Here is a 576,716-nt window from a genome sequence, read left to right on the forward strand (position 1 = left end):
TGTCTGGTTTTGATATCAGAGCAATACTTGAGAGGTGGCTCTTCCTGTTATTTTTGGGAAGACGTTGTGTAAAATTGGTGTTAATTCTTCTTTGAACATTTCATATAATTCTCCAGTGAAAAAAATCTGGGCCTAAAGATTCCTGGGAGCTCTTTAATTACACAAATTCAATCTCTTTAATGGTTGTAGGACTATTCAGATTACCTATTTCATCTTGGTAGAGTTTTGTAGGCTTGTGGATTTTGAGGAGTTGGTCCATTTCTTGTACACTGAATTTATGAGCATGTAGTTATTTGCAGTATTCTCTTATCCCTTTAATAGCTGCAGAATCAGTAGTGCCATCCCCTGTTTCATTTCTGATTTTGGTAATTTGTGTTTTCTCTTTTTATTTGTGTCAGTCTTGCTAGAGTTTTGCCAATTTTATTGACTTTTTTCTGAAGAACCAGCTTTTATTTCATTGATTTTTTCCCCATTGTTTTTCTGTTTTCAATTCCACTGATTGCTCCTTCCATCTTTATTTCCTTCTGTCTTCTTGGTTTGGGTTTATTTTGCTCTTCTTTTTCTTGCTTCTTGAGGTAGGTATGTAGACTACTGGTTTGAGATTTTTCCTCTCTTTCTAATGTAAGTATTTGGTGCTATACATTTCCTTGTCTGCTTTTGCTGCATGCTGCACATTTCAACATACCATATTCTCATTTTCACTCAGTTCAATATATATATATATATATATATATATATATATATATATACACACACACACATATATATGTATTTAAATTTCCTTTTTGATTTGTTTTTAATTTTTTTAATGTTTTCTGAACCAGGGATTATTTAGAAGTATGCTTTGTAGTCCCAAGTGTTTGGAGATTCTACTCTTTATTTTGTCGACTTCTGGTTTGATTCCATTATTGCCAAGAACATAATCTGTAATGACTTCAGTTCTTTTACATTTGTTTTTAATTAATTCATTCATTTTTTGTTTTTTTTTTAAGTAGGTTTCACACCCAGCATGGAGCCCAATGTGGGGTTCAAACTCGTGACCCTGAGATCAAGACCTGACCTGAGATCAAGACTTGGATGCTTCACCGACTGAGCCAACCTGGCACCCCAGTTCTTTTACATTTCTTAATGTTTGTTTTATAACCTAGAATACAGCCTGCCTTGGCCAATGTTCCACAAGTTATTTTAAAAGAATATGTATTCTTCTGTCATTGGATGAAGTGTTTTATAAATGTCAATTAGATCCTCTCAGTTAATGTTGCTGTTGAGAGCTTCTATAACTTTGCTGAATTTGTCTCGTTGTTCTGTCAATTGCTGAGAGAAGATGTTGAACTCTGCAACTTTAATTGCAGATCTATTTTTCCTGCAGCACTCTGTGTTTGCTTCCTGTATTTTGAAGCTTTGTTGTTGGTGCATTCACATTTAGGATTGCTATGTTTCTTGGTGAATTGATCCTTTTACCATTATGTGATGTCCCTCCTTGTCCTTAGTAATTTTCTTTGCTCTGAAGTCTCCTTTGTCTGATACGAATATAATCACTTCTGTTTTTTGAAAAATTAATGTTTACATGATGCATCTTTTTTTCATTCTTTTACTTTCTTTTTTAATTTTTTAATTTTTTTAGAAAAAGAGAGAGTACACGAGCAGGGGAGAGAGGCTGAGGGGGAGAGAGAGAGAGACAGAGACAGAGAGACAGAGAGAATCTTAAGCAGGTTCCACACTCAGCACAGAGTATAATGTGGTGCTCGATCCCATGACCTTGGGATCATGACCTGAGCCGAAATCAAGAGATGGATGCTCAACTGACCGAGTCCCCCAGGCACCCATGTTAGGAGATTCTTTTTTTTTTTTTTAATGTTTATTTATTTATTTTTGAGAGACAGAGAGAGAGAGAGACAGAGACAGAGAGACAGAGAGCATGAGCTCAAGTGAATGAGCAGGGTAGGGGCAGAGAGAGAGGGAGACAGAGAATCCCAAGCAGGCTCTATGCTGTCAGCACAGAGCCCGATGCAGGGCTCAAACTCACAAACCATGAGATCATGACCTGATCTCACAAACCATAAGATCATGACCTGAGCTGAAATCAAGAGTTGGTCACTTAACCGACTGAGCTACCCAGGCGCCCCAGAAGACTCTTAATCCCGTTTCCATCTTCTACTTTAGCAGGCAGTACCTTGTTTAGGTTTAGTACTTTTGTTTGGGTATACCTCTGTGGGTTGTGGTTCCAGTGACAGTTTAGTTTTCCAACCCCTATTTTGGTCTGCTTCATTTTTCTGTTGTCCCTGGGGCTTCTGCTTAATCACCACGGGGGCTGTCTGCAGGGGCAGAAGGTGCTTCCCTGAGCTGCTAGCTTTTTGCTGGGTGATCTTCTGGGGGAGGGGAAGGTTGTTGAAGCCCCTGGGCCTGGGTTTCCTTATGCCCCTTGGGTGGAGGGTAGGGAGATACAGGGCTTTGTTCCTGCTACTGCTGCAGGCAAACAAGCTGCCTGTGGGTGTGCCAGTTCTGGAATGGGGATTGAGATCGCCCAGGGCTTTGTGGCTATAAGCAGACTGGACCGCCTTCTGGGACTTTGGCTGTGGAGCCAGGCTTAGGTCCTCCTAGTAGGTCTCCAGTCCATGTGTGTGAATGTGTGTGTGTGTGTGTGTGTGTGTGTGTGTGTGTGACCATTGGTTTGGTGGTTTTGGGCTGCAGGCTTCTTTGGCATCCAGTCTAGGGATGTACAGAAGATAAAAGGAAAACTGAAGAGGCATGATAACTAGACTTATCATGGTGACCATTTTGTAGTGTATATAAGATGTCAAATCACTATGTTATACACCTGAAACTAATATTATTTTGTATGTCAACCATGCTTCAATAAAAAATACATTCTCGGGGCACATGTCTGGCTTAGTCAGAGGAGCATGAGACTCTTGATGTTGAGGTCATGAGTTTGAGCCCCATATTGGGTGTACAAATTACTTACATAAATAAACAAAATAATATATATATATGTGTGTATATATATATATATATATATTCTTTCATACCAGCAAAAGAAAGAGGAGGAGGAGGAGCAGGAGGTAGAGAAGGAGAAGGAGAAAGAAAACTGAAGAAAGTCACCACATTATTGTTCCTCAAGTCCTGAAGTTCCTAGCTAGTCCACCTTCTTTCCTGTTTTCAGAAGACTTTCATCATTGTCTGTTGAATCATTTCTAGGGTAGTGGTAATGGAAGGAGAGGAACAGGTGAAAGTGAGTCAATATCATCACATTCTGGAACCAGAAGTCCCCTAGTGTAGTTTTGAAATACATTTCTTTTAGTATGAGTGATTCTGAGTATCTTCTGATAAGTTTTTCTTTAAAAAATATTTTTAAAAATCTTTATTAATTTTTGAGAGAAAGGGAGAAAGCATGAACAAAGGAAGGGCAGACAGAGGGAGACACAGAACTCGAAGCAGGCTGTAGGCTCTGAGCTGTCAACATAGAGCCTGACGTGGGGCTAGAACTCATGAAAGATCATGACCTGAGCTGAAGTCGGATGTTTAACCAACTGAGCCATCCAGGCACCCCATATCTTCTAAGTTTTAAAGCCATTTTAATTTTTTTTTTATGTATTTCATTTTGATATTATTTGTTGATACTATTTCCTCCATTCATATAGTTGCTGTGTTTGAGGTATTGATTTGTAAGAGTTGTTTTCAATATTCACTAGGAGTTGCAGATATGTTCCCCAGCTTATTGTTTATCGTCTGATTTTTCCTTGTTTTTAAGTTTATTTTTATTTATTTTGAAGAGAGTGAGCATGAGTGGGGGAGGGGCAGAGAGAGAGAGGGAGAGAGAGAATCCCAAGCAGGCTCTGAGCTCATAGCTGGATCTCCAGAACCTTGAGATCATGACCTGAGCCGAAATCAAGAGTTGGACTCTTAACCGGCTGAGCCACCCAGATGCCCTATGATTTTGCCTTTTTAATGATATTTTTTTGCCATACAGCTTTAAAAAAATGTAGATGAGGGGCGCCTGGGTGGAGCCTACTTCAAATTCTGTGTCTCCTTCTCTCTCTGCCCCTCCCCCACTTGCACTCTGTCTCTCTCTCTCTCAAAAATAATAAACATTTTTAAAAAACGTTTAAAAATGTAGTTGAATGAATGTATCAGTCTCTTCCATAGTTTCTGGGTTTTGTGTCATTCTTGGGAAGGTCTCCTGATGTCAATATTTTCTTTTGAAATCCTCTCATTTTCTTCTAGTACTTTTATAGTTTCATTTTTTAAATTTTTAAATCTTTGCTCTATTTGGAATTCACTTTGGTGTAAAGTGTGAGGTAGTGTATCTAGTTGTCCCAAGGCATTTATTGAATAGTCCACCACTTCCTGTCTACTTTGAAATGCTGTCTTCAAAAAAATTGTGGTAAAAAGCATACGGCATAAAATTCATCATATTAACCTTTTTAAACTTTATTTTTTAATGTTTATTTATTTATTTTTGAGAGAGAGAGAGAGAGAGAGAGAACACATGTAGAGGAGGGGCAGAGAAAGAGAGGGGGACACAAAATCCGAAGCAGGCTCCAGGCTCTGACCTGAAAGCAAGCAGCGAGCGCGATGTGGGACTTGAACTCACGAACTATGAGACCATGACCTGAGCTAAGTTGGATGCTCAACTGACTGAGTCACCCAGGTGCCCCCATATTAACCCTTTTTAAATGTATAGTTCAGTAGTGTTAAGTTATTCACATTGTTGTGCAATAGATTTCTAGAACTTTCTTACCGTGCAAAAATGAAACTCATTGAACAACAACTCCCCATTGAAATGCTACCTTTTTATCATAGACTAATTTCCTGTCTTTGTCACTTCTTGCCTCAACCACTGTAACAGCCTTCTAGCATCACCATAATCCCAATCTGTCATGCACACTACAGCCTGATTCATTTTCCTCATGCCAGCTCTGACCACAACACTCCTTTATTCAAAACCTCCACAAGCCCTTCCTGATACTGCAATTGAAATTAAGCCCCCGTTACACTCTTTTATAGTGCCAGTACCTTTTCTTCCTGTAATGTCTCATGGTTTGTAATTTTAATTATCTGTGTGATTATTTGACTGTTGTCTATCTCCTTGCTAAACTTCAAGCTTCATGAGAGCAAGGGCAATGTGCTGGCCATGTATTCCCAGGGCTCAGGGTGCTCCTGGTCCCCAGTAGGGAGTCAGTCCCAGTTTGTGGAATGATAGCTTTCCCCTTGCCTCTGGAATAAGGTAGAAACAATTGCAAGATCTGATACTAACTTACCTTCTCTCATCCCTCTGACCTTCAAGGAAGTCAAATTGGACTTCTTGCTCTTCCTGAAAGAGCCTTAGGCTTTTTAATGCTTGGTTCTGGTTTACACCAAGTTTTGATTTTATCTTTTTATTTGTTTGTGCTCCAATTGCTCCCTGTGCCTGAAGGCCATGCCCCTGCCCCCTCCCCCCACCCCCCCACCCCATCCCCTGCCAGCATTACTACCTTATGGAAATCCAATTCATCCTTCAAGACTATGGCTGTCTCCACCACTAGACTGTGAGTTCCTTGACAGCAGAGAAAAAGTTCCCCTAATTTGTCCTTAGGGAGCAACACAGCTGCTGGTCCCAGGAGGTGTTCATAGCCACACATCTCTTTCCGCTCCTTGTGACTGGACAGTGTTCCTTATTTGTGGGCATCTGGGAACCTTGCTTCCTGGCCTCCCAGGGCAAGACTTAGAGCTGGCTTCAGGAATCTTCTGGTAACCTAATAAATGTGTCTTGTTGTGTTGTGAAAGGCCTAAATATGAAATGGTGGAGCAGGGGGAGAGGCTTCCCTGCCTTTCAGTACTGTGCCCTTGACATTCCCTCACTTGTCCCCCTTCTCCAGCAATAAACAATTACTGCCCCTCCCCCTACCGCATCCTTCCCCTCCTCACCTGAGGAGGCCCCTGGCCCTCCCTAAAGGATGCTCCCTGCCTCTTCCTCCCTGCAAGCCCTTTGGAGAGGAGGCTGTTTAGTTGGCCACACTTCTGGCCTCCTGCCACTGGGAAACAGGATTGTCATGTTCAAGTTCCTATTGTCCCTCCTCCACCATGCCTGCTCTAGGGACTCCCTGGCCATTCCCTGCCACTGCGTGCTTCCCAACTGCACCCCTGTTACCTCCAGGATCCAAGGCAGCCCCTTCCTCTCACAGAGGCACTGGCCCTCTGGCTTGGGCTTCTCTCCACCCCAAGGGCTGCTGGCATCCTGGAGGCTCAAGAGCTCACAGAGGTCAGGGGTAGCAAGCTGGGGACCATGTGCTGGATCCAGATGGCTAACCTATTTTGTTTGGTCAGAATCATGTTTTTAAAGGCTCCGGCTGGGGAAGGACCTCAAATCCTCCAGACTTTTAGGGGCTAGATTCCCTCCACATCCTGCTGTTCTGCTTTAGAGCTCATTCCTGAGCCCACCCCTGCCCTAGAGCTGTCCAGATTCTGAAATACACCTGCTGACCACAACTTCCCTCCTTCCCCTTTGCTTCCTGCTTCCTCCAATCTTGTTCTGTTCTTCTCTGCACACGGACCTCCAGCCCTCAATCCCACCCTGCTCTCCCAGGCTTCTGTTCTCTCTTTGTTTTCCTTCCCCTGCCTCACCAGTTCCCCCAGAACCCCACGTCTTTCTGTTGGAAGCCTTAGATGAATCTAGCCATCCATCTTCAGTGGGATCATCCTAAAAAGCAAAGTTGGGGGGCGCCTGGGTGGCTCAGTCGGTTAAGTGTCCGACTTCGGCTCAGGTCATGATCTCGTGGTTCATGAGTTCAAGCCCCGCGTCGGGCTCTGTGCTGACAGCTTGGAGCCTGGAGCCTGCAGCCTGCTTCTGATTCTGTGTCTCCCTCTCTCTCTGACTCTCCCCCCCATTCATGCTCTGTCTCTCTCTGTCTCAAAAATAAATAAACGTTAAAAAAAATTTAAAAAAAGCAAAGTTGGCTACTTCTTTGCTTTCCTACAAACTTTGAGATTCTTCACCAGCCACAGGGCTAGTGGTACTAAGAATAAAGACACACTCCTCACCTGACCTTTCAGAAGGCCCCGTGTGCTCTGCCTGTTGCAAACCTCCTCTGCATTGTCTCCTCCCAAACTCATACCAGCCCTGTGACTCTACATGCTGAACTTTTTTTTTTAATTAAAAAAAAATTTTTTTAATGTTTATTTTTGGGAGAAAGAGAGACAGAGCATGAGCGGGGGAGGGGCAGAGGGACACACAGAATCTAAAGCAGGCTACAGGCTCCAAGCTGTCAGCAGAGAGCCCAATGCGGGGTTCCAACCCACGAACTGTGAAATCATGACCTGAACCAAAGTTGGACGCCTGCCTAACTGACTGAGCCACCCAGGCACCCCTACATGCTGAACTTCTTAGCCATCGCAGCCCCTTTCAGGAACCTATACCTGCACAACAGCTTTCCCCCACTCATTCTTCCCTTGGCTCACATTAGTCTTTAATTTATTTTTGAAAGAGCGTGAGCAGGGGAGGGGCAGAGAGAGGGAGACAGAGTATCCGAAGTGGGCTCTGTGCTGACAGCAGAGAGCCCGGTGTGGGGCTCCGACTCATAAACTGAGATCATGACCTGAGCTGATGCCTGATGCTCAACGAACTGAACCACTCGGGTGCCCCAACCTTAGTCTTATTTTAAAACCCAACGGTTTCTAAGGGTAGATATGTCTTTGTGTAAAGGCACTGAACAAGGCCAGTGAGATTATACCATGAATAGATAAACAGCTGCTACCTCTAAGGAGAGCAGGAGGTGATCGGGATTGAGGGAGAGAGTTGGTCAAAGGGTACTTTAGCCTTATGGGTAAAGTTTCTACTTTTCACAGGGAGATTATACTATGTATTTATTGCTTGTGAGATATACAAAGAAACAAATGAGGCAGTTCAATACCAGGAAGCCTTCCCTAGACTTCCCAGGCAGATGGAGCTGTTTCCTTTTCTGGGATCAAATAGCATTTTCCTTGTGTTCTAGGAAGTAACTGTGTTGTACTTTGTTGGTGCCTTTCTCCTTCTGGGTGGTGAACATCCTTGAAGGTAGTAACTTTAATTCATGCTCCCAGTGCCCAGCAGAGTGTGTGGCCCACAGCAGGTGCTCAGGGAGTGCTGAACCCAATGCATTGCCTCAGTCAGTGGGAAGCGCTTTGAAAGCACTTGCATGGGATAGGTCTGACCTTAGTCCTGAGAAAGATTGTTAAAATATCCAAGGAAGAACGTCTCCGGGAATCTGAAATATGGGTAGGAGTCTCTGGGCTCTTGGACTGGATCAACATGAGGATGGGGCTGGCATCCCCAAGGCCAGGATCCAATTCAGTTCTAGTCTTGTCACGTGGCATGCTTCTGAAGCCACTTCCTCTTCGGCAGTTAATCTAAGAGCAAGGGCTATATCCCCAAACGCTGAACTTCTCAGGCCCAGCCCTAATCTGTATCTCTAAGGTGAATGGGTCAGCCTAAAGAAACAGGCCAGGAGGCCTGGAGTTAGGAGGACATGCACACCAGTGAGTGTCCCACACTTGGAGGGAGACTTGAAGTCACCTAGAATCCCAGATTGTAATCATGGGAGTCTGCTACTTTCACAATTTTCCAGAGAAATCTTATCTCCCAGGCCATAAAATGCTTCTTAGGCCCTATCTATTGCCCATAGGCAAGAGGGCAAAAGGGTGGCCTTAATGGGTCAAGATTGGGGCCTAGAGAGTGGGTAGGGTGGCTTTTAGAGTTGTAAGGTGGGTACCATGTGGCCAGAACAACACTTCTGACTTGGATGTGCAAGTGGTAAGGAGGCTGTGGATGGGTCTGAATTAGTCTAACATCTAAGAACGTCCCCAGCCAGCCCCTGTATTCAACCTTTTTTTTTTTTTTTAAAGTTTCTTTATTTTGAAAGAGGGAGAGAGCATAAAATCTGGGGAGAGGCAGAGTAGGAGAGACAGAATCTCAAGCAGGCTCCATGCCATCAGCGTACAGCCCGATGCAGGGCTCGAACTCATAAACCCTGAGATCATGACCTGGGTCAAGATCAAGAGTTGGATGCTTAACCAACTGTGTCACCCAGGCACACCCCCTGTATTCAACCTTGAATAGGACAGCCTTCCTGGGGTCTTAGGACAATGAGGCTAGGTCCTTGGGCTCCTGGAGGGATAAGGGCAGTGGCAGTGGCTGGAGGCATTTGGTGAGCAGCCCCCTCTGAGCCTCCCCCTTCCTCCCAGCTATTCACCCACCACCCCACCATGAATTGCTAAAAGGAACATCTGATCGCACTACAGGCCTTTAGACCTCAATGAGGAAAACTGTCAGCCAGATCATCTCTTTGTAAGTAACTTTTATTTTTATTTACAACAGAATCGGTGGCTTCGTTCCTCCATCTTTAGGGACAGTTGGCATCAGCAGCCAGATGGAAAGTCCGCCGTGAAGTCAAACTCATTCTGCCCCAGCCACAGCTCTGGCAGCTCATTGGCCCGGTCCAGTCCCAGTTCCACCACCAGCGACATCAGCACCTCCTCATCCACTGGGTCCGAGTCGATGATAGCAGGGCTCTGGGCACCAGTAGAAGGAGAGAGTGACCCCGCCCCTCCCGCCTGAGCTGCAAAGCCCCAGTTTTGTAGGGGCCCTGCCTCCCCAGGTTGGCCCGGAGTAGCGGCAGCCATCCCATGATACTGGCTATTGAGTTTCTGCAGCTGCATACTGGCCAGCAGATGAGGGGCAGGGTGCAGGTTGAAGGGTGGGGGTTTAGTGGGAGGGGTGGCGGTAGGAGAGCCTATTGGAGATGGAGATCCTGAGGAACTAGTGGGAGCCCCACTGGCCTTGGTTCCATTCGAGGCTACCCCAGGGTAGTGCAGAATGGCCACTGCTTTGCGGTCTTTCACTCCCAGGTTAGAGTAGGTCAGAGAGCTCATCTCTTGGTTGGCATCCTAGAAGAGAAAGAAAGGCACAGCATGGTAGCCCTGTTAATGGTTCTGCCAGCACCATTCATCAGGCTCAGAAAGCCCCTATGTGCACTTCCTTTGGGGCTAGTGGTGGGGCAGGAAGAAGGAGGCCCCATGGAAGGTTAGGCTTCCAGCTCCAATATCCTTTTACTACCATGGTTCTGAGCGCTGAGCTCAGACCCAAGTCCTCCGTGCTGGGCACCCACCATCCTAAGTGGGTTCATGGCTTTCATCTGTCTCTCCCTGACCCTTCCTTCACTTCACCATTTTTTTTTTTCACTTCACCATTCTGAAAAGGGCATCTCATTGGCTCTCTTCTCAGCCTCACAGCAATCTTTGCAATGGAGTGGACTTATGACCCTCTATTTCTCTGTTCCCTTTATCTGCCATCTTCCAACACCTTGGTGGGTTCAATTTGACCACATTTAGGCAGCAGCTATTCTCAGCCTCCCCAAAGAAATCGCTGCCATTTCTTTCCTCTCTGCTACAGGACACTAGACACCATGCATAGGAGGGCCTATCACCAGGCCCAGATCAGTTTGTCTTTCCATGCTTCAGGGTCTCCATCTGCAAAATGGCACCAGTTACCTCCTTTGCAGGTGAGGTGCCACCCTTGACATCAAGTGCAGGCCTCGACATGGTTGGCATTTCAGAGCCTTGGCAGAAGTTGGATAAACTGGTGGGAGATGATGCTGCCAGCTGGAACTTTTGTGCTGTATGTGAGGGAAAAGAGAGGATAAGGACAAAGTCTTCGTTGACCAAGAAAGCACTAGCAAAGTCCTAAGCAGGGCAACTCCACACAGCTACAAGGCAAGGATGGCACCGGGGTTAGACCCAAGACCAGAAACCACCTGAGCACAGGGAGGAGATCAAGCTAGAACATTGGCCCGAGACAGGAAAGGTGCTTGATTTAGCCATATGCTGCCCAGGCAGCAAGCTACCCACATCACCAAGAGGGGGGGAGGGGCACACGTTATTGTTTCCTCACACAAGTGACTTCAGGGCCCCAAGTATGTGTGTGAGGTGCACAGCTTCTGATTCTGAGGACAGGAATGTCCCTGAGCAAGTAGCACACTTTCTCAGTGGGCCACTGGTGTCCAAGGCTGGAGACCTGAGACCTCCACCAGGATTGGGAAAGAGGGGAAAGAGTCAGGGCAAGGAAGACCTGGAAAGCTGGCTGCTTTGGCCCAGGGAAGGAATACGTCCCCAAAGCTAACATCATGGGGTTCCAAAGCCCTGCCTTGGGCACGGGTCTGAGAGAACCTGGGCTGATCAGGGTGGTCAGGGGACGCTAAGGCAGCCAGAGAGCAGCTAGAAATGTCTCGATTTTCTCCATGTCTCCAAGACAACCCTGGCAGCACTGGACTTTCCCAGGATATCTGCTCTGAGCCCAGCCACACCCATCTGCAGGGACTGGTGGGAATGACTCTTCCTGGAGAGAAACTGAGGCACTGAGATGCAATGGCTTTCCCATTAGGTAGCTGTGGTTCTGGGAGCAGGATCTAATATTCCTCTACCCACATGCCTCACCTGACCACTGGCCAAGTCATCATACCTGAAATGACTCAAATGGCTCCTGAAGAAATGATTTCCTAGCTCAAGTGCCAAAGGATTAAGGGGATGAGGGGAAAAGAATGCCCCCAAACCAGAAAATAAAAAAAATCTCTGGAAAATCTCAAGTTTTCTTCCTAGAAGCTTGTTTTTTTTTTAATCCCTATATATTCTAGCCTTCATGATGACTTAGAGATGTCGAATTTCCTATTTACAAATATCTCATAGCTCAAAGATTCTTCAGGACCTTAAAAAGTATCTCTAATCTTTCCAACAAGGTTTGAATTCTCCATACCTCTCTCTCTCCAGTGGTCATTAGAAATCTGTTCAGATACTTCTAGAAAGTGACCGCTTACTGCCTGTCTTTATCATCACCACTTACTTATCAGGGAAGGAGGCAAGAAAAATAGAGAAAGGAAGAAGGGGGAAGGAGAAAACATGAGAAAATCAGCTTCTGGGTTTGCCACTGCTGCTTGATTGGAGCCCTGTTTCTTCTCTGAGGCAACAAGTGAATATTTCAAGCCAGCGATCACAAGACAAGGAATCTAATCCATGTCATCTTCAAGAGCCCAGTACCTTTGGTATCAAGCAATTTCATATCCAAAGAAAAAATGTCTGGGGGGGGGGGGGGCTTGACCATCTTTCCCCGTTCCTATCCAGCCTCCCTCCCTTATGCTGCTAGGCACCGGAACGCACCAAAAGAAAACACAACATTAACAACAACAAGAAACAGGAGAGAGAAAAAAGGAGTAGGGGCTGGGGGAAGAACGAGAGAAAAAAAAGTATCTCTGTTTTGATATCAGTTCTTGGGAAGACCATTTTACCATGTCTCCCCCTTCAGGCTGGGAGCTCCCCTAGGCGGGACCCTGTTTCCATTCAGATCTGTGGCCTCCCATCACCGCCACCTCTCCACCCGCCCTGGGTCTAGGCTCAGTAGGCGCTCAGTAAGTGTTATTGAATCCGTCTGAAGAGGCAATACTATTTCGATCGGAATGCGGGCCCCTGCTTCCCCCAGTTTCTGTCCCCACTCTGCCACCCAGTCCATTCGAAGGCAAAACTTGGCAGCGCGGAAACGTCCCAGGCTGCTCTCCAAGCTGCGGGCTGACCACTGCGAAACCTCTGCAAGAGGCGGCTGGATAACCCGAAGCAACAAGTGCCTCCTCGCCCGCCGGTGTCGCGGGCCCCAGCCACCAGTTCCCAGTCCCGCCTCCCTCCCTTCTCTACGGATCTTCCCTTGGGCCGCCAGCCCCCTCCCGCCTCGATGGGGGGGGGAAGGTAAAGGAAGAAGAGAGAAGGGAGAGGCAGGTAGGGGGCCGAGTCTTTGACCTGTTGGGGGACCAAAAGTTAAAATGGCACCAACCGGATGGCTCCATCTCGATTGCTATTTTCTCACTCAGGAGAAATTTAAAAATCCAAACAGTACTGCGGCTTGGCTTGGACGTGCTCTAACCAGACCAGTCAGTTTCGCCACCTGAAAACTAAAGGCCCGTTGTTTGCGGACAGCTCGGCTGCCCTCCCCGCCGCATCCCAGGTAGAGCTGCGGGAGTTGGGGGCGGCTGGGAGCATCCCTGCGCGGTGGGCGCGAGCACCCAGGCCACCAGGGCCCCGAGCGTCGGCTCCTGCAAGTGCGCTATCACGAACCGATAGTAGAGACTGGATAGGCGGGCGGGGAGAAGCGCGGGGTCTTGGGCTCCGCAGCGAGTTTGGGTCCCCGCGGTGTTTCCGCGCGCGGGGGCGCACTCGGCGCCGGCAGCCACTCCCGCGCCTCATCAACACTTACTGAGCGCCCGCTGAGTACCCGACGCGGCCGCAGGCTGAGCCTACCCCCTAGCCAAGCCGCCTGTAATCAGTGTTATAAGCCGGCTGCCAGAAGAGTGAGAGAGGCTCGGAGAGGTTCGGTAACTTGCCCAAGGTCACAGCGCTAGAAAGTGGCGGAACCGGGATTCGCAGCCAGGGCGGTCTGACTCCAAGTCCGACGCTCGGTGAGGCAGGGACTCAGTGCGCGGCCCGGCCCAGCCGCCCTCGTTTATAGGGAGAGGGGTGTGTGCGCGGGTGTGCGTGGGTGTGTGGGCGTGCGTGTGGGGGGAGAGTAAAGGTCGGCTGGGCAGAAGAGGCAAGTTGCCCAAATTCGCTAACTTCCATCCCGCAATTCCGCTGAACTCGTCCCCCAAAAAGCCCCTCTCGTCTCCAGTCCCCGAAGGAAACCTGAGCTTTGTGCAGCCCCACAGCCGGAGCGTCCAGATGCGGTCTGGGCGATTAGCAAAGTCGGTGGAAGCCAAGCTGGAGAAAGCGCGGACGCGGGGAGAAAAGGTGCTGCGGTCTCCCCGAGAGAAGCGGGCGCCCGGCCCGGCTGGCGGAAGGCGGGCGCGCCGGCGAGCGAACAGGCTCGCTGGTGGGCAGGCGGCGGCCCCTCCGCCCCCAGCAGAACAGCTTTCAAACAGAAAACAAGTCCCCCAGAGGACCCCGGCCCACCCGGCCGCCGCCCGCTCCCCACACCCGCTCTGCTGGAGTCCCTGGCCCCACCGACCAGCCCAGCGCCCTGCCCGGCGGCCCGGCTTACCTCTGCGACGCCGCCTGCCCTGGAGAGAGGGAAGCGCGGAGCCCGGTGAGCCGCGGGCGAAGCGGCGGAGCCCCCAGCCCCTGGCACGCACGCCGCCACCGCCGCCGCGAGACGGTTGCGCTCAGTGCCACCCGACCCCGGGGCGCCTGGGTAAAGCCCGCGCCGCCGCGCCGCCGCGCCGCCGCCGCACCGCACAGTGCCGCGCCAAGGAGCCCCGGCCCGCACCCGTGCCCGCCCGTCCGCCCGCCCGCAGCTTCGGCGCCTGACTCCGGGGCGGTGGCGGTGGCGGCGGCGGCCTCCGCCGTCCCTTCCCGGCGCGGGGGACCCGGGTCTCAAGCCCCCATTGCCGCCCGGATAGCCCTGACGCACACGCAAACGGCAGCAGGCTGGACTCGGCTAGGAATCCCAGGAAGGACAGACCCTTTCCCCCCCCTTTTTTTCACCCCCCCCCCCAATTTCCACGTCTTTATAACCGGCTTAGGGCATTATTAGCACATGTCCTGGCTCGTGGGCGAGTTGGTGGCAAAATCTGAACTGGATACTCACTGAGGGCCAGAGCGGGTGCTGTGCCTTCCTCAGCCCTCTTCCTCCTCTCCGGGAACGACCCCTCGCAGGCAGGCTGCGGGCGGGCAGCCGGGCGGAGCGAGCCTCCTCTTGTTAGCTCAGCGGTGCCCCTTCTGCAGCTGTGCCGCTGGGAACATTTTATAGCGGCTGCTGGCGTGTGTGGCCCTTTAAAGGCGCTCAAGCTGGTGCAGTCACCGCGGATCGTGTGAAAGCGAAGGGCCGGCTGGGGAACGGAGTCCTAGCGGCCCCGCGGGTCGGACAGCGCCGGGGACCACCCGCGGTTCCCGGGGTGCAGCCGGCGGGCCCAGGCCATGGGCACCCTCAGCTTTGAGCCCCAGGCCGACGCCTGCGCCTGTAAAGCTGGGGGTGGCCCGTGCCCGGGACATGGTCTCTCCCCACCGCCCTGCATGGACTTGCCCAATAAATTCCACTTAGCAATTTCGCTGAGGCTAGGGAGAGCTGTTAGTGTCTGTTTTTTGACCTAAATCTAGCGGGTGGCCAGAGCGGGCTTCAGGACGTTGGGGGGGGGGGGGGAAGAGAGGTATGGCCTAGGGAATGGCCGGGGAGAGGGGGACAGGGCTCCTGCTGGCCGGGCAGTATTTTGAGTTTTCTGCAGGGCTTTCTCCGAGCCTCTTTGCCCCCTCTGGGCCGCACCATCTTGTTGAAGGGCTGAGGCTGGGAGTCGCTTTCCCCTTAAAGTCCCCGGATTCCGGACAGAGCCTCATGGAGGGCCTATCCGGCAGCGGCGGCTTCCCTCGAAGGCCTGAGAGGGAGTTGGGTTCTAGGGATTCTCTCTTGTGGTTAGCCCCCGGCGGAAGGAGGCTGGCGGGATGCGATGCGTATATATGCTTGCCTATCCGGATCGTGGGGCCAGGTGCACCTCAGGAAGCCCGCCGCAGAAAAGCCAAGAACTGGCAGCCGTGTCCGAAGAGCTTGCCCCGGAGCTTGAGGGGATCCCTTCTGCCTTCCCATGATGCCAGGTTATTTTATTACGATTATATAATCATTTCCATCTAGCAGGAATAACATTTTGCATTTAGAGCACATATTTCTCAGGTTGGGATACTATCTTACAAATGTTTAAGGGAAACATTCATGTTTCCTTCATGTTCATGTTCCTTGTGGCCAGCAAGCTCCCATCTCACCTCTTACGGGAAGGCCACGGATTTTCCCTCTACTAAACTCTCTTTTTTGGCCCCTTTCAGCAGCTGTTCATTTTACACTGTTTATAAAACATGCTCTTTTCTTAAAAAGTCCTGATGTTAAGAGAAAAGAGGTGAGGGAATGTCATGAAGTCATTTTCACTACGTATGTGTTCCATCTTCTTAATTGGATTTGAAGACCTAAAGGTCTTTTTCTTTTTTCTTTTCATTTTTTTCTTTCTTCCTTCCTTCCCTTACCTTCCACACACTTTTCCCTAAGTGCCCTGCATTTGCTCTTTGAACAAAGTTCTGTTTGTTGACGGACTAGCCGGCTTACTGACTTAAGGATGGGGAGCAAACAGAGGGACGGATCAAGGCCCTTCCTTAACACCTGGAGGAAGCGAAGGGCGTGCTCTGGACTCCAGCTAACCCCCTTCCCCAGCCCCAAAAGCTGCCTTGCGCAGCTCTGTTCTTCCCTCTCCCTGCCTCAACATAAACCCCAGGAACGTTACACCCACACACCATTTCTCACTTTGCCCAAAGATCGTTGGGTCATGTCCACTTTGCTTCCTCTAAAAGGCGGGATCTGTCGGAACCCAGAAACCCTACAGAGTTTGCCTGTGAAATACATCCGCAAGCCATCTTGGTGTTTGCCTGAGGTGAGCGACCCCAGGGTTTGGAATTGTGTTTTGCTGATTGGACCTCCGACATACCCTCCCCCTCCGCTCCCTCTGGGCAGCGGGTCTGGAAACAGCGGCAGCAGCGCCGCTGCAGGCTCCGGATCCGGGAGGTGTTGGATCCGCCCTCCATCTATTGGATGGCTCCCAGGCCAATTGTTAGAAAGAGGCATATGTTCATCTCGGCTTCAGGAGTGTCTCCGGAGCAGTTGCTCAACAGCCAGCCCCCTCCCCCATCCGGACCATTGAAGGGCAGAAAAAGGAGCGCCCTCCGCCACAATTCTCTGTGCCCACTTGCTGGAGAGTGTCTCCCAGCTGGTGGCTTCCTGTCATCTTCGCTGTCCGTCCACCTCCTGGGGAGCAGAAAAGAGAGGGGCTTCAAGCACTCAGTGGTGGAGCACAAAAGCCACCTCTTTCCTTTTGGGGGAGATAGGAAAGGAGGTTAGTTGCAGAGGCAGGGAGAGCAAAGGAGACATTTGCATCTATCTGCAAATTTGCCCCCCCCCCCCATCACAGACTTCCCAGTCGGCTCCAGCCCAGCTCAGAGCTCTCCACCGAACTCTTATCTCCAACTTGGCAACTAGATCCCGAGCTCTGGGAAGCAAGGAGAGGACAAGGATGGTTACCCAGCAAAAACTTTCTGTGTGCCAGCATTGGCCTAGCATGTTCCCATCCATCATCTCATTTAATTCCCACGACAGCCCTGTGTGAGGTAGGGTTTACCAAAGGTGAAACTGGGACCCAGAGATATGACCAAGTTAACACAGCCAGGGGGCCGGGTGTTTGAATCTGGGTCAGGCTGACTGCAGAGTCCTTACCCTCACCCTTAACACCTCACTGCCTGCGAGGATAAGGTGGCCTTCTAGACTGGTGGTGGAGAGTACATGTTCCGGGGTCAGTCCACTTGGGTTTAAATTCCCACACTGCCATTTACTAGCTGTATGATCTTAGGCCAAGTGGTTTCATTCTTTGGGCCTCGGTTTTCCTGGCTGTTAAATGGGGATCTTAATGGTAGCAACTCTGTGGGTTTGTTGCAAGGACAAGCTTAGCCTGGTTGGTGCCTGGTGTGTAGTTAAGTGGTCAACAAATGTTGTCATTGTGCCTTCTGATTCTTTTCCTTTTGCCTCTTAGCCCTGTCTCAGCTCATACACTTCAGGTTCAATAAAACTGACTGATTAATTTAAAAACAAGGCTGAGAGGGGATGAAGGAGGTCTATAAACTCAGGAAGGGGAGGGAGAAGAAAACACAGATTTGTTCTCAAAATCCCATCCCCCAGAACCAAAGGCTGTCTGAGCTATATGACAGGAGTAAATTAGGGACCAATAAAAGGTGACCACTTTTTAGAGGACTGCTGGAGGCCATACAGTGGTCTCCAGAAACATGATGCATATGTGTGTAGGAAATTTTAAAAGCACATCTTTGTTCATGAATGTTTGGAGGAGAATTGTTTACAATAGTGAAAAAATTAAAAGTAATCTAAATGTCCATGGTAAGGACATACCCTCAATACCCTGACACCAAAAAATTAAAAATTAAAAATCCTGATTTCTGAAACTCTTTTATTCATGGGAAAATGTTCATAACAAAATATTAAATAAAAAAATGCTGGGTACAAAGTTGCATAAATATGATGCCAAGCTGCAAAGAACACAAAGAGTAGAAAATTGAATACTGTGTTTCCAACCATGTATGAATATGGGTAATGAAGCAATGGTCAGGAAAACACCAAACCAACAACAGGGTCAGTAGGGTGGTAGGATTATGGCTGGTCTTTTCTCTTTTTTTCCATGTTATGCAATATGATGATTTTTTATATTAAATATGAATTTATAGTTAATGAACTGCATAAATGGTATGCTCCCACTTTTGTTAAAATTATATGTGCATAGGGGCGCCTAGGTGACTCAGTCAGTTAAGTGGTCAAGCATCCAACTTCGGCTCAGGTCATGATCTCGCAGTCTGTTGAGTTCGAGCCCCGAGCTCTGTGCTGTTAGTGCAGAGTCCACTTTGGCCTCTGTCTCCCTCGCTTTCTGCTTTTCCGCTGCTTGTTCTCTCTCTTTCAAAAATAAATAAGCATTAAAAAATTTTATGTGCATAAAAAAATTGGAAGTAGATACACCAAAATGTTAATGGAGATTATGACTGAGTAATGGAATATGGGTGATATGGTTCTTTTCCTTTTTAAAATTTTTCTGCAATGATGATTATGTTATTTTCTTACAATTAAAACAGATTCATAATTTGAAAATTGCATAATCAGTACAATCCCACTATGTTAACAGTATGTATGTTAGTTGAAAGAAATGGGAAGGAAATATATTAAAATATATTAGTTTTTATATTAGTGGTAAAGGATTATGGGTAATTTCCATCTTTTCTTGATTTTTCTGTAGTACAGTTTTATTACTTTTATATTTTCAATAAAAGTGATACCTAACAAATGGTATAGACAGTAGGATCCCACATTTGTTAAAAATATAGATATATGTGCTTAGAATAAATAATAGACTACTCTAAAATGTTATCTCTGGGTGGTGTGGTTATGGGTGATTTTTGTTTTCTCCTTTGTATATTACGTCTTCATTTTCCAATTTTGTTACAGTCATCACGTATTATCTTTTAATTATGAAAAACATAAAAGGCAGTTCAGTACTGAATCCTTTATGGAAATGAAGGGCGTGTCTGGGATTTATTTAAAAATATTCCAGTGGGGCTGGGAGTAAGGTGGGTGGGGATCTAAATAAAATAAGATGATAATCGTTGAAGATGGTGCATGGGCCTTCCCTGCAATGTTTACTTGTGTATGTTTGAAAAGTTCCATCAATATATTTTTAAACATGTATTTATTTATTTTGAGAGAGAGACTGTGAGTGGGAGACAGAGAGAGAGAGAGAGAGAAAGAATTCCAGGCAGACTCTGCACTGTTTGCAAAGAGTGCAGTGCAGGGCTTGAACTCATGAACCGTGAGATTACAACCTGAGCTGGAAATCAAGAGGTGCCCCTCCATCGGTATTTTTTACAAAAGCATTTTCACATACATTAGCTCTTTGAACCTTATGCCAGCTCTGTGGAATCACTTGCCCTGGGTCACACAACTGGGAAGTGAGAGTGGGCTTGACCTGGAGCCCCTCATTCCGAGCCTAGGTCTTGTCGCTGCATCCCAGTTGCTTCTTCTTTTTCATAATGAAAAATAATTAACATTTTGTCTGGTTCTCTAAATGTCATAATTGTTCCCTGCACAGAATTTGGAAATAACAGAAAAACACTAGGAGGAAAACATAATAACCTAACCACATCATAGTTAACCCTTTGGTGTCTGGCCATGCAGACTCTATCTCTGTTGCCTCCTTACTCCAGAGGTGATGAGTGGGGCCAACATCTTCACAGTAAGAGTGGTGAGTTATTCACTCCAATGGGCTAGTGAGTGAATCTGGGCCCTTCAGGTGTGGGGTCTCAGGAAATGCTGAGTCCTTGCCACTCCCCTCCTATTCTTCTCTCCTGCTCCCTTCAGATTCTGCAGTCTGGGTGCAGTTCTTTCCTATGTCCTTCTTCCCCCATACGATCTCAAGAAGTAGAAGTCCAGTTGGAGAAGTCTGGGTGGCCCTTCTCCCCTTACTCCATCTGGAACCCCTATCCAGGAGCTCCCACAGGACCCTGATAGTCTGCAACCACACTGCATGCCATTGTGCCTCCATTTCCCCATCTGGAAGATGCTAGTGAGAATAGCAGACTGGTCGGCCTCTGCCAGGGAGTGATGAGCTAACGTCTGTAGTGCTTTCCAGCCCCTCAGAGCAAGGTGCTGGGAGCCTCCCCAGCTCTGCTCGCCTTCCTGCCTGCATGCCTGCCTGCCTGCCGCTGCCAGCCTGAGTGAGTGCCTGGGCCTGGCCGCCCCTTGGAGGGAGTGGCCACATTCCTCTGCCCCAGGCCAGCGGGCTTGGACAGGCACTAACTTCTGCTCCTGTGTTACAAGAAAGGAAGAGGAGGAGGACTGAAGAGAAGAGAAGATGAAGAAGAAGAGGAGGAACAAAATTAGTAATGGGGAAACGGCTTTGAGAAACCTAAAACTGAGAACAGCAGAGTGATAACAGGATGTCCTTGGGCACTCCAATCAGCTTTGTAGGTTGTAGCCTTCGTTAGCTGTTTATATGGGGGGGGGGTGTGGAATTTTGAAAAGGGCCAAGAATTGGGTCCAGATGAATTGATTCCCTACTTGATTTCCTGTTATTTATACATAATGGGAAAACCACAAATATACAAACAAGTGTGGCCACCCAGCCTGTCATATCCTTGGGGACTGTCTTCACAGTTCTGCACCCACTCTGGCCTTTGAGGATGTCATTTTTTTTTAATGCATATTTGTTTTTGAGAGAGAGAGAGCACAAACAGGACAGGGGTAGAGAGAGAGGGAGACACAGAATCCAAAGCAGGCTCCAGGCTCCGAGCTGTCAGCACAGAGCCTGATATGGGACTTGAACCCAGATCATGACCTGAGCTGAAGTCGGATGCTAAATTGACTAAGCCACCCAGGCGCTCCTGGGGATGTCCTTCTAGTCTATACCTCTCCTAGTATTGAACTTCACAAGAACCCTAGGAAATCGACACTAACATCCCCACTTTATAGAGAATGGCATCGAGGCACAGAGAAATGAAATAAAAGCCCAGGATCACAGAGCTGGGATTCACAGCCAGGTCCAACTCACTCTTAAGACCAAAGTCTTCCCATCAGGCTACCTGCTCCACTGTTATCTGTGTCTATGCTTTTCTTTCCTCTAGAATGGATCCTCTGCCACCCCCATTGCAATAAATGATCAATGTGGGTAGCCAGGATGTATGCATGGATCAGGTTGGCGGAGAGACCCAGAGCAGGGAGCCCAGTTTAGGTGCTGTGGCAGGAAATCTCCAGGGATGAGGTTCAGGGTGCTAGAGGGCTGCAGCCTGGGAACAGCAAAGACAACTGTGAAAAACAGTACCTGTGGAAGAGCACAGGTTCAAAGGCAGGGAGGCAGAGAGGCGCTGGTGAAGGGGAGAGAGAGAAGCAGTCAGGCCTGCCAGGCCCTGGGCTATTTGGGTGTCACCAGTGAAGCTAGAGGCCTTGGGAAGGTGTGAAGCTTTGTGGGGAAAAAGAAACCCTGCTTTAAGCATGTTTAGTTTAAGCTTGTTGGCAGAACATCCAAGTGGAAATAGTTTGCACACAGCCAGGAATATAGGACTGGAAAGGGTGTGAGGTTGTGTCAAAAAGAGCAATCGGCAGAATGACTTTCAGCCAAACCGTGGGGAACTTGCCCCTGCCTCCCTCCACTGGCACAGAGAGGGGCTCTCTCCTCAGGGGCCTGGGACACTGGTTTTTCACCACAGCTCTCCCTTCCTGTCCCCTCCATGGCCCCTCCAGCCCAGCACAATCATGGATACATGCTTCAAATCCCTAAAGGGCAGTGTGAGGGGATCTCAGTCCATAAATTCCCCCACACCAGGGAGTGACAGGGGCCTCATGTCACTTTGCTAAATACATTTTGCCTAGGCCTTAAGCATGCCAGGCCTTCCCTAGTCTCACTTCAGCTTGTAGAACACAAGCCTTTGGGGTCTTGTTTGCTCTCCCCTTTCTGCTGCCCACCACTCAGGCTAGTGGGGTCTCTTGGCTTACTTCATCCTTAAAAAGGTGAGGCCATTTTAGTCTGGCCCTGCTGCCTGCGTCATCAGACTGAAAGTGCTTCCCTTACCTGAGCCCTGAGGTGATGTAGTGGACCCTCGGCCCCCCAATCTCATCTTTACGCCTGGAGGATTTCCTGTAGTCCCCTCTCTTGGGCTCTGGGCCCTCCCCTCCCAACCTCCCAATCCCATTGCATCAGAGACTTCAAACTTCCACTCATCATCCATCCATGGACCTCAGTTTTGCTCCAACCAGAGCCCCCACTGCCATGGAGAAATCTCCCAGCTTGAACAACTAGCCCTATTGTCTCTCTTGGCCCTTAACTCTGGGTCTGGGGTTAGCTCAAACAAATATGACCGTGTGAATGTGGTTAGGATTCATTTTGCATGTATAACCTGGGGGCCTGAAAATATTTCCTCAGGTCCCCACAGCCACAGCCACTTGTCCTTCGGGGGGCATCGATCAGAGCTGGAGATGGATGGCGGATCAGAGTACCTCAGGGGCTTGGGGTGCAGATTCTGCTGCCAGCCATGAAGAGAGGCCCACAGGCCCAGTTACCCAAGATCTGTCTCCTGACTTGACACAGAGACAGGGCCCGTCAACTAACACACACAGTCTCCTCGTGCTGATCACAGAAAGACACCGCCTCTGGTTGGACTAATTAGAAACAGGTGCTACTCCCTCTGGGCTTCACACAACCCTCACCCCAGGGCACATGGTTTGCAAGAGGAACGCAAGCAAGCTGAATTTCAGGTGTCCCTGTTCAGGGTACAACCCAGCACGAGAATACTTGGAGGCCCTACAAAGAGATGAGTGTACTTCACCAGGGGGTTTGGGTTCCTGCAGCCCAGTGCTCCTAAGAACACCGCCTCAGGGGACGTTTAGCTTTAGTCCTATTAGCTCTGACGAAAAACATCAAGGGTAAGCGCCTGGGTGGCTCAGACGGTTAAGCGTCTGACTCCTGATTTCGGCTCAGGTTATGACCCTCACGGTTTGTGGGTCTGAACCCCGCGTCTGGCTCTTTGCTGACAGCCCAGAGCCTGCTTGGGATTCTCTGTTTCCCTCTTTCTCTGCCCCTCCCCCTGAAATAAATAAATAAACAGTGTTAAAAATTGTTTATTTATTTTTGACAGAGAGAGAGTGTGTGTGTGAGCGGGGAAGGGGCAGAGAGAGCGAGAGACACAGAATCTGAAGCAGGCTCTGGGCTGTCAGCACAAAGCCCCACATGGGGCTTGAACTCACGGACCGGGAGATGATGACCTGAGCCAGATGCCCAACTGACTAGGTCACCCAGGTGCCCCAAAACATTAAGGAAAAAAAAAACATTGATGGTAGTATTTTCTGAATGCTTATTAGGTGACAGACCCTCACAGTTCTTAGTGGTCCACACTTCTCTCAACGAATCCACACAACAAGCTGAGGTGTTAGGTGAGTACTATTATTACCTCATTCCTATTTTACTGATAGGGAAATTGAGGTACTGATATATCCCATAGCTTGCTAACATTCCACACCCTGTATGTTTTGGGCTGAGGATTCAAACAAGGCAGACTGGCCCCAGACAGTCTGCTGTTGACCACTGGGCCTCACTGCCTCCTAAGTAACACCCATTGGGACCTCCCCCTTCTAGTTCATCCAAGCCTTCCCCATGCATGAGCAAGGTTGATTCTCAAACCTCTCTACCCCTCATGTGAGGTTGTTGCTATTATCAATTCCATTTAACAGATGTAGGAAGGAGGCTCAGAGAGGCAACCTAGCAAGCGAGGATGCTGGGATTGGAATCCCTTACTACCTGTTTCTATCTCCCTTTCTTGCTCGCTAGCCAACCACCCCCTCCCCCATCCTGCCCAGTTTCTTGCCTTTCCTCAAAACAATGTCAGAGCTGGTGGAAATCACATCCGAACCTCTCACTGTTACAGAGGTGCGAGCTAGCACTGTATAGTTACCTGGTTAGAATCTGGGGAAAAGAGAGGCTGAGGAGAAAGAAATGTATTCAATGGAGGGAGAAGGAAAGAATGAATGAGAGCGAGGGAAAGAGCTAGAGAGCGTGAGAGTGAGGGCCTGGGAAGAAAACAAGGCAAGGAAAAGAAATCAAATGAGAAAGAAAAAAAGCCCAAAGTGGGGTGAAGGCATAAGTGACCGGCCATCTGGAAGCAGCACAGAGCTTGGCGGGGACATGTGTTTGTGAAGCAGGGGAGCTAGATGGACAGGTGCGAGGGCCCAGCTGCTGCCAGACAAGAACCCTCTGGGCCCAGCGCCCAACCAGAAAGAAGGCAAGTCCCCTGTAAGAGACTCCTCCAGGGGGCTTTTGGCTGAGGGAATGGAAGGGAGCTGCCCTTCCCTGGGGGCAGGGCAGGGCCTCAGCAGCCCAGGGGCTTGCCTCTGAAGAGCTCTTGAGGGGGGAGGTGGCTGCGGGGAGGAAGATTCCCACAGCCTTTCTGCACTTTTCACGCATTTTCTTCAAACGTCTCCCGAGTGTTACCTTTGGAGTCTCAAATACGGGTGATTCCCTACCATATTTGAATCCCAGGCTGCCTGACGCCATCTTTGCCTGGCCTGAGGGGATGAGTAAATGCTAATGCGTGCTGCCTTCAGCCGGAACCCTGTAGAGCTAGGTTGGGAGGAGGAAATGGCCGCCCAGACCCGACTGCTCCTCTTCCCCTCCAACTGAAGGTATGGCCTACTGTGATGTTGAGAACATGGGTCTCTGCCATCAGATTGACCTTGATTCAAGTCCCAAGGCTGTCACTTCCTAGCTGTGTGACCTTGGGCAAGTGACTTTAGCTCATCGGGCCTCAGTTTCCTCGGATGTGAAGTGGGGAAAATGAGGATACCTACCTCATGAGGCTGTGCCAGGGTTGAATGAGATAATGTCTGTGGCTGTAAACTCTCAAGTGCTGTACACATGTGAATAATTACTCTTCCCTGATCTCTGTTCCCTGCTGCTTGGGGGATAGAGTCAGCCTTCCAATCTGAGTCCAGTTCCAAGCCTGACTTCACCTCCTTGGCCCTGTTTTCCTCGTTGTCACATACGACTGTGTGGGAAGTCAGGCCTCCTGACCCACCAGGGTGGGCTCAGGGCTGGCTGTGATTCCTCTGCTGTTGTTCTTCCAGGCCACAAATGTGCGCTGAACCCCAGCTTGGCTCTGTTCTGGTCATCGAGGCCTCAGATGGAATGAAGGTGCCCCTTTAGCCCTCAAGGAGATCCCAATGTAGTGGGGAAGATAGAAAAGCAGACTTTAACAAGATCAAGTGGGAGATAGGAGGAGGTGATGTCTGAGCTGAGAGCCAGTATTCACCAGGTGTTGGGGACAGTACATGCAAAGGATTGATGAGTACCAGGAGAACAGCACGGATGGGCTTGGTGAGGTCATAGGAGCCACACTGGGTGCCACGTGAAGAAATTCAGCCTTGATATTATGCTCACTGGAAGTGACATGGGAAAATATACATGGTAGAGTGTGTTACTCATTTGAGGCTCATTGCCTCCACCTTCTCCATCCACTTTCTACCCTACCAGCAAGAAATCAAGCTGAGCGCTAAGCTTTGGGGAGAGATACCAGTCCTCTCTCCAGAGCTCAGCCAAATAAGGCACCCTGTCCTCTGTCACCCCCACCCCACTTCCCAAGCTCAGTAATGACACCTCTGTCCACCCAGTTACTCAGGTCAAAAACCTTGCCTTCATCTTTTCTTTCTCTCACTTCATGTCCTACTACTCAGCAAATTCTGTTAGTTCTCTTTATTTTTTAATTTTTTTTAATGTTTATTTATTTACTTTTAAGAGAGAGACCGAGAGAGACAGAGAGGGAGAGAGACACAGAATCTGAAGCAGGCTCCAGGCTCTGAGCTGTCAGCACAGAGCCTGATGTGGGGCTCAAACCCACGAACCACAACATCATGACCTGAGCTGAAGTCAGACACTTAACCTACTGAGCCACCCGGGCGCCCTCTAAGTATTTTATTCTTTTGGGTGTTATTGTAAATAGAATTGTTTTCTTAATTTCCTTTTCAGATTGTTCACTGATAAAGAAACACAGCTGAGTTTTGTTTGTTAACCTTGTACCCTGTAATTTTGCTGAATTTGTCTATTAGCTCTAGTAGTTTTCTTTGTTTGTTTTGCAGCATTTTTAAAAATATTTTTTTAATGTTTATTTATTTTTGAGAGAAAGCGAGTGAGCACAAGCAGAGAAAGGGCAGAGAGAGGTGGTAGCAGAAGATTCGAAGCAGGCTCTGCGCTGACAGCAGAGAGCCCAACGCAGGCCTCGAACTCCTGAGCCATGAGATCATGATCTGAGCCGAAGTCGGATGCTCAACTGACTGAGCCACCCGGTCAGCCCTGTTATGGCAGTGTTTTTATTTGTAAGGAAAAATGAGAAAATTCTGAATATTCAGCATTAGGGGACAGGTTAAACAAATTTTGTAGCCATCTATATAATGTGAATACTTCAAGGGATTAGATGTGCCATACTTTTTGGTATGTCTTAGATATGCCATAATAAAAGATGAACAAGGTAGTTCATTATAGATTGATATGGAAAGTTGCCCAGGGAATATAAAGAAGTGAGAAAAATCAGGTTACCAAACAGTATGGTTTCATTCATATAACAGTCAAATGATCATATACGTTCCCAGCTTCACAGGGACAGGGATTATTGCCTGTTTTGTCCACAGATATGGTACATAATGTGTGCTCAATAAATATTTATGGAATAAATGACAAAAACTCTGGAAAGATACACACCAAACGCTAATCGTGGTTATTGCTGAGACATAGGGTTATGAAGGAACCGTTATCTATATTGTTTGAATCTTTTTACCTCAAAAGATATATTGCAGAAAATTTTCCATTAAACACACACATACATACACACACACACACACACACACACACACACACAACACTCCATTCTCTCTCTCACTAAGCAAATGATAAGAAGAAAGGCTCTGTGGGCCAAGGGAGTCTTCAGGACTCCATCTGAGGTAAACAGGCTTCTCATAGATAGCCACTTTGGAACAGGGTTTCAGGCAGCTTATTTCTCTTGTCCTAGCAGCTAGGGTGTTCTTTTTAAAATGCAAATCTGATCAGGCCACTCTAGGTTAAAACTCTCTGGTGGCTCCCTTACCTGCAGGATCAAGTCCAGTGTCCTCCACCTGGCACAGGAGGCCCTTTATGACCTGGCTTCTGCTATTTTACTATCTCTCACTCACTAATATGGATCTCAACTTTTGATTATAGACATTTAAAAACACACACAAGCAGAGAGAATAGTATATTCAACCTCCATGTGTCCATTAAATCAACTTCAACAATTATCAACATTTTTCAAATTTTGTTTTATTTATCTCCACCCACCACTAACTGCTATACCACATACATTTCCCCCTTTGTAGTATTTTAAAATACACCCCAGATGTATTATTTCACCTGTAAATGCTAGACTATGTTTCTTTAACAGATGAGGACTTAAATAAATATATAACTACGGTGCTCTTACCGTACTTAACAATATCATCAATAATTTCTTCTTTTAAAGTTTATTTATTTATTTTGAGATAGAGAGAGACCGAGTGGGAGGGGGGCAGAGAGAAAGGGTGAGAGATAGAATCCCCAGCAGGCTCCCCACTGTCAGCGCGCAGCCTGATGTGGGGCTTGAACTCATGAACTGCGAGATCATGACCTGAACTGATGTCAAACACTTAACTGGCTGAGCCACCCAGATACCCCATCAATAATTTCTTTTTAACATGGCCATTATCTTTCAAAAATAAGCTTTAAGAGCTGGGGTGCCTGGGGGAGTTCAGTCAGTTAAGTGTCTGACTCTTGGTTTTCGGCTCAGGTCATGATCTCATGGTTTGTGAGTTCGAGCCCTGCAGTGGGCTCCGTGCTGACAGTGCAGAGCCTGCTCGGGATTCTTTCCCTCTCTCTCTGCCCCTCCTCTGCTTGTTCTTTCTGTCTCTCTCTCTCAAAAATAAATAAACTTAAAAAATTAAAAATATCTTTACTACTGGGGCACCTGGGTGGCTCAGTCAGTTAAGAGTCCAACTCTTGTTCTCAGCTCAGGTCTTGATCTCAGGGTCGTGAGTTCAAGCTCCACATAGGGCTCTGCACTGGGTGTGAAGCCTACTTTAAAAAAATCGTTATTATTGAAATACAGTTGACATACAATGTTATATTCGTTCAGGTGTATAACACGGTAATATGACAATTCTATATATTACTCAGTGCTCACAATAAGTGTAGTCACCATCTGTCAGCATACAATATTATTACAATATCACTGACAATATTCCCTATGCTGTACTCTTCATCTCTGAGACTTATTTATTTTATAACTGGAAGTATGTGTCTCTTAACCCCCTTTACCTATTTTGCCCATCCTCACCCCCTTCCCTTCTGGCAACCACCAGTTTGTTCTCTGTATCTATGAGACCATTTCTGTTTTTTTGTTTGTCTGTTTAGATCCCACATAGAAGGGAAATCATATGGTATTTGTCCTTCTCTGATTTATTTCACTCAACATAATACCTTCTGTGTCCATACAGGTTGTGGCAAATGGCAAGATCTCATTCTTTTTTTTTTTTTTTTGCCAGAGTAATGTTCCATTGCATGTATATATACCACATCTTTATCCATGCATTTATCAATGAACGTTTTGGGTTGCTTCCATAGCTTTGCTATTATGAATAATGCTGCAATAAACATAGGAGTGCATATATCTTTTCAAATTAGTGTTTTCATTGTCTTTGGGTAAATACCCAGAAGTGGAATTACTGGATCCTATAGTATTTCTAGTTTTAATTTTTTAAATGTTTATTTATTTATTTTTGAGAGAGAGAGAGAGAGAGAGAGAGGAGGGGCAGAGAGGAAGCAGGCTCCACTCTGGCAGCACAGAGCCCAGCACGGGTGGAGGGGCATCTCACAAACCTTGAGATCATGACCTGAGCCGAAATCAAGAGTTGGACGCTCTAAGCGTCCGACTTCAGCCAGGTCACGATCTCGCAGTCCGTGAGTTCGAGCCCCGCGTCAGGCTCTGGGCTGATGGCTCAGAGCCTGGAGCCTATTTCCGATTCTGTGTCTCCCTCTCTCTCTGCCCCTCCCCCGTTCATGCTCTCTCTCTGTCCCAAAAATAAATAAACGTTGAAAAAAAAAATTAAAAAAAAAAGAGTTGGACGCTCAACCGACCGAGTCATCCAGGAGCCTCTATTTTTAATTTTTTGAGGAGCCTGCATACTGTTTTCCACAGTGGTTGCACCAATTTACATTCCCACCAACAGTGCATGAGGATTCCCTTTTCTTTATATCTTCCCCAACACTTGTTATTTTTTGTCTTTTTGATACTGGCCATTTTGACTGTTCTGAGGTGATAGCTCATTGTGGTTTTGATTTACGAATAATTTCTTGAAAAATTTTGTATTATGTTTATTTTTGAGAGGAAGAGATAGAGCATGAATGGGGGAGGGGCAGAGAAAGAGGGAGACACAGAATCCAAAGCAGGCTCCAGGCTCTGAGCTGTCAGTGCAGAGCCTGATGCAGGGCTTGAACTCACAGACTGTGATATCATGACCTGAGATGAAGTTGGACACTCAACTGACTGAGCCACCCAGGTGCCCCGATTTATGGGCAATTTCTTTACAACACCTAGTCCATGTCCAAATTTCTCCTATTGCCTTAAAGATACCTTTTTATGGTTGGTTTTCTTGAATACTGTCTAATATTCTGTGTTCTGACAACACTCAAGTGCTTGTGGCCTCCCTAAATTTTATGTCTTTGCCTGGAATGCTTGTCCCTCCCCTTCCCCCCACCCTGCCCCTACGCCTGGCCGTAGATCCGCTTGAGTGTCATCCCGTTTGTGGCCTTCATGATTGTCACAATGTAGATTGCTTTTCTCTCCTCTGTCTCATAATACTGAGGATATGACACTGCTTTATCTTAGTACATTGTTCCACCATTCCATAGGTATATATTGGGAATTACCATGGTACCATGCCAGGCACTGGGGATACAGCAGTGAAACTGTCAAAGTTCCCACCCTCTTAGTGCATGTGAGTAGGAATAAATAAAAAATGAATAAGATAATGCTAAATGGTATAAAAATAGGGTTTTTTTGGGGCTTTTTTTTGTTTGTTTGGAATAGAGAGGGCGGCGAGGCCACAATAGATGAGGTGGCCGGTGTATTTTACTGAGGCAGTGATATGTGGCTAAGAACTGAATGAGAGGGAACCAATCTGGGGAAGATCTGGGCATTCCAGGCAGAAGGACCAGCATTTGCAGAGACCCTGAGGGAGGTGGCCCTGTCTTGAAAGGCTCTATTTACATCCATCTTTACCTCTGCATCTGTAGATTTCATCCTTTTGGGGAATCATAGAACGCCGTCCCCCACCCAGTGTTGAGAATCTGAAAATTAGCTATGGATCCTTGCCCCAGAAGAATGTGCAAATGCGCAGCCACACAAATTTGCATCCTATTTCTCTAATTCTTGAAGCCAGGGAACTTCAGAAAGATTTCCTGCCCTGACTGGGTTCACATTAAGGACAGAAACAGTGTCTACTACTGATATCTAAAACGCTCTGTACAATGTTCATTATCTCTTTGATCCCTGGGAACCTCCCCTTGAGGTAGGTAACAGATATGATCCCTTTTTGATAGGTGAGGAGAGAAGGCTCAGGGACAGTGAGTTACTTGGCCAATGTCACAAAGCTAGTGAGTGACAGGAGGGGATTTAAACCCAAGTACTGTGTGTATAATTGCATGCATACTAAGGCACTGCTGGTCATCTTGGGGCCCAGCTCTGAGCAGGAGGTTTGGAGACTTGTCCCAAGAGCAAAGGCTGGGGGAGGAGAAGCTGCTGGAGCTTTCTGTGTAGGGGCTTAGAGATGTCAAAACCCACTCTGTCTAATGGCTGTTTGCTTTCCTTCTTTCCCTTCCTTCTCCTTGTCCTCTTCTTCTTCCTCCTTCTTCCATTTTTGTTGAATGACAATATTTGATTTTCTTATAAAGAAGCCTTTCTGCCTTAGAAAGAGTCTTTTAAATATAGAATTGGAAATATACTGCTCTCTCTGTCACAGCTCACAATGAATACAGCAGAGGCAGATCCACCTCCCCCCAATCCCAAAGGGAAACTGGCTTGGGATTTTTCCGTTGGCTTTTGAAAAAAATTATTTATTTACTTTTTTTGGACCAGGTAATGCATTCACAGGGTTCAGAAATCAAAAGTTACAAAAAGGAACACAGTACAAGTCTCTCTCATTCCCCTGCCACCTGCCACCTGGTTTCCCTGCCTAGAGGCAACTGAGGTGCCCCAGTTTCTTGTGTATCTTTCCAAAGATGTTTTATGCAAATATAAGCATACCCATTATATATACATATCTTTTTTAATGGTTATTTTCTTAACCCTTGAGTTGCAGACAGACTATAGTCTTCCGTCTCTGGCTCTCTCGCCCCTGAGTGCCTCAGGAATAGTGGAGGCCTGCTGAGATCCTGGTAGCACCGGGTTTTCCTCAGTTTCCAGGCCCATTTTCATGGCAGCCTTCCCCCTCCCCCGTCCCAACTGCACACAACTCTTTAGACTCTTTTCAAAGTCGTATTTGTGATAATTCATCAAGCACTCATGATAGTCTATGAAATGTAAGAATCATTTGTCCCACTTTATGGGTAGGGAAACAGACCCAGAAGGGTCGAGTAACTTGCTGAAAAGCACACAACTAATGTCCTTATGTGCTGAGGGCCTGGGAGCAGTGTGGCTTGGTCCAGCTTGGACTTTGGAAGCAATAAGAAAGTTGTTTACTCCGAAGTCACAGTTTAAAAATATTTCAGTGGCACTAGGTGTGGAGCAGTGGAAAAAGTAAGGAAAGTTGCAGTTTCAGCTGGGTTTGCTTCCTGCCTCTGCCCCTTGCAACTGGGCAAGTTCCTTCACAGTTTGTAGCCTCAGTTTGCTAATCTATAAAGTGGGGATTATAATACCCACCCAGCAGGGTGGAGAGTGACATATTATAAAAGAAAGTGATTTGTAAAGTGGGGCATATTCCAATGCTTGCTTTGCATTATTATTATGGTTATTATGGCTGGTCCTTGCAAGCACAAAGGTAGCTGTTTCCTGAAGCCGGGGCAGGCTCACACTGGGTATGAAGTTGCCCCGCCCTCAAGCCAACAAATCTAAAAAAGACCCGCTCTGGCCTAGTGATTTGTAAATCAGGAGCCCTCCACCTGGACCAATCTTTCTTTCTAGCTCAGAACCTCCTGGGTGGTTAGAACTGCCCCAGGGTCTGAGCACAAACTATTCCTCAGTGGGTGTCTTGAATTTACTTTGATCTGGAACTTCCCGTACAGATCGGTTCTTTTTTTTTTTTTTTTTTTAAGTTGATTTTCCCAATTACAAAACTAGAATGTGCTTACTGGAGAAAATCTGGAAAATATTGAAAAGTAGAAGGAACAAAAATTAAACCATCCCTACACATTCCTCCTTCAAAGAAGCCTACTTCGGTTGATATTTTGGTGTATTTCCTTTTAGTCTTTTTTACCCGCAGGCACTTATGATAATTCTTAGCAAAACAATTTTTTTTTACAAATTTATTGAGGTATAACTGTTATACCAAAAGCTGCACATATTTAATGTGTACAGTTTGATGACTTTAGACTGTGTGGAGCAACTCTTAATCTGTCTTGCTGATTCCAATTCTGTGTCTCCCTCTCTCTCTGCCCCTCCCCCGTTCATGCTCTGTCTCTCTCTGTCCCAAAAATAAATAAACGTTGAAAAAAAAAATTAAAAAAAAAAAAAAAAAAAAGGGGCGCCTGGGTGGCGCAGTTGGTTAAGCGTCCGACTTCAGCCAGGTCACGATCTCGCGGTCCGGGAGTTCGAACCCCGCGTCAGGCTCTGGGCTGATGGCTCGGAGCCTGGAGCCTGTTTCCAATTCTGTGTCTCCCTCTCTCTCTGCCCCTCCCCCGTTCATGCTCTGTCTCTCTCTGTCCCAAAAATAAATAAACGTTGAAAAAAAAAATTAAAAAAAAAAAATCTGTCTTGCTGATTTTGTGAATGCTGTGTCCACCTTTGGGTATTTCAATTTTAATTTTTAAAAACTTGAAATTATTCCGGGGTGCCTGGGTGGCTCAGTCGCTTAAGTGTCTGACTTTGGCTCAGGTCATGATCTTGTGGTTCAAGAGTTTGAGCCATGCATCTGGCTCTGCGCTGACAGTGCAGAGCCTGCTTGGGATTGTCTCTCTCCCACTCTGTCTCTGCTCTTCCCCCCACCCCCGCCTTTCTCTCAAAATAAATAATAAACTTAAAAAAACAGTCAACTTATTTTTAAAAAGTTAAAACTATTCCTAGTTTTATCTATGGGATTATTTTTAGCCTAGTTTTAAAAAAGATTTTTTAAATGTTTATTTTTGAGAGAGAGAGAGAAGCGCGTACACGCAAGTGGGGGAGGGGCAGAGAGAGAGAGGGAGACACAGAATCCGAAGTGGACTCCAGGCTCCGAGCTGTCAGCACAGTTCCCATGGGGCTTGAACTCATGAACCATAAGTTCATGACCTGAGCCCAAGTCGGATGCTTAACCTACTGAGCCACCCAGATGCCCTCAGTTTAATTTTTTTTATTTAAAAAAATTTTTAATGTTTACTCTTGAGAGAGACAGAGACAGAGTGTGAGCAGGGGTGGGGCAAAGAGAGAGGGAGACACAGAATCCAAAGCAGGCTTCAGGCTCTGAGCTGCCAGCACAGAGCTAGACATGGGGCTTGAACCCGCGAACAGCGAGATCATGACCTGAGCCAAAGTCAGACACTTAACCGAGCCACCCAGGTGCCCCCTTAGCTTAATTTTTTAAATAGATTTTATTTTTAAGTAATCTCTACACCCAACATGGGGCTGGAACTCACAACCTTGAGATCAAGAGTTGCATGCTCCACCGACTGAGCCAGCCAGGTACTCTAGCCTAACATTTTCAACAAGAACCAAATAAAAAGGAATCCTGAAGGCCATTGAGGTGGTGCACTGTCAGGAACAAGCCTGGCCTCTGGGATGTCCAGCAGCGGGTCAGTGCTACAGCTTGCTTTGGTGCTGTTGGTCAGAGGTCGGGCTAAGACAGCAGTAGTTAGTTAAGGTGAAAAGAAGGTGGCATTGGCCGTCCAGTGGAAAAAAGTTCCTTTTCATTCAGGTCTGTTCTCCTTGAAAGGAAAATGGATCACTAGCATTTACCACTTTACCAGGTGGTTACCTCTTAGGGATGAGGCCTTCACAGGAATTTGGGTGATGGCTTTGGACGTGGATTGCTGGGATAGAGGACTCCCCCCCCCACACCCCCACTCCCGCAACCGGATTAAGCAAGCCTTTGAGACAACAAACCTTGCTGGGTGGTCTCTTGTAGGCTTGGAATTCAGACTTCCCATTTTACCTTCCTTGGCCTCCCCCACCCCAACTGCCTCATTCAGTGCCTCCACCCTCTTATTTTTTTTTTAATCCCCCTTCTTTTGGGTATAAGTAAAACTGCCCTTAAGCTGAGCATGTATAATTAGAATAGTGGGCATTTGGAGTGACTGGTATTCCTAGCCAACCAGGCGCCCCAATGTTGTTTAATAAAAGCTTGGCTATTCCCATCCTGGATACGGTCAAGGCTTTTTCCACTCCCTTCTGTGGAATGCCCATCCCCCTCTCTGAGGCCTGGAGAAATACAACTCACCCTAAGAGGCCTGGCTCAAATATCACCCCCTTTAAAATGCTCCGTGATGCTGTCCTGGCTGGGCGAGTGGCTCTTTCCTCAACACTCCTACACCTCTGGATTCATGCTGGTAGCAGAGCGGAAATATGTCGGGATCTGGTTCTTTCCCTCCTCCTTTGCCCAGTCTGGGAGTTCCTAGATGGCCAGGATGGGGCTGCATTCTTGTCTCCTATCCTAATCCCAGGAGTGGAAAGAGCTTCATAAATACTTGGTGAATCAAATCATGAAATCATGATATTTTGCTGTCCCTTCTGCTTTAGCACTCTCTCTCTCTCTCTCTCTCTGTTATTCCCCATCCACATTTTGCCACCTTCACTCCCTCCCACCCCCAGATTACAGTAAAAATTGTATCCCATTGCAATCAAGTGTACTGATTATCTACATTTGACAGGCAAGTATCCTCACTATCCATCAAAATGCGCTTCCTTAGATCTGTGAGCCTTCTACCCTTCCCATCCCTAAAGGGCTCCCAGGGAGGGGAATAGCTCCTCCCCATAGGGCCAGCAGCGGGACCTCTCCCTGGTTGCTGTGCTCGTCTTCTCTGGAGTCCTGGATGAGCCCCTGGCACAGGACAGCTTGGACCTTCTGTCCCCAGGACTTAGAGGGGACACACCAGTTCCTCAGGGAGGGGTCAGGGATCCCGCACTCAGAGTCAGCTTCCCAGACTGGGCCAGAACAAAACCTGGAAGCATCAGGGTTAGTCTTGATACTTCGGTGAGAGGAAATGTCCAGAACTGTGTGCACTGTCAGGAGCACTTTACAAGAGGATGATGGGACAAAGAGGTAGGTTTTCAAAGATTTTATTAAAAAACAAAATAGATCCATAATCCTAAAAACAACACAGGTAGATTTCTCCCCACTTCCCATTCTGTCGACCCGTCCCCCTCCCCTAAAGACTCCATCTGGAAGGTACTGAAGCCCAAACCCTGCCTCTTGGTTCTCCCCACCCCGCAAACCTGTGACCCAAGCTCCACACTTTCCTCCAGCCTCTGATGTCTCCTTTAAGAAAATAAAAATACTCCCTCCCCACTCGCTTAAAAATAATTTTCAAAGATTAAAAATGGCATTTGTGTGTTTTTAAAAAATAAACACTTTAAATGCTGGAAATCTCTCTCTTCCCCTAGGCCTAGTTGAGGCCTCTGGGGTGCTTGCCTGCCTCACCCCAGGAGGCCAGCTGCCACATGGTGCCCCTTGGAAATTTTCAGGAAGTAATTTCTTCCAAATTTCCCCTGCAGTCACAAATTCCACACACTGCTCGCATAAACACGCTGTCTTCATTACAGGCACTGTTCCTCAGCTCTGGAAACCTGATCTTTTTTTGTCAACTAGACCACATGCTTCAGATTCCCTGCAAACAGGAGAGAAAACAAAATTCAGGTAACATACATGAATTATACCTCGATAAAGCTTTTTTTTTTTTTTTTTTTTTTTTTTTTTTTTTTTAAAGCATTTGCACTGGGGACTTGTTCTCTTGCTGCTGCTGGGAACACAGGGACCCTGACATATGAACAAGCCCAGGCTAGCCTCCTGGATGGTGAGAGACACATGGTTCAGTTACCCTCACAACCACCAGTTACCCACCAGACAAGTGAGTGAGGCCTTTGGCAGCCAGCTGACTGCAGTGTTGGGTGAACCCCGCCAAAACCAGCAGAAGAACCGCCCAGCTGAGCCCAGCCCAATTGCCAATCTACAGAGTCATGGGCTAAACAGATGATTAAGACACACACACACACACACACACACACACACAAATTCAGGCAACTATTCAGAATTCACTCTTCACTAACTGCATCAAATCTTCCCCCACTCTCAACATTTCTTCCTGACTTAGCAGGCCACAACACTTCTAGCAGTTTCTCTTGTGATGACCCATGAAATATGAATTGGGAGCTTCCCCCCTCCCCTGCACTCAGGCCTAAGAGTCTTTTAGGGATAAGTGAGCACTTGAAATCCTATAGGACTGAGCTCCAGGAATGAAAAATTTGCTCACTTGGTCTCTCCACAGCTTTCTTCTTGCCCCACTTCCCCAAACACTGGGCTCCAGACACTACTGACAGCTTCTCCTCTGAAACAGGAAGAATGCCCCATGAAGACAGGTACCTGGGCTGTCTTACATTTAAAAATTTTTTTTAAATGTTTATTTTTTTTTGAGAGAGAGAGACAGAGTCAGAGTGTGAGCAGGGGAGGGGCAGAGAGGGAGAGGGAGACACAGAATCCAAAGCAGGTTCCAGGCTCCAAGCTGTCAGCTGGGGCTCGAACTCATGAGCTGTGAGATCATGACATGAGCTGAAGTCAACACTTAACTGACCAAGCCATCCAGGCACCCCTGTCTTACTGTCTTTTTAAGTTTATTTATTCATTTTGAGAGAGAGGGAGGGAGACAGAGAGATAGGGAGAGAGAGCTCTCATGTTGTCAGCACAGAGCCCAACACAGAGCTTTATACCATGAACCATGAGATCACGACCTGAGCTGCAATCAAGACTCAGAAGCTTAACCAACTGAGCCACCCAGGCACCCTTGGGCTGTCTTACTTTTGATTGATCTCTAAAGTCTAGCACAGTGCCTCACACACAGCAGGTGCTCAACAAATGGCTGAGTAAATTGAGGTAGGAATGAAAGAAAAAACAAATCAGCACCCACTTGCCTATCTAGATTTATGTATGTATGTATGTATGTATGTATGTATGTATTTTGAAATCTCTACATCCAACGCAGGGCTCAAACTCACAACCCTGAGATCAAGAGTTGCATGCTCTTCTGGCTGAGCTAGCCAGGCACCCTCTAGTTTTATTTTTAACTTAACATACAAGAAAATTGATTTGTATGGATAGTTCTATGATTTTTAACACATGTATAGATTTATGACACAGAATAGTCCCATTACCCTCTAAAATTCCCTAAGCTATCCCTTGGCAGTCACATCCTCTCCTTCCTCTCTTACCACCTGGCAATCACTGATCTATTCTCCATCACTATGTGTTGTCTTTTTCAGAATGTCATTTAAATGGAATAAAAACACAGTGTAGGGACACCTGGGTGGCTCAGGCAGTTAAACGTCCAACACAGGTCTGGTCATAATCTCGCGGTCCTTGAGTTTGAGCCCCGCATTGGGTTCTGCACTGACAGCTCAGAGCCTGGAGCCTGCTTCGGATTCTGTGTCTCTCTCTCTCTCTGCCCACCCCCCCCCACTTGTGCTCTCTCTCTCTCTGTCTGAAAAATAAACATTAAAAAATTAAAAAAACCACAGTGTATAACCTTTTATGATTGGCTTCTTTCATGCCACACACTTCCTTTGTGTGTCATGCAAACTTTTAGGTGTATCAACAACTTATTCCTTTTTGGGGGAGTACTTAACTTTTTAATTTTTCAATTATTATAGATTTATAGGAAGTTGAAAAAAATACCAAGAGGTACCTTTCAATAAGTTTCTTCAAGTGGCAACATTTTTCATAATGATTATTTAAATATCAAACCCAGGAAATTGATATTGGTACAATTCACAGACCACATTCAGATTTTACCAGTTTTACATGCACACATTTGTGTGTGTGTGTGTGTGTGTGTTTGTAAATGTACAGTTCTCTGCAGTTTTATCACATGTAGATTTGTGTAATCCCCACCACAAGAAGATACAGAATGTTATCCCATCACCACAAGGATTCCCCTCATGGTACCTTGTTACAGTAACTCCCCCCTAATCTCTAACCTCTAACGATCAATCTGGTCTCCAGTTGTATAATTTTGTATATGACCTTTTGAGACTGGCTTTCTTTCATAAATTTTTTTAAAAATATGTATTTATTTTTGAGAGAGAGAGAGAGAGACAAAGCATGAGTGGTAGAGGGGCAGACAGAGAGGGAAACACAGATCCAAAGCAGACTCCAGGCTCCGAGCTGTCAGCACAGAGCCCGATGTGGGGCTCAAACTCATGAACCGTGAGATCATGACCTGAGCCAAAGTTGGACGTTTAACTGAGCCACCCAGGTGCCCCCGAGATTAGCTGTCTTTGCTCAGCATATGGCCCTTATAATCCATTCAAGTTGTATGTTACGTTTGTTCCTTTTTACCGCAGAGTAGGATTCCATGGTCTGGATGCACCAGAGTGTGCATCAGCCATTGAAGGGCATCTGCATTGTTTCCAATGTGGGGCTATTACACATAAAGCTGCTATGGACATCCATGTAGAAATTTTTGTGACCATAGTTTTCATTTCTCTGGGATAAATGCCCAAGAGAGCAATTGCTGTATCATATGGTAGTTGCATACTTGGTTTGATAAGAAACTGTCAAACTGTTTTCTAGAGTGGTCATACCATTGTGCATTTCCACCAGCAATGTATAAGGGATCTAGTTTCTCAGCATTTTTGTCAGCATTTGGTGGTTTCACCAGTTTTTATTTTGGCCATTCCTATATGTGTGTAGAGATCTTTTACTGTGGTCTCAATTTGCATTTTCCTAATGGTGAATGATGTTGAACATCTTTTCATGTGCTTATTTGTGGTCTGTATATCCCCTTCATGTCTTTTGCTGATTGGATTTTTTTTTTTTTACTGTTGAGTTTGGAGAGTTCTTTATATATTCTAGATACACATCTGTTGTTAGGTGCACGATTTGAAAATATTTTATCTCAATATGTAACTTGTCTTTTTTTTCTCTTAACTGTTGCAAAACAAAATTTAATTTTTTGGATCACAGTTTTGGTGTTTTAAACCCTTAGGGCTCATCATCTCTGGATAATCTTTGATTCTTCATCTCTTGGTTCAAGCCTCCTCCACATCTAATGATTTGCCAAGCCTAATCTCAAGATGCCTCTCAACTTTGTCCTCCCCTTCCTTTTTTAAATGTTTATTTATTTATTTTGATCCAGAGAGAACTAGAGGGAGCAAGTGGGGGAGGGGCAGAGAGAGGGAGAGAGAGGGAATCCCAACCAGGTTCTGTGCTGTCAGCCCAGAGTCCGACACTGGGTTCAAACTCATGGACCACTTGATCATGTCCTGAGCCCAAGTCGGATGCTTAACCAACTGAACCAACCAGACGCTCCTCCCCACCTCCATCTTCTCCTTTCTATTCCACCCTCCCCAACTTAGTCACATATCTCATCACTCAGGTCACTGCAATAGTCTCTTAACTGCTGCTCCTGCCTCTGGAGCTGTCCCGCACACCATTGGTAGCTGTGTTCACATGCCTTCTCTGCTCCAAAAATCCTTCAACAGCTCCTCACTACCTATAAATGAAGTCCAACCCCTTAGCTTAAATTTGCCCCATCCATACTTTCCCATCTCCATGTGGGCCTTTGCTTGTATTGTTGCTTCTTCTGAGGAAAACCTATAGGGGATCCTGATGCTGAAGCTAGGGGTCCTTGCATCTGTAAGTGTAGCCAGAGCTTGATGACTGAGTGAATGCACAGAGAAACAAAATTTCATGTCTGAGTACTCCAACAACACATCTTCACAGAAAGGAAAGGTAGGTGCTGTATTCTCTGCTGTTCTGTCTCACTCTCCAGTTACATTTGGAGGCAATTAAGAAAAACAACAGAAATAATTTCCACCAAAAGTTGATGATGAGCAATATTGAGTTTGGGTAACAATAAAAATGTAAGCTTAAATAATGCCCATTGTTTCCCCCCTACATCTAGCTTTTCCAGCAGTGGGTGGCAGCCTGAGAAAATTCTAAAGGCCAGCATGGTCTAGGGCCTGGGAAGACAGAGTACAGACCAGAGGAGGCAAATGTAAATGCTTATAGAGGTCAAGGATGTACTGTATGTGAGTAAAGCATATTTAGGGCAAGACATATGGAGCCTTCTTGATCCTTTGTTCTTTTTCTTACTTTCAATCATGACCTGAATAGAAGGAATAGTTCCCTCTTTTCTTACTTCTATTACAAAAGAAAACAAAAGCAAAACAGCATATGTGAGATGATAAATGGAAATTCACACTTGGCGTATGGTAGGAGATGCAACAGGGAATGGTGGGGTTTGTGGCAAAGAGGAAGGTACATTTTCACAAAAGAGGCAGCTGCTACCCAGTCTCACATTTACTACTGAGCAGGAAGTTGGTCCTAGTGTGCCCAGATCTATTTTCCAAGAGAGATTAAAACTTCACACTTTTAAAAAGTATATTTATTTTGAGAGAGAAAGAGAAGGAGAGGGACAGAGACAGAGAGGGAGAGAGAATCCCAAGCAGGCTCTATGCAGTCAGCACAGAGCCCGATGTGGGGCTCGAATTCATGAACTGCGAGATCATAACCTGAGCTAAAATCAAGAGTTGGATGATTAAAAAAAAAAAAAAAAAAAAAAAAGGATGCCTGGGTGGCTCAGTCAGTTAAGCCTCCAACCTTGGCTCAGGTCATAATCTCACGGTTTGCGGGTTCAAGCCCTGCATCAGGCTCTGTGTTGACAGTTGAAGCCTGGAGCTTGCTTTGGATTCTGTGTCTCCCTCTGTCCCTGCCTCTCTCTTGCTCATGCTCTGTCTCTCTCTCCTTCTCAAAAATAAAATAAAAACATTAAAAAAGAAGAATTGGATGCTTAACTGACTGAGCCAACTAGGTGCTCCAGAAATTCACATTTTTATGTAAAGTTTCTGCAGTGTTAAATATGGAAAATTGATTTACACTTAAAAAATTTTTTAAATGTTTATTTATTATGGAGAGACAGAGAGAGACAGAGCATGAGCATGGGAGGGGCAGAGAGAGGGGGAGACACAGAATCTGAAGCAGGCTCCAGATTCTGAGCTGTCAGCACAGAGCCCGACGCGGGGCTGGAACTCATAAATCACCAGATCATGACCTGAACCAAAGTCAGAGGCTTAACCAAGTGAGCCACCCAGGTGCCCCAATTTTCAATTTTTAAGATATCAATATGTGAGGCCAAATAAAACAACTTTGGAGGCAAGATGTGGCTCATAGGCTCCCAGTTTGTGATGTTTGGATTATCTCTGTGACAATTCTGGACTCCAACTACAACACCCCATTTTACCCTCAAATATCTCGGTTTGGACAACAAAGTATATGATCATTCCACCTCTGATGTAGAAGAAGGAGGACTGAAGCAGGACTCAGGAGGCCTGGGTTCTATCAATTCATCGATCAACTGACTCATTTGTTCATGCATTTATTCAATAAACATTTATGGAGTATGTATTCTTTGCCAGGCACTAGGTGCTAGTGAGCACTTTCTTTAGTCTTTTTTTTTTTTTTAATTAGTAGACTTTATTTTTAGGGCAGTTTTAGGTTTACAGAAAAACTGAGCAAGTACCAAGAATACTCATATCCTCCTGCCTCTTGCCTCCCCTAGCAGTTTCCCCTATTATCAACATTTTGCATTAGCGTGGTACATTTGTTATAATTGAGGAATGAATATTAACACATTATTATCAAGTAAAATCCATACTTTACGTTAAGGTTCACTCTCGTTGTATAATTCTATGAGTTTTGACAAGTGTATGTTATTTATTTATTTATTTATTTGAGAGAGAGACAGAGAATTCAAGTGGAGGAGGGACACAGAGAGAGAGACACACAGAATCTAAAGCAGGCTCCAGGCTCTGAGCTGTCAGCACAGAGCCTGACACGGGGCTTAAACCCATGAACCACAAGATCATGACCTGAGCCAAAGTCAGACACTTAAGTGTATAACGTTATGTATCCACCATTACAGTATCACACAGAATAGCTTCACTGCCCTGAAAATCCTGTGCTGCATCTATTCATCTGTCCCTTCCTTTCCCCAAAGCCCTGGCACCCACTGACCTTTCTACTGTCTGTAGTTTTGCCTGTTTGAGAATGTCATATGGTTGAAACCATACAGTGTGTAACCTTTACAGACTGTCTTCCTTCACTCAGCAATTGCATTTAAGTTTCCTTCACATCTTTTTTGTAGCTTGAGAGTTCATTTGTTTTTAACACTGGCAAACATTCCATTGTCTGGCTATACCATAATTGTTTATCCATTTATCTACAGAGGGACATCTTCGTTGCTCCCAAGTTTTGGCAATTATGAATAAAGCAATTATAAATATTTATATGCAGGTTTTTGGTTGGACATGAGTTTCCAACTTATTTGAGTAACTAGCAAGGAGTGTGACTGCTAGATCGTATGTTAGAACTTTGGGAGAGGGGCGCCTGGGTGGCTTAGTCGGTTAAGCGTCTGATTCTTGGGTTCAGCTCAGATCATGATCTCACAGTTTGTGGGTTCGAGCTTCGTGTTGGGCTCTGTGCTGACAGTGCAGAGCCTGCTTGGGACTCTCTCCCTCTCTCTGCCCCTCCCCCCTCAAAATAAGTAAATAACTTAAAAAAACCTTTGGAAGAAACTGCCAGTTGTCTTCCAAAGTGGCTGTACCATTTTGCATTCCCACCAGCAATGAATGAGAGTTGCTGTTTTTCCACATCCTCATCAGTGTTTGGTGCTGTCAGTGTTTTGGGTTTTAGGTCTTCTAATAGGCATGTAGTGGTATCTCATTGTTTTAATTTGCAATTCCTTAGTGACATGATACTGAGCATATTTTCATACTCTTACTTGCCATTTGTCTATTTTCTTTGGTGAGGTGTCTGTTAAAGTCTTTGGCCCATTTGTTAATTGAGTTATTGTTTTCTTTTTTAAACAAATGTTTATTTAGAGAGAGAGAGAGAGAGAGAGAGAGGGAGGGGCAGAGATAGAGAGAGAGAGAGGGAGAGAGAGAATCTCAAGCAGGCTCTGTGCCCTCAGTGCAGAGCCCGATGTTGGGCTTGAACTCATGAACTGTGAGATCATGACCTGAACCAGAACCAAGAGAGTTGGATGCTTAAATGACTGAGTCACCTAGGCACCCTGGGTTATTGTTTTCTTATTGTTGAGTTTTAAGAGTTCTTTGTATATTTTGTATACCCATCCTTTATTAGATATGCATTTTGCAAATTTTTATTTGGCTTGTCTTTTTATTCTTGTATTCTTTACTTTTTAAAATATAGAGTAGCATGGTCCAATAGAACTTCCTGTTATGATTAAACTGTTCTATAGCTATGTCGCCCAAGATGGTAGCACTAGTTACATGCAGCTATTGAGAGGTTGGAATATGGCTAATGCAAGTGAGGAGGTGAATTTTAAATTTTATTTAATTTTAATTAACTTCAATTTAAATGGCCATGTGTGGCAAGTGGTGACTATATTGGACAGTGCAGACATGGAACAGTTCCTTGGGCTTTTTTTTCTCTGTGACATTGACTAGGGGTCATCTGTATTTCCTCCTTCATTTACAACCTCCCTTTCAATCCATTAGTGAGTCCTGTCAATTCTACCTCCACAATAGGTTCCAAATCCACCCACTTCTGTCCATCCTTCACTGCTCTAACTTTACTCCAAACCACTATCACCTCGTGCATGGACAACCCTAATAGTCTCAAAATTGGTCTCTCTGCTTCCATCTTTGTTCCCTACAGCCTATTTTCTATATAGCAGCTAGAATGTTTTGTTAAAACTTAGGTCAGACCACATCACTTCTATGTTCAAAATCTTCTATGGCTTCTAATCACACTTGGAATAAAATCCAAACTACTTAGCTGCCAAGCCCTGAAGGTTCTGGTGGCTATCTCCTGTCTCCTACCACCACCCTCTTACTTACTCTGTTCTAGCCACATAGGGCTTCTTTGTGTTGCTAGAACACACGAGTCATTTTTCCCCCTTAGGGTTTTCCCCTTCTTTGCATTTGCTGTTCCTTCTGCCTGGAATGTTCTGTCCCTGGATTGTCCCATTTCTGACTCTTCTCATGATTTAGGTCTCAATTCAAAAGTTATCTCTGGAGTGCCTGGGTGGTTCAGTTGGTTGAGCGGGTGACTCTTGATCTCACGGTTCATGAGTTCAAGCCCCACATCAGGCTCTGCACTGACAGTGTGGAGCCTGCTTGGAATTCTCTGTCTCCCTCTCTCTCAGTCCCTCCACCACTTGTGCACTCTTTCTCTCTCTCTCTTGAAATAAAAGTTATCTCTGAGAGGCCTTGTGAATGCCAATCTATGTGGCCACCCCCACCCTGTCACTATTTTCTGTCACATTATTGTGTTTAGTTTTCTTCAATGCACTTAGCACACTGAAAACATCTTGTGTGTTTATTTGACTATGTCTGTATCCACTCACAAGCTCTATGAGGGCAGAACCCTTGTCTGTCTTGTTCATCACTCTACTTTTAGCACCCTCAACACTTCCTGGCACATAATAGGTGCCCAAAAATATTCATTGAAGAAATGGACATCTGTAGATCTATAGGGCAGCTGATAAAGCACTTTCCTATTCAGCTCACAGAGGCTTAAAGTTTGGTCATTGCTCTTAGCCTCTTATAAATTTTGTTGGGGAGAGCCAACATATGCTTACAAAAGGAGCATCCATGCCACCAGGCCAAGTGGCAAATGACTTCTGAAGAAAATCAGTGTTATAGCAGTTTGGAGGAATGCTGGGGTGATCCCAGAGTACTTGGAGGCCGAGTGGCACCACAGAGGAACACAGAAGTAAATTTAGGACTGTTGAAAAGTGTTTCCCAAACTTCCATGATATGGGTACCTCTTTCAGGTATGTTGTCATATCACTACCTGTATTGATAGTGACAATATTTTTCTTTATATCAGCTCACTTTAGAACTTTTAATACCTATTTGGGCCTCATCTATACTAAGTAGTAGTAGTAATCATCATCATCATCAACAGACTTGATGTGTTTAGTACATTTTAAAACATACATTAGGGGCACCTGGCTGGTTCAGTTGGTTAAGTGTCCGACTTCGGCTCAGGTCATGATCTCTTGGTTGACCAGTTTGAGCCCTGAGTTGGGCTCTGTGCTGACAGCTCAGAGCCTGGAGCCTGTTTTGGATTCTGTGTCTCCCTCTCTCTGCCCCTCCCCTGATCATGCTCTGTCTCATTCTCTCTCAAAAATAAACATTAAAAATACATTAAAATTAATATAGTTATTAAAATGGAAAATATCTTTGTGTCACCTCAAATTTTCTCTCATACAGAGGTATGTGAGGCACATTTTGGGAAAAGTCACTGTAGGGATTGCTCTTGGACAGCTGGTGCCCAGGCTGTTCTGCCTCTAGTATCTGAGAATAGTGGATAGTACCCCACCCACCCCCTGCCATCCAGCTCCCTCAACCCAATTTTGTCCCCGTCTCTGTCCATTCATTTCACAAATCTTTACTGTTGTCTACAATGGGCTAGACCCTGTGCTGGGTGCTGAGGTCACAGAGGAGAACGAAAAATAGTTCTTGCCCTCAAGAAGTTCTCTGTCCAGTGAGGAAGGCACTTTTGGAGGCAAACACATCCTAGTCCATAACAAGGCAATAAAATACCAGTCTGTACAGAGTGCTTAGGGCATATAAAGAAAGGGTGTGGAAGGCTTCACAGAGGAGGCAGCACCTTTAAGGGCAAGGAGGAGAGAATGTTCCAGACATACATAAAGGCAACTTCAAAGTTTTTGTGGCCAGAACACAGGATGAGGGTCAGGGAAGGCGGGCAATGAGGTTGAAGGGATGGTCTGAGGCCAGATCACCAAGGACCTAGAAGGCTTTGGCCTTACCCTAGAAGCTATGGGGAGCCTCTGAATGATTTTAAGATGGGGAGGAGGCCCATCTAGCACGGTCTAGGGCTAGAGGAAGTTTTCCAGCTGCTACCCTCCTAATCATGCTTGAGGGTCTCACACTCTACCTAGGAACAATGGCAGAACAGGAGACTTCTACGAAGCCTTGGGCATGTGCTGATATGGATGGCTGATTTAATTTAAGCTCTTAATTATCAACTGTATTGCTTGCCTTGGAATGTAGATCCCTCCTGTCATCAGGAAGCCTTTCAATGACAATTAAGTATAACCACCAATTACCACTTGTCAGCCTCTGACCTGAATTAGAACCTGAGGCTGTGGATTAATCCCACCAAGCTTCTGGTCTTAGCTTGCAAGGGACTACTGCAGTCTCAAACAGAATTGAAGTAATTTCTAAAATAGCTTATGATTCATTTTTTCTCCCCTCCTGTGCCTAAATCTGCTGGCTCCATGTGGAGGGATAGGCACAAGTAACTGTAGAGGTGACATCACAGGAGTGGGCTGCTTGTCTGCTAGCCAGCCTGTAGAGCTTGGCCTGGAGTGCTTTATCTGCTGGGCTGGGCAATGCCTTCCAGCCGTTTTGGAGTCGCAGCTCCAGGTTCCTTGGTCCATGTGCTTTCTCCATATTTCTTTTTCAGACAAAAATTCTGGGCTGGGAAATCCAGGATAATGGGAATAGCAGTGGCAGGAAGAATAACACAGCCTTACATCTGTATAATGCTTCAGAGTTGTGAAATTCATTTGCTCCGTTTTGCTCCACCCAAACACCAGTGGGAAATGGAAGTTGGGGTTTTAGGCCTGAACTGGGGATAAACTTTTTTCTTGCACAAAGGAGCTAAATGCTAACATTCCCTGTTCACCTCAATGCACATCATGATTAGGCCTCAGATGCCACCAGAAGGTCAGAGAGACTCCTTTCAGCATCTAGGTGCTTCCTGTAAGATAAATTTTCCAGCACAAATTGCCTGGCAGGCACAATGTATTAACTATGCCATCCTGATTGAGCCAGCAAGTAGTGCCAGTCTCAGCACTGCCAACTCCTCCTGTAGACCACGGTTTACAGTCCCAATGGTCCCAAAGACCTTTACTGGAGCCAAAGGCATGGCTGCTAACTGTGGAGCCCTGAAGGTAGGGTGTGTCACGAACATCTGGAAGTGCCAACAGCTGCCAGAGCAGCTCAAGGGTCTGTGAAAGGAAAAAACTGCAATCTGAGTCACATTAGCCACCACTGTGGATCCTGAGGTGAAGGGCCACCGAGCCCAGCCATGAACAGCTGAAGAGTAGGGTGGATGGATTCTTTCCTTGGAGGAGCCATAAAAATAGTTCTGCATTGATCTCATGCTTGCTGTGTGACGTTCCAACACCCGGTCCCAGCATAGCTTGCTGTCCCCAGTGCTCTGTTGCTACAGTCAGCATGAGAAGTCTCCCAGCCCAGCTTTCCTCCCCTGATTTCCCCAGCATCATGGTTGCCAGGCTGGAAACCAAAGGGGTGTCATACTCTTGCTGGCCTTTATGTGTTTTAGAATAGATCTTCATGTACTGCACATGAGCATGTGTGTGTGGAGGGGAGGGCGTAAGGGGGTGGGGGGATGACCATGGTAGCAGTGAGCCACAGATGCTCATCAGTATTGAAGAGTGGCAGGTAATCCTGCTGTTGTTGCTGGACCTGCCGCTGCCTCCACTGCGCAAATTCAGAAAGACCCAGTGCAAGACCATAGGAGCTGGTCAGTGCCATGAAAACGTCATCTTTGTAAACCAAGATGCCGTACTCAGGCAATTCTGCTGGAAATCTTGGCAGGGTATAAAAGTCACCCTTTTGAAAGTTGAATCTGTAAACTTATAATGTGGAAAGCGACTGCCAGAACAGAACATCATCACCTCCAAAGCAGAGAGGCCTCCCAGAACTTGTTTTCCAGCTCACGGGGGATATGTGTGCCTATGAAAATAGACTAAGGATCACTGCCTCAGCCTGTTTTAGAGATGTGAATAAAAATCTTGGCTTGGGACTGCCTTCTTTCTGGTTGACTGATTTTTCAATTGATTTGTATTTATTAGCTAATGAAATTAAAGTTGTAAAAATGATAACAGAAACACAATAAATCTCCCCCACAACTGGCTGTTTCTATGTCACTATGGTACATTTCTCATTTTGATTACTTCAAAGTCTATTATTTTGTTCTCAATTATTCTGTTTTTCTGGCACTGGAGAAAATCAATTTGTTTTATTTTCTCTTATTCATGCACTCAATTATGCTCTTCGGGCACATTTAATCACTTTGATGTTTTCATTTTATGGCCCGTCTCTAGGCACTTCAGCTGCATTGCTGCCAACGGGCAAGCAGGACTAATTTGCATGTCACAATAGACTTGAAATTCTAACTCAATTTCGAAATCTTTATGAAATCTCCCTCCAAAATATGCTTGCAGCTGCATAGAGGCAGAAGGATGTGGGTAAACCAGAAGCCTATAAAGATGCTTCTCTTTCTTAAAACACTGAGAGCTCCTTTGGTGGCCTGACTGTAGCTTGCAGATGTCCCTGCCCAGGTATAGCAGAGGAGTCCAGAGGATGGGATGTCTGTAGAGCTTGCCCTGGAACTTTGTGGTGAGAGTCCTGCAAAGACTGTCCCTCAGCATCAAGGCCATGGAGGCTGGGCCTGTTTACTCTGGCATAAAATGCCTATTGGCACTGCTGGATTTGGCAGCTATGCTAAAGACAGTACCTGAATCTCAGTTGGTTAAAGGGCCTCCAGGTAGATTGAGGGAATTGTCAACAGTAAAGCATTCCAGAACTCTGAGTGTTTTACCTTATTTTCTCTAATAAGTTCTTTTTTTAAAATAGAAAAATGCAGTTTACTTTATTCTTTTACTGTTTCAAGTTTTTATTTAAATTCTAGTTAGTTAACATATAGTGTAATATTAGTTTCATGAGTAAAACTTAGTGGTTCATCACTTACATACAATACCCAGTGCTCATCACAAGTGCCCTCCTCAATCCCTATCACCGGTTTAACCCATCCCCCTTCCTCCCCTTCAGCAACCCTCAGCTAGTTCTTAATAGTTAAGAGCCTCCTCTCTAATAAATTCTGACCTCTCTTTTGTCCCCTGATTATTTTATTTCTTAAAAATTTATTTTAGAGAGGGGTGCCTGGGTGGCTCAGTTCGTTGAGCCTCTGACTTTGGCACAGGTCATGATCTCACAGCTCATGAGTTCAAGCCCTGCATTTGGTCTGTGCTGACAGCTCAGAGCCTGGAGCCTGCTTCAGATTCTGTGTCTCCCCCTTTCTCTCAGCCCCTTCCCTCCTGGTGCTCTGTCTCTCTTTCTCAAAATAAATAAACATTAAAAAAATAAAAAAAATATTTTAGTAGACAGCATGAGTGGGGGAGAGGGGACAGAGGGAAAGAGAGAATCTCAAGCAGGCTACACCTCAGCATGAAGCCCAATGTGGGGCTCGATCCCATGACCTTGGGATCATGACCTGAGCCTAAATCAAGATTTGGATGCTCATCTGACTGAGCCACCCAGGCGTCCTGTCTCTTGATTATTTTAGAGCTAAAAGCTGGAGGGGAATAAGTGATATAATTGCTTTAGGCATGTACTTTGGGAAAACAGAAAAAAAATTAAACACATTAAAGGCCTCCACTTATTCTTCAAAATTCCTTGGTTTGTTATATATAACAACAGCAACTCCCACCAGGAAGAAGGAAAATTCCATATTTTCTCTTTTAAAAGTTGGGCATGACCTTCAGTTTCTTAAGTGGAATTCCAGCTCCCTCACTTGCTCTAAACTTGCATAAACTAATCAATCTTCCTAAGCCTTGGTTCTCTCATCTGTTAAATGGAGCTAATAACATTATCTACCTCAGAGACAGATTTGTTTCCCAAACTTCAATGCTGTCAAGAAATTTGTCATATTTACATACCACTTATGTGGAAACCTATTTTATACCAACTTTTTAAAAAATCTTAACTTTATCCTAAGTGATATCTGTGAAATCACCAGAGTTTAATGTGATAGTTATATTTCTTTCCAATACACATTAAAACATATACTATTGACCCTTGAATAACACTGGTTTGAAGAGCTTTGGTCCAATTATACATGGATTTTTTACAGTACAATACTGTAAATGTATTTCCTCTTTCTTTTTTCAAATGTTTATTTTTGAGGGGGGGAGGGGCAGAGAGACCAAGGGAGACAGAGACTCCCAAGCAGGCTCTGTGCTGTCAGTGCAGAGCCCAATGTAGGGCTCGATCTCATGAACCTTGAGACCATGACCTGAGCCAAAGTTGGATGCTTAACTGACTGAGCCATCTAGGCACTCCTGTATTTATTCTTTCTCATGAATTTTATAATAACATTTTCTCTTCTCTACCTTACTTTATTGTAAGAATATAAAAACACTAATTCAAAGGGATAAATGCACCTCTATGTTTATAGCAGCATTATTTACAATAGCCAAGATATGGAAGAAGCCCAAGCATCCAACAATTGATGAATGGATAAAAAAAGATGTGGTATACACACACACACACACACACACACACACACACACACTGGAATACTATTCAGCCAAAAAAAGAATGAAATCTTGCCATTTGCAACAACATGGATAAATCTGGAGAGTATAATGCTAAGAAAAATAAGTCAGAGAAAGACAAATATAATTTCAAGTATGATTTCATCATATGTGGAATTTAAGAAACAAAACAAATGAGCAAAGGGAAAAGAAGACACACAGAGAGAAATCTAGAAATAGACTCTTAATTATAGAGAACAAACTGATGGTTATCAGAGGGGAGGTGGGTGGGGGCTGGGTTAAATAGGTGATGGGGATTAAGGAGTGCATTTGTGATGAGCACCAGGTGATGTATGAAAGTGTTGAATCACTATATTGTATACCTGAAACTAATATAATACTGTATGTTAACTAATGGGAATTAAAATAAAAACTTAAAAACAGGAAAAAATACAGTATACAATCTATATACAAAATATATGTTAATCGACTATGTTTCAGTAAGTTTTCTGGTCAATAGTAGGCTATTAGTAGTTACATTTTTGGGGATTCAAAAGCTATATGCATTCATGCTCACCCAGGGACACCAAAAACCAAACAAAGACAAAAATTAAAAAAACCAAGACAAACAAAAGTTATATGTAGATGTTTTTCAAGTATGTAGGGGGTAGGTGCCCCTAACTGTCACATTGTTTAAGGGTCAACTGTACACCAGATCCATTCCTGCCATAGGGTCTTTGGTCTTGCTCTTTTCTTCATCTAGAATGTTTTTCACCCCAATTTTTGCAAAGCTCCTTACCTTACTACATTAAGCTCTATTCCCAAATGTCACTTCCTCAGCGAGGCCTTTACTGACCACCTATCTAAAATAGCACCCCATTGAAATTTATCAGTAACCAACATTAAATATTTATTCATTTGCTTATTGTCTATCTTCCCCACTAGAATGTAAGCTCCATGATGGGCAAGACCTTTACGTGTCCTATTATTTTTTTAAATTAAAAATTTTTTTTTAAACATTTATTATTGAGAGACAGAGAGACACAGAGCGCAAGCAGGGGAGGGGTAGAGAGAGGGGGAGACACAGAATCTGAAGTAGGCTCCAGGCTCTGAGCTGTCAGCATAGAGCCCGACGCGGGGCTCCAACTCACAAACTGCAAGATGATAACCTGAGCCGAAGTTGGTCACCCAACCAACTGAGCCACCCAGGTGCCCCTACCTGTCCTACTATTTACATCTCTATCACCGGTGCCCAGAATAGTGCTTGGCACATATTAACACCAAATACATATTTGTTACATGTATGAAACATTGAAATAAAAAATTAGCTTAACAGTTACCAGGCTCCTCTTCTATCCCAGAATAGTGTCAGAGAAGGTAGAGTGGAAAGCCAGAACTTTTATCTCAATGGCAAGGAGGCCCACTCATTGTCATCATTAGAGACTACATGGGGAGCAGTAATGAAGTGCTATTCCCATTCCTAGCCAGGATGGTATCAGTGGAGTTCTAATGGGGAGCCTGAATTTCCACTCCTTTCTAGCAGATGAGATGCCCCACCTCTCCCTAGGCTGTCAATGGCAGCTGAGTGGGGAACCTAGATTTTTATCCCCACCTGGAAGTAATGGAGTGGTGCCCCCCCCCCTTCTCTGCAAGCATGATGTTATTGGAAGCCTGCTAAAACAGAAGATTTAAATAAGATGCAGATTTCATAAAAAGATCTAAAAATTTCAGGATACAATAGAAAATCACTCGTACCAAGAAACAGGAAACTATCAACTTGAATGGGAAAAAGACAATTAATGGATGCCAACACAGAGATGACATAGATGTTGGAAATACCTGACAATGAGTTTAAAGGGGTCATCATAAAAATACTTCACTGAGCAATTATGAACTTGCTTGAAAAAAAATGAAAGAATAAGTCTCAGCAAAGAAATAGAAGAAATAAAGAAAAACGAAATGGAAATTTTACAACTAAAAAATACAATAAGTGAAAGAAAAAACCCAACAGATGGGCTCCACAGCACAGTGGAGAGAAGTGGGAGAGGAAAATCAGTAAATTGGAATACAGAACAATAGAAATTAACCAATTTGAATAAAAGACAAAAAATAGTCTGAGAAAATGAGAACCTCAGGGATCATGTGGAACTATGATAAAAGATCTAATATTCATGTCACCAAAGTTCCAGAGGGCAAGGAGAAAGAGAATGGGACTGAAAAAGAATTTGGAGAAATAATAGCTAATGATTCCCCAAATTTGGCAAAAGATATAAACCTACAGATTCAAGAATCTGACTGAACCCCAAACTGGATAAATACAAAGAGATCCACACCAAGACCCATCATAATCAAATTCCTGAAAAGTTAAAAAAAAAAAAAAAGAATGTAAAGCAGCAAAACAGAAACAAAGCCTTACTATAAGGGAAAGATATTCACATGACAGTGGTTTTCTCATCAAAATCCATGGAGGCCCGAAGGAGGTGGTAAAATATGTTTCAGGTGGTGCAAGAAAGTAACTGTCAATCCAGAATTCTAGATCCATGAAAACATTTTTTTTCAGGAATGAAGGGGAAATAAAAATATTCTCAGAGGAAGGAAAACTAAGAGCACTTGTTGCCATCACACCTACCCTAACAGAATAGCTAAAGGAAGGTTTTGAAATGAAAAGGTCATGATAAAAGAAGGTATCTTGGAACATCAGGAAGGAAGAAAGAACAATGGAAAGAGTAAAAATATGAATAAACACAATAGATTTTTCTCATCTTCAGTTTTCTAAATTATGTTTGATGATTGAAACAAAAATTATAACACTGATGCAGTTCTAAATGTATGTAGAAGAAATATTTAAGACAATTATGTTATAAAGAGGAGAGGGGAAAGGACTTAAAGTAGGTAAGGTTTCTACACTTCACTCAAACTGGTAAAATATTGATACCAGTGGATTGTGGTAAATTATGTATATATAATATATACCCAGAGTGACTACTAAAAAGCCTACACAGAGAGATACAATCAAAACCACTAAAGATGAATCAAAATGAAATTTGAACAAAGGTATAAATTTACCAACAGTAAAGGAGGAAGAATAAAATAGACAGTGAACAGAAGGAACAAAGAGAAACAAAAAATAAAATGGTAGATTTAATCCCTAACATATCAAAATTACACTGAATATAAATGATCTAAATACATTAGTTATGGGGCTCCTGGGTGGCTCAGTTGGTTGAGCATCTGACTCTTGATTTCAGCTCAGGTCATGATCGTAGGGTTGTGGTATTAAGCCCCATGTCAGGCTCCACACTGAGCATGGAGCTTGCTTAAGATTAATTCTCTATGGGGTGCCTGGGTGGCTCAGTCAGTTAAGCATCCAACTCTTGGTTTTGGCTCAGGTCATGATGTTGTAATTCATGAGTTCGAGCCCTACATTGGGTTCTGTGCTGACAACGCAGAGCCTGCTTGGGATTCTCTCTCTCCTTCTCTCTCTGCCCCTCCTCCACTCTCTCTCGTTCTCAAAATAAACTTAAAAAAAAAGATTCTTTCTCTTTCTCTCTCTGTCCTCCTCTCCCCCACTCGTGCTCTCTCTAAGAAAATAAAATAAATACATTAGTTAAAAGACAAAGATTGGCAGAGTGGCTAAAAAAGTGATCCAACTACATGCTATCTATAAGAAACTCACTTTTAATATGATATTAGCAGGTTGAAAGTAAAAGGATAGAAAAAGATATGCCATGCAAACATTAATCAAAAGAAATCAGGAGTGGCTATATTTAAATCAGATAAAGTAAAATTGAAAGCAAAGAAAATTACCATGGACAGAAAGGGATATTACATAATGGTGAAAAGGTCAATCTACCAAGAAGATATAGCAATGGAAATGTGTATGTATCAAACAACAGAGCTTCAGAATAAATGAAGCAAAAGCTGATAGAGCTTAAGGAGAAATAGATTCACAATTAGAATTGGAGACTTAACATCCCTCTCTCAGCAACTGATAATAGAACAAGACAGATAATGACCAAGGATATAGAAAAACTCAATAATGCTATCAGCCAATAGGATCTAACCAACATTGATAGAACATTCCATCAAACAGCAACAGAATACATATTTTTTCTAGCACTTATAGAACATATACCAAAATGGATCATATACTGGGCCATAAAACAAACCTCAACAAGTTGAAAAAAAATTGAAATTATATAGCACATATTTTCTGACCACAATGGTATCAAGGTAGAAATGAAAAACTTCCTGAAAAGGAAATCTCCAGGCCCAGATGGTCTCACTGGAGAAGTCTACTAAAAAGGAGAATTGATATGAATTCTACCCTATCTCTTGCAGAAAATGGAAGAGGAAGGAATATTCCCAAATTCACCTCATAAGGCATTATTGGCCTGATACTGAAAGCAGATGATGACAGCACAAAAAAAAGAAAACAATAGGCTAATATCTCTCATGAATATAGAAACAAAATCCTCAAGAAAATATTAACAAATAGAATTCAGCAATGTATATAAAAATTGTACACCATGATCAAGTAGAGTTTATTTTGGATATACAATCTGGTTCAAAATTTGAAGATCAGGGGCGACTGGCTGGCTCAGTCAATAGAGCACATGACTCTCTATTTTGGGATTGCAATTTCAAGCCTCATGTTGGGCATGAAGACTACTTTATTTATTTATTTATTTTTAAATTTTTAATGTTTATTTATTTTTGAGAGAGACAGAGACAAAGGGTGAGTGGGGGAGGGGCAGAGAATGACAGGGAGACAGAGAAACCGAAGCAGGCTCCAGGCTCTGAGCTGCCAGCACAGAGCCTGACATGGGGCTTGAACTCACAAACTGTGAGATCATGCCCTGAGCCAAAGTTGGATGCTTAACCGATTGAGCCACTCAGGTGCCCCATACTTTAAAAACAAAACAGAACAAAAACCCCCACAAAATTTGAAGATCAATCAGGGTAATCTACCATATTAAAAGGCTAAAGAAGAAAAATTACATATATATCAGTATTAGTATCAACTGATGCAGAAGCTGCATTTAACACCCATTCATAGCAAAGACTCTCATGAAACCAGGAATATGAAGGGTTACTGCCTCAACTTAATAAGAAAGATCTATGAAAACCTACAGCTAACATACTCTTAGTGGTGAAAGAGTGAGTATTTTTCCTTTAAGTTCAGGAACAAGGCAAGGGTGTCTGCTCTCACCATTTTTATTTAACATAATATTGGAAGTCTAAGCCAGTGCAATCAGTCAAGAAAAGGCAACAAAAAGCATACAGATCAGAAATGAAGAAATAAAACTGTTTCTATTTGTAGATGAGTGGTGATCTATGTAGAAAATCCTAAGAATCCTCAAGAAACAGAACTAATAAATGAGTTCAGCAAGGTCACAGGATATAAATGCAATATACAAAAATTGTATTTCTATATAGTAACTATTAACAGATGGAAAACAAAATAAATACAATAATTCAAGGGGCACCTGGGTGGCTCAGTCAGTTGGGCATCCGACTTCAGCTCAGGTCATGATCTTGTGGTTCATGGGTTCGAGCCCCGCATCAGGCTCTGCTGACAGCTCAGAGCCTGAGCCTGCTTCAGATTCTGTGTCTCCCTCTCTCTCTGCCCCTCCCTGCTCATGCTCTCTCTCTCTCAAAAAATAAATAAATTTTAAGAAAATTTTAAAAAATACAATAACTCAAAAAGAGAAAAACTAACGTATAAAACCTGTTTAGAATCTGTATGCTGAAAATTATAAAATGCTGAAGAAGGAATTAAAAAAAGACCTAAATAAATGGGGAGACAAACCATGTTTATGGATTGGAAAACTCAATACAATAAAGATGTCAATTCTCCCCAAATTGATATACTTGTTCAACATGATTCCTAACAAAATCACATCAAGATATTTTGTAGACATAGACAAGATTATTCTAAAGCATATATAGAAAGCAAAGAAACTAGTATAAGCTAAAACAATTTTGAAAAGGAAGAAAGAGGAATCACTCTACCTGATTTAAGGTGTATTTATTTACTTTTTAAAAGTTAATTTATTTTGAGAAAGAAGCAAGAGAGAGGAGGAGAGAGGAGTAGAGAGAGAGAGAAAGAGAGGGAATCCCAAGCATGCTCCACACTGTCAGTGCAGAATCAGATGCGGGGCTCAAACTCATGAACTGTGAAATCATGACCTGAGCTGAAATCAAAGTCAGATGCTTAACCGACTGAGCCACACAGGCACCCCTGATTTAAGGTTTATTATATAGTATACTAATCAAGACTATGAGGAGGAATAAACACATAGATCAATGGAGCAGAAGAGAGAAGTCAGAAAGACTGAGACTGAGACAGCTGCTTTGGAGTGAATGAGAATTTTGGAAAGGAACATGGTCCTAGGAAGCTATCTGGATTTTATACCCTTCTACTAGACAGAAGAGGCTTTACAGCATGAGTCAAGGGAAAATCTGCTTCCTTGAGCAGACAGATGGAAGCACCCTAGAATTACTAGAGGTACCTAAAAAAGGAAATAGTACCTGAGCCATGTAAAATGCTCACTCTCTAGTCCCTATCTTTCCAGCAATGTGAGCAATGTGCAGGTGCAGTGACCAGATTTTGTAAACCAAAAATTGGGATATAAGGTCTGATAAAACATTATTATTATTATTATTATTATTATTATTATTATTTAAAAATTCAAACATGTATTAATTCTTTTCTGAATAAAAAAGCAACACATGCTCAAGGTAGAAATTTTGAAAAATACAGAAAAAGAATTAAGAACAAGTAAAAAATACCCACAATTCCAATCCTACCAACCAAAGTAACTACTGTTAGCATTTTTGTTATATTTCCTTCTGACGTTTCTCTGTGCATATCCACATACTCACTCACATATACATTATGTATATTTACAAAACTGAGACTATTTGGTATTAACTCATTTTGTATCCTGTTTTTTTTACACTTAATATTGTTTTGAGAATAATCTTGTGCCATCAAATTATCTTTAAAAATTTCTTTTTAGTTGGCTGCAACAAATCTTCCATGTAGATGTATTTGGGACATTGTATTATACCTCAACTTCAAAATATCAAAACAGAACACATCAAGTATATGTTTCTGTAAAACTATCCCCCCTCCTCCAACAGCTCCCCATCCAAGCTGATATCCAAATGGAAACCTCAGAATCATTTTTACTTCCTCCTCTCTTTTTGATTCCCTATACATGACCTATTTCTAAGTGTTGTTGGTACTCTCTTCCAAACAACCCTTGGGTATTCTGGGAGGAATAGGATAGGGAATATCCTACTACCACTGTTCTGGTCCACTCTCTTGCAGGCTCACTCTTAGAATGATTCATCCAAATATCACGATTCATCCAAATATCACTGCATCATGTTATGTCCTAATCTTGGAACCTAGAATGGCTCCCACTTTATTGTATCCAGTATGGACTCCTCAGCCAGAAATTCAAGGGAAGTTGCAATCTGCTCCTGGATCCCACCTATTCAAGTTTCCCTCACTTATGAACACTTCCCCATTATCAATTAAAATCCTCCAAGCCTTTTGAAAGCAGTCTCCCTTAGGTTTTACTCCCCCACTTCTACATAGTATCAGCCTTATTATATCCTGATCTGTCTAAAGGTGTTAGTTTTGTCTCCTTCTCTAGAGTTCTTAGCTGTTTAATAGAGGCAGAGACCATGTTTTAAACTTCTCTTATACCTCTCATGGCACTAAGAACATGGGAGGTTACAAAAAATATCCATTGATTGATTTAGTTTGGCTCTGAAGTGGAGACACAATAATACTTCTTAAAATTAAGCTGGTTCAGAACCTGACTTTGGTAGACATTGCAGGGTGGAAAGGGTTCACTAGGGTCAACTGAAAAAAGCAGACAGGGTATGATGAGTAGACTTGAACAATACTGATAAGAGGCAGATGGCACTAGGTCTGGATTCAACTCCAGAGGTCACTACTTACTTGTTATGTGACTATGGGCATGTTACATGGTGTCTTTGGACACAAGTTTCCTACCTCATGAGGTAATTGTGAAGATTAAATGAGATCATATATGTAAAGAATCCAGCACATGGTGTCACACAGTTGAATTTCAATAATGGTAGTTCTTGCTTCCTGTATATATAGGTATTTTGAGTCTTAATAAGTAATCTGCCAAGGGTTTTCATGGTTTTTTAAAAGCTGTTTAAGTTACTGTAACCAAAGTTACAAAGATACAAAGTTAACTTTGGTTACAATAACTTAAACAGGAGGCTTACAGCCTCCATTTTTATTTTAGAATTTATAACATTTTAAGCATGATATATTTTTAAAAACTTTTATCATTATCTATTTTTAAAGTAATCTCTAAACCCAATATGGGGCTTGAACTCACAAACCTGAGATTAAGAGTTGCATGCTCTATTGACTGAGCCAGCTTGGTACCCTGATATTTTTATAACTTATCTTTCTGTTTAACAACAACAGTAACAACAAACCTTTCCAATTCTATCACTCTTTAGTACCTATCACTCTTTAGTACAACAAGACAAGAACCTGGGCAATGGGGAAGAACCACAGTGGGCTAGAGAGGAATAAAGAGGGGACAGGGGATGACAAGAGGAGATAAGGGATGGACATCACAGAAACCCTCACCTGAAGTCATGCAAATTGGCTCAAGGTATCCTCCACAATCCTGCTCCAAATCCTTCTAAGAAGCCTGAAAGCAAATGGTCAGTCTGTCTTGGGACCAACCCTGACTTTCAGCTTATTCTTATGGCTTCTCAGGAAGCAAGAGAAGGTGTGGAAATAAGCTGAGTTTCCATGGTGTAGAGTCCCACCAGGCAGGAGAACCGTTTCAGCAATTCCTTGGAGCTTCAGCAGGCCTTGGACATATCCAGATCTGATGCCCCAATTGCTAGTCCCTAGAAGAATGTCAATCCCAGACTTCAAACTGCCAGAGGAGGTGCTGCTTACACTCAGTACAATGGTGTTCCTGAGAACATTACCAGTAGATGTGCAAAGGGCCTCATTTTGGGGCCATGGAACTGTAAATAGCAGAGTGAGGCTAGTGAACACAACACACTTCAGGTAGTAGGAGCTAGATGGGTTGGCTTCTTCCACCTTTTGTCCTTCACTTTTACTTCTCTATTCAGTTCAGAATGGAGTAAAAAGATTCAATAATAGTATGGTAGGGTGATGGGAGCATGGCAGGGACAGGGGGTTAGAGAAGGCTGAAAGGCCTGTGTCAGAGGCCAGAATTTCAAGTGTTGCCCTTAGCTGATTTCCGAGGAGACATCAGATTTCAGGTGTTTTGGATCAGCCACATGGAAGGTGCCAGATATGCAGTGAAGGGTAGGAAGGGTTTACTAGGGGTAATTGGAAAAAGCAGGGGTAGGTGTGGTTAAAAAAATAGGAATGGAAAAATGAGGTATGACAAATAGACTTAGCAGGGCAACACTGCAAAGAGATGAGGGGCAGTGGAAAGGACAAAAAGCCTGACTCTAAAGCCCCAATTCAAAGAGACTGGTCTACCACCTATTAGCACACTGTGTGTGGCACATAGAACTTGCTTAGTAATTGCTTGCTGAATGAACGAACAAATGTGACCTTGGCCAAGTTACATATCCTCTCTGAGCCTTAGTTTCCTCATCTGTAAAATAAGTAGTAGTTATTGTTCTTTTATTTCACCTATGTTGTCTCTCCCCTACATCCACATCAGTTGGCTGATCCATCTTCCCAACCCTGCACTGTAGAGGATGCTAACTAAGCCTCCTTCATTAAGGATCAGAAAAGGCAGATGTGCACAAGGCCTTCTCTTTCTTCTTGTGTCTTCCCCCTCCTTCTCCTCCTCCTTACCTCCTGGCCCTATTTGTCTTCTTTTCTATTCCAGGAAAACTTGGGGCACAGTCTGGGAACTCAGAGCAAGTGAGTTATAACCTCCAGTTACAATGCCAGCACATACTCACACATGTGCAACTCACTCTCCCTCTGTACTCCTCCACAGAAGGTTGGGTCTGGGCTGCAATAAGAAGCTTGTGGCTCCCTAGGGACCTTTACTTGATTCAAATGTTATCCATACCAGGGACTAGAAAACTCTACCCTTGTTTCCTCATGTAGAGCCAGGTGGGCTTGGGGAGCTAGCTACCCATGGGGATTGATCACATCAGCACTAGTCCAACTCTATAAGGTTCATTGTGAGCCAATTCCTCTGGAGTACATCAACCAGAGGAAAGTCAAACAAGTTTGAGAACATGAAGATGGTGTGAGGATAATTTTACAGTAGTGGGCATGAGCTAGGCTGAGCGATCCACACTTCCTTGTGAACACTGACACATATCTTTGAGATTTACTGGCATGAGAAGAGCAATTTGTTAGAGCAAAACATAGCTTTTTCCTGTATGAAGCTAACAGCTTGAATTGACTCTCCAAGGTTTTATTTTTGTCTGTTTTTTCCCTCTTGGAAAGACTAATGGACAGTAAAGATGGGATAAGGTGAATTCTAAATTTGCCTGTCCCTCCAGTCAACTTGTGGAATATAGAATACATCTCTATAAGATGAGCCTTCCCAAGTTTGATCTTCAGTAGGCCAAATATCCCATCTTTTGTGCTTCCAAGGGATGTGGTGAGAAAGAGAAAAAACCCCAAGCTCAAAGGCTGAACAAATTCAATGAGACATGCTGGCTAAACTCCCTCCCATAGAGTGGAGCTTAATCCATCCACTCCATCATTGCCATCCCATCTTCCCAAATCAATCCATGCTTCCCCGCTCCTTTGTTTTTAATATGGGGGAAGGAGGGCAAGAGACACAGTGAGAAATGGCCAGCCTTGATGAGGTTTTTATATGCAAGAACAAATGACAGTCATGTAGGCAGGTTCAGGAAAATCTTTCAGAATGTAGAAAATTCAGCAGCTTTTCCACACTGACCATTGTCATGGCAACACACTCACTATCTGATGGCAGCATGCGTCTGGAGGGGCATGGTCTCAGTATAGCAGGTTAGCCTGGCCATTTTTAGCAACATTTAGACTTCTTTCTAGCCTCATTTCTTCTAGGTTTAGCTGAATTTCTTTTTGGTCCTGGACTTGTGTGCTCTGCTCATTTGCATGGCTAGAACACAAGATTTTGTCAATATGAAAGAGATAGCTAAATGGAAAATCTGAGCATTCCTAGTATTCTATAGCCACTCTACTTGCTGTCCTCCCTCCCTGGCTCTTCCCCACCCACTCTCAGCCATTTAATTTATTTTCTTCTCATCAATTCTTTCCTGTACACAGTATTACTTCCCCCCTCAACAACTATGACTCATCTACCAACCCCTGCACTCTCATCATATTCTTTTTGTTGTGTTTCTATTTTCTCATTTTTAACATACAGCATCCTAGGATCTTAAGAATGGAAGAAACCTTAACAATAATCCAGTATAATCAATGCAGGAGCCCTTGTATTATATGACAACCAAGTGACAGTCTAGTCTCTACTTGTATGTCTCTGCCAACAGAGACCTCATTCCTTTTTGGATGGCCTGCTCCACTTTGGACACCGCTAAATGTTAGAAAATTCTTCCTTCTATTGAATAAGAATTTGCCTTTTTATAATATCTACCCATGGGCCCTAGCTCTGTGCTCTGTGACTACATAACCTCTGTCTATGCCCTCTGCACTGTGACAGCCTTTCAGAGATATGAGGTAAAGACCACATCCCCCTGGGTCTTCTTTTTTCCAAAAGCCTCAGCTCCTCTAACCAGACCTCTTGGACCCTGGTCTATAGTCCTTTCCCCATACCAACTGACCAGCAGCATGCTCCTATTTGTCTGGAGCTCTTTTAAAGTGAGGTTGATATTGCATCAACATCTCTGGAGGCCACCTTGTCCTGATGACTCACACTAACTGCGTTGACTAAAATCCCTAGCTCTTTCAGACAAAATGCTGCTGAGCAACATCTTCCCATCTTGTATGTGTCCAATGCTTCTGAGGACCTAATTCCTGGTCCATACATTTTTGCCCAGTTTAATTTTATTGTGCTATAATCAGAATATTGCTTTAACCTGTTAGGATCTTTTAAAAATCTTGACTTACATGTAACTTACATGTCCTCTAAGATTTTCTATTATTTTTCCCCAACCCTCAAACTAATCTTTTATCTCAAGTCTTTAAAAAATTTATTGCTCTTTTGGGTTTCTTACCTTTCCTAGTTCTCTTCCCTTTGAATTACCTTCCTTATGTCTTCTCTCGCTTGTCATTTCCATTTCCTCAATAGCAAGATGTCACCACTCTGGAGATATGTGTCTGGGTACGTGTGTAGGAAAGCATGAGGGCATACAGATATCTGCACATACGTAGGTGTGAACAAGAAGCTGCAGAGGCTTTAGTTTCTCTGTTTCTATTGCTTTGTCTGTGCTCTACCAGGATTTAAAGCCTGGATGGGGGGAAAATGGCAAGGTTGAAGGAAGAGGGGTAAGAGAAGTTGGTCCAGGATCAGTCCCAAAGGAAACAGGAAAGTTGTCCTGGGTCTGTGAGGGGCAGCAGGAAACTAGGGTGGGAGCACTAGTGTTAATGAAGACTGCAGCATAGTGAGAAGGACTGGAAAAGGGCCAGGAATAGAAAGAGTTTAAAAGCCTTAAAGATTGTACAAAGGGAGGAGGATTTGGTTAGGAAGTGAGGGCTTGTGGGGTCGGTACCCACTGAGAGGTTGGAGGGAGGTGGCTTGAAACTATAGGATCAAGAGAAGGCTGAGGGCTATTAGACACCCCAGAGAGGCAATAAGCATTGCTGTGAGCGTTATCTTAGAAGTTTATGACTTGTGAGCTTAGAAAATTTTATCTGGCCAAAGGAGCCTGGGACGTGGAGTCCCTGCCTAAGGACTTGGCTGTTGTCACAGCCTGGGCTCTACTAGAGGATGGGGCCTTAATATAACCCTCAGCAAAGACTCCTAGGACATAATGTGTTCCCTCAAACTAACTCTGGCACAGAACAGCCTCCCTTTCATGCTGGATTCTATTCCAACGAGGGAGTCAAAGGTAGGAGGACTGCTGCTGTCTTGGTCGTTATATGAATAAACATGGGGACGTCACTCTCTGAGATGGTCAATATGATACTCTTAGCCTCTTAACTCTGCAAATAATTAGGATCCAAAAGATATGCACACATATATACAAATTCAATTAAACAGGAAAATGGGTGCCAAAACAACTTTACAGTATTGTAGATAAAGTGAATTGAGTTGTGGAGTAGCACCTGGGGTTTGGTGGGGGGGGGGGGCTCTACTGGAAAGCTAAGGGCAGCATCCCCAAACAGCTAGTGGATAGTGTGATCAAGAGTATAACAACCTGATGACTGCCATTTCCCTCTGTCCAGAAGTCAGAATAATTGTAGGCCAGCCTAAAGGAAGGGCAAGATAGGGAAGCAGCCCCATCTTCAGTGCTTTGGGTAAGACTGGGGAGCCCACCCTCAGGGCACCAGAATCCTGACTATCCACTGTGGCCCCATAGTCTCTCAAGGCCATCTTGGATCAAGGAACTACACTGGAATATGATGTCTTTGAGCCCCTCCTCCCCCTACCCCCAAGTCTGAGTTGACTTGAACTTCCCTCATCTTAAGAGAATTTTACTGTTGCTCTTTTAAAAGGAAAAGGGTTCCAGGGCATACTTTAGAACTAGTTTTCCACTGGAGGTACCTAAAGATAAACCTTTTGTCTCCCTGAAGGTGACATTAGCTGGCCAAATGACAATCCCAATCAGAGTGGCCAGTGTGGAATTCCAGCTACAAGCTATCAGGCCAAGAAGTTTCCCTTCTAAGTCAGTGAAATGATTAGCCACCAAAAGACAAATGGTATTTGGGGAAGCTCCCACTGATGGGCCACCACAGGCTGGGTGGAATGAGGAGGGCAGGACTCGAGGGGTGGTGCTCACCTTTGATGTAGTTGAGGATTTGCTGAACTCGGTGGGGCTCATTGCGGTCTGGCCGGCAGCTTGGCGTGATTTCCAACACATAATCAGGACCATATGCTGTGAAAAACTGTAAGGAAAAGGGAAAGGCCAAAAAACAAACTAAACCACAGAAAACCTCAAAACCAAACCACATACACACAGAACAATCAAAAGAAAGCCACCACTGTCCATTAGGCAAAGGAGGCCCAGGTGGGCCAGGCAAGATGATACAGCAGGAAGCCTTGTCCTGGTGGTACCATTCCTCTTGTTCAAAACCTCCAGTGACAGTTCACTGCTAAATTATTTAGCTTGCTGTTGAAGGTTCTCTCTGCTCAGGTCCCAGCTTCTCTCTCTAGCTTTAGCTCTCACTGCCCCCTGTTCTCTAGCCACACTGGCCTGCTCTGGGCTCTCCCAAATCACATCATGCTTTGTTCTGCAACCCCCCCCCCACCCCCACCCCCGCTTAGGATCTTTGCCATTGATCTTTGTTAGGGCTGCAAAGGCCCTCCCTCAATTCCTGCTGCCTGTGAAAAACCTCCCTATGCTTTCAGGCACAGCTCAAATGTCACCTCCTTCACAAAGCTGTCCCTTAATTTCCACCAACCTGCAGCGTGTTCTTTTGGTACCTTTCTTATGGCCCGTGTTCAACAAATACTACATGCCTACATATTATATGTGGGTCACTATGCTGGCTGCTGTTGAGACTATGAAGATGGGCAAGACCTCCTCTGGGATCCTCTAGGCGTTCATAAACCCATTCTGCATTAGATAGAGATTTTTCAGCAGTGATCTGACCTCCCTGCACTGGATTGTCAGTTCCTTGAAGGCAGGCAGCACCTATGTCTTATTCACCTCTTTGATCCTCAGACTATGGCAGCTGTCTGTTAACTTTGGTTGATTTGAATTCCCTGACCCAGGAATGTCAAGTAAGCCTAGTTTCTCCAGTTTTTCTTTCTCTATAGTAGAGTTTATTTGTTTTTAAATTCAGGGAATCAAAAGAAAGGTTTTTGGATTCTATTTCTAGCTCACTAGATGGTTCCTTGTGACCTTTGGTAAGTCACAATATCTGATTCAGCTTCTCTATTAGGGCCCGCTTGGGGAAAAACACTCCACGACAAAGGGAATCATTCAATTGGGATAAGTTTTTGAATGGGAAGTATGCACAACTACTATTTTTGTTTAGTTTTTAACAGAAATAGTATTTGTGCATACTTTCTGGAGAGAGAGCATATGGTTCTTAACATTACGTGCTTTCAATAGTGATATTGTTAGGTGGTAAGTAAAACAGGGACATTCAAATTCCATGGAAAAAATGGCAGAGAGGGCATGAAAAAAAGGATCTGGATATATGTTATGAATTTGATGTCATTCAGAGAACCCAAGGTTATTGTCATTGCCATCAAATTATCCTTATTTTTTTTTTAATTTTTTTTTTTTTCCAACGTTTATTTATTTTTGGGACAGAGAGAGACAGAGCATGAACGGGGGAGGGGCAGAGAGAGAGGGAGACACAGAATCGGAAACAGGCTCCAGGCTCTGAGCCATCAGCCCAGAGCCCGACGCGGGGCTCGAACTCACGGACCGCGAGATCGTGACCTGGCTGAAGTCGGACGCTTAACCGACTGCGCCACCCAGGCGCCCCTTTTTTTTTTTTTTTTAATTTTTTTTTTTTCCAACGTTTATTTATTTTTGGGACAGAGAGAGACAGAGCATGAACGGGGGAGGGGCAGAGAGAGAGGGAGACACAGAATCGGAAACAGGCTCCAGGCTCTGAGCCATCAGCCCAGAGCAAATTATCCTTATTAAGAGTCTGGATGTATATCTGGCACCATGGGAGAAGTTGTGGAATGATCTCTAAGGGTTCTAACAGCATCTTTGTGGAATCCATGGGAGTAATTTAATTGGCAGATGGCTTTTGCACATCCATGATGGAAAACTCTATACATTGAATTAAAAGAAAAATGCCCAAGACTGCCCCAATGCTTATTATAATGCTTTTTTTTTTTAATGGACTGACATAGAAAGGAAAGAGGGGCCTTGTTCTTTCCTGATGGAGTCATTGCTGTCTGATGTCTGAAGCCCTGTGTTCTGGAGATAGGAGAAGCCTTGAGTGGAGATCATCTTTATCAAACCCATATATGGAAGAGACAAGAGGGGTTACCTGGGAAATATATCTAGAAACTAACCACCATTATGATAAAAAAAAAACTTGAGAGGTTTGTATTTTTAGCTGATGATAGCCCCTCAGTCCAAGCTCAAGGATCTTGTGGGCTTGGCTCTGGAAGAGAAGGCTTCAAACAGGTGTTGCCCTCTCCTTAGGCGACCTCTTTTCCTCCAGAGGGTGTCAAGTAGTACACTCATTTCACAGGTATGGGAAGATGGGTTTAGAGAGAGCAATAGAAGAAAGGCAGCTGCAATGAAGTAGATACTCTGGGAGAGGACTGAAACCCCTAGCATCAAAGTGCTAAACAAATCAGAGGCAGGGTGCCTCACGGAGGTATAGGAGGAGAGAATGTTCTGCCTCCATCTAAGAAGATAACACTGATGATCCTCTGCCAGCAAGATAGAGCTGCCAGTTTAGGGTTATTTGGAACATGTTCTCATTGTGAATATCTACTATATTGTTACCCATATTCTCCTGCTTCAGTTCCCTCTTTGCCCAAGAGCACACAGTTGTAACATGGTCAGCTGGTGCCAGAACTTACTTGTAATGTAACAGAACTCAGTTTGATTGGGATTGTGTCTCTTGATCTGGCTGCATTAGCACCTGGCTTTAACTAACCCATGAATAACCTATTCTTTGCTGAAGCAAGCTGGCTATAGGTAACGACCAAGTCTGGGTTCCCAGACATCTCTCCACCTTTGCCAATGAAATATTATTCCCAGGTTCTGCTTATCTGTTTGGCTAGGGGACAGAGATGATTTAGGAATGTCCCTGTTTTATGATCCAGTTTGACATGACAGCTGGCTGGTCCCAGCCTTGGGGAGGCACTGTTTGGGGCCAAAGGAAGTAACAGGCATTGGGAAGTCAGCAGCTGTATCTAAGGCAAAGGTGTTGCTCTATTCCCCTCTCTGGCTCTCTCATGGCATTTCTCTGTTTCTGTGTTATGTTATGCATTTATTTTGGCACTTGTTAACTTTTTCTACTAGACTCTGCAAAGGCAGAAACTCCTGTCACATACTCTGCAGAACTGTGGAACTGAGATCAAATCATCAAAGGTTCTTCTTAAACCTTTATTTTAAAGTTATGTTGAATGAAATTCATTCACAAAAGATTTAGCTTGCTTTTCAGTTAATTCTGTGGAATAATGCAAAGAGCCAACTCATAGCATTAACAGCTTTTCTGGACTCTTGAGGAAGCATGGTGAGGTGGAAAGAGCACTGGCTTTAGAGTCGAACAGAGATGCATGTTATATCAGGATTCAGTCATGTACCTCAGGCAAGCTGCTTAATCTCTCTTTTGTTATTGCTACCAGAAGATGATAATAAATGCAGACCTGGGTGGATTATTAGAAACCACTGAGATAGTATAAACAAAAGGGCCTAGCATAGGGCCCAGAACATAGTAGGACTTCAGTAAATGTGAATTCCCTTCTCCTGGGGCAAGAGGCCCTTGCCTAAACGGTGCCTCACCCATACCCTGGGGGATGTTGGGCCACACACTTGGGGCTGCTGTGTAGAAAGAATTGTTCCTCCTGCTAGACAAAACCCAGCAGCCCCAATGTCCTCTCCACTTGCTTAAACCATTAGCTCCGCCCAGGGCCTGTGGAGAAACTGACTTCTCTCACAGTTTCCTGCCCTATGCTCCTGCCACTTGTTACTTACTGGAGAGGTGGAAAGGAAATCTGATCACATAAGGCAAAGGAGATATTGGGGTGGAGGGATTTGGCCAGCACTAGAAATAGCTCGGGGCCCCACCCTGAAACTGCCCTCTAACCCTGAAGAGGAAAGGAAATGGGCAAGCAGCAATCCTATTCCCAGACAGGTGGAGTGGGGATGAAAGAGGCCAGCTGGCCTTCCAGTCAAAACGTTGGCTTTGATCTCAGCAAAGGAAGGAGGGAGGTGCTAACCCTTCTCCACCCCTTCCCCTTTTCCCTCAGCACTCCTTTTGATTTCTGGGTTTTGGTTTATACATTTTTGAGGGGAACATAGTAGTGGGAAGGAAGCAAATGGGAAGTATGAAGTGGTGCTGAGGGATGGGAACTGAAGGTAATGGTGACTTTAGGGGACTTGGTCCCTTCTGGACCCAACAGTCAATGAATAAAGAAATGAAAATAGCTCAGTTCTCATTCAGGTCAGCCCAGATCAAGGCACCTTTCTTGATCATTTCTCTCCAGCTCTTGCTCATACAATGTGAACAGTATACACTTAGATATTCAGTCGAGAAGATATTCAGAAGTCTTAAATTTGGTTTTATTCCTTCATAATCCAATTTGCTCACAGGAAACCAAGCCACAAAACTGGAGCAGCCAATTCTTTTATCTGTCCCTCAGTATTTATTAAGTGCTTACTATGTGCCCGACTAGGTTAGTTCGTGGATTACAAAGAGAGTAAGACATGTTTAGTAGGAAGAATTATTATAGTATAGTGTGATGAGAGGTGCAATAATAATACTAAAGATAAAAGTAATAAAACCATTTATTAAAGGCTTATTATATGTCAGGCATCTAAAGTATCTCAGCACTTTTTATGGATTGACTTAGTTCTCACAACCAACCCACATGGAGATACTATTAATTATTTCCACTTTAAGATGAAGATTTGGGGGCACTTGGGTGGCTCAGTCAGTTGAACATCCGACTTTAGCTCAGGTTGTGATCTCATGGTTGTTGAGTTCGAGCCCCACATCAGGTTCTCTGCTATCAGAGCAGAGCCTGCTTTGGATCCTCTGTCACCCTCTCTCTCTGCCCCTCCCACACTTGCATGTTCTCTCTCTCAAAAATAAATAAACATTAAAAAAAGTGAAGATTTGAAGTGTAGAATAGTCAGATAACTTGACAGAGGTCACACAGCACATGTAGAGCTGAGATTTGAACCCAGGTCATTCTGGAGATCAGCACTACTTACTGGAGCCTCTAAATTACCTCAGAAACATTGAAATTCCTTTGATATGGCTCAAGGGTAGGGCATAAGGAGAAATAGGACATGAGGCTGAAGAGGCAGGCATGAATTTTATAGTAGGCGCTGCCCACTCCCCACATTCAGGCATTTGGTCTTATTCCAGACTAGAAGGTTCATGAGGGCAGAACATTGTTTTGCTCTCTGCTGTATTATCAGTTCCCAAGACAGTGCTTGCACCTAGTAGGTTGGTAAGTAACTGTGGGATAAGGAAATGAAAACTTGGGGGAGCTTATAAATGAGGGAATGGACAGGTCAGCTGTGTCCTTTATTTTTCTTTTTTTAACATTTATTTATTTTTGAGAAAGAGAGAGAGAGAACATGCAAGTGGGGCAGGGGCAAAGAGAGAGGGAGACAGAGGATCCAAACAAGCTCTGTGTTGTCAGTGCAGAGCCAATGTGGGGCTCAAACTCACGAACTGTGAGATAATGACTGGAGCCAAAGTCAGACGCTTAACAGGCTCCCAAGCTATGTCCTTTAGAAGACTCATTGGCTACAGCATGGAGAATGGAACAGCATTTGACGGGAGGAATGCAAGTAGGGAGACCAGTGAGAAATCTGGTGGTAGAACCATGATGAGTGGTATCTGGGCCTGAATCATAACAGCTGTGGGAGGAATGGAGAGATTGAAAGGCTGAAAAGACATCATCAATAGTTCTAAACAATTTATTGGATGTGGGAAGTAAGGAAGAAGAGAGAGTCAAAGATTTCTGACCATGTGGGAGGTGCATTAAGGAGATGAAGAATACAGGCAGAGGACAAGGGCTCATGGTAAGGTGTGTGTGTGTGTGTGTGTGTGTGTGTGTGTGTGTGTGGCGGGAGTTGAGTGGGAAGAATTTTGAGGGTTAGGATCCTGATGCTGTAGTGCTCTGGTATTTAGGAGAGGGGTTGGGCCTAAAGTACAGGATGTAAGATTTGGGAGTTGTCGGTGACATAGAAGAATTGGATGAGGATTGCCAAGGAACTGCTTTGCTGGCAGGGGAGGCTTACTACAGAGTAAGAAGGGAAGAGAGGGAAGGAAAGCATCATGGAGAACAGTCAATACTTTAGAGGTGGACAGAGGGAGTGCATACAGTTCTGGTGACAACTTGAGATATTACAGAGAGATTAGGTAAAAGGAGGGCAGTCTTCTGATTTGTCCACGGGAAGGAGACGTTTGCTTATAGCCAAGTCAGTGAAGGGTGTGGACAAGGCCTAACTGGAGTAGACTGAAGAATCGGATGGGAGGAAGTGCAGATGAGAATGATGGTACAAATATACTTTTTAAGAGTTTGACCCAGGGGTGGGGTTCGGGTAGGTGGGTGATTTAAGATGGGAGGGTCTTAGGTATATTTAAAGGCTGAGGGGAAGGGTCTATAGGATGGGAGTCAGACACAGCCTGATGGGGATTTAGAGTTAGTTATGTTTGTCTTTCTGACTCCAGAGTTCCACAAAGGGAAGAATACTGTTTTATTCATATTTATATTACCTACAGCTCCTAGCTTAGGGCCTAGAAAATAATAGGTGCTCAATTCATGTTTGTTAAATGAAGGAACTAAAATGTGTTTCAAATTCTAAGATTTGCATCCAATAGAGAGAATTAGCATCTTGAAAGACAGGGTGATTGTAAACAAGCAGGAATGGGGCGGAGTGGGAGGTAGTCAGTAGAGGTAAGAGAATGCTGGACAAATCTGAGACCAGCAAGTACTATAAGTTAGATAAGTTGGTAAGGGAGAGAATGGGAGGCCTTGAGTCCCAGGTTGAGGAGACAGGACTTGATGTGACAGGCACTGGGGCAGCTTCAGGATTAGATCTGTGTCTTATGGAACCTGGGAGCAAGCATAAAAAGGCTAGGTGACCAGTGTGGGGGCTTTTGCAATAGTTCAAGGGGGAGATAACAAAGGCAATTGCTATGGAGATGGAGAAGATGGGAAAGATACATTGTAAAGCTAGACTCACCAGGACTTTGGTAATTGATTGGCTGCAGAGGAAAGGAGAGAAGGGAGAAGTCAAAGTTGACCCCTAGGTTTTGACTCTGGCTAAGTGGGGAGAATTGCTATGTCACTGACAGAGCTGGGGTAAATTAGCAGGAAGAGCGAGTCTGGCTAAGGGAAGCTGATGGACTTGGGTTTAGTTGGGTTTGAGATTACAGTAGAGAATCTGGGTCACTATGTCTAACAGGCTTCTGAACATGTGATGATAGTCTATGGAAGTAATGTCATGGCTGAAGACTAAGGTGGTAGTGGGTAAAAAGATCCATTGAATAGGCAGAACAAGCAGCCAGAGAGGAAGAAAGAGAACAGTAAAGTGAAATCTCACAGCTGTAGGGATGAGATTCAGCATGAGGAAGATGCTTAAAAGAATATATTTGCCATGCTGGCAATATGCTCTTGTGGCTAAACTAGTATTCTTCTCTCCTAGTCAGTAGGGGATATAATGATACTGCTTCTAGCCAGCCCTCTTTTCATAATACTCCAAGTAGCTCTCAAATTTTTTATTGTTAACTCAAGTGTTTCTTAAAAATTAGACTCAATTCCACCAGGGTAAGTCCAAGGTTAGTGCCAATCTCTCTTACAGATCCTTGAGACTTTACTCTGCCTTCACCTGCGGAGGTTGAGCTCATGATTGTGATGTGGGCCCTAACCAGGAAGAGCATTTCTTGTCCTGAATTACTCTGTGAACGGAACTCGTCACAACCAGAATGACATAGCACCAGTGTCTTGTATGATGCTTCTCAGCCTTTCCTATATCACCAATTAGTCCATCAAAGAACCTTGGCCACACCATGATGGAAACAAAAAAGCTCTCCTTTCCTGAGAAAAAAAAACAAAACATTTCTGTTTACAGGAAATTCAGTTATTATATATATCATTTATGGTACATTTTAAGAACATAAAATTGCGGTGGTATTATTAGGAGTAAATTTTATTGCCATAGCTTTACAACACAAACACACAAAAATAAAAATCCCATCAGTTGTTGGACCAAACTGGCAGGAAGCAGCATATCAAAGGCAATTGCTTACAGGCAGGGGAATGGAGAATTAGAAGTGTCCAGAGCATCACTGAGAGGTCAGGAAGATATGGCTATTGGAGAGAAGATGTTACATGTGGAGGTGGACATGAGGATGGAAACCAAGCATCCCATCTAGATTATATCTGTATCCCACCTGCGGTACTCATGTTATCTCTTGAACACAGTCAGTATTTAAGAACTCTCATGGTGGGGTGCCTGGGTGGCTCAGTTGGTTGGGCGTCAGGCTTCAGCTCAGGTCATGATCTCACCGTCCTTGAGTTTGGGCCCCGTGTCGGACTCTGTGCTGACAGCTCAGAGCCTGAATCCTGCTTCGGATTCTGTGTCTCCCTCTCTCTCCGCCCCTCCCCAACTCACGCTCTGTCTCACTCTATCAAAAAATGAATAAACTTAAAAAAAAAAAAAAAGAACTCTCATGGTAAGACTCACATAACACTGCAAAGAAATGTTTGAATGAATGAATAGTCCATGGAAATAGTTTTATTATTCAGATGTTTAAATGGCATTTTAACTACTGGTATAGAAAAAAGTTTATTGGGGCTCCTGGGTGGCTCAGTCGGTTCAGCGTCCGACTTCAGCTCAGGTCGTGATCTCGCGGTCTGTGGGTTCGAGCCCCGTGTCGGGCTCTGTGCTGACAGTCCAGAGCCTGGAGCCTGTTTCAGATTCTGTGCCTCCCTCTCTCTGACCCTCCCCCATTCATGCTCTGTCTCTCTCTGTCTCAAAAATAAATAAAGGTTAAAAAATTTTTTTTCAAAAAAAAAAAAAAAAAGAAAAAAGTTTATTAAGCAAAATAATCAGGTAACCTGGGGAATGTTAGCTTATTTGAACACCAATTATATTTAAGCAAAGAATATGTCCAGTATTAACTAGTCTTATTTCATTAACTAAACTTAGAGGCTTCAGGAATACATAAATATGGCCCTTTAGTATATTGTGTATTCAGTGAGGTCAATCCACAGTAATTTGTGTGTGTGTACTACCTGTGTATGTGTGTGTGTGCATGTGTGTTCTATTAGTGCTGAGTGACAGATTTGAACTTTAACCCATAGCTTTGGACTTTCAGCCCAGTGGGATTTCCATTATACCATGAAGTAATCAGCATAGTTAGAGAGATTTCTGGAGTATTACGGGATGAGCCCTAAATCTTTGTTCCACAATTTACTAGCTGTATGACCTTAGGCAAGTTATGTGACTGTTGTGTCTTGGTTTTCTTATTTGTAAAATGGGGATAATAACAGAATGTGCCTTATAGAGTTGTTGTGACAATGCATTGATTCATGTAAGGCACTTAGAACAGTGCTTAGAGCATAGTAAATGCTCAGTAAATATTATTAAATGCTAGATGATATCATCATCATCATTATTATTATTGTGATTTATCAGCTGTACAAAGAAACAGGAGTTCTGCATGTAATGGGCAGTAGTAAAACTGGATTTCTTTTTTTAAGATGTATTTTCTTTTTTAAAAAAATTTTCAATATATGAAATTTATTGTCAAATTGGTTTCCATACAACACCCAGTGCTCATCCCAAAAGATGCCCTCTTCAATACCCATCAAGATGTATGTTCTTTAAAAATTTTTCTTTAAAAAAATTTTTTTTGAATGTTTATTTGTTTTGGAAAGACAGAACACAAGCAGGGGAGGGGCAGAGAGAGGGAGACACAGAATCTGAAGCAGGGTCCAGGCTCTGAGCTCTCAGCACAGAGCCTGACACGTGGCTCAAACCGATGAACTATGAGATCATGACCTGAGCCGAAGTCAGGCACCCAACTGACTGAGCCATCCAGGCGCCCCTAAATTTTTTTTTAATGTTTATTTATTTTGGAGAGAGAGAGAGAGAGAGAGACAGAGAGAGAGAGAACAGAGTGTGAGCAGGGGAGGGGCAGAGAGAGGGACATGGGGCTCGAACTCACGAACTATGAGATCACGCCCTGAGCCTAAGTCAGACACTTAACCAACTGAGCCACCCAGGTACCCTATGGATTTCTTCACAAATGCCCATTGAGAATGAATGAGGGTAAGTTCCAAAGAGCTTTATCCACAAACCCTATAGCCAGAAAGATGGCAGAGAGATCAAGAAAAGAAGGATCCAAATGAAAAGGATTAAAAAATGGAAGAGGGGCACCTGGGTGGCTCAGTTGGTTAGGCAACTGACTTCGGCTCAGGTCATGGTCTCACATTCATGAGTTTGAGCCCCGCACCGGGCTCTGTGCGGACAGCTCAGAGCCTGGAGCCTGCTTCAGATTCTGTTTCCCTCTCCCTCTGCCCCTCCCCCACTCACACTCTGTCTCTCTCTCTCTCTCAAAAATAAATAAATATTTAAAAAATATTAAAAAAATGGCAGAAAGGAGGAGGGAATGAGAAATTGGAAGTGGTGGGAGAGAGAGGCAGGGGGACAGAGGTTACAGAAGGAAGAAGAGATAAATATGGAGTACATTGGTGAGGGAAGGAAGGAAGTTCAGAGGAGGTGGCAGAAGGGACAAGGACAGGGTGGCTGCCACTTCACTAGGGGTCTCCCTGCAGGCTTCGGTTTTCCTTCAGGTGTGGTTTCAGGGGTTTAGAGGAAAGATCCTGGCCAAGATTAATACCTTCCTCACATCACTGCTGATCCTTAAATTTCCATTATTAGAGAGAACTCCTCCTTCATATTCATAAATATGTGCAGGGCCAACTTTGGTTATACCACATGTCTCTGTTAATCAAATGAATATTTTGGAAACAAGCCCACACATGAAGCTTTTTTTTTTTTTTTTACATCAACTTTTCCTTAAGCCAAAGGTGGGAATAGAAGATGGTAGAGTACAGTGATATTGCTTTACCTGGCTTGTACTAAGTACTAATCTTGGAAATGGATTCTACTAGAGGATTAGTAAGTGCTGCCTTGGCTTGACCTTTTTTTTTTAATTTGAGAGAGAGAGAGAGAGAGAAGACCAGAGGGAGAGGGAGAGAGAATCTTAAGCAGGCTTCTTGATCATGACCTGAGTGGAAATCAAGAGTCAGATGCTCAACCAATGAAGCCACCCAGGCGCCTCTTGGCTTGATCTTTATACTACTCCAAGCAACTGCTCTCTATTCCTTTACTACCGAACTTCTTAATATTTCTCTTTTCTGCACCATCTTGACTGTTTCCTTTCTCAGACACTGTAACCTACTGCTGTCTGTGTTCTTATTCATATGCCATGTCCACTGAACTTTTTCCTAGGATGACAAAGAGATTTCAGCTTATTGGCAACTCTGATTAGTAGTAGCTGCTTGGGGTACTGTATTGGGAAGGATTCTGAGGCTGTGTCTAGGTTCATCAGGAAAATGTGCCATGATCAGTTTGTCATGTAACTCATGGGGGTACATGGTATCAGGGTGGGAGCTGGGGAGATGTAGTCATATGTGCCTATTATTTGCCATGCCTGCTCTAGGACACCAAGAGTGACCTCCTCATTGCCAGCCTATTGTCTTTTCAGTTATTACTCATTCTATTTGATCTCTCTCCAGCACATGTCATCAACTATCCCCTATTTTGGGGCATTATCTTCTCTCTCATCACCACCTCTCTCCCTGTTCCTTCTCAGTCTCCTTCCCTGGGTCATCTTCCTTCATGTGCCTCTCAAAGGTAGGTGCTGTGGGTTGTGCTCTCAGCTTTTTTTCCCCTCTCTCTGCAAGAGTTCACACTCTCTGCTGTTGTTTTAATCACTTATAAGCAGAGATCCTACATCTCTGGGTCCAGTGTTTATCCCCAGCCTCTGGCTTGCATTGATAACTGTCTGCTGAACATTTCTACCCAGAAAGCTTGAATTCTTGGTACGTTATGCTTAATGTGTTCCAAGTGGAGCAAATTCAGTATAAGTCTTTCCAAAGAGAACATTCATCTTCTCTTTTTGTTCACTCAGCACCATAGGTGAGTCCCCTCATACAATAAGCTCCTCAGCAAAGGTTTGAACTTATGACCCTGAATGGGTCAGTGTGCTTGTGCTTTGTTTAGAAGCACTGGATTTTGTGCTTTCAAAATACCTGAAATGATACGGGATTCAGATATAGAGATTAGGGGATGTCTTTGAGATATTCTCATTGTTTGATGAGTAATGGCTTTTTTCCTTCTCCATTTGTTAGATGAAAAAAAAAAAACCAGATATCTAACCAGGTATAAGAAGACAGAGTCTGGCATTCTTTCTCAGGGGACAGCTGGATAGCAAGCAATATGTTTTGGGTATTATTTGAAAACACTCACTGGTTATCTGCTGGGGTAGGATGCAGAGGGGGAGGTGCTGGGAGACAATGATGAAGCAGACAATCCCTGGCCTTGAGGAGCTTACAGCCTAGTACAGAAGGCAGACAGCTACAGGAATAACTACAATAAGATGAATGTTAGAGGTGAATCATTTCTCTAGAGCTATGGTAACTCAAGCGGGAATTCTTAATTCTGAGTGTGGGGGATGGGTAATGGATAAGACTCCATGGAGGATAGGGGAAGTGACTGAATTGGCCTTGAAGGATAAGTAAGATTTAAATAGGAAGGGAGAGAAGGTAAGAAAGGCAGAAGAAGCAGAATGAAGATAATGAAGATATATTTTAGACAAGTCATCACAAATTAATTTATGAGAAAGAACAGAGTACTGGGTCATAACTAGCACCAGCACAGCTCTGTAAGCAACTTTGCTGTTTTCTGTGTACAGCACATCCTTTATTTGTCATGAACAATGATAGACTGATGGGCTTGGCAGAGTCAGAGGAAAGGTCATGATGGTCTTGACAGTACATCAGAGTAGGATTTATCTCTGATATATCCATCAGAGTGGTTGCTTGGGGGCAAATCAGGGTTGTATTTGCTTAGAACCTGTTGATTCATTTGTTCCCTCATTCACTTGACACCATCTCCTGACCATTCCTGCATGCCAGGTTCTGGGCACAAAGTGATGAATGAAACTCAGACCCTGCCCTCAAGGAGTAGATGGGGAGACAGCTGTGTAAACACTAATTCTAATGCTCTGTGGTAAGTGCCATAATAGACATGCAGGCAAGGAGCTCTTAGAGACCAGACAGTAGACAAAGCAAAGCAGTGCTCTCTGAATCAGCCTCTAACTGATTTCTCTGTCTCCCTGCCCTCCTTGGGTTTTCTGTAAGAAATTGATTTGATCATGTCATTCCCCTTGCCTAAAAACCATGGTTGGCTCCCCAATGACTGTAGGACCAAGTCCAAACTCTAAAGCAGGACACATAAAGGCCTTTACAGTCTGGCCCAACCAACTTCTCCAGTCTTATCTCATACCATGGTCCGGGCTATGGCCCCTACACTGTAGCCACACTGAACTGTAGTGTCTCTTCCCACCTCCCCACTCCTCATTATCTGGTTGACTCTTCTGCAATCCTTGAGCCCCTGCTAAATGTTGCTTCTCTGTTGTACTGTCCCCAACTCCCCCAGATGGAATAAGTTTCTCCTCTGCATTCCCACAGCTCACTCTTAACCTCTCTGTTCTAGCGCGTATCACATTATAGAGTAATTGTTTGTTTCTATGCTTTTCTGCCTCTCTAGGCAGTGTTCTCCTCAAGGTTGGGAACTGGGCCTTACTCTTTTCTTCATCCTTGAGATGTGCTATGGGTCTGGTACATAGTAGGTGCTCCATACATCTCTGCTGTGTGAATGAATGACTCTGACATGTGGCCACTTGGGCCCAGTCGTTGTCAGCAGCTGGCATTACTTAACTTGAGAGATGCATAAAAAATGAAGGGCAGCCAGAGTAGTTGAAAAACAGGCAGCTCTAGTGACATCATGAAAAATACAAAACTGGAGAAGTTTGAGACAATGCTTCCACTCAGCTTTTAACAAATGACTTTCCCTTCTGAGTAGCCCCTTTTTGTCTCCCTCTCATTCACTTTCAAAAACTCAGTCATTGAAATGATTCTAATTATTCATGGTCAGTGGCATATCCAGGAAACACTTAGTTTACAAGCAATTAAAATACACTAAAATAGATTTATGCAGGTTGAACCTGATCCTGCTGGTAAGAAGGGGGTAAATGACTTACATCTTGGAGGTATATTTGCTTCCTGAGGTTACTCTTTATCACTCTTTATCTACTATGGTAGTTTGGTGCTAACATGGCAAACATCCAGAGGCGAGTGTGCTGTGAACAGTGCAAGGAGCCTATAGACTGTGTGGTTAACTACATCTAGCTGTCCTGTGAATGAGTAAGCTGCCTCTACTCACATCTACCCCATTGTGGAGGAAAGGCTGTCTCAGCAGTAGTTAACTCTGGGCAGTAGGAAAGATCCCAGCACTGTTATTGGAGGCTTGGTTTCCAATAAGATTGGAAACACTTGGAATCACTTAACCCCTCACGGCTCAGTCTCCACATTGGTAAAATGGGGACATAAATCTCCAGTCTACCAACTTTAAAGGGTTGTTTATGAGGAGCAATGGAAGAAATTTTGTGAAAAGTTCTAGAGGCTAGACAAATGGAGGGGGTTTCACTTTTATTACAAAAACTCTAACTTGTGGTTGTTGGGTCCCTTCAATGCTCTAGATGTGGCTAATGCTCTTCAGCAGATTAGTAAAGATATACTCTGGTTCGTCCCCTAAGAGTTTATTTAAGAGTTCACACAAGGACAATTCATTACCTTGCCATACTCAGACTAATGGTGTTTTTTAAAGTTTATTTATTTTTAGTAATCTCTACACCCAACGTGGGGCTTGAACCCACAACCCCAAGACCAAGAGTCACACACTCTTCCACCTGAGCCAGCCAGGTGCCCCAAACCAACAGTGTTTTAATCTCCCTCTAATGAAGATGGCAGTCAGCAGTGAAACAAACAGACCATTTGGTTGAAGAACAGAAATGGGGCAGCAAAGGCCTAGCACATGGAGTCCAGGTGTCCTCAGAGATTTTGTGCCATCCCTCCCCACAGCAGGCCCTGCTTCCCTGGGTTTGACTGTAGGGAAAAACGGCCCCCTTTTGCTCTCCGAGAAACCTAGAACATATAGTTAAACTATTCAGCAGGCCAATGTGATTGGTGCAAACTTTAAAATGAACAAACTGAAATGGCATATTTCAGCACCAGCTTTTAAGCTAAATGCAAAGGAGCTGCAAAAAAGCCAAAAGTCTGCCACAAAAGTGGGGCAGGGAAGCAAAGGTCATGGCAAATCAGTAAACTAGAGTGATGGTCCACCTGGAAGTCTGACTTTAAATTGTTAAGCCCTCGAGATACATTAGTGGAAAGTCATTTACCTTACATCTGCAAGGGTCCTGGGTTCCTTCATGCTCTGTTGCACCTCCCTGTCTTTCTGTTTACTGTTCTTTTTGTAGACACTGCCTGGCCCTCCCTTCTCAGCCTAGACCATTTCTACTCATGTTTCGAGACCCAGCTCAAATGTAACATCTTTGAAGTCTTTGCTGACTTCCCAAAGGTGAAGTTCCTTGTTCCCTCCTTTGTGCCTCCACAAGGCCTTTTACAGCCCCCCCCGGCCCACTCCAGCATATTTGTTTATGTGTCCTTTTTCTACATTAAGGCTGTGAGTGCGGCTCTCAGGAACAAGAAGCACATAGTAGCTTTACTTAGCACAGAGCAGGGCACAAAGATGGCTCTCATTCAAGGCTGGCTGAACAAATGAGCATTTGAGCATACATGCACTGAATTCATTTACTGGATCTGCACAGGACCCCACAGGAATGCTCATTAGGCAATGATTTGATATGGTATACATGCTTCTTCCATACTGGTTTACCTGATTAGCGATTGCCTTGGAGTTGGCAAGCAGCAAGAAACCTGCTGGCAGGGACAGCCTGACAATGTACCAGTGCCTGGGAGGCCTCCTGGTACAGGCTATCAGCTTGGTTCCCACAGCCTGCAAATGTGAGCTAGAAAAGTGCTGCTCTCCACCTGCAGCCCTCCACTCTTATGTGCTTCCTTCTCAGGAAGTTGCCTAGCAGCATCATTTCGTACATTTGAAGAATTGAAAACTCACCCATCAGCACAGAGAGGAATGCCTATCGGACAGAGGTTGACCTGGCCTTGGCTTCTACAGAAGCTCTGGCTCAGTAGCCATGGCCTCTGGTTCTTCTGGTTTTGCTAATGGTGAGCTCGATGACTTTGGACATATCGGCTTATCTCACATTCCTTATCCCCCAAATGGGGAGAATAATGAAGATGTTGCATGCATTGAGTCAATAAGAAGCTTGACTGAGAGGCTTGTGGACAGGCAAAGCAGCAGCTGATGCTGGCAGAGCCTGCAGAGTTTTGTTGTTTTGGTTGTTTCTGTTTGTAAGTGTGAATCATTCTGCTTCAAGCCCAGATGTGCAGACCATGGAGAGGAAAGAGGAAGGACAGGTGAGCACCTCTGGCCCAGGCTGCAGCGGAACCAGTGCACACAGAAGAGGAAAGGATGGGATGGGAGGAGAGGGGATGGGATAGGAGGGGACAGGATGGAACTGGATGAGATGTTCAGCTGCTGGCTTGCTGACAGCTGGTCTCCTGCTCCCTGGTAGGGACCAGGAGCAACAAGCTCTGATGGCTATGTGTACTGGAGCAGCTTTGTATGGAAATCAAATAAAACTAATGATAAAGTCAATGTGACACATCTTTAATGATACACATAATGATTATTGTGCTGTTATTGTAATTAGGCATAATGGTAAGCAGCTTCCAGGAATGACTATAATTATGATTCCTTTTACACAGCTGAACCAAATATTTCTGAGGTCAGTCAGGATGGGGGTGGGGAGTGGGGGTGTCTGGACAAGAGAGAAGAAAGCTAGTTGCAAGGCATTTCTCTGATTCACCTTTTTCTCCCCTCCCCATCCCACTCTGAGGTTACAGTCCCTATACACCTTATTGGGGAACAAAGATCTGATGAGGGCTTTAGATGGCTAGTCCCTTCCTCTAGCCAGGGATAGGCCATCCTGAAGCTCCTAGTGTTAGGAAATCTGGGATGCTCAGAGGGGCTTTGGGCTGATTAGTCCTCACTTTTCTATGAGGCCTGAAATTCTACCAAGTGGCCTTAAACCTAAAAAGTATATGCCTAATGTGTGGACCATGTATGGATCCTTATTTGAACAAATCCATGTAGAAAGTATTTTTGAGACAACTGGGTGAAATTCAACAGTGACTGGTATCAGACGATATTAAGGAATTACTAATTTTGTTGAGTTTGATATTGGCATTATAGTTATGTTAAGAAAATGTTCTCATCTGTTGGAGAAACATATTGAAATATTTACAGGCCAGCAATTGTGGAATAGTATGGTACCAGGGATTTGCTTGAAAATACTTCAAGAAAAAGTGGGGGAATAGAAGAAATAAGAATGGCAGAATGTTGATAATTGTTGAAGCTGGGTGATAGGTATGGGGTGGGGGTTCATTATACTCTTCTCTCTGCTGTGTATATGTTTGAATGTTCCCATAACAAAATGTTAAAAAAAAGTAGTATACTCTAGACTGCTCTGGCAAGGATTCATGCATTAGTGAAAATTAGTTTGATCATGCTAACAACACACAGCAGATACAGCAGGTGCAGGCAACTATCAGGAATGAGATTTTGGACAGGCAGAGCCAGGAGAGCAAGCAGATCTATGTTGGAACATGGGCCACTGTCAGGGAGTATGAAGTTCTGGAAGGGGTGGAGAAATATGTGCAAGGGAATAGGGAATTTGATTGGTTAGAGGACAGTCTGAAAGTTCTGGGAGAGAAGGCAGGAAGTGAAAGAAGAGGGGATACAGTGTAATAGGTGTTCATGTCCGTGTGTTAGGTCCTGTAACTTGTCTGTAAGCTCCTGGGAGTTGGGCCTGTATCTTAGTGCTCTTTGTCTTCCCTTCAGCTCCTAGGACATTAGTTTATTTATTTTATTTCACTCATTCATTTATTTAAGAATGTTTATTGGGTGCCTACTATAGCCAGACAATACAAATGTGTGCATATGATAGGCAAAGGAGATAGAGCAGTGAACAAAACAAAGCCCTTGACCTCAGGGAGCTCACATTCCAGTGGGAAGAGACAGTAAATCAGCAACAAGGATATATGTCAGATGGTGATAAATGTTTCAAAGAAAAATAATGTAGAGTAAGTTGGATCGGGAATGCTAGGTAGGTAGTTGCTCAGGACCAAACTCGCATGTTACTTAGGCCCTTGTAAGCTTTTCCAGGTTTCCCTGCAGCCTGACTTTTAGTCATGTTGGACCCTATCCCTGGGTTTCACCAAGAGCTCCTGGGCCCTTCAGACTGTATATATACTTTATCCTCATTCTGGACTTAACTGTCCCCTCCTACACCTGGTTAATCCACATTCTTCTCTAGGTACCAGTTCCTTCAGGAATCTTTCGGAGGTCCTTCCTTCCCATATCCACATTATCCTCTGTGTCTTCTCTACTTCCACATTACCCTTGCATGAATTACTACTGCAGTACTTTCCATCTGGATTATAATTCTCTTCCTGACTAGACTTTGAGATCTTTGAGGATAGAGAGTATGTCTTTTTTTTTTTTTTCAACGTTTTTTATTTTTTTTTATTTTTGGGACAGAGAGAGACAGAGCATGAACGGGGGACGGGCAGAGAGAGAGGGAGACACAGAATCGGAAACAGGCTCCAGGCTCCGAGCCTGACGCGGGGCTCGAACCCACGGACCGCGAGATCGTGACCTGGCTGAAGTCGGACGCTTAACCGACTGCGCCACCCAGGCGCCCCGAGAGTATGTCTTTTTATATCCATATAGCACAGGGCTTAGAACACAGTAGGGATCATTACATGCTTAATGAATAATTGAATGGGTGGGTGGATAAAAGAATGAATATGCTCCATAGCAGAACATCGGAGACTTGGGAAGCATCTTTACCTTAAATCAAATGCTGGGGAAGGAGAGGTGCTAGTGTGTGCTCAGACACCATAGGGAGAAGTGGAATCAGTATACTTGGATATGTATTGAACTCAATGATGATGATGATGATGATGATGATGATGATGATGATGCAGGGATTGTGCAGGGATTCCTTTCAGGGATTGTGGAGCCCGACCACCTGGGTTTTAATTTTGGCTTTACCATTTGATAGCTGTGTGGTTTGGGGCAGGTTACTTACACTACCTGTGCCTCAGTTTTCTTACCTGGAAAATGGAGATGATGACAACACTATGTTTTAAAATGAGATAAAGTTCTGCAAAGCACTTAGAATAGTACCTGGCATACAGTAAGAGGTACATAAGGGTTTGCTATTATTATTTATGGCTGTGAGCCAGTGACTGTGCTAAATGATTATTTCACCACAAGCCAGTGCTAGGCCCTAGGGAAAGAATGCTATCATGGAGTTTATATTTGATCTAACCTTATTCTCACACAATGTAAGGGAGGTCCTGTACATATCTGCATTATAGAAAGAAGAAAAGTGAGGCTTAAAGCTGTTAAGTAACTTGTCCAAGATCACAGAGCTCATGGTTGAATATTAGGATTCTATCTCTGATCTGTATGACTAAAAACCATTGCCTTAGACCAGGGATTGGCAAATGATGGCCTACAGCCAAAATCTGTAGGCTATAATTCACCTTGAGGCTATAATTCACCTTTTTAGAATACACATTTCAGATATTCACAAGTAGTCTATTTACAACATTGTGCAACCATCACCACTAATTCTAGAATGTTTTTATCACTCCTGAAAAAATTTCCATACCCATTAAGCATTCATTTCTCCTTCCCCTAGTCCCTAGCAACCACTAATCTGTCTGTATGGATTTATCTGTTCTGGCCATTTAATATAAATGGAATCATATAGGGACACCCTAGGTGGCTCAGTCGGTTAGGTGTCTGACTCTTGATCTCAGCTCAGGTCTTGATCTCAGGGTCATGAGTTTGAGCCCTGCTTTGGACTCTGCACTGGGTGTGGAGCCTACTTAAAAACAAAATAAATGGAATCATATAATATGTAGTCTTTTGTATCTGGCTTCTTTCACTTAACATGATGTTTTCAGGATTCATCCATGTTGTAGCATGTGTCAGTACTTTGTTCCTTTTTATGGCTGAATAATATTCCATGGTTTAGATATACCACATTTTATTCATCCATTCAGCAGTTGATAAACATTGGGGCTCTTTCTACTTTTTGGCTATTACAAATAATGCTGCTATGATATTTTATGTATAAGTTTTTGTATAAACATACATGGTTACATCTCTAAAAGTAAAATTTCTGGGTCATTTGGTAACTTTAACTTTTTGAAGAACTGCCAGGCCGTTTTCCAAAGAGGCTACACCATTTGACATTCCCACCAGTAACAAATGAGGGTTCCAATTTCTCCACATCCTTGCTAACACTTGCTATTGTCTTTTTGCTTATAGTTATCCTAGTAAAAGTGGCATCTCATAGTAGTTCTGATTTGCATTTCTTTAGTGACTAGTGATGTTGAACATTTCCTCATTTGTTTATTGGCCATTTGTATGTCTTCTTTGCAAAAATGTTGATTCACATACTTTCACCCATTTTTAATTTGGGTTACTTTGTTTTTTGAGTATTGAGTTGTAAGAGTTTTTAAAATGTATTCTGGATACAAGTCTTATCAGATATATGATTTTCAACTATTTTCTCTCCTCTGGTGGGTTATTTTTTCACTTTCTTGATAATGTTCTTAGAAGCACAGAATTATTTAATTTTGATGAAGTCCAATATATCTATTTTTTTCTTGTGGTAAGAGTACAATTTATCTGTTTTTTTTTTCTTTGGTAGCTTGGGCATTTGGTGTCATATTGAAGAAATGAATTCAAGGTTATAAAGATTTACACCTACATTTCTTCTGAGAGTATTGTAGTTCTGGCTTTCACATTTAGGTCTTTACCCCATTTTGACTTAATTTTTTGAATATGATGTGAGGCAAGGGTCCAACTTCATTCTTTTGCATGTGGATATTCAGTTGCCCCAGCAGCATTTGTTGTAAAGACTAATCTTTTCTCATTGAATTGTCTTGGTACTCGTGTCAAAAATCAATTGGCCATAGATGTATGGGTTTATTTTGGGACACACATTTCTACTCCATTAATCTATATGTCTCTCTGTAGGCCGGCACCACTGTCTTGACTATTGCAAGTTTTGAAAATCAACTCTCCAACTTTGTTCTTATTTTTGGTTAGGATTGTTTTAGATATTCTGGGTTTCTTGCATTTCCATATGAATTTTAGGATCAGTTTGTTAGTTTCTCAAAAAAGAAACTACCTGGGATTTTGATAGGGATTATGTTGAATTGGTAGATCAATTCAGGTGCATTGCTATCTTAAGAATATTAAGTCTTCCAGTCCATAAACACAAGATATCTTTCTATACAACGGTGTCCTGTAGTTTTCAGTGTACAAGTCTTGCACTTCTTCTGTTTGATTTATTTATAAGTATTTCATTCTTTTTGATGCTATTGGAATATGAATTGTTTTATTTTTTTCAGTTTGCTTGCTTATTTATTTATTTATTTATTTGAGAGAGCTAGAGAGCAAGCAGGAAAGGGGCAGAGAGAGAGAGAGAAGGAGACAGAGAATCTCAAGCCTGTGCTGACAGCACAGAGCCTGATGTGGGGCTTGAACTCACAAATCACGAGATTGTGACATGAGCTAAATGAAGAGTCAGATGCTTAACCAACTGAGCCACCCAGGTGCCCCATGAATTGTTTTCTTAATTCCATTTTTGAATTGTTCATTGCTAATCTATGAAGATACAATTGATTTTTGTACATTGATCTTGTATCCAGTAAATTTGCTGGACTCATTTTTATAACGTGTTTTTAAAATGTTTATTTTGAGAGAGAGATAGAGAGAACAAGTACAGGAGGGGCAGAGAGAAAGGAAGACAGAATCCCTCTGACAGTGCAGAGCCTGATGCAGGGCTTGAAACTACCAACCATGAAATCATGACCTGAGCTGAAATCAAGAGCCAGAAGCTTAACCAACTGAGCCCAGGTGCCCCATCTGAACTCATTTTTTAAAAAACACATAATTAAAAAAATTTTTTTAATGTTTATTCATTTTTGAAAGACAGAGAGAGACAGAGCACAAGCAGGAGTGGGGTGGGGAGAGAGGGGGACACAGACTCTGAAGCAGGCTCCAGGCTCTAAGCTGTCAGCGCAGAGCCTGACGTGGGGCTTGAACTCACAAACCACGAGATCATGACCTGAGCTGAAGTTGGATGCTCAACTGACTGAGCCACCCAGGCGCCCCAAAAAACACATAATTTTTAAGAGCAGTTTTAGTTTCACAGCAAAAGTGAGAGGAAGGTACAGAGATTTCCCATGTACCCTTTGCCTCCACACATACACAGCTTCCCTCATTGTCATCATCCCCTAACAGAGTTGTACATATGTTATAACTGATAAGACCTACATTGTTATCACCTAGTATCCATAGTTTACTGTAGGGTTCACATTCTACAGGTTTGGACAAGTGTAACATGACATATATTCATCATTATAGTATCATACAGAGTATTTTCACTGCCCTAAAAATCCTCTGTGCTCTGCCTATTCATTTCTCCCCCATCCTCAACTCCTGATGTTTTTATGGTCTCCATAGTTTTTCCTTTTCCAGAATGTCATATAGTTGGAATCATACAGTATGTAGCCATTTTAGACTGCTTCTTTCACTTGGTAATATACATTTAAGGTTCCTCCAAGTCTTTTCATGATTTGATAGCTCATTTCTTTTTGTACTGAATAATATTCCATTGTCTGGATGTACCACAGTTTTTTTATCCATTCATCTACTGAAAGACATCTTGGTTGCTTCCAAGTTTTGGCAATTATGAATAAAACTGCTCTAGACATCTGTGCACAGGTTTCTGTGTGGACATAAGTTTTCAATTCCTTTTGGTAAATGCCAAGGAGTTTTGTAAGAAACTGTCAAACTGTCTTCCAAAGTGGCTGTACCATTTTACATTCCCACCAGCAATGAATGAAATTTCCTGTTGCTCCACACCCTCTCTAGCATTTGGTGTTGTCAGTGTTCTGGATTTTGGGATGTATTTTTGGCTCCAATAAATTTTTTTGTGTGTGGATACCTTAGGATTTTCTATATAAAAAAATAATATAATCTGCAAATAGCAGCAGCTTTACTTTTTTCTTTCACATATGGATGCCTTTTATTTCTTTTTCCCCAATTGCCCTGGCTATAACCTCTAGAACATTGAATAGAAGTAGCAAGAGTGGACATCCTTGTCTTGTTCCTTATCTTAGGAGGAAAGTTTTCCATCTTTCACCATTAAGTATGATATTAGATGTAGATTTTTAAGATACCTTTTATCAGGTTGAAGAAGTTCCTTTTTATTTCTAATTTGAGTGTTTTTTTTATGATGAAAGGGTCTAAGATTTTGTCAAATGATTTTTGTGTGTGTCCACTGAGGTTATCACAGATTTTTAAAAGATTTATTCTATAGATATGTTATATTTCATTATTTAATTTTCAGATGTGACAACTTTGCATTTCTGGAATAAATTATACTTGGTCATGATATATGATCCTTTTTATATGTTGCTGGATTTGGTTTGTTAGTATTTTGTTGAGGGTTTTTATGTCTATATTCATAAGAGATATTGTTCTGTAGTTTTCTTTCCTTGTGGTATTTTTGTTAATTTGGTATCAGGGTGATACTGGCCTCATAGAATGCATTGGGAAGTGTTACCTCCTCTTCCATTTTTTTTAAATGAAGGATTGGTGCTAAGTCCTTAAATCCTTTGTAAAATTAACCAGTAAAACCATATGTACCTGGAGTTTTTCTTTGTGTGATTAAAAACTCTCTTTTATTTGTTATAGGTCTATTCAGGTTTCCTATTTTTTTCTTGAGTTAGTTTCTGTGGTATGTGACTTTCTAGGAATATGTCCATCACACCTAGGTTATATAATTTGTTGTCATACAGTTGTTCACAGTATTCTCTCATCCTGCTTTTTATTTCTGTAAATTTTGTAGTCCCCATGCTCATTTCTGATTTTAATAATTTGAGTCTTCTCTATTTTTTCTTGGTCAGTCTACCAAATATTTGTCAATTTGGTTGAACTTTTCAAAGAATCTACTTTCAGTTTATTTGTTATTTTTATGTTTTATTTATTTTTGAGAGACAGACAGAATGCAAGCAGGGGAGGGGCAGAGAGAGAGGGAGGCACAGAATCTGAAGCAGGCTCCAGGCTCCGAGCTGTGAGCACAGAGTCGGATGTGGGGCTTGAACCCAAGAATTGTGAGATCGTGACCTGAGCTAAAGGTGGATGCTCAACCGACTGAGCCACCCAGGTGCCCCTATTGATTTCTTTTTTTAAAAAAATGATTATTTATTTTTGAGAAAGAGAGAGGTAGAGAAAGAGAGCAGGGCATGGACAGAGAGAGAAAAAGAGAGAGAGAATCTCACACAGGCTCTGCACTGTTAGATATGAAGCTTGAACTCATGAACCGTGAGATTGTGACCTGAGCTGAAATCAAGAGTCCAATGCTTAACTGATTGAGCCACCGAGGTGCCTCTTTTTATTGATTTATAATTTCATTCCTTTCCATCTAATTTCATTCCAAAGTACTTTGTATGATTTCAACCCTTTTAAATTTATTGAGACTTATTTTGTGGTCTAACATATGTTCTGTCCTGGAAAATGTTCCATGTGCACTTCTGTATTCTGCTGTTGTTGGGTGATGTGTTCTATATGTGCCTGTTAGGTCCAGTTGGTTTAGTGTTGTTCAAGTATTTGATTTCCTTGTTGATCCTTTGTTTAGTTGTTTCTAGTTGTTTTGTCTAGTTGAAAATGGAGTATTGATGTCTCCAACTATTATTGCTGAATCATTTGTTGCTTCCTTTAATCCTTCAGTTTTTACTTCATTATTTTGGGGCTCTGCTATTAGGGGCATATATATATTTATAATTGTTACATTTTCCTGATGCCTGAGACTTTTGCCATCATAAACTGTCCTTTATTGTCTTTAGTAACAATTTTTGTTTTATAATCCATTTAGTCTAATATTAGTATGGCCACTCAGCTGTCTTTAGTTATTGTGTGCATGATGTATCTTTGACCATCTTCTTACTTTCAACCTGTGTGTAACTTTGATGTGTTTCTCTTATCAACAATATATAGTTAGATAATGTTTTATAAATCCATCTTGCCAATCTCTGACTTCATTGAACTGGTTAATTCACTTACATTTAATGCAGTTACTGCTAAGGCATGGTTTATGCATGCCATTGCTATTTGTTTTCTACGTTTTATGCTTTTTTGTTTCTCTATTCTTCCATTACTGTCTTCTTTTTAAAATTAAATACATATCTTCTAGTGTGCCATTTTAATTTTCCTGTTGTTATTTTTTTTTTTTTTTTAATTTTTTTTTTTTCAACGTTTATTTATTTTTGGGACAGAGAGAGACAGAGCATGAACGGGGGACGGGCAGAGAGAGAGGGAGACACAGAATCGGAAACAGGCTCCAGGCTCTGAGCCATCAGCCCAGAGCCCGACGCGGGGCTCGAACTCACGGACCGCGAGATTGCGACCTGGCTGAAGTCGGACGCCCAACCGACTGCGCCACCCAGGCGCCCCTCCTGTTGTTATTTTAAATAGATTAAATGTATTATATATAAGTGTGTGTGTGTGTGTGTGTGTGTGTGTGTGAGTGTGCTGTTTTTTCTTAGTGTTTGACCTGGGGATTACAATTAACATCCTAACTTTTAATAATCTAGTTTGATTTAATACCAACTTAATTTCAGTATTATATAAATACTTTTCTATTATACCATTCCATTCTCACACTGCTCCTTTATGCTATTATTATCATATAAATGACATCTTTATATATTGTGTACTCATTAAAAGCAGATTTATAATTATTGCTATACACAGTTGCTTTTAAAATCATATAAGAGAAAAAGTTACAAATAAAAATACATTGTACTTTTATATTTACCTATGTGGTGATTTTTACTGGTGGTCTTTATTTTCCATATAGATTCAAATTACTGTCTGGTGTCTTTTCATTTCAGCCTTCAGGATTCCTGTTAATATTTCTTATAGGGCAGATTTGGTATTTTGTGTAGCATTAAATTCTCTCAGTGTTTATCTGTGGAACGTCTTAATTTCCCCATCATTTAAAATTTTTAAATGTTTATTTATTTATTTTTAGAGAGACAGAGCACAAACAGGGGAGGGGCAGAGAGAGAGAGGTAGGGAGAATCCCAAGCAGGCTCCACACTGTCGTCAGTGCAGAGCCTGATGTGGGGCTTGATCCTGTGAACCACGAGATCATGACCTGAACTGAAATCAAGAGCTGGATGCTTAACCAACTGAGCCACCCAGGTGCCCCTCCCCTTCATTTGTGATGAATAGTTTTGCCAGATATAGAATTCTTGTTGATGGCTTTTTTTTTCTTTTAGTACTTTGAATATCTGGCCTCCATGATTTTTCATCAGAAGTTAGCTGTTAATCATATTGAGGACTCCTTGTACATGATGAGTTTTCTTTTGCTGCTTTCAAGTTCTCTCTTTGTCTTTTGGCAGTTTATGATGTATTTCAGAGTGGATATCTCTGAGCTTAGTCTACTTCATATTTGTTGAGCTTCTTGGGTGCATCGATTAACATCTTTGGAAGTTTTGGGCCATTATTTCTTCAAATATTTCTCCTTTCCTTCTGGGATTCCTATTATTTATATGTTAGTATACTTGATAGTGCCAAACCAGTCTCTGAAGTTCTGTTCATTTTTATTTATTATTTTTATTTTCAGCTCCTCAGACTGGATAATATCAATTGACCTGATTTCAAGTTTACTGATTCTGTCTTCTGCCTGCTCAAATCTGCTGAGCAACTCTAGTGAATCTTTCATTTCATTTATTGCACTTTTCAACTTCAGAATTTGTATTTGTATTTGTGTTTTATTTTATAATTTTTGTCTATTGATATTCTTTGGTGAGAAACTGTTCTCATATTGTTCTCATATTTTTGTACAAATTTAAAATAGCTGATTGGGCTGCCCGGGTGGCTCAATCGGTTGGGCGTCCGACTTTGGCTCAGGTCATGATCTCGCAGTTCGTGAGTTCAGGCCCCGTGTCGGGCTCTGTGCTGACGTCTCAGAACCTGGAGCCTGTGTCTCCCTCTCTCTCCCTGACCCTCCCCCATTCATGCTCTGTCTCTCTATGTCTCAAAAATAAATAAATGTTAAAAAAAAAATAGCTGATTTAAAGTCCTTGTCTAGTAAGTCCAACATGTAGACATTCTTGGGTCCAGTTTATGTTGAGTAATGTTATCCAGTGTATTGACCATACTTTCTTATTTCTTTATATATCTTTTAAATTTTGTTGAAAAGTAGACATTTAACTCTGGAAATCAGATTCTCTCCCTGCCCAGGGCTTGTGGTTGTTGCTGGTTGTATTTATTTGTTTAATGACTTTTCCAAATTAATTCTATAAAGTTTGTATTCTTTGTAATGTGTGGCCACTGAAATCTCCACTTGCTTAACTTAATATTCAGCCAATGGTTGGACAGAGATGTTCTGAAATGCCTGCAAGTCTCCCAGTCTTTGCCAAGAGGTTCTGTGTGCATGTTGGAGGCACACCCTCAACATTTAGCCAGACAGTGCATCACTCTGTCTTAGCACTTCACTTGTGCAGAGCTTGAAGGTCAGCCAGAGGCCTTTCTCAGGTCTTTTCTGAGCACGCACACATCCCTAGCATACACACAGTTCTGTGCATGCGTGTGCCCCCCTAGATTCCCAGGAATATGGTGAAGCCTTTCAAAGCCCGTATGGACATCTCGTTCCCTAGCTTTTTCTAAGCCTTTTGGTTAGCCTAATGTTTTCCCAAACTGTTATCTACTGTCTCATACAGCTATGCAGTTAATCAGTCATTTGCATCTAATTGTTTTTGGCAAATGCCTCAGGGAAAAAGTTTTTCACACCAAATAAGCTCTTGAGTCAGGTCTAATGAAAAAAGTCTTGCGAGGGGTGTCTTCTAGGGAACAACCAGACAGGTCAAATAATTCTCTGGGAATGAGGCTTTGAAGGAGCTCCAACACTGTTCAGCTCCCTCTGGTGGCTGCTAGGCCTCTCTGGTTTTCACCATTATTGTGGGCTGTTGGTTTTCATGGCTACCACCTCTACCTGTTTTTGTAAATAAAGTTTTATTGTAATCCAGCCACACTTATTTATTTATGTATTGTCTGTGGCTGCTTTTGTGCTCACAATGGTAGAGGTAAAAAGTAGGACAGGGGACTTATGGCCTGAAAAGTCCAAAATATTTAGTATTTGGTCCTTCACTTAAGTTTTCAACACCTACTCTAGACTAGTGCCGATTAGTAGAAATATAATGTGAGCCATATATGTGATTGAAAATATTTTGAGTAGCCACATTAAAAAGTAAAGAGAAGCAGGTGAATTTAATTTTAAGAATATATTTTTAACCCACTATATTCAAAATATTATCATGTTAACATATAACCAATATAAAACCATTAATGGGATATTTTACATGTTTTAATTAAGTCTTTGAAATCTGATGTCTATTTTATACTTATAGCACATCTCAACTTGGACCGGCACATTCCATGTGCTAGTGGTTACCATATTGAGCAACATAGTTCTAGATCCTTGTTATTCAAAGTGTAGTTCCTGGACCAGCAACGTTGTATCACCTGGAAGCTTACAAGAAAGGCACAATCTCTGGTTCCACCCTGGATTTACTGAATCAGAATTTGAATTTAACAGGCCCTAGGTAATTCACATGCATATTGAAGTTTGAGAAGTAAAGCTCTATACCACTTTGCTATTTTACCTTTCTTTGGGATAAAGGCCCAGTGTACATAAGGTATTCTTCTAATATAAAATATAAGCCTCTGGTTAACTTGTCATTCTGTTCACTAGATCATAGTTGAATTGTCTGAAAATCAGTCAAGTAAAGTGACTGTGTGCCAGACACTACAGTGTCTAGGCACTGTGGGATTTGCTATACGGAAAAGGACATGCTTCCTGCTTTCAGGGAACCTACAACTGCCAAAGGATGCCTGAAGAATAATACTCTACACAAGAAGTCCAGTCTTCCTCCCCACTAAATCCTCTCAATAACTTCTCCACCTCAAATGTAAATGTGGCAACTAGGCACTGGATTGCTCAAGCAGGCATTCAACTCAAGAGGTTCATGGGACAGAAACAAAACAGTTTCACTCCATTTGAAATTGGCTCACAGTAATGGTCTGAAGCAAACACTCAGCCTTTAGGACATGAACTCAATGGGTTCTTCTGGAAGGGTAGAAACCCTGTGTTTGTATAACAGGAAAGTTATAACATTCATTATGCTCAGATTCAGGAACTGTGCACCCAAGTCAAGAGAAACTGACAGTCTGATTTCCAGGTTCCAGTGACTTACAATAGGAATTCCTATTTAAAGCAAAGAAAATAAGAAATGAGGAAGTGCCAGTCCTTGTTTCTCTGTGTAGGTGTTGACAAGCTATTAAATCATTAGGTTGTCCTTTGCCAGAAGCAGCAGAATAAATCTTGGAAGTTGACAAATGGTCAGCAGCTCTGTGTGTGCCTGCACACTCAGAAGCACACACAAAGGGCACACTGTTTCCCTTGGTTTATCTCCTGGCTGTGTAAATATTTCATCTGAAATTTGGATTGGACTCTGAGCTAGTTTCCCACCAAGCTGATGGTTTTTTAATCTGCTTTCATCAGCCTACAATAAACTGTCCAACCTGTCTGCACAGTGCAGTGTAGTACCCTGCCCACTGGCAAACAGAACAAATGGAACCAGGAGATCCCCGACATACTTTTCTCAGATGTCTGAAGATGAGGAATTGCACCCAAGCTCTGCCCAAGCCAGAAATATAAGCTATGAGGCACTTGCCTCATCCCATTATACCAGCACCCATGAGACCTTCTCAGACTAGACCACTGCCAGTAGGAGGTCACAACACATAACTTGGGCCTGCCATCCTATTAAGACAGATCTTTGGCTCAGCATAATTTTGTCACTGCCAAAGATGAGGATGGCTGTAATCTCATTCATCCTGGGTTGTATTCATGCTGGCTTCCTTTCAGTTTCAGATGAATTCCTTTAGTTGTCCAAAATGTAGGAAATACTGCGATGACTTAAACCACAAATTACTGGCTCAGAAAGCTCCTATACGGTAATAAAAAGCAAAAAAAAAAAAATACTGATATATGCTGCAATGTGATGACCGTTGAAAACATTACGCTAAGTGGAAGAAGCCAGTGATAAAAGACCACATACTGTAGAATTCCATTCATATGAAATATCCAGAACAGGCAAATCTATAGAAATAGAAAATAGATTAGTTGTCACCAGGGTTGAGGGGGGAGAGGAATGGAGACTGACTGCTACTGGGTATGGGATTTCTTCTAGAGGGGGATGAAAATGTTCTGGAATTAGTGGCAATGATTGCACAACTTTGTGAATATACTAAATACCTGAGTTGCACACTTCAAATGGGAGATTTTTATGGTATGAGAATTATATATTGATAAAACTGTTTCCAAAAAATTGAGGGTCATTCAATGTTCCCTTCCCTGCTCCCTGCCAAAAGCTCCTAAATATCAATTTAGGAGAGAATCAGCTTTGCTATTTTGTATTCTACTTATAGGAGAAAAAAGCAAAAGAAAGGCATGCAAAACTGGTACTAGGAAAGTTATAGGCTCAGAATACTAGTGCTATAGTCTTCTACCATTCACTCATCCATCCAGCCATTCAATCATTCATTGAAAGTCTGCTACATACTGGGCATTGAGGATAGATAAAACACGAATAAACCCTGCCCTTTCTATTAGGAGCTTATGATAATAATTTTCTTTTTTTTTAAATTTTTGGTGTTTATTTTTGAGACAGAGAGAGACAGAACATGAGAGGGGGAGGGGCAGAGAGGGAGGGAGACACAGAATTTGAAGCAGGCTCCAGGCTCTGAGCTGTCAGCACAGAACCTGACACGGGGCTTGAACTCACAAACTGTGAGATCATGACCTGAGCCAAAGTCAGATGCTTAACCGACTGAGCCACCAGGTGCCCCGATAATAATTTTCTTAACATGGATGCTGAGGTACTCTATTCATGAATTGCCTTTTGAATAATCAAAATGTATAATATGCTAATTATGTTACTGTTATTCATATTCCACTTTTTTTGAAATTGGGGATTCATGGATGATACCTTCTTTAATTTTCAATACCTGAAGTGTAAACTATACTAGATAATTTATAGTAATAGTAAAGCAAAATATTTAAAAAGCAAGGAAGGATGCAAACTTCCTATTTCCCCAAGATGTTGTAAGCAAGACTTACTTAATGAATAACCAAACCACAAAGGCGACAGCATGTATTTTAAGGTTTCTTCCTTTAAAAGGAATTGCTTTGGGGTGCCTGGGTGGCTCAGTCAGTTAAGCAGCCAACTTCAGCTCAGGTCATGATCTCAGAGTTTGTGGGTTTGAGCTCCATGTCCAGCTCTGTGCTGACAGTTCAGAGCCTGGAGCCTGCTTTGGATTCTGTCTCTCATTCTCTCTGACCTGCCTCCGTTTCTGCTGTCTCTCTCTTTCTCTCTCTCAAAAATAAACAAACATAAAAAAAACTATAAAAGGAATTGCTTTTGTGAACCCATAGGATTTATTAAGAGGTCATCTTTTCCTTTTTATCTCAATGTAAATGAAGATGTATATCTACTGGTAGTACTTCCAGTGTTAGTGTGGTGAAAGCTGATTCAAAGGAACCCAATGGTTCATTTCTTCAGGCAGTGTGTTGTACGGAGAAATAACATTTGATCTTTGGAGTCAGGCAGGCCTGGGTTCAAATTCTAGCTCACACTTTAAATTCAGGGCTTTATCATCTCTTTCTTAGCAGCTTCTGAATTGTTCTTCCTATCTCTCAAAATCATCCTTTGTGCAGCAGCCCTTGTAAAATCTCAAAAACACAAATTAGATTGGGGCGCCTAGGTGGTTCAGTCAGTTAAGTGTCCAACTCTTGATTTCAGCTCAGGTCATGATTTCATGGTTTGTGGGACTGAGCTCCAAGTCAGGCCCCATGATGAGTGTGGAGCCTGCTTAGGATTCTCTCTCTTCCTCTCCCTCTGCCTCTCCCCCACTCTCTCTCTCTCTCTCAAAATAAGTAAATAAACATTAAAACATTAAAAAATTCAAGTTGGGTGTTCTCACTCCCTTACTGTAAATGCTTTAGTAACACTACATCTTTGATTGGAGGGTCTGAGCTCCTTAGCATGACTCATAAAACACTGGCTCCATAGCTTGGCCCTATCACACCTTTTTAGCCACGTCTCTTACCATTCTCCCCCTTACATTTTACACATAATTGTAGTTGCAGGCACACACACACACACACACACACACCCCTCTACTGAGGCTGTTATGCCTTTCTAGAACCACTTTCCATCCTCCTATGTCTGAATACCTTTGAATCAGGTTTGCACTGGGGGTGGGACAGCAGCATAGCTGATGTTGTACCGGCTCTCCAGCCAGATGCCCTCATCTCGCTTCTTTCCCTTAACTTTGGAAGTTAGAATAAAGGCAGTTGAGGAGATACTGACAATAACTGTAAAAAGCCCACTAAATTCTAGCATAAGCTACTTTAAAAGTATCTTATTTAAAAAATCTGAGTAAGTGCTCGCTTTGGCAGCACATATACTAAAAAATCTGAGTAAATAATAGATGCATACAATATGAAATTCCAAAGGTAGAAAAGGATATTTAGTAAAAGAATAAATCTGACATGCCCTAGACACCGTGTTCCCTTAGCAGAGTTTTCCTGACTCTTTCAAGAGGTAGACTGCTTACATAAGCATAAAACTACAATTTAACACAGTACGGTAACATACTGTGCAGTGTTTTGTACTTGCTCTTTTCATTTAACCATATTATCTTGCAGATCCTTCCACAGGGTACTATATTTAACAAATCCTCTGCTGGTAAGCATTTAGATTGTTTCTAAACTTTTATAAAGCTACTTTTTAAGACCTCTTTCACTATTCTTGGAGTGAACCTGCTCACCAGAAGGGAAATTCTTTTTTTAATCTCAATTCCTTTATATTTTGTTTCATTAAAAAAATCAATTGACTGTGATTTTGTTTTCTCATTACAAAGGTAATATATTTCATTTTTAGAAAATTTGAAAGATATAAAAAAACACACAAAAAGATCACTCAGATTTCTAACACTAGCTAACATTTTGATGAACGTTCTTCTAGTATTTTTTTCTATTCACATATCTATACTTTACAAAAGGTCTACTATCATATTTGAGGGGGAAATATGTGATAAAATATAGTAAAAAAAGAATTATAGCTTACTATGTTTTAGTAACTAAAACACCTTAAAAGCCTTATTGCATTTAATGTACACAACAACATTAATAGGTATATGCTGTTCTCATTTTCCAGATAGGGAAACCAAGGCACAAAGAATTGCTCAGAGTCACACAGCTTAGGAAGTAATAGAGCTGGGATTTGAGCCTATATCTATTGGGCCCCAGGTCATGCTTTTACTCACTGTGCTCACTGCCTCTGCCAGACTGCAATGTCTAGAAAAATTGAAAATGGATAAACCCTATGACCCGGAAATTACATTTGCAGCTCTGCTCTACAGAAACGTGCACATGTGCCAAAGGAGACAAGTATAAAAATGTTCACTCCAACAGACTGAATTCAGTCGCAAAAAATCCAGACTGATCCAAATGTCCATACAGATATGAATGGATAAATAAAACAGGATATCTACAAGAGATATTACAGAGCAGTTAAATGGACTGAAGTAGATCTATATGGATAGATCTCAAAAACATTGAATGAAAAAAGCAGGTTGCAAAATATGAACATTATGATACCATTTGTGTAGATAAATAAAAAAAAAAACAAACCTAAGCTACTCACTTCCCTTCCCCATACCAAGTCTTATTTCTGATTACTGTGAACATGGGCTGGAAAGATACACATCAAATTCATGACAATGGATGCCTTTAGGGAGTCAGGAGCAGAATAGTACTGAGGATGAGGGTCACAGAATAGTCAACTTATCTATAATAATTTATTTATTTTTTTATAATAATTTATTTTTTTTTTAAAATTTTTTTTTTCAACGTTTATTTATTTTTGGGACAGAGAGAGACAGAGCCTGAACGGGGGAGGGACAGAGAGAGAGGGAGACACAGAATCGGAAACAGGCTCCAGGCTCTGAGCCATCAGCCCAGAGCCTGACGCGGGGCTCGAACTCACAGACCGCGAGATCGTGACCTGGCTGAAGTCGGACGCTTAACCGACTGCGCCACCCAGGCGCCCCAATATAATAATTTATTTTTAAGAAAAGACATAAAGCTAAGATAAAATCTTAACCAATTTTAATTTTGAATAGTGGGAACATGTACATTTGTGATATTCTTCTCTGCTACCATACTGTATTTAGCAAATAATATTGGCTAATGTTTACTGAGCACTTACTATGTACCAGGTACAGTTCTAAATGTTTCACACTGGTTGATTCATTGAATCCTTACAAACACCCTGTGAAGAGTATTAGCTCCATTTTACAGATGAGGAAATTGAAGCAGAGAGGTTAAATAACTTCCTGGGGTCATACAATTAGTAAGTGGTGGGTGTATCTGGCTTCAGGAAATGTGCTTTTACCCTATATCACCTTTACCCTTATAAAATTTTTCAAAAACCAAACAAAACAGCACAAAACCAAGCTCCTAAATGTTGAAGAAATGCAAAGTCGGGGAATGAACACAACTGTGCCATTGTTACCCTGCTGCCACTTTTTCTTTGTATTGCTGTATTAATCTGGGGGTCATGGTGAAGGCTACTCTGGAGCTGAGCTAGTGCTAGCTAAAAGTAAAACAGCAGGGACCTCGCTCTCTCTTGAGGGAATCAAAACCAAAACTCCACTCCCCCTCAAAAACAAAGCTAAACAAAACAAAATATCAGGCAGAGCAAAATGAGATAGGCCCAGTTGGGGGCATTGCAGGGCACACACTCAATTTGAGCTTGTGTGCAAACTGGAATTTGCAGGAGTTAGCTAAGCCTAGTTCCTAGACTACAAAAGGTTGGGCAGGGAGGAGCTGACAGCCAAGTAGGTAGAAAAATGAGACTGGGAGAAAAGAGGGTAACCCTTTGCTTCTTTCTAAGGTAGAAGTAAACAGGTATCTGGTGCTTGAGGAGTGGGGTAGTAGGATAAAAGGGAAGGATGGGGGGGGGATATTTCTGTAGTTCTTTTCCTGCTGTAGCCTTTGGTTTTAGTAGAGTAATTCGCCACCCCGCAGCCCCCAACTCCCTGAGGTCATCATCAAAGCAGCTCCCAGGCTCCAAGTAAGTAATAGACAATAAAACAGTGGGGTGGAAAGAGATGAAGACTGCCCTGCTGGAAAGAGAGTCTGAAGAGCAATAGCCAATTGTTTGAGCAGCAGAAAAACATTGGGAGGCTATGCAGTGCAATGATGAAGAACTTAGATTCCAGAGCCAGCCTGCCTGGATTTCAATCCTGGTTCTGCCACTTATTTATTCTGCTAACTTTGGCAAGCCATCTGTGAAATGGGGATAATAATTGAACTTTTGAAGAGATCATTGTTGAGCATCTAAAGCACTCAGAGCAGTGTCGGACACATAGTAATCACTCTATGAGTGTTTGCCATTATTATTTATCATTATATCTGAGTACCTACTTGTTTCCAGGCACTGTGGTAGGAATTGGGAATGGAGAGAAGTATCAAGCATGGCTTTTGCCCTTGCATTTAATTTAGTTGGGGAAACAGATGAGGAAGAGAATTACAATGCAGTATGATAAGGTCTCAGATAATTCTATGTGTCAGGTACTATAGGATCTTAGAAAAAGAAGCAATTAACTATGGAGGGGAGGGATGGTGAGGGAGAACTTCACAGACAGATGACATGCGAATTGGAGCTTGAAGGAAGAGTAGGATTTCATCAGGCAGCCATGTGGGAGGAAGGACATCTTGGTAGAAGGAATAACTTGGTCAAAGGCATGGCTAGAACCATGGTTCAAGAGGTAGGGAAGGTATAGTGAGAAAAATAGATTAGGGTCCAATCTAGGAGGATCCTGTGTACTCTGTTAAGAATTTTAGACTTGTAAGCTTTGGAAGGTTGTGTGTGTGTGTGTGTGTGTGTGTGTGTGTATTTGAAGCAGGAGCAGCATGATTAAAGTTGCATTGCTCAAAAATAACTGATATGAAGGATGGATTATGGATGGAACAACTGGAGGGAGGGAAACCAGTTGAGCTGCACTCATGGCCCCATCCCGAACCCCCACCTCCTCCTCCAGTGTTCCCTTTATCAATCAACAATTCACCCAGTTGCTCAAGAAAGAACTTTGAGGTCCTCCATGACACTTCCCTCTTTTTCACCCCTACATGTAATCTATCAATAAGCCTTGTTGGTTCTACCTCCAAGATGCATTTGAAATCTAGATTACCACAACAGCCTCTTAACTGGTCACTCTATTACCACTGGACTACTTTTCTCCAATCTATTGTCTACACAAATGCCAGAGTGATTAAACACACACACACACACACACACACACACACACACGTTAAGGACTGAACTGTGTCTCCCTTAAATTCATGTGTTAAATCCCTAACCCCCAATGTGACTATATTTAGAATAAAGAAGTAATTAAGGTTAAATGAGGTCATAAGGGTAGAGCTCTCATCCCATAGGATTAGTGTCCCTATAAGAAGAGACATCTGAGCTTGCTTGCATACTGTCTCTCTCTTCCTCTTTTTTTCCCCCGTGCACATGTACTGAGGAAAGGCTATCTGAGGACACAGCAAGAAAGTGGCTGTCTATAAGCTAGGAAGAGAGGACTTTTCTAGAAACTGACTCTGCTGGACCTTGATCCGGGACAACTGGCCTCCAGAACTGGGAGGAAATAAATTCTCTCGTTTAAGCCACCCAGTCTGTGAAATTTTGTTATGACAGCCAGAACAGACTAATATACACACACGTGCACATGCACACATGCACACACACACACACACACACACACACAAACACACACACATCACACACATACCTGATTGTGGTTTTCCCTTGCTTAAAACCCTTTAATAGTTGCCTGTTACTTGGTGCGTGCAAGTCTACATCCTTGCCATGGCCTACAGGGTCCTGTAATAACTGGCTTCATGACTACCTCACCTCCTATCTCTAGATTTTCCAGCTCTGGCCTTACAGTCTCCTCTGCAGTTCTTCAAAGGAGTACTGCTTTATTCTCACAAGGGGCCTTCACACAGGGTGCTTCCTCAACCAGGAAAGCTCTTCTTCCAGGCTCTCTGCCTAGTGGCCTCCACTTGGCCTTCAGAGCTCAACATTAATTCCACTGCAGTCTTCCTGATGCTTCCCCAGATCAGGGCACCTTTCCATATCATATACTTTCAACTTCCTCTACTACTACTTGGTAGCACTCATCTTGGTTGTATTCAAATAATTAATTTGGTCATTGAATTGCTTAATGCTGTCCCCTGACTAAAATGTAAGCACTTAAGTGCAGGATTCATGTCAGCCTTTTAACTATTGAATTCTTGAGTGTGTGCAACAGAGTAAGCACACACTACTTGTATGAATGAATGAGTGAATGAGTCTATTGCAATGGTCCAGGCAAGAGCTGATGTAGGTATAAATCAAAGCAGTGACACTATGGTGACTAGAATACAAGTTATAACTTGTTTCCCCCCCAAAAGCTTTAATGACTATATTATGCACTACGTATTTTATTTTTTTAATTTATTTTTAAAAAATGTTTATTTTTGAGAGGCAGGGAGGGAAGGGCACAGAGAGAGGGGGGCAGAAGATCCGAAGTGCATTCCGTGCTGACTACAGAGAGCCAAATGCAGGGCTTGAACTCACAAACCATGAGATCATGGCCTGAGCTGAAGTTGGATGCCCAAACCACTTGAGCCATCCAGGCGCCCCTGTATTATGTATTTTAAAATGTTAGTAGTGTCAGCAAAAAAATTTAATTAAGGAAAGAAAAGTCATCTTCTTATGGCCATTACATGAGAAGTTAGACAGTGCTATGGACTGAATTGTGTCCTCCCTCAAATTCATATGTCTAACCTGTCGTGTGACTGTACTTGGAGATGGGGTCTTTGGAAGATAATAAGGTTTATATGATGAGGTCAGGAAGGTGAGGTCCTCATGATGGGATTAGTAATGTTATAAGAAGAAACATCAGAGAGCTTGCTCACTCTCTCTCTGTCTCCCTTTCATGTGAGGACAGAGAGAGAAGGCAGCTCTATACTAGCCAGGAAGAAAGCTTTCACCAGAAACTGATCATGCTGACATCTTGATCTTAGACTTGTAGCCTCCAGAACTGTGAGAAAATAAATTTCTGTTGTTTAAGCTAACCAGTTTATGGTATTTTGTTATGGAAGCCCAAGATGACTAATACATTTAGTTTTGGCTACAGATTATGCCTTGTTTATGTACTGTCTTGTGTAATTTTTTCTAATTGTTTTTTTGGGTATAGCTTCTGCCTCCCCACTAGGCTAAAAGTTCCTAGAAGTCATAGATCATGCCCTTTAAATCATCGGAAGCACCTAGGATCAAATAGGGCACATAGTGGTAGTCAGTAAATTCTTATAGAAGGAACTGATACAACTGATCATGGACCATGCTGGGTGCTCATAGCTACAAAGGATATTGAGACTCTAGAATTGGTGTCAGCATTGTCACAGATGTCCTAAGTGTCTCTAGACAAACTAGGATATTTCCTTCTTTCTATCCATTTGTTTCTCCAGATGTGGTGTTTCTTCCCTCCCTGATGGAGTTTTGGTGAGTGTTAAATATAATCCAGTATTTTCAGAACATTTGTTAGGAAGAAGAAAGACTAGGTTTTTGAGTCAGAAAGACCTAGGTTCAAAATATAGCCTTGTCACTTACTAATGCTGACTGGAGCACTGACCTTGTGCGAGGTGCTTCATACACATTGACTGATTCAATCTTCACAGCCACCCTGCAAAGTGCATATGAGGATCACTGTTTTAGGAATGAGAAAATAGAGCTTCTGAGACACTGGGTAAATTAACCAAGGTCCCACTGATAGAAGAATTCCAAACTGTTTTGCTCAAAGTCCATGTTCTCTCTATCATGCTACAGGCTCCAAAAGAGGATAAAGGTTAACATCTAGAAAGAATAAGTTCTAATGGATTTCACAAGACTCCATTCATCAGGGCCAAAGTTCTTGCCTTTCTTTGGGGAAACAGAAAGCTGCCATCCTAATATTTAAGCAATGTAAGGGCAGTTTGAATCAGATTTTCCAAAGGGACCATGACCTCAAAGAGATTATAAACCATTTTACTAGGTTGAGGGTACAATGGGGGCTGTCTTCTTTACTTCTGTATTCTTAGAACCTGCCACTGTGCCTGGCTCTAAGAGGCAGTCAATAATTATTTGTAAAAAGAATTTACTCAGTGAAATGCAGGGGCTGAAAGATAGTACATTCTGTGGCTGGGTGTGGTGGACTTTATTTATTTATTTATTTATTTATTTATCTATTTATGTATTAAAAAATTTAAAAAATGTTTATTTTTGAGAGAGAGAGAGAGAGACAAAGAGACAGAGAGACAGAGTGTGAATGGGGGAGGGGCAGAGAGAGGGAGACACAGAATCTGAAGCAGGCTCCAGGCTCTGAGCTGTCAACAAAGAGCCCTATGCGGGGCTCACGCTCACAATAGGGAGATGGTGACCTGAGCTGAAGTTGGACGTTTAACTGACTGAGCCACCCAGGCGCCCCTCTTGTGGCCTTTAGAAAGGTATAGCTATAGAGTTTAGGCCTGAAAGAGCCAGTCATGTAGCTGCCACAGTTTGGAACTGAAGAAGTTTATTTCTGATACATTTTAGATTCACAATGAAACAAGATTCCCTGGTGGGAATTTTCCCAAAGACTGGATCCAAAAATGCAATGGAAGGGTTACAAGTGTCCTTGCATATGATTTGCAAATGGTTTATGTCTACCTACATTCTCTGTCATCTATTCCGTAGTGATATTCAAGGCAAAATTTTTTTTACTGCCCCAAAGGTTATTGCATAATTTATAAAAATAGTAAAAATTTATCTTTTCTTTCTTAAAACAACAACAAAAAAAGAATAGGCAATACCATGTCATGCTGTCAAGGCCGTTCAATGCAGACTCTATTATTATTGCCATATAAAGTGTTTGATCAATCATATTTAGGTTCTACTATAAAAATAAAAATGTGAGGTGTACCCATCTATATTAGCCAGTATCACTAAAGTTCCCAGGACACCAACCCCTATTTCATCAACATGGGGACTATCCTGTTCAAATGGCACTTTTTAAAAATTTCAATTATATAGAGGCTTTCAGAGTAGAAACCAGTGTTACTGAGGATTTAAAGCAAGGGCAGTTGTCCTTCCTTGTAAACACAATTAAGGTCCAGTGGCAGAGACATACTTCTTGAGAGTAGAGGAAGCTGGGGTGACAGAGAGCAGAACTGTGAACATTCATTTCTAAGTCATAGGCAGAAGTTTTGCTTTGTAAGCTGATCCTTGATAGAGTAGTAATTTATAAATGGAAAGAGATATGGGATTCATCATTCAGCAGGCATTTATTGAGAGCCTGCTATGTGCAAGACACCAGATAAGCATCACAGCTTAATAAGGAGAACTTTCAAATCTATCAGGTCTCTTATCATCATTGCCTTAAAATATCATGTCCTATATTTTAAAATGGCAATGTAATCATGAGAGAAAAATCCAAACTCAACATTAGGACAACTTATATTTGTTCTCTCAAGTGATAGTAAGAAGAGCTTTCCAACATGCTTTAATGAGCTTTTGCAAATGCTGTTCCCTCTGCTTGGAATTCTCTTTCCTTCTATCCTGTCTGCCTGGTGAAATCTTACCCATCCTTTAGGATACAGCTCAAATATCATCTCCTTTGTGAGCCTTTCTGATGCCCTTCTGAGAGAATTAATCATTCATTTCCCTACACTCACAAAGCTCTTCACAAGAAACCTTTAGTCTCACACCCAATTGCAATTTTTTCTTTCTCACACTTTACTCTGAGCTCTATAAGTCAGGAAACACCTCTGATTCATCTTGGTATCCCCAGCTATCTATTATCTATCTATCTATCTATCTATCTATCTATCTATCTATATAGCAGTAGTCAGTAAATTATTAGTGAAATTCCTTGACCACTTCAAAAAATAGATCTAGTAACATGTTACAGAGAATGTTATAGAAACCTAACAAGGCTTTGTACACAGAATGTGCTTAATGAAGGTTTGCTGACTTTGTAGTAAAAATGGCACTTCTCTTAGGTAAAGACTATAGATAGCAATTCTTGCTAGCCCCTTCATGGCATCAGCCCTACACAGACAGACATCCTTGTGATGTTTCAGGCACTGAATGGTACACGTGCCCAAAACCATCACCCCAACTGGCTTGCCAGAGGGCATAAAATGTCTCATTATTAGCCACTTCTTGGGGTTAAGGCATTTGTTACAGAAGTACTCTAAAGACAGGAAAAATACATCAGAAGCCACCAAAAATACTGCACCATTCATGCCTCTCTCCTTCCAACCACAATCTGTTGTCTAGAGAGAATTCAGAACACATGAACAGGTCCTTAAAAAAGTCAATATCGATGTTTCCGATTCTGTGTCTCCCTCTCTCTCTGCCCCTCCCCCATTCATGCTCTGTCTCTCTCTGTCCCAAAAATAAATAAAAAAAACGTTGAAAAAAAAATTAAAAAAAAAAGTCAATATCGAGCACAATTTAGATTGTATCTTATAATTATAGTAGACAATCCCTGTCAGCTCAGAGTTACAAATTTTGGTGTTTGCAAAGTCTTGTGAAGCACAAATCTAAAGAAGGTAAAAAGATGGGTGAACGTTAGCATTTGCTTTGTATCAAAGCACTAAAAAATTATAAACTTTGGCTTTTAATCATAGGCATTTGCAGAATCCTACTATCTTTTTCTGGTTGCCAGACAGAAAAATTCTTTTTCTGTTCTGAAAAGGGATGTGTAGAAGAAAACCTATTTTGTACCTTGAAGGTTCTACATTCATGGGAAATACACCTATCTCATACACTTTCAGTATGGAATCACCAAATACTTTTTTTTTGGCCAATGCAGGTACAGAATGGTCATTTACTCCCTTGTTAGCTGGAAACCAGTTAGATATAAACACAAGATTCCCTAAGCATTCTAGTTAAGAGTAATTGAGATGATCCTTCCCTAATTTTCAAAATCAGGATTTTTTTTGACTCATCAATTACTTAGGGAGTTTTTATTCAGTGTCAGTTTAACAAATTAGATAGAAGGTCAAAGCTAAAATCTGTTGAACAAGCTGGAACAAATAAGACCAGTCTTACTTTCAAATCATTGTTAGTGCTATTTGAACAGTAAAACAATCAAGAGTCCAGAGATAAGCAAAGTTCCTCAGCACAACCCTCTTCTATCCTGTTAGCTTGGAGAGGGATGGGTGAAAGAAGAACAATGCCAACACAAATGGAATTGTACAGTGAAGAAAGAAAAGGAGGGCCAGAACAGTGGGTAAAAAGTTAACTTACTTCACTTAGACCACCATATTAAAACCAGATGTGTCGAAAATGTTGGATGAGAAAAACTGTTGTTCCTGATAGCATGAACAAACCCTTTGTACTCTCCTTCCAAGATAGTATCATTACAGGGTGCAAGAAGTGTCATTTTGTTTCATTTCACATGTAGCACATTCTCAACAAGTTGAACCGTTTCTAATCGTATGTAATTAGATAGGTTTTGCTACGTCCCTCAGTTGAAGGATTTTATGAGCTGCCTTGTTCTGTCTCCCTTTGGGGACAGTTTCTTTGGGGTTGGAAACTATCACTTGCTAACATTTCTTCCCTTCTGGCACCTGTCAGCTGGATGGGCTCTGGGAAAAGGAGAATGGGGAGGGAAGGAGTGCAAAGTTCCTTCTACCCTATCCCCTGGTATTAGAGCCATCTTTGTCTCTACGTAGGGATTACTCTGTTCTGGAAAGTGCTATTAAGTACACCCTCAAAATAAGCAATGGGCATATGGATGAATGGGAAGATGAAGCTCTTGTTTTTTCATTTAATTTATCACAAATTTCAAATTGTTTTGTTTATTAAAAGTAGAGCCTGGGTGAGGTGCTAGCCAGAGATGGATGTCCTTTAACACAGTCCAAGGATGCAAAGTGGATGTGGTTTGGCTCTTTGATCTTGCTGTCCAGTCACTCTGGGCAGAGCCCACCACTGTATGCAGTGGCTATGGCACAACTGCCTTCTCCTCATTTCAGGGCAGAGTCATGAGGAGTCATGAGATATTTGACACCTCAATCAAAGTCTACATAAACACGAGGGCTTTTACTTCAATGCAGAGTATGCAATAATAGTATGTTGAAATTTAGAGTTTTTCCTTCAAAAAGTCTTTAAAGCTATCCCCTGTACACAAAAACTTTCTTAGGGTCATTCCTTGACCATTCTGTGATGTCTTTGTGAGGTTGCTGACTGGCAAATGCACTTCATGTGTAGACTGGGGAATCCAAAATTAAGGCCGATTTATGCTTCCATTCTTTGGGACTTGTGCATGATTGATTATATGTAGTGCCTAACCTCTCATCACAAAATTCTGTGGTTTTTATCCAATAATGAGAAAAGACAACTGAAGGAGTGCGGTATACAACAAAAATGGATGAGTGACAGGGCCACCTGACATCCCCTAGTACTTTACAGTTTATAAATTGCTTTCAGAGTGGTTCTTTCATGGATAGGCAGTGTACACTCCTATTTCACCAAAGCAACTGGACTGCAGAAATAAGAGCCAGGGTGCTGGCACAGTCATGGAGGCCCTGGATTTCTCACGCTGGGGGTGGGGCAGTGTGTGGGTAAGCACTTTGCCTTCCAGGAATAGTACTTCTCTGCGACTCTTCTGTAGACTGATTGGAACAGAGATTAAGTTTAGGGTTCTCTTCGCATTCCATTTAGCAGTTTGCTCATGCTTTCACTGCAGATCAGGCTCAAGAATTCCTCTGCCAGCTGAGAATCTGAATGTTGCTTTGGCTGTAAGACAGTATCTTATTTATTCACATAAATCCCCTTCTCTTCTTGTCCCTGATTATTTTCATCCTAAAATGGAAAGGGGGGCAAATTATGTGGGCATTTGGGGACTGGACTGCAGCTACCTTTGGCAATCTTTGTTAATCTTTGAGATTCTCACCAGCATTGACTAAACAACAGTGACTCACCCAGAGTAACACATAGTCTCTCTTTCCTTTAGGAAAGCAGATCCTGAAAAGTGCTGCTAAGAAAAACAAAATAAAAAAAAAACCCTATAGTTCAAGGGAAAGAAAATGTGCTAAGAGCAAAATATTGCTTTAAACAAGCCTAGAAGACTTCGAAGAAGGAGAGGGTGACCGTCTGCAAGTGATGAGAAGGTGGCTTGTATATTTTGCATTTCCTTTCCAGTTCCAAATTTGAGACTTAAACATCTATTGGCCAAAGGAAGTTATGACAGGAGGAAGTTAGGTTGCCTTAGCCCCAACTCACAGCTTGAAACTTCCCAGGAGCTCAGAGAGCTTTGCAGCTCAGCACCCCTGGCCAGAGGGGTGGAAGGGAGACCAATAGTGGGAAGGAATAAAAGTGAGAAGCAGCTGGCACATGCACTGCCAGGCCCTCCACTCATTGTAGCCAGCTGTATAGACAGCTGTCTCTTTAATTTAACCCTTGGTCTATTTATCCCAAATGACAAAGCTCATTTTACTTACGTAAGCCTCTTTTGGTAGAGATAGTGGTTGTTTAAGGCAGAAAAAGATGTAGAGGTAGTAAGGGAGGTTATGTGGGGACAACTTGACAAAAACATTTTTTCCCCATGAAAACATGCACACGAGGCAGGAAGGCTAAGGAGGGCTGTGTACAAAGAGATATAAACCTCTGTAATCAAAGGCAGTCTGGAGGAGGGAGGACAGGCTCTACAGGCTTGGGGACAGTTTTGCTTCTACTTCTATTTATAGTCTCAAGGCTAATTGTGTAAATAGGAGTTTCTTAGTCAAGAATGGCCATTTGTACATGCACGTGGGTTCGTTTTTCCACACTACTAAGAGCCAAATCAGCAATACTTTCAGCAACTCTGATCGATAGAGAGGAGCTTAATTATTCACCAACCTGAAGACTAGGAGGGTAGCTATGCACACTGTTTTCCCCTCAGGTGGACTTACAGTTGCAGTCTTTGAGTGTTTAGACTGGCAGCAACTGTAAAGTACATTCTAGTTAAACCCTGAAGAGGACTGGGGAGGAATTTGAATCTGGAGAAGGGAAGTGAATTGCCTAGGGTCACATGAGTTCATGAAGATGCCATTAGAAAGCAACCTGGTCTCTCTTTCACTGGCCCTGTTTTCTGTCCACCCTCCAACTTCCCCACTTCAGAGACCCCCAAATGTACCTGATGTGGCTAAGTCTGTGTTTTTCTCCTGGCTATTTCAGTTGCTATTCCATGACAATGTTGGCAGACTCAGTGACTAAGCACACTCTTGATCATAAGAGAGGGAGTGCTTATTCCCATACTCCTGACCGAATGGAGGAAAAGCCATACTGACATTTGCATCCCGCCTTTGGCTCCATGGCTTGCAGGATGAGAAGATCAGGGAGAACAAAGTTAACACTGTGGCTGTGAACAGATGCAGCTGTTCACAAGAGAGTCTTTCTCTCTATTACAGGTTCTAGACCAAAAGTTTCAGAGGGAGAGAATTCTTCTCTATTCTTCATTTAAAGCATGATGCAGTTGATGCATACAAAATGCTTAATATATAGAAATTGTATTTGTATGCAATTTCCACATGAAGAATATTTAATATATAAGTCATGAAACATAATAATGGAATAAACACCCTGTGAACCCACCATCCATCTCAACAGAATATTACCTAGTCCCATTGCAGATCCCTGAATACTTCTTTCTGGCCCACCACCCCATCTTTCCCCAGAGATACCCACTATCATGAACTTCCAAAAGTCACTCCCTTGCATTTCTTCGTAGTCTTCCTTTTTTTTTTTTTTTTAAAGTTTATTTATTTTGAAAGAGAGAGACAGCATAAGTAGGTTAGGGGCAGAGAGAAGGAGCGACAGAATCCCAAGCAGACTCCACGAGATCAGCATAGAGCCTGATGCAGGGCTTGAACCCACAAACTGAGATCATGACCTGAGCCAAGATTAAGACTCAGTTGCTTAACCGACTGAACCACCCAGGTGTCCTTTCTAGTCTTCCTACATATACAAGTAACTCTAAACAGTATACTCTTTAATTTTGTTTGGTTTTGAACTCTAAATATTGGTATCACACTCAACTTTTCTGCAATTTTGCTTTTATTCAAAATTGTCTCTAAGAACCTTTCATGTTATCTGCGGCAGTAGTTCACTCATTTTCACTGGTGTCTAGTATTTCATTCTACCACAACAAAGACATACTGCTATTAATGAACATCTGTTGTTTTCTAAGGTTTTTTGTTTTGTTTTTGCTATTCTTATCAACATGGCTATAAACTTTCTTTATAATACACTTGCCCAAGTTTCTCCAAGGCCTATTTCTAGGAGTGGAACCAATGAGTTGTAAAATATACACATGTACAAATTTGTTAGATAATGCCACAACTCACTTCTAAAATAAACTGCTTGGAGCCTAGCTCCTCACAATCCCCAGTAAAGAGTTTTGTGATCAAATAAGTTCAAGAAATTCAGATATTGTATTCTCTCCTTGAATAAATTTAGGAATATGTGAAGAAATTTGCATTTGAAAAACTTTGAGAATTCCAGCAGTCAGAAACCATGTAACATTGTTTGACTCAGTCTTTCTGAATTTTATTTGACCTTGAAATGTTATACTATTAAAATGCTGAGAGGCATACTTTGGGCATCAATTCTTTATTTTTTTTTTTATTTTTTTTTAAAAAATTTTTTTTTTCAACATTTATTTATTTTTTGGGACAGAGAGAGACAGAGCATGAATGGGGCAGGGGCAGAGAGAGAGAGAGACACAGAATCGGAAACAGACTCCAGGCTCTGAGCCATCAGCCCAGAGCCTGACGCGGGGCTCGAACTCACGGACCGCAAGATCGTGACCTGGCTGAAGTCGGACGCTTAACCGACTGTGCCACCCAGGCGCCCCTGGGCATCAATTCTTTAAATACTTTCTAAAATTCTGTTGTTCTGAGTTTTATGAATATTTACATTTCACCACTGAGTTGATGGCAATATTAAAAAATTGATATTTTTAGTTAATATAGCACTAATTTGATGTTTTACCACTTTAATTTCACTCTCTCATGTACTGAATATCTTCTATCTCAGAAATGAATGTGAATAGCATTGAAGCAATAAACAAACTCTGGTCTTCAACAACAAAAATAACGAAAGATAATGCCACAACTGTTTCCCAAATTGGTTGCCAAACATACACTCCTGCCAGAAGTATAAGTGTTCCACATCCTCACTAACACTTAGTATTGTTTATGTTATTTTTTCAATCTGGTGGATTAAAATGGACTTTTGTTTTGGTTTTCTTTGGGTCATCCATTGTGGTTTTAATTTGCATTTCCTTGATTACTAATGAGGTGAACATCTTTTCTGAATGATTTCCTCTTCTGTGAAAGCCTTGTTCTTATCTTTTGTCCATCTTTCTCCTGGATTTTTTTTCTATGTATTGGTATTTAAAGTTTATATATTTCAAATATTAGTGCATTGCCAGTTATATGAGTGCTATTTGTGTAGCTCTACTTTGTGTCTTGTCTTTTCACCTTATGATTTATTGGTAAACAGAGGCACTTCATTTTAATGTAATTAAATGTATTACTCTTTTCCTTTAAGGTTGGTGTTTTTTACATTTCTTTACAGAAGTTCTTCCCTATCCCAAGATCACAGAGAAATTTTCCTATAGCAGTGTTTCTTTGTGAGTGGGGAGGTTACTGGCGTATGGGGCAGGACAATTATTCTTTATGGGAAGCTGGCTCTCACATTGCAGGGCGCTTAGCATCTCTGAACCCTGGGTGCTAAATGCCTTTAGTATTTGGCATCATTTCCATCATCATAACAACCCCAAACACTCCTATACATTTTCAAATGTTCCCTGAATGGAGGTACTGCCAGCTGAGAACCCTCAAGCTATATTTTCTTATAAAAGTTTAAAGTATGTAATACACTCAGAATTGATTTTTGTGTTTGATGTAAGGTGGGAATCTAATTTTATTATTTCTTTGTGGATAACCATTTTCCTCAACGTCAGTTATTAAATAGTTAACCCTTTCCCCATTGATCTGTGATGCTACCTGTCCTACATTAAATATCCAAATAGGTATAGGTCTATTTTTGAGTTTTCTATTCTGTTCTCTTCCTATTTTCAAACCTCTGTCCTAATACTACACTCTTTTAAGTACTACAGCTGTATTAGAAATCTTAATATCCAACAGAATCAGTTTTTCTACTTTGCTGCTCTTCAAGAATGCCTTGGCTTTTCTTTGCACTGCCGTATAAATTTTAGAACCAGATTGTCAAATTCCATGAAAAATCCTGTTGGGATTTTGACTGGAGTCACACTGACTATGGTTGATTCAGGGACAAAGGATATCTTTATAATAATGAGTAGCTGTATCTGTGAAGAGGACACAGCTCTGCATATCAATACTTTTATAATTTCCTCCATAAAGGATCTCTGGCACATCTTTTATTAGGTTTTCTTCATAGACTACTTATATTTTTAGTGCTACAGTATCTTTTTAAAAATTGCATTTTTGGTTCTTGTTGTTGGCATATCGAAATGAGACTTATCTTTCTACATTTTCTCTGAAATGTACTCCAATCAGACTTTTCCACTTAGCTCCATCAAAACTGCTCTTGGCAAGGTCACCAATAACTGCACGGTTGCTAAATTCAATGGTCAAATCTCAGTCCTCATCTCCCTCGGTTTCTCACCAGCATATGACACAGTTGATCACTACTTCCTCCTTAAAACACTTTCTTCACTTTGCTTCCAGGACAACACACACTTTTGAATTTCTTCTTACCTCACTGGTTATTCTGTCTTCTATGCTTGTTCTTTCTCATTTCCCCAACACTTCATACACACACACACACACACACACGAATGACTGATGTACACGTACACACACACACACACACACACAGACACACACACACAAATAAGATATACATATTCCTTTGACCTACTTCAATTCAACATGTCCAAACTGAACTCTAACTCATTACCTGAAACTGTGCCTCCCACAGTCTTCTCTATCTCAGTTGCTCACTCCCATTATTAAGTTGCTCAGAGCAAAATCTTCGAGTCCTTGCTTTCTCTCACACCACTCACAATATGTCAGGAAATCCTTCTCATTCTACCTTCAAAATATATATTCATTTCACATCTCATAATCTACATTGATACCACACTAGTGCAAGCCATCATTATTTTTTTAATAAAAACAGCTTTATTGAGATATAATCTACATACCATATAATTCACCCATTCAATGCCTTTTGGTATATTCACAGGGTTTTGTGACCATTGCTACTAATTTTATATTTTTGTTCCCCCTAAAGAAACTAGCATTCATTAGCAGTCACTCTTCATCCCTCACGTCATGTTGCCTTAGGCAAACACTAACTTACTTTTTGTCTTTTTTTATTAAAAAATTTTTTTTAACGTTTATTCATTTTTGAGAGACAGAGAGAGACAGAGTATGAGCGGGGAAGGGGCAGAGAGAGAGGGAGATACAGAATCTGAAGCAGGCTCCAGGCTCTGAGCTGTCAGCACAGAGCCTGACACGGGTCTCGAACTCACGAATTGCGAGATCATGACCTGAGCCAGAGTCGGACTCTCAACTGACTGAGCCACCCAGATGCCCCTCTTTTTGTCTTTACAGATTTGTCTATTCTGAACATTTCACATGGAGTCATATAATCTGTGGTCTTTACTTCAAGTACTTTATTCATCTTTATTGTGAAATAATATTACACTGTACGGATAGACATTTTATTTATACATGGATCAGTTGATGGACATTTGGGCTGTTTCCACTTTTTGACTAATATGAATTAGGCTGCTACAAACATTTGTGTACAATTTTTGTGTGTGTGTGGACATAGGATTTCATTGGGTATATACCTAGAAATAGAATTGTTGAGTCATAGGTAACTTTATGTTTAATCTTTTCAGGAACTACCAGCATGTTTTCCAAAGCAGCTGCACCATTTTACATTCCCACTGGTAGTGTATGGGCTCCATTTCTTCACATCTTTGTTACCACTTGTTATTATCTGTCATTTTTACTGTTGCCATCCTAGTGGGAATGAAGTGGTCTCTTATTGTGGTTTGGATTTGCAGTTCTATAAGGACTAATGTTGTTGAACATCTTTTCATGTCCTTGCTGGTCATTTGTATATCTTTTTGTATCTTCTTATCTGAATCCTTTGCCTATTTTTAAATTGACTTATTTGTCTTTTACTATTGAGTTGTAGGAGTTTTTGTTTTTTATATATTCTAGATGCATGTCCTATGTCAGATATATGATTCGCAAATATTTTCTCCCATTCTAGGAGTTGTCTTCCCATTTACTTGAAGATATCACTTGTAGCAGAGAAAAATTTTAATTTTTGATGAGGCCCAATTTATCTATTTTTTCTTTTGTTGCTTATGTTTTGGTATTGTATCTAAGAAACTATTGCCTAATACAAGGTCATGAAGATTTACACCAATGTTTTCTTCTAAGAGTTTTATAGTTTTAACTCTTGCATTTAGATCTTTGACACATTTGGAATTGTTTTTTTACATGTGATGTGAGGTAGAAGTCCAACTTCATTCTTTTGCATGTGGATAACCAGTGGTCTCAACACCATTTCTGTAATTTCTGAAAAGACTATTTTTTCCTGCACTGAGTTGTGTTGGCAATCTTGTCAAAAATCAATTGACCATAAATATGAAGGTTTATTTATGGACTCTCCATTTTATTCCATTGATCCATATCTATCCTTATGCCACTACTGCACTGTTTTGATTACTTCAGCTTTCAGTTTTGAAATCTGAAATCATTACCTCATAAAATTGTTAGGAAATGTTTCTTCTTTTTTATTTTTTGCAAGAGTTTGAAAGGATTGCTCTTGATTTTTCTTTAAACGTTTGGTAGAATTCACCAGTGAAACCATTTGGTCCTGAACCTTTCTTTGGTAGGAGGTTTTTGATTACTAATCCAATCTGTTTAATTGTTATAAATCTATGCAGATTTTCTATTTCTTCAGTTTGGTTGTTTGTGCCTTCTAGGAATTTTCCCATTTCATGTAGGTTATGTGATTTGTTGGCATATAATTATTCATACCATTCCTCTTATAGTTACCAACATTTTTTCTTGTGATGAGGACTTTTAAGATCTACTGTCTTAGAAACTTTCAAATATGTAATACAGTATTAACTATAGTCTCCATGCTGTAAATTACATCTCCATGACTTAGGCATTTATGTTATAATTGGAAATTTGTAACTTTGGATCCCCTGCACCAATTTTGCTCACCCTCCTCCTCCTTTGGCAACCAACAATCTGTTCTCTGAGTTTTTTTTTTTTTAAGATTTCATGTATAAGTGAGATCAAATGGTATTTGTCTTCCTCTGACTTATTTCACTTAGTATAATGCCCTCAAGATCCATCCATATTGTTGCAAATGGCAAGATTTCATTCTTTTTAATGGATGAATAGTATTTCAGCATATGCACATGCATGAGTGTATGTGTATGTGTGGAAACAACCTAATTGTCCATTGATGGATGAATGTATAAAGAATATGTGATACATATGTTCAATTTAGTGTATTCATTTTCTTTGGATAAATACTGAGAAGACTACCCATGAATTGCTGGGTCAAATCATAGTTCTATTTTTAAAAAAAATTTTTGTTAACATTTATTCATTTTTGAGAGAGGCAGAGCATGAATGGGGGAAGGGCAGAGAGAGAGAGAGAGAGGAGACACAGAAACTGAAGCAGGCTCTAGGCTCTGAGCTGTCAGCACAGAGCCCGATGTGGTACTCGAACCCACAAACTGTGAGATCATGACCTGAGCCAAAGGCGGACACTTAACCAACTGAGCCACCCAGGCACCCCATCAAATTGTAGTTCTATTTTTAATTTGAGAAACATCCATGTTGTTTTCCAAAGTGTTTGCATCAATTTCCATTTCCACCAAGAGTGCACAAGGGTTTCCTTTTCTCCACATTGTCTCCAACACTTGTTATTTCTTGTCTTTTTGATAATAGACATTCTGACAGATATGAGGTGGTATTTCATTGTGGTTTTGATTTGCATTTACCTGATAATTAGTAATGTTGAGTACCTTTTTTGTACCTATTGGCCATGTGTATGTCTTCTTTGGAAAAATGTCTATTCAGATTCTCTGCCTATTTTTGAATCAAAAAAATTTTTTTTGCTATTGAATTATGATCCCTTTTATTTCTGTAAAATCTGCTTTCATTTCTGAATTTAGTATAGTAATTTGATCTTGTCTCTTTTCCCCTAGTCCATGTACCTAAAGGTTTGTCAACTTTGTCAATATTTTCATAAAACAACTTCTGGTTTCATTGATTTTCTCTATTTTTCCCAATTCCCTATTTCATTTACTACCTCTTTAGTCTTTTTGTTATTTATTTATTATTTATTTTTAATTTTATTATTAATTATTATTATTTTTTAGGTAGGCTTTATGCCCAGTGTGAATACCCATGCAGAGCTTGAACTCACAACCCTGAGATCAAGACCTGAGCTGAGAACAAGAGTTGGATGCTTAACCATCTGAGCCACCCAGGTGCCCATCTAGTCTTTTTAATATCCTTTCTTCTGCTTGATTTGGGTTTAGTTTGCTCTTTTTTGGGTTTTATAAGGTGAAAGGTTAGGTTGTTGGCTTGAGATCTTTCTTTTTAACATAAAGGTTTATAGCTACAAATTTCCCTCTGAGCACTGCTTTAGCTGCATCCCAGAAGTTTTGGTCTGTTGATTCTTCATTTTCACTCATCTCAGAGTATTTTCTAATTTCTCTTGTAATTTCTTCTTTGACCCGTTGGTTTTTTAGGTTTGTTAATGTTAGTATTCTTTAATTTCCACATATTTGTGAATTTCCAAATTTCCTTCTGTTATTGATTTCTACTTTCATTCCATTGTGGTCAGAAAACAAACCTTGTAGAATTTTGTTCCTTCTAGGCTTTATGACCTAGCTTATGGTCTATTCCAGAGACTAATCCATGTACACATGAGAAGAATGTGTATTCTTCTATTTTTCAGTGGAGTGGTATTAGATGCATGTCAGGTCTAGTTTAGTGTTGTTGAAGTCTTTTATTTCCTTTATCTTTTCCTAGTTATTCTATCCATAATTGAAACTGAATATGGGATTCTCAAATTATTATTGTTTGTCTATTTCTCCCTTCCACTCTATACAAGTACTACTTCATGCATTCTGGGGTTTTGTTAGGTGCATATGTGTTTATAATTGTATCTTCCTGACAGATTGAACTTTTCATCATTATGAAATGTTCTTCATCTCTAGTAATTTTTTGTTATAAAGTCTGTTTTTTGATGTTAGTTTCACCACTCCAGCTTTTATATGGTGGTTGTTTGCATGGTGTATCATTTTCCATCCTTTTATTTTCAAACATTTTGTATCTTTGAGTGAAAGGTGTGCTTCCTGCAGAGAGCATATTGTTGGATCTTGTCTGTTTTTAATTCAGTCTGATAATATCTGTCTTTTGACTGAATGTTTAATTCACTCACATTTAGTATTATTGATATGTTTGAATTTACATTGCCATTTTGCTTTTGTTTTCTATGTCACATGTCTTTTTGGTTTTTGCTATCTTCCTCTGTATGGGTAAGTATTTTCTTATGTAAACTTTTGCTTCCTTTCATGATTTTTAAATTCTTTATTTTTGCATTATTTTCTTAGTGGTTTCTCTAAGGGCTTATAATATATATCTTATTAGAATATACCTCAGATTTATACTTAGTTCCAGTGAAATAAAGACATTTTATTTTATCTTTTTTGAAATATAGACATTTTAAGTAGCTTCATTGCCTCCCCCTCTTTTTAATATTTTCATTATGCATACATATATATCTGTATATGTTACAAATCCAACAATATACTGTTGTAATTATTACTGTATATAATTTTGTCTTTTAAAAAGGCTGATAGAAGAAAGGAAAACAAATATATATTTTAAGTGTTTATTAATATTCTTATTTACTCTTCTGGTTCTTTTCATTTCTTCCTGTGGATCTAAGTAACTATCTAGTGTCATTTTCTTATTCCAACACAGCTTTGTTCCCATCCTCTTCCTTTATGCTGTTATTGTCAAATATATTTCTGTATATTATAATCCCCACACTTTTATGCAATTGCTTTTTAAATCAGTCAAGAGAGGAAAGGAGAAGAAACATGCAATTATACTGTCTTTTCTAATTACCCACATAATTACTTTTGCCACCTTTCGTTGTTTTTCATATGGATTCACATTACTGTTTGACATCACTTGCTTCTATCCTAAAGAATTTCACTAGTATTTCTTTTAAGAAAGGTATGCTAGCAATGAATTCTCTCATTTGTTGTTTTTCTTCCATTTGGGAATGTCTTTATTTCACCTTTATTATTGCTAGATATATAATTCTTGGTGGTTTTTGAAAAAATTTCAACAGTTTGACTTCCTGCTTCCTTGCCTCCATTGTTCCTCAAAGGAAGTCAGTTATTAACCTTATTGGGGTTCCCTTGTATGTGATGAGTCTTTTTTTTCTCTTCCTGCTTTCATATTTTCTCTTTGTCTTTCAACACTTTACTGTGATGGCTCTGGATATGATCTCTTTGTCTTAGAATTATTTGAGTTTCTTGGGTATGTAGATTGATGTTTTCATCAAATTTGAGAGGTTTTCATCAATTATTTCTTTGAATATCTTTTTCTGTCCTTTTTGTGCTCTCTTCTCTTTCTAGTACTACTATTGTATGTTGATGCACTCACTTATATCCCCCATTTCTCTGAGGGTCTGTTCATCTTCATTTTTTTCTCTGTTTTTCAGATTACATAATTTCTATTGATATATCTTCAAGTTCACTGATTCATTCTTCTGCCAACTCAAATCTACTGTAGACTTCCTTCTAGCAAAATTTTCATTTGTTATACTCTTCAACTCCAGAGTATTCATTTGGTTCTCTTCTTTTTTTATAACTTCCATCTCTTTATTGATAACCTATATTTGTTGAAACATTGTCATCCTTTATTTCCTTCCTTTATTTCTTTAAGCATGGTTACCTTTAGTGCTTCAAACATACTTATAAGAACTGCTTTGAAATCTTTGTCTGCTAAGTGCACTGCCTGAACCTCTTCAAAGAGCATTTTTATTGCTTGTCTTTTTTTTTTTTTTATCTGTGTATGGGTCACATTTTCCTGTTTTTTTTCATGTCTTGTAATTTTTTTGTTGAAACCTGGACATTTGAGATAACATACAGTAGGAACTCTGGGATACAGATTCCCCACTTTGCCCTAGGAGTGGTGGTTGTTAATTGATTAGTTATTTGTTTAATAACTTGTGTGAACTTTGTGAAGTTTATCCTCCCTGCAGTGTGAAGATTCTGATGTGTGTGCTCAGATTTTCCTTCTTGTTTTTATCTTTTAGCCTGACTACCCTGGGTTGGCACAAGCTACTATTGCCAAGGTTGTGCTTAAGCCTCATAAACTAGTTAGATTTTTAACCATTGGATCTTTGTGATTTGGAGGCTGCCATCACAGTTCAGGGAGTTTATATTTTTTGCCCCCTGTTTAACCAGGGGCTACCAGAATAAAAATTGAAGTTCTTAAAGTAGTCTACATGGCCTAACACTATCTGACTCCCTGTTAAATCTCTGACCTCATCAATATGCCCTTGTGTGGTTTTGGTATTAAGGTTATACCAGTCCCATAGAATGAGCTTGGAAATGCTCCTTTTTTTCTACTCTGTGGAATAATTTTCGTAATATTGGAATTATTTCTTTTTTGAATATTTGATAAAACCATCTAGACTTAGTAGTTCTCCTTGTGGGAATACTTTAATCACTGGCTGAATTTATTTAATGGTTATATAACCACTCATGTATTCTATTTCTTTTTTAATCAGTTTTGGTAGTTAATTTTTTCTAGTTATTTGTTCATTTGGTCTACATTTTAAAAATTGTTGACATGAAGTGGCTCAAATTATTTGCTTGCTAAAGTTTTAAACTACTACATATGTAAGAATGTCACCCTTTTCTAATAATGTTTATGTGGACCTTATTTTTCTTTTTTCCTTGATCAATATTTCCTTAGGTTTGTCAATTTATTTATCTTTTAAAATAACTAATTCCTGGTTTTGATAATCTTTTCTACATTGTTTTCTATCTGTTTTGAAAAGTTTATTTATTTATTTTGAGAGAGGGAGAGGAGAGAGAGAGAGAGCACATCCATGAGCAGGGGAGAGTCAGAGAGAGAGGGAGAGAGCCTGTCAGTAAGGAGCCTGACATGGGGCTCAATCCCATGAACCATGAGATCATGACCTGAGCCAAAATCAAGAGTCAGATGCTTAACTGACTGAGCCACCCAGGTGCCCCTACATTGTTTTCTATCTTAATACATTTTTCTTTTGTGTCTACGCTTTCCTTTCTTCTGCTTTCTTTGGATTTATTCTGTTGTTCTTTATTGAATTTCTTAAGTTGAATGCTAAGCTCATTAGCTTTCAGCCTTTCTTCTTTTTTAATATATGCACTTAAGGCTATAAACATTATTCTAACCACTACTTTAGGTGCAATGTATAAGCTCATTTTGAAATATTTTCTACTTCCCACTGAGATTTCTTCTTTGACCCAAAGGATTATATAAAAATGTGTTTTTAAATTTCCAAAACTGTATTTTAAGGAAGAACTTTATATTTAAATTTATTTATATTGCCTTATTTTGTGCCATGGGTTCCACTTTTGCTGTGTTTTTTTTCCCTGTTTGAATTAACTGATTTTTTTCCTCAGTCCATTTTTCCACTTCTATTAGAAAGATATTCATTCTTTTTCTATTCTTTTAGTGGCTACCCTTGAAATTAAAACATGTTTAATTCAATAAAATCTAGAGTTAAGATATTCACTCTCTTTGCAAGGAGACCCTTAGAATGCTTTGATTCTCATCTTCAACAACATGACTTCCTATTGTGAAGGCTTTAACTTCTGTGTTTTTTGTCTTCTTTTAATCCCACAAATTATAAATTACTAATATTACCCTATATGTTTCACTTTTTTCTTTCTACTTAAAATTTCTTCTTGTATCTCAGAACTTCTTTTTGAATAATTTTCCTTGTTTAGTAACAAATGGTGATAAACTCTTTCAAAATTATATATTAAAATGTTTTCATGTTGCCTTTCTCCTCCAAAGATAGTTTCACAGAATATATGATTCTAAGATAAAAATTATTTTCTCTAAGCACTTTCAACATTATATTTTAACTTGGCTTTCATTGTTGCTATTAGTATAATTGTTGTTCTTTTGTACATGATTGATCTTTTCTTTCTAGTAAGTTTTAATTTTATCTTTGTCTCTGCTGTTCTTCAGTCAATTCTGATGCATGTAAATATAATTTTCTTTTTGCTTATCCTGCTTGGAATTTCTTAGTCTTCTTGAACCTACAGATTGTTGTTTTTTGAAAATTCTGGAAAGTTTTCAGATATGATTTATTTGAAAATTTCTCCTTCCGTTTATATTATTTCCTTTTAGAATTCTAAAGAGGTTAATGTTGGACCTTCTAGCTCTACCTTCTGTATTTCTTAACCACGAATATTTTCCATCTCTTTGTATCTCTGTGCTATATTCTGTGATTTCTTCAGATCCATTTTCCAATTTCCTAATTTCTCTTCAACTGATGCATAGCCTTCATTGAGGTTTCTAAAGTCAATTATATTTTTCATTTCTATGTATTATATTTTGTTATTTTTCAAACCTAGCTGGTTATTTTTTATAGTCTCTTGCTCTTTGCTCTTTTATTTCTTTAAATGTGTTTAACATATGTATTTTATATTCTGTATATAGTTTCAATATCTAAAATCTGTGTGGGTCTGGTTATGTTTTATCTTTTTTTCCCTTTTGATTTCTCCTCACTGGTAGTTGATTTTTTTGTGTAAATTGTGACTCAATTGTGAAGTGGTGGTTGTCAGAACTCTCTGTCGGATTTCCATGAGGCCTGGGAGTAAGGGTATTTTCTCCCATGAAAGATTTTCATTTGATTTTTCTTGGTGCTTGAGGTATCACAGACTTAGGTCCACTTTAAATTAAAAATTTTGGCTTGTGGCTTTTTAGACTATTCATATGGTATATATTTAGGCTCCAAACTCAGGTGCCACAGAACCTCAGGAAGGTATGTTTTTATTTTTAATTCCACCCAAGGCTAATACTTAGATAAAAAACTTTCCTTATAGTCTATTCCTTCCCTCCATCACTAGACCTGTACTGGCAAATCACTAGCCATATGTAACTATTAAATCCAAATTAACTGAAATAAAATAAAAATTCAGTTCCTCAGTTTCACTAGCCACATTTCAATTGCTCAATAATCACATATGGCTAGTGGCTGCTGCATTGGACAGTGCATATATAGGACATTTCTATCATCAGAGGAAGTTTTAGTGAATAGTGGTGCTCTAGAACATTTTGATTTACATATGCTCCCAGGGTATGTGGTGGCTTCAGAGCTAGGTTACATCCTTGAATAAACTCTTGTCAATCTGTATTTTTATTCTGTATGCTCTCAAAGATGTCCATGTCCTAATCTCTCTAACCTGTGAATATGTTACCTTACATGGCAAATGGATTTTGTAGACATGATTCAGTTAAGTATCTTGAGATGGGGAGATTATTCTAGATTTTTTGGTGAGATCAATATTATCACAAGTGCCTTCATAAGGAAAATAAGAAAGCAGAAAAGACAAAGTTAGCGAGGTCATGGGGTGACAGAGGCAGAGGTTGGAGTGATCCACTTTGAAGATGGAGGGAGACACAAGCCAAGAAAGGAAGAAGGCCTCTAGAACCTAGAAAAGGCAAGGAAGCATATTCTTCTCTAGAACCTCCAGAAGGAATGTAGTCCTGTGACACATTTTAGATTTCTGACCTCCAGAACTGTAAAAGAATAGATTTGTGTTGCTTGAAACCATTAACTTCATGGTAATTTGTTCCAATAGCCATAAGAGACTGAAACAAAGTATGAAAGGGGCCAGTTAAGAAAGGCTTTGTTTTAATATATCAGAAACATGTGGTTGCCTTATGGCACTAAGTTATCAGTCTTACATCTCCTCATTTCCCCTTCCTATATATCTATTTGGCTCTAAGGGCACCAGGCTCATGGCAAACAAATTTTAAGGAGAGAATGATATAGGAACTTATACTCTCATTCATTTATTCAATAAATATAAATATATATTGAGCAGTTATCATGCTGTAAGCACTGTTGTAGGTATATGAAATATATTAATGCATAAGGAAGAAAAATCTCTGTCCTCAAGAAGCTTACTTTATAGAGGAGGGACAGAATTGACGAACAATAAACATAATAAAGAAGTAAATTACACAGTATGCTAGCAGATGATTAATGCCACAGGTTTAAAAACAATTAGAAAAGGGGTGATTGTGAGTGGCCAGGGAGAGGGGATGAGCAGTTGTAGTATTAAATACGGTTGTCAGGGTAAGTCTCATTGAAAAAGTGGCAATTGAGCAAAGACTTGAAGGTGAGGGAGTTTGTCATGTAAACATCTGGGGGAAAAGCATTCTAAGCAGAGGGAACATTCAGTGCAAAATATTGAAGTGGGAGTGTTCCTGGTACCTTCCAAGAACAGCAAGTAGACCAGTGTGGTAGAAAACAGAGTAGTAGGAAATGAGGTCAGAGAAGTTATAGAGTCCAGATAATGTAGGGCCTTATAGGCCACTGCAAGGACTTAAGCTTGACATTGAGAATGACCTCTGAATTTTTTGGGTAGACAACTATACAATGAGCATAACTCTCAGAATACATAGGAAGAGATATAGCTGTTAGAGAATGAACACATTTCTAGATGCTCTGAGTGGCAAGCTGACTTGGTTCTGAGGACCACACTTTTTATATCCACTAGTTTCCTAGACTTTTCTATTTGTATATTGGTGACTCACACTCAAGTTGCTCTAAAATAAACTCATGATCTTCAGTCCTAAATCCTTTTCTCCTCTTCTGTTCCCTGTCCTAGTTAATGCTATCCCACTATGGGGCTCGAACCCATGAACTATGAGATCATGACCTGAGCCGAAGTCAGACACAGCCACCCCACATCATCTTTTAAAAATGTCAGTTAGAGGGGTGCCTGGGTGGCTCAGTTGGCTGGGCATCCGACATTGGCTCAGGTCATGATCTCATGGTTCGTGGGTTCAAGCCCCACGTCGAGCTCTGTGCTGACAGTCCAGAGCCTGAGCCTGCTTTGGATTCTGTGTCTTCCTCTCTCCCTGCCCCTCCCCTGCTCATGCTCTGTCTGTCTCTCTCTCTCTCTCTCTCTCAAAAATAAATAAACATTAAAAAAATTAAAAATGTCAGTTAGATTATGTTACTACTTTGCTTAAAAATTCTTTGGCTCCCACTGCATTTAGAGTCATATCACACTACTTAACCCACCTATAAGATTCCCAAATGGAGTGGCTCCCACCTGCCTCTCCGACATCATCCTACCTTGCTCTCCCCTGACTCAATACACTTCAGTTACATGACTTTGCCCTGGAATGCAGCTCTTTGTCTGGTAGGGTTCTTCACATCTTTGGTACTTTAGACCTAGATTTGATCCCCTCAGAGAGGTCAGCCCTGATCTCTGTATCATTTGTTTATTTTCTTCTTAGTACTTATCACAATCTGTAATTATTTTATTATTTGTTTACTATTGATCTCCTAGGAGATTACAGATTCTAAATGGTAGGGCTGTTCTGTCTACTTTACTATTGAATTTCCAGTGTCTTGCACAAAGTGAGAAGTCAATGAACATTTGTGAGTGAATGAATGAAAAGGATGATGGAAGCAGAGTTCAGCAAAAAAGAAGTAGTGAAGAAAAAAAAGAGGAAAAGAGATTTTGAAAAGAGTTCCATTGAATTTTGAGAATAGCATATTGAGATTTACCCTGCTTGTAGTATAAACTATTAAAAGGAATTGGAGACAGGAGACAGGGTGCAGGCACCAAATCATGGAGAATCACAGAAATGGGGCTAATGGAATTTTCAATTCGCCAGAAATTTGTTGAGCACTTACTATGTGCCAGGCTCTATGCTGGGTACCCACTATTAAGGATACGAAGGTGAGTAAATGTATAGGTCAAGAATTTATATCTAAGAAACCAGAAATAAGACAGAAGGAATGCAAATGATGATGACAGAAAATTTAATCAAAGGGCTCTGGGGGCTCATAAGAAGGGGCTCAGAGGCTTCAAGGAGTTACTGTGACACTGAAGTCTGCAAGTTCCAGTCCACAGTGTAATAAGAGCACATATACTACCTTCTGCTCTTCCCCACAAAATACTTCTTTTTTTTTAATGACATGGACTTTTATTTATCTTTTTTAAAGTTTAACCGTTTATTTTGAGAGTGTGCATGCATGTAGGGGAAGGGCAGAGAGAGAGGGAGAGAGAGAGAAACCCAAGGAGGCTCCACACCACCAGCGCAGACCCCAATAAGGGGCTCGAACTGACGAACTGTGAGATCATGACATGAGCTGAAACCAAGAGCAGATGCTTCACCCACTGAGCCACCCAGGCACCACCCCCACCCCAAATACTTCTTAAAAGTAGGATAAAAAGCAAAATATTTAAAAAATTTTAAATGTTTATTCATTTTTGCGAGAGACAGAGTGTGAGCTGGGGAGGGGCAGAGAGACAGAGAGACACAGAATCTGAAGCAGGCTCCAGGCTCTAAGCTGTCAGCACAGAGCCCGACACTGGGCTTGAACCCATAAACCATGAGATCATAACCTGAGCTGAAGTCGGATGTTTAACTGACTGAGCCACCCAGGCACCCCAAAAGCAAAACATTTTTAAGGATAACTTTTGAGGCACCGTGTTAGAGAATAAACAACTAGGTGCTATAGTTTTGGCCCTGATACTCACTATTTGTGACATTGTGGACAATTTGCTCATTTCTTTTTATAAATTATTACTGAGAACCTACTATGTATCAGGCTCTTTGCTAGGCACTTTCATATGTCCTATTTTAGTGAATTATTTACCTTTTCTAAGCTTCAGGTTTTTCACCTCCCTTTAAACTTTGGCAGGCCAGATTTCTGGTTCTCAAACAATTGGTGTTGGGTACAGACCTGTAGATATTTCTTCTTGCCTGCAGGTAGCACCCACAATTTACACTACACTAATGGGCTGGATTTTGGTAATATTACCAAAGACAATAGAGTGTGCTTTGGCTATTTATGAGATAGGGAAAATGGATGAATAAGCTTAAGAAGTGAAGCATAAGTGTCTTTGTGGCACTGTTAGATTGAACAAATTTTGAAGTGGTGACCATTGGGGACTGTCTGCCACAGTAATCCAATTGTATATTGGGAAATGGAGATGTTAAATTGCCAAAAAATGACCACCCTAAAATGTTACTAATGTTAAGATAAATTGTAATGTGGGAAACTGTAATATGACTATCTTGAGCTAATGTTATAAAGACAGATGCTTTAGATGACTGGCAAAGTGAGATGGGTGGAGAAGAGAAAATCTACCTGTGCATTTCCAGGCAGATGCATGACCATGGAGAGGGCTGTCTATTTCTGAACAATGGATTATTTGCTTTTGTAGACAGAACTGTTCCTTGTATGAAGGAGGGAAATTTCTCAGGTATATAGTTTTGATTAAAAAAAATCTGGAGAACACCCAATCATTTTTTGTTCTAATTTGTGTTTACCAAGCAGCTTTCTGGTCTACAGCTGGTTTCTTGACTGGAATGACCTACCAGCCAGGAGGACCTTACGCAGATGATGAAAGCCTTGCCTTGCCTAATATACTGCTCATTATAAATGACCACCTTGAAGTCTGCTTTATAAATCAGTCTCTGTGGTTTTGGCTGCATGGATTTTTCCCCCAGAGACTCATCATCCCAGGGTGGGACTGACAATAGGAGTGAAATGTGAAGTGGCAAAACTACAGAGCAGACTGGCCAGAGTATATTCAGGTGCTATTCTCCTATGTGGTCTGGCCTAAAGCAGTCAGTGACTTCACCTATTACATTATAGGAATAATAATCTCTTATATTTATTCAGTGCTTTTCACTTTCAAAGCACTTTCTTATATATTATCTAATTTTATCATTTTATCTATTATACCTTCTTTAGCTCATACTGCTTGTAAAAACACATTTGTAGAACTGTGGCAAAGACACCAAAAGAAACAATAATACTGTTAATACCTTGTGGGGAAAAAAGCCTGTCTATGATGGGATCTTGGCAAAATAAATCAAATTAAAGAAATAAATGTAGCCAAAGTCTAGCCTACAGTAAGGTGACACAGAAATTTGGAGATTGGCTTAGGATGACTCTGAGAGTGAAAGAACACAAAGACATTGGTTGTAGATGTGTTACTGATGGAGACTTGTGAAATATCCAACTGTACTCAAGGTAATCAGGGCATATCTGCAGGATCAGAATGCATTCAAAGGAAGTTGCAACTTAATCAGCTTTACTATAAACTATATGAAGAGTAATGTGTTACAAAAAGGTGGTATATGAGTTATTTGAAAGAGGAATCTGATAGTAAAGATAGGTTACCGTTTGTCCAGCAGTCCCCATGACTCACTATACAGAGTGGGGAGAGGAATGGAAGAAAGAAGTGTGTGCATTGTGCAGTGGCTGCAAAGCAGAGGGTAAGACCACCCATATGACAGACAGACATATTATGGTCCCTAAGGATATACACTCAATTATATAGTCCTCTATTTACAGCCTTTACCATTCCACTTCCTTCATTCTGATTCCATGTTTATCAAATAAACTTTTGACTTACTAATTCAGTTTCCTAGGTCCCTTGATCCTGGGAAATAAATGCCCTTAGAATAGATGACTCTTGTGGTTACCGGGCAGGTATATTTTCCACTGTAAATTAATATAATTGCAATATATTTTACATGTCTCTTCCCAATTTTTTTTTTATTTTGAAAACTTTCAGATCTATGGAAAAGTTACAAAAGCTATACAACAAATTTCCACTTCTTCTTAGACTAAACCTACCAATTTTCTGATGGATGTCTACTGCTCTAGCACTATTTATTGAAAAGGCTGTGTTTCCTCCATTGAATTGCTTTTGGACCTTAATCAAAAATCAGTTTGTGTGGGTCTATTTTTGGGATCTCTATTCTGTTCTTTTGATGTGTCTATTGCTTTGCCAATACCACACAGTCTTGATTACTGTAGCTTTATATTAAGTCTTTAAATTGGTAGAGTGATTCTTCCCACTTTATCCTTCTTCTGCAAAATTGTTTTAGTTATTCTAGTTCCTTTGTTTTTCTATATAAATTTTATAATAATCTTGTCTGTGTCTTCAAAAAACATGATAGAATTTTGATAGGACTTATATTAACCCTGTACATAAAGTTGGCTTCATAGAATGGGTTGGAAAATGTTCCATCTTATTCAATTATCTGAAAAAGATTGATAAGGATTAGTGTTAATTCTTCCAATGTTTTGTAGAATTCATCAGTAAAGCCATCTTGTCCTGCAGTTTTCTTTGTTGGGAGCTTTTTCATTACTAATTTAATTTCTTTACTTGTAACAGGTTTCCTGAGATGTTTTATTTCTTCTTGAGTCAGCGTAGGTAATTTGTTTCTTACTAAGAATTCGTCCATGTCATCTAGGCTATCCAGTTTGTTAGCATATAATTTTTAATTGTATTTTCTTATAATCGTCTTTATCTCTGTAAGGTTGGTAGTCCCCACTTCCATTCCTGATTTTAGTTATTTCCATCTTATCTTTTTTTTTTCTTTATCAGTCTAGCAAAAGACTTGTCAATTTTGTTGCTGCTTTCAAAGAAACTACTTTTGTTTTTGTGGATTCTCTGTATTGTTTTTCTATCTTACATTTCCTTTAATCTTTGTTCTAAGCTTTATTATTTCCTTCCTTCTGCCAGGTTTGGATTTAGTTATCTCTTTCTAGTTCCTCAAGGTGTAAACGTAGGTTATTAATTTGAGATCTTTCTTCTTTTCAATGTAGGCATTTACAGGTACAAAATTTCCTTTGATTATGGCTCTTGCTGCATCTCATAAGTTTTGGTATGTTGCATTTTCAATTTCATTCTTCACAAAGTATTTTCTTTTTTTAAATTTTTTTTTTCAATGTTTTTATTTATTTTTGGGACAGAGAGAGACAGAGCATGAATGGGGGAGGGGCAGAGAGAGAGGGAGACACAGAATCGAAACAGGCTCCAGGCTCCGAGCCATCCGCCCAGAGCCTGACGCGGGGCTCGAACTCACGGACCGCGAGATCGTGACCTGGCTGAAGTCGGACGCCTAACCGACTGCGCCACCCAGGCGCCCCCACAAAGTATTTTCTAATGTGCATTGTGTTTTCTTCTTTGGTCCATTGGTTGTTTTAAGTATGTGTTGCTTAATTTCTACATATTTTTGAACTTGTTTACTTTTTCTTCTGTTTTTGTGTTCTAGCTTTACTTCATTGTGGCTGGAGAAGACAGTATGTATAATTTCAATCTTTTTAAATTTATTAAAACTTGTTTTGTGTCATAACATGTGGCCTATGTTGGGGAATATTTAATGTGTCCTTGAAAATAATGTGCGTTCTGCTGTTGCTGAGGGGAATTGTTCTATATATATATGTTTGGTATAATTGGTTTAAAATGCTGTTCAAGTTCCCTATTTCCTTATTGCTCTTATGTCTAGATGTTCTATTCATTTTCAAAAGTGGTGTATTGGAAGTCTCCAACTATTATGGTACAACTATCTATTTCTCTTCTCAATTGTGTAAATGTTTGCATTCTATATTTTGGGGCTCTGTCGTATGGTTCACAAAGGTTTATAATTGTTATATCTTCCTGATGAATGGATCCTATTATCAATATATAATATATTTCTTTGTCTCATGTAATAGCTTTGACTTAACATCTATTTTGTCTGGTATTAGAATAGCTACCTCAGCTCTTTTTGGTTAACATTTGTATGAAAAATTTCCCCCCATTCTTTCACTTTCAACCTACTTGTGTCTTTAGATCTAACGTGAGTTTCTCATAGATAGCATATAGTTGGACGATGTTTCTTTTTCAAATTCACTCTGTGAAATCTCTGCTTTTTGGTTGGAGACTTTAATCCCTTTACATTTAATGTGTTTACTAATAAGGAAGGATTTCTTCCATTTTGTTATTTGTTTTCTGTTTGTCTTATACCTATTTTGTCTCTCATTTCCTCCATTACTGGTTTCTTCTATAATTGATAGTTGTAGTGAAACTTTTGATTACCTTCTAATTTTCATTTAAAAAGGACATTTATTTTATAATTACCATGGGGATTACATTTAACATTTAAATTCAATACACTTTAATTTAAATAGATACCAACTTAACTTCAATAGCTTATAAAAACTCTGCTATTATTCAGTTCTGTCCCCTTCCTTATGTTGTTATTGTCATAATTTACATCTTTATATATTGTGTATTCAGTAACATGGATTTGTAGGTATTTTCTATGGATTTTCTTTTAAGTCATGTAGGAAATAAAGAATGGAGTTATAAACCAAAAATATATTAATACTTTAATAGCCTTTATAATTGCCCATGTAGTTCCCTTTATTAGAGATCTTTATTTCTTTACATAACTGCAAGTTACTGTCTAGTGTCCTTTCATTTCAATCTGAAGGACTTCTTTTATCATTTCTTCTAGGGCAGCTCTAGTGGTAATGAACTTGCTCAACTGTTGTTTAGCAACACTGAGAATGTCTTAATTCCTTCCTCAATTTTGATGGAGAGTTTTGCCAAATATAGAGTTCTTGGTTGGTAGTTTTTTTTTTTCTTTCAGTGCTTTAAATATGTCATCCAAGTGTCTTCCAACTTCCATGGTCTCTGGTGAGAAATCAGCTTTAATCTTATTGAAGATCCTTTGTATGTGACTAGTTGCTTCTCTCTTGCTGCTTTCAAGATTCTCTCTTTGTCTTTGTCTTTCAACTTTGATTATAATGACTCTTGTTCAAGCTCTATTTGCATTATCCTACTTGGAGTTCACTGAGATTCTTGGATGTGTACATAATGTCTTTCATCAAATTTGGGAAGTTTTCAGCCATTATTTTTTCAAATATTTTTTCTGATTCTTTCTCTCTTCTCCAGGACTCCCTTAATATATATGTTGGCCCACTTGTCCCTTAGGTTCTGTTTGCTTTTCTTTATTTATTTCTTTTTCTTTCTGTCCCTTGAACTGGATGATTTCAATTGTCCTATCTTCAACTTGACTGATTCTGTCTTGTGCCTGAAGCTTCTACTGAATTGCTAGTGCAGAGATTTCCTTGAATTCCATGAGTTTAAAAGATAGAACAACTGGGGCGCCTGGATGGCTCAGTCGGTTAAGCGTCCGACTTCAGCTCGGGTCGTGATCTCACAGTCTGTGAGTTCGAGCCCCGTGTCAGGCTCTGTGCTGACAGCTCAGAGCCTGGAGCCTACTTCCCATTCTGTGTCTCCCTGTCTCTCTGCCCCTCCCCTGTTCATGCTCTGTCTCTCTCTGTCTCAAAAATAAATAAAAACATCAAAAATTAAAAAAAAAAGATAGAACAACAAACAAAACACCCCTTCCAGTCTTTAATGTTCTCTCAGGTCTTTCCTGAGCATGCTACCTGCCCTAAGAATATTTCCATACACTCACGTGCTATTGATGGACTTAATTTTCAAAAGAAACACTCCTTGGTTTTTCCTCCCAGGCCTCAGATTGTCTATTGTATATTCCAACTGCAATCTTTTCTCTCAGGCATCTATGGGCTGTTCATCTACCTTAAGATGTTTTCAAGCAGTGCCAGCCACTTTTTTGGCCTGGTTGCGTTCCATGTTAGGGCAACAGAGATAAGTGCCTGGTGTTTGTCACTCAGGTAGCCCCTAACAGATTAGAATAGATCTACACAGTAATTTTCAAATAAGGTCTGCTGTATTCCCTCTGGAATACATGGAGCCATATTCCAGGGTCCCACATGAGGAACATGGGCTATTGTTTTCAAGACTTCTGCCCAGCCAGGGTGGGAGTGGAACAAGGGCAAATAAAAACGTCAGGAAGCTTTCCTACCACTAAAAGAAAATTAGGTATCTTTTTACTTGTAACACAAGCTGTTCTTTTCCCTTTAATAGTTTATCATAGTGGGCATTGCATATGAACTAGGATTACATGGTACACACTTAGATTTGACCCTGAACTTTTATTTGATTTGTATTTTGATTGAAGTAGTTTAATAACATGCACATAATTTACAAAGTCAAACATTACCTAAGTCTTATGATGACAAACAGCAATTGTGTACCTTATCCCTCCCCATTTCCAATTTCCACTCCCCAGAAACAACCACTTTTCATTCTTTTAGCTTCTCCTAGTATTTTACTCAATATGTTCAAATAACACAAGAAAGTTGCTAATTATTTTTCAACTTTTGATATGTTCTACTGGCTTCCTTTTATGGAGGATCAGGATTCAGTCCTACTATTATATTCTGCATTCATCTATACACATTTCACCTTGCCTCATACTCCCAATTTAATTATCCTAGAATTTTTGGCTGAATTAATTTTCAATATTTAAATTATGGTGACAACAAATACTGTTACAGCTGAGCCATGTACTATAGTATGACTACTTTTTCTTCCTTGGGAATTTTTTCCTGTAATTAACAATTACCTCACCTTAGATATTTTGCTTAGCTTTTTATGTACTCATCACTAATGTGTATCTATTTCTATGTACTTATCCCTAACTCATGTCACACTCTGACAAAATTGTAATATTCCTCTCAGTACTGTCAACCACACCAGGCAATTCGTAAATCCCATTTTCTCCTCAAAGCCTTTCCCTTGGAGACTACCAATCTGGACTTTTTGATTTCTAGGCCTTCTGCACAGTTGTTATCTGGGAGTTTCCCTTCACTATCTCTGCTGTTCTTTCCTGCATTGGATCCTGTCTCCTGGATCATACATCTTCCTTTTTCCAGATTTATTGCCTTCACTTTCTCGGGCACTTAATCTAAGATTCCTGACCTTGCATGTCTGAAAATGTTTATATTCTGTCCTTGCAATTGGTAGTTTGGCTGGGTGTAGAATTCAAGGTTGAGAATAATTTTCTCTTTAGAGTGTTAAAGGCATTGGTCCAGTATCTTCAAGCTTTCAGTATTGTTGACATGTCCAAAGCCATTCTGATTTCTGAAAGTTTTTTAAAGTTTATTTATTTATTTGGGGGGGGGAGAGAAAAAGAGAGAGAGAGAGGCAGAGAGAGAGGTAAAGAGAGAATCTCAAGCAGGCTGTGTGCTGTCAATGTGGAGCCTGATGCAGGGCTCAAACTCACAAACTATGAGATCATTGACCTGAGCTGAAATCAAGAGTCAGATGCTTAATTGACTGAATCACCCAGGCACTCCTGATTTCTGAAATTTTTAATGTAACATGAAATTTTTCTCCTTGGAAGCTCTTGCCTTTAGGATAGTTTCTTTTCCCTCTTTGTTCTAAAGTTTTATGCCATGTCTTGAGATCTTTCTTCCTTCATGGTGGTAGGCAACCAGTGAACCTTTTCTGTCTAGAAAGTTGTGTCCTTAGGTTTAGGGAGTTTTTAAAATTACTTCTTTGATAATTTCCTTCTTTCTCTTAGGAATTATTCTTTTGGATGTTGGACCTCATGGATTGATTCTCTAATTTTCTTACTCTTCTCTTTTCTATTTCCCATATTCCTACCTTCTGATTTTTTAAGAGATTTATTCAACCATTTCTTCCAAATCCTTGCTGAAACCATATTTTGTTGTTGTTGTTGTTGTTTTACCATTTTTTTTTTTTTTTTTTTTTTTTTTTTTTCAACGTTTTTTATTTATTTTGGGACAGAGAGAGACAGAGCATGAATGGGGGAGGGGCAGAGAGAGAGGGAGACACAGAATCGGAAACAGGCTCCAGGCTCCGAGCCATCAGCCCAGAGCCTGACGCGGGGCTCGAACTCACGGACCGCGAGATCGTGACCTGGCTGAAGTCGGACGCTTAACCGACTGCGCCACCCAGGCGCCCCTGTTGTTTTACCATTTTAACCATCTATAATTGTTGAGTTCAATGGCATTAAGTACATTCACAATACTGTACAATCATCACCACCAGGCATTTCCACAGCTTTTTTCATCATCTTAAACAGAAGCTACATATCTATGAAACACTAACTCCCCATTTCTTCCAACCCTAGCCCCAAGTAACTTCTAGCCTACTAGAAGGCTAGTATTTGTCTGTTTGTATTTTTACATACCTATTATAAGTGGAATCATATAGTGTTTTCCATTTTGAGTCTGCCTTATTTCACTTAGTATAATGTTTTTAAGGTTCATCTGTGTTATAGTGTGTATTAGAATTTCATTCCTTTTTAAGGCTGAGTAAAATTCTATTGTGTGCATATACCATAGTTTGTTTACTCATTCATCTTTGATGGATATTTATTTTCACCTTTTGGATTTTTTGAATAATGCTGTAATAACATTGATATTTGCTTTCACTTCTTTTGCATATATACTTAGAAGTGGAATTGCTGGATCATATGGTAATTCTGTTTATTTTTGAGAGGAACTGTAAAGCTGTTTTCCATAGCAGATGTACAACTTTACATTCACACCAGCAATGGACAAGAGTTCCAATTACTCCATATCCTCACCAACACTTGTTATTTCCCATTAAAAAAAATATCAGCCATCTTAATGGGTATAAAGAGGTAACTCACTGTGGTTTCTTATCATTTTTAAGTTGACTTTTCTTTGATCTGGCATTTGCTTTGTTGCTGTGAATTTTGACCATTTTCTAGGGTTTTGATAAAGTTTGTTTCTGACAGTTTCTGTTTGTTTCTTTATGTTTCTGTGGGGGTGATGGTACCTTGAGGTTGCCTACTTCATCATTTTTAATATGATCTATGTTGGTATATTTTCCATGAGTGCTTGAAAAGAAGTGTACTCTGTTGTTATTAGGTAGAATGTTCTATAAATGTCAATTAGAGCCTCTTGGCTGATGGTAGCCTTGAGTTCTTCTTTATCTTTCCTGATTTTCTGTCTAGTTAGGAACAGATAAAATTAATATCTTCCTCCCAATGAGGATCAGAGAACTTAAGGTAACTTAAGAAAGGATGTAAGCAGGGGTTTTCATGAATTTCCAAGTCTGATGTCTGATGTCTGATGTCTGATGAATTTCCAATTTTCAGTCTGCCTTTACTGCTTCATCTCCCACCATTCCCACAGATGCCCTACAGACGTAGTGAACTATTTATATTTCCCCAAGACCATGTGTTCTTTAACTCCTCTGTAGCTTTGTACATGCAATCACTTGTCCTGAAATGTCCTTTCCCTTGAGTACCTTTAAAGATCCAGCTCAAATATTCCTCCCATGTGAAGCTTTCACTGATCACCTAAAGAAATTTGAATATATCTTTCTTTGGAGGCTAATTTACCATGAAGCTAATCATAAATCTTGAAAGCCCCTCACTTGGACAGCCACTTTCCAAGGTCCTGGGAAGGGCCCTAACATTATTTTTACAAGGTTATGTTTTTTCTAATTTGAAAAGTAAGATATTTAACCACATCTGATTAATATTTTTTTCCTCCATCAGACTTCCCTTTTGTGTTGGGTGGCACTGGGGTAGCCAAGAGGAAGTTGAGTTGTAGATAGATTTAGGGTGGGATTAGTGGGATGTATTTATGTGGTTTGCAGTAACTTATGTGTATAGTTAATGTATTGCTAATGGTATAGAAATGGCTTCAGGAAAGCTCCTGTAGCCCAATGTCCTGACTCACCCAGCATCTTTACACAAAAGTGACAGAGACAGAGGTAGTATTATGATGTGAGTGTATCCTATAGTGCCCAGTCTTCAACATATTGGGTAGTAGAGGAGAAACGACGTTTGAAATGTACAAAGTCCAAAGTTAGTCTTTGGAAAATTCTTGTAATCATCACATTTAAATTTTAAGTGGAGAATTCTTTAATGATGCCTAGTCAAAATGAAAGTTTTCTCCTTTCAAAAATATAGTCACTACATCGTATACAACTATAAATGAACTGTAATATTTTTCCTTTTTCATGAAAATTGTACAAGATAGAATTTATCATATTTCCTGCTTTTGAAGGATCCAAATCTTCTAGCAGTATTACAGAGGGTACAGCTGTGTGTACAGTCATATGATTTATGCATTGCATCTGCTATGGACTGAATCGTGTTCTCCTCTCACTCACAAATTCATCTGCTGAAGCCCTAACTCCAAGTGTGACTGTATTTGGATGAGGCCTTTAGGAGGTAATTAAAGTTAAACGAGGTCATGAATGTGGGGCCCCAATCCAGTTGGATTGGTGGCTTTATAAGAAGCAGAAGAGAGATCTTTTTCTTTCTCTCTCATTTCCCATGTACACTCAGAGGAAAGGCCATGAAAGACTCTCACCAGAAACCAAAACCTGCTGGACCTTGATCTGGGACTTCCAGCCTCCATAACTGTGGGAAATAAATTTCTGTTGTTTAAACCACCCATTCTATGCTATTTTGTTATGGCAGCCTGAGCACATTAATACACCATCTATTAGTAATAAAAAACAAATTTTGATCAAGCATGCTAAAGTAATGATTGAATTATCTTTCTATTGAAAATAACATTACAGGGGTGCCTGGGTGGCTCAGTCGGTTAAGCGTCCGACTTCAGCTCGGGTCACGATCTCGCGGTCCGTGAGTTCGAGCCCCGCGTCAGGCTCTGGGCTGATGGCTCAGAGCCTGGAGCCTGCTTCCGATTCTGTGTCTCCCTGTCTCTCTGCCCCTCCCCCATTCATGCTCTGTCTCTCTCTGTCCCCAAAATAAATAAACATTAAAAAAAAATTTTAGAAAATAACATTACAAAGTACATGTAGCTACAAAAAACGTGGGAAAGAAGTACTACAGTTGCATCACACATTCAATTAATACAACATAAGTTAGAATGTTTTTGGATTTTGTGATGTTTGTAGTGTCTTTAAAAAATTTTTAAGTTGTTGTAGTTTCTTTTCTCATTCTAAATATTCACTTGTACCTAATGTTATGTTCTGTTTCTTAAATAGTGCCCCCCCCAAACTGTGTACTTCAGACCTACAAAACCTGGATCCACCATTGCCCTCTATAATAGGATTTAAACCAATGTTTCTATGTCTGTGGCCCCCTTTAGATTGTGAATCTTTCTAGAGCAGCAACTGGGTTTCATTTTTGCTTTTCTAACGCTTGGAAGAATGCTGACACATAGTAGTAATTTAATAAATGGTTGTTGGTTGAATAAAGAATCGACAAATGGATAGAAAGAATAGAGAATGTATGCTAATTAGTTGAGGAAGTGTGTAGTCTGGAAGATTAGCTTGGAGAATTTGAGAGAATGAACATGGAGACAAGAGGGAAATAGTCAAAGTGGCCAAAAAATGCTAGCTCCTGTTTATAGATTATGATTAATCTTCTAATCTAAAGTTACTCCAGGAATTGAGAAGGGCTGCCAACTAACACAATGAATGTTAAAAAAAAAAAGTAATCCTCTAGTTTCAAAATGGGGGTAACAGGGATCTATTCTCTTGCCCAAGTATCTTTGTAGATTTTCCTTTATTCCCCTCTACCACTCACTCACTAGTTGTGTGACCTTGCACCAACCAGTTAACCTCTTTGAGACACAGTTTTCTCTTCTATAAATGTAGATAAATACCTCACAAGGTTGTTGTGAGGGTTGAAAGAAAGAAGGCCTGTGAAACATCTAACACAGTATCTGGCATATAGTAGGTCCCTCATAACTGTTAGTTTCCTTCTTTTCTGCTTTTTCTCAGTGAGGTCTGTTAATTGCCTTTAAAGAAGCAGCATCTCTTGGGGTACCTCGTGGCTTAGTCGGTTAAGCATCTGACTCTTTTTTTTAATTAATTAATTTTTTAAATTTAAATACAAGTTAGTTAACATATAGTGTAATAATGGTTTTAGGAGTAGAATTTAGTGACTCATCACTTACATATAACACCCAGTGCTCATCCCAACAAGTGCCCTCCTTAATGCCCCTTTGCCCATTTAGCCTATCCCCCCACCCAACACCCCTCCAACAACCCTCAGTTTGTTTTATGTATTTAAGAGTCTCTTATGATTTGTCCCTCTCTGTTTTTATCTTACTTTTCCTTTCCTTCCCCTATGTTCATCTGTTTTCTTTCTTAAATTCCACATATGAGTGAAATCATATATTTATCTTTCTCTGACTGACTTATTTTGCTTAGTTAGCATGATACTCTCTAGTTACATCCACATTGTTGCAAATGGCAAGATTTCATTCTTTTTGATTGCTGAGTAATATTTCATTGTCTATATACACCACATCTTCTTTATCTATTTGTCATTCTATGGACGTTTAGGCTCTTTCCATACTTTGGCTATTGTTAATAGCACTGCTATAAACCTTGGGGTGCATGTGCCCCTTGGGATCAGCATTTTTGTATCCTTTGGATAAATACTTAGTAGTGCAATTGCTGGGTCAAAGGGTAGCTTTATTTTTAATTTTTTGAAGAATCTCCATACTGTTTTCCAGAGTGGCTGCATTCCCACTAGCAGTACAAAAGTGTTCCCTTTTCGCCACATCCTTGTCAATATCTGTTGTTTCCTGAGTTCTTAATTTTAGCCATTCTGGCAGGTGTGAGGTGGTATCTCATTGTGGTTTTGATTTGCTAAGCGTCTGACTCTTGATTTTGGCTCAAGTCATGATCTCATGGGAGACTGAGCCCGGGGTTGGGCTCATGCTGACTGTGTGAAGCCTGCTTGGGGTTCTCTCTCCCTCTGCCCCTCCCCCCACTCACACTCTCTCTCAAAATAAATAAATAAATAAACTTTAAAAAAAAAAGCAGAGTCTTCATCTTATTGGGCCCTCACTGTCTATTATACTCCTCTAAAGAGAAACTGTTTTCTTTGCCACCTTGGAAGAAACTCCTTACAGGGATACTCTTCTCCCTTAGAAATTTTTCCTGGTTATATATGTATAAAAAAGTCCTAAAGTTTACAAGGCCAATGTGTGATCTAGCAGGAAATGTAGACATCTTTCACGTTAACAGTAAAAGGACAAGGAGTCTGGTTCCAATTTGTGCAGACATTTTGTTACCTTGGCATGTGCTTAGAGTAGAAGCAGGAAAGCAGCAATTAACTAAAGGTGTCTACAATGCAGAGTAGACACCTTTAATTAATTCCTCTGATTTTATTAAACGGTGCAATTTGAAGAGTTACTGGGCATAAAGCAGCTGGAAGAATTCCCAGTGCTTGGGTCTACCCCCTACTATGTTCCTAGGTGGGCCAGGCAGAGAAGCTAGCTCCATATCACTGCTAGCAAGCCTCCTTTCAGAAGGTCTGCTTCATGGAGGTGCATGCCAGTAAGAAGTAACTGTGGGATAGTATCCCAGAAAGGGGGAGTCACTGGCTGCAAAGGTTAGGAGACAGCGCAATGCAGCCAAATGTTTTGGATCCATTAAGCCAGCACAGCTGTTGTGTGTGCTGCCAATTCTATTCAGAAGTGGGCAAAATTCAGGTTGGAAATTTACTTCATATAGTGTGCATGTAAGTAGACTGGAGCAAAAGAAGATTAGAATGGGCAATAGGGCTTCATGTAGTAACTAGTTAAGAACTGAAGGGGAAAGCAAGTGAGAAGAGGTTTGCTGCTCCTTGTCATAGTCCTCTCCTGTTGCTGCAGCAATTAGCACCCCCTTTGTCCATGTGCAGAGGGGAGGGTTTGGAAGGTCTTTATTCCTGTTGTTTCCATTTTACTAACAGTTGACAGGTCCATCAGTTATAGTAATTAGCTTCTTAAATTGGTTGTGAACATGTTAAGGAAATATTCTTGGTTTATAAGAACTAAGAAAAATTGCATATAGGGATGCCTTGGTGGCTCAGTCAGTTGAGTGTTTGACTCTTGATTTTAGCTCAGGTCATGATCCCAAGGTTGTGGGATCGAGCTCTGCATCAGGCTCTGCACTGAACATGGAGCCTGCTTTAGGATTCTCTCTTTCTCTCTCCCTCTGCCCCTCTCCCCTGCTCATGCTCTCTCTCAAATAAAAAAATGCATATAGAGTGTGATTTCCAGAAATTGACTTCTTTTCTCTTTTTAGATGTAAATTATCTATTTTTATCATTTTTATATTCCTCTCATTTTAGAGAAAGGGCTATTTTGTATCCTATCCATGAGTAAATTCCTAATGTGGGCTCCAGATTTTAGCTTCTCTGGAACCTTGAACTCTTGATCACTTCCTTTCCTCTCAGTCACCTTAAATATCTCTCGCTTCTTTACATACTACTTTTAAGTTAACAGACCTGCACAGGTCATTTCCTTGAATAAACAGCTTCTTTTGAACCTCTTGCCCCTTGGAATATGGTCTAGGAAAATAAAAGCAAATGACTCTGTGCTGCTCCCCCTTTAAAGTGTCATCTCCCAATTTCCTGATACTTTCTTTCAAACAACATTATAACTAAAAATTGAGTTTGTGAACTGCTTTGTAGGGAAGCCTTCCCTCACTCCATCAGGCACTATTAGTCACACCTTCACTGTGTTCCCATAGCACTGTCTTCATACTGTTCGTATTGTACATGGTAACTGGAACTGTAATTTATTGGTTTACATTGTATTGTTATTTACCTCTTTGTATTTATGTCACTTCTGCTAAACCATGAGTCCCTAAAAGGAAGTGAAGTGACCTTTATCTTGATATCCCCAGAAAAGAATGTTTCATAATTGGTGCTCAATACATGCTGAGTGGGAGAAAAAGGGGCTGACAATTATTAAACTATGTCCATGTGCCAGTTTTTCTGAGATATGTGTCATTATACTTACTTTACACATAAGGAAACTGAAGTTTCCAGATTTCAAGGAGTTTGTCTAAAGGCATGTAGCTATTCAATATTGGACTATAATTCAAATTCCAGTCTGACTGATTATAAAATCTATGCCCTTTCAACCATGCTGCCTGCAAGATCTTATATTTGGAGTCAAAATTCTGGCCCCACCAGTTCTCTTGTGCTTTCATCCCACTCTGTTTTCTTACTTCATGGAGACACCCCAGTGCCCTGATCCCTACTTTCTCCTTGTTTGTCTGATTCCTTTTGGCCTCACATCCAGCCTAGAACATATTATTATACACTTGAATCCTCTTTCAACATCACCTTCAACCTTTGTCTTTTTGCCTCATCTGTCTGGGATAATCACCATTCCAAATCAACCTCTGCTATTTGCCTTCTCTGTTCTGTCACCATCAAAGGAAACTATCACTGGATAGACTGGTATCACCAATCCATGGTTTTGAATTTCAGATCCACTTTCCAAGCTTCTTCATTATCCTTTTACTCGTCTCTGGTCAGCTCCTTCTCCTATTCTCAATTACTGTTCCAATATTTACCATTTTCCCCAATCCCACTATTGACCTTTCATCCCCTTACTCTTAGACATTTAGGACAATTTCAAGTTTTTCTCTATCATAAAAAAAAGCTGAGGTGAGCATCCTTATACATATTTCTACTTTGCTTCAGAGTTTTTCTTAAACACCAAGCTTCTTGAAAGATTTAGCTGTGCCTATTGCTGTCATTTTCTTTACCTTAGATTTACCACTCAGCCTACTATTGTTTCACCTCTGCCCCTTTACACTGTATTGAAATTCCTCTTATCAAGGTCACCAAAGCTTCTATTTTGCCAAATCTAGTTCATATGTATAAGTCCTTAGCTTATTGGATCTCTCAGTTGCATCTGACACATCTCAGAATTCTCTCCATCTTTTAAACTTTCAACTTTGGTTTGCATGATCCTACTCTGATTTTCTTCCTATAAGTATTAGCTAATGCTTACTATGTGTTTATCAGGCACTATTCTAAGGGTTTTACATGCATTGCATGTATATTTAATCGTTAAACAACTGAGGCTTAGAGAAGTAGCTTGCCCAAAGTCATATAGCTGTTAAGTGGCAGAGCCTGGACGATATAAAATCACACAGACTGGGTCTAGAGTCCATGATTTTAATTTGTGTTATACTGCTTATCCTTAACATACTATTAGTCTTCTTTGTGAGCTCATTTTTGCTGGTCCCTTATACCAAGATTCTTGGTTTAAGGGAACTTAAATTCTCCAAGATTCCCCCAATGGCCCTATGGTCTCCTTACACATTCTCCATGGGTAATCTCATTTACTTTCATAGAGTTTTAACCACATGCTCATAATACTCACATCTATATCCAGTTATGACTTATCCCCTGGACTTCAAACTTGTATCCAACGGCATCATGGTCAAATATACTTGGGTGTTCCATAGGCACCTAGTACTCAATGTAAAAAATGGTTCAGTTATAATCCTCTTCCTCCTCTATTCATTGTACACTAATATCATCTAGTCATCCAAACCAGAAAACATGATGACCTTCTAGATTTCTCCTTCTCCTTTACCTTCAGAATACAATTAATCACCAAGCTGTGCTAATTCTGTCTCCTAAAAATTTCTTAAATATTTCCTTTGCCTCCATCCCTACTTCAAACTCTCTTCACTTGTTTGATGTATTGTAACAGTCTCCAGCCTGGTCTCTCTCAAATTTATCATGATCCATCTCATGAAAACATAGATCTGACCATTCACTGCCATTCCATGACTCAGTACTGTCAACAGGTACATTCTCAGTTCTTTAGCATGACACTTACAACTTTCTGTGGTTAAAAGCACTGGCTCTGGAGTTAAATTGCTTAGTTTGAATCTCAGCTCTGACAGTGTGCAACTTTGAACAAGCTCCTTCTGTTTTAGTTTCCATATTTGCATTATAATTATGAGGATTACATGAAATATCCATGTGAGGTACTTAGAACACTGCCTGGCATATAATAGGTGCTCAATAATTATTAACCCTTGCCAATATTTTGTATCTAGTCTCATCTCCTTCCATTTCCTGCCTTATGGTTTATGTTCTAGTAATATTGCCTTGTTTAAAGTTTATGTTCTATTAATTTTCATTGTTTATAATTCTCTAAAGGATCATGCTATTTCATGGCTGTGTGCCTTCCCTTTGCTGTTTCCTCAATCCCCTATACTTTCACACATTTATATGTCTGGCTAATATTCAGGTCAGTCTTTGGCTTTGACATCATCTTCAGGATACCTTCCATGACTCCCACATTCCTGCCCCAATCAGACTAACTGGCTCTCTTCTGTGACTTTATATACTCTGTGCATGCCTCTAACTTAGCACTCAATGGAGCCAATTGAAGTGGTCTGTTTTGTTTCTGTATATTTTGCTGGGTTGTAAGCTCTTTGTACAAAGGGACATGTCTTCTACTTCCTTGTATCCTCAGAACACAGCATCATACCCAGTATACAATAGTTGCTTAATAAATCTTTGTTGAACTGAATTGATTCTTTTTTCATTGAATAACTAGGTAGGTACCCACATTTGTGGCTCACCTGACTGGGAAAAGAATGTCTCTCTTTCTCTTTTACCAAGCTGGTCTTTCCCATTTCAATAAATCCCACTACTATCCACCTAAATGTTTGATTCAGAAACCTTGAGATTCTTCCATTCCCCTCACTTTCTACATCTAATTCATTAGTGTATTTTGTCAATTCTATCTATAAAATATGTCATTCTTTCTTTTTAAATTTTATTTTAATTCCAGTGTAGTTAACATACAATGTTATATTAGTTTCGGGTATACGATATAGCAATTCAACAATTCCATATATTACTCAGTGCTCATCAAGGTACATTTAGTCTTAATCCCTTTCACATGTTTCAACTATCCCCCCCATCCACCACACCTCTGGTAACCCTCTGATCTCTGTAGTTAAGAGTCTGTTTTTTGGTTCCTGTCTCTCTTTTTTCCCTTTGTTAATATATTTGGTTTATTTTTTCTTAATGTTTATTTATATGAGAGAGATAGTGGGGGTGGAAAGGGCAGAGAAAGAGGAGAGAGAGAGAGAATTCCAAGCAGGCTCTGCATTGTCAGTGTAGATTCCGATGCAGGACTCAATCTCACGAACTATGAGATCATGACCTGAGCTGAAATCAAGAGTTGGATGCTTAACTGACTAAGCCACCCAGGCACCAGTTTGTTTTGTTTCTTAAATTCCACATATGGGGGCACCTGTGTGGCTCAGTCGGTTGAGCATCCAACTTCAGCTCAGTTCATGATCTCACCGTTCATGAGTCCGAGCCCTGCGTTGGGCTCTCTGCTGACAGCTCAGAGCCTGGAGCCCTCTTCAGATTCTGTGTCTTCCTCTCTCTCTGTCCCTCCCTTGCTCATATTCTGTCTCTCTCTCTCTCTCTCTCAAAAATAAATATAAAAACATTAAAAAAATTTTAAGTTCCACATGAGTGAAATCATATGGTATTTGTCTTTCTCTGACTAGCTTATTTCATTTAGTATTATATAATCCAGATCATCAATGTCATTGAAAATGGCAAGATTTCATCCTTTTTAATGGCTGAATAATATTCCGTTTTTTGCTCATTTTTAATTGGATGTGTGTGTGTGTGTGTGTGTGTGTGTGTGTGTGTTGAGTTATAAAAGCTCATTATATATTTTGGATACTAACCCTTTATTGGATAGGTCATTTGCAAATATCTTCTCCCATTCTGTAGGTTGTCTTTTAGTTTTGTTGGTTGTTTCCTGGTCTCACATTCAGATCCTTAATCCATTTTGAGTTTGTTTTTGAGTATGGTGTAAGAAAGTGGTCCAGTTTCATTCTTTTGCATGTAGCTTTCCAGTTTTCCCAGCACCATTTGTTGAAGAGACTGTCTTTTTCCCATTGCATGTTCTTGCTTCCTTCATTAAAGATTAATTGGCCATATAATCGTGGGTTTATTTCTGAGCTTTCTATTTTGTTCCATTGACCTGTGTGTCTATTTTTGTGCCAGTAACACATTGTTTTGATTACTACAATTTTGTAATCTAATTTGACGTCTAGAATTGTGATAGCTCCAGTTTTATTTTTTCTTTTTCAAGACTCTTTTGGCTATTCAGGGTCTTTTGTGTTTCCATACAAATTTATGATTGTTTGTTTTAGCTCTGTGAAAAATGCTGTTGGTATTTTGATAGGGATCACATTAAATTTGTAGATTGATTTGGATAGTATAGATATTTTAACATTATATGTTCTTCCAACCTATGTGTATGAAATGTCTTTCCATTTCTTTGTGTCATCTGCAATTTCTTTCATCAATGTTTAATTTTCAGAGTATAGGTCTTCACCTCTTTGGTTAAGTTTATTCCTAGATATTTTATTATTTTTGGTGCAATTGTAAATGTGACTGTTTTCTTAATTTATCTTTCTGCTCCTTCATTATTAGTATAAGGAAATGAAACCAATTTCTGTACATTGATTTTGTATCTTGTGACCTAACTGAATTCATTTATCAGTCCTAGTAGTTTTTTGGTGGAATCTTTACTGTTTTCTAAAATATGTCATTCTATCATTTCCACTGCACCACTATCATCTCTCAACTGTCATCAACCTTAGGGGCGCTTGGGTGGCTCATTCGGTTGGGTGTCCGACTTTGGTTCAGGTCATGACCTCACAGTTGGTGAGTTTGAGCTCTGCATTGGGCTCTGTGCTGACAGCTCAGAGCCTGGAGCCTGCTTCGGATTCTGTGTCTCTCTCTCTCACTGCCCCTCCCGTGCTCCCGCTCTGTCTCTCCCTCAAGAAAATAAAATAAACATTAAAAAAATTTTTTTTAAATTCAACTGTCATCAACCTCCATTCTGCCATACTTCCATTATTGCCACCTCCCCACTCCACACAACAGTTAGAGTAGTTTTAAAACATATATCAAATCACAGTACCCCTCCTGGTTAAAAGCCTTCAGTAGCTTCCCACTCTATTAAGAATGAGTACCAACTTCTTGCCATGGCCTACAGGGCCCTGTAGAGTCTGGTCCCTGCCTATTCCATCTTATAACCCTAATCCTTTAGTGACTAGCATTAGTTATAGTGACTTCTTTCAGTACCCAGAACACACCAAACTCTTTCTTACCTCATGGTCTTTGCATATGGCTGCCTATTCTGCCTCAGACACTTGCCCTCTAGTTGTTTTATTTTTAACCTGGCTGGCTTTTTCTCATCCTTCAAGTTTAGCCTTAAATGTCACATCTTCAGAGAGGCCTCTGCTAGTGTGTACATCCATTTTTCTCTATCTCTGCACTCTTTGTGCTTCCATCATGGTACTTATCACAATTTATAATGATTTTCACTTATGTTTTACTTGTTCTGTGGTTTGTTTTCCTCACTGGATTGCACATTCCATGATGCAGGGACCATAGCTACACTGCTCACCACTATAGCCTCAGCACCTGGCACAATGTCTGGCACATTGTTAGCATTCAGTAAATATTCCCTGAATGACTTAATGACTTGATAAGTCAATCATTCAATTACTAAAGCAGGGGAGGGGCATATAAACTTTCTTATATGGTTGGTCTCTTAGGTAAGAAAAACTGTAACTTTAGCTAGAAACGTAATTGTTGAGATGAATCACCTTGCCCAATACAGTTGAGAATTATTGTAGGAGAGCTTAATCAAGCAAGAAAAAGATATACTTTTAAAAGTCTGGTTCTTAGTCCCTTTATGCTTGTGAGTGACTCAGGAACGACAAATATAATTACTACAAACCAGTGGCTCTCAATAAGGGAAGATTTTGCCTCACCCTCAGGGGACATTCAGCAATGTCTGGGTACATTCTTGGTTGTCAAACTGTGCAGGGAGTGTGCTACTGGCATCTAGTGAGTAGAGGGAAGGAATGCTGCTCAGCATCCTGTGAATGCACAGGATTCCCAGTCTCCCCATAACAATTAATTATATACCACAAGAAAAGTCAATAATGCCAATACTAAAACAAAAACAAAAGAGAAACAGGACTATCATCTAACTTTGTGAAACATAATACAATGGCCAAATGTAGGTGTTAGTGTTCTATAGGATTTGTAAAACTTAATAATTGAAGCCATTAATAAGCTCTTTTTTTCTAAGATTTATTTCTGTTCTTTAGAACATATTTTTGTTTTTTTGTTTATTTCAAAGAATCTATCCATTGATGGACTTTAGGAAATTGCTGAATGTTCTAAACTTGTATCTAAAATTGTGTAATTGTAAGCATTTATCTAGAAGGAGGGAGCATCAGGGGTCCATTACCACCCAAAAGATTAAAAAGCCACTGGTATGGAGAGACCTTTGTGTTGTGTGGATTATATTTTAAAAAGTCATGTTTTGCAGAATATATGTTCTGCAAAATGCTTAAAAGGGCTTAAAAATATGGGTGCCCTTTAGGGCTACCTTAGGAGGCAGGCAAGTGTGGTGGAAGTTCAGTTTGGTTTCTTTCTAGTAGTAGGGACAATACAGGTTTCACTGGGCTGTTTGGAGACCATGTGAGGTAATTTATATAAGCCCTAGTAAAGTGTTAGGCACAGAGCAGATGCTCAAAAAATGTTATTTTTCTTCCCTCTCAGAAGGGAATTGTGAGGATTAAATAAAGTAATTCTTTGAAAACTAAATGAAATAATGCATGTAGCTTGTTGTCTGGTAAGTAGTACATGTTTAATAAATTGTTACTTTCCTTCCATGTTTTCTTTATGCCCAAATCCTGGGTGTTATCATTGAAAGTAGAGAAAAAGTATAAGCCCAGAAATATGAAAATTTTGAGAGTCAGTCTTGGCTCTGCTATTTTACTAGCTGATCCTGGTCAAGTTATTTTCTGAGTCTTACTTTTCTCATTGGTAAGTGATAGAATAATGCATACCTCTCAGAATTGCTAAGAGACATAAATGAGATAATATATATATAAAGGATATAACATGGATATGCTTACATGGGATATAATTGGTGCTTAATAAGTGTTAAGTTCTTTTCTCATTCAAACAGTTCTTAAATCCTACCTCTGTCAAGCCTTTCTGCAACAGGAGGATCATTTGCTGAATGTCTGGTACAATGACCTTATCTAAATATAAAACTCAAATGTAAAATTTCTAGCACTCATCTAATTATACTCATACTTGTTCATATAAAATGATAATATTTCATTTTGATATGTTTTCAGCATTTTTCTTCCCTGAGCTCTCTGTGTCAGCAAGGGCTATTAGGCTAAATCTGCATAGCATCCAATACAGCAGCACCGTGTACATTTTTAAAAAATGTGTTAGGCACTTATTAGGGATCATATTCTCAGTATTGAAGGACTAAGAAGAAACAGGTCCTTGGCTGTGGGTTTTACCAGTGTTTCTGACATTAACAATAATAATGCCTAAAATTTTATTTAAATTAGTATTATTTGTTTACTACATATTAGTAATATATTTAAATATATTACTTATATGTTCCAGTCACTGTACTAAGCATTTTGTGTAGACAAATACATTTAATCTTCACAATAATCCCTATTTTATAGGTGATGGACCTGAGGGACAGACTGGTAAAATAATTTTCTCAACTTGTCTAATATATATTGGTACTATGATCATTCCCTGGAGCTGGTCTATGAAAACAGGTCTCTCTGATAAATATATTCATTTAATTTTTATATTTTAATTTCAACAATTTATTTACATTTTAAAGTAAGTTATACATACATGGTAAAAACTTGAAGAGTTATACAATGAAAAGTAAATCCTGACTTCTGGATTCTGGTAATGATAGAATAGCTTATATCAGAATAACCATCATGATAAACTGAAGGTATTAGAGAGCACCCCCCAAACAGGCAGAAACTAGAGGGAATTCAACCCTTGAAAGAAAGGAACTACACTGGGTTGGAGTCACAGTTTTTATATTTTATGTGATGTGTGGTAGAGCTCAGGCAGATAGCTACAGGGTTATTAGCCTGAGGATTCAGAGCACAGAGTTCAGGGTTGCCAGAGTTTCATAAAACAAGACCCAAAATCTCCAGGTTCAAATAAAAACCCACTCATCATACAAAGAATCAGGAAAATCTCAACTTGAATGAGAAAAGACAATCAACAGATGTTAACACCAAAATGACATATATGTTAGAATTATCAACAAGGATTTTAAGGCAGCCAATATAAAATGTTTCAAGAAGCAATTACAGGCATGCTAGAAACACAATAAAAAATAGAAAGTATCAACCATGAAATAGAAAACATGAAGAATGGAAATTTTAGAACTGAAATATACAATAATCAAAATAAAAAAACTTACTGGATGGGCTTAACAAAAATATGGAGATAACAAAGAAAAGCATCAGTGAATATGAAAACAGAGCAATAGATCACCCAGTCTAAACAACATAGAGAAAACAGAGTAAAAAAACAATAAACAGAGACTTAGGGTCCTGTAGGACAAGAACAAAATGTCAAACATTTGTGTCATCAGAATATCAAAAGAAGATAAAGATGACATTTAAAAAATATTCAAAGAAATAATGGCTAAAACTTCCCCAAATTTGGTGAAAGAATAATCCTACATAATCAAGAGGCTGAATGAAACCTAAACAGAATAACACCCCCCCCAATCCATTCCTCCAAGACATATCATAATTAAGTATCTGAAACATAAGGAGAAAAAACAAAAATAAAAACTGTGAAAGCAGGTAGAGAGAAATAAGGCATCACTTTACATTCTCACCTCTATGGAAATAATGATTCAAATGAAAATGAATTTCTCATCAGAAACCACAGAGGCCAGAAGGAAAAGGCACATTTTTAAGTGCTGAAAAAAACCCCTTATATCCCAAAATTCTATAGCCAGTGAACATAGCATTAAGTAGTGAAAGAGAAATCAAGCCATTCTCAGATGAAGGAAAACAAAGAGAATTTGTCTTCATCAACTCTACCCTAAAAGAATGGCCAAAGGAAATTCTGCAAACAGAAAGGAAATGAAAAAACAATAAATCTTAAAGCATTAAGAAGGAAGAAAGTACAACACAAATTATAAAAATATGGCTAAATACAGCACATTTTCCTTCTCCACCTAAAATTTGAAAATTATGTTTGATGGTTGAAACAAAAACTATAACAATTTCTGTTGTGGTTTTCAATGTATATAGGGTAAAATTTTAAAATATTTTATTAGAGAGGAAGGTAAAGGGACATAAAGTCAGGTAAGTTTGCTATAGTTTACTCAAAGTGGCAAAATGTTGATATGTGTGTGTGTGTGTGTGTGTGTGTGTGTGTATATATATATATATATATATATATATACCTATATATAAAAAATATATATTTTAATACCTAAAGCAACTACTAGAAAATCTATACAAAGTGATATACTCAAAAACACTATAGATAAATTAAAATGGAATTTAAAAAAGAATGTCCAAGTAATCCAGAGGAAGGCAGGAGGGAAAAACAGAATAAAAAATAAATGATAAAATGGCATACTTAAGTCTTAATATATCAATAACTACATGAAAGGCAAATGATCTAAACACACCAATTAAAAAAGATTGATAGAATGGGTGAAGAAAAAACATGACTCTATTTTGTCTATAAGAAAGTCACTTCAACTATAATGATATAGAGAAATTGAAATAAAAATGATAGAAAAAGATGTAATATGTAAATGGTAATAAAAAAGCACGAGTGGCAGTTTCATAAAAAAGAAAACCTATACCTATAATATGATCCAGCAATTGCATTCCTGGTATTGATCCCAGACACATGAAAACTTACATCCACAAAAACTGTACACAAATGTTTAATTTTAATAGTCCCAAATTGGAAACAACCCAAATGTTCTTAAGTGGATAAATGGTTAAACAAACTATGGTACTTCTATACTGTAGAATACTATTCAGCAATAAAAAGGTTTAACTGACTGAGCCACCCAGGCACCCCTTACAGCAATAAAAAGGAATAAAGTATTGAGGCATTGGACAACTTGGACAGCTATCAAGGGAATTATCCTAAGTATAAAAAAGCCAATCTCAAAAGGTTACATATTGCATGATTCCATTTATACCACATACTCTAAATGAAAAAAAATATATAGACATGAAGAACAGAGTAGTGGCTTCCATAGATTAGGGAGTTAAGGGAAGGGAAGGCAGCTATGGTTATAAAAGAGTAGCACAAGGGAGGTCTTTGTGGTAACGGAACAGTTCTGTATCCTGACTGTGGTAGTGGTTACAACAATTTATACATGTGATAAAATTTCATAGAACTAAATATACACACACATACACACAAAAATTAGTGTGTGTAAAATAGATGAAATCTGAATAAGGCCTGTGGATTATGCCAATGTCAATTTCCTAGTTTTGATATTTTACTATACTTATATAAGAGAAGATATTACTATTGGGGGAAACTGAATGAAGGGTACATGAGACTTCTTGGTACTATCTTTACAATTGTGGATCTAAAACTATTTCAGAATGAAGAAGTTTAAAAAATAATTGGATGGAATGGGATAAAAGATTAATTTGAATGGCTAATAGCAGACTAAATACTAAAGAAGAAAGGATTAGTAAACTTGAAGATAGATCAGTGGAAATTAAAAAAATTGAAGCATAGAGGACAAAATATTGGAAAAAAAAGACAAGCACTTCAGTGACTTACAGGACAGTATCAATCAATCTTTTTTTTAAGTTTATTTATTTTGAGAGATAGAAAGCAAGGAAGGGGCAGAGAGAGAGAGAAAGAGAGAGAGAGAGAGAGAGAGAGAGAGAGAGAGAGAGAGAGGGAGAGAGAGAGAGAATCCTAAGTAGGCTCCACACTGACAGTGCAGAGCCTGATGTTGGGCTCAGACCCATGACCTGAGCCAAAACCAAGAGTTGGTTGCCCAACTGACTGAGCCACCCACGTGCACCTGGTATCAATCAATCTAATACATGTTAACAGGAGTTCCAGAAAGATAGGAGAGATGGAAATAGGGCAAAAAATGAGTCAAGAAATACCAGCCAAGAATTTTCCAAATTACATCCCAAACTGGAACCCACAGATCAAGGAACTCAGGAAATCCCAAGTAGGATAAACACAAAAAAGTACACTGGGGCACATCATGGTCAATGGTCTGAAAAGCAAAGATAAATATATAAATGCAGCCAGAGAAAAAAGACATAGTATACCCAGAGAAACAATGATAAAAACAAGACTGACTTTCCATTAAAAAAAATGGAGCCAGAAAAATAAATGTCCATCTAGAATTTTATATCCAGCAAAAATATTTTTCAAAAATGAAGGCAGAAAAAAATTGGAAGCAGATAAGTAAAAGGGTTCTGCATCTGGGTATGAGGGGAAAGAGGATATGAAGTTATTTTCTCTTTAGAAACAACTAGAATATTTACCAAATATAGGAATTTTTTTTAAAGACATTGGACAATATGCAGCACAATATAGTAATCTGAGAGAAAAGAAATACAAATAAGGTGATCCCTATGATTACCTCAGTTTTCTGCCAGGAGGTAATCCCTGGACTGTGATGCAGTGGTGGGGGATCCAAACAGAGTCTAACAATCTCTGAGGAGATCAGACAGAGATTGGAATTCCTAAAGGTGGTTAGAAATTGTGGTGGTGGAGGTAAGCCATAAAAAGCGTACTAGAGGGGCACCTGGGTGGCTCAGTCAGTTAAGCATCTGCCTTCGGCTCAGGTCATAATCTCACAGCTCATGAGTTTCAGCCCCGTATCAGTCTTTGTGCTGATAGCTTAGAGCCTGGAGCCTGCTTCAGATTCTGTGTCTCCCTCTCTCTGCCCCTCTCCTGCTCACGTGCTCTCTCTCTCTCTCTCTGTCTCTGTCTCTTAGAAGTACGAACATTAAAAAAATTTAAAAAAAGTGTACTGGAAATATGCATAGAGGTCCCCTTGAGTCTTTTGATGAATACAAATCTGAATATGGATAGAGCAAAACCTCATAAAGAATCTAGAAAAAATTTCCAGGGAAGTAATTACTAAGAAGTTGTAAGAGAAACACTCCCTAAAGTTCACATAAGGTCAAAGTGGAGAGACCTCAATGAATAAAGGGGGCATCAGTAGGGACTTGAGAGAAGCAGTTCCTTCAAAATGGGCTAAATTAGCTCTAGTGTAAAGGTTACTCAAGGTCTACTCTAAGTGAGCTTTTAAAAACAAACCTCAAAAGGATCAAATTGATCCACAATAACTTGTCTATCAAAAAAAGTACAATCCTCTAAATAAATACAAAAGAAAAATCCAGCACTCAACAATGTAAAATTCACAATGTTGGATATACAATTTAAAATTTTAAACATACAAGAAAGCAGGAAAATACAATCTATATCCTGGAGAAAAATTAGTCAACAGGAAGAGACTCAGAAATTACAGAGATAAGGGAATTAGTAGACAAGGACCTTAAAACAGCTATTTATAAATATGCTCCATATGTTCAAGGATGTAAAGAAAATATGAACACAGTGAAGACAGAAATGGACAATTTTTTTCCTGGTCATATTTTTTTTAAAGATTTTATTATTTGGAAGGTTTTTTATTTGTAATAGAAGTTCTAGAAATGAAAAATACAATATTTGAAAAGAAAATTCACTGGATGGGATTAATAGCAATTATATACCGCAGAAGAAAAGATCAATAAACTTGAAGGCAAAGCAAGAGAAACTCTTCAATATGAATCACAGAAATAAAAGACAAAAAAGGGGTCTCTTGCGGTGCCTCGGTGGGTCAGTTGGTTAAGTGTCCGACTTTGGCTCAGGACATGATCTCATGATTCATGAGTTTGAGACCTGCATCAGGCTGGTGCTGACAGTGCAGAGTCAGCTTAGGATTCTCTGTCTCCCCCTCTCTGTGCCCCTCCTCCACTCATGTTCTCTTGCTCTCTCTCTCTCTCACAGAAATAAATAAAAAAAGGGGGGGGGGGTCTTAGTGACCTGTGGGACAATACAATAGGTCTAACATAGGTCTAACTGGAGTCTCAGTAGTAGAGGAGAAAAAGAAAGGACAGAAAAGAAATAATGGCTGAAGTATTTCTAAATTTGATAAAAGCTACAAACCCTCAGATCCCAGAAGCTTTGGGTTCCAAAGAGGATAAACACACACACACGCACAGAAACCACACCAGGGCAAACTATAACCAAGATGCTGAAAACTAGTCACAAAGAGAAATGGTAAAAGCAGCCAGAGGGAAAAAATGCAGGTATTATACAAAGGAACAAAGAGAAGAATGATTACAGAGTTCTCATGAAGAAATATGCCAACATAGACATAATGTATTGATATCTTTAAAGTTCTGAAAGAAACAATTATCAACCTAGAACTTTATATCTTAAAATAGAGAAATATCTTTAAAAATGTCTTTAAAAATTAAGACAAACTAGACTTTTCAAACAAATCAGAGAAAATCTGTTGCAAACAGACCTACATTTTAATACAAAATTAGCTGAAGTTCTTGGGGAAAATGTAACTTTTACCAGATGGAAACCTGGATCTACACAAAGGATTGAAAAATGCTGGGAAGGATAAATACATGGGTAAATGTAAAAAAATTTTCGAGGTGCCTCGGTGGTTAAGAGTCCAACTCTTGATTTTGGCTCAGGTCATGATCTCATGGTTTGTGGGATTGAGCCCTGCATGGATCTGTGCTGTCAGCACAGAGCCTACTTTGGATTCTATTTCTCTCTCTCTCTGTGCCTCTCTTCTCCTCTCCTCTCTCTCTCTGTAAATGAATGAATGAATGAATGAATGAATAAATAAATAAATTTTTCTTACTTATCTTTTAATTTCTTTAAATGATAATTTAGGGCCACATTGGGAGCAGCATGTCCAGTGGTGGCTGCATATGTGCTGACTGCAAAGGAGTGCCACTAAAGCCCATGGAGGAATGAGGGAGGCTGTCAGCCTGGTGGCAGAGTAATAAGTGGAGCAACACAGTCCAGTCAAAAGGTGGCACAGCTCAGGTCGGGGCACTGGGTGTATGGTCCAAAGCTGCTCATATCTGGGGCATTCTAGTCTGAGCACTGTGTCCTGTGGCTGGTATGAGTAGCTATCTAGCCTCCCTGCACCCCCTGATGGGGCCCATACAACAGGCTCCCCTACTTTGAGACTTCTTGCCTGGTCAGGCTCTTGATCTTCTCTTCCATCCCTTCATTTGTTTTTCAGCTCTTTGCTCTGAAGTGCTGGCACCATGACCAGTTCCTGTACTCCCTAAACACAAGAGGGACATGGAAAAAGTATCCTTAGCTATACCTTCTATAATCTCTATAACTTTTTGTATTGTTTAGTAAATCATTATTTTGAAATCCCAGAATTTTGCTTCCACTTAGATAGAAACATAAGAATATGGATTGTTGGCTTAATAAAATGAGATTAGAAGGCTTGCTGTCTCAAACCAGAGCTGTAACATCTATGTTTAAAGAAGCTGAAAAAGATGAAACTGAAGTATCAGGGAGGGCTTTGACTCATGGTAGGAAGACATTGACTTCAAAGACATGGTTAAATTGTAAGCAAAGAATGAAATTATGATTAAAATTACCTTTATATATGTAATTAATTTACCTTATAGTGTCTTACGCATGGAACATTTTCATATAATTTCAGAATAATTTGCTACTTAAGTTGTGGCATCATTTTTAGATCATTTATTCATAAAGGGAAAGAAATGGGATATTTTAAGTGTAGACATGATGAGCTTATTAAAAATCAAAAGTTGTTAACAGTTTTTCAAACTAGAATAAGTCACTGAAGCATCTTATGCACAAGCAATCAGACTACATAGACTGGGGCAATGCACATAATAGTTTAGAGATCAATAAAGCTTTGAATAGTTGACATTGCTCAATGCCTACTGAATGAAAAGTTAGTAAAATAACCATAGTAATGCCTCTTTTCAATGGCACGGTAACTTGTTTATTTAAACATTTAGCTCTAAACATGAAGACTTAATCATTATCTTATTCGCATAATTATACTTCACTTTACAGACAAGTTTACAAATGTGGCTGGACTTGTTTGGCTTGCAGTCACGTGGCATCAGCAGTGACTAGTCTTTGAAGAAGTCTTTTTCTTTGTGCATGGTTGACAACAAACACAAGTGGTACTGAAATATTAAAGTGCTGAACAACTTGTTTGAATCTCATGGTTTCTCCTGGAGCAACTTTGTTTATATTTGCATGGAGGTACAAAAGCAATAGTAGGTAAAACTGCAGCTACCATGATATAAATTAAGGCAGTAGAACCAAAGTATACCAATAGTTACTGTATTCTTTATACTGCCATGTAATCACATTAAAAAAATCAATTTCAGTTAAGAATGTCCTTGGTGAAGCACTAAAAATTATTAAATCTTGATCCTGGATTTAATATTCTGTGTCACAAAATAGGAGGTACAAAAAAGGTGCTTCTGTTATAAACTACACTATTGTGGTTGTATTGAGAATAACATATCTGTAATTAAGTCGTGGCTTAACTAGCCACTTTTCATGGAATACCATTTTTACTTGGGAGAACAACTGATAGAAAAACCATCATTAAATACTTGGGTATTTGGCAGATACTTCTCAAAAATGAAGTGAGCCTTTAGGATAAACAATGGACATAATTTTTTGCCAATAATGGTATTTACATTTTTGAGTGAAAATTAAAATTTTGGAAAACTTCATTTTGCCATTGTAAGCTTAACAGCTTCGCCAAACTTAAGCTTTGTTTCAATGAGATTAGTGCTGATATTAATGTAATTTTTGACAGTGCAAAAAATGTTTCAGCATTTGAAATATTCACATAATTTAGTGAACCAATATTTTCCAAATAGTCGATATGTACAAGATGGGCCAAATACCTATTCAAAGTACAAGATGACAAATGAATTTTAATGTAACAGTATATAAAAATTCACTGATACGGTTTCAGATTCCACACAGCATTAACCTTTAAGAAACTACCATTTGTAGACTTTTTGTGTAGTAGCAAAGAATATCCACAATTATCTGTAAAGGTTATTGAAATACTCTTCCCTCTTCCAACTACATATCTATGTGAAGGTGGATTTTCTTCATATACTTTAAGAAAAACAACATAACACATTGTAGAAGCTGGTATGAGAGATAACCTGTCATTTATTAAGCCAGACATTATAGAGATATGCAAAAATATATAGCAATGACATTCTTTTCATGAAATATTTTTGACTTGGAAAGTAGAGTTATTTTTAATTTTTTTTAACATTTATTTATTTTTGAGATAGAGAGAGACAGAGCATGAATGGGGGAGGGTCAGAGAGAGGGAGACACAGAATCCGAAACAGGCTCCAGGCTCTGAGCTGTCAGCACAGAGCCCGATGCGTGGCCCGAACTCACTGACCGCGAGATCATGACCTGAGCCGAAGTCGGCCGCCTGACCAACTGAGCCACCCAGGCGCCCCAGAAAGTAGAGTTATTTTTAAAAAATCATAACATGTTATCTGTGCTAATGTATACTGGGTTTATTTTTCTTATTTTAAATAATAAATGTTTAAAATTCTTTTTAAATATATTGACTGTTTAAAGCAAGACAATAACAATGTATCGTGGGTTTATAACACCTGCAAATGTAAAATATATGACTACAGTAGCACAAGGGAAGGAAAAGAGAAAAATGGAAGAACATTGTAATAAGGGTGCTATATTATACATTAAATAGTGTAATACTATTTGAAGGTAGAATATGATAAGTTAGAAATGTATACTGTAAACCCCTGAGCAACCATGAAATATCAAAACAAACAGTTATAGATAATAGACAAATAATGGACACGAATGGAACCTTAAAAATACTCATTTAATTGAAAAAGGCAAGAAAATAGAAACAGGGAATAGATGGGAAAATAGAAAACAAATAGGAAGATGGACTTAAATATAAACATATAAATAATTTATGCAAACATAAGTGGTGTAGGCACTCTAGCCAAAAGGCAGAGACTGTCAGACTAGACTGGATAAAAAATCATGACCCAACTATACGTCGTCTATAAGAAATTCAATTTATTTTTTTTTAATTTTTTTAACGTTTATTTATTTTTGAGACAGAGAGAGACAGAGCATGAACAGGGGAGGGTCAGAGAGAGAGGGAGACACAGAATTTGAAACAGGCTCCAGGCTCTGAGCGGTCAGCACAGAGCCTGACGCAGGGCTCGAACTCACAGACCGCGAGATCATGACCTGAGCCGAAGTCGGACGCTCAACTGACGGAGCCACCCAGGCGCCCCAAGAAATTCAATTTCGATATGGAAACACAAATAGGTTAAAAGTAAAAGAACAGATGAAGATATACCACACAAATAATAATAATCACACCACTCAAATAATAATAAAATCGGCACAGATGTGACAATATTAAAATCAGACAAAGTAGACTTCAGAGCAAGGAATATTACCAGAGATAAAGAGCAGTATTTCATAATAATAAGAGGGTCAATTCATCAAGAAGATATAACAACCCTAAATGTGTATATATCTAGTAACAAAGCTTCAAAAATACATGAAGCCCAAACCAACATAAGTGAAAGGAAAAATTACCAAATCCAAAATCATGGTTGGAGATTTCAACTTTCTTGACAAGTGACAGAACAAGCAGACAAAATCCATAGGGATATAGAAGACATAAATAACACTCTCAACTAACCTGACCTAATTGATAATGATAAAAAATGTTGTCCAATAACAGTAAAATACACATTCTTTGCAAACTGCACATGAAACATTCACCAAGATAGATCCTATGCTGGGTTGTAAAACAAACTCCAATAAATATAAAATGACTGAAATCACACAAAGTATGTTCTTTGAGCACAACAGAATTAAACTAAAATGAAGGTAAATAGATATCTGGAATGTCCTGAAATATTTGGAAATTAATTTTTAAAAACCCATGCTTCTAAATAACTCATCAAAGAAGAAAATTAGAAAATATTCTGAACCAACTGAAATGAAAACATCAAAATCTCTGGGATGCAGCTATAGCAGTGCTTAGATGAAAATTTATAGCATAAAATTCTTGTATTAGAAAAGAAGAAAGGTTTAAAATCAATAAACTAGGTTTCTATCACAAGAGACTAGAAAAAGAACTAAAAGTCAATACAAAGTTAGTAGAAGGAAGGAAATAACAAAGATATGAACAGAATAATAAAATAGAAAAGAGAAAAATGAAGTCAATGAAAAAGCTGATTCTTTGAAAAAAAAATACAGTTCAATAAAACTGATAAATCACAAGTTAAAATGATCAAGAAAAACAGGAATGGAATACTAGGAATGGAAGAAGGGATATCACTACAGCTTCTACAGACATTAAAACAATAATAAAAGAATATTATAAGTGAGTGGGCAAATTCCTCAAAGACAAATTATCAACATGGAAGCAAGAAGAAATAGAAAATCTGAATAGCTATGTAACTATTAAAGAAATAGAATTCATAATTAAACACCTTCCCACAAAGAAAACTCCATACTCAAATGTTTCACTGGTGAATTCTATCAAATACTTAAGTAAGAAATAGTATAAATTTTACAAACTCTTTCAGAAAAAAAGAGGAGGTGGGGACACTTCCCAAGTCATTTTATAAGATCAACATTGCCCTGATATCAAAACCAGACAAAGACATTACAAGAAAAGAAAACAAGTCAACATCCCTCATCAACATTGACACAAAAATCCAAACTGAATCCAGCAATACATAAAAAGGATAATATACCGTGACAAACTAGGGTTTATTCCAACAATGCAAGGTTTAACATTTAAAAAGCAATAATTAATGCAATTTTCTGTATTAACAGAATAAGAGGACTCCATATGATCATTTCAATAGATTAGGAAAAAGCATTTGACAAAGTTTAACACTTATTTGTGAGAAAATTCTCAGTATATTAGGATTAGAAGGGAACTTCCTCAACCTAATATAGAACATGTATGAAAAAACCAACAGCTAACATCATGCTTCATGGTAAAAGATTAAGTGCTTCCCCCTATGATCGGGAACAAGACAAGGATGTTTGCTCTAACCAGTTCTATTCAACATCATATTGGAGGTCCCAACCAGTGTAATAAGGCAAGAAAAAGAAATAAAAGTCATAAAGATTGTAAAGGAATAAGTAAAACTTTCTTTATTCACAGATGACATGTTTGTATACATGAAATATGCTAATGAATCTACAAAAAGCTACTAGAGCTAAAGAGTTTAGCAATGATACATTATTCAAGATCAATATAAAATCAATTGTATTTCTATATTCTAGCAACAAACAATTGGAAATTGAAATTTAAAAATACCATTTATAATAACATCAAAATCATGAAATACTTAAGGGTAAATATAACAAAATTTGTGCAAGACTTGTTCACTGAAAAGTATAAATGAAAATTTGAAATTAAAAACTTAAGAAAATGGAGAGATATAGCAAATTTTTGGATTGAGAGATTAAATATCATTAAGATGTTATTCCTTCCCAAAATTGATCTATAGATTCAGTACAATCTACAGATGCACTGTAAGACTGTTTTACACCAGTAACATACACTTGTATATAAATCTACACTTGTATATAAATCATTATTTTCAATGGCTACATATATTTCCTCATATGAATCATGCATAGTTTATCCAACCAGTCCATCAGAAATGGTCTGGTTAAGTAAATATTTTTCACTCACTAAATTTTGTTACTAAATCTATCTGATTCAGGTATATACATATCCCTGATATATATGCACATACATATACATATATGTATATATGAATATATTATATAACATAACTGCCATACTCTATCCTAGATCATAGGATCCAAATAGTATTACTGGATTACAGAACATTCTTATATATGATAGTCCATAAGCTTTATTACATGGAGTGGGTAATTTGCTAAAGTAGCCTTGTACTGGTCTTTTTATGGGACCTCATGCCACCTTTGGGCTTTCTCTATGGTAGAGATACCTGAGCCAGCCTATGGGCAGATTCCCTTCCTCTCTTTCCAACCTGGGCTCAGATCTTCTTTCAGCTGGGATTGCTTCCTTACTCCATGCCTGGCTGGCAAACTTGGCTCCCTAATTCCTGAGCTGGGACCAACTCCCTGATCACTGGCTTTATGACATCACTGGTTTTATATCTCATGAGAACTATGACTGAAATCTCACCATTAATTACTTCTAATATTTGTGCTAGACTTGTCTTCTCAACTCCCTTCCCTCAGTTGGCAATCTTGTGTTTTCCCATGGGCACATCTGTTTCCTACAGCTGGGATACCTGGTACTTCTTGCAAAGGATGGGTATTTGCTACTGGAAGTCTTTTCAGCAAAAGGCTTCTAATTCTTCCATCTTAAAAAGAGTTTTACCATGTGAATGTTGAGATCCTTATTATTAAAACACTCATTTATTCAGTTGTTCATTCAAACAATGAACACCAACAAGATGGGTGGCTGATATTGTGCTAAGCACTGAGGGGGAATACAGACAACCAAAATACAGATGACCAAATGAATAGTATAGACTATGTTATAGGAGTGTACTGGAACCTCTTAACAGGTTTGCCTTTCTCAAGTCTCTCTCTTTTGCAATCTGTCTTCTGTGTGCTACTGAGTAAGCTTTCTAAAAACCAAAGTTCATCTGTTTTCACAGAAATAAAGTATACACTCTTTAGTGCAGTGTTCAAGGCTCTTCATAATGTGGCTCCAATTTTCATTCAAGCCTTAATCCTTCCCACTCTCCCTTAGGAACTCTATGTCCTACTACTTTATCAAACTTCTCACTGGTCCCATGAGGAACCAGGTCCTTTCCAATCCCACTTCCCTTTGCCTAGAATGTCTTTCCCTCTTCTTTACCTGTCAAACTCTCAATCAACCTCCATGATTTAGTTCAAAGTCTTGGTGAAACATTTCTTCTATTCTCCTCAACTGTCCTGGATTTGAGCACATTGTTCTGTCAACTTTATCAGATGGTGAAATTTTTGAGGGCACTGGTTTTACTTGCTAGTCTTTGTATCTCTGAATTCAAGTCTGAATAAGGCCTGGCAAGTAGTAGGGATGCAATGAATATTTGTTAAACGAATGAAGGAATAACCGAATATGAGGGAAGAGCTCAAAGGCCTTGGTATATTTAGGTAAGGGATTTTTTAAAGGCATGGGGCTTGAAGCTAGACCTAGGAAGACAATAGAGAGATGGAGAAAGAGCATTTGGAAGAGGAAGATTATTATCCCAGGACATAGAAGAAGAAAAGCCCAAGACTGAAAGTGAAGATGGGGGGGGGGAGGTCAGCCAGACTGCAGCTGACTGCTGCACTATCTTGACCTTTTCACTGACTAGATTTCTCAATTATATTTTCAGCTCCTGGAGGGCAGGGTATTTTGTACACTCCTTTGAATCCCTTTCATATTTGATGCACATCTCCACAGTCATTGTTCCTACTGTCTTGTGTTTCTTACTCTGCTCTGTAACATAATTATTTATATATCTACATACCTCTCCAGAACTTATACCAGCCTCCCTCCCAGGCTGCTTGAGGTAGGGGATGAGATGAGGTTTCAGTGTCTTTGAATTTTCCAAGACACCTATCATAGTGCCTGGCACACAATGGTTGCTCAGTAAATATTTTTTGACCTATCATTTGTTGATCTGATTACACAGAACCACAAGGATATTTGTGTGCAACTATGTATTGTGGCACAAAACTTATATATGCCTTCACACTGTGCAGTCTATTTTTGGCAATTTTCATTAAAATGTTATCTTATTGTACAGGGAAGACTGTCATTTCAATTTTCTTCTTTGTTCCTTCTTGGATGACTCACATTTCTTGTACCAGAAGGATATGACAGAAGGGATTCAAAAAGGGTTTGGACACATTTATGAATGACAAAGTCATAAATGTCTGGGTATAAGGAGTTGTTAGGAGCATGCAAAGGGGAAGGAGAAAACTTGCATTTTACAAGTGCCTATCATGTGCCAAGAACTGTGTTAGGCAATTGGCATACATTGTATATTATTTAATCTGGCAGAATATGTCAGCATAAAGATAGGACATGTCTATCTATAAGGCCAAGCCCACATCCATTCAGGCACATAGTTTCTCCAGGTACCAGAGGCAGTATTCATCTTTATTAAAATTTTATCAACCTTTTAAGACAGATGAATCTATGGATTTGCACTGTTTCCTAGGAACAGAACACTCATTCTCAATTCAAGCTCCTATAGTTTAAAACTTTTTTGACATAACTTGATCAGTTTTAAAGTCTCAATACTTTAAATTACAATGCAATCTGAGATAGTCCCACAGCAATAACAGCGATTACATTTGTTCACAAATGTAATTTGTTCGCTTATCTTTATATTTCATAAAGCTTCCAAATACTGAACAAAGGTAAGTCAAGTCAAGAAAAGAAACTTCTATTAACCCTGACACCAGCAAATTGTCTCAAATTATAGCATGCCTTCAATTTGTATTCTAAACATGTTGAGTGATTTTTCAGAGATACATATTATACCTCATTTGTGGTTAGAAGAAAATTGGAAGGAAATTCGTTTAGGTTGTTTCTAATTTTTAAAAAATAATAGTAACTTTAAAAAGAATAATGTTCCCAAGTATACAGATTCTGCATCTGGTAGGAATAAAAACATAACCAAAGTACCATCTCTACTCCTGGGAATGGCTTGAGAAAGTGGGGCTGCAGGTACTGGTTCACACATTGGCTTCATTATAAGTCACATAATCTAAGGTCTACAACTACACATCTTGATCTGTGATAACATGCTTCCTGCCAAGTGTGGGGGTGGGTGGAAAGAGAAGGAATACACCTTCAGATAAGGGATAATCAGTATACTCACAGGTCTCAGACAGCTTTCTGTTAACCTGTTTTGGGAAAACTAAAATAGACATCTTTGCTCCGGGAAGTGTAAAGCCCATCTCATATGACTAAAGAAAATGGTAAAGGTTCAAATGACCTTTCACATGGCACCTCTGTGGGCCACTAATCACTGGAAAAACACCAGACATGTCTTTGTGGTGATTATGTGTTTCTTAACTTTTATGTTAGTCAAAGGAAACTGAAAGACCAGGACTGACCCCAAAGAACACAGGTGTGACATCCACCTATGGGACTTTTTAAAGATAGACAAGAACCCAGCTTATGTGTTTAAAATATTTCCCCTTCTTTTTTGAGACTAGGGGATGAAAATATGCACGTATTCCAAAGAGTTCTTTGTGTGAACAGGTGACCCCTTCCCACAGTCTCTGTGATTAATTGAGAAATTAAAGTTAGTTGGCCTTTGAGATCTCTTGTAAAAAAGGCAGAAGGTCTTGGATATTTTGGAACAAGAGTCCACTATTCTGCCAAGACAGTGTGTTATTGTTATTGGAGTGTCTCTCAACAAAATGGTATTGAGTGGTGAGGACGTGATTTTGATTAGGTGGAATGACTCAGCTCTTCCCCTTAAAGAAGAGAGGACTTGTCAGAGCCTTACTTACCTCATGATCTGGGATCTCAGAGGATAGTGTTTTCCCTAGGATGACCCCGGTCAAGTATGTCCAGCATCGAGCCGTGTTGGCAAGGTTATAGCCTCCTGTCTCCATCAAGAATTGTGAAGTTAGGAAAGAACAGTCACAAAACAGCAGGAGAGGGAAGGAGGGTAAGGAAGGAGAGAAAAATGTTTTAATAAAAGGCTAAAAAGACAACTCCAACTTGCAGAACTTCACCTAAACATCCCTTTATGCTGTTTTTGAACCATCTAGTAGGTGGACTTTAGTGGATTAGTCAGACCATGCACAGTGTGGAACTGGGAAGTCTAAGGCCTACAAAGATTAAAGAGGCCCTCATCTCTGAACAAATATGCACCTGAGGACTCCAAGCTCCTGAATTTCATCAAGTCATCAGCAAGACTGAGATCCCTGGAATCCAGATCTCTTGAGGTGACCTACCCAACATGAAGGTCTCTCTGTGATGAAATTTGCAACAATTCTATAAAATGGCTGCTGGATATGATTTGTATGTTAAAGCTATTGGCAGATATAGCCCCATAAGTATCCAGGAAAGAGAAATGGAAAATGTTGGCAGAAATAGACTTCCTTCTTTCAATATCAGCATTCCTTTTCTCCACAAAACACAGGCCTAGTTGGCAGAGATCAACGAGAATGAGATGAGGGAAGGGACTGTTGATTGATGCTCTGACCCATCTCATCAGGTTCTGTCACAGTCAGCCAGCAGCCATATTATACTGGCTAATAATCAGCATATTTCTGCACTGAATAGATGTGTTCTGCCATGCAAGCATTAGAACATCGGCCTTTAGCTAAATTCCAAGAGTGTAAGGATGAAATGGAATGATTTCCTAAGCTCAGTGCAGCCTGAGGGAAATAGAAGCTAGTCTATTTTAGGTAGGGCAACCATATAATTTATTGTCCAAGTGGTACACTTTTAACAGTAAAAGGGACACTATTAATAATTACACTGGGATAACATGTATAAATTGGGACATATGGTCACCTTTCTCTTAAGCCTTGAAAGCCTTACTCTTTTAAAGGCCAGGGATAGTGGGTGTTTTAGAATATGTCATTTAGGCCTCAATGGGGTCAAATGAAGCTTGGGGACATGGTTATCTCCACTAATTGTCTATGTGCTATTGGGGGTTGAGAATTTAAGTGAAATAGTACAGATATTACCTTAAACATTCCTGATGTGAAAAATATGGATTTATAAGATTGACTTATTGGGCGTAATTATTTGATTTCAAAAAGATCCAACATAGATTTTAAGTAGTAAGCTCTTTCTGGTACACATACAGTATTATTAGATTTGCAAAAATTCCTTTTACATGAAGGCATTTTCAGGAATACACATATTGTATAAGAAGAGTTATGTATTCAAAAGCCAAAACTTTGGGCTGAGAAAGCAAAGTGACTTTGAAAATGCTAAGTAAATGCTTGCACAACTTTTCACATCTGTGTAAAAGTTGAATTTGCACAGATGTATATTGTAGAAAGGGCTTTTTTCTTTGCCCGAGCTGTACCTGTGTCATAATCAACATCCTTAGTGCTGTCAAGGAAAGTAATATGTTACATAGCATTTATCAATTTTATCTTTTCCCTGAGTTGAAGTTAATAGATGTCTTGCCTGCTTTTCATAAAAGGGTGTCCCTTGTAAGCACCTTTAATTTTGATCCCTCTAGGGTTTGAGTCTGCCAAAGGACCTGGCTTGTGTATTTGTGTTGAATGTTCACTCATTTTCATAAGGCCTTCCCACAACCTCCTCTAATTTGGTTTTTACAATAGGTCGACAAAACAACAAACTATTAGCTGTTCCATAATACTTGTGTTTTAAGCTCAATCTGCTTGACCATGTTATTTTAACGCACCAATTCATTCACCCAATGAAATACAGATTGTGCCAGAAGGATAGATAGAAGATTCTCAACAAGGCATCTTCAAAAGTAGTTGAGGTTGTAAAAGGTACTTTCACAAATGTGTAAATGCTTCTATTGAATAGACTCAGCTTTCTCTTGGTCAAGTAATACAAAACATCAGTACACACTGAAGGCAAGAATGCCTAAGAGATTCTAGATCTCTCAATTTTGCTTTATTGTAACAAATCCATGCTTTTTTTGGTGGGGGTGGGAGGGAGAAGTCATTCTTGAATTCAGCTTAGATTATTTAATTAATTCATGTGTTTACTACTTATATATGAGTAGACTTAGAATTTTGGTGGTATGTTTCCAAAGGATGATTATTAGAACTGAGAATCAAAAACTACACTGAGAGAAGATGGATTAAAGTCCACTGAGGTTAACGCCCACTATTCTTAATAAGATCTGATGGCACCTTTAACCAAAGGCCCTTTGCTTTAGGAATTGAAACTTAGACTTCACAGTACCAAGGAGTCAATGCACATGCCAAGCCGAGGAGAAGTGTGCCATAGTACTTCCTTATGCTGAATTGTGAAAGGGGCAGAGTTCTTTGACTCAGGCTTCTGGATCACAGGCATGTGGGTATTATCCAATCTAAGAAAGCCAAGTTTTACTCAGTGCCAGTGGAAAAAATGTGGAAGAAGGTCAGCAAATTCTGCTGGTGAACTTCCTTTGTACTTACCTCCTCCCAAAATGAGTGTTGCCAATTGCCACTGAAGGATGTACTTAAGACATTTGCCAATTCCCACTGGAGTCATGTTAAAGGAGCACATGGGATCCCCAGCAATTGTATCAGCTCCCAGCTGTAAGACCACTGCTTTAGGATTAAAGGCTATGTATACCTCCTTTAGTACACTGTGGAAAAGAGAAAAGATATAAAATGTCAGAAAATGACAGGTCATTTTGGTCTGGGGGGGCAATTGGAGACATAACTGAGTCAGCAAATAGTGAAGGGGGGAAACCCAACTTGTCAAACCCATCAAACTTTCCATCTAAAACGGGTGATTCAGACTGTATGTAAATTATACCTTACTAAACCTGATTTACAAAAAAAAAAAAATTCCCTCCACCTTCACCTTACCAACAATCAAATTTACCTTTATGTTATAGAACTCAAACTTCCTTTAAATATTTATATTAACTTTAATAGCCATAGGACATAGTGTATATATTTACTCCATTTTATAATCTGGGAAAGTAAGACATATACACTGCATAGTTAAGGATTATTTATGATAATTTAAGATTGCCAACATCCTTGGAGTTTATTATCTAGTTATCAATGGAGACTGCTGAAGAGAATTAACATGCTTTGAAAGCATAGATGTTATCAGTTTACTTTCTATTATTCTAAAAGACTTCTGGGTTATGAAATACAGCCCTCCCCAATTCATATGTAACCAGAGTATTATAGGGTAGAGAATAATAACAACTTATCCAAAATTATAAATCTGAAAGTACCCTAAAGAATAAGTTGTAGTGAGTAGTAATGAGGATAATTTTGGGTAGAATCATACAGTGGTATCAAATCAACCTAACAGCTTTTTTCCTGACAGTTATAAGCATCATAGATGAAAAGGAAGTTGTCAGTGTGACAGATGACCTTAGTTAGGCTTCTAGTATTATCATTAATTGAACACTGACACTGTCCAGAATGCATTCTTAGGAGTTAGAAAGTCCCTGCTCTCACGGGGCTTACAATCTAGTTTTCAGACAAAACATATACCAGCTCTCATGGGACTGAGTAACTCTTACAGAGACATAAACAAGTGCAAATTAACATACTTCAGAGTTGAGAAAAGGCAGAGTCAGAAAGTGATACAAAATGTTGCGGTTAATGACCCCTTCATAATCAACATGTCAAATTATACCAATGCAGCAAAAACAGAAAAATTCCAGATCCTTTTGCAACTGCAAAAAGAATTCAGGGTTATAAAATGCCATTCTCCCAAATTCATATGTAACCAGGGTATCAAGACTATTGAAAAGTGCTCAGCTGCAGAGGCATTCTTTGACTCAAAAGAGTGTTTTGTTTTGATTTCTCATCTATGCAGACAAATATTGTGTGATTGTGGAGATTATAATAATATTATAAAACTTATGACATATGATCCTTAATACAGGAATACTCAAGCCTATTCTCTCTTTCATGTGCTTATCTACTGGTGCAGAGGGAAAATAAGCCACCTGAATAGTTAGCTAACATGTATTAAGCATCTACATGTACAGAGAACCCCATTTGCTGCTATCAGGAGACACAGAGGAAGGCATGATCTCTGTTCTAAAAAGGTTTATAACTTTCAGGAAGAAGAGGGAGGCAAGAAAGACCAATGTTTCTTCATTCATTCTATCCCTCATTTTGCACAAATTTACTGACTACCCCCTGTGTATCTAGCATGAAACTGTACCAGATGCTGCAGGAACAAAGATGAATATGACACAGCTTTTATCTTTATGTGGCTCAAAACTGAGGGGAAGACTCATACTATGTTGATCAGTAATTAAAGTACAATGATAAATGAAGTATCCGAGATGGCACAGTGAAGCGAGTAATTGACTTTTCCAGAAGATGTTAGAAAAAGCTCTATAGAGCTAACTTTTGACTTGGGTCTTAAAAGATGAGAAGAACTACAATGAGCCACCTATTAAAATGGCAAAAATGAAAAATAGTGATAACATCAGTTGCTAGTGAGGATGTGGAGAAAGTAGATTACACATAGATTGTGAGTGGGAATGTAATATGGTGTAGCCACTTTGGAAAACAGTTTGGCAGTTCCTGTCAAAACTAAAAATAGACTTACCATGCAACCTAGCAATTGAACTCTTAGGCATTTATACCAGAGAAATTAAGGCTTATTTTAATATAGGAACTTGTACACAAATGTTCATAGCAACTTTATTTGTAATAATCCAAACAGGAAACAACTCAGATGTACTTCAACAAGTGAATGATTAAACAAACTGTGGTATATCCAAACTGTGGAATATTGCTTATCAATAAAAAGAAACAAACTATTGATAAACGCAAAAAAACTTGGATGGATCTCAATGGAATTATGTTGGTTGAATAAGGCCAATCCAAAATCTATACTGCACAATTCCATTACATACCATTTGTTAAATAACAATTTGAGGGATGGAGAACAGATGGAGGTTGCCAGTAGTTAGGGATGGGTATGGCTATAAGATGGTAGTATGAGACAACTTTGTGGTGATGGTATAGTTCTGTACCTTGATTGTGGTGGTGGTTTTGGTTATACAAAGCTACACATGTGATAAAAATCTAATAGAGCCACACACACACATACATACACACACAGAGTGCATGTATAACTGATGAAAACTGAAATAAGCTCTATGAATTATACCAATATCATATTCTTGATTTTGATGTTGAATTATAATTGTGCAAGATGTGAACATTGGAGGAGGCTGGAAGATGGGTGCATGGAACTTTCTTGTACATTTCTTTGCAAACTCCCTTGAAACCATAATTATCAAAATAAAAAGTAAAAAGAAAGATGAGGAAAAGTTTACAGGCATGTGGGGTGAAGTTAGTGGAGTTGGAAGCAGGATGGTTGTAAGAGTCATTAGTAGGGGACTAGCTTCAGAGAAGGAACTGCATACGTAAGAGCATGATGGTTTGAAACAAGCAGTAGTGGGAGTGAAGCTAATGAAGTAAATGTGGTTTAGGGCATAAAGGGCCACAGATATGCCAAGGCAGGCTAATGAGTGGGCTTTTACTTTAGGAGTATGAAATATCTCAAACATTGCATGTGTCTGTGTATTTACACGTGTGTATGTGTGTTGGGGGAATGATCAGATTTACATTTTGAAAAGATACTCTGGGCGCACCTGGGTGGCTCAGTCGGCTAGTGTCTGACTTTGGCTTGGGTTGTGATCTCACAGTTTGTGGGTTCCAGCCCTGTGTTGGTCTCTCTGCTGTCAGAACAGAGCCCACTTCGGATCCTCTGTCTCCCTCTCTGCCCCTCCCCTGCTCACTCTCTCTCTCAAAAATAAACAAACATTAAAAAAAGAAAAGAAAAGAAAAGATATTCTGACTATAGCATAAGATACATTGAAGGTTATCAGGGGGCTTTTGCAACAATCCAGGCCAGTGGCAGCAAGGTCAGGGAAGAAGAGATGGATTTGGGAGATACTTCTATGATAGAATTGATAGGGCATCACATATTGACACACAAGGAAAGTGTATACATATAACATTCATGAGTGTTTGGTACTAGGGCAGAGGAAAGGATAAAGAAAGGCAATGTGTTTCTGGAACAGTTTTTTTAGTGATAGCCAGGAAGAGAAAACGAGTCCTCAGGGAGTTCTGATGAAGAGGGCTATGGATGGATGGAGAAAAGGGTAATTAGAAGCTTTGGAAAAGGTAAGGTAATTTGTACACAGTGTAAACTTCAAAGCAACTGCAAGTGAGGACAGTTTACATGTGAGGGCTACATGGTGGACCCTCTTAAATTCAAGAGTGGAAGTTTCCATTTGGTTTGACAGTCAAATGGGAGTCACTGGAGAAATATAAATACTGATGTTGCTGAATGATGCTTAGGAACTTTGATTTTTGCTGTTTCATGGAAGGCCAACGAGAGAATGTCTGGAGGCAGAGGGATTGGCAAAAAGGGTATTGAAGCATGAGAGCAACAGGAAGCAAGATAAGGTAAATTTGGGGAATAATGAGAGGGCTAGGTGACAGATTGGGTGGGGATGGGGGGTGGTCAGAGTAGAAAACACACTGTGCCAATTCCTCTAGAATTCACAGGGGTGGGGGGAAGAGAAATTGAAATATTCTTTGTCCTACTGCTACTTCCAAATCCAGTCTTCTTTCCTCTTATCAGTCTCTCCTCTTTTGAGTCAATGCCATTTGCTTATACTACTCAAAGGCTATCTAAGGTCCTTTATATAGACCTACAAGGTATTCTTTCACCTCCCTTGAAGACATTAGCACCTGATTCACAAGTTTTCTGTCTCTCCCTTTCTCTGTCATTATTCTTTGCAGTTCACTACTCATTTGCTTCCTTAGATCTTGATTCAAGCACCTATTCTTACCTATCCTAGGCACTAGAGATACAGAAATAAGTAAAATTCAAGGACCTTATTGCCCAGTAGGGGAAGAAGATAGGAAAACAAATAACTATGATAAGTGCTATAATATCCATCCATTCATTCAAAAAATGTTAACTAAATGCCTACTATATACCAGGCACTATGTTGGGAAATGGGTTTGCTATTGAACAAAAGAGACCTGCTCCTTCCCCCTGTGACCCTTCTAATTCTCTGAAATAACAGTTTCTTCACCTTTTGAACAACAGTGATGTCCACCTGCACTCCACTTTAGGTATTGCTAGGCATAGCCATGCTTTGGGACCTGACAAGGAAGTGCTTAGAAATGCTCTACTTCTAACACCCTGAACTTGGAACTGCTTTTTAGGTGTACAGTTTTCCATTTTCTGGTTGAACTTGTTCTTTATTCTCATTTTAACTCCTGCTTTCTTGTCTTTCTCCTATTTTCAAAGTCCACTAGTCAATCTTTTGACCTCATTTGCTTCACTACTCATTTTTTAAATTTTTTTTTAATGTTTATTTATATTAGAGAGAGACAGAGTGCGAGAGGCAGAAGGGCAGAGAGAGAAGGAGTCACAGAATCCGAAGCAGGCTCCTGGCTCTGAGCTGTCAGCACAGAGCCCAACGCGGGGCTCAAACTCACGGAGTGTAAGATCATGACCTGAGCTGAAGTTGGACGCTTAACCGACTGAGCCACCCAGGCGCCTCGCTTCACTACTCATTTTGAATAATATAGTTAGTCATTTTAAAAACTCTTGGTAGCATACTTAATTCCTTCACACCTTTGTCGTTTTTGTCTTGATAATCCTTAAGTCCTTGGATAAACCACTCTGTCAGAATTTTCTGCTCTGTTCTGCTGGAGAAAGCTGAGAAGTCAAACCAATTGCTTCCTCTACAGTTTATGCTTACAACTCCAGTTCAACAAATTCCATAAGCATTTATTGACTGTTCAATATGTGCCACTCCCTCTGTGCAGCTTGGCAATCATTTGCTTCACCTCTTACTGATAAAAAATTACATCTCTTGCAGCATCTAGTCTAATTTTTTAAAAATACAAATACAATGAGAGCACATTCTTGACGCTAAAAAATAAAATAAATATAAAAGTCCATCAAATAAAAGTGCAAAATCTCTCTCCATCCCCACTCCTTTTCCAGAGGTAACTGCTGATTCATTACACATAGCTTCAACTAGCTCAGTCAAGTATGAGGCAGAAAAAGTTTGACGTGTTTCTTTACAGATTAAACTTTCTCCTGCCTCATACTTGACTGAGCTGGTTGAAGCTATGTGTAATGAATGCCTTCCTCTACCTCTTCTCTACCTGACAATGTTTTTCCTCATATTCCTCCTTTTCCTTGAGGCTAATTTTACCACCCAGGCACTAGATCCTCATTTCTGTTCCTCTAAGGGCCACGTAACACCAATAAGCTCTTTCTTACATCTTTAGTCTCTGCCTTTCTACTGATTCTGTTCCTTTAGGTTATAAGTTTCCTATCTCCTCCTCCCCTTCTCAGCACTGCCAAATTTACCCACTTACTGGTCACCTAAGCATTCTTTTTGCAATCCAGTTTCTGATCTTACTGTTCTCAGTTTCTCTCTTGAAAGGAGAGAGACCTGTTGGTTATGATATCCAAAGCTTTTTCTCTGTTATCTTTTCTAACTTCTCAGAAGCAACTAATAGTTGATACTATTAGAAATCTGTAGTTGATCATCAATGGCTACAGCTACATTAAAAATATTTTTAAATCTTTAAAAAACCCCAAATTTATTGATAGTCACATAACATACAATTCCCCCATTTAAAGTGTACAATTCAACAGCTTTTAGTATATTCACAGAGTTGTACAACCATTACCACAATGAATTTCAGAACATTTTCATCATCCCCCAAAGAAACTCTGTACCCATTAGTGGTTATTGCCTATTCCTACCATTCTTCAATCCCCAGGCCTTGGCAACCACTAATCTACTTTCTGTCTTTATGGATTTGTCTGATTTTGACTTTTCATATGAATGGAATTATATAATATGTGGTTTGTAACTGGCTTCTTTCACTTAGTATAACATGTTCACAGTTCATTCATGTTGTAGCATGTATCAGTACATTGTTCCTTTTTTTGACCAAATAATACTCCATTATTTGTATATACCAAATTTTCTTTATCCATTCATCAGCTGATGGACATTTGAGTTATTTTTACTTTCTGGATAACTGAAAAATGCTGTTATGGGCATTTGTGTATAAGTTTTTGTGTAGATAAGTTTTCATTTTTCTTGGTTACCTACCTAGGAGTCGAATTTCTGGGTCATATGTTAACTGTATGTTTGTTTAATATTTATAGGAACTTCCAGATTGTTTTCCACAGTGGTGGCACCAGTTTACATTCACATCATCAATTTATACTATATGAGGGTTCCATTTCTTCCACATCTTCACCAATACTCGTTATTTTCTGTTTTGTTTTATTATAACCATTCTAGTGGGTATAAAGTGGTATCTCATGGTGGTTTTAATTTGTATTTCACTGATGACTAATGACATTGAGTATTTTTCCATGTCCTTTTTGGCCATTTGTATATCCTCTTTAGAGCAATGCCTCTGCAAGTCCTTTGCTCATTTTTAAATCGGGCCATTTGTCTTTTTAATATTGAGTTGTAGTGACGCTGAACATCTTTTCATGTGCCTGTTGGCCATCTGGATGTCTTCTTTAGAGAAGTGTCTATTCATGTTTTCTGCCCATTTCTTCACTGGGTTATTTGTTTTTCGGGTGTGGAGTTTGGTGAGCTCTTTATAGATTTTAGATACTAGTCCTTTGTCCGATATGTCATTTGCAAATATCTTTTCCCATTCCGTTGGTTGCCTTTTAGTTTTGTTGGTTGTTTCCTTTGCTGTGCAGAAGCTTTTTATCTTCATAAGGTCCCAGTAATTCACTTTTGCTTTTAATTCCCTTGCCTTTGGGGATGTGTCGAGTAAGAGACTGCTACGGCTGAGGTCAGAGAGGTCTTTTCCTGCTTTCTCCTCTAAGGTTTTGATGGTTTCCTGTCTCACATTCAGGTCCTTTATCCATTTTGAGTTTATTTTTGTAAATGGTGTGAGAAAGTGGTCTAGTTTCAACCTTCTGCATGTTGCTGTCCAGTTCTCCCAGCACCATTTGTTAAAGAGGCTGTCTTTTTTCCATTGGATGTTCTTTCCTGCTTTGTCAAAGATGAGTTGGCCATACGTTTGTGGGTCTAGTTCTGGGGTTTCTATTCTATTCCATTGGTCTATGTGTCTGTTTTTGTGCCAATACCATGCTGTCTTGATGATTACAGCTTTGTAGTAGAGGCTAAAGTCTGGGATTGTGATGCCTCCTGCTTTGGTCTTCTTCTTCAAAATTCCTTTGGCTATTCGGGGCCTTTTGTGGTTCCATATGAATTTTAGGATTGCTTGTTCTAGTTTTGAGAAGAATGCTGGTGCAATTTTGATTGGGATTGCATTGAAATACAAATCAAAACCACACTCAGGTATCACCTCACGCCAGTCAGAGTGGCCAAAATGAACAAATCAGGAGACTATAGATGCTGGAGAGGATGTGGAGAAACGGGAACCCTCTTGCACTGTTGGTGGGAATGCAAATTGGTGCAGCCGCTCTGGAAAGCAGTGTGGAGGTTCCTCAGAAAATTAAAAATAGACCTACCCTATGACCCAGCAATAGCACTGCTAGGAATTTACCCAAGGGATACAGGAGTACTGATGCATAGGGGCACTTGTACCCCAATGTTCATAGCAGCACTCTCAACAATAGCCAAATTATGGAAAGAGCCTAAATGTCCATCAACTGATGAATGGATAAAGAAATTGTGGTTTATATACACAATGGAATACTACGTAGCAATGAGAAAAAATGAAATATGGCCTTTTGTAGCAATGTGGATGGAACTGGAGAGTGTAATGCTAAGTGAAATAAGCCATACAGAGAAAGACAGATACCATATGGTTTCACTCTTATGTGGATCCTGAGAAACTCAACAGGAACCCATGGGGGAGGGGAAGGAAAAAAAAAAAAAGAGGTTAGAGTGGGAGAGAGCCAAAGCATAAGAGACTGTTAAAAACTGAGAACAAACTGAGGGTTGATGGGGGGTGGGAGGGAGGGGAGGGTGGGTGATGGGTATTGAGGAGGGCACCTTTTGGGATGAGCACTGGGTGTTGTATGGAAACCAATTTGTCAATAAATTTCATATATAAAAAAAATAAATAAAAAAATAAAAACTGAGAACAAACTGAGGGTTGATGGGGGGTGGGAGGGAGGGGAGGGTGGGTGATGGGTATTGAGGAGGGCACCTTTTGGGATGAGCACTGGGTGTTGTATGGAAACCAATTTGTCAATAAATTTCATATATATATATATAAAAAAATATTGATTTGTAAGTATTTGTATATTCTAAATACAAGTCTCTTATCAGATACATGGTTTGCAAAATTTTTCTCCCATTCTACAGGTTGTCTTTCATTTTCTTGATAGTATCCTTTGAAGCAAAAAAGTTTTTAATTTTGTTGAAATCCAATTTATCTATATTTTTTTGTTACTTGTGTTTTTGGTGTCATATCTAAGAGAACATTTTCTAATTCAAGGTCATGAATATTTACATGTGTGTTTTCTTCTAAGAATTTTGTAGTTTTATTTCTGTCATTTAGATTATTTGGACTTAATTTTTGTATATGGTGTGAGGTAAAAGTCTAGATTCATTCTGTTGCATGTTGATATCCAGTTGTCCCAGATCCATCTGTTGAAAAGACTATTCTTCCCAATTCTTGGCACCCTTTGGGTAAAATTGACTGTAAGTATTTCTTGACCCTGATGAGTGTGACCCTCATGCCAGCACCACACTGTCTTGATTACAGTACCTTTTTAGTCAGTTTTGAAGTTGGGAAGTATATCTTCCAACCTTGTTCTTCCTTTTCAAGATTGTTGTGACGATTCTGGATTGAATTTTTATATAAATTTTAGGATCAGCTTGTCAATTTCCACAATGTCAGCTGTGATTTACAACTCCATTTTGACTGTGCTGAAACTGTCATCTTACCTCCTTCTCTATTCCTTGTCTCTTCTAATGATACCCTATCCTTTCAGTTAGTCATGTTCAAAACTCTGAGGCTCTTTGTGATTTCTCCCTTTCTCTGCTCCTCTTCAGTTAACCAGTCTTGCACCAATCTCTCTCTCATTCCTTCCTCTCCATTCCCACAGTAGTATTGGCCCTTATGACCTCTTTTGTGGAGTACATCAATAGCTTCTTAATTAATTTTTCTGTCTCAAGTCTCTTACTTCTCCAATCCATCATGCACATACACTAACTACCATCAGATTAATTTTCCTTAGGGATTATTTTGATCATGTCACCTCCTTATTCAAAACCCTTCAATGTCCCTCTATTGTCTTTAGATAATGCTTAAAATTCTTAGCCTTTAATTCAAAGTTCTTCATGATCGGATTCCACCCTACCTTTTTATCTTATTTTCCTGTAACTCCTTAACCCATATTCTTCTTTTTTTAAAATTTTTTATTTTTTTAAATTTTTTTTCAATATATGAAATTTATTGTCAAATTGGTTTCCATACAACACCCAGTGCTCATCCCAAAAGGTGCCCTCCTCAATACCAATCACCCACCCTCCCTCCCTCCTACCCCCACCAACCCTCAGTTTGTTCTCAGTTTTTTTTTTTTTAATTTTTTTTTTCAACGTTTATTTATTTTTGGGACAGAGAGAGACAGAGCATGAACGGGGGAGGGGCAGAGAGAGAGGGAGACACAGAATCGGAAACAGGCTCCAGGCTCTGAGCCATCAGTCCAGAGCCTGACGCGGGGCTCGAACTCCCGGACCGCGAGATCGTGACCTGGTTGAAGTCGGACGCTTAACCGACTGCGCCACCCAGGCGCCCTGTTCTCAGTTTTTAAGAGTCTCTTATGCTTTGGCTCTCTCCCACTCTAACCTCTTTTTTTTTCCTACCCCTCCCCCATGGGTTCCTGTTAAGTTTCTCAGGATCCACATAAGAGTGAAAACATATGGTATCTGTCTTTCTCTGTATGGTTTATTTCACTTAGCATCACACTCTCCAGTTCCATCCACGTTGCTACAAAAGGACATATTTCATTCTTTCTCATTGCCACATAGTACTCCATTGTGTATATAAACCACAATTTCTTTATTCATTCATCAATTGATGGACATTTAGGCTCTTTCCATAATTTGGCTATTGTTGAGAGTGCTGCTATAAACATTGGGGTACAAGTGCCCCTATGCATCAGTACTCCTGTATCCCTTGGGTAAATTCCTAGCAGTGCTATTGGTGGGTCATAGGATAGGTCTATTTTTAATTTTTTGAGGAACCTCCACTGTTTTCCAGAGCGGCTTCACCAATTTGCATTCCCACCAACAGTGCAAGAGTAACCCATATTATTCTGTAGGCAAACTAAACTGTCCATGGTTCTCCTCAGTCACCTTGCACTTTCTAAGTACGCTTTTTTGTCATAAACTTCTTTGTGCCTGTAAGTCAACTTTCTACACCTGTACATATCTACTCTTTATTTTATTTAAAAATTTTTAAGTTTATTTGAGAGAGAGACAGAGTGACCATGAGTGGGGGAGGGACAGAGAGACAGAGAATCCTAAGCAGGCTCTACGCTGATATCACACGGCTTGAATTCAAGAACTGTGGGATCATGACCTGAACTGAAACCAAGAGTTGGTTGCTTAACTGACTGAGCTACCCAGGAGCCCCTCATATCTACTCTTTAAAGGATAGCTCAAGTTCCATCTCCTTCGTACGTAAAAAAAAAAAAAAATGATAATAATAGCAGCTAACATTTATTGAGCTATGTTTATTTAAAACATAGCACTCTTCTATGCACTTTATATATATTAGCTCATTTGACTCTCTTAACAATTTATGAGATAGGTATTATTATTAATTCTATTTTACAGATGGGAAAACAGCAGCACAGAGGGGTTAAGAAATATGTGTAAGATACACAGCTATTAAGTGGCAGAGCTGGGTTTTAAACCCAGGCATCCTGGCACCAGAGTCCATGCTCTAAACTACTACAATATACCTACTTCTATGACTTCCTGAACTCATCAGGTGCTTGTGCCAGCCACTTCACACATATTATTTTGTGTAACAGCAGTAGTGGCCACAGCATTATTTTTTTTAAGTGTTAATCTTGCTGAGCAGGCTCTGATTATATTATTCCCTCATTCTAAAATCTTCAGCAGCTCCCCAAATGCTTATGGAATATGGTACAAATTTTCATAGCTAAGAATTCCAGCTCTTGCATGATGTGATGCCCACCCACTTTTCCAATTTTCTTTGCAACTTGTCCCTCTCATGCACTTTACAGTCAGTACAGCCAAACTAAACAGCTGTCCTTTGTACATAGCTCAGTCTCTCCTGACTTTGATATTTCTGTATCCTCTGTGTAGAACATCCTTCCCTATATTCTCTGTCTATGTAAATTTGACCCAGATTTCATAAACACATACATATTCACACTTTGTAAAGATATACTAATTACCTACCCTTTAGAACCCAAATCAAATGTTACCTCCTGAATTAAGTCTTTTTCTCAAGTATTTTCTCCTTTTGAGTACCAATAGCATCTTATTTTTTATGGTTCTTATAACTTTCCACATTTTTATTTTATTTAAATATGTGTGACTATGAATACATATGTATATTCCTTTATGTATCTATAATGTTAAAATTTCCACTGACTTCCTTGCAGGTAGAATCAATACCTTGTACATAGTAGGCATTCAATAAATAATCATTAAATGAATAAATGAATAAAATATCAGTCTAGATTGTTTTTGGGAAAGTTTCCCTAACCACTGTAACAGTAGTGTTTGCTACACTGCAAATAATTAATTTTAGGTTTTGGAAAAGTATAAAATCTCTTCCCCAGAAAGGAGGTGGGGGTGGGGGAATGGAGGAGGTAGTGGTTTGGGGGGATGGACAGGCATCTCATTACACTACATTAGTAACTTTCCTATAAACACACACGATATTCATTTGAAATTCAGTTTTCTTGATGAGAAACCTAATCTTTCAGTATTCAGCAGTCTGGTTTTCAGACAAGGCTATGCAAATGAGGAAGAGATGCTGTGGCAGTTGTTTCTACAGGCATTGATTTGGGGAAAGGCCGTGGGTGCCTAAGGAGGATAAAAGCCAGAGGTGATGACATTAAAGATGCTTTTAGATAAAAGGAAAAGCCCAAGAACTAAATTGTAGAATTATCCCCCACCTTTTTTTATTCCATCAGGGTAGACCACAGCTTCTATGGTGTGCCCTTGAGGTCATTCAGTTGTGCCACTTTATCTCTAAATACTAGGGGCAAAACCCGGTTTTGTTTGCTTTATTTGTTTTTAAATACTTAAAGTTCTAAAGGATTCAACTCAGGGAAATGGGATGCCAGAGATGGTGTCACAGTTACCTGTAATCAATGCTGATAGTAGGATCTGGTACCCCAAATTTGTCATTCTAGCCAGACCTCTGATGGTGCAGGCTCATCTCCTGACTTTCTAACTTGTAAACCAGCTTAGACTAGCCTTATTGTCTTTATGTTTTCCAACAAGCACCCTCAGCACCCTCTAGAGATTTCCTCAACAGAGATTAAAAACCGAGGAATTCAAAGTTGAAAAACCAAAAAGGGTAGAATGCACAGGGAGAGGAGGGAGAAATATTTGTTATTAATGATGTTAGCTCCCAAAATCAGCCTGAGAAAAGTTATTGCCAGCAGCAAAATCTTTTCTAGAATATAAATTTTAAACCTATTGCATTGGACGGGATTCAGAGGGGTATTGTGTTAAGGACCCAAAGTGTCACTAATCAAGTCCCAAATGGGAGCTCTTCAACTTTTCACAGGTATGTTTTCTTTAAATTCCCTCAATCCTGTCTCAACTCAGGTACTGCTGACTCATTCTGCAAACACTCAACCTTCCAGGGGATGTAGCATATGGTAAATGCCTCAGTGATTCCTGAATATTTTTTACAAATGGTTCAGTGATGCAGAGAATTGGGTGAGGGGCTCCCTGTAGTGAGAGTTTGTTTGGGGCCATGGGTGCCTCTTGGCCATATTCAGAAGACATCAGAAGACATCTAATTTCCTATGTTTCTCTGTCTGGTTTTAGCATCAGACAAACTATACTGGTTTCATTAACATCTTTAGTACAAAAAACAAAACAAAAAACCCAAAGCCACAAAATAAAACAAACTTCAACCCCCTAACCAACCACCACTCCCAACAATCAATCATCATATCCCCCTTTGGCTGTTTTAATTTTCAAGATGTAGTTTCTTTTTTTTTTTTTTTAATGGTATAATACAGAGTATTTTAAAAAAAAGTTTAAAATTTACATCCAAGTTAATAAGCATATAGTGCAACAGTGATTTCAGGAGTAGATTACTTAATGCCCCTTACCCATTTAGCCCATCCCCCCCCCACAACCCCTCTAGTAACCCTCTGTTTGTTCTCCATATTTAAGAGTCTCTTATGTTTTGTTACCCTCCCTGTTTTTGATTATTTTTGCTTCCCTTCCCTTGTGTTCATCTGCTCTGTGTCTTAACATTTTACATGGGCATCTTTTCTCTCACGGCTGAGTCCATTATATAGAAACATGAATTCTAATTGGCATTTCTTTCTAACATGCCTTGTTGTAATTCTACTCATTAGTTATATATGTCATCTTGGCAACAAAAGGGGCCATGCACTATTTTTAGTTTATTATTACTTATCTCTTTACCTCTTTGGAATAAATCATTCTTATTCACACAGGGGAAAGTGAGTCATTCAGAAGTAAAGGACCTTACCAGTAGTCTGGAGTGAATCATCAGAGTTAGAATTAGAATTGTAATTCTATCTAATTCTAATTCGAATTCAGTGCTCTTTTCACTCAACCCCAGTGCTCTTCAGCTCTTATTCTGAAAGGCCAGAGGCCCCAGAAAGCAGAGTGTGTATTATCTGGGCAGGGGGTAGGGTGTGGAAGAGGCAGGCTGGTTTGGAGAGCTAAGCTAGAACAAACAGACCAACCAAAAAACCAAACAAAACCAAAATGGAAGAAGACTTAGAGAATATAAATCCTAAGGCTAGATGTACTAATAAATCTTAATTTGTTCTGGGGTAGGACATTTCACTGCTCTGCAACCACCAGGACCACTCACATAGTGCACATATTGCATTCTGCTCTGTGTCACATTATTTGGGCATATGTCTCATCCATCCTCTATGCAGCCTCCACAGCACAGGGTTCAGGGAGAACACTGCACCTGGGGTCAAAGTGCTTGTATAGCAACTTGGACAAATCACTTCACTTCTCTGAACCTCAGTTTCCTTCTCTGTAAAACAAGAATATTCTCTCCCTCCCAGGATTATTGTGAGGATTACATGATATAACATTTGCAAAAGTCTTCTCCCAGCACCAGACACATTATAAGCACTCCCTAATGTTGAATGAATAAATGAATGGCCTTAAGTCAGGCCCTCTGAGTGCTATGCTAATTCTTTCAGCCTACTATGATACTGTTGAGTTCAGCACAGCACATCATAGCAGTGACTTCCCAAATAGTACTCTAATGTTCCCCAAAGGCAGAGAGCAATTTCATAGTGTCACTGCCCGGTTATACCTGTTCTGGGAATACAGTAATTCCTTTTCCAGTGCTGCCAATCTATTACCTTTCACCAAAAATAAATTCACTTTAAGAAGGGGCAGAAACACAAGTGCCTTTCTGTTAGATAGAAGTTGGGAGAATATATTATTAAAATTGAAACCGACTTCTCTGATTTCTTGGGCAAAAAATCAGATTGGAAGCCAAACAGCTATTTGGCCTTTGCAGACCCTGGATAGTGATGCCGTTGGGGGAAAGGAAAGAGCTGGAATCATTCCAAACTGTAGTTGCAACATTTGTGTGTATATTTACTGCTTGTGCTCATGCTCTCTGTGCTTAGTTTTTACTAAGTCTTGCAGACTTTACAATTTACCTAGAGCATAGTTTAATATGTATGGGTAGAAATAGAGGCCTGTATCTCTGTTTTTCATTTCCTAATCATATTTTCTACACTCCCTATATACCTGATACTTCTTTTTCAATTCAACTGCTCTGATTTTCAAACTTTGGTAGAAAATCATGATTTGTTAACAATAAACATGCCCCTAGCCCTTCCCTCACTCTTCTCAACCGAGGAGGGCCTCTGTAAGATTCAAAGACGAAATCCTGCCATATAGTTAGCACCTGGTGCAGCTCATCAAAATAAAATATCTTTTCCCAGATGATTGGAAATTTCTGCAATGCCGTCACACAATGAGGTGTGTGAGAAACAGTTTGGGGATTGATTTTCATCATTAACTTGATATTGCATGGTTTTTGTGGGACTTAAAAAGAAATGCATTTTTATTACTTTAAAGTACTGCACATAGAATAACTCCAACTCATCATATTTTAACAGTTATTTTTCTGGGGCAGGATGTATTTTAAACATGCCTATGTTAGAGTGTCTGGTAGATCATTTAGGATCAGTGTCCTGTTGCTTGATGAAATCCAGATCACTTCAATGAAATCCAGATGGGGAAACTGGGTCTCTAGCAATGGCTGCCAGATCTTCTCCATATGAAATCTCTCTAGTCTGTATGCAAATTCAAAACTCCATATCCTGGAAATCCCAAAGCAATCAAGTGGTGCTCTGCTTCTTAGTTACTGGACTAAACACAGAGAAGCGATTCATTCTTCCCTGAGGAAATAAGCATGTCTTACATACATCTATCTTGGCATAAGAAGGGATAGCTAAGCAAATTAATGGTGTAAACAGGATTGCACTGGGGAATGTTTGTCCTACTTAAGAGAATAAACTTTTTGTGCACTTTGTGCACATCCACTTACATACAAATAATTGATATGCTAATTGCCAATGATTCTTAAAGCTCCTTCCCTGAGGTGCTGTATGATGCTGTTAGTCTAGTTTGAATTACTAGCATGTCCAGTGCTTGAAAGTAATAAAAATGCGTTTAAAAACATTCCATGATTCAGACAGATTTTCCTCTAATTAGGCTGAGTTAGTGAGGCTTTCCTATATTTAAATAGGATAGATATTTTTCTTTCATTCCTAATATATTTTATATGACCCCCCCCCACCCCTACTGCTACATCCATCACCTTTCTCTTCAGGATTCTTCTGCTTCGAGTCGGTACACATAAACCCCTTTCCCTCCAGCTCACTCCTCAGCTGCACTTGCATAGTCTCTAGGCAAACACATTGCCTTTAGTGCCTGGCACATAAACATACCCTTTCACTTGTTAACTTGATAGCAGGTTATTCAATATGGCATTTTCTGAGGAGTCTTTTCTTTGGTTTTTCTTTAAGCACCAATGGGTATGTCTCTTTTCTGATGTTGCAGTGGGTAACAGTGCACAGAGAGCAAAGCTCAGCCAAACATAGCATCGGGCTTTTTTGTCAGGTGGGGGACACCAGATTTAACCTAATCTCTGTGCAGTTCATGTCAACAGAACACAACGAGGCAGGTCATCAGTGCTGGCACCTGCTGTGTGAATGGCAGTGTCAGGCACAGTCATGCAAAGCTAGAACATGTGAAAGCAAAGCCTAAAGGGTAGTTTTTGTAGGCCAGACTGAAGGGACAGAGCAGTGATAAAAGAATATTTTGGGGGGGATTAGGATGGGGGTAGGGACTACATGGTGGACAGCAGATGAAAGGAGTAATATGATTCTGATGTCAGAACATTCTATCAAGCACAGATACTGTCAATTTTAGAATTCTTTTCAGAGCAGCCCTGGATTTCCATTTACAAGCAGGGTCTTCCTCTTTCTGAATAGTTTCAGAGCATGTTCTAGCATCAGAACCTATTAAACTGCTCTGGAAGAATCAGGTCACTTTCTCCAGGGGGTAGGGATCATTCAGCACTAAGAAGAGAGAAGAAAAGGTACACACCAGAGTGACAGAACAAACCCATAGAATTCCAGGAGATTGTCCTTGACTTAAATGAAAAAAATATCACCTGTGAAGACTGTTTACTGGAGTAGGGGGCTGTCACAGTGTCAGGGCTACTTGGTGCAGGAGTTTAGGAACTAATTGGTCATGAAAGACACTGGCCAAGAGGGAAAGTAGAATAATAGAAGAACTGTCCCTCTAACCACCTGGATTTAAAGCTCAAATGATCAGTCAGGGAAAAAATAGTTCTCCACTGCAACCCTAACTAAGTACTGGGGATAGGCAGGGTGAGCTCACTGACAGAGGGTATAGGACAATGTAGATAATTGAACTCAGTATCCTCCCTCCAAATTATCCTATATTCTTAGGCACATACAATCTTTTGAATTTAACATTTTAAAAGACACATCAAACTAGGAATAATAAAAGAATGGCCCACTTTGGCCTCATTTTCACCTGTGGTTAACATTAACAGTGAATTTAATTTAGTGTCTGAGTCATCCATCTTCCAGAAACAATAGGCAATTTTACATCTGCCATACACTTAGAGGCAGGATAGAAGTTCATCAAAAAGCATTTAATACAAATATCTTACTTATAGAGGGCTGACTTCAAAGCGTAAAGCTTAGAAAACGAATTAGCAGCATCTGTTGCCTTTTTCACTGGGCCAAAGTGAGCCAGTGATGATCAGGGTGGTAGCTGTGATCCAACTGAAGAGAAGTAGAATAATTTTGTAAAGAATTTTTACCAGCTCTCAGATTGTGATAAAAATGTAAGGCTATCTAAATATTCATTCTTAAATGTCAATTTCTAGAGAATTCTTCCATTCTCATCAAATGAAAGAGAATTTAAAAATATTTGTATTGCTTATGAGGTGGCTGGGTGGCTCAGTAAGTTAAGTGTCCAACTTTTGATTTCAGCTTAGATCATGAGCTCACAGTTTGTGAGATCAAGTCCTGTGTTGGGCTCTGCGCTGACAGTGTGGAGCCTGCTTTGAATTCTCTCTCTCCTTCTCTCTCTGCCCCTCCTCCCTCTCTTTCAGAAATAAATAAATAAACTTAACAAAAAGTTTAAAATATTTGTATTGCTTAAAATATTTATGTGTGAACATGTACTTGTATTGCTTTTGCCATATCACCAAGCCCAAAGCAGTAGGCTATAATTGTTGGGTTTTCTTTCACTCTTTCATTGAGGATCTATCTACCTCATTGTAAAATTGAATGATAAGGAGTTTGGAGTCCCAAGTGGAAGATAAATTCTAGATGATGTATCATTACGATGAAAGGAAGACTTATCATCATTAAAGTATCTCTTCTTTAGGGGCGCCTGGGTGGCGCAGTCGGTTAAGCGTCTGACTTCAGCCAGGTCACGACCTCGCGGTCCGTGAGTTCGAGCCCCGCGTCGCGCTCTGTGCTGACTGCTCAGAGCCTGGAGCCTGTTTCCGATTCTGTGTCTTCCTCTCTCTCTGCCCCTCCCCCGTTCATGCTCTGTCTCTCTCTGTCCCAAAAATAAATAAACGTTGAAAAAAAAATAAATAAAGTATCTCTTCTTTAAATATTAACATTAAAAGTCAATAGTGAATGGAGACATTTCACTTAAATGTCATTTAGTAATGCCCCTTGGTTCTCATTTTATTCCATTGGTATTGGATGAATGGCTTATAGCATGGATGAAGAATCTCTACCTTATACGTAGATATGGCCTTCTGCCAAGACCAAGAGATGATATAAATTATGCCTACAGTTGCAAAAATGCATAATGTTAAAAATCTTTAGCAATACCAATCTAAAAAACCACATAGGAAATGGATGTAATTTCATGACAAGACCTCTTTAAAATGACAGGTGACACTACTCACTTTCTAAAGCAGAAACTCAGGATTTTCTCCATTGAAAACAAAGGAAAAAGCAGATTTACAGGATCTCCATGTTTTCAAACTTTAATTAGGAATTTGAAACCTAAGAAGTAGGGGGAGATGGGTGGCTCAGTTGCCTGAGTGTCGGACATGATCTCACAGTTTATGGGTTTGAGCCCCTCATTGGGCTCACTGCTATGAGCTTAGAGCCCACTTTGGTTCCTCTGTCCCCCCCTCACCTGCTTCTTCCTCTTTCCCTCTCTCTCTCTCTCTCTCTCAAAAATGAATAAACATTAAAAAAATAAAACCTATGAAGTGAAATCTGGCATTATTTATTCTTGTTTTCTATCCATAAAATTACAAATTAAATCCTCAGGATTAGGAGATTCTATTTTTCCCCCAAAACCTAAGTTGCACTTTCACAAACATAAACACAATGAATTATGTATACTACAAATCATGCGGCTCATTTGCATAAACTTAAGTGGTTTTTTTTTTAAGGGGTTTTCTGTAATCCTCTAAGATAAAAGTTTCCAAGAAGTCTTTGGGATGGTAATTTTTCCTTGTGGAAAAAATTCATACTTCTAGATGACACTTTGGGGACATGGTAGCGAATGGTTAACAGGCAGATACACATGGATTCAAACTCTGCCTTAACCACTTACTAGCTGTGTGACCTTAAGCAAATCAATTTTTCTAAGCTCTAGTTTTCTAATTTTTAAGATGGGACTAAGAGTACCTACCTTTGTAGGCATTGTAGATTATACATTGCTATAAGGATCAAATTAAAAGGATCAAATAAATGTTTAGTGCAATTCCTGGCACAGGCAAGTGCTCCCGGTATGTGAGCCTAATCTGTCTTGTTTACCACCATCAGTACCTAGGTACAGTGCCAGCATAAAGCAGACACTCAATAAATATTTGCAGAATGAATGAATAAAACAGTGTTATTACACTTAAAGATACACAAATCTCCTACGTTGCATGATAGCTCCCCCACTTTACTTTTGTTAATGTTTAAAAAATCTTTTAAGATGACTTGAGGTGCTCAGTTCTTTTGTGGGGAGGTCAGAGTGACTTCAGAGAGGTGAATTTTGGCTCACACAATAAATATATACTACTGAGACATAATATATTTTTTCTCTTCCTTGTTGGATAGCAGTGGAACTCAGTATAGATGGACAAAGGAATTCCCTAAAGGAATAAAAACTTAGGCTTAAATGAGCCATTCCTTTAATGAGCTTGCTGTTGCCCTAGAGAACAAGTTCTTTCTGTGTAGTCTATGCTGGTTAGCCCATGCACAGTAGAATTAACATTTAAAATTAGGAGTTGAAGAGCTATAAAAAAACTATTTACAAGACAGTAGTATAATATTTCTCTCATAAAATAAAGAAGGCAAAAACATTAAGATTTTTTTCACTCCTGGGACGTTAGAATTTTTCTAAAGAAAAGGTCAGGGGCGCCTGGGTGGCTGAGTCAGCTAAGCATCTGACATCGGCTCAGGTTATGATCTCACTGTTTGTGAGTTCGAGCTCCGCATCAGCCTCTGTGCTGACAGTTCAGAGCCTGGAGCCTGCTTTGGATTCTGTGTCTCCCTCTCTCTGTCCCTCCCCTGCTCATGCTCTCTCTTTCTGTCTCTCAAAAATACATAAATGTTTAAAAAAAATTTAAATTTTTCTTTGGGTCTGTGGTCTTTGAGGAGGAAAAAGGATTTCTTTCAATGTTGAGCTATAGAACATAAGCCATAAGACTCAAGGTAAACAGACCAAGGACCAAATACAGGTAGATTCTTACTTTAATAAACTACTATTAGGAATGCTAGTTCAGCAGAATAAGATTGTTTCTTTGGTTGGGTTGATAGCTCTTATTAGCAAAGTTTTGCATATGTGGATGTAAAGACTGCTATAGAATGAAAAGTCCTGTTTAATAGAGCCTTTCATTAGTCCTATTCATTGTCACGTCTGTTTAACAATGTGTTTTTCTTTTGGTGAAATATTTATGCAGTGTCTGTATTTAATTATCTTACCAAGTTAATACTTGAATATTCTTAGTAAAATATGAGTTTTTTTTTCAAAATGTTGAACTGTCAACTTCAATATATTTTGTATCCATACACATTATAAGCACCATGTATATAGCTCTCCTATGAGGTATATACTAATTGGACACTTAGTAAAGGATGTTTTCTGGTTGTTAGGGCTATAAAATGATAGGTAGGATAACTAAGAAGTTTGAGCACAACACTGAATTTCTTCTTCAAACTACATACATGTTATAACGGTTCACAGTGGGCAAGTAGTTTGGTCATTTTGTAAGATTTAAAGAGCAGTACCCTACTATTTTTCAAAACCTCTCTTGAACCAACAGCAAGGAAGTACATGTCATTGTTGTTCTATTCCATAGTCTTCAACTATAAATGCTCCCAAAGTCATCAACACAGTGTTTTAGGTAATAGCTTAAAATTAAGACTATCTCACATTGCATTCAGATACAATTAGAGAGCAAGAACAGGTTAACATAGATGGAGCACTGTTTCCTCTTTCAGATGACATAGCTTGGAAACCAGCAATCTCTCCTTTTGGCAAAACAGCCTTCCTCTCCCATCAAACTTTGTGTGTATGTGTGCATGTGGCTGACTTGGGTGGGGTGGGCTTTCATATAAATCAAGAATATAATATAAGTCTGTCATTTCTCTACTTGCTCAATAGCTTCTATTTGAAGGAAGAGGTGTAGTTACAGGAACAATGTTGATATTCCTTTATGCTAGTTAAAACAGGGTTCTATTTATAATACCAACTCCAGTGGCTCCCATGAAAATTATGGGAAGGTTCTGGGAATCAGTGACCCTTGTCCTTCCAAATTAGTACTGAATGACCTACATATCTCTGACTGAAATTATCTTTTACATAAGATAGAACTCAAAGTCTTTTGGTGTTGAAAATGTCCATGTAAAGGTTTCAAGAAAGAAACCCTAAGCTCCTCCTTTTTTTAAAGTTTATTTTTGAGAGAGAGACACACAGAGACAGAGCATGAGCAGGGGAGGGGCAGAGAGAGAGGGAGACACAGAATTTGAAGCATGCTGCAGGCTCTGAGCTGTCAGCACAGAGCCTGATGCGGGATACAAACCCACGAGATGTGAAATCATGACTTCAGCTGAAGTCAGACACTTAACGGACTGACCCACCCAGGCGCCCCCCTCCTTTTTGTTTTTTTTTTTTAAATTAACAGGGTGTGCTCAACCTTAAGACGAAACCATTAAGTTCCTGTCTGAATAGCTGGCAAAGTCAGAAAGGCTATAGCAGAGGAAAAAGCCATATAGGAAGAAAGGAGAGGAGAGGACAGGAGAGGACAGGAGAGGACAGGGAAGGGAAGGGAAGGAAAGGAAAAAGGCTCATGAATTCCACAGGGAGAGGCAGTTCAGGAGCAAACTAGAAATTGAATGGCAAATGAAAATTAGAGTATCTTTCAAGTGAACCAGCAATAAGAGATCCTTTATTTATCACAGGTAAGGAGTGAGTCAGAAAATCAGTGGGCTCATGGAACATAAAGGATTAAAAGGAGATAGCAGATATACTGAGTGACTTTTTTACATGAGTAAACCACTCTATAGCTTGTGAGGTAAGCATATGGGTCAGAGGTCATAATGGAAAATGGGCAAGACTGTTTCCAAGCAACAAACTACAAGTAGTCAAAAACATAATGACTGGAACTAAGTGATACAGTTACCAGGGCTGACCCTCTGCAAAAGTATTTAGTTGGCAAAGACTGTTTTATTTCTTGTGCCTCTTTCCCTCTACTGCTCCACTTACCAAATTTCTGCTCCTCTGAATGCTCAGGGTGCTCGTGCTCATGCTCTAACCCTTTCACAATCTGCTATCAGGAAAAGCTCTGTGAAAGCATACATCTATGGCAGAAAGTTAGGAGGAGAGGTCATGGCAAAATTCCATTTTAAGGCCTATTTCTAATTATAGAATAAAAGTGTGTTTCCTGTTAAAGGAATTTTAGTCAACAGATGGGAAATGGGAGAGATGTTTGGGTCAGGAAGCCTTCCTGGCACCTTGGAATCAGAGGTGCCCTCACATAATGCCCTGACAAGACTTGACTTCTGAAAGAAATCAAAGGGGAAAATTACTGTACCTCTAATGAAAACTGAACCTGTTATTCTGGATGAACACTGTGTAGATTGGTGGTGTGGCTCCATGAGGCTTAAGGGGACCTGGGAACTAAAAATTGATGAGTGTCTGGTACTTTAGTAAGCAAGTTGGGGGAATCTTTAATCAATGCTGGCATCCTGTAATCAATGCTGACATCCTGGGTTTCTGTAAAGGGAAATCATATGTGATCTTCCATGTTCCATGGATCTTTTCTTTGGGGCTAAATTCACATTTTTTGTTTTTCTAATTAAAAAATTTTAATGTTTATTTTTGAGAGAGAGAGAGAAAACGAATGAGTGGGGGAGGGGCAGAGAGAGAGGGAGACACAGAATCTGAAGCAGGCTCTGGGCTCTGAGCTGTCAGCACAGAGCCTGACGCGGGGCTCAAACTCATGAACCACGAAATCATGACCCTAGCTGAAGTTGGACACTTAACCAACTGAGCCTCTCAGGCTCCCCTAAGTTCACTTTTTAAATGCTTCTAATTAAGTTTGATATCAAGGCTATTTTTAAACATGGATTACTATGGAGTTAAACATTTTTTTGTCATGTAGTAGGAACTGGTTTAGAGGGACAGAGAAAAAATATAAAGGAGAGACAGACATTTTTTTCACTGAAGAGTGAGCAGTAGACTTACTTGGGAGTGGGTACTGGGATAATTACTCAGCTTTTCTAGGCAGTTAAATGCCAAGTTGATGGGGGAGAAAGGTGTATCTCAGGAGGTTTTATGGGCTTCAATGGGGGCATGTGTAAGGTAATCTGTTTAGGGAAGGCCAGATATTACAAAGTATCCTTGCAGGATGATGGGTGCTGACTTTTCAATTAAGGCCCAGGAAAGAGCTAGAGGAAACCCTGTGGACAGAAAACTGAAGAGAAAAACCTAGTTTCCTGCTGTGGCAAAAAAGGGACAACAAAATGTTGAGTACCCTCAAGAAGGGGATTAAAAGAAAAACAAAATAATTTTCCTTTTACACAGAACCACAGGATATCTTCACTGGTAAAGTTACATAAGCAGCTCTGATCTGCGCATCTCAAGAAGGACAGAACAGGGCCTGAGGGGAACAAAGAAAGGCAATTAAAACCATCACCATAAGGCTCCAAAAATAAAGGCCTTTTCAGTCTGACAATACAGAGGTAGCCAGGGGACATGATCAAAATCATGAAGAGGCTAGAGCTGCTGCATGATGACTTGGCTTGCCAAATCTCTTGAGCTAAGAGGCACCTTTGAAGCATTAATTAATTAATTAATTAATTATCTTTTTCTTTTAATTTTATTTTTTTAATTTACATCCAAATTAGTTAGCATATAGTGCAACAATGATTTCAGGAGTAGATTCCTTAATGCCCCTTGCCCATTTAGCTCATCCCCCTCCCACAACCCCTCCAGTAACCCTCTGTTTGTTCTCCGCATTTAAGAGTCTCTTCTGTTTTGTCCCCCCTCCCTGTTTTTATATTATTTTTGCTTCCCTTCCCTTATGTTCATCTATTCTGTGTCTTAAAGTCCTCATATGAGTGAAGTCATATGATGTTTGTCTTTTTCTGACTAATTTCGCTTAGCATAATACCCTCTAGTTCCATCCATGTAGTTGCAAATGGCAAGATTTCATTCTTTTTGATTGCTGAGTAACGCTCCATTGTATATATATACCACATCTTCTTTATCCATTCATCCATCGATGGACATTGGATTCTTTCCATACTTTGGCTATTGTTGATAGTGCTGCTATAAACATTGGGATGCATGTGTCCCTTTGAAACAGCATACCTGTATCCCTTGGATAAATACCTAGTAGTGTAATTGCTGGGTCATAGGGTAGTTCTATTTTTATAAAGTTTTTATTTTTTAATACTTCTACTTTGTTTATACAACTCCCAGTGATGATGGCCAGTGCAGACTCCTTTGGGAAGTCCCTGTGTCCACCAGAAGTTGGGAGAAATCTGAACTGAGTGGGGCTAGGAATCAAAAGCACCTTGATCCCCATTACTTACCTTAAGTAATGCTGACTTGCTGACTTTTAGTCAGACTCACTTTCTCTACTGCCAATGTCAGCAGTGAATTTGTACCTGACCAATCTCAACTTAAATGAATATGGGTTTACCTCCTGCCCCGTTCTGTAGGGCTTTTCAGCCCTAATGGTCTACATATCTGCACCAAACTGTCCTCCTACAAGTGGCTATAATTTAGTCCTTAAACATAGTTTCAAAAGAACAGATTTCTGACCCCAATTTTAACACAAAGGATAGAACTCAAGAACTCATAATAAAGAATTTTCTAATATTCACACCAGTGGATTGAAGCAGATCTCCATAATGGGAAACTGAAATGAACCTTCTCAGGCTAATGAAATCACATACGCACAGGTTTTAGCTAAGAAAGTAGCAGGCAAGGGATAACCCAGGACAGCTTAAAAGCTCTGCTCTTGGGAAGACCTTAATCATATGGGGCAGCAGGTAAGATCAAACCAAGAGTGTGGCTCTGTTCCAAAAACTCAGGTCTCCTACACAAGGGATTAAATAAGTATACAGTATAGAAAAGTGACATAGGTGTACAGTGGCTCTTTTTTTCTCTCTCAAATTGTTCCTTGAAAATAAGAATTCTGTAAGATTGGGAGCCATTTCATCCTACAGAAATGCAATCCACTTGTTACTGGGCCAGTGTTACTGCCATACCTTTCACAGATGTGGTAATACTTCTCATCCTGTATGCCATCCTGAATGGGCACATTTACACTGTAGTACCGTCCCTTTCCTAAGCCAACATCAGACACGTCGCCTGTTCCTGTGAAAGAGAGGAGCACCATGAACAGTTTTTTTTTTTTTTTTTAATTTTTTTTTTTTCAACGTTTATTTATTTTTTGGGACAGAGAGAGACAGAGCATGAACGGGGGAGGGGCAGAGAGAGAGGGAGACACAGAATCGGAAACATGCTCCAGGCTCTGAGCCATCAGCCCAGAGCCCGACGCGGGGCTCGAACTCACGGACCGCGAGATCGTGACCTGGCTGAAGTCGGACGCTTAACCGACTGCGCCACCCAGGCGCCCCTGAACAGTTTTAAGAATACCAGCATTAGACAACTTGAAGGATTCTGATAGGAATGCAAAAGAATAAAAGGCCAAGTAGAAGAACAGTCTTAGATTAATTATGGTTTAAAGAGTGTGAAATTAAGAAAAACAATATAGAGAAGTAACTGCTGTAAACAATGTTGGGAAAAGAGGAAAACCTGAAGACAATGGGAAAAAACTTAGTTTCCATTTTGCTAGATCAAGTTAGACAAAAAGATTAACTCCTTTGCTTGACTTTTCATATGCCTTTGATTGATATAATATTAATATATCATTGCACTTATTAGGATGTTAGGAGTTACACAGTTACACTGTCCTATGTGATAAGACAGTAAGTGTAAGTGAGCTGTCTGTTGACAGTCCATAAAAATCATCTGGAAAAAGAAGCAGTATTATATTCCTCCTATCATTGTTGCCTGAAATGACCTGTGTTAAAATTTTGGATAAAGTAGCACCAATGAAGTATTAATAGCATGTAACTATCCAGATATTAAATATAAGAGATGTATAGAAGAACTGCAGTATTTATTCCTCAGATGTAATACTGAGCACACAGATTACTTGCCTGGGAAAAATCCTGGGGAGAATTTGTGTAGGGACACTGTCATGACTTTAGAGGTGAAACTGAAGGCATCTTCTACACCTAGCAGAGGAAAAAAAAAAACAGCAGAATAATCACTTCATATATGCAACTCCCGTTTTCAACAACTGAAATGCTAGGAAGTAGCTGTGGGAAGTAAGAGAGAGGATAGCAATAATAAAACTAACAAGCTGAGGAATAAAAGGAACAAAACCCTCCAGTCTTTGATCTCTTGTTGGTACAGGATGAGGTAGAACTTTGGCCCCCAGTGAAGTTTTGGGGTTCTTTTTTACATTCATGGAAAGTTATAACTGGACTTCTCCTTTCCAAGCAACAGGATGTCCAGGCTCCCTTAGACAACCTCTTCTAAAGGGTGGGGAAGGCTCAAGCTCACAATCGAAGCATTATGAACAGAGCTGAATAGAGGACTGGCACCATCTTGGAAGTTTTATGTTTTGTTTTAGTGGTTCTAGTTAAATTCTTGGGATTTTTTTCTCAAAGAAGTAAAATGTGGCAACCCTTTGAAAAATATGACCAATACAAACATTAGGCATTATGTAGTGAAAACCTAATTATAAAGTGCTTCTCTATGATACAGATTTGGTTATAAATGCAGTTCACCCAAAGTCTAAGCAGCTTATAGTACACCTTTCTTGCTAAAACATGGAAGGCTAAGAGAGTCCCGCCCTTTTCCCTTAATAGTGTCTTTATAACAAAGTTTTAAAGCTTGAAGAAAGATGGTGGTGGGAAGAACTTTTCTAGAAAGTAGTCTCCTTTCCATTTTAACAGAGGCAGAAAATTAGTATAGAGGCCTGGGAGATAGAAGATACAACTCTTACAAGCCACTGCTTATTCAGATAAATGTACTGCCCACCTCCACACCTTTCCTCCCAGAATCACATAGTGTCATACTATATTCAGATAGTCCGTCTGTAAAACGGAGGGACTATTAGCAAATTCATGTACTATCCTTTTTTATACGTCAAATAAAGAAACTGTCGCTGCATTTGCTTAATGCTTTCAGTCTTCATTAGAGGCCAAAAGAGACCTTAGAAAAATATTAACTATATTTGTATATCACAGGCATGTTTGAATTTCCCAAGCCTTATGTTTTGCCCTAGGGAGGCAGTTAAAATCAGTTAAAGGCAGAAACTCATGGGGGAGGGGAAGGAAAAAAAAAGAGGTTAGAGTGGAAGAGAACCAAAGCATAAGAGACTCTTAAAAACTGAGAACAAACTGAGGGTTGATGGGGGGTGGGAGGGAGGGGAGGGTGGGTGATGGGTATTGAGGAGGGCACCTTTTGGGATGAGCACTGGGTGTTGTATGGAAACCAGTTTGACAATAAACTTCATATATTGAAAAAAAAATTAAAAAAAAAATCAGTTAGGGGCACCTGGGTGGCTCAGTCGGTTGAGCGGCCGACTTCGGCTCAGGTCATGATCTCATGGTCCGTGAGTTCGAGCCCCGCGTCGGGCTCTGTGCTGACCACTCAGAGCCTGGAGCCTGTTTCAGATTCTGTGTCTCCCTCTCTCTCTGACCCTCCCCCGTTCATGCTCTGTCTCTCTCTGTCTCAAAAATAAATAAACGTTAAAAAAAAATAAAAAAAAATCAGTTAAAGGCTCCAGGCACAAGGCATTAAGTAAACAAAAGAAAACAAAACAAAATATATTAAAATAGCATTTTAACTTAGCGACTGAAGTATTAAACAAGGACAATTCATAACAATCCTGATTATTTATTGATCCAGAAAGGTGGTAACCAATTTACACTTCTATCAGTGATATATGAGGGTTCTCATTTTCTCACACCCTGACTAGCACTGGGTGTTATTATTCTTTTTAACCTTAGGCAGAAAAAATGATCTTGTTTAATTTGCCTTTCTCTGAGTGTTGAGCACTTTTTATGTTTAGTAGCTATTTGTATCTCCTCTGATGGGAAATGCCATTAGGTATTGTTAGCAAATCATACTTTAAAAAAAGGACAGAGACAGATAGGTGGAGGGTATGGGGCTTGGTGTGAAAGAGAACAGTGGTTAGGAAAACAAAGGAAGGTGAAGGAAGGTGAGGACAGGCTAAGAGTGCTTGTGAAGCCACCACAGGATGCTAGTTATGGAATCATGGGAGATTTAAAATGAACCAAATGTGTAAGAGTTTGGAGGCGGGGCAGAGGTCACTGGAAGGGAGGTGCTGAAGAGGGGAAATAAACTGAAATGAAACACACCATAAAAGTTGGCTAAAGCAGGAAACTCTAAATGGTGTAGAAATAACATTGCAAATGGAAAGAACGGTTTCAGGTGACAGTCATTTCATTCTTACATGGTTCAATAGAGTTGATTCTATTCTTGAGCTCTGATACTAATAGTTTGAATTTCATAATCATTCATTCATTCAACAAATATTTTACTGAACCACTGCTATATGCAGAGTTCTGTATGTTCAAGCCATTGTGCAGGACAGAAAGAAGTAAACAACTTGATCTCTGCTCTGGAGGAACTGAAAGTTTCTATGGGAGGAGAAGACACAGACACATTAAAGATTTAACTAACAATACAAGACAATATATAATTAAATATCAAATCAGCGATATAAACAATATAGGACTTGAGGAGGGAAGAGAACACTGGGGTTGGAGTAGTCAGGGCAAATCTGCTAGTGTTAGAATTTGAGCTCCTGGGTAGAACTTGGAAGAAAAAGCAAAACTAAATTAGGAAAAAGTAATGCAAAGTCAGAGAGGTGGGAATACTGAGACATGTCTGGGGATCACTGAGTACAGTAGCCTAGACAGCAAGTAGTGAGAGAGGAGACTGGAGAGAGGAGGTAAGGTCTCTTTCAGACAGACCTCAAAAGACAGGGTAAAGAATATGGACTTTAACTTGAAGAGCACTGTTTTTTTTTTTTTTAAAGTGTGGCCTGTGGAACAGCCAGAGTGTCGCTAAAATGTAGATCTGGCATTGCATACCAGACTTACTGGATTTGAATATCTGGTGGATGGGGCCTAGAATTCTGCATTTTAAAACAGGCTTCCCAGAGGTCATCTTGCTACATATGCAGGTTTGAGCCAAGAGTTAGCAAACCAAGAGGCAAATATTTTAGGCTTTGCAGAGCCTACATGGTCTCTACTGCACTTTGTTTTCTTTACAACCTTGTAAGAATGTAAAAATAAAGTCTTCACTTGCTGGCCATACAAAAACAAGCCATGGGCCAAATGTTACTCTTGTTATAAGCAATAAGGAGTCTCTGAAGGTTTTTGAACAAGGCTGTGTTTTGCATTGGCTAAGTATTCAGATATTTGGTGGACATGGTTCTCAAAGTAGTCTGTTGGCTGCTTTAACTCTTTGCCTTTCTCTGTTGCCTTCAATTTTCTGTCACCATTCCTTGGTAGCATCCATCTAGGTGAACTCTTTGGGGAGGTTTTCCTCACAAGTTCTTCCTTCTTTTTCTGTTTTGGCAGGAGAGCTGATTCTAGCCTCTGTCATATGCTATTATTTTCCTCACTTATACCTTGATTATGTTAGTTTGTCTCCAAAAATCCCTGGAAACAGGGAAGCAGCAGTCACTGATGTGGGGGAGACTAGGGAATATCCTTAATTAATTTTACCAGCTAAGTGATCCTAGATCAATGGAAGCATGTGGCACACACAGGATGTATTAAAGAAGCAGAGTGTGGGTAACTGTCACTGAAGCTCTACATTGTAGATGGAAAGTACATAGGAGGTTTTGGGTAACATCCTTTTGGTGAAGTCTTCTGAAAGGGCATTAATGGGGTAAGGTGAATCAAGATTCTGCTGCTGTTAAAAGTTAGAGGAGATGTCCTGAGTCTGTGTAGCACTAAATATTTTAGTAATACAAAGAAAGTGGTGCAGATTCTGATTACTACATGAGTTGGTATCCCTATCAGTGAAAAATTCTGAATGTTATTCCATCATACACTGATTCAATCTTAAGGGAAGCATCAAGATTGTCTAACTGAAGATTTCACTTAGAACCTATGGAAGTGGCCTGAGGGAGGTGACTGAGCACTGAGTGTACACTAGACAGGATTTCTACTTCTTAATGTTCTATACAGGAGAAATTTGCTAGTGGAGGAGAGGTGAGGGGAAATTATAAAAAACCTGGTATTTTAAAGCATCTTGCTTAGCAAAGAAGAATTACATCAGTTAGAAGAATCTATTCTACCTACTTCAGGATTCTCAATTAGAAAAATTTCAAAAGTAACAGGCATTTATCCTTTTACCAGTCACCTAGAAGCAGCTTCACTGATAAAAACCTTCTGTCCTAGCAGCAAAGCACCTTTGAATGTGAAGGGCTTACCATCTCCATGGTGCAGATCCAAATCCACGTAGAGAATACGGTCAAATTTCCGTCGCAATCGTAATATTCCCAGGACAGCATCATTGAGATAACAAAAACCAGATGCTTCATCTCTGTAAGAAAACAAGTTGCTACAGCCAACAGCCAAAAGCAATCCAAGGGAGTCTTTACAGCCAAGGATCTAACCCTTGAGATCTATTCCCTTACAATTCCCCTTTCTTTTAAGAAAAACAAAAACCTACCTACAAAGAATATATAGTAAATTGGCCCAGAGTGATCAGGGGATGAAGTGTTTTGGTAAGCTAAATATTCAGGTGGATTGGTAACATTTTTCATTTAGGATCCCAGATTTTCAAAGAATTATAATATTATAACTATATTGGTCAAAACAGAACTTTTCTCTAATGATTCAGGAATGATTTAAAAATCTTGTAGTACCCTGGGCTCATCATGATCAACACTGAATGTCCCTTATAGGACTTGAAGAAAGGTAGAATCTAGAAGGGGCCTTAAAGACCATCTTGCTCAGCCAGATGTAGAAGATGATGGAGACTGGAGTCTGTACTGATCCTATGACATAAACTAGAATTGCTTTCTTTCTTTATTCCTTCCTTCCTTCTTCCTTCCTCTTCCTTCCTCTTCCTTCCTTCCTTCCTTCCTTCCTTCCTTCCTTCCTTCCTTCCTTCCTTCCTTCCTCCCTTTCTTTCTCTCTTCCTTCATTCCTTCCTTCCTTTCTGTAAGTTTTTGCACTTGTTGCTTTAAAAGCTGAATATAGAATGTACAAACATTCTACATGTGGTTGCCTTTCTGAGGCAGCCTCCTCTAAAGTTATTTTGTTTCCTTCACTAAAATTGTCTTCATTGACTTCACTGGTGTCTTTTCACATTTTTATTGGTGATACTGTGTCACTTTAACCTCTTGTCAACATTAACCTACTCTTTTATTATGAGTAACCTACTCTTATTAGCCTACTTCTTTTTATTATGTTGCCATTAAGTCTTGTTGAGTAGATGTAAAAAAAAGCATTCTTTTATCATCAAAAGTGTACTATAACTTATTTTTAAGGCCTCATCCTAAATGCTTCAATGTCCTTAGCTTCCACAGACACTTTAAATATCCAGCCCGTTTTTTCCCCAAGTTCTCCCTGATATTTTAATTGAAATGGAATTCTAAGCATGAGCATCATTTAAAAGAGCATTTTTGGTACTATGAGATTATAAGATCTTTCTAGTACCTACACATTGCATAAAATTCTTCATGAAACCTCGTCCATAATAACATTTCATATTCTGAACAATACCCTGGTTTATAGGCTGAGTCAATGAGACAGGTACATTGGCGAGCAGGAAGTTGGTAAAAAATATCACTAAGCATTGAATTTTCTCATGCAGGTGAATTCAGTGATCACCCAGCAAAAAAAAAAAAAAAAAAAAAAGCAAAGCAAAGCAAAACAAAGCTTGGCCTTAGATACGAAACCAGGAAGAAACCAATAAGAGAAAAAGATTTGCCCACCCATGAATTCTTTGTAAATAAGAGGTAAATATGTGACTTTGAAAGTTTTTGGATGCTATTTTCCAATTATGAAAGCTTACATTTTATAAGTCTACTGTTTAGCATATCAAAAAAGAGAAACATCAATAACTTTTGGATAGGTGAGATGGAACATTAAGTGTTAGGCAGAAAGAGTAGCATACAGCATAGGGAATATAGATAATATCGTAATAACTTCATAAGGTGACAGACTGTAACTAGACTTATTCTGGGGATCATTTCATAATGTATAAAAATGTCAAATCACTATCATGTACACTTGAAACCAACAGGACATCATATGTCAATTATACTTCAATAAAAAGTGAATAAGAGGAGGGAGATGTGGAGGAGGAGAAATACAAATCAATATAGGACATATTTTTTCCCCTCAGAGCCTATAATTAAGTTAGGGAGACAAGTCATAAGTACAGAAAAACAAAACCAAAAAACAAAGAAAGCAATCAGAAATAACATGGCATATAAAGAAGAATACTTGCCTCTAAAAGACTCCTGGTCCCCTTTCTTTCTTTTGAGATGTTCTTTGTTAATGAACATCCTCCCTATCATGATAGTTTGAATAATAATAATGATGACGATGTTGTCTGTAATTCAGAAAGGTCTTTGCATGTAATATTTTCCTAATATTTTCTTAAAGGAGCTCTATTCTCATTAGATTATAGAAATAACTGCTTACATAAGTAGAATCTTCCTAAAATTTTCAGAAAATAAGGACATTAAACTTCAAGACTTTTAATGTGCTAAAAGTATTCCTATAGAAACAAACTCAGTTTGTTGAATTTAAGAATTCAAGTTGGCATAATTTAGGTAAGTCTTTGGCAGATAAGACTGATTTAATAAATTTGGTTTACTAAAATCAGCTATGACTTTTCTAATTTATACATGTTAAGTATAATATACATGTAGATTTTTATTCTACTTAAATATATTCTTCCTAAATTTATACAGGTTCATTAATTAATTGAGCTAACATTACCTCTACTAAATGTTTGAGACTACGACAAACAAATTTGTTTAGATTAATTGAGTCATTATTGTGATGAACTTTATTTTAACAGTAGTTATGTTTTGTAGTATGTCAGCTTGAAGAGAATTTATAAGATCTTTAGGTAACTAAAAACTTTGGGTGGTATTAAACTGAGTTAATTAATGGATATTCATTAGATCCCTAGACCATTTCTAACTAAGATAATGCATTAATTGCTAGGCATAATTTCGGGTTTATATGCTTTTGCTTCTTATTTTTACATCCTACAGAGAAACTGCATGTATTTGGTTCGGTTAATGAACATGTTCTTTTTGGCCACTTACAGAAGTTGTACTATAAAGGATGTGTATGCATATAGAAATTGGTAGAAGATTCATAGAAAGGGAATTTTATTTGTTGAGATCAAAGTTGGCTAAGGTTTGATGGGCTTATTAGATTTCCAAAAATAACTTCAATATTAAATATTATACTGATGCAAAACTAGAATTTGCTTTTCATTTTAACATGCTAATTTTTTTGATTATTTGTCTTCTCTCAAATAACAGGTTGTAAAGGTTTTGCTTCACTAAGTAATGTTCCTCAATAAAAAAGGATTTTGTGTCTTACTAGAATAACCTTATATGGTTTATGTTGACTTTATGATGTCCTTGGTTATTTAAGGAAACAAAGACTTTTTTCTTAGGAAAAAGATGAGGTTCCTTATGGTCATATTGCATCCTATGTTTATGTTAAAAATCTTTTATAATCATTGTGGTTAAATAGGGAACCAAGTAGTATTTTTCAGTAATCCATCAACTTATCTTAATCAAATCTTGGAAGGCCCTGGAAAAATCACAAAGGGTTTGTTCTTTCACTTTATAAAAAGAGATGTTCTAGAAATAATTAGGTTTATTTGATACATTACTATTGATGAGATGCATGGGAAGAGTTGCCACATCAGAAGAGATGTTCAGCCTTCCCTAGGTGAAACTGGTATAGGCAAAATATTATTAATATAAGTATTTCAGAAATTGTATGTTGTATAGGAAATTCCTAAAGATACTTCTGTGTCGTCACTGGCCATGATATATTTCTATTTATCAGAGTCCTTGCGCTGCTTTGCCAGATATTAGTTGACTACAGTATAGAGTTTTCAATAATTTAAACATTTTTTAAACATTAACTTCATCTCAACTTTGCTTCTTTATTTTGAATCTAGCATCTACTAGGCCATTAGTTTCAATTGGGGAATTCTTAGCACTTACCTACAGAATTTTATTAATATATAGATACTCCAGTTTACTGAATCTCTTTACTTGATATTCTTGATATGCTTTGGGTATATTCTAACTATATGCTCAGTATATTCATGGTATATTATTATTTAAAGTTAATCTGACGTGTTCCTGAGAGCACTTGCAATCAGGTACAAGCCAGAGTGCTTCATCTTCAACAAAGAAAGACTATCTCAGAGCCCCATGGAAAAGGATTTTTGCCAAGTATTGTTGAGTACAGGCTTTTTATGGTATAGTGTAAACAACTTTGAGACCATACCAGTGAACTGAATCAGGATATCAAGAACTCTAGTTGAGAAGTCGATGGGTTAGTGAGACTGTTAATGCAAGGTCGAGAGGAACAAGAACTAATTATATAGGCCTGAATGAGACTGATGAGGGCTGATTATGGATTTTGTTTAGAATATTGCAGATGTTTTAAAGCAGACAGACCCATGAATACAGAAAACAAACTGATGGTTGCCAGAAGGGAGGGGGCGGGGGTGGGCAAAATGGGTGAAGAAGAGTAGGAGGTACAGGTTTCCAGTTGTGGAATGAATAAGTCATGGGAATAAAGGGCACAGCATAGGGAATGCAGTCAATGATATTGCAATAGTGTTGCATGGTGACAGATGGTAGCTATACCTGTGAACATAGCATAACCTATAGAGTTGTGGAATCACTAAGTTGGACACCTAAAACTAATGTAAAATTATATGTCAACTATGTTTCAATTAAAAAAAAGAATATTGTTGATGTTTCAGTGTTCTATTTTCTCTTTAAAAAAATTTTTAATGTTTACTTATTTTTGACAGAGAGACAGAGCACGAGCAGGGGAGGGGCAGAGAGAGAGGAAGACACAGAATCCAAAGCAGGCTCCACACTCTGAGCTGTCAGCACAGAGCCCAACGCAGGGCTCAAACTCTCGAAATGTGAGATTATGACCTGAGCAGAAGTTGGACACTTAACTGACTGAGCCACCTAGGCGCCCCTTAATGTTCTATTTTCTGGATGTATAGGCAACTCATTTCTCTTTTCTCTTATGCTATCTATAACTCATAATCATTTAGTAAGCCATGCTTTTGCAAACAGAAATGACACACTTACAAATGATATCTTATTCCTCCTGCCTGAGCCCTCCAGGATTCAGAAACTCTTATTGAGCACTCTTACTTCCATAGCAATGTAATTATCTGCCTAAGTTCAATAATAACTATCTGTCCCACCTGTTATCAGGACATGATTGGAAAACATTGGTTATATATCCAAGGCCTTGCCTGGAATGTTATATTTGTGAATGATGCTCACTGAATCGGATATGATCAGACACTTTTAAGGAACTAAGGTTGACTTCATTGAGCAATGCATCAAAGCCCTCTTGGAAAAACTAGCTTGGTACCTGGTACCTGGCTTACAGAGTTCCCAGCCTTCCAAGTGAATAAGGAAGGTTACTTCTTGGCAGGCCCTGGAAACTTAGGATATTCTGGGGACCCCAAGAAGAGAGAAGAGAGGCCCCAAGAATTGTCCCAAATTTATAATTACTGCAGGTAAAATCTTCTTAGCTTGGCTTCCTAGCTGTAATAGGCTTTTAAAACACCAAAGTGAGATTTTTTTTTAAATGTTTATTCATTTTGAGAGAGAGAGACAGAGAGTGTGTGTGTGGGGGGGGGGGGGCGAGGAGCAGAGAGAGAGGGAGACACAGAATCCGAAGCAAGCCCCAGTCTCTGAGCTGTCAGCACAGAGCCCAACACAGGTCTTGAACTCACAGACCATGAGATTATGACCTGAGCCAAAGTCGGATGCTTAACCAACTGAGCCACCCAGGTCCCCTCAAAGTGAGATTTCCTATGAAAACTTCCAGCAAAACAAGCTTAAGAAGGTCTATATGGTAAGTTACCATTCTTGCTACAACTATATAAATAATCAGGCTAAATCTAATGAGGCCAATTTTTATTTTTAAATAATTTTGATTAAGGTTAAATCTACACAATATTAAATAACCATTTTATTTATTACTTTTTAATTATTTATTAATCTCTTAAGTAATCTCAATGTGGGGCTTGAACTCATGACCCCGAGATCAAGAGTCACATGCTCTCCAGACTAAGCCAGCCAGGCACCTCTCAAATAACCATTTTAAACTATATAATTCAGTGGCATTTAGTACATTTATAGTATTGTGCAACTTCCACACCAGTTTAGTTCCAAAACAGTTTCACACCTCAAAAGAAAACTCTGAACTAATTAAGCAGTCATTCCCTACTCTTCCCTCCCCCTAGATCCTGATAATTACCAATCTACATTCTGTCCCTAAGGATTTACCTATTCTGGATATTTCATGTAAGTGACATCATACCATATATGATTTTTTGTGTCTGGCTTCTTTCTCTTAGCATAATGTTTTGGGGTTCCTCTATGTTGTAGCATATATCAGTGCTTCATTCCTTTTTATGGCTGAGTAATATTTCATTGTACGTATATACCACATTTTGTTTATACATTCATCCATTGATGGACATTTGGGTTGTTTCTACCTTTTGGCTATTGTGAATAGTGCTGCTATGAATACTTGTGTACAAGTATTTGTTTTGAGTATCTGTTTTTTTTTTTAACATATACTTAGAACTGAAATGCTAGAACATATGATAATTCTACATTTAACTTTCAAGGACAGCCAAGCTGTTTTCTACATTCCCACCAGCAATGTGCAAGGGTTCCAATTTCTCCACATCCTCATCAACACTTGTTATTTTCTCTTTCTTTCTTTCTTTTTTTTTCTAATTCTAGCCCTCCTAGTGGGTGTGGGTGTGAGTTTGATTTGCATTTCCTTAATGACTAATGATGTCAAACATCATTTTGAATGCCTGTTAGCCATTTGTATATCTTTTCTGGAGAAATGTCTATTCAAGTCCTTTGCTCATTTAAAAAAAAAATTTTAATGTTTATTTTTTTAAGACATAGAGCATGATTGGGGGAGGGGCAGAGAGAGAGGGAGACAAAATCTGAAGCAGGTCCTAGGCTCTGAGCTATCAGCAGAGAGGTGAACTGTGAGGTCATGACCTGAGCCAAAGTCAGATGCTCAACCAACTGAGCCACCCAGGTGCCCTGTCCTTTGCTCATTTTTAAATTGAGCTTTTTGTTCTTGAGCTTTGTGAGATCTTTATATATTCTGGATACCAGACCCTTATCAGATATATAATTTGCAAATATTTTCTCCCATTCTTTTTTAAAATTTTTTTTTTCAACGTTTATTTATTTTTGGGACAGAGAGAGACAGAGCATGAACGGGGGAGGGGCAGAGAGAGAGGGAGACACAGAATCGGAAACAGGCTCCAGGCTCTGAGCCATCAGCCCAGAGCCCGACGCGGGGCTCGAACTCACGGACCGCGAGATCGTGACCTGGCTGAAGTCGGACGCTTAACCGACTGCGCCACCCAGGCGCCCCTATTTTCTCCCATTCTGTAGGTTGTGTTTTCACTTTCTTGATAATCTTCTTTGATACACAAAAGTTTTTAATTTTGTTGAACTTCAATTTATCTGTGTTTTCTTTTGCTGCCTCTGGGACCAGCCTTATCTTGAGTTCAAGAATAATCTTCCTTTGAGATTATCTTTGATTAGAAGGGAGGTGGCTGTTTAGAGAAATTTTGTGTTTCAAAGGAAAACTCTATGTCATCTATAGCACAGGATTTCAGGTTATCAGAATATAGTTATTGTTTTTGAGCTCTCATCTCTTTATAAACTGCAGGTTACTGATAAGTATGCAAACTTTGTCTTCTGTGGTAGAGATGTAATTGACTTCCTTCCTCATGTGGAAGAACCAGTTTTGGTATCTCTTTGCAAATTGGACTGGACCCTGTTATCGTGCCCAAATTGTTGATCCTTCCTAAATTATCTATTCTTCCAGTTTTCTTCAATATCTGGCTAATATCCTCCAAGCTAACTTTTCCAATTTTTCTTCCTCCCTTCTGACTTGGAGTCATCAAGAGCTAAAACTTGAATGCTCAAGTCCCTATCAGGACCCTATGTTGCCTTACAGCTTGGTGTCTTCTCAGGATCTGAAGCAGCCCTGTAAGCTAAAGCCCGTTGACTTGATATAAATCTGAAAGAACTGGTCATGGGGTGCCTGTGCGGCTCAGTAAGTTGAATGCCGGACTTGATTTTGGCTCAGGTCATGATCCTAGGATTGTGGGACTGAGCCCCCCATTGGGTCTACATTGAGCATGGAGCCTGCTTCGGATTCTCTCTTTCTCTCTCTCCCTCTACCCCTCTCCCCTGCTCACATTCTCATTCTAAGATAAAAAATAAAAATAAAAAAGAACTGGTTACCACAGCAGACCATGTATGACTGGAATTCTCCTTGAACAAGCTGCCACCTACAATATGAAGGATGTCTGAAGAGATGCTAAGGTTGTGCATGTCCTTATATGAGAAGTAACCTAGACTATGAACAGTGTCACCAAGAGTGCTGACATCATCTTAGCTGTATGAGTGGTGCTGCAAAACAAAGATTTTCCTCCATTGATGTCTTAGAATCCACTTGACTGGTTACCTTTCAGGGTTCAGTTCTTGCTTGGCTCTATAATATAAATTTTTATATCAATTTTTGTTCTATTTTAGTCTTCCTTCTTTTAAGATGTGTGAGCTCCAAACCCTAAAACAACTGACTTTAGCCACTATCTCTCAACAGATGGTTCAACTGGTTTTAAAGGATCAGCACCAAGAGTGCTAAAGACCCTGCTCTCACTATACTTGGGAAGTTTACAATTGCCTCTGAGTTGCTTGAGGATAATACTTGTCTTGACCAAAAGGGGAAAATGACAGTGTTGAAGTTTATCTGAGCCATGTGCTCCCCAGAAAGCAGTAATGTTTAAGAACGCTGCCCTCTTCTGTTTTCCAGGAAAAGGTGAATTTCAAGGTACCATCTTACCCTGGCATATTATTCTAAATAAGACCCATCTCCATCTTTCCTAATGACTCCCATAAGACTTGCAGATGACTCCCTTGTTTACCTGTCTCTGTAAACCCCCATACTCCCTCATTTTTCTGTGATGTATTCCTCATTAATAAATATTCTACCTATAACTGAATAAAATCATTCCCTCATCGTCTGGGACTTTTCTCTTTCACATCATCAACACAAATGTATCTACAGGATAGACCAGGTTTAGCAAACAAACTTCTGAAAACTCTGAGAAATGTGTCTGCAGCTTTGTGGTTAGCCAATTTTTTTAAAAAAAGTAAGCTCTACATCCAACATGGGGCTTGAACTGATGAGATCGAGAGTCTTATGCTCTAGTGACTTGAGCCAGCCAGGTGCCCCCAGGCAATTTTTTTCTTTACCAGAAATATCTAGCTTCTTAAATGCCCTGGTGAACCATAAATCACAAAGCCATTTTTTTTTTTAAAGAAAAAGCACAGGGCTCAGTCAACTGCATTTGCTCATATGTTTTGCTGTTTCCATGTCCATGAGGCCAGAGATCAGGGATGTTTGGATCATGAATGACATTAAGACTTTTTAAAAACATTGGTTGGTTATCTCACCCAGACAGAGCCAGATACCTGCATTGTTCAACAGCTGAACTGTTACTGGCAAAGATTTTGCAACATTTTTTTTTTCAGTCCTGGTATCAAAATTCAGCATCATAGATTTCCAGTGTTTCCTTATTTGGCCCTACCTATTTTCTCTTTTAGTGTTAGCATAACTCTTACAATGCTTTTACTTTCATTGTAGCTATCTTGAAACCAGTTGGTAGTATGGTTTGGCTTTTCTCTGTTGTTGGCATATAATAAAAATAATAGGCAACATTTATTGAGTGATTATCCTGTGCCAGGAACTGTACTAGGAGCTCTCAATATGTTAATCAATTTTCACAGCAGCCCTGTGAGGTAGATACTGTTATTATTTCCATTTTACAAATGAAGAAACTAAAACAGAGAGATTAAGTAATTTGTCCAAGGTCACACAGTTAGAAGTGGTTGATCGTGAATTTGAATTTGGGCTGGCTCTTTTGCACAGAAGCTTAATCACTGTTAAATAGTTTTGATATCATTCTATCAACATTTATTGCTTTTACTCTTTCTCATATAATTTCCTCCACTTCTCCTTCATGCCTATTCCCCTTTCATCATTTCATTTATAATATTGGTGAAATTAATCTATCTTGTCAGTTTTCTCCTACCTCTTCAGTTGTCTTTCATGTACTGCTTTACTACTTTTTCTGTTTGCCTCTATCCCCTTTTGCCATTTTCTGATATGAATTTAAAGGTTCTTTGGCCAAAAAAGAACTACCACAGATCCTTCTAGTAGAAATTTTTCTCTCCAGATTCCTCCTTCAATAACACACCAAACTTCAATCATTTCAACTTTCTGAATATTTGGATTTGGGATAAATGAGTTTTTAAAAATCCCCCTGGGGCACCGGGGTGGCTCCGCTCCGTCAGTTAAGTATCCAACTTCAGTTCAGGTCATGATCTCACAGTTCAGGAGTTTGAGCCCCCCCATCAGGCTGTGCTGACAGCTCAGAGCCTGGAGCATGCTTCAGATTCTGTGTCTCCCTCTCTCTCTCTCTGCCCCTCCCCTGCTTGCACTCTGTCTCTGTCTCTCAAAAGTAAATAAATATATATATAAAAATTCCCCCAAAAGGCAAGGCCAATTCAGCTACTGGCCTAGCACCTTTGGACTTAGAATTTATACAGAATAATGTGTGAAAAAGGATTAGGTCGAGAAGGCTCTACTTGTTAATAGAAACAAATCCATTAACTATGTGACCAAACTGAAAATGTTATCCAGGAAATAAAATAAATGTGACAGCAGCATTATTCTACGCAGTTCTCACTCTTTCCACACCATTTGGCATGATAAGCAGTCACTATTAAAGACAAATGAGGGGTGCCTGGGTGGCTCAGTCGGTTAAGCATCCGACTTCAGCTCAGGTCATGATCTCACAGTTTGTGAGTTTGAGCCCCGCATCGGGCTCTGTGCTGACAGCTCAGAGCCTGGAGCCTGCTTCAGGTCCTGTGTCTTCCTCTCTCTCTACCCCTCCCCCACTTGTGCATGCTCTCTCTCTCTCTCAAAAATAAATAAACATTGGGGCGCCTGGGTGGCTCAGTCGGTTGAGCGTCCGACTTCAGCTCAGGTCACGATCTCACGGTTTGTGAGTTCGAGCCCCGCGTCAGGCTCTGGGCTGATGGCTCAGAGCCTGGAGCCTGCTTCCGATTCTGTGTCTCCCTCTCTCTCTGCCCCTCCCCCGTTCATGCTCTGTCTCTCTCTGTCTCAAAAATAAATAAACATTAAAAAAAATTAAAAAAAAAAATAAACATTAAAAAAAATAAAAGACAAATGAAGGCTTGGGAGAGTAGATATAAGGTAATATTTCCCTGAAAATGAATCAAGCAAAGTGACTATGAATTCTGGGCACCTGGGGGGCTCAGTTAAGCATCTATTCTTGATTTTGGCTCAGGTCATGACCTCATAGTTGGTGAGATCAAGTCCTTCATGGGGCTCTGCACTGACAGCACAGAGCCTGCTTGGGATTCTCTCTCTCTCTGCCCCACGTGCTCTCTCTCTCTCTTAAAAAAATAAATAACATTAAAAAAAGTTACTATGAATTCATTATGGTGAAAAGTGCTTAGAAGGCAACTTTCAGAATTCATGGACCATATTTCACTTTGGATAATTATATAGACCAAGGTAAACTAGTGGGAAAAGTGTAAAACAGTTCTATTTACCACCAGGAATCTTAAGATAGTTTATAAACAAAACCTAACATTTGCACTACAGAACAAAGTGGTGAGTAGGTCCCTGGTAATTGCTGTAAGATTAATTCAGTAAGGGAATTAATTGAATAGACAGGTCATGATGAACTAAATTCACTTGTTTCCTTTAGACATGCAAGGTCTCATTTTTCTGCATCTAAACTTTTTAGCATGTTTTTCTCTGATGACAGGTAGAGTTTTCCTGTTCTAAAATATGATTTTATTCAGTAAAGTATAGATTAGCAAATCAAAGTCTTCACTTGGCTAGTGAATTTTTCTTTTATATTACTTTGCTTTTAGGCAAAGAAATAAATAACAGGAAACCAAACAATTTCCAAAAGTAATCTCCCAGTGTATACCCCAGCTTCAGCCAAGATTTAGTCAATATCCAGTACTTTGGAAGATCTTTTTCAACTAGAATCAAGAGTGCAGAAACACTGTGTAATTCTAAGTGATAGTAGCAAGATTCAATCAGGTCCTGTCTACTGTGCTTACTAAGGCAGAAATCTATGGATGCACTTTTATAAAAGGTTAAAGAATATGTATTAAACAAATAAAAAATCTAATGTAACTGTTCCCTAAACCAGAAAATTCAATTTATCAGAATATTTCATTCCTGAGCATTCTGGATAATCAAAAATATTACTTTTTACTTTAAACTTTTGATTAATGAACTTAAAAACCTCAGTGCCTTAGACATTAATACAGAGTTGAGGAATTAAATGTACTCTCTTCCTCCACAAGAAAAATAACATTTTATGTATAATTGATGGAAGTTGCGCCTGCTCAATGTTTCCAGTTAAATAGAAAAAACACAAAACACTGGCAAAGCAGCTGTCTCAGGCTTAATATATATGTATTTGTATTTCTGCACCTGGTCTTGGCACACAAGATGACTATCTCAGGAGCCAAAGACTTTATGTGCTTGCATCCCCAACTACGAAATATACCCCATTAAATTGGCTGGAGTTTATATTAGGTGTGGATAGGAGGAAATGCCATTCTGCTCAGTGAACTGATCACAACCTCTGCCAAATCAGGAGAGAGAGAAGAGTGCTTGCTTTCAAAATGCAGGGAATGCTTTCAGACTTTCTGGCTTCTGCTGATGCAGATCTCGGATAATTTTTTGACATACAAGAAAAACATGTGGGAGCTCCTTAAATGTCCTCTTCATCATAGGATTAAGCCCCTTTACAAAGTTTTATCATGTATTACTGAAATTGTTCAAACGTTGGATGAAAAACATCTAGGTTGTTGTCAAGTTATGCCTACATTAATTATAATACCCAAAAGACAAAACATAAAAAGTTGAGCATTATTTTTACATTTTTTCTGCAACAAATGACTATATTTTTCAGCTGTAGATTGTGACTTCCTAGCAAAATGATAATTATTTCTATTTTATATAGAGGGAGGTTTTGTAATTTACCTCATATTTATAAGAAGGTGTCAAACCCAAGGCAGGAAGTAAAGGGGTACTCATAGACCTAGTTGAACAAGACTTGGAATCTTTTTGGCCACTCCTAGAAAATGAGCCCTGAGATATAACGTTGCTACCAGTCCCAAGTAGAACTGTGGCCTTCTTCTGATATCTCAGTCTCAAGCAGTTTGCCTAAGAGGGGACACTGTATGTAATCAGTCTGCAGGAAGGTGCTGAGGACTCATTCTGTGCTCTGTCTCTATACTAGGGGTTGTGGACAATGCAAGGTGTCCTGGACCCCACCCTTCTAAAGATTATGACTGAGTTGAATCAAGCTGTAAGATAAAACAAATACACATTAAAAAAACCATAAGGTGTGCATGAAAAAGTGTTAAATTATACAGTATAGACTATACTTCTCTCAATTTCCAACTACCTAGACCTAACCTGGAGGCTTTCTTCTAAGAGGCTCAAAGGACATATGATCTCATTTACTCTCATTGGCTCCATGTGAAGTAAGGGAAGAAATGGCTATTCCTCTTTTACAGTTGAAAAACAAAAATGATTTATATCCCAGGATCCTTAGGGAATTAGCCACATACTGTGGAGTTCTCAGTAGTGCTATGTTCCTCCCAGTGTTCCCTCCCTATCACACACTTTACACTGCTCGTTATAACTTTCTAAAGCACAATTCTGACAATGTCACTACCCTGCTTAAAAACCCTCAATGAGTGTGCATGCCTATAAGAAAAAAGACCCTTTCTTTAGCATAGTACACAAGGCCCTTCGTAGTCTTGTCTCTGCCTACTTCTCAAGCCTCTTACCTCACCATTCCCCTTAACAACTTAACCACATTAAACTTTTCCCTCTATCCCAAACATAATATATTCTTTAAGTCTCTGGGGCTTTGCACATATGTAGTCTTGGATGTTGAATGACTTCCATCTCCTCTGACAGCCTTTTACCCATCTTTTAAGATCTGGCTGGGAAGATGGCCCTGAAGTTCCACCTTCCTTTCCCAGGCAAAGAAAGTTGATTCCTTTTTTGTACTCTGGCAGTTTATTCAAACCTCTACCATAGTACTTATCAAACTGTCTTGCAATGATTACTTCCTGTACCTCTCTCCTCTACAAGGCTATAAACTCTTTGAGAGCAAGGACTGTATCTCTTATTCATCTTTACCTTCAATAGCTAGCACAGTGCTTGGCTCATGGTGGGCTCTAAAAATATATTTTTGTTTCAGAGTATTTATGGAATGATGAAATGCCTTAAGAATGGAGAAAAGGATTCATATTATTTACCTTGAATAAAAGAGAAAAATAATGTTCAGATTATACATTTACAAATTCAAATGTGATAAACTATAAAAACATTGGACTAATAATTGGGCTGATCAGTACCCAAATCAGAGTCCATGACTCATTGCTCCCCTCCATCCCCACCCCCCCGGAACAAACAAACAGAGAAACAAAGCATGGATTTAGGCAGAAGCTGGTCCTGGATCTAGAGACATGTCATTAGCCTTATTTTTAATTTTAATTTGTGATAAAACAGGGAGCTTTGCATTAAATATATCCAAAAAATAAAGTTAGATGCAGTACTTTTGTTTGGTAGAACAAAAAACTGAAGTCACTTAAAATTGAAATGACTTGAATCAATTGGAAAAGTGGGTGGATATCACTCTGATGAAATTTAATATGGAAACCAAGAAGGTAATTCACTGATGTGAAATAAATAAAGAGAGTGGAAGATATACTGTAAGGTCATATTTTAAGTGGTTCTGAGTACTGCAGCACAGGATTCAGTGAGACTGATGAGATCGCACAGACCATCTTGATGTGTAGCATCAAGATAAGTCTATGAAATAAACACCTTATTTAACTCATGGTGAGTGCCTCAAACCAATGGACAGGCTTTAAATGTAGAAAGAAAGAATCATTTGGTGGTAGATTTGCCTTTGTAGTGACAAAACATATGCACAAGTGGTGATTGCTGTCAGTAGTGTCATCCTTGAATACTGAAGACAGAGATGTAAAAATGGCATGATGGAATATCAAGATACGCATGTTCAGGCATAGATCAGATTTGTAGTTCTTTTTAAGTAAGCTCTATGCCTGATGTGGGGCTTGAATTCACAACCCTGAGACTAAGAGTCACATGCTTTACTGACTGAGTCAGCCAGGTGTCCTAGATCTGTAGTTTTCAAACTTCTCTTAAGCAGCAGACTGTTTATTTTTTCAAGTGAAATTTTATGTGGAATCCCAATATAGAAAACAAACAAAATCAAGACTTTTCTGGTTGAAGCGTGAGTAGGGGGTGGACACTTGGGTGGTCCAGAACCCTGTATATTCAGCTACCATTTTACTTCCTGTAGTTCCCACTGAGGCATCTTACGGAATCCTGGGATAGATGCTGTGGAAAGGTTTCTATATGGAGAGAGAGGTTAGAATAGATGACTTCTAGTTCTGACTCTGAAAGACTATAATATGATAATCCTCTCTCTAATATTCAAGATCAGTCAGGAAATCAGGATTTTATTCCACTTATGGAAGAGTCCAGTAGAGGACAATACAAATAACTAAGGGTTTGAGGAATAATCTTAATGATTACTTATTGGGTGCAGGTAACAAAAGAGGTTTTTCCCTTCCTTCCTCCCTCAACATACAAATTTGTATTCAGCACTCACTCTGTCTTATACTCTGGGAATAAAGAGGAACAGATAATACAGATAATAACCCATTCTCAAGGACTTCACAGTGTGTGTGTGTGGGGGGTATGTGGAAGCAGATGAAAAATACAAAAACAAACAAGAAAACAGCATACTGTGACAAGCAACATTACAAAAATAACACACAGTAATGTGATAGAGAATAACAGAGTGTGTGTGGGGGGGCTACTTCAGATAGGTTGGTCAGGAAAGATTTTCTGAATAGGTGATATTTAGACAAAGACCTGAAAAGTGAAACGAAACTCACCCATACTGAGATGGAGAAGTCTTCCAGGCAGAGAGAGCAGCATTGCAAAAGCTCTGAGGCAGGAAAGAACTTCCTTGGCCTATTTGAGAAGCTGAAAGGCCAGTGTGGCTGGAACACAGTTAATGAAGGAGAGTGGTACAAGATGAGTTCTGATGGGACCAAATCACAGGGGCCATCACAAGGAGTTTGGACTTCATTCTCAGTGAGATAGGAAGCCTTTGGAGGGTTTTGAGCAAAGGAGGGGTAGGATCTGATTTAAACTATAGTCTACAAAGGGATGTTGTATAGGTGATCACTAGCACAAGGAAAATGGGCTAAACTGCATCAGGAGAAATTTGGTAACATGGAGGAAATTTGGAAGAATTGTTGCCAAGAAAGGTTGAAGAGTTTTATTTAATGGTACAAAGCTAGTTTCTTGGCATAATTTAACAAGCAGCCAGAAAGATAATTTCTTTAGTCTTTTTACAGTTGTTGGCTTTGACAATTTACCCTTGGTGTCACAGTCACTGGGAGAGCTGAGGCTCGTATTTAAGTCTCCTCTCAATGCTCCTTTCACTAAATTAATTGCTTCTAAATTGCTTATAGCAAAGCAGTGAAAGATGGCAAAAGGCAGAAAATACAGTACTTCCTTTTTAAAAGACTCCTGAAAATGTGATTTTTCTCTGTAAAAACCTACCTTAGTACTTACTTATGAGTTAGTTTACTATGGTAAACTACCTTAGCCAGTTTCCTCCTAGAATCTGAACCTCAAATCCCAAACTTAAACCAGTCTGACCGCCTGTTTTTTTCTGTGACCACCTGTTTTTTTCTGGGTAGGATGGCCAAGTGCTAGTGGAACAAACCATGTAACTGCAGATGTACACCATTACACATTTATGGTTCCCAATCACAGATGGGCCTTCAAGCCTGCTCAGTAGTCATTTACTTCTACTTGTCTCTTTCTAAGGCCTTACAATGGATACTACAAACTCACTAAGACCCAAGACCTCCTGATCAAAATTCCATCACATTCAAAATAAAATCCAACATCCTACCATGGTCCACAAGGCGTTGCACGATGTGGCCTTTACCAATTTCTCTGTCCTCTCCTGCCACTGTCCCCATTACTGACTTTGCTCCAGTGGCATTGGCCTTCTTGCTGTTCCTAAGAACATCAAATGGATAATGGTGTGCATCTGCAGTAATATGGTTTGCTTTTGAGAAACTGCCAAATTGTTTTCCAAAGTGGCTGTACCATGCTGCATTCCCACCAGCAATATATGAGGGTTCTAATTTCGCCTGTCCTCACGTGCATTTGTCATTATCTATTTGATTGTAGCCATCCTAGTGGGTGTGAAGTGGTATCTTATTGTAGTTTTGGTTTGTACTTCCTTAACGACCGATGATGTTGAACATCTTTCCATGTGCTCATTGGCCATTTGTGCATCTTCTTTGGATAAACATCTATTCAAATCCTTTGCTCATATTTTAACTGGGCTATTTGTCTCTTTATTGTTGAGTTGGAAGAGTTCTTTATGTATTCTGGACACAGGCCTCTGATCAGATACAGGCACACTCGTTTTATTACGCTTTACTTTATTGTGCTCCACAGATAATGCCTTTTTTTTTTTTTACAAATTGAAGGCTTGTGGAAATAGCGGAGAACTAGAATTAGAAGTGGAGCCTGAAGATGTGACTGAATGGCTGTGATCTCATGATAAAACTTTAATGGATGAGCAAAGAAAGTGGTTTCTTGAGATGGAATCTACTCCTGGTGAAGATGCTGTGAAGATTGTTGAAATGACAACAAAGGATTTAGAATATTACAGAAACTTAGTTGATAAAGCAGTGGCAGGTTTTGAGAGGATTGACTCTAATTTTGAAACAATTTCCACTGTGGTTAAAATGCTATCAAAAAGCCTCACATGCTAGAGAAATTGTTGAAAGGAAGAGTCCATATATGTGGCAAATTTCATCACTGTCTTATTTTGAGAAATTGCCACAGCCACCCCAACCTTCAGCAATGACCACCCTGATCAATCAGTGGCCATCAACATTGAGGCAAAACCCTCCACCAGCAAAAAAAGATCATGACTCACTGAAAACTCAGATGATAGTTAGAATTTTTTTAGCAATAAAGTATTTTAAAATTAAATATATACATTGTTTTTTTTAGACATGTTATTGCAAACCTGGTAGACTACAGTATAAACATACATTTTTTTTAAAAATTTTTTTTCAACGTTTATTTATTTTTTTTGAGACAGAGAGAGACAGAGCATGAACGGGGGAGGGGCAGAGAGAGAGGGAGACACAGAATCGGAAACAGGCTCCAGGCTCTGAGCCATCAGCCCAGAGCCTGACGCGGGGCTCGAACTCACGGACCGCGAGATCGTGACCTGGCTGAAGTCGGACGCTTAACCGACTGCGCCACCCAGGCGCCCCTAAACATACATTTTATATGCACTGGGAAACCAAAAAATTCATTTGACTCACTTTATTGTGATATTTGCATTCTTGCAGTGGTCTGGAACTGAAGCTGCAATATCTCTAAGATATGCCTGTACATGATTTGCAAATGTTTTCTCTCATTCTATTGCTCTTTTTACTTTCTTGATGGTGTTCTTTGAAGCCCCCAGGAATTTAACTTTGGGGAAGTCCAATTTATTTATTTTTTTCTTTTCTTGCTTGTGCTTTTGGTGATATATCTAAGAAGGTTTTGCCTAAGCCAAGGTTATGATGATTTACTCCTATGCTTTCTTCTAAGAGTTGTATAGTTTTAGCTCTTACATTTAGGTCTGTGGTCTATTGTAAACTGTTATGTATGGTACAAAGTAGAGGTACAAATTCATTCTTTTGCATGTGGATCCAGCTGTCCCAGCACCATTTGTTGAAAACACTATTCTTTCCCTATAAATGGTCTTAGTACCTTCATCAAAAATCAATTGACCATAAATGTGAGGATTTGTTTCTGGACTGTCAATTCCATTATTCCATTGATCTATATGTCTATCCCTATGCCAGCACCACACTGTCTTGATTATAGTGTGAGTCTTCCAACTTTGTTCTTTCTTAAGATTGTTTTGGCTTTCTGTAGGTCTCCTGCATTTCCATATGAAATTTAGGATCACCTTGTCAATTTGTACAAAAAGCCACCTAGGATTTTGGTAGGAATTGTGTTGAATCTGTAGATCAACTTGGGAGTATTGTCATCTTAACAATATTAAGTTTTCTCATCAATGAACGTGGGATCCTACTACACGTTATTTACATGATTCACAGTTGCAAGGAACTAATATATAACAGACAATTTTTAAATGTGAGATCAAGTGAATTTTTTTGCAGCTTTATTAAAGTATAATTTAGATACCATAAAATTTACCCATACTAAGTATACAATTCAATGATTTTTAATAAATTTATTAAGTTAGGCATCCATCACCATAATCTAGTTTTAGGACATTTTTATCCCTCCTATAAGATTCCTCATATCCGTTACAGTTAATCCCTGTTCTTACCCCCAGATCCAGGCAACTACTAATCTACTCTCTGTATAGATTTATCTTCCTGAACATTTCATATAAATGGAATTATACAATATGTGGTCTTTTCTATCTGGCTTCTTTTACTTAGCATAGTTTCTTAATTAATAGAGTTTTTTTTAGGACAGTTTTAGATTTATAGAAACATTGAACAGATAGAACAGAGAGTTCCCATATACCCTCTCCCCACATACAGTTTTCCCTATTAACATCTTGCATTAGCATTACACTTGTTACAATGCTGACATATTTTTTTTTAATTTTTTTTTAACCTTTATTTATTTTTGAAACAGAGAGAGAGACAGAGCATGAACGGGGGAGGGGCAGAGAGAGAGGGAGCCACACAACCGGAAGCAGGCTCCAGGCTCCGAGCCATCAGCCCAGAGCCCGATGCGGGACTCGAACTCACGGACCGTGAGATCGTGACCTGAGCTGAAGTCGAACGCTTAACCGACTGAGCCACCCAGGCGCCCCAATGCTGACATATTATTATTAAAATCAATAGCTTACACTAGGGTTCACTCTTAGTGTTGTACAGTTACATGAGTTTTGACAAATGTAAAGTGTCATGTATTCACACTTACAGAATCATATAGAACAGTTTCACCACCCCAAAAATCCCCCGTACTCTGCCTAATTATTCCTCCCCTCCTCTCCAAGCCCTTGGCAATCACTAATCTTTTTAACTGTCTCCATAGTTTTGCCTTTGCCAGAATGTCATATAGTTGAAATCATATAGTATGTAGTCTTTTCAGGTTGGCTTCCTTCACCTAGCAATATGTATTTAAAATTTCTACATTTCTTTTCATGGGCTGATAGCTCAATTCAAAAAATTTCAGCCAGGGGCGCCTGGGTGGCTCAGTCAGTTGAGTGTCCGACCGGCTCAGGTCATAATCTCATGGTTCGTGAGTTTGAGCCCTGCGTCGGGCTCTGTGCTGACAGCTCAGAGCCTGGAGCCTGCTTCGGATCTGTGTCTCCCTCTGTCTCTGCCCCTCCCCCACTCACACTCTGTCACTCTGTCTCTCTCTCTCTCTCTCTCTGTCTGTCTCAAAAAAAAACATTAAAAGTTCTATCCTTTTAGCTTATTTTAGTTATACAAGATAGCTCATTTGTTTATTGCTGAATAACATTCCATTACATAGATATAACACAGTTTCCTTATCCATTTACCATTGATGGATATCTTGGTTGCTTCTAAATTTTGGCAATTATGAAAAAAGTTGCTATAAACATTTGTGTGCATGTTTTTGTTTGGACATACGTTTTCAACACAATTGGGTAAATACCTATGAGCATGATTGCTGAGCATAATACTTTTGAGGCTCAGTCATTTTGCAGCCCGCATCAATATTTCATTCCTTTTTAAATCCTTGAATAGTATTCCAGTATATGGATATACCACATTTTGTTTACCCATGCACCAGCTGATGGAAATTTGGGTTGTTCTCACTTTCTGGTTATTATGAACAACCAAATAGAATAAAACAAAATAGATGTGCCAGGAACATTTTTGTGCAAGTCTTTGTGTAGACGTATGTTTTTATTTCTATTGGGAGTGGAATTGGTGGAATGTACGATAAGTTTAACATCTTAAGAAACTGTTAAACTGTTCTCCAAAGTGTCTGTACCAGTCTACATTCCCACCAGAAATGTATAAGGGTTCCTGTTTCTTGACATCCTTGCCCACATTTACCATCTATCTTTTATTACAGCCATTCTAGTAGGTGTGTAGTGATATCTCACTGTGGTTCTAATTTGGGTTTCTGTATGATTAACGATATTGAGCATCTTTGCATGTGCTTTTTAACTATTCATATATTGTCTTTGGTGAAGTGTCTATTCAAATCCCTTCCCATTTTTAAATTGGGGTGTCTGTTATTATTACTGAATTGTAAGACTTGTATATTTTAGATACAAGTTCTTTATCAGATATGTAATTTGCAAATATTTTCTCCCAGTTTACGAGTTGTCTTTCATTTTCATAATGATGTTTTTTGAAGTACGAAGGTTTTTAATTTTGATAAAGTCCAGTTTGTCGAAATTTTGTTTTGTTTTGTTTTACGGATCATGCTTTTGTTGTTGTACCCAAGAATTAATTGCTTTACCAAGGTCTTAAAGATTTTATCCTACATTTTCTTTTATAAGTTTTATAGCTTTGGCCCTTACATTTGGGCCTCTTACCCGTTTTTAGATAATGTTTGTGTATGGTATGAGGTAAGGGTCTAATTTTACCTTTCTGCATGTGTGTATCCATTTGTCTCAGCACTGCTTGTTGAACCTCACCATATATTTCCAAGGCTTTAAAAAGAAGTGTTTTTCTAACTTTGATTTTGAAAACTTTCAACCCTACAGAAGAGTTAGAAGAATGGTACAACAAGTAGTCACACATCTCATACTTAGATCCACAAACTGTTACTAATTTCTCATATTTGTTCTCTCCAGACACACATGCACACACATTTTTCCTGAGCCATTTGAAAGTAAGTTACAAATATGAGGACACTTCACTGCTAAATACTTCAGCATGCATCTCCTAAGAAAAAGAAGGTTTCCACATTATTACCTGAGAAGTCAATATTAATTTAATAATATCATAGTCTAAATTCAAATTTACTAAGTTATTCCAAAAAAGTATTTCATAGCTGTTTATGATTTCCCTCTCCAATTCAGAATCCATTCAAGGTTGGCACATTGCATTTTATTGTTAAAGCTCATGATACTTTTTCAATCTAGAACAATTCCTCTACCTTATTTTCATGAAAATGGCTTTTTGAACAATCCAGGCCAGTTGACTTGTTGGAAGTCGCACACTCTAGGTCTAATTGTTACTTTCATATTTAGATTCAGGTCAAACATGCTTGGCAAGAATATTTCAAAAATGATGCTCTGTACTTATTACATCACATCAGGAGGTCCAAGGTCAGGTTGTCATGGTTTCGACAATGCTGGGTTTAATCACTTGTTTAACCTAGTGACTGCCAGATTTTCCCATTGTAAATGGACCTTTCCCCATTAGTAATTAGCAAGGAACTTGTGGGGTGATAATTTGAGACTGTGTGAATATCCTGTTCCCCAAGAACTTTTTACTCAATGGTTTTAGCATCCAGTTGATAATCTTTGTCAAAATCAATTATTATACTGGGAGCTGCATAAAGTGATTTTCTATTCTATCTTCCTCCTATATTTATTAGCTAGTATTTTCCTAGAAAAAAAGATCTTTCTCCCCTTATTCCCTTCTTTCTCTACTGAATATCACTACGGACTAATGGATTATTATTATTATTGTTGTTGTTTTACTGTTATAATCCATTTCCATTAATATTTTCACAATTTCTAAAAAATACATATTTCCTAGCTCAGTCTACAGAAAAAGCCTAAAAGCAATGTGCATCAGTAGCAATGAGCATACCTAGTGCCTAGACTGTGGTAATGACATACTGTTTCCTACTAATAGGAACCAGGGCTTTTGAGAGAAATGACTGATTCCAGGGCTGGAGTGGGGAAAGTTCAATGTGAACTGGGGAAATTTTGTTCACCCGAGAGCAAAGATGCACTAAAGAACTATGGGGTCATGTAAAAAAAAAAATACACGGGTTCTGGATTGAAGGAGATCTCATTGGCCAAATTTGGGATAATTTGAGCATTAAAAAGAAGTGCTTTTAAAATTATCCATATTTTACTAGGTTTCATCTATAACTTCCTTTCTCTCTCCCCCTGCCTCCTGCTTTTCTCATCATTCCTTTGCTCCTCAGTTTGCTCTTCTTACACCACTGAAAATATACCAGTAATCATTACATTGCCAAATGAAACAGACACTTCTCAGTCCTCAACATACTTCATTGTTACTAATAACTACTTACCCTCTCATGCTAGGCTTCCTTCTCTTATCGCAAGCAAGGACAAACAAGATTCATGGCTTACTTACCAGGGCCAGTCTAGGACAAGCTGAAAAAGACCCTAAACACATGGGAGAGGAAGACCTAGGTTGGAGAAGGGTCCGGGTATATGGGTTAGCAGCCACATTTTATCTATCTTGGTATTTTCAGGGATTAACCAGAGGGTGAAGCCCAGTTGGTACACACAAATGTGACTCACTCTCTGTGACATCTGGGGCAAACCACTTCATCTTTCTGAGCCTTAGGTTCCCCATATATACAATGAGAATGATAATGATACCAAACCTAAGGGTTGTTTCAAGAACATCCATGTGCCAGTATATTGTGAGCTTTAGAGATTATTCATAAGAAATAAACATAAGAAATAAACACAAAGCAAACAAACAAACATAAATTAAAAAGTTTGTAATGTTATCTCTGGTATTTCTTCCCAACCTCCCTAAATTAAACTTCCCTTGACCATATCTTCCTCAACCTATTATTTCTTTCCTTCCATTTTCCACAAAATTGCTTGCTCTCTCCATTTCTTTCTTTCCCATTTACTCTGCAACTGTCTGTTCCACTGAAACTCCTTTTACCAGGTTCAGAGACAAGTGATTTTTAATCTTCATCTTACTTGACCAGCATTTGATAATGGTAAACATACTTCAATTTTTTCTTTTGTTTTAAACAGTTATTGCCATTGGTGTGCCAAAGCCAGCTAGTAAGTGCTGATTATTAAATTATTCAGGAATTTTACAAGCCCTTGAGAGTATTTATATCATCAAAACTAGCAAATGCTATGAATTTAAGGCTTTATTTTTTCAGAGACCTGGGTTACCAGCATACTACTTGTTACTGTTACTGTTTCTATAAAATGACACATGTTCAGTAAAATATATTCAACTATTCAAACTTGAACAAAAAGTGCAATGACCTGAAATCTCACTACTGAGAAAAAAAACAAAAATACTGTTTGCTAGGAAGCAAAGTTTTTTTTAATGGAGAACATATTACACTGCTGCTTTATAACCTTCCACAATATGCCATGGACATCATTCTATGTCAATAAGCATAGAACTATGTCATATTTAAATAGCTGTATAGTATTCCATTGTGTGCATCTGCCATAACCATTTTATTGTTGAGTATTTTAGGTTGTTTTTGCTCTCATAATGCTGAGACCAACATTGTTGCATGTATTTTTAAAGTGCATTTGTACAATTTTCTATCTCCTTTGAGGTAAATTCCCAGAAGACTGCTGCCTCATAGAATATGCTTATTTTTCATTTTGATACATATTGCTTAACTATCTTCTGTAAAGTCCAAAAAAACTTAACGTTCCCACCAGTAAGTACAGGAGAGTGCCTGTTTCCCCACAGCCTTGGTAACACTGTGTTAATCTTTGCCAATCTCACAGACAAGAAACAAAGATACATGGTTTTATGTTCATGTCTTTGATAATCAGTGAAAATGAACATCTTTTTAAAATAAATGTTTATTGCCCATTTGTATGTCTTTTGATAACTGCCTTTTCGTGTCCTTTCCCCATTTTTCTAACATGGAAGACTTTCTGCTTCTTGCCCTTTACTTAAGACATTTTCCTTCCTTAGATTTCTGTACACTAGTTGGCCCTTGAACAGCATGGGTTTAAACTGTGTAGGTCCACTTATACACATATTTTTTTGAATAAATACAGTACAGTATTGTAAATATATTTCCCTTCCTTATGATTTTCTTAGTTACATTTTCTTTTCTCTAGCTTACTCTATTGTAAGAATACAGAATATAATGCAAATACGTGTTAGTAGTTAAGTTTTGGGGGAGCCAAAAGTTACATGCGACACCTGAAACTAATGTAACATTGTGTGTCCAATATACAAAAAAAAAAAAAAAAGCTATCTGCAGATATTTGACCATGCAGGGGGTGAGTGCCCCTAATCTCCATGTTGTTTAAGGGTCAACTATACTTATTTCTGAGTCCTCTCCTACAATGTTGCTAGTTCTTTCTCAGGTTTCTCCCCCTCTGTTTGCCCCTTAAATGTTGATGCCCTATTCTCTTCTACTCTACCTACTTTTCCCCTGTGATGTCATCCACTCTTACAACTGTAATTAAAATCTCTAACAACGTGAACAATCCCGATAGTACTAATGCTATTAATAATTGCAAACATTTACTGAGTGCTAGGTACTGTAATTAGTGCTTCCATGGAATAGCTTAGTTACTTCCTCACAGGAAGTATGTAAGGCAGGCACTAGCATGAAGCTCCATTCTACAGAGGAGGAAACAGAGTCAGGAAAAGTTTAACTGGCTTGTCCAAAGTCACAAAGTTGGTAAATACAGAGCTGAGACTGAACTCAAGTCTTGCCTGATGCCAACCATACTTTATTACATCCCATGACTATATGCTATGTACTGTCTACATTAGAGGTTTTCAACCTATGGCCCATAGGCCAAAACCAGCCTGATGTGTTTTTGTTAATAAAGGTTTTATTAGAACACAGCCATACCCAGATCCACTTAAATACTGTCTATGGCAGCTCTGAAGCAACAAGAGCAAAGTTAAATAGGTATGATAGAGACATTATGGCCCACAAAGTCTAAAATATTTACTATCTGGACCATTACAGAAAAAGTTTATCTACTTCTGATCTATACACAGATAATTCCAAAAATCTACATCTTCATCACTGACCTATCTTCTGAGCTCTCTATCTAACTATCAGCTAGATACCTCCAGCCCATTAAGTACTTCAATGTCAACATTCTCAAAACTGGACTCTAATGCATCAGTTCCTGCCATTCCTGACCTCATACTCTACGCCCAGGGATATGACTGCATACTGCCATTCCTTACTTTTATACCCATGGCAGATATTGCTAATTGATCACATTACTCTTTCCCATTAAGCCCAGAAAGGGCTTCAGAATCTTTCTTAACACAGCCCTTTATGAAGGCCTGACATGGGATTGGCAGTAGCAGGTACAAAGAAGGGGTTGGAGTAAAAAACTAGGAGGTAGAGTCAGTAGGATATGGAGATGATGGAGGCCAGTGTTTCTAGCATTTGTCTGGGTAGATGGTGGTATCTCTGACTGGTGGCCACTATCAATCAAATGGAATTGGCACATGACATAAAACCTATCTGCCATCCCTGTAAGGAGAGCCACACCTAGCTTCTCAGTGGTCCTGGAATCTGACCAAGCCCTTTCACAATTCCATGTACCTACACATGATTCTTTACTCCAGGATGGCACTCTCCTGCTCTGCCTGGCAACTCCTTTTTCCATGTTGCACAACCAGCTCAAAAGTCGCTACCATGAAGCTTTTCCCCATGTGGATTAGTCATTTCTATGTGGTGCCCCCACCAGCTCAGAACTCTATTGTAGAACTGATACATAATATATACATTATACCATATCTATCTTTCATAGACTGGTCTGTCTATCCCACTAAACTGAGAGCTTCCTAAAAGCATGGCATAGATATTCATTTTCTTTGTGTCCCTGACATCTAGTAGCATCCAGGACATAGCAGAATGACAGTATGCTAAACTGAAAGGAGGATAAAATCATGCAGGTATCACCATCTAGCCAGACCAACGCTTGGTACGTAGTTCTTGACTCCAGCGCCTTCTCTGCACCTCCCACTGCCAATCGTAGGTCAGGCCTTCATTATTTACTCTCCAGATTATTGCCACAATCTCACTGCATTTAGTTTTGGTCCCTCACGTTGATCCCCTATGTTAATTCCCTCATTCAACAAATATCTATGAGTGTCTACTAGGTTCTTTTTGTTCTAGGCACTGAGACAAAATCCTCGTCCTCATGGAGTTTGTATTCTAGGACAGAAAAACACAACCATCAGCATGACCCACTTGTATGCTGCTCTGACCATGTCATTTTCCTTAAAACCTTCAGTGGCTCTTCACTGTTTATAGTCCAAATTATCTGAATACGGCACATAAAACCTTCCATGACCCAACCCTTAGACACTCTAATTTCATCTTTGTGTTCTGTACTCTACCAATACTGACATGCATATACCATGTTTTTTTCCCCTGCTCCCTGCCTTTGCTTTTGTTGTCCCCTTTGCCTGGAATGTTCTTCCCTCTTTTTTGTTTTTAACATTAACGCCTATTTCTTCATGATTTAGCTGAGATAGCACTTAATTTAGAAAGCCTCCCCTCTTCTACCTGAGGTTAAGTGCTTCTTGTCGATGTCCCTATAATAATATCCTGTGCAAACCTCTATTGCTGTGCTTCCACATTGCCTTATCTGTTTTCCTGATGAGGTGGGACTCTTGGAGGGTAGAGACTGTCTTATTCATCTTTGTAACTCTAGGAATCTCCTCTAGTATAACACATATAGGCACTCAATAAATATCTGTTGAATTAAGGACTGTTACTTTCATGTGCCATTCTAGTTTATACCCAGACACTCTGCTGAATTCCAGGCTTTTATAATTAACTGCTTACCAGACATCTTTCTACCTCTCAGGTACCCCCAAAACCCCATGAGTGACAATGAACTCATCATCACCCCTGAAACCTACTCTTCCTCCTGTGTTCCTATCATCATTTTTTTCAAATAGCAACCTTAATGTCAGTTTTGATTATTCTGTCTTCTTCTCCTTGATAATTTTACTTCATAAATCCTCCCTTTTGGCCCCTCCTTCCTGTTGCCGCTGCCACTGCCCTCATTATCACCACCCTGGCTGGCTGTACTAGCCTTCTAGCCAGTCTTCGTGCCTCTAGTCTCACCCCTTGGATGTAATCCTCTACGCTGTGGCCAGAGTTATTTTTGTCAATGAAAAATCTGATTGTGTCACTTCCCTGCTTAATGATCTTTTCTGGATCTCTACTGCCTTCAGGATAAAGTCCAAACACTTTAGTACAGTACACAAGGTCCTTAAGGATCTGGCCTCATCTAAGTTTCCAGCCTCATCCCCTGCTACTGGCTCATACAAACTTTCTGCCTCAACCATACTGAACTCTTGTTCACAAATCTTATTCTCTCATGCTTTCCTACCTTCACACGTTCAGCTCGGTTTTCCTTATCCTTTTCCTCTGTATCTGCCTAGGCTTATAATTTTTTGCCCCTGAAGACTCAGTTCAAGCATCCCAACAGCCTCAGTACTTAAAATAAATCCTGTTATGAACATAGTACCTCCCCACATCCCTACTGAGCTTAGTGTCTTTGTGTGCTTCCCTAGTACTCTGTGCCTATAACAGCCATTAATCACATTATTCCAGAATGCTAGTTTACTTGTCAATATATCCCAGTTGACCACAAGTTTCTTGAAGTCAGGGAAGTGTCAGTGTGGTTTATCTCTGTATCTACAGCGCCTACCATGTTTGCTTAAAACACAATAAAAACCCAACAACCAAACAAATGTTTAAATAAATGAATGCCTTCTTGACTTTACAAATGCTGATTCCTTTGCCTGGCATATTCTGCCTGGTAAATTCCTGGGTCACTATTATATCCCTAGCACTGAGCAAAATGTTCGACATGCAGTAGGTACTCAATTAACACTAACTGACTGAATGAGACCATGCTGAAATGCCACCTTCCTGACCCCTTAACAGCCCTACGTATAGCTGATTTGTCTCCACTCTCAGCTCCTTCTCCTGGAATACTTGTCACATTGCATGATTCATATGACTGCTTCCTTGCTAGAGTGGGAGTTCCTCGAGAAAAGAATTTTGCCCCACTCATCTCTGGATCTCCAGTTCCTAGCACAGTGGCAGGCATATAAGGGATGCTCAGAGACCATTTGTTGAATAAATAATAAGAAGACAGGACTTAGGGGAGCCTCTAGAAATATCTGAATGGATCTTTTAGACTGAGGAAGTAGACTGTTGTGTGTAGCTACAGGAAGCAGAATGGCTAGAAGAAAAATGGCATTATCTCAGCTCAACAGAAGAAATAATTTTGTTAACTTTTAGAACGGATTGAAGATCACATGAGATGCTGCTAGGGAAAGTGAGCTCTCTGTGACAAGAGGTGTACCATTAGACATTGGAGAATGCTAGGCTGTGATACTGGAGAGGGAATATCAACAGCAGATAAGAAGGTGTGGGTAGGGTGATGGTTGGAGGTGATGGTGGTTGTCATGCTAGATGACCCTTGGGGTTCCTTCTATATGGATCATCCATTAACCTGCACCCCTAAGAGGTGCCCACAGACTTGGACATGGCTTCTCCACCAACCAGACCTTTCTTAGCCAACCCAGGCACACAGCTGCTCATTATTATCTCCTTAGGGGCCAGACTACCTTACTTCTGTCCTTATCTTTAATAACTACCAATGTATCTGGCACGTAGTAGGAGTTCAACAACTGTTTCCTGGATTGTATCTGACTATTCAGATATCAAAGACCCTTCCCCTCTGACTGAATACATATTTTTTTGAATGAAGTTAATTTAAATTCTACTATGTGACAGGGTGTGGCTTATATTATTCATTAATTATTTACTGGGTACTATTATATACAAGCAAGGCCACATGCTAAGAACTGTGAAAGAGAAAGCAACATGGACTTTCTCTTCCAGGAGATTATAGTACAGTAGGAGAGAGAAGCTATGAATACAGTTAAGTGCAGTAGAGATATAAAGTGCCTAGCACACGGCGTGCTATATAGTAGATACTCATGGAAGGCTTAATAGTGGCCCCCAAAGATGTCCATGTCTTAATCCTCTGAACCTGTGAACACTACATTTTATAGCAAAAGAGACTTTGCAGATGTGATTAAAGATCTTGAATTACCTGGGTATACCCACCCTTATTGTGATTATAAATGTCCTTAGAAGAGGGAAGCATAGGGGGATTTGACAAAGAGAAGGTCACATAATGGAAGCAGAGTCACAGAGAAAAGCTATGCTGCCGGTTTTGAGGTTGGAGGAAGGGGCCAATAGCAAAGAATATAGCTCCAGTTTACACTGGAAAAGGCAAGGAAACAGATTTTCCCTTAGAGTCTCTAGAAAAAGTACAGCCCTTGTTGACACCTTGATTTTAGCCCCCAGAAGATTCATTTCAGACTTCTGGCCTCCAGAACTATAAGAGAATAAATTCTTAAATTTTAACCTACTAAATTTGTGGTCATGTTATAGCAGCAATAGGAAACTAATATAGCACTTAATAAATATTTGTGAATAAGTGGACTTAAAAAAAGTTATATAAAAGAGGTAAACATATAAGGATTCCCTTGGGGTGGAAGAGAGCCTAAAAAGCTTTAAAAATGCTCCAAGGAGCCACGAATCACTTTTCCCTTGACTAGGCTGGCTTGGGGATTATTTGTGCAGTTTACTACTTGCCCACCATGGTGCTAGCAGCTGGTAGCCTCCTGAGCCACTATGGAAATCTACTTGGGGGTCACTTCTAGGGCCCTCACACTGCCTGAAATGCTATGTATGCCATGTAGCCCTAACACCTGAAAGTAGGAACAAGTTTTTCACTGAACTCTGATAGCAATCATAATCTTCTTTAAATTATTAGCTATCAACTATATGTTATTTTATGTTATCTTCTAGTTGCATCAAACATCTGAGTGTTACCTATTCAATTACAGAAGAGCTTAAGGGCAGGGACCATAGTTTACATATATTTTTGGATTTTCCATGATACTAGACATTCCACAGGGACTCAGAAAATACTGCTGACAATCAAGAAGCTGGGTAGGGGGAAAAGTGTTACTTTATGCTTCCTTTTCCAGACCACAACCAGTAAACTGACTCAATTAGATATCAGATATCTATCTCTCTATCTATCCATCCATCCATCCATCCATCCATCCATCCAACATTGATTGTTATCTTACAATGGGCCAGGCATATACTTACTACATTCAGTGGATACAGAAGTAAACACCTAGTTTTTGTTATTGAAGCCTTGGATGACAAAGACTGTTAAACTAACATTATAACACAATATGCTAGAGGCAAAAACAAATACTATTAAAACAAAGGCAAGAGCAATTAATTCTATGAGAGTCAGGAAGAACTCTAGGAAGGTGAAAATTAAGCTGTGCCTTGAAAGGAAAGTAGTTTTCCAGGAAGAGAAGAGGTGTATAGGGCATTCTAGACAGGGAGCACATGGGAAGTCACAGAAAAGTTGTGAAATGAAGAATTGGCTAGAGCAGGGAATGACAGGTGATGACACTAGAAAGATATGCTAAAGCCAGCCTTTAAAGTCATTCTAGGGAGTGTCTGGGTTTGTATTTTATATGTGAAGGATAACCAATGGATCTGATTTCTACTTCATGTGAAAGGCATCCCCCAATAGAAAATTTGCACTGCAAAGAGGATGTTTTAACTGTGAAATTACTATATAAAAATCTATATTATTTAAATAAGTAAAACAATAATCAGAATCTTTCTGAAAAGTGTAAGTTTGGAGGGGTCCCTGAGCTAATTCCTACTTCCCTATCCTTCCCTTCTACCAAGTAGAAAAACAAAATGCTGATTATTCAAGGAAAAATTCTTTTCTGGTGACTAAAATACACTACTAGTCTACTATAAGACCCAGAATTTCTTTTAATTGTTTTAGCTTTTTAATTTTTATTATTTTTTTTATTTTAGTATAGCTATCTACACAATGTTACATTAATTTCAGGTGATTCACAACATAGTGATTCAATACCTCTATACATTATGCTATGTTCACCACAAGTGTAACTGCCATACAACACTGTTACAATTATCACTGACTGTATTCCCTATGCTCTGCCTTTTATTCCTGTGACTTATTCATTCCATAACTGGAAAAATGTGCCTCCCACTGCACTTCACCCATTTTGTCCATCCCCCTACCCCTCTCCTCTGGCAACCATCAGTTTGTTCTCTGTATTTATAGATCTGATTCTACTTTTTGTTTGTTTTGTTTTTTAGATTTCACATGAGTGAAATCATATGGTATTTATCTTCCTCAGTCTGATTTATTTCACCCAAAATTGTTGTTGTTGTTGTTGTTATTATTATTATTATTTCTCTTCCTCCTTCTTTTAAAAACAGTTTTAATGAATAAATCACATGCCATACAATTCACCTATTTAAGGAGTACAATTCAATGGCTTTTAGTAATGTTCACAGAGTTGTGTGTATCCATCACCACAATCAATTGTAGAACATTTTTATTCACCTCTAAAAGAAGTCCTGTGCTCATTAGCAGTCACTACATACCTCACTTTTCCTGAGAGCTCCTGGGCCCTGGCAACCACTAATCTATGTTCTGTCTCTACAGATGTACCTACTCTGGACATTTCATACAAATGGAATGTATACTATGTGGTCTTTGTGACTAGCTTCTTTAACTTAGCATGTTTTCAAGGTTCATCCATGTTATAGCCAACCTTAGTATTTTTCTTCCTTTTTATTGTCAAACAATATCCCATTGTATGGATATACCACACTTTGTATTCATCAGTTAATGGACATTTGTTTTTTTCCCCTATCCTTTGGCTATGGTGAATAATGCTGCAATGAGCATTAGCATACAAATTTTTGTGTGGACAAATATTTTCAATTGTCTCAGGTATATACCTAGAAGTTCTAGGTCATATTTTTTAACTCTATATTTAACTATGTAGAACTGTCAGGGCGTCTGGGTGGCTCAGTTGGTTAAGTGTCAGACTTTGGCTCAGGTCGTGATCTCGCGGTTCACCAGTTTGAGCCCCACGTCCGGCTCTGTGCTGACAGCTCAGAACCTGAAGCCTGCTTCAGATTCTGTGTCTCCTTCTCTCTATGCCCCTCCTCCATTCATTCATTTTCTCTCTCTCTCTCTCAAAAATAAGTAAACATTAAAAAAATTGAACTATGTAGAACTGTCAAACTGTTTTTCCAAAGTGACTGCCATTTTATATTCCCACCAGCAATGTACAAGTGTTCCAATTTCTCCATATCTTCTTGAGTATTTGCTATTGTCCATCTTTTTTTTTTTTTTATGACAGCCATCCTAGTGGGTATGAAGTGGTATCTAACTGTAGATTTGATTTACATTTCCCTAATGACTAATGATGTTGAATATCTTTTAATGTCTTTATTGGCCATTTGTATATCTTCTTTCAAGAAATGTATACTCAAATCCTTTGTATATATTTCAATTGGGTTATTGTTCTTTTTATTGCTAAGTTGTAAAAGTTTTTTTTTTTACATATATTCTGGATATAAGATCCTTATCAGATATATGATTTGAAAATATTTTCTCACATTCAATGGGCTGTCCTACTTATTTGAAGATATTACTTGCAGCATAATTGTTTTTAATTTTGATGAAGTCCAGTTCAGTTTTTCTTTTGTCACTTGTGCTTTTGGCGTTGCATCTTAAGAAACTACTGCCTAGAGGCACCTGGGTGGCTCAGTTGGCTAAGTGTCTGAGTCTTGGTTTGGGCTAAGGTCATGATCTCATGGTGGTGAGACTGAGCCCTGCATCAGGCTCCATGCTGGGCTTGGAGCCTGCTTAAGATTCTCTCTCTCCCTCTCTCTCTCTTTCTGCCACTGCCCCCCTCAAAAACAAAACAAAACAAAACAAAACAAAACAAAACTACTGCCTAATCAAAGGTCACAAAGATTTACTCCTAAGTTTTCTTCTAAGAGGTTTATCTCTTACATTTAGGTCTTTGATCTATTTTGAGTTAATTTTTATATATGGTATAAGGTAAAGGTCCAACTCCAATCTTTTGCATGTGGATATCCAGTTCTCCCAGAACCACTCATTGAAAAGACTATTCTTTCTCCATTAAATGGTCTTAGTATCCTTGTCAAATATCAATTGACTATGGATGTATGGGTTTATTTCTGAACTCTCAATTCTATTCAATTGATCTGTATGCCTTTCCTTATGCCAGTAACAGACTGTTTTGATTACTGCAGCTTTGTAGTAAGTTTCAAAATTGGGATGTTCAAGTCCTCTTTGTTCTCCTTTTCCAGGACTGTTTAAGTTATGTTGGGTCCCTTGTAATTCCATATGTATTTTAGGATAATAAAGTTAATTTCTGCAGAAAAAGCCCAGGCCTGGATAATGTCACTGGTGAATTCTACCAAACATATAAGGAATAAGTGATACCAATTATCTATAATGTCTTCTGGAAAACAGAAACAGAAGGAACACTTCTCAACTCATCTTATGAGGGCAGTATGACATTATCTTGTATATAGAAAATCCCAAGGATTTTACTAAAAAACTGTTAGAAGCAATAAGAATTTAACAAGATTGTAGGATATAAGATCAAAATATAAAAATCAATTATATTTCTATACCATAGCAATGAATAATCCAAAAATGAAATTTAAAAAATTCTGCATATACATTATAGTATCAACAAAACTAAATACCTAGGAATGAAATGAACAAAAGCAGCACGAGATTTGCATACTGAAAACTACAAAACACTGTTGAGAGAAGTCCAAGATCTAAAGAAATGGAAAGAAGTTACGAGTCTTGAAATGCATATTTTCAAGGGACCTGCCTAGTAGAGCAGATGGTAGCCTCAGAACTTGATATATGGTTATTGTTACATGAAAGGATAAAGAAAATAGCTGATACTTTTCCTGATGTGGGAAGATGCCCTTTAGACATTTATTTAGTTCATATATTTTGGGTTTTTAACTATAATTAGCTAGAAGGTCTGAAATGTTATATAGGTATATATATATATATATATATATATATATATATATATATATAGCTAGAAGGTCTGAAATTTTTATAATTCTGTGTATCATTTTTTTATAGAGCTGCGATTGTTGAAACTTCTGTAAATTTTCATAGTTGTTAGTAGTTTAGGACAAGGGCAGTTTTTCTAGCCGTAACTTTGGCATTGAAGAGCACCCCCATCCAAGCCTATAGCCTTTATGATCCAGGGTTGTGCCTACAAAATTACACTCTTACTTTCAAAGAAGGCACTTTTCCCCTTATTTTCAGTACTGATAAAACCTCTTAACCCTCTGGAGAATGTGTTATTGGTGCTTCTATTGTTGTAGCTTCATTAAATGATTCTATTTGTACCCTTATAGATAATTTCTTTTTTAAAAAAATTTCTTAGAGAGAGAGAGAGAGAGAGAGAGAGAGGGGAAGCGAGCATGTGAGCACATGGGAGTGGGGTAGGGACAGAGAAAGAAGGAGAGAGAATCTCAAGCAGGCTCTGCACTTGCTGTCAGCATGGAGCCTGACATGAGGTTCGAACTCACAAACTGTGAGATGATGATATGAGACAAAAAGCAAGAGTCAGATGTTCAAATGACTGAGCCACCCCGGCACCCCCCACTTGTGGATAATTTCTATGTTTAAGAGCCAGAATGGTTACAGGAGATCAGCAGGAGAGAAAATTGCAACTAAGTGGTTAGAAATGAGAGGTATACCAGAGATGGAAAGCAAGATGGCTTTCCCAGAAATTGGTAATGGTCAAAATTTTCACTGTTCTTTCCTTTTTATATCTCTTATCCATCTAATTCTAATGTCTCTTATTCTTTCTAGACAACACTCAAACTGTTTTTATGCTTTGACCTACATGCAAATCTACACAGGTTGTATGGTGCTACAAAAAATAAGGAAAGTAAAATTCTTTGAAATTTATCTGTATGTTGGTATGTAGACTATGTATTATAAATATACATGTTTTATATATATATATATTTCAAATAGTAATACTAAGACAAACCTTATAGCAGACACATCCCTAAAAAGTTATATGATAACACACTTTTTGCAAATCAAATCTTGAATTCACTAAAGAAATTTATTTAAGGAACTCAGTAGATGAATCCTGTCGTAATGAAGGCTCCTTCTATAAAATGAATTCTCTGTTCAACCCCTGTATCTATTCATTTGGTAATGTGCATTTTTTAAAATTTCCTGGTTTTCTTAAATTGGAGCATACCTATATTTAATCTTTAAGACAGTGCTGAAATCACTATTAGAACACATTAGCTTTCTTTCCCTCTCTGCTGGACATGATGATCTAGGGAAGGAAAAATGAGCTAACAGGTCCTAGCTTGTGCCATTATAGCTTGTGACTGGTTAACATATTATATAATCAGATGTTTCCATGCCTAATGTCCAAACCTTGTCATGATGTCTTCTGTGGGCTCCCTTTCCTGACACCCTGTTTACTACTCCTGCAGCCAGTTCATGTTGCTGTCTTTTGTGAGAATGGACTCAATAACTTTTACAGATCAAGAGTTTCTGTGTTTATTTATAATGCTATTGTTTTCTTTATCAAAGAGGGAGAATGAAAAACCAAAAATCCTTCTGTAATTTGATTTCATAGGTATGTCCAGTAAGTCCTCTTAGAGGCTTACATGTTCCAATGATAGAAACTGGGATAAGAATCAGGAGACTAGGTTCTCTCTTCCTTAGTTTTTGACTTATTAAAAAGTTCCTACCTTACACATCTCCTTCAAAGGAATATTATCATAAAGAGTTCAAATAAAAGCATTTATAAAAAATTCAAAGTACTCACTATCCCCATTATCCAATTCATAACTTTTCTCACATTGACTCCAATTCTAATTTAACATAGCTAAATAAATCAGCTTTTGCACACCTGCCTCTCTCCACATAAAACATGCACACAAAATACATGTACCTGACTGTGGGAAACCAGAAATTAGTTCCACATAATGGACTTTCTTTTAATTACCTATTCTACATTTATAGTCCACTTTAAGGGCTCTATGCCTAGTGCCGGCAGTTCTAAGAACAGTGAGATCAGTTTGTCTACAGTTGTTCCCAACCTTTTTTGGCTCTGGTACACCTACACTTGCTTCCAAAAATATACCCCACAGTCTGGTGCTCAATGGAATGAAGAACGTCCCTGTGCTAATAGAATATAAAACAAAGAAGGCAATGGATATAGTTTTACATTTTAGGGTACTCATAACAACACAGGCAAACCAGTGGAAATGATACAATTGGCCCTTCGCTGAGAGAAAGCCGTCTGGGATTGTTTTTTTTTCAAGGTGCGAAAGATTTACACTTATCAGTCTGAACCCCCCCAGCTTGGCCTCCCTTGTGACTGAGGATATGCTTTTGAAGAGATGGCTGGCCAAGGTAAATGGTGCAGCCAATAGCACTGGAATCAGCAAAAAGCAACTGACAAAAATCAAGGTCTTGTCCTTATTAACATTGTATTCTAACTGCCTGAGCTAACTAGCTACTGATACTGCCTGCAAAGAAACCAACTTTCATCAGAAACAAAAATGCACTCGAGTACTAATACAGATAAATTGTTTGTCTCCATGACCTGCATCCAACATTGAACCTATCCCAAAGTTGCCATCTGATAAGATGGAAAAACCCTTTATTTACCTGAACAGTTTTAAAAATTCCATAATTTATAATACCATTACCTTCAATGATCAATTCTATTTCATGTGAGTGGCTTGCATTCCAACTATTTACACTACATTTCTTTTTTCTTTTTCTTTTTTAATGTTTATTTATTTTGAGAGAGAAAGTGCAAGTGAGCGGGGAAGGGACAGAGAGAGGGGAAAGACAGAATCCCAAGCAGGCTCCACACTGTCAGCACAGAGCCTGATGTGGGGCTTGAACCCAGGAATGAGATCATGACCTGAGCCAAAATCAAGCGTCGGACGTTCAACCGACTGAGCCACTCAGGCGACCCTACACTACATTTCTTATAATTAGCATACATTTCTGAGAAATTTTTAGCAAATATTGATGTTGTTTATATGAAATAGGTTTTAAAGGGCAAGCAGAAGTCTCTAAAGTTAATTAAGGTACCTTTTTTATGGATGTATATCTTTCTTAAAGGAAGTTCACAGATAGGGATTCCTGGTCAAGACATTAATAAGAGCTTAACAACCTTCAAGATACTTCCTAAGGGAAACTGTAATAATCTCTTGAGAGGTTTTGTTAGTTGTCTGGCATAAAGCCCATAATTACCACTTGACTCAATCTACCTTGTATGATTTATTATTACAGTTATATCAAAGTACATCAGGCAAGATCAGTGATTTTCACCCCTCTCAATTTAAATCTTACCTTGATTTGCCCCCAGTCTCCAGAAGAGTTTAAAGAGCCAGTTTTACTGAATTCCAAAGACAGTTCATAAAATGCATGGAAAATAAAGATTCTCAGAAGAAAAATCCGCTAAATTCTAGCAAAGACCAGCTAGGAAGTGTATGTAGCTTACTAGCATTCCAACTAAATTAAGTGGTATCATTGTGTAAGAATCTGTGTGGGTAGTTGGATTAAATATTTGAAAATATGCTTAAAAAAAGGAAAGCTGAGTTTTATTTTGGTGATAATACAGTTTATATTAAAGACAGGTTGGGGTAGAAGATTAAATTAAAGTAAAGCTATAGAACAATATGTGACCCTATCCAACATTCCTTCCTCTTTCCTCCACAGAACTCTTGGTTCGTATATTTAAGCAGTAAAACTAAAAATGAAATCTCTCACTATAGTACAAACATTAAAAAAAAAAGTAAGAGCAATTAGTCCTAGATACATACTGTGAATTTGTGCCTTCAATTTCCATTTAAGTTTCCTGAGAAAAGATGATGCCGGAATGGATTTAGGACTATGGACAATGAATAAAAAGGTTTGCTCTAAGTGCACACTGTATTAGAAAAATTCACCAGTGCTACAGACAACTTGTCCTCCTAGCAAGGACCAGCTTCAGGAACCATTCAGATTACAAAAATAGGTGCTGGGAATAAAGATGGATTGTATTTCTTAGGCTCACTTGAGATGAGTCCATTAAATAGACTGGAAAACACATTAAAATACATAAAATACCTTCTTCTCAAAACGTCAAGGTTATCAAAATAAGGAAAATCTGAGAAAATGTCACAGCCTGGAGGAACATAAGGAGACAGCTTAAATGTAATGGTATACTAGATGGGATTCTAGGCCAGAAGGACATTAGACAAAAAAAATAGGAAATCTGAGTAAACTATGAACTGCAGTTAATAATGCATCAATATGGATTAATTAATTATAACAAATATATCATATTCATGTAAGATGTTAATAATAGGGGAAATTGGGTGTGGGATACATGGCAACACTATATACCATTGCTCAATTTTTCTGTAAATCTAAAACTATTCTAAAAATTAAATTTATTAAACATGCATTATATTTCTTAGGCTATTTGAAATGACTCCACCAATGAAAAATACTTAATACTGAGGGCGCAGCTCATCAATGGCCTGAATCAAGGGCACTCAGGGCCATCAGCTATGAGCTGACAGCAGGACAAGATCTCCACACCTCCATAGTAATCCAGCTCAGAAAGCTGCAAATCCAGGCACCCAAAACCCTTTCAGAGAATTTCAATAGGAACAATGGAAAATCAAGACAATTAGCAAAACCTGTTTAACTTTCTTCATCCCAGACAACCCTATAGCTCTCAAACACACTGTGGACAGCACGTTTCAAAAGCAGTGAAATCTCCATTTGCAGAATTCCAGCTAACAATTCTGGAGGGTCAGGGCCAGCCCAGGCAACCAGCATCCTTCATCAGCTGCCAGCCTCTCTTGAAAGAGGGAGGAGCTGGTATCAGAGCAGAGGCAGCCAGGGTCATTAGTGGCTCTTAGCTCAGGCACTACAATGTGCACTGTTACCTAACACTATTGTTTTACACAAATAAAGCACATAAATGCCAAGTCGGACTCTTGCCCTTCTCTTGTCTAAGGATTCTTTAAGCACCAAGAATCATGGATGCTATATTTATCAGCCAGGTTATGAACTCTGAAGGATAGTTTCCTAATGGAAATACTGACCACAGTTAATTAGTCAAACACAAATTTCAAGGTGAAAATCTCTTGACTCTAAATATTCATTCTTTCATTCAAATTATAAATATTTATTGAAGAATGATTATGAGACAGATGCTGAGATGATGAAAAAATTAGCTCAGCAGAACACTTGGAACTGATGAAACAGTTTAGATGAACATCAGATCAATAAATAGAAACAATGGATGACGTTAAAGAGAATCTCATCAAGCAGAAAACATCCTTGATTTAGCCTTGCATGCCCTCTAGTGGTCCCTTGGCTAAAATGCAAAGCTTATATAAGCCCACAGTTTTTGGTCATGTTGAATATGCTGGAACTCTGACGTACTGACTGCTTATTCGACTTTATGAACACTTAAACTTCTGACTGCGGTGTAGAATCTCCTCCCTCCCTCCCTCCCTTTCTTTCTAACTCTATCATTGTCCTGGTTCTGATAATTTCATAAAACCTGTTAAGATATTATCATTGATTCATTCAACAAGTATTTATTGAGAGCCTACGTTGAGAAGGAATTAACTCATCTTTCCAACTTAATAATTTTTAATTTTCCAAACATTTTGACACTCAATAAGTCAACTGGTAGTATGAAGGACACACCTCCAAACAGCTGGGAATTAATGTTTCTCAGTCATCTCCTGCCCATCCATTCCAATTTTCACACTTGATTATTCACCCAACAAAATTTTATTGAGGGTTTACTATATGCCAAGTAGAGTTCTAGGCAGTGAGCTATAGTAATGAACAAAAGAGATAAAAATCCCTACCTCCTACAAAGTTTATTTCATATAAATATAAAATAAATAATAAAAATAAAGTTATATTCTAGTGGGAAAAGACAGACATAAATAATAAGTAAATTAAATAATTTTTTGATGATTAATAGTATGGGCAACAGTCACACAGTGTAAGGGCAATGCGAAGCTTTTTTGCAATGCAAATCTTAAAACATGGCCAGGGAGTCTTATTGAGACAGTGATTATTCAGCAAAGACTTGAAGGAGATGAAGGGGCACTAGCTGGGAGAAGAGTATTTCAGGCAGTAGGAACAGCAAGGGGAAAGACCAAGAGGTGGGAATATGCCTGGTAGGTTCAAGAGATATGAGAAGTCCAGTGGCCAGAGAACAGCAAGGAAAGGAAGAAAACAGTTTTACAGGAGGAAGAGGGGAGAAGGAAGGGAGGTGCAGGGCTTTGTAGGGTAGAGTAAGGACCCTAGTTTTTACTCTGATTGAAACAAGGAACCAATGCAATGTTTTGTCCCTTCTCCTTATCCCCAATAGCCAATGGATCACCAAGTTCTGTCTGTTATGCCTCTAAAATCACTCTCAAGTGCTTTCCTTCCTTTTTACAACCACTGTCACTACCTTTAGTCACACTTTTAAGATCTCTTCCCTGGTCTCTGAGCATAACAGTCTGTTCTTTTTCTTTATTAATGAGACTGCGTAGAAGGGTGAACTGATCTGGGGTCAGGAGGTAGAGGTGGAGGTAAAGGGCAGGGCATCAGAGTGCAATTTACTTGCAGTCCTGGTACCTGGACCTGAAAACAAACACCAGAGTTACATTTAAGAGAGAATGCTAAGGTTCAGCTAGGAAAGCATGCCTATAATAGGCTTATAAGATCAACATGCTGATGGGTGGTCCTCCCAACTATCTCCTGATCAACAACCTTGTAGTGAATCAGGCAGTTGGACAATCATGATGTTGCTGGAAAGCTAGCGCCTCTTGCAAGATTAAACTGGTCTCCAAGCCCTAGATTGCTGAGGCTAACTGCAGGGTACAGCATAGACAAGTGCATCAGGCAGTAGCAAAATACTTGGATGAGTGATCATGAAGTAGCAAGGGCACAATATTCTAAAAACTGCTTGCTGATATAGAAGGTCTATGGGAAGACGACTAAATTTCACCTCAGAGGTTGCTAGGTAAGAGTCCTTCAATTTTTGGCATGGGCAGACAGGGCTGTGCCAAAAGAAAATCTAACTGGTGTCTCACACCTGAATGATCCAGTTAGTGTAATTCATACACTACTCAACAACAAACACTTTTTCTAAATTTTTTTTATTATTACATTTCTTTGTTTTTGAGAGGCAGAGAGATACAGCATGAGTGGGGGAGGGGCAGAAAGAGAGGGAGACACAGAGTGCGAAGCAGGCTCCAGGCTCTGAGCCGTCAGCCGAGAGCCCGCAGCAGTTTTTCTATGTGCCAGGCATTATTCTGTGTGCTTTACACATATCACTTCATGTAATACAACTGATATCACTTCATGCTGCTTTGTGAGGTAGGTACTATTATTATCTCCATTTCATAGGTAAGGAAATCAAGGGACATAAAGTTTAAGCAAGCTGTTCAAGGTCACATAGAAAAAGTGGTAGTGCTGAGATTCAAATCCAGGCAGTGTGACTTCAGAATCCCTGCTCTTAACCTCTATGCCATGTTTTATGGTGAAGGCTAATTGAATGTGTACTTGGGTAGTCCATACTTGGTTGGCAAGGTACTGACCAGGCTCAGCGATGTCAATGGTTCCAAGGCAACAGTAGGCTAAATGCCAGGAAGAGAAGAGGTCTGGATAGAGGAGTTGGATAGAGGAGTTGTAGTGCATTAGAAGAGAATTCTGAGGAGGTTGGCCCAGAGGGCCAATTGTATTATGTATTGGAAGTACAGAAGTAGTGCTGCCCTCCCCTACCCCCACCAGAACATGGTTAATCCATATGGCTTGGCAGGTTGTCTGCTGGTAGTGGTATGGTGGAGAGGCAAATGTGTCCGAGGATGATTTTGCATGGCATTCTCCAAAACTAGTGTATGAACTGGAGGCTGTGGTTGGGGAGCAGATGGCCATGGAACCCTGAAAGTAGAAGACCTTTTAGATGTATGGACAGCAATGGCTGGTGTGAATTGAGGTAACAGGCAAAGAGGGACCCACCACTAGTAAGAAGGTGTTACAGATGTGGGAGGTTGGAAAATCTGTACTGAAGTTCACTGGGACAATGTCCCAAGAGCCTGAAGGTTACCTTGGTCTGTTTTTACCTCAACTACAGTGATTATTAGTGGTTAGGTCAGAATGGGGCAACTAGAAAAACCTTTAGACCAGGAGTTCTCAAACTGTGCTGGGCATCAGAATTACCCAGGGAGGCAGTGGCAAAAAGTGAATATTCTTGGGCTGCACCCTTAGAGGGTGTGATTCACGAATCTTCATTTTAGGATTAAGATGCAAGTGGTCTACAGAACACAGTATGAAACAAAATCCGTGAGATTATGTGCAAAGTTTGAATGGGCTGTGTTGGCCTGTTGGAGTGGTACCCATGAGCACAGGCAAACCCTGATCATAATAGCATGGGGCATCTCGGAACAACATAAACCTCTGGGCTGCCCTGGAATGGGCCCGAATCTTTATGTTCTACACATGCATCTGCCTGCTCCCTATGCTGTGGCTGGGGTAAATGGCTATGACTTTCTTGGGCTGAAACCCATTTCTACTGCCTGTTGATATTCTGAATTCTGAAATAGGATGGGTGCTTTGGGAAGGGTCTACTTTACCTGGTATGGGTTGAGTTTACAAGTCTGCCTTGGCTGCTCTAGGCTACAATTGTTTGAGCTCATGATCACAAACTGCCTGTCCTTCTAAAAGGAAGTGTCTCCTTATCTTGAAAGTGGCCTTGATCACTAAGAGCTCTTATTCCCACTTGGGGTAATTAACCTTGGTTCGGGCCAACTTCCTGGAGATGTGGGCGCAGGGGCAGAGATGAAAGTACTCAGGTCCTCCTGTAACAGGACAACAACCCCAACCTATCACCCTCCTACTCCATCCACATCCTTGTACATGGATGCTGAAGGCATTAGTCAATGGTACAGGCCAAGGCTGGGGTAGAAGGCCTTCAGCTACAGGAAGGTCATTTTTGTGTCTGGGACCAAATTCCCTTCATTTCAGAAAGGCTTACATCTTATCCAGAAACACAACATTCACGCTTCAGGGCTTGGCCTGGAGACAGTACTACTAACATCCCATTACCATGTAGCTTAGAGATTCTGTGACATCACATTAAATAAATTTATCAAACTATTGCTCAGGTAAATAACTATTCTAAGAGGTGGTGTGTGATCTCATTTGCTTGAAGAAGGCAGGAGCACCACACAGGAAGTTCCATACATTACTTTTCTTAATCTAGATGAGGTTCTTGGTGCCCCTAAGGTATAGACAGCTCTGTGGATAATAGAGACTTATGGAATTAAATTGGGAGGTTCCAGGTTAACAGAAAGGATTTTGAATAGTGAATACACTGAGGCTGAAATAATCTTGACAGAAAATATTCTCTGCTTTTTATTTTTAGAAAGTGTCTCAAGGCCAATGCAGAAGAACTGGAAGATCTGATGAAACCTGCAGTCAGTTGCTGTCCAAAGTTTTTATATTATAGAAGGCCTTGATTTTAGACTGGGAGAACATCTGCTCCTTTGGTATTAAAGGAAAAGTCCTGGGTATTGGCACTAGTGTACAGTCAATTTCCCAATCAGGCGCAGTCTCTCTGTCTCTCAGTAGAGAATATCTTCATTTGTCTTATGGGTATGGGTTGGACCTAGCAGTGTAAAGGTTTAGTTGAACAGAGAATTCTATGTGATGTTTGGGAGGGGTAGGGGTATAGGGAATCCTGGCAGTAAAAGTCTGACAAAGCAAAAGACATTAGTCTTGAAGGCAAGAGTGAATAGTCTACTCTGTCAAGAGCAGCTTATAGGCAAAGGGGAAGTGTAAGTGCAGTGGGGGACAAACAGTACCAGGGCTGACTTCAGCTGGATAGGTAGTGGGACCTGCTGGACCAGGGACTTTTCTGAGAGGCTACCTAGGACCCCCTGAGTATAACCCAGTCCAGATATAATAAGTGACTTTTATCAAATGCTATGTGCCAGGTTCTTTGCTAAGCTTTTTAATGTAATTATTATTAGATTTAATCCTTATAGCCCTATAAGGTAGATAACTTAAATTATTATATCCAATTTACAAATGAGGACACTGAGGCACAGAAGTTTTACAGCTAGTAATTGAGGGAGCTGGGATTCCCTGGACAACACTGAACTACTGTGATGTATGGTCCTCCCCAGTTCTAAAGGAAGTATAAGAACACATCTCATCCCCTAGAGGCTAGGGGTGGTGATGCCATAGGAACAAAGCATGTCTTAGCTGGTTCCTACTTTGCTGCCTGGCTGGGCAGTCTTCTGATGGAAGGGCTGGTGCCTTACAGGTTGGGCACATATTGAAAGAATGATCTGGGCTACTACAGTAAAGGCATGTCTCTTTTGTCTGGTGATGTGTCTGTTCTCCAGGTGCCAGCATTGTATGGGTATAAAGAGAATCCAGGCCTCCATTTTCATGTAGTTATCTGTTTGTAAAGGTTGGAGGGCAGGAAGTACAGATACAGGAGCGGGGCTGGCCACTCAGTGAACAAGTTATACTCTGCATACAGCCCTTTGGGGAAACTGTAATGCAATCCACTGTCATTCACTCCATGCATAAGGAAATGGAGGCCTTGATAATACAGCTCTAGTGCCTTTGATCATAATTTCCAGGTGGGTAGTACTTAAGAGCTAGAGGTCTAGTTCTACATTCTTGTAGAGCTTGCCAAGACACAAGGCAGTTTCATGGCTCTACCATTTGCTGCCCCCCAGGTGGAAGTACCAGAAACCAACAGCATTCTAGGATATATCTCTGTCTCTTCTCACAGGGAAGCAGGACAGAGGGGGGCCCAGCTGGCAAAGATCTGGTGTTGCCATATGGTAGGCAGAAATGTTATCGGACAAGAGGACATAAACAGGAGTGTGGGAGGACGAAATGCATCATTGAGCTAGAGATGTAGGTCTTAAATGGATTATCAGAACAGGATAAAGGAAAATATTGGGAGCTGAGATGCAGAGTCAAATAGGTTAAGAGACACCAGAAGGCAAGAATGAGGAATAGCCAGTCAAAGTGGACAAATAAGATATCTCCAGACAATTCTGGAGGTTAGGAATCACTGTTCTGTGTTGGGTTTTAATATCTCCTAGCACATGTTTACATGGACAGGGTGAGTCCCATTTAAGGGAATCTAGATGGGACAAGATGACTTCCTAAGAGTCTGACTACAAAAAGCAGAATCAAAGGATTCAAAGCAGCCTGTGAGGAAGTGATAGAAGAGAGCAAGAGTTGTTTTACAGAGAGTATTGGTCATTGGGCAGGCACTCTTCAGTTCACTAGTAGGCAACCCACTCAATCGTCTGTAACACCCTCCTTCCCTTCTTTTGCTCTGGCTTCACAAGTGGTGGTTCTCCTCCTCCCAAAGCCACTCACCCCATCCTCTCCTGCCTTCTCTGAGACTTTGCTCCATTTCTTATCCTTCTCATATTTCCAGTATTTCCCTTTCAGCCCATACATATTATTAAATCTTTTAGAGCAAACCCAACAAGTACCCCTCAAGCCTCACTTTCCCTTGACCATTGCCCTCCTCTTTCCTTTCTTTCCATTCAAACCTTTGGACAGTTTATGCTCCTTTCCTGTCCATTGCTTTAGTTCCTGCTCACCCTTCAACATTTTGTATTCCCATCCCTCTCCAGGATGTTATCTTACCAAAATCATTAGTGACTATGTTACTTGCCAAATATGACTGACATTTTAGTGCTTCTCTGGATTGACCCCTCCATAGCACGTGGCACTGCTGAGAGCTTTTTGCTTCTTTAAACTCCTCTGCTCCCATGGGATTCCATGGTCCCTTTCTATTTTGATTATCTGGCTGGCCCTGATTGTCGCTTTTTGGCTGAATTCACTGGGGCCTCTTCTTATACTTGCCCGTTACAAGTTGGTGTTTCCTGGGGCTCTAGGCTCTACTTTCTTTTTCTCCTGACTCTCTGCCTTTTCCCTAGGTAATCCTGTCCATTTTCATGGTTTGCGCCACCACTTTATATACTGGCAACACTTCTGTTTCTATTTTTAGCTTCCACCTCCATCTCCAAATTGGAGTATCCACTTTCCCTGGCTATTACCTTTGCTGCACACCAACACCTATTCTTGTTTATTGAGGTTTACAAGGGTTAAGTACACAGGTTGGAAAAATCAGGCTGCCTGGGTTTGAATAACAATGTGATCACTTACCAAGCTTGAGCAAGTTGTTTAACCTCTTTGTACTCCAAATGGGTAAAAGAGAGAAAATAACAACATCTGCTTCTTAATATGAGAATATATGAGAACTATGAGAATATATGAGACAAAATTCAGGTAAGGTAGCATCTAGCATGTAGCTCAACACATTGGCTATTGTTATCAATATCCTGCTTTCTCTGGGACTCCACTCAAGGAAGCCAGAAACTTGAGTTATCTTCCTCTTCTTTCCTCTCCACTCATATCCACTAATCATTAATACTTGATTTTATCTCTTAAAGCTGTCTCAAGTCAGCCTTCACCATTCTCCATCCCACAATCTCACTACTCTGCCTTAGATCAGGTCTTCATCACTTGTCATTGGGAGGACTTGCTTGTGCCCTATTCAGTCTCCCTACCTCCAGTCAACACCTCCTTCAATCCTTCCATCCTCTATGACTACAGAGTTAGTTTCCTAAAATACAGATCTCATGTTACTTCCTCACATAATTTTGCAGTGCCCCCCCCCATTTCCTACTACAGAGTTTCTCAAAGTATGCACATCAGAATCACTCCTAAAGTTTGGAAGTTGTAGGTTCTGACACACTACTCCAAACCTACCCAATCAAGATCTCTGAGAGAGAACTAGATATCTACATTTTTCATTTGGGGGATTCAGATATTCATGAAGCCTTTCATAACCCATTTCCTACTTTTCTACCTCACCTTCTGCCATTATCCACTTGGTACTTTAACACCTCCAACACTACAGGGCAGTGTGTAGTTTCCCAAATCCACCAAGCTATTTTACATCACTCTGCTTTTACAAAGGCGGTTGTGGCTTTCTGAATGCTGTTCACCTTCTTGTCTCCCTGGCATACTCCTTTGCATCCTTTGAAGTCTTCTTCGCCATAACCTCCCTACTGACCAATCTTATTTTACTTCTTTACAGCACTATTTCTCAATCATTTGCTCATTATCATTTCCTAATCCAAGGAGCCTTTTTAGATAAGTTGTCTTAATTGACCACTCTATAAAATTTTAATATCACAGATATACTGCACATCATAAACCATGTAACATCTAAGTTTTTTGTTTTCCCCCACTCACAAGAATCAATTTTTGCTCTGGTGGCAGACACTACTCTCCAACCTGGTCTTCTCAATTTTCACTTTTGATTTCTTTGGTAAGTCTTTTCTGATTCTCTTCCTATCTTTTTGAACATTTCTTCTCCAGATTCCTTTGTAAGCCTATCTTCTTCTACTTGTCCTGTAAACACTGGCATTCCACAAGGCTCAGTATTTGTTTCGTTTTGTTTTTCTGTATTAAAGATGCCTCTCAGGTGATTTTTATCTATTTTCTTAGTTTTAATTACCACCTATCACGCTGTTGATGCCCAAATCTGTATTTTCAGTGAAGATAGCTATCCTGAGCTCTAGCATCTTGCTATTCCAAGTATGGTCCACAGATTGGCAGCATTTAGTATCATCTGAGAGCTTGTTAGAAATGCAGATTCCCAAGTTTCATCCCAGACCTCCTGAACCAGATCTGCATTTTATCAAGACCCCCAGGTATTTCATATGTACAATAGAGGCTCAAAATTACTGGGCTGGACCCTGTTACCAGCTCTCTAGGAGACATCTCTGATTACATGTTCCATAACCACATCAGCTCTCATCTCTTACTCTTCTTGGTTAATGGTAACAAAATTTACTCAGTCATCTACACAAGAAATCTAGATCACTCCTTCCTTATCATTTATATTAAATTGCTTATCATTCCTATCTCTTCTAGCTACTAAATGGCTCCTGAATTTATTTGCTCTTCTATGCTCATCACCACTGCTTTCACTTCCTTTTGGGTAGATTATTACAGTAAAGTCCTAATCAATTTCTCTATCAACATCCTCCCCCAACTCTCCACCAGTTTACCTGCTGACTTGCTAGAATCAGATCCCTAAAATGCAAATCTGATCATGTTACCTACTCCTGGATAAAGCTTTCTTCAGTGATTTTTCATTGTCCAAAGCCAGGGTTCTTAACCAGGGATCCATCCATCCAGACAAGGGCTTTAAGAGAGTCTTATACTTTCTGAAATTACAAGGAAAAATTTGTGTATGTGCACTTTTCTACACAGTAGACAGTATACATAGTTTTCATCAGATTTTCAGAGGGTCCATGACCAAAACAGGTCAAGAACCACTGATCTGAAGGATTAAGTTCAAACTATGTAGCTTGGCATATAAGGACCCTTTATACCTCTCCTACCTTTCTTACAGTCACTTACCTACAGGAGTTCCAGCTTTAATTACAGACTTGGAAGTTCCCTCAGCCTTCATGCATCTCTGTCCCTGCACATGCTGTTTCTGGAGTAACCCCAAAGTTACATACATAGCCAGTACATGGTGTGGCCTGGATTTGCACCTAAGTCTTATTTCAAAGTTCACAGTCATTTCACTCCACAGTGACTTGACATTTTACATTGTGGCCTAGTACACACAAATACATACACATACACTAGAACAAGTTTCATGAAATCCACCTTGGGATCAAAACATGCTGGCTGCAGCCCACTAAACTGACACAATGTTCTGTTAGTGAGCTGCAACTCTCAGTTAAAAAAACACTGCACTAGACTTTTGCTGATACAGAAAGTTCTTATTACTGAGAATTTATTGCCTTAGCCCCAGAAGTATCAAGGTTTTGAGGTTTCCTAGGGATACACAAGCTGTCATAGCATGAAGGCATTTGCTAATGAACTGACCACTTTTGTCAGTCTCCATTCAAACAACCTACTCGTTTAAACACTAGTACCTATCTCTATCCATCTGTTCAATCACTATGTTTTTTATGGATTGTCATATATATCAGTGAGCAATTCACTACAAATCTATCACAAAGTAAAATTACAAATCTTATAAAAATATGCAAGATATCATGAAGTTAACACACGAAACTGACAACCAGGATCTGTAGACCAGTTTACAGATGAAGAGGAGAAAAATAACTAAGGATACTGATTTTAAAAGTTGTTCAAAAGAGAGTGATTTGAATACCAAATGATTAAGGAGAAGCCCTCAGAAAAACTGGAAAAACCCTTGAACATTTTTGGCAAAATCAACCCTCTTAACGATTGTGCTGCAAAAATCTCACAGAAAGTCAAATGTACCATCTTGAAATGTTGCACACTTTTGTTTGAAAAATTAGGCCCAAACAAAAGCAATCAATCCTCAATGCATTCTTTGTTTGTTGTAAGAATTACATAGCATTCAATTCTATTAAGACACAAACGAATTTTAACAGTTTTTAATTATTCAAGTTAGTGTACTAATCAAGCCCTGCCCGCTCCATTATTTACTCTAAAATTTTAGTCCTCCTTTTATTTTTAAAATATAATTTATTGCAAATTTGTTTCCATACAACACCCAGTGCTCATCCCAACAAGTGCCCTCATCCCTGCCCATCACCCACTTTCCCCTCTCTCCCAACCCCCATCTACCCTTAGTTTGTTCTCAGTCCTTAAGAGTCTTTTATGGTTTGCCTCCCTCCTTCTCTGTAACTTTTTGTTTCCCCCCTTCCCCTCCCCCATGGTCTTCTGTTAAGTTTCTCAAGATCCACATATGAGTGAAAACATATGGTATCTGTCTTTCTCTGCCTGGTTTATTTCACTTAGCATAATACCCTCCAGTTCTATCCATGTTGCTGCAAATGGCCAGATTTCATTCTTTCTCATTGCCAAGTAGTATTCCATTATATATATAAACCACATCTTCTTTATCCATTTGTCAGTTGATGGTTTAGTCCCCCTTTTAAATGGGTTCACTAAGTGGCCTTCTGTCTGGTACCAAGTACCCTAGAGTAATAAGAACCTCCTGTATAACTCTTTGTTTCCTCATCATCTGGAATACAGCAGGAGCTTAATAAAAGTTTGTTAAATGAATAATTGCAATGGCCTTCTCCTCTCTAGTCTCAGTTCCCTCAGATCCAATCAGCACATTGCCACCCTCTCTAAAATTCTTCAGTAAATCCCCACTGGCCCGAGAAAAAAGTCCAACTCCTCAGCATAGCTTACAAAACCTTTACAGTCTGGTCTTGCTCTATTTGCCCTCACATTCTGGCCACATTGAACTACTTGCAATTCTCCAAATGCCCCATACTTTCCACTGCCCTGTTTTTATTGTTCCCTCTGCTTGGAAATCTCCATCCTTGCTGATGATAGGAAGGTAAACTCCTTCTCCTTCTTCTGTACACTCCACCACCCTGCACATAACTGGAGCATACACTGGTCATATTGTGTCTGTACTGTAACTGCTTCCCACCTTGTTCCAAGCAGTTTTTACTATAAAAAGTTCTGCTGATAAAATACACATTAGAGAAGATATAGGAAACAGAAAAAAGATACATGTATACGTGTGTATGTATGTATGTCTGTATCTATATATATCTATATCTTTCACAGTATCATCATCCTCACAAAGTCACCAGTATCATTTTGTTGTATTTCCTTCTAAGAAGAAAAAATGTTTTTTTCATAAGCATCTATTTTTTTACATGACTAATCAGAGTGAATGTACAACGTTATAGCTACCTGCCCTTTAAAAACAAAGCCAACATTATACAATATGCACTGTTTTTTAAAGTTGTATTTTATTTGAGAGGGAGGGAGGGAGGGAGAGAGGGAGGGAAAGAGAGAGAGGAGTGTGAGAGTGGGGCAGGAGCAGACAGAGAGGGAGAGAGAGAGAATCCCAAGCAGGCTCCACACGTCAGTGTAGAGCCCGACTTGAGGCTTGAACTCACCAACCGTGAGATCATGACCTAAGCCGAAGTCAGATGCTCAACTGACTGAGCCACCCAGGCACCCCAATATACACTTTTTTTGTTATACAGTCATCCTAACCACCATTTGTTAATGGTTACATAATAGCCCATCAAGTGGATATGTTACAGTATAAAACTTAACCATTCTGCTGTTGTTGGATATTCAGGTCTCCCTCCTCTTTTTTGGCTATAAGAGAGAAATGACCATCTTCATACACACAACTTTTCCATATTTTGGATTGGCTTATTTCCTTAGGTTAGATTACCAAGAGTTATAGATATATGAGGTAAAAAATCTTTCTTCCTTCAGCTCAAATCTGGGAGGAGAAAAATGTATACATGTATATACTATATTTCAATCTCTCTTCCCATAATTATCAGTGATGCTAAATATTTATTCATGTTTATTTACTATTTGTTTCCTCTTTTGTGAATTGTTCATGTCTTTTGTCCATTTATCTAAATTTTAGCGTTTTAAAAAATCAATTAGAAGGGCGCCTGTGTGGCTCGTCGGTTAAGCATCTGACACTTGGTTTCGGCTAAGCCATGACCTCATGGTTGGTGAGATTGAGCCCTATGTTGGGCTCTGCACTGACAGCGTGGAGCCTGCTTGGGATTTTCTTTCCTTTCTTTCTGCCCCTCCCCGACTCGTTCTTTCTCTCACTCTCCCTTTCTATCTCAAAAGCAAATAAATAAACTAAAAACAAAAAAAATCAATTAGAATAAAGAATTTAAACATCTGTAATATTTGCTGTAACTTTTTTTGCATCTTTTTATTTTGGTAATATTTTAGCTGCAAAAGTAATAAAATCTCTTTCCAGAAATTTTGCAAACTAAAGAAACACATTTTTAAAAATCATCAATAATTCTGCCACCCTAATTATTCCCACTGTTTTTTTAATATGTGTATGTTCTATAAAGTTGTAATTGCAGTGTGCATACAATTTTAAAACCTGATTTTTTATTAACACGTAAGTATTTTTCTGAAATGCTCTATAGTCTTCATAATCATCATTTAAAAAATAGCATAATATTCTATGGAGTAGATTCACCATTTCCTTATTACTACATATTCACATTATTTCTAATTTTTTTTGTTTCATAAGTAACACTGATAAAGGCTTCCATGCAAATAGTTTTTTTTTGTATATTTTGCATTATTTTTTCTGGAAATATTCTCAGTAGTAGGATTAAAGGACATTAGTCCTTATCCCTAAGGTAGATAAAGGGCATTAATACACATTAGCTACCAAATTACTTTAAGGGGCTGAAACACTATTACCAGTCAAATAAGTACCATCTTTTTCAATTCTGGCTTAAAGAGAGGCTACTTAGTTGTTTAAATTTGCATTTCTTTGATCAGTAGTGATGAGCATTGCCCCATGTTTTCCAGTTGTTCTTAAACACCTTTGTAAATTTTCTATTTGTGCTCTTTGCCCATACTTCTTATACATCATACTGTATAAGTGCCTTACTTAGAAAATATAAACCTGTCACATTCTGTCATATTTTTGTCAAATATGCCTTTTTAGTCTGTGTTTAAATCTTATTTTTTAAATGACCAAAAAACTTTTAAAAATTATTTTGGATTTAAAATTTTATATATCTAAATTTGTTGATCTTTTCCTTTGGGAATTTTTTTCTATTACTTCCTAAGCTTAGAAAATCTATTCCCCTTCAGAAGCCTGATAAATATCCATTCATTCTAGTTTTTTTAATTTGATTTTTTATATTTAACTCTTCAATCCAGCTGCCACTTCTTTTAGTTTATTACAGGAGATGAGGGTATAAATGCTACCAGCTGTCACAACATCATTTACTGAACAATCCTTTCCACTCCTATTCACTTGCAAAGCATCTTTTATAATAGACTGAATTCTTATATGTAAAAGTCTCTTTGGAGAGCATACCGTAATATCATCTGTCTAATCTTATACCAGTGGTACCATGTTTTCATTATTCTAGTTTTGTATGTTTAATATCTAATAGCATTAGTCCCTCATCATTCTTCTTTTGAAGAATTGTCTTTGAAAATCACTGTTTTTTAGTTTCTGAATGCAATTATTTGCTGTCTTACCTCTTAAGGTATCAATTTCTTGAGGGCAGGATTGGTTTTATTTCCTTACAATAGACTGCTAAGAATGATATTACTGGGTCCACAGGTATGAACATTTTCGCCACTCTTTTAAACACTTATTTCCAAAGCTTTCAAAAAGAGTGTACCAGTTTCACTGTAACCATACCAGAACAAGAATATTTTGAAGATTTGTTTTCAAAATTGGTCAGGGAAAAATATACCATGCTTCAATTTTTATATCTCTGCTTATTAGTGATGATAAGCATATGCTTGGCATATAGTAGGTGCTTAATCAGTGCATGCTGAATAAATAAATGGCATGTCTGAATCCATACAAGTATTTGGGGATGGAAAAGTTTAAACAAATATTGTGGTTATAATAGATAATGCTTGCTAGATGTAAGTTGGTGGGCTACATGCCTGTAGTCCATTTGCAGAGATGTTCCAGAGGTGCCAAGAACCCCCTAGAATTTGGACCAGAATTGGGGCAATCCCTAGAGACTCTCTGTAATTTCTATTCACCACAGTGTCTGTTTCCAGGTAGGATCATCTGAAAGCTGTCTGAAACAGTTAAGATAATACCCACCTACATGTAGCCCAGAAGCAGCCATGATTGGCTCTAGATTGAGTATGCTTCATTTCAAAGCAAAACAGTGACATGTGGCAGGTATCTGGGTATTCCACTAGAAACGGATCCAGGCCCTGAATTTAAATACATAAGATCTGGGGTGCCTGGGTGGCTCAGTCAGTTAAGCGTCCAACTTTCGCTCAGGTCATGATCTCACAGTTTGTGGGTTCAAGCCCTGTGCCAGGCTGTGTGCTGACAGCTCAGAGCTTGGAGCCTATTTCAGATTCTGGGTCTCCTTCTGTCTCTGCCCATACTCCGCTCATGCTCTGTCTCTGACTCTCAAAAATAAATATTAAAAAAATTCAAAAAATTATTAAAAACTCAATGTATAAGATCCTCCAGTGCCACATGCAGAAACTAGATCTAATTCACAGGATCAGGCATTTTCCATGAAACCACATTACTTTTCTTCCCAACTTGATAAGCACAAGAGGATTCGAATAGAGGTCGTTGGTTCAGAGAGGCTGGGTCCCCCCCCCCCCTGCCTTTCATGTGTGGTTTAAAGGAGGGTCATTTTTTTTTTGTCCTAGGAATCACTGTCTTTATTTTGAAAATTTTTAATAGAGCAAAAGCTAACAAAAGGTAAGCTGTTTCTCTTTGTTTTTAAGGCCATGTAAAACTCCTTATTAAACACTGGTTCTCTTAGCGCCATCACCTCAGTAGTAGATTCTAGTAGTAAATTTTCTCAAGGACTTCCTTGGTCACACAGAAAATCTGCCGATTTGATGAAATGAATTCCATACTAGTATCTTAACCTTCATCTGCTGAGGTTGTACTCAAAGTTTTATTCTGAAAACCAAAGTGCCATTTTCTCTGGACTCCAGAGCACGAAGGAGTATCAAAGTCATGGCCAACAGTATGCACCTGAGAACAGCTGTTTCAGAAGCCCTTTCTCCTTAGAGTGACACTGAACTCTCTCAGTTGGTTGCCACTATCCCTAGAGATGGTAGCATGAGCTTCCTTCTTGATTCTTCAGCATTTTGTTTTTAATCTATTCTCATTAATTTTCCACCTGTTTGAAAATCCGTTTGCCACTTCTTTCAGAACTAGTTCTAAAATTCACCTCTTCCAAGACTTCCATGATTAATTTCTCCATACTGCTAAATCTCTTCAGCTCATACATATATTCAGTGGGTAAAAAATTGATATTGCTCCCTAATTATTCTAATTTTGTTAGTGTTTCTAGAGCATAAGTCCCTTGAAGTGAGGGGAATTTCCAAAAAGCTGGAAAGAAATGTAGAGATTGTCTAGTTATATCCTTTGCCCTGCCCATTTTCCTGATGGAAAAACTGAGGCTTAGAGAGGTTAATCTTTCCAGGTCAGTTAGCCAAGTTTGTAGAAAAACTAGGCATAGAGGTCAGGTATCCTGCCTTTCAATGGTGTGGTTTCCATTATATTGTCCTATCTTCTTCTATTTCACTTGTATCTCTTCAGGATGCCTGGTAAAGTGCTATATGCATACACAAGTCTCCCAATAAATGCTGATACAATAAGCACAAGAGTTTACATAACTGAGAAACTGACTCAAGGAAAGAGGCAGAAAGCAGAAAGGTCATTTTCTTACTTCTTTGCATGATGCCACCCTCCGGACCAGTTAATTGCTACTTTGCACATTCCATCAATCAGGCATTGGGCAGCTGTGATTGTAGCCCCTCCTACAGCTGCTGCGTAGTCAAATATCCCTTCAGTGGCTGGACAGTCATAACCTTTGGGCAAACATCAGAAGAGTTTGTTAAAAGATGAATTGGAGAAAGAGGAGGTGTGATACTGTGGTTTATATAATAAGAAATATTTATACATGATCTTCATTTCCATTTCTGACACAGAGCTCCTAAAACTGTTGGAATTTCCTGAACAATGAGAGCAATAAAGGTGTCTTTGTGATACTAATGAGGTGACCTGTGGATCACACCTAAGGATGGAGGTTGGTAGCCAGTGGAGCAAATCAGGTGATTGAAGGTTGGAACTACCAGTCCTATCCCCTGACCTCCTGAGAGAGGAAGGGGCTGGAGATTGAGTTCAATCACCAATTGGTCAATGATCTAATCAGTCATGCCTATGTAACGGAGCCTCCTAAAACCCAAAAGGAGGGCTGGGAGAGCTTCTGGTTTGGTGAACACGTGGACATGTGGGGAGACTGGTATGCCTGGAGAGTGCATGGAAGCTCCACATCCTCTCATCATACCTTGCCCTATGCATCTCTTCCATCTGGCCATTCTGAGTTATACATATCCTTTTGTAAGCAACTAGTAATCTAGTGATTAAATGGGTTCCCTGAGTTCTGTGCACTGCTCTAGAAAATTAAACCCAAAGAGGGGATTGTGGGGACGTCTGATTTATGGCCAGTCAGAAGCACAGGTAACAACCTGGGCTTGTGATTGGTATCTGAAGAGTAGAGCAGTGTTGTGGTACTGAGTCCTTAACCTGTGGGATCTGATGCTATCTCCAGGCAGATAGTGTCAGAGTTGAATTGTAGGACACCCAGCTAGTGTCCTGAGCATTGAGTGGGGGTGTAGGAGGAAGGTCCCACCTCCACACATTCGAAGTGGGTCTGGAACTCTATTAGGAGGAATAGCTTGAGATGTGACAACAACATATCTTACCAAAAAGCTCCTGTGGTAACATCAGCTTCCAAATGAGAAGCAAACATCTCCAATGTTGGGGAAATAATTTTTTTAAAGCATTGGACCTAGAAAGGCTAAATCTTCAAGATTAGCTAGTCACACCCTACAGATGGAGAAACAGAGTCTTGAGAGGTGATATAGCTTATCTTGGTCATACAGAGCCAGGTCTGGGACCCAGGTCCCTTGACTCACTACTCACTATCTCCCAGACCAGAGTTCTACTAAACCATGCTATTTCTCTAGACTATCCCATTGGCCACCTACAGTTTAAAAAAATACAGCTGTTTAATGTGAAATAGGGTTGAAAACTTATCCAGAACATAAACATGTACTCAAGTTTTAACAGCCAGACCCAATGTGGGCACTGCTATTGGGCCTAAGCAACTAAAAGATTTTCCTCCATCTAATCCGTCATTTGGTTTTGCTCAACTCATATGGTTTGCTTTTTAAGTGAGATACGTGTTTAAGCTAAGAGATTAATATTGTGGTTAACACATTAGTTTTTAATTAAAAAATAAAGACTTTCATGCAAGTTGTAAAATAAGTAGTTACAATTTATAGGTGGAGGTTGTCTACCTCCCATCACTGCCCAGTAATGACTTTACCTAGCCCGTATTCTACGGAGTCTGGATGATCGTCATCTCCTTCTTGGCTGACCTTCTGGAGATGCTGCAGATAGGCATCAGTGTGGAAGGTGGCCATCTCCTCCATGGAGGCTACTTTGGGCTTAACTACCCTAATAATAACAGAGAACAAAGAGAGGTGAGTGAGTCAGAACCAGAGTATGCCAGAAACTGGAAGCAGGAGCCAGCAGTCTGAGCAGAAAATACAACTCCCAGCTCCCAGTTCCAGTGGGCTGAAATAATAAACATGTTCTCTTCCTTTACTGATGTAGTCTTCACTTCCTCACATCTCTGTAATGATTCCACTAAGGGGTGAGAGGACAGATCTCCTTGAGTTCACAGGTAGTAAAAAAAAAAAAGCGAGTGATTATATTTAAGTGAAATAATCAGATATTGGAGAAACTTCACTCTGTGAGTTACAACTTCCATGACAAACTAGTAGGCAGAGATCTTTGCACTTGAATTAGTTCCTAATTGGGACATATAATCCTTTCAGCTATAGTTTTACTTTAGAAAATTTTTAAGTTTATTTATTTATTTTGAGAGAGCGAGCAAGAGAACAGGAGAGGGGCAGAGAGAGATGGAGAGAGAGAATCCCAAGCAGACTCTGTACTGTCAGCACAGAGCCTGACTTGGGGCTCAATTCCATGAACTGTGAGATCATGACCTTAGCCGAAACCAAGAGTCAGACACTTAACTGACTGAGCCACCCAGTTGCCCCTAATTTTACTTTAATAGGCAACTTTATTATCATGAATTTTGAATTTGGAGTTGAGAACTGAGCACCTCTTCTTAACTCTGTACTTATCAGCTCCATAACCTCAGGCAAATTGACTTCTGTAGTTCAGTTTCCTCACCTGTAAAGTGGGGAGATCTTATGGGACTTAATGTGAAAATGAAATGGTAACATATGGAAATGCTTTGTGGATGACTATCATTATTGTTAATACTAACAGATAACAAATAGGCAACTCAAAACATAAAAGTTCCTATATTTGGTCCCTCATATCCACCTCTGAGAGGAAGAAGAGAAGGGACTTTGCTCAGAAGCTCTCACAGGAAGTGACAAATAGAAGCGACTCAGAATACAGGGTGGTGTTAAGCTAACAACCGGACTTACCACCTTTAACTTGTCTGCCTATTCCCCATTTCTTTTCCTGACTCTGCCACTGCCCCTTAAAGTGTAGTCTATGGACCAGTGGTGGCGGCGGCGGCAGCGGCAGCGGCAGCAGCAGCACCTAGGAGCCTGTCAGACAGGCAGAACTTCAGCCTTCAGCGCCACCTTAGATCTATAGAATCGGAATTTAACAAGGTGATTCATATGTACATTCAAGTTGGAAAAGCGATGGCCTACACCACAGGGAGGCAGTAGTGGTTTTTTTTTTTTTTTTTTGTTTGCTGAATGGGAACTCAGCCATGGGTTTTTCATGAATTAATATGACTGTATAGGCTAGTACTGTCACCAAGCAGGCCAGAAGAATCCTGTAGCTCAGTCTCAACGATTAAGTATATATAGTAGCGCCTGGGTGGCTCAGTTGATTAAGGGTGCAACTTCGGCTCGGGTCATGATCTCATGGTTTAAGCTCTGCATCAGGCTCACAGATGTCAGCACGGAGCCCACTTTGGATCCTCTCTCTCTGTCTCTGCCCCTCCCCCACATGCTGTCTCTCAAAAATAAATAAATATCAAAAAATTTCCATATACATGGCCAAGATACAAGGACTCTTGCTTCTCCTTCAAGAAAATGACAAACCTGTGCATTAAAATAAAAATGTTACAGTTTTTTGGACCATGTTTTCCTGCCCTAAGGTTTCTAGTGCCCTTCCTCTTATCTAACAAACACTTACAGAAAGCCTCTCTGCTTAATAGCAAGTGAATGGGACAGTTCTGCTTTGCATCGATTTCTTGTTTGTCTTAAAATATTCTTTATGTTTATTTTATTTAATTTGAGAGAGAGAGAGAGCGTGCACACATGGAAGGGGCAGAAAGAGAGAGAAAGAGAGAGAATCCCAAGCATGCTCCACACTGTCAGCATGGAGCCTGATGTGACACTCGAACTCACGAACAGTGAGATCATGACCTGAGTGGAAATCAAGAGTTGGATGCTTAAACCACCCATGTGCCCATAAAGTAATTTTTGGACAAGTTAAGTAACTGTGATGGAAGGCATATAGTTCTCACGTCTACCAAACATATGGGCTAAAAAAAAAAAAAAAAAAAAAAAAGGTACTCAGTAAATGATTTTGTTAATAACAAGGATAAAATTTGAAAGCCTATTACACTACCTTCTGGGGGAATAAATGAAGTATACTACACAAGTCAGAGTAGACACTCACCTATTTGGCGAGACAATATCATAAATAATCCTACAAGTGACAGGGCTAAAATATCCATTCTTATAATGATGAACAGCAAGTTCATTCTTTTTTTTAAAGCAACACTTAAGTGTGTGCTGAGTTCTGGTTTGGTTGTAGTTTTGCTTTGGTCTTGACTTGTCTCCAGGCTTAATTGTAAAAGTTAGGTGATGGTGATGGGGTGTCTAAAAGTCTTAAGTTGAACACACCCCCTCAGATTTGGCTTAGAAATAAACACATAGAAATCTCAGAACATGTCACAGGTGAATAAAATTTCTTTTCCATCAGATGGGTTTTACTACCCTAAGGTACTCACCTTGAAATCTCCACAGGGCACCTATCCCTAAATTACTTTCCCTTCCAGTAATAGAATCTTATTTCTAATGGGTCTTAACTGCTTTACGTACTTTTTTCAAGTTTTCTTAATGCTTCAAGAGCTTTCACTAGGTTACAGGCAGATTACAAACACTGAATTGCAAAAAACTTTGAAAGAAAGGACTATTCTCTTCCTAATTAGGTCCACTGTGAAGTAGGATACTAAGGAGCACTTAGCTTCAGGGCTTGGTTCAAGAAAGACAACTTACCTCATTTGCTTATGCAGTGCATATGCTTCAATCAAAGAATGTACCATACTGGCCTAGAAGCATCAACAAAAAAGAAAAAAAAAGGCAGAAAAACGTCTCTTCAATGTTTATTTCAGAGAAATACCATCGACTTCATCATCCTGAACAAAGAAAGTAACTTTTAACTCCCCTCGCTTCTTTTTACTTACCAGTTGCAATGCACTTTAGACAAAATAGATACAAAGTATATAAATAGCTAAGGAGAAAGCCACCGGGCCTCACGGAGGTGCTGGAACGTTTCTCTTGCAGCGTCTTCTCCACTTCAGGGATCCCTTGTAGTGGAGCCACCATCCCCTAGTACCATCCCCTCCCCCGCACCCCTACCCCCTCCGGTGCGTTGGACGCCCCGACGATAAATGCGGCGCTCTCAGAAACTGTAAGGGAACACTTCCTCCATAGCCTAGCACACCTGCCCAAATTTCTGCTGAAGATTTCCCCCAGCCCGGAATCCTCTCAGCTTCCTAATGCTGTCCGGTCCAACAGCCCCCACCCCCACCCTAAAAGCCCACGGTCTTTTATCCCCACCTCTCTTACCCGTTTGGGGACTTTGGCCAGGGAGTCGCACATGCTGACATACTCGGGACTGTAGATGTACACTGGAGGCAGCGACTGCCCACTGTCCGCCGGTTCCTCCGGCTCCTCCATCTTCCAATTCCAGCCGTTCCGGAGCCACCTTCTGGATCCGGCTTTTTTCAGACTCAGCCCGGGCTCCTGTTCCTGCTCCTCTGAACGGCCGCAGCGGTGCTCCCTGGTCAACATTCCCTCCTATTCTCGTTATTGCCAGAGACACTGTCCCAGCTCCCCAACCAATTGAAAGAATACATGGGCCCTCCCAGGCCAGAAGCCCTTCATTTAGTGACGACGGTACAAAAACGAGAGGTCGGCAAATATAAAAGCCCAAATAACTGCCAATTAGGATCGATAATTTATGGGACAAATAAGCACGGTCAAAACTAACCATCCTTGTTGCCCTACGGGGCCATTTGAAATGAGGTCGGACCAGCTTTAGAGCATGCTGGGAGATGTAGTTTTGAGGGGTTCGAGTAGCGGAAGAGCCGGGGCTAATTGCTAAAATAGCCGCGAATGTGAGTTTTAGCGCTAAAACAAAACAAAACAAAACAAAACAAAACAAAACAAAACAAACAAACAAAAAACAAAAAAAAACAAGCAAGCAAACAAACAAAAAAGCCGCCCAGCTCTTCGTGAATTGTTTCAATCTGCAGATACACCCATATAAATATTTAAAGATAGACACGATGTGGCCACCAAGAGCCCAGCACCACCCACCTACGTTAGACAGGCTTTTTTGGTGGGGGATTAATAAGTGGTTGCAAAAGATTTGAAAAGTTTACACAGTAAATTTTGCACACAACTTTATTCCTTTTCATCATTAGCAATCCATGTCCATGTAAGAGTTAAAAACCTCAATAATTCACTCTGGCAAAGCCAAAAGCATTTTTCAAGAGGCTGGCTGGTAATCTTGAAATTGCTTTGTAGATTCCAATCAAGCACTGATGTCAAATTACTCTTTAAAAATTCGTGTGGGAGGGGGTGAGCACATACTTTCAGTGATGTTTGCAAACTGCAGTTCCCCTTCCCTCCCTCCTTTTGCTTCTGGAACTATACAAGGGTTACTGAAATAATTTATGTAGTGTGAGACTTCACATTACATAATATCCTGAAGCACTTTTAGAATTATCATCAGTTATTTCCAGGCTCCTGGCAGCCCCTATGATATGATGTAAGCTGGCCAATTCCCAAGTCCCCCTACCTCTCATCTCAACCTGAAGTAACCTGCTAACACCCCTCAGACAATCCAACATTCTTACTTCCTTTAAAAACTAGCTCACCATTTTTTACTTTTTAAACATTTCTTGAGCACTCTGATATGCACTTGGATATATTATCTCATTTAATCTTTGCAAAAGTCCTATGAAGGATATTGTAATATGTCCATTTTACAGATGCAGTTTAGAAAGAGAGCAAATGGCTGTTCAGTGTCACACACCTATTAAGCAGAAAAGCAGGAATTCAAAACCAGGTCTGCCTGACACTGAAGCCGTTGAACATTCCCTTTACTATGTAAACTTCATTCCTGTAGCATTACTTTGTTAAATCTAACTTTGTTCAATCCTCCGTTTAGTATTCCCTGAATGCTTAGTATTCTGGAAAATCCAACCCCCCCCCCCCAGACCTGTGATGTCTTCTTTAACTAGAATATAAGCCCTTATGCTTCTTTTAGATCTTCCTATAGCAACTGGTTCAAAGTTCTGCAATCATTCAGTCATTCACCAAACATTTATCTGACGGCAACTAAATGTATAGAACAGCGAAGGATTCAATTCTCAAGATGAACTACAATCTCATTTCTGCTCTCAGGGAATTTGCATTCTTGTACAGATGACATAAATACACAAGAAACAGTATGCAATGCATCAGAGTCAGGTAATGAATGTAGAAGGCTTAGATTGCTTAATAACTAAGAATTAAGTACTTAATAAATGGCAACTAGAATTCCTATTCAGTGGCATTTGAGATGGTTTTACTGGATGGACAGGATTTTACTTGGTGAGGATGGGAGCCAGGGGAGGGCACACTGACTAGAATCAACAGCATAAGCAAAAACATAAAGGAGAACATTTCTAGTCTAGTTTAGCTGAAGAGGCTGGATCATGAAGGGTTGTGAATGCCAGGCTAAAGGGAACAGACTTCAAGCTGTGGCAAATGAGTAGACATTTAAACAGAAATCTTAAAAAAAAAAAAAAAAAAAAAAAGATTTCTACAAGAGTGGTGTAAAGATTAGCTATTGAAAGACTAGAGGTAGTGAGAGTGCCGCAGTGGTCCACATAAAAAGTAATGATGATTTAAACTAGGGTACGGGCGGGGCGCCTGGGTGGCGCAGTCGGTTAAGCGTCCGACTTCAGCCAGGTCACGATCTCGCGGTCCGTGAGTTCGAGCCCCGCGTCAGGCTCTGGGCTGATGGCTCGGAGCCTGGAGCCTGTTTCCGATTCTGTGTCTCCCTCTCTCTCTGCCCCTCCCCCGTTCATGCTCTGTCTCTCTCTGTCCCAAAAATAAATAAACGTTGAAAAAAAATTTAAAAAAAAATAAAATAAACTAGGGTACGGGCAACGGGAACAGAGATGCCACTACCCCAGTCCTGACATTGTCATCTCTCACCTGAAGTTTTTGCAATATCACACGGGTTTTTACCTCTACTTTTGCAGAACTACAATTTAGTCTTTTTGCAGCCACCAGAATGAACTCGGGGCCAAAAAAAAAAAAAGTAAATCAGACCATGTCACTTTTTAAAGCCTACCGCACACTATGGTGAGAATCTTTTGGGCTAGGAAGAAGAGTGTAACTTTTGGGAATGCCTTTTTGTGAAGGCTAGGAGGAGAAAAAGATGCCATAAAGGAGACAAAAGAAGAAATAGTTGGGTGAGAACAAATGTAGTACAGTTTCACAGAAATCTAGGGATGAGAGGGTCACAAGAAGGGAGAGGTAGTGACAATGTCATTGCCAATAGGAGCTCACTGGTGCTCTATGAGGAAAAAAAAAAAAACACAAGGCAGGGAGGAAGCCCAATTGCAAGGGGTTAACGAGTGAAACCAACACTGTCAGGTGGAGCTTCTTCTTTGAAGAAATTTGATTGTGAAAGGAAGGAATTAGTATATCAAGGGATGTTAGAGCTCATGAATGATTGTTTTTAGGATCAGAGAGAAAGGCACACATTTACAGACAGAGGTGAAGGAATCTGTGGGCCTGTAGGAGTTGACGGAAAGGTGAGATCATGACAGATTGGCAATATAAAGAGGAAATGGGATTTGTCCTGGGCCTTCAAGGATAGGCAGTGAAAGGAAGAGGACAGGATACAGGCTGGCCAGCTGGCACCCTAAAATCTGGACTGTAATAAGATGATGTGAAAGTGGATTGTTCTCTGTGTTCTTTCAGATCTAGCAGCAGGTAGCCGAACACTTCAACACACTTCTAAAGTGGAAACAGTATCCTTATTTGACACACAATGTGGCAAGATGACTCAAGTATGGAGAAAGATAAATTGTTGCAATGAGGCTCTGAAATTGGCAGCCTATTCCTGCAGCAAATCTCACAGGGTGGCTGGACACTTGTTCATGATTCAGACAGAGCACAAATCATGCCACAGGTTCCTAACTCAATTTTCCACATGCTTAATATCCATACAGTCCTTAACTTGGGAAGAAAACCCTTCCCAAAGCACTGGAATCGCAGATGGAAGGCCTAAGTTCAGAGGAAGTAGGTTGAACTTTGGCTCCAAAGTGTTCTGGTGTGGTGACCCTGGATAAGGGTCCTTGACTCACTTTCTTCAACCATTATTGCTAAAGGTAGTTTTTGAACCAGCAAGATCAGGTTAGGCTATGCCACTTCTTTTGGCGATCTCGCCTGTCTTTGCTTGCTGGCAGAAGCAGGCAGCAGGGAAAGCAAACACACTGAAAAGGCACTACTCCTGTGGCTGCCTTCTTTGTGCATTTCTGCATGTTGCCCACTGTGCCATACAATCTGCCCACAGATGCCTCAACTGTACTCAACAGACTGACCCTTGTTTTAATGTCTTTTCCTTGAAGAGTGTCATTGTTGAGAATGGGAACTCTACAGAGCCAGACTGCTTGGGCTCAAATCCCAGCTCTACCACTTACCAGCTGTTTGATCTTGAACAATTTGCTTAAATGCTCAGCACCTCAGTTCCCTCATCTGTAAGATGGGAATGACAACAGTATCTAGCTCACATGGTAACTATGAAGATAGAATAAGATGGTTCATGCTAACTGCCTGTGTAACAGTCTGGCATCTGGTAAGCACTCAAATATTGTTTAGGATTTAAGAGATATTATTTAAGTCTCCCCCCACTGTTTCCTTACCCCCACACCACTACTTCAAGAGTACTTTTGAGAACAGGCCCTTGGCTTTTAGGCCTAGCCTTAAAAGAAATCAGACTTCTGCTAAATATAGGGCAACCATATCATCCAAACTGGGACACTTTTAAGAGTGACAAAGAGTGCTATTAATAATTATGCCACGACAACAGGCATACATGGAGACTGTCCTGGGCAAACCAAGACCTAAGGTCACTCAAGTTTAATAGGAAACAAAGACTAAATGTGGAAAACACTGTATTTATCTCCACTGCATTAGTGTAGGTATTAGGTATTAAGTAAGTGCAAAGGGGGGCAGTAGAGGTTTTGTGAGCCATGGGTAAGAAAGACAACGTTTGCCCCACCAGTTGTGTAAAATTCCTACAGTGTAGTGAAACCTAATTAGTGAGGATGGGATTGGAGACTGGTTCATCCTTACTGAATAAACCCTCTCTTGTTACACGATGGTTAATGAGTAGTATAAACAGGATTCTGCCAAATATTTATAATACTTAGGAGAACAAATTGTTGTTAAGTACCTTCCGGTAGTACAGAAGCCCCATTTGCACACAATTGTAACACTGAGTAAAAATCTTATTCATTTATCAGTACAGGTCCCCTAAAGATGTCAATAAGCCCATTTTAATTTAATGAGCCTAGTTTGAGTGGGTATGTATTTGAAAGATAAAACTGTGTTTCTTTACTTATATTATCTAACATATTATAGAATATATATGATTTCTATATTAAGATAATTCTACTTTGAGCCAATTAATGAGCTTTGACTGTACTGTATAATTAAACAGAGTATGTAAAATAGAGCCACAAAATAAACCCCAGTCACAAAAACACACATAAAGTTTTGAACACTGGCATCAGACATGATTTAATTGGACATTCCAATTTTTAATTCTAATTTCAAAACAGAAGTGCTTAAAAAAAGTCCAAAGTTTCTTTTAGTATCACATGCTTACAAAGAATAAAATGCAGATCAAGTTTTCTAAAAAGTTGCTTTAAATGTGAAATACCACTGGATGGAGAGCACAGTGATAGGCAATTTAGTAAACCCAGAGAAACGCAGCAGTCAGTGTCAGTTCAGGCAAACTAACATGGCAGAGAGCAGAGGTTTTCACCTGTGCCACTCCAGATGTACTTCCTGTGGCTGGGGTATGCACAGCCAGTGAAAAGACAGTGTCAGAACAGGTCATAAATTATCTTTATAAGGTGACCAGAAAATCATGTAATCAGAAAGCTACTTACTGTGTGTTTCCATTTGCTCTGAGAGACATTCTATTCTAAAAAGGTTGGCTATCCTCTCTCATTTCCACTCTCTGTTTTCTATCAGCCTACTTACTGTGTTCACTTACTCATACACTCAAAAGACTGTCATGGGTTCTGTAAGAACCATTTAGAGAGATCCCTAGCCCCAGCCCCATTCTTGGAGAAAAATCTGAAAAATCTGAGAGAAAGGAAAGGACACAAGTAGGAAGTTACCTGAGTGCAAACAGGTAAATTAGCAGACTCTTGACACATAAACAAGGAGAAGGAAAGTGATATGGACTGAATATTTGTACCCCTCTGAAATTCACATTGGGTATTCAGCCTTAATCCCCAAGGTGATGGGATTTGGAGGTGGGGGCCTTTGGAAAGTAATCAGGATTAGATGAAGTCATAAGGGAAGAGTTCCCATAACAAAATTAGTACCCTTATGAAAAAGAAGAGTCTAGAGTCCCCTCCGTCCCCCTTTTCTCTGCCATCTGAAGACACAGCAAGAAGGTGGCCATCTGCAAACCAGGAAGAGGGTCCTCCCTGGACATTGAGTCTGCAGGAACCCCAATCTTGGGCCTCTAAGCTTCCAGAAATGTGAGAAATAAATGTTTGTTATTTAAGCCGCCCAGTCTACAGTATTTTGTTACAGCAGCCTCAATTAAGAAAGTTAGGAGAAACATTCTTCAAATGAGGTTACCTAAACATGGGACTAGGGAAAAGGACTTAAGGATTCCTCCATTACTCTTGGTGTGTCAGCCTGGGGGCCACGGTCACCACCATCCATATAACACATATTTACATAGGCCGCCAAATGTAGATACAGCTAGATATACAGACACATTGAAACTACTTACATTCAGAAAAATTCTCATGTATGCTTAGACACACACACAAATGCAGCTATTTATAAGAAACAGATATATGCCAACAGATATCAAAATACACATAGATATGAACACTAGAATCAGGGAGTGAAGATGTAAGTGAAAGAGTTTAAGAACTGATGGGAGGACAGGGAGTTGGTGGTGGGTGGGGGGTTGGATGCTGTAAAAAGTCAGTAGGCGAGTGAGACAGACAGGTAAGGATCACCAAGGAAGGACTGCTTGTGAAGGCAGCTATAGACTTGACTGCTGGATTCCTGTTTGCCAAAGACAGAGACTTCAATTATTCTGCATGTTGTGTCTTGGCCCACTCTTCTGAGGCAAAAGTTGGTGCACAAGGCTCTCTTCAGGGTACTAACTTACCTCTGATTGATTCCCTCTCTGTTCCCTAGGTGTAAGACACTATTGCAGGCATCTCTTTTCCATTCCTTTTTGGAACTGGGCTCCTGGCTCCTGGGTTTTTCTGCATTTTCTGCTACAGATACATCTCTGAGCACCAGCAATCTTCAGAAAAGGTGATTTCAATTGCTAATATCAAAATTCTTAAATACAGACACTGCACTTGCATTTTTTGATATTTCACCAAAGGGAGAGTAGAAATTATGTTATGTAGATACAGAGAAGGCAAGAACAGGGACAGTAATTCTATACAGAAAGGCGTTTGTCACTCAGTGTGAGGCAACACGTGAGTAATGAAGAAAACCATGATCTGGTACTCTCCTTTCCCAAGAAAAGGCACTTAGAATAGATATTTCCAATTTGTGGTAGTATAAAATCCAACACTTTAGGGTTTCTCCACTTGAAACAATGTCCCAAAGCACCCACCACTCATTCACACAATGAAACTACACATAAGAAAAATTTCCAAACTTCAGTCATAAGTTATTATTAATACCTACTCTGCAAACAGTAGTTAGGAAACTAAATTTGTAACAGATCTGGAGGATAAAAACACATGCAAACTTCCATGAACCATGAAAGAATTAAGGCCTACAACAGAGTGACTGGGCGGGCATATTCCTCCAGGCAGAGGTTCACTTCGAAAGCAGTTAGTGGATCAGAAAAGTTCATTCTTCTTGGGTGGGATGGGATGGAAAGGGGCAGGGTAGGAGTGATCAGGCCAACACATTTCAGTCCCATGCATGATCAACCGAGGCAGGAACCAGCTGTCAAAAGGCTCCCTGCAGCCAGGGCCCAGAGGCCTCACTGCATGGCACAGATGCTGTGAGGCAGGAACTCCTGTACGTAGGTGGCAGCTGCCTTGGAGAGGTAGGTCATGGTGCCAAACCTGCCACTGGGCGCACTGTCATACAGAAGAGTACAGATGCCAGACGCAGGATCCTTGGCCAACATGGTATCATCTGCCCCGAGGGTTTTCTGTTTGGTTTTTAAGGGTAGGAGAACACAGGGGAAAGGAAAAATTACTAATCCTATTAGTTAAAGTCCTCATTGGGATTACTCAGAGCCTCCTCCCCATCACCAGCTAGTTGGATCTTAGGCTGTTTTGGTAGGAAGGGATCGGTTATGCACAAAATGTTGAATGTGAGTTTCTATATGTACATTTTTCCCTAGATACCCACATCCTACGACATTATTTTTTTAATTAAAAAATTTTTAATGTTTATTTTTGAGAGAGAGAGAGACAGAGAAAGAGAGGGAGAGAGAGAGGCAGAGAGAGAGTGGGGGCAGAGGATCCAAAGCAGGCCCCAGGCTCTGAGCTGACAGCACAGCCCGGTGCGAGACTCAAACCCACGAACCATGAGATCATGACCTGAGCTGAACCGACTGAGCCACTCAGGTGCCCTCATGATGACATTACTTTTAAAATATTAATTGTTCAGAATTTTGAAAGTTAAATATAACAGTTAATTAAATGAGTTTTACCTGTTAAGAGTCAAATGTTAATACTTACAAATCACCCCAGACGGACTTGGGTCCTAATCTTTCCAGTACTACTGATTTTAGCACATATTATTTTATCTTGCTTTTGATGATTATTTCTTTCTAAGTAGACTTAGTTCAAATAGACTGTACACTTTCCAAGCTAGAGTCTATGCCTAAAAGGGATCATATTGTCTGATACACAGACTAACAGCAATCCAGAATATTTAAAATTAGCACTGTCCTGGGTACTTCTGATTTTTTTTCGCATTTTCCCACAGTGCCTAATAATAGGATGAAATACCTATTACATATTTTGGAGATTTTCCTATTGATGACAGGGCATGTACTTCACCTTAGTGTTTCTACTCTTAATCTAGGAAACATTTGGAAAGTTTTCAATAGTCTGCATTTTGTAAACATGGTTAATGTCCTGGAAGAAGATACATTAAGAAAAAGTTTTTAAATGTAGAATTAAAAGTTTCACTTTAATATTTTCCTATAGGTAAGTAGCTAACGCAAAAACCAAACCAAACCAAAATTGAATCTTCTCTTTTCCTTAATAGTCCAAAAAGGATATGCTATCCTGTTGTCTCTTCTTAAGTCCTTATTGCTATAAAAAGCCATGTGATAAGAAGACTGAAATATGATGAAAAGCATAAAAGCCTCCTGAATTCCAGGCAACTTTACCATCTCACACAATCACAAAAACACTTGGTGAAAGACAGAGGCTGTCCCGCAGCCTACTTCTTCTGCAAACAGAGCTCAGAGCCATTACAGAGGGACCCAGAAAAGAGCTATGAGGAAGAGGGCACAAGAAAGTGACCTTGGCTTCACTAAGAGCTCTGAATGCAGTTAGGTTGGTGTCAGACATTCCCCTTTGAGAAAACAACAGTGTTGCCACTTGCCTACCTGTTCTTGAAGGAACAAGTCATTAGCAATATGCACTATCTTTTCCACAGCAATGATGCTTCCAATACTATGAATTTCAATATCTGCCATCATGGTGAGGACAAGGATGGCTTCAACCAGAAGCTGGCGGTACTCTGGCTGAGGTACACGGTTCAGGACAGATTCCACATGAACGGAGAATTTAATCTCGCCTGGAGTCATCTGTGATAGAGAAAAAGAAAATCAATTCCTAAGAGCCCATCATCCAGGAGTTATCAATCACCTATTCTGAAAGGCAGGAAAAGCACTGTAGCCAAAGTGTAGCTCAGTCTCCTTCAAAGTACCTGAGTGAGTAAATTGGTCCGATCTTTTTGGAATGCAGTCTAGCAATGCATAACAACAGTCATAAAAGTGTCAATGCCCCCTAACTCACAATCCTATTTTTGAGAGTTTATCCGAAGTTAATAATTCAAGTGAGGGAAAAAGCCCTATGTGCAAGAGTGTTTACAGCATTAGTCACAAATGTAAAACTAAAAGTAATCTAAACATGGGAATGGTCATGTAAATAAATGGCATATTATGGTACAGCAACTTCATGGGTTTTTATAGAGTCATTTAAAAGAATAAATATGATGACCGTAGATACAGGAAAAATCTAAGTAGAACTTAAAACTGTATGTACAGGATGACTAGAATTATGTAAAACATTTATATACTGTTAGATTAAAATGGGCATGAAGAAATACAAAGTTATTTTAGGGTGAAGAGCAGTGAGGAATAATTTTTGGCAAAATTGTATTGAGTATATAATGGACCTTATATATAATGGACCCAAATATATATATTTGGACCCTAAAGACCAGGGTTCAAGTCCTGTCTTTGTTAGTTACTAGTTCTAGGACCCTGAACAATTCATTTCCCTAAATTTGTTTCCTTATTTGTAAATCGGAAACTACAATCCCTTCCTTAGCTGTCTCACATACCTGTTTTTTAAAAATTTTTAAAAAATGTTTACCTTTATTTTTGAGACAGAGAGAGACAGAGCATGAGCGGGGGAGAGGCAGAGAGAGAGGGAGACACAGAATCAGAAGCAGGCTCCAGGCTCTGAGCTGTCAGCACAGAGCCCGACATGGGCTTGAACTCGTCCACTGCGAGGTCATGACCCGAGCTAAAGTCAGATGCTCAACCGACTGAGCCACCCAGGTGCCCCTCACATACCTGTTTTAAAGATCAAATTAAAGAATGTGTAAAGGTACTCTGAAGACTCTTAAAGGTACCATGTATTATTATTAATTATATTAACATTTCAATCTTGCTTAAAAGCAGAGAAAGGACAGAGAGGGCACAGTGTTCTTTATTAGAGAAGAGGCCTAGAGGCAAGAGTGAAGCTCTGAGGCATAGCATTAGCTTTCTGCACTCGCCCCTCCAGCCATTGCCTACAACAACTCCAGTGTTTTTGAGAATGCTCTACCATCCAATCTTATTATTCCTAATTTGCTAATTCTAGTTCCTTTGTTGGTTTTGTATAAAAGTTATTTCTTTAGAATATCTATGTGATTGGGCAAAAAAGGAAATATAAAAGCGCCCAATAACACATGTCTGTGGTTCATGGCATTATTTTCCAACCATGGTTATATATCAGACTCATTCTAAGGATTGTTTGTTTGTTTGTTTATTTGAGAGAGAGAGAGAGAGAGAGAGAGAGAGAGAGAGAGAGAGAGAGAGAGAAAGGACAGAGAAGGAGAGAGAATCTCTCCATGTTGGAGTCGGATGCAGGGCTCAATCCCACAACCTGATCATGACCTGAGCCAAAATCAAGAGTTGGACGCTCAACTGACTGAGCCACTCAGGTGCCCCAAGGATTTTTTTTTAAAGTATAGATGCTCAGGTTCCATCCCTGGAGATTTTAATCCACTAAATTGGAGATGGGAGCTCAGGTTGCTATTACATATGGTTAGAGCTGAGGACCACTAGTTCATAATATAATAGTCTACAAGCATCCTACAAGAGAAAGGTGGGGATGAAAAGGATGGGGACATGAGAGGTCATCCATTTCTAGATTTCTATCTTGTCTGCCCTCTCTAACTGGCAATGCTCACATAAACCAGCCTAACTGAACCATCAAAAGGGAGCTGTCCTTATATAATTAATGTAATACATAATTACTCTCTAATGTTCCCATTCTATTTCTTTTCCTATTCTGTTTTTAAAAAATATTCTCTCCTTTCCTCAACTGCACGTCATGTTTAGCTGATCTAGAGTCATAGAACTGTTATGTTGAAAAATGATCACTGAAATACTTTAGTGACATAAACCATCGATCACATAAATGTGAAAGACACAGAATCTCACCTCTCTAGTAGTTGAAGAAGGAAGAACAAAACCTTCTACAGAGAGTCCATGACACTGCAAAAGAGCAAAAACATGTTGTCACCAAGGATATGCTGATAAATGGGAGCCTGTAAGGAGACAGTATTTCTAAGTGCACTTCATGGGGTAGATGCTGAACAATCACAGGCCAGTGAAAGGCCCTGCAGCCCAAGTGTCCTTGCCAAGGGCTTATGATTATTATGTGGCAAGAAGCAGGGCTGGGCTACGGTAGATGCAAGATTTACCCTCAATTTAAAGGAGTGGAAGTGATAGAGAAGGTCTACCTTCTGGGATAGGCTAGTCCCAAAGATTCAGAGACTATCAGAAAAGATATCATGCTAGGTCCCAGACCCATCACAAATAGGCTTTCAGAAAGATTTTTAGGCTGAAGAATAAAAACCCTCAAAATACATATTTTTCAGACTTGTATAGTTACTACATTTAAATTTTTTTTAAGGTTTATTTATTTTCGAGAGACAGAGAGAGAGACAGGGCATGAGCAGGGGAGGAGCAGAGAGAGGGAGACACAGAATCAGAAGCAAGCTCCAGGCTCTGGGCTGTCAGCACAGAGCCCGACATGGGGCTCAAACTCACGAACGAACCGTGAGATCATGACCTCAGCTGCAGTTGGACGCTTAACTGACTGAGCCACCCAGGCACCCAGCAGTTACTGCATTTTCTAGTTAAGCATCCCCTGCCCCCGAACATCAGTGCCCTTGATGCCCTCACTCTGCTGTACTTTTACTACAATACTTGTCTTCTTTTAATTCTATATAATTTACTTATTATGTTTATTATTTATTGAATAGCAGAATCTAAGCTCCCATAAGGATAGACTGTTGTCTATTTTGTTCTTTGCTGTATCACCATGAGCACTTAGGACACTGCCTAGAATACAGCAGATGCTCAGGAAATATAAATGAATGATATTTTATCTTCTCTCTTACAATCAAATCAATTATTAAAAAGCAATGGGCATTAAGGACTTGCCATTTTAGATGTTAAACAAATTAAAACAACATATATTAAGCCACAGACAAAGATTCCAATCCAGCAGGTTTACTGGCTCTGGTACCTGACACTTCCATCCCATGTTTCATATGCCAAATAACAGTCTTAGTACAGAGAATTACCAGCCTGCAAACATATGTGCCAATGTGATGAGTATGTTATATTCATTCTAAAAGGAATGGAATGAAAAAAGAGGGCATTTGTTTGTCCTCTTATATTAGGATTCCAAGTCCATGTTTTGATTCTGCCATAAAATACTCAATCTTCCTGGTCATATTTAAATGTTCCTTTTCTTGTATTTGCAAGACCTTGTGGTTCTGTACCTTTATCATAATACATTTCAGCTTTACATTATAGCTGCTATTTAAGAAGATAACTATGGATTAAACTTCTTGATGATAAAAACAGATACATTCCATGGTATCTGGGGTAGAACAGCACCCACTACATGTCTGTGAAATCAAATTGCCATAACCCAGGCATAGCTGTAGAGATAAAATATCTGTCTGTGACCAGGGTGCTAGAGAAGTTAGATGGAGAGTTTTAATAACACTCTCTGAAAAGAAGATTTCCAGAGCTACTAGTCTGAGGAAACAACTTTTACCTTTCCAAAAGATCACCTGTTTTGGTCCCTGGAAGAATATCATTGTGCTAAGGGGAGAAGCATAACTAAGGTTTTGAAGCCCTGGATGAAATCTTCTTCAGGTCCTTGCTAAGGGCAATGAAGCAGAAAGTGCCACCTAAGAGACTATAAATGAGACCTATGAATGAGTACCATGGTCTTCCTGGCCCTCTAAATCTGTCACAATCATACTGGTGTGATGTCCTCTTAAATGTCTTTGGCAAGCTAGGCCTTTGAAAGAAAAACAAAAATTGGTCACACCAACAAAGGCTTTGGGTCATTAAAATCATTATAATCTTGCATCTATTTAGTAGTTTTCATCCAAGAAAAAATAGAACAGCTTCTTACACTAACTCCTCAGACACTGCAGCAGTTTTACTCTACTGTCAGCACATTACTACAAATAACATTTCCACTCTACAATAGCTACAAAGAAAGCAGGCTCTTTATCACCAGATTTTATAAGTAGCAAATGTATCACAAAGTCCAACAATGTTCAAGTATGGGCAAAAGCAGAGAAGTGATGATTTTTGAAATCTAATTTATAAAAAATACCTTAGTGTCAATAATAGAGACTAAATCATAAATAATATCAAAATAATAAATCAACTTCTTTGATTATGTCTTCTAGGTTTTGTCCATATGAGCATATGACATTTATATAATTGTAGTGATGTCACAGTCAAGTCATATCTCAGCCAAGGAGACTGAGGATATCAAGTGGGAAAATAAAGATACATCTACAATGTGTTATGCTTACCTTCTGTAAAACTTTCCATACTTTCTGATAAAATCCAATTGGCACTCTGTTCAGTGCTCCATCTAGCCTTCTTCGGCGTTGCCACTGACCTTGACGATTATCTTTAGATGTCTGTTCACCTCTAGGAAAGGACCCACTACTTGGAGTCACAGATGTTCCAGGTGACTTGGGAGAAGAGGAGAGGAAAGAACATAAATCAAAAGTTATCTCTGTTCTTCTGATAAAGTATTATAGCATAGTGAATAATAAACACTCTCAGTAGAATTAGAAACCACATATTAAGTGTAACACCCAAGATAAAGAGGTTACAGTGAAGCTAGTAGACTTATGAGTAGCTAGCAACAATGTAAACCTTTGTAAATCTAGATCCTTTTAGAAAGCAATCTAGTGATACTTAAATAGTGCCATACAAATAGTGATGACCTGGGAGTTTCTTAGCTGTCTCTTTCCTTGGTTATCTCTGTTAAAGTTCCAGCTGGTCTATGGCTTAGTTTGTTGCTTTCATGGGCTATAATACAAGCCTCAACCAAATTAAAAGATTTGAAATCAGATAAAGCATGTTCTCTGACTACAATGAAATTAAATTAGAAATAAAAAACAGAAGGAAATTTAGGAAATTTACAAATATGTGGAAATTAAACAATATGCCTCTAAATAACTGGTGGATTAAGAAAGAGATCACAAGGAAAATTAGAAAACACTCCGAGATAAATGAAAATGAAAATACAACATGCCAAAACTTATGGGACGCAGCTGAAACAGTGCTTTAAAGAGAAATTTATGTCATAGATGCTTGTATTAAAAAAGAAGAAATATCTCAAATTGATAGCCAAACAATGAAAAAAACCTTCAGACAATGAAAAAAACAAGAGCAAGCTAAGCCAAAAGCAAGAAGGAAGAAAATAATAAACAGTGCAGGAGAAAGAAATAAAATAGAGAATAGAAAAGCAACAGAGAAAAGCAATGAAACTAAAATTTGTTTCTTTGACAATAAATATAAACTAAATTGACAAATATTTAGCTCCCCCTCAAAAAGTTAAGACTGAATGTATTAAAATCAGGACAGAAAGAGGGAACATCGCCTCTGACTTTAAAGAAACAAAAAGGACTCTAAGGACGTACCATCAGCAGCCATACGTCAACAAATTACATAACTTAGATGAAATGGACAAATTCCTAGAAAGACATAAGCTATCCAACCTGACTCAAGAAGAAACAGAAAGTCTGAATAGATCTATAATAGAGATCAAATTAGTAATTATTAAACTTCCCACAAAGAAAAACTCAGGCACAGATGGCTTCACTGGTTAATTCTATCAAACATTTAAAGATTAATTATCAGTTCCTAACCCACTCTTCCAAAAAAAGAGAAGGAACTTTCCAACTCACTTTGAGGCCAGTATTACCCTTATTCCAAAATCAAAGACATCACAGGAAAACTACAGATCAATATCCCTTCTGAATATAGATACAAAAATCAACAAAATACTAGCAAACCAAATTCAGCAACATAGAAAAGAATTATGCACCATGATGAAATAGAATTTACTACAGAAATTCAAGGTTTCACATCCAGACATCAATTAATGTAATACACCACATCAGGAGAATAAAGGATAAAAACCACATCATCCTAATAGATGCAGAAAAAGCATTCAATAAAATCTAACACTCCTTCATGATAAAGACACTCAACAAACTAGAGACAGAGGGGAACTTCATCAATCTAATAAAGTACATCTACAAAACCCCACAGCTGGCATCATAACAAATGGTCAAAGACTGAATGTTTTTCCTCTTAAGTTTAGAGGATAGTTTAGAATAACACAAAGATGTTTTTACTCTTGCTACTTCTAATCAGCATTGCACTAGAGGTTCTAGTCAGTGCTATTAAGCAAGAAAAGAAATAAAAGACATCCAGAGTGAAAGGAAAAAGTAAAACTACATCTGCAAATGACATAATCTTATATATAAGGAATTCACTGAAAGACAGTTAGAACTGACAAATGAGTTCAGTAAAATTGCACAATATAAGATCAATATAAAAATCACTTGTAATTTCTAAACACTAGCAATCAACAATCTGCAAATGAAATTAAGAAAAAAATTTCATTTAAAATAGCATCTGAAAGAATAAAATACTTAGGAATAAATTTAACAAAAGAAGTATAAAACATATACTCTGAAAACTACCAGACATTTTGAAAGAAATTAAAAACCTAAATAAATGGAAAGAAATCCCATGTTCATGGATCAGAAGACTTAACATTGTTAAGGTGGCAGTACCCTTTAAATTTATCTACAGATTGAAATTTATCTATAGTCTTCATCATAATCCCAACTAGGTTCTTTGCAGAAATTGACAAGTTTATCCTAACACTCACATGGAAATTCAAGGGACCCATGATAGCTAATGCAACCTTAAAAAACAAAAAAAACAAAAAACAAGAAACAAACAACAAACAAACAACAAAAAAGTTGGAGTTGCCTTAATCTCTTCAGTTTAAGAAATCTGAAGTCAGAGGCCATTACATTGGTTTAAACCAAGGAAATCTAATCAGAAATCAGTCTTCCTAAAATGTAAACTTCATGATGGCAAGGACCATATCCGTTCTGTTGTTTATTGTATTTCCAGTGCCTGGTACAAAATTGGCACTCAATAAATATTTACTAAGTACATTACTAATCAGAATAACAGCCAATCCAGTGGCTTTCAAACTTAAAAGTACATCAGAATCACCTGGAAAGCTTATTTTTTTTTTTAATTTTTTTTTCAACGTTTATTTATTTTTGGGACAGCGAGAGACAGAGCATGAACGGGGGAGGGGCAGAGAGAGAGGGAGACACAGAATCGGAAACAGGCTCCAGGCTCTGAGCCATCAGCCCAGAGCCCGACGCGGGGCTCGAACTCACGGACCGCGAGATCGTGACCTGGCTGAAGTCGGACGCTTAACCGACTGCGCCACCCAGGCGCCCCTGGAAAGCTTATTAAAACACAGATTGGTGGGCCTTACCCAAGCCTTTCTGATTCAGTAGGCCTAGGGTGGGGACCAAGATTTTACATTTCTAAGAAGCTCCCAGGGGATGCTGATACTATCTAGTACAGTGCCTGGCACCTAGTATACATGCAATTAATTATATTAGTTGAAAGAATAAATGCATAAACAGACACTTAAGTACTTATTAAATTGAATTTTGTTTTCTCTGAAATGGAAAAGAGGCTAGAACTGAACCCCCTTTGCTACCCCTTGTAGGAAAACGAATGGAAAGATTTTACCCCCATACATGAAGTTGATTTATAGTTATTTTAGTTTTTGATTCATTTTGGTTTTCTTTTCAGTCAGTATATGTCATGACTTCTATAACAGCATATTCAAAGTACTTGTGAATGGTATATAATATAACAGCAGTTACCAGAAAAGATGGTGATGTCAAATCTATACCCAAGGGATGACCACCATTGGACTATAAAACAAAATTAGAAAATAAGATTTTAGAAGAGATGAGGCAAGGTAAACATTATTTGTGTTTAAAAACATATTAGTAGGGTAAAATTACAGACTATTCAAGTAACTAGCCAGCATGTTATTATTTAAAAAGCTGATGAAATAGCCTTACTCCAGAAGCCATGGTAAAAGGTAAAGAAAAACTGCCTTTAAAAATATTTTTTCCCATGATCAGAAAAAAGGGCATTGGTGAGTGGTAGAGAAGAGGGTTTAGAACAATACAAAATACCAGACAGGCAAGTAAGGATGGAAATCAATAATTAGAAATTAGAAAGTAATGAAAATTTAGGTCTCTCAATCCTTGACATTATAGTCCTAATGATTTTGCCTTTCTTGAATTCCTATAGGTAGTGGATGTGTAAAAAAAGGAATTAAATGATATAGCTGGATAGGTCAAGTCCTTAATATCATAGTAATCTAGCTGGGAACACGGACTTCAAGTTCTAAATATATAATGAACTTGTAAGTAATACTGTGTAACTATAAACAACTATAAAAGAATATTTAGCCAATCACTCTCAGCCAAAACAAGGACTGTTTACCAACAACATCAGTTTAACTCCTCAGTATGAAACATAGTTCTTTCACCTTTCAGATAGGAAAATGTTCAGGTTATCCAAATTATCTGTGAAAAAACCTGTACTAGTTAACAGTTTCCTATTAGTCCATTCAGTTCTTCCCTTGCATAATATGAATCTGAAAAGTTTCCTTCAAATTAAACTTCAAGCATTGGCTCATTCTTGTCCTAAATGGTTCTGACTCCCATAAAACCTCCAACAAAAAATTTCCATTTTGTCTCTCCTCTTCTGGATGTGCTTTAGTACTGCAAGCTACCATAAGTCAGGAGGAGTAGTTTTAAGATTTTCATAAAAAGTGCTACTAGGGGAGACCAAATCAGTACCTTCTCAATTTGGAGACTCTGAAAATCACATGATTTCCCAGAGTTTTGAATAAAGCTATGGAAGTTTGTGTTAAGTATTTCTTTGTGTTAAGTATTTCATCTATTCTCAGCTGCAAGGAAAATGAGTAAGAGGCTACAGCATGATGTCTGATAATTCCCATCAGCTCCCCGAATGATTTCAATGTTTTACCTCTATGTATCCACAACACCTTTTGTATACCTCTCTCATGACAATGATAAAAATCTAATTTGGGGGAAATACCTGAAACTAGATTTTTTTTTTTGAAATTTTAGGGACAGAGGAAGAGAAAGAGAGTGAGCAGGAGAGAGGGGCAGAGGGGGAGAGAGAGAATCTTAAGCAGGCTCCATGCTCAGCACGGAGCCTGACATGGGGCTTGATCCCTTGACCTGAGCAGAAACCAAGAGTTGGATGCTCAAGTGACTGAGCCACCCAGGAGCCCCAAGAAACTAGATTCTTAAAAAGGCCCTCATCCAATCTGGTGTTCTCTCTAGTACCTGTTCTTAAACGTAAGGAAATGGAGTCTAGTTGCATAGAGAAAATCGATTCCAAAATTACATGTTAATTCTAATAAGAGGAACTCAGGGTTTCAATTTCTTGCTAACAGAAAGAAATTACTTTCCTCCTAAAATTAGCAAAACAGTTTGGTCCAGAAAAGGAAAGCTATCTATAAAATGAATGCTACAAAGGAGAATCAAGCGACTCTGTGGTTTGTTATCTTACTTGTAAAAAGGCCATGAGCTCATGCATGTTATATAGAACTAAAGGCAGGTTAAATTATGTTAAAGGATCCCTAGTTGTTTCACCTGACTCTCAGTTGAGATAGATAGTCTACGAAATTCCGCCTGAAAAATAAATGGCTCCAATTAAACACGGGATATGAAACAAAATACACGATCCCAACAAAGATCAATTCCAAAAGGATATTCTTTAACATGACAATATCCCAGCTAATCTCCCGAGATATCCCAAGATGTCTTACCTGCTTTATCTCACTTTTTAACTGCATTATCCCAGTTCGTTCTGTTTTGGTTGCCCCGACAGCACCAATCTCATGGATGGAAATAGCAGGGCTGACATTTGAATCAGTGGGACGAACTACATAGCATGACAGATTAAACAGAAAGAGAGACGACAATCAGGTTCAAATAATTTTGTCCACCATGCTTAGAAGACTTAGATATATGTCCTCCTTTTATGTTAATAATAATAATGAAAATAACCCACTATATAACCTTGCTATTCAAAGTGTGGTCCATACACCAGCAGCATCAGCATCACCTAGGAGCTTGTTAGTAGAATCTTGGGTACCACTTCAGGCCTACTGAATCAGTCTGTACTTTTGCAAGTTCCCCACATGATCCTTATGCACAGTAAGGCTTGAGAAGCAGTGTTTTATGACTTTCTTTTACCATTCAAAGGTCTAGCATCCATCCAACTGAAATTACATGTTTATCCTAAGCCTAAAAGTGGAGCAGGAAAGAAAACCTTTTTCATTTGTTCTGTTTTAGGTACTTGGCACCAAACACCACTGCCAAAACACCAAGTGCCAAGTGGAGGATTAATTTGCAACAGACCTTAAGATGTATGTGAATTCACAGGTGAAAGGATATATCTGATATATCTGATACACCCAGACACACCACTGCAAACGCTACTAAATTACTGCCAAATGGAATACAAGAAAGTTTCAAATGATACGGGTTGTCAGTTGTCCTAAAGTAGAGATTCAGGATAATGTAAAGGAATCGATAGAACAGTGCAAAAACAAAAGATGATGGCAATCCACTTAGTTGATTTATCATTTAAGGAGAAAAAAAGAGACATATACAGTAGTTTCCAAATCTTGTTCCAGAAGACAGCTTTGCTTTTAACTGTTTCATATACTGGGGTTCTATTTAGTTGGGGGAAAGTTTCCTCAGATAAAAGAAAAACATTTTAAAATCAAACGAGACCAAACTAACACTCTAAAATGGAAATGCGGTTATTCAATCTTACCACTTCGTTCCACTCCGAACTCCTTGCCACTGAGAATGTGATGCAGGAGATTCTTCATGGCTGAAGGACTGAGATTCATCAGGCCGTCTGTGGCTTCCTCAGCTAGTTATCAGAAATGTTAGTACAGAGGACCACAATTTGCCTGACATACCCACCCTATTTCGTTCTCTATTTCCTTTCTTTCTTAGAATTTCTGAGTTATTTGATTGATTGGAAAAATAGAATTACAAATAAATTCTTCGCACCACACTGTCCGGGTATTCATAGTGCAATAGATTTCTTTTTTAGAGTAGGAGGAGAGAGAAAGAGAATCTTAATCTTAAGTAGGCTCCAAGCTCAGTGTGGAGCTCAATGAGGGGCTTGATCTCAGGCCCATGAGATCCTGACCTGAGCTGAAATCAGGAGTCAGATGCTTGACTGATTGAGCCACCCATGCGCCCTGCATACTGCAATAGATTCTTTTTTTTTTAAATTTATTTATTTATTTTGAGAGAGAGAGAGCGAGCGCAAGCATGAAGGTGGGGTGGGGCAGAGAGAAAGAGAGAGAGAGAGAGAGAGAGAGAGAGAGAGAGAGAGAGAGAATGAATCTGAAGTAGACTCCAGGCTCCAAGCTGTTAGCATACAGCCCGACATGGGGTTTGAACTCACAGATGCGAGATCATGACTTGAACTGAAGTCAGAAGCTTAACTGACTGAGCCACATAGGCGCCCCTGCAATAGATTCTTAATAATTTAAAGACTGATTATCCAGTTTATGGGCTAATCAGATTCTTGATTTCTTCTTCATCCTCTTTCCACACCATTAGGGAACTTAGTAGAATCTTTATTTGAAGGTGGGAAGAATGTAAAGAGAAATATGGAACTGAAAGCCAGTCAGAGAAAAGCAATGGATGTATACATACAGAGGGACTAAAACAATAAACACTTCTCAGTCTGGAAATCTAGAGACTAAAAAGAGAATAGATATGAATCCATGAAATCATGAAGAATAATGAGAAGACTGGACTTTATCAATATCAGTTAGTGCTCACTTTGACAGCACATACACTAAAATTGGAACAATACAGAGAAGATTAGTATGGCTCCCGTGCAAGGATGACATGCAAATTTGTGAAGCGTTCCACATTTTGGTAAAAGAATTGCACTTGGAAAACTATAAGACACTTATGAAATAAATTGAAGAGCACACAAAGAAATGGAAAGACATTCCATACTCATGGATTGGAAGAACAAATATTGTCAAAATGTCTATACTACCCAAGGCAATCTACACATTCAATGCAATCCTTATCAAAATACCACCAGCATTTTTCACAGATCAAGAACAAAATCCTAAAATTTGTATGGAGCCACAAGGACTCCAAACAGCCAAAGCAATCTTGAAAAAGAAAAGGAAAGCATTACAATTCTAGAGGTCAAGGTATATCACAAAGCTGAAGTAATCAAGACAGTATGATACTGGCATAAAAACAGGCACATAGATCAATGCAATGGAATAGAAAACCCAGAAATGAACCTACAACTATATGGTCAACTAATCTTCGACAAAGCAGGAAAGAATATTCAATGGGAATAAGATAAGTCTCTTCAACAGATGGTGTTAGGAATATTGGACAGCGACATGCAGAAGAATGAAGCTGAACCACTTTCTTATACCAGACACAAAAATAAATTCAAAATGGATGAGAGACCTAAGTGTGAGACCTGAAACCATAAAAACCCTACAAGATAGTATAGGCAGTAGTCTCTTTGAAACTGGCTGTAGCAACTTCCTTCTAGCTGTGTCTCCTGAGGCAAGGGAAACAAAAGCAAAAATAAACTATTGGGATTATATCCAAATGAAAATGTTCTGCACAGCAAAGAAACAATCAACAAACCTAAAAGGCAACTGATGGAATGGGAGAAGATATTTGCAAATAACATATCTGATAAAGGGTTAGTATCCAAAATATAAGAAGTTGTAAACTCATCACCCAAAAAACAAATAATCCAGTTAAGAAATGGGCAGAAGACATGAATGGAGATTTTTCCAAAGAAGACATACAGATAGATGGCTAACAGACACATGAAAAGAGGCTCAATATCACTCCTCATCAGACAAATACAAATCAAAACTACAATGAGATATTGCCTCACATCAGTCAGAATGGTTAAAATTAACAACACAGGAAACAGCAGGTGTTGGTAAGGATGCAGATAAAGGGGAACCCTCTAACACTTTTGGTGGGAATGCAAACTGGTGCAGCCACTGTGGAAGACAGTATGGAGGTCCCTCAAAAACTTAAAAGTAGAATTCCCTGCAGCGCCTGGGTGGCTCAGTCGGTTGAGCGTCCAACTTCAGCCCAGGTCATGATCCCACGCTTTGTGGGTTTGAGCCCCACATTGGGCTCTGTGCTGACAGCTCAGAGCCTGGATCCTGCTTCAGATTCTGTGTCTCCCTCTCTTTCTCTGCCCCTCCCCCATTCTGTCTCTCTGTCTCCCAAAACTAAATAAACATTAAAAAAAAAAAAGAATTCCCTACGATTCAGAAATTGTGCTATTAGGTATTTATCTAAAGGATACAGGGGTGCCTGGTGGCTCAGTCGGTTAAGCATCTGACTTTGGCTCAGGTCATGATCTCATGGTTTGTGGGTTCGAGCCCCACAACAGGCTCTGTGCTGACAGCTTGGAGCCTGGAACCTGCTTCAGATTCTGTATCTCCCTCTTGCTCTACTCCTACCCCAACTCGTGCTCTGTTTCTGTCTCAAAAATAAATAAATATAAAAAAATTAAAGGATACAAAAATGCTGATTGGAAGGGGCACATGCACCCCATTGTTTTTAGCAGCATTATCAACAATAGTCAAATTATGGAAAGAGCCCAAATGTCCACCGACTGATGAATGGATAAAGATATGATGCATATATACAATGGAATATTACTCAGACCAAGAAAAGAATGAAATCTTTGAATCTTGCCATTTGCAATGACATGGATGGAGCTAGAGCGTATTATGCTAAGTGAAATAAGTCAGTCAGAGAAAGACAAATACAATATGATTTCACTCATATGTGGAACTTAAGAAAAAAAAAACAGAGGAACACAGGGGAAGCAAGAGAGGAAAACCAGAAAACAGACTCTTAACTATAGAGAACAAACTGAGGGTTGCTGGAGGGGAGATGGGGGGGGGGGGAATGGGTTAAATGGATGATGGCCATTAAGGAGGGCACTTGTAGTGAAGAGCACCTGGTGTTGTATAGAAGTGTTGAAACACTAGCTTGTACACCTGAAACTAATATTACATTATATGTTAACTAACTGGAATTTAAATAAAAACTTGAAAAAGATAAAAAATCAGACAGTTAGTGAGACCTTACTACATGTTGGTCATGACTTTACACAATGTTAGTAACAAACAGGTAGGACATGGCACTTGACCTTGAGAAGCTAAGCAACTATTTGGGAGAGATCACATATGTAAACAAAATAAACAACAATAAACATGACTATATTAAGTGCCAAATGAGAGGTACAGACAATAAATGCTTTGGAAATCAGAGAAGACATCAATCTTCAAGGATGTTGACTGATAAAATTATTGGGAAATACTGTTGAAGTAGGAGGTAGGGGTCAGACTGTTGGGGGTCTTGAATATCACACCCAGGGATCTTGACTTTATCCTTGTAAGAAATAAAGAGCCATGCTCAGTCGGTTAAGCGTCCGACTTCAGCTCAGGTCACGATCTCACAGTCTGTGAGTTCGAGCCCCGCGTCGGGCTCTGGGCTGATGGCTCAGAGCCTGGAGCCTGCTTCCGATTCTGTGTCTCCCTCTCTCTCTGCCCCTGCCCCATTCATGCTCTGTCTCTCTCTGTCTCAAAAATAAATGAACGTTAAAAAAAAATTAAAAAAAAAAAAAAAGAAATAAAGAGCCATGGTTTTGATGAATCCATAGGAAAAAAAATACGTAAGAGACAAAGAAAAGTGAAGAATGTTTGAGGATTTTTCCCTTCTTGAGGTTTATTATTAAATAATTAGACCTTAATAAAATATCCCTTGATACACGGCTAGAGAATATATGTATGTGTATAATGTAATACATATAATCAATTACAATGTGCTAAATTGGAAATCATATGGAATCAGAAAGACTTGGACTCAAATTGTACTATTTACTAGATGTGTAACTTTAGGCAAGTTATTTAACCTCTCTGAAATTCAGATGACTTATTGGTAAAAGTGGAACAGAAATACCTTTTGCAGAGGGTTGTTGTAAGGATCAAATGAGATAATGTATATAAATATAAAACAAAAAGCACACAGTCTGGCATATGGTAGGTATAAAATAATCATTATTTTCCTTTAAAGGGTTATTTTAATATAATTATCTTATGTAATTTAGGTTAGGCTCATGCAAAAAAAATTAGCTATTTGTTAATAGCTCAATTAAAAGCCTTTTGGGGAAGTGTAACAGAAACAATGGCTAACACTGAGTTTTACAACTCTACTTTCATTTTTGTATGCAGTCCCTATCTCTATTATTTTATCATTCTTAGAAATCAAACAAATATCAATGGAAAAATAGTCATGCCATGTGGGTCCCTTTCCCTCTCTCACACTGTATACAATTCTGTGCTACAGCTTCTACAGGCCCCAGGTTTTCTTCTAACTAAAACTGTTATCTTGCCAAATACAGCTATAGTTAATTTCAAAGAGACTCCTGTCAGAAAATTTTCATAGAAATACAGCTTTCCTTTATTCAATCCTGTTGTTGACTAGACAGAATACTAACATTATGATCAAACTGATGTGGTGACTCAGTCTGGTTCGAGAAGTTGCACTGCTTGAGTCAGAATCAAAACCAGTCTGTCATGCTCAAATTCGAAGCACGCTTAGGCTCACTCTAGGAGTTAGAAGGAATGTAATTTGGAGTGCAGAGCCCCCAAGAGGTGGAATTTTGAAATTGCAGAACTAATACATAAATTTGTCATAATTATCAGTCTCTTGATTTATATAAATACAGATTGACTAACGTGGGAACAAGATTGCTATATGCAGCTTCTGAGCTACCGATAAAATGTTTTAGCTTTCTTTCCCTCTTGATCCAAAACTCAATAGACTGACATTAAAAAATTTTTTTAAATGTTTATTTATTATTGAGAGAGAGAGACACACACACAGAGCATGAGCAGGGGAGGGGCAGAGAGAGGGGGAGACACAGAATCCGAAGCAGGCTCCAGGCTCTGAGCTGTCAGCACAGAACCCGATGTGGGGCTTTAACTCACAAACTGCAAGATCATGACCTGAGCCGAAGTCAGTCGCCCAACCAACTGAGCCACCCAGGCACCCCAGTAGACCTACATCAAAAGTGAATTCTGCCTCTGCCTCTCTCTCTCTCTCAAAATAAACCGAAAAAAGTGAATTCTGTCAAAAATTGTTACTAAAATGAATACCTGAGCATCGAAGGGAATGGGCCAGTTCTGTTGCCATAACTTGTATGATTAGACCAATTCGAAGTCGAAACATTTCGGCAAAGAGGCCAGGCTGAGTTCGCATATACATGGCTAGATACACCATTATTTCCTGTGCATGGAATGAATATAGACAAAAATTATGGCCCAGGTCTCACAAGGCCTATTTTGTAGTCTTCAGAAACTGCCAAATCAATTGAAAACAAAAATATCAATCACCATACTAAACTTCATAATTCTGCTCACCTGTGTAAGAATGGAAATGCTCATGTCCCCTTCACTGGCTTCATCTATCAGCTGAGTGAGCACTTCATAGGGCAGAGGTCTGAGGGAGAAGACAGTGAAGAAAGAGAAAATTCTGTGACTATTTAAGCCTAAATACATGGAGAAAATAAAAAAGCTCCTCCCAAGTCCAAGTCATCTCTTTAATGTCTCATTACTGGTAGCATCTGGTTCATTTAGTGTTCAAAGTTCATTGCCACCCCAAACCACTCTGGCCTATATCAACTCAGGAAAGCTCTCCTCTCTCCTCTTTAAACCTGGATTGCCCTTCTCCTTCAAAATTTTATGTAAAACTTACCTGATGAGGTCCTTCCAGATCAGTATTTCAGGGTTAATTCTTAACATATGACAAGTAACTGTTATGGCTAGAAAGTAATGAACTAAATTTAAGCTGTACCTTTTGGAAACCATTTTATTACTTTATGATCACACCTTAGTTATACTTATTTTCTAGTTTCATCAGTTTACACACACACACGCACACACACATGCACACACACACACACAGGTATGCATACCTCTTCCCACACTTCTGACTCTTCTGTTGATATTAAGTACTCTGGGGGAGTGGGATATGGACCATGCCATCTTCTTTTGGATTGTCACAGTAGTCAAAAATTGATCAGATTTGTGATTAAAAAAACCCTCTGTTTGCTGAGAGTAAGGTATTATGGGTTGAATTGTGTCCTGTCAAAGTTCATACGTTGAAATCCTAACCCCTAGTACCTCAGAGTGTGACCTTATTTGGAGATGAGGTCTTTCCAGAGGTAATTAAGTTAGAGTGAGGTCACTGGGTGGGCCTTCATCCAGTATCACTAGTGTCCTTATATGAAAATTTGGGAAATTTGGACACAAAAATATACATAGAGGGAAGAAATGTGAAGAGATATAGGGAGAAAATAGCTATCTACATGCCAAAGAGAGAGGCCTGGAAGAAAGTCTAGAGTACAGCTGATTTTTTGTGGGTGCTCATTGTAGTTGCCTGTCCTATTTCAGACTGTTTTCCAATGTGAGGTTTGGGAAAGACAATAAGTAAAAAACAAGCACAAAAACAAAAACCACCACCACCACCACCACTACCAACAAAAAACCCTAAAAAGCAAATTACATTTGAGTACTACTTCCTGTGAATTTTCTCTTTCATTTACTCATGTTCTGTCATTATCAACATTCTCATGCCAAGTGTCTCTGAAAGAAGCCCACACATGTAGGACATTATTATCTACTGATAGATTAGGGCAAGAGAATTGTGGTCAGTCCACACAGCTCCTTAAAGGCTCAGAGACGCTTGAGCAAACCCAACCAAAAATCATACTCACGCAGAGATGGTCTTCTCTCGAGGTTCTGGAGGGAGTCCCACTGTCAAATGTTTCTGGTGGGAGAGAAGGTCTGTGCAGGCCTAAGAAGAGATGGCATAACAGCATTATCCCTCCCATAACATGCCAGATTTCCAAGACAATTACTTTTCTCAGCCTACAAACCTTTGTTCCCTCTTAATTTATTGATACGCCAAACCCTCTTTCTCAGGAAATCCCATGAAGATAGCAAAAGAGAGATTTTTTTAGGAAGAAACAATGAAGGATTTTTATCTCCTAAGAGGTAGGAATTTTTAGTCTACTGTAAATTCATTCTTAAGATGTAGAATTCTTATAGTTTATAACATCTTATATTTGACATTCACAAGCAAAAAGCTAATTGAGTATCAGGAACTTTATGTGAGGAAGACAACATCTCAAATGATTAAGATGCTGTGGTTGCCTTAAAAATCCATTATGGAAACAAATTTAAAAAAAGGACCTCCATTTAACAAAGTCACAAGATATAAAATCAATGTACAGAAATTGGTTGCATTTCTATATACCAATAATGAAGCACCAGAAAGAGAAATCAAGGAATCGATCCCACTTACAACTGCACCTACCATAAGATACCTAGCAATAAACCTAACCAAACAGGTAAAAGATCTGTGCACTGAAAACTATAGAAAGCTTCTGAGAAGAATATTAGAAGACACAAAGAAATGGAAAAACATTCCATGCTTATGGATTGGAAGAACAAATATTGTTAAAATGTCGATACTACCCAAAGCAATCTACACATTCAATGCAATCCTTATCAAAATAACACCAGCATTCTTCACAGAGCTAGAACAATCAATCCTAAAATTTGTATGGGACCATTAAAGACCCTGAATAGCCAAAGAAATGCTGGAAAAGAAAACCAAATCTGGATGCATCACAATTCCGGACTTCAAGCTGTATTACAAAGCTGTAATCATCAAGACAGTGTGGTACTGGCACAAAAACAGACACATAGATCAATGGAACAGAATAGAGAACCTGGTAATGGACTTACAAATGTATGGCCAATTAATATTCAACGAAGCAAGAAAGAGTATCCAATGGAAAAAAGTCTCTTCAGCAAACATTTCCAGGAGAACTGGATGGTGACATGCAGAAGAATGAACCTGGACCACTTTCTTACACCATACACAAAAATAAACTCAAAATGGATGAAAGACCTCAATGTAAGACAGGAAGTCATCAAAATCCTCGAGGAGAAAGCAGGCAAAAACCTCTTTGATCTTGCCCTCAGCAACTTCTTACTCAACAGGTCTCCGGAGGCAAGGGAAACAAAAGCAAAAATGAACTACTGGGACCTCGTCAAAATAAAAAGCTTCTGCACAGCGAAGGAAACAATCAGCAAAACTAAAAGGCAACCGACAGAATGGGAGAACATATTTGCAAATGACATATCAGATAAAGGGTTAGTATCCAAAATCTGTAAAGAACTTATCATACTCAAAACCCAAAACACAAATAATCCAGTGAAGAAATGGGCAAAAGACATGAATAGACACTTCTCCAAGGAAGACATCAAGATGGCCAATTGACACATGAAAAAATGCTCAACATCACTCATCATCAGGGAAATACAAATCAAAACCAAAATGAGATACCACCTTACACCTGCCAGAATGGCTAACATTAACAACTCAGGCAACAACAGGTGTTGGCGAGGATGCAGAGAAAGAGGATCTCTTTTGCATTGTTGGTGGAAATGCAAGCTGGTGCAGCCACTCTGGAAAACAGTTTGGAGGTTCCTCAAAAAAAACCTAAAAATAGAACTACCCTATGACCCAGCAATTGCACTACTAGGCATTTATCCATGGGATACAGGTGTGCTGTTTTGAAGGGACACATGCACCCCCATGTTTATAGCAGCACTATCAACAATAGCCAAAGTATGGAAAGAGCCCAAATGTCCATTGATAGATGAATGGATAAAGAAAATGTGGTGTATATATACAATGGAGTATTACTCTGCAATCAAAAAGAATGAGATCTTGCCATTTGCAACTATGTGGATGGAACTGGAGGGTACTGTGCTAAGTGAAATTAGTCAGTCAGAGAAAGACAAAAATCATATGACTTTACTCATATGAGGACTTTAAGAGACAAAACAGATGAACATAAGGGAAGGGAAACAAAAATAATATAAAAACAGGGAGGGGGACAAAACAGAAGAGACTCATAAATATGGAGAACAAACTGAGGGTTGCTGGAGGGATTGTGGGAGGGGGAATGGGCTAAAAGGGTAAGGGTCATTAAGGAATCTACTCCTGAAATCATTGTTTCACTATATGCTAACTAATTTGGATGTACATTTTAAAAAATAAAAAATAAAATTAAAAAAAATTAAAAAAAATTCAAAATAGATTAAAGACCTAAATATGAGACAGGAAACCATGAAAATCCTACAGAAGAAAACAGGTAGCAACCTTTTTGACCTTGGCTGCAGCAACTTTTTATTAGACATGTCTCTGGAGGCAAGGGAAACAAAAGCAAACGTGAACTATTGGGACCTCACCACGATAAAAAGCGTCTGCACAGTGAAGGAAACAATCAACAAAACCAAAAGGCACCATCAGAATGGGAGAAGATATTTGAAAATGACATATCTGATAAAGGGTTAGTATCTAAAATCTATAAAAAACTTTTCAAACTCAATACCGAAAAAACAAATAATCCCATAAAGAAATGGGCAGAAGACATGAATGGACACTTCTCAAAAGAAGACATCCAGATGACTAACAGACACATGGAAAGATGCTCAATATCATTCACCTTCAGGGAAATACAAATCAAAACTACAATGAGATACCACCTCACATCTGTCAGGGTGGGTGAAATTAATAACCCAGGAAACAACAGATGTTGGCGAAGATGCAAGGCAACGGGAATGCTTTGCATTCCTGGTGGGAATGCAAACTGGTACAGCCACCCTGAAGAACAGTATGGAGGTTCCTCAAAAAATTATACATAGAACTACCCTATGACAGAGCAATTGCACTACTAGCATTTATCCAAAGGATGCAAAAATGCTGATTTGAAGGGGCACATACACCCAATGTTTATAGCTGTGCTGTCAACAATAGCCAAATTATGAAAAGAGCCCAAATGTTCATCTACTGATGAATGGATTAAGAGCATGTGGTATATATACATAATGGAATACTACTTGGCGATCAAAAAGAATGAAATCTTGACGTTGGCAACAATAGGGATGGAAGTAGGATGTATTATGCTAAGTGAAATAAGTCAGTCAGAAAGACAAATATCATATGATTTCACTTATATGTGGAATTTAAGAAACAAAAAGATGAACACAGGGGAAGGGAAGGCAAAATAGGATAATAAGGGGGAGCCAAACCATAAGAGACTCTTAAATACAGAAAACAAACTGAGGGTTGCTTGAGGGGAGGTGGATGAGGGGATGGGCTAAATGTGTGACGGGAACTGAGGAGGGCACTTTTTGGGGTGAGCACTGGGTGTCATATGTAAGTGATGAATCACTGGGTTCTACTTCTGAAACCAATACTACACTATATGTTAACTAACTTGAATTTAAATAAATAAATTAAAAAATAAATTTACTTTTTGAAATGCTTAAAACAAAGCACCTCCATTTAGATTTGTTATAAATTCAAGAATTTATAGTACCTCATCGAGTGCTTCCACCTTCTTTCTTAGGATTCCAGAGATGTATCGGATCAGGCCCCAGTGACGAATTTCTCCAACTTTGCCATACAGTTCAGTAAGCAGCTCTCGGACTGTCGCACTCCCTTCATCATATAATCCAGTGTCCCAGTCAGGTCCTCTGGAATGTTAGAGACCTACATTAATTATAAGTAAAGCTGCTGGCAACAATCATTTGTTTCAGTGTTACAACAGATGTGTCTGTTTTTGTAAGGTCTGTCTCATTAGGAACTACTAAATATTATTTACCAAGAATCCTTGTAAACCTATGATTAGTGATCAGCCCTGAAACACAAATACCTAGACAATAATAAGTCTTAGTTTCTAGCTGTGCTTTGACAAAATGCATTATTTTACCCTCTTCACAGGCTTCAACATAGCTCAAAATGAAGTCAAAAGTTTAATTTAACTACTGAAAGTTCAGAAAGTATGCTACACTTAGGGAGCTAATGAAGAGATAAAAAAGATGTGTGCTTATTTTGAAAGGATACATATACATTATTGTTGTAAAGATTACTATAACATGAGTCAACTGTGAAGTACCATAAAATCTATATAATGTTCTATGAAACTGGGAATTTGATATACAAGAAAGGTAGATTTATTAAACAATATTAAGACAATGAAGTAACCATATGAAAAAAAAGTTGTATTCATGTCTTACACTGTAAATCAGATTTCTAAATATATCAGATTTCAATGTAAAGGTACTAGAAAAAATATGGGAGAACTGGTTTATAACTTTGGGGGCAAGAGGACTTTTTAACTATAACCCATACACAAGAAGCCATAAAGGAAATACTGTTATATACACAGAAACAACGAAATTCTTATTGCAAAAACCACCATAAGTAAAGTGATGGGACAAATTACAAACAGAAAAATATATGCAGTTCATAGGCCAATTTCCCTAATATATAAAGAACTCTAACAAATAGATAATAAAAAAAGACACAAAAGAAAATACAGTCAAATACTGATGAATTTTAGGTATGGGATAAAGTGTCTGATCTCACTCATAATAAGAAAAATTAACACTACACCAAGACAACATTTTTTTTTTTAATTTTTTTAACGTTTATTTATTTTTGAGACAGAGAGAGACAGAGCATGAACGGGGAAGGGTCAGAGAGAGGGAGACACAGGATCTGAAACAGGGTCCAGGCTCTGAGCTGTCAGCACAGAGCCGGACGCGGGGCTCGAACTCACGGACCGCGAGATCGTGACCTGAGCCGAAGTCGGCCGCTTAACCGACTGAGCCACCCAGGCACCCCAAGACAACATTTTTTAATCTATCATGTTGTCCCAAATCCCCAAATTTGAAAACACTGCACTGGTGAGGCTTTGGGAAAATAGGTGATCCTGATATATTGCTAGTGGGAGTGAAATTGGGACAATTTCTCTGGAGAGCTATTTGGAAATACATATTAATTTTCAAAATCTCTATATTCCTTGACTTAGCATTTCTGGTATATCTGTAGGATAAACTCCACACATGAGAAATGATATATACTATGAGGTAGGTTATTTGCTATAGCGTTGTGACAGTGAATGATGGGAGACAACCCAAATGTCCATCAACAGGAGACTGTTAAATTATGGTATATTCAAACAAGGGAATGCTACACAACTACTGAGAAAGTATGATGTAGATCTAGATCATGGCAGGCTGTATGTTTCAAAGCGATTCCAATAATGTTCCATCTAACACGCTTTTCTTACAGTGTGACTTGTACAGTCCTCCCATGAAGAGGTTGGGTCTGTGTTCTCTCCCCTTCAACCCAGGCATGCTTGTGACTAATTTGAAATGATGCTGTATGATTTCTGAGTTTAGGTCATAAACATTCATGCAGCTTCCACTTGGTCCTTTTCTGGGGCACATAATCTTGGGACCTAGACATCAGGCTGCGAAGAAGTGGAGAGACATGGGGGAGGTCATCTGTAGGCGTTCCAGGTGACAGCTCCCGGCAAGGTTCCAGCCAACAACCAGTATCAACTCCTAGATATTCAAATGGACAAGCCTCCTGGTGACTTCAGCCCCAGACACTGTCAGACCACAACTGAATGAGATCCCAAGTGAGAACTGTCTAGCTGAGTTAGACAAGCTCCAGAACTGTGACGGATAATCTAAACATGTTTTATTTTTACTATTTTAAGCCACCGAATTTTGGGGTTATTTGTTAAGCACTCATAGATAAATGGAATATATATGTAATGATTTTCAAGATAAATAGTTTTAGTGAAAAAGAGCAAGGTACAGAATAGTGTATATACTATGCTTCCATTTGGGTAAACAGGTGTAAAATTACATACATATATGTCTTTATTTACCAACATTTACCTACATATGCACAAACTGTCCCCAGATGGATACACAAATAAACCAGGTATCTAGAGACCAGAGGTGGGCAAAAGACTTTTCATCTTTTCACTGTATCCTTTTGTACTTTAAAAAGTTCAAATATGATAATGGATTATTCAGTATATTAAATTTTAGTAAGTATATACTAACATGATGTATTTAATATACTAAATATATTAAAAATAAATACATTAAATACACATATTTTGCTTATTTATTTTGAGAGAGAGCGAGTGAGCAAGGGAGGGGCAAAGAGAGCAGGAGAGAGAGAATTTCAAGTAGGCTTCATGCTGTCAGCGTGGAGCCTGATGTGGGGCTTGATCTCACAGACTGTAAGATTACGGCCTGAGCTGAAACCAAGAGTTGGATGCTTAACTGACTGAACCACTCAGGTGCCCCCATTATTATTTTATTTTATTATATGAAATTTATTGTCAAATTAGTTTCCATACAACACCCAGTGCTCATCCCAAAAGCCCCCATTAAATATATTTTTAAAACTATGAAATAAAAAGTACCATAGGAAGAGTCCACAATGGATTAAAAAAACAAGTGAATGAAAGTCTAAAGAGTGGGGCGCCTGGGTGGCGCAGTCGGTTAAGCGTCCGACTTCAGCCAGGTCACGATCTCACGGTCCATGAGTTCGAGCCCCGCGTCAGGCTCTGGGCTGACGGCTCAGAGCCTGGAGCCTGTTTCCGATTCTGTGTCTCCCTCTCTCTCTGCCCCTCCCCCGTTCATGCTCTGTCTCTCTCTGTCCCAAAAATAAAAATAAAACGTTGAAAAAAAAATTAAAAAAAAAAAGTCTAAAGAGTGACAGGATATTTACAGTTTCAAAATATATCTCTACAAGATACTTTTTATTTATAAAGTGCAACATAAAAACTTTACAGTGGCAGAATGTGGAAGATACTACTTTAAATATACTATATATATATATATATATATATATATATATATATATATATATATATGGAGAGAGAGAGCGAGAGCGAGAGAGAGAGAGAGGATCTTAAGCAGGCTTTCATGCTCAGCACAGAGCCCAATGCAGAGCTCTATCCCTCGACCCTGCGATCATGAACTGAATCAAAATTGAGTCAGGCACTCAACTGACTGAGCCACCAAGGTGCCCCGAAATGTGTAATTTAGATTTTCTTTTGCTATAAAGACATTATTAGGACAACTGACAAGTCTAGTATGTAGATTCAATAATACTATTGTTTTAACATTAATTTTCTGATTTTGGCAATTGTACTGTGCTTATGTAAGAGAATTCCTAGTCTTTAGGAAATACACAATGCACACTCAAACACTTAGGATAGAAAGGGATCATGTGGATCATGTCTGCCACTTACTCTCACATGATTCATAAAGATATATGTATGTATGTATGTATGTATGATGATGGTGATGATGACAGAGAATGAGTAAGAGAGAGATAGAAAGAGAGAGAGAAATTGAGACTGAGATCAAAGCTCAAGGTAAACCTGAGGAATTTAGGTGAAGGATATCCAGAAAATTTTTTGTGCTATTCTTACAACTTTTCTCTAAGTTTGAAATGGTCAAAATCAAAATAGATAAATGAATAGTATTAAAATACATGTTTTGAGAGCTCAGAATCAGGGATGATCCTTTTTATTCCCACAGGTCAGAGAAAGCTTTATGAAGATGACAGGTGAACTAGGCCTTGATGGATAGCTAGAATTCCAATGAGGAGAGATGCGGTGTGGTAAACGAGTGTAGTCCAGGCAGAAGGCAAAACATGAGCCAAGGTATGAAAGTAGTCATGTATAGGCTGTGTTTTGGATATGGTAAGTAGCAGGCTGTTTTGGTGAAAGAATTCACAATGTGAGTGGGGAGCAATGGTAGACAAAGGTTGAAAGATCATAGAGGATGTATATTTGGCCCATGATTCCCAATGGTAGTGATGATGTTGCAGGGAGAGGCAGGGTATGAGGAGGAGCTGAAGATGATGACACAATTTCAAGCCTGGGTGACTAAAAGAAGGATGATACCATGAACATGGCCAGGAGCAGTGGCTTTCCGATAAAGACGGTGAACTGGGTATTAGATATGTTGAGTAAGAAGACATATATATATTCTAAGTAGATTAAAGACATATAATCTAAAAAAATTATTAAAGGTATTTAAAATATTTTTAAAATTCTGGGAGGGGATGCATAACAAGAAACCCAAAAGCCAAAAAGGAAAGACTGACAGATTTTATGATATAAAAATTAAACTTCTGCATAGAGAAAAGCATATAATTAGCAAATTATTTGGATAAAATATCTGTAACAACTGTAACTAACAAAATAGTGACATCTAATATCAATGAGAAATATATAAAAAACCCAACAGAGAACAAACAAAGGTTATAAACAATTCATAGAAGGAATGCTAGTCAACAGAGATAGGAAACCCGATCTCCCAACTTTTACTTTTTTTAAAGTTTATTTATTTATTTTGAGAGAGACAGACAGAGGGAGAGAGGGAGAGGGAGCGGGGTAGGGGCAGAGAGTGAGGAAGAGAGAGAATCTCAAGCAGGCTCTGTGCTGTCAGCAAAGAGCCCTCAGCACAGGCCTGATGCAGGTCTCAAACTCACGAACCGTGAGATCATGACCTAAGCCAAAATCAAGAGTCAGACACTTAGCTGACGGAGTCACCCAGGTGCCCCTCAACTTTTACTCTTTTTTTTTTTTAGTGTTTTATTTTATTTTTTTTTATATATATGAAATTTATTGAGAAATTGGTTTCCATACAACACCCAGTGCTCATCCCAAAAGGTGCCCTCCTCAATACCCATCACCCACCCTCCCCTCCCTCCCACCCCCCATCAACCCTCAGTTTGTTCTCAGTTTTTAACAGTCTCTTATGCTTTGGCTCTCTCCCACTCTAACCTCTTTTTTTTTTTTCCTTCCCCTCCCCCATGGGTTCCTGTTAAGTTTCTCAGGATCCACATAAGAGTGAAACCATATGGTATCTGTCTTTCTCTGTATGGCTTATTTCACTTAGCATTACACTCTCCAGTTCCATCCACGTTGCTACAAAAGGCCATATTTCATTTTTTCTCATTGCCACGTAGTATTCCATTGTGTATATATACCACAATTTCTTTTTTTTTTATATATATGAAATTTATTGACAAATTGGTTTCCATACAACACCCAGTGCTCATCCCAAAAGGTGCCCTCCTCAATACCCATCACCCACCCTCCCCTCCCTCCCACCCCCCATCAACCCTCAGTTTGTTCTCAGTTTTTAACAGTCTCTTATGCTTTGGCTCTCTCCCACTCTAACCTCTTTTTTTTTTCCCTTCCCCTCCCCCATGGGTTCCTGTTAAGTTTCTCAGGATCCACATAAGACTGAAACCATATGGTATCTGTCTTTCTCTGTATGGCTTATTTCACTTAGCATTACAGTCTCCAGTTCCATCCACGTTGCTACAAAAGGCCATATTTCATTTTTTCTCATTGCCACATAGTATTCCATTGTGTATATATACCACAATTTCTTTATCCATTCATCAGTTGATGGACATTTAGGCTCTTTCCATAATTTGGCTATTGTTGACAGTGCTGCTATGAACATTGGGGTACAAGTGCCCCTATGCAGCAGTACTCCTGTATCCCTTGGATAAATTCCTAGCAGTGCTATTGCTGGGTCATAGGGTAGGTCTATTTTTAATTTTCTGAGGAACCTCCACACTGCTTTCCAGAGCGGCTGCACCAATTTGCATTCCCACCAACAGTGCAAGAGGGTTCCCGTTTCTCCACATCCTCTCCAGCATCTATAGTCTCCTGATTTGTTCATTTTGGCCACTCTGACTGGCGTGAGGTGATACCTGAGTGTGGTTTTGATTTGTATTTCCCTGATAAGGAGCGACGCTGAACATCTTTTCATGTGCCTATTGGCCATCTGGATGTCTTCTTTAGAGAAGTGTCTATTCATGTTTTCTGCCCATTTCTTCACTGGGTTATTTGTTTTTCGGGTGTGGAGTTTGGTGAGCTCTTTATAGATTTTAGATACTAGCCCTTTGTCCGATATGTCATTTGCAAATATCTTTTCCCATTCCGTTGGTTGCCTTTTAGTTTTGTTGGTTGTTTCCTTTGCTGTGCAGAAGCTTTTTATCTTCATAAGGTCCCAGTAATTCACTTTTGCTTTTAATTCCCTTGCCTTTGGGGATGTGTCGAGTAAGAGATTGCTACGGCTGAGGTCAGAGAGGTCTTTTCCTGCTTTCTCCTCTAAGGTTTTGATGGTTTCCTGTCTCACATTTAGGTCCTTTATCCATTTTGAGTTTATTTTTGTAAATGGTGTGAGAAAGTGGTCTAGTTTCAACCTTCTGCGTGTTGCTGTGTAGTTCTCCCAGCACCATTTGTTAAAGAGGCTGTCTTTTTTCCATTGGATGTTCTTTCCTGCTTTGTCAAAGATGAGTTGGCCATACGTTTGTGGGTCTAGTTCTGGGGTTTCTATTCTATTCCATTGGTCTGTGTGTCTGTTTTTGTGCCAATACCATGCTGTCTTGATGATGACAGCTTTGTAGTAGAGGCTGAAGTCTGGGATTGTGATGCCTCCTGCTTTGGTCTTCTTCTTCAAAATTCCTCTGGCTATTCGGGGCCTTTTGTGGTTCCATATGAATTTTAGGATTGCTTGTTCTAGTTTCGAGAAGAATGCTGGTGCAATTTTGATTGGGATTGCGTTGAATGTGTAGATAGCTTTGGGTAGTATTGACATTTTGACAATATTTATTTTTCCAATCCATGAGGAAGGAATGTCTTTCCATTTCTTTAAATCTTCTTCAATTACCTTCATAAGCTTTCTATAGTTTTCAGCATACAGATCTTCTACATCTTTGGTTAGATTTATTCCTAGGTATTTTATACTTCTTGGTGCAATTGTGAATGGGATCAGTTTCTTTATTTGTCTTTCTGTTGCTTCGTTGTTAGTGTATAAGAATGCAACTGATTTCTGTACATTGATTTTGTATCCTGCAACTTTGCTGAATTCATGTATCAGTTCTAGCAGACTTTTGGTGGAGTCTATCGGATTTTCCATGTATAATATCATGTCATCTGCAAAAAGCGAAAGCTTGACTTCATCTTTGCCAATTTTGATGCCTTTGATTTCCTTTTGTTGTCTGATTGCTGATGCTAGAACTTCCAGCACTATGTTAAACAACAGCGGTGAGAGTGGGCATCCCTGTCGTGTTCCTGATCTCAGGGAAAAAGCTCTCAGTTTTTCCCCGTTGAGGATGATGTTAGCTGTGGGCTTTTCATAAATGGCTTTTATGATGTGTAAGTATGTTCCTTCTATCCCGACTTTCTCAAGGGTTTTTATTAAGAAAGGGTGCTGGATTTTGTCAAAGGCCTTTTCTGCATCGATTGACAGGATCATATGGTTCTTCTCTTTTTTTTTGTTAATGTGATGTATCACGTTGATTGATTTGCGAATGTTGAACCAGCCCTGCATCCCAGGAATGAATCCCACTTGATCATGGTGAATAATTCTTTTTATATGCTGTTGAATTCGATTTGCTAGTAGCTTATTGAGAATTTTTGCATCCATATTCATCAGGGATATTGGCCTGTACTTCTCTTTTTTTACTGGGTCTCTGTCTGGTTTAGGAATCAAAGGAATACTGGCTTCATAGAATGAGTCTGGAAGTTTTCCTTCCCTTTCTATTTCTTGGAATAGCTTGAGAAGGATAGGTATTATCTCTGCTTTAAACGTCTGGTAGAACTCCCCTGGGAAGCCATCTGGTCCTGGACTCTTATTTGTTGGGAGATTTTTGATAACCGATTCAATTTCTTCGCTGGTTATGGGTCTGTTCAAGCTTTCTATTTCCTCCTGATTGAGTTTTGGAAGAGTGTGGGTGTTCAGGAATTTGTCCATTTCTTCCAGGTTGTCCAATTTGTTGGCATATAATTTTTCATAGTATTCCCTGATAATTGTTTGTATCTCTGAGGGATTGGTTGTAATAATTCCATTTTCATTCATGATTTTATCTATTTGGGTCATCTCCCTTTTCTTTTTGAGAAGCCTGGCTAGCGGTTTGTCAATTTTGTTTATTTTTTCAAAAAACCAACTCTTGGTTTCGTTGATCTGCTCTACAGTTTTTTTAGATTCTATATTGTTTATTTCTGCTCTGATCTTTATTATTTCTCTTCTTCTGCTGGGTTTAGGCTGCCTTTGCTGTTCTGCTTCTATTTCCTTTAGGTGTGCTGTTAGATTTTGTATTTGGGATTTTTCTTGTTTCTTGAGATAAGCCTGGATTGCAATGTATTTTCCTCTCAGGACTGCCTTCGCTGCGTCCCAAAGCGTTTGGATTGTTGTATTTTCATTTTCGTTTGTTTCCATATATTTTTTGATTTCTTTTCTAATTGCCTGGTTGACCCACTCATTCGTTAGTAGGGTGTTCTTTAACCTCCATGCTTTTGGAGGTTTTCCAGACTTTTTCCTGTGGTTGATTTCAAGCTTCATAGCATTGTGGTCTGAAAGTATGCATGGTATAATTTCAATTCTTGTAAACTTATGAAGGGATGTTTTGTGACCCAGTATATGATCTATCTTGGAGAATGTTCCATGTGCACTTGAGAAGAAAGTATATTCTGTTGCTTTGGGATGCAGAGTTCTAAATATATCTGTCAAGTCCATCTGATCCAATGTCTCATTCAGGGCCCTTGTTTCTTTATTGACCGTGTGTCTAGATGATCTATCCATTTGTGTAAGTGGGGTGTTAAAGTCCCCAGCAATTACCACATTCTTATCAATAAGGTTGCTTCTGTTTATGAGTAATTGTTTTATATATTTGGGGCCTCCGGTATTCGGCGCATAGACATTTATAATTGTTAGCTCTTCCTGATGGATAGACCCTGTAACTATTATATAATGTCCTTCTTCATCTCTTGTTACAGCCTTTAATTTAAAGTCTAGTTTGTCTGATATAAGTATGGCTACTCCAGCTTTCTTTTGGCTTCCAGTAGCATGATAAATACTTCTCCATCCCCTCACTCTGAATCTAAAGGTGTCCTCAGGTCTAAAATGAGTCTCTTGTAGACAGCAAATAGATGGGTCTTGTTTTTTTATCCATTCTGATACCCTATGTCTTTTGGTTGGCGCATTTAATCCATTTACATTCAGTGTTATTATAGAAAGATACGGGTTTAGAGTCATTGTGATGTCTGCACGTTTTATGCTTGTAGTGATGTCTCTGGTACTTTGTCTCACAGGGTCCCCCTTAGGATCTCTTGTAGGGCTGGTTTAGTGGTGACAAATTCCTTCAGTTTTTGTTTGTTTGGGAAGACCTTTATCTCTCCTTCTATTCTAAATGACAGACTTGCTGGATAAAGGATTCTCGGCTGCATATTTTTTCTGTTTAGCACACTGAAAATTCGTGCCAATTCTTTCTGGCCTGTCAAGTTTCAAAAGAGAGATCAGTCACGAGTCTTATAGGTCTCCCTTTATATGTGAGGGCACATTTACCCCTTGCTGCTTTCAGAATTTTCTCTTTATCCTTGTATTTTGCCAGTTTCACTATGATATGTCGTGCAGAAGATCGATTCAAGTTACGTCTGAAGGGAGTTCTCTGTGCCTCTTGGATTTCAATGCCTTTTTCCTTCCCCAGTTCAGGGAAGTTCTCAGCTATTATTTCTTCAAGTACCCCTTCAGCACCTTTCCCTCTCTCTTCCTCCTCTGGGATACCAATTATGCGTATATTATTTCTTTTTAGTGTATCACTTAGTTCTCTAATTTTCCCCTCATACTCCTGGATTTTTTTATCTCTCTTTTTCTCAGCTTCCTCTTTTTCCATAACTTTATCTTCTAGTTCACCTATTCTCTCCTCTGCCTCTTCCATCCGAGCCGTGGTGGTTTCCATTTTGTTTTGCATTTCATTTAAAGCGTTTTTCAGCTCCTCGTGACTGTTCCTTAGTCCCTTGATCTCTGTAGCAAGAGATTCTCTGCTGTACTGTATACTGTTTTCAAGCCCAGCGATTAATTTTATGACTATTATTCTAAATTCACTTTCTGTTATATTATTTAAATCCTTTTTGATCAGCTCATTAGCTGTTGTTATTTCCTGGAGATTCTTCTGAGGGGAATTCTTCCGCTTGGTCATTTTGGATAGTCCCTGGTGTGGTGAGGACCTGCGGGGCACTTCCCCTGTGCTGTGGTGTATAACTGGAGTTGGTGGGCGGGGCCGCAGTCAGTCCTGATGTCTGCCCCCAGCCCACCGCTGGGGCCACAGTCAGACTGGTGTGTGCCTTCTCTTCCCCTCTCCTAGGGGCGGGATTCACTGTGGGGTGGCGTGGCCCGTCTGGGCTACTTGCACAATGCCAGGCTTGTGATGCTGGGGATCTGGCGTATTAGCTGGGGTGGGTAGGCAAGGTGCACGGCGGCAGGGGGGGCAGGCTTAGCTTGCTTCTCCTTAGGTGATCCACTTCAGGAGGGGCCCTGTGGCAGCCGGAGGGAGTCAGATCCGCTGCCAGAGGTTTGGCTCCGCAGAAGCACAGAGTTGGGTGTTTGCACGGAGCGAGCAATTTCCCTGGCAGGAACCGGTTCCCTTTGGGATTTTGGCTGGGGGATGGGCGGGGGGGATGGCGCTGGCGAGCGCCTTTGTTCCCCACCAAACTGAGCTCTGTCGTCCGGGGGCTCCGCAGCTCTCCCTCCCTTTGTCCTCCAGCCTTCCCGCTTTCCGAGCAGAGCTGTTAACTTATGACCTCCCAGACGCTAAGTCGCGCTTGCTGTCGGAACACAGTCCGTCAGGCCCCTCTGCTTTTGCAAGCCGGACTCAGGGACTCTGCTTGGCCGGCGGGCCGCCCCTCCGCCCCGGCTCCCTCCCGCCAGTCCGTGGAGCGCGCACCGCCTCGCCGCCCTTCCTACCCTCTTCCGTGGGCCTCTCGTCTGCGCTTGGGTCTGGTGACTCCGTTCTGCTAATCCTCTGGCGGTTTTCTGGGTTACTTAGGCAGGTGTAGGTGGAATCTAAGTGATCAGCAGGACGCGCGGTGAGCCCAGCGTCCTCCTACGCCGCCATCTTCCCTTCACTCTCCAACTTTTACTCTTAAATCCACAAGGGATATTGGGCAGAATTCCAAGTGTATTAAAACCCATGCAGCACATCATACACACTGTAGTCAAGTGGTTTGACATCACCTGAATACTAGTTTTAGGGAGACTGTAGGTTTGATCAGATGTTATGGTGAAGTTAATATACAGGATTAGATGAAGAAAACTCGTGTTAGGAGCCAAAGAGTTGGCAGCCAATCATTGATCATCTGAATTGGTGGGAAAGTATGAACTTTTCAGGTATAACTCTCTTTGTTTTCCCATATCAACTACCTAGCTGGCTCATCAGGTTTCATTCAAGCTTACCCCTTATTTCATTTTAACTTCTCTATCTTTTCGTTATGCTGCATTTAGCATTGTGCCTGGCACATAATAAGTACTCAACAGGTATTTGTTGAATAAAGTGCCTTACCCTAAAGGAAAAATGAAAGAAACAAACGTATCAAAATAATAAGACCCCATGTCTTTTTTTTTTTGTCAGTAGCACATAACAAGACTTATGTGGTGGCTCTTAGGGTTGTAGGATAAGGGAAGTCCCTCACAGCATGAGACTACTGGAGGTTTATTTAAGGCACCAGCTCTACCATCCAGGAGGTGTGGAGGGCAAGGAAACTCCCAGAGGACAGGAGGAAGAGGAAGTTACATGTCTAAGTGATGTGCTTCAGTAGCACTGTGGGGATTCTCTAGGTTAGAGAGCATTAAATGTCAGCAGTGGTTTGGGGTACTGTTCATGGCGCTGGGCTTACCTCTTGTTAGCAGATATGGAATAGGTTTCAAGGAGTATACAAAGCAGGCAGGCCCTACGTAGCTAAAAGTATGTTGGGGCTACTTTGGTAACAGTTGGATGTGTAAAAATATGCGTTTGGTGTTGGTGGGATTTTCAGCTGTCATTTTCATTTACTCACTAAACACCACGATCAGATGGTAGCAGCATGAGCTTGGGAGTCACACAGACCAAGGGGACTTCATTAGCACCTAGAGGGGATGGAAGTCCTAGATACCTACTTGGTCTTCTTTGACACTACCCTGGCAGTGCAGAAGGTGAGGTAGTGCCTGCTTTGTTACACTGGGGTGGGAGTGGAAGTCTGGGCTTCAAGCTAAGCCCTTCTGGACAGGGGTGGGGCCACAGATTCTTCTATGGTGCTTGGCTCCAGTAGAGTGGTAATTGTCTCAATGTTGTTGGTCTTGCTAGTCTGCCCTTTCCTAGTCCTTTGTCTAGAAAGAACAAGTTTTTCATCGGGCTTTTGGTGTCTGTGCCCATTGGCATTTTCGGGGTGCTGGCTTCTCTGTCATCTGATGCGGGACCCAAAGACAACATGGAACAAAGGAACCCAAGGGACATCACCACCTTGTCATTCCTCAGATCCTGAAGTCCTTAGCCAGTCTACCTTCTTCTGTCCAGCCTTTAACACCTTGTTATGTTTGTTTTACAAATGATGTCATCCTGTACTTAGCAGGAGGAACAGAGAGGAATGTATGTAGTCTATCTTGTCTGGAACCAGAAGTCCCACTGTGGTCTCGTTTTACAAGATTCATTGACTTTTAGAAATAATACTGTAATATTTAGGGATAAATAATAAGATGTCTGGTTTCTCTGTCAAACCAATCTGGGAGAAGAGAGGGAGATAATATAGATGTGACAAGGTTAACCATGTCTTTATAATTGTTCAGGCTGGATGATGGGTCTCAAAGTGTTCATTATGCCATTCTCTCTACTTTTAAATAAATTTGGACATTTCTATCATTGAAAGTAAAACAGGGGGTGCCTGGGTGGCTCAGTATGTTAGGTGTCTGACTTCAGCCCAGGTCATGATCTCATGATTCATGAGTTTGAGCCCCACATCAGGTTCTGCTGTCAGCACAGAGCCAACTTTGGATCCTCTGTCTTTATCTCTCGGTGCCCCTCCCCACTGTGTGTGCATGTGCTCTCTCTCTCAAAAATAAATAAAAACATAAAAAAATAACTAGAATCTTCTCTTAAAAATTGAATAAAAAACAAAGTAAAACAGAAAAGTTACTCTCTCTCCTCTGTGGAGGCTGGGCTTCAGGAGAACAAGATGAAAATAGGAAGACTTGTTACAAAGCTATAGCAATAGTCCTGGTGAGAGACAAAGACCTGAGTGAAGGCGCCAATACAAGAGATGCAGAAGGTAAATATTTAGAGGTAAAACTGAGTAGACTTGGTGATTAACTGGATATGGGGAGAAGCGTGCTGAGTAGGTAGGTGTTGGGTCCAACAACAAGGATGTAGAATTTCAGAATATAACTCCATTTTTAATGTTTGACTGGCTGACCACTTTCAAGTCCTCTTTCCCTTCCAGCCTACATCTGGGCAAGGTGCCAGAAAAATCCAAGTGTTTCCTCTCTTGGTGCTGGTGACAAACTTTATCCCAGCTTCACCTCCTGATTGTAATAAAACCCCAATCCAGCCTCCTTTCCCTACTCACTTAAGCTTTTTTTTTTGTTTGACCAACTTTGGAATCTGTTCCACTCTCCCCAGAAGTCTCATTATGTGAGTAATAAACATTTTACAGACTTTTGGTACATGTGTGGCATCATCAGTCTCAGCATCCAAACCAAATTTAGGGGAGGGGATCTGCCTCTTCAGGTTGATGACTACATGAATAAATGAGGAAGTTCAGGTTATGTTTTGCGGGGAGGAAGTAAGGGACAGGAGAGAGTTCCATTTGGGCATGCTGAGTGTGAGGTTCCTACATATAATGTACCTAGCAGGGTTCTGGACACATAGCAAACACTCAGAAATGTTAGTTTATTTTTTCTGTAGGCCTCCATCTTCTTACTTCTTTTGAGTTTAGAATTTATTTAACTGTGGATTTTTAACAAATTACAGAGGCTTAAAATATCCATAATAATGATAATAATAGTCACTAGTTATTGGTCACCTAGTCTGCAGCAGGCATTGTATTAGAGACTTTGCAGATATTGTATCTTGTTTAATCTTTACAACAGTTTTATGTGGTAGGCGTAATCCAAATTTTATAAATGAGGACACTTGAGGCTTTGAAGTTACACAGTGGGTAGGGGCAAAATTCAAATCCAGGTCAATGAGACTCCAAAACTGTGTTTTATTTACTATGTTATACTTCCCCTCTACATGAACATTAAAGTGATAATATCTATCACTTACTTCATAGTATACAGCATGTAAAGGATGTCAGCTTGCTCCTGTAAGCTGGAGGTCTCCTTCAACTGTAAAATGAGTGCTTTGAAGTCCACCTCCCCAGATTGGTCTCTAGGAAGATGTATTTCTACACGAACAGAGGGAACCTTTAGTTTGAGAAAGGACAGAAAAACTTAAGTCCACAAATGCTCAACTTAAATAGTGCCCTAGAGTGTCAATCTTTTCACCTCTAAACCTTTTCTGTAAGAATTCCCTACATTTTGATGGAAAGTAAAACAAAAACAATGAAATCTTCAACATGAATGACATAACAATTTCGTTTTCTTAGAGCCTGGCTAGGAAAATCTTATTCATTTTATTTTATTTTTTAATGTTTATTTTTGAGAGAGAGACACACACAGAGAGAGAGTGAGTGAGTGGAGGAGGGGCAGAGAGAGAGGGAGACATAGAATCTGAAGCAGGCTCCAGGCTCTGAGCTGTCAGCACAGAGCCAGATGTGAGGCTTGAAGTCATGAACCCCGAGATCACGACCTGAGCCAAAGTCAGACACTTAACCTACTGAGCCACCCAGGCACCCCAAAACTTGCTCATTTTAAAAGTGACCTAAAGGGGCGCCTGGGTGGCGCAGTCGGTTGAGCGTCCGACTTCAGCCAGGTCACGATCTCGCAGTCCGTGAGTTCGAGCCCCGCATCGGGCTCTGGGCTGATGGCTCAGAGCCTGGAGCCTGTTTCCGATTCTGTGTCTCCCTCTCTCTCTGCCCCTCCCCCGTTCATGCTCTGTCTCTCTCTGTCCCAAAAATAAATAAACGTTGAAAAAAAAAATTTAAAAAGTGACCTAAAAAGGAGTATATCTTCACCAGGGTAGCATTTTGCCTACCACCAGTTATTAGCAGAAACCATAAGGGCTAGTTCTGTTATTTGCCATACAGATGGTGGTTTTGCAAAGAGCTGGCAAATACGTCATGTGCAAGTTTACCTGGTCCTCTCGTGGGCAATGAGGAGAGTCAAGTAAGTTCAATGAAGGCCGGGAAGCCTGAAATATCTTTGTAGGAAGATACATGTGAACATCTGCAAGAGGTTGACATTTATGGGAAAGGTTAGATAACTTAGGAGACTAAAAAACAAGTAATTCACAGTTGCCCTCAAAATCAAGTTGTATAGGAGTTGTTCTTTATATTATATAGAACAAGAGTGAGAAATTTATCCTTTCTTGCTAATATCAAAGAAAAATATGAATATCAGATAATTTAAAGATTGTTCAATCAACCATATTTTCCATGGAATGCCTAGAATTGTAGCATTAAATGGACATTTAAGATATTAAACTCTATGAATGTAATCAATACCAAAATGGTGCCATTACTGATACTTTGATCGAATACCATATGTAACAGAAAGAACCCAGTTCTGTTTTCTATTTTCTGGACTACCCTGGGAAAATATCTGGCTGTCAGCAGTTGGATTTCCTTGAGAATAGATAAACAGATGTTTATCCCTATGTAGGGAATCAAAAAAAAATGTAGTGGCTGACCTACTTCGAGATATTCCTAATATTTTTACTTATAGTCCATTTATAGTCCAAATACTTACCATAACCTCAACAGAGAGACTGTCTTGTCACTTTCACCATTTTACAGATATAGAAAGAGAGATACAGAGCTCAAATAACTGTTCAAGCAAGTAAGTAGCAGAGCTGGGAATTAAGCTTAAGTTTCCTGGTTTGCAATCTAGAAGTAGAACTTAAGAAAGGCGATCTCTTCACATGAGCCCTTGGTCAAGGGAGCATACTCAAAGGGTATGCTAAGCTTTTCCATCTTTGAAATGTTAAATGATTCATGTTTAATTATCTTTGGTTAGTAATGGTCAATAAAGTTTTAGACAGCAAGAACATGCATCTCAATCATTCTCATCTATAAAATGTTACCATTTAGGCCCCCTAGGTGTGGCCAAGGAGCCCTTCTGTCCCTTCAGATGCAGCTACCACAGTGGCACTGAGTACTCTTAGGAACGATGACTCCTCCTAGCAATGGGTGGTAGGTGACACCCTCCACTGCACATACTGCCGAAGGGGGGTAGTGGTCATAGGGAGGACAATGACAATGTTGTTGTATAGGGAGTACTGCAGTTGAGGAATAAACACAGCTCTTGCGCTGCTAGAACAACTGACTGTAAATGTCACAGCTGACATAAGGTAACCAGATGCAGCTTACTTAAGGGCGAGTATCTCCCTCTCCATTGCCAGATTATCTTGTAATTGCTTGCAGGGCTTTCTCTTTAAATAAAAGTGCTTCCAAAGGAGTAACTTTTCCAAAAGAAAAAACTCTTTCTGTCACTTTAATACTGATGTTAAAATTCTCCATGTCTCCTGTTCTGCTTCTTTTCACTATGAGACCATATAGCACCATCGACGGCAAAACTATATGCAATTTATTAAATTTACAAATATTTGAGTGTCTAATGTGTTCCATCTGTCTGAGATGCTGGGGATAAAGCAGTGAACAAAACAGAGTTCCTGCTTGCACTGCTAATAAACGCCCTGCCCCCATCCTGGGCTTCACATCAATCCTGTGCCTGACTCCAGTGAGTCATGGCATTACTCACTCTGTACATGCAGCTCCTTGGCCTTGGTCACCAAGGACATTAAATCGCAGGTTGTTTGCACAGCAGCTCGGAACCGATCTAGCCCTCCCTTCTGTGAGGTGAGGGCTAGTTTAGGATGGGGAGCAGTGTGCGCCAAAAGGTGATCTAAATAGCGAGCAACTTCATCACCACAGCGAGCTGCAAGGTTAGTGGGGGTAGGGGGAGAGAAAAAAATGAACATTTTAGTTAGTTTACAATCTACCCCACCAACCAGAAGGATTGGCTCCTGTGCCCATAACACAGCACCAGAAGTAGGTTATTTTTGATCATGGAGGTGGAGGGGGGGAGCTTGTAATCATTTTACAACATCTTGGCTTTACCATTTAGAAACTATGGCCATTTACCAGGACCTACCTGTTCTTCAACTTTGCTAAGACAATATTAGGGCTCCTGAAAGTAGTATGAGGTTTTTTTAAGGACAGGTGGAGCAAGGATTTTATAATCTGTGAATGTGATGGTAGTGGTGTGGCAGCGGTGGTAGAGGAGGAGCAGAATGGGGCCCTTGGAGTCTTACTGGTATAAGGAGACTTTTGTGAGAAAAGACAAAAATCTTCCACTTAAACCCAAGCTTAGCTGAAAACAGACAAATTCCATAAATGGCAGCTACAATTGCTATGGGAAAAACAATCTCCGTGTGGCACTGGTGTCAAAAGGACTACTGGCCATACATTGGTCTTTTCAAGTCACCACCTTCATTTATTCACCAAATATTTCTTGCCTACTAAGTACTAGGTGGTGTACTAGCTGCTGAGGTTTCAGTGATGAAGGAGACAGATACGGTCCATATCCTCTTGGGCCCTCCTTCTCCCACTCACCTCCTATAACATTGTCCCTGACTATGGATAATGAAAACAAAATACATACACAGACCTCATGGATCCTAATGTTTCAGACTTTACATGAACATTTACAACATTTATAGTAGGAAAATCACAGTGTTTGGATGCATACTAAAGTCTGCTAGGTCAGTTATACATCATCTGGTTTTTGATCATTTTCAGTGATCTCTCCAGATGTTTTTCTGTGTTCTGATGTGATCAGTGGAAGCTAGCAAAGCTGTAAAAATGGAAATTGTTCTCAGTGACATCCTAATGACAAATATTATAACCTTGAATATGATATAGATACTTGAGTGGAGGATTATGAAGAATATGGAGGGAAGTGTTCTTGGCATGGAAGAGCTGGCAAGCGATAAACACAGCCATTGTGAGACCACCTATGAGTAAACCCAGAGAGGAGAAAGTGACTTAGGCACAATATCAAATTTAGTAATATATGCGTATACACATATATATCATTAAAAAGTTGTGTTTTAGAAAGTAATCCAAAAGAATGAGTGCTACAGATGAAAATCCCAACTACCCATAGAATAGCAAACAACCTCAATATATGATTATTCTTGTCTTGTTTTCAAAGTAGTTGTTTATGCCAAGATAGATATCATGACCTTGGTAATTATTAATAACAGGAAATAACCTTGTATTTAATGTATTTTTCCAACAAAGAAATTCACACTATTTTAGATCTAACAAAAACAAATGCAGAATAAATTCAATGGTACTTAGGTGAGTAAATGCTGAGCCCAAAGAAGAAAATCATCCTGAATGCTGATGTGTTGGTCTATTGCATATGAGATAATGCTTGCTACTTCACTAAGGAAAGCCAATTATTTTCTTTTCTCTAACACACCACTCTTAGGATAAAGAAACTGGCTGCCTTAAGAAACAGGCTAACAGTCAAAGACACAATGAAAGCAGGCAAACCATATTTTAGATAGCTAGAAGAATAATTCACTCTTATTGGCCCTTCTCTTTTTGGGATTCACACAATGTAATTCTTGCCCTGCCTAGGTTAGTATTTTAACACATTAGGGTGTTTCTCAGCCATTTTTAATATATGCCCCCATGATGCTTTCTCACTATATCATCTTTGTATTCCTAGCAGCCAGTCAGATTTCTTGTGCTTTATTTGTCTAGTTTGTAGTATGAAAGCAATAGGCACACTGAATAGGCTTTTTCAAACTATGCAGACCTCCCCAGAGATTCTGTGCCCCAATAACATTATACATAAAAAGTACTCTGAGATTCTTAGTTTTATGCTTTTAAGTGTCAAAAAGCAGTACTGTATATGTATAGTTCTCCTACTACATGCTTGATTAAATACCTCTTACCATTGTTTCCTCTCATTTTGAAGTCACTAGCCATTTTCTATACCCAGGAAAGAAGTCTTCCCTAACCTTAGTAGGAGATAGTCAAACTCCACACTTCACAATCACCACAGGGATATTAGACCAGGAACCAAGGTAAGTAGAAGGATAAAAAGTGAAGCCAAACAGAAGTAGAAATCTAGGTGTATTAAATAGGAGTGAAGCTGCTGGTGGTGAGAAATATTAAGGAGGATGCTCAACAATACTTTGTATTCTTACCCATCAAGGCCACTGCCTTTATGAAGCTTCCTTACCATTACTGGTTGAACTGTGGCCATTCATCCAGTCACCTGGTTCCAGCTCATTATAGTTATCATCGTAATCTTCACTGTACAGCTTACCCTCAGGTCCAGGATCCATGAAGCTCAAATGTGTGCAGCAAGATGTTGTCAAAAACTCTGACAATTTACCTGTTTGAATCCTGACAATTACAGGGCAAATAGAAAACAGAAAACCAGAGGAAATCCTTTAAAAACAACACATTTCAGTGAAAAAAAGGATACCTAGACTGTTTGGCTGTGGGACTCATAATGTTTATATAACAGTGTACATTTTGTAAATATGAAATTTCATAGCACTCCTAGGCATGGTGTAGTGTAGGTTAGGGTACTGTGTTAATAAAGACTACAATTACGGGCTCACAATCTATCAGCAGATCAGTTTGTTCTCTTTCACTGTCATATACTATGTGGCTAATGATGTCAAATATCTGGCCAAAATTTCCACTGGCTGCAGAGAAGCTGGGTCAGAATGAAAATAAATCATCATAAATCTATTGCATTGTTTAAAAAAATTCTGAAAGATCATTTTTTTAAATTTAATTTTAATTTTTTCTTTTCCTTAGCATGTTTTTTTTTTAACTTAAATTCAAGTTAGTTAATATACTGTATAGTCTTGGCTTCAGGAGTAGAACCCAGTGATTCATCTCTTACATATGACACCCAGTGCTGATCCCGAAAAGTACCCTCCTTAACGCCCATCACCCATTTAGCCCACCTCCCCACCTCCCCTCCAGCAACTCTCAGTTTGTTCTCTATATTTAAGTCTCTCTTATGGTTTGCCTCCCTCTCTGTTTTTATCTTATTTTTCTTTCCCTTCCCCTATGATCATCTGCCATGTTTTCTAAATTCCACATATGAGTGAAAGCATAGGATAGCTGTCTTTCTCTGACTGACTTGCTTAGCATAATACACTCTAGAGAGATCAAAGATCATTTTTAAAAAATTTTAATGTTTATTTATTTATTTGAGAGAGAGAGAGAGAGAGAGAGAGAGAGAGAGAGAGAGCGCGCAAGCTGGGAAGAGGCAGAGAGCGAGGGAGATATAAATCCCAAGCAGGCTCCGCACTGTCAGTACAGAGCCCAATGCAGGGCTAGAACTCATGAACCATGAGAATGTGACCTGAACTGAAACCAAGAGTTGGATGCTCAACTGACTGAGCCACCCAGGTGCTCCTAAAGATCAAAAACCAGAGATGGTATTTGAAAATTTTATGAATTATAGAGAATTGTAGGTCATATCCTCCCCTGTCTACAAAACCAATTGTAAAACCCAAAGGGAAAGTCAGTAGTACTGATCTTCTAAAAAACACAACTTGGCACCTGCTGGGGCCGCCACCAACAACCTGTACATATTCTAGGACAAAATCAACTGAGGAAGCTAGTGTGAGTACTGGGCCTGGTTGTTTTCTCAGAGAAAGGATGTTGTCCTCCTCTCCCTGAGGAGCAGTGATGCACTTCCCACTTCCCTTCACAGACTGGAGGGGCTGGCCTTCTGCCTTCAGTGAAGTGAGTCACATATTGTTGCTCAAGCCAAAAACCCACTCAAAGCAGAATTGGTGGACAGTGCTCAATAAAGGCCATTACTCAAAAATAGATTAAAAATAAAGAAGCCAGCTTTAAGGGGCTCCCTATGGCCAGACCTTGGATAATTTGAACACTGAAATGAGCAATGACAGGAATAGAGCATGGCATATTGAATAAAATAAGAATCAATGAATGCTGACACTAATACTACAAAATAAAAGGGGATAAAGGGAAGCTCTTTTTAAAATTTCATTAAATTTTTTTTGAGAGAGTGAGAGTGTGTGTGCATACATGCATGAGCAAAAGAAGGGCAGAGGGATAGTGAGAGAACTAAGCATGTAGCCTGACACGGGGCTCGATCCCATGACTCTGGGATTATGACCTGAGCCAAAATCAAGAGTTGGCTGCTTAACCTACTGAGTCATCCAGGCACCCCAGAAAGCTATTTTTTTAAACAGAAGGATTCTAATTAATATGCACAGAATGATAGAAACACAGACTTATCACTTTAAAACCCCAGTAATGACTAATTCAGCAGTGGAAGATAAGACGGGTTAAAGACTGTCTTAGAAAGGATAGGGAGAAACTTAGCAAGATACTGCTTTAACCAAATTGAAAGACATTCTGCAATATAACTGACCTTCCTTCTTCAAAACTGTGTTGAAACTGTCACAAAAGATCCACAAAAGGCTGGGGAATTATTCTAGACTAAAAGACATCAAGGAGATATAATAACTAAATGCTAATATGTGATCTTTGATTGGGTCCTAGAGTGGGAAAAAAGCTATGGGAAAAAACATTATTAGGATAATTGGGTAATTTTGAATATGGACTCTATATTAGATAATAGTACTGTATCAATATTAAATTTTGTGAGTGTGATGATTATATCTCAGCTATGTGTGAGAATACTCTTGTTCTTATAAGACAAAATGAAGTATTTAGGGTTGAAGAGTTGTGATGTCTTTGGCTAACTCTAATACTTCAGCAAGTATGTGTGTGTGTGTGTGTGTGTGTGTGTGTGTGTGTGTATGCACACACATATGTATGTGTGAGAGAGGGAGGAGGATATGGAAGAAGAGAAGAAGGGAGGGAAGAGCTAGAGGAGGGGAAGGAAGAGGAGGGAGAGAGTGTGTATGAATGAGACATATGTTAACAGGGAATCCTGAGGAAGGGTATATGGTGTTCAGTAGTATTCTTATACATTTCTATAAGCATGAAAGTTTTCAAATTAAAAACTTAGGGAAAAGAAAAAAAGAAAAGCATCCATAATTAAACAGTTCAGTAACTTTTTTGCTTTTCAAGGAATAAGTTTTCTGGTCCACTGAATTAATGAGGTTTGGGCAAATTTCCAACCCTTCTCTATAACATTAGACTCTTTGATTCGATCTATCAAAAATAAGTTCCTCTAAATAGGATGGGACTGTATTGTTAAACACACAGAGAAATGCATCACAAGTCTACCATAACTATAGCCAGCTTCCAAATTTCATTTCATTTCACTAAAGAGTGCGCAGAGGTCACTTACCTTGCTCCACCAAAATAGCCATCCTGCATTTTTTGGAGTGCTGCTAGGATACTTGAATTCAAGCTGGTTCCATCTTCATCTTGAAATGAAGAGAATTTTAAAACAATCTTAGTTTAAAAAAAATCTTAGAATTTTAAAACAATCAAAGTGTTAACTTTGAAATAAGGGGTCTCTTTCAATTATTTCAAACCAACATTCTGGTGGTAATGGTACAAATGAGACAATCCTGTCTACCCTGTATTTCAACAATTGATCTGACAGTGAACAACACTGTAGAATAGGCAAGTGGTAAGGGATGATTACCAATAGACAGAGTTTCTCAAAGACAGTACCTTATTTATCATAAGCACTTAGCACAGTGCCTGATGGCAGACTACTTAATGGATACTGAAAACTGACAATAAAAACAGCAACCATTTGTTTAATGTTATGTGCCATGCACTGTGCTAAAATATTTTATATATTATCTCATGTAAGGAGCCTTAGCTTGTGTGTGTGTGTGTGTGTGTGTGTGTGTGTGTGTGTGTAGGCACAGAAAATAAAGAAGGCTAATAATTATCCGACTTTATGTGAAGGGGATCGATCATACTACACATACTCTTTTGTGATCTACTTTTTCTAACTTATCCCTTGTAAAAGCTATATAAGATTCCATAGCAGACATTTAAACTGTTTTTTAATTATAAGCAACACTGTGATGATCTTTGTACCTACATCTTTATGCTCTTATTCTGTGATTTCCTTAGGATTAATTCCAGTAAGTAAAACTGTTAGGACAAAGGGAATACTTGCTAACAGACTGTCAAATTGTCCACTAAAAAGGTTGTACCAGTTATATTTACACCATCAGTATAGAAAGCGACTGTTTCCCCACATCTTTAATAATCATCTTTTTAATCTTTGCTTATCTGCTACTTTAAAGAAACAGTTTTATTACTAGTAATATTGGGCATGTTTTCATGTATATACTGGTTATTTGTATTTCTTTTATGATTTGCCTGTTCATGCCCTTTTTCCATGTTTCTATTAAGTAGTTTATCTTTTTGTTAATTGACTTTCAAGGGCTCTTTATGTTTCATGAGTATTACCCTTTATCATATGTATGAAAAATACGTTACCTACTTTGTTATTTGTCTTTCAACCTCAAACACAGTTCATTTTTATATAAAAGATTTGTTTAAATTTTCATGTTTTTGAATTTGCCAATTTTTCCTTTTCTGTGTCTTGCAAAGGACAGTTTTCTTCAGCTCAAGATCACAAAAACATTCTCCCATATTTCCTTTTAATATTTTATAGGTTTATTTATTTTTGCTTAGATTTTTAATCTATTTAGAATTCAGTTTTGCATAAAATGGAAAGTAGCAGGCCTAAATGAATGATTTTCCTAGATGTATTTATTTATATTCTTTTTTCTCACGTTTTTATTTTAATTCCAGTTAGTTAGCATACAGTGTAATATTAGTTTCAGGTGTAGAATTTAGTGATTCATCACTTACATATAACACCTAGTGCTCATCACAACAAGTGCCTTCCTTAGTCCCCATCACCTATTTAACCCATCCTCCTGCCCACCTCCCTTCTGGTAACCATAGGTTCATTCTGTATAGTTAAGAGTGTGTTTCTTGGTTTTCCTTTCTCCCTGCAACCCTGCCATGTTCATTTGTTTCTAAAATTCCACATATGCATGAGATCATATGGTATTTGTCTTTCTCTAATTTTTCTTAGCGTAATACTCTCTAGCCCCAACCATGTCATTGCAAATGGCAAGATTTCATTCTTTTTTTTTATGGATGAGTAATAGTCCATTGCATGCATGTATATACACACACACCACTTCCTTATCCATTCAGCAGCTGATGGACATTTAGGCTCTTTTCATAATTTGGCTATTGTTGATAACGTCCTTTTGCCTCTATTTGGATTGTAATCTTTATCATTATTTTAATTATGATGGATCTGTCTTCTCTTATTGTTTTTAGTTTTTAAAAAAACCTGGTTAGTATTGTACATTTTCTATTCCATATGAAATTTATTTTTTTTTTTAGTTTATTTATCTTGAGAGAGAGTGAGCAACTGGGGGAAGGGCAGAGAGAGAGGGAGAGAAAGAAAATCCCTAGCAGACTCTGTGCTGTCAGTGCAGAGCCTGGGCTCGATCTTAGGAATCATGAGGTCATGACCTGAGCTGAAATCAAGAGTCAGAGGCTCAACTAACTCTCAATATTAACTATTTTTATCTAGCAACAGGGTATCTCTCTAGTAATTAAAGTATCTTTTTATGCTCTTCATTAGTTTTATAATTTTCTCATATGATTCTATGCATGTTTCTTATTCAGCTTATTCTTATATGATTTACTTTTCTAGAAAATTTGTTAATTTTATCTAGATTTACAAAATTAAACTTGGTATTCTGTTATAATTTTATTTTTTTTATAACTATTTTTCTATTTATGTGAAGCATGGTTAAAAATCATTGGTACACTTTGGAAATTCAGTGGCACAAGATACACTACCATGGCTTGAGAGACATTACATGGCTAAAACAAAGGAAATAAGGGGGAAAAATCCCATTTCAAATACTGCATTATGTAATTGTACCTGCCCAAATGGACCATTTATAAATATTAGGTCAATAAACTGCTAACATCCATTAAAAGGCAGCTTTATTACTAAAATGCAAGAATTTGAAAGATTGGTATCTAAACAAGAAAAGACAAAAATGAACTGAAATGAAAACCTAGATATCACATCTAAAATCAGGGCTTTTTGTTTGGGCCTTCGTACACTTCTCTCCCTCTACCACATTCTTCTGGAGTTCCAGGCCTCATTCCTTGAGGACCCTGTACAGCCACAGGTCTCATATCTCTCTGCCCAAAATGCTTAGTACATATGTTACGTCCCACCATGGAATGACTCACGGTTGCTGGTGGAACTCCAGAATTAGCTTCATAACCTATGCCACCACCACCACCTAGAGGTGGAAATTTCTGGCCTCCTAAACCATAGGGCTCTGCCATGTTCTTTGCCCCTCTACCATCCATTCTTATGTCTCTTTCTCTTGGATCCCTCTACCCATCTGCTATAACTTTACTCTCTTTGATGTCTCATTTATTCTTCCATCTCACGTTGACCAGTCTTCATCTCTTTTCCCTTCTACATCATTCTCTGTTGCCTTACTTGCATTTCTTTATATTGCTTCATTTCTTGATTGTGAAGTTCTTCCATGTGTCTTAATTCCTCCTAGTGTCCCATCAGATCTTCATGCAAAATATTTGCTTGATGCTCACGATAGGCATCTCCCATTTCACTTTTCAATTTGTCTTGCATATCTTTCATGTTTTTATTGATTTGTTTCCTTTGATGTTTTCCCATTTTATTCAAGGGCTTCCATTGCTGAAAGTATTCATACTCAAATGTGCCATACTAGGCAAAATAAGTAGGGGTTTCTTTCTCATTTTAATACACTGAATTCTTCTGTGCGAGTTCTTCAGGAAGACCATCTTCATCATCTAATTGTTTGGGTGGTTCCACAATGACTGGACAAGCAGTTGTCAGTAAGAAAAACACTCTCACTGCATCTTTCACATGCTATTCTTGCTGCTGGTTTAGAAGCAAATTCAACAATGCCTTTCCCTACAGGTTTTCTGTGATCATCCACAATTACAACAGCCCTTTCAATAGGACCAAACTGGCAAAAGACTTCTTACAACAGTTCATTGGAAACATAAGATTAAAATTCTGAATGGAAAGGGCAGCACGTATGGCAAAGTGAACTCAAAGCTGGGTTGAAAACTCTCATGGGTTTATCATAAAATTCAGCTTTGACAATTTTAGCCAATGCTCTAGATTCAAGTTTAATAAGTCCAAATCCTTTCTTTCTCCTGGTTCTCCCTATTTAGTCTTTTGAATTCATCCTCCATGATATCTGCAGATAGATTCCCAGCAAACAACCAACAATGCTGAGAGTAAGTTTTCTCTCCATGCCTCCTCAAGAGAGATAAGTTGGCTTTAAACTCCTCCAAGTGGGATATCTCCTTGCTGCAGCCACCAGGCCTACTGGATGGGGGATCCTGGTGGTGCTGCTGTTGTAGGATGAGTAGTGCTGCTAGCCTCTCCAGGGCTCTCTGCCACCTCAGTGGGCAGTACATAGGCCCATGTTACCACAGGGCTTAGGCCTGTCTGCACTTCGCCACCTTTGAGGCAGCTTGTGGGTGGAGGCAGTGGGTGCCCAGCCTGAGGGAATAGTGATGACTCTGCTGCTTGACAACATGGTTGGGGGCACCCAAGGGAGCACTGAGGTGACAGGTGGCAGGAGGGTGTGGGTGGGGCCCAGCCTTGTGGGGGCCCAAGAGATTGGGAAAGTGGTGAGTAGTGCTAAGCTGGAGGCTGGTGGAGCATTGCCTACTCTGAGAGCTGGGCCAGGTCCCTGAGGCACAGTGGGCTTGGACAAATCCTGTGGTGGCAGCAGAAGTTGCTGCGGTGGTAGTGGCCTCAGGGGTGGCTGCTGCTATTGCTATGGCAGGATTGGGGGCTTGGTGCCACCCTGGTCCAGGCTGGGCTCCAAAGATCTACAGTTCTGACTGAGGCCCAGGCAATGCAGTGGAGAGTGGAAGTTGTGGAGGCCACCGTGGCCACCACTTCCTCTACAACAGTGGAAGCTGCAACTGGTACTGCTATAGTTCTGGAATTGATCACAAGAAATGTCTGTGATCAAGGGGCAATTGAGGGAGAAGCAGAGAAGATACTCAGGAAATGTGGAAGCCACCTTGCTTTGCACAAGATGGCAGATGACACAGGTCTCTTATAATTTTAAAGGTCTCCTCCATTTTTCTTGCTATATCCCCTTTCTCATTCCTAATGTTGTTCTTATTATCTGTTTTCTCTCTTTACTCTGAAGTCTATTTTACCAGATATTAATGTAGCCACTTCTGATTTTTTAAGATTAATTTTACATAGTGTATCTTTTCCCGTTTTAAATTTTCATTTCAATCTACCTATATTTTTATATGAGTGAATTTCATGAACACAGCATACATGTGGGTTATTTAAAAAAAATCCCTGTCAACCTCAGTCTTTTAATTAGTGCACTTAGGCTATTTACAGTTAATGTAATTAATGATAGGGTTAAACCTACTATTTTCATTATTGTTTTCTGTTTGTTCCTCTGTTCTTCATTTCCTTATTTTCTTCTTCCTGGCTTCTTTAAAATTTTTTTTTAATTTTATATTTGAGAGAGAGAGAGAGAGAGGAAGAGAAAGAGAGAGAGAAAGAGAGAGAGAGAGAGATCAGGGGAGGGGCAGAGAGACAGAGACAGAATCTGAAGCAGGCTCCAGACTCTGAGCTGTCATCACAGAACCAGATGCGGGGCTCAAACCTATGAACCGTGAGATCATGACCTGAGCTGAAGTTAGACGCTTAACCAAGAAGAGGCGCCCCTCTTCTTCTTGACTTCTAAAATATATAACAAGAATTTCATTTCGATTTATATATACTGTTTTTGACTGTATCTCCTTGTATAGATTTCTTAGTGGTTACTCTAGTTATTACATTACACATACAAACATGGATTATACATATATCACTGATATTAATGTCAACATTTTACTAGTTAGAGTGATGGGTAGAAACCTTACCTCCCTTTCAGCCATTTACCTTTCCCCCATTTATCATGTAAGATAAGATTTTAAGATTTCCTCTACACACTTTGAGAATCACATCAAACTTTAGAAAACTAAAGTTTTCTAACATCTATTGTATTTACCTATATTCTTAATCTTTCTACTGTTTTTTCTTTTTTGATGTTCCAACATTCCATCTTGTATTCCCTTTTCATTTTAAGAACTTCCTTTAAGCCATTCATTCAGGGCTGATCTCCAGCAGACAAATTTCATTTAGCTTTCCTTCATCTGAGAATATCTTTTACCTGCTTTATTATTGAAGTACAATTTTGCTGGATACAGAATTCTGTTTATAATTTTGAGCACTTGAAAAATGTCGCACCAGTTCCCTCTGTCTCCAGAGTTTTTAATGAGAAATTCGATGTCATTCTAATTGTTTTTCCCATATAGGCAAGTTATCATTTCTCTCATTGCTTTCTAGATTTTTTCTTTTTCTTTAATTTTCAGGAGTTGATTACTACTCTGTGTTTTGGCATGGGTTTCTTTGGGTTTATCCTGTTTGGGACTTTCTCATCTGTTTGAATCTATAGGTTTATACCTTTTGCAAATTTTTCAGCCATTATTAGTTGGAATATTCTTTTTTTCAGTCCCATACTTTTTCCTCTACTTCTAGGACTCTTATTATGTGAATGGTAGATCTTTTGGTATTAGTCCCACGGGTCCCATAGGCTCTGCTCATAGCTCTTCAGTCTATTTTTTATTCTTGTTCACAATGGGTCATTTCTATACTTCTATCTCCAAGTTCACTCTATCATCTCTATTCTGCTATTGAGCCTATCTAGTGAGTTTTTGACTTCAGTTATTGTAGTTTTCAGTTCTAAACCTTTCATTTGGTTCTTTATATCTTCAATTTCTTTTCTTTTTTAAAGTTTATTTTGAGAGAGAGAGAGAGAGAAGTTTATTTAAAGGAATTTTTTAATGTTTATTTTTGAGAGAGGGAGAGAGACAGAGCATGAGCAGGGGAGAGCCAGAGAGAGGGAGTCACAGAATCCAAAGCAGGCTCCAGGCTCCGAGCTGTCAGCATGGAGCCTGATGTGGGGCTTGAACCCACAGATGGTGGGCTGTGAGATCATGACCTGAGCTGACGTTGGACGCTCAACTGACTGAGCCACCAGGTGCCCTGAAAAAGTTTATTTATTTTGAGAGAAAGAGAGAGAGAGAGAAAGTGGGGAGAGGAAGAGAGAGAGAGAGAGAGAGAGAGAGAGAGAGAGAGAGAGAGAGAGTCTCAAACAGCCTCCGTGCTGTCAGTATGGAGCCTGACATGGGGCTCAGTCCCACAAACTGTGAGATCATGACCTGAGCCAAAATCAAGATTTGGACACTTACCTGACTGAGCCACCCAGGTGCCCCTATATCTTCAATTTCCTTGCTGAATATTTCAATTTCTTTGCTGAGTCTTCACACCTTCAAATTTCAAGTGTGGTCATAATTTCTTGTTAAAATACTTTTATGATGACTGAATTAAAATCTTTGTCACAATTCCAACATCTTTGTTATCTTGGGATTGGTGCCTGCTGATCAATTTTTCTTATTGAAGTTCAGAACTTCCTGGATATTGGTATAAATGATTTCTATTGTATTCTGGAAATATGGGGTATCATCTTAGGAGACTTTGGATCTTACTGAATCTTCTGATTCAGCAGGCCTTTTCTGACACAGTGTGGCAGGGAAGGGAGCACTGCCTTGTTACTGCTAGTGGGTATGGAAGGAAGTTCCTCTATTGTTGGGCAGGGATGAAAGTCTGAGCTCCCCACTAGTGCTTCTCAGATACTACCCCTAAGGAAGAAAAAAGGTGCTTCTTTACAGCTATGTGAAGGTAGAAGTCTAGGGTCCCCACTCAGCTTTTGCTTATAGGAGTGGGAATGGGGCTGCAGTTTTTTCTGTGGTGTTTGGCTAGAGTAGAACCATTACTGTCTGGAAATTTTCTGTCTGGCTAGGCTGCCCCTCTCCTGTTACTCTGGATAGAAGGAAAAGGTTTTTCTTGGGCTTTTTAAGTCTGCACCCATTTGTGTTTCTGGGATAAAAACTTCTCCAGCATCCAGTTGAGAATATACAAGACAGAAGGAAAACCCAGTATATTCACTGCTGTGTCATTTCTCAGGTGCAAAGTCCATAGCCTGTCTCCCTTCTTTTTTCTGACTTTCAGAATTTTCTTAAGTTTGTTTTATAGATAGTGTCCAGGCATTTTTACTGTACTTAGCAGGAGGAATAGGGAGATGTGTATCTACTCCATTTTGTCTGGAAACTAGAACTTTTTTTTCTTTCCAAAATAAAAGTATTTAAGGATATGAAAATTTCCAAATAGGACTCTGGCCAAATCTCTTATGTTTTTATAAGTAGTAGTATCACCTTTTACTTTAGAGCACTAATTTCAGATTTGGTGTCCTGTTTAATCTAAGAATTATTTGTAAAATTTAACTCCTTCATGGTCAATTTTTTTAATTACACTTGTATTATTAGTTTTGTGTCATATTCTGACAATATCATCTGTATGACTTCTACTTTTTAAAAAATAAACATTCTTTGTGTATTCTCTTTGGGTATAGTTTTATATGTACCCATAAATACAAAAATCAGGTTTATTAATCTTCCTATTATCTTTAATTATTGTTTTATAATCGATCTGTGACATTCTTATAGAGGTATGTTATAGTGCCCCACCATGATTATACAATGGTTTTATCATACTGTCCTTAAGTTTTCCTAAATATTTGCTTTATACATTTCACTGATACTATTCAGTAGATAAAAGTTTACAACTGCTATATCATCTTGTTATACTGTAACTCCCTTTTTGAGTATAGTTGACACACAATGTTACATTAGTGTCATGTGTACAACTTAGTGATTTGGCAAGTTTATACATTATGCTATGTTCACCACAAGTGTAGCTACCATCTGTCCCATTATGTCCCTATTACAATATCACTGAATGTATTCCTTATGCTATGCCTTTTAGTCACCCCATAACTGGAAGCCTGCATCTCCCTCTCCCCTTTACCTATTTTGTCCAATCTCCCAAGCCCCTCCCCTCTGGCAACCATTAGTTTGTTCTCTGTATTTATAGAGAGGGTGTTTGTGATTTCCTGATTTTGCTTTTTGTCTGTGTAACTCTTATCAATATAAATATCCTTCCTGTCCCTTTTACTAACTTGTACCTTGAATAATATTTACTATTTTTGATATTAATGTTGCCACCATTGATTTCTTTTTGTTAGCTTTACATGATTTATCTTTATATACTCCTTCATTTTCCATTTTTCTATATAATCTGATCTTAGGGATATCTTTTGTGAGTAGCATCTAGCTGGATTTTGCTCTTTTATGTAATCTGGAAATCTTTATCTTTAACATTATAATTTAATTAATTCACATTTTAATGTGATCACTAGTACATTCATTATCATTTCACCAGCACAAAATTTCCACGGACAAAAACACACAGCTGTTGGTAATGTAGGCTTTGTGGACTAACAGACCTGCTGGACTCTCTCATAAGCACTGTGACTATGGAAAATGAGTCACCTTCCTTATCTATAAAATGGGGCTATTAATATTACCTACCTGAATAGGATTCTTGTAGAGATTTCAAAATAATGCATTGAAAGCACTTAGCTCTGTGCCTAGCATAGAGAAAATGTTCAATAAACATTGCAGTTATTACTGCTATTGTTACTGCTGTTTTTGTTCTGTGACCAAGTACCAAGTACCAAAACTTTGTGATTTAAATCCAGATCTTTAATGTTATTCTTCTTCCCAAGCTATGGCTGTGTATCTCACTCCAACTATTGGATATTTCAATTTTGAAATCTTTTATCACCACAAATTCAACATGTCCCTTTACAACTGGCATCTTCCTATGGAATTCCTCTGCTTCTGTCGATGGTAGCATTATTTACCTAGCCTCTAAATCTTGGCATCATCTTGATTCATATCTCATATCTAGTTAGCCAACATCTGACTTACAGGTGTTGTTTAAAATGACTCTTGTATTCTCTCCCACTCTATTGTTATTACTATCCAATCCAATGTATCTTCTCATCATCTCATACCGTGATTAGTTTCTTTGATATCAAATTCTCCTCGCTATAATATATACTGTCATCAAATCTATATTCTGTAAACATCACTTTCATCGTGTCACTTCTTGCTCAAAAACCGTTGATAATTTCAGACTTCTGAGAAACTCTGGTTAAATATCTCTCCTTATTTTCATTGTCTTCATAATCTGGCCCCACATTACTTACCCAGTTTTGTTGATAATTATACTCTAACACACAAAACCACTCTATGCAGGTTGGCCTCTCTATCACCCACTCACAAGTCAAGCTCAGAGAAAATGGCGGTGTAGGAGGATGCTGGGTTCACCTTGTCCTGCTGACTGCTTAGATTCCATCCACATTGGCCTAAATAACCCAGAAAACTACCGGAAGACTAGTAGAACAGACTCTCTGGAGCCAAGCATAGACAAGAGGCCAACGGAAGAGGGTAGGAAGGGTGGAGAGGCAGTGCATGCTACACGGACTAGCGGGAGGGAGCCAGGGCAGTGGAGGGGCAGCCCACCAGGCAAGGAGGAGCCCCTGAAGTCTGGCTTGCAAAAGTGGAGGGGCCGGACTGCGTGAGTTCTGACAGCCAGTGGGACTTAACATCTGGAATGTTAAAAGTCAACAGCTCTGCTCTCGGAGAGCAGGGAGGACTAGAGGACACCGGGAGGGAGAGTTGTTAAGCCCCAGATGGACAGAGCTTGGCAGGGGAACAAAGGCACTGGCAAGAGACATTTCCCTCTCCCAACCCCAGCCAAAATTCCAAAGAGAACCAGTTCCTGTCACCGATCTTGCTTGCACCACGCAAATGCCCAACACTGTACTTCTGTGGACCCATCCCTCCGTTGGGCCTGCCTCCCTCCCAGTGCTGCAGGGCCCCTCCTGCGGGGGACCACCAAGGGCAAAGCGAGCTAAGCCTTCCCCTCCCATCCCTGTGCACCTTGCGGATCCACCCCGGCTAATAAGCCATTGGCCAGATCCCATTGAAGCAGCACTGCAAGCCTGGCAGTGTGCAAGCAGCCCAGACAGGGGCCACACCACTCCACAGTGAGTACTGCCCCTGGGAGAGGGGAAGATAAGGTACATACCAGTCTGACTGTGGCCCACTGGGCCACAGACATCAGGTCAGATGTCAGACATCAGATGTCTGACATCAGATGTCAGACATCAGGTCTGACTGCGGCCCTGCCCACCAACACAAGTTACTCTGGACAGCACAGGGGAAGTGCCCTGCAGTTTGTAGCTACTGCAGGGACTAACCAAAATGATGAAATGGAAGAATTCTCCTCAAAAGAAACTCCAGGAAGTAGTACAGCTAATGAATTGATCAAAACCAATTTAAGCAATATAATGGAAGAAGAATTTAGAATAATAGTCGTAAAATTAATTGCAGGGCTTGAAAAAAGTATAGAGGACAGCAGAGAATCTATTGTTATAGAGAACAAAGGACTAAAAAATAGTCATGAGCAATTTAAAAACGCTATAAGTGAGGTGCAAAATAAAATGGGGGTGGCCATAGCACGGATTGAAGAGGCAGAGGAGAGAATAGGTGAATTAGAAGATAAAATTATGGAAAAAGAGGAAGCTGAAAAAAAGAGAGATAAAACAATCTAGGAGTATGAGGGGAGAGAGAACTAAGTGATGCAATCAAACGGAACAATATCCATATCATAGGAATTCCAGAAGAAAAAGAGAGAGAGTAGAGAGGAGCCAAGATGGCAGAACAGCATGGAAGATTTTTGTGAGTCTTGTGCCCATGAAATACAGCCAGACCAACACTAAACCATCCTACACACATAGAAAACTGATTGGAGGATTAACACAACAATCTGCACAACCTGAACCACAGAATTCAACAGGTATGCGGTACAGAGAGGTAAATTTGGGGAGCGAGAAGCTATGAAAGGTAGGGAACTGCTTTTACGGGCAGAGAGAGGATGGAGACTGGGGGGGGGCAGAATACAGGAAAAGCACCCCTCCCCAAAAGCAGCTGGAGAGAAAGTGGAAAATTGGAAACAGCCACAGGGACTAAACTAAAAAGGGAGGAAGGAGAAAGGAGACGGTTTAAATTCCATTAAGACTGTAAACAAGGGGAGCACAAAGGCTGCAAGTCCACAGCTCGATACCTGGCGGTGTTCTGGTGGGAAGGGCGAATCCCCAGGAACAGAGTGGGGTCTGGGAGGTTCTTGGGCCACACGGGGAAAAGCAGTTCCACTGCTGGAAGGACATTTGGTACAAACTGTTGAGGCCACCTGGTCCCAGCAGACCCCAGAGAACGGCCACATTCACTGGTGCTGGGGTAAGGTCATTAAGGGTGAAGCCTGGTGTCAGACGTGTGTTGTGATTTTCCATAAACCCTGAAACGCTGCTGCTACACTGTCTCGCGAACTTTTTCTAGGGTGGGCTGGCACCTGGCTGCAGTCTCGGGGCACCGGCAACAACAGGGTTCAGCGGGCATTCCTGGGTACAGCCAATATTCAGCCATTGCTCGGTGAGACCCTCACCCAGAGGGGCGTAACAGTTCAGAGCTGCAGTCCTTCAGAAGTAAGTGGCCAGGTAAAACAGCCACATCTGAGACAAAACTTGGGAGAGAGGTACTGCCTGGGGCCTGGGCATGGAGAGTGAAAAAGCGGGGAGTGGACAAGAGCTGAAGACAGAGGACGGGTGCAGAATTGCTGATCCAGGAGAACAGACTGGGTAGCTGGTGGTGCCATTTTCACTGCTCCTGTGCATGCACGTAGGCACCTACAACGCCACAACTATCCACCCCAGTAGGCTAGCAGTGCCATCTAGTAGAGAGCAGCGCTGTTACACTGAGCCCTGCCCAACTGGGCCAACTTCGCTCTTCAAGAACACAAGTCTCACCGCTGGCTTAGTTTATGGACAATAAAGAGCTACATAGACTGACTTGTAGGGGAAAATGAAGCAATTTTAGTCCTACTTCAATCTGTTAGCAGGTTCACCTATTCAATTTTCTTTCTTTTTTTCCTTTTTCTCTTTTACAATTTTTTTCTTTTTCTTGAATACAGAAAGAGAAAAAATTCATTTTTACTCTCAATTTTTATTAAAAATACCTTTCTTAATTTTTATTACTATATTTTTTACTTTTGTGTAAATTTTTTTCAAATTCTACTTTACTTCCATCATTTTGTTTTAGACTACTTCAGTGTATTCACCTTTTCAAATTTTCAAACAATTTCCTTTTTTTCTTTTTTGTTTCTTTTCTTTTTCTTAAATGCAGAAAGAGAAAAACTTCATTTGTACTTTCAATTTCTATCAAAAATATTTTTATTTAATTTTTATTACTACATTTTTCCTTCTATGTAATTTTTTCAAATTTTATTTTACTTCCATCATTTTATTTTAGTCTACTACAGTGTATTCACTTTTTCAAATTTTCAAATGATTTCTTTTTTCCTTTTTTTCTCTTTTTTAATCTTTTTTCTCTTTTTTGTTTCTTTTTTCTTAAATACAGAAAATGAAAAAATTCATATTTATTTTTAATTTTTATTAAAAATATTTTTCTTTAATTTTTTTCTACTATATTCTTTATACTATACTATAAAGTATAGTATACTATACTATATTCTTTCTACTATATTCTTTTTGTGTATATTTTTTCAAATTCTATTTTACCCCCAACATCTCCTATCAGTCTACTTCAGTGTATTCATTTTTTCAAATTCTCAAAAGATTTCCTTTTTTTTCTCCCCCCCTTTTTTTCTCTAATCTGTCAAACTACTTTCAACACCCAGACCAAAACACACCTAGGAAACAGCATTATCTATTTGGTGTGTGTGTGTTCTTAATTTTTAATTTTAATATTTTTTTAATTTTAATTTTTTTAATTTCAAATTTTATATCTCATTAATTCCTTTCCTCCCTTCAAAACGACAAAATGAAGGACTTCACCCCAAAAGAAAGAGTACAAAGAAACGACAGCCAGGGATTTAACCAACACAGATACAAGCAAGATGTCTGAACCAGAATTTAGAATCATGATAATAAGAATACTAGCTGGAGTCAAAAATAGATTAGAATCCCTTATGCAGAGATAAAAGAGGTAAAAAACAACCAGAATGAAATTAAAAATGCTATAACTGAGCTTTAATCATGGATGGATGCAGTGGCAGCATGGATGGGTGCAGCAGTGGCAAGGATGGACGAGGCAGAACAGAGAATCAGTGGTACAGAGGACAAACTTATAGAGAATAACAAAGCAGAAAAAAAGAGGGAGATTATGGCAAAACAGCACAATTTAAGAATTAGAGAAATCAGTGACTCATTAAAAAGGAACAAAATCAGAATCATAGGGGTCCCAGAACAGGAAGAGAGAGAAATAGGGTTAGAAGGGTTATGTGAGCAAATCATAGCAGAAAACTTTCCTAACATGGGGAAAGACACAGACATCAAAATCTAGGGAGCACAGAGGACTCCCTTTAGATTCAACAAAAATGCACCATCAACAAGGCATATCATAGTCAAATTCACAAAATACTCAGGCAAGGAGAGAATCATGAAAGCAAAAAGGGAAGAAAAAAATCCCTAACATACAAGGGAAGACAGATCAGGTTTGCAGCAGACCTATCTACAGAAACTTGACAGGCCAGAAAGGAGTGGCAGGATATATTCAGTGTGCTGAATCATAAAAATATGCAGCCAAGAATTCTTTATCCAGCAAGGCTGTCATTCAAAATAGAAGGAGAGATAAAAAGTTTCCAAGAGAAAGAAAAATTAAAGGAGTTTGTGACCACTAAACCAGCCCTGCAAGAAATTTTAAGGGGGACTTTCTGAGGGTAGAAAAGATGAAAAATAAATAAATAAATAAATAAATAAATAAATAAATAAATACCAAAAGCAACAAATATTACAAAGGACCAGAGAACACCACCAGAAACTCCAACTCTACAAACATCATAATGGCAATAAATTGATATCTTTCACTACACACTCTAAATGTCAATGGACTCAATGCTCCAATCAGAAGACACAGGGTAACAGAATGGATAAGAAAACAAGATCCATCTATATGCTGTTTAGAAGAGACCCACTTTAGACCTAAAGACACCTTCGGATTGAAAATAAGGGGATGGAGAACCATCTATCATGCTAATGGTCAACCAAAGAAAGTCGGAGTAGCCATACATATATCGGAAAATCTAGACTTTAAAATAAAGAGACTCTATCAAGACATGCAGAAGGGCATTATACCATGATCAAGGGGTCTATCCACCAAGAAGACCTAAAAATTGTAAACATTTATGCGCCAAATGTGGAGCACCCAAATATGTACATCAATTAATCACAAACATCAAGAAACTCATCGACAGTAATACCATAATAGTAGGAGACTTCAATACCCCACTCACAGCAATGGACAGATCATCTAATAAAAAATCAACAAGGAAACAATGGCTTTGAATGATACACAGGACCAGATGGACTTAACAGATACATTCGGAACATTTCATCCTACAGCAGCAGAATATACATTCTTCTCCAGTGCACATGGAACATTCTCCAGAATAACCATATACTGGGACACAAATCAGCCCTAAGTACAAAAAGATCGAGATCATACTGTGCATATTTTCAGACCACAACACTATGAAACTCGAAATCAACCACAAGAAAAAATTTGGAAAGGTAACAAATACTTGGAGACTGAAGAACATCCTAGTAAAGAATGAAAGGGCTAACCAAGCAGTTAAAGAGGAAATTAAAAAGTATATGGAAGCTAATCAAAATGATAACACCAGAACCCAAAACCTCTGGGACACAGCAAAGGCAGTCATAAGAGGAAACTGTATAGCAATCCAGGCCTTTCTAAAGAAGGAAGAAAGATCTCAGATACACAACCTAAACTTACACCTTAAGGAGCTGTAAAAAGAACAGCAAATAAAACCCAAAACCAGCAGAAGACAGGAAATAATAAAGATTAGAGCAGAAATTAATGCTATCGAAACCAAAAAAAACAGTAGAAAAGATCAATGAAACCAGATGCTAGTTCTTTGAAAGAATTAACAAAATTAATAAACTACTAGCCAGTTTGATCAAAAAGAAAAAGGAAAGGACCCAAATAAACAAAATCAAGAATGAAAGAGGAGAGATCACAACCAACACAACAGAAATAACAATAATAAGAGAATATTATGAGCAATTATATGCCAATAAAATGGGTAATCTGGAAGAAATGGACAAATTCCTAGAAACATATATGCTACCAAAACTGAAACAGGAAGAAATAGAAAATATTATCAGACCCATAATCAGTAAGGAAATCAAATTAGTAATCAAAAATCTGCCAAAAAACAAGAGTCCAGGGCCAGATGGATTTCCAGGGGAATTCTACCAAACATTCAAGGAAGAGCTAACACCTATTCTCTTCAAACTGTTCCAAAAAATAGAAATGGAAGGAAAACTTCCAAACACTTTCTATGAAGCCAGCATTACCTTGATTCCAAAACCAGACAGAGACCCCATTAAAAAGGAGAACTATAGACCAATTTCCCTGATGAACATGGATGCAAAAATCCTCAACAAAATATTAGCCAACTGGATCCAAAAATACATTAAAAAAATTATTCACCACGACTAAGCGGGATTTATACCTGGGATGCAGGGCTGGTTCAATATCTGCAAAAACAATTAACGTGATTCATCACATCAATAAAAGAAAGGACAAGAACCATATGATCTTCTCAATAGATGCAGAGAAAGCATTTGACAAAATACAGCATCCTTTCTTGATAAAAACCATCAAGAAAGTAGGGATAGAAGGAGCATACCTCGAGATAATAAAAGCCATATATGAATGACCCAACGCTAATATCATCCTCCATGGGGAAAATCTGAGAGCTTTCCCCCTAAGGTCAGGAATAAGACAGGGATGTCCAGTCTCACCACTGTTATTCAACATAGTATTGGAAGTCTTAGCCTCTGCAATCAGACAACACAAAGAAATAAAAGACATCCAAATCAGCCAGAAAGAGGTCAAACTTTCACTCTTCGCAGACGACATGATACTCTATATGGAAAACCCAAACGATTCCACCAAAAACTGCTAGAATTGATTCATGAATTCAGCAAAGTTGAAGGATATAAAATCAATGCACAGAAATCGGTCGTATTCCTATATACCAACAATGAAGTGACAGAAAGAAAAATCAAGGAATTGATCCCATTTACAGTTGCACAAAAAAACATAAAATACCTTGGTATAAATCTAACCAAAGAGGTGAAAAATCTATACACTGAAAACGATAGAAAGCTTATGAAAATAATTGAAGAAGACACACACAAAAAAAATGGAAAAAGATTCCATGCTCCTAGATAGGAAGAACAAATATTGTTAAAATGTTGATACTACCCAAAGCAATCTACATATTCAATGCAATCCCTATCAAAGTAACACCACCATTCTTCACAGAGCTAGAAAAAATAATTCTAAAATTTGTATGGAATGAGAAAAGACCCCGAATAGCCAAAGCAATCTTGAAAAAGAAAACCAAAGCAGGACACATCATATCCAAGACTTCAAGCTATACTAAAAAGCTGTAATCATCAAGACAGTATGGTACTGGCACAAGAACAGACACTCAGATCAATGCAACACAATAGAGAACCAACAAACGTATGGCCAACTAATCTTTGACAAAGCAGAAAAGAATATCATTGGAATAAAGACAGTCCCTTCAGCAAGTGGTGCTGGGAAAGCTGGACAAAGACATGCAGAAGAAAGAATTTGACCACTTTCTTACACCATACACAAAAACAAACTCAAAATGGATGAAAGACCTCAATGTAAGAGAGGAAGTCATCAAAATCCTCAAGGAGAAAGCAGGCAAAAACCTCTTTGATTTTGCCCGCAGCAACTTCTTACTCAACACGTCTCTGGAGGCAAGGGAAACAAAAGCAAAAATGAACTACTGGGACCTCATCAAGATAAAAATCTTCTGCACAGCGAAGGAAACAAATCAGAAAAACTCAAAGGCAACCAACAGAATGGGAGAACATATTTGCAAATGACATATCAGATAAAGGGTTAGTATCCAAAATCTATAAAGAACTTATCAAACTTCACACCCAAAACACAAATAATCCAGTGAAGAAACGGGCAAAAGACATGAATAGACACTTCTCCAAGGAAGACATCAAGATGGCCAATTGACACATGAAAAAATGCTCAACATCACTCATCATCAGGGAAATACAAATCAAAACCAAAATGAGATACCACCTTACACCTGTCAGAATGGCTAACATAACTACTCAGGCAACAACAGATGGTGGCGGGGATGCGGAGAAAGAGGATCTCTTTTGCACTGTTGGTGGGAATGCAAGCTAGTGCAGCCACTCTGGAAAACAGTATGGAGGTTTCTCAAAAAACTAAATATAGAACTACCCTACAACCCAGCAATTGCACTACTAGGCATTTATCCATGGGATACAGGTGTGCTGTTTTGAAGGGACACATGCACCCCCATGTTTATAGCAGCACTATCAACAATATCCAAATTATGGAAAGAGCCCAGATGTCCATTGATAGATGAATGGATAAAGAAGATGTGGTGTATATATATATATATATATATATATATATATGTACACACACACACATACATACAATGGAGTATTACTCGGCAATCAAAAACAGTGAAATCTTGCCATTTGCAACTATGTGGATGGGACTGGAGGGTATTGTGCTAAGTGAAATTAGTCAGATAGAGAAAGACAAAAATCAAATGACTACTCATATGAGGACTTTAAGACACAGAAAAGATGAACATAAGGGAAGGGAAACAAAAATAATATAAAAACAGGGAGGGGGACAAAACAGAAGAGACTCATATATGGAGAACAAACTGAGGATTGCTGGAGGGGTTGTGGGTGGGGGAATGGGCTAAAAGGGTAAGGGTCATTAAGGAATCTACTCCTGAAATCATTGTTTCACTATATGCTAACTAATTTGGATGGAAATTTTAACAAATAAAAAATAAAATTAAAAAAAATAAGAGAGAAAGGGGCTGAAGGTGTGCTTGAACAAATCATAGCTGAGAACTTCCCTGATCTGGGGAAGGAAAAAGGCATTGAAATCCAAAAGGCATCCCTTCAGAAGTAACTTGAATCGATCTTCTGCATGATATATCATAGTGAAACTGGCAAAATAAAAGTATAAAGAGAAAATTCTGAGAGCAGCTAGGGATAAACAGGCTCTAACTTACAAAGGGAGACCCATAAGGGTAGTGGCAGACCTATCTACTGAAACTTGGCAGTCCAGAAAGGAATGGCAGGAAATCTTCAATGTGATGAACAGAAAAAATATGCAGCCAAGAATCCTTTATCAGGCAAGTCTGTCATTCAGAACATAAAGAGAGATAAAGGTTTTCCCAAGGAAACAAATACTGAAGGAATTCATCACCACTCAACCATCCATACAAGAGATCCTAAGGGGGATTTTGTGAGTGAAATGTTGCAAGGACCACAAAGAACCAGAGACACCACTACAAGCATGAAACCTACAGACATCACAATGACTCTGAACCCATATCTTCCAATAATAACACTGAATGTAAATGGACTAAATGCTCCAACCAAAAGACATAGGGCATCAGAATGGATGAAAAAAAAGACCCATCTATTTTCTGTCTACAAGAGACTCATTTAGACTTGAGGACATCTTCAGATTGAAAGTGAGGGGATGGAGAACTATCTATCATGCTACTGGAAGTCAAAAGAAAGCTGGAGTAGCCATACTTATCCAGACAAACTAGACTTTAAATTAAAGACTGTAAAAGGAGATGAAGAAGGGCATTATGTAATAATTATAGGTCTATCCATCAGGAAGAGCTAACAATTATAAATGTCTATGCGCCGAATACGGGAGCCCCCAAATATATAAAACAATTACTCATAAACATAAGCAACCTTATTGATAAGAATGTGGTAATTGCAGGGGACTTTAATACTCCTCTTACAACAATGGATAGATCATCTAGACAGAGAATCAATAAAGAAACAAGGGCCCTGAATGATACATTAGATCAGATGGACATGACATATATATTTAGAACTCTGCATCCCAAAGCAACAGAATATACTTTCTTCTTGAGTGCACATGGAACATTCTCCAAGATAGATCACATACTGGGTCACAAAATAGCCCCTTCATAAGTATACAAGAACTGAGATCATACCATGCAAACTTTCAGACCACAATGCTATGAAGCTTGAAGTCAACCACAGGAAAAAGTCGGGAAAACCTCCAAAAGCATGGAGGTTAAAGAACACCCTACTAAAGAATGAATGGGTCAAGCAGGCAATTACAGAAGTAATTAAAAAATATATGGAAACAAATGAAAATGAAAAGAACACTGCAAACACTTTGGGATGCAGCAAAGGCAGTCCTGAGAGGAAAATACATTGCAATCCAGGCCTATCTCAAGAAACAAGAAAAATCCCAAATACAAAATCTAACTTCACACCTAAAGGAACTAGAAGCAGAACAGCAAAGACACCCTAAACCCAGCAGAAGAAGAGAAATAATAAAGATCAGAGAAGAAATAAACAATATAGAATCTAAAAAAATGGTAGAGCAGATCAATGAAACCAAGAGTTGGTTTTTTGAAAAAATAAACAAAACTGATAAACCTCTAGCCAGGCTTCTGAAAAGAAAAGGGAGATGACCCAAATAGATAAAATCATGAATGAAAATGGAATGATTACAACCAATCCCTCAGAAATACAAGCAATTATCAGGGAATACTATGAAAAATTATATGCCAACAAACTGGACAACCTGGAAGAAATGGACAAATTCCTAAACACCCACACACTTCCAAAACTCAAACAGGAAGAAATAGAAAACTTGAACAGACCCATAAGCAGCGAAGAAATTGAATCAGTTATCAAAAATCTCCCAACAAATAAGAGTCCACGACCAGATTGCTTCCCTGGGGAATTCTACCAGACATTGAAAGCAGAAATAATACCTATCCTTCTCAAGCTATTCCAAGAAATAGAAAGGGAAGGAAAACTTCCAGACTCATTCTATGAAGCCAGCATTCCTTTGGTTCCCAAACCAGACACCCAGAAAAAAAAAAAAAAAGAACTACAGGCCAATATCTCTGATAATATGGATGCAAAAATTCTCAACAAGATACTGGCAAATCAAATTCAACAGCATATAAAAAGAATTATTCACCATGATCAAGTGGGATTCATTCCTGGGCTGCAGGGCTGGTTCAACATTTGCAAATCAATCAATGTGATACATCACATTAATAAAAGAAAAGATAAGAACCATATGATCCTGCTAATTGATGCAGAACAAGCATTTGACAAAATTTAGCATCCTCTCTTAATAAATACCCTCAAGAAATTCGGGATTGAAGGAACATACTTAAACATCATAAAAGCCATTTATGAAAAGCCCACAGCTAATATCATCCTCAATGGGGAAACACTGAGAGCTTTCCCCCTGATATCAGGAACATGACAGGGATGTCCACTCTCACTGCTGTTGCTTAACATAGTGTTGGAAGTTCTAGCATCAGCAATCACACAACAAAAGGAAATGAAAGGCATCAAAATTGGCAAAGATGAAGTCAAACTTTCATTTTTTTGCAGATGACATGATATTATACATGGAAAACCGGATAGACTGCACCAAAAGTCTGCTAGAAGTGATACATGAATTCAGCAAAGTTGCAGGATACAAAATCAATGTAAAGAAATCAGTTGCCTTCTTATACACTAACAATGAAGCAACAGAAAGACAAATAAGGAAACTGATCCCATTCACAACTGCACCAAGAAGTATAAAATACCTAGGAATAAACCTAACTGAAGATGTAAAAGATCTGTATGCTGAAAACTATAGAAAGCTTATGAAGGAAATTGAAGAAGATACAAAGAAATGGGAAAACATTCCATGCTCATGGATTGGAAGAATAAATATTGTTAAAGTGTCAATACTACCCAAAGCAATCTACACATTCAAAGCAATCTGAATCAAAATTGCACCAGCATTCTTCTCGAAGGTGGAACAAGCAATCCTAAAATTTGTATGGGACCACAAAAGACCCTGAATAGCCAAAGTAATATTGAAGTAGAAAACCAAAGCAGGAGGTATCACAATCCCAGACTTTAGCCTCTACTACAAAGCTATAATCATCAAGACAGTATGGTATTGGCACAAAACAGACACATAGACCAATGGAATAGAATAGAGACTCCAGAATTTGACCCACAAAAGTATGGCCAACTAATTTTTTGACAAAGCAGGAAAGAATATCCAATGGAAAAAAGACAGTCTCTTTAACAAATGGTGCTGGGAGAACTACACAGCAACATGCAGAAGAATGAAACTAGACCACTTTCTTACACCATTCACAAAAATAAACTCATTCACAAAAATAAACTCAAAATGGATGAAGGACCTGAATGTGAGACAGGAAACCATCAAAACCCTAGAGAAAGCAGGCAAAAACCTCTCTGACCTCAGCTGCAGCAATTTCTTACTTGACACATCTCCAAAGGCAAGGGAATTAAAAGCAAAAATGAACTATTGGGACCTCATCAAGATAAAAAGCTTCTGCACAGCAAAAGAAACCATCAACAAAACTAAAAGGCAACTGGTGGAATGGGAAAAGATACTTGCAAATGACATATCGGACAAAGGGCTAGTATCCAAAATCTATAAAGAACTCACCAAACTCCACACCCGAAAAACAAATAATCCAGTGAAGAAATGGGCAGAAGACATGAATAGACACTTCTCTAAAGAAGACATGCAGATGTCCAACAGGCACATGAAAAGATGCTCAACGTCGCTCCTCATCAGGGAAATACAAATCAATACCACAATGAGATACCACCTCACACCTGTCAGAATAGCTAACATAAACAACTCAAGCAACAACAGATGGTGGCAAGAATGCGGAGAAGGAGGATCTCTTTTGCATTGTTGTTGGGAATGCAAGCTGGTGCAGCCACTCTGGAAAACAGTATGGAGGGTCCTCAAAAAATTAAAAATAGAACTACCCTATGACCCAGCAATAGCACTGCTAGGAATTTACCCAAGTGATACAGGAGTGCTGATGCATAGGGGCACTTGTACCCCAATGTTTATAGCAGCATTTTCAACAATAGCCAAATTATGGAAAGAGCCTAAATGGCCATCAACTGATGAATGGATGAAGAAATTGTGGTTTATGTATACAGTGGAATACTACTTGGCAATGAGAAAGAATGAAATATGGCCTTTTGTCACAACATGGATGGAATTGGAGAGTGTTATGCTAAGTGAAATAAGTCATACAGAGAAAGACAGATACTATATGTTTTCACTTTTATGTGGATCCCGAGAAACTTAACAGAAGACCAGGGGGGAGGAGAAGGGGGAAAAAAAGTTACAGAGTGGGAAGGAGGCAAACCATAAGAGACCCTTAAAAACTGAGAATAAACTGAGGGTTGATGGGGGGTGGGAGGGAGGGGAAAGTGGGTGATGGGCACTGAGGAGGTCACCTGTTGGGATGAACACTGGGTGTTGTATGGAAACCAATCTGACAATAAATTTCATATTAAAAAAAAAACAACAAGTCCAGCTCATCCCTGTCTCCAGGTCTCATTCATGGTATTTTCCCCTTACCTAAACTGCCTTTCCTCTTCTATCCTCCTATATGAATTCTACCCATCCCAAAAAGTCTTGATAATTCCCATCTCAGTCAAGAGATTTTCTTTAACAACTTGATTACCTTCACTTTAAAATACTAATCCAATGCTTTGGTTCTTCTTTATATACTGTCTTTGATTGTTTCTATTATTTTTGTGTATCAGCTTTGCCTCTCCAATTAGACTTTATAGTTTCTGAAGACAAGTCTGGGAACATAATGTTTATTAATCAGGAACTTGTTGTCTTAAATAAAGAAGAAAGGCAAAAAGAAGAAAGACTACCCTACTTCCTCAATTCCTCTGCTTTTGAAGCACTTTAGAGATGTGATCAAAATTCCTAACAGCCTGTCTGGACACTGAATGATTTATGACAAAGGATTCTTCTCTAATGAAAAGGAATTCTACTTCCTTTGGCAGTATAAACAGGCTTTTGGAAGCAATAGCAGAGACACAGAAAGGAAACAGTGCTTCAGTATTGGCTCTAGTCCTCCAGGAACTGAGAGAATAATAAAGCCTTTCACCCAGTTTCAAATAAGAAATGTTAAGAAGCCCAGCCAGTAAAGGAAAGCTAAACTGAAAGCCTTTTCACTTCTCCTTGTTAGATTTTACTGCTTCAGTTAGGCAAGACTTGGAAGGGTAAGTGTGGGAACTTATCTATAAAATCTTGGTGCTCCACTGGGGTAAGACAGATGCAGAATGTATTATTACCGTCTTTAAAATGAATTACATTATAAAGTTTCTGCAATTGACCTAAAAACCAATTAGCCCCCAAGTAGCCTGCAAGTTATTCTACTACATTTTCAGAATTATAACCCTCAAACCATTTGAAATATTCTTGAACATTGGTTCATTTGTTACATATTTATTCTAAAACATAAGCTCCATGGGAGTAGAATTCTATCTACTCATCTGCCTTATTTGCTCCATGTAGCCCAAGTGCTTAGATAAATGCCTGGCACAAAAATAGGAGCTAATAAATAACTGCTGAAAGAATAAATGATAATGAGAACCTTTCCAGTAACTCTAAGACTTTGAAGGGCTAACCACATGACTTAGTCCCCAAATACATTTGTTCCTTGCCTCATACAACCTTACCAAGCATGGTGTGTGAAATGGGGAAGGTGATGGTGGGCTGGCCTGTCATCCTCCAGCGGCTACAGAGGTAGGAGAGGTCTGTTCTAAGCATTTCTACTATCATCTTGTTGTCCAGAGCCAGGTAGAACTGTTGCTGGTCTATAAACTGAGAAAAAGAAGGAGAAAAATAACAGCTTAGAATAACTTACTCTTATAACTGTCAAATAATATTTTAAAGTACTCACATATTCACAAAGGTATATAACACATCACAGAGGCAACTATAGTGCCTAATTCTTTCCAAAGAATCTGATAGTCAATTGGTACATATAATTTTTGACATTTTTACAGTGTACTCTAGTTTACAAAGTGTTTTCAAGTACATAATTTTATTTAATTATATAACAAATGAGTGACGGCTTTTCTTCTTTTAATAGATAAAAATAAGGCAGAGACACTAAGTGGATTAACAAAGTCATATGGCTAGCAAATGGCAAGGTCAGAAATAGGATCTATGGTACATTACTCTTTTGTCTCTACCTCAGATGCACAATTTCAGATGTAAGACGACAAATGGGGAGCTTAAGCTTTCTTTCCGGAAAATAGTTTCTCCTCCTATACACACATATAATTGGGCTTACTATTATAATGTGGCCAATAACAGGCTAACAATGTGTATAATCATGGCTGAAACAGTACTGACATTTTTGCTTAGAAGAGAATATCAATGTAAAAAGGGCCTCTGCCCAAAACAAAGAGAACACAGTTTAGTAACTAAGTAAAAGAGGTTATATTTTGTTCATAAAGAACAAATAGAATCTTATTTTTAACATTTAAAAGAGTACTTTTTAAAAGTACTTCAACATTTATAAAATCCCTAGTCACTGTTTCTGCAACACATAGGACTACACTTGGTAGCCACAATCACTTGGCATGGCTCTGTGCTACAAGCTCAGTTCAATCCAACTCAACAAATATTTATTGAGCAACTTAATATGTGCAAGGCCCCATGAACTCTGACACCTGTCCTAACTTTGGTAAATGCTTTATTTCTGTACTGTTTGTCTTACTTCCATTCATCTCAGTGCATCTAAATCTTATTCCACTTACCTGTGGAGTGAAGGTAAAGATAGTTTTCCGAATGTCATAGAGTTTTGAAGTTCCAAGGACTCCCATGTGCCTGTAGGGTCGTCCACTAAGTTTCATTCTACTGTTGCATCCTAAGATAGAGTTAAAAAATGCTTAAGATCTTTCTAGGGCACAAATCCAATGAGTAAACATTTTTTTTGTATTAGTTTTACACTTCCTGATACAACAAACTAAGTTCTGTACCTCAAAGTTACTATCTGTATCATGTACAAGTTCATACTAAGTACTTTAGGGCTCTCCAAGAGAGAGTATGCATTTATCTCTGTTTTTTAAAATGTTCTTAAATGTTTATTTATTTTTGAGAGACAGAGAGACAGAGCATGAGCAGGGGAGGGGAAGAGAGAGAGGGAGACACAGAATCCGAGGCAGGCTCCAGGCTCTGAGCTGTCAGCACAGAGCCTGACACAGGGCTCAAACCCACAAGTTGTGAGATCATGACCTGACCCAAAGTCGGGCGCTTAATCAACTGAGCCACCCAGGCGCCCCCATTTATCTCTGTTCTTAAAGAACTTTATGCTCTTATAAAAAAGTCACATAATCTACATGAGAGAAAAGAATGCACATGAAAATTAATAGTTCTACGAATGATAGAATTCTATTACCGATATTCATATGCTGAATTTCCTTAAATCCCATGAAAACTGCAAAAACTATATTGACTACCAAACTTATCAATGTAGACTATGCCTCAATAAAGCTGAACAAACCCTCATCAACTTAAAGATGGCATACTAAACTGAAAAACTGAAATGAATTTACTTGGACTCCTTCAATTTAATTGACACATTTTAAATTCAATGGAACAACACAACTTACCCAAATAAGTCAAAATATTATTGTGTCTGATAGGAAATTTTGTGGAAACTTATACATAGAGTAAAATTCATTTGGCAGAGGAATATTTTTGAAAACTTAAGAAAGGGGAAGACTTGAACTATCAGAAAGCTACAAAAGGTTATTTATTTTTTTAACTTTTAAAATGTTTGTTTATTTATTTTTGAGAGAGAGAAAGAGAGAGAGACACACAGAGAGAATGAATCTCAATCAGGCTCCATTGCTGACAGCACGGAGCCCGATGTAGGGCTCAAACTCATGAACTGTGAGATCATGACCTGAGCCGAAGTTAGATGCTCAACTGACTGAGCCACCCAGGCACCCCAAGGTGTAGTTTTAGTGAAAATTTATATAGAATCTGCACATCTGTCTATAAATATTATGTATATGTGTGTGTATGTATGTATACACACATCCGCTTTATTTCCCTGAGTATGTCTTCTTTTTTATAGTTTAGCATTTTGAAATTAGAATCTGATCATTTATATCTATGTTACATGTAGTTGAATTTTTTGTCTCTGAAAAGACAATTATTACATTAATACCTCCTACAATGAGGAAATAGTTCATTTATTCACACACTTTTTCCCTTTTATAACGATAGCACTATACACAAAAAGCTTGTTCTCAACCTCTTTCTCCAAAATTTATATTAAATATCATTTCATGTCAGTACTGACAGAACTAGTACTACCTTTTTTTTATTGGAACTCATTTTTCTTGGGGATTTTATTTTTGCTCCTGCTTTATCCTAAGTATGAAACTTATCAAATATGCTACCTTTTTAGTGTTGCTTCACTTTTAGGGACAGAACTAGAGAGCTGTCAATGCGTTGGTCATATTCCAGGATTCATTCTGGAAAGTACACATTTAACTGACATTGATATCACAACCAGGTTTATCCACTGTTTCTTCCATTTTTTTTTCTTTTTTATTGTAGTAAAAAATATACATAACCTAAAATTTACCATTTTAACCATTTTTAATTGTTCAGGGGTATTAAGCACATTCACAATGTTGTGCAACTATCACCACCGCCCACCTCCACAACTTTTCCATCTTCCCAAACTGAAACTGTGCCCATTAAACAATAACTCCCCATGTTCTCCTCTTGCCAGTCCCTGGAAATCATCACTATTTCTGTCTCTATAAATTTTCTTACTCTTGGTACCTCATATATGTGGAATCATACAATATTTGTTGTTTTGTGACTGGTTTATTCCACTTGGAATAATGTCTTCAAGGTTCATCCATTTTGTACTGTGTCAGAATTTTATTCTTTTTCAAGGCTGAAAAATTTTCCATTGTATATACACATCACATTAGTTTATCTTTTCATCCATCAATGGACATTAGAGTATTTTCATTGGTAATTTCTTATAGTATAATATACATAATATACATGAAGTAAGTATGCTAATCTTAAATGTAAAAATTGATACAGTTTTACATAGTAAACACACAACTCAAATCAATATATGGAACATTATCAGCACTGCAGAAGCCTCCCTTGTGCCTCTTCCTGGTTATTAACATCCCCCAGCTCCCAAAATTAACCACCATTCAAACTTCAATCACCATAAATAAGTAGTCCATTTTTTAGCTTTATATTAATAAAATCATACAATATGTATTTTTTTGCATCTTGTTTTTTCACTCAACAATATGTCTATGAGATTCATCCATACGATGTATGTAGAATTAGTTCATTTGTTTTCATTGCTGTATAATAGCCCAGTGTATGGATGTATCATTTAACCATTCACTTGTTGATGGACATTTGAGATTTCCCGCACCCCATCCAGTTTTTTGTTATTATAAATAAAGCTCCTATGAATATTCTTGTTGTGTTGGAGGTCCCATAGATTATCTCCAGGTTTGGTGATTCACTAGGATTCCTAGAACTCACTGTATAGCTGTATTAATGGCTAAGGTTTATTAAATCAAAATGACACAAAGCAAAACAGCAAAGAAAAAAGGCACATGGTGCAAAGTCCAGAGGAAACAAGCTTCTAAGATTCCTCTCCCAGAGCAGTCACATAGCAAATGCATAATTCCTCCAGCATCAAAATATGACAACACATGTGAAATGTTGTCTACCAAGGATGTTCATTTGAGACTCGATGTTTTTATTAGTGGTTGGTCACACAGGCACTCTCTGCACAGTACATACCCAAACTCCAGACTCTCAAAAGGAAAACAGATATATTCAGCATAAGCCATACTGTTTGTATAGTTTAGACACGCAGTAAACCACTGTTACCCTTAAGAGGATGGTGGACCCTCTTAAAATCCAGGTCTTCAAATGCCATTCAAGGGCCAAACTTACAAGCAGTTCTTTCTCATTTTTTAAGACTTTTTTTGGGTAATCTTTATTTATTTTTGAGAGAGAGACAGACTGCGAGTGGGGAAGGAACATAGAGAGAGGGAGACATAGAATCTGAAGCAGGCTCCAGGCTCTGAGCTGTTAGCGCAAAGCCCGATGCAGGGCTCGAACTCATGAACAATGAGATCATGACCTGAGCTGAAGTCGGACACTTAACTGACTGAGCCACCCAGGCACCCCACAAGCAGTTTTTTTCTAAGAATTGCATTCTCAGGCCTGTCACCTGAACTCTTTTACTGCACAGTCCACCCCATTGGCTTTTGGCCAAGGTGTCTTTGTCAGTAGGTTCCCTGGCAGCAAAGTAAGCCCAACCTGTAGTGTAATCCTCAGTTATGCCCTCAGGGGTCTTAGATTTAGCCAGATAGAACCTAACATTATTATAATTATGTCTCTTCAACAGCCAGGTAACTTCCTCAAGTTTCTGTATTAACCTTTTTTTATCTGGCTTGAGGGATCAGTCCAAGCACAGCACCAGCCTGGCCTGTATATTGATGCTGACCTAAATGCCTTACAAGGCTGAGGCAGTGCCAGGATAGTCAGGGTTCACACACAAGTATAATTCCAGAAGGCATATGCAGTACTCTTGGACAAAAAGAGTTTACAAATGTTAGGGCATCACATACATTAATCAGGCAGTGTAGGTTAACATGATCTCCAGTGGGGTCTCCCAGTGCAGGCCTCCTATCCTAGAGTTTCCAGTCCAGTACAAAAAGTTCAGTTCATTCTTTGATTTCAATGGGAGTGTCTCCTGAAGGAAACTGGATCCAAACAGTTTTGTTTCTTCATGACATCAGCTAATCTGCTTTGTGAGTATGGATGACATTGGGAGGTGTTCTGTATAGAAGGTGTGGGAGCTGTGGCCACATCCTGCTATCTCCTAGTCAGTTCAGTCAGATGTGACCTTAGACTCAGCAGTCAGTTTGAATTCAAAGCACTCTTGGCAGCAGGTAAGACAACATGTGGTTTTATTAGGAAGGAGAGGAATATTTCCAGGTATAGTCCTAAAAATCAAAGATGATTAATGCCCTTCTCCTTTACCCATGCCTCCCCAGGTGTCAGGATTTTGTTTTTTCTCCACTGTCACAAAACCTGTGTGTCTGAATTAGCAACCAGAATTTTATAATATTCTCTTCCTTCCATCCCAATCTTTTATCTGGAAGAGTTGTATACAAGAAGTTTAAGAGTATTTTCATAGGCAAACATTATTATACAGTTTAACCAGAAAGACATATCATGTCCAGGAATTGGTCAAGACGAAATTCTGAATTTTCAAATAATTAAAAAATGGGTTTTTGTACTTCTTACCACTTTTGTCCCAATAATTTATCCAATGAGCAGCTTAGAAAAGATCACTCTCTTTCTGGGGACAGCTGCATTTAATAAGCAAATTGCCTTACTAAGGCTTGCGCATCAGGAGAAAGGTGAGGGCAGTGGAGTTATCAATACATTTTTGTAAACTGGCACTAATCTGGAAAGCCAAACAAAACCACCAAGTCCCAAGGAGGGTTCAAGATTCCAATTTGTCAGGAGTGGGGGAGGGGTCACATTTCCTCTGATGTGCTCTCCCCCAATTTGTAGCTTTTGCAGAAATCAGAAGAATACAATCACTTTCTGTATCAGACATATAGAACCAATCAGCAGATCAATTTCAGATGGTCTGATCAGAGAACAAGCCTTTCCCTGTGGACATCAGCAACTGTCCCAAATGGTCCAGCCAGAACCCAGGATAGTTTCATAAATTTAGAGCTCCACAGGAGGGTGACCCAAATCTGCAATTATCTGAGTCTGAGTTCATTTAAAGTTCATTTTGTTAATTTGGAATTTGTTTAGCCTGTGCCTGCTTTCAGTTTGGCACATCTGGTGCTGAGGTGGGAACAGTCTATATGGTAGACCATATGAAGATTCAGTTGAGAGTCAGGTCTAGGCATTTAGGATCTGTGAATGCCAAATTAGAATGCCAAAAAGTTAGTAGCTTTTCTTAGGCAGCAGCAAAGCTCGGATGCTGCAGGGTCAGTCAGCCATGGTATAAGTTCAAGTGATAAGCAAGACCTTCCTAAATTCTTTATTGTGTCTTACAGATTTATTTGCATTTTTAAAAAGTTTTTAATTCCAGTTAGCTAAGTTATATAAGTTTCAGGTGTACAATATAGTGACTTAACAATTCCATACATCAACTTGTGCTCATCATGACAAACGCACTCCTTAATCCCCTCACCTATTGAACCCATTTTCGCATTCACCTCTCCTCTGATAACCATCAGTTTGTTCTCTATACTTAAAAATCTGTTCTTTGTCTCTCTCTTTTTTTGCCTTTACTCATTTGTTTTGTTTCTTAAATTCCACATATGAGTGCAAATATATGGTATTTGTCTTTTCTGACTGAATTATTTTGCTTACCATTATACTCTTTAGCTCCATCCATGTTGTCACAAATGGCAAGATTCCATTTGTGGAAAGTGTAAGGACCCAAATAAAATATATATATATATATATATATATATATATATATATATACACATACATATATATATATATTACACACACACACACATCTCTCACATCTATTTAAAGTTTTAATTTAAATTCCAGTTAGTTAAAATAATAGTTTCAGGTGTACAATACAGTGATTGAACACTTCCATACATCACCCAGTGATCATCACGAGTGCATTCCTTAATCCCCATCACCTATTTAACACATTTCTCCACCCACCTCCCTTATGGTAATCATCAGTTTGTTCTCTATAATTAAGAGACTGTTTCTTGGTTTTCCTCTCTTCCCCTTGCCCATGTTTATTTGTTTCTAAAATTCCACATTTGGGTGAAATCATATGGTGTTTGTCTTTCACTTATTTAGTTTAGCATCATAGTCTCTAGCTCCACCCATGTCCTTGCAACTGGCAAGATTTCATTTTTATTTATAGCTGAATAACAGTCCATTGGATATATATACCACACATTCTTTATCCATTCATTGGTCGATGGACATTGGGGATATTTCCATAATTTGGCTCTTGTAGATAATGCTGCTATAAACATCAGGTGCATGTATCCCTTTCAATTAGTATTTTTGTATTTTTTGGGTAAATACTTAGTAGTGAGATTGCTGGATTGTAGGGTAGTTCTCTGTTTAACGTTTTGAGGAAACTCCATACTGTTTTCCAGAGTGGCTGTACCAGTTTGCAAGAGAGTTCACCTTTGTACACATCCTGACCAACACCTATTGTTTCTTATGTTGTTGATTTTAGCATCTGGTGTGAGGTGGTAGCTCAATGTAGTGTTGGTTTGTATTTCCTTGATGATGAGTTATTTCAGCATCTTTTTATGTGTCTGTTGGCCATCTGGATGTCTTCTTTGGAAAAATGTCTATCCATGCCCTCTGCACATTTTTAATTGGATTATTCATTTTTTGGGTGTTAAGCTATATAGGTTTTTTTTTTTTTTTTTTTACATATTTTGGGTAGTAACTCTTTATCAGATATGTCATTGGCAAATAACTTCTCCCATTCTGTAGGTTGCCTTTTAGTTTTGTTGATTGTTTCCTTCACTGTGAAGAAGCTTTTTATTTTTAGTCCTAATACTTTATTTTTGCATTTGTTTCCCTTGCTTCAGGAGACAAATCTAGAAAGAAGTTGCTACATCTGATGAAAAGAAGTTACTGCCTATGTTCTCTTCTAGGGTTTTTATGGTTTCAGGTCTCCCATTTAGGTCTTCAGTCCATTTTTAGTTTATTTTTGTATATGGTTTAAGAAAGTGGTCCATTTTCATTCTTCTGCATGTTGCTGTCCAGTTTTCCCAACATCATTTGTTGAAGAGACTGTACTTTTACCATTGCATATTATTTCCTGCTTTGTTGAAGAATAACTGACCATATATTTGTGACTATATTTCTTGGTTTTCTGTTCTGTTCTATTGATCTGTGTACCTATTTTTATGTCAGCACAATACTGTTTTGATCACTACAGCTTTGTAATATAACTTCAACTCTGGAATTATAATGTTTCCCACTTTGTTTTCTTTTTCAAGATTGCTTTGGTTATTTGGAGTCTTTGTGGTTCCATACCAATTTTAGGGTTGCTTGTTCTAGCTCTGTGAAAAATTTTGTCGATGTTTGATAGGGATTGTATGAAATGCGTAGATTGCTTTGGGCAGTATAGACATTTTAACAATATTTGTTCTTCCAATCCATGAGCATGGAGTGTCTTTCCATTTCTTTGTGACATTTTCAATTTCTTTCATTGGTATTTCACAGGTCTTTCACCTCTTTGGTTAGGTTTATTCCTAGGTATCTTATTGTTTTTGGTGCAATTGTAAATGGGATTCCTTAATTTCTATTTCTGCTTCTTCATAACTGGTGTATAAAAATGCAACAGAATTCTGTACATTGATTTTGTATCCTGGGACTTGATTGAATTAGTTTATTAGTTCTAGCAGTATTTTTGGTGGAATCTTTCAACTTTTCTATATATAGTATCATACAATCTGCAAATAGTGAAAATTTGACTACTTACTTGCTGATTTGGATGCCTTTTATTTCTTTTTGATATCTGATTGGTGTGGCTAGGACTTCCAGTACTGTGTTAAAGAAAAGTGGTAAGAGTGGACATCCCTGTTTTGTTCCTGACCATAGAGGAAAAGCTCTCATTTCCCCCCCATTTAGGATATTAGTTATAGTTTTTCATATATGGCTTTTATTACGTTGAGGTATGTTCCCTCTACACCTACTTGAGTGTTTTTTTTTAAATCATGAAATGATGTTGTACTTGGTCAAATGATATTTCTGCATCTACTGAAATGATCATATGGTTCTTATCCCTTCTTTTTTAATGTGATGATCATGTTGATCTATTTGCAAATGTTGAACCAGCCTTTCAACCCAGGAATAAATCCCACTTGACTATGGTGAATGATTTTCTTAATGTAGTGTTGGATTTGTATTTTGCTGAGGATTTTGCATCTATGTTCATCAACGATACTGGCCTGTATTTCTCTCTTTCTCTCTCTCTCTCTCTCTCTCTCTCTCTCTCTCTCTCTCTCTCTCTTTTGTGGTGTCTTTACACACTGGTTATGCTATCAGGGTAATGCTGGCCTCATAGAATGAATTTGGAAGTTTTCCCTCCTATTGTATTTTTTCGAATACTTTGAGAAGTATATGAATTAACTCTTCCTTAAGTGTTTGGTAGAATTAGCCTGTAAAGCCATCCAATCCTGGACTGTTGTTTGTTGGGAGCTTTTTGATTACAGATTCAATTTCTTTTCTGGTTATCAGTCTATTCAACTTTTCTATTTCTTATGGTTTCATCAGTTTTGGTAATTTATATGTTTCTAGGAATTTATTCATTTCTTTTAGGTTTTCCAATTTGTTGGCATATTAATTTTTCATAATATTCTCTTATGATTATATTTCTGTGATGTTGGTTGTTATTTCTACTTTCTCACTTGTGATTTTATTTGGGTCCTTTCTCTTTTCTTTTAGATAAGTCTGGATGCAGGTTTATCAATTTTATTATATTTTTTTCAAATAACCAGCTCCTGGTTTCATTAATCTATTTTTAAAGTTTCTATATCATTTATTTCTGTTCTAATCTTCATTATTTCCTCCCTCCTTCTAGCTTTAGGTTTCATTTGTTGTTCTTTTTCTAGTTCCTTTACGTGTAAAGGTTGTTATTTGAGATTTTTCTTCTTAAAATAGGTCTGTGTTGTTATAAACTTCCCTCTTAGGAACAATTTTGTTGCATCTCAAAGGTTTTGGACCACTGTGTCTTCATTTGTATTTATTTCCATGTATTTTTAAATTTCTCCTTTCATTTCATGGTTAACCATGAAAATTCTTATTTCATTGTTTAGTAATGTTATTTAACCTGCATGTATTTGTGGTCTTCCCAGATTTTTTCCCGTGCTTGGCTTCTAGCTTCATAGCATGTGGTCACAAAAGGTGCATAGTATGACTTCAATCTTTTTGTATTTGTTAAGGCCTGTTTGTGGCCTAATATGTGATCTATTCTGGAGAATGTTTCATGTGTACTTGGAAACAGTGTTTATTTAGATGTTCTAGGATGTAATGCTCTGAATATATACATTAAGTCCATCTGGTCCAGTGTGTCATTCAGAGCCATTTTTCCATGCAGATTTTCTGTTTAGATGATCTGTCCATTGATGTAAGTGGAGTGTAAAAGTCCCCAGCTATTATTGTATTTTACCAATGAGTTCCTTTATGTTTATTATTAAATGTTTTATATGTTTTGGTGATCCCACAGTGGATACATAAATATTTACAATTTATATCTTATTGTTGGATTGTCTCGTTATGATTATATAGTACTCTCCTTTGTCTCTTGTTAATGCTTGTATTAAAGTCTAGTTTTTCTGATAGAAGTATTGCTACTCTTTCTTTTGACACCCATTTACATGATAAATGTTTCCCCATCCCTTCACGTTCAATCTTCAGGTGTCTGTAGGTCTAAAATGTGTCTCTTATAGGCAGCATATAGATGGGTTTATCCATTCTGACACCTTATATCATTTAATTATTTAGTCCATCTACATTCACAGTAATTAGTGATATGCATTTATTGCCATTTTATTACTTGTTTTGTGGTTGTATCTGGAGATTTTCTGTGATACTTTGTGTTTCTTATGTTGCTGATTTTCTTTAGTAATATATTAGATTTACTTCTCTGTATTCTTTGCATTTATTGGTGATTTTTTGATACATAGTTACAAGTAGGTTTGTATATAACCTGTACTACAATAGCATTCTATAGTAAGTTGATGTTCATTAAGTGTGAACCCATTCTTTCTCCTCTCCTCTCCATGTTTTAGGTGTAAGTTATTATATATCCTTTTTAAAATGAACTCCTTATGTTTTACAGAAATAGTCATTTAAAAAAATTATTTATTTACTTTTTTATTTTACATCCAAGTTAGTTAGCATATAGTGCAATAATGATTTCAGGAGTAGATTCCTTAATGCCCTCTACCCATTTAGCCCAGTCCCCCTCCCACAACCACTCCAGCAACCCTCTGTTTGTTCTCCATATTTAAGAGTCTCTTATGTTTTGTCCCCTTCCATGTTCTTATATTATTTTTGCTTCTCTTCCCTCATGTTTATCTGTTCTGTGTTGTAAGTCCTCATATGAGTGAAGTCATATGATTTTTGTCTTTCTCTGACTGACTAATTTCACTTAATACCCTCCAGTCCCATCCATGTAGTTGCAAATGGCAAGATTTCATTCTTTTTGATTGCCAAGTAATAGTAATACTCCATTGTATATATATACCACATCTTCTTTATCCATTCATCCATTGAGGGACATTTGGGATCTTTCCATAATTTGGATATTGTTGATAGTGCTGCTATAAACATGGGGGTGCATGTATCCCTTCGAAACAGCACACTTGTATCCCGTGGATAAATGCCTAGTAGTGCAGTTGCTGGCTTCTAGGGTAGTTCTACTTTTAGTTTTTTGAGGACCCTCCATACTGTTTTCCAGAGTGGCTGCACCAGCTTGCATTCCCAACAACAATGCAAAAGAGATCCTCCTTCTCCGCATTCTTGCCACCATCTGTTGTTGCTTGAGTTGTTTATGTTAGCTATTCTGACAGGTGTGAGGTGGTATCTCATTGTGGTATTGATTTGTATTTCCCTGATGAGGAGCGACGTTGAGCATCTTTTCATGTGCCTGTTGGACATCTGCATGTCTTCTTTAGAGAAGTGTCTATTCATGTCTTCTGCCCATTTCTTCACTGGATTATTTGTTTTTCGGGTGTGGAGTTTGGTGAGTTCTTTATAGATTTTGGATACTAGCCCTTTGTCTGATATGTCATTTACAAGTATCTTTTCCCATTCCATTAGTTGCTTTTTAGTTTTGTTGATGGTTTCCTTTGCTGTGCAGAAGCTTTTTATCTTGATGAGGTCCCAATAGTTCATTTTTGCTTTTAATTCCCTTGCCTTTGGGGATGTGTCAAGTAAGAAATTGCTGCGGCTGAGGTCAGAGAGGTTTTTGCCTGCTTTCTCCTCTAGGGTTTTGATGGTTTCCTGTCTCACATTCAGGTCCTTCATCCATTTTGAGTTTATTTTTGTGAATGGTGTAAGAAAGTGGTCTAGTTTCATTCTTCTGCATGTTGCTGTGTAGTTCTCCCAGCACCATTTGTTAAAGAGACTGTCTTTTTTCCATTGGATATTCTTTCCTGCTTTGTCAAAGATTAGTTGGCCATACTTTTGTGGGTCCAATTCTGGAGTCTCTATTCTGTTCCACTGGTTTATGTGTCTGTTTTGTGCCAATACCATGCTGTCTTGATTACAGCTTTGTAGTAGAGGCTAAAGTCTGGGATTGTGATGCTTCCCACTTTGGTGTTCTTCTTCAATATTACTTTGGCTATTCAGGGTCTTTTGTGGTTCTATACAAATTTTAGGATTGCTTGTTCTACCTTCGAGAAGAATGTTGGTGCAATTTTGATTCGGATTGCATTGAATGTGTAGATTGCTTTGGGTAGTATTGACATTTTAACAATATTTATTCTTCCAATCCATGAGCATGGAATGTTTTCCCATTTCTTTGTATCTTCTTCAATTTCCTTCATAAGCTTTCTATAGTTTCAGCATACAGATCTTTTACATCTTTGGTTAGGTTTATTCCTAGGTATTTTATGCTTCTTGGTGCAATTGTGAATGGGATCAGTTTCTTTATTTGTCTTTCTGTTGCTTCATTACTAGTGTATAAGAATGCAACTGATTTCTTTACATTGATTTTGTATCCTGCAACTTTGCTGAATTCATGTATCAGTTCTAGCAGAGTTCTGGTGGAGTCTGTCGGGTTTTCCATGTATAGTATCATGTCATCTGCAAAAAGTGAAAGCTTGACTTCATCTTTGACAATTTTGATGCATTTGATTTCCTTTTGTTGTGTGACTGCTGATGCTAGAACTTCCAACACTATGTGAAACAACAGCGGTGAGAGTGGACATCCCTGTTGTGTTCCTGATCTTAGGGGGAAAGCTCTCAGTGTTTCCCCACTGAGGATGATATTAGCTGTGGGCTTTTCATAAATAGCTTTGATGAAGTTTAAGTATGTTCCTTCAATCCTGACTTTCTTGAGGGTTTTTATTAAGAAAGGATGCTGAATTTTGTCAAATGCTTGTTCTGCATCGATTGACAGGATCGTATGGTTCTTATCTTTTCTTTTATTAATGTGATGTATCACACTGATTGATTTGCGAATGTTGAACCAGCCCTGCAGTCCAGGAATGAATCCCACTTGATCATGGTGAATAATTCTTTTTATATTCCCATGCAGCACTTTGAATCCACCATGCCACTTGGCTTGCCAAGTTTCTGTTAAGAAATCTGCAGCTGGCTTTATGGGTCTTCCCTTGTAAGTTAATGATTTCTTTTACCTTGCTACTTTTAAGAATTTTTTATCACTATATTTTGCAAATTTAATTAAAATATGTATTGAGGCTGGGCTGCTTTTGTGGATTCTGTTGGGAGTTCTCTGTCCCTCCTAGAATTTCAATGTCTATTTCCTTCTCCAGATTAGGGAAGTTTTCAGTCATTATCTCAAGTAAATTCTCTGCCCTCGTTTCTCTCTCTTCTCTTCTGGGACTCCTTTAATATGAATGTTATTACATTGGTGGAGTCACTGAGTTTCCTAAGCCTATTCTTATGTTCCCTAATTCTCTCTTGTGTTCAGCTTCATTATTTCCCATTATTTTGTGTTCTGTGTCACTAATTTGTTCCTCTGTTTCTTCTGGCCTGCTGTTCACTGCATCAGGCCTATTTCCAATTTTTGTTTATTACATTATTCACCTCTGGCTCTTTTTTAACTCTTTTATCTCTGTGTTAAGGGTCTCACTGGTGTCTTCCATTCTTTTCTCAAGCCCCATGAGTATCCTTAATATTGTTGCATTAAATTCTCTAACAGGTATGATACTTTTGTCTGTTTTTGCTTAGATCTCTGACTGCGGCCTAATCTATTTCTTTCATAAATTCCTCCATTTTTGCATTTTGGCTAAGTCTCTATGTTAGAAGAGTGAGTTATGTCTCCTGCTCATGGAAGTAATGGTCTTATGAAGAAGAGGTCCTGTAGTGCCCAGGGACTGGCACTTCAGGGAGTTCCTCTAATGTGTTGGGTGTGCTCTGTTGCTGTTTTGGCTACTCTATCATTCAGGCCTGTCATCTGCAGAGGCTCTCCTTGCCTGCTGTGGACAGTGTTTGCTCCCTGGACTGAATGTGGTGAGTTTTAACTAGATATACTCTTGTCTGCTTGTGAAATGAGACCTGATACCACTTCCATGAAAACTGAGGCCCTGCAAAACTCTCTGGTCAGGACATGTGGTATGGGCAGGGTTTTGTGCTGGTATTCTGGGGTTGGGGCCAAGATTGCTAGGACAGAGGCAAGCATGGCTGAGAAGGCAATTCCACTGTAGTGCAAGGGGGCAGGGCTTAGTGTAAGCAAGTAAGGCATCTGGTGTCTGCACTGGACTGCTTCCAGCAGGTGGCTCTGTGTTTATGCTGAGCAGCAGAGGAGGGAAATGGAACCAGCCAGATCCTTTGTTCCTGGAGAGATGTCTCCACAAATGCTGCCTTTCAGGGACACCTGACAAAAGAAAAGAATCTCCTCACTGTGTGCCCCAGGCGATCTCCAGATCTCTGTTTCTATGCTTATGCCCCTGGGTTGTTTGCCTGTCTTTTCTCCAGGAGCAGTGCAGTGCTCTGTGGTGTCTATCCCAGCCAAGACTGCAGACCTTTAAAACTTTGGGCTTTAAGCCCTGCTGGTTCTAAGGACTCACATAATTCAGCCCCTTTGCTTTCCAAGACAATGGCTACAGGGAAGCATTCTCCTTTTGCATTCTCCTGTGTGCTCTCTTCCTTGCCCTTATCCATGACTGTGACTCCCTCCCCTCCAAAGCAGGAAGTATCTGTTTTTCCCCTAAACCATGTCTCCTCACTTCCTACCTTCTTCAGTGTGGCCTCTTCTTTTCTTTTAGTTGTGGAGTTTGTTCTGTCAGTCTTCAGGTTGATTTTTGGGGGTATGTAGGATGATTTGATAGTGATCTAGTTTTATTAGTGGGACAAGGCGAGCCTGGGGTCTTCCTACTCAACTGCCATCTTCTTTTCTATCTATTCATTTATCAATGGACATGTGGCTGCTTCCATAATTTGGCTACTGTAAATACTGCTGCTATAAACATAAGGGTGCATGCACTGCTTTGAATTAGTGTTTTCCTAGTTTTTGGGTATATACTTAGTAGTGTGATTACTGGATCATAGTGTAGTTCTATTTTTAACTTTTTGAGGCACTTCCATACTACCTTCCACTGGTGGTTGCACTGTTTACATTCCCACCAACAGTGCATGAGGAATCCCTTTTCTCCATATCCTCACCAACACTTGTTTCTTCTGTTGTTGATTTTAGCCATTCTGACAGGTGTGAGGTGATGTCTCACTGTAGTTTTGATTTGCATTTCCCTGATGGGAAGTGATGATGAACATCTTTCCATGTGCCTATTTGCTATGCATAAGTCTTCTTTGGAAAAGTGTCTACTCATGTTTTCTGCCATTTTTAATTCAAATTTTTGTTGTTTGGATGTTGAATTTTATCTTTATATATTTTGGATACTAACCCTTTATCAGTTATGTCATTTGCAAATATCTTCTCCCATTCCGTTGGTTGCTTTTTTAGTTTTGTCGATTGTTTACTGTGCTGTGTAGAAGCTTGTTATTTTGATGTAGTCCCAAGAGTTTATGTTTGCTTTTATTTTCCTTTTCTCAGGAGACTGTTTTGTCTTTTTTTTTCATAAGTGTACACTATAATCCTCGTCCCCTATTTCACCCATCATCCCACCGACCTCCACTATAGTAACCATCAGTGTGTTCTCTATAGTAGAGTCTGTTTCTTGGTTTGTCTCTCTCTTGTTTTCTTCTTGCTAATTTGTTTTGTTTCTTAAATTCCAAATGGTGAAGTCATATTTCTTTCTCTGACTGGTTTTGTTTAGCATTATACTCTAGCTCCATCCATGTCACAAATGGGAAGATTTCATCTTTTTTATAGCTGAAGACATATCTAGAAAAATATTGCTATGGTTGATATCAAAGAAATTACTGCCTGTACTCTCTTCTAGGAGTTTTGTGTTTTGAGGTCTCAGATTTATGTCTCTAATCCATTTTAAGTTTATTTTCGTGTATGGTGTAAGTACATGGTCCAGTTTCATTCTTTTGCATGTAGTTGTCCAGTTTTCCCAACACCATTTGTTGAACAGACTTTTCCCCATTGTACATCCTTCTCTTCTTTATCAAATATTATTTGACCATATAATTGTGGGTTTATTTCTGAGTTTTCTATTCTTTTCTATTGATCCACGAGTCTATTTTTTTTTATGCCAGTACCTACTGTTTTAATTACTACCACTTTGTAATATAACTTTAAGTCTGGAATTGTGATACCTCCAGTTTTTTTTTCTTTTTCAGGATTGTTTTGGTATTTGAGATCTTTTGTGGTTCCACACAAATTTTACCGTTGCTTGTTCCAGTTCTGTGAAAAACTCTTGTTGGTATTTTGATAAAGACTGCATTAAATTTATAGATTTCTTTGGGTAGTATGAACATTTTAACAACCCATGAACATGGAATATCTTTCCATTTATTTGTGTTGTCTTGAATTTATTTCATCATATTATAGTTTTCAGAGTATAGGTCTTTCACCTCTTTGGTTAAGTTTAGACAGATATTTTATTGGTTTTGGTGCAATTTCAAACAGGATTGCTTCTTTTACTTTCTTCTGCTTCATTAGTAGTGTATAGAAATGAACAGATTCCTGTACATTGATTTTTGTATCCTCCATCTTTAAAGAATTCATTTATGAGTTCTATTAGGGTTTTGGTGGAGTCTTTAGGGTTTTCTATACACAGTATCATGACGTCTGCAAATATTGAGAGTTTTACTTCTTCCTTACCTACTGGGATGCCTTTTATTTCTTTTTGTTGTCTGATTGGTATGGCTAGGACTTCTAGTACTATGTTGAATAAACTGGTAAGAGTGTATTTTCTTGTCTTGTTCCTGACCCTAGGGGAAATGCTCTCAATTTTCCCCCATTGAATATGATATTGCCTGTGAGTTTTTCATTTAAGGCCTTTGTTAAGGTATATTCCCTCTAAGTCTAATTTGCAGGGTTTTTTTTTGTGTGTGTCATGAATGGATGTTGTACTTTGTCAAATGTATTTTCCCTATCTATTGAAATAGTCATGATTTTTATCCTTTCTCTTATTGATGTGACCTATCATGTGATTGTTTTGTGAATATTAAATCACTCTTGCATTTTGGGAATAAATCCCACTTGATCATTCTGTATGATTTTTTAATGTATTGTTGGATTCAGCTGCTAATATTTTGTTGAAGTTTTTGCATGTACATTTATGAGAGTTATTGGCTTGTAGTTCTCTTTTTTTGTGGTGTCTTAATCTGGTGTTGGTATCAGGATGACACTGCCCTCATGGAATGAATTTGGAAGTTTTCCTTCCCTTTCCATATTTTGGGAACAATTTGAGAAGAACATGTACTAACTCTTCTTTAAATGTTTGGTAGAATTAGCTTGTGAAGCCCTCTGATCCTGGACTTTTATTTTTTGATTGAGGATTCAATTTTATTGTTGGTAATTGGTCTGTTCAAATTTTCTATTCCTTCCTGTTTCATTTTTTGAGATTTTTTTTTTAATTTTTTTTCCAACGTTTATTTATTTTTGGGACAGAGAGAGACAGAGCATGAACAGGGGAGGGGCAGAGAGAGAGGGAGACACAGAATCGGAAACAGGCTCCAGGCTCTGAGCCATCAGCCCAGAGCCCGACGCGGGGCTCGAACTCACGGACCGCGAGATCGTGACCTGGCTGAAGTCGGACGCGTAACCGACTGCGCCACCCAGGCGCCCCTTCCTGTTTCATTTTTGGTATGTTATGTGCTTCTAGTAATGTTTGTGTTGGTCTTCTGAGCAAGAAGGCCTGAATTATGGGGACCAAGGCCAGCATGACTGGAAGGTGGATTCACCAAAGCACTGGGGGGGGGGGGCTTGATGCAAACAAGTGAGGCAATAAGTGTTGGTGCTGTGCTAGTTCCCACAAGTGGCCATTGTTTATGCTGGGGGGTAGGGGAGGGAAATGGCACCTGGAAGCTCCTGTGCTCCTGGAGGGGTCTCCCCATGACCTCTGTCTCTGCAGACCACAGTCTGAGATGAGCAAATCATTCTCCATCCTGTCTGTCTCTGGTGTTTTTCAAACTGCTGGTTCTATGCTATATCAGCATAGGCTGCTTGTAGTGCTATATCTTTAAGGGTGGGGACTCAGCTTCCTAATGTCTTCGGGGCTGTCACTAAGCCAAATTTGCCAGTTTTTAAAATTCCAGGCTTTAAGTTCCACTGGTTTTAAAAACTCACGAAATTCTGGCCCCTCTCATTTCAAAGGCAAATGTTATGGGGATTTGTCCTTTCTGTGTGCTCCCCAGTATAAAGGTCTGTTTTTTGCCCTTCTCCATGCCACTAGCTCTCTCCCCACTCTAGATGGCCATGGTCTATCTTTGCCCAAACTGTGTCTTCACCCTTCATACCTTCTGCAATGTGGCCTCTTCTCTACCTTTAGATGTGGAGTCTGTTCTGCCAGTCTTCAGATAATTTTCTGGGTTATTTATGCTGATATGAGTGTTATCTAATTGTATCTGTGGCGAGGTGAGCTTAGGGTTCTCCAATGCTGTCATCTTCCTACCCAACCTAAATCTTACAAATTGCTACAGGATTTGCATTTGCTGTGTTTATTCCTTTCTTTTCCTCACTTATCTTCTTTTGGATTAATCAAGAATTTTATTATATCATTTCACCTCCATCATCTTATTAAACATTCTTTCATTACTCCTTTAATGGTTACTCCAGAGCAGCTCTTCTCAACTAGATCCCACCAGAGTATTATGTCCTAATTTCTTAGACATCCATTATAAATATTAACTTTCTTTATATTTAAAATAGAACTAGTATGTGCAACCCTTGGGGGAACTTAAAAAAAACATTTTCTGTAGTTTAATTCTGTCATGGAACCCTGCTTGAGAGATTAAAACATGCATCCTTGACTGGTTAAAGTGTACCTTAAATTTGTACTTTCTCTGAATAATGCAAGATTTTACAACATTTTAACTCCATTCACATTCTGCCTGCCTTTTTTTGCAGGCATTTTGGTCATTTATTTCACTTCTACTTTTGTTATTTTATCCACAAAGCATTGTTATTAGTGTTTCCTTAAACAGTCAATAGTGTTTTTATTTACACTTTATTTTTCTCTTTATTCCTTCCTGCATTCCTATGCTTCTGCCTGGGGTCATTTTTTTTTTCCTGCCTAAAGAACTCCCTTTAGTATTTCTTTTAGTATGAGTCCGCTAGTGATACATTCTGTTTTTACTTATCTGAACATGCCTTTATATCACTTTTATTTCTGAAGGATATTTTCACTGGATATAAATTTCTAGTCTGACAGTTATTTTCTTCCAGTAATTTACAGGTGTCATTCATTGTCTTGTGGATTTCATTAGTTTGTTGAGAAGTAAGCTGGAAGTTTGATCATTGTTCATTTGAAAGCAATGTATCTTTTCTTAACTCTGGATATTTTTAAGATTTTCTCTTTGTCTTGGTTTCCAGAAGTTTGATTATTAAATGTGTAAGTTGTTTTTCTTTGTATTTATCTTGCTTACAGATTTTTAGCCTTTTTGAATATGTGAATTGATACTTTTGGTCAGTTTTGAAAAACTTTTTGTCATTATTTTTTCAACGTTTATTTATTTTTGGGACAGAGAGAGACAGAGCATGAACGGGGGAGGGGCAGAGAGAGAGGGAGACACAGAATCGGAAACAGGCTCCAGGCTCTGAGCCATCAGCTCAGAGCCCGACGCGGGGCTCGAACTCACGGACCGCGAGATCGTGACCTGGCTGAAGTCGGACGCTTAACCGACTGCGCCACCCAGGTGCCCCTGTCATTATTTTTTCAAATACACTTTCTGTTCCATTCTTTCCTCTTGTTCTTGGACTCCAGAAATTCCACTATATCTGTCCCTTAATGCTCTTTCAATTTTCCATTGTTTTCTCTCTCTTTTGTGCTTTAATCTGAATATTTTCTAATTTATTTTTCAGTTCATCAATTCTCTCTTCTGCTATTTCTCATACAGTGTTAATACCATTTATTGCATTCCCAATTTCAATTATTGTATTCTTTAGTTTTTGAATTCTATTTGATCCTTTTTTAAACTTCAATTTTTTCATAGTGAAATTCATCTTCTAAGTCTATTTCTGAACATACATCATAATTTATACAAGTTTTGGCTGACCACTCCAGAAATGTGAATTATATATTTTTTAAAAAATATTTAAAATTTTTGTTTTTTATTGTACTATAACATATACAACATAAAATGTACCATTTAAAATACACAGTTCACTGGCATTAATTACATTCACACTATTCTGCAACCATCACTATCACCCAGCTCCAGAACTTTTCATTATCCCAAACAGAAACTTCATACCTATGAAACAATAACTCCCCATTACCCTCTCCTTCTGGCAACTAACCTTTAATCCTTTAATGGCAACCACCATTGTATATTCTGTTTCCATAAATTTGACTGCTCTAAGTACTTCATACACGTGTAATCATACAATATTTATCCTTTTGCATCTGGCTTGTTTCACTTAGCATAATGTCTTCAAGGTTCATCCCTGTTTTTGCATTTCAGAATTTCCATCCTTTTTAAAGATGAATAATATTCCATTTATACATACAAATATACATAAATTAAATTTATAAATTAAATATTAATATATTATATGTAAAATTATAATAATATATATGTGGCATGTGTATCATATATATGTAATTTTGTCTATTCATTCAGTAAATTGACATTTGGGTTATTTCCACTTCTGGGATATTGTGACTAATGCTATTTTGAATACTGGTGAATAATCTATTTCAGTTCCTGTTTTCCCTTCTTTTTGGCATATATACACAAGTGGAATTGCTGGATCAATTCTATATTTAATTTTATAAGGAACTGTCATACTGTTTTCCATAACAGCTACACTATTTTATATTCCCACCAACAGAGCATAAGGGTTCAAATTTCTCCACACCCTCACCAACACTTGTTATTTTCTTTTTTTTTTTTTCAACGTTTTTTATTTATTTTTGGGACAGAGAGAGACAGAACATGAACAGGGGGAGGGGCAGAGAGAGAGGGAGACACAGAATCGGAAACAGGCTCCAGGCTCCGAGCCATCAGCCCAGAGCCTGACGCGGGGCTCGAACTCACGGACCGCGAGATCGTGACCTGGCTGAAGTCGGACGCTTAACCGACTGCGCCACCCAGGCGCCCCACTTGTTATTTTCTTGATGGATGGATGGGTTCATTCATTTTATAACAGCCATACTAATGAGTGTGAAGTGATATTTCATTGGGGTTTTGACTTGCATTGCCCTAACGATTAGTGTTGTTGAGGCTCTATGTATGTATGTATGTGTATGTGTGTGTGTGTGTGTGTGTGTGTGTGTGTGTGTGTGTTTATTTTTGAGAGAAACAAAGCACTAGTGGGGGAGGGGCAGAGAGAAAGGGAGACAGAGAATCTGAAGCAGGCTCCAGGCTGAGCTGTCAGCACAGAGTCCAATGCGGTACTCAAACTCACAAGCCGCGAGATCATGACCTGAGCCAAAGTTGGAAGCTTAACTGACTGAGCCACCCAGGTGCTCCATTGAAGCTGTTTTAATGTGCTGACTGACCATTTGTATATCTTCTTTGGAGCAATAAGTATTCAAGTCCCTTGCCCTTTTTAATTGGGTTTGGGTTTTTAAATAAAATTCCCCCAGCTTTATCGATATAATTGACATAAAACATTGTGTAAGTTTAAGGTGTACAATGTAATGGTTTGATACACATAGGTGTTGTTAAACATCTACAATAAGGTTACTGAACTGTCCTTCACCTCACATAACTGCCATTCTGTTATTGTTTTTGTGAGAACCTTAAGCTCTACTCTCAGAGTAACTTTCAAGTATACAGTATGGTATTGTTAACTATGGTCACCATAAGGTACATTAGATCCCAAAGCTTACTTATTTTATAATTGAGAGTTAGTACTTTCTGACCAACATTTACCCATCTCCTCCACTCTTCATCCCCTGGTACTCATCATTTTACCCTGTTTCTAGGAGTTTGGTATATATATGACATTTTCTTTATCCATTCATCTGCTAATGGACATTTAGATTGCTTCCATGTCTTGACCATTGTGACTAATGCTACAATCAACATGTGAGTGCAGATATCTCTTTGAGACAGTGATTTCATTTCCTTTGTATATATACCCAGATGTAGGGCTGCTGGATCATATGGTAACTCTATCATTATTTTTTTGAGGAACATCCATACTGTTTTCCAAAGTGGCTATATCAATTTACATTCCCACCAACAGTGTACAAGGGTTCTGTTTCTTCCACATCCTTGCCAGCATTTGTTCTCTCTTTCTTTTTCATAACAGCCATTCTAATAGGTGTGAGGTAACATCTCATTCTGGTTTTGATTTGCATTTCACTGTTGAATAATGATGCTGAACATCTTTTCATGTACCCCCTGGCCATTTGGATGTCTTCCTTGGAAAAATGTCTATTCAATTCCTCTCCCCACTTTTAAATTGATTGTTTGCTTTTTTTGCTATTGAGCTGTAAGAGCTCCTTATACATTTTGGGTTTTTTTTTCCTTATGTATTTTGGATATTAATCCCATATCAGATATATGCTTTGGAAATATTTTCTCCCATTCCATACATTGCCTTTTCATTTTTTGATTGTTTTTTTTTTTTTCTGTGCAGAGGCTTTTTAGTTTGATGTAGTCTCACTTGTTGATTTTTTGCTGTTGTTGCTTGTGCTTTTTGTGTGACATCCAAGAAATCTTGTCCAACACTGACGTCAAGTAGATTTTTCCTTGTTTTCTTCTACAAGAGTTACAGTTTCAGGTCTTACATTTAAGTTCTTAATCCATTGAGTTAATTTTTGTGAGGGTGTAAGATGGGGGTCTAATTTCAATATTTTGCATGTGGATATCCAGTTTTCCCAGTGCCATTTCTTAGAGGCTATCTTTTCCTTATTGAGTATTCTTGACTCCCTTGCCACATATTAGTTGACCATATACGCATGGATTTATTCCTGGGCACTTGATTCTGTTCTATTTGCCTATGTGTTTATTTTTGTGCAGTGCTATACTGTTTAGATTACTATAGCTTTGTAATATTGTTTGAAATCAGGAAGTGTGATGCTTCTAGCTTTGTTCTTTCTCAGGATTGCTTTGGCTATTTGGGTCTTTCGGTTCCATATGAATTTTAGGATTATATTTTCTATTTCTGTGAAAAACGCTATTGGAATTTAAAAAAAATCATTAACATTTATTTATTTTTGAGAGAGAGACAGAGCATGAGCAGGAGAGAGGTAGAGAGAGAGGGAGATAAATCCCAAGCAGGCTCCAGGCTCTGAGGTGCCAGCACAGAGCCTGACACGGGGCCCGAACCCACTAACTGTGAGATCATGACCTGAGCTGAAGTCGGATGCTTAACTGACTGAGCCACTCAGGTGCCCTGCTATTGGAATTTTTATAGGGATTGCAATGAATCAATAGATGGCTTGGTGGGGATTGTTTGATTGTTATTGAGTTGTAGAAGTTCTCAATGTAGTTTGGATATTAGTCCTTTATCAGATGTAAGATTTGAAAATATTTCCTCTCATTCTACATGTTGCCTTTCACTGTTGATGGCAGCCTTTGATGCAAATAAATTTTTAATTTTAATGAAGTCAAATTTATCTAATTTTTCTTTAGTTGTCTGTGCTTTTCATGTTATATCCGAGAAATGATTGCCAAATCCAATGTTATGAGGCTTTTCTCCTCTATTCTCTTCTAAGAGTTGTATAATTTTAGGTTTAGGTCTTTGATCCATTTTTGAGTTAATCTTTGTATGTGGTGTAAAGTAAGGGTCCAACTTCATTCTTTTGCACATGGGTATCCAGTTTCCCCAGCATGGTTTCTTGAGGACTACCCTTTCACCATTGAATGGACTTGGCATCTTTGTCAAAAATCATTTGACTGCATCTGCAAGGCTTTCTTTTTGGGATTTTTATTCTATTTCATTTTTCTACAGATCTGTCTTTATTCCAGTAGTGCACTCATTTTATTAGTCACTTTGTAGTAAGTTGTAAAATCAGTTAATATTAAGTTTTCCAGCTTTATTTTTCTTTTTCAGGAATGTATTAGGGTTCCTTGAGATTCCATATAAATTTCAGGATGAATTTTTCTAGTTTTGCTAAAAATATAATTAGGTTTTGGATAGGAATTGCATTGAATCTGTCAATCATTTTGGATAGTATTGACATGTTCTAATCCATGAACATGGCCATCTTTCCATTTATTTGTGTCTTCTTTAATTTCTTTCATCAACATTTGATCATTCTCAGTGTACAAATCTTTCACCTCCCTGGTTACATTTATTCCAAACTATTTTATTTTTTTGATGCAATTGTAAATGGAATTTTTCTCTTAATTTTCCTTTTGCATTGTTTATTGTCGATGTATAAAAATGCAACTGGTTTTTGCATGTTGATTTTGTATCATGCAATTTTGCTGTATTAATTCTAACTTTTTAAAAACTAGAATCTTTAGGATTTTCTACATGTAAACCACATAATCTGCAAACATTTTTACTTACTCCTTTCTGACTTGGATGCCTTTTATTTCTTTTTCTTGCCTACTTGCTCTGGCTAGAACTTTCGAAGTATACTTTTTTTAAGTTTATTTTATTTTGAGAGAGATAGAGAGCAAATGGGGGAGGGGCAGAGAGAGAGGGAGACAGAATCCCAAGCAGGCTCTGCGCTGTCTATGCAGAGCACAATGTGTGGCTCGAACTCACAAACCACAATATCATGACCTGAGCTGAAGTCAAGAGTCGAATGCTTAACCAACTGAGCCACTCAGGCACCCCTGACTAGAACTTTTAATACTACGTTAAAAAGAAGTCTGTGTATCTATTTTAATTGTATTTTTTATTTTTGCTTTTGTTTATTTGGTTTCCTAGCATATATTATATATTTTCAGTGCTGAACACATTGTACAAAGAATCGTAGTGGCTCTGGATATTATCTTCTTCCAGAAGTGGTTTAGTTTATTTTGGAAGGCAGTTACACTACAAGCAGGCAACCTGAGTCCAATCAGGTATTGAGAAGATTGTATTTTAGGCTTTGTGTTTTAGGCTTTTCAAGAATAGGTCTGTTAGTGATTTGCCTTTACTTTTAGGGTGTAGCTCATCCTTCGGATGTAACTGAAAGCCTGAAGTGTTTATCACACAGTCTCTTCCACAAAGAAAGGTCCTGAAATAAAATTTTTGTTTTCCTAGCAGCGAGACTTTATACTTGGTTTCTTGGCCTCTCATTCCATGCGAGCACAACTTAAAACTCAGCAAATGTCTCAAAGGGAAACTGCACAGACAATGGTGCTTAGTTTTCTGAGGTTCTCTTCTTTTCAGGTTTTTGGCTGCTCAAGTTATGGCTGTCTTAATTATTTTCTAATGCCCTCATTCACCTTTATTTTTATTTACTTTTAAAATGTTTATTTATTTTGAAAGAGAAAGTGTGTGCATGATCAGGTGAGGGACAGAGAGAGAGGGAGGGAGAGAATCTTAAGCAGGCTCTGCACTGTCAGCACAGAGCCCAATATGGGGCTTGATCTCATGAACCATGAAATCATGACCTCAGCTGAAACCAAGAGTCGGACACTTAACCAACTGAGCCACCCAGGCACCCCTCACCTTTATTTTTAAAATATAGCCATTGTAGTTGTTCTTAGTATGAAGATTAGTCCAATATAAGCAATTTCACAGCTGGAATCACAAAGTCTACTTTATTCTTTTTAATTGTGGCACAACATATCATAATTCAACCATTCTTATTCATACATATTAGGTTGCTCCTAACTGTTGTTTTGCCATTACCAATTATGTTGTAATGAACAGCTTTGTATATATATATATCTTTGTGCACTTGTATGAGTATTATATAGGATCGATTCCTATAAGTAAGGTTGTTAGTCAAAAATATGTGCATTAACATTTTTTTATGGGTAATGCCAAATTGCCTCTGATTTACACTACTACCAGGAGTGCTGAGAGTATCCATTTCTCCACATATTCACCAGCACTGGATATTATCAATCTTAACTTTTATAAAATGGATGGGCAAAAGTTTCTATTTCATTTCTGTTTTATCTTACATTTTCCCAATTATTAAAGAGTCCGAAGCTTGATAACTTAAAAAGTGTAGTGCTAAGAAAGAAGAAACTGTGACCAACAGCACCAAAAAGTAAGGCCAGAAACATACACACATGCACATGTATGTGCGTGCGCTCACACACACACACGTTAATGAATCTATGTATGTACAGTAAATGATCAAGGTGACATTTCAAAACAGTGTTTATATGAACTATTCAGTCAATAGTGCTGGAATGACTGGCTATTTAGCAAACAAGTTATGATTCTTACATCATAAGATAAATGAAAATTAAAATTCTAGACTAAGTGTTAAATGTAAAATTGTGACTAAAAAGAAATAAAATACAGTGAAAGTGTATCTGACCTAGCAATGAGTTTATCTAAGGATAACAGCAAAGAAAACAAAAAGGAAACAATTTTACTATGAAGAAATATAAAACTTTTGTATGTCAAAATCAAATACAAAATTAAAAGGCAAATAATAAAATAACAAAACATTGCAATAACATGTGGAAGACAAAGTGTTAGCATCTCTCATATAAAAAAATATTGTCTAAACTAATAAGAAACTGGCAATTTTCCAGTAGCAAAATGGTAAAAGAATATCAATAAATAATTTACAAAATAAGTAGAAAAAAAGGCAACTTAATTTATCAAAACAATTTATTACCTATATGTCTAAAAACCTGAAATTATGCTAACACAGATATTAAAATAGTGTTATAGGAGGTTATTTAAGAAAATATAATAGGGTTCATTATACATTATTATATTGCAAAGTACAAATTGTGGGGCACCTAGGTGGCTCAGTCAGTTAAGCAACCGACTCTTTATTTTGGCTCAGGTTGGTTCGTGAGATCAAGTCCCGCATTGAGCTCTGTGCTGACAGTGTGGAGCCTCCTTGGGATTCTCTCTCTCCCTCTCTCTCTCTGCCCCTTCCCTGCTCACTCTCTCTCCCTCTCTCAAAATACATAAATAAACATTAAAAAAATTGTACAAATTGCAAAGTACAAATTGCAAAGACTATTCTTTTGGACACCATTTTTCTAAAAACAAGTATGTATATATGTATATATTTTATAAAAAAATGATTGGAAGCAAATACTCCAAAATAAAAACAATAGCTTCCTATGAGTGATAGAATTATAGGTGACTTTTATCTTTTTCCTTTGTGCTTTGCTCTACTTTTCAGTTCCCTGCATCCAGTATGTACATATCAATTTGTAATCATAGCTTACTACTTATGAAAATTGAAGAATGAGAATAGTACATCTATTCAAATCAAACTAGGAGATAAATTTACAATTCCTGAAGAAATGAAACATATATATATATGCTAAAATGGATGCATTTGACATTCAAAAATTTGCACAAAGGCAAGAAAATAATTATCTAAAAGAAAGTTACAAAACAAAATATATATGTACATTACAAACTTCATTGATAAAAGCCTACCATAAAGCATACTTAAAAGAACTGATAAATATATATGAAAATGTACAGATCCTGCTAGATATACAAGCAATAGGAGACACAATTTCAAAAAAAAAAGTAAAGCAAAATTGAAAAAAGTGCATATCCTCACTGGGAATTAAAGAAAGGCAATTAAAATAGCATGTGTGATAAAACTATTAATCTAATGAAAAATGATAAAAATTCAATGTTAGTGGGGTAGTAAAAATAAAAAGATATATTTTGTATTTATTGATGTCACTAAAAATTGGTTTGTCTTTGTAAAGAATACTCTGGCAACACAAAACAAGAGCCACAAGGTTGTCCATACTCTTTTATCCAGAATCCCTTTTTCTGAGAATATGCTCCAAAGAAGCAGGAGTGTATGTATGAAAGCCTATACAAAGGCATTCACAGAAGTATAAAAACTTGGGAAACAATTCAAGTACCTAATAAAAAGGCAATAATTACTTTAATTTGATGGAGTAATACATAGTTCTTTCAATATGTAAACAAACTTACAAGAAAGAATAAGTGAAAAAAACAAGTTAATATGCACACATAAAATATAACTATAAGTGTATCTATGCACACTAACAGATTAGGAAAGAGTTCGAACTATATAAAGAATTAAGTTTAATATTCATGAAGTTCTTATGTTCCTAAAGTTGATTAATCTCATACTTTAAAAAAATTAAGGGGCGCCTGGGTGGCGCAGTCGGTTAAGCATCCGACTTCAGCCAGGTCACGATCTCGCGGTCCGTGAGTTCGAGCCCCGCGTTGGGCTCTGGGCTGATGGCTCGGAGCCTGGAGCCTGTTTCCGATTCTGTGTCTCCCTCTCTCTCTGCCCCTCGCCCATTCATGCTCTGTCTCTCTCTGTCCCAAAAATAAATAAATGTTGAAAAAAAAATTTAAAAAAAAATTAAAAAAAGATATTACAGAACTGAAATACATGAAGTACAGTGTTTGAGGTGAGGCAGACATTCCCATTTAGTTAACATATATACATGATTACGCCTGGTAAAGAAATCTCTCTTTTTTTTTTGGTGGTAGTACAGTTCTCACTTGATGTATGCTTCAAGCAATTTTGGAATTGTGAAATTGTTACAATGTTAAAAATTTGAAGAGTCACTCATTTGATAAGTTATCGTATCATGCCTTTCCTGACTTTCCCAGACAAATCTATCCTCTTTGTCCTGTGCTTTGTACATAACACCACTACTATAACATTTATAAGGCTGCACTATAATTCACTGGGTAAGTGTCTATGTTGCCTATAGCATCTAGCCCAGTGCCTGGTACATAAGTGAGCAACAGATTCTTATGAAAGAATGAATGAAGCAAACGCAGAAAAATATTTGGAAAATAAATGAAACTTGTTAACTTGAGTCCCTGTAATGGTTAATCACTCATTAAACTCAAGATCCATCAGTCTTCATTTCCTGTGACTAGGAAATAATAGCTTAGTAAGAGGCCCCAAACAAAGTGTAGGCTTTGAAAAAGTGACCAGCAGGGAGTTTGCTTCAGTTTGTTGGAGAGATGTGATGTGATGCAGGTAGATTCCAAGAATGATGGCCCAGAGCTTGGAAGTTACCTATATCCTAGTAAGATTATGCTGAATTTAGAGCAATACATGTGAAGAAGTAACCTATCATCTTCTGAGTGACAGCCAGAAAGAATCAGGTCAAAGGCAACAACAGGACTCGCATGAACTCCAAACCATAAAGACTTTCTAAGAGGGTCAAAGAAAGTGACTACAAGATCAACTAATACTTGATCTTGGAATAAGATTTGGGCTACATGGAGAAATACCTTCCTTATGTCAAAACATTTAGTAGACTGGGATCTGGAAACTAGGAGCACATTATAGTCTGAGGCTAGAGGGAATGGCCAAAAAGATAAAAACCAGGAGTCTGGTTCTGAGAAGGAGTGAGATATTCATCCCAGCTTGTAAAGCATCAACCCAAATTAATCTCAGAAGTTTCAGAAACTTGACTTGGAATTTATCTCAGATAGGGTTGAGTAAAGGGCTCAGTATTTTGTAATAGTCAAGCTACACTGTAGCTATATCTCAGAAATTAACTAGGATCTGAGATCTATAGTCAATAAACTTGTTAATTTCTATGTTTACATTTTAGTTTCCCCCTTTTTAAAGTAAAGTTTCTTTACAAAATTTCAACTTTGCACTTGAATTAAAAAGAAAAGGGACTTTGTACTTTATAGCTAGGATGGAAGAAGGGAGAAATCTGTATATTCCAAGAGTCATATTTAGTATTAAAAGCTCTTAGAGTTAAGGCCCTGTTGGCATAAATTATGAGTGCCTATGAGAGATAGAGAAAAGTCACCTCTGACTGTTGGTCCTTTCCTCCTTGGTTGATTCCATCTCAGTTGAGATCTACATAACTGCCATAGAAATTGAGTTTCTGAAATAGGTGTTAGTAAAAAGGTAAGGAAACTGGTTTTGACCTGTATGAGATTTGGCTTGGCTATAATTACTAACAGACCATTCTTGGTGAAGAAGAAAAGTATACACACACACATATATACACAAAGTGCGCACACACACACACACACACACACACATATACACACACACACACACACACACACACACATACACAAAAGCCAGGCTCTGGTTCTCTAAGTGGCAATCCGTTATCTAGGATAGAATCTTTATTTATAAATTTGCCCTTTTGTGGCTTGATTTAAGATTGTATTAATTTCTAACTGGTGCTACAACAAATTACCACAAATGTAGTGGCTTAAAATAACACATATTTAAATTCTTACAGCTCTTAAAGTCAGAAGTACAAAATAAGCCTTATGGGTATTATAAGGTAAAATCAAAATTAAAAGGTCAGCAGGCTGGTTCCTTCTAGAGAATTGTTCCTTGCCTCTTCCAATTTCTAGAGGATAAGGCTAGCAGCTGTATCACTCCAATCTCTTGCTTCTGTCCCCACATGTCCTGCTTCTACAGGCAGATATCTCTTTGGCTCCCTCTTATAAATAGGACACCTATGATTACATTTAGGGCCCACATGGATAATCCAGAATAATCCTATTTCAATCTCTTTATCACATTGTCAACTCCCTTTTATTAGATACGGTAACATTCACAGGTGCCAGGGATTAGGGCCTGGATGTCATTGGGGACCATTTTTCAGCCTTCCACAGTCCATACTCTGGCCCCTAAAGATTCATATCCCTCCAATTTACAAAGTGCATTCACTCCATCCCAACATTCCCCAAACTCTCAACACATCACAGCATCAACTGAAGTACAAAATACCTTCTAAATATCATTACTCATAAAGCCCCACGTCTCATCATCTAAATCAGGTATGAGTGAGGATCTGGGTATGATACATCCTGAAGCAAAATTCCTACCTGTGGACCTTTGAAACTAGAAAATAAGTTATATTCTCTCAAAATACAGGCATAGACTCCTCGTTAGTATAGTGGTTAGTATCCCCGCCTGTCAAAATACAGGCATAGAATACAAATTATGGACATTCTCATTCCAAAAGGGAGAAAATGGAAGGAAGGAGTCAACAGCCCTGTTTGGGGCTTTTAAAATCTAACTGGGCAAACTCCATTAGGTTTCAAGGCATGGTAGTAATCCTCTGTGGTTTTAGGCTCTGCCATCTGAGCCCAAGGCACCTCCCTTGAAGTCATACTTCCTTTTTCTTGAAGAGTAGCATTTGTTTAAAGCTTAGTAGTTTTATCAGCCTGCTTTCTGGCTATAGAGTTTGGGAAATCCAATATCCTTCTTTAATCTTGTCCTCTCTCTGTCCCTTTCAGTCCAATTTGGCATTGTTTCTGCATGTAGAACATTCTCAAAAACTTTGTATTACATATATGTCATGGGGGTTCATGCCATTAGCCAAGAGGGTCCTCTCCCAAGATCTTTCCTGTATAATATCTCTAGTCTTAGATTCTGCTGATATGGTTGAGGGAATCCACGAGTCACAAGCCTATTCTCTTTAAAGAGCCCACTGTGTAAATGAATACACTGATCTTTTGATCTTTCTGAAGCACTAGCAAAAGGTTGTCCAGCCATACCCTTGGCCTTTTTTCCAGAGCATGCATTCCTAACAGTAAATCTCCTAATTTTATCATCTTTTCCAATCCGAGAATTTCATCAAGTCCTAGTTCCTTTTTGCTTAAATGCTCTTCCTTCAATTTATCTCTTCCCTCTTGCATTTTACTATAAGCAGCCAGAAAAAGCCAGGTCATGATTTCAACACTCTGCTAGAAAATCTCCTCAGCTAAATATCCAAGTTCATAATTTGTAGTTGTGTTTTCCACATAATAGGACACAATTCAGCTAACAATCTCCTGCTGTGACTATATGACAAGGATCCTTTTCCTCCAGTTTGCAAGAACATGTTCCTCATTTCTTTCTGAGCACTTACCAGCCATGCCTTTAGCATCCCAACAGTTTAAGGCAATATAGACTTTTCTACCATGTGACTCAAAATTCTTCCAGCCTCTATCCATTACCTGATTCCAAAGCCACTTCCGCATTTTTATATATTTGTTACAGCATCACCCCATTTCTCAGTACCAAAATCTGTATTACTTTCCCATTCCTGCTGTTAACAAATTACCACAAACTTAGTGGCTTAAAACAACACATATTCATTCTCTTACAGCTCTGGAGGTCAGAAGCCCAACATGAGTCTTACAAGAATAAAAACAAAACCAAGGTATTAACAGGGCCGATTTCTTCTGAAAGTTCCAGGAGATAATCTGTTCCTTTTCAATTCTAACTACTAGAGGCTGTGGGCATTCCTTAAAAATCTTTGGCTCATAGCTGCATCACTCCAATCTCTTGTTCTGTTGTCACATGTCCTACCTTCTATACTATGAACTCCTTCTGCTTTCCTTGTATAAGGACACTTGTGATTATATTTAGGGTCCATCTGGAAAACCCAGGATAATCCTCCTCATCTCACGCTCCTTAAACTAATCATACCTGCAAAATCTCTTCTGCTATATAAGGTAATATTCACAGGTTCCAGGAATTAGGACTTAGATACCTTTGGGGGCCACTATTCAGTCTTCCAAAAGGGTAGTTTAGAAAATTTTGCAGATCCTTTCTTTGTTTTTTCAGTTAACAGCATAGTAATTTCTTTAATGTAAAATCTGTAACAAATTGTATAAATCTGTAATTTGTAGTAATTTGCTTAATGTGTCGATCACAAAGTTTCATAAATTAAATAAAAATTGCATACTAATTAAAATATGTTTTAGATTAAATGGAATTTTAAAATTTTGTCAACCAATTCATTACATGACAAAGTATAAAAAGACCTAAAAACAAGTTCCTTGGCTATTACTTTACCTAAAATTAGCATGTATTCAAAACAGAAATATAGGTCTCAAGAAAGGGGAGAACATGTTAGTTAAGCATGCACTTGGAATGAAGATACAATATTGTTTGCTAACTGTTATGCCCTAGGTACCAGACTTCATAAACACATTTAAAATTATCAAGCCTGCTCAGGATATATTGGGTTAGAAACTTAGGTTCCAAAGACTCCAAATTCCTTTTCAGATCCAGTTGAATAAAGCAGTTACAAAACCAAGAAAAAATAAAAAGGAAAGAAATCAGCCTGTATTGAATAATTCTTTGATTATTATAATGATTATTAAGGCCAATTTCCTTACCTAGGCTGGAATAAATGTGGCTGAGAATACGGGCTGGTTGTACTCTGATAGGGTATACTTCAGCAATGGTCTCTACATCAATTCCCTTGTCCTTCAAAATGGCCTTGATTTCTTCTGTCTCAGCTAGAATGGAAACTAAGAAAGAAAGAAAGATGAGGTCAATAGAAACTTTTATTTTAATAGGAACCTAAAAATCTCTCAAGCCACATAATTTCTTCTGAAGGGAAGAGAAGAAAATGGGAGGAAATCAATAGTTATTGAGGAACTTTTATGAAACACATACCATGCTAGGTACCTAACACTGTTACCTAAATGAAAAAGCTAAAAGGATCTCTTGACTAGAGAATTAGGTTCTGCTTTTTTGGCTAAGTACCTATGTGCTCCTAGAGATTGCCACACTCTATGTCTGAGATTCCATGTGTAAGTAGGAAAAAAAAATCCAATGTGAGGTGTGTTATAGCTTTGGTAATAGTTGCTTCTCCAAGGCTCTTTCTTATCCTTACCCTTAAGACCAGACAGATTTTGAGGGTAATAATAAGAACTACTATATAGCTAGAGAATGGTAGAAGACAAGGTAAACTCGGAATATAGAACTGGGGTACCATAGATAAAATTGTGTGTGGTTCTTTTGGGAGTTGGGGGACAGGGATACCACTTCTCTAGATTCTGAGCCTGCCAAACCTGGACAACTCCCTTTTCAAAAAATTTTTTAACACTTTATTTATTTTTGAGAGACATAGAGAGACACAGCATGAGCAGGGGAAAGGCAGAGAGAGAGGGAGACACAGAATCCGAAGCAGGCTCCAGGCTCTGAGCTGTCAGCACAGAGCCTGATGCAGGACTCGAACTCACAAACTGCGGGGTTCATGACCTGAGCTGAAGTCGGACACTCAACCAACTGAGCCACCCAGGCGCCCCTCCCTTTTCTTCCTTTTATATTTATGTCTGTGAAGTGGTTATCATACTCACTAAGCAAGAGTCCAGGCCAGTTCCCTGACTCTTTTGTTTACTCTCCCTCTAGAGGACAGATACCTGGTTGAGGGCTAATAATCCAAGTGGGGCCTCAGCTAGTTTGACACTAAGCACCAGGGGCAAACATGCACCTTCTTGTTCCTCCAGTGGTGGTAGATGTGTTGAATTGGATAATGGGAAAATTAAGGTACCATTTGGTTCATTCAAGTTGACTAGCATTTTCTATGTTGAGCATCGGGGGCAAAAACCTAGTTAACAGAGTGCCACTTTCTTTATCTTTGCCATTATCTTTTGTGTGTATCTTTCTATCTTGGGGGCCTCATGGCATTGTGTTACTGTGGTCTGGGTCAGGAAATGCAGGATACGGTGATCATAGGTTTCCCTGGACATAACACAATCTTGATTACTTAGAACTAAAAACACAAAAATGACAAAGATTCTCCAGGGAAAATGTACAAAGGAAGAATGATAATGCAGCTAAGGAAAGTCCAGAAAAACACATGTGGTTACCCATTCATTTATTAACAAACATTTATTAAGCACCTAAGTGGATGAGGTACTATGCTAGGCATTAGGGATAAAGAGATGGATAAATTAGTCTCTCTCTTAAAGGAGCTTACAGTGTAATGGAATTACACATAAACTGATTATAAACTAAGCTGCTAGGTAAATAAAGATATGCACAAAACATTATAAACCACCCAAATGCAACACCTATCATGTCTGGGACTGGTAGGGAGTGGTTTCAGAAAAGGCTTTCTGGAAGAGTTGATATCTAAGCTGAATTTGAAAGAATGAATGTTAGCCAGGAGAAAGAAAGGAATAGGAATGGGGAAATCCATTTTAGGTAGAAGGTACACAATGGTCATAAAACATGGAAATGAAAAAAGAATGTGTATGTGTTGGGGAGGGGGAAACTACATACACTTCAATGTTGCTGTAGCATAAAATACCTTGCATGGTGGTAAAAAAAAAAAAAAGAATCTGGAAAGGCAGACAGAGGCTAGATTTTTATGGAGGGTATATGTGCCACTTTAAAGATTTTGTATTTTATCCTTGGGTAATGATTTCCAAACTTCATTCTACTAAGCTTCAGGGACCTGCAGAGGGCAATGCAATTGGTAGCGGGAGTAGAGAGGACTGAAAGAGAGGCAACTGAGCAACACTCTGGGGTACTAGGAATAGTTTCAACCCCAACAGATGAGCTCTTTTTTTACTTTACGTTTTATAAAAACATTTAGAAAATGCCACCAATGTGCTAGGCACTGCCAAATGCTAGGGGTACAGAGATAGGCATGATCCCTGGAGAAAATGACATTGACATTGAGTTCTGCTAGAAGGCTTAATGGAAATTAATCTGGCAAAGGTGAAGGTAAAAGTATGAGAAGTTGTTCCAGACAGAAGAAAAAGCAGAAACAAAGGCTCAAAGGCAGCACAGAACAAGGCAGATATAGGAATTATATAATGCTCTTACCGCAGGAGCATGAAGTGTGAAGGAGCCATGTAAAAAATGACAATGGAGACAGGGTCAGGCACCAGATCCTAAAGGACCTTATAAGCCATATGAAGGAGGTTGGCAACAGAAACCCCTGTAGAGTTGTAATCAGGAAAATAATATGTCCATATCTGTACCTTAAAAAGCATATTAATGTTGATGATTAAAGAATAAGCTGATAGACTGTAGTGGGCCTAGACTGAAGACTTAAAAATCCATTGCAGTAATGCAAGTGAGAGATGTTGATTACCTAGATTAGGATCATGACATCGGCACTGAAGAGGACTAGATGGATTTCAGAGTCATTTAGAAGGTAAAGAAATCAGGATTTGTTAAGTGATTGAATATAGGAGGTGTGAGAGGGGGAGATATTGAGAATGATTCCCCAGGACTTTATATGTGGAACTGAGAATGGTGTGTGCCTTTAATGACACAGGCATATAGGGAGAAAAGCAGGCATGGGTGATATAGTAGTAGGAGGGTGCAGCTGAATAATTTTAGACATGTCAGGTTTTTCTTTTTTTTTAATTTTTTAATGTTCATTTATTTTTGAGAGAGAGACACACACAGAGTGTGAGTGGGGGAGGGGCAGAGAGAGACAGGGAGACATAGAATCCGAAGAAGGCTCCAGGCTCTGAGCTGGCATGATGTGGGGCTTGAACTCACGAGCTGTGAGATCATGACCTGAGCTGAAGTTGGATGCTTAACTGACTGAGCCACCCAGACACCCCAAGACATGTTGAGTTTTTCTAAGTTTATTTATTTATTTTGAGAGAGAGAGAGAGAAAGCGAGAGAGCAAGCATGAGCAGGGGAGGGGCAGAGAGAGAATTCCAAGCAGGCTCCATGCTCAGCCCCAATGCGGGGCTCTACCTCATGACTGTGAGATCATGACCTGAGCTAATTTAAAGAATTGGGTAAGAAATGGGCAGATAAAAAAGCCTGGGGTGGGAATGAGGAGTTCTTGTCTCAAGGCTTGAATTTTCTCTATGATATAGGAAGTGAAGTCATCTTCTGAGAGGGAAGAAGTGAGGAGGTAGGGAAAGGGAGAAGGTCTGGAATAGGAGCCTAACAGACCAGAACAAATATTCTGAGTAAGAAGGTCTATGGATACAAGTCCTAGGAATACCAACAATTAAGGGTCAAAGAGAAGAGGAAGCCCAGAATGAGGCAGAAAAATGCAAAATTCAGGTTGAAGAAGATCCAAGAGATGGTATCACAGAAGGCATGTGAGTTAAGAGTTTCTGGAAAGATAAACAACAAATGAAACAGAAAGATCTACTATGGTGTGGATTGAAAAATATCTACTGAGTTTTTCAATAAATTAAGCAAAAGCATTTTCAGAGGAGTAATAAGCCACACTGGAAAGGACTGCAGAATGCATGGAATATAAAGAAGCAGAAATTCGGATGAGAAAGGAAAGATAGGATTACTAGAGGGTGACAGGTATGTAAATGAACTAAAAAACAGAGCCAAAAGAGAGGAAGAGTTTGAAGATTAGAGGAAAGAGTAGGTTTCTAGGAAGGCTGGGGATGAGGATAGGATCAAGCATTAGAAGGAGGAGTTGGTCTTAAAGAGGAGAAGAAACACCTTTTTTGAGACTGGAGAAAAGGGGACAAGGATAAGTGAAGATATAAGTAAGATTGTGGTGGAGGGTTGGGAAATAGACAGTGATCATAATATTAACATTAGCTAGATTAAGATATCTAACCTTGGTAGCAGGCCAAGAAAAAGGACAAAAACAAGGGATGGGCTTGAAAATAGAAGGTTTCGAATAGTGGCTGAAAAGAATGAAAATGCTGAGTAACAGTAAGAACAAGGACTAACAGGAGGCACTGTGGGCCTAGCTAGGTTGGAGACTTCAGAATTACAGTGCTACCATCTGCTGATTTGTGTGATTTCTTTCTTGTGTGATTACTAAGCAGAATTTAGTAGACCAGGTATAGGATCAGAAAATGCAGAATGGAAGAGGCTGAGAAGATGACAGACTAGGGGGACCTAAAGATTGTCTCATCCCACAGATACAACTAGATAACACTCACATCAGTGTAAATAACCCAGAAAACAATTTGAAAACTGGCAGAACAAACTCTACAACTTAAGGTAGAGAAGAGGCCACAATGAAGAAGGTAGAAAGGGCAAAGATGACATTTGGGAGCAAAATGGACTGTGGCCATCTGTAGCGGGGAGGGAGCCGGTGGCACAGAGAAGAGCAAAAAACAGACTATTACACCGAGGAGCCCAAATGGGGAGGAAAAATCCCCATAACACTTGGCTTTGAAAGCAAGAGGGGATGAGTTTTGTGAATTCCTACAACCAGCAGGACTTAAAGCCTGGAATTTTAAAAATTAGCAGTTTCAGCTCTGGGAGAACCCAGAGGGCATTAGGAAGTGGAATCCCTGCCCTTTAAGAGACCAGAGACCACGACAAACAACCAGCAGGATACAGTGTGGAAGCAGCAGTATGAAACACACTGGGGACAAATGAGAGGGAGAGTTATTTACTCATCTCAGAGCATGTCCCTGAGTGATCACAGTGAGACCCTTCCAGGAATAAAGGAGCTGGAAGGTACCATTTCTGTCCCTCACCACTCAGCATAAATACATGGCCACTGGCAGCAACCAGCAGTGTTGAAACTTGCTACTTAACTTGCTTACACCAAATCCTGCCATTCCCACATTTGGGTGGATCTGCCCTTCCCAGTCATGCTTGCCTCAGTCATGGCGTTGCAGGTCCCCTCCCCCAGAACACAGGTGGAAACCCCACCAACACCTTATCTCCCAATCCACATGTTCTATGGGACTAAAGTTCCAGTGCCAGTGTCAGGTCTCATTTTGCACGCTGACAGGTACATACCTTGTTAAAATATGCTCCACCCAGCCAGGGACCAAACACTGACAACAATAGGCAAAGAGAGTCCCTGCAGACAACTTGACTAAAGGAAAAAGAGGCCAGGACTGAAGAGTAGGGCATACACAGCCCACATAAGAAATCCTTCCTGAAGTTCCAGGTCCTGGGGAATGGGACACCACACAGCAAGACACTATGGGACCTCTTCTTCATAAGGCTATTATCATTAGGAACAACAGAAGTAAGTGACTTTCCTCTCACAGAAAAGACACAGAGACTTAGACAAAATGAGGAGACAGAGGAATATGTTACAAAAGAAATAAAAGGACCAAATCACAGCAAGAGACTTAAGTAAAACAAATGTAAGTAGAATTCCTGATAGAGAATTTGAAGTAATGGTCTTTTAAAGATACTTGTTGAATTTGAGAAAAGAGTGGAAGCCATCAGGGAGACCTTTAACAAAGAGATAAAAAAAGAACCAATCAAAGATGAAGAAGACAATAACTGAAATTAAAAATACACTTGATGGGGGGCGCCTGGGTGGCTCAGTCGGTTAAGCGTCCGACTTCAGCTCAGGTCACAATCTTGCGGTCCGTGAGTTCGAGCCCCGCGTCAGGCTCTGGGCTGATGGCTCAGAGCCTGGAGCCTGCTTCCGATTCTGTGTCTCCCTCTCTCTCTGCCCCTCCCCCATTCATGCTCTGTCTCTCTCTGTCTCAAAAATAAATAAACGTTAAAAAAAAATTAAAAAAAATACACTTGATGGAATAAATAGGAGGCTAGAGGAAGTAGAAAAACAAATTACTGACCTGAAAGAGTAATGGAAAATAATTAAGCTGAAAAAAATGAGAGGAAAAAAATATTATGCAAACTGAGAATAGCCTTAGGGAACCCAGGGACTCCATCAAGGTAATAACATTCACATTATAGAGATCCCAGAAGAAGAAGAGAGAGAATAGAAGATAGAAAATTTATTTGAAGAAATAATAGCTGAAAATTTCCCTAATATGGAGAAGGAAACATATCCACATCCAGGAGACAAAGAAATCCCCATAAAAAATCAACCCTAGGAGATCCACACTCAGTAAGTAGTGTGGCATAGTAATTAAAGTGGCAAAATTAGTGATGAATAATTTTAAAAGCAGCACGAGAGAAGACAATTATATGCGAGGGAAACTCCATAAGGCTATCAGTAGATTTTTCAGCAGATCTTTGCAGACCAGAAGGGAGTGGCATGATATATTCAAAATGCTAAAAGGGAAAAATCTTCAGCCAAGAATACTCTATCAAGCAAGGCTATCAATCAGAATAGAAGGAGAGATAAAGAGTTCCTCAGATAAAAACTAAAGGAGTTCATGACCACTAAACTAGCTCTACAAGAAAGTAGTGGAAAGACCATAAGTAAGAGTATGAAAAGTAGTAAGATAATTATTTTACTTACAAAAGCAGTAAAAATAAGTATTTCTGTAAAACTCAGTCAACAGATTCATAAAATAAAAGGATGTAGACTATGACACCATGTACCTAAAGTGTTGGGGGGTGGTTAATAAAGAATGGGTTTCAAGGAAACAGTGGCTATAAGTGACACACTGTACCAAATGGATTTAACAGATATTTTCAGAAAATTTCATCCCCAAACAGGAGAATACACATTCTTCTCAAGTGCACATGGAACATTCTCCATTATAGATCACAATTAGGCCACAAGTCTCAACAAATTTAAAAAGGTCAAAGTCAAACCTTGCATCTTTTCTGACCACAACGCTATGAAACTAGAAATAAACCACAAGAAAAAAATCTGGAAAGACCATAAATACTTGGAGGTTAAACAACATAAACAATGAATGGGTTCACCAGAAAATAAAAGAATAAATAAAAAAGTACATAAAACAAATGAAATGAAAACACAATGGTCCAAAATTTTTGGGATGCTGCAAAAGTGGTTCTAAGAGGGAAATTTACAGCAATACAAGCCTATCTCAGGAAGTAAGAAAAATCTCAAATAAAAACCTAACTTTATACTTAAAGAAGGTAGAAAAAGAAGGAAAAACAAAACCCAAAACCAGCAGAAGGAATGAAATAATAAATAAATAATAAAGATTAGAGCAGAAATAAATGATATAGAAACTAAAAAAAACAATGGTACAGATCAATGAAACCAAGAGGTAGTTCTTTGCAAAGATCAACAAAATTGATAAACCTCTAACCAGAATTAATACCTATTCTTCTCAAATTATTCCAAAACTTAGAAGAGGAAGAAAACTTCCAAATTCATTCTATAAGGCCAGTTATCACCATGATACCAAAACCAGATGAAAATACCACAAAAAAAGAGAACTACAGGCCAATCTCTCAAAGATATACATGCAAAAATCTTCAACAAAATACTATCAAACCAAATACAACAGTACATTAAAAAAAAAAAACATTCACCATGATCAACTGGGATTTATTCCTGGGATGCAATGGTAGTTCAGTATTTGCAAATCAATCAGTGTAATACATCACATCAATAAGAGAAAGGATAAGAACCATATGACCATTTCAACAGATGCAGAAAAAGCATCTGACAAAGTACAACATCCGTTCATAAAACCCTCGACACAGTAGGTTTAGAGGGAACATTACCTGAACATAATAAAGGCCTTATATGAAAGACTCACAGCTAACATCATCCTTCATAGGGAAAAACTCAAGAGATTTCCTTCTAAGGTCAGGAACAAGACAAGGCCTTCTAAGGTCAGGAAAAAGACAAGGATATCTACTCTCCCCACTTTTATTCAACATAGTGCTGGAAGTCCTAGCCATAGCAAACAGACAACAAAAAGAAAAAGCATTAAAATTGGTAAGGAAGAAGTAAAATTTGCAAGAAGTAAAAGAAGCACATTTGCTATTTGCAGATGACATAATAATTTATATATATAAAAAAAGACTCCACCAAAATATCAGGAACAAGACAAAGATGTCCACTCCCACTACTTTTATTTAACACAGTACTGGAAGTCCTAGCCATAGCAATCATTTTTTTTTCACTATCAAACAATATAGACTTTATTTTTTTCCTCCAAGATTTTATTTAAATTCAAGTTAGTTAACATATAATGTGGTATTGGTTTCAGGAGTAGAATTTAGTGATTCATCACTTACATATAATACCCAGTGCTCATCACAACAAGCACCCTCCTTAATACCCACTACCCATTTTAGCCCATTCCACCACCCTCAGTTTGTTCTCTATAGTTAAGAGTCTCTTATGGTTTGCCTCCCTCTCTGTTTTTATCTTATTTTATTTTTCCTTCCCTTCGCCTATGTTCACCTGTTTTGTTTCTTGAATTCCACACATGAGTGAAATCGCTTAATATAATACACTTTAGTTCCATCTACATTGTTGTAAATGGCAAGGTTTCATTCAGTTTAATGGCTGAGTAATGTTCCACTGTATATATGCCACGTCTTCTTTATCCATTCAGCAGTTGATGGACAGGTGCCTAGCCATAGCAATCAGACAACAAAAAGAAATAAAAGGCATCCAAATTGATAAGAAAGAAATATAATTTTTACTATTTGCAGATGACATGATACTCTATATAGAAAACCCTAAAAATTCCACCAAAAAACTACTAGAAATGATAAATGAATTCAGTCAATTTGCAGGACACAAAAATCAATGTACAGAAATCTGTTGCATTCCTATACACTAATAATGAAGCTACAGAAAGAGAAATTAAGAAAACAGTCCCTTTTACAATTGCACCGAAACCAATAAAATATCCAGAAACAAACTTAACCAAAGAGGTGAAAGACCTGTACTCTGAAAACTATAAAACACTAATGAAAGAAATACAAGACAATGCAAAGAAATGGAAAGACCTTCCATGCTCGTGGGTTAGAAGAACAAATATTGTTAAAATGTCTATCCAAAACAATCTACAGATTTAATGCAATTCCTATCAAAATACCAATGACATTTTTCACAGAACAAGAATAAGCAATCCTAAAATGTGTATGGAACCACAAAAGACCCTAAATAGGCAAATCAAAAAGGGAAAAGGAAAACAAAATGGGAGGTATCACAATTCCAGACTCCAAGTGATATTACAAAGTTGTAGCAATCAAAACAGTATGGTACTGACATGATGCTAAGTGAAATAAGCCATACAGAGAAAGACAGATACCATATGGTTTCACTCTTATGTGGATCCTGAGAAACTTAACAGGAACCCATGGGGGAGGGGAAGGAAAAAAAAAAAGAGAGGTTAGAGTGGGAGAGAGCCAAAGCATAAGAGACTGTTAAAAACTGAGAACAAACTGAGGGTTGATGGGGGGTGAGAGGGAGGGGAGGGTGGGTGATGGGTATTGAGGAGGGCACCTTTTGGGATGAGCACTGGGTGTTGTATGGAAACCAATTTGTCAATAAATTTCATATATATAAAAAAATAAAATAAATAAAATAAAAATCTGTTGCAACAGAAAAAAATAGACATACAGGTCAAGAAAACAGAACAGAAAACTCAGAAATAAACTCAATTATATGGTCAATCAATCTTTAAGGAAGGAGGAAAGAAAATCCAATGGGTAAAAAACAGTCTCTTCAATAAATGGTGCTGGGAAAGGTGGATAACTACATGCAAAAAATTAAACTGGATCACTTTCTTACACTATACACAAAAAATAAACTCAAAATGCATTAAAGACCTAAATGTGAGACTTGAAAACATAAAAATCCTAGTAGAGAGTATAGGCAATAATTTCTCTGACATTGGCCATAGGAACTTTACTCTAGATATGTCTCCCAAGGCAAGGGAAATAAAAGCAAAAATAAACTGTTGGGACTACATCAAAATAAAAAGCATTTGCATGGCAAAGGAAATATCAATAAAACTAAAAGGGAACCCACTCAATGGGAGAAGATATTTGCAAATGACATATCTGATAAAGGATTAGTATCAAAAATATATAAAGAACTGATACAATTCAACACCCCAAAAACAAATAAGCCAATTAAAAAAATGGGCAGAACACATGAACAGATATTTCTCCAAAGAAGATATACAGATGGCCAACAGACACATGACAAGATGCTCAACATCATTCATCATCAGGGAAATCCAAATCAAAATTACAATTAGCTATCACCTCACACCTAATGAATGGCTAAAATCAAAAACTTAAGAAACAAGTGTTGTTGAGGATGTGAAGAAAAAGCAACCATCTTTCACTGTTGGTGGGAATGCAAACTGGTGCACCACTGTGGGAAACAGTATGGAGGTTCCTCAAAAAGTTAAAAATAAGACTACCCTTTGACCCAGCAATTGCACTACTAGGTATTTACTGAAAGGATACAAAAATACTGGTTTGAAGGAACACATGCACCCCAATGTTTACAGTAGAGCTATCAACAATAGGCAAATTATAGAAGCAGCCCAAAGGTCCACTGGCAGATGAATGGATAAAGAAGAGGTGGGGTACATATATAATGGAATATTGTCCAGCCATAAAAATGGATGAAGTCTTGCCGTTTGCAACAATATGGATGGAGTTAGGGAGTATAATGCTAAGTGAAATAAATAAGTCAGAGAGAGACAAATACCATATGATTTCACTCATATGTGAAATTTAAAAAATAAAACAAGAAGCAAAGGAAAAAAGAGAGTGAGGGACAAAACAAGAAACAGCCTCTTAACTATAGAGAATAATTTGATGGTTACCAGAGGAGTGGTGTGTGAGGGGATGGTTACCAGAGGGATTGGTAAAATAGGTGATAGGGATTAAAGAATACTTATCATAAAGAGCAATGAGTAATGTATATAATCGTTAAATCACTATATTGTACATCTGATCCTAATATAACATTGAAGGTCAATTATACTGGAATTAAAATAAAGAGCCTAATAGAAAAAGAAAATGCAGACGGTAAGACTGATGTGGCGTTATGATTTTTCTGGTGGGTATAGTAGAATTGTAGTGTACTGGTGATTAAGATATTTAAATGATCAACAAATAGGTAGGGAAGAACAGACTAGGAGAAATTAGAGACAAATGTCATAGGAAGAAAAAAACACTGAAATAATATGTAGCTATGACCATAAACTGGATGTTTTTGAAACGGAAGATATATGATGTGGGATAGTTCTAAAGTTTGGTCCTCAAAATGAGTGGGTAACATAGAGGTGGAGGGAAAGGTCCCTAGGGTTATGGATATCCAAAAATTTTGAGGCTAAAATGTTAGATGGCATTCACTGTGATGCTGAAATCTAGCACTATGGCAGGATCTGGGGAAGAAGAGGAAGGCTATAAGCTAAGGGAATGAATTAGAGAAGCAGGGGATCAACAGAACCAGATGGCATAAGCCTCAAAGGAGAACAGAGTTTCTCATGGGAAGGGAAGAGTAAACTATACAGTATTATTTCCCATATAGCACCAACCCGAAAGTCAAGTGACTGGAGACATTTCATAGGAGCTTAGTACCACACTGGATTGTGTTGTTAGAGAGTCAAAAACCACCTGGAGCTTTCTAACCTTAGAAACTAGAATGATAGTGAGGTCATTAAAAGAGATAAGGATGTGGAAAGATCTGATGTTCATGGGACAGGTGAAAGAACGGTGAAAGAATGCAGACAAAAGAGGTCAGTTTTACATTAGAAGTATAAGTGGTAAAGATGTTTTATAGATATTGGGGCTAGAATTCTGAAAATGTTTACAGAGCTTAGCCCAGTGTTTTGCATAGAGTAGATACTTCAAAATTTAAGTTGATTGTTAGGAATAAAAATAAAAAGGTTTCCAGTATTCTCCAAAGAGGGAATAGTTGGAGCCATAGAAGCAAACTTATTATGAAGGGGGCAGCACTAACAAACTAATACAGAGTGTAAATACAGAAAGACAATAGTATAAAACTAAGTACACAACCATTAAAAGGGTATGAGAATGGGAATGCAAGCTGGTGCAGCCACTCTGGAAAACAGTATGGAGGTTCCTCAAAAAACTAAAAATAGAAATACCCTATGACCCAGCAATTGCACTACTAGGTATTTATCCACGGGATACAGGTGTGCGGTTTTGAACCGACACATGCACCCCCATGTTTACAGCAGCACTATCAACAATAGCCAAAGTATGGAAAGAGCCCAAATGTCCATTGAAGGATGAATGGATAAAGAAGATGTGGTATATATACATAATGGAGTATTACTCAGCAGTCAAAAAGAATGAAATCTCGCCATTTGCAACTACGTGGATGGAACTGGAGGGTATTATGCTAAGTGAAATTAGTCAGTCAGAGAAAGACAAAAATCATATGACTTCACTCATATGAGGACTTTAAGAGACAAAACAGATGAATATAAGGGAAGGGAAACAAAAATAATATAAAAACAGGGAGGGGGACAAAACAGAAGAGACTCATAAACATGGAGAACAAACTGAGGGTAACTGGAGGGGTTGTGGGTGGGGGGATGGGCTAAATGGGTAAGGGACACTAAGGAATCTACTCCTGAAATCATCGTTTCACTATCTGCTAACTAATTTGGATGGAAATTTTAACAAATAAAAAATAAAATTAAAAAAAAGGGTATGAGAGAGAAATAGGGAGGAAGATGCCAGCGTAGGAGGACGCTGGGCTCACCGCGTCCTGGTGATCACTTAGATTCCACACACACCTGCCTAAATAACCCAGAAAACTGCCAGAAGACTAGCAGAACGGATTCTCTGGAGCCAAGGGTAGACAAGAGGCCCACGGAAGAGGGTAGGAAGGGCGGAGAAGCGGTGTGCGCTACAGGGATTGTCGGGAGGGAGCCGGGGCAGAGGGGCAACCCGCCGGCAAAGCGGAGCCCTCGAGTCTGCCTTGCAAAAGCGGAGGGGCCGGACACAGTGTGTTCTGACAGCAAGCGGGACTTAACATCTGGAAGGTTATAAGTTAACAGCTCTGCTCCGAGAGCGGAAGGGCTGGAGGACAACGGGAGGGACAGTTGTTGAGCCCCGGATGACAGAGCTCAGCTTGGCGGGGAACAAAGGCGCTCACCAGCGCCATCTCGCTCGCCCATCCCCCAGTCAAAATCCCAAAGGGAACCAGTTCCTGCCAGGGAACTTGCTTGCACCGGGCAAACACCCAACGCTGTGCTTCTGTGGATCCATCCCTCCTGTGGTGGGTCTGACTCCCTCCCGGTGCCGCAGGGCCCCTCCTGAAGCAGATCACCGAAGGAACAGTGAGCTGACCCTGCCCCTCCCGCACCTGTGCACCTTGCCGATCCACCCCAGCTAATACGCCAGATCCCCAACACCACAAGCCTGGCAGTGTGCAAATAGCCCAGACGAGCCACGCCACCCCACAGTGAATCCCGCTCCTAGGAGAGGGGAAGAGAAGGTACACATCAGTCTGACTGTGGCCCAGGGGCAGACAACAGGTCTGACGCGGCCCCGCCCACCAACACAAGTTATTCAAGGCAGCACAGGGGAAGTGCCCTGCAGTTCCACACCACTCCAGGGACTATCCAAAATGACGAAACGGAAGAATTCTCCTCAGAAGAATCTCCAGGAAATAGCGACAGCTAATGAACTGATCAAAAACGATTTAAACAATATAACAGAAAGTGAATTTAGAATAATAGTCATAAAATTAATCACTGGGCTTGAAAACAGTATAAGGGCAGCAGAGAATCTATTGCTACAGAGATCAAGGGACTAGGGAACAGCCAGGAAGAGCTAAAAAATGCTATTAATGAGCAGCAAAATAAAATGGAGGCAATCACAGCTCGGATTGAAGAGGCAGAGGAGAGAATAGGTGAACTAGAAGATAAAATTATGGAAAAAGAAGAAGCTGAGAAAAAGAGAGATACAAATATCCAGGAGCATGAGGGGAAAATTAGAGAACTAAATGACGCACTAAAGAGAAATAATATACGCATAATTGGTATTCCAGAGGAGGAAGAGAGAGGGAAAGGTACTGAAGGTGTACTTGAAGAAATCATAGCTGAGAACTTCCCTGAACTGGGGAAGGAAAAAGTCATTGAAATCCAAGAGGTACAGAGAACTCCCTTCAGATGTAACTTGAATCGATCTTCTGCACGACATATCATAGTGAAACTGGCAAAATACAAGGATAAAGAGAAAATTCTGAAAGCAGCTAGGGATAAACGTGCTCTAACATATAAAGGGAGACCCATAAGACTCGTGACAGATGTCTCTACTGAAACTTGGCAGGCCAGAAAGGAATGGCAGGATATCTTCAATGTGAGGAACAGAAAAAATATGCAGCCGAGAATCCTTTATCCAGCAAGTCCGTCATTTAGAATAGAAGGAGACATAAAGGTCTTCCCAAACAAACAAAAACTGAAGGAATTCGTCACCACTAAACCAGCCCTACAAGAGATCCTAAGGAGGATCCTGTGAGACAAAGTACCAGAGACATCGCTACAAGCACGAAACCTACGGACATCACAATGACTCTAAACCCGTATCTTTCTATAATAACACTGAATGTAAATGGACTAAATGTGCCAACCAAAGGCATAGGGTATCAGAGTGGATAAAAAAACAAGACCCATCTATTTGCTGTCTATAAGAGACTCATTTTAGACCTGAGGACACCTTTAGATTGAGAGTGAGGGGATGGAGAACTATTTATCATGCCACTGGAAGTCAAAAGAAAGCTGCAGTAGCCATACTTATATCAGACAAACTAGACTTTAAATTAAAGGCTGTAACAAGAGATGAAGAAGGGCATTATATAATACTCACAGCGTCTATCCATCAGGAAGAGCTAACAATTATAAATGTCTATGTGCCAAATACGGGAGCCCCCAAGTACACAAAACAATTACTCACAAACATAAGCAACCTTATTGATAAGAATGTGGTAATTGCTGGGGACTTTAACACCCCACTTACAGAAATGGAGAGATCATGTAGACACATGGGCAAATAAAGAAACAAGGGCCCTGAATGATACATTGGATCAGATGGACTTGACAGATATATTTAGAACTCAGCATCCCAAAGCAACAGAATATACTTTCTGCTCTAGTGCACATGGAACATTCTCCAAGATAGATCACATCCTTGGTCACCAAACAGCCCTTCATAAGAATACAAGAATTGAGATCATATCATGCATACTTTCAGACCACAATGCGATGAAGCTTGAAATCAACCACAGGAACAAGTCTGGAAAACCTCCAAAAGCATGGAGGTTAAAGAACACCCTACTAAAGAATGAATGGGTCAACCAGGCAATTAGAGAATAAATTAAAAAATATATGGAAACAAGCAAAAATGAAAGTACAACAATCCAAACACTTTGGGATGCAGCGAAGGCAGTCCTGAGAAGAAAACACACTGCAATCCAGGCCTATCTCAAGAAACAAGAAAAATCCAAAATACAAAATCTAACAGCACACCTAAAGGAACTAGAAGCAGAACAGCAAAGACACCCGAAACCCAGCAGAAGAGAAATAATAAAGATCAGAGCAGAAACAAACAATATAGAATCTAAAAAAAAGTGTAGAGCAGATCAACGAAACCAAGAGTTGTTTTTTTGAAAAAATAAACAAAATTGATAAACCTCTAGCCAGGCTTCTCAAAAAGAAAAGGGAGATGACCCAAATAGATAAAATCATGAATGAAAATGGATTTATTACAACCAATCCCTCAGAGATAAAAGCAATTATCAGTGAATACTATGAAAAATTATATGCCAACAAACTGGACAACCTGGAAGAAATGGACAAATTCCTAAACACCCACACGCTTCCAAAACTCAATCAGAGGAAATAGAAAGCTTGAACAGACCCATAACCAGCGAGGAAATTGAATTGGTTATCAAAAATCTCCCAACAAACAAGAGTCCAGGACCAGATGGCTTCCCAGGGGAGTTCTACCAGACGTTTAAAGCAGAGATAATACCTATCCTTCTCAAGCTATACCAAGAAATAGAAAGGGAAGGAAAACTTCCAGACTGATTCTATGAAGGCAGTGTTACTTTGATTCCTAAACCAGACAGAGACCCAGGAAAAAAAGAGAACTACAGGCCAATATCCCTGATGAATATGGATGCAAAAATTCTCAATAAGATACTAACAAATAGAATTCAACAGCATATAAAAAGAATGATTCACCATGATCAAGTGGGATTCATTCCTGGGATGCAGGGCTGGTTCAACATTCGCAAATCAATCAATGTGATACGTCACATTAATAAAGGAAAAGATAAGAACCATATGATCCTGTCAATCGATGCAGAAAAGGCCTTTGACAAAATTCAGCAACTTTCTTAATAAAAACCCTCGAGAAAGTCGGGATAGAAGGAACATACTTGCACATCATCAAAGCCACGTATGAAAAGCCCACAGCTAACGTCATCCTCAATGGGGAAAAACTGAGAGGTTTTTCCCTGAGATCAGGAACACGACAGGGATGCCCACTCTCACCGCTGTTGTTTAACACAGTGTTGGAAGTTCTAGCATCAGCAATCAGACAACAAAAGGAAATCAAAGGCATCAAAATTGGAAGAGATGAAATCAAGCTTTCACTTTTTGCAGATGACATGACACTATACATGGAAAATCCGATAGACTCCACCAAAAGTCTGCTAGAACTGATACATGAATTCAGCAAAGTTGCAGGATACAAAATCAATGTCCAGAAATCAGTTGCATTCTTATACACTAATAATGAAGCAACAGAAGACAAAGAAACTGATCCCATTCACAATTGCACCAAGAAGCATAAAACACCTAGGGATAAATCTAACCAAAGATGTAAAAGATCTGTATGCTGAAAACTATAGAAAGCTTATGAAGGAAATTGAAGAAGATATAAAGAAATGGGAAAACATTCCATGCTGATGGACTGGAAGAATAAATATTGTCAAAATGTCAATACTACCCAAAGCTATCTACACATTCAATGCAATCCCAATCAAAATTGCACCAGCATTCTTCTCGAAACTAGAACAAGCAATCCTAAAATTCATATGGAACCACAAAAGGCCCCGAATAGCCAAAGTAATTTTGAAGAAGAAGACCAAAGCAGGAGGCATCACAATCCCAGACTTTAGCCTCTACTACAAAGCTGTCATCATCAAGACAGCATGGTATTGGCACAAAAACAGACACATAGACCAATGGAATAGAATAGAAACCCCAGAACTAGACCCACAAATGCATGGCCAACTCATCTTTGACAAAGCAGGAAAGAACATCCAATGGAAAAAAGACAGTCTCTTTAACAAATGGTGCTGGGAGAACTGGACAGCAACATGCAGAAGGTTGAAACTAGACCGCTTTCTCACACCATTCACAAAAATAAACTCAAAATGGATAAAGGACCAGAATGTGAGACAGGAAACCATCAAAACACTAGAGGAGAAAGCAGGAAAAGACCTCTCTGACCTTAGCCACAGCAGTTTCTTACTTGACACATCCCCAAAGGCAAGGGAATTAAAAGCAAAAATGAACTATTGGGACCTCATGAAGATAAAAGCTTCTGCACAGCAAAGGAAACAACCAACAAAACTAAAAGGCAACCAATGGAATGGGAAAAGATATTTGCAAATGACATATATCGGACAAAGGGCTAGTATCCAAAATCTATAAAGAGCTCACCAAACTCCACACCTGAAAAACAAATAACCCAGTGAAGAAATGGGCAGAAAACATGAATAGACACTTCTTTAAAGAAGACATCTGGATGGCCAACAGGCACATGAAAAGATGCTCAACGTCGCTCCTCATCAGGGAAATACAAATCAAAACCACACTCAGATATCACCTCACGCCAGTCAGAGTGGCCAAAATGAACAAATCAGGAGACTATAGATGCTGGAGAGGATGTGGAGAAATGGGAACCCTCTTGCACTGTTGGTGGGAATGCAAATTGGTGCAGCCACTCTGGAAAACAGTGTGGAGGTTCCTCAGAAAATTAAAAATAGACCTACCCTATGACCCAGCAATAGCACTGCTAGGAATTTACCCAAGGGATACAGGAGTACTGATGCATAGGGGCACTTGTACCCCAATGGTTATAGCAGCACTCTCAACAATAGCCAAATTGTGGAAAGAGCCTAAATGTCCATCAACTGATGGATGGATAAAGAAACTGTGGTTTATATACACAATGGAATACTACGTGGCAATGAGAAAGAATTAAATATGGCCTTTTGTAGCAACGTGGATGGAACTGGAGAGTGTGATGCTAAGTGAAATAAGCCATACAGAGAAAGACAGATATCATATGTTTTCACTGTTATGTGGATCCTGAGAAACGTAAGAGAAGACCATGGGGGAGGAGAAGGGAAAAAAAAAGAGGTTAGAGTGGGAGAGAGCCAAAGCATAAGAGACTGTTAAAAACTGAGAACAAACTGAGGGTTGATGGGGGGTGGGAGGGAGGGGAGGGTGGGTGATGGGTATTAAGGAGGGCACCTTTTGGGATGAGCACTGGGTGTTGTATGGAAACCAATCTGACAATAAATATCATATATTAAAAAAATTAATAAAAGGGTATGAGAAGAAAGGAGTACTAACTGAAGAAGCACAGAAGTAATGTTCAGAAAGAAAGCAGAAACAATCAGGAGGCTACAATATCATGACAATGAAAAGACTTTCCAGAAGTAAGAAGTGGTTAAGAGTATCAAATAATATCATTTATTAAGCATTTGTTCATGATTAAGATTAATAGCAATCTTGAAACCAAACAGAGCCAAGTTAATTGTATACTTTTTGAGGCTGAACAAAACACATGATAAACAATAAAGCCATCATTTACTGATACAAAACAGATCTTTAATATAAAGTTTTAATGCTGGGAATAAGAATCCATACCTTGAACCACAACATCTGGCTTTGGTACAGTAGAAAACCTTCGATTCAGGGGATCAATTTCTCCAGGAGCTAAAAATCCCTAAAGAAAAACCATAAAAAGATTGTTACATCTCAACCAAAAAGCTAAATTTTTTTAGGTAAGTAATTTATTTGTACAAGGTACCTAAATTCATGCTTTTTCCACTATAGCCTTTCAGGGGCGTAAAAAGCTAATGTTTGAGGAGAAAAAACACAGCAGTGCCAAAACCTCACATCATAACCTGTGAGAGGCAGGTATGGAAAGAAAACAAATACCTTCTAGTGGTGGCCACAAGTTCTTTGCTGGAAATAGATGGGGTGTAAGTATAAGCAGAAAGTTTTTTAGCTACAACTCCACCTTCTCTGGATGCATATAATTAGATAATCAAATCACAGTGCTTATTATCAATAATTTAGGTCTTGTTTTCTCATTTATTCATGTGACTGTTATGCTTTATGCTCAGCATATATCTTTTGACTTGAATTTCTGTCCTCGCTGAAATGGGACGAATTCACCCATTTGCTCTTAAAAACACCATTCATTTCCTCCTTTTTCACAGCATTTAGTTTATTTATAGCACTGAATGAGAAAGTCATCAGGTAAGGATTGTTTTAAACAAATCTTTCTGCTCATTATTGCTACATTCTTCATAATATCAACTAAAGATAATCAAACTTTTATGCTGTACACCTGAAACTCACATGGATGTATGTCAATTATAGCTCAGTGAAACTGAGAAAAAAAACCAAAATAGAACAAAAACAGCTGCAGAAAACAGTCACGTATAAACAGGTCAAAGAGACTGGCTTAGAAAGGACAGCTAAGTCCCACCTTAGATCTTCTAGGAGCCTCACTTATAACTTACCATAATAACCTACAATGGGGAAATAGATTTGCCGGTAAATCTGGGAAACTTCGAGAAAGAGAATGCTTACAATAGCTCAAAATATCAAAAATAAGTTGAACATAAAGTACGAAATTCTCAAGTGCTACATTTAAGAGCTGTTTCAACAGAATTTAACATTAAAAAAAACATTTAAAGGGCCCCTTAACAAAAATAAACAAACAATAAATTTTTAAAAACTATGATGCTCCTGGGCCACCTGGGTAGCTCAGTCGGTTAAGTGTTAGACTCTTGATTTTGGCTCAGGTCATGATCTCAGGGTTCATGAGTTTGAGCCCCACACTGGGCTCTGTGCTGACAGTGAGGAGCCTGCCTGGGATTCTCATTCATTCTCTCTCTCTCTCTCTCTCTCTCCCTCTCTGCTTTTCTTCTCTCTCTCTCAAAATAAAGAAATAAAAATTTAAAAAAACTATGATGTTCCCAAACACTTGTCATGGTGCCTAAGATTATCTTATCAGCTTACTCAAATAATGAAACATCATATTGCTTGTAAAAGTTAGTACTTATATCCATTATCAGTCAACATTACTATCTAAGCACAAGTGCATTCATCAGTCACCAGGCAAGGCACTAGGGGAGTATTTTGAAAGAGTAAGATCTAGGCCCTGATCTCAGAGCAGCTCTGAGTATAGTACCAAGGTAGGAAGCCCTAGGCAGTATGAGAGACATGGTTGCCAGGGGGAAAGATTTTTGTGAATGACTGGCCATATTCCCACTCTAAGCACCTGACCTAGAGGAAAATATATAATTAAGGCAGAATATAAAACGCAAAAGGTATATCCAGATTTAATGAGCTACTCACAAATCTGATTCTTGCAGTGATTAAGGAGAAAAAAGTGGAAGAGGCTTGATACTTCCCCTTACCTCTGCCATCAAGCTTCCTAAGATGTACAGAGACTGACCCCACATATGGGGCAACTTGCCCATGGGGACTCGGTCCACAGTGTGAGGATTTTGATATTCTTCGTCAACCTAAAAGAAAAGATAAAGAAGCCGCACAAAAGATAATAGAAGGTTAAAGATACTGGACAACAAAAGGGCTGAATCTGGATCGTGACTCATACCCTGTAAAACAGTTATATATGCAATGCACCGAAAAGTTAAGCACTGTGACTACAACCTAGGGTAGTGCTCCTTTGTAAAAAAATGTTTATTTATTTTTAAGAGAGAGAGAGAGAGAGACAGAGAGAGACAGAGTGTGAGTGAGGGAGAGGCAGAGAGAGGGAAACACAGAATCCAAAGCAGCTCCAGGCTCCGAGCTGTCAGCACAGAGCCAATGCGGGGCTTGAACTTGTGAGCCGTGAAATCATGACCTGAGCTGAGGTCGGACACTTAACCGATTGAGCCACACAGGCACCCCGGGAAGTGCTCCTTTAAATGTAGGTACATACAAATCACCTGAGGATCTTATCCAAAGGCAGATTCTGACCGAGATTCTGAGTGTGGAGGAAAGCCTGAGATCTGCATTTCTAACAAACTTTCAGATGGTGCTGCTGATGTTTCTAGAAGTTTATTACATCCATCCCCACCAGGATGGAAGATTACAACCCTCCCATGGCTAATGCTCCTTCGTAATGGAGAAGAGGAACAATGGTACTCCCAACTGGCATGGTGGGAAAACGGAGACCTACAACATTTTTCAAACCTGATCTACTCAAACAATCCCATATTACTGGCATCAAAACAGAGAATACCAAATCCTGACAGTTTACACAGAACATCACTGTACGTCTGCCTACTGATCTCCATATCATTCTTAACCTTAAGGTTTGGTCTTTAAAAATAAATCAATATCTGGGGGTGCCTGGTTGGCTTAGTCGGGTAAGCTTCTGGCTCTTCATTCTGGCTCAGGTCATGATCTCTCGGTTTGTGGGTTCAAGCCCCACATCGGGCTCTGTGCTGACAGCATGGAGTCTGCTTGGGATTCTCTCTTTCTCCGTCCCTCTCTACCCCTCCCCTGTTCTGTCTCTCTCTCAAAATAAATAAGCTTTAAAAACATTTAAAAAATCAGTCTCTGAACAATTAATTTTTTTAAATTGAGGTATGGTTAACATATAAAAAGGCCATGCATATTTAATGTATGCATCTTGATGAGTTTGAGGATAAATATACACCCATGAAACTACCATTGTAATGTTTGGTCTTGCCCTTGTCTCATTATGCAACAGTGCCATAACCGAGACTGCTTTAAAAATTTATTTTCAGGGCGCCTGTTTGGCTCACTTGGTTAAGTGTCCAGCTTCAGCTCAGGTCATGATCTCCCAGTTTGTGAGCTCAAGCCTCATATCAGGCTCTCTGCTCTCAGTGCAGAGCCTGCTTTGGATCCTCTGTATCCCTCTCTCTCTGTCCCTCCCCCATCATACTCTCTCTCTCAAAAATGAAAATAAACATTAAAAAATTATTTTCATCGTTTCATGTGTCTGTTGGCCATCTGGATGTCTTCTTTGGAAAAGTTTCTATTCATGTCTTCTGCCCATGTCTTCACTGGATTATTTGTTTTTCGGGTATGGAGTTGGGTGATGGGCATTGAGGAGGGCACCTGTTGGGATGAGCACTGGATGTTGTATGGAAACCAATTTGTCAATAAATTATATTTAAAAAATAAAATAAATTATTTTCAAAGGCGTTAAATCATATTTTTATCATCTTATACCTAAAGACAAATTTTTAGAACATGAAGATCAGAAAGTTAAAACTGGTTTGACTCAAATGAGGCAGTCCTGTGGAGGTACTGCTCTTCTCCCAGCTCCATGTAATGGTACTTGTCCAGCTCACCTTGTCCGGAGGAACACTATATAGCTCTGGCAAAAGTGGGACTCCATTTTTGCCCTTGATGAGGACAGTTTCAAGAGCCTCTCTATATTCTTGAACCTGTAGATAAAGGGAAAAAAAGTTTATAGAGTGTTCCCTCAGGAACTCAAGGAGTGTTGTAGCCAAAGAGTCCTATTGCAAAGGAACATATTCACCTAGTAAAATGGAGAAGAAAGGAAAGTAGCATTTGAGAAATGCTTATTGCAGGCCAGATACTATGCTAGGAGTTTTGTGTACTTGAACACATTTATAATTTTTACAACCATCCTAGGAGGTATATGCAGTTAAAACCTTTTTACTGAAAAATGAAAGCTCAAAGATGTTATGAACTCGTGGAAGATCATGCAGAAAGTGTAAGGTTGAGCCTGGATTTGACCTCAAGTCAGCCTGTCTCCACAGGCCTGTTTTGATCCACTATGTACTATTCTAAACATAGCTTCTTGCCTTTACATGTACTGGCTTTTAAAACTGTATTTAAGGGGCGCCTGGGTGGCGCTCAGTCAGTTAAGTGTCCAACTTCAGCTCAGGTCATGATTTCAGGGTTCTTGAGTTCGAGCCCTGCATTGGGCTCTGTGCAGACAGCTCAGAGCCTGACGCCTCCTTCAGATTCTCTATCTCCTCTCTCTGTCCCTCCCCCGCTCATGCTCTCTCTTTCTCTCAAAAATAAATAAACATTAAAAAAATATTTAAAAACTGTATTTTACCTGCTAAATTTTCTATTATAGTGAAGTTCACATTTTTTTGCTTAATAATTTGTGGTAGATTAGTAATGCCTAAAAAGCAAGCAAGACAAAACAGACAAAAAAAACCCCATGATAATTTATGGTGGGGAAAAAACAGTTCTAACGGTTGTTTTGCAAACACAAATTTATTCTGATGCATTTGATGTATGAGGGAACAATTTGAGCATAACATAAATTTGACATTTGCTTACACACAATTGCAAGAGTATACACTCAGCTGAACTGAGCTGTGTAAGAATACCCAAAACATACACATGCACACACTTCAGGAGGAAAATAGAACCACGCTCATCCACGTTTCGTGTTACAACTTTCTGTCCAATTTCGGACAACATTCCTTCTACCACTGCATAGTAACTTCTGAGCTGCTCCCTTTTCATGGCCACCCTAGGTACATGACTCTGTGCCTTCCTGTTTCTTTAATTTCCTTTCCTTTCTTCACAGTTTATTTTTTAATTATTCTGTCTGTTCTGTGTTCTTTTTCTCTTTCTCCTTACTCTCGTGCTATCTTTCTTGTTCTCCTCCTCTGGCACACAGAGTGGTGGGTATGAGAGCCCAGCAGGTCACCTGGCAGGAACATGGATGCATATGTCCATGAGCAAACCTTAGGTCTTTTACAAGGTACAAGTGTCATATTGTGATATTTATGTATTTCTTAACCATTCACCATGCATAAAGTTACAATACTGTGTTTATTAGGTTCCTATTGTTTTAAAATGTTTTAATGTATATTTTATTATTTTTAATGTTTTATTTATTTTTGAAAGCAAGAAAGACAGACCGTGAGCGGGGGAGGGGCAGAGAGAAAGGGAGATACAGAAGCTGAAGCAGGCTCCAGGCTCTGAGCTGTCAGCAGAGAGTTTGATGTGGGGCTCGAACCCGTGAACTGTGAGATCATGACCTGAGCCGAAGTCAGACACTTAACTGACTGAACCAGCCAGACACCCCAGGTTCCTATTGCTTTGTATATATTTCTGACAAACTTTTTAAATGTTGTGTCCCAACCTCATTTTCCCATGAGCCCTATAGTTTTTATTTCTCAAATATGCAGAGCATGGTGATCTTCAAGAAACATATATGTCTTATTATAGCCAAACTGACCTCCCTTGTTCTTATGGCATATCTTCATCTGTAAAATTAAAAAAAAAACTTTAGGGATATTTTCTTCTTTTAAGAAGAACAAAAAACTATTTTCATTGTATACAGAGAACCTGAAGAAGTCAGTGACTATACTTGGACTACTTAATAGTTACTACGGAAGCCAGACAAAAGAAAAGAATAAAAAAGAATCCAGGTCTCTCAACTCTTTTTTTCCCCCACAGAGTCCAAAAAACCTGTGTGCTTTGTAGTTGGTAGGCACCTATAATAAATAAATCTTTCTTTGAGTAAGAAAGGTTTTTGAAATTCTGTGGATTTTCCACAGTTCTGTGGAATTTGAGAAGGAGGGAGAAAAATGGTAGAATCAAAATAGGGTGGGTTATTTCTATTACTGCTTATGTTATTTGCCTTCTCAAAAAGGGATATCCTTTAATTTACTAAAATTTAGAGTAAAACACTTTATGGCCTCTGAAACTTTGGTGTAACCCTATTACTTAAACTCATATTGGCAGTTACAGATTTAAAAAAAGTTAATGTTTATTTTTGAGAGAGACAGAGAGTGACCAGGGGAGGGGCAGAGAGAGAGGGAGACACAGAATCTGACACAGACTCCAGTCTCTGAGCTCTCAGCATGAGCCTGATGTGGGACTCGAACCCACGAATTGGGAGATCATGATCTGAGCTTAAGTTTAACTGACTGAGCCACCCAGGCACCCCTGGCAGTTACAGATTAATATTGGCCAAAGCATTCAAATTACACAGAATTATGTTTTATGTAGCTAAGTATAAGGGACTTACAAATGTGCTGGATTCATGTCCAAGCTTAGACCATGGTCAATTTGTAGAATGCCGAACACTAAACTTACTCGATTAAATTTCCCAGTCTCACTGTTTTCCAATGATGGTTTCTAAATTACTTTATTCATGTAGCCCCAAAAATGATGATGACCATGTTTTTTGGGGCAAGGACAGGGTATGAATGGGTTGTTGTTGTTTTGGGCTTTTTTGGAGGGGGTGCTAAAGTCAGAACATCATTTCCAAGATTTAAAAAAAAAGACATACAAATCCAAGTACCTCTTATAACTGAGGCAAGTGGACAGGGCTTGTTATTGTGCTCTCTGTATTTATTAAAGGTCAAGTCTGAGCAATGGCAATATCCAGGTCTTTCAACTCTTAACCTAGCGTCCCCAACTGCTAGTCTCTAGAAGACAACTCTGTCTCTTCCCTATTAGGGAAGAATTCCATTTGGTCACAGGGTCAGCACAAACATTAACTGAAAGAAGAAGACATAACAAAAACATTCTGCTGAAAAGCTCTTTCCCCAGCATATTACCTGTTCTGCATTGCCACTAAAGACCCCATCAAGAATAAAGTATGTCCAGAACAATGGCCATTCACACTCAATGTTTTCAAATAACTTCAGCTCAGATGGTTCATAGTACAGACGGTTGGGATCCTGGTAAAAACACAATAAACAAAGTCTATTTTATCACTGCAAATTCAGACACATGTCTTTAGTTCAGAGGTATCACAATATAGCCTTGCAGAGCGTGTACACACCCCTCCTCCCTTAGCAAGTACTTTGTGATATGACTTGTAACCCGTAGAACTGGGATAAAAATGACACCATAGGCAAGTATGTGAAGAAGTGATATTAATTCCTAATAAACATGAGTTTGGTTTTGTATTTGTTAAGTTTGAGGTAGCAGCAGAACGTATAAATAGAAATGCTTCAAAGGACAGCAAGAGAGATGAGGATTTGGGAGTCATCCTCGTACAGGTGACACTTGAAGCACAAGTTACAAATGTAGTAGCTACATATAGTGAATAGATGACCTGAGAACAGAATCTTGGTTATGCTCTCATAGTTTGGTGAGGAAAAAACAAAAAGAATGAGGATAGTGTAGAACTGTATAAATTAAATAGGAAAAGAATTTCATGAAAATGGAAGGGTAGGTAACAGTAATGTACTACCAAGAAGGCAAGTATAATGAGGAGTGGGAAAAGGCTACTGGATTGATCACTTGGGACATTCTGATGGTATTTCAGAGCATAATTTTAATAGATCAGTAGAGATAGAAATCAACAGGACTAAAGAATAAAGTAGAAGAAGGAAAGTAGACCAGAAGAGTTTGAGCTCGATGATTAAAAAATGTTTACATTCCTAGTGAAGTGCTTCTTATTGACCATTCATTCCCTTTAATAATACTTAACTTTCTCCATTGATAATTCCAAGGAGAATTTTTGACAGGTGGAGCAAAAGCAAGTTAACTTTTCAAGATCAGGTACTGTTTAGAACCAACCAACCACAAAAAGGCGGAAGGGGGAAGAAAGTGCTATTGAAGAAAAGATTTTTCCCTTTGTAACTATTAAATATTTGGGAGGAAGATACTTTGAGACTATTCAAATATTCTGTTTCTGCTTAAACTTTCACCCACTGATTTAAGCGTCTGTCAGTAGCTCTTTCCTGAAACTAACCAGCTGCAAGAGGTGGAAGAACTACACCTTCCTCTATTTTATTTAATCCATAAAGGCTCACAAATAGAACTTGGCAACTAAGCCCAACAAAGGTAGGAAACATTAGTTACTGTAACCTATTTAGTGATTATTTTATTTTATATATGTTTTTAAAGTGTATTTATTTTGAGAGGCAGAGGCAGGACAAGTGGGGGAGGGGAAGAGAGTAAGGGAGAGAGAGAATCCCAAGCAGGCTCTGCGCTGCCAGTGCAGAGCCTGATGCGGGGCTCGAACTCATGAACCTGTGAGATCATGACCTCAGCTGAAACCAAGAGTCAGATGCTTAAGCAACTGAGCTACCCAGGTGCCCCTTTAGTGATTATTTTAAGTACCACCAGTGAGTTAAATATTATCTGAATGAGACTGCAAACAGTACTGACCATGCTACCTTGGACTCATTTTGGGGGAAAAAAACCCACCTCTTTGGGAGTTTTATAGCCATCTCGTAGAAAGCGACAGCAACCATAACGACCCTGGAAACCCAAAGAAAAGAAACAGTGGAAGCATGCACATTGGTATAGCCATATAGTCCATCAAATACAGCCTTTGCAAGAGCTACATGTGCCAATCTATCACCAATACAGATACAGTATTTAAAAAATAATAAAATATAATCTAAAAAAACCTTTGATAACAGCCCAGTAGCAGAAACTGATTTCAGAAATCAATGTGTGTTCAAGTGAGGGCTAAGTTACAGGCTCTTCCCTAAAGCAGAGTTTCTAATAACTCTTTCATCACTTTCCACCATAGGATAAGTCTGTAACAGCCCAATTACTATGTGGGCTGTTCACACAGCTCATAAGAGATGAGAGGCTCAAAAAAAAGACAATATATTTTTAAAATTTTGATAATTTGAGACTTAGACAAGAGTTGCAAAAACAGTACAGAGAGTCACCACTACCCTTCAATCACTGTCCCTTTATATTAACTTCTTACATAACCACAGAACATGAATAAAAACTAAAAAATTAACCTTGGCACAAGACTATTAACCAAAGTACAGAACTTATTTGGACTTTGCCAGTTTTTCTTTCTTTCTTTTTAAATATTTGTTTTTGAGAGAGAGAGCGCGAGTGAGTGCACAAGTGAGCAATGGGCAGAGAGAGAGAGAGAGAGAGAGGGAGACACAGAATCTGAAGCAGGCTCCAGGCTCTGTGCTGACAGCTCAGAACCCACGATCTGCAAGATCATGACCTGAGCCGAACTCGGACGCTTAACTGACTGAGCCACCCAGGCGCCCTGCCAGTTTTTCCACTAACAGCTTTGTTTTTTTCTTGTTCCAATATCCATTTTAGGATCCCATTCCATTTAGTTGTCATGTCTCATTAGTCTCTTCCAGTCTGGGATAGTTCCTCAGTCTTTCCTTGTCTTTCATCACCTTGACAGTTTTGAAGAGCTTATCAGTTATTTTGTAGAATGGCCCTCAATTTGGTTTTGTCTGATGTTTTCCCATGACTGAGATTACGCGTTATTTGCATGGATACCACACTGGTGCTGTGCACTTCTCAGTGCACTGTATCTGGGACCACATGATGTCAATATGCTTTATTACTGGTGGTGTTAACCCTGATCATTTGGTTAAATCGCTGACTCAAGGCTCCCAAGAGAATTAATTTCTCTTTAAAGTCAAAGCCTTAAAGAAGAGCACATATGGACATACCTGAAGCTTGGTGATGATTTCTTGCTTTGTAAGCTCCACCAACTGGCTATCTTCTACTGCAAAGGCTGGGAACGAAATAACTGAAAGTAGACTAGCATCTACCTCTTTGGATGTTGAAGCCCGGGGGAGTAGTGAATTAAGGATAGACTAAAAAGAAAGAAAGAAGTCAAATGTGGCACATTAGTAGTTAAGTTGGGATTATAAAACTAACAGCTTTAATTTCAAAAGATTTATGTGGAAGAGGATCATTCAGGAGAAAACCCAAAGATTATTCAATAATAATGATTCAATTATATTCAATATTGAATTCAATAATTCAATAATAATTTCTAAGTGAGAGCTTAGAAAACTAGTTATTTGTGTAAATTATCCATTGTCTTAACACTGTTCTCAATGCTTCCCAATCCTGGATCTTAAGCAGCTACTAATGGATGAAGAATACACTAACATCATCTTGCCCATAGTCCCCTTGCTCCATTGGCCATTTAAGGGTAAAGATAAGAGAAAATGTAGCTGCTGAGAAGCAAGATGTGGAAGGCTCAGCTCCTTAACTGCTGACATTTATCTTTTCCAAGGAAAATTTCACATTTTAAAATTAGAAGATGAGTTTATATTCATTATGGGTATCTAATCAGAGTTTGAAGGCAAGGAGAAGGTCATCTTGCCAATGAGAAGAACATTAATCTTTCAATACAGAGAATAACCCTAAACAAAACTGAAGATACGTATTTTTTTTAATTTTTATATATATATATGAAATTTATTGACAAATTGGTTTCCATACAACACCCAGTGCTCATCCCAAAAGGTGCCCTCCTCAATACCCATCACCCACCCTCCCCTCCCTCCCACCCCCCATCAACCCTCAGTTTGTTCTCAGTTTTTAACAGTCTCTTATGCTTTGGCTCTCTCCCACTCTAACCTCTTTTTTTTTTTTTCCTTCCCCTCCCCCATGGGTTCCTGTTGAGTTTCTCAGGATCCACATAAGAGTGAAACCATATGGTATCTGTCTTTCTCTGTATGGCTTATTTCACTTAGCATTACACTCTCCAGTTCCATCCACGTTGCTACAAAAGGCCATATTTCATTTTTTCTCATTGCTACGTAGTATTCCATTGTGTATATAAACCACAATTTCTTTATCCATTCATCAGTTGATGGACATTTAGGCTCTTTCCATAATTTGGCTATTGTTGAGAGTGCTGCTATGAACATTGGGGTACAAGTGCCCCTATGCATCAGTACTCCTGTATCCCTTGGGTAAATTCCTAGCAGTGCTATTGCTGGGTCATAGGGTAGGTCTATTTTTAATTTTCTGAGGAACCTCCACACTGCTTTCCAGAGCGGCTGCACCAATTTGCATTCCCACCAACAGTGCAAGAGGGTTCCCGTTTCTCCACATCCTCTCCAGCATCTATAGTCTCCTGATTTGTTCATTTTGGCCACTCTGACTGGCGTGAGGTGATACCTGAGTGTGGTTTTGATTTGTATTTCCCTGATAAGGAGCGACGCTGTACATGAAGATACGTATTTTTGCCACTTAAACAGTCTAATCTCCAAACATCTCAGCCCAGAGCCAACTGGGGACAAAAGAATATTTCAAAGCCACTATCAAGAAGAACACTCAAAATCACTCACCTCTTGTTCTCTTGGCATATTTAGAAAAGGAGATATTCACGAGTAGAGCCCATAGACCCTTGATATGACAACAGTGGAGAATTCTGCACAGTATGGTGGGATCCCTTTATAACCATGGATGAGAGAACAGGACTGTGATCTATGTTATAGTTCATGCTATATCAGGCTTATCTCAGTATAGGAAGTTTGGATAAGACATTTTTGGCCCATGATAATAAATCAGATTATGTACTCTCAGGTCTTCTTATTCTAAAAGCCATGCTAATTCTGAGTCTGGGTAAGAATAAAATTTTCTATAATGTGGTCCATTATTCTCTTACCTGGCAGTGTTGTACTTCATCAGCCAGGACATGGATAACTGATTGGGGCCCACCTTTCACACCAAATAGGTCCAGTTCATCTAATGCTTCCAGGGCTGCCTGTGAAGGACAAAGAAAGAAAGACCATTTTTAGCAAGAGATATATTCTTCTCCCTGTACCCCCATATCATATCAGTGCATATGAAGTCATTTTGAATATGCTCAGCAGAACAGAAAAACAATGTAGCATTTTTTATTCCCAGGGCCTCTGAGTTTTTCTTTACCTCCCATATTGTTCCAGAGACAGTTAAGATGGAGGTTGTAAACTTCTTTTCATGATAAAAACCCTCAACAAATTCAATATGGAAGAAACATACCTGAACATAATAAAGGCCATAAACAACAAACCCCACAGCTAACACTTGCTGTGATGAGCACTGGGTGATGTATGGAAGTGTTGAATCACTATCTTGTACACCAGAAACTAATATTACACTGTATGTTAACTAACTGGAATTCAAAAAAAAACAAAAAAAAAACCAAAAAACAAAAAAAAAACATTGAGAAATTGAAAGCTTTTCCTCTAAGATCAGGAGAAAGACAAGGATGCCCACTCTCACCACTCTTATTCAACATAATATTGGAAAATCCTAGCTAGAGCAATTAGGCAAGACAAAGAAAATGCATCCAAATTGGAAAGAAGTGGCAAAACTGTCATTATATGAAGATGATATAATCTTGTATATAGAAAATTGTAAACCTAACCCCAAACTGTTGGAACCAATCAGTGAATTCAGTAAAATTACATGATATAAAATTAAGATACATTAATTGTCTGTACATTAATGACAAAACATCATCTGGAAAAAGAAATAAAGAAAACTATCCCATTCACAATAGCATCAAAAGCAATAAAATACTTAAGGATAAATTTAACCAAGTACAATGAAAACTACAATACTTTGATGTAAGAAGTTAAAGACACAAACAAATGGAAAGATATTTCATGTTCAATGGATTAGAAGGAATAATATCGTTAAAATGTCCTTACTACCAAAAGCCATCTATAGATATGATGCAAGCCCTATCAAAATTCCAATGGCATTTGTCACAGAAATACAAAAACAATCCTAAAATTTGTATGGAACCACAAGACACCAAATAGCCAAAGCAATCATGAGAAAGAAGAACAAAGCTGGAGGCATTCATGCATCCTGATTTCAAACCATACTACAAAGCTATAATAATTAAAATATTATGGTATGGGCATTAAAATAGACAAATAGACCAATGGAACAGAATAAAAGCCAGAAATAACCCTGCATTTACAGTCACTTAATATTTGACAAGGGAGCCAGGAAGAGTCAATGCAGAAAGAATGGTCTTGAAGAGACAAATGGTGTTGGGAAAACTAGATAACTACATGCAGAAGAATGAAATTGGATCCCTACATTATACCCTCACAAAAATTAACTTAAAATGGACTAAACATAAGACCTGATACCATAAAAATTCTAGAAGAAAACATAGGAGAAAAACGTCTTTACACTGTCTTTGGCAATGATTTTTTTGGATATGACACCAAAAGCACAAGCAACAAAAGCAAAGATCAACAAGTGGTATTACATCAAACTAAAAAGTTTCTGCACAGAAAAAGATACAATTAAAAAAATGAACAGGCAACCTATGGAATAGGAGAAAATATTTACACACTGCATATCTGATAAGAGGTTAATATCCAAACTATGTAAAGAACTCATACAATTCAATAATAAACAATTAAAAAATGAGCAGAGGAATTGAATATACATTTTTTTCCAAAGAAGACATATGAACGGCCAATGGATACAAGAAAAAATGTCCAAAGTCATTAATTAACAGGGAAATACAAATCAAAACCACAACACAATATCACTTCACACCTGTAAGAATGGCTATTATCAGGGCGCCTGCATGACTCGGTTAAGCAACCAACTCTTGATTTCGGCTCTGGTCATGATCTCGTGGTTCGTGGGTTTGAGCCCTGCATCAGGCTCATGAGGACAGTGCAGAGCCTGCTTGGGATTAATTCTCTCTCTCTCTCTACCTCCCTCTCTCTCTCTCTCTCTCTCTCTGCCCCTCCCTGGCACACACACACACACACACACACACACACTCTCTCTCTCTCTCTCTCTCTCTCAAAATAAATAAATAAACTTAAAAGAATAGCTATTATCTAAAAGACAAGTGGTAACAACTTTTGGCGTCAGAATGTGGAGAGACGGGAAACCTTGTACACTGTTGGATGGAATGCAAATTGGTTCTGTCACTATAGAAAACACTATGGGGGTCCCACAAAAACTTAAAATAGGACTATCATATGATCAACCCAGCAATTCCACTCTTGGGTATATATTCAAAAGAAATGAAAAGAGGATATCAAAGGGATATATGTACCCCCATGTTTATTGCAACATTATTCACAGAAGTCAATATATGGAAACACTAAGTGTCTGTCAACAGGTGAATGGGTAAAGAAGACGTGATACACATACACATACACACACACACACACACACACACACGTAATGGAATATTATTCAGCTATGAGAATGAAGGAAATCCTGCCTTTTTGTGACAATAGAGATGGACCTTGAGGGCATTATGTTAAGTGAGATAAGGTAGACAGAGAAAGACAAATACTGTATTATATCACTTATATGTGGAACTTAAAAAGCCAAACTCCAAAAAACAGAGTAAAATGGTGGTTACCAGGGGCTGGGGGATGGAGGAATTGAGGAGATGTTGTTTAAAGGTACAAACTTGCAACCAGTAGATAAATAAGTTCTGGAGATCTAATGCACAGCATAGTGATTATAGACAACAATACTGTATTATCTAAGATCAAATATTAATTGTTCCTACCACAAAAAAGAAATGATAATTATATGATGTGATACAGGTGTTACCTAACTCTTTGGTGGTAATCATATTATAATAAAAACATATCAAATCAATATGTTGTGTACTTAAAACTTGCACAATGTTATATGTCAATTACATCTCAATAAAAATGCATTTAAAAAAGATATGACATAAAATAAAGTTACAGGATTATCAAGTCAAGCATCACACTTTAAAAATAATTTGAACATGGCACATATGTATTTGTAGTAAACCACTAGTGTGATACCAGTACATAAGAAATACCACAAGTTGTCTGGATATAAGATACTAAAATACAATAGCCATTAGGTATTGGCGCATCACTGAGTTTCCACAGAGAAGTGAATAGCCTAAAAAGACACTATGATTGACTTAAAGATGAAAGTTACTAGTCACCAAGGCCAAAGATGAGTTTCCATGTTTTTTTAAAAAATAGAATTTACTTATTAATTTCTTGCTTTTCTTTTTTTTTTTATTTTTTTTTCAACGTTTATTTATTTTTGGGACAGAGAGAGACAGAGCATGAACGGGGGAGGGGCAGAGAGAGAGGGAGACACAGAATCGGAAACAGGCTCCAGGCTCCGAGCCATCAGCCCAGAGCCCGACGCAGGGCTCGAACTCACGGACCGCGAGATCGTGACCTGGCTGAAGTTGGACGCTTAACCGACTGCGCCACCCAGGCGCCCCAGCTTTTCTTGATTATAAAAGTATACCATACTTGTTATAGAATATTTTGAAAACATAAAAAGTATGGAGAAGGCAAAAAAGTCACCCAAAATAATGCTAATATTTTCGGTATGTTCCCTATTAGTTTTCTCTATGCAAATCTTTCTATAGTTGAGATCATGTTTCATATAAAATTGGGTTAGGATACTACAGCATAAGTGTTTCTTCATATTATGAAAATTCTTTATTTCAACATAATATTCTCTCATATTTATTTAACCATTTAACAACTGTTGGAAATTTAGGTTGACTTTATTGTGTGCTTTTAATTGTGTTTTATTTTTTAGGTTCCACATATAAGTGAAGTCATATGCTATTTGTCTTTCTCTGTCTGGTTTATTTCACTTAGTATAATACCCTCTACATCCATCCATATTGTCATGAATGGCAAGATTTCACTTTTTCCTATGGCTAAGTAATATTGCATTTTGTATGTGCACATGTGTATACGTATCTCATCTTTATCCATTCCTCTATAGATGGACACTTAGGTTGTTTCCATATCCTGGCTATTGTAAATAACACTGAAAAAAGATATATATATATATCTTTTAAAAGTTGGGGCGCCTGGGTGGCGCAGTCGGTTAAGCGTCCGACTTCAGCCAGGTCACGATCTCACGGTCCGTGAGTTCGAGCCCCGCGTCGGGCTCTGGGCTGATGGCTCAGAGCCTGGAGCCTGTTTCCGATTCTGTGTCTCCCTCTCTCTCTGCCCCTCCCCCGTTCATGCTCTGTCTCTCTCTGTCCCAAAAATAAATAAACGTTGAAAAAAAAAAAAGAATAAAAGTCAATCCGTGTCTTTTGGCAGGAGAAACTTAAATTAGGTCATGTGTATTTATCATTATAATATGTGTGATCCTATTCCTGCTATCCTATTTTATGCCTTCTTGCTGTCTCCAATAATAAGAGCTGAAATTAAGGCAGGAGCAGAGGGAAGGAAAAGATGGAGTCAAGTGGAAAGGCAGTGATGATGATGATAATGATGATGATGATGATGATGATGATGATATGTGGGATGCAGGAGAGTGAGGAGGGTTCAGGATTGACAGATGGTTCCCTGATATCGAGTTGTGTCAACTGGTGTATGGAAGGGCAAGTCCTCTTTTTGTTTTTGTAATGATAGAGAAGATGAATTTAGTTTAAGATATGTTCTCTGAGGTCTCTGTGGTATATATAATTAGAGATATGCTACAAAAGCAGTTGGATATATAAATCCGGAGATTATGAAAGAAATCTTACCTACATGTCCATAGTTCTATGGGAGAATCTGAATTTACCTGTGTTTTAAAAGAACAATTTGGAGGCACCTAGATGGCCTAGTTAAGCATCCAACTCTTTATTTCAGCTCAGGTCATGATCTCATGGTTTGTAAGTTCAAGACCTGCATAGGGCTCTGTGCTGACAGTGCAGAGTCTGTTTGGGATTCTCTCTCTCCCTCTCTCTCTCTGCCCTTCCTCCACTCATGCTCTTTCTCTCTTTCAAATTAAATAAATAAACTTTAAAAAAAAAGAACAATTTGATGATGGTCTAAATTCACGTTAAGCTTTCATCTACGGCAAAGGTGTATGTCCTTTCCCCACACTTGGTATAAACAAAGCAAGAAAAATTACCTTTGCCATTCCAACTGAACTGGCATTCAATTCTGAGATCCCTTGGTTTGTCTTGTCTCCACGTTCCCATATCCCGAAGTCCTAGCATAAAATAATCAACATACCATTAGCAAGTCATTACTACTAAATGCTTACTAGACACATAACCCTTGAATAAAAAGCACACATAGTAGCTAATTTGCCATACATGTGTGTACCCACAATGCTTATTAAGGAGATACCAATGAGTTGGGCTGCCCCCTAGCTATTTTCCTAGTAGCTTTATTTTTTTTTATTTTTTTTATACTACAAATCTTTAATTTTACAAAACTGAAAAGCAGTCCACCTACTGCCCATTTACGATGATAAAAACTGAAACAAAAACTCTGAAACATTTTGTAAAAATTCTATTATAACATTCTTAAATCCAGTTCATACTGTTCCAATGAATCAAGTAAGATTTAAGCTCAAGGGGGGTGGGGGGGGAATATTAGAGAATTTTACCTTTTCTGAGGAGATCACAATTTCATTTCAAAAGGATATGGTGAGTAGGCCCCTAGTGACTTGTGTACTTTATTAACGTTGATAGAAAGTCCAAATATTTCCATTTTTTTAAACTTCTGCAATTTTATCCAGACATTTAAAATATTGGTGTTTAAACTTTACATTAAAGGGCATCATACTCTGAAAACAGGCCTGCTTTAAATATAGTTTGATAATTCTGGTGGTACTTACTGAAAGAAGATTTCTTTAGCAAATACTGGTTTCATGTATTTAAAAAAATCAGCAAGACAGAATTTAAAAAATCTTAATTTACAATACATTGTAAACTGCAGACAACTGCCACATGTATCACAGACCAGCACAGGTAAAAAGTTTTTTCGAAATATTTTATAAGACTTTGTATCTTCCTTTATTTGTTGGTTGGTATGAATTTTGCAGCCGGATCAGTTCTTCTTTTATAAGTCTGGTGATTTCTGCCTTTGCTTTCTGCACAGCCAGTTCATTGGCACTTTCAATTGCCAAGTAAATTTTCCACTCTCCTTCCTTAGGTTCTTTGCCAGGTGGGAAATATGTTCCTCTGATTGTAACTGCAGCTTCAGAATATTCACTAATTCTCTGCAGAGCTTCCTTAGAGGTAACTTTCCACCTAGCAGTCTGTGGGAAGTCATTGATCTCTAATTCTTCTTCATATCTTTTAAAAGATTCATTCTGTCCACCATCTTGCCTCTCCTCTTCTTGTTTCTCCAAAGGCACATAATTGAGCTTAGCATTGATCTTTTCAGCAAGTTGCTCTGCAATGGTTTTTGCAGACACAGTGGGAGCCAGGATGGTGCCGCCTCTGAGAATTGCATTGGTGGCCTGTTGCATCACATCTACCTGAGACTCAATGCCCAAATTCTTCTGAGCATTGATTCTAAGAGCCAGTCTCTTAGTTATTTCTAATTTCTCAGCATTTCCCGCAGTTGGAGCAGGAACACTAGATGTTCCAGGAGCAGCCATATCTTTTACTCTCTTCTTTGAATTAAACATACTTTCAATTTGTTCATCAATGTCGACTGCAGCGTCCTCATCATCTGAATCTTGCAAACCGAGAGCTGCTTTTTGCAACTTCTTCCTCTCATTAGCCAAAGCTTGTTCTGTTTCATCAAACTTGAATCCCTTACCAGAGAACCCACTACTCTTTTTAATTATTTTCCCTTCAGATTTCTGCTGATCTTTGAAATCACTCCAAAGTTTCTCCAGATCAGAAGGCACCGCAGTTCCTGACAATTCAAGAGCTTTAATTATGTCACCAGCATAGCGAGCTTGATCTTCTGTGATAAAAGTATACGCATAACCTTTATTGCCTGCTCTTCCAGTCCGTCCCGCTCTGTGCACATAATCCTCATAATGGTTGGGGCAGCTGTAATTTACTACAAGAATCAGATGTTTCACATCTAAACCTCAGGCATGCAACAGAAGTGGCTACGAGGAGTTTGCAGGTCCCATTCTTGAAGTCATTTATGATGCTATCTCTGTCATATTGATCAATGCCTCCATGAAGAGACATGCAAGGATAAGATGCTCTCATTAAATCTTTCAGAAGACCATCTGCATGTTCCTGCTTATCCACAAATATAATGACAGATCCCAATTCTTGATAATGGCCGAGAAGCTCAAGTAACTTCAAGAACTTCTTTTCTTCTTCAATCACAATCACTTGTTGTTCCACATCTGAGCAAACCACGCTTCTGCCTCCAACCTGCACTTCAATGGGTTTACTGAGGATTCTGCGAGCCAAAGACGCCATAGCTCTGGGGAAAGTAGCTGAAAACATAACTGTCTGTTGATCAGGATGGACATTATCCACAATGCGCATGACCTGTGGTTCAAAACCCATGTCAAACATTCTGTCTGCTTGGTCTAAAACAACATATGTTACTCTTCCAAGATTTGTGATCCAACCACTATTAGCTGCTAACATGTCAATCATTCGACTAGGTGTGCAAACAATAATTTCAGCACCTCTTTTCAGCTCAGCAATCTGCTCACTGATTCCTGTTCCTCCATAAACACAGACCACTCTAAGTCCCATGGTCTTTGAAAACTTCTTACATTCTTTAGTAATTTGTAAAGCCAGTTCTCGAGTTGGAGTCATGATGACAGCTATTGGCCCCTCTCCTTCTTCTAATGACCTCTGATCCATGATGTGTCTAAACATGGGCAACAGAAAAGCAATGGTCTTTCCGCTTCCTGTCTTGGCAATACCAATCAAATCTCGTCCAGACATTATAGCAGGAATCGCCTGGGACTGGATTGGAGTGGGTTTTTCATAGCCATGCTTTTTGAGAGAATTTAGGATCTTCATGGAAATTCCACACTGGACCCAAGATTTAATTGGTTTGGGGCAACCTTTTCCCTTGACAGTAATGCCTTCCATTTCCAACCGAAAAACATTTACCTCCTCTTGAGACATTTTTGCTAATTCTGGAACTTCAACATAAAAGTTTTTTTCTGAATGTTCATATTCAATTTTTCCATGATCCACTGGTTCTAGAAGCTTTCTCTGTTTTGTCTGGTAGCCTGTAAGGGCCGTCTGAAGATCAACTTCTTCCTCCTCTGAAGAATACTCCATGGCATCCTGGTCATTCTCCATTAGCTCACCTTTCTTATCAGAATCTACCACTGCTTTTTTTGGTTGTCACTAGAGTGACAACTTTTGTGACTGTTGGCCCAGACTTCTTTTCATTCCCTCCACCACCCTTCACACTTCGCATTTTAAACTTTTTTACTTCCTCTTTCACTTCTTCCATGTAAGCATCTAATGGATCTAACTCCTCACCCTCCGTTTCATTTCCTTCCTTTTCAGCTTCTGCAGGATCATGTTCATCATCATCATCATCTTCTAAACTCCATTTTTTCCCTTGTTTCATCTCTTCAATTTCCTTTTTCAGTTCCCCAATGTTTTCCACGGCCTTTTTACGTTGCTCCCCTCGCCATTTTTCTACTCGTTCTTTTCGCTTCCTCATTTCTTCTTCCAGCTTATTCTGATCAAAGTTACCAGCATCTTTTTCTTTTTCATCCTCCTTGTCATCTGTCTTTTTTCTTCTCTTTAGAACTTTCCCCACTATTTGTTTTCTCTTTGGACCTAGACCTATTCTCAGCTTTCTTGCTTTTATTGCCAGGACTTGAGGATCTGGATCGCCGGCCTCGGCTTCTACTCCTGGAGCATCTCCCGTCTCGACTTCCGAGATCTTCTTCGCTCTCGACTTCGATCTCTCTCTCTACTTCTGGAACGCCTCAGGCGCTTCCAGTCTCTTGACCGAGATCTTCTTTTATCCCTGCTACGAGACCTCTCTCTCCTTCTATCTCTATCTCTGCTTCTGGACCGCCTGTCATCTCCACGTTTACTTCTTTTGTCAGGTGAGCGACTTCTAGATCGACTTCCAGAGCGTCCCCTTGATGCTGACCACTTCCGATAATGGCGTGACTCCCGGCCCATGCTGCCGGCCGCGGGAAAAGCGGCACCCTTCGGGACAATGCGCAGGGTAACCGGTAGAAGAGGCCGCGCCGCCCTCAGCTAGCCGAGCGAGGAGCAGCACTAAGAGAGAGCAGCAGCTCCAGCGGTGGCAGCCATCCGAGAGCAGCCAACGAAAACCTTTCCTAGTAGCTTTAAATTCTATTGGGATCTCCGAGACGTTGGAAGACTCCTCAACAGTTGATCAGCTCAAGAACTATAACTCAGTTCATGTAGAGAAGTGCTTCTAAAAACTTTTCATCAAAGCAGATACAGGGGTTCTAAAAGATGGAGCTTAAACAGTACCCCAGTGTTCTATCTTTATTATCTATTCTAATTTTACTCTCTATTGTCACTGACAATGTACCATGCACTAACCTATGCACTTTACACTGCTACCTTACTCAATCTTTATATTTTATAGATGATGAAACTGAGGTGCAAAGAGAAGTTAAGTGACTCACCCAAGGTCACACAGTGACAGAGCTAGGATTAGAGTCCAAGTACTCTCAGTCCAAATTGTAAATTCTTAACCATAGCTTTATATGACCCCTTGATAATACAAAGATAACATGTAAAATTACTTTTTAAAAACTTTTTTATTTGAAAAAACTTCAGAGTTACAGAGAAGTTACAAAAACAGTACAGTGAGTTTTCATAGACCTTTCACTCAACTTCCCCTAATGTTAACACCTGACATAACCATAATACAATGGTCAAAGCTAAAAAATAAGCATTTGTACAATTCTAGTAACCAAATTATGGACTTTGTTAGGATTTCACCAGTTTTTCCACTAACAGAATTTTATGTTCCCAGATCCAATCCAGAATACCATGCTGCATTTGTCATGCCTCCTTGGTCTCTTCTCATCAGTTACGACTTCTCAAGTCTTGTCTTTCATGACTGTTACACATTCTGAAGACCAGTGGTCAGATATTTTTATAGATTTCCCTCAATTTAGGTTCACCTGATGCCTTCTCTTGATTATATTAAGACTATGCAGGGGACCGGCAGAAGATGGCGGCGTAGGAGGACGCTGGGCTCACCGCGCGTCCTGCTGATCCCTGAGATTCCACCTACACCTGCCTAAATAACCCAAAAAACCACCAGAAGACTAGCAGGATGGAGTCTCTGGAGCCAAGCGCAGACGAGAGGCCCACGGAAGACGGTAGGAAGCGTGGCAAGGCGGTGGGCACTCCACAGACTGGCGGGAGGGAGCCGGGGCGGAGGGGCGGCCCGCCGGCCAAGCAGAGCCCCGGAGTCTGGCTCACAAAAGCGGAGGGGCCAGACGGAGTGTGTTCTGACAGCAAGCGGGACTTAGCATCTGGTAGGTCATAAGTTAACAGCTCTGCTCAGAAAGCAGGAAGGCTGGAGGGCAAAGGGAGGGAGAGTTGCTGAGCCCCAGGACGACAGGGCTCAGTTTGGAAGGGAAAAAAGGTGCTAGCCAGCGCTATTTCCCTCGCCCATCCCCCAGCCAAAATCCCAAAGGGAACCAGTTCCTGCCAGGGAACTTGCTCGCTCGGCGCAAACACCCAAGCTGTGCTTCTGCGGAGCCACCCCTCCGGCAGCGGGTCTGACTCCCTCCGGCTGCCACAGGGCCCCTCCTGAAGTGGATCACCTAAGGAGGAGCGAGCTAAGCCTGCCCCTCCTGCCCCCGTGCACCTTGCCTACCCACCCCAGCTAATACGCCAGATCCCCAGCACCACAAGCCTGGCAGTGTGCAAGTAGCCCAGACAGGCCACACCACCCCACAGTGAATCCCGCCCCTAGGAGAGGGGAAGAGAAGGCACACACCAGTCTGACTGTGGCCCCAGCGGTGGGCTGGGGGCAGACATCAGGTCTGACTGTTGCCCCACCCACCAACTCCAGTTATACACCACAGCAGAGGGGAAGTGCCCTGCAGGTCCGCACCACTCCAGGGACTATCCAAAATGACCAAGCGGAAGAATTCCCCTCAAAAGAATCTCTAGGAAATAACAACAGCTAATGAACTGATCAAAAATGATTTAAACAATATAAAAGAAAGTGAATTTAGAATAATAGTCATAAAATTAATCGCAGGGCTTGAAAACAGTATAGAGGACAGCAGAGAATCTCTTGCTACAGAGATCAAGGGACTAAGGAATAGTCAGGAGGAGCTGAAAAACGCTTTAAACGAGATGCAAAATAAAATGGAAATGACCACGGCTCGGATTGAAGAGGCAGAGGAGAGAATAGGTGAGCTAGAAGATAAAATTATGGAAAAAGAGGAAGCTGAGAAAAAGAGAGATAAAAAAATCCAGGAGTATGAGGGGAAAATTAGAGAACTAAGTGATACACTAAAAAGAAATAATATACGCATAATTGGTATCCCAGAGGAGGAAGAGAGAGGGAAAGGTGCTGAAGGTGTACTTGAAGAAATAATAGCTGAGAACTTCCCTGATCTGGGGAAGGAAAAACGCATTGAAATCCAAGAGGCAAAGAGAACTCCCTTCAGACATAACTTGAATCCATCTTCTGTACGACATATCATAGTGAAACTGGCAAAATACAAGGATAAACAGAAAATTCTGAAAGCAGCAAGGGATAAACGTGCCCTCACATATAAAGGGAAACCTATAAGACTCATGACTGATCTCTCTTTTGAAACTTGGCAGGCCAGAAAGGATTGGCACGAGATCTTCAATGTGTTGAACAGAAAAAATATGCAGCTGAGAATCCTTTATCCAGCAAGTCTGTCATTTAGAATAGAAGGAGACATAAAGGTCTTCCCAAACAAACAAAAACTGAAGGAATTCGTCACCACTACACCAGCCCTACAAGAGATCCTAAGGAGGATCCTGTGAGACAAAGTACCAGAGACATCACTACAAGCATAAAACATACAGACATCACAATGACTCTAAACCCATATCTTTCTATAATAACACTGAATGTAAATGGATTAAATGAGCCAACCAAAAGACACAGGGTATCAGAATGGATAATAAAACAAGACCCATCTATTTGCTGTCTACAAGAGACTCATTTTAGACCTGAGGACACCTTTAGATTGAGAGTGAGGGGATGGAGAACTATTTATCATGCTACTGAAAGCCAAAAGAAAGCTGGAGTAGCCATACTTATATCAGACAAACTAGACTTTAAATTAAAGGCTGTAACAAGAGATGAAGAAGGGCATTATATAATAATTACAGGGTCTATCCATCAGGAAGAGCTAACAATTATAAATGTCTATGCGCCGAATACGGGAGCCCCCAAATATATAAAACAATTACTCATAAACATAAGCAACCTTATTGATAAGAATGTGGTAATTGCAGGGGATTTTAACACTCCACTTACAGAAATGGATAGATCATCTAGACACATGGTCAATAAAGAAACAAGGGCCCTGAATGATACATTGGATCAGATGGACTTGACAGATATATTTAGAACTCTGCATCCCAAAGCAACAGAATATATTTTCTTCTCGAGTGCACATGGAACATTCTCCAAGATAGATCACATCCTGGGTCACAAAACAGCCCTTCATAAGTTTACAAGAATTGAAATTATACCATGCATACTTTCAGACCACAATGCTATGAAGCTTGAAATCAACCACAGGAAAAAGTCTGGAAAACCTCCAAAACCATGGAGGTTAAAGAACACCCTACTAAAGCATGAATGGATCAACTAGGCAATTAGAGAAGAAATTAAAAAATATATGGAAACATGGGGCGCCTGGGTGGCGCAGTCGGTTAAGCGTCCGACTTCAGCCAGGTCACGATCTCGCGGTCCGTGAGTTCGAGCCCCGCGTCGGGCTCTGGGCTGATGGCTCAGAGCCTGGAGCCTGTTTCCGATTCTGTGTCTCCCTCTCTCTCTGCCCCTCCCCCGTTCATGCTCTGTCTCTCTCTGTCCCAAAAATAAATAAATGTTGAAAAAAAAATTTTTTAAAAATATATGGAAACAAACGAAAATGAAAATACAACAATCCAAACGCATTGGGATGCAGCGAAGGCAGTTCTGAGAGGAAAATACATTGCAATCCAGGCCTATCTCAAGAAACAAGAAAAATCCCAAATACAAAATCTAACAGCACACCTAAAGGAAATAGAAGCAGAATAGCAAAGACACCCGAAACCCAGCAGAAGAAGAGAAATAATAAAGATCAGAGCAGAAATAAACAATATAGAATCTAAAAAAACGGTAGAGCAGATCAACCAAACCAAGCGTTGGTTTTTTGAAAAAATAAACAAAATTGATAAACCTCTAGCCAGGCTTCTCAAAAAGAAAAGGGAGATGACCCAAATAGATAAAATCATGAATGAAAATGGATTTATTACAACCAATCCCTCAGAGATACAAACAATTATCAGGGAATACTATGAAAAATTATATGCCAACAAATTGGACAACCTGGAAGAAATGGACAAATTCCTAAACACCCACACGCTTCCAAAACTCAATCAGAGGAAATAGAAAGCTTGAACAGACCCATAACCAGCGAGGAAATTGAATCGGTTATCAAAAATCTCCCAACAAATAAGAATCCAGGACCAGATGGCTTCCCAGGGGAGTTCTACCAGACGTTAAAAGCAGAGATAATACCTATCCTTCTCAAGCTATACCAAGAAATAGAAAGGGAAGGAAAACTTCCAGACTCATTCTATGAAGGCAGTATTACTTTGATTCCTAAACCAGACACAGACCCAGTAAAAAAAGAGAACTACAGGCCAATATCCCTGATGAATATGGATGCAAAAATTCTCAATAAGATACTAGCAAATCGAATTCAATATCCCTGATGAATATGGATGCAAAAATTCTCAATAAGATACTAAAAAATAGAATTCAACAGCATATAAAAAGAATGATTCACCATGATCAAGTGGGATTCATTCCTGGGATGCAGGGCTGGTTCAACATTCGCAAATCAATCAACGTGATACGTCACATTAATAAAGGAAAAGATAAGAACCATATGATCCTGTCAATCAATGCAGAAAAGGCCTTTGACAAAATTCAGCACCCTTTCTTAATAAAAACCCTTGAGAAAGTCGGGATAGAAGGAACATACTTACACATCATCAAAGCCATTTATGAAAAGCCCACAGCTAATATCATCCTCAATGGGGAAAAACTGAGAGCTTTTTCCCTGAGACCAGGAACACGACAGGGATGCCCACTCTCACTGCTGTTGTTTCACATAGTGCTGGAAGTTCTAGCATCAGCAATCAGACAACAAAAGGAAATCAAAGGCATCAAAATTGGCAAAGATGAAGTCAAGCTTTCACTTTTTGCAGATGACATGACACTATACATGGAAAATCCGATAGACTCCACCAAAAGTCTGCTAGAACTGATACATGAATTCAGCAAAGTTGCAGGATACAAAATCAATGTACAGAAATCAGTTGCATTCTTATATACTAACAATGAAGCAACAGAAAGACAAATAAAGAAACTGATCCCATTCACAATTGCACCAAGAAGCATAAAATACCTAAGAATAAATCTAACCAAAGATGTCAAAGATCTGTATGCTGAAAACTACAGAAAGCTTATGAAGGTAATTGAAGAAGATATAAAAAAATGGAAAGACATTCCCTGCTCATGGATTAGAAGAATAAATATTGTCAAAATGTCAATACTACCCAAAGCTATCTACACATTCAATGCAATCCCAATCAAAATTGCACCAACATTCTTCTCAAAACTAGAACAAGCAATCCTAAAATTCATATGGAACCACAAAAGTCCCCGAATAGCCAAAGTAATTCTGAAGAAGAAGACCAAAGCAGGAGGCATCACAATCCCAGACTTTAGCCTCTACTACAAAGCTGTAATCATCAAGACAGCATGTTATTGGCACAAAAACAGACACACAGACCAATGGAAGAGAATAGAAACCCCGGAACTAGACCCACAAATGTATGGCCAACTCATCTTTGACAAAGCAGGAAAGAACATCCAATGGAAAAAAGAGTCTCTTTAACAAATGGTGCTGGGAGAACTGGACAGCAACATGCAGAAGGTTGAAACTAGACCGCTTTCTCACACCATTCACAAAAATAAACTCAAAATGGATAAAGGACCAGAATGTGAGACAGGAAACCATCAAAACACTAGAGGAGAAAGCAGGAAAAGACCTCTCTGACCTCAGCCGTAGCAATCTCTTACTCGACACATCCCCAAAGGCAAGGGAATTAAAAGCAAAAATGAACTATTGGGACCTCATGAAGATAAAAGCTTCTGCACAGTAAAGGAAACAACCAACAAAACTAAAAGGCAACCAATGGAATGGGAAAAGATATTTGCAAATGACATATCGGACAAAGGGCTAGTATCCAAAATCTATAAAGAGCTCACCAAACTCCACACCTGAAAAACAAATAACCCAGTGAAGAAATGGGCAGAAAACATGAATAGACACTTCTCTAAAGAAGACATCCAGATGGCCAACAGGCACATGAAAAGATGCTCAACGTCGCTCCTCATCAGGGAAATACAAATCAAAACCACACTCAGATATCACCTCACGCCAGTCAGAGTGGCCAAAATGAACAAATCAGGAGACTATAGATGCTGGAGAGGATGTGGAGAAACGGGAACCCTCTTGCACTGTTGGTGGGAATGCAAATTGGTGCAGCCACTCTGGAAAACAGTGTGGAGGTTCCTCAGAAAATTAAAAATAGACCTACCCTATGACCCAGCAATAGCACTGCTAGGAATTTACCCAAGGGATACAGGAGTACTGATGCATAGGGGCACTTGTACCCCAATGTTTATAGCAGCACTCTCAACAATAGCCAAATTATGGAAAGAGCCTAAATGTCCATCAACTGATGAATGGATAAAGAAATTGTGGTTTATATACACAATGGAGTACTACGTGGCAATGAGAAAGAACGAAATATGGCACTTTGTAGCAATGTGCATGGAACTGGAGAGTGTGATGCTAAGTGAAATAAGCCATACAGAGAAAGACAGATACCATATGTTTTCACTGTTATGTGGATCCTGAGAAACTTAACAGAAACCCATGGGGGAGGGGAAGGAAAAAAAAAAGAGGTTAGAGTGGGAGAGAGCCAAAGCATAAGAGACTGTTAAAAACTGAGAACAAACTGAGGGTTGATGGGGGGTGGGAGGGAGGGGAGGGTGGGTGATGGGTATTGAGGAGGGCACCTTTTGGGATGAGCACTGGGTGTTGTATGGAAACCAATTTGACACTAAATTTCATATATTGAGAAAAAAAAAGACTACGCATTTTTGTCAGGAATACTACAGATGTTATGCTGTGTTCTTCTCACTGCATCACATCAAGGAGTATACGATATTGCTATGGCTTATTGTGGTCATGTTTACCTTCATCACATGGTTAAGGTGGTGTCTGCAGGGTTTCTCCATGCTGGTGTTACTATTCTCTCCCTTGTGATTAATAAATATCTTGAGAAAGATACTTTACAACTGTGCAAATATCCTGTTTCTTCTCAAATATCTACTCGCTAATTTAGCATCCATTGGTGAAACTTGTCTGCAACAATTATTACAGTGGTATTTCAATGGTGGTATCTTAGTTCTTTTATTCCCTCTACAGTCATTAATTGCAATTCTTCTCTACGGAAAAGCTGTCCTTTCTCCCTCATTTATTTATATTAGTATGAATTTATAAATATTTAGGTTATTCTTTGGGTTATAATAAAATATTATCATTATTTGTTTTGTTGTTTAAAATTGTTCCAGCTTTACCCATTGGGAATTCTTCTGGGTTGGCTCCTGTGCCCTTTTGACATGTCCCGTTCTTTTTGAACACTTCCTCACTTTCTGTCACTATAAGATACTGCAGTTTCATCCTGTGTTTTCCTCACCCCAGCCCTGGAATCAACTGCTTCTATAAGGAGTCTTGCTTTGCTTTATTACAGAATGAGCAGTTACAATACAGAAGGCACTGGTGCTCATTGTCACTGTGGTGCCACTGCTTCTAGGCCCTCTCATTGAATAGAACTTGGAAATACTCATGTGTAACCATGCATGTGCACACACACACACACCTATACTTGTTTCTATATTTACCTTAAATGATTTTTATATCAAATCTCTGAGTTAAAGTGAAGCTTCCATAGGTGAGCCATATTTATCCCATGGCTAGCCTCACTTGTCCAGAAACCCTGCTCTACCCTAATTTGTGCAGCAAAGATTAGAGTATGAGAAGGCACACATATCATTAATTGTGCTGTACCCCATGGCTGCAATTGAGAGGCCAGAAAACCCTAACTTTTACCCTGGACCATAGCACACCTATGGTATCAGAAGGCAAAGGAATCAGTCAACAAATAATGTCCGCTTGCATCAAATATGTCTATGTTAAACTTCTCTTTCTGGCAAATACGGAGTTACAGTTCACAGATTTACCCTCCCACCTAAAACAGCTAAAAACCAACTAAACAAATTAAACATTTTAGATGACTAAAATATCTGGACTACTTATGACAGCCATTTTCAATACAATGAACATTATGCAGTGAAGAACAGTGATCCCTGAGAGAGGAGATGTTAAATATGTCATGATTTAATATAAACTTATCTCTCATGGTAGTCATAAGAAAAAGGAACTATTTTTTGTATAGTAAACACAGAAGCAATGTCTACAGATAATATTAAACATATGACCAAATTTTATTTCTAAGTAGCTAACTGACCCATTATATTCGTTAGCCATCTTGCTTCTGGTTTTTAGACTACAGATCATTAAAATAAGACTACAATTTAGTCCCAGGTTCCCAAATATATAATGTGAGATATTACAGAAAGGATATGGATTATTGAAAGGAAAGGATGCATAGTATCTTGGTCCTCTTGCTTCTGTAACTCCTTTGGAAAGGAGGCAAACAGAGGACAACAGAGCTTAGTAAAGAAAAAGGCTGAAGGCAATTTCTGCTGGAAGCCTTACAGATTGGTTCACTATGAGGTGCAGCATTAAGAGAAAGAATGGGTTGTCTAGTATTTTTAAAAACATCATATGTTTAGGGGCGCCTGGGTGGCTCAGTTGGCTAAGCATCAACTCTTGGTTTTGGCTTAGGTCATGATCTCATGGTTTGTGAGTTCGAGCCTGGTATCGGGCTCTGCGCTGACAGCTTGGAGCCTGCTTAGGATTCTCTCTCTCTTCCTCTCTCTCTGCCCCTCGCCTGCATGTGTGCTCTCTCTCCAAAAACAAATAAATTTAATAAAAAAATTAAACAAAAACGTATGTTTAAAATTAATTCTAAAATGAGTACTTACAGCAGTTTTATATGCAGCTTCAATGTAAAATACAAGGTTCTGTATGAAATTGACTTCATCTAGGCTGTGGATAATATGAAGTCCTGAGGAAAAAGAAAGTAAGGATATAGAGCTGGTTAATTATCACTACAGGCTTATAGGCTGCCACAGTAACTGACTGATCCCATTACTCTCAAGTAATCTTATTCCTGCTTTTGGAACAATGAGGCACTTTAATTCCTAAACCATAAAAACAACACCACAAATCAGACCTAGGCTAGTCTTTGACTAAGTGAGATATCAGCGTATTATAACATGGAAGAATTTGAACTGCTATTTGTAGGTTTGGATATAAAGTCTCAGATTCCTAATTCTATAGGTCATTAATTTATAATGTGCTTTAAGGTATCAGGAAAAAAATATTTCAAAAAGAGTTAGAGGGAGTCTAAATACTAAGCAAGAAGCAGACAAAGATTATGATTTCAAGGAAACCTTAAAACTATATTTTTTAGAGTACAAAATGATGATTATTCTAAGTGTAAACAATACAAAGATAGTTATAGCTAACAAATTGCAGTGTTTTGCATGAATTATCCTTTTAATTTTCACATCAACCCTAAGAGGTGGGTACCTCAATTTTCTCCATGAGGCTTAGAGAGATTAACTATTTTCCTCAGACCATTTAAAAAATTTTTTTTAACTTTTATTTATTTATGAGAGACAGAGAGAGACAGAGCATGAATGGGGGAGGAGCAGAGAGAGAGGGAGACACAGAATCTGAAGCAGGTTCTAGGCTCTGAGCTGTCAGCACAGAACCTGACACAGGGCTCGAACTCATAAACTGCAAGATCATGACCTGAGCCAAAGTCAGACACCTGACCGAGCCACCCAGGCACCCCTGCCTCAGATGATTTAACTAATAAACAGTGGGGCCAGGACCCAACTATCAGCTTCACAGTCTGAGTTCCTAACGAAGATGCTATGCTGCTTCTTGATATATACAGTATGATCCGTTTTTCTTGAAAAACTAATTCCTTTCCCCTCTCCTGCTCCCGCAACCCCCATAAAGAAATACCAATAGGCATACAGCAAAAGTCTTTCTCCTACCCAGAATCACATCACTCCCACCCTGCCAAATCTCCTCTCTGGAAGAAACTGGTCTTAGCAGTTTCCTCTGTAGACTTTCAGAGAAATGTTATACATATATAAAAATTATCAAAGAGTAGTATGCTATAATGTACCTTGCTTTTTTCACATATATGTTGGAAATAATTTTAAGTATATCTGAGTTATTTTTTAATGGTTATGCAGCATTCCACTAAATGGCTATTCATATAACCAGTTCCCTACTGAAAACATTTAGGTTGCACCTAATCCTTCATCACTATAATCAATGCTGTAATGAATATATGTGTGTGTGTGTGTGTGTGTGTGTATGTATATACATGTACCAGTATGTCACATGTACCAGGTTGTGCACATGCACCAGTATGTCAAGGTAAATTCTTTTCTTTCCTAAGGTAAATTCTTGGAAGGATTGCTAAGTCACAGATTTATGCATATTATTTTTCCCAATATTGTATTATGAACAGTTTCAAACAAACAGAAAAAAGGACAGAATTTTACAGTGGACATCTATATGCACATCATCTGGATTCATGCATTAACATTTTACTGTACTTTTCTGTCATATATGTATCCATCCATCAATCCATCCTTTTTGATACATGTTCAAAGTATGTTTCTGGTACTTCTACAATTTCATTTTTCGCATTTAAATGTTTGATCTATGGACAGATGTTTCAAATGAGAACTCTGTAGCTTCAGAACCCAAAAGGACTATATAATTCATATCCTCAGACTGCAAACTCTTCCTGATTCATGGCTCTGTCAAAACTAGCAACCACAGCACTGGGCAGCAGCGGCAGCCAGGTCTTTCTTGTAGCAGCAATGACTTCAACCTCTTGGGTAGAAAGGAAAAAAAAAGAGATAGTAATATTGGACATCAGCTTCACAGCCTTATCTTGTCTCCTATGTGTGCCAGAGTGCTTGCGCAGAGATTGGGAGAAAGTAGAGGGTGTGAAACTGGTTTTGTCTATTTCTCAGACTGGTGACACAGCTAACAAATAACTATTTGAGGGGCGCCTGGGTGGCGCAGTCGGTTAAGCGTCCGACTTCAGCCAGGTCACGATCTCGCGGTCCGTGAGTTCGAGCCCCGCGTCAGGCTCTGGGCTGATGGCTCAGAGCCTGGAGCCTGTTTCCGATTCTGTGTCTCCCTCTCTCTCAGCCCCTCCCCCGTTCACGCTCTGTCTCTCTCTGTCCCAAAAATAAATAAACGTTGAAAAAAAAATAACTATTTGATAGAACTGCCCCATTTCTATCACCTGTCCCTTTGCTCATGATATTGTTTAAATGGCCTTCTCCACATCCTGAAATCTGAACTGTTCTTTCAAGGCCCAGCTCAAGTTTTATCTCCTCTGTGATGCTGCCATTGATTCCTCTCTTCTATGTTTCAAAGAATTTTATTTTCCTTGCGCTTATGAATTTTTTACTTTGCACTATAAATAAATCTGTACCTAAATTTGAAGGAAGGAGCCATTTCTTATTTATATTTATAGTCCTTAAAATGTCTCACATAGTATTGTGCATGGTATTAAATAATATTTAATAGTAGATAATAATTCAATAATTATTTATTGAATGATCTTAAACAATCCTGTTAACCACAGGAGAGGGACCTGTCTTTTGAGGCAAGACCATACATTTCAGGACCTCTGCATCCTGTCCCCTCTGTGGAGCCAAAACATTGCTTGCAGAACAGAGGAGAGGGTACACAGAGATGAAATGAGGTATGGTTGGGTAAGGCCAAAGACGGCAGTGCTATTTAAAACACACTAAAGAGGGGGCACCTGGGTGGCTCAGTTGGTTAAGCATCTGACTTCTGCTCAGGTCATGATCTCACTGTGTAGGGTTCTGCACTGAGAGCTCAGAGCCTGGAGCCTGCTTTGGATTCTGTGTCTCCTTCTCTCTCTACCCTTTCCCCATTCACACTCTGTCTGTTTCTCAAAAATAAATAATAAACATTTAAAACTAAATAAACAAACAAATAAATATATAAAATGTCAGTGATAGAAACATTTCAGCGAAAATAGCTACGTGATCAAAAATCAACATGTAATTAGCAAACACACTTATAAAAAAATAAATAGAACACACTAAAGGGGAGTCTGGGTAGCTCAATCGATGAAGCGTCCAACTTCAACTCAGGTCATGATCTCACTGGTCGTGGGTTTGGGCCCCACATCAGGCTCTGTGCAGATGGCTCAGACCCTAGAGCCTGCTTCAGATTCTGTCTCTCCCTCTCCCTCTCTGCCACTCTCCCACTTGTGCTCTTTCTTTCAAAAATAAACAAACATTAAAAACCCACTAAAACATGCAGGGCTCCGGAAATGAGGCCACCTTAGTGGTCTACTCCACTTAGATTGACTTGCACTTACTTAACGATAAGCCTCTCTCCCTCATTTTTAAAAATGTTATTGAGATATAATTCACATACCATGCAATTCACCCATTTCAAGTATATAACTCAATGGTTTTTAGGGTATGCAGTGTTCTGCAACGGTGGCCACAATCAATTTTGGAATATTTCATCACCCCCAAAAGAAACCCTATACCCATTAGAGTCATTCCGCATTTCAAGACTTGTTCCCCCTCTACCTCCACCTAAGCAATTGCTAATCTACTTTATGTCTCCACAGAACTGCCTTACCCAATGTTCATATGCATGCAATCATACAGTATGTGGCCTTTCATGTCTGAGTTCTTTCACTTAGCAGAATGTTTTCAACGTTCATCTGTATTGTAACATGTATCACTGTTTCCTTTCTTTTTGTTGCTAAAACAATATTCCATTCTGTGGATGTATCACATTTACCCAATTATCAGTTGATGGACATTTAGGTTGTTTCCAGTTTTTAAAAAAAATTTTTTTAAATGTTTATTTGAGAGAGAGAGAGGGAGCAGGGGAGGAGCAGAGAGAGGGAGACACAGAATCCGAAGCAGGTTTGAGGCTTCGAGTTGTCAGCACAAAGCCCAACACGGGGCTCGAACCCACAAATCATGAGATCCTGACCTGAGCTGCAGTTAGACGCTTAACTGACTGAGCCACCCAGGCGCCCCACATGTCTTCATTTCTTTTGGGCATACACCTAGGAGTGAAATTGCTAGATCATATGGTAATTCTGCTTAACTTTTGAGAACTGTCAGACTGTTTTCCAAAGTGGCTGCATCATTTTACATTCCCACTGACAATGTATGAGGGTTCCAATTTTTCTAGTTCCTCAGGAACACTTGTTATTTTCTGTACTTTTGATTATAGCCATCATAGTGGGTGTGACATGCTATCTCATTATTTGGATCTGCAAGTGCCTAGGAATAATGTTCAGCATTGTTTTGTGTACTTATTAGCCACTTAAATATTTTCTTTGGAATAATGTCAATTCATATTTTTTGCCTAGTTTAAATTAGGTTATCTTTTTATTATTGAGTTGTAGATTTCTTTATATATAATACAAGTCCCTTATCAGATATGTGATTTGTAAATACTCTCTATCATATTGTGGTTTTAAATTTTTTGTTTTATTTATTTTTGAGAGCAAGAGAGACAGAGCATGAGCGGGGAAGGGGCAAAGAGAGAGGGAGACACAGAATCCAAAACAGGCTCCAAGCTCTGAGCTGTCAGTACAGAGCCCGACATGGGGCTTGAACTCACAGACTGTGAGATCATGACCTGAGCTGAAGTGGGATGCTTAACCAACTGAGCCACCCAGGTGTCCCATGGGTTGTTTTTTCACTTTCTTGAAGAGATCCTTTGAAGCACAAATGTTACTAATTTGATAACTTCCAATTTATGTTTTCTTTAGTTGCTTATGCTTTTGGTGTCACATCTAAGAGGGCTTTGTCTAATCCAAGATCAGGAAGACTTACTCCCATACTTTCCTTAAGTGCTTGTTATGAACCCAGTTGTGTCACCCTGAAACTCCTATGTTGAAGCCCTAAACCCCAATGTGACTGTTTTTGGGGTTAAGACTTTGAAGGAAACAATTAGGTTTAAATGAGGTCACAGGGTGGGGTCCTAACAGAATGGGGACTGGCGTCCTTATAAGAGACATCAGGAGTGCACACAGAGAAAAGGTCATGTGAAGAAAGAGCAGAGAAGGTGGCTGCATTCAAGCCAAGAGAGTGTTCACTGCCCTGCTGACACCGATTTTGCGCTTCTAGCATCCAGAACTGTGAGAAAATAAATTTCTGTTGCTTAAGTCAACTATTCTGTGACATTCTGCTATGGCAGCCCTAGCAGACTAATAGTGTTTTATAGTTTTCACTCTTACAGTTAGGTCTATGATTCATTTTGAGTTAAGTTTTATCTAATTTCATTCTTTTGCATCTGGATATCTAGTTTTCCCAGCACTATTTGTTGGGAAGACCATTCTTTACCCATTGAATTATCTTGGTACCTTTGTCAAAAATCACCTGACCATACTATGATGGTATATTTTGGACTCAATTGTATTTTGTTACCCTAGAGATCTATCCTTAAGCCAGTACCACACAGTTTTGATTACTGGAGCTTTGTAGTAAGTTTTGAAATTAGAAAGTGCAAAACCTCCAACTTTGTTCTTCTTTCTCAAAATGGTTTTGGCCATTCTGGGTCCCTTGAATTTCCATATACATTGTAAGATAAGCTTGTCAATTTCTGCAAAGACAGTGGGATTTTTGGTAGGAATTATGTTCAATCTATAGATCAATTTGGGGAATGTTGCCACCTTAATAATAAGTGCCCCAAGTGCCCCTTAGATCACTGTTTCTACACCGCCTGCCCTCCCCCCACCTGTTGTTTTCCTGCCTCTCTCCAGGAGTAGGGCAGCACCCTCAGGGTTCCATCCCAGCCAAACCCACTGACCTTTAAAACTCCAGTCCTTAAGCCCCCCTGGTTGCAAGAACTCAGGAAATTCAGCCTTTCTTATTTTTCCAGCCGATGGTTTTGGGGAAATGTTCTCCTTGTGCATTCTCATGTGCCCTTCTCTCTCTCTCTCTCTCTCTCTCTCTCTCTCTCTCTCTCTCCTTTCTCTGCAACCACAGGTCTTTCCCCTCCACAGTACCCATGATACATTTTTCCCCTAAAGTACGTCTCTGTACTTCCTACCTTCTTCAATGTGGCTTCTTCCTTCCCTTTAGTTGTAGATTTTTTTTCTGTCAGTCTCCAGGTCGATTTTTGGGCTATTTAGAATGATATGATAGTTATCTAGTTGTGTTTGTGGGAAAAGACAAGCCTAGTTTCCTCCTACTCAGCTCCCATTTTCTTTACTCTCTCTGTATAATTATATATCTTTTAAGGAAACAGAGGAAATTATATATTTATATTTTGTAATATTAATCTTGTAATTTACTATTTATGGTGGTCTTCATTTGTTCCTGTGGATTTGAGTTACCATTTGGTATTATTTCCTTAATATTGCTTTGCTCCCACCCACCTCCTTAATTCTGTTATTATCAAATATACTACACTTTTATATGCTATTGGCTCAACAATACAATTATAGTGTTTTATGCAATTGATTTTTAGATCATTTAAGAAAGAAGAAACATGTAATTTTATTGTATTTTATAATTATTTTACCAGTGGTTGGTTTTTCTCGATTTATTTTTATTTTTTCCATGAAAAAATTCAAGTATATTAACATACAGTATTATATTAGTTTCAGGTATACAATATCATGATTCAACAAGCCTATACATTTCTCAGTGCTCATCAAGTTATGTATGTATGTATGTATGTATGTATGAATTTAGTAGGCTGCATGCCCAGCAGAGCCCAATGCAGAGCTTGAACTCATGATCCTGAGATTAAGACCTGAGCTAAGATCAAGAGGTAGACGCTCAACCAACTGACCCACCCAGGTGCCCCTAATTTTGTACTTATTTTTTTTAAGTAAGTTCTAGTCCCAACATGGGGCTTCAACTCATGACCCTGACATTAAGAGTCACATGCTGTACTTACTGAGCCAGTGAGGTGCTCCAAGTTAAGTGTACTCTTAATCCCCTTTACCTAGTTCGTTCATCCTGCCCCCCCCCCCCCGCCACCATACACACAACCAACCTCCCCTCTGGAAACCACCAGTTTGTTCTCTGTATTTAAGAGTCAGTTTAGGGGTGCTTGGGTGACTCAGTTGGTTGAATGTTTGACTCTTGAGTTTGGTTCAGGTCATGATCTCATGGTTCATTAGATTATGCCCCACATTGGGCTCTACACTGACAGTATAGAGCCTGCTTGAAATTCTCTCTCTCCTCTCTGCTCTTCCCTCTCTTTCTCTCTCTAATAAATAAAATAAAATAAAATTTTTAAAGACAATTTAAAAAATCTTTTTAAAGAAAGTCTGCTTTTTTTGTCTCATTTCCTCATTAAATTGTTTCTTAAGTTCCACATGAGTGAAATTATATGGTATTTGTCTTTCACAACTGGTTTGGTTTTTTGTGTGGATTCCAATTACTGTCTGGGGTCACCTGATTCCAACATGAAGAACTCCTTTTTGTATTTCTTGTAAGGTAGGTCTACCAGCAACAAAATCTCAGTTTTTGTTTATCCAAGAATATCTTTATTTCACTTCATTTCTGAAAGATAGTTTTGCTGGATATAGGGTTGTTGGTTGACAGTCAGTCCTTTGATTACATCATTCCACTTCCTCCGGGCCTCCATTTTTTTTTTTTTTTTTTTACTGAAGAAAAGTCAGCTCATAACCTTATTTGGGTTCCTTTGTATATGACAAGTCATTTTTCTCAGATTGCTCTCAAGATGTTCTGTTAAAAATTTGGTTTTTTAAAATTTTTACTATGATGTTTCTTGGTGTGGATTTCTGTTTATCCTATCATTGAGCTTCTTTGATGTATACATATCAATGTTTTTCATTGAGTTTGCGATGTAGTCAGCCATTATTTTATGTCTTTGAATATATTTTCTGTCCCTTACTACTCTCCTTCTAATATACTCATTACACGAGTTGGTGTTCTAAATTATGTCCTACATTGCTCTTGGGTACTATTCATTTTCTTTATTACTTCTTCTATTCTTCAGATTGCATAATCTCTGTTAATCTATCTTCAAGTATGGTGATTCTTTCTCTTGCCAGCTCAAATATGTTGAGCCTCTCAAGTGAAATTTTCATTTAAGTTACTATACTTTTCAACTCTAAAATTTCCATTTGGGCCATTTTTATCTCCATATTGATATTCTCTATTTGTTGAAATACTTTCATCATATTTTTCTTTACCTCTTTAAGCCTGGTGTCCTTTAGATTTTTTGACATTTTTATAGTAACTGCTTTGAAGTCTTTGTCTACTAAATTCAGCATATGCTTCCTCTCAAAGGCAGTTTCTGTTACCTTTTCTTTCCTGTGTTGACTAGGCTTTCCTGTTTCTTTCCATATGTCATAATTTTTTTGTGGAAAACTGGATATTGTAGATAATGTGTTATAGAAACTCTATAGATTAATTGATGCCCTCTTGCATGGGGCTTCTTTATGTTTCCTTTTTATTTGTTTAGTGACTTGGCTGGACAATGTCAATGAAATCTATATTTCCCACAAGATGCAGCCTCTGATGCTGTTCCTCAGAGGATGTAGCCTAGGGCATACACATTGCCATCTGAGGAAGACCACAGTTTTTGTTTTAGCCTTCTGTGATCTATTAAGTGTCTGCCTCTGTTGGTTCCATACCCAGCTGTTAACCTCCACCAACTGCTCTATTATACCATATAATTCCTTGAGGTATAAATTGCTTCACAGTCTCAGCCAATTATATTCAAGCCCCATTTCATGATTTTGAGGCCAGCCTTTGACATTTGTTTTAACCCTAGGATAACTCTTTCCAGCTGTTTCTCTCTGGTTCTCTGCTAAAACTTCTAGTCTATAGGCTAGTTTGTTGGTCTTATTGAGCTATCAGCATCCTCTTTATTTCTTAGAACAAAAATCTCCACTGTTTTTGAGAGTGCCCTTAGACTTGAACTTTCCCACAGTCAGTTCCAAATAAAGTCAGTTTTCTTGGGAAGGACTACGGAGGTTTCTGTCCTTGTGGCCTGCCTTTGCCTCCATGCTACTAGCAAGGTGGGCCAGGCCTATTATTCTTGGACTGCTCTGCCTGGGTTTAAGCTTTCACTCCATAAGTGGGACTGGAATAGGAACAGAGTTTCAGACCTCTTAGTTATTCTTGGCTAGACCAGAACTTCTGTAACACAGAGGTAAGGAGGATGAGAAATGCTGGCAACCTCTCTTGGGGAGATATCGCCTTAAACTGGGAGCTAGGGGAAGAGGAAGGCTTATATTCTTGGCCACATCCAAGCTGAATAGTGTTTCTGTCATGGTGAGCTCGGGGCGAGGGAGGGAGTAGGTTGTGGTCTAAATGCCACACTCTCACTGCTCTTACCAAGATTTAGATTTCCTTGAATAAATGTTTCTCCACTTTGCTGTACGCCCTTAGGACAATTTCCAGTGATAAATGATTGGGCTTTTTTTTCAAATTTATTTTCACAGTTTACAGTTATTTTGCTGGGGAGAAAGGTGTCGGCTTCTGCCTAAGCCTCTCTTTTAACCAAGGTGGAGATTTTCATATACTCAAAAATGTGCAGAGAATTGCTTTCATGAAAGGTGGAAATTTTCCATGAAGAGCTTTCATACGTTATCTATTGATTATCTCTCACATCTATACTTTTCACCCTCAAGGCTATTGCCTTGCACATATTCTGCATCACTTCTTGCCTCAAGTACTTCACTAACCTCCTACCTAGTCGTCCATCTTAATTTTCTCCCCCATTCAATCTATCCTCCTGCTACTGGAGTGAATCATCTGAAACTTTCTTGATTATTTACCTTGAGTGGTTCTGTAATGACTATAGACTAAACTCCCAACTACTTGGCATGGTACACACGCCCTTAAACAGCTAGCTCCAACTTTCTAGCCTCATCTTTTGGCAATTTTCCAGATCTATCTTACATTCTAACCATAGAAGATAACTAGTCTTACCATGGTGGTCAGCTATCTTTCAAACTTTTGTGTTGTAGCCATGCTATTCCCTTTCCTTCTCTGTCTTGTAAATTTCTACTTACTCCTGTTTGTTCTGCAAAGGCCTGATCAAATAATATCCATCTTTTCCAAGCACCTATCAAAGTCAGTTTATTGAGTTGAAAATCACATGTTAAATCAGAAATCAACAAATATTTGTTAAATGAGTATGTCTTATAAGCCTCTTTAGTATATTTCTCCTTCCTTTCTAGACTCAAATTGAAAAACATAAGAAATGGGGCGCCTGGGTGGCTCAGTAGGTTGAGTGGCTGACTTCAGCTCAGGTAATGATCTCGCAGTTTGTGAGTTCAAGTCCCATGTCAGGTTTTGTGCTGACAGCTCAGAGCCTGGAGCCTGCTTCTGATTCTGTGTCTTCCTCTCTCTCTGCCCCTCCCCTGCTTTCTCTTTGTCTCTCTCTTTCTCAAAAATAATAAACATTAAAAATATTAAAAAAAGAAAACCATAAGAAATATTGAGACAGTTTGCTTTGTAGAAAAATACTCTAGAGTTGGTATTAAAAGAATATTAGAAATGAAGTTACAGCTGCCATTCTATTTAAATGAATAATACCTAAAAGTATATTTATGCAGGGAGGAACCTCCTCTCCAAAAGATGGGAGTATGTGGGTAGCCATGTTATAATTCTAATAAAGGGTAATTAAGCTTCTGGGCTGTGCATTCTAGAGGGGGAAAAGGAAGGCTTCATCACCACATATTTATTTATGCAAGAAAAGTAGAATAAGTATATTCTGGGATAATTCTCACCCTGAATGCCCTTCGTACTTAGGAGTTCTATACCTAGATAGGAAGATAAAGAAATTGGAATATCAAAATGTGGTATTCTGAGTATATTTACTTACTCAGGAAGATCTGGGAAAGGTCCTGTTTAATTTACAAACAGAGTATAATCAGATTCATTGTCCTCACCAAGTTAGGAGAAATAAAAGGGAATTATGTTGGTTCTTACATTTTCCTTTTTCAGGTGAAGCATCTAAAGCTAATAACAAAACCATCTGAAAAGGGTATATTACTCAATAATAAAAATAAATACTGGAATTCTGATTCCTAAGTTAATTCCCTTAATATAATTTAGATGCCTTTAGATAGATGCCTTGTTTATCATATATACATACACAGTAGTATAAAGTAGGTGATTCAATTTATTTAATTGTTAACTATAGGCTAGTCAGTGAATAGCATGAGAAAAAGCAATAAACTCTAGCTCTTTTTTCCCATCTCATGGTATCTGAGGATAAAAATAAAAATCTACCCCAAATTTCCTGGTTCTCAATTAAGAAAATTCCCCAGAATTGTTTTTCAATGAAAAGAATACTAACTAGATCTCAAAGAGTTGTTTCTCTGTATAACATCTGCAAAATTGTATTTTTCCACTGTGTACCTTTGAGCAATGTGAACAGCTATGTTGTTTACTGGTAAACACCTTTGGAGAAGCCACGTGCGCCAGAGCCAGTGCTCCACCTCAAGCGGCTCTCGGTAATTCTGTCCTGGTACTGACCTGAGGCAGTCATTTGTGCTAAGAAGAGCAGGTACACAGAGGTAGCATCCAATTGCAGGTGTCCCCACTGGTCATCACCCACTACGGTGGCACAGGTTTTGGTATTGTATTTGGCATGGAGGCTATCCCTGGTACTCTGACTATATTTGAAGGATTCTACTTTATCCACCTGAAGAAAACAAGAACAGTGAAAGAAGGCTATGCAGAAAAGTCGTCCCATATGCCATACTTCTGTCATACTCTCACATTTATCAGTGCATTTGGTTTTCAGGCAACTGTGAATATTTAAAATATGCTGTTACCTCTTTTTCCTGACAGTGACATAACTAGGAAAGTCTGCTGTTGCCATTTTTTTTTAAATTTAAGCAATTAAATTATAAAATAATACCAGTTAAAACCATCTATTTCCTGCTCATTACCTCTCTTTTACTTTTCAGATGGCTGTTTTGCCACATTGTAGACATAAACTCAGATGCCAGTGGTTGAGTGAAAACAGCCTAATGAGAGATAATTAAATTATAAAAAGATGCATTAGTTCCTAAAACAGAGGTAGGAATTTTGAAGGAAATTCAGACAAAGGGATATATGTTGAAGGAGTAATGAAGAGAGTGGCAGAGAGATACATGGAGTGACAGAGAAAACATATGAAAGAAAGCTGAAACCAGAAGTGATAAAGGAAACACTGTGCAAGGGACAACTGAAAGACTTAGTTCCTGAAACTTAGATTTGATTATATGGGCATCTGATATATGACAGTAACTATTATACTTTTAAACATGGTTCATGAAGTTAGTGAATTTAAACCTATTTGGTAAGGTAGAACATACAAATACCTAAAATACAAAAAAAAAGCAGCAAAGAAGGGGAAAAGAGAAATGATGACTATGAGACCCCAGGAAAGAAAGCATGAATAAAGAAGTTCAGAAGTGTGGAATTGATTTCTTTTTATTTCTACTTTAGACTTGTGTGCCTGTGGATAGTCACTTTATTAATCTGGGCTTTGCTTGCTTCTTCTAATAAAATGTAATCTTAGACTCAAGAAAATCAGTTTAAATTCAATGTGTGCAAGGTGTGTAAAGATCTCCTAGGATAAATGTAAAACACTTTTTTTTTGGTAAAATACTTTCGAATGAAAAAAATCATAAATGCAAAAGATAAACCACAGACTGCTAAAAAATATTTGCAGTATATGTGACAAAACATTAATATCCATGATATACAGGAACTCAAGTAGTCAAGAAAGAGACAGCCCAAAAGAAAAATAGGCAAAGGATCTAACAGGTAATTAAAAGAGGAAATGAAAATTTTCAATTTACACCAGAAAAGACGCTCAACTTCATTCAAGGTCAAGAAAATGCAAATTAATGCAAGGAGATATAAATCCTAGACACTTATCTCCAATCCTAAAATCTACAACACTGACAAAAGGTTTTTCCTCTAAATTTTGTACCAAAATTCATTTAGTGGCAAAACCTGACTCAGATTGACATGGGGCTATTTGTAGTTTTAATTTGTTCCACTCAGTGTGGAAATGCATGCTCCCCTACAGAGAGATTACTGTTTTTGATAATCCAGTGCTATTCTGGCCCTGCTGAGAGCATAACATAATATATAGCACATGCACTGGACTTAAAAATCTGAAAAAGTTTGAATTCTAAAATTTATCTGGTCCCAAGGGTTTCAAATGAGGGCTTAGAGCCTGTGTCCTCTTTACTCAATGTCCAGAATTGCATGTACAGTAGTGATGAAGTATATTAAAGAGCCATTTGTAGAGGGGGTGAAAAAAGACTGAAAGGAAACATGCTAGTGGTAACTGGGTGGTGAGATCATGGGTGATAGTTCCTTCCTTGATTCTACAAATTTTCTAAACTTAAGTGTCCGCTGTTGGTGAAGTTGAAAAAACATAAGCTGTAAACATTCCCTAAAGGGTAGAGACACTATTACAATGCGCTTTTATTCAAGAGGGAGCTGGTACCAATGCCATACCTGTCGGATCATGCAGTGGAGCAGTCCCCTCATCAGCTTCACTACACTCTGCAGAAATAAATGGAAACAAGACTGTTATAAACATCCCTAGATGCAGGAACACTTACTCAGCAACTGCAGTTGGTACATGACCTTTTGAGAACGAGTAACCCTATCCTGGGCTCCTATTTACGTGGCATTTACTTTATAGGTACACAGAAGAGCTAAATTGCAGCTAAAAGTGGAATCAAAAGCTGCAGTTGCTGCCTCCCTCAAGTCAAAAAAAGAATCCAAGCTCCAACAGGCTTATGTAAAACCAAGCCAACCATCCTATTAGAGGACATTCCACCCCGAGAAAAGAGGCAAGTCAGCTCCGAACTCCTAAAGCTATAAGGGTATTCTAGAATAGTTCCTAGGGCCTGGAAAAGCCAATGGCGTCACTTTTTATTTTTTCTAAAGTAGCCCAGACTTACCTTCAGGAGTTCACAGAAATATTTATCTGTACATTTTCTCTAAAGAATAAATGAATTTCAACTCAGAGTAAGTATAAAGGGGAACTGTTAGTGCACCTCAACCTCTTTTCCATGGGGAAAAAAAGCCACAGTATTCTTAGATCTCAAGTCATCACTCTTTCTCTTACTGGGGCTTGGCAAGTTTCTTTTTTTAATGTTTATTTATTTATTTTGGGAGAGAGATAGTGAGCAGGGGAGGGACAGAGAGAGAGAGAGGGAGACAGAATTGCAAGCAGGCTCCATGTTGTTAGCATGGAGCCCAATGTGGGGCTTGAACCCACAAACTGTGAGATCACAGCCTGAGCTGACATCAAGGGTCAGATGCTTAACTGAATGAGCCACCCAGGTGCCCCTGGGCTTGGCAGTTTCTAAATTAGTTAGCTTTCCAATCATAACATTCCAAAATTCTGGTCAGCAACTATATACTGTACTGGTTGGTATAACATAATATAGTAATAATAATTGTATTACATTATAATATAGTAGAGTAATACTATACCATACTAGTTATACTACATGACACTAGAAGAGCCCATCAACAGTGGCATGGGTAGGCAATGTTTTGGAAAACATAGCATCAAACGGCTTCTCCATTTCTTTTCCCATTTTTATTTTTTTAATTTAAATTCAAGTTAGTTAACATACCTAACCAAAGAGGTAAAAGATCTGTACAATGAAAACTATAGAAAGCTTATGAAAGACATTGAAGATGACACACAAAAAATGGAAAAACATTCCATGCTCATGGATTGGAAGAACAAATGTTGTTAAAATGTCTATATCCAGTCAAAGTCAAAGCCATCTATAGATTTAATACAATCCCTGTCAAAATACCACCAGCATTCTTCACAGAGCTAGAACAAACAATCCTAAAATGCGTATGGAACCAGAGATATCCTAAATAGCCAAAGTCATGTTGAAAATGAAAACCAAAGCTACAGGCATCACAATTCCAGAATTCAAGCTGTATTACAAAGCTGTAATCATCAAGGCAGTATGGTACTGGCACAAAAACAGACACACAGATCAATGGAATAGATTAGAGAACCCAGAAATGGACCCACAAATATATAGCTTCTCCATTTATTTAAGCTTTCTGTTTCACAGTCCAAAAGAAATACAACCAGGTTACTCCAGGATATGCTAGCTCAGAGGTGGCTTCAGGACACCTCTGAAAATAAATCTACTTAGGAGCCACATCACTCTGTTATTCCTTCAAAACACTGAAGTGGGACTATGAGCAATAGGCATGATAAGGATTAAGTAGCTGTTAAGTCGGTTATGCTCCAACTCTTTATGCAGGCTTTTATTGAGGAAGAATAAAAAGTGTATCCTTGGGAGAGCTCCATTTGTTAACTAATTGCTGTCTATAAATGGTGCCTGCCTCTTACACATCAAGGGAAGAAATCATATACATACACACATATACATGCATATATACATATATATGTGTATACACACACACATATATACACACACACGCACAGATATATATATATGCATGTGTAGTCAGGCAGTATATGATCTCATCACCTCTTATTTTAATTTACTTCTATCTATCTATCTATCTATCTATCTATTTATTTATTTATTTTGAGGGCAGGGGAGGGGAGAGAGATAGAAAGAGAGGGAGAGAGAGAATCCCAAGCAGGCTCCATGCTCAGCACAGAACCCGATGAGAAGCTCAATCTCATGACCGTGAAATCATGACCTGAACTAAAATTGAGTCAGACGTTTAACTGACTGAACCACCCAGGCGCACCAAATCTCCTCACCTTTTAAAGTATGAAGCATTTATCATAAAATAATGAAACTGACTACAACCCCTATAAGAAAATCTCTATCATTACTTTGACCCTAATGAAAGAGACCATCCTTTTAATATACCCTGTTACAGAAAGCATCTGAACTATCTTCTACATGTCACCGCATCCTCACAGGTTTCTATCACATTCTTTCAACTTTCTTGGCCATCAAAAAGCCTTGCTACTGCTGTCTACATTTTCTTTAACTTAAACAGCAAACCTGGGAATCATGGACCCAGTGGAGAATTCCTGATTCCACTTTTGGCCTCCTACAATGGCCATTGTCTGCCATTTCTGTCCTCAAATTCCAACTTCCAAGCCAGGATACAATTAATAGAAAGTATGGGCAGGTAGGAATGAGGGGAGGTATTTGTACTTTGTATTCCTCCAAACTGGCCATTCTCTGTTTCATTGCTGTAGTTAGCATTATTTAGACATGTTTATTCATACACTGGAGCTTCTAACCACATCAAATGACACCCTCTTCTTACCTACTCTTTTTGAGGACATGGATCTACATACAGTAAAGCCTTGGATTCTGAGTAACTTGTTCTGCGAGTGTTCCGAAAAGATGAACAAACATCCCTAACAAATTTTATCTTGATAAATGAGTGATGTCTTGCAATATGAGTAGTACATGATGCCAAATGTCACATGATCACAACTGGGCCAATGGTTCTTTTCTTTCTCCCTCTCTCTCTCGCTCACTCTGGGATCGTAGATGATCATCAATGCAATGTCACATTTCTGTGAAATCCTCAAAAGGAGACAAAAGCAAGTGTCATTGGATAGGTTACTTGTTGGGAGTTGCACAAAAAGAAAAAGATTCCATTGAGCCAAGAGATAGCAGTGATTCTGTTAGTGATAGTGGAAGTCGTCCTACATAATAACCCTCCTCTCTCGTCTCCCTCACACCAGCCACAAAGGTTTTCAAAGATAAGTGCAGGTTAATTTGTTTCTTTTTCTTTTAGTTAGTTTGTTTGTTTATTTATTTATGAGAGAGCGAGAGTGAGCACACACGTGCAAGTTGGGGAGGGGCAGAGAGAGAGAGAGCGGGAGAGAGAGAGCGGGAGAGAGAGAGAGAAAGAATCCCAAGCAGGCTTTGCAATGTCAGTGTGGAACCTGATGCGGGGCTAAATTCACAAACAACGAGATTGTGACCTGAGTCGAAACCGGACGCTTAACTGACTGAGCCACCCAGGCGCCCCTAATTTATTTATTTTTCTTTATATTTTGCATTTTCTTTATTATTTTGTATTATATTACAGTATTGTAATCATTTTTATGTAAATATTTTTGGGTTGTGGACTGAATTATCTGAGTTTTCATTATTTCTTATAGGGAAATTTGCTTTGATATACAAGTGCTTTGGATTACAAGCATGTTTCTGGAACAAATTATACTTGCAAACCAAGGTTTTACTGTATTTGTAAACTGACTATATAACGACATATAACTATGTACAACCACTTCTACATTAAGTATTAATCTCTTTCTCTTCAGGTATATGTACAATCAGATGTTTGTTGGGCATGTAAAATATGCAAAACACTCTATCAGGCTTTGTGGAACATAAAGATAAGGGATACTGAGCACATACATTAAAAAAAAAAAAAACCCTAAACTACATAGTCTACCTAACAACTCCTAGTTATCCCTTAAAATCTAAACTTTCTGTGACTCCTTCCTTGCTTTGTCGAGGTAAAGACAAGACATTCCCACCTCTGTCCCACAGAACTTTGTACTGTATCTCCTATATAGTACCTACAGTATCTGTCCTAATGTATTATTTATTTGTTTATATATCTGTATCCCTCATTAGACTATAAACTCTTTAAGAAAACGGGACAGAGACCAGGTTTGGAAATAAACCTTTAAGTCAGTGGATTGAGTAGGCTTTATTTTTAAAAATATATATTCCATGTTTGCAAGTAATTCCCAAATGGCTCATCAAAAAAATTGTGGGTGTGTGTATGTGTGTGCATGCACGCATGCATTTTGAGAAAGGGAGGATGTAAATAAGACAAAATGTTAACAATATAGTGAATCTAGATAAAGAGTACATGCAAATCTGCTCATTTTACTATTTCTTATAACTTTTCTATAAATTAAAAAATTTTTAAATAAGAAGTTGAGAGCTAAATATAAACATTTTGTCCCATTTTGTTTTTTTATATCTAGTACAGGGCCTGGCACGTGACAATTACACAAAGTCTGCTAAATGAAAAAGTGAACATGCTGAGTAGTACAGACCATAAGTGATCTAGAAGTTCCAAGAAAGTAGCCCTGAGAAAGAAGTGATCACTGTACAACTGAGTGGTCTTATGAGGACAGAAACCACAGAAAAAGTGAGACTGGTGCTGGGCTTGAATGGAGAGTATTAGTTCAGATTGGAAGAGAACGGGTATCGTGAGTGGAAGAAACAATTTGTTTTTGTTTTGTTTTTTTTGGAAGAAACAATTTGTAAAAAGATTTGGAGGTGAGACTGTCCATGGCTTCCATGGAGGAAAAATTCAAAGACTTAATCTGAAGTTATAAGATCCAGGTTGTATTCACAGCACCACCAAATTCCAGCTTCATCTCCAAGCTTCAATCCCTTCACATAAATTGAGGAAGATAATACCTAATTCACAGGGTGTTGTGAGAATAAAATACTAATAATTATGGGGAAGTACACAGTACAATAAAAAGTATTTACACAAATGTCAGGTATTTTTATTAAGGGATTATTTTTTAGAAGAATAAGGAAGATACCAATCTGGTTAGAACTGGGAGTAGATAATACAGGGCCCCCAAATCTTACAATTTTGAAAAAGCAGGCTAGGACCAAGCCCTAGAGTCTTGGCTATTAATCAAAAACATCTGGATTTTACTTGTCAGGAAATAAGCCAGAGAAACATTGCTGAGAATGCAAATGATATAATTAAAATGTGTTTTTCACAACAGTGTTGTGATCAAGGTTTAGACTATGGTTGAGGCAGAGGGGAATAGAAAGGAAGAGATGGATTAAAAAAAATTACATGAATAAGCCATACAGAGAAAGACAGATACCATATGGTTTCAGTCTTATGTGGATCCTGAGAAACTTAACAGGAACCCATGGGGGAGGGGAAGGAAAAAAAAAAAAAAAGACGTTAGAGTGGGAGAGAGCCAAAGCATAAGAGACTGTTAAAAACTGAGAACAAACTGAGGGTTGATGGGGGGTGGGAGGGAGGGGAGGGTGGGGGATGGGTATTGAGGAGGGCACCTTTTGGGATGAGCACTGGGTGTTGTATGGAAACCAATTTGTCAATAAATTTCATATATATAAAAAAAAAAATAATAGGGAAACAGAGCCATGGTGGACTGGTGGTGTAAGAGAAGGAGGGACCATATGGGGACTCTGTACTTTCTAACAAATTTTTCTGTAAATGTATAACTGTTCTAAGAAATAAAGTATATAATTAAAAAAAAATTACATGAATCAACAGACTTTGGTCTGCATGTATCAAAAGGTAAAAGGGCAAGTCAGAAATCACCCTAATGGCAGCACTTTTCAAATGCTGTTTTATAGAACACTAGTCCAAGAAATTCTGGAAAAGCTGTAAACCTCACCCTCATCTTACATTTGAAACGCACATAAGTACATCAAAGGCTCAGAGAAATAATGGAGTAAAGAAACCCACTGTTTAACATACCCCCAAGGTTAGTTGACCTAATGTTCCATGCAATACACTCTGGGAAATTCTGTAAATAATGTTGCTTAGGTGACTGGTAGAATGAAGACACCAATAAGAGAACAAGGGATATCTGCTGAGTTGCTATTGTTAGCTAATCTCTTTTTTTTAAAGTATTTGTTTATTTGAGAGAGAGAGAGAGTGCGCAAGCAGGGGGAGAGGCAGAGAGAGAGGAGAGAGAATCCCAAGTAGGTTCTGCACTGTCGTGCCCCGATGTGGAGCTCGATCATACGGAACCGTGAGATCAAGACCTGAGCTGAAACCAAGAGTCGGGATGCTTAACTGACTGAGCCACCCAGGTGACCCAGTGATCTCTTTTGTTTGTTTTTAGTAGGGAACATGGGGTTTCAGACATCCTGATTTTGAGAAGACATAGGATATGCAGGTACAACTGAACAGAAGACAATGAAAATCAGGGTTTGAAACTGAAGTGAGACCAGAACTAAAGATGAAGTTTTGGAAGTGATTCATATAAAGGTAATAGTTAAACTCATGAGAAAAGGTAAGAGACTACACAAAGAGAACAAAACTGAGGAAGAAGCAGAACTGGAGGCATCCAAAGAGCTATCTCTATTTGTGTGCCTATTTATTTTTATGGGTGTGCATCTTTATCTGTGTGACTAAGAGGAAAGGGCATTTGTAAAAACATATATGTGCATAATTATATTCTTACTCTAAGACAGAATAGTCACCTAAACCCTTGTCTCCTAATTCTCTTTAGTTCTTTGACATTATTTCGCAGAGAGAAACCAATGTGAGAGTTGGAAGGAAGAGTAAAAATGATTAACAATTGGTTTAGGAAAATCCACACAGTAATGGAAAGTTGACCGTAGGTGGGAATTTCATCTGTTGATTTACTGGATTTAATCTATACTCATTTACTGGCCATAAGTCAATGGTTATTATCCCTAGTTTCACTTTAGAATCAGTAGTTTTTTTTAAAACTGAGGGCTACTGGAGGGGAGGTTGGTGGGGGGATGGGCTAAATGGGTGACAGGCATTAAGGAGGGCACTTTTTGGGATGAGCACTGGGTGTCATATGTCATCACTGGGTTCTACTCCTGAAACCAAGACTACTCTGTATGTTAACTAACTTGAATTTAAATAAATAAATAAGAAGAATCTAAAAAAAATAATGTCCCAGGGCTCCACTTCCAGAGATTTATGTAAATTGTTCTAGGCTGGGGTTCAGTAAAGGTATTTCTTAAAAGCTTCCCAAAAGATTCCAATGTACAGCCAGAATAGGTTAGGGACAAATGTAGCTCACCACCTGTTACGTAAATAAAGCTTATCTCTGGCTGCTTTTGTGCAGCAACTGAAGTGCTGAGTAGTTGGGCAGAGATCACACGTGATCCACAATGCCAAAGATATTTCCTATCTGGACCTTTACAGAGATGATTTTCTGATCCCTGGTCTGAATTAACTGAGTCAGGTTTGAGAAAAGTTAATGAGACCTAATAATAAAATATGTTTTAATTCATAATGGAAGTTCATAGAAATTTTAGGATTCCCAGAGAAATGTTTATTTTTTGAAGATGCTTTCTATTGTTATAATGTTTTTGAGATATTTCAAAGTTATTACTGAGGTAGTATGGAAAATATCTTTGGGTTCTGCTAAAAATTATTTAATGAAATATTAAAATTTAAAAGTAAACAACTCAATGTTTCCTTAAATTTCCCCCCCCCCCCGTTAAATTCTTTCTTCCTGGACCACAGAAGGAAAAATTTTAACTTTGCATAATGATTAGTCAACAAAGAGACAACAGATTTCTTCTAATAGTATTGAAAAACATTGGTAAAATTGTACTAGGTATGGAATCTTGGATATTGTTCCACTAATATTAATCTCTAGCAAAACAAACAAAATACTGAGCTCAAAATAGCCAAACATTACAGTAGGATGCAGAATTTCAGAGGTGGAGGGAGGAATAGGCTTACAGGACTTTTAAAACAACTCCTCCATATTTTCCAAATTCTTACAATGGTTATGTATGACTTTTATAAGCCATAAAAATATTGATCTGTACTTCTTAAGTTAGAGCAAAAACTCCAAAAATTTTTTTTGATGGACCTAGGTACATCCCAATAAATGGCCTGAAGGAATGGCAAATGCCTGCTGTTGCAGATGACAACATGGTGAAACTTTCCTATTGCCAAGGACTGCAACCCCGCAACATGTTGATGCCCTTAAAAAATAACCAAGTCTTGGGTGCCTGGGTGGCTCAGTTGGTTGAGCGTCTGACTTCACTCGGGTCATGATCTCACGGTTCCTGAGTTCAAGTCCCACATGGGGCTTGCTGCTGTGTCAGTGCAAAGCCCTCTTCGGATCCTCTGTCCCTCTCTCTCTCTGCCCCTCCCCCGCTTGTGCTCTCTCTCAAAAAAATAAAATAAAATAACCAAGGCTCAATATTCTGATTTACAGATAAAGACTAGAGTTCAGATTACCTAAGTCTGAGAGATACCGCTTGAGCAGATGGCTGGTGTAGAATCTTCTCCACTAATGGAAAATAATTCACACATACCTTACAACTGACGATGGAATTTCATAATATTAAGAGACCCATGTAGCTCAGAATATCATTTTCTTGGTCATTCAAGAGAACAGAGCACTCTCTGTCTATAAAGGATGCTACTTGGGGCGCCTGGGTGGTGCAGTCGGTTAAGCGTCCAACTTCAGCCAGGTCACGATCTCGCGGTCCGTGAGTTCGAGCCCCGCGTCGGGCTCTGGGCTGATGGCTCGGAGCCTGGAGCCTGTTTCCGATTCTGTGTCTCCCTCTCTCTCTGCCCCTCCCCCGTTCATGCTCTGTCTCTCTCTGTCCCAAAAAAAATAAATAAACGTTGAAAAAAAAATAAATAAAGGATGCTACTTTACTGATGGGAAGGCCTTAAAATTCGGCTTAAACGCATCTGCTGATTCTGACCTTATTTTGCTTGGGGAGGGGGACAGACTCTGAAACAGTGGCCATAGGTATAAATTCAACAAATAAAGTCTTTACTTGTGTCTAGTTGTGAAAGACTCCTAATTTGTGTCAGTTACCCTCATACAAATACCACCTATCGATGAACACTGGGTGCTATATGTAAGTGATGAATCGCTGAATTCTACTCCTGAAACCAACATTGCACTGTATGTTAACTAACCATAATTTAAATAAACATTTGCAAAAGAAATAACAAATACCACCTATAATTTTCAAAAATGAAGTAAAATGATAGATACCTGCCTCCAACATTCTTCTCAATGAGAATAAATATGCTGGAGACTGCAAAATACCTTTACTTAGACGATTATAAATTTCAGCAAAGATCCCACGATAGGCTTTTCCACTATAACAGAACAGACTGCTCTCTCCCCCTGAATCAGCAAGTTTCAAGTTTCCACTACACCAAAAAAAAAAAATCAGTACAATACAGGAAAGCATTCTGGAATGTAATTTCAAGAAGGTGAAGAGAGAGGGAGAAAGGCAAAATATAGTTCTTTTATCTCCTTTGAGCGACATTTCTTTAAAACCCTGCTTCCCATTCAACCTCCCAGCCCACACACAGCTCCAGATCTCTTTGTATATTTATTCTGAGTACCTGCTCCAGTTCATAGGCCTTTGCCTTATCCTCATCCCGGTCTGCATTCTTCCGATAGGCCAGGCCCAAACCCCACACAGCCAAGATACTGTACACATTATCTCGGACCCAGGCATCTTTCTGATCATAGCTGGCTGGAAGCAAGCCAGTCACTGGATTCTGTAAGACCAAGAAAAACAGGACAGGCAGGTAACCATAAGGTGTTAATATGAGGAGACCAAGTCTATCAAATGGGTTACTGAGGGACTTTGGTTTTTCTTCTACTTCACCACTCTTTAGTTTTATAACCTCCTCTTCTTCTGACCAAGTGCAAGCAAATGCTATCTTGAACAAGGGGGAAACGCCGGCTGAAAACTTCCAAGTCTGAAATGTGAGTATTGTTAAAAGAGAGGTAGTGTTTTAACTTTCCAGTTAGAAGGAATAACTATCAACAAAAACCCAGCATTATAGGACTAGAAAAAATATATAATTAATAGTGTATACAAGGTACCACAAATCTTCACAACAGTTTAGTCTTAAGATGACTAAATGTTCTCCTACTTCTTTTCTTTGGCTGGAGGGCAAGAAGATGACCCCCAAACCTGGGGGAGGGGACGGGGAGTGTCAATAAACAAGCTTCAACACATTTTTCAGCTGTGCCCCTGGAACCCCGCTGTGGCTTCAGGGACGGGGTGGTGTGTGTGGGGGACGCTTAGAAGCCAAGGCTCAGGGCTCAAGGCTAACGGTACTTGACCCTCGTTCTGTTCTTGGCCCAACACCTATCTTTTCTTCAGGGTCCTCTACGCCTTCTCCAGCTAAGGGGCGGAAAGACCTGCTAAACACACACACACACACACACACACACACACACACACACACACACCAGGGGTGGGTGTCACCCAGCAGTCTCTGTCTAGGCCATCACACTGCACATCCTCGATGATTACAGGCACCCCTTCACTTACCTGATGGCACAGGATGGTCTGATGCACCAGCCGAGCGTAGCCATCCAGTCGGACCCCGGAGTTACTTCGGCTCCTCATCGCGCCACGTTTCCAATCCCCTCAAGAGAAACAGCCTGCGTGCTACAGGGGCCCTGGGTCCTCCAAGTTAGGAGGCTCCCCAATGCAGCTCCACCCTCGCGGGGAGGAAGAGCCCGAGTGCCAGGCCCCGGCAGAGCCCTCCCACAGCTCAGGCCTGGAGCCGGCCGTCCATGAGCCTGTGGCGGCCTCTGGAACTCCAGCCCACGCCAGCAAGTGCCCAAGACGCTCACGGTCTAGGGCCCCGCCGCAGCTCCCTGCCACCCTTACTCCCGTCCAGCCTCCCCGCGAGGTTCCTGCATTCCCCACTCAATCCCCGGAGGCGGCCACGGCCCAGAGCCTCCCGCGCGGCCTGCAGCAGCAGGTCACTAGCTGCTGCGCCGCTTCCACCTTGCGGGAGACGCGAGCTGGAGGCGTGGCGGGCGCCGCGGGTCCTGGCAGCTGCGCGCTAAGTCCAAGGGGTTCGCCTCGTCCGCCCCGCCCGCGCGGGGGCCCCAGCACCTCCGCCCACTCCGCGGTGGAGAATGTGTCACCGTAGGCAATATGCTTTCAGAGGTTTATTTTCGAAACATTTCCAATGACGATTTAAGTTTTCCACACTTGCTGTGCATGCAGGATATTGAGGAGGCCTGGTTTCTTCTGCCGGCCAGGTTTTGGGAACCGATGGTAACTTCAGACCTAAGAGGCAAGACTCACACTGGCGTTAAGGGTCTAAAGAATTGGAATCTCTGGAGTTTTATTGTATTTTATACTTTTCACTAAAAGAACAGCTTGAATTCCTCACTTTGACCCAAACCAAACAAGAAAGAACTCCCTAAGGTACTTTACTCCTTAGCAACTGGTGAAGAGCCAGGCCCGGGAAGGAGGGGGGCAGTGGTGCCCTTTGAGGAAGCTAGTTTTCGGGTAGGGAACCGGGCTGGGAGGGAGCAGTACCTCAAGACCGCCTTGGCCAGAGAGGAGCTAGAGGAGATTGTGTAACTGCCTTGGAAGGCTTCCACGTGCGCACGTAGATCACGAGGCTGAGGCACCAAACACCCAGCTGAAAATAAAGGAGCTAAAGGGAGGCTAGAAAAGAAGCCTGCAGGCAACCCTGATCATTTGCCACAGGGTAATCGGCCAGCACCCCGCTGGGTGGCCCCGTAGGGCCATTGCTCCCTCCGTTTGCAGCCCTCGACCCCAGTGCTTGATCACCGCTTATGCAAAGCCTGCACATGCTTTTCAATTTTTTTTTAACATTTGTTTATTTTCAAGAGACACAGAGAGACAGAGTACGAGTGGGGGAGGGGCAGAGAGAGAGAGGAGATAGGGAACCTGAAGCAGGCTCCAGGCTCTGCTTGAACCCAGCACCAATGAGATCCTGAGCTGAGCTGAAGTCGGGTGCTTAACAGACTGAGCCACTCAGGAGCCCCTGAACATGCTTTTTAAAGTTGGGTTTAAGTACCAACTCTCAGGGTAAGAGAGTTAGACCTTTCAAATCCAATCTGGAGAATCTGTGATTCGAAGCCTTCCCTAGCCACCTCACCCAAACTAACCACCCAAGTGGTTTTGCAATTTCATTTATCTTTTTTATTTCTCTAAATTTAGTCTCTTCTCTCATAAGCTCCCTCCATTTCAACACCCCCCTCACCCCTGCCCAAATTAACCTCAAGCCCAGCATCAAGGAGGTAATTAGCAAATATTTGTTAATGATAATGAAGAATGAGAAAATGCTCAAGAACTCAGACCTGGAATTTTCAGTTTTAATGGCCAGTTAGATGCAGTGGTACACTTAGAATTATTCTCAAGTGAATAGTTTCCATTGCAGTCGTCACTAGCTACGCAAATGCCAGGACTGGCAAATAACAAGCCACTTCAAGGCCCAAGTGCTCAGGGGGAGAAAAAGTCCAGGGAAAGCTACTTCATTTTGGTGGAAAGAGTGCTTGACCCTTCCTGCATTGCCCCTAATCTCTGATATCTCCCTCTCAGCCTGTGTCCTCAGAAATCTTGTCTCTATGCTTCTCCCCTTTGAGCTTCTGCCCTCTCTTTTTCTTCATTTAAAAATGTTTACGGGGGGGGGGGGGGGGCGCCTGGGTGGCGCAGTCGGTTAAGCGTCCGACTTCAACCAGGTCACGATCTCGCGGTCCGTGAGTTCGAGCCCCGCGTTGGGCTCTGGGCGGATGGCTCAGAGCCTGGAGCCTGTTTCCGGTTCTGTGTCTCCCTCTCTCTATGCCCCTCCCCCATTCGTGCTCTGTCTCTCTCTGTCCCAAAAATAAATAAACGTTGAAAAAAAAAATTAAAAAAAAAAATGTTTACGGGGTGCCTGGGTGGCTCAGTCGGTTAAGCTTCCGACTTCAGCTCAGGTTGGGCTCTGGGCTGAAGGCTCAGAGCCTGTAGCCTGCTTCCGGTTCTGTGTCTCCCTCTCTCTCTGCCCCTTCCCCGTTCATGCTCTGTCTCTCTCTGTCTCAAAAATAAATAAACGTTAAAAAAATAAATAAAAATGTTTTCAAAATACCGAAATAATAGGTACTCACCAAAGAACTTGAAAAGTATAGAAAAGTAAAGCAAATCACCCATAATTCCTTCACACACACAACCACCTGTTAATAGTTTAGTGTAATTTTCTAGTATTTTCATTCCTTCTGCATGGGGCCTACCCCACCCCAAATTATTTAGAAGTATGAATAGATTAGGAATGCCAAAGGTGGGGTGTCACCAAGAAAGGTAACTGGCTGGCTGGCTAACAAGAGGTCTTGTTCAATGGCATTACCTCGGTGCTTTCAACCTCAGTCCAGGCTGGGTATTCAGTCCTTCAGTCTTCGAAACTTGATCTCCTCAGTGTCCCAGAACTGGTCAGACTCAGGAGGCTGACTCATGCTGATTACCTTAGGAGACTGATGTATGAAAACTGGAATGCTGGTTGGTAATGAGAAATGGAACTGTAACAGTTTATGTTGGTCTTATTACCAAATTCCTTCCCTTAAATAATGTATAAGACTTACTCTTTACCAAGTGCTACTTTGTATTATATAATAGCTGTATGAAGTAAATACTATTATTAACCCCATCGTAGAGATGGAGAAACTAGGGCACGGGAGGATTAAGAAATTATCAGGTCTGCTCTGTGTTGGCTTCACCGACTCTCCCTTTTCTATGCTTCTGTGGCTCACTGACACATTGTTTAGATATGTCAGAGTTATCAATCAAGGTATAACCAAAATTTACCGATCTGGAAGCCATTATGTTTCTTGAAGGTGATTCTTCCATTTGATTCAATGTATATTAATTTTATAGTTTAACTCTCAAATAAAAGTTTATTTCCTGGGGCACCTGAAGGATCAGCGGGTTAAGCATCCGACTCTTGATTTTGGCTCAGATCATGATCTCATGGTTAATGAGACTGAGACTCGCACTGGGCTCTGTGCTGACAGTGCAGAGCTTGCTTGGGATTCTGTCTCCCTCTCTCTCTGCCCCTCCCCTGCTTTTGCTCTCCCCCACTCTCCCTCTCTCTCTTTCAAAATAAATGAATAAACATTTAAAAAATTTTATTTCCAACTTCCTAGAAATTTTTTTACTGTTGGTCCCTTATATTACCTGGAAGCTTTCATTGTACTAATCTTCAAAAATCCAAAATTTTTAAACCTTCACATTTTATAAATATTTCCATGGTTTACATTTTATGTTAATGTATGCACTAATCTTCCCTCTAGTACATGCCCTCCAGTTTGCTTAGCTATTCTCTTATTCTTAATTAATAATAAATCTTTTTATTAAATTTCTTGAAAGAAAAAGCCCATACACTATCTTCTTTCCATCATTTCCCATTCACTCTCTTCAAATTTTTAAAAATACTGCATAAGCAATATATATAAACACATTCTCTATTTAAAAAGTTAAAACATTACAGATAAGGTTAAAGTTCCTTGTGTTTATCACCCATAATCACAGGTTCCTCTATCTCCTTTCTGAAAGGTAACCACTGTTACAAGATAAGTTGTATACTTTCAGATTTTTTCCTATGGATTAACATGTATAACATGTAGAAATGCATATAAGATCTTGTTTTCTGTGTATTCTTTGAATATAAGCAATGTTATACTCTACCTACTGTTGTGCAGATTTCCCTATTCATCCAAAGTTATGTCATGGAGATCTAGTCACGTTATCATGCATCATGGTTTATATAGGCATATTGATGAGCATTTACATAGTTTGTTTCCAGGTATGAATTCTTGAAAACAGTACTTCAGGGAATATACATATATGTCTTCTTGTGAATGCATACAGGTGTTTTGGATATAGGCATTTAGATTTTTGAGATAACCAAAAAGCCATTTTATTTATTTATTTTTTAAATGTTTATTTTTGAGAGAGAGAGAGAGAGAGTGAATAGGGGAGGGACAGAGAGAGAGAGAGAGAGAGAGAGAGAGAGAGAGAGAGAATCTGAAGCAGGCTCCAGGCTCCAAGCTGTCAGCACAGAGCCTGATGCAGGGCTTGAACCCACAAACCGCAAGATCATGACCTGAACTGAAACCAAGAGTCAGATGCTTGACCAACTGAGGCAGCCAGGTGCCCCCTGAAAAGCAATTTAAATGATTTGTACCAATTTGTAGTATAGGAGTCTCCACTTCCTCCATTCTTACCAACACTTGATATTATTATACTTTGATTCTAAGCAATCTAATGGGCACAAAATGGTATCTTACTTTAAGTTTCATTTACCTGAAGACTAATGTCATTGAACATATTTTTATGTTTAATTTCATTTATATTTTATTATGTTTAGTTAGTTTATTTATTCTGGTTAATAACTGTTGATGTACTTAGTCATTTCTCTACTGGGCTATTTTCCTTATTGACTTACAAGAATTTAAAAAATATATGTATTCTGCATTTTAGCTTTTAAAAAAATCTAAAAGAGATATTCTACTGAGTTTCCTATATGTAGTTTGTCTGTTTGCATTTTTATGGTGTTTTCTTTTAATATAGTTTTTATTTTTAATGAAGTCAAATTTATGAGTTTTCTCATTTTTGTCTTATTTTAGAAGGCCTTTATAGTAGGTTGAATGGTGACTTCCCTAAAGATATGTCCACCTAGAACTTGTTAATGTGACCTTATTTGGAAAAAGGGCTTTTACAGATGTAATTAATGTTCTGGAGATGAGATCATGCTGGATTTCCTACTAGCCCCTAAATCCAATGACAAGTGTCCTTATAAGAAAAGGAAAAGATGCATAGGGAGAAGGCACTGTGAAGATAGAGCCAGAGATGGAGGTGATGCATTAAAAGCTAAGGAATGCCAAGGATTGCCAGCAACCACAAGAAGCTAGGGGAGAACCAACCCCACTAATACCTTGATATTGGACTTTGGGCTTTCAGAATGTGAGAGAATAAATTTGTTGTTTTGAACCACACAGTTTGTGGTAATTTCTAATGGCATCCCTAAAAAACTAATAAAGCCTTCCTGTCCCCAAGATCATTAATATCTTATCAATTTTTCTATTACTTTTATTGTTTTGCTTTTTATCTATACCTCTTTTAATTCCTCTATAATTTATTTTTATAAGTGGGTTTAGATAGAAAATTAAAAAAAATTTTTAATGTTTATTTTTGAGAGAGACAGACAGAGTCTGAGTGGGGGAGGGGCATAGAGAGAGGGAGACACAGAATCTGAAGTAGGCTCCAGGCTCTGAGCCATCAGCACAGAGCCCTATGTGGGGCTCGAACTCAGGAATGGCAAGACATGACCTAGGCTGAAGTCAGACGCTTAAGAGACTGAGCCACCTCAGGCGCCCCTAGACATTTAAAAAAATTTTTTATTTATTTTTTAACTTACATCCAAGTTAGTTAGCATGTAGTGCAACAATGATTTCAGGAATAAATTCCAGTGATTCATCTCCTGTGTATAACATCCAGTGCTCATCCCAACAAGTGTCTTCCTTAATACCCTTTACCCATTTAGCCCATCTCCCCACCCACAACCCTCCAGCAACTCTCAGTTCGTTCTCTGTATTTAAGAGTCTCTTACGTATTGTCCCCCTCCTTGTTTTTATATTATTTTTGCTTCCCTTTCCAAATGTTAATCTGTTTTGTATCTTAACTTCCTCATATGAGTGAAGTCATATGATATTTGTCTTTCTCTGACTAATTCTGGTTAGCATAACACCTTCTAGTTCTATCCACGTAGTTGCAAGTGGCAAGATTTCATTCATTTTGATTGCCGAGTAACACTCCATTGTATGTATATGCCACATCGTCTTTGTCCATTCATCCGTTGATGGACATTTGGGCTCTTTCCATACTTTGGCTATTGTTGATAGCGCTGCTGTAAATATTGGGTGTATGTGCCCCTTTGAAACAGCACACTTGTATCCCTTGGACAAATACCTAGTAGTGCAATTACTGGGTCGTAGAGTAGTTCTATTTTTAACTTTTTGAGGAACCTCCATGCTATTTTGCAGAGTGGCTGCACCAGTTTGCATTCCCACCAGTAGGGCAAAAGAAATCCTCTTTCTCTGTATCCTTGCCAACATCTGTTGTTCCCTGAGTTGTTCACTTTAGCCATTCTGACTGTGTGAGGTGATATCTCATTGTGGTTTTGATTTGTATTTCCCTGGTGATGAGCTATGTTGAGCATTTTTTCTGTTAGCCATCTGGATGTCTTCTTTGGAGAAGTGTCTATTCATGTCTTTTGCCCATTTCTTCACTGGATTATTTGTTTTATGGGTGTTGAGTTTGATAAGTTCTTTATAGATTTTGGATACTAATCCTTTATTTGACATGTCATTTGAAAAATATCTTCTCCCATTCTGTTGGTTTCTTTTTAGTTTTGTTGATTGTTTCCTTTGCTATGCAGAAGCTTTTTATTTTGATGAGGTCCCAGTAGTTCATTTTTGCTTTTGTTTCCCTTGCCTCCAGAGACATGTTGAGTAAGAGACATGTGGCTGAAGTCAAAGACCTTTTGGCCTACCTTCTCCTCTAGGATTTTGAAGGCGTCTTGTATTACATTTAGATGTTTCATCCAGTTTGAGTTTATTTTTGTGTATGGTGTAAGAAAGTGGTCTAGGTTCATTTTTCTGCATGTCATTGTCCAGGTTTCCCAGCACTGTTTGCTGAAGAGACTGTCTATTCCATTGGATATTCTATCCTGCTTTGTCAAAGATTAGCTGGCCATATGTTTGTGGGTCCATTTCTGGGTTTTCTGTTCTGTTCCATTGATCTCAGTGTCTGTTTTTGTGCCAGTACCATATTTTCTTGATGATTACAGCTTTGTAATATATCTTGCTGTCCGAGATTGGGATGCCTCCAGCTTTGGTTTTCTTTTTCAAGGTTTCTTTGGCTATTTGGGGTCTTTTCTTGTTCCACACAAATTTTAGGATTGTTTGTTCTAGCCCTGTGAAGAATGCTGGTGTTCTTTTGATAGGGATTGCATTGAATGTGTAGGTTGCTTTGGGTAGTATCACCACTTTAACAATATTTGTTCTTCAAATCCATGAGATTGGAATATTTTTCCTTTTTTGTGTCTTATTCAATTTCTTTCATAAGCTTTCTATAGTTTTCAGATTATAGATTTTTCACCTCTTTGGTTAGGTTTATTCCTAGGTATTTTATGGTTTTTGGTGCAATTGTAAATGGGATCAATTCCTTGATTTCCCTTTCTGTTGCTTCGTTATTGGTGTATAGGAATGCAACTGACTTCTGTGCATTGATTTTATATCCCGAGACTTTGCTGAATTCATATATCAGTTCTAGCAGCTTTTTGTTGGAATCTTTTGGGTTTTCCATATAGACTATCATGTCATCTGCAAAGAGTGAAAGTTTGACTTCCTCCTGGCTGATTTGAATGCTTTTATTCCTTTGTGTTGTCCGATTGCTGAGGCTAAGACTTCCAATGCTATGTTGAATAACAGTGGCGAGAGTGGACATGCCTGTTGTGTTCCTGACCTTAAGGGGAAAGCTCTCAGTTTTTTCCCATTGAGGATGATATTAGCAGTGGGTCTTTCATATATACTTTCATGATCTTGAGGTATGTTCCTTCTATCCCTACTTTCTTGAAGGTTTTTATCAAGAAAGTTGCTATATTTTGTCAAATGCTTTTTCTGCATCTATTGAGAGGATCATGTGGTTCTTGTCCTTTCATTTATTGATGTGATTTATCACATTGATTGTTTGGTGGATATTGAAGCAACCCTGCATCCCAGGTATAAATCCCACTTGGTCGTGGTGAATAATTCTTTTAATGTATTGTTGGATCTGGTTGGCTAGTATCTTGTTGAAAATTTTTGCATCCATGTCCATCAGGGAATTGGTCTGTAGTTCTCCTTTTTAGTGGGGTCTTTGTCTGGTTTTAGAATCAAGTTAATGCTGGCATCTAGAATGAGTTTGGAAGTTTTCCTTCCATCTATTTTTTGGAACAGCTTCAAAAGAGTAGGCCTTAGCTCTTCTTTAAATGTTTGGAAGAATTCCCCTGGGAAGCCATTGGCCCTGGAATTGTTTTTTGGGAGGTTTTTGATTACTGATTCAATTTCTTTACTGGTTATGGGTCTGCCCAAATTTTCTATTTCTTCTTGTTTTAGTTTTGGTAGTTTATATGTTTCTAGGAATTTGTCCATTTCTTCTAGATTGCCGAATTTTTGTCATATAATTGCTCTTAATATTTTCTTATTTTTGTTTGTATTTCTGTGGTGTTAGTTATGGTATCTCCTGATTCATTTATGATTTTATTTATTTGGGTCTGTTCCTTTCTCTTTTTGATCAATCTGGCTAGGGGTTTATTAATTTTGTTAATTCTTTCCGAGAACCAACTCCTAGTTTCATTGATCTGTTCTACTGGGTTTTTTAAAATTTTGATATCATTGATTTCTGCTCTAATCTTTATTAGTTCCCTTCTTCTTCTGTTTTGTGATTTATTTGGTATTTTTTCCAGATTCTTCAGGTGTAAGTTGGGTTGTGTATTTGACACATTTCTCCCTTCTTTACAAAAGCCTGGATTGCTATATGCTTCCCTCTTATAACTACTTTTGTTGTATCCCAGAGATTTTGGACTGTCACATTTTCATTTTCACTGGCTTCCATGTACTTTTTAATTTTCCCTTTAATTTCTTGGTTAACCCATTCATTCTTTAGTCTTATGTTCTTTAATCTTCAAGTATTTATGGTCTTTCCAAATTTTTTCTTCTGGTTGATTTCAAGTTTCATACTGTTGTGGTCTGAAAATATGCATGGTAAGATATAGATCTTTTTGTACTTGTTGAGGACTGATTTGTGACCTATTCTGATATGTGATCTATTTTGCAGAATGTTCCATATGAACTCGAGAAGAATGTGTGTTCTGCTGCTTTAGGATTAACGTTCTGCATATATCTGTTAAGTCCATCTGGTCCAGGGTTTCATTCAAAGCCACTGTTTCCTTGTTGATGTTCTGCTTAGATGATCTGTCTATTGAGGTAAGTGGGATGTTAAAGTCCCCTACTATTATGGTATTGTTATCAACGTGTTTCTTTACGTTTATGATTAATTGATTTATATATTTGGATGTTTCAATTTGGGAGCATAAATATTTACAATTGTTAGATATTCTTGGTGGATAGACCTTTTAATTATGATATAATGCCCTTCTTTATCTCTTGTTAATTTTTTTGTTTTAAAATCTAGTTTGTCTGATATAAGTATGTCTAGTCCAGATTTCTTTTGATGTTCCTTAACATGAAAGATGATTCTCCATCTTAATTTCAATCAGCAGGTGTCATTAGGTCTAAAATGAGTCTCTTCTAGGCAGCATATACACGGGTCTTTTTTTTTTTTTTTTAAATCCATCCTGATACTCTATGTCTTTTGATTGGAGCATTTAGTCCACTTACATTTATTTTTTTTTTTAATTTTTTTTTTCAACGTTTATTTATTTTTGGGACAGAGAGAGACAGAGCATGAACGGGGGAGGGGCAGAGAGAGAGGGAGACACAGAATCGGAAACAGGCTCCAGGCTCTGAGCCATCAGCCCAGAGCCCGACGCGGGGCTCGAACTCCCGGACCGCGAGATCGTGACCTGGCTGAAGTCGGACGCTTAACCGACTGCGCCACCCAGGCGCCCCTAGTCCACTTACATTTAGATTGATTATTGAAAGATATTAATTTAGTCCCATTGTATTGCCTGTAGAGTTGGTGTTTCTGGTGATGTTCTCCAGCCCTTTCTAAGTCTTTGTTGTTTTTGTTTTGTTTTGTTTTGTCCTCAAAGACTCCCCCTTAGAACTTATTGCAGAGCTGGTTTAGTGGTCACAAACTCTAGTTTTTGTTTGTCTGGGAAACTCTTTTTCTCTCCTATTCTGAATGACAGCCTTGCTGGATAAAGAATTCTTGGCTTTGTATTTTTCTGACTCAGCAAGTTGAATATATCCTGCCACTCCTTTCTGGCCTGCCAAGTTTCTATGGACAGATATGCTGTGAACCTGATCTGTTTTCCCTTTTAGGTTAAAATTTTTTTCCCCCTTGCTGCTTTCATAAGTCTTTCCTTGTCTGTGTATTTTGTGAATTTGACTATCATATGCCTTGGTGATTGATGGTTTTTGTTAAGGCAAAAGATTTATAAGATCTGAAGAGAAACCAGAGTGGTCATTGATGGTTTTTGTTGACTCTAATGGGAGTTCTCTGCTTCTTGGATTTTTATGTCTTTGTCTTTCCCCATATTAGGAAAGTTTTCTGCTATAATTTGCTCAGACTTCTGCCCCCTTTTCTCTCTCTTCATCTTCTGGGACTCCTGTGATTTGGATGTTATTCCTTTTTAATATGTCACTGAATTCTCCAAGTTTTGTATTGTGATCTTTTGCCTTTGTTTCCCTCTTTTTTCTGCTTCATCATTTTCCATAATTTTATCTTCCTTATTACAGATTCACTTTGTCAGTGAATACAGATTCACAGGTATGCTTTGTCTACCCTTACCATCACAACATCCATTCGAGATTGCATCTTGGTTATAGCATTTTTAATTTCAGCTTGACTAGATTTTAGTTCTTTTATATTTGCATAAAGGGATTCTCTGGTGTCTTCTATGCATTTTTCAACTGCAGCTAGTAGTCTTATAATCATGGTTTTAAATTCCAGTTCAGACATCTGGGGCGCTTGGGTGGCTCAGTTGGTTGAACATCCGACTTTGGCTCAGGTCATGGTCTCACGGTCCATGAGTTTGAGCCCCGCGTCGGGCTCTGTGCTGACAGCTCAGAGCCTGAAGCCTGTTTTGTATTCTTTGTCTCCTTCTCTCTCTGACCTTCCCCCATTCATGCTCTGTATCTCTCTGTCTCAAAAATAAATAAACGTTAAAAAAAATAAAAAAAAATTCTAGTTCAGACATCTTACTTATATCTGTGTTGATTAAATCCCTGGCGAGAATTTCTTCCTGTTATTTCTTTTGGGGATGAATTTCTCCATCTTGTCATTTTGGAGAAAGAAAAAAATTAATAAAATTAAAATTAAAATTAAAAAATAAAAGCAAAAGAAAATAGCAAGTAAAGGAAGTTAGATCTTAGGTTTGTTTCAGTCTGCTTGTTGAGAGAAGATAGAGAAGAAAGAGAAAGGAAAAAACAAGTTTAAAAAATTTAAAAATTAAAAAAATTAAATAATAAAATAGAATAAAATAAAATAAAGTGTATAAAATAGAATTAAACATAAAAGATAAATAAATAGGGGCACCTGAGTGGCTCAGTTGGTTAAGTGTCTGACTTCAGTTCAGGTCGTGGTTTGAGCCCTGCCGCAGGCTCTGTGCTGACAGCTCAGTGCCTGGAGCCTGCTTTGGATCTGTTTCTCCCTCTCTCTCTGTCCTTCCCCTGCTCATGCTCTGTCTGTCTCTCTTTCAAAAATAAACATTTAAAAAATAATAAAAGAAACAAATAAACAAAAAAAGAAAGAACAATATGCTCTTTATGTATCCAAGAAAGAGAAAACAGGAAAGAAACAAAGAAAACAACAAATCAAAAACAAAAGCAAAGGAAACAAACAAATAAACAAACCAGGAAACAGAATTAAACCCAAATGAAGTTACATCCAGTTTCCCCTAGAACTGAAACTTTGCAGCACACTATAGTCTGTAGACTAATACACTGGTGGAAGGTATTTGTATTGGTCTTCTGGAGGGGATGTGCCTGGAGGGCTCGGTGGGCAGGGCTTGGTGTAATTGCTCCATTCTCTACTTGGTAGCAATGCTTAGCTTACAGGGGTTGATGTGAGTGCGTGTGTGCACCCCTAAAGGTGAAAATGACTTCACCCAGATCCCTAGTCTCTATCACAGGAACTTCACACGCTCACCAACCCACAATCAAACACCCCTCCTTTGTCTTATGCCTCCGCCTGCTCCCCACCTCTACCCTTTCCATGTCTAAGCTGTCTGCCTGCCAGGTGGCACTCCCACCCCCCCCGAGAGTTTTATTTAAGATGGGGCTGTATTTCAAAACCCCACACTTCAGAGACCCCTGCAGCTTGGATCTGCACCAATTCTCGGGGTGAGGGTCTCTCTGAACAATGGTCTAGTACTGGTTTGTTCTAGAAAAGGTTCACGTGATTTGCACAGCAGCAGAGGTTCAGAGTTTATGGTAAATCACAACACACAGCTGGTGCCAGTCTTTGCTGCCCTCTGTTGTCTTTTTCCCAATATCACTAAACATGGCTGCTTTCTGGGGCCCACCAGGACTTTGCCTATGGAGACACCATACGGCTTCTACCAAATATATTCCAGTCAGGGGAAATGCTTCTCCCGTGTGGCACACGGACCCCTCAGACTATGCTGCCTACTCCCGGGGATTCGCCCTACTTCCTCACCACAGCACTGCCAGACACTGAGTTCCAAACATTCAGACTGATCTCCACTGTTTATAGAATCCTGGTGGTATGGAAACCCTCTTTTTTCTCCCCATCAGTGGTTTTGGGAACAGATTTTTTTGTCCAGTCCCCTTTGAATATTTTCATTCCTTCCCTCTCTCTTTCTCTTCAGCTACTTTCAGAGGGAGTGCTTTTCTTGCATGATCCTGAAGCTCTGCACTCTCCCCCTTTCTCTTTCTCTCTCTGTCCTCTTTCCAGGCAAATGGCTCCCTGCCCTCCATGGCTTCACATCTTTTCTATTCCCCAATTCACCTCTCCACACCGTGTACCTGCCAAGTTCTCTAGATGAAATTACACAGATTGTTGTATTAATCTTCAGACCAATTTCCTAGGTGTTCAAAATGGTTTGATGCTGATCTAGCTGCATTTCAGGGAGGAGACAAGCTCAGGGTCTCATGCTGCTTTGCCTTCTTAACTCCTCTGTTCTCTAAAGTTCTTTATATGAAATAAAAATGTTGTGTTCCTTGAAATGTTGGTAGAACCTCACCTGGTAGAACTCTCTCACCTGGTGTCTTTTGGGAATAGGTAGATTTGCAAAAACTATTTCAATTTCTCTTATGGTTGTTGCATTACCCAGATTTTCAATTCTTTCTGGGTCAGTGTTGATAATTATCGGTTCCCTACAAGCTTGCCAGTTTAATCCAGGTCAGGGTTTCTCAATATTGGCACTATTGACATTTTGGTTTTGATGATTCTTGGTTGTGGAGGGTGTGCTGTGCATTCTAGGATGTTTAGCAGCATTCTTGGCCTCTACCAGCTAGATGTTAGTTGTACTCTCCTCCCTACACCTAAGGTTGTAACAACCAGGCTCCAGATCTTGCCAAATGTCTCTTGGGGTCAAAAGTTATTTGTACAAAGTTATGCAAAACTGCTTATAACTTTTAAGTCTCCTCTTAATCTGAATTATGCCATTTTTTAAATGCCGGATATATTTTGTTTGTTCGTTCTCTCTTTTTTTTATAGGATGAACCTGCCCAGAACTTTGTCTATTTTATTAGTCTTTCCCAGAGCCAGCTCTTAGCTTTATTTATTGGTTATATTTTATTTTTGTATTCTTTTGTAACATAATAAATGGACACATTTTTAAAGTATTTTGTTAAAATAACAATGTATATTATGCACGTTTTGTGCATAAGTAGTATGTACCTATAAAAAATAAGGAAGTTTTATTAAATACAATTACATTACCATTATCACACCTAAAAATACAATTCCTTTATATCATCAAATTTTCTTCTTTGTTCAGATTTCCCAACTGTTTCATAAGTGTTCGTGTGTGTGCGTGTGTGTGTGTGTGTGTGTGTGTGTGTGTGACAGAGAGAGACAGAGAGAGAGAGAGAGAGAGAGAGAATGAATCGAGATCCAAATAAGGTCCATACATTGCATTTGATTGACATAACTCACAAAACTTGTCTCTTTTAAGTCATAGGTTTCCTCTCTTATCTCTTTTATTTCCTTGCAATTTACTGAGGAAATCTGGTTGTTTTCCTGGTAGGGTTACCCAAGTTTGACTTTGCTGATTTCACTGCCATGGCATTATATAACATATTCTCTGACTTTGTATTTCCTACAAACTGTTGCTTCCCTTTAGAGGCTTAACCAGTTTCAGGTTCAATTTTGTTGGCTAGATAGCTCATATGGAGTTCTCCCACCAGGAGGTACATGATGTCTAGGTGTCTGTCAATGGCTAGATCCATTAATTTATTAAAAGTTGCAAAATAGTGATATTCTATCATTCTATATCCATTTATTGGCTGAAATCCTTTTTCACAGTTATCTGTAGAAGTGTTTAGGAATAGCCCTATGTTTAATTTTATATTAGTTTTTATTTAAATTCCAATTAGTTATCAGAGTGTAATATTAGTTTCAGGTGTACAAGATAGTGATTCAACACATCCATACAACACCTAGTGCTCATCGCAACAAGTGCAATACTTAATCCCCATCCTGTTTAACCCATCCCCCAAACCACTCCCCTCTTTTGTTCTCTATAGCTAAGACTCTGTTTCTTGGTTTGCCTCTCTCTTTTTCCCTCTATAATCATTTGTTTTGTTTCTTAAATTCCACATATGAGTGACATCATATGCTGTTAGTCCTTCTCTTACTGAGTCATTTCATTTAGCATAATACATTCTAGCTCCATCCACGTTGTTGCAAATGGCAAGATTTCATTTTTTAATAGCTGAGTAATATTCCATTATATATGTATTCCACATCTTTATCCACTTATCAGTCTATGGTTATTTGGGCTCCTTTCATAATTTGGCTATTGTAGATAATGCTATGAACATCAGGGTGCATGTTCCCCTGTGAATTAGTTATTTTGTATTCTTTGAATAAATACCTAGCAGTAGAATCGCTGGATCATAGGGTAGTTATATTTTTAACTATTTTTAACTTTTGAGGAAGCTCTGTACTATTTCCCAGAGTGGCATTCCCACCAAAAGTGTAAGAGAGTTCTCCTTTCTCCGCATCCTCGCCAGCACCTATTGTTTCCTGTTTTGTTAATGTTAGCCATTTTGACAAGTGTGAGGTGATATCTCCTTGTAGTTTTGATTTGTATTTCCCTGATGATGAGTGATATTGAGCATGTTCTCATGCATCTGTTAGCCATCTGTATGTCTTCTTTGGAAAAGTGTCTATTCATGTCTTCTGCTCATTTCTTAAGTAGGTTATTTGTTTCTTAGGTGTTGAATTTTATAAGTTCTTTAAATACTTTGGATACTAACCCTTTATTAGATACGTCATTTGCAAATATCTTCTCCCATTCTGTAGGTTGCCTTTTAGGTTTGTTGATTGTTTCCTTTGCTGTGCAGAAGCTTTTTATCTTGATGAGGTCCCAGTAGTTATGTTTGCTTTTGTTTCCCTTGCCTCCAGTGACATGTCTAGTAAGAAGTTGCTGTGGCCAAGGTCAAAGATGTTGCTGTCTGTGTTCTCCTGTAGGACTTTGATGGTTTCCTGTCTTAAATTTAGGTCTTTCATCCATATTGAATTTCTTTTTCTGTATGGTATAAGAAAGTAGTCCATTTTCATTCTTCTACATGTTACTGTCCAGTTGCCCCAGCACCATTTGTTGAAGACACTGTCTTTTTTCCACTGGATATTCTTCCCTGCTTTGTTGAAGATTAGTTGACAAAATAGTTGTGGGTCAATTTCTGAGGTTTCTATTCTGTTTCATTGATCTATGTTTCTGTTTTTGTGCCAATACCATGCTGTCTTGATTACAGCTTTGTAATAAAGCTTGATGTCCAGAATCATGATGCCTTCACCTTTGCTTTTGTTTTTCAGGATTTCTTTGGCTCTTCAGGGTCTTTTGTGGTTCCATACAAATTTTAGAATGGTTTGTTATAGTTCTGTGAAAAATGCTCATAGTATTTTGATAGGGATTGTATTAAATGTGTAGATTGCTTTTGGTAATATAGGCATTTTCACAATATTTGTTCTTCCAATCCATGAGCATGGAATGATTTTCCATCTCTTTGTGTCTTCTTCAAATTCCTTCATAAGTTTTCTATAATTTTCAGAGTATAGATCTTTTGCCTCTTTGGTTAGGTTTATTCCTAGGTATATTATTGTTTTCCATGCAATTGTAAAAGGGATTGAATCTTTGATTTCTTTTTCTACTACTTCATTATTGGTGTATAGAAATGCAATAGATTTCTGCATGTTGATTTTATATCCTGAAACTTTGCTGAATTCATGTATTAGTTCTAGCATTTTTTTTTTGGTAGTCTTTTGGGTTTTCTACATAGAGTATCATGTTATCTGCAAATACTGAAAGTTTGAATTCTTACTTGTTGATTTGGATGCCATTTATTTTCTTTTTGTTGTGTGATTGCTGAGCTAAAACTTGTAGTACTATGTTAAATAGTAATGTTCAGAATGGACATCCCTTTTGTTCATGTCCATAGAGGAAAAGCTCTCAGTTTCCATGTGTGCTTGAAAAGAAAGTGTATTCTGCTGCTTTAGGAAAAAATGTTGTGAATATATCTGTCAAGTCCATCCAGTCCAGGGTGTCATTCAAAGCCATTGTTTCCTTGTTGATTTTCTGGTTAGATGATCTGTCTATTGATGTAAGTGGGGTGTTAAAGTCCCCTACTATTATTATATTATTATCAGTGAGTTTCTTTGTTCTTTTTAAAAATTTTTTTTTAACGTTTATTTTATTTTTGAGACAGAGAGAGACAGAGCATGAACGGGGGAGGGGCAGAGAGAGAGGGAGACACAGAATCGGAAGCAGGCTCCAGGCTCTGAGCCATCAGCCCAGAGCCCGACACGGGGCTCGAACTCACAGACCGTGAGATCGTGACCTGAGCTGAAGTCGGACGCCCAACCGACTGAGCCACCCAGGCGCCCCGAGTTTCTTTGTTCTTAATTGATTTATGTATTTGGGTGCTTTCACTTTGGGAGCATAAATATTTATAATTGTTAAATCATCTTGAAGGATAGGCCCCTTAAATATGATATAATGCTCTTCTTCATCTCTTTTTACAGTCTTTGGTTTACAATCTAGTTTGTATGATGAAGTCCCTACAGCTCACTTTGCTTTTGTTTCCCTTGCCTTCAGTGACATGTCTAGGAAGAAGTTGCACTGGCTGAGGTCAAAGAGTTTTCTGCCTGTGTTCTTGAGGATTTTGATGGTTTCTGGTCTCACATTTAGATCTTTCATCGATTTTGAATTTATTTTTGTGTATGGTGTAAGAATGTGGTCCAGTTTCATTCTTCCACGTGCTGCTGTCCAGTTTTCCCAACACTACAACTCTTCTGCACAGCAAAGGAAACAATCAACAAAAGTAAAAGGCAACCCACAGAATGGGAGAAGATATTTACAAATGACATATCTGATAAAGGGTTAATATTCAAAATCTATAAAGAACTTATCAAACTTAACACCCAAGAAACAAACAATCCAGTTAAGAAATGGACAGAAAACATGAATAGACACTTTTCCAAAGAACGTACAGATGGCTAACAGACACAGGAAAAGATGCTCAACATCACTCACCATCAGGGAAATACAAATCAAAACCACAAAGAGATACCACCTTATTCCGCCTGTCAGAATGGCTAGAGTTAACAACACAAGAAACATCAGGTGTTGGTGAGGGTGGAGAAAGGGGAACCTTCTTGCACTGTCGGTGGGAATGCAAACTGGTGCAGCCACTCTGGAGAACAGTATGGAGGTTCTTCAAAATACTAAAATAGAACTACCCTATGATTCAGCAATTGAACTCTTAGGTTTTTACCCAAAGGATACACAAATACAAATATTAAAGGGTACATGCACCCCAATGTTTATAACAACATTATCAACAATTGCTGAAGTATGGAGAGAGCCCAAATGTCCGTTGACTCAGCCATCAAAAAGAATGAAATCTTGACATTTTCAATGATGTGGATAGAGCTAGAATGTATTATGCCAAGCGAAATGAGTTAGTCAGAAAGACGAATACCATACGATTTCACTCATATGTGGAATTTAAAAAATTAAACAGATGAACATGTGGGAAGGAGGGAAAGAAGGGAAACAAACCACAAGAGACTCTTAATGATAGAGAACAAAATGAGGGTTGATGGAAGGGGATGGGTGATGGGTATTAAGGAGGGCACTAGTTGTGGTAAGCACTGGCTGTTGAATGTTAAGTAGTGAATCACTGAATTCTATTCCTGAAACTAATATTGCACTGTATGTTAACTAACTAAAATTTATTTATTTATTTTTTTTAAATTTTTTTTTCAACGTTTATTTATTTTTGGGACAGAGAGAGACAGAGCATGAACGGGGGAGGAGCAGAGAGAGAGGGAGACACAGAATCGGAAACAGGCTCCAGGCTCTGAGCCATCAGCCCAGAGCCTGACGCGGGGCTCGAACTCCCGGACCGTGAGATCGTGACCTGGCTGAAGTCGGACGCTTAACCGACTGCGCCACCCAGGCGCCCCAACTAACTAAAATTTAAATAAAAAAATAAAATCCAGTTTGTCTGATATAAATCTGGGTGCTCTGGCTTTCTTTTGATGTCCATTAGCATGATAGATGGTTCTCCATGCCCTTAGTTTAAATCTGTAGGTGTTTTTAGGTCTAAAATGAGTCTTTTATAGGCAGCATATAGATGGGTTTTGTTGTTTTTTTATCCATTCTGACACCTTTTGTCTTTTGATTGGAGCATTTAGTCTATTTACATTCAGAGTAATTATTGATAGATATGTATTTAGTGCCATTTTATTACTTGTTTTGTCACTGTTTCTGGAGATTTTCTCTCTTCCTTTCATGTCTTTGTCACTTTTGGTCTTTTCTTTCCACTCACAGAGTCTCCCTTAATATTTCTTGTATGGCTGGTTTAATGATCATGAGCTCCTTTTGTTTTTGTTTGCCTGGGAAATTCTTTCTCTTCCTCTATACTAAATGATATCCTTGCTGGATAGAGTTTTGGCTGCAGATTTTTCCAACTCACCACATTGAATACATTATGCTACTCGATTCTGGTTTTGAGAGATCTGCTTTTGAGAGATCTGCTGCTAGCTAGCCTATGGGTCCTCCCTTGTAAGTTAAGGACTTCTTTTGTCTTGCAGCTTTAAAATTTTTTTCTTTATCAGTATATTTTACAAATTTAACTACAATATGTAGTGGTATTGGCCTTCTTTTGTTGATTTTTGATGGGAGTTCTCTGTGCCTCCTGGATGTCTATTTATTTACCCAGTTTAGGAGAATTTTCAGCTATGATTTCCTCAAATAAAAATTCTGCTCCCTTTTCTCTTTTCTTCTTCTGGGACTCTTATGATATGAATGTTATTATGTTTGATGGAGTCACGGAGTTCCCTAAGTCTATTCTTGAGTTCATAATTCTTTCTCTCTTTTGTTCAGTTCATTATTTTCAATTATTTTGTCCTCTATATCACTTATTCTTTCCTCTATGTCTTCAAGCCTTGTGTTTATTGCATCAAGCCTGTTTCCAATGTCAGTTATTTTATTTTTTATTCCTGGCTGATTCTTTTTTAATTCTTTTGTCTCTGCAGCAAGGGATTCTCTGAAGTCTTCCATTCTTTTCTCAAGCCCAGCTAGTGTCCTTATGATTGTTGCTTTAAATTCTCCATCAGGCATGTTATTTGTATTTGTTTCACTTAGACCTCTGGCCATAACCTTATTTTGTTCTTTCATTTGGGATGAATTCCTCTGTCTTGATATTTTGCCTAAGTTCTGTCTTTTTCTCTGTATTAGAAAAGCCCATTATGTTTCTGCTCCTGAGAGTAATGGCTTTATGAAGAAGAGGACAGATACTGTTTAGTTCCTGGTGGTTCAGAGAGTGTCCCTGCTGTGTGCTGCATGTGCTTTACTATTGTGTTTTAGCTGCTCTATCCCTCAGGCCAGTTGTCTACTGAGGCTCTCCTTGCCTGCAGTGGGCAGTATTTGGTCCTTGGCCTGAATGTGGTGAGTTTTAACTATGTGTGCTCTGGTTTGCTTGTTAAATGAGACCTGATACTACTTCCAGTAGAATTGAAGCCTTGCAGAACTCTATGGTTGGGAGATGTGGTGTGGGCATGGTGGTCTTCTGGGGAAGGGTCCCACTGGGCTGGGACTTATGCAAGCTTGACCAAGAAGCAGTCCCACCAAAGGCAGGGGTGGGGACCTAGTGTAAGCAGGCCAGGTAGCCAGTGTTGGTGTGCTGCTTACTACAGGTGGCTCTGTGTTTATGCTGAGGGTCAGGGGAGGGAAATGGGGCCAGCCAGCCAGCTCCCTTGTCCCCAGAGAGGTACCTCCATGCACCCTGCCTCTCAGAGAAGCATTCTGGGAAGAGCAAATATTCTTCCCCCTATACCCCAGGTGTTTTTCAGATTGCTGTTTCCACACTGTCTGCCTCCAGGTTGTTTACCTGCCTTCTCTCCAGGAGCAGCAATGTGCTCTTTGGGCTCTATCCCAGCCAAGCTTTCTGATTTTTAAACCTCCAGGTTTTAGGGATGTGGCCTGTGCTTGTCGACCAGCACTGGGATTGAGGCGAGATTGACTGAGAAGCACAGTTGTACCAGAGAGCAGGGGTGTAGGACTTGGAGCAAGCAGGTTAGGCAGCAAGTGTCGATCAGGGGATTGGGCAGGGCTAGCTCCCTTCTGCAGGTGGTTCTGTGTTTATGCTGAGGAGCAAGGGAGGGAAATGGTGCCTGCTTCTTCCTCCCTAACCACCCCCCCAGGAGAGAGGGGTCTACCTGAATGCTGGCTTTCAGTGATGAATTCCGGGAAGGGAAGGTTGAATAATCTCCCTTCTGTGTGCCCCCAAACACCTCTCAGATCTCTGTTTCCACGCTGGCTGCCCCTGGGTTGTGTGTCTGCCTTCTCTCTGGGAGCAGGGCAGTGCCCTCAGGGCTCCATCTCAGCCAAGCCCACTGAACTTTATTTTTTTACTTTAATTTTTTAATTTATTTTTGAGAAAGAAAGAGATACAGAGTACTAGTGAGGAAGGGACGGAGAGAGAGGGAGACACAGATTCTGAGGCATACTCCAGGCTTTGAGCTGTCAGCACAGAGCCTGATGCAGGGGGCTTGAACTCGTGGACCATGAGATCATGACATGAGCCGAAGTCAGATGTTTAACTGGGTGAGCCACCCAGGTGCCCCCCAAAATTCCAGTCCTTAAATCCTGTGGGTTGCAAGAACTCAAGAAAATCAGCCCCTCTTGTTTTCCCAGCCAATGGCCTTCAGGAAGGGTTCTCTTCATGCATTCCCCTGTGTTCTCCTCTCTCTCTCTCCCCCCACCTCCTCTCTCTTTCACCTTTTTCCATGACAGGAATCCCTCCCTACTGCAGCATCCATGATCCTTTTCTCCCCCAAACCATGTCTCCACACTTCATACCTTACTCAATGTGACCTCTTCTCTTCCTCTAGTTGTGGGGTTTGTTCTGTCAATCCTCATGTTGATTTCTTGGGCATTCAGAATGATTTGATAATTATCTAGCTGTGTTCGAGGGATGAGATAAACCCAAAGTCCTCCTACTCCACTGCCATCTTAGTTCCCATCTCTGTAATTCTTTTTATAAAAAGAAATTTCTCTTCATGTACTATTTGGTACCTAGTGGTACAGTTAGCATAGGAAAATCAGAATACATGACTTTAATTACTGATTTTCAAAATAATGATTTGATTCCCTATCATCTTTCAAATGTGGCCATTTAAAAATGAAAAACAAAGACACTTGGGTTGTTACCATATCTTGGCTATTGTAAATTATGCTGCAATAAACACAGGGTTACATATAAACAATAAATTTTTTTAAAAATTTAAATCATTTTATTTTAGTTTTTCATCATGATAAGTTTATTCTTTAATCCCCACCCCCTATTTCATCCATTCCCCCCACCTCCCTTCTGGTAATCATCAGTTTGTTCTCTATAGTTAAGTCTGTTTCTTGGTTTCTCTCTCTCTTTTTTTACATTGTTCATTTGTTTTGTTTCTTAAATTTCACATTTGAGGGAGTCATATGGCATTTGTCTTTCTCTGACTTATTTCACTTAGCATTATACCCCTAGCTCTATATATGTTTTTGCAAATGGCAAGATTTAATTCTTTTTATGGCTGAATAATATTCGTGTGTGTGTGTGTGTGTGTGTGTGTATCACTTGTTCTTTATCCATTCATCTATTGATGGACACTTGGGCTGCTTCCATAGTTTGGCTATTGTAAATAATGCTGCAATAAACATAGGGTTGCATATATCCCTTTCAGTTGGTGTTTTTGTACTTTTTGGGTAAATACTCAGTAGTGTGATTACTGGATCATAGGGTAGTTCTATTTTTAATTTTTTGAGAAACCTCCATAGTGTTTTCTACAGTGACTGTACCAGTTTGCATTCCTACCAGCAATACAAGAGGGTTTCTTTTTCTCCACCTCCTTCCAGCGCTAGTTGTTTCTTCATATGTGGCCATTTTTAAGGTATTGTTATAAACATATGGATGTAAACATTGGATGCATTTCAATCCGTCACACATTCTTGTTACTAATGCTCAAATTGTTCCATCTTTGGCCTCTACACACTTGCCCATGTGTCATTTTGATATAACCCTAGTAGCCTGTGATATCCTTCTTGCTTCCTGTGAATGCAAGGTATTGGAAGTTCTGCTTGTACGTTTCCTGACCCACATAGAAACCAGCCATTTGTCCCAGGAATCTTGGTTCCTTTTTGTATGAAATTGTATTTCAAAACAAAATCTGGGCTCTGGGCATCGTGATCAACCCAGTTCAAATTCAGTACTGTAGGATTTTTACTTAACAATCTATATCTCCATTCTCCCATAAGAAAAATCCTGATTCTCAGACTAACAACATAATCACTTATTTGCTTAGTAGTATACCACCAAAAATATGATTTTAAGATTGTTTTGCAGATATTTTTGCCTTTACCTTAATATGTATCCTGTTAGGAATATACATTAAATGTTGCTATGTTTTAAAAGTCTCTTTCTGTGTTATGTCACCTTTTGGATATACAGATTCATTTATTTGATTTTGCTTTTGATTTTTAGGGACTGCCTTTTTAAAAAATGATTTCAGAGCTGTTGAATACAGTTACATGGCTCCAAAGTCAAAGCTACAGAAAAAGGTATACTAAAAAAAAAAACTAGTTTGTATTCTTGCCTTTTTATACTATTCTTTCTCACTCCCTGTAGCTAACCAGTTTTTAGATTTTATGGTTTATCTTTCTCTCTTATATAAACAAATATGTACATGTTTTTCTATCACTTCCCATCTTATGTAGGTTATGTATCGTATTATGAACACTTTTCTCCACCTTGCTTTTCTTTAAAAATTTTTTTTCAACGTTTATTTATTTTTGGGACAGAGAGAGACAGAGCATGAACAGGGGAGGGGCAGAGAGAAAGGGAGACACAGAATCGGAAACAGGCTCCAGGCTCTGAGCCATCAGCCCAGAGCCCGACGCGGGGCTCGAACTCACGGACCGCGAGATCGTGACCTGGCTGAAGTCGGACGCTTAACCGACTGCACCACCCAGGCGCCCCCACCTTGCTTTTCTTTAAATGAACAATATGTCCTGGAGATCACTCCATTAGAGTATATAGAGGTATTTTTCATTCCTTTTCAAAGTTGCATGGTACTTTATTTGGCAGATGTACCAGAACTCTATTAATGGAACATATGGGTTATTTTCAGTCTTTTCCTATATAAATAATGCAACAACAAATAGCTGTGCGTGTCTTATTCATTCTGAAAATTTACCTTTGTTTGATGAATTCCATCTACTTCAATGTATTATGATTGCCATATTTTGTTTTCTATTTGTGTTTTGTATTTTCATCTTACCATGTTTTTTATAAAACCTTTTTTTCTTTCTCTTCAACTGATAAAGATTTCTATATTCCCTTTAGCTCCCTGTGGTGTCTCAGAAACTATATTATTTATTTATATTCTTTTGCTGGTTGCCCTTAATTTTTAATTTGTACACTTAACTCTAAAATATTTTAACATATCTAAGTTAATTCATTATTTCTATTCTTCCAAACTTGACAAGATTTGTAGCATGATTTGCTGACTCATTGAACAACCTCTCTTATTGTTGCTTGGAATCTTGGATTTATATTTAATTTTAGTTTAACTTTTTTTGAATAGGTAATACATTCTTGTGGTTGAAAACCCAAAGAACAATAAAAGAGGTATAGTGGAAAGTTTTGCTCCTATTCCTCTCCCATATTTCCCATTCACCCTATCCCCCCAATCAGTTAATCCCAAATGCATTTTTTCCCAGAGTTTCTGTATGTAAGTATGAATATATGGTATTATTTTACTTACTTCTTACAAGGTATAACATACTATATACATTCTGTTTGGCACCTTGATTTGTTTTCACTTAGCAATACATCTTGGAGATCTTTCCACATCAGCACAAATACAGCTTCCTCATTTTATATATCATAGTATTCCATTGTATCTTTAATTTATCTAATCAGTACCCTGTTGACAGATAGATTGTTTTTAATCTTTTGCTATTGTCAAAAAGTTGAAATTAATAACCTTGTACCCTTTTATTTTATTTATTTAATTAATTTTATTTTATTATTTTATGTGTTCAGGTAAATACATAAAGTAAATAGCCAGGATATGGATTGATGGTTCAATGGAAAATTTATTTTTTATTTAAATTGATGTTGCAAAAATGCCCTTTATTGGGTTGGTATCAGTTTGCATTAACATCAGGAATGTGTGAGAGTGTCTAATTTCGCACAGCCTTGCTAATGAATGTGTTATCAATTTTGGGGTAGTTACAAATTGTAATAGTTACATTTTGCATTTTTCTTATTATGTGGGAGGACAAAAATATTTAGTCATTTATATTTTCTTTTCTATTATCAATCTGTTTATGAGTTTTGCCCATTTTTCTGTTGGGTTTTTGGTCTTTTATCAAATGCTAGGGCATCTTCTAAGGCATTTGGATGTTGAATCATAGAATGGTTTTCCCCAAAAGTCCAAGGTTATAAAAGCATATTCCCGTGTGTTTTTTTTAGTCTTTTTTTATTATTTTACTTTTGACATTCAAATAATTGATTCACTTGTAGTTTTTCCTCATGAACAGTGTGAAGTATGGATCTGTTTTTTTCAGGTGGCTATACAGTTGTCCCAATTATTTGTTGAATAGTCCATCTTTTTTCACCAATTTAAGATGTCATCTTTGTCATATCCTAAATTTCAATGTTTGTTTCCACTTATAAAGTTTTCATTCTTTTTATGTATGTCTATTTATGTGCCAGTACCCTTTAAAAAATTATTGAAACTTTAAAATGTTTTAATATCTGGTAAGGCTACCTGCCACTATTCTTTTCAGGATTTTCTGATTATTTTTGCTTATTTATTTGTCCATATTAACTTATACTCAGCTTGTCTAATTTAAAACTAGACTTTGTATTTTTATTATTATGACGTTAAACTTACAAATTATTACTTTGTACAGGGTAGCAATAAAATTGAGAAACATAGGCAACTACCTTTATTCTCTGTTGTCCAATTTTTGGCTATATGATCTATTAATCTATGACAAAGCAGGAAAGAATATCCAATGGGAAAAACACAGTCTCTTCAACAAATGGTGTTAGAAAAACTGGACAGCAACCTGCAAAAGAATGAAACTGGACCACTTTCTTACACCCTACACAAAAACAAACCCAAAATGGATTAAAGACATAGATGTGAGACAGGAAACCATAAAAATCCTAGAAAAGAACACAGGCACTAACCCTATTGAGATGGGCCATAGCAACTTCTTCCTAGACATGTCTCCTGAGGCAAGGGAAACAAAAGCAAAGATAAACTATTGGTACTTCATCAAAATAAAAAGCTTCTGCACAGCAAAGGAAACAATTAGCAAAACTAAAAGGCAGCCTACGAAATGGGAGAAGGTATTTGCAATGGACATATCTCATAAAGGGCTAGTATCCAAAATATATAAAAGATCTTATCAAACTCAACACCCAAAAAACTAACAATCCAGTTAAGCAATGGGCAGAATACATGAATGGACATTTTCCCAAAGAAGACAGACAGATGGCCAACAGACACATGAAAAGATGCTCAACGTCACTCATCATAAAATCAAATCAAAACTACAATGAGATATCACCTCACACCTGTCAGAATGGCTAAAGTTAATAACACAAGAAGCAACAGGTGTTGGCAAGGATGTGGGGAAAGGGCAACCCTCTTACACTGTTGGTGGGAATGACAATTGACAGGTGTAGCCACCCTGGAAAATAGTATGGAGCTTCCTCAAAAAGTTAAAACTAGAACTGCTCTATGACCCAGCAATTCCACTACTAGGTATTTACCCAAAGAATACAAGAATATAAATCAAAGGGACATGCATCCCCATGTTTGTAGCAGCATTATCTACAATAGCCAAATTATGGAAAGAGCCCAAATATCCGTTGACTTATAAATGTATAAAGAAGGTGTGGAAGAATATACATACAACGGAATATTACTCAGCCATGAAAAAGAATGGAATCTTACCATTTGTAACAATGTTGAGTTAAGGGCTAGAGAGTATTATGCTAAGTGAAATAAATCATAGAAAGACAAATATCATATGATTTCACTCATGTGTGGAATTTAAGAAAAAAAACAAATGTTCATATGGGAAAAAAGGACAGATGGCCAATAGACAACATCACTCATCATCAGGGAAATGCAAATCAAAACTACAATAAAATATCACCTCATACCTGTCAAAATGACTAAAATTAACAACACAGGAAAAACTTGCAAAACTTGTGCAACCACTCTGGAAAAGAGTATGGGGTTTCCTCAAAAAATTAAAAGTACATCTACCCTACGTTCCAGGAATTGTGCTACTAGGTATATACCCAAAGGATACAAAAATACTCATTTGAAGGAACCATGCACCCTGATGTTTATAGCAGCATTATCAACAATAGTCAAATTATGGAAAAGCTCAAATATCCATTGACTGATGAATGGATAAAGAAGCAATGGTATATGCATACAATGGAATATTATTCAGCCATAAAAAGAATGAAATCTTGCTATTTGCCTCGATGTGGATGGAGTTAGAGAGTATTATGCTAAGCAAAGTCAGTCAATCAGAGAAAGACATATACATATGATTTCACACATATGTGGAATTTAAGAAACAAAACCAATGAGCAAAGGGAGAAAAGAGAGGAGGCAAACCAAGAAACAGGCTCTTCTTGGTAGAGAACAAACTGATGGTTACCAGAGGGGATGTGGGTGGGGGGATAGGTTAAGTAGGTGATGGATACAAAGGATTGCACTTGTGATGAGCTCTGGGTGTTGTATGGAAGTGTTGAATCACTATATTGTACACCTGAAAGTGGTATTACACTGTATGTTAACTAACTGGAATCCAAATAAAAACTTTAAAAAAAGAGAGAAACATAGGCAACTACACATAATACATTACAATGCATGATATGTTTAATATTTATTCACCATTGGTAATGGATAGTTCAATTCACTGTGCAAAATTGCTATGAACGGAGTGCATTAATGCAGCATCTGCAGCAATCCATACACATGTTTGATGCATTGCCTCAGATGTATTGTGTTTCTGATTTTCACTGAATAAACCTGTGCCTTTATCTTGTCTCAGCAAAGGAAATCAGGTGGTTCAATCTGTAAAATATGCAAATATGTAACATACTGTATGTATTATTTGCAATACCTTAAAAATTCTGTTTCCAGAAAAAATAAGAAGGAAAGAGAAACTGCAACAGATCAGAGGAGGCTAAGGAGTCATGACAAGTAACTACAAGGGTGAATACCAGATTGGATCCTAGGACAAAGTCCACTAACAGAAAAACTGGTGAAATCCAAATAAAGTATAGGATTTAGTTAATAATAATGTACCAATGCTGTTATTCTTAGTTATGATAAATACACTACTATGATGCAAAATGACATTAGGAGAAACTGAAAATGGAGAAGTACAGTTCTCTGTACTAACTTTGCAACTCTTCTGTGAGCCTGAAATTATTCCCAAATAAATACTTTTTATTTTATTTAGTTTATTCATTTATTTGAGAGAGAGAGAGAGAGAAAGAGAGAGAGAGTGCACAAGTAGGGGAGGAACAGAGAGAGGGAGAGAGAGAATCCCCAGCAGGCTCCACACTGTCAGTGTAGAGCCTGATGCAAGTCTTGCACTCATGAACTGCGAGATCAAGACCTGAGCTGGAATCAAGAGTTGGATGCCTAACCGACTGAGCCACCCAGGCACCCCAAGACTTTATTTTAAAAAATATGTTTCTAGATTTTATAATTACCCTGTATTATAATTGTGCTTGTCTCCCTCTCTTGACTTGAGAATGAGCCATTCAGCAGCATTCCAGTGCTCATCAATAGTTACTGGGGACAACCCTAGGGTAATACTACAGGATACTATTCTTCCCAAATTGTATATTCTTGCTTTTTGTCAGAAATTAATTGACCATATGAGCATAGGTTTATTTACGGGCTCTCAATTCTGTTGTACTGATCTATGTGTCTATTTTTGTGCCAGTACCATACTGTTTTGATTACTATAGCTTTGTAGCATATCTTAAAATCTGGGATTGTGATACCTCCAGCTTTTTCTTTCTCAAGATTGATTTGGCTATTTGAGGTCTTTTGTGGTGTCGTACATATTTTAGTATTATTTTTTCCAGTTAAAATGTTGTTGGTATTTTGATAGGGCTTTCTTTGAATCTGTAGATTGTTTTGGTAGTGTGGACATTTGAATTTTTTTATTCTTCCAATTCATGAGCATGGAACATCTTTCCATTTGTGTCATGTTAAATTTCTTTTACCGATGTTTCATTGTTTTTATAGTATTGGTCTTTTATAGTTTTTCAAGCTTATTCATAGGTATTTTGTTATTTTTGGTGCAATTTTAATTGTTTATATTTCTCTTTCTGCTACTTTCTTTTATTTTTTTAATGTTTATTTATTTTTGAGAGAGAGAGAGACACAGCGTGAGTAGGGGAGGGGAGGATAGAGAGGGAGACACAGAATCTGAAGCAGGCTCCAGGCTCAGAGTGAGGCTCAAACTCATGAATGGTGAGTTCATGACCTGAGCTGAATTTGGATGGATGCTTAACCGACTGAGCCACCCAGGTGTCCCATTTCTGCTACTTTCTTATTAGTGTATATAAATGCTACTGATTTGGGGGTATTAATTTTGCATCTTGCAACTCTACTGAATTAATTTATTACTTCTTATGGTTTTGTGAAGTCTTTAGGGTTTTCTATGTATAGTATCATTTCATTTGCAAGAGATCCCTTAACCCATCCTCATTAAAAAAAATTTTGTTGTTGTTCAGCTCAGGTGCTTTCCATTACACTGTCTTCCAGATTTCTGATATGTTTTTCTGCATCTGAAAATCTATTGTTGATTCCCACTAGTGTATTTTTTTATTTCAGTTATTGTATTCTTCAACACTGATTGGTTCTTTATTATATTTTCTGTCTCTTTATTGAAGGTTTCACTGAGTTGTTCCATTGTTTTCTCCAACCCATCTTTAGCACAATTTGTTTAAAGTCCTTATCAGGCATATTGCTTATCCCCATTTGATTTATTTTTTTAAGTTTTTATTTGAATTCCAGTTAGTTAAAATACAGTGTAATAGTAGTTTCAGGTGTAAAATGTAGAGATTCAACTCTCCTATACAACACCTGGTGCTCATCATAGCAAGTACACTCCTTAATTCCCATCACCTATTCAACCCATCCCCCAGCCACCATCCTCTTGGCAACCATCACTTTGTTCTCTATAGTTCAGAGTCTCTTTCCATTCTTGAGAAGATACCAAAACCTTAAGAATTGGTGACATTTCTAAAAATGGGTGTGAGAAGGAACAATTGATACCTAATTAAAGAGCACTTAGAGGGCCAAATATCCTCCTTGCCTCAGTTCAGTAGATAGCTGCCATGTCTATTCTCACCCCAGCAGAAGTCTAGCGTTTTATTCTCAGGAGAGGTCTCTGAACTACGATACCAGGCACATACCATAACCATGACCCTAACCCTAACATGAAATGTAACTGTAACCCATTACTCCTAACATCTAACCCTTACCCTAATGCTAATCATAAACCTAAAACTCTGGAGAGGTCTTTGAACTGCAGGATACCAGGCACATACCCTCATTCTCACCCTAAACCTAACCCTCACCCTGTCCCTAACCCTAACACTGGCCCTAAGCCAAACTCTAACCCTAGATCCGAGAAAAAAAAAAGATCACACACACACACACACACACACACACACACACACACACTGGAATATTATTCAGCAATAAAAAAGTGCAAAATATTGCCATTTGCAGTGACATGAATGGGGCTACAGAGTATCATGCTAAGTGAAATAAGTCAGTCACAGAAAGACAAATACCACATGATTTCACTCATATATGGAATTTAAGAAACAAAACAAATGAATAAAGGATAAAAAAGCAGAGAGAGACAAACCATGAAACAGCCTCTTAACTACAGAAAAGAAGCTAATTGTCACTAGAGAATAGATAGGTGGGAGGATGGTTTAAATAGGTGTTGGGGATTGGGGAGTGCACTTGTGATGAGCACCCAGTGTTATATGGAAGCATTGAATCACTATATTGTACAGCTGAATCTAATATTGCTGTATTTTAAATAACTGCAATTGAAATAAAAACTTAACAAAATACAAAAATTGGGGCACCTGAGTCGGTTAAGTGGCCGACTTTGCCTCAGGACATTATCTTATGGTTTGTGGGTTCAAGTCCTGCATCAGGCTCTGTGCTCTCAGTGCAGAGCCTGCTTCAACTCATCTGTCTCCCTCTCTCTCTGCTCCTCCCTTCCTTATTCAGTCTCTCTCTTTCTTGAAAATAAAATAGACATTTAAAAAATAAATAAATAAATAGGGGCGCCTGGGTGGCGCAGTCGGTTAAGCGTCCGACTTCAGCCAGGTCACGATCTCGCGGTCCGTGAGTTCGAGCCCCGCGTCGGGCTCTGGGCTGATGGCTCAGAGCCTGGAGCCTGTTTCCGATTCTGTGTCTCCCTCTCTCTCTGCCCCTCCCCCGTTCATGCTCTGTCTCTCTCTGTCCCAAAAATAAATAAACGTTGAAAAAAAAAATTTTAAAAAATAAATAAATAAATAAAAATCAAGATAAGAAAATCAGCCCTGAAAGGAAAAGTGATTTACCCAAGGTCACATACCACAGTCATGAAATTCCTACTGATGTTGACCTCACCTTGGTGTATCTGTTCTGAATTTCCCACTTTCAATCCTTGCTACCTTCTGTATTCTGAAGCTCTGGTTTTTACAAGGCAGAAATATCCTGGTTTATCTTTACAATTGGAATTAGAGTATTAGAGCTAGGAGGAAACTTCATATGCTGAACATTCAACATACACATGCATTTTTGCAAAAAAAAATTTCTAAAATACTAATTTATCTTTTTAAATGATTTTATTTAAATTTTAGTTGGCATACAGTATGATATTAGTTTCAGGTGTACAAATTAGTGAGCCAGCACTTCCATGCAACACCTGGTGCTCATCACACCAAGTGTACTCCTTAATCCCCATCACCTATTTAATCCAACCCTGGGCCCACCTCCCCTCTAGTAACCATCAGTTTGTTCTCTATAGTTAAGAGTCTATTTTGGGTTTCTCTCTCTCTCTCTCTCTCTCTCTCTCTCTCTCTCTCTCTCTTTCATTTCTTCACTTTGCTCATTTGTTTTTTTCAATCATCTTCAATTTCTTTCATCAGAGTTTTATAGTTGTCAGAGTACAGGTCTCTTATCTCTTTGGGTAGGTTTATTCCTAGATGTCTTATTGTTTTTGGTGCAACTTTAAATGGGATTGATTCCTTGATTTTTCTTTCTGCTTCTTCATCATTGGTCTACAGAAATGCAACAGGTTTCTGTACATTGATATTTCATAATGCAACTTTACTGAATTCATGTATCAGTTCAGCAATTTTTTGGTGGAATCTTTTGGGTTTTCTATATAGGGTATCAGGTCATCTGCAAATAGTGAAAGTTTATTTAGATGCCTTTTAATTCTTTTTGTTGTGTGATTACTATGGCTAGGACTTCCAACACTACAGTAAAAAAACAGTGGTGAGAGTGGACATTCCTGTCTTTTTCCTGATCAAAGAGGAAAAGCTCTTAGTTTTGGCCCTTTCAGGATGATATTAGCTGTGGGTTTTTCATATTTGGTCTTTATTATGTTGAGCTTTGTTGAGCTTTGTTCCTTCCAACCCTACTTTGTTGAGGGTTTTTATCATGAATGGATGTTATACTTTATCCAGTGCTTTCTCTGCATCTGTTGCAAAGATCATACATGGTTCTTATCCTTTCTTTTATTAATGTAGTATATCACGTTGATTGATTTGTGAATTTTGAACCACGCTTACTACTGAGGAATTAATCCCTCTTGATTGTAGTGACTGATTTTTTTTAATGTATTGTTAGATTAAGTTTGCTAATATTTTATTGAGAAGTTTTGCATCCGTGTTCATCAGAGATATTGGCTATAGTTTTCCTTTTTAGTGACATCTTTATCTAGTCTTGGTATCAGGATAATGCTGGCCTCATAGAATGAGTTTAGAAGTTTTCCTTTTCTATTTTTTGGAATAGTTTAAAAAGAATATGTATTAACTCTTCTTTTTAAAAATGTTTATTTATTTTTTTGAGAGAGAGTACAAGCGGGGGAGGTGTATAGAGGGGGACAGAGGATCTGAAGTGGGCTCTGCACTGACAGCAGAGAGCTCGATGTGGGGCTAGAACTTATGAACCAGAAGATCATGAGCTTAGCTGAAATCAGACAACCAACTGAGCCACCCAGGTGCCCCAGTACTAAGTCTTCTTTAAATGTTTGGTGGAATTTGCCTGTGATGCCATCTGGCCCTGGACTTTTGGTTGTTGGGAGTTTTCTGGTTACTGATCCAATTTCTTTGCTGGTTATCTGTTCAAGTTTTCTATTTCTTCCTGTTTCAGTTCTGGTAGTTTATTTGTTTCTAGGAATTTACCCATTTCTTTCAGGTTGTCTAATTTTTTGGAATATATTTTTTCATAATATTCTCTTATAATTGTTTGCATTTCTGTAGTGTTGATTGTTATTTCTCCTCTCTCATTTGTGATTTTATTTTGTTCCTTTCCCTTTTCTTTTTGATATGTCTGGCTAGGGAGGTATCAATTTTATTAATTTTTTTGAAGAAACCAGTCTCTGGTTTCATTGATGTTCTATTATTTGTTTAGTTTCTATATTATTTATTTTTGTTCTCATTATTATTATTTCCCTCCTTTGGCTGGCATTAGGCTTTGCTTGTTGTTCTTTCTTAGCTCCTTTAGGTGTAAGATTTGGTTGTTTATTTGAGACTTTTCTTGCTTCTTAATGTAGGACTGTATTGCTATATACTTCCCTTTTAGGACTGCTTTTTCTGCATCCCAAAGGCTTTGGACCATTGTGTTCTCATTTTTCATTTGCTTCCATGGTTTATTTTTTATTTCTTCTTTAATTTCCTGTTTAGTAGCATTCATTGTTTAGTAGCATGATGTTGAACCTCCATGTATTGGTGGTCTTTCCAAATGTTTTTTCTTGTGGTTGATTTCAAGTTTCACAGCATTGTGGTCAGACAATATTTGTATTTGTTGAGACCTGATTTGTGACCTAATATGTGATCTATTCTGGAGAATGTTCTATGTACACTTGAAATATGGTGTATTTTGTTGTTTTAGGATGAAATGTTCTGAATATATGTTAAATCCATCTGATCCAGTGTTTTATTCAAAGCCATTGTTTCCTTGTTGATTTTCTGTTTAGATGATCTATTAATGTAAGTGGAGTGTTAAAGTCCCCTACTTTTATTGTATTATTATCAATGAGTTCCTTTATGTTTGTTATTAATTGTTTTATATATTTGGTCATTTCATGTTGGGTGCATAAATATTTACAATTGTTAGACCTTCTGTTTGGATTGTCCCCTTTATTATGATATAGTGTCCTTCTTCATCTCTTGTTACAGTCTTTGGTTTAAAATCTAGTTGGTCTGGGGGTACCTGAATGGTTCAGTCGGTTGAGGTTCTGACTTTGTGTCAGGATCATGATCTCATGGTTCATGAGTTTGAGCCCCACATTGGGCTTGCTGTTGTCAGTGCAGAGCCCTCTTCGGATCCTCTGTCCTCCTCTCTCTGTCCAACCCCTGTTCACACACTCTCAAAAATAAACAAACATTTACAAAAATAAAAAAATAAAATCTAGTTTGTCTGATATAACTATGGCTACTCTGGCTTTCATTCGATGTCCATTTGCATGATAAATATTTCTCCATCCTCTCATTTTCAATCTGTAGTTTCTTTAGGTCTAAAAGGAGTGTCTTCTAGGCAAAATATAGATGGATCTTGTTTTTTATTCCCTCCATTCTGACACCTTATGTGTTTTGATTGGAACATTCAGTCCATTTATATTCAGAGTAATTATTGATAGATACATATTCAGTGCCACTTATTTTGTTGCTTCTGGTGGTTTTCTCTGTTCCTTTTTTTTCTTTGTCACTTCTGGTGTTTCCTTTCAGCTCAGAGTCCACTTTAATATTTCTTGCTAGGCTGGTTTAGTGGTTATGAACTCTTTTAGTTTTTGTTTGTCTGGGAAACTGTGTTTTCTTCTATTCTGAGTGACAGCCTTGCTGGGTAGAGAATTCTTGACTGCAGGTTTTTCCCATGCAGCATTTTGAATATATCATACCAATCCCTTCTGGCTTGCTAAGTTTCTTTTGACAGATATGCAGTTACCATCATGAGTCTTCCCTTGTAAGTTAAGGGCTTCTTTTGTCTTGCTGATTTTAAGATTTTTTTCTTTATCACTATATTGTACAAATTTAACTATAATATGTCTTGGTGTTGGCCTGCTTTTGGTGATTTTGATGGGATTTTGATGGGATTTCTCTGTGTTTCCTGGTTTTGGATTTCTGTTTCCTTCCTCAGATTAGGGAAGTTTTTAGCTATTATTTCCTCAAATAAAATTTCTGCCTCCCCCCACCCTTCTTCTGGGACTCCTATAATATGAATGTTATTACATTTGATGGAGTCACTGAGTTCCCTAGATCTATTCTTGTTTTCTATAATTCTTTCTCTCCTTTGTTCAGCTTCACTAATTTCCATTATTTTGTCTTCTAGGTCACTAATTCGTTCTTCTGCTTCTTCCAGCCCAGTGCTCATTGCATCAAGCCTGTTTCTATTCTCATTTATTGCAATCTTCACTTCTGATTGATTCTTTTTTATCTGTTTTTATCTTTGTATTAAGGATCACCCTGATGTCTTTTATTCTTTTCTCAGGCCCAGTGAGTGTATGATTGTTACTTTACATCCTCGATGAGGCATGTTACTTATATGTATTTCAGTTAGATCTTTGGCTGTGGCCTCATCTGTTCTTTCATTTGGGACAAATTCCTTCATCTTGGCATTTTGTCTAAGTCTCTGCCTTCTTTTTTGTGTTAGAAAAAGCAGTTATGTTTCCTCTCCTGAGAATAATGGCTTTGTGAAGAAGACATGTGTCCAGGGCCTTGTGCTTCAGGAAGTGTCTCTGGTGTGTTCTGCATGTGCTCTGCTGTTGGTTTTTGGTTGTGCTATCCTTCATGCCAGTTATCTGCAGAGGCTCTCCTTGCCTGCTCTTGGCAATCTTTGGTGTTTGGCCAGAATGTGATGAGTTTTAACTAATTGTGCTCTGGTCTGCTTATTAAATGTGACCTGATATACTTCCATGAGAACTGAGGCCCTGCAGAATTCTGGTGGAGAGACATGGTGTGGGCAGGCATTTGTGCCAATCTTCTGGGTGAAGGGCCTGTCACACTCAGACTGATGCAAGCTTGATTGAGAAGGGCAGTCCCACCAGGGCACAGAGCTGTGGGGCTTGGTGTAAGCAAGTTAGGTAGCCAGTGTGAGTTCTGTCCTGTTTCCAGCTGGTGCCTCTGTGTTTATGCAAATGGGTTGGGGGGGTGGATGGCATCAGCCAGCTCCTTTGTCCTAGGTGAGGTATCTCCATGACTGCTGCCTCTCAGAGAAACACTCTGAGAAAAGGAAATAATCTCCCACCTGTGTGCCCCAGGCATTCTTCAAATCATCATTTCCACTTTGTCTGCCCCTGGGTTGTTTACCTAACCTCTCTGCAGGAGCAGGGAAGTACCCTCAGTGCTCCATCCCAGCCAACCCTCCTGGCCTTTAAACTCTAGGCTTTAAGCCCTGCTGGTTGCAAGAACTTACAAAGTTCAGCCCTCTCATTTTCCAAGCTAATGACTTTGGGGGAAATGTTCTCTTTGTGCATTCCCCTGTGTGGTCTACTCTCTCTTGCCACATTCTATGACCATGGCTCCCTCCCCTCTGCAGCATCCACAATCCATTATTCCCTTCAATCATGTCTCTATACTTCCTACCTTCTTTGATGTGGCCTCTTCTGTCCCTTTAGTTGTGGAGTTTGTCTTCAGGTTGTCAGTCTTCAGGTTGATTTCTAAGGTGTTTAGGAAGATTTGATAGTCATTTAGTTGTGTTCATGGGACTCAGTGAGCCTAGGATCCTCCTACTGTGCTGCCATCTTCCTCTCCTCACCTCTTCATTTCATTTAGTTCATTATCTGAGGTTTTGTGTTGTTCTTTCTTTTGGACCATATTCCTCTGTCTCCCAATTTTGCTTGACTTTCTGTGTTTATTTTTATGAATTAGTGGGACAACTGCTTTTCCTAAACTTGAAGGAATGGTCTTCTGTAAGGTTGTCCCCCATGTAGATTATGTGTGCTTGGTAGCTTTTGCCGGGTTACTGGAGCTGTGGCTGGTGTGAGGTGGGGTTCCCAGGGATCTCCACTCAGTGAGAGCCCTGGCAGGATAAGTATAGCTGAAGTAGGTGCATATCAGTGTATTCCATGGGCTCTCCGTGCTGTGGGTACCCTGGCAAGACAGGTAAGTCTAAAGTGTGTGCAAGCCATGGTGTTCCAAGATTCTACATGCAGAGGACACTTTGGCATGATAGCTGAAGCTGAGGTGGGTGTTATCTGGGATTTCCTGGGGTTCTCTGCTCAGAGGGTATCCTGGCAGCATGGGTTGAGCTGAGACAGTGTGCAGGCTGGGACATCTCAGGGCTCTTCATGCAGAGGGCACTCTGGCAAGACAGCTGAAGCTGAAATGTGTGCAAGCCAGAATGTCCTGGTGTGTTCTTTGTAGGGGGTGTGTGCCCTGGCAGAGTGGCTGGAGCTGTGGCAGTGTGCAGGCTATGATGTCCCTGGGCTCTCTGCACAGAGGGTGCCCTGGCAGAATAGCTGAAACTAAACTGAGTATAATCTTGAGGACCCAGGGCTTTACTCAGAGAAGGTACATTGTCAAGACCACTAAAGCTGAAGTAATGTAAACTAGGGTGTTCTAGGACTCTTCACACAGAGGGTACCCTAATAGGGTAGGATATAGGCTAGGAGGTCCTGGGGCACTCCATTCAAGGGGCATTTTGGCAGAATAGCTAAAGCTAAGGTGGACATAGGCTAGTGTGGTCTCTAGGCTCTCCGTACAAAATGTGCCCTGGCAAGACACCAGAAGCTGAAGTGGTTGCAGGCTGGGTTGTCTTGGGGCTCTCTACATTGAGGGCAACCTGGTGGGGCAGCTGAAGCTGAATTGGGTATAAGCTGGGGTGTTCCAAGGTGCTCAGCAAAAGGGGGGTCCTGTCCAGTTGGCTGGAGCTGAGGCAAGTACAGGTGAATCTGTTCTAGGTTGTACCATGCAGGGGGTGCCCTGGCAGGGTAGCTAAAACCAATGCAGATCTGAGCCTTGGGTTCCTGGGTTGCTCCATTCAGGTGGCACCATGTCAGGGTGCCTGGATCTGAAGAAGACATCAGCTGAGAAGTTCTAAGGTACTCTGCACTGGGGGTTACCTAGCAATCTATCTGAAGCCAAAATAGAGTAGGCCTAGAGTGTTCCAGAGTGCTTTGCACCTATGTCACTTTGGCACAAAGGTTAGAGATGTAGTGAGCACTAACCAGGGGTGTACCCATGTGTGCTGCCCTGTGGCCACCCTGCTGGGATGGCTGGGGATAGTGTAGCCTAGGGGCCTGAGCCTCAGTAAGTCAGCATATTGGTAGGGTGCTTGGACTGTGCATTGGTCTGTCTTCAAGATGGAGGGGTAGTGTAGACCGGTCTGCTCCCAATGAGGATTACAACAACTCTGCTATTTGGCTGAAATCTTGGGCTGGGACTTTTATATGATAATTGCTATTTTAAACCATGGCTTTTTTTTTTTTTTTTCTGTGCTGCTGTGCAACAGGGGCTGGTGTGGGTCTACAGACCTGGGCTTACTTACATGACAGACCAGCTGGTGCACCTGGGCTCTGCTCTCCACAGTGTTAAGATGGGTGGGGGGAGATGGAGCGGGAGCTTAAACCCTGGTGCCAGTCCCTCCCTGCCTCCTGCAGAGGGTGTTCCAGCAGCTCCCCCACTGTTTGCAGAATTCTAGTGCTAGCTCTTTTATATGCTAATTGCTCTTTTAAACCATAGCTTGTGTGTGTGCGTGTGTGTGTGCCCCAACATCATATCTGGTTTTACTTTCTTTAATGAGATTATATTCTTTAATTAGATTATGTTTTCTTAATATAGGTTATGTGTGTTTCTTGTTAAATTTATTCCTAAGCATTTTATAGGCTCTGTCATTATTTGAATGAAATATTTTTTTCTGATTTCTATTCTTAAATGCTTATTGCTAGAAGAGGAAAGCTATTGATTTTTGTATCTTTATCCTTTCAGTTTAAAATAAATGCTTTATCAAATTTTGTCATTTAATATAGTAAAGTCTTAACAGCTTTATTGAGAAAAAAATTCACATACCATGCAATACACCTATTTAAAATACAAAATTGAGGGGCGCCTGGGTGGCTCAGTCGGTTAAGCGGCCGACTTCAGCTCAGGTCATGATCTCACGGTCCGTGAGTTCGAGCCCCGCGTCGGGCTCTGTGCTGACAGCTCAGAGCCTGGAGCCGGTTTCAGATTCTGTGTCTCCCTCTCTCTCTGACCCTCCCCTGCTCATGCTCTGTCTCTCTCTGTCTCAAAAATAAATAAACGTTAAAAAAAATTTTGAAAAAAATAAAATAAAATACAAAATTGAGTGGCTTTTCGACCATTGAACAAAGTTGTACAGCCATCACTACAATCCATGTTAGGACATTTTTATCACCCCCAAAAGAACTCCATATCTATTAGTAGTCAATCCCCACAATCTAGTACATTTTTATTTATTTTTATTTTATTTTTTTTATGAAATTTATTGACAAATTGGTTTCCATACAACACCCAGTGCTCATCCCAAAAGGTGCCCTCCTCAATACCCATCACCCACCCTCCCCTCCCTCCCACCCCCCATCAACCCTCAGTTTGTTCTCAGTTTTTAACAGTCTCTTATGCTTTGGCTCTCTCCCACTCTAACCTCTTTTTTTTTTTCCTTCCCCTCCCCCATGGGTTCCTGTTAAGTTTCTCAGGATCCACATAAGAGTGAAACCATATGGTATCTGTCTTTCTCTGTATGGCTTATTTCACTTAGCATTACACTCTCCAGTTCCATCCACATTGCTACAAAGGGCCATATTTCATTTTTTCTCATTGCCACATAGTATTCCATTGTGTATATAAACCACAATTTCTTTATCCATTCATCAGTTGATGGACATTTAGGCTCTTTCCATAATTTGGCTATTGTTGACAGTGCTGCTATGAACATTGGGGTACAAGTGCCCCTATGCATCAGTACTCCTGTATCCCTTGGATAAATTCCTAGCAGTGCTATTGCTGGGTCATAGGGTAGGTCTATTTTTAATTTTCTGAGGAACCTCCACACTGCTTTCCAGAGCGGCTGCACCAATTTGCATTCCCACCAACAGTGCAAGAGGGTTCCTGTTTCTCCACATCCTCTCCAGCATCTATAGTCTCCTGATTTGTTCATTTTGGCCACTCTGACTGGCGTGAGGTGATACCTGAGTGTGGTTTTGATTTGTATTTCCCTGATAAGGAGCGACGCTGAACATCTTTTCATGTGCCTGTTGGCCATCTGGATGTCTTCTTTAGAGAAGTGTCTATTCATGTTTTCTGCCCATTTCTTCACTGGGTTATTTGTTTTTCGGGTGTGGAGTTTGGTGAGCTCTTTATAGATTTTAGATACTAGCCCTTTGTCCGATATGTCATTTGCAAATATCTTTTCCCATTCCGTTGGTTGCCTTTTAGTTTTGTTGGTTGTTTCCTTTGCTGTGCAGAAGCTTTTTATCTTCATAAGGTCCCAGTAATTCACTTTTGCTTTTAATTCCCTTGCCTTTGGGGATGTGTCGAGTAAGAGATTGCTACGGCTGAGGTCAGAGAGGTCTTTTCCTGCTTTCTCCTCTAAGGTTCTGATGGTTTCCTGTCTCACATTTAGGTCCTTTATCCATTTTGAGTTTATTTTTGTAAATGGTGTGAGAAAGTGGTCTAGTTTCAACCTTCTGCATGTTGCTGTCCAGTTCTCCCAGCACCATTTGTTAAAGAGGCTGTCTTTTTTCCATTGGATGTTCTTTCCTGCTTTGTCAAAGATGAGTTGGCCATACGTTTGTGGGTCTAGTTCTGGGGTTTCTATTCTATTCCATTGGTCTGTGTGTCTGTTTTTGTGCCATCTAGTACATTTTTAATATGGCCATGAACTTTCCAGGTATATAAGCATATATTCCAAAAAGTGAGTTTTATTTTTTCCAAAATTTATACCATTTATTTAAATTTCTTGTCTTACTGCATTTGTTGGGGTTTCCAATATCATATTAAATAATAGTGGTGATAATATGCATCCTATCCACTTCCTGACTTTGATTTAAATAGTTTTAGTGTTTTGAATGATATTTGTGTGCAAATAGTCATTATATATATACTTTTCTTTTAATCCTATTAGTAATGGCTGCTAAATTTTATGAAGTATATTTTTAGTCCCTGTTAATAAAACTGTGGTTTTCTCCTTGAAATTTTTTATGTTGATAGGACATTGTTGATTATGTTGGTAGAATAAGCAGATATGGACCTACACTTGCACTTCTGGAATAAACAACTTGGTTACAGAGTATTTTTCTTTGGATTCGTTGCTTGAATCTATTTGCAAATATTGTCTTCAGAATTTTAAATCTTTATTCATAAGTGAGATTGGTTTCTAGTTTTCTGTTTTATACTCTCCTGACCAGGATTAGGTAATAAAATGATGCTGGCTTTATGAAAGGTATTGAAGGACTTTCTATGGTTTTTAATGGCTAGAAGAATTTAGATAACATTGATGTTTATCTGTTATTCTTTTTTATCAAGATAAAATTCACATAACATAAAATTCAACATTTTAGCTATTCTTTAAAGTGTAAAATTAAGTGATTGTTAGTGTGTTCACAATTTTATGCAACCATCAACACTATCTAATTCCAGAATATCATTCCCACATTCCATTTCTATCATTCCCAAAAGTAACTCCATACCCATTTGCAGTCATTCGCAATAAGGATTACTTATTCTTGAAAGTTAAATTCCACTGTGAATTCTTATGGTCCTCCTGCCTTTTCTCGTGATAGATCTCCAATTAATATTCCAATCACCTGTATAGTAATTTATTCAAGTTTTCCACTTCAACTTTGGTCATTTTATTTATTTATTTTTTTAGGAAATCATCCATTTCCTTAGATTTTTAAATTGATCATGAAAGAGTTACAAATGCTATACTCGTAATTATTTTAATGTCTAGTATCTGTGGTTGTCTTTTTTTTTTCTTCTTGCTAATCTGTATATTTTCTTGCCTTATTTTATTCAGTCAAGTTCTTGAGACATCTATCTATTTGAACTGGTATTTAAAAATGGCTTATTTTATTCATTCATTTTATTCATTATAATGTATTTTATTTTCTACAAAATTAATTTCAAATTTTTTATGTAACTGGTTTGCCACGTTGTAATTCACTTACCACAAAATCCACACATTTAAAGTATATGACTCAATGATTTTTAAAATATTTACATATTTGTGCAGTATTTACAACAATAAATTTTAGAAATGGTTAAGATGTTAAAATTTATGTTATGTATATTTTATCACAATTAAGAACAATTAAAGTATTGAACACAATGAAAATAAAGTCCCCTGGAATTTGATTGGGATTATGATAAATCTGTAAACCAATACAGAAATTATTGACATTTTAACATATTGAATTTTCCAAACAAAATGCATTCTCTATTTAGATTTTCTTAAACTTCTCAGTGCATTTTTTTTTCTTTTTTTTTCTTTTTCTTTTTTTTTTATTTATTTTTTTTTTCTCAGTGCATTTTTGAATACTTTTTGGTCTACAAATGTTGCATATCTTTTGAGATTTAGCTCTATTTAGCATTTCTAAAAAAATTCAGTTTCTAATTGCTAATAGACATAAAGTTCATATTTTATATCTTTTTTAAAAAAATAAATGTTTTATTTATTTTTGAGACAGGGAGAGATAGAGCATGAGTGGGGGGAAAGGCAGAGAGAGAGGGAGACACAGAATCCAAAGCAGGCTCTAGGCTCTGAGGTGTTAGCACAGAGCCCGATGCGGGGCTCAAATCCAACCGTGAGATCATGACCTGAGCCAAAGTCGGATGCTTAACCGACCTAGCCACCCAGGCCCCCCATATTTTGTATCTTGATCATGTATTCTGCAATCTTGCTAATTTCCCCTTTTAGCCTTTTTTTTAGACTCCTTTGGATTTTCTACATAGATGAGCATTGTGTTTGTGAATAAAGACATTTTAATTTCTTTTCAATCTGGATACATTTTATTTCTCCCCCCCAAGCTTTGTTGAGATATAATGAACACAGAAAATTGAATAAGTTGAAGTTGTATAACATGTTGATTTGATATATTTATGTATTGCAATATTATTACAACCATGTTAGCTAACACCTTCATCACCTTAGACAATTATAAATTCCTTTTCGTAATGAGAATATTTAAGATTTACTTGGCAACTTTTAAGTGTATAATATAGTATGGTTAACTATAATCCAAATGCTGTGCATTAGATCCCCAGAAGGAATCCATTTTCAAAATGGAAGTTTGTATCCTTTGACAAATATCCCCCATTTTCCTCAACACCCAGCACTGGTAACCACCATTCTACTTGATGTTTCTACAAGTTCAGCTTTCAGATTCCACATATAAGCAATATCATACACAAGAAATATTTGTTTTATTATGTCTCATAAATAAATAAGTCCAGTAATTAATAAAATTTAAAACATAAAACAATACAGAAAATCAATGAAACAAAAATCTAGTTCTTTCAAAAGATCCATAAATCTTACAAATCTCTAGCAAGAATGACAAAATTAACCTACAGTGATTCACTGCATTTGCACATATTTACTGAAAACATTAATATCTATATCCATGATACTTTACATATAGTCTATTTTAGAAACCTAATTACCCATTTTTTTCAATATATATCATACAGTGGAAAGAAGAATAAGAGAAGTTGATTTAAAACAATGGTGAGATTCTCTTTCCAGCATAACAGCTAGATTGTGGTCCTTCATGACAGAAACTATTTTTGCACTATCTCTTGTAATTAGGTCAAATTTTTTTCTAAGTGATACAAAGGATTCAAGGATATCTGTGCCATTAGTTCAATTTTTTCGTCTACAAATCAGGTTTTTTGTAAATTGAAAAATCCATGGAGACAAAATGTACCTAAAGTATTAATTGGCCAGGGTCTCATATCTCATGACTCATGTAATGGTAAAAATAAGGTATTTGAAATTGTTCAGAGTTTGAATCAATTCCTTTTTCACATTGTTGGAAAGGTCTTGTATAGTATGGAGAGTTGAAGATATGCTTTTTGTAAAATGGAATATATGGTGTCACAATTTTCTATGTTCTGTAACAAATAAAGTGTTTTTTATTTATATATTTTAAGCATGTGTCTATCTGAGATGTGTGTGTGTGTGTGTTTGTGAGAGAAGGAGAGAGAGAGAGAGAGAGAGAGAACACAAGAGATCCACGCCATTTTATAGCTGGCCAAATTTATAACTCAGATTCTCTTAATAATTGTTAAAAACTTTGTTCCTGTTAATTTCAGGCAATAGATTTTATCATTCTGTTTGGACTGTTAGAGAAATTCTTACCAAATTACTCTTAAATTTGCTTATATATTTCTTAACATTGTCCATGTTATTCTCTTTATATTTATTTGAACACAATGAATGGCTTTTCATCTTTCTCTGCTGCTGTAAACACAACAGTAGCACCAGTAACCAGATGGGTGGTGAGGAATTGGGATATTCGTCTTTACAGCAAAATGTCTGCCATTAAAAGTAGAAAGAAATGACAGCAATAGAAAGTCATCATTTTTCAACCACCAAATAGTAATCAAATCAGACAATAACCAGGAACAATAACCCAGAGGTGAAATTTTGTGAGGAAGGAACAGAATACCCACATGGTATCAAAATATCATGCTACAGAATGCTGATAAGTCACAGAGGAACAAAGGTACATTTTAAATTTAATGATCTGTGCAAGGATACCATCAATAAGTGATCAAACTGAGTAATGCCAAAAGTAGCACCGACAGCTGGACAAACTGACCTTTGGAGCTTTCAGATGTGATGTGATGTGAACTACTCATCACCTATTTAATATTCTTGCCAAAAATGTTAAACAGAAATCTAAATAAGAGGAAAATATCAGGCAAAACCATACTGTGGACACACTGGAAGCAAACGTACCTAGGCTCTTGGAAAATGTCATTGTCATGGAAGATTTAAGTTGAGAAACTGTTTGGGACTAGAAGATACAGAAGAGACATGACAACCGAATGTAATTTGTATGATACTTGATTGAACTGGTGACCCTCAAAAGGATATCCTGGGATAATTGGTGGAAATATGAACACAGACTGTATATGGACTTAGATAATAATATGTCATTGTTAAGTTTCTTCAACATGATGACAGTAATCTGGTTAGACAGGAGAATATCCTATTTTTATGAGATCCATTCTGAAGTAATTGGATGAAGTGTTTGGAATTTGAGTGCTTATGCAAAAAGAAAAAAAAGACAGATAAAGCAATAGGATAATATGCAATCTAGGTAAAAGAATGTTCACTTTTTAATGTTGAGCATTTTGAAAATAGAAAGTTGATGAAAATGGATTGATCATATTTTAGAGTTATGTTGTGTATTCTGCAATAAAATAAGATGATTTGTAGTATTGAAAATAATCCAGAAGAGAGGGAGGGGAGAAGATCTATATGAAATGAAATTGGCAATGATTTGTTAATGGTTGCAGTACAGTGATGGATATTTGGAAGTTCCCTCACTATTCTGTCTTGAGCAGTGTTTCTCAAAGTGTGGGTCCCCCACCATCAGCTTCTGCATCACTAGGGAATTTGTCAAAAAGCAAACTCTGGGTTCCATCCTTGATTTTAAATCTGAGACTATAAATGTAGTATTCAGCAATCTGTATTCACAAGCCCTATGACTTAGTTGCAAGCTAGTGTTCAGGACCACAGTTCCAATGAACCTAGAGATTGCAAGTTTGTATACAAACCCTATTTGTATATGTTTGAAATTATTCACAGTACAATTTAAGAAAAAATGGAGAAAACAGGCATCACAGCTATCTAGTAGTCAAGTTTTAATAAAGTCCCAAGGTAAATACTCCTGATGTTATACAAAAACTTCCGGAGGGTAGAAAAGAGAAACTATTCCCCAACTGAGTCTGAGACTAGAAAACCTTGACACTAGAACCATCAAAGACAGTATAAGAAAGAGAAACATCAAGTCAATTTCGTTCATGAACAGAAGATGTAAAAAAATCCTAAGCAAAGCCTTAGCAAACTGAACCCACCAGTATCTACAAAAGATGATCCACCATAAAGAAGTTACATTTATCCTTGGAGAATGAAGCTGGATTCACATTTAAAAAATACAGGTCGAAGGGGGCATGAGAGAGGTTTTTGTATCGGTAATATATTCTGTTGCTTGCTCTAGGTGCTAACTGAATGTGTATGTTTAATTTTTGAAAACTTATTAAGATACACACTTATGGTCTTGTCCTCTTATGATTATAAACTTCACTACAGATTTTGAAAAAAGCATCTGCAAATAACAGTCACTGTATTAACAGACTGTTAAACAGACTCTTGAGCATTTCAATAGAGACAGAAAAGTAAAATTCAATATTGATTCATGTTTTAAGACAAACTTATGAAATTAGAAATATAAGGGAAGCTCCTTAAACCTATAAAGAGAAAGAAAGAAAGAAAGAAAGAAAGAGAAGGAAAGAGAAAAAAGAAAGAAGGAAGAGAAAAAGGAAGAAGAAAAGAAAGGGAGAAAAGAAGAAGACAGCAGGGAAGGAAGGAAGGAAAGAAGGGAGGACAGAAGAAAGGAGGTAGGGAGGAAGGAAGGAAAGAAAACAGTGGAACACAACGAATACATTTTAATATGGAAATGTTAACCCAAAGGGGTCCAATTTTGCCATGTCTGTTCCACTTGTAGTGGACGTCCTAGCCAGTCAGTAAAGGTTGAAGAAACCTGTAAGTTGATTATTGTACTTCTCTTACTCAAAGATTCACAGAAACCTGCAGACGTCTAAAGACAAACTATTAGATATCACAGAGTTTAACACGGTGGCTGACCTTAAGGTCAATACAGTTTTTAAAAATCAAATGGATTTCTATAAATTAGATACAATTAGAAAATGTCATTTTAAACAGATATCAAGTACAAGAGCAACAATACTCTAGAGTACCTTGGGATATATGCCATAAAAGATGTACAAGATCTGAATGTAGAAAAGATAAACCTAAATAGTAAACTAAAATATTAAAACATTAAAGAAGACCCTCATAAACGGAGAGACATGCCATGTTGGTGACTAGGAAGGCTGGGTGTCATAAATGTAGGCAATTCTCCCCTAGCTGATCCATAGATTTAATGAAAATGCAACCCAAATGTGTTGCAAATGAATTTTCAAGGAACATGACATGTCGATTCTAATATTTATACTGGAAGGGCAAAAGGTGAAGAATAGGAAAGATACGCCTGAAGATTACGAATAAGATGTGGGGACTTTCCCTACCACACATAGATCAAGATGTCCTGTCAAGAGGTAAAAATTAAGATGGTAGAGTATTGGCACAGGAATAGACAAATTTATCTATGGAACAGACAGGGAGCTCAGAAGCCGAGACATGCAAAGGTGGACCAAAATGACGCCAGCCACATCCAAATGTTCCTCGGGGGTGCAGGATGCCCCCCTGATTGAGAATCCCTGACATAGGAATATGGATGAATCTTAAAAACACACGCTGGATTTTGTAAAAGTAAATTACAGAATACCAAGGACATGAGTTAAAACTGCACGCGCATGTAGTATGTCACATCCAAGGAGAGAAAAGTCTGGGAAACAAGGTTTGGGGGAACGCAAAGCTCCACCTCACTTCAGGAGTTACTCACTGGCGGGCTTGGTAAAGCCAGCACGCGGAGAAGTGGGAGGACGGCAAGGGGGCGGGGCTTTGGTGGGTGAGTTCCGGTGGAACTCGAAGCTCATTGGTCGCTGGCCACAGATGTGGGAGCAGCAAGGCAGCGCTGGAAGCTCATTGGCCTTTGTGCGAAGGGCGGGAAAGGGAGAGAGAAGTGGTCTTCCCTCCCACCTCCTGTCACTGCGGCTGGAGGCTGAGGTAACCACAGGCTGGCATCAGGAATACGACCCTCGTTCTCCACACATCTTCTTTCCTCCCTCCCTCCTGCTCTGGATCACCAACCCCTGGTCCTCTCCTCCACCTCAGTGGGGTCCCTCTGCCCGCTCCTGATGTCCAACTCAGTCACCCGCACCCCCACCCCCACCCCCAACCAACAACATCGGAACGCCTGGGGGAGGATCCCCTGCCTCAGACCCTTGACTCCTGGCCTCTGGAACCTGAGGCAGGGCATGTGCCCCTGCCTTTGATTTTGATGTGGTAGTGGCAGCGAATGACTGGGCTGCCTTGAGACGAGGTAGTACACCCTGGGTTTGGGGGACAGGGAAGGTGTACCCAAGCATAACTGTTGAAGCGTGAAGAGGATCATGGGAGATTGTCAGGAGGCTGTGGAGGGAATACATGGGTTTGAATGAAAGCAGAGAGGGTGTGTTGGTGGAAGAAAACAATTAGTGCAGCGAGGAGTTGTCTGTTGACCAGATCAGGGTCTGGCATTCCATAGGGGGCCCAACAAGGATCTAGTCAATGACTAATCAAAGGGATGAATAAAACATAATTATCGAAAGAGGGGCTTGGGATTCAGCAACATAATATAATCTCATGGGGTGCAAAGGGGTGTCCGCTTAAAGGGGGAAAAAGAGAATAATTAAGATTACAGTGGGGTGCAGAAGAAGATCAGAATGGGGTGTGAGAGGAAATTCGAACGTAGGATGTACATGAGACTAATAACAGAATTGAGTTCAGGAGCCATAGAGTCATGAGTAGGGAGTGAGTGAATGTGGGAGGTTAGGAAGACAACGGTGGAAGCGAATGCCAGGAAAAATAGGTATAGCAGAGTAGAGGATGACACATGAGAAGCGGAGGGCAGGAATTGTTGAAGGGGGCACAAGAGTGAATGTATATGCCTGAAAATGGGATCTATGTGGAGTGAAGGTAGGCAAGGAGAATGATGATTGGATTGAAAGTTGACAGGAACCATGCCATGAGTTGCTTGGAACGAGGCTTTGTGTGAGTAGGGCCTCCTGGGCAGGAGGCTGTGTGAGCAAGAAGGGTGGGTGCGATCCAATTTCAGCGGTGAGCTGGATGAAGAAGAATCCAGGCACCTCAGGTGGGGATTTTGAAGGGCAGAGGAAGTATGCTGAGGGTAGGGGATCATGTGGCCATCCTGACATCCACTCCTGGCCCTAGAACCATGGATCCCAATGAAATGCCTGCTGTGCCCTGCTGCCCCTCCGACTCCCCCACTGGCCTTGAGACCAGAGCCCCATGGGGGATCGAACTTGACCCCAAAAGAACTGTAAGTTGCTGTGCCCGCTGCTACAACCATGGCCTCAATGACCAAACCAAGGACCAGGAGCACTCCTGCCCCTTCCAGGCTTGTGAATGTCACAAGTGTGCCTTCTTCTCGTGAGTATGGTGTCTGACAGTGGGGGTGGGGAGGGGGCCTCCTCTAAATGTGACTGACTGTAGACTGGCAATCCCCCACTTTAGGGATCCCTGCAGAGTCTTGCCTGCTGAGAGTGCCTTGAAGAGGGAGCAGGGGGCATGCCTAAAGAGGCACCTGACTCAAGGACTGATAACGAGTGGGGCCTCCCCTCCCAAAGATCACAGCCATGTCCAGAAGTTGACCATTCAAGGAGGAGTCGTCAGTGAGTGTTTCTGGTCAGGGAGGGCGTCTTGGGTTTGGGTGTAGAGAGCACGAGCAGTGCTGCCACCAGTCCTACTACCCAATTTCGATGTGGCCTTGGCAAGTTACTCCTCAGGGTTTTAGCTGCCCCACCTATAAAACTTTATCAATATGATCTACCAAGTGTTGGTGGGAAGGGGCAATCGGGGTGAGGGGTGGGGGTGGAAATTGTTCTCGGTGAGATGAGACCTCAGATTGGGGGTGAAGTAGAGTGGGGGTGGAGTGAGGTGGGGTGGGTTCAGGGGGGAAAGGCTCATCTAAAGTGTCCCCAGCTTTCCACAGCTGGGAAGGAGAACATCATGTCCCAGCTTGAGGCCCACCCCTGTGCACCGCCCCCCCCCCCGGGGAAGTAAGGAGAGTCTGAGGGCTGTGAGGAGGTTCCCATCTCAGCCACTGCCCAGACTCTTTTGTCTGTGTCCCGAAGACATGGGTTCCCTCTCTAACCCTACTGCAGCCTGCCATATGACTTTGGGGAAATAATACTCCTCCTTGGACCTCAATTTCCCCGGTTGGAAAATAAAGAGCAGGAACTGGCTGGTCCTCAAGGTCTTCTCAGCTCTGACTGACATTCAGGGCTATTGAATAGCTCTGACATTCTGGGCTGCTATCCTCATCACACAACATATCCATGTCTCCTCTCCATGGCTGGCCTGGTGCTGACACTCCACCCTGTCCTCTCGGCTCCTGCAGGCGAGCACCCAAGGAGGTCTGCTGATTGGTCAGGCCCCAAAATCTTTGTCTCTATCTTGGACTCCAGCAGCCTTGAAGATGCAACTCACAACTTCTCTTTCCAGGAAGACCCACAGGACCCCTGCCCTGTCCAGCATGTGCGTAGAGTGAGAAGGACCACGGAGCTAGTTGTATACTGTGTTATTGCATGCCTGGCCTTTGTGCTTGATGCCGTGGGAGATACAAGGAGGAAGTGGAGGTGGCGACCGATGAGCAGCCAGAAGGAGGGGGAGGAGAGGAGAAGGACGAGAAGTGGGAGGAGGAGGAGGTGGTGGTGGAGGAGCAGGAGGAGGGGAGGAGGAGGCAGCATCTCAGACTAGTGGGGAAGGGCAGGGTTCTCCCAGCCTTGCCATTTCCTATTTGTGAGAATATGGCCATTTCCAAGCCTCCATTCCCCTAGCAGTGTACTGATGGGGACAATATCATAAACCTATAGCATTGACAAGAGGACTAGGCCACGTTGTGCCACAACGTGGCACATTCCTTCAACGAATGGAGGCTGTTAGTCCTCCATTCGGATGGAGGAAACAGATTGATGGGATAGAAGGTCCTGCTGAAAGGAGGGCCATGGTGGTGAGGGCCACAGAGCCCAGGGGAGAGTCCAGAGGCCCTTAGAGAAAGCTTCCTGGAGATGAGCCAGGCTGGTCCTTCAAGTTCCATGGGGACTGGGGAATATGGAAGTGAGAACCAGTCCCTGGACAGGACAGTAATCACATCTCTTCAGGTGCCTTGCAGATTAAAATGCAGACACCTGTGATTTCCTACACCCGTCACTGTTGCCCCGAGAGTTTTGAAACTGCTGGCAGGAATGAGTGTCTCAAGAAAGATATACAAGAAAGACATAGAAAGGAAAACAGGCCAAACAGGGGAAAGGACTTGCACAAGCCACAACGACTAATGGCCAGCAGGGACTCAGATTCCTACATCCAGATATTGCAAAATCCTGGCCCTGTTTGTCTACTGGCAGTATGTGTCTGCCAGAGGGTTTGATCCCCTGGCCTCTCCTTCCTTGTTTCTAGATGCTCAACTCTGGTCCTCCAGCCGTGTGCCACCCTTGACCCTGTCCTCACTGCGGCCACAGATCCTGGAAAATAGTGGGGTCCAGGACCCTGGCAGGGGCCAAGCTTACTGCATGGGAAGGGCAGATGGCCTCAGGGTGGGTGGGGCCTTCAGCGGAACCGGGGGCTGAAGGGACAATTGCAGGACGTAGGGAGGCATGGGTTTTCAGTTCCCATCCTCTCACACCCTTTCCATTGCAGGGTCCTGAGGCTTCTGACCAGGACTCAGTTTCTGCCTCCTCAGAGTGGCAGCGGAAGCTGGAAGCCGCTGAGGCTCTGCTGATGCTGAGAAACTCTTCTCAGGCATCTTCTGGTTCCATCTCCCTGCTCCAGCCCTGCGTGGCAGCAGGTAGCCTGGTCCTTGAAAGGAGAGCACAGCACGGGGTGGGGATGGTTGGGAAATGGGACGGCGCTGTGGTAAGTAGGGCCTATCTGGGAGGTCTGGGTTGGTGGGTTGAACCTCCTTGGGCCTGGGGAACCCAAGCTCCTCAGCCTGATGTCGGAGATGGCAGGTGATGGTTGCTCAGTGAATCGTCAGAGCTCTGTGCTCATCAGGAAATGCCTAGTGCATTTGGTGTCAAGAAACAAGGAAACTGAGGCCCAGAGAGTGGCAGGGACTTGCCCTGAGGCATGCAGCATATCAAGTGGCACGCCCAGGTCTCCTCACTCCCATCCCAGAGCTTTCTAGTCTGACCCCTGCAATCTGTTGTGGTGGGCAGGATATACATAGGTGATAAGAGCCTAGGCTGGAGGGAGATCTGGTCTCTGCCTCCAGTCTACATGTGGAGACTGGATGCCTTCACTAGTTGTGTTTTGTGGCTAAATTTCAATGTTGAGCCTGGAGAGGAAGGATCAGAGGAGCGATAGAATCCTGGGAAGGTTGAGAGGGAAGGCTGGGCACTCCCAGACCAAAATGCTGGATGGGGTGTGGTGTGTGAGTGAAGCAGCAACCGTAGAGGAACTGCTGGAACAGAAAGGGATGAGGCTGGGGAGGCTACTGGTCACCCAGGTCTAGAATGCCAGGCCTAGGGGCTAGACCAGAAACTGTGGGTGGTGAGGAGGCCGGGAATGTCTGAGCTAGAGAGGAGTATATTCCATTATCCCGGGCTTGACAAAAGAAAAAAAAAAAAAAGATATGTGGTGACTTTGATGGAGAGATTGGAGGAGGCAAGACCCAAGATGAACACATCAGCGAGGAAGAGTTCTGTGCTGTAGTCCAGGTGACAAAGCCTCGATTGGGTGGAACAAAAAAGAGGGGAGAGCCAGGAGGGGAAACGGATGTGACGTGGCTCTGATGCCTTCCTTTCTATCTGCAGCTCCTGCTGGAGATGGAGGACTCCAGCCTTCTAGCTCCTCTCCCCAACCCGGGCCAGCCAGCTCCATTTCTCTGCCTATTGGACATCTGGGGTGCATCTCCCTCTTGAGCTAGAAACCCAGAAGAGGAGGCCTCACCAGAGTACTTCCTATTCATGCATTTGCAAAATGTTTAAAGTCCAAAATGCTTAACATGTTTGTTTTTTTAACCTCTAGGTTCTTTCATAAGCTTTTCAGACTCTTTTTATGATATGGGACAATTCCTTGGCTGAGAGTGGATATTCTTGTACCACCATCCCTTAATGCCTAGATTCTGGGGCCTTTTTAGGTCTCTTATGAAAACAGCGTCATGGGGTCTAAGCTGATCAGTCTCTAAATAGGGTTCTGTGGGAGGTCATATGTTCAGATGCCAGAGTTTTCATTTGACTCGTGATTGCAAACATACCCATGCACTCATGCATGTATGCATGCTTGTCAAAATATAAGGGTGTTTTCATTTTGTGTCTAGGTTTGTGTGTGTGAACAAATAATAAATTCTCGTTGTTGTAAGGCACTGCGATATAGGAGTTGTTTGCTACCACAGTATAACGTAGACTCTCCTGACTCTAACGGACTTGTTCAGTTTACTTTTCTAAGTGAGAATCACCTTACTCAATAACTGGGCTTTCTTAGCATGACAAGACAAGAAAATGGTAGCGAAAAAAAGGGGGAGATGGTGAGGGGGGTAAGGGTTTTACTCATTTAGCGAGGAAGTGCCTACCTTCTGCCTGGCATAGACTGCTTCCAGCTGTCCAGAGGGCCCCAAATTGGGTTGTCTTCAGGGTCAAGCAGGTCTTGCGAATGAGCAGAGCAGGACTGATAGGCTCTGGCCAACTGACAGTGCATGCTCTACCTTAGGGGCCAGCTGCCACCTGGCTCCAGCCAGTTGTTGTCATGTAGGGATGTGGACTCTTCATTGCCACATCTCCTGATTTTTCAAGAGAAGATGGAATTCTAGATTTCTATGTAAAATATCTCAATTTTAAAACACTGGCTCTGGTTTCCTGTACGTGGGCCAAAGAAAACATCCATTCAGGCCAACTATGGCCAAGTGAATGCCAGTTCGATTCTAGTCGAATGTGTATTTTACAGTGGGGGGCACTGAAGGCAACCAGGGCCAGAAGAATCAAAGAGGGGACATGAATTAGACCCAGAGCCTACTTTTGAAGGACCCATGAAATATGAGGAAGAATCATTATCATTGATTTTGTGCCCACTGTATGCTAAACACATAGAGCCTCACAGCAGCTCTCTGAGCTTAGCATTATTACCAGTCTTTTACCTATGAGGACACACACTATATGAGTACAAGTAACTTGCACAAGTGTTTTAGGGGAAATTTGTAGCCACAGATGGATAGAGGAAGACTCCCCTCTCTTTGCCAGGCCCTAAATTAGCTAATAATTTTATAAATTTTAAAGACTAAATTCTATAAAGTAGCAATTACATTACCTGCATTATATTTAAGACAATCATAATACATACTCATCAATCTCTCATTACTTTTCCTACATCCTGATAGTATATCTATGTACATATACCATTGAGTGAAAGGTTCAAAACTTGAAGCAGCAGACATCCAGTGAGAAGAGTCTTCCAAAAATAGTTCTTTTTTTTCCTATTCAATGTAACAATATGTAGTAGTGGATCAGATCTTATGTGCACTGAGATCAGATCTCGGTCCTCTGCTGATGTTCCAAACAAAGAAGGACCTGGAGACCCCGCCCAGAAGACGGAAAGCTCCACTGGATATGCCCAGTCGCTGACTATTTCCCATTGTGTTTTCTCCCTCCTCCCATGCCTCCCTCATTTTTACCCAAGACGATTGATGGTGATGACATCTGATAACAACTTATGCTTTCTTGTTTCAGGCCTTGAGAAGTCAGGCTTCTTATATTCCTTATCTCATGCCAGATAAACATGCAAGGTCATTCAGCACATAGGGCAAGACTGATGTCCATCTCATGCTTTCCTTCCTTCCCTGATTTGCTACTTAAATCAGTGATCCCGAGACCCCTCCTCGGCCAGTATTAGATAAACAAGGCCACACTGTCACAGAGGAAGGAAGCAGTGTTGCCTGGAAAAGGCCCAAAACCCTGCTATGCAGTTGTGTCCTAGGTGCACCACGGTCCCACAGCTGAGTTGGTAAAGGAGAAAATGTATTTGGGGTTAAAGGTTGTGGCATGAGAAGAGGGAGGAAAAGAGAAATAAGGTGATGGAGATTGGGAGAAGGAGTCAGCCCCCCTTCCCTGTACCCTTTCACTTTTCTGAGTCCCACCTGCCCTTCTACACAGAGCCTCTTAGACCTGATATCCATGCATCCTCCCCCGCACCCCACAAATGCACGCGTGCAAGCACATGCGTGTACGTACACTGCCCTATACCTTTTTTAAAAAGTCTCTTAACGGTGGCATATTATGGGCATCTTAGGACTTTGTCGCAAATATCAAATATCCAGCCTTTTGTTTTTTTTCTTCATGAACCATCCTTAGTCATGTACTACTCCAGTTCACAGATTTAAAACATCACTTTGTAAGGTAGTGTACGTTAGATCTTGACTCTCATGTGTTTTACAACAGCACCAGTTGGATCTGAGGATATCCACCACATCTGCAGATCTGCAGCATCTGCAGAGTGCATCAGTTTCAACCAGTGGTATGCATGCAAATGTGTAACAACAGGCTCTCTGGGGAAGGGGGTGGGTTGGGGGAAATGCCCTGTGTTGTAGCATTTGCCAATTTCAAGCTACTGACCTCATGTCAATTAACGCAGAGTTGGGAAAGGATGCATTTCCACCATTCTGATGCAATAAATGTACATAACCTCAAGATGTGGGAAAAGTGATTAGAGGCTGATGAGTTTTGAGTATGTATTATGATTGTTTTCAATATAATGCAGGTAATGTAATTGCTACCTTATAGAATTTAGTCTTTAAAACATCTGTGTTCAACAGCTGGCTCGCAAAATTCCCGAACAGTTAAGTTTGCTCTCATGTTCCAGTAAGAGCCCCCTCCAGCATTCCACTACTTTCAACCCTTGCCCAGAAAGGCACCTCTCCCCAAAGCAGGTCACACAAACACTACAGGGCCATAAAGGCCTGATACCTCTGGTTTCTGAGCAAGAACAGCTTAACGGGTAGGACAAGTATTAATTGATAATGAAAAAAAAAAATGGAATGATCTGGAGCAAATATTGAGCAATTGGTCAAAAGTGTTTGTGGGTGAACGTGCATTCCCAGAGACAGCCAACATTGGGTACAAGTGAGAAGTGGGGACACCAGGGTAAGCAAAGCTCATGCAGGGAGTGTATTCAACAGATTCCTTAAAGGCTCAAGGAATGGGGCAACTGGTATTACCTGGCCATCAGATCTGTATCTCTCATCAGAGAGACAGACATTCAATACACTCCCTCCTCCTTAGATAAATGCTGCGTAATCTATACAAACTCCTCCACTTTGCCTTTTCTCATGTAGAAATATGGCCTTCATTGTTACGTATAGGAACTATGTTATACAGCAGATCTCTAAAGCACACTCATCTTGAATAACTGTAATTTTATACCCATTAAACAACAGCTCTCCATGTCCCCCTTTCCCCCCTCTCCTGGCAACCACCATTCTATTGTCTGTTTCCATAAGTTTGACTATATTAGACGCTTTGAATAAGAGGTGCAGTCCACGTAAAAATATGTCAAGAGGGTAAATCTCATGTTAAATTTTCTTTTTTTTTTCATGTTAAATTTTCTTCTCACAAGAAAGCAAAATAAAAAACAAACCAAAACACAGTAATAAAAGGACACAGATAAACTTCTGGAGGTGATGAATATGTGTATTACATTGATCGTGGAGACGGTTACACAGATGCCCAAACTCATGAGATTGTATACACTAATATGTAGTTTGGGCTTTTTTTTTTTTTTTTTTTTGGTATACAATTATACCCCAGTAAAGCTGAGACAACAATATCCTTGAGATCACTCCATAGTGCTCCATAGAGGCATCTCCCACTCCTTTCAACAGCTGCAGAGTATGCCATTGTGTGAACAGACCATGATTTAGTCAGCTAATCTTCTATTGATGCACACCTTGGTTGTTGCTATTATGGCTATTACAAATACACCCACAATGAATAGAATTGTGACATAATCTTTAACAATGTTTCTCAATGTATCTTTGAGGTTGATCCCTAGATGTACTACTATTGCTGAATAAAGGGTGAAAACACACGTAATCTTGCTCATTACTGTCACATTCCCTTTCATAAAGGCTGTGGCATAGCAACCAACAGCCAAAGCAATCGTCAATAAGGAGAGCAAAGCGGGAGATATCACACTTCCTTATTTCAAAGTAGATTGCAAAGCTATAGTAATCAAAACAATATGTTGCTGGCCCCAGAACAGGCACATAGACCTATGGGACAGAATGGGGAGCCTGGATGTAAACTCACGCATATGCAGTCAGCTAATATTTGACAAGGGAGTCAAGAATAGTCAAGGAGGAAAGACAGTCTCCTCAATAAATGGTGCTCCTCAATAAAGGAGACAGTCTCCTCAACAAAGTGAAACTTCACATGCAAAAGAATGAAATTGGACCCTTATCTTGCTCCATCTGCAAAAATTAACTCAAAACAGAACAAAAACTTTAGAGTATATATAAGACCTGAAATGGTAAAACTCCTGGAAGAGAACATAGGGAAAAATCTCCTTGACATTGGCCTTGACTATGATTTTATAGATGTGACACCCAAAGCACAAGCAACAAAAGCAACAGTAAACAAGTGTATCTACATCGAACTAAAAAGCGTCTGCTCACAAACATCATTTGAGTGAAAAAAGCCCAGAAAGAAACAATATGTACTCTATAATTCCATTCATAAACTGTTAAAACTGTCAAAGTCAATTTACAGTGATGGAAGTTGGCATAATGGCTCCTCAGGCAAGGGGCTGTACGATGTCCTACTTCTAAATATGTTTGTGGATGCATGGGTGCGTCATTTTGTGAATTCAGGTACACACTTTGATTTGTGTAATTTGTGTAGATAGGTTACGCTTTACTAAGATGTACTTAAAATTTAGGAAAGAAACACGTTGAAAAGGCTAAGTGGAAAAGACAAGAACAAAAGAGTAGTGGACAGTTAGGGTACACATGGGTATACAACATTTGGTATTTTAATGTGCAATATTCTAGTTGTTTCATATTGCATGATACACTAATAACTCCACGAGAACAAAAACTGTACCTCCTTCATTTTTACATCCCCTGAATGTCCATAATACTGTAAGTCAGAGTAGTTATCAAAAATATATATATTTAACAACAATTTTTGAATGTTCTATTCACAGCAAAATTCTCTGCAAGGAATATGATAAATGAACAAATAAATTTCTTCAATGAAAAGATAATAAAAAGTTTCCACACAACCACATGAATGATCAACAAAATGAAAAGGAAACCTACAGAATATTTGCTCAACCACATATCTGACAAGGAGTTAATGTCAAAAATATGTAAGGAACTACTACAACTCAATATTAGAAATGCAAACAATCCAAAAAAAAAATGATCAGATGGCCTGAATTTTCATCATTAGTTTCAACCATAATCCTATTGTGGTCAGAGGACTTCCTCTTTATGATTTAACTCCTGTTAAATTTGTGCATATTTTCTCTTGTGGCCCAATATCTCATCAATTTTTCTGTACGTTTTAACTGTGTGTGTGTGTGTGTGTGTGTGTGTGCACGTTTGTGTGTGTGTGTGTGTGTGTGTGAGTGTGGCATGGGCGATACTATTAAAATTTCAAATGCATACTTCAGCTTTCAGCCTCTACCTCTCCATGCAAGGCCAGAGTCTTTCATCTCTGACTCTGTCTCACACAATACTGTGCTTTTATTCTTTAACTCCCTCATTTTACCAAGAAGTTCTTCAAAACTCTGAAGAATGCCACGATAAACAAATTCTGCCATATTCTCAGAAACTCCTCCAAGAAGGGAAAGGAAAGAAGGCTTATTAAGGGCTCCCAGTAAATAACAACCCCTAGCTTTTTTGCTCATTTGTTTTCAAAGTTGTCTTATTTACACAGATATACCTTGTGTACATTCTTACTGAAAATTTTAAAAATGAGATCAAATAATATTCCTACCCTGACCACCTTTTGCATGACAAGCCGTTTAGCTAAGTTAGGCACAATTATCAGTTTGGTGTGTTTCCTTCAAGATTTTTGTCAACATATATTTAAAATTTTTTTTATTTACTATTTTTAATCCCAATATAGTTAACATGCAGTGTTATATTAGTTTCAGGTACACATTTCAACAATTCTATACATTATTCAGTGCCCATTAAGAAAAGTGTATGCTGGGGCGCCTGGGTGGCGCAGTCGGTTAAGCGTCCGACTTCAGCCAGGTCACGATCTCGCGGTCCGTGAGTTCGAGCCCCGCGTCAGGCTCTGGGCTGATGGCTCGGAGCCTGGAGCCTGTTTCCGATTCTGTGTCTCCCTCTCTCTCTGCCCGTCCTCCGTTCATGCTCTCTCTCTGTCCCAAAAATAAATAAACGTTGAAAAAAAAATTAAAAAAAAAAAAAAGAAAAGTGTATGCTTATTCCCTATCACCTATTTCACCCATCACCCTATCCACCTCCCCTCTGGTAACTGTCTGTTTTCTCTCTCTCATTAAGAATCTAGTTTTACATGTGTCTGATTTATTTCCATTGCTCATTTGTTTTGTTTCTTAATTCCACATATGAATGAAATCATATGGCTTTTGTCCTTCTTTAACTGACTTATTTCACTTAGCATTATAGTCTCTAGCTCTATTCATGTCAATGCAAATGGCAAGATTTCATTCTTTTTATGGCTGAATAATATTCCATTACCTACACCCACACACAATGGAATATTATATATATATATATGTACATATGTGTGTGTGTGTGTGTGTGTGTGTGTATCACATCTTCGTTATCCTATTTCCCCTTTACTGTCACAGCTGGCATTCACCATTCTACTATGTCTATGAATTGAATCCAAGTAACTCATATAAGTGGATTTGGAAAATATTTGTCCTGTTTGACTGACTTATTCTACCTAATATCTTCAAGTTACAGTATGTATCAGAATTTCATTCTTTTGTTAAGGCCTAATAATATTCAATTGTATGTATATACCACATTTTGTTTATCCATTTCTTAGTCATTTGACACTTGAGTTGTTTCCACCTTCTCACTATCGTGAATAATGCTTCCTTGAACATGACTGTATAAATATCTCTTTGTGTCCTTGCCTTTAGTTCTTTTAGGTATATATCCAGAAGTAGAATTGCTGGATCATATGCTATATGTGTACTTTTTCAGCAACTGCCACACTGCTTTCCATGGTGGTTGCATCATTTTACATTCCCACCAACAATTCATAAGGTCCCAGTTTGTCTACATCCTCTCCAATGCTTATTTCTTTTGTTGAATACCATGGCAATTCTAATGGGTGTAAAGTGGTGTCTTGCTGTGGTTTTCATTTGAATTTTCCTGATGATTACTGATTTTGTGCATCTTTCCATGTGCTTATTGGATATGTGTATATCTTCCTTAGAAAAATGTCTATTCAAATCTTTTGCCCATTTTGCATTGGGTATTTATTTTTGGTTGTTGATTTGTAGGTGTTCTTTATATATTCTGGACATCAATCCCTTATCATATATGTGATTTCCAAATATTTTCCCCACAGCCTCCATGGGTAGCTTTTTCACTGTATTGATAGTGTCCTCTGATGCACAAAAATGAATATATTTTTTTGTTTCAGTTAATGTCGTAGGATTTTTGTTTGTTTTTTTAAGTTATAATTTTTTATTTAGGATAATGTTAGGCAAGTAAAAATTTCAAGACACATCAAGAGATGGGCAGAGAGACAGAGAAAGAGAGGTCATGGTTAAAAAAGAAAAAGCTTCATATTTTACTACCTTTAAAGGCTTTTTCCCCTAACATTTTGAACACAAGGCCAGCATTTTCATTTTACTCTGGACTCCACAAATTATATAAGCAGTCATTTTGGACAACCCTTCCAGGGACTCTGATGTTAAGGTCAGGACTGAGAAGTAGCAAATGACTTTTTTAAAAGTATTTTTTTAGTGTAGTTAACACACAATGTTACATTATTTTCAGGTGTACAACGTAGTGATTCAACTTCTCTATACATTATATGCTGTGCTCCCCACAAGTGTAGTTACCTTCTGTCACCAGACAATGCTATTACCGTATCATTGGCTATATTCCCTGTGCTGTGACTTTTATTCCCATGATTTATGCAGGCAAGTACTTCCTTTTAGACCCTTAACAATATTTACCCATTTTCTTTGATTTGCGTACTTCCTATTAAGAAGTTACCTATAGGCCTAATTGTTGTCTCTTTGAAGTAGATGTACCTTTTCTCTTTCACCCGCTTTTCAGATTTCTCTTTGTCTCTGATTTTATGTAGTACAATTATTGTATGTCTTAGCATGGCTTTCTTAGCCTATTGAGGCTTGCAGAGCTTCTTCAATCTATGGCTTGACCTCTTTGGTCAGTGTTGGAAAATGCTCCTCCATTATTTCAAACACTACTTCTCTCTATTCTTTCCTTAAAGACACAGATAAATATGTTTGACCTTATACTTGAATCTTCTACCCTCTCTTCTCCGTATTACATCATTTGTGTCTCCAAGCTTTATTCTAGGTACTGTATTTTACCTGTTGTTAATTTCACTGTTTGTATTTTTTTTGATGTTTATTTATTTTTGAGAGAGAGAGAGAGACAGAGAGAGAGAGAGAGAGAGAGAGAGAGAGAGAGAGAGAACAAGCAGGCAAGGGGAAGAGAGAGAGGGAGAGAGAATCTGAAGCAGGCTCTAGGCTCTTAGCTGTCTGCACAGAGCCCGACACAGGGCTCAAACCCATGAACTGTGAGATAATAACCTGAGCTGAAGTCAATACTTAACCGATTGAGCCACCCTGGTGCCCCTCAACGTTTGTATTTCTAACATATTACATGTCATTCTCTTTTGTACATTTTAATCTGCTTTCCAACCAATCTTTTGATTTATGTGACATAATAAGAAATATATAGTTGGTCTTTATCCCTAGTTCCTGACACAGAGCACCTAAATCCCTTGGAATTTCCTGGGTGGTAAGTGTGCCTTTTGTTCTAATATGGCAACTCCTGGCAGGCCCCTAGATAGTAGCTTCAGAGTGGAAGCTGGTTTCCAGAAAGATCAAACCTTGGTAAGAAACCTGGAACTTTCATTTCTACACCCACCCCCAACCTTGGAAGAAGGGAAAAGAGCTCGAGATTGAGTTACTAATTAATCATGCTTATGTGGTGAAATCTTCATAAAAACCCCTGAACAATGGAGTGCAGAAAGCTTCTGAGTTGGTGACCACATCCACATATTAGGAAGGTGGCATAGCCCAACTCCATGCGGAAAGAAGCTCCTGCATTTGGGACCCATCCAGATCATGTCCTATGTACCTCCTCATTCTGCTCTTCATTTGTATTTTTATATAATATCCTTTATAATAAATCAGGAAATGTAAGTGTAGTGTATTTCTGAGTTTGTGAGCCATTCTATAGAATTACCAGACCTGACACATAACCAGTTGGTGAGAAGTTTGGGAAGCTTAAGACTTGTGACTGGCATCTGAAGTTGGAAACATTCTTGGGGGACTGAGGCATGAAGTCCGCACTGACTCAGGGTAGTAAGTATGAGAACTTAATTGAACTGTTGAAAACCCAATTTGTGTCTGCAGAATCAGAGAACTGGTTGTTGGTGTTGTAAAACACCTCAGAATTACCTATGTTAATCCATTTCATGGTATCAGTTACTCCACTTCTGCATCATTTAATCCATTTCATGGTTCCAAAATTGTAACTAGCTCTTTTTCAAATTTTTGTGTCACTTTTATGTATTTGTTTTCTGTCAATATTGTCATTCTTTCCTTTTATATTCTTGGACATAGTAAGCATAACTCTTTGTGTGTGTGTGTGTGTGTGTGTGTGTGTGTGTTGTGTGTTTTAGGTGTGCATCCAAAAATTCCAACAGCAAGAACTTTTGTAGATCTAAGGTCTGTTGTTTTCTCAATCTCATTCACTTTTTACTCTCTTCATATATTTCTTGGAGCGTATGTTTGATAGTTTCTTTGAAACATCATTCATAAGTTTCATCTCAACTTGTGGTTGATTTTAAATGCTTCCTCAGATGATTTTCTGTTGCTGCTTCCAGAAACTTACAGCATTAGCATTCTGCAATTATATACACCTGATGTCAGAGAAAAGATTTTATGGACTACTGAGATTCCCTAATGCTGGTCCACAATCTTGAATGCACTGTTATTTCCTGTTCACTGTTAAACCGAGAGTGCAGCCTTTGTTAGTGTCCCTCACCAACACCATTACCCTTGGCAGGCTCTGGACTCTTATTTTGTCATACAAGCCTCATGAAGCTGTAAAGAGCACTGTTCACACTCAGCTTTTTATTCCCAATTTGTTAAATATCTAATATTTAATACCAGGCTCATAGCTGTCCGTTTAGATATCCTCAAGGATCGGGTTTGGTAATTTTTCACTATCTGGCTAGCTATTTGAGCCATTTGGAGACATGGTGGGTACTAATTTTCTATATTGTCTCTGTGGAAAAGATATTCTCAATTACCTAATCCACCATTTCTGGAGGAAAAAGGTCAACTCATTATTTTGACTTCATTTTGTTTGCTCGACTCCCCACCTGCAAAAACTGAGATCAAATTAAACAAACCCATGGGGATCATCGGGAAGATGGCAGTGTAGGGGGACGCTGGGCTCTCTGTGTCCTGCTGATGACTTAGATTCCACCCACATCTGCCTAAATAACCCAGAAAACCACCAGAAGACTAGCAGAACAGACTCTCCAGAGCCAAGCGTAGACAAGAGGCCCACGGAAGAGGGTAGAAAGGGCAGAGAGGTGGTGCGCACTACACGGACTGGCGGGAGGGAGCTGGGGGGGGGGGCGGCTAGAGGGGCAGCCCACCCGGCAAGGCAGAGCCCCCGAGTCTTGCTTGCAAAAGTGGAGGGGCCGGATTGCATGAGTTCTGACAGCCAGTGGGACTTAACATTTGTAATGTTATAGGTTAGCAACTCTGCTTGGAGAGCGGGAGGGCGAGAGGACACTGGTAGGGAGAGGTGTTGAGCCCTGGAAGACAGAGCTCAGCTCAGCGGGCAACAAAGGCGCTGGCCAGTGCCATCTCCCTCTCCCATCCCCCAGCCAAAATCCCAAAGGGAACCAGTTCCCATCACCGAAAGTGCTTGCACTGTGCAAACGCCCAACGCTGTGCTTCTGTGGATCCAGCCCTCCGATGGCCCTGCCTCCCTCCCTCCCGGTGTTGCAGGGCCCCCCACCCCGCAGGGGACCACCAAAGGCAAAGCGAGCTAAGCCTGCCCCTCCGGCCCCTGTGCACCTTGCAAATCCATCCTGGCTAATACGCCAGAGCCCATCAAAGCAGCACTACAAGCCTGGCAGTGTGCAAGTACCCCAGACAGGTGCCAATTCTTCTCAAAAGAAACTCCAGGAAATAGCGACAGCTAACGAATTGATCAAAAATGATTTAGGCAATATAACGGAACAAGAATTTAGAATAATAGTCATAAAATTAATTGCTGGGCTTGAAAAAAGTATAGACGACAGCAGAGACTCTATTGCTACAGAGATCAAGGGGCTAAGCAATAGTCAGGAGGAGCTAAAGAATGCTATAAATGAGGTGCAAAATAAAATGGAGGCGACCACAGCTCTGCCTGAAGAGGCAGAGGAGAGAACAGGTGAATTAGAAGATAAATTATGGAAAGAGGAAGCTGAGAAAAAGAGAGATAAAAAAATCCAGGAGTATGAGGGGAGAATTAGAAAACTAAGTGATGCAATGACACAGAACAATATCCGTATAATAGGAATTCCAGAAGAGGAAGAGAGAGAGAAAGGGGCTGAAGATGTACTTGGACAAATCATAGCTGAGAACTTCCCTGATCTGGGAAAGGAAAAGGCATTGAAATCCAAGAGGCACAGAGAACTCCCTTCAGATGTAACTTGAATCGATCTTCTGCACAACATATCATAGTGAAACTGGAAAAATACAAGGATAAAGAGAAAATTCTGAGAGCAGCTAGAAATAAACAAACTGTGACATATAAAGGGAGACCGATAAGACTTGTGGCAGACCTATCTACTGAAACTTGGCAGGACAGAAAGGAATGGCAGGAAATCTTCAATGTGAGGAACAGAAAAAATATGCAGCTGAGAATCGTTTATCCAGCAAGCCTGTCATTCAGAATAGGAGAGATAAAGGTTTTCCCAAACAAACAAAAACTGAAGGAATTCGTCACCACTAAACCATCCCTACAAGAGTTCCTAAGGGGGATTCTTTTTTTTTTTTTAATTTTTTTTTTCAACGTTTATTTATTTTTGGGACAGAAAGAGACAGAGCATGAACGGGGGAGGGGCAGAGAGAGAAGGAGACACAGAATCGGAAACAGGCTCCAGGCTCCGAGCCATCAGCCCAGAGCCTGACGCGGGGCTCGAACTCACGGACCGCGAGATCGTGACCTGGCTGAAGTCGGACGCTTAACCGACTGCGCCACCCAGGCGCCCCTCTAAGGGGGATTCTGTGAGTGAAATGTTGCAAGGACCACAAAGCACCAGAGACATCACTACAAGCATGAAACTTACAGACATCACAATGACTCTAAACCCATATCTTTCAATAATATCACTGAATGTAATGGACTAAATGCTCCAACCAAAAGACATAAGGTATCAGAATGGATTAAAAAAAAAGCAAGACCCATCTATTTGCTGTCTACAAAAGACTCATTTTAGACCTGAGGACACCTTCAGATTGAAAGTGAGGGGATGCAGAACTATCTATCATGCTACTGGAAGTCAAAAGAAAGCTGGAGTAGCCATACTTATATCAGACAAACTAGACTTTAAATTAAAGGCTTTAACAAGAGATGAAGAAGGGCATTGTATAATAATTACAGGGTATATCCATCAGGAAAAGCTAACAATTATAAATGTCTATGTGCCAAATATGGGAGCACCCAAAATACATAAAACAATCACAAACAAAAGTAACCTTGTTGAGAAGAATGTGGTAATTTCAGGGGAATTTAATACCCCACTTACAACAATGGATAGATCATCTAGACACAGGATCAATAAAGAAACAAGGGCCGTGAATGGTACATTGGATCAGATGGACTTGACAGATATATTTAGAACTCTGCATCCCAAAGCAACAGAATATACTTTCTTCTCGAGTGCACATGGAACATTCTCCAAGATAGATCACATACTGGGTCACAAAACAGCCCTTCATAAGTATACAAGAATTGAGATCATACCATGCATACTTTCGGACCACAATGCTATGAAGGTTGAAATCAACCACAGGAAAAAGTCTGGAAAACCTCCAAAAGCATGGAGGTTAAAGAACACTCTACTAAAGAATGAATGGGTCAACCAGGCAATTAGAGAAGAAATTAAAAAATATATGGAAACAAACAAAAATGAAAATTGTAACACAACATTGTATTGATTAAACTATACACATTCCAAACAACGCACATTTCACGACAACACATACAAAGAAAACTGAATAGGAAACTTTTCAGACTGTTACACATCAGTTATAGGAGCATGATAATATGAATAAAAGGGACTCATTGAATGAATAAAATAAAGGAGAGACCTTGGGAAGATCAAAGGCAATAATGTGTTACTAACTCAGGGGGTTGTTTATTTATTTTTTATTTTTTTAATATGAAATTTATTGTCAAATTAGTTTCCATACAACACCCAGTGCTCATCCCAACAGGTGCCATCCTCAATGCCCATCACCCACCCTCCGCTCCCTCCCATGCCCCATCAACCCTCGGTTTATTCTCAGTCTTTAAGAGTCTTTTAGTTTGGCTCCCTCCCTCTCTTTTTTTTCCTTCCCCTCCCCTATGGTCTTCTGTTAAGTTTCTCAGGATCCCCATAAGAGTGAAAACATATGGTATCTGTCTTTCTCTGTGTGACTTATTTCACTTAGCATAACACTGTCCAGTTCCATCCACGTTGCTACAAAAGGCCGTATTTCATTCTTTCTCATTGCCATGTAGTATTCCATTGTGTATATAAACCACAATTTCTTTATCCATTCATTAGTTGATGGACATTAGGCTCTTTCCATAATTTGGCTCTTGTTGAAAGTGCTGCTATAAACATTGGGGTACAAGTGCCGCTATGCATCAGCACTCCTGTATCCCTTGGGTAAATTCCTAGCAGTGTTATTGCTGGGTCATAGGGTAGATCTATTTTTAATTTCTTGAGGTACCTCCACACTGTTTTCCAGAGTGGCTGCACCAGTTTGCATTCCCACCAACAGTGAAAGAGGGTTCCCGTTTCTCCACATTCTCTCCAGCATCTATAGTCTCCTGATTTGTTCATTTTGGCCACTCTGACTGGCGTGAGGTGATATCTGAGTGTGGTTTTGATTTGTATTTCCCTGATGAGGAGCGACCTTGAGCATCTTTTCATGTGCTTCTTGGCCATCTGGATGTCTTCTTTAGAAAAGTGTCTATTCATGTTTTCTGCCCATTTCTTCACTGGATTATTTGTTTTTTGGGTGTGGAATTTGGTGAGCTCTTTATAGATTTTGGATACTAGCCCTTTGTCTGGTATGTCATTTGCAAATATCTTTTCCCATTCCATTGTTTGACTTTTAGTTTTGTGGATTGTTTCCATTGCAGTGCAGAAGATTTTTTATCTTCATGAGATCCCAATAGTTCATTTTTGCTTTTGATTCCCTTGCCTTTGGGGATGTGTCAAGTAAGAAATTGCTGCAGCTGAGGTCAGAGAGGTTTTTGCCTGCTTTCTCCTCTAGTGTTTTGATGGTTTCCTGTCTCACATTCAGGTCCTTTTCCATTTTGAATTTGTTTTTGTGAATGGTGTAAGAGAGTGGTCTAGTTTCATTTTTCTGCATGTTGCTGTCCAATTCTCCCAGCACCATTTGTAAACTTATGAAGGGCTGTTTTGTGACCCAGTATGTGATCTATCTTGGAGAATGTTCCATGTGCACTCGAGAAGAAAGTACATTCTGTTGCTTTGGGATGCAGAGTTCTAAATATATCTGTCAAGTCCATCTGATCCAATGTACCATTCACGGCCCTTGTTTCTTTATTGATCCTGTGTCTAGATGATCTATCCATTGTTGTAAGTGGGATATTAAATTCCCCTGAAATTACCACATTCTTCTCAACAAGGTTACTTTTGTTTGTGATTGTTTTATGTATTTTGGGTGCTCCCATATTTGGCACATAGACATTTATAATTGTTAGCTTTTCCTGATGGATATACCCTGTAATTATTATACAATGCCCTTCTTCATCTCTTGTTAAAGCCTTTAATTTAAAGTCTAGTTTGTCTGATATAAGTATGGCTACTCCAGCTTTCTTTTGACTTCCAGTAGCATGATAGATAGTTCTGCATCCCCTCACTTTCAATCTGAAGGTGTCCTCAGGTCTAAAATGAGTCTTTTGTAGACAGCAAATAGATGGGTCTTGCTTTTTTTTTAATCCATTCTGATACCTTATGTCTTTTGGTTGGAGCATTTAGTCCATTACATTCAGTGATATTATTGAAAGATATGGGTTTAGAGTCATTGTGATGTCTGTAAGTTTCATGCTTGTAGTGATGTCTCTGGTGCTTTGTGGTCCTTGCAACATTTCACTCACAGAATCCCCCTTAGAGGGGCGCCTGGGTGGCGCAGTCGGTTAAGCGTCCGACTTCAGCCAGGTCACGATCTCGCGGTCCGTGAGTTCGAGCCCCGCGTCAGGCTCTGGGCTGATGGCTCGGAGCCTGGAGCCTGTTTCCGATTCTGTGTCTCCTTCTCTCTCTGCCCCTCCCCCGTTCATGCTCTGTCTCTTTCTGTCCCAAAAATAAATAAACGTTGAAAAAAAAAATTAAAAAAAAAAAAAGAATCCCCCTTAGGAACTCTTGTAGGGATGGTTTAGTGGTGACGAATTCCTTCAGTTTTTGTTTGTTTGGGAAAACCTTTATCTCTCCTATTCTGAATGACAGGCTTGCTGGATAAACGATTCTCAGCTGCATATTTTTTCTGTTCCTCACATTGAAGATTTCCTGCCATTCCTTTCTGTCCTGCCAAGTTTCAGTAGATAGGTCTGCCACAAGTCTTATCGGTCTCCCTTTATATGTCACAGTTTGTTTATTTCTAGCTGCTCTCAGAATTTTCTCTTTATCCTTGTATTTTTCCAGTTTCACTATGATATGTTGTGCAGAAGATCGATTCAAGTTACATCTGAAGGGAGTTCTCTGTGCCTCTTGGATTTCAATGCCTTTTCCTTTCCCAGATCAGGGAAGTTCTCAGCTATGATTTGTCCAAGTACATCTTCAGCCCCTTTCTCTCTCTCTTCCTCTTCTGGAATTCCTATTATACGGATATTGTTCTGTGTCATTGCATCACTTAGTTTTCTAATTCTCCCCTCATACTCCTGGATTTTTTTATCTCTCTTTTTCTCAGCTTCCTCTTTCCATAATTTATCTTCTAATTCACCTGTTCTCTCCTCTGCCTCTTCAGGCAGAGCTGTGGTCGCCTCCATTTTATTTTGCACCTCATTTATAGCATTCTTTAGCTCCTCCTGACTATTGCTTAGCCCCTTGATCTCTGTAGCAATAGAGTCTCTGCTGTCGTCTATACTTTTTTCAAGCCCAGCAATTAATTTTATGACTATTATTCTAAATTCTTGTTCCGTTATATTGCCTAAATCATTTTTGATCAATTCGTTAGCTGTCGCTATTTCCTGGAGTTTCTTTTGAGAAGAATTGGCACCTGTCTGGGGTACTTGCACACTGCCAGGCTTGTAGTGCTGCTTTGATGGGCTCTGGCGTATTAGCCAGGATGGATTTGCAAGGTGCACAGGGGCCGGAGGGGCAGGCTTAGCTCGCTTTGCCTTTGGTGGTCCCCTGCGGGGTGGGGGGCCCTGCAACACCGGGAGGGAGGGAGGCAGGGCCATCGGAGGGCTGGATCCACAGAAGCACAGCGTTGGGCGTTTGCACAGTGCAAGCACTTTCGGTGATGGGAACTGGTTCCCTTTGGGATTTTGGCTGGGGGATGGGAGAGGGAGATGGCACTGGCCAGCGCCTTTGTTGCCCGCTGAGCTGAGCTCTGTCTTCCAGGGCTCAACACCTCTCCCTACCAGTGTCCTCTCGCCCTCCCGCTCTCCAAGCAGAGTTGCTAACCTATAACATTACAAATGTTAAGTCCCACTGGCTGTCAGAACTCATGCAATCCGGCCCCTCCACTTTTGCAAGCAAGACTCGGGGGCTCTGCCTTGCCGGGTGGGCTGCCCCTCTAGCCGCCCCCCCCCCAGCTCCCTCCCGCCAGTCCGTGTAGTGCGCACCACCTCTCTGCCCTTTCTACCCTCTTCCGTGGGCCTCTTGTCTACGCTTGGCTCTGGAGAGTCTGTTCTGCTAGTCTTCTGGTGGTTTTCTGGGTTATTTAGGCAGATGTGGGTGGAATCTAAGTCATCAGCAGGACACAGAGAGCCCAGCGTCCCCCTACACTGCCATCTTCCCGATGATCCCCATGGGTTTGTTTAATTTGATCTCAGTTTTTGCAGGTGGGGAGTCGAGCAAACAAAATGAAGTCAAAATAATGAGTTGACCTTTTTCCTCCAGAAATGGTGGATTAGGTAATTGAGAATATCTTTTCCACAGAGACAATATAGAAAATTAGTACCCACCATGTCTCCAAATGGCTCAAATAGCTAGCCAGATAGTGAAAAATTACCAAACCCGATCCTTGAGGATATCTAAACGGACAGCTATGAGCCTGGTATTAAATATTAGATATTTAACAAATTGGGAATAAAAAGCTGAGTGTGAACAGTGCTCTTTACAGCTTCATGAGGCTTGTATGACAAAATAAGAGTCCAGAGCCTGCCAAGGGTAATGGTGTTGGTGAGGGACACTAACAAAGGCTGCACTCTCGGTTTAACAGTGAACAGGAAATAACAGTGCATTCAAGATTGTGGACCAGCATTAGGGAATCTCAGTAGTCCATAAAATCTTTTCTCTGACATCAGGTGTATATAATTGCAGAATGCTAATGCTGTAAGTTTCTGGAAGCAGCAACAGAAAATCATCTGAGGAAGCATTTAAAATCAACCACAAGTTGAGATGAAACTTATGAATGATGTTTCAAAGAAACTATCAAACATACGCTCCAAGAAATATATGAAGAGAGTAAAAAGTGAATGAGATTGAGAAAACAACAGACCTTAGATCTACAAAAGTTCTTGCTGTTGGAATTTTTGGATGCACACCTAAAACACACAACACACACACACACACACACACACACACACACAAAGAGTTATGCTTACTATGTCCAAGAATATAAAAGGAAAGAATGACAATATTGACAGAAAACAAATACATAAAAGTGACACAAAAATTTGAAAAAGAGCTAGTTACAATTTTGGAACCATGAAATGGATTAAATGATGCAGAAGTGGAGTAACTGATACCATGAAATGGATTAACATAGGTAATTCTGAGGTGTTTTACAACACCAACAACCAGTTCTCTGATTCTGCAGACACAAATTGGGTTTTCAACAGTTCAATTAAGTTCTCATACTTACTACCCTGAGTCAGTGCGGACTTCATGCCTCAGTCCCCCAAGAATGTTTCCAACTTCAGATGCCAGTCACAAGTCTTAAGCTTCCCAAACTTCTCACCAACTGGTTATGTGTCAGGTCTGGTAATTCTATAGAATGGCTCACAAACTCAGAAATACACTACACTTACATTTCCTGATTTATTATAAAGGATATTATATAAAAATACAAATGAAGAGCAGAATGAGGAGGTACATAGGACATGATCTGGATGGGTCCCAAATGCAGGAGCTTCTTTCCGCATGGAGTTGGGCTATGCCACCTTCCTAATATGTGGATGTGGTCACCAACTCAGAAGCTTTCTGCACTCCATTGTTCAGGGGTTTTTATGAAGATTTCACCACATAAGCATGATTAATTAGTAACTCAATCTCGAGCTCTTTTCCCTTCTTCCAAGGTTGGGGGTGGGTGTAGAAATGAAAGTTCCAGGTTTCTTACCAAGGTTTGATCTTTCTGGAAACCAGCTTCCACTCTGAAGCTACTATCTAGGGGCCTGCCAGGAGTTGCCATATTAGAACAAAAGGCACACTTACCACCCAGGAAATTCCAAGGGATTTAGGTGCTCTGTGTCAGGAACTAGGGATAAAGACCAACTATATATTTCTTATTATGTCACATAAATCAAAAGATTGGTTGGAAAGCAGATTAAAATGTACAAAAGAGAATGACATGTAATATGTTAGAAATACAAACGTTGAGGGGCACCAGGGTGGCTCAATCGGTTAAGTATTGACTTCAGCTCAGGTTATTATCTCACAGTTCATGGGTTTGAGCCCTGTGTCGGGCTCTGTGCAGACAGCTAAGAGCCTAGAGCCTGCTTCAGATTCTCTCTCCCTCTCTCTCTTCCCCTTGCCTGCTTGTTCTCTCTCTCTCTCTCTCTCTCTCTCTCTCTCTCTGTCTCTCTCTCTCTCTCAAAAATAAATAAACATCGGGGCGCCTGGGTGGCGCAGTCGGTTGAGCGTCCGACTTCAGCCAGGTCACGATCTCGCGGTCCGTGCGTTCGAGCCCCGCGTCAGGCTCTGGGCTGATGGCTCAGAGCCTGGAGCCTGTTTCCGATTCTGTGTCTCCCTCTCTCTCTGCCCCTCCCCTGTTCATGCTCTGTCTCTCTCTGTCCCAAAAATAAAATAAACGTTGAAAAAAAAAAATTAAAAAAAAAAAAAAAAAAAAAAAAAAAAAAAAATAAATAAACATCAAAAAAAATACAAACAGTGAAATTAACAACAGGTAAAATACAGTACCTAGAATAAAGCTTGGAGACACAAATGATGTAATACGGAGAAGAGAGGGTAGAAGATTCAAGTATAAGGTCAAACATATTTATCTGTGTCTTTAAGGAAAGAATAGAGAGAAGTAGTGTTTGAAATAATGGAGGAGCATTTTCCAACACTGACCAAAGAGGTCAAGCCATAGATTGAAGAAGCTCTGCAAGCCTCAATAGGCTAAGAAAGCCATGCTAAGACATACAATAATTGTACTACATAAAATCAGAGACAAAGAGAAATCTGAAAAGCGGTGAAAGAGAAAAGGTACATCTACTTCAAAGAGACAACAATTAGGCCTATAGGTAACTTCTTAATAGGAAGTACGCAAATCAAAGAAAATGGGTAAATATTGTTAAGGGTCTAAAAGGAAGTACTTGCCTGCATAAATCATGGGAATAAAAGTCACAGCACAGGGAATATAGCCAATGATACGGTAATAGCATTGTCTGGTGACAGAAGGTAACTACACTTGTGGGGAGCACAGCATATAATGTATAGAGAAGTTGAATCACTACGTTGTACACCTGAAAATAATGTAACATTGTGTGTTAACTACACTAAAAAAATACTTTTAAAAAAGTCATTTGCTACTTCTCAGTCCTGACCTTAACATCAGAGTCCCTGGAAGGGTTGTCCAAAATGACTGCTTATATAATTTGTGGAGTCCAGAGTAAAATGAAAATGCTGGCCTTGTGTTCAAAATGTTAGGGGAAAAAGCCTTTAAAGGTAGTAAAATATGAAGCTTTTTCTTTTTTAACCATGACCTCTCTTTCTCTGTCTCTCTGCCCATCTCTTGATGTGTCTTGAAATTTTTACTTGCCTAACATTATCCTAAATAAAAAATTATAACTTAAAAAAACAAACAAAAATCCTACGACATTAACTGAAACAAAAAAATATATTCATTTTTGTGCATCAGAGGACACTATCAATACAGTGAAAAAGCTACCCATGGAGGCTGTGGGGAAAATATTTGGAAATCACATATATGATAAGGGATTGATGTCCAGAATATATAAAGAACACCTACAAATCAACAACCAAAAAATAAATACCCAATGCAAAAATGGGCAAAAGATTTGAATAGACATTTTTCTAAGGAAGATATACACATATCCAATAAGCACATGGAAAGATGCACAAAATCAGTAATCATCAGGAAAATTCAAATGAAAACCACAGCAAGACACCACTTTACACCCATTAGAATTGCCATGGTATTCAACAAAAGAAATAAGCATTGGAGAGGATGTAGACAAACTGGGACCTTATGAATTGTTGGTGGGAATGTAAAATGATGCAACCACCATGGAAAGCAGTGTGGCAGTTGCTGAAAAAGTACACATATAGCATATGATCCAGCAATTCTACTTCTGGATATATACCTAAAAGAACTAAAGGCAAGGACACAAAGAGATATTTATACAGTCATGTTCAAGGAAGCATTATTCACGATAGTGAGAAGGTGGAAACAACTCAAGTGTCAAATGACTAAGAAATGGATAAACAAAATGTGGTATATACATACAATTGAATATTATTAGGCCTTAACAAAAGAATGAAATTCTGATACATACTGTAACTTGAAGATATTAGGTAGAATAAGTCAGTCAAACAGGACAAATATTTTCCAAATCCACTTATATGAGTTACTTGGATTCAATTCATAGACATAGTAGAATGGTGAATGCCAGCTGTGACAGTAAAGGGGAAATAGGATAACGAAGATGTGATACACACACACACACACACACACACACATATGTACATATATATATATATAATATTCCATTGTGTGTGGGTGTAGGTAATGGAATATTATTCAGCCATAAAAAGAATGAAATCTTGCCATTTGCATTGACATGAATAGAGCTAGAGACTATAATGCTAAGTGAAATAAGTCAGTTAAAGAAGGACAAAAGCCATATGATTTCATTCATATGTGGAATTAAGAAACAAAACAAATGAGCAATGGAAATAAATCAGACACATGTAAAACTAGATTCTTAATGAGAGAGAGAAAACAGACAGTTACCAGAGGGGAGGTGGATAGGGTGATGGGTGAAATAGGTGATAGGGAATAAGCATACACTTTTCTTTTTTTTTTTTTAATTTTTTTTCAACGTTTATTTATTTTTGGGACAGAGAGAGAGCATGAACGGAGGACGGGCAGAGAGAGAGGGAGACACAGAATCGGAAACAGGCTCCAGGCTCCGAGCCATCAGCCCAGAGCCTGACGCGGGGCTCGAACTCACGGACCGCGAGATCGTGACCTGGCTGAAGTCGGACGCTTAACCGACTGCGCCACCCAGGCGCCCCAGCATACACTTTTCTTAATGGGCACTGAATAATGTATAGAATTGTTGAAATGTGTACCTGAAACTAATATAACACTGCATGTTAACTATATTGGGATTAAAAATAGTAAATAAAAAAAATTTTAAATATATGTTGACAAAAATCTTGAAGGAAACACACCAAACTGATAATTGTGCCTAACTTAGCTAAACGGCTTGTCATGCAAAAGGTGGTCAGGGTAGGAATATTATTTGATCTCATTTTTAAAATTTTCAGTAAGAATGTACACAAGGTATATCTGTGTAAATAAGACAACTTTGAAAACAAATGAGCAAAAAAGCTAGGGGTTGTTATTTACTGGGAGCCCTTAATAAGCCTTCTTTCCTTTCCCTTCTTGGAGGAGTTTCTGAGAATATGGCAGAATTTGTTTATCGTGGCATTCTTCAGAGTTTTGAAGAACTTCTTGGTAAAATGAGGGAGTTAAAGAATAAAAGCACAGTATTGTGTGAGACAGAGTCAGAGATGAAAGACTCTGGCCTTGCATGGAGAGGTAGAGGCTGAAAGCTGAAGTATGCATTTGAAATTTTAATAGTATCGCCCATGCCACACTCACACACACACACACACACACAAACGTGCACACACACACACACACACACACACACAGTTAAAACGTACAGAAAAATTGATGAGATATTGGGCCACAAGAGAAAATATGCACAAATTTAACAGGAGTTAAATCATAAAGAGGAAGTCCTCTGACCACAATAGGATTATGGTTGAAACTAATGATGAAAATTCAGGCCATCTGATCATTTTTTTTTTGGATTGTTTGCATTTCTAATATTGAGTTGTAGTAGTTCCTTACATATTTTTGACATTAACTCCTTGTCAGATATGTGGTTGAGCAAATATTCTGTAGGTTTCCTTTTCATTTTGTTGATCATTCATGTGGTTGTGTGGAAACTTTTTATTATCTTTTCATTGAAGAAATTTATTTGTTCATTTATCATATTCCTTGCAGAGAATTTTGCTGTGAATAGAACATTCAAAAATTGTTGTTAAATATATATATTTTTGATAACTACTCTGACTTACAGTATTATGGACATTCAGGGGATGTAAAAATGAAGGAGGTACAGTTTTTGTTCTCGTGGAGTTATTAGTGTATCATGCAATATGAAACAACTAGAATATTGCACATTAAAATACCAAATGTTGTATACCCATGTGTACCCTAACTGTCCACTACTCTTTTGTTCTTGTCTTTTCCACTTAGCCTTTTCAACGTGTTTCTTTCCTAAATTTTAAGTACATCTTAGTAAAGCGTAACCTATCTACACAAATTACACAAATCAAAGTGTGTACCTGAATTCACAAAATGACGCACCCATGCATCCACAAACATATTTAGAAGTAGGACATCGTACAGCCCCTTGCCTGAGGAGCCATTATGCCAACTTCCATCACTGTAAATTGACTTTGACAGTTTTAACAGTTTATGAATGGAATTATAGAGTACATATTGTTTCTTTCTGGGCTTTTTTCACTCAAATGATGTTTGTGAGCAGACGCTTTTTAGTTCGATGTAGATACACTTGTTTACTGTTGCTTTTGTTGCTTGTGCTTTGGGTGTCACATCTATAAAATCATAGTCAAGGCCAATGTCAAGGAGATTTTTCCCTATGTTCTCTTCCAGGAGTTTTACCATTTCAGGTCTTATATATACTCTAAAGTTTTTGTTCTGTTTTGAGTTAATTTTTGCAGATGGAGCAAGATAAGGGTCCAATTTCATTCTTTTGCATGTGAAGTTTCACTTTGTTGAGGAGACTGTCTCCTTTATTGAGGAGCACCATTTATTGAGGAGACTGTCTTTCCTCCTTGACTATTCTTGACTCCCTTGTCAAATATTAGCTGACTGCATATGCGTGAGTTTACATCCAGGCTCCCCATTCTGTCCCATAGGTCTATGTGCCTGTTCTGGGGCCAGCAACATATTGTTTTGATTACTATAGCTTTGCAATCTACTTTGAAATAAGGAAGTGTGATATCTCCCGCTTTGCTCTCCTTATTGACGATTGCTTTGGCTGTTGGTTGCTATGCCACAGCCTTTATGAAAGGGAATGTGACAGTAATGAGCAAGATTACGTGTGTTTTCACCCTTTATTCAGCAATAGTAGTACATCTAGGGATCAACCTCAAAGATACATTGAGAAACATTGTTAAAGATTATGTCACAATTCTATTCATTGTGGGTGTATTTGTAATAGCCATAATAGCAACAACCAAGGTGTGCATCAATAGAAGATTAGCTGACTAAATCATGGTCTGTTCACACAATGGCATACTCTGCAGCTGTTGAAAGGAGTGGGAGATGCCTCTATGGAGCACTATGGAGTGATCTCAAGGATATTGTTGTCTCAGCTTTACTGGGGTATAATTGTATACCAAAAAAAAAAAAAAAAAAAGCCCAAACTACATATTAGTGTATACAATCTCATGAGTTTGGGCATCTGTGTAACCGTCTCCACGATCAATGTAATACACATATTCATCACCTCCAGAAGTTTATCTGTGTCCTTTTATTACTGTGTTTTGGTTTGTTTTTTATTTTGCTTTCTTGTGAGAAGAAAATTTAACATGAAAAAAAAAAGAAAATTTAACATGAGATTTACCCTCTTGACATATTTTTACGTGGACTGCACCTCTTATTCAAAGCGTCTAATATAGTCAAACTTATGGAAACAGACAATAGAATGGTGGTTGCCAGGAGAGGGGGGAAAGGGGGACATGGAGAGCTGTTGTTTAATGGGTATAAAATTACAGTTATTCAAGATGAGTGTGCTTTAGAGATCTGCTGTATAACATAGTTCCTATACGTAACAATGAAGGCCATATTTCTACATGAGAAAAGGCAAAGTGGAGGAGTTTGTATAGATTACGCAGCATTTATCTAAGGAGGAGGGAGTGTATTGAATGTCTGTCTCTCTGATGAGAGATACAGATCTGATGGCCAGGTAATACCAGTTGCCCCATTCCTTGAGCCTTTAAGGAATCTGTTGAATACACTCCCTGCATGAGCTTTGCTTACCCTGGTGTCCCCACTTCTCACTTGTACCCAATGTTGGCTGTCTCTGGGAATGCACGTTCACCCACAAACACTTTTGACCAATTGCTCAATATTTGCTCCAGATCATTCCATTTTTTTTTTTCATTATCAATTAATACTTGTCCTACCCGTTAAGCTGTTCTTGCTCAGAAACCAGAGGTATCAGGCCTTTATGGCCCTGTAGTGTTTGTGTGACCTGCTTTGGGGAGAGGTGCCTTTCTGGGCAAGGGTTGAAAGTAGTGGAATGCTGGAGGGGGCTCTTACTGGAACATGAGAGCAAACTTAACTGTTCGGGAATTTTGCGAGCCAGCTGTTGAACACAGATGTTTTAAAGACTAAATTCTATAAGGTAGCAATTACATTACCTGCATTATATTGAAAACAATCATAATACATACTCAAAACTCATCAGCCTCTAATCACTTTTCCCACATCTTGAGGTTATGTACATTTATTGCATCAGAATGGTGGAAATGCATCCTTTCCCAACTCTGCGTTAATTGACATGAGGTCAGTAGCTTGAAATTGGCAAATGCTACAACACAGGGCATTTCCCCCAACCCACCCCCTTCCCCAGAGAGCCTGTTGTTACACATTTGCATGCATACCACTGGTTGAAACTGATGCACTCTGCAGATGCTGCAGATCTGCAGATGTGGTGGATATCCTCAGATCCAACTGGTGCTGTTGTAAAACACATGAGAGTCAAGATCTAACGTACACTACCTTACAAAGTGATGTTTTAAATCTGTGAACTGGAGTAGTACATGACTAAGGATGGTTCATGAAGAAAAAAAACAAAAGGCTGGATATTTGATATTTGCGACAAAGTCCTAAGATGCCCATAATATGCCACCGTTAAGAGACTTTTTAAAAAAGGTATAGGGCAGTGTACGTACACGCATGTGCTTGCACGCGTGCATTTGTGGGGTGCGGGGGAGGATGCATGGATATCAGGTCTAAGAGGCTCTGTGTAGAAGGGCAGGTGGGACTCAGAAAAGTGAAAGGGTACAGGGAAGGGGGGCTGACTCCTTCTCCCAATCTCCATCACCTTATTTCTCTTTTCCTCCCTCTTCTCATGCCACAACCTTTAACCCCAAATACATTTTCTCCTTTACCAACTCAGCTGTGGGACCGTGGTGCACCTAGGACACAACTGCATAGCAGGGTTTTGGGCCTTTTCCAGGCAACACTGCTTCCTTCCTCTGTGACAGTGTGGCCTTGTTTATCTAATACTGGCCGAGGAGGGGTCTCGGGATCACTGATTTAAGTAGCAAATCAGGGAAGGAAGGAAAGCATGAGATGGACATCAGTCTTGCCCTATGTGCTGAATGACCTTGCATGTTTATCTGGCATGAGATAAGGAATATAAGAAGCCTGACTTCTCAAGGCCTGAAACAAGAAAGCATAAGTTGTTATCAGATGTCATCACCATCAATCGTCTTGGGTAAAAATGAGGGAGGCATGGGAGGAGGGAGAAAACACAATGGGAAATAGTCAGCGACTGGGCATATCCAGTGGAGCTTTCCGTCTTCTGGGCGGGGTCTCCAGGTCCTTCTTTGTTTGGAACATCAGCAGAGGACCGAGATCTGATCTCAGTGCACATAAGATCTGATCCACTACTACATATTGTTACATTGAATAGGAAAAAAAAGAACTATTTTTGGAAGACTCTTCTCACTGGATGTCTGCTGCTTCAAGTTTTGAACCTTTCACTCAATGGTATATGTACATAGATATACTATCAGGATGTAGGAAAAGTAATGAGAGATTGATGAGTATGTATTATGATTGTCTTAAATATAATGCAGGTAATGTAATTGCTACTTTATAGAATTTAGTCTTTAAAATTTATAAAATTATTAGCTAATTTAGGGCCTGGCAAAGAGAGGGGAGTCTTCCTCTATCCATCTGTGGCTACAAATTTCCCCTAAAACACTTGTGCAAGTTACTTGTACTCATATAGTGTGTGTCCTCATAGGTAAAAGACTGGTAATAATGCTAAGCTCAGAGAGCTGCTGTGAGGCTCTATGTGTTTAGCATACAGTGGGCACAAAATCAATGATAATGATTCTTCCTCATATTTCATGGGTCCTTCAAAAGTAGGCTCTGGGTCTAATTCATGTCCCCTCTTTGATTCTTCTGGCCCTGGTTGCCTTCAGTGCCCCCCACTGTAAAATACACATTCGACTAGAATCGAACTGGCATTCACTTGGCCATAGTTGGCCTGAATGGATGTTTTCTTTGGCCCACGTACAGGAAACCAGAGCCAGTGTTTTAAAATTGAGATATTTTACATAGAAATCTAGAATTCCATCTTCTCTTGAAAAATCAGGAGATGTGGCAATGAAGAGTCCACATCCCTACATGACAACAACTGGCTGGAGCCAGGTGGCAGCTGGCCCCTAAGGTAGAGCATGCACTGTCAGTTGGCCAGAGCCTATCAGTCCTGCTCTGCTCATTCGCAAGACCTGCTTGACCCTGAAGACAACCCAATTTGGGGCCCTCTGGACAGCTGGAAGCAGTCTATGCCAGGCAGAAGGTAGGCACTTCCTCGCTAAATGAGTAAAACCCTTACCCCCCTCACCATCTCCCCCTTTTTTTCGCTACCATTTTCTTGTCTTGTCATGCTAAGAAAGCCCAGTTATTGAGTAAGGTGATTCTCACTTAGAAAAGTAAACTGAACAAGTCCGTTAGAGTCAGGAGAGTCTACGTTATACTGTGGTAGCAAACAACTCCTATATCGCAGTGCCTTACAACAACGAGAATTTATTATTTGTTCACACACACAAACCTAGACACAAAATGAAAACACCCTTATATTTTGACAAGCATGCATACATGCATGAGTGCATGGGTATGTTTGCAATCACGAGTCAAGTGAAAACTCTGGCATCTGAACATATGACCTCCCACAGAACCCTATTTAGAGACTGATCAGCTTAGACCCCATGACGCTGTTTTCATAAGAGACCTAAAAAGGCCCCAGAATCTAGGCATTAAGGGATGGTGGTACAAGAATATCCACTCTCAGCCAAGGAATTGTCCCATATCATAAAAAGAGTCTGAAAAGCTTATGAAAGAACCTAGAGGTTAAAAAAACAAACATGTTAAGCATTTTGGACTTTAAACATTTTGCAAATGCATGAATAGGAAGTACTCTGGTGAGGCCTCCTCTTCTGGGTTTCTAGCTCAAGAGGGAGATGCACCCCAGATGTCCAATAGGCAGAGAAATGGAGCTGGCTGGCCCGGGTTGGGGAGAGGAGCTAGAAGGCTGGAGTCCTCCATCTCCAGCAGGAGCTGCAGATAGAAAGGAAGGCATCAGAGCCACGTCACATCCGTTTCCCCTCCTGGCTCTCCCCTCTTTTTTGTTCCACCCAATCGAGGCTTTGTCACCTGGACTACAGCACAGAACTCTTCCTCGCTGATGTGTTCATCTTGGGTCTTGCCTCCTCCAATCTCTCCATCAAAGTCACCACATATCTTTTTTTTTTTTTTCTTTTGTCAAGCCCGGGATAATGGAATATACTCCTCTCTAGCTCAGACATTCCCGGCCTCCTCACCACCCACAGTTTCTGGTCTAGCCCCTAGGCCTGGCATTCTAGACCTGGGTGACCAGTAGCCTCCCCAGCCTCATCCCTTTCTGTTCCAGCAGTTCCTCTACGGTTGCTGCTTCACTCACACACCACACCCCATCCAGCATTTTGGTCTGGGAGTGCCCAGCCTTCCCTCTCAACCTTCCCAGGATTCTATCGCTCCTCTGATCCTTCCTCTCCAGGCTCAACATTGAAATTTAGCCACAAAACACAACTAGTGAAGGCATCCAGGCTCCACATGTAGACTGGAGGCAGAGACCAGATCTCCCTCCAGCCTAGGCTCTTATCACCTATGTATATCCTGCCCACCACAACAGATTGCAGGGGTCAGACTAGAAAGCTCTGGGATGGGAGTGAGGAGACCTGGGCGTGCCACTTGATATGCTGCATGCCTCAGGGCAAGTCCCTGCCACTCTCTGGGCCTCAGTTTCCTTGTTTCTTGACACCAAATGCACTAGGCATTTCCTGATGAGCACAGAGCTCTGACGATTCACTGAGCAACCATCACCTGCCATCTCCGACATCAGGCTGAGGAGCTTGGGTTCCCCAGGCCCAAGGAGGTTCAACCCACCAACCCAGACCTCCCAGATAGGCCCTACTTACCACAGCGCCGTCCCATTTCCCAACCATCCCCACCCCGTGCTGTGCTCTCCTTTCAAGGACCAGGCTACCTGCTGCCACGCAGGGCTGGAGCAGGGAGATGGAACCAGAAGATGCCTGAGAAGAGTTTCTCAGCATCAGCAGAGCCTCAGCGGCTTCCAGCTTCCGCTGCCACTCTGAGGAGGCAGAAACTGAGTCCTGGTCAGAAGCCTCAGGACCCTGCAATGGAAAGGGTGTGAGAGGATGGGAACTGAAAACCCATGCCTCCCTACGTCCTGCAATTGTCCCTTCAGCCCCCGGTTCCGCTGAAGGCCCCACCCACCCTGAGGCCATCTGCCCTTCCCATGCAGTAAGCTTGGCCCCTGCCAGGGTCCTGGACCCCACTATTTTCCAGGATCTGTGGCCGCAGTGAGGACAGGGTCAAGGGTGGCACACGGCTGGAGGACCAGAGTTGAGCATCTAGAAACAAGGAAGGAGAGGCCAGGGGATCAAACCCTCTGGCAGACACATACTGCCAGTAGACAAACAGGGCCAGGATTTTGCAATATCTGGATGTAGGAATCTGAGTCCCTGCTGGCCATTAGTCGTTGTGGCTTGTGCAAGTCCTTTCCCCTGTTTGGCCTGTTTTCCTTTCTATGTCTTTCTTGTATATCTTTCTTGAGACACTCATTCCTGCCAGCAGTTTCAAAACTCTCGGGGCAACAGTGACGGGTGTAGGAAATCACAGGTGTCTGCATTTTAATCTGCAAGGCACCTGAAGAGATGTGATTACTGTCCTGTCCAGGGACTGGTTCTCACTTCCATATTCCCCAGTCCCCATGGAACTTGAAGGACCAGCCTGGCTCATCTCCAGGAAGCTTTCTCTAAGGGCCTCTGGACTCTCCCCTGGGCTCTGTGGCCCTCACCACCATGGCCCTCCTTTCAGCAGGACCTTCTATCCCATCAATCTGTTTCCTCCATCCGAATGGAGGACTAACAGCCTCCATTCGTTGAAGGAATGTGCCACGTTGTGGCACAACGTGGCCTAGTCCTCTTGTCAATGCTATAGGTTTATGATATTGTCCCCATCAGTACACTGCTAGGGGAATGGAGGCTTGGAAATGGCCATATTCTCACAAATAGGAAATGGCAAGGCTGGGAGAACCCTGCCCTTCCCCACTAGTCTGAGATGCTGCCTCCTCCTCCCCTCCTCCTGCTCCTCCACCACCACCTCCTCCTCCTCCCACTTCTCGTCCTTCTCCTCTCCTCCCCCTCCTTCTGGCTGCTCATCGGTCACCACCTCCACTTCCTCCTTGTATCTCCCACGGCATCAAGCACAAAGGCCAGGCATGCAATAACACAGTATACAACTAGCTCCGTGGTCCTTCTCACTCTACGCACATGCTGGACAGGGCAGGGGTCCTGTGGGTCTTCCTGGAAAGAGAAGTTGTGAGTTGCATCTTCAAGGCTGCTGGAGTCCAAGATAGAGACAAAGATTTTGGGGCCTGACCAATCAGCAGACCTCCTTGGGTGCTCGCCTGCAGGAGCCGAGAGGACAGGGTGGAGTGTCAGCACCAGGCCAGCCATGGAGAGGAGACATGGATATGTTGTGTGATGAGGATAGCAGCCCAGAATGTCAGAGCTATTCAATAGCCCTGAATGTCAGTCAGAGCTGAGAAGACCTTGAGGACCAGCCAGTTCCTGCTCTTTATTTTCCAACCGGGGAAATTGAGGTCCAAGGAGGAGTATTATTTCCCCAAAGTCATATGGCAGGCTGCAGTAGGGTTAGAGAGGGAACCCATGTCTTCGGGACACAGACAAAAGAGTCTGGGCAGTGGCTGAGATGGGAACCTCCTCACAGCCCTCAGACTCTCCTTACTTCCCCGGGGGGGGGGGGGCGGTGCACAGGGGTGGGCCTCAAGCTGGGACATGATGTTCTCCTTCCCAGCTGTGGAAAGCTGGGGACACTTTAGATGAGCCTTTCCCCCCTGAACCCACCCCACCTCACTCCACCCCCACTCTACTTCACCCCCAATCTGAGGTCTCATCTCACCGAGAACAATTTCCACCCCCACCCCTCACCCCGATTGCCCCTTCCCACCAACACTTGGTAGATCATATTGATAAAGTTTTATAGGTGGGGCAGCTAAAACCCTGAGGAGTAACTTGCCAAGGCCACATCGAAATTGGGTAGTAGGACTGGTGGCAGCACTGCTCGTGCTCTCTACACCCAAACCCAAGACGCCCTCCCTGACCAGAAACACTCACTGACGACTCCTCCTTGAATGGTCAACTTCTGGACATGGCTGTGATCTTTGGGAGGGGAGGCCCCACTCGTTATCAGTCCTTGAGTCAGGTGCCTCTTTAGGCATGCCCCCTGCTCCCTCTTCAAGGCACTCTCAGCAGGCAAGACTCTGCAGGGATCCCTAAAGTGGGGGATTGCCAGTCTACAGTCAGTCACATTTAGAGGAGGCCCCCTCCCCACCCCCACTGTCAGACACCATACTCACGAGAAGAAGGCACACTTGTGACATTCACAAGCCTGGAAGGGGCAGGAGTGCTCCTGGTCCTTGGTTTGGTCATTGAGGCCATGGTTGTAGCAGCGGGCACAGCAACTTACAGTTCTTTTGGGGTCAAGTTCGATCCCCCATGGGGCTCTGGTCTCAAGGCCAGTGGGGGAGTCGGAGGGGCAGCAGGGCACAGCAGGCATTTCATTGGGATCCATGGTTCTAGGGCCAGGAGTGGATGTCAGGATGGCCACATGATCCCCTACCCTCAGCATACTTCCTCTGCCCTTCAAAATCCCCACCTGAGGTGCCTGGATTCTTCTTCATCCAGCTCACCGCTGAAATTGGATCGCACCCACCCTTCTTGCTCACACAGCCTCCTGCCCAGGAGGCCCTACTCACACAAAGCCTCGTTCCAAGCAACTCATGGCATGGTTCCTGTCAACTTTCAATCCAATCATCATTCTCCTTGCCTACCTTCACTCCACATAGATCCCATTTTCAGGCATATACATTCACTCTTGTGCCCCCTTCAACAATTCCTGCCCTCCGCTTCTCATGTGTCATCCTCTACTCTGCTATACCTATTTTTCCTGGCATTCGCTTCCACCGTTGTCTTCCTAACCTCCCACATTCACTCACTCCCTACTCATGACTCTATGGCTCCTGAACTCAATTCTGTTATTAGTCTCATGTACATCCTACGTTCGAATTTCCTCTCACACCCCATTCTGATCTTCTTCTGCACCCCACTGTAATCTTAATTATTCTCTTTTTCCCCCTTTAAGCGGACACCCCTTTGCACCCCATGAGATTATATTATGTTGCTGAATCCCAAGCCCCTCTTTCGATAATTATGTTTTATTCATCCCTTTGATTAGTCATTGACTAGATCCTTGTTGGGCCCCCTATGGAATGCCAGACCCTGATCTGGTCAACAGACAACTCCTCGCTGCACTAATTGTTTTCTTCCACCAACACACCCTCTCTGCTTTCATTCAAACCCATGTATTCCCTCCACAGCCTCCTGACAATCTCCCATGATCCTCTTCACGCTTCAACAGTTATGCTTGGGTACACCTTCCCTGTCCCCCAAACCCAGGGTGTACTACCTCGTCTCAAGGCAGCCCAGTCATTCGCTGCCACTACCACATCAAAATCAAAGGCAGGGGCACATGCCCTGCCTCAGGTTCCAGAGGCCAGGAGTCAAGGGTCTGAGGCAGGGGATCCTCCCCCAGGCGTTCCGATGTTGTTGGTTGGGGGTGGGGGTGGGGGTGCGGGTGACTGAGTTGGACATCAGGAGCGGGCAGAGGGACCCCACTGAGGTGGAGGAGAGGACCAGGGGTTGGTGATCCAGAGCAGGAGGGAGGGAGGAAAGAAGATGTGTGGAGAACGAGGGTCGTATTCCTGATGCCAGCCTGTGGTTACCTCAGCCTCCAGCCGCAGTGACAGGAGGTGGGAGGGAAGACCACTTCTCTCTCCCTTTCCCGCCCTTCGCACAAAGGCCAATGAGCTTCCAGCGCTGCCTTGCTGCTCCCACATCTGTGGCCAGCGACCAATGAGCTTCGAGTTCCACCGGAACTCACCCACCAAAGCCCCGCCCCCTTGCCGTCCTCCCACTTCTCCGCGTGCTGGCTTTACCAAGCCCGCCAGTGAGTAACTCCTGAAGTGAGGTGGAGCTTTGCGTTCCCCCAAACCTTGTTTCCCAGACTTTTCTCTCCTTGGATGTGACATACTACATGCGCGTGCAGTTTTAACTCATGTCCTTGGTATTCTGTAATTTACTTTTACAAAATCCAGCGTGTGTTTTTAAGATTCATCCATATTCCTATGTCAGGGATTCTCAATCAGGGGGGCATCCTGCACCCCCGAGGAACATTTGGATGTGGCTGGCGTCATTTTGGTCCACCTTTGCATGTCTCGGCTTCTGAGCTCCCTGTCTGTTCCATAGATAAATTTGTCTATTCCTGTGCCAATACTCTACCATCTTAATTTTTACCTCTTGACAGGACATCTTGATCTATGTGTGGTAGGGAAAGTCCCCACATCTTATTCGTAATCTTCAGGCGTATCTTTCCTATTCTTCACCTTTTGCCCTTCCAGTATAAATATTAGAATCGACATGTCATGTTCCTTGAAAATTCATTTGCAACACATTTGGGTTGCATTTTCATTAAATCTATGGATCAGCTAGGGGAGAATTGCCTACATTTATGACACCCAGCCTTCCTAGTCACCAACATGGCATGTCTCTCCGTTTATGAGGGTCTTCTTTAATGTTTTAATATTTTAGTTTACTATTTAGGTTTATCTTTTCTACATTCAGATCTTGTACATCTTTTATGGCATATATCCCAAGGTACTCTAGAGTATTGTTGCTCTTGTACTTGATATCTGTTTAAAATGACATTTTCTAATTGTATCTAATTTATAGAAATCCATTTGATTTTTAAAAACTGTATTGACCTTAAGGTCAGCCACCGTGTTAAACTCTGTGATATCTAATAGTTTGTCTTTAGACGTCTGCAGGTTTCTGTGAATCTTTGAGTAAGAGAAGTACAATAATCAACTTACAGGTTTCTTCAACCTTTACTGACTGGCTAGGACGTCCACTACAAGTGGAACAGACATGGCAAAATTGGACCCCTTTGGGTTAACATTTCCATATTAAAATGTATTCGTTGTGTTCCACTGTTTTCTTTCCTTCCTTCCTCCCTACCTCCTTTCTTCTGTCCTCCCTTCTTTCCTTCCTTCCTTCCCTGCTGTCTTCTTCTTTTCTCCCTTTCTTTTCTTCTTCCTTTTTCTCTTCCTTCTTTCTTTTTTCTCTTTCCTTCTCTTTCTTTCTTTCTTTCTTTCTTTCTCTTTATAGGTTTAAGGAGCTTCCCTTATATTTCTAATTTCATAAGTTTGTCTTAAAACATGAATCAATATTGAATTTTACTTTTCTGTCTCTATTGAAATGCTCAAGAGTCTGTTTAACAGTCTGTTAATACAGTGACTGTTATTTGCAGATGCTTTTTTCAAAATCTGTAGTGAAGTTTATAATCATAAGAGGACAAGACCATAAGTGTGTATCTTAATAAGTTTTCAAAAATTAAACATACACATTCAGTTAGCACCTAGAGCAAGCAACAGAATATATTACCGATACAAAAACCTCTCTCATGCCCCCTTCGACCTGTATTTTTTAAATGTGAATCCAGCTTCATTCTCCAAGGATAAATGTAACTTCTTTATGGTGGATCATCTTTTGTAGATACTGGTGGGTTCAGTTTGCTAAGGCTTTGCTTAGGATTTTTTTACATCTTCTGTTCATGAGTGAGATCAACTTGAAGCTTCTCTTTCCCATAGTATCTTTGCTGGTTCCAGCGTCAAGGTTCTCTGTTTTTCTTTTTCTTTTAAAATTTTACTTATTTATTTATTGAGAGAGAGAATGTGTGTATGTGTGTATGTGTGAGTGGGGGAGCGACAGAGAGAGAAAGAGAGAGAGAGAATCCCCACTAGGCTGTGCACTAATAGTGAGGATCCCAACGCAATGCTAGAACTCAGGAACCTCTGAGATCATAACCTGAACTGAAATTAATAGTCTGACGCTCAACCAACTGAGCCACCCAGGTGCTCCATCAGGGTCAGGGTTTTCTAGTCTCATAAACTGAGTTGGGGAATAGTTTCTCTTTTCTACCCTCTGGGAGTTTTTGTATAACATTGGGATTATCTGTCTTGATTCTTTTTAAAACTTGACCACTAAACAGCTGTGATGCCTGTTTTCTTTACTTTTTGTTTTCTATTGTACCTTGGAGAATTTCAAACATACACAAATCGGGTTTGTATACAAACTTACAATCTCCATGTTCATTACAGCAGAACTGTGTTCCTGGAACTCTCCCTTGCATCCATCAGATTCCAAATAAGCCAAAGGGTTTGTGAAAACAGAATGCTCAGCTCTACCATCTATAGTCTCAGATTAAAATATCTGGGGTGGAACCCAGAGTTGGCTTTTCTGACAAGTTCTCTGGTTATGCAAATGCTGCCGGTGGTGAATCACACTTTGAGAAACATTGTATATACAAGACAGAATGGTGAGGGAAACCATTACAACTCATACCCAATTTCATTTCATATGGACCTTCTCCCCTCCCTCTCTTCCAGATGATTTTCAAGAAAATACCAGAAATCATCCTACCTTATTGCAGAATACTTCACCACATAGCTTTAAAATATGAACAATCCATTTTCTTCAACTTTCTATTTTCAAAACGCACAAAGTTGAAGAGTGAACATTCTTTTACCTAGATTTCATATTATCCCATTGTTTTATCTCTCCTTTTTTTTTCTTTTGCTTAACCACTCAAGTTCCAAACGCTTCATCCAATAACTTCAGAATGGACATTCTCTTGTCTAACCATATTACTGTTGTCAAGTTGAAGAAATTTAACAATGACATGATAATATTATCTAAGTCCATACACAGCCCGTATTCAAATATATCCTTTTGAGGGTCGACAATTCAATCAAGTATCATACATTGCATTCAGTTGTCATGTCTCTTTAGTATCTCTTGGTCCCAAACAGTCCCTCAACTTAGATCTTCCATGATAATATTTTCCAAGAGCCTAGACCCGTTTGCTTCCAATGTGTCCACAATACAGTTTTGCTTGATATTTTCCTCTCATTTAGATTTCTTTTTAACATTTTTGGCAAGAATATTAAATAGGTGATGGGTAGTTCACTTTACATCACATCTGAATGCTCTGAATGAAGGTCAGTTTGTCTAGCTATAGGTGCTGCTCTTGGCATTACTCAGTTTGATCACTTATTTATGGTATCGTTGGACAGATCACTCCATCGTAAAGGTACCTTTGTTCTTCTGTGACTTATAAGAAGATTGTAGCATGATATTTTGATACCATGTGGGTATTCTGCTCCTTCCCCACAAAATTTCACCCCTTGGCCTTAGTTTTTGTCCCTGGTTCTTGTCTGATTTGATTATTGTCTGGTGGTTGAGAAATGATGACTTTCTATTGCTGTCATTCCTTTCTACTTTTATTGACGGACGTTTTGCTGTGAAGATGAACATCCCACCTCCCCACCCCCACCCTGTTGCTGCTGTTGTGTTTGCAGCAGCAGAGGAACATGAAAAGCCACTCATCTGTTGTGTTCAAAGAAATATAAGGAGAATAACGTGGAAAATATTAAGAGACATGTAAACAAATTTAAGATGAATTTGGTAAAAATTTCTCTAACTGTCCAAACAGAACAACAGAATTTATTGCCTGAAGTTAACAACAACAACAAGAACAAGATTTTTTAAAAATTAAGAGAAGCTGAGTTATAAATTTGGCCATCTATAAAACAGTTTGGCTCCTTTGTGTGCACCTTTTCTCTCTCTCTCTCTCTCCCTCTCTCTCTCTCTCTCTCTCACACACACACACACACACGAACTTTTTAGATAGACACATGCTTAAAAATATAAATAAGAAACACTGTTTATTTCAGTTACAGAATGTATGTTAGAAAATCGTGACACCATATATTAGAATTTACAAAAAGAAGATCTTCAACTAAGTCTACATAATACAAGACCTTTCCAACAATGTGAAGGAGGAATTGATTCAAAATCTGAAAAAAAATTTCAAATACCTTATTTTTACCATTACCTGAGTCATGAGACATGAGACCCTGGCCAATTAATACCTTAGGTACATTTTATCTCCAAGGACTTTCCAGTTAGCAAGGACATGATTTGTAGCTTAAAGAATGGAACTCATGGTGTGGAGCTTGTGGAATCTTTTCTATCACTTAGAAAAGAATTTGAGCTAAGTACAAGAGATATTACAAAAAATAGTTTCTGTCATGAAGGACCATAGTCTAGCTATTATGCTGGAAAGCAATTCTCATTGTTGTTTTAAATCAAGAGTCCGATGTTTCTCTTATTCTTCTTTCCACTGTATGATACATATTGAGAACATGGATACTTAGCTTTCTAAAATAGACTATATGTAAAACATCATGGATATAGTTATTAATGTCATCCAGTAAATATGTACAAATGCAGTGATTTCATTGTAGCTTAACTTTGTCATTCTTGCTAGAGGTTTGTAAGTTTTATGGATCTTTTCAAAGAACCAGATTTTTGTTTCATTGATTTTCTCTATTGTTTTCTGTTTTGTATTTCATTGACTACTGGATTTAATCTTTAGCATTGCCTTCCTTCTGCTTGCTTTGCTCTTCTTCTAGTTTCCTGAGGTGAGAACTTAGATTATTGATTTGATGCTTTTCCTTTTACTTAATGTAAATGCTTAATGATGTAAATTTCCATTTCAGCAATGCTTTAGCTCATCCACATATTTTGATATGTTTTGTAATAATTTCTATTCGGTTTAATTCATTTCTTGATGTGCTGGAACATTTTCTCTTTAGTCCGTGGATTGGGTGGCCTCCTTACCACTGGGTGTTAAAATCATTTCACCAAGGATAGGGAAGTCTCCTTACTGCCTGGTGGAGGTATAGTTCCAGAATCTCCACGTGATTGATTTCCACTAACATAGGAGGGGCAGAGTGGCCCCTGTTTCTGCCAGTCAAATGTGGAATTCTAGGCTTCCCGTTAGATCTTTGCTGGTTTGAGCAGGGGCGAAGCCATAGTTTGTTCTGTTGTGTTTGGCTGAAGTGGAGCAGTTATTGTCAAAGGGTTTTCTGTCTTGCAAGGCTGCCACTTTTCTGATCCTTATGCTGGAGACAGCAGGCTTTTGTTGCAGCCATTTTGTTCTCATTGTCATCCTTGTCATCATCATTGGTTTGCTTATGCCTTTTGTCATTTCTGGTAGCTGGCTTCTTCAGCTCAAAGTCTGGGATATATGACACAGAAAGAAAACCAAGGGAACTCACCATTGTGTTCTTCCTTTGGTTCTGAGATCCTTAATTGTTCTGCCTTCTCCTCTCCACTTTGCAGCGTCCTATGTTTATTTTATACATGGTGTCCAGGCTTTTAGATTGTAGTGGTAAGAATAGGGAGATGTACCTCTATCTTCCCAGAAGCATAAATATCTATATGAATTTAATTATAAGTACTGATTTTTCACGTGTGTTTGGATTTAAAATTAAATTCAATTTTAATCCAACTTAAAATAATTGAATTTTAAGTGAAAATTAAAATTAAATATAGCTTTTGAATTCAATATGTTTGTCTTTGATCAGAAACTCTAATTTTTGCAAAAAATAAACACATTTACCTGATAAGGTATTTGAAAAATATATCCCAAATTGCATGTGCTTTGAAGAGATAGGAATTAAAATTCAAAAGACTCCCAGATAAATCAGGCATAATTAAAACAGTTCCATCATAGGTAAAACACAAATTTTAGGTCAGAATCATAGTTTCATGGGGAAATTTCTCAGTCCCTCAACTTTGGATGTTTTCCCCAATTTCTAAGGTATATCCACTTCATTGAGTTAATATTCAGAAACATACTTCAGCTTCAATAACCAAATATGAGTATTCCTACAAAAGCTGTTAAAATGACAATTAGGAAATTCAGTAGATGTGGGGAATTTGTCACTTGGTAAATTCATTAATTTTAGGCGAGTTGATTTTGTTGTTACCCAGAATCACAAAGCATAACAGGAAGAATCCTGGACAAAGGGGGCTCTTCTCCTGTCCATCATCCATCTGTGCAAGCACATGGAGGGAGGAGCTCATTGTTGGCTAAATGAGGCAAGTGGATTCTGAATCTCTTAATTTGGATTACTGTAATAGCTTTTGTGTATTTGTGGCATTTCGGAGGCCTATCGATAGTAATTAGAGCTAATATTTTGGGGGCATTAGCTATTTGCCAGACAGTGCACTAAATGTCTACAAACATTGTCACATTTAACAAGCCTCCCCCCCCCCCGCATTATTATCCTCAGTTTTGCAAATTGGAAATCTGAGGTTGAGAAAGACTAAGTAATTTGCCCAGCTAAGCAGTGGTAGAACCAAGTTTCAAATTAAAAACTGTCAAGAGACTCTTAATAACTGAGAACAAACTGAGGGTTGATGGGGGGTGGGTGATGGGTATTGAGGAGAGCACCTGTTGGAATGAGCACTGGGTGTTGTATGGAAACCAATTTGACAATAAATTTCATATTTAAAAAAATAAAAATAAAAATTGTCTATCTTATACAATTGTCATTTGTGGGCTCTTGACATCTTTACAAGCATCTTTATCCAAGGTCCCAGAATACCTTGAGTAATCAAGCCCTGAACACACCAGCTGTACGTAAGCAGGCATCTCTTGGCAATTCAAAGGGTTTCACATAAATAGACATTAATTGTATGTAAACTCAGATTTTAGGCTACTGTTGGGAATCTTTGGTCAATGACTGAGTGATATTTGTTGAATATGCAGAGACTGATTCAGAGGGAGAAACGTGGAGCTATATTTCCATACTGTGGTGTGAAGAGTAGTCTTTTGGGCCTCTTCTACGTTTTAACCAGATGCCTATCAATAACCAGCAGGGCAGTGGGCTGCATCAATATAAACATAAGCTATTTCAGTGGAAAATACTAACTTGGTGCTATGGAATTATGAAAACCATAATTAGTTGTTCAAACAAATCTCTGTTTCTAACTCTTCCTATGGGAGATCTCTGCAGCCCTTCATCTACATTTTCATTCACTAGAGGCTCTCAGCTTCCTGAATGGATTAGGGATGAAGTTAGCTGTGACCAGAGATATTAGTCCAGACTTGCTGCCAAATATCCAGGTGAAAATCTGGTTTTATTTAAGACATGGTGGCCAAAAATAACTCCCATTGAACTGAATTAAGATATAATTTGGTGACCAGATGCAGGTGTGGCAATCATTGTGCTTCAAATGTTCCAGTTAAATTGATGGTTTTTCAAGAGTGACAACTTTGAGATCAAAGATGGTGTCTTATACATCTTTGCTCTTACAGCTCCTGTTGTGGTCCTTTTCACATGGTCGGTGACCAAGAAAAGTTATATCTTGAGAGACATGTAACTGCCAAGCACAGCCACAAACACCCTGTTAGACAAGCACAGTGAAAGGTTGTACTGGAAGCCGGCCAAAACTGGCAGAAGAACCTCTGAAAATTCTGTCCTCCCTAAAAGTCATGAGAAAACTGGCAGAAATGTTCAAAATCAATGTTTTCAGAACTCGGGAAATTCACCAAAAGCATGCAACACCATCAGGTATGTTTATTCTAGAGAAACAGATGAATCTCAGTAGGAAGAGTGAGCTATGTGGTATATCAACTGGCCCTATTCCCATGCTCCTCTATCCAAGGCTTCTATGGTAGCCTTGAATATGGACGGCCTGCAGTCTCAGTGAAAGCCAGCAGCCTGGCAGCTGCCACAGGGAGCAGAAAGGAGATGGGCCTCCTGCAAAGTTTCACTCCCAGGGAATTATCATTATATGACCTGTATGGTTGGTCTTGGATGACGCCACTTGCATGGTTGTCTGTATTTGCACTGACTCAGAGCTTGCCCATTTGAAATGTGTTTTCCATGGGGGCACTTGTCAAAAACATTTAGGGGCAATTGTTTAACCTTGCAGCTGCCTCAGGAAGTAGACAACACGTGGGGCATACAATAGGTGATCCAAATCCTTAAAAACACTGAGTAGTAAGATGTTCACAGGGACTTTAAAAAGTTGTGACATTATCTCAATTAATCTTTGACAAAGCAGGAAAGAGTATCCAATGGAAAAAAAAGTTTCTTCAACAATGATACTGGACCACTTTCTTACACCATACACAAAAATAAACTCAAGATGGATGGACAACCTAAATGTGAGACAGAAAACCATCACAGTCTTACAGGAGAACACAGGCAGCAACCTCTTTGACCTCAGCTGCAGCAACTTCCTACTAGACATATCTCCCAGAGGCAAGGGAAACAAAAGCAAAAATGAACGATTGGGACTTCATCAAAATAAAAAGCTTCTACACAGTGAAGGAAACAACAAAACTAAAAGGCAGCTTACAGAATGGGAGAAGATATTTGCAAATGACATATCTGATAAAGGGTTAGTATCCAAAATCTATAAAGAACTTAGCACACTCAACACCCAAACAAGAAATAGTCCAGTGAAGCAACGAGCAGAAGACATGAATAGCCACTTTCCCACAGAAAACATCCTGATGTCTAACAGACACATGAAAAGATGCTAAACATCACTCATGATCAAGGAAATACTTATCAAAACCATGATAAGATACCACCTCACACCTGTCAGAATGGCTAAAATTAACCACACAGGAAACAACAGGTGTTGGTGAGGATGCAAAACAAGGGGAGCCCTCTTACACTGTTGGTGGGAATGCAATCTGGTGCAACCACTCTGGAAAACAGTGTGGAGTTTCCTCAAAAAGTTAAAACTAGGGGGCACTTGGGTGGTTCAGTTGGTTAAGCGTCCAACTTTGGCTCAGATCAACGATCTCATGGTTTGTGAGTTTAAGTCCCACATTGGGCTCTGTGCTGAAAGGTCAGGGCCTGGAGCCTGCTTCAGGTTCTGTGTTTCCCCCTCTCTCTCTGCCCCTCCCCTGCACGCGCTCTCTCTCTCTCACACACACACACACATAAACACTAAGAAATTAAAAAAATTTAAGAATAGAGCTATCCTACAATCCAGCAATTGCACTACTAGGAATTTACCCAAAGGATACAAAAATCCACATTCAAAGGGGTATATGCACCCCAATGTTCATAGCAGCATTATCAACAGTAGCCAAGCTATGGAGAGAACCCAAATGTCCATCGACTGCTGAATGGATAAAGAAGATGTGGTGTGCCTTTTAGGTAAAGGCAAATATTATATGATTTCACTCATATATGGAATTAAGAAATGAAACAGACGAACATAGGGGAGGGGGGAAAAGAGAGGGAAACAAACCATGAGAGACTGTTAAATTAGAGAACAAACTGAGCGTTGATGGAGGGAGGTGGGTGGGGGTGGGCTAGATGAGTGATGGGTATTAAGGTGGGCACTTGTTATAATGAGCACTGAGTATTGGATGTAAGTGATGAATTACTGAAGTCTACTCCTGAAACCAATGTTGCACTGTATGTTAACTAACTAGAATTTAAACCCAAATTGAAAAAAAAAGAGCTGTGACCTTATCCCTATGAATCCGGAAGGCCAGACACATTCCTAAGACCACAGCATGCTCCAGAAAGATCCAAAAAGTCTCTAAGCTCTCAACTCAGGTTTAATTTGAGGCTCTGAGAAGGCAGAAATGAAAGCCTGCATGGCTGAGTGTGGAAGGCATGCCCAACATACACACGTCACTCACATGTCAAAGACTGTTTTTTTTTTAAATTTTTAACGTTTTTTATTTATTTTGGAGACAGAAAAAGACAGAGCATGAGCAGGGGAGTGGCAGAGAGAGAGGGAGACACAGAATCCAAAGCAGGCTCCAGGCTCTGAGCTGTCAGCACAGAGCCCAATGTGGGGCTCAAACTCACAAGCCACGAGATCATGACCGGAGATGAAGTGGGATGCTTAACTGAGCCACCCAGGTGCCCCAAAAGACTGAGTGTTTTAACAGTTACAAGCATTTAATCTCTGCCCAATCATTAGTTAACCACTAAGCTAGCTGAGCAGTGAATTCAGTGGCCATGTACAACAGAAGATACAGACTTTACAGAAGCAGTTCAGAAAAGTTACAAAACAAATGACAGCAAAAATACCAACAACAGACAGCAACAATGAAACCTGGAGAGGAGGCAGAATCTGAATTCCAGAGTCACCACGTTATATTACTTAAAATGTCCAGCTTTTGATAAAAGCCTATCAGATGTGCAAAGAAACAGGAAAGTATGGGACACACACTGGGATACCCAGACGTTGGATTTACTAGACAGAGACTTTAAGTCAGTTATTGTAAATATGTTCAAACATCTAATGGAAGCTGTGTCTTATGAATTAAAGGGAAGTATGAGAATGATGATTTATTAAGCAGATATATCAACAAAGAGATAGAAATCATTTTTAAAATATCAAACAGAAATTCTGGAGTTGAAAAGTATAATAACTGCAATGAAAAATTCATGATACCAGCTCAACAGAAATTGCATTTGGGGTTAAAAAGAATCACCAAACGTGGAAGTTAAAGCCAATTGAGATTGTATAGTCTGAGGAAAAGAAAGAAAAAGTAATGAAGAAAAATGAACAGAGCCTCAGAGACCTTGTAGGATGTGATAAAGCACAGCACTTATGCACAGTGAGAGTCCCTGGAGGAGAGAAGAGGAGATAAAGGGAAAGAAAGACTATTAGAAAAATATGGGGCACATGGGTGGCTCAGTTGGTTACATGTCTGACTCTTGATTTCGGCTCAGGTCATGATCTCACAGTTTGTGAGATGGAGCTCAGTATTGGGCCCTTCACTGATAGCACGAGCCTTCTTGGGATTCTCTCTGCCTCTCTCTCTCTCTCAAAATGAACTTAAAAAGAAGTAAATGGCCCAATACTTCCCAAATTTTACTAAAATTATGAATCTAGTGAAATAAAATGATTGAAAACTCCATGGAGGATAGACTCAAGGAGAGCTGCACCTAGAAACAGCTTAATCAAACTCCTGAAAACCAAAGGCAATGAGAGAAGGTTGAAAGCAGACATACAAAGCAGCCCATCACGTACAAGGGATCCCTAGTAAGATTAACAGCTGATTTCTCATCAGAAACCATGGGGAACAGAATATAGTGGGAAGTCATATTCAAAGTGCTGAAAGAAAAAGACTGTCAGACAAGAGTTCTCTATCCAGCAAAACTATCCTTCAAAAATGACGGTGAAATAAAGCCATTCTCAGGTAAGGGAAAAACTGAGTGAATTTATCCCTAGCAGGCCTGTCTTTTTTTTTTTTTCAACGTTTATTTATTTTTGGGACAGAGAGAGACAGAGCATGAACGGGGGAGGGGCAGAGAGAGAGGGAGACACAGAATCGGAAACAGGCTCCAGGCTCCGAGCCATCAGCCCAGAGCCTGACGCGGGGCTCGAACTCACGGAGCGCGAGATCGTGACCTGGCTGAAGTCGGACGCTTAACCGACTGCGCCACCCAGGCGCCCCAGGCCTGTCTTACAAGAAATGTTAAGGGGGAAATCCTCCAAAGACACTAGAGAGTAACTCAAATCCACATGCAGAAATAGAGAGCATCACTAAAGTTAACTAGGCTGGCATTTATAAAAGACAGCATAAACGTATTATTGTTTGTAACTTTCTTCTGACTTTACCCGATTTAAAACACAAGTGCATAAAGCAATAATTATGGAAATATCTGGGTGGACTTTAAAGGTATAAAGATGCAATTTAAATGACAATAATAGTACAAAAGAGCTGGAGAGTCCAGAGGTATAAAGATCAAAGTTTTACATAATACTGAAATTAAATTGGTATTAATCTGAGTTAGATTCTTTTCAATTAAGATCTTAATTGTAATTTGTGAGGCAACCACTAAGAAATAATTCAAAATTGTAGTAAACAATAAAAACGGTATGAGAGAAAATATTTTTAACACAAAGTGGCACCTCAATGGTGAGAGAGAGAAACATGAAAACATGAGAAAAAAAAATGACAGTGGCAGACATAAATCATACCATATCATTAATTACATTAAATGTAAGTGGAATGGTTGGTGGGAATGCAAATTGGTGCAGCCACTCTGGAAAACAGTGTGGAGGTTCCTCAGAATTAAAAATAGACCTACCCTATGACCCAGCAATAACACTGCTAGGAATTTACCCAAGGGACACAGGAGTACTGATGCATAGGGGCACTTGTACCCCAATGTTTATAGCAGCACTCTCAACAATAGCCAAATTATGGAAAGAGCCTAAATGTCCATCAACTGATGAATGGATAAAGAAATTGTGGTTTATATACACAATGGAGTACTACGTGGCAATGAGAAAGAATGAAATATGGCCCTTTGTAGCAACGTGGATGGAACTGGAGAGTGTTCATCAGATTTTAAAAACGCTATTTCCTGCAAATAATGCCATCAAGAAAGTGAAAAGAGAACTTGCAGAATGGGGAAAGTATTTGTATCCAGATGATATAAATTAGTTTTACAAACCAATAATAAAATATATAACCTCATTGAGAAATGAGGAAAAGATGTGAATAGTCATTTTCCCCAAAAGATAGAGAAATGGCCAATAAACACATTAAAAGTGGCTTGATGACATTCGTCCTTAGGGAAATGCAAATTAAAACCATAGTGAGGACCTACCTACTTTACACCCACTAGAATAGCTAAAATAAAAAAGATGAAAAATCATTGTTGTTGAGGATGTGGAAAAATGTCAACCCTCAAACATTGCTGGTTGGAATGTATAGTGGTGCATACACTTTGGAAAACTGTCTGCCATTCCCTCAAATATTAAACACAAGGTTATCATGTAACAAAGCAGTTCCAGTCCTGGGTATTTCCCCGAGAAAAATTAAAATATATATCCACACAAAAGCTTGCATATGATTCCCCCAAAGTGGAAACAAACCAAATGCCCATCAACTGATGAATGGATACATAAAATGGGATATATCCACACAATGGAATGTTATTTGGCCATAAAAACAAATGAAGTACTGAAAAGCACTCAGAAAGATGATGGAGCAGGAAGATAACTGAGTTCACCACCTCCTTCAGACACACTGAGGCAACATCTACATGTATTGCAACTCACTCTGAACATGACCTGAAGACTGGAAGAGCAGATCTTCCACAACTAAAGTTATAAAGAGAAGTCTACATTGAAAAGAGTAGGAAGGGCAGAGATGCAGTCAGGAACCAAGCCACCAGACGGGAAGGATATCACAAGTACAGAAGAGTGGAGGAGCAAAGGAGTAAAGGGATCAAGCCCCAAATTGAGCACCCCTGGCCCTTGGGACCTGCCCTGAGAAGACAACTCCCCATAAAGTCTGGCTTTAAAAATAAAAAATCAATGGGGCTTACCTCAAGAAGAGCTGGATGGCTATGGGAAACAAAGTATGTGCTCTTAAAGAGTTAGTATACCATATCACTTGGCATGAGACCAAGCACAGAAGCATCGGTTTGAATAATACCTGGGTTATATGTGAAGGAGATTTATTGACTAATTTTAGGATGTGTGCTGGAGGCAGAGGGATCTGTAGGAGCTCTCTTTGGGATGGAAGTGATGGTGAGCACCATTTTTCTTGCCCTCCTTCAGCCTAGACAACCATACACTTGCAAAAGCTGGGTTTGACACTCTCCATCTATCTTGTTAGTACCACTTGCCCTGCCCCAGCATTCACCTGCAGACCACCTCATTCAATCTTCCTGCCCCAGCAGGCGCCCATCTTGCCATACTAGTGAGATATTATAAAGTTTATTATTAAAACTTATTACATTTTAAAGTTCATTATTAAAATTTATTAATATTCTAAAGTTTATTATAGTGATGGCTGCACAACTCTTAAATATGCTCAAATAAATTGAATCGAAAAATTTAAATGAGTTAATTGAATGGTATGTGAATTATATCTTGATAAACTGTTCTAAAAATGGGGAATTGAAGCTATTTAGAGCCAAATAATATTGAGTGGATCATCATGAACACACTTCACGAAAAGAAAGGTTAGTTAAATGAAATTCTGCAGTCAGAAGTAAAATGATACTACATGGAAACTTGGATTGGCCAAAAGGAATGAAGGAATAACACACACACACACACATATATATATATATATATATATATATATATATATAATATTTTCTCATTAAAAATTATAAAAGATAATTGTATATTTATAACAAATTAATATGAAAGGGTAATGGCATTTACAACTTACATAGAAGCAAAATATATGCAAAGGATGCTCCAAAATGCCAGAGGAGGAAATTTCATTGTATGTGAAATGGTGTCTATTATTTGAAGATAGAGTATGATACATTAAAGGTGCATACTGTAAGCCCAAGAGTAGCCACTGTAGTAAAATATAATAGTTATAGCTAACATAAATGCAAGGAACAAAGAACAGAGAACAAATGTGACGAATAGTAAGCTACTATCAAGTTTGTGGTTTAAAAAATGTATTGATAATTACACTAAATTTAAAGGACCTACACACTGGAAGAAAACGGTTTGGAAGGAGTTCAGTTTCCAGTTTGGAAGAAATTTAGACGTATACTATATACAAATATGCAAATAGATTAGAAATGAATAGGTGAAAAAAAAGGTATACTATACAAATACTAATTGAGAAATAGCTGAGTGTGTATATGATTATCAGATACATCATACCAAAGGATATAACCAGAGGCAAAGTTGTATATTCCATGAAGACAGAGCCTGTGTTGGGTCTTAACACAAGTCTCAAGAAGTTTACAGGAGCTGAAATCATACAGAGCAGGTTTTCTGAGCTGTCACAGCATTAAACGAGAAAGCAATAACATAAACATAGTATAAAAATCCCAAATTACTTGTAAATTAAGCAGAAAATATTTTAGTAACCCATGGGCTGGAGAATATATCACAAAGGAAATTGCAAAATATTTTTAATTGGAATGAAAATGAAAGCACAGCATAACAAACAAAATTTGAGGGATGCAGATATAGAGTGGCACTTAGAGGAAATTTTATTGCACTAAGTTTTTATATTATAAAAGAACAAAGGCCTCAAATCAATAAATATAATATAGAAGAAGAGCAAGGTAAATGGAAGGGAAATAAGGTCCATTAAAAAGAGGATAGATAGATAGATAGATAGATGACAGATAGATAGATAGAAATCTCCAGGTACTGTCCCTAAAGAAACACATGCATCAAAACTACTAGATCAAGAGTTTAAAAGAACTCTTTTAAATATGTTCAAAGAGCTAAAGGAAAATACAGATAAGGAACTAAAGGAAATCATGAAGATGATATATGAACGAAAGGCTAATAACAACGAAGATAAATTAGTTTTTAAAGTGCCAAACAAAAATTCTAGGGATGGAAAATACAATGGGTGAAATGATAAATTCACTAGAGGGTTTTCAACAGCAGACTCAAATAGCCAGAAGAAACAATCAATAAACTTGAACAGAGTTGATTTGAAATTACTGAGTCTGAGGAGCAAAAGGGAAAAAGAATGAATCAAGTTGAAGAAAGACTAAGGGGCTTCTAGTATTTCACCAGGTGGAACAATATATGCATTACAGAAGTTCCAGAAGGGTTAGGGAGCATGCAGAGAGATTATTCAGAGATAATGGATGAAAATGTACCAAATTTGAAGAAAGACATAACTGCTCAAATCCAAGACACTGAAGGATCCAAGCAAGATAAACACAAGGACATCCACCCCAAGACACATTGTAATCAAACTGTCAAAAGCCAAGGACAAAAAGAGAATCTTCAAAAGAGCAAAAGAAAAGTGGTTCATTATGTATAAGGGACCTCTAAGAAGACTATTAGCAAATTTCTCAGCAGAACCCTTGAAGTCCAGAAGGTAGTAAGATGATATATTTAAGTCCTGAAAGAAAAACACTGTCAACCAAGAACACTATATCCAGCAACACTGTTCCTCAAAATGACAAAGAATACGTTCCGAAAGAAACAAAAGCTGATGGAATTCATTACCACTAGGCCTGCCATCCAAGATATGTTAAAGGGAGTCCTTCAAGTGGAAACTAAAGGACTCTAGACAGTAATTTGAAGCCGTATGATAATATAAATTATCCAGTAAAGGTAAATATATGGGCACATAAAAATTTATGTTATTGTAATTTTCATTTGTAACGAATGACAAATGCATAAAAATAAGCCCATGTCAATAGGTACATAATATATAAATATAAAATTTGTGAAATCAATCATATAAAAATGGAGGTGAAACTGTAAAGGGCTAGAGTTTGTATGCAATTGAAGTTAAATTGGGATCAATTTAAGATAGATTGTCATACTTCAGGATGTTTTATGCAATCCTTGTAGTAGGCACAAAGAAAATATCTATTGAGTATACACACAGAAAAACAAGAAGAAATCTAAATGTGAAACTACAAAAAGTAACTAGGCATAAGGAAGAAAGTAATGGAGGAAATAAGGGACAAACCATAAGGAATACAGAAAACAAAATAATGAAATGAAAAAAGTGTTTCCCTACTAGCACTTACTTTAAATGTTATTAAATGCATTAAACTCTCCAACTGAAAGACACAGATGGGCAGAATGGATTTTTTTAAATGATCCAACTAAATGCTATCTACTGCAAACTCACTTAAGGTACAAGGACACACAGAAGGTGAAAGTGAAAGGATGGGTAAAGATTTTCCCTGTAAATAGTAACTAAAATAAAAGGAGCTATACTGTCAAAAGAGGCAATGAAGGTCATTTTATAATGATAAAAGGGTAAATGAACCAGGAATACATAATAATTATAACCATATTTGCACCAAATGTCAGAACTCCAAAATATATGAAGAAAACATGCACAGAATTGAAGGAACACATGGTCAGCTCTACAATGATAGGAGACTTCAATAGTCACTTCTAGTAATGGATAGAACTACCACGCAGAAGATCAAAAAGGAAATGCAGGGCTTGGACCACCCTATAGAACAATTGTATCTAACAAACATACAGAGCACTCCATTCCAAAACAAACAAAAACATACACACTTTTCTCTAGTACATCTGGAACATTCTCCAGCAGAAACCTTACGTTAATCCACAAAACAAGTATTAATAAGTTTCAAGAGATGGAAATCATGCAAAGCATTTTTTCCAATCACAATGGAGTGAAACTAGAAATTAGTAGCAGGAGAAAAACTAGAAAATACACCAATATGTGAATTGAATTTGTAATTCAAGATTTTTTTCATAAAGAAAACTTCAGTCCTAGATAGCTTCGCTGGTGAATAGTATCAGACATTTAAAAGAAAAGAAAAGAAAAATACTAGCAGTCCTACAGAGCTTTTCCAGAAAATCCAGGAGGAACACTTGCCAATTCATTTCATGAGGGCAGCATTACTTTTATACAAAAAAATAAAAAATAAAAATGTAAAATGACATTACAAGGGAAAGAAAGCACTACAGACCAGTATCCCTGATGAACATAGATGTAAAACTTATGAAATTTTAGAAATTTGAATCCAATGATATCTGAACGGTATAATCCATGACCAGGCACAGTTTTTCCTAGGAATACAAGATTATTTTATTTTATTTTATTTTATTTTATTTTATTTTATTGAGAAAGAGTGAAAGTGCCCAAGTGGGGGAGGGGGCAAAGGGAGAGAGAATCTTTTTTTTTTTATTTTTTTATTTTATTTATTTTTTTTTATGAAATTTATTGACAAATTGGTTTCCATACAACACCCAGTGCTCATCCCAAAAGGTGCCCTCCTCAATACCCATCACCCACCCTCCCCTCCCTCCCACCCCCCATCAACCCTCAGTTTGTTCTCAGTTTTTAACAGTCTCTTATGCTTTGGCTCTCAAAGGGAGAGAGAATCTTAAGTAGGCTCCATGCTGTGTGTGAAGCCCAATGAGGCTTGATCCCACGACCTTGGTATCATGACCTGAGCTGAAAGAAATCAAGAGTTGGACGCTCAACTGACTGAGCCACCCAGGCGCCCCCAAGGTCATTTTAGCATTTAAAAACTATATCACTGTTTTGCCATACTAAGGGAATGGAAGAAAATCAATGATTATCACAATATGACAGAACAATCATTTGATAATATAGAATATCCAATCACAATAAAAACGTCTAGTAACTTAAGAGCATAAGGGAGCATCTTCAACCTGATAAAGTTAGTCTACCAAAAAAACCTGCTGTTGGCATCATACTTGATGCTGAAAGACTGAATGCTTCTCCCATAAGTTTAGAAATATTGCAGAATGTCCACTCTTACTGTGCCAATTTGACATTATATTTGAGGTTCTATTTGATGAGATAAGAAAAAGAAACAAAAGGCATGCAGATAGAAAAGGAAGAAAGTCAAAACTGTCTTTATTTTCACAAAGCATGATTGTCTATAGAGAAAATAGTAATCTAGGGGGAAAGAAACCCAGAAATCATCTCCCAGATCTAAGAAACAATTTAATAAGGTCGCAGGACAGAAAGTCAATATAACAAAAAGTCCTTTTTATTCCAAGATACCAGAAACAAATACCTGGAGATAGAAATTTTCTTCAATGCCACTTATGATAGCAGTAAAATAAATAGAATACCTACTGAGAATTTTGGTGTAACCTGTGCAAGACTGGTACACAGACACCTATAAAATATTGCTGAAAGAAATTAAAGAAGTGTTCAATAAATGGAGATATGTTCATGGATCAGAAGACTCAAAAAGTTTTAAGATGACAATTCTCTAGTAATTCATCTAGGGATTTGCCATAATCATAATCAAAATGAAAAGCAATTTCTAAAACTCATATGGAAATGCAAAGGACATAAAATAGCCAAGGCCATTTGGAAAAGAACAGAGATGGACGTCTTACACTACCAAATTCCCTGACTTAATATAAAGGCATGGTAACCATGACAGTGTGGTATCATCATAAAAATAGACATATGGATGAAAGGATAAAATAGAAAGCCCAGAAATAGATTTAACTATATATGGTAAGTTGATGTGTGACAAAGGTTCTAGGATGATTAAATTATCAAATAATTAAGTAATGCTGCTGGGAAAAGTGTATCTCCATATGGAAAAAGAAAGCACAAGCCAACTTCAGTACCTCATGCTATATGCAGAAATTAACTCAAAATAAATCATAGATCTAAGTGCAAATTGTAAAATTGAAAATCTGCAAGACAACATGAGAGAAAATTTTGTGTATCATGAAGTTAGGCAAAGGTATCTTAGGTAGAACATTCATTCAAAAAGTATGAATCACAAAGGAAAACTAATCAATGGACTGTTGCCAAATCTAAATACACACACACACACATACACACACACACACACACACACACACACACACACCCCTTTTGCTTCTGAAACACCAGGGTTCAGTACCTCTGTGTGGCACCATTTTATACTCCTCATGACTGACCTTGACTTCTACTTAATCCCCAGAACAGGGTCTACTGATTTTTCAGTTACAAAAACTCACGTTATTGCCCTGGGATCCTGCTTGTGAAGCACTCCTCTTTCTCTATTTCCTGGTCAACTTTTTCCCTCACTCATTTTAGGCATGCCTCCTCTGGGAAATCTCCAAGACTCTATTCTAATTCCCAAGGCTGGATGGCTGTCACTTCTTGTTCCTCCCATAGCCATGTAAAGTTATTTCCATTGTTCTCTACTGTAATCATCCTTTTCTTGGCTTCTCTCCCACAGAGTGGCTTGAAGTAGCAACCCAGCTTCATTCATTTCTATGACCCCAGGCCATGGCCCATTGATAGGCTCCCAGAGAAGATTAGCCCTGTATCCTCACAGCTATGTAAGAGATGGTTTCCTAAACAACGCTATTTCTCAAAAACCAAATAAAAGATTCTGAGCCGACCTCCTTCCTCTTTCCCCTCCAGGTACTGTTTGCAAGGGAGTTCCCCTGTAGTCAGTGGCACAGACTCTCATAGTTCTTAGTGGTAAAAAGGGGGCATAACTACACAGCTTCACTTGTAACCCAAGTGTCAAAGATGAAATTTCATATGGCAGAGGTAGGCAATGATGAGCTCTTACCTTAATAATTCTGCTTTCAACTTGGGCCAGCACAGCAGCCCCTCCACCCCCGTCCCTCACATTCTCCAAGCTCTCTAGGCCTCAAACCACCTGTCCATTACCCACCAGATGCTGACTCACAGACATGGCATCTCACATAACCCTCTGAGAGGAAAAGCTCTGCTGTTGATTGGACTCACCCTCCTTGCTTTGATAACTCGTTTGGACCCATACACCTCCCCAGAGCTTTGATGTATGTAATCTTATGAATCTCTCCCATGTAGGGAAGGCCCAAATGAACACTCCTGTCTATGGCATCCCCACCAAATGACAACTCACCACCTGCCTGAACACCTCTGCTTTTTCAGTCAGCAAGTAGAAACCTGGCTTGAGCCTGCTGGGAAGTTCAGAGAAAATAAGAAAAAGAAAAAGACTCAGGAGGGGTGGGAGTAAAGACTCAGGAACAGAGGGGATGTCACATGCCAGAAATGTATCCACTGCTTGAGCACAGTGCACTCAGCTGTGGGAGGGAGGAAGGACAGGACAGGGCCAGAGGGGCTAGAGGGGCGTGGAGGGGCCAGGCCCTTAGCCTGTTTGCATGAAGCAGAGTGAGGAGTTCAGCTGGTCTCTTCAAGGAAGTCCTGTCCATCACTTCTGGCACATCACACTCTCCTGGAAGCATGATCTTCACTCCCTTCCTTCCACCTCCTGACCTGGTGAGTCTGCTTTCCCTCTTACCATAGGATGTCAGCCCCAGGGGGCTGGAGTGTGGGCTACAGCAGTCCCAGCTGTATCCCTAACGCCTGGAATAGGGCCAAGGATGCACACAATACTTACTAAATGAGTTAATGAATGTCAGGGAACATGGGGACCACTAGGATGAGGCTATTTACTCTTGCTCTGTTTGTTTTTCAGAATGTGAAAGACACCAAGGAATTTGTTTTTTTGTTTGACACTGCAGAGAACCCACCCAATGGCACAAGCTCACCCAGAGAGCCTGCTGGTCCCCAAGGATCTTGGAGGAGCTGGTTCCAGAGAGCCCTGGCACATTTCACCAGGTCCTTCAGGTGAGAGCTCAGAGCCAGCCTCTGCCTCTCACTGCTCACAGCCAAGCCAGCACACCTCCCCTTCTACTTGACCCAGAGAGCCTCCAGGGCAGGCCTCACTTCCCCAGAGTTACCAAGGGTCCAGTTGCCATTCTGCTTTGCCTTTGTAGGGGAGGATACCAGACAATTGGAAACTGAGGTCACGGGGGCCACAGGCAGACCCATGAATAATGATGGAGCCCCCTCAGCTGCCACATGCCCTTGCTTTCCCCAGTTTTTTGGTCACTGGCCTTGAAATAAATGCCGGAACACTTGACTGTTTCTGCTTCAACTTTTCAACAATGTAACTTGCAATGCTGATGCCAGCCTCAGGTGAACTAGGGGTTATCAGTTGTGGTGGAAGGGTGGTAGAGGGAGGGAGCTAGCATCTTTCTTGGCTCTATAGGCTATACACCCTCCTTCTTGGGGAAGTGCTGCTGGTTTCTCAGTCACCATTGCAACAGAGTTCAGCCAATAAAGAGTGAACTTTTCATAGTGGAAAGCAGTGACCCTGATGAGGGAAATGACTGCAAGGATGACCCAACACCACACACACTCTTCATATCTGAGAATAACTGGGCAGTGCTGATATAGAGGAGAGGGGGAGGGACACATGCAAAAAGAATCTTTGTATCCTAAGAAAAACTCTTAGACCCGTATACATATGGTCAACTCCCAAGACCCCTGACTCAGGCACAAGACTGAGTCTCTTCAACAGGCAACCTCTTCCCTAACTACAGATTGTTCATGTTCATGATGAGGGTTTTTTTCCCCTTCCCATGGTGGCCTTGTTATGTACTGCAACATAATGTCAGAAGAGGAAGTCTGTCAGAGTGATTGGAGCATATTTGTCCCTCTAACCCAACAACACGTAGAAGCCCTGTTAGATATTGCAACACCTAGAATCACAAGTCCAACAGACAAAGATATAGGATGTGCTCTTTAATATCAAAAAACCTAACTAGCACACAGGAACACCAAAATATTCTTTTCCCCTGACTCACATAGTCACCTGTACAAATCCAGGAGAGAAAAAAGTACTTGTACAGGGTGTGCTGTGTGAACTAATTATCCTTTAGTTGATCAGCGGTCCAATGTCTTTAAACATTAATGAAGCTCAGGTGGGGTAGGGTTCAGGTACAAAACAACATTTGGGAGTCCCACAGCCTTTTCATCGCCCTTTTCCTACATCCCTGATGGGTAGCCAAGGTGGGACCCATAGGTACAGAACAGAGGAAGATGTTGACTTAGTGTGACAGGTTTGCTTTAGGTCTGTTGTCTCAGCAGCCATTCTTGATGGCCTAGGAACCACCCATCTTCCTACAGTGCCTCTGTTCTCCTAACCTGGCCCCTAATTCAGTGCGGATGCTCAGCTCCATATCACTGCTTCTCCACATCCTGGATCTGTCCTTTCCAAAAAAGGGGAGGAACTCCAACTCTTAAGGGCTGGAGAAACTGTTGGGCATTCATTCCTTCATAGCTGCTGTCACATCAGTCACCGGACATGACGGGGATTGTCAGGGAGAGTCTATGCATGCACGTGCACAGTGCACCTCTGCATGTGCATGTGCGTGTGCGTGTGTTTGCGCGTGCGTGTGTGTGTGTGTTTAGGATATGAATATTTGTGGAAACAGGAAATATTACTATAAAATCTGGTGGATAAACATAGGGCACAACTCAGCAGCCACTAGAAGCCCAAGCAGCAGAGATAGCATTTAACAAAGCAGGACCTGTCAACAAGGAGCCCTCACTTCTGTTCCTCATCCTCAGCACAAGCCCACCTTGTCTACGGATTCCCAAATCTGAGAATTTTATTTTTCAAGGCCCCACCCCAGGCCCAGAGCCACCTACCCACTACCCACCAGATGCTGACTGACCATCACCCAGACACATCATCTCTTGAGAGAAGTACCTCTGCTGTTGATATAACCTTGGTTACCATCACCCACCTCAGCGTCTCTTAGTTTTGATGAGCCACGTGGCCTTCCCTGTCTCCTACTTTGTACAGGCTTTTGGGTTCCACAGCCTCACAGCAAAAGATACTTTCCTCTGCCATCCCCAGACTCACAAGATATTCTCCTTATGCCTCCCCATGAACATCCCTATTCTTCCTGCTTGGGGGACCATGATCTCTCCGGCTGACCTTGAGCAGGTCCTTCCTCCTCTGTGGGCTCGGCACTTGTAGAAGTGATTACCTGGGTTTTCAGCAAGTCATGTTCTCCTAGCTGTGCACATCCTTAAGCCTTCTGATTCTGCTCTGGCTGTGGAGGGCTCAGAATCAGCTGCAAAACCTCAAATATGCCTCCTGTCTGCTATGACTAGGAATGAGTCAACTTGTAAATTTTAAGAGGGGCCCCATTACCCCTTGAATATTCAGATGAAGAGTCAGAGCACACAAAGGCAATTACATGTGGAAAGAGACAGAGAGTTCAGCAGTAAAGAAAGGTGTGGGTCATCAGTTTTCCATCTTTGCTTCTAAAATATGACTGAACCCAATTTCTGAGCTCTCCTTCATTGCGTACTCCTGCCTTACCCCCGCCCCTAACTATACCATGTCACAATTCCTGAACCCAAGCGGATGGCTCAGGTAGGGGAGGAAAGTGGACAGTTCCTCAGGAGAGGGGATGGGATCATCAGGATCTCCCGGCTCTTATGGTGAACAGATGGCCATTGGAGTGTGCAAGTGAGCAAGAGATTAAGCCTGTTTTTTGCCTCATCTACCCTCATTCTCTCTAGTGCTTTATCCCAGTGAATTCTGAGCAGCCTTAGGAAGGTGGCAACGTTTGTCCTCAGCTCTGCCAAACATTACACACCCTGCTGTGTTACAGGGGCTTTACACGTTATTCGTTTTATTCTCCAACCATCCCAAGTAAGGGGAGTGGTGTGAGCTGCATTCTGAGGTCACATCACCAGCAAGGGATCTAGAGCCAAGACCCAATCCCTGGTCAATGCAAGTCAAGAGCCCTTCCACTACAGCAGTGCAGCCCAAGCGCTGTCCCCAACTAGGAGCCATGGGATCCTGACCTAATGTGTGTCAGCTCATCCCCTTAAGGATTGGGATTCTGTACTTGAAGTCCCATACCCAGAAGAGCTAAAATATTAAGGGGGTCAATGTTCTTGGGTGACACGGTTGCCTAGAGACAGTTGCACCACTACTCACTGTCCAATCTCACCCAATACCACACACCACTGGGGAATTATTTCCTCTAATAAAATGATGGTGGTAACTCAGTGGGAAAATAGAACTACATCTGATGTACCCTTCACCCACTACTTCTTATGGTATCCTGAGGCAATTCTGCAGACCTCTGGGGGAGCTCCCTAGCACAGTGTGAAAACCACTGGTCTCATGCAAAAGGTGGAGTCTAATGGTGGGCCTTTCAGGCACAGAATAATGAGTGAGCAAATGTCATTGGGGTCCTTAACAAATCACATTAATCTTCTGTTTTCTTACTGTATGGGGAAAGCTGTATCTCACCAGGGCTTCCAGCATGGGGCCCTCCACTTCCCAGGGTGGGCAGCTCACTATTTTAGCCATCTCAAGGGAGAGCACACTTGTGAAGACCAGTTCCACTCTTGGGAGACCATCCTCCCTGCACCAATTATAAAGAGGGACTCGGTGTTTCTGTGACTACAGTGTAAGGAAATGTACTGAGATCTCACCAGTGGGGGCCAACGTGGGCTTTGCTTATTTCCATGACCCTGCCAGTTAATTTTGTTCAACCCTGGCCATCTTCAGACACTCCTAGTGTCAGTCACAGACACAAGAAAGGCAGACAGAACGCCCTCTCACTTGTGGGTTTTATTTTTTATTTTTTTTCAACGTTTATTTATTTTTGGGACAGAGAGAGACAGAGCATGAACGGGGGAGGGGCAGAGAGAGAGGGAGACACAGAAACGGAAACAGGCTCCAGGCTCTGAGCCATCAGCCCAGAGCCTGACGCGGGGCTCGAACTCACGGACCGCGAGATCCTGACCTGGCTGAAGTCGGACGCTTAACCGACTGTGCTACCCAGGCGCCCCTCACTTGTGGGTTTTAAAATGTGTGTTAAAAATTAGTGGAAGAGGTGGTGGAGGCAAAGGACATGGTTTGAGGGATGTTTCACATAGGAAAGGTAGGATAGCACTGTCCTATGGGTCTTATGGAGGTGGGCCAGGGCAGGGAAGGGCAAAGAGGAGCCAAGGATGACACTCAAGTTTCCAGCTTGAGTGACTGGTGGCCTGCGGTTGCCATTCACCAAGATAGGGATTACAGATGGGGAAGTAGGATTCATGGGAGGCTGAAGACGTCAGGTCTGGACTTGGACTCTGCTGAAATTCATAGAGCAGATGGGTTGGTGAGCAGCTACATTAAGTGTACTCTCAATGACAACGGAAATAAAAAAGAATTCTACACCACTTGGGGAGTGGATACATCTTCTGTTTTATTTATTTGTTTGTTTGTTTGTCTGTTTATTTATTTATTTTATACACATGATAATGCACATAACGATGATGTGTATGGTGTGTGAAGGTGGAACTTGATATTGGTGATTCTTAACCAATTGAGGTAATACTTGTATGAAACATTGATATGAACAGAAGAGGCTGCCTTAGGCCCTCATTGGCCACTCAAGAGCTGACAAGACCCTATACATTTCAGGGACACCCATAAACCATTCACAGCACACACTGTAGAGCATGGATTGCAAAGCGTTGACCTTGGGTTACTTACTCACAGGTGTCCTCTGGGGGTAATATGACCTATCTCTTCCTAGAGGCAGGAGCTAAACCTAGAAATCATAATCCTTATGTTCTCTATTTGCCATGAGAACTAAATGGGATAAAACATGTAGAGGAGTGCCAGGCAAAACCTGGCACCCAGTAACGGTGACTTGCCATATTTCCCTGGAGGACAGAGGCCATGATTTGGGGAGTTGGCATTTGTAACTCTGCCAGGCATATTATCAGCAGTGGGCATTTAATAATGAATAGTAATAACAGTTACCATTTATTTCATATGGACCAGAAACAGCTCTATTGTTGTTGTTCTTTCTGCAGTTGACTGGATCATTAATCAGTTGGATTTGTATCATGCTTCATGCTCCCTAATGTCTCCCAGTGCTGTCAGATTTACCTCATTACTCTCCACAGCATTCTCAAGGGGTTGAGGACTGATGTTGTTACACTTTTGGGGGGGATGAGTACAGACGCTCATAGGAATAATAGTTTCTGCCTCACAGAAGGGCTTTGAGGATTAAGTGGGATGCCCCTTCCACAGCAGCAGGTGTTGAACTGGACCCAGAGCCAACACTCAGCAGTTTCCTTGAGGTCAGGCACATTGGGGGTGGGCTTTGTATGTCATTTGTCCTCCAGACCTGGCCCAGCATCCATTTGCATGAAAATCACGAAGACACTAGCAATAACTGAGAGCTTGCAATGAGGAGGACTATCGGCTGCCAAAATGACTGCTGGAGGAATAGCACATCTTCTTCTTTTTCAGCCCAGCTTGGGCCCAAGAATTCCCCTTCACCCAAACTCATGAAGTGAGGATCAGAACTATTTCTTTGACTTTAGAGAAGAGGCCAGGAGAGAGTCAGTTACTTGGCCAAGGTCACAGTCAGGGATGGGTCTGGGTCTGGCCTTCAGATCTCCTTACCCTCATTACAGTGTTCTGTTCAGCAGACCCAATATCATGTCTCATTCTTCTGCAAGCCTACCATGAGCCTACCATGAGCCCAACTCATTACTTGGTTTCTGATTCTTGCACATGCAAAGGTTAGGATCTCCAATTAGCATCTGGGGGTAAATCATTGCACCTTCTCAAAGTCTTGTATTCCCAGTTTGAAAATTGGGGCAAGTATTACAACCTTGCAAGGCTGTGGTGGGAACTAAATAAAGCAGCCAGTATGTACACCCCAAATGAAAAGCAGTCATATGAGAAGACAGAAGAAATAAAATGAAAAGGGAAGTGAGATGCTGGGAGCAAATATGTTTTTCAGTTAGAACAGATTAAAGAATAATATTTAGGATATAAAGAGAACTCTGATGAAACAACTCAAGAAACATACATCCACAAAAAAATAGCAATAGAAAAGTTAGCAACAAATTGAACAGGCCATTTACAGCACTACAAATGGCCAATATAAAGGAATAGGAGCTCAACAGCACAGGCAACAATGGAGATAAAATAGTGAAATTACATTTTCCAAATTGCAAATTGACAAACATTTAAAAAATTAATGATGCCATGTTGGTATCACACACTGATGTTGGGTGAATTGGTGCAGATTCTTTGGAGAGTCAATTTACCTAGGATTAACCAACTATAATATACTTACCTTACTGTGCAGCTCTAAAGTCTCCTCCTTCCTGCTGCCACAGACCAAAACTAGAAGCAGGCTGGGACAACTGATGCTTCCTGGAACAGTGCGATGGGGGCTCAGATGTCACAGTCTTAAGACCCACTGCAGTGTTCTGGAAAACCTGTATGGAGCCCTGGACACATCATCAAGGTCAGGACATTGGGAGGGGTTCCAAGAGTTGAGCCTGAGCCTTGATGGAGCAGCCTGACTCTCAAAAATTACAGACAAAGGTCTTGGGTTTCTGTGAGACACAAATTTCTATATCTGTGTTTCCTTCAATTATCCTACCTTGGCTTTCACTAACACGTGGAAGAGAAACCTCGAGTTTGACTATGCATCCCCAGCAAAGCTGGGGCTCTGTTCATTGTGAATTCAGGGGCAGTTTCAGAAATTTGGCAGAGCCTTCCTGTCTAGAAACTGAGTTTCTGGATATGAGGAGGGAGCTGGTGGGGAGAAAGTATAATCGACAGTGACCTGGGTTTGAATTTCATTAGAACTTAAAATAATGCACAAATCAGACTTCCCTTAAGTCTTACATATTCATAATAGAGTAATGTGAAAATTGGGAACCATCACTTTCAATTAGTCATTTAACCATCTATGTTAAAGTACAGTGGGGAAGCTGGATGCCTGATTAGAGTGGGTTTAAGGGAGAGTGAGGGAGAGGAGAGGAAAACAATCATATTAGTCAATGAGACATCTCAGTACTTGAAGGAGTGTCAGAGAATGCTTGGACACAGTGTACTCACCTACAGGATGGGATGGTGGGAATCTGGGCCAAGGAGGTGGGATGGAGTTTCAAGAAGGGCACAGGCCCTTAGTCTCCCTACAACAAGCAGAAATGAAGAGCTCTGCTGGCCTCTGATAACAACGCCCTTCACACACAACATGCACATCACACTCACAGAAAACATGAACCTCCCTGGCAGCCTGCTACTGCTGAGTCCGGACCTGGTAAGTCTGATTTCCCTCCAGCATCACAGATCATCAGCTCCAGGAGGGCCAGGATCTAGGTCTCTAGAGTTCACTGTTGTATCCCCAGTGCCAAAAACTGAACCTTGTGTGCACATAGTAGGCCTTCAACAAACACTTGAAAGAAGAATGAGTGTCAGTGCTGGCCAGAATGATTTTTCTCTATTTTCCATAACAGGGCAGGCTCAGCTGAAGACACTGTACCCTTCCTGTATTTTGCCAACATCATGGAGAATGCATTCAATGACTCAGGCTGGCCCACAGAGCCTGCTGGCCCCCAAGGGTCTTGGAAGAACCGGCTCCAGAGAGCCTGAGCATGTTTCACCAAGTCCTTTGGGTAAGAGCTCAGAGCCAGCCTCTGCCTCTCTCAGTATTCACAGCCAAGCCAGCACAACTTCCCCTTCCTGCTGGACCCAGAGAGCCCCAGGCTAGGCCTCACTTCCCACAGAACTTCCAAGGGCCCAATTGTCACTCTGCTTTACCTCTGTAGGGAAGAATACCAGAAACTCAGAAACTGAGACCACAGGATCCACACACACCAATGAACAGTAATCAAGACCCCTCTGCTGCCACATGCCCCTATTTCCCCAGTTTCTCAGTCACCAGGTTTAAAATAAATGCAGCACACTTGATTCCTTTGGATTCACAATATTTATTGTACTTTTCCACACCAGCATCTCCTGTGGTTTACAGTTTGCCTCTTTTTTGTGGGGTTGTTGGGAGAAGGTGGTGTTGGGGAGGGGGGGTTACCACATGACTTAGCCATAGGAGGTAGTACTCCTGTGCCTTGGAACAGTACTGTTTGTTTCTCAGCCACTGTTGGGATAGGACTGTGTTGATGGAGAGTAATTATTGTGCAGGTTTCATACATTTCAAAAATGGTGGCTGTTGGGCCACAACTGAGTGGCAGTCATCAGGGTGGGGGATGAGAGTACTGAGTAGACGGATAGGGAGGCTGGGTCAGAAGGAGAGAAGATGTTGCAGAACTCAAGGCTTTTAGAGGTATGATAGCCACTAAGTTATAATAGCACCACAACAACAGTCACCCCACCTTTGGAAAGAGTCCCTTACAGTACATGGCCTCGTCCATTACCTCAGGTCATTTATCTCATATTATGACACCATGTCTCTTTGTAAGCTGTTCTTAGTGTGTATTGCATTAAAATAGCAGCAGGGGAAGAACTGAGTCTGGTGAGTGCTTCCAGGAACTGGGAAAAACCTGGGCTTTTCTGGGACTGTTCTGCTCCTGGCTAACACTCTGCTAAAGGAGTTCAGCCCCCTGTAGTCTATACCACTATGGCCTAATTGGAACCATTTTGTTCCTTGGAAACTCCTGAGCCTACCAGGCCCCTCAACTTGCTGCATTTGGCTCTGAGTCACACTGAGGAAATGTGGGGTGCAAGGGCTCCAAAAGGCCATCCTTCTCTTGTGTTTTCCACTTTTAGGGTATTTTATGCTAAAATATTTCAAAGTTGCAGAAAACAGAGAGAACAATACAGAAGCCATCACCCAATTCTAATAACACTTTGCCATAAGTGCTTCAGATCCCTCTCTACCTTTGAATTAAATAGCATGGGCACATATAAATCATCCCCAACTCATGCTCACTCATCTCCTCCCTAAAGCAGGTCCCCTTCCTTGGTGTCTGAATAATCCTAGGTCTTCTGGCAGCTTCAGAGCAGTTCCCCCTACTGCATGGGTGACCCCCCACATCACCTTAGAAATGGTCCCCTGAGGCCTCCTAGTGTACATTGGGGGGGTTCTACAGCCCTGAATCCCAACCCAGAGGGAAAAAGCAAGAACACCACCACAGCTTTTACAGATAACCCAAAACCCAGCCCTTTCCCACCTATAAACTTGTTCTTTTGAGGTGGGCCCTATCTCAGTGTGGGTTCCTCATCTCTTTTAGCAAGAGAGGCCAGGAACACCATTCTGGGTCCCATCCCTGATCAAGTGTTCCATCCACACAGGCATCTGATCTTTTGCCAGCTGCTGTCCACACCCTACAGTCTCAATGACTGTCTCAATGATGGAGATGGGGAAGAAGGCAGGACCAGGCAGGCCCAAATCCTGATGAGACCCATTCATCCATTGGGCCTACTGGAAGCTGGCTGGGATAACCAGACCACGCAGCACTGTCCAAGGTAACCCACCAACCTTTAGTTCCATCGAGGTGCCGGATACTTGCAGGGGTTCACTCTGCTGAAATGGGTACAGGGAGCAAGTATGGTAGGTTGCCTTCTAAAAGGGCTTCTACAGATCCCTGAATCCTGGCACTCATGCCCCTGTATAATCCCTTCCCCTTGAGTGTAGGCTGAACCTAATAACTTGCTTCTAACCAATAGATTTGGCAAAAGTGATGGCATGCCATTTCTGGGGTTAGGCTAGACCAAGACTGTGACTTTCATCTTGCGGAAATTCATTCTCTCTCTCTCTGGCTCTTCTTGTGTTCTTGTTCTGATGAAGAGGGCCACATGGCAAGGAGCTGATGGCAGTCTCCGGCCAATAGCCAGAAAGGAACTGAGACCATCAGACCAATAACCCATGAGGAACTACATCCTGCCAATAGCCACATGAGTGAGTTTGGAAGTGGATCTTTCCCCAGTTGAGTCTTTAAATGAGACCACAGTCCGTCGGCTGACAGAGACTTTTTTTTTTTGACAGAGACTTGATTGCAGCCTTGTGAAAGATGGGAAGTAGAGGATGCAGTTAAGTCACAGCCTTGGTGGTTTCTGATCCACAAACCCCTAAGATAATAACTGTGCATCGTTTTAAGCTGCTTTGTTTTGGAGTAATTTGTTATGCAGTGGTAAATAATAATGGAGACAGCAGGGCTCTCTGGATGCTAGGGGCAGGAGACAGAGTCCTGACTTAGGCTGGGAAGGGCTTCCCAGGGGCTGGAGTGGCACACACAGACTGTGCCCACATCCTAATCTGACCTACAGTCTAGTCCCAACTTTGTCACTAATCACCTGTGTCACCTTGGGCAAATCACTTGAAGTCTCTGGCTCAGTTTGCTCTTCTGTACCATTTGACTGATAATCAACTTGCAGGACTGTTGGAAAGATAACTATCAGTTTAAAACCCACATGACAAGGGTGATGGGTATTGAAGAGGGCACCTTTTGGGATGAGCACTGGGTGTTGTATGGAAACCAATTTGACAATAAATTTCATATATAAAATAAAAAAAAATAAACCCTGAAAAAAAAAAACCCACATGACAGAGGAGTGCCTGGGTAGCTTGGTCAATTGTGTGCCTGACTTCGGCTCAGGTCATGATCTCACAGTTTGTGGGTTCAGGTTCCACATCAGCCTTTGCACTGATGGTGCAGAGCCTGTTTCATATTCTCTGTCTCCCTCTCTGTCTGCCTTCCCTCTGTTTGCTCATTCATGACCTCTCTTTCTTTCTCTTTCACAAAAAAAAACAACATGAGAAAATGTCTGATATATAATAGGCCCTCAGTAAATGGCAGACATGAGTATTAACATAGTTGATCTGGAACCTTGCATCCACCTCTCAGGAGCTCTCCAGTGATCTAGGAGGGTCCTAGTACTCAAAAGACAACAAAGGAGCTAACACACACACACACACACACACACACACACACACAAGAAAGCAGAGCAGAGCAAAGCAAAGCAAAGCAAAGCAAAGCAAAGCAAAACAAAACAAAACAAAACAAGCAAACAAAACAAAACCCAGGCAAAAATATGTTCCTAGCAAGTAGCACAAAAGTGTTTCTTCTCCAGGAAGTGCAGCATATTAGAATGGATACTTTTCTAAAAAATTCTGGTGGGAGGGAGGCAATTCCAGCTGAAGGCTATATCCCTAATACAAAGCTTAGATGGCCTTCTCCATAATTCCCTAGAGGTGGTTCATTTAGAAGGTCCAGTTTACACAGTATAGAAATCTTCACTGGGACGGGCGCTCAGGACGTAATCCAGACCAGGAATGGAGACATCTTTATGGATTGCCCAGATCAAAATGAGATCATTCTGTAAGAGCCCCTTGTATTCAGGATTTTGTCTCTTGTACCTTCCTTCAGACCTTGTTCCTGAACTCTTGGACTCTGTTTCTTTCCTACAGCCTCATCTCTTTCTACAACATGTCTAAAATTTGCCTTCTGTCCTCAAAACGAACTTTCAATTCTGCCCTACTTCAGGGCCTTTGCACTCCTCTGAAACTACTATTTCCTCATTGAGCCTTCCACTTGTCCTTCTGGTCTTGTGTGTTCCTACCCCTATAAAAATCCTTCCTTGTTATCAGATCTCCCAGCCTTTGGTCACCTGTTCCCCCTCTGTAGTGCACACAAACATACTGGGCCCTTTCCCCTACCACAGCTTTTCATATGCTAAATTGTCACTTCAGGAGGGTTAATTTGCATGACTGTCTCACCCAGACTCTCATCTCTGGGGCAGGAGCTTTGCCTTGTTCCTTGAACAACTGGGTACCTGACACAGGGATTTTATATACAGCAGGGACCCAATAAATGTATATTGAAAGGATGAGTCAATAAGCTTGTTTTCATTAAGCCTTTATTGTACCTATACCCCCTGATCTGGGACATGGTGAGCAGTATCCTTTTTGTTTCTTCCACCATGGAGTGAGTCCAGAGCCTCCTGCCCAGCAGAAGCTGGATGTTTTCTAAGACTGGGATAAGAGAAGTCTTCCTGGAAGTGCCAAAAGCTTTTCTGCATTCCTGAAAGGAACATGGTCTGGCCAAGTGTAGGTAGCAAGGTGTGGGAGACTACATGGGATATAGAGATAGATGTAGCTGTTGCCACTGTTGCCAGATTGCAGGCCCAAGAGACAAGGATATTAGGCCTCATCACTCCCTCTTTCACTTCAGGACAGTGCTTGGAAGGAGGACCCTTGGCTATGATGGCACCACTCTCCAACAAATCCAGTGGGTAAACAGGGGACATAACTTGGCATCAGCACTACAAACTCAAGTGGAAATGGTGGGACTTAATGGAGTAAGGCTTGGCAATAAGACTTCACCTGTATTCCTCAGCAACTCCCCACAAGCTTATATAAACACCGCCTAGGCCCACCACCCCCTATTCACCACCTACCAGAAAGGCTGACTTACACACACACACACACACACACACACACACACACACAGCATCATACATTACACCCTCACAGGAACACTAGTGCTGATTGATTTGGATCCCGGGGTTCTGACCCATCTCAGGCCCTCCTTGCCATGATGACCCATTTAGATCCATCTACCTCACTCTTTGCCCAGGGCTTTTGCTTCGGAACCTTCTCAGCTCCAGAGGAAAACACGTTTGATCTATAAGTACTAATCACGCTTTTCTCACTCATCTGACCACAAATACCCCTGTTCTCTTTCTGTCAGCCCAGGGGAGCCATCAACCCCCTCTTCAGGCTCAGACAAGTCTCTTCCTCCTTCCATTCAGACCTCAGTTTCCTCATGTATAACGAGATCTTGAATAGTTTTGCTCTCACAGTCAGTGATGGTATGCTATTTAGGGGATTGGTACATTAGCAGCTGCCTTCTGTGCCAGCCAGAAAGATTTGATATAAAAACATCATAGGCACTGTTGCACTGGGGGGATCTTTGCCAGTGGCTTCCCATTGTGTCTTTTCCCTAAGATGCTGACTGACACCTCAGGCTCTTTTTCGTACCTAAAGCTTCCAAATCCACAGACCAGAGCTGTGGGGTCAATGGCATGTCCTAGCCCAACTCTCTGGGGGTGAAGGCAGATATAACTGTCACTGAAACATTTCAGAAGCTCTAGATAATGCCCTGGATATATTCCGGTGCATCCTAGATGGCTAGAACTTGGAAGGGCTACTCAGGATTCAATCTGATCCCTGAATGAACATTGGGATTTTTAATAACTGAGTTAAAGTGCTCTGGGTCATGCCTGGCCATGATTTTCTAATCCTGTTCTGCCTCCTGTGGTTGACCTTGACTTCAACTAATGCATGAATAGGAAGCTGGGTCTGGTTACCTGCAGCTATACAAATTCCCCTAATTCTTTTGGACTTCTTGGGATACTGGTCTTGGCTAACTTCTTTCCTTGCTCACTTAAGGATTTCCCTCCACTGGGCAACCTTCACTGACCTCAATTTTTCACCTAACACTGAGCATTCAGCCTGAGCTCTCTCAGAGCCCCAAAGTCTCTTTCCATCCCTCTCTGTTATAATTGTCCTATTTCTTGTCCCCTATACTCTGGGACCTGAGGCAGTAGCTGAGCTTCATTCTCTGTATCCCCAGGGCCTGACCTGTGAAAGGATCCAAGGGAACATCAGCTGTGTACCCTCACTGTTTATGTAAGGGAGACTTTCACCAACACCTCCTCATATTCCAACAATCAAATTTTCAGAATTTTAAAATGTTGACAACCTCAGATGTGAAGGATAAAGAAAAATGGATGCCATTCAATGCCATGCCTCAGAGTGTGAATTAGTCCTGCTTTTTTGGAGAGTCACTTATCAATATCTAAACATATATATCTTTCTTCTTAAGATACAATTCAGATACAATAAAAGTCATCATAATAAGGTGTACAATTCAGTGGTTTTTAGTATATTTGCAGAATTTGTGAAACCATCACAATTTTAGAACCAATTTCATCATCCCCAAAAGAAACCTCACATCCATTACGGTCATTCTCCATTGCCCCCATTCCCCAGCCCTAGGAAACCATTAATCTACTTTTTGTCTTGTGGATTTGCCTATTCTGGACACTTCATATAAAAGGAATTATACAATATGTGGTCTTTGTGATGGCTTATTTCACTTAACATAATGTTTACAAGGTTCACCCATGTTGTTATCATGTATCAGTACTTCATTTTTTTTGGATGAAAATATTCCATTGTATGAATATACCACTGATGGTTATCTGTTACTCAGGTGATGGACATTTGAGTTGTTTACACCTTTTAGCTATTATAAATATTGCTTTATGATCAATTTTATTTTATTTTATTTTTTTCTTTTTTTTTCAATATATGAAATTTGTCAAATTGGTTTCCATACAACACCCAGTGCTCATCCCAAAAGGTGCCCTCCTCAATTCCCATCACCCACCCTCTTCTCCCTCCCACCCCCCATCAACCCTCAGTTTGTTCTCAGTTTTTAAGAGTCTCTTATGCTTTGGCTCTCTCCCACTCCAACCTCTTTTTTTTTTCCTTCCCCTCCCCCATGGGTTTCTGTTAAGTTTCTCAAGATCCACATAAGAGTGAAACCATATGGTATCTGTCTTTCTCTGTATGGCTTATTTCACTTAGCATCACACTGTCCAGTTCCATCCACGTTGCTACAAAAGGCCGTATTTCATTCTTTCTCATTGCCATGTAGTATTCCATTGTGTATATAAACCACAATTTCTTTATCCATTCATCTGTTGATGGACATTTAGGCTCTTTCCACAATTTGGCTATTGTTGAGAGTGCTGCTATAAACATTGGGGTACAAGTGCCCCTATGCATCAGTACTCCTGTATCCCTTGGATAAATTCCTAGCAGTGCTATTGCTGGCTCATAGGGTAGGTCTAATTTTACTTTTCTGCATTACCACCAGCAGTGCAAGAGGGTTTCCGTTTCTCCACATCTTCTCCAGCATCTATAGTCTCCTGATTTGTTCATTTTGGCCATTCTGACTGGCGTGAGGTGATATCTGAGTGTGGTTTTGATTTGTATTTCCCTGATAAGGAGCGACGTTGAACATCTTTTCATGTGCCTGTTGGCCATCCGGATGTCTTCTTTGGGGAAGGGTCTACTCATGTTTTCTGCCCATTTCTTCACTGGGTTATTTGTTTTTCGGGTGTGGAGTTTGGTGAGCTCTTTATAGATTTTGGATACTAGCCCTTTGTCCGATATGTCATTTGCAAATATCTTTTCCCATTCCGTTGGTTGCCTTTTCGTTTTGTTGGTCGTTTCCTTTGCTGTACAGAAGCTTTTTATCTTCATAAGGTCCCAGTAATTTATCTTTGCTTTTAATTCCCTTGCCTTTGGGAATGTGTCAAGTAAGAGATTGCTACGGCTGAGGTAAGAGAGGTCTTTTCCTGCTTTCTCCTCTAGGGTTTTGATGGTTTCCTGTCTCACATTCAGGTCCTTTATCCATTTTGAATTTATTTTTGTGGATGGTGTGAGAAAGTGGTCTAGTTTCAACCTTCTGCATGTTGCTGTCCAGTTCTCCCAGCACCATTTGTTAAAGAGTCTGTCTTTTTTCCATTGGATGTTCTTTCCTGCTTTGTCAAAGATGAGTTGGCCATACGTTTGTGGGTCTAGTTCGGGGGTTTCTATTCTATTCCATTGGTCTATGTGTCTGTTTTTGTGCCAATACCATGCTGTCTTGATGATTACACCTTTGTAATAGAGGCTAAAGTCTGGGATTGTGATGCCTCCTGCTTTGGTCTTCTTCTTCAAAATTCCTTTGGATATTCTGGGCCTTTTGTGGTTCCATATGAATTTTAGGATTGCTTGTTCTAGTTTCGAGAAGAATGCTGGTGCAATTTTGATTGGGATTGCATTGAATGTGTAGATAGCTTTGGGTAGTATTGACATTTTGACAATATTTATTCTTCCAATCCATGAGCAGGGAATGTCTTGCCATTTCTTTTTTTTTTTTTATGAACTTTATTGACAAATTGGTTTCCATACAACACCCAGTGCTCATCCCAAAAGGTGCCCTCCTCAATACCCATCACCCACCCTCCCCTCTCTCCCACCCCCCATCAACCCTCAGTTTGTTCTCAGTTTTTAACAGTCTCTTATGCTTTGGCTCCCTCCCACTCTAACCTCTTTTTTTTTTTTCCTTCCCCTCCCCCATGGGTTCCTGTTAAGTTTCTCAGGATCCACATAAGACTGAAACCATATGGTATCTGTCTTTCTCTGTATGGCTTATTTCACTTAGCATTACACTCTCCAGTTCCATCCACGTTGCTACAAAAGGCCATATTTCATTTTTTCTCATTGCCACATAGTATTCCATTGTGTATATATACCACAATTTCTTTATCCATTCATCAGTTGATGGACATTTAGGCTCTTTCCATAATTTGGCTATTGTTGACAGTGCTGCTATGAACATTGGGGTACAAGTGCCCCTATGCATCAGTACTCCTGTATCCCTTGGATAAATTCCTAGCAGTGCTATTGCTGGCTCATAGGGTAGGTCTATTTTTAATTTTCTGAGGAACCTCCACACTGCTTTCCAGAGCGGCTGCACCAATTTGCATTCCCACCAACAGTGCAAGAGGGTTCCCGTTTCTCCACATCCTCTCCAGCATCTATAGTCTCCTGATTTGTTCATTTTGGCCACTCTGACTGGCGTGAGGTGATATCTGAGTGTGGTTTTGATTTGTATTTCCCTGATAAGGAGCGACGTTGAGCATCTTTTCATGTGCCTGTTGGCCATCTGGATGTCTTCTTTAGAGAAGTGTCTATTCATGTTTTCTGCCCATTTCTTCACTGGGTTATTTGTTTTTCGGGTGTGGAGTTTGGTGAGCTCTTTATAGATTTTAGATACTAGCCCTTTGTCCGATATGTCATTTGCAAATATCTTTTCCCATTCCGTTGGTTGCCTTTTCGTTTTGTTGGTTGTTTCCTTTGCTGTGCAGAAGCTTTTTATCTTCATAAGGTCCCAGTAATTCACTTTTGCTTTTAATTCCCTTGCCTTTGGGGATGTGTCGAGTAAGAGATTGCTACGGCTGAGGTCAGAGAGGTCTTTTCCTGCTTTCTCCTCTAAGGTTTTGATGGTTTCCTGTCTCACATTCAGGTCCTTTATCCATTTTGTGTTTTTTTTTTGTAAATGGTGTGAGAAAGTGGTCTAGTTTCAACCTTCTGCATGTTGCTGTCCAGTTCTCCCAGCACCATTTGTTAAAGAGGCTGTCTTTTTTCCATTGGATGCTCTTTCCTGCTTTGTCAAAGATGAGTTGGCCATACGTTTGTGGGTCTAGTTCTGGGGTTTCTATTCTATTCCATTGGTCTGTATGTCTGTTTTTGTGCCAATACCATGCTGTCTTGATGATGACAGCTTTGTAGTAGAGGCTGAAGTCTGGGATTGTGATGCCTCCTGCTTTGGTCTTCTTCTTCAAAATTCCTTTGGCTATTCGGGGACTTTTGTGGTTCCATATGAATTTTAGGATTGCTTGTTCTAGTTTCGAGAAGAATGCTGGTGCAATTTTGATTGGGATTGCATTGAATGTGTAGATAGATTTGGGTAGTATTGACATTTTGACAATATTTATTCTTCCAATCCATGAGCAGGGAATGTCTTTCCATTTCTTTAAATCTTCTTCAATTACCTTCATAAGCTTTCTATAGTTTTCAGCATATAGATCCTTTACATCTTTGGTTAGATTTATTCCTAGGTATTTTATGCTTCTTGGTGCAATTGTGAACGGGATCAGTTTCTTTATTTGTCTTTCTGTTGCTTCGTTGTTAGTGTATAAGAATGCAACTGATTTCTGTACATTGATGTTGTATCCTGCAACTTTGCTGAATTCATGTATCAGTTCTAGCAGACTTTTGGTGGAGTCTATCAGATTTTCCATGTATAATATCATGTCATCTGCAAAAAGCGAAAGCTTGACTTCGTCTTTGCCAATTTTGATGCCTTTGATTTCCTTTTGTTGTCTGATTGCTGATGCTAGAACTTCCAGCACTATGTGAAACAACAGTGGTGAGAGTGGGTATCCCTGTCGTGTTCCTGATCTCAGGGAAAAAGCTCTCAGTTTTTCCCCGTTGAGGATGATGTTAGCTGTGGGCTTTTCATAAATGGCTTTTATGATCTTTAAGTATGTTCCTTCTATCCCGACTTTCTCAAGGGTTTTTATTAAGAAAGGGTGCTGGATTTTGTCAAAGGCCTTTTCTGCATCGATTGACAGGATCATATGGTTCTTCTCTTTTTTTTTGTTAATGTAATGTATCACGTTGATTGATTTGCGAATGTTGAACCAGCCCTGCATCCCAGGAATGAATCCCACTTGATCATGGTGAATCATTCTTTTTATATGCTGTTGAATTCGATTTGCTAGTGTCTTATTGAGAATTTTTGCATCCATATTCATCAGGGATATTGGCCTGTAGTTCTCTTTTTTTACTGGGTCTCTGTCTGGTTTAGGAATCAAAGGAATACTGGCTTCATAGAATGAGTCTGGAAGTTTTCCTTCCCTTTCTATTTCTTGGAATAGCTTGAGAAGGATAAGTATTATCTCTGCTTTAAACATCTGGTAGAACTCCCCTGGGAAGCCATCTGGTCCTGGACTCCTATTTGTTGGGAGATTTTTGATAACCGATTCAATTTCTTCGCTGGTTATGGGTCTGTTCAAGCTTTCTCTTTCCTTCTGATTGAGTTTTGGAAGCGTGTGGGTGTTTAGGAATTTGTCCATGTCTTCCAGGTTGTCCAATTTGTTGGCATATAATTTTTCATAGTATTCCCTGATAATTGTTTGTATCTCTGAGGGATTGGTTGTAATAATTCCATTTTCATTCATGCTTTTATCTATTTGGGTCATCTCCCTTTTCTTTTTGAGAAGCCTGGCTAGAGGTTTGTCAATTTTGTTTATTTTTTCAAAAAACCAACGCTTGGTTTCATTGATCTGCTCTACCGTTTTTTTTAGATTCTATATTGTTTATTTCTGCTCTGATCTTTATTATTTCTCTTCTTCTGCTGGGTTTCGGGTGTCTTTGCTGTTCTGCTTCTAGTCCCTTTAGGTGTGCTGTTAGATTTTGTATTTGGGATTTTTCTTGTTTCCTGAGATAGGCCTGGATTGCGATGTATTTTCCTCTCAGGACTGCCTTCACTGCATCCCAAAGCGTCTGGATTGTTGTATTTTCATTTTAGTATGTTTCCATATACTTTTTAATTTCTTCTCGAATTGCCTGGTTGACCCACTCATTCTTTAGTAGGGTGTTTTTTAACCTCCATGCTTTTGGAGGTTTTCCAGACTTGTTCCTGTGGTTGATTTCAAGCTTCATAGCATTGTGGTCTGAAAGTATGCATGGTATAATTTCAATTCTTGTAAACTTATGAAGGGCTGTTTTGCGACCCAGTATATGATCTATCTTGGAGAATGTTCCATGTGCACTAGAGAAGAAACTATATTCTGTTGCTTTGGGATGCAGAGTTCTAAATAGATCTGTCAAGTCCATCTGATCCAATGTATCATTCAGGGCCCTTGTTTCTTTATTGACCGTGTGTCTAGATGATCTATCCATTTCTGTAAGTGGAGTGTTAAAATCCCCTGCAATTACCACATTCTTATCAATAATGTTTATGAGTAATTGTTTTATATATTTGGGGGCTCCCGTATTCGGCGCATAGACATTTATAATTGTTAGCTCTTCCTGATGGATAGACCCTGTAATTATTATATAATGCCCTTCTTCATCTCTTGTTACAGCCTTTAATTTAAAGTCTAGTTTGTCTGATATAAGTATGGCTACTCCAGCTTTCTTTTGACTTCCAGTGGCATGATAAATAGTTCTCCATCCCCTCACTCTCAATCTAAAGGTGTCCTCAGAGTCTAAAATGAGTCTCTTGTAGACAGCAAATAGATGGGTCTTGTTTTTTTATCCATTCTGATACCCTATGTCTTTTGGTTGGCACATTTAATCCGTTTACATTCAGTGTTATTATAGAAAGATTTGGGTTTAGAGTCATTGTGATGTCTGTATGTTTTATGCTTGTAGTGATGCCTCTGGTACTTTGTCTCACAGGATCCCCCTTAGGATCTCTTGTAGGGCTGGTTTAGTGGTGACGAATTCCTTCAGTTTTTGTTTGTTTGGGAAGACCTTTATCTCTCTTCTATTCTAAATGACAGACTTGCTGGATAATGGATTCTCGGCTAAATATTTTTTCTGTTTAGCACACTGAAGATCTCGTGCCAATCCTTTCTGGCCTGCCAAGTTTCAAAGGAGAGATCAGTCACGAGTCTTATAGGTCTCCCTTTATATGTGAGGGCACGTTTATCCCTTGCTGCTTTCAGAATTTTCTGTTTATCCTTGTATTTTGCCAGTTTCACTATGATATGTCATGCAGAAGATCGATTCAAGTTACATCTGAAGGGAGTTCTCTGTGCCTCTTGGATTTCAATGCCTTTTTCCTTCCCCAGTTCAGGGAAGTTCTCAGCTATTATTTCTTCAAGTACCCTTTCAGCACCTTTCCCTCTCTCTTCCTCCTCTGGGATACCAATTATGCGTATATTATTTCTTTTTAGTGTATCACTTAGTTCTCTAATTTTCCCCTCATACTCCTGGATTTTTTTATCTCTCTTTTTCTCAGCTTCCTCTTTTTCCATACTTTGTCTTCTAGTTCACCTATTCTCTCCTCTGCCTCTTCAATCCGAGCCGTCGTGGTTTCCATTTTGTTTTGCATTTCGTTTAAAGCGTTTTTCAGCTCCTCGTGACTGTTCCTTAGTCCCTTGATCTCTGTAGCAAGAGATTCTCTGTTGTCCTCTATACTGTTTTCAAGCCCAGCGATTAATTTTATGACTATTATTCTAAATTCACTTTCTGTTATATTATTTAAATCCTTTTTGATCAGTTCATTAGCTGTTGTTATTTCCTGGAGATTCTTCTGAGGGGAATTCTTCCGTTTGGTCATTTTGGATAGTCCCTGGAGTGGTGAGGACCTGCAGGGCACTTCCCCTGTGCTGTGGTGTATAACTGGAGTTGGTGGGTGGGGCAACAGTCAGACCTGATGTCTGCCCCCAGCCCACCACTGGGGCCACAGTCAGACTGGTGTGTGCCTTCTTTTCCCCTCTCCTAGGGGTGGGATTCACTGTGGGGTGACGTGGCCCGTCTGGGCTACTTGCACACTGCCAGGCTTGTGGTGCTGGGGATCTGGCGTATTAGCTGGGGTGGGTAGGCAAGGTGCTCGGGGGCAGGAGGGGCAGGCTTAGCTCGCTTCTCCTTAGGTGATCCACTTCAGGAGGGGCCCTGTGGCAGCGGGAGGGAGTCAGATCTGCTGCCGGAGGTTTGGCTCCGCAGAAGCATAGAGTTGGGTGTTTGCGTGGAGCGAGCAAGTTCCCTGGCAGGAACTGGTTCCCTTTGGGATTTTGGCTGGGGGATGGGCGAGGGAGATGGCGCTGGCGAGCACCTTTGTTCCCCACCAAACTGAGCTCTGTCATCCGGGGGCTCAGCAGCTCTCCCTCCCTTTGTCCTCCAGCCTTCCCGCTTTCCAAGCAGAGCTGTTAACTTATGACCTCCCAGACGCTAATTCGCGCTTGCTGTCGGAACACAGTCCGTCCGGCCCCTCCGTTTTGCCAGCCAGACTCGGGGGCTCTGCTTGGCCGGCAGGCTGCCCCTCCGCCCTGGCTCCCTCCTGCCAGTCCGTGGAGCGCGCACTGCCTCGCCGCCCTTCCTACCCTCTTCGTGGCCCTCTCATCTGTGCTTGGCTCCAGAGACTCCGTTCTGCTAATCCTCTGGTGGTTTTCTGGGTTATTTAGGCAGGTGTAGGTGGAATCTAAGTGATCAGCAGGACGCGTGGTGAGCCCAGCGTTTTCCTATGCCGCCATCTTCCTGTTGATCTAGGATCAATTTTATAAAAGTTCATGTGTGGACCTATGTTTTCAGTTGTTTGGAGTATATAGCTAGAAGTGCAATTACAGTGTCATGAGGTTTATGTTTAACCACTTGGGGAATTTCCATACTGTTTTTCACAGGGGTTGCACCATTTTACATTCCCACCAGCAACATAGGAGAGCTCCAATTTCTCCATATACTCTCTAATTTTTGTCATTGTCAGTCTTTTTATTATAGCCATCTTGTTGGGTGTGAAATGGCATCCCATTGTAGTTTTGATTTGTATTTCCTTAATTACTAAGCATCTTTCCATGTACTTACTGGCCATTGGAATATTGCCTTTAGAGAAACATCTATTCAGGTCTTTGCCTGTATATTTTGATCTAGCATTTTTTTCTAGCTTTATTTGTTTCCATATCAGACATAATGGACATTGAATTATAAATCAAATACAAAAGAGAGAGACAGAGAGAAAGAAAAAGATCCACTAGAGATTACTTACGTTATGACTACATATCAAAATTTGTGTATTAGTAGACACAAATTCAATTCTTAGGTGCCAGGTTAGTCATCCTTTTTACTTATTTTTAATTTTTAATTTTGTAATTGAGATACAAC

The 576,716-nt window shown here is 39.6% G+C and overlaps 6 protein-coding genes, 1 non-coding gene and 1 pseudogene across 19 annotated transcripts; 2 read left to right on the plus strand and 6 right to left on the minus strand.

Annotated features, from left to right (window-relative positions):
* Positions 1 to 9,300: 9,300 nt before the first annotated feature.
* CITED1 (Cbp/p300 interacting transactivator with Glu/Asp rich carboxy-terminal domain 1) lies at positions 9,301 to 14,703 on the minus strand. 3 transcript variants are annotated; one of them, XM_030305060.1, is made up of 3 exons: positions 14,573 to 14,703; positions 10,504 to 10,628; positions 9,301 to 9,900 (listed from the first exon to the last, which is right to left on the minus strand). In XM_030305060.1, exons 2-3 carry the CDS (start codon positions 10,561 to 10,563, stop codon positions 9,373 to 9,375), a joined length of 588 nt encoding a protein of 195 aa, XP_030160920.1. In that variant the 5' UTR covers positions 10,564 to 10,628; positions 14,573 to 14,703; the 3' UTR covers positions 9,301 to 9,372. The 3 variants fall into 3 exon arrangements, with proteins under 3 accessions (XP_030160920.1, XP_030160921.1, XP_030160918.1); XM_030305061.1 differs by lacking the exon at positions 14,573 to 14,703 and adding an exon at positions 14,027 to 14,095; XM_030305058.1 differs by lacking the exon at positions 14,573 to 14,703 and adding an exon at positions 12,827 to 12,990.
* A 20,855-nt stretch (positions 14,704 to 35,558) lies between these two features.
* HDAC8 (histone deacetylase 8) lies at positions 35,559 to 261,279 on the minus strand. Of its 6 annotated transcripts, none has more exons than XM_032592031.1 (12): positions 260,856 to 261,278; positions 260,283 to 260,335; positions 257,327 to 257,457; positions 255,662 to 255,803; positions 248,558 to 248,665; positions 199,387 to 199,499; positions 195,062 to 195,139; positions 194,105 to 194,213; positions 168,058 to 168,230; positions 165,445 to 165,539; positions 64,749 to 64,854; positions 35,559 to 36,116 (listed from the first exon to the last, which is right to left on the minus strand). In XM_032592031.1, exons 1-12 carry the CDS (start codon positions 261,078 to 261,080, stop codon positions 36,094 to 36,096), a joined length of 1,356 nt encoding a protein of 451 aa, XP_032447922.1. In that variant the 5' UTR covers positions 261,081 to 261,278; the 3' UTR covers positions 35,559 to 36,093. The 6 variants fall into 6 exon arrangements, with proteins under 6 accessions (XP_032447922.1, XP_032447921.1, XP_032447925.1 ...); XM_032592030.1 differs by lacking the exon at positions 248,558 to 248,665 and adding an exon at positions 215,329 to 215,436 and having other exon boundaries at positions 260,856 to 261,277; XM_032592034.1 differs by lacking the exon at positions 248,558 to 248,665 and having other exon boundaries at positions 260,856 to 261,276.
* A 4,804-nt stretch (positions 261,280 to 266,083) lies between these two features.
* Positions 266,084 to 446,990, minus strand: PHKA1 (phosphorylase kinase regulatory subunit alpha 1). 6 transcript variants are annotated; one of them, XM_030305100.1, is made up of 33 exons: positions 446,536 to 446,990; positions 445,592 to 445,750; positions 436,001 to 436,048; positions 434,015 to 434,183; positions 422,408 to 422,490; positions 409,182 to 409,262; positions 403,945 to 404,043; positions 401,987 to 402,133; positions 400,746 to 400,799; positions 399,143 to 399,265; positions 395,933 to 396,028; positions 394,022 to 394,129; positions 392,235 to 392,313; positions 373,112 to 373,246; positions 340,404 to 340,513; positions 339,315 to 339,459; positions 314,828 to 314,906; positions 311,750 to 311,916; positions 309,251 to 309,427; positions 307,626 to 307,717; positions 306,657 to 306,796; positions 292,051 to 292,207; positions 288,367 to 288,446; positions 287,012 to 287,090; positions 286,748 to 286,877; positions 281,320 to 281,421; positions 280,304 to 280,419; positions 280,128 to 280,166; positions 278,310 to 278,360; positions 274,896 to 275,060; positions 272,485 to 272,538; positions 270,154 to 270,354; positions 266,084 to 268,737 (listed from the first exon to the last, which is right to left on the minus strand). In XM_030305100.1, the coding sequence occupies exons 1-33, from the start codon at positions 446,611 to 446,613 to the stop codon at positions 268,564 to 268,566; spliced, it is 3,717 nt and encodes a 1,238-aa protein (XP_030160960.1). In that variant the 5' UTR covers positions 446,614 to 446,990; the 3' UTR covers positions 266,084 to 268,563. The 6 variants fall into 6 exon arrangements, with proteins under 6 accessions (XP_030160960.1, XP_030160962.1, XP_030160965.1 ...); XM_030305102.1 differs by lacking the exon at positions 400,746 to 400,799; XM_030305105.1 differs by lacking the exon at positions 309,251 to 309,427.
* Positions 282,343 to 282,449, plus strand: LOC115507911. The gene has a single exon (XR_003966834.1). It is a non-coding gene; the product is annotated as a U6 spliceosomal RNA (small nuclear RNA).
* On the minus strand, positions 317,454 to 319,094 carry LOC115507687 (annotated as a pseudogene).
* Positions 409,844 to 413,216, minus strand: LOC115507032 (probable ATP-dependent RNA helicase DDX46). The gene is given in 5 exon segments (XM_030305107.2): positions 409,844 to 411,113; positions 411,115 to 412,338; positions 412,340 to 412,739; positions 412,741 to 412,889; positions 412,891 to 413,216. Coding segments are annotated over 5 exon segments (3,090 nt in total). The 5' UTR covers positions 413,146 to 413,216; the 3' UTR covers positions 409,844 to 410,051.
* A 48,878-nt stretch (positions 446,991 to 495,868) lies between the features above and the next one.
* On the plus strand, positions 495,869 to 499,579 carry DMRTC1B (DMRT like family C1B). The gene is made up of 6 exons (XM_030304811.1): positions 495,869 to 496,083; positions 496,168 to 496,321; positions 497,054 to 497,190; positions 498,112 to 498,161; positions 498,341 to 498,499; positions 499,467 to 499,579. The coding sequence occupies exons 1-6, from the start codon at positions 495,869 to 495,871 to the stop codon at positions 499,577 to 499,579; spliced, it is 828 nt and encodes a 275-aa protein (XP_030160671.1).
* A 28,503-nt stretch (positions 499,580 to 528,082) lies between these two features.
* LOC115506798 (doublesex- and mab-3-related transcription factor C1-like) lies at positions 528,083 to 531,795 on the minus strand. Its single transcript, XM_030304812.1, has 6 exons — positions 531,581 to 531,795; positions 531,343 to 531,496; positions 530,472 to 530,608; positions 529,501 to 529,550; positions 529,163 to 529,321; positions 528,083 to 528,195 (listed from the first exon to the last, which is right to left on the minus strand). Exons 1-6 carry the CDS (start codon positions 531,793 to 531,795, stop codon positions 528,083 to 528,085), a joined length of 828 nt encoding a protein of 275 aa, XP_030160672.1.
* Between the last annotated feature and the right edge of the window lie 44,921 nt (positions 531,796 to 576,716).

This window comes from Lynx canadensis, chromosome X (genome assembly GCF_007474595.2).
Source record: "Lynx canadensis isolate LIC74 chromosome X, mLynCan4.pri.v2, whole genome shotgun sequence".
Lineage (NCBI taxonomy): Eukaryota > Metazoa > Chordata > Mammalia > Carnivora > Felidae > Lynx > Lynx canadensis.

Bases quoted from the DNA above. Each gene is read 5' to 3' on its own strand.
- DMRTC1B (XM_030304811.1), top strand. From the start codon at position 495,869: ATGGATCCCAATGAAATGCCTGCTGTGCCCTGCTGCCCCTCCGACTCC. The intron at 497,191-498,111 runs GTGCGTAGAGTG...CCTTGTTTCTAG, and splicing joins ACCCCTGCCCTGTCCAGCAT to ATGCTCAACTCTGGTCCTCC. The intron at 498,162-498,340 runs CTGCGGCCACAG...CTCTCACACCCT, and splicing joins CACCCTTGACCCTGTCCTCA to TTCCATTGCAGGGTCCTGAG.
- CITED1 (XM_030305058.1), bottom strand. The intron at 9,901-10,503 runs GTAACTGGTGCC...TTTCTCTTCTAG, and splicing joins GCACCTCACCTGCAAAGGAG to GATGCCAACCAAGAGATGAG.
- PHKA1 (XM_030305100.1), bottom strand. From the start codon at position 446,613: ATGAGGAGCCGAAGTAACTCCGGGGTCCGACTGGATGGCTACGCTCGG. The intron at 311,917-314,827 runs GTAAGTGACCTC...TGTAATTGTCAG, and splicing joins GGCTATTTTGGTGGAGCAAG to GATTCAAACAGGTAAATTGT. The intron at 288,447-292,050 runs GTACTATAAATT...ATCTCTTCTTAG, and splicing joins AGGTGGAAGCACTCGATGAG to GCCTGCACAGACCTTCTCTC.
- HDAC8 (XM_032592031.1), bottom strand. From the start codon at position 261,080: ATGTTGACCAGGGAGCACCGCTGCGGCCGTTCAGAGGAGCAGGAACAG. The intron at 195,140-199,386 runs GTAAGCCCTTCA...TTCCTCTGCTAG, and splicing joins GGATCTGCACCATGGAGATG to GTGTAGAAGATGCCTTCAGT. The intron at 36,117-64,748 runs GTGAGCACCACC...TCCTGTTTGCAG, and splicing joins AATCCTCAACTACATCAAAG to GGAATCTGAAGCATGTGGTC.
- LOC115506798 (XM_030304812.1), bottom strand. From the start codon at position 531,795: ATGGATCCCAATGAAATGCCTGCTGTGCCCTGCTGCCCCTCCGACTCC. The intron at 529,322-529,500 runs CTGCGGCCACAG...CTCTCACACCCT, and splicing joins CACCCTTGACCCTGTCCTCA to TTCCATTGCAGGGTCCTGAG. The intron at 528,196-529,162 runs GTAGCCTGGTCC...TTCTATCTGCAG, and splicing joins CCAGCCCTGCGTGGCAGCAG to CTCCTGCTGGAGATGGAGGA.